At 36.0% G+C, this 535,411-nt stretch overlaps 1 protein-coding gene across 11 annotated transcripts; it reads right to left on the reverse strand.

Moving 5' to 3' along the window:
* Positions 1-184,050: 184,050 nt before the first annotated feature.
* Positions 184,051-487,245, reverse strand: CNTN6 (contactin 6). 11 transcript variants are annotated; one of them, XM_025375839.1, is made up of 24 exons: positions 486,706-487,245; positions 449,188-449,355; positions 429,309-429,445; positions 355,829-355,955; positions 347,982-348,157; positions 301,685-301,780; positions 285,358-285,561; positions 283,165-283,267; positions 259,695-259,879; positions 255,611-255,747; positions 253,976-254,105; positions 251,577-251,727; positions 228,746-228,873; positions 208,963-209,138; positions 208,482-208,599; positions 207,696-207,854; positions 207,385-207,534; positions 204,398-204,468; positions 198,298-198,532; positions 198,066-198,181; positions 195,800-195,986; positions 186,073-186,185; positions 185,136-185,304; positions 184,051-184,297 (listed from the first exon to the last, which is right to left on the reverse strand). In XM_025375839.1, exons 3-24 carry the CDS (start codon positions 429,361-429,363, stop codon positions 184,194-184,196), a joined length of 3,090 nt encoding a protein of 1,029 aa, XP_025231624.1. In that variant the 5' UTR covers positions 429,364-429,445; positions 449,188-449,355; positions 486,706-487,245; the 3' UTR covers positions 184,051-184,193. The 11 variants fall into 11 exon arrangements, with proteins under 11 accessions (XP_025231624.1, XP_025231623.1, XP_025231621.1 ...); XM_025375838.1 differs by lacking the exon at positions 449,188-449,355 and adding an exon at positions 470,313-470,419; XM_025375836.1 differs by lacking the exon at positions 449,188-449,355.
* Positions 487,246-535,411: the final 48,166 nt, after the last annotated feature.

Here is a 535,411-nt window from a genome sequence, read left to right on the forward strand (position 1 = left end):
CTTCTATCCATAAAGTCTTTTTATGTGTCTGAGAACTGCCTTAATTTTTCCATTAATTTTGAAAGACAATTTTGCCAGATATAGAGTTCTTTGATCATGCATTTGACCATGTCATACCACTGTCTTCTGGCTTCTATGGTACTGAAGAGAAATAAACAATCTTATTGAGAATGCCATGTGCAGAGTAAGGTCACTTCTCCCTTGCTGCTTTCAAAATTTTATTTGTCTATGACTTTGGACAGATTAATTATTGTGTGGTTGGCCATTGATCTTTTTGGGTTTATCTTCCTTGGAAATAATGAGCTCCTAGTTGTGTAGATTGAGTTTTTCATCAATTTGAAACATTTTTAGATATTATTCCTTCAAATATGTTTTCTGCTCCTTTCCCTCTCCCTCTTCTGTGAATTCCATTATGCCTATGTTCATTTGTATGCCAGATTGTTGTCCCAGAAGTCTTTCAGGTCTTATTCATGTTTCTTCATTTATTTTTTTTATAGACTAGATAATAAAATTAACTTTGTTCAAATTAGCTATTGTTTTCTTATGCCAGAAAAAAAATTCCCTGATGAGTCCCTGTTATTGAATTTTTATTTCAGTTAATATACTTTTCAACTCCAGAATTTTTATTTGATTATTTTCTTAAAAACAAAATTCCTATCTCCTTATTCACATTATCTGTTTGGTGAGAATCATTCTCATACTTTCTTTTGACTGTTTACACATCGTTTGCTTTAGTTCTTTGTGAATATTTAAAATAGCAAATTTAAAGTCTTTGTAATAAGCCCAGTAACTGGGCTTATCAGTGACACTTTCTTTGATTGCGTTTTTGTTGTTGTTGTTGTTGTTTTGTATATCAACCGTACTTTCTTGTTTCCTTGCATGTCTCATATTGTTTAACAAAACCTGGATATCATAAATAATACAATGTGGTAAGTTTCAAAATCAGAATCTGCCCCTTATTACTATTTGTTGTTGTTGTTGTTGCTTATTTTTCATACTTTTGGTCTGTTTAGTGACTTTTTAAACTAATTCTATGCTTTTTGTCATGTGGAGCCTCTGAAATCTCTGCTCAGTTAGCTTAGTGGTCAACTAGTGATTGGACAGACATTTTCTTAAAAGCATGGAACCAATAAATCTACCATTATTTTCCAGGGACTTCATCTTATTTGGGTATGCCTTCAAGGATAAAGAAGTCAGTTTGTAATTCTACTTCAGCTTTTACTTCTTCTGTGCAGAGAGCCTCAAGGGCAGCTAAAGGTATGAGATTAGGACTTCTCAGGTCTTTTCCAGGCATATGGACAGTCCTACACATATGCAGAATGGCCTACTAGATTCCTAGTTATTTTGTAGCTTTTCATAGACTTCTATGGGCATATTGTTCACCAATTTTTTTCTTTTCAGCTTTTGGTAAGCTTTATGATTGCTCCAACTGTTATCAGCACTTCAGACAACTGCAATGACATTGATTGTTTTAATAAATGCCCATCCCCAAAAAAGCTGTTTGCCGTCAGTAAGTTTTGAAATAGATCAAAAAAGACAAACACTGAGGATTATATAATTCTCAAAGTTTTTCTAATTTAAACTTTTATTTTAGGTTCCAGGGGTACATGTGAGTGTTTGTTACAGGGGTATCTCATGTAATGTTGAAGTTTGATGTATGAATGAACCCATCACCCAGATAGCAAGCATAGTACCCAATAAGTAGCTTTTCTACCCTTGCACTGCTCCCTCCCGCCCTGCTCTTGTATTAACCAGTGCCTATTGTTCCCTTTTTTATGTCCATGTGTCCCCAGTGTTTAGTTTCTACCTATAAGTGAGGACATATGGTTTTTGGCATGGCCTTCAGCTGCACACAGGTTGTTGCAGATGACATGATTTCATTCTTTTTTTTTTTTTTTTTTATGGCTACATAGTATTCCATGGTGTATATGTACCACATTTTCTTTATCCAATCCACCATCAATGGGCACCTAGGGTGATTTCATGTATTTTGCTATTCTGAGTAGTACTGTGATGAAAATAGGGGTACAGGTGTATTTTTGATAGAATTGTTCATTTTCCTTTTGATATATATATATACAGTAATGGGATTGTTGGGTTACTGTGTTCTATTTTTAGTTCTCTGAGGAATCTTTAAACTGCTTTCTGCAGTGGCTGAACTAATTTAAATTCCTACCAACAGCATATAAGCATTACCTTTTCTCTCCAAAGTCAACAGAATCTGTTGTTTTTTGAATTTTTAATCATAGTCATTCTGACGGGTATCTCATTGTGGCTTTGATTTTCATTTCTCTGATGATTAGTGATGTTCAGCATTTTTTCAGTGTTTGTTGGCTGATTGTATGTCTTCTTCTGACATGTGACTCTTTAGGTCCTTTGCTCCCTTTTAAAAAAAAATTTATATATCACTACCTATCTTCTCAGTTTGCTCACTTTTTCACTTCCTATATTCTCAATTTGTTCACTTTTTAATGGGATTATTTCCTTTTTGCTTATTGATGTGTTTAAATTCCTTATAAATTCTCAATGTTCCTTATAAATTCTCAATATTCACAGTTTGTGAATATTTTCTCTCATTCTATAGGTTGTCTGTTTATAGTTTCTGGTCATAGATAGTCTCTTTTGCTGTGCAGAAACTCTTTAGTCCCACTTGTCAATTTTTGTTTTTGTTGCAATTGCTTTTGAGGACTTAGTCATAAATTCCTTCCCAAAGCTAATGTCCAGAATGGTATTTCCTAGATTTTCTTCTAGGATTTTTTATAGTTGTAGGTATTAAATTTAAGTCTTTAATCCATCTTGAGTAAATTTTTGTATAGGATGATATGTAGGTGTCAAGTTTCATGCTTCTGCATAGGATAGCCAGTTTTTGCTGCATTATTTATTGAATAGGGAGTCTTTCCCCATTGCTTATTTGTGTTGACTTTGTCAAAGATCAGTTGGTTGTAAGAGTGTGACTCTATTTCTGGGTTCTCTATTCTATTCCATTGGTCTGTGTTATTGGGAGAACCTGTCCCCAATATTTCAACATAGGTTCTTTATATTTTCCATAAGTGTCGGCCGGCTGAGAAATAAAGAGAGACAGTATAAAGAGAAGAATTTTACAGCTGGGCCACTGGGGGTGACATCAAATATCGGTAGGACCATGATGCCTGCCTGAGCCTTAAACCAGCAAGTTTTTATTAAGGGTTTCAAAAGGGGAGGGGGTATAAGAACAGGGAGTAGGTATAAAGATCACATGCTTCAAAGGGCAAGAAGAAGAACTACTAATAAGGGTCTAACAAAGATTGCATGCTTCTGAGGGAACAGGACAAAGGGAAAAAGCAGAACCACTGATAAGGGTCTATGTTCAGCAGTGCATGTATTGTCTTCACAAACATCTTAAACAATAGAAAACAGGGTTTGAGAGCAGAGAACCAGTCTGACCACAAATTTACCAGGGTGCAGTTTTTCCCCACCCTAGTAAGCCTGATGGTTCTGCAGGAGACCAGGGCATATCTCAGTCCTTATCTCAACTGCACAAGACAGACATTCCCAGGGCAGCCATTTATAGACCTTCCCCCAGGAATGCATTCCTTTCCCAGTGTATTAATATTAATATTCTTTGCTAGGAAAAGAATTTAGTGATATCTCTCCTACTTCACGTCCATTTATAGGCTCTCTGCAAGAAGAAAAATATGGCTCTTTTTGCCTGACCCCACAGGCAACCAGAACTTATGGTTGTCTTCCCTTGTTCCATAAAAAAATCGCTGTTATTCTGTCCTTTTTCAAGGTACACTGATTTCATATTGTTCAAACACACATGTTTTACAATCAATTTGTACAGTTAACACAATTATCACAGCGGTCCTGAAGTGACGTACATCCTCAGCTTACGAAGATAACAAGATTAAGAGAGTAAAGTAAAGATAGGCATAAGAAATTATAAAAGTATTATTTGGGAACTAATAAATGTCCACATTAAGATGAAATCTTCACAATTTATGTTCCTCTGCCACAGTTCCAGCCAGTCCCTCCGTTTGCGGTCCCTGACTTCCCACAACGCTATGTGTCTGTTTTTGTACCAGTATTATGCTGTTTTGGTTATTGCAGCCCTGTAGAACAGTTTGAAGTCAGGTAATATGATGTCTACAGCTTTTTTTTTTTTTTCCCCATAGGATCACCTTGGTTATTTGAGCTCTTTTTTGTTCCATATGAATTTTAGAATACCTTTTTTCTAATCTGTGAAAGATGAGGTTGATAGTTTGATAGAAATAGTGTTTTTTTCTAGTTTTTAGAGGTGTGATGTTTGACTGTTAATTTGCAATCTTTCTAACTTCTCTCCATTTTAGTTTATTTAAAAGGATTTTTTTTTCTGCCTTAATTTTGTTGTTTACCAAAACTCATTCAGGAGGAAGTTGTTTATTTCCATGTAATTGTGTGGTTTTGAGAAATCTTTTTGGCATTGATTTCTATTTTTATTCCACTGTGGTCTGAGAGTATGCTTAGTATGATTTTGATTTTTCTAAAACTTATCAAGACTAGGTTTATGACCCAGCATGTGGTTGATCTTAATATATACTCCACGTGCAGATGAGAAAAATGTATATTCTGTGTTTTTTTGGTGAAGTATTCTATACATGTCTATCAGGTCCATTGGTGAAGTGACTAATTTAAGTTCAAAATTTATTTTATGCCTCAGTGATCTAACACTGTCAGTGGTGTGTTGAAGTCTCCTACTATTATTGTATGGCCACCTAACTCTTGTTTTATGAATCTGTGTGTTCCAATGTAAGGTAAGTACACATTTAGGATAGTTAAGTCTTCTTGTTGAATAGAACCCTTTTTTATATGTAATGACCTTTTTGTCCTTTTTTTCAATGTGGTTGATTTAAAGTCTGTTTTATTTGATATAATAATAGTGACCTATGTACATTTTTGTTTTCTGTTTGCATGTTTTCTGTTTTCATCACTTCTTTGAGCCCATGGGTGTCACTACATGTGAGATGTGAGATGGGTCTCTTGAAGACAGTAGAAGGCTGGCTTTTTTTTTTTTTTTCCTTATTTAACTTGTCACTCCGTGCCTTTTAAGTGGTGTATTTAGACTGTTTACATCTAAGGTTACTATTGATGTATGAGGTTTTCATCCTATCGCAGTGTTGGCACCTGGTTGCTTTGCAGTCTTGATTGTGTAGTTGCTTTGGAGTATCAGTGGGCTATATACTCATGTGTGTTTTTGTGGTAACAGGTATCTTTATTTTGCTTCCATGTTTAGAACTCCCTTAAAGATCTCTTGTAAGGCTCATCTAGTGGTAGCAAATTCCTCTAGTGACTGCGTCTCTGGAAAAATATTTTATCACTCCTTCACTTATGAAACTTAGTTTGATGGGATATGAAATTCTTGGTTGGAATTTCTTTTCTTCAAGAATGCTGAAAATGGGTCCACAGTCTCTTCTAGATTGTAAGGTTTCTTCTGGAAAGTTCACGGTTAGCTAGTTCATGTTCCCTTCATATATGATCTGACCCTTTTCTGTAGCTTCCTTTAAGAGTTTTGCATTTGCATTGACCTTGGTGAATGTGTCTTAGGGATTGTCTTCTTGTATAGTATCTCACAGGGATTCTCTAAATTTCTTGAATTTGCATGTCAACCTCTCTGGTGAGATTGGGAAAATTTTTGTGGATTATGTCCTCAAATATGTTTTCCAATTTGCTTACTCTCTTCCTTCTCTCTCAGGAATGTCAATGAGTCAAGTGTTAGGTCCCTTTACATAATCTTATATTTCTTGGATACTTTGTTCATTTTTTAAAAGATTCCTTTTTCTTTATTTCTGTCTCACTAAGTTGATTTAAGGACTGGTCTTCAGTTCTGAAATTCCTTCCTCAACTTGGTCTAGTCAATTGCTAGGCTTCCAATTGAGTTCCTGTACTGAATTTGTCAATTCCAGAAGTTTAGTTTGGTTATTTCTTAAAATGACTATGTCATCTTTCAAGTCTTCAGTCATTTTTCTGTGTTCTTTGGATTGGATTTCAACTTTTTTTGAATCTTGTTGAGCTTTCTTGACATCCAAATTCTGAATTCTGTGTTTGTCATTTCAGATATTTCAATCTTATTACTTATCCATTTCTAGGGAGCTACTATAATCTTTTAAAGGTAAGGAAATACTCTGACTTTCTGAATTGCCAACATTCTTGCACTAATTCCTAATCATCTGAGGGTTCTGGTGTTTCTTTTTCTTTTTGAAATTGCTATCATTTAGGTGGAACCTTTTATTTTCATATTCTTTTTTTAACTTGAGGATTTGACTGCAGTGTATATTGTGGGTAATCAATTGGCTTTGTTTCTGAGTGCTTGTAGAGGGTCAAGATTCTCTAAAGTTTCCTTAATTGTGGGTAGTTTCCCATGTTGGGTTTCACAGGCATTCAATTGTGCTGAAAGAATTTTTGTTTGGTGTCGTCATTCATGCTGTGATCCAGCAGATAGTGCTTAAGAGTACGGCCAGTAGGTGGGCTCTTAGCCACACATTTCTTTTGTGTTCCAGTGCATACCCAGCAGTGCTCAGGAGATGGGACACGGAGGATGAGAGATGAGTCCCTCACCAAATTTGTTCCCAGGCTTTGGTGGAGCCCTGCAATTGCTGGTGCCCTGCTCATGTTTCCTTAGGCCCACGGGGGGCTTTGACGGTTTGTGTTCTTATGTCCCACAGGGACATGAGCCGAAGTTTAGGTCACCAGGAGACCTGCAAGTCCCTGGAGACCTGCTGGTTTTCTGAGCTTGGCAAAGTCAGAGTGTGTTGTGGGATATGTTTGAGGGTGGTCTAGTGATGAAGTGTGTCAAGGTTGGAGGATCCCATGGCAGGGCAGCAGTACTGTTTTTTGTTTTTTTGTTTTTGTTTTTGTTTTTTTTTAGAGATGGAGTCTCACTCTGTTGCCCAGGCTGGAGTGCAGTGATGCAATCTTCACTCACTGCAAGCTCCACCTCCCAGGTTCACACCATTCTCCTACCTCAGCCTCCTGAATAGCTGGGACTACAGGCGCCTGCCAGCACGCCTGGCTAATTTTTTTATATTTTTAGTAGAGACAGGGTTTCACTGTGTTGGCCAGGATGGTCTCAATCTCCTGACCTCGTGATCAGGGCGGCCAGTACTGTAAATGTGCAGCTGGTGTGGCACCTGTGGTCCTGGGCTGTTATCCCAGCAGACAGCTGTGGGGACTGCCCTGCTTGCACCCTGTTCACCGAGTCCCCTTCGAGCAATGACTCCAGGAGCAGGCCCAAGCAGCTGGACTTGTCTCATGCCTCTATGCGCAGATTACTGGGATGTTCCAGGTGTTCCAGGCCATGGATCTCCCTGGGAAAGGGGCTGTGGCTGGCTAACAGGCTGTCTTTCCCAGACTGATGTTGTGGAGGGAGGGACACTCATCTCCTGCAGCAGCACACATGAACCCATGCTACACTCTGCTTGATGTTCTATGAGTGGGGCTCCTCCCCAACTTGAACTCAGGCTGCAGATCTCAGCTTGATACCTCTGGGTAGTGTGCTCAAATCCTGGGGAATTGGGACCAGACTTGCAGTTTTGCCCTCTGTCCTCTCAAGGTCAAGTGCAGGCTGTGCTGGGCATGCCTGACTGCTCTCAGGCTACCTGCAAAACACTCAGGCAGGCCAGGGGAGGCCATGCTGTGGGCGCCCCGCCTGTAGGAGTGGCCAGGCGGTCAGTCTGGGAGGGGCCTGCAGACAAGAGGTTGCCTGGATCAGATGTACCCTGAACCTGTGGGAGAGGCAGCCCCTCTCTCTCCTGGCCCAACAGTCAGCAGGGACTGGAGTCACTTAGAGCAAGATGGAGAGCCTTGGGAGATGGGGGTCTCTGGCTGCCTTTTGCTGCAGTCGCACTGCACACCAGGAAACTTTCTGGGCTCTGCCAAGATTCTAGCTGAATCTCTGCCTGCTCTCTGGTAAATTCCCCCTGCAAATTCAAATGTCTATGGAGGTCTAGGGATCTCTTGTAGCTAGGATCGCAGAGGGCCTAGCAGGATTGTGGTCCCTTGGAGCTCCTTCACTCACCCTTTCCTTAGGACCTGTTCAGTACTGACAGCTGATCCTGGAGCTTGGTGACTCCAGAGTTCCTAGATTCCTCCCTCTTTATCCACAGTGTCTGTATATTCTCTGTACCAACTTTCAGTTTTTCCCCTCAAAAGATCTGTTCAAAGTGTGAAGGTTTTGGGTTCTCTTGGCAGGAGAAGCGTTTCCAAGCTGTTTCTTTTTTTTTTTTTTTTGAGATGGATTCTCACTCTTTCGCCCAGGCTGGAATGCAATGGTGCTATCTTGGCTCACTGCAACCTCTGCCTCCCAGGTTCAAGTGATTCTCCTGCCTCAGCCTCTGAAGTAGCTGGGATTACAGGCATGCGCCACCACGCCTGCCTAATTTTTTGTATTTTTAGTAGAGATGGGGTTTCTCCATGTTGGTCAGGCTGGTCTCGAACTCCCAAACTTAGGTAATCCTCCAACTTTGGCCTCCCAAAGTTCTGGGATTACAGGCATAAGCCACTGTGCCCGGCCTCCAAGCTGTTTCTTTTGTCAGGTATCTTAGTTGTCCCTTGATTCTGTTTTTTATGACTACAATAATTCAAGCCTGCTCATTTGCAAGTAAACTGTGGAGCAGGAGAGTGGGGGATAGGAATACGACTAATTACAATGGCACAAAAGTCACTGTTATTACTCAGATACATCCATTTTTCTTGAATGACTGCTACCAGATTGTTGTAAACCTTTGTTTAATTTCCAGATTTGATTTTGACAATTTTTGTTAGTACTCATTGCTGTTATGGAGGAGTATGTTTCCCCAGCTTCATACTTTAAAACTTCTGCTGACATCACTTCTCAGGATAGTTCAATTTTAATCCAAATAGTTTCATTTATAGCATTTGGGCCTGGAGTATATCCACTTCCAAGATGTCTTCTTCACTTATTGGTCTGGCACTGGGGTGTATCATGACTGCTCTATTTCTTTCTTCACATGCTTTTTCATGCTCCAGAGCCTCCCCACATGTCTGGGGCTGCCTCACAGCATGGTGGTATCACAGTATTTTGTAAATGATAGCTTGATTTTTTCATGAGACCAAGTTAAAAGCTGCCAGCCTTATTACAGGAAATAGCATCATTTCTACCGTAGTCTATTGATAAATGCGGGTACAAAGTAACCCAGACTAAATAGTTTCTATCTCTTAATGAAGGAGTACCAATGAATTTGTGGTACTCCATAAATCTGCCATCATACATTAGCTATTTTATCTTCACAAAATGTTATGGAATATTTATTATGATTATTCTCACTTTCCAAATGCCAAACTGAGACAAGCAAGTTAAAATATATAAAAAGCATGAAGCAGTGATTTGCATCTATTTTATTGTATTCTCTTCTAACTCTAAATTTACGTTCTTTGGTGATTACAGGTTAGATAAGCATTTCCCAAAATCTTTTTCCCGGAACCATTGTACCTAGGAATTTTCTGAAAAAGAAAAGTGATATATTCTAAAGTATTTTAGAGACAAAATGAAGATCAGTATATTTGATGCCTTTTTTAGAGGCTCACAATGTATATTTTCATGAGTTCTCCTCCTCTCCCTACAAATAACTTTTGAGTAACTAACAGCTCTTTGATTTCCATAAACTATTCATGGAACACACACTTTGGGAAAGGCTTAGTATACGATAATACTTAACATTTACAGAATTAACTTTAAGAAGGGCAATCATCAACGAGCATCTCTGATGTTTTGGGACTTAAGTAAATGGTTATGTTTCCAGGCATGAAGTTGTACTGTGTGTCTTAAACCGGTCGGTGGGTGGGGTAAAGTGTAGACACATATTATTCATTTACCTAGTTAGTGACCTTAGCAGAGCTCAGTTATTGTGGGAAGGGTTGTTTTATACGGGTGGTAAGGAACATAGTACTTAGGAAAATGGACTGGCAACACCATAGCTGCCGCTTTTCAAATCCTGGCTTCTTACCTTCCTGAAAGTATGGGATCAGACAAATCTGTCTCTGACTCCCCAGCTGTAAAATGAAGATAAAAGTGATGCTCACTCCATAGGAGTGAATCGAGATTTGCTTCCTCTGTGTGTCTACGATGATAAACTGAAGAAGTAAAAAAAGAGAACAAAGCTGACTTTTTCAGTTTTAGAATAATCATGTAATTCTCAGGCTGTTTGCAGACTAACCATGTATTTTTTCTTTAAATCCATTATATATTGAATTCATTCATGATTAAAATACATTATTGAATAAAAAGAACCAATTGCAAATGAATATGTACATGTAGTTTTACTATGTTATTGAAAAATTAAACATATGTAGGGTAAAAATCTGTTAAAATATGCATCAAAGTATTTAACATTTTGTACCTTTTGGGGCAATTATATGGGATTTATTCCCATTGCTATAGGTTTCTGAAGTACATTTTAAACAACCATACAGATACTTTTATAAATTCAGAAAAAAATTAAAAATTTGACTGTGTCCTAATAACAAAAAGCATTTGAAAAAATTGAAACCTAATTGCATAGATTTAAATATTAATAAGCTGTACTCTTAAATGCCAAAATGACTGTCACCCTAGTTAAACATCTTTCCCAAAATGTTGAGAATAAGAATATAGTACTGATAGGTGATTATTAAAGATAAAATATAAATTTTTATTTAATGTATTATTAAATGCAATTAGAAACACAGACATCTCAAAATAACCATATTTAACAATTTTTTAGTAAATATTTGGTGAGTCATATAAGGACCTTACCTCTTGGGTGTAATTAGGTAATATAAGTTTCTTTAACTAGAAAGCCTAGTACAGTGCCATCAAATAATTCAACATGCTAATGGAAATAATGTTTATTATTTTTTAAGTTGAAAAACAACTGTGTTTATATATTTTCTACACACAAATTGTTGTAGAATAAGAGAAATAAAAGACAACTACTTAAAACAATTGGTTGAGTTCTATCAAATTTAGTTGAAAGCCATGTTTGCCCCTAAAGATTAAAAGGCTCTATGAATTCAACAGTTTAGCACTTTTGCTTCAGTGAAATGAGCTTACAGATTTGCATGTCATTTTAATTCATGTCAGAAATGCTCATGATAATGAAAGTTTAAAAAATTCAGTGGTGAAATAGTATCAAGAACATCAAACACATTTATTGCTTGCCATAAAAATGACATAATATAAAATGCAGTTAATATATTAAAAAGGCATCTTATTTATTATAACAATTAAAATATCAAAGCTTAATAACTAATAAACTCTGAGAGAACTTTGTTTTCCAGTGAAAGCTTTTTCGGATAAAAGATAATTTTGGTAAGAATGTTTTCCATGAAATACCTACGATCATGGCAGCTATTTGTTGTACTTAGTAAATGCCGAAAAACACTTTTCCTGGTGTACAAGTAGCTTAAATATGCATTCTGCAATCTTCTTGAGAAATTTTAGCCAAGTCTAATTAAATGTTTCTAATTAAAATTGTATAGATAGGAAGAAAATTAATGGCTTTGTTTGAACTATTTGTTTATTTCATCATCAAGTGTTCTGGATATAATTGCAATGGCAAGAAGAAATCATCAAAATTATTCTTTACCCTGTTGATTTCCAGTTATATCAATTCATTCACACCCTTCATTTTTCTAGCTTTAAAAGAAAACAGAAGCAGCTAAATATAAGACTTTGACCTAGGGGATTCTTTTCCCCAAAACTATTAGCTAGAAACAACATGTATTGAACAAAATAAAGGTTAAGCTTCAATTAAGCATTCTAAATATACTTAGTGATATATTGAAAAACTCATAATGTTACCACCCACACAATGCACCAAAAGCTTTGAATACAGTAAATTATAACAGAGGCCAAAAGAGTGCTCAGATGGTTTATTGCATCATGTGGCTTTCTCTGGTAAATTATGATTGCCCTTACATTATATGTAGTTGTTTATAAGAGAAAAAATATGTATTCCAAAAAGAAATAAATATAACTATTTCATAAATGCTGCCAGCATTGTAGAAAGTCTTCCAAGGAATGGTTGAATTTAAAGCCACATATATACTTACTTTTTTCTCCTCAGATTCAAATGCAATTTCTAGAGCCTAAAACTTAACTGAAACTAGTTCATGTACTTGCTACATTCAAGTCCTGTGTTGCAGCAAGCATACTAGTCGTTCATTTTCTGCCAAAATTGCGTGATTAATCTGTGGCTTCAAAATCAAAATAGAAACTCAGCAATAAAATACAGGTTGAAGAGGACTATTTTCGATGGAGGAAGTGGAGATCATCTCGTGATTCTTGAGGGAAACATTCTTTCTCTCTGCTTTTCTACTTCTGAGAAATATTTATGACACTGGCCTGAGCACAATTCTCAGATTCCTGACTGTGAGCTTTCTTGCCGTATCTTTTTAAAAACTAGACTTTTCTTGATGATCTGGAAATGGTTGGGAACTCAACTGACACTCATGGAGTTCAGTGAAAAGGCTTCAACATCGTAATAATTCCTGCCACAGAGGTTCGGCAATGACTCTCTCACCCAGTTGCTGTAGGGCTTGTCTGTGCTACTCCCCCAATTGCACAACTTAGTAATTTTGGTAAAAGTTTCCATAAATTCAGTGAGGAGAATGATCCAAAGTTATCTGGCATCATGCATGTATTAACGCACTCTCTCATCTTGAAGAAGGTACTATTATTACCATTTTAGGAGTGTGTAAACTGAGTTTGTATGTATTGATTTTCCTAAATTCACATAAATAATGAGAAAGAGAGCCAGGAATCTAACTCTGGTAAATCTGATTTTATAGCTCTCCTCTTCCCAATATATTTTATTGCCATGATTAAAGATTTGTGTGTCTCTGTGTGTGTGTATGTATGTGTGTCTGTGTGTGTGTGTGTGTGTGAGAGAGAGAGAGAGAGAGAGAGAGACAGAGAGAAAGAAATACAGAGAGAAAAGAAGGAAAATTTTTTCTTCTTCCTAATATTTGGAAAGATTTTCTTTACATTTTGTAACTTCATCTGGATGTCTTTATAAAATTTAACTTTTGAAAAAATGTGTTGATACTTGGAATTCTTGATTCATCAGCTTTCAAAGATACCTATTTATATATGGCAATTAGGACTCCAATAGGTCATGGTGGATTTATACTGTATCCGCTTAACCAACCTGGAACAATATTTTCCAGATCCCTGTGCCGTATGTAGTATCTGGTTAGCATGGGACACCACAGACATTTTACGTTGAAGCAGTAGCCATATATACATATATTTTTACATGCGGAAGATCGGTGCAGGGAATTAGACACTGTAGCTCTTCTGAGCTGTTGCATCTTTTCCATCTTACCTTTTTGCTGTGGGACAGAAGCTGAAGTTTAGCTTCTTAAGTTTGTGCCACATTCCCACCTTCAGCTCCTCTAAATCCCAGGCCAGGTGTGTGCTCAGCTCTGAGATGAAGAACATCAGTTTCTCCTACAGGCCACCCCCACCTCATCAAAGCCAGAGGACTGGAGGTGGTGAGAGGCTAGTGTCGATTCCAATCCGTTCTCAGAGATTCCCCCTTTGTCCTTGCTTTTCCTACATCATGTTTGGCTTTCTTCCCAACTGCCTTCCCTGTGGGTATTTCAGGCTCTAGCAAGAAACACAGAAGCAACAGTCTTACATACATGAGTTAGCTTCCACAATTGTAAAAGGTCCAATCCGTACAATAAATCTGGCTCAATGACTCTACTTCTGTGATTGTTCCCTGGTTGATATGGTGTCTATACAATGTCTGTTTATCTCCCCTATTCCCAACCCTGGCCTCTACCACATGCTTTGATTGGTTTCACCCTTATTCTTGTTTTCTCTAGACATGTAACTGATTATTTCCTCTTCAATTTATCCCTAAACTATTTGTATGTGACTTTCCTTTATCTTCTATATCTATTATTTTTCTCAAATGTGTTAAGCACATCTTCTTTTCAATTTCATTCCACTCAGTTTTCTGGAGCTGATCTTATTCACCCTTGCTGTGCTTTAAAGAGTCACTGATTTTCATTTTATTCCTGTAAATGTGATTTTTGCTTTCACAATGTTAGTGTTTATCTCTTCCATGTCTTCACTAAGGCCTTTCAGCTTATTTTTTAGTTCATAATTTTGTTGTTTTTCTTATCTTGTTTAAACTCCTTGAAACATTGAAATATGACTCTTTTTTTTTTGTATTTCCAGTAGCACTTATGTATAAGTCATAATTTAAATTTGCTTTGCTGTATAACTTTTATGGCTTGAATTGTTTTTCTCCTGGCTGTTTTTCATCCCTCTTAAGTCTTATGCAGATGATTCTGTAGCTTCCATAGCGTTTGTTGCTGTGGTTACTCATTTTTAAATAGGAGTACTTTTTTTCCAGACCAGATAATCTTTGAAGAATAGTGTCAGGAAGTAGTTGGGAATGTGGGGTGGATCAGCCAGCCTCTAGGATGTTAGTCCATTGCTTCAGAACACATTCTCAGAAATAACCTGCTCCACAGCATATCTGTATTCTGGCCTTGCTCAGAGTGGAAACTGATTTGTCATGAGTCCTTCTAATGATGTAAACTGAATCCCATCCAGGTTTAATTGGCACTGTCACAATGACATTCTGACTCCTGCCATATGTCTTTTCTGTGCATTTCCTCATTTGGCCCTGCCACTCACGTGTTATGATATTGTGGAAGGCAGAGATTAGGAAGGCTTTAGCAGCACATCTTACACAACTAGTATGATGATGTTCAAAGAGAGGAATTTATTTTCCTCCTCAGGATGTGAAAGATACTTTCGGACAACTCTGAATAGTTGTTCTGAAATATTTACAAACATCATTGTGTTTTCCTGTGTCTAGTTTTAATTTTCAACGCATTTTTAGGCTTTTCTTAATTGTGATTCGGCATTATTTCTATTTTCTAGTTTATGAAAAATATTCGTTTTTTCTTTTACTCTTTCTCTTTTTTATTGTCAGTTGGTTTGAAAGATGAAAACTACACAGAGACTCTCTTTACTTAGGACAAGAACTTGCATTATTTTTCACCAAAAATATAAATAATTAAATAGCATGACCAATTATTGCCTGCTGCCTATCTCTACTATATCATCAGTAAGTACTTAAGTCCTTGAATTAGCAGTTTCTGCTCCATTAAACCCAATTAGGACCAAACCTTAAACACGAAGAGCTCAAACTTCAAGAAGTTAGGCTCTTAATTTGAAGTCTATAATATGTCTAGAGATGAACTGCTTGTCAGATGTACATTGTAGACTCTCTCCATGTTTCTAATTGTTGGGTAGAATCCCGTTTACATCCAGTCCAAACACTTAGCCATCACAGAGTGGTTAATGGGAATCTGAACCAAATGAAGGTGTTGCCATTTACTTGATGAGCATCATCGGTGCCTACAATCGTTTTTGACATGCTTCTACAATCTCATCATTTCCCCTTGAAAGTCTACACCAGGAAAAATTGTACCTAAGTCTACCAACTGAAATTTGTGACTTGCTCTGTTCATCTGAATCTTTGGAAAAGCCAGTCCCATAGCCAATGTATACTTCTTAGTTCTGGCCTATTTGTTCCTCCCTTTCCTTACCAGCTTATTTTTTCTGAGGTTCATGGACTGCCCTACATTCAAACCTAAGCAGGGTACATCCACTCTATAATAATGGGAAAAAATCAGTGTCACAGTTATAATCTTACATATGATGATAGATACCAGCTAGAAAACAACTGCTCTGCTACAACAGTGTCACTCCTGATGAAAAGAAAAATGAATGTGATTAGGTAATTCTGATATCATTCTATGTAAATCGGTTTAGTTATGTAATTGCTCATGAAAAGCTAAGGTGTTTGTTAACTAAGTTCAACAATGCTATTGACAAATCCAGTCACTAGCATTTCCATTATTGCAATTGCCCCCATTTTCTTTCTGAAAATGGGAAAAAGATGATAGAAGAATTTAAGCAGAAAATCTCATTTGCTCACAAAAGCATTTAGCATTTGAATAGCATTATTGTGTAAACTCACATTATCTCATTTAAAGTGATTTAATGGAGACTGAAGCAAGCATTGTTTACATACCTACCATAAGCCCTGTAAGAAGCTCAGAGAGTATTTCCATTTGCTTATTGAATATATAAGCACTTCAGTGAGAAAGAACATTGTGACAACATATATCCTGTCCATTATTGTGAACCTACTGTGTTGTACTACAATGAGTGATAAGCTATTCAAGTCTTGATTCTGTCATATGTTGTACATAAGATTTTTTACAATTCATCTAATTTCTCGTCCCAAGTTTTTTCATGATAAAAAAAAGTAATGCCTGACTCAGGGGCTGTATCAAGGGTTAAAAGAGAATGCTTTGTTTAAAGCCATGTATCATTATGTAAGTATAAATATAAATCACATAGCTGGAGAAATCAAAAAGTCTTCAAAGAGAATATATGAACCAAGTCTTGAAAGATGAGCACAACTTACCTAGATATAGAAGTGTAGAAAGGGGGGTTTCAGGCAGATAGAACAGTATATGCAAAGGCACAAAAGAATGGTAAAGACAGGTAAAGGGAAAATTGAAGAGTTGAGTGCAAATTAACAAGCTGTAGGGTAAATTCAGAAGAAATAATGAGCAAGAGATAGAAAAGTAGGTGGGGATTAGAAACTGTCTTTATCCCATACCTACTACTTAAGCTAATTTTGCAAAATTGTGCTCAAATCTTATCCTCAAATTTTTAATTCATTAGTTTTATTTTGAGCAAGGTGCACAATTCAAATCTAGCGGGTTTTTTTGGTGTTTTATTTTTCTACAGTTAATAATTTTATTTGGGCATTTAAAGATGTAAAAGGAATACCTTGGCTATATAGCTGTAAGCAGCATACACAGTCATGTGCTGAGTAACGATGTTTCAGTCAATGACTGACCATGTATAGAATGGCAGTCTCATAAGATTATAATCCTGTATTTTTACTGTCCTTTTTCTATATTTAGATACATACGTGATCACCTTTGTGTTACAATTGCCTACCGTATTGAGTAGAATAAGATGCTGTACAAGTTTGTAGCCCAGGAGCAAAAGGCTACTATATAGACTAGAAATGTCATAGGCTATATCACCTAGGTTTGTGTAAGCAGAGCCAGTCCTCCAATATCCATAGGTTCTGCATCCATAGATTCAACCAAACACAGATAAAAAATATTTGGAAAGCTAAATCAACACAACAATAAAAACAATACCAATTTAAAATACAATATAACAACTATTTGCATAGAATTTACAGTGTATTAGGTATTATAAGTAATCTACAGATAATTTAAGTATACGAGGAATATACATGGTTTATATATGAATCATGTGACATTTAATATAAGGAATTTCAGAATCCATGGATTTTGGTATCTGTGGGGAATCCTGGAACCAATCTCCTTTTGCTGCAAAATGACTGTACACTCTATGATGTTTGCACAATGACTTAATTCCCTAGTGATGTATTTCTCAAAATGTACCTCCATTATTAAATGAGACATTACTGTACTTGAATCTTGCTTGTTTTACTTTTTAATCTACTCTGACAGTCTCTGTCTTTATAATAGAAATGCTTTGACCATTTACATTTACTATGATTATTGACATAGTTGGGTTACAATATATCATCTTACAATCTATTTTCTATTTGTGACATATTATTAATCTACTTTTCTTTATTTACTGCCTTCTTTTGGATTAATTATGCTTTTATAATTTCATTTTATCTCTTTGGTAGATCAATAATTCCTTTTTAGTAGTTGTTTTAGAGTTTATAGGATATACCTTTAATGTAATAAGTCTATCTATAGGTAATATTATACCATTTCAAGGATGTAATTTTAAAAACAGATAATAATGTTATGCTTCCTTTTCCATCCTTTGTGCTATTATTTGTATATTTTATTTCTACATGTGTTATAAACTAGCGTATACATTGTTATTATGTTTGCTTTACATAGTCATATTTTTAATATACTTTAAAAATAGGGGGAAAAAACCTCATATATTTATACATCAATTTCCTGTTTGCATGGTTTTTCATTCCTCTGTGAAGATCTAGATTTTCATATGGAATCTTTTCCCTTCTGCCTGTAGGAGTTTAACATTTCCTCAAGGGTAGGTCTGCTGGTGATAAATGCTTCTTGAATGATTATGCTTGAAGAGTCTTTATTTTGTCTTCATTAGTGAAAGATATTCCCGCTATGAATGCTGGGTTGACAGATTATTCTTTCTGTACTTTGAAGATGCTATTCCGCTGTCTTCTGGCTCACTTTGTTTCTTATGAGAACTCTTCTGCCATTCTTATCTTACTCCTCAGTATGTAACGTGTCTTTTTTCTTTTTCTGACTGCTGTTAGCACGTGTCTTTATCAGTTGCTTCCAGAAATTTTATTTCAATGTGGCTTAATGTAGTTTTTTTAATGTATCTTGTGCTTGGGATGTATATGAATTTTTCAGATCTCTTTATTTCTAGTTTCCTTCAAATTTTGAAAAATTCAGACATTATATCTTTAAAATTTGTTTTGTTTTGTTCTCACTCTCCTTGTTCTCCTTCAGAAACTACAGTTGCCCATGTATTAGGTCACTTAAAATTATCCCACAGTTCAATAATATTCTGCTTATTTTTTACTTTCTTTTTTCGGTTTCATTTTAAACAGTGTCTAATTCTATTTCCACAAGTTCATCAGCCTTTCACTTTCAACTCCATTTCTGCAGCTTAGAGTGTGTCCTTTGAGTTCCATATTAGTTCTCTGCTTCTCTACTGCTGCCTGGAAACAGTCTGCATGCAGTAAGCTGCTCTAACTGAAGAATTCACTTGACTTACTTCCACTATTTCAGGAGTTACTGCTCTGCACTGCATGATGTTCTATGTTGGAAATAACTGTTTCATATGTTTTGTCCAGTTTTCTAATTGTTTGTGGTAGACAGGATAAACATACCTTGGCTGAAAGTAGATATACTATTTTAAACACATCTCCAATATACAAAAAACTTAACGATAAAAGGATGAAAACAGACTATTCCCACATTAATCCACACCAAACAGGTGGACCTATATTGATATCAGATCAAATAGATTTCAGAACAATGAACACTACCTGAAATAAAAAGGGTTATTGGATGATGATGAAAGATCAATTCAGTAAGATGAGACAACAAACCAAACATTTATGTATCTAGTGACAGAGCTTCAATATTCATGACAAAAACTGACCAGACAGAAGAAATGGACAAATCTGCAGTCATAGTTGAAAATCTGTATGCCTTTCTATTAATAAGTTATAAAACAAATAGACAAAAAGTTAGAAAGCATATTGAACAGTGATATCAATCAATTTGAACTAATTGACCTATTTGAAATTACTAGAAAATTCTACCCAACAAATAGTAGAATATACATTATTATGAAGTACACCAGGACAGACCACATTCTCAGTAAAGGACAAGTCTCCAATATATTTGATCTGATTCAATTAATACAAAATATGTTCAAAGACAATATACAAATTAAATTAGAAACCAATCAAGCTATTTTCAAAATCTCCAAATTCATGGAGCCAAAAAATTATCATTTCTACTGTCTCATGGGTCAAAGAAATATTAATGCCAGGCCGTGGCTTACATCTATAATCTTAGCACTTTAGGAGGCCAAGCCAGGAAGATTGCTTGAGCCCAGAAGTTTGAGACCAATATGGACAACATACTGAGACCCCATGACTCCAACTACATTTTTAGAAAATTAGCACAGCTACTTTGATATATTGGAGATTGAGGTGGGAAGATCACTTGAGCCCAGGAGTTTGAGGCTGCAATGAGCCATGATGATGCTGCTGCACGGGGCAAAAGAGCAAGACCCCGTCTCAAAAAAAAAAAAAAAAAAAAAAACTAGAATTTATTCTAATTTGGATAAAAATGAAAAAGTGACATATCAAAATTAGTGGGATACACTAAACCAGTGTCTAAAGAAAATTTTATAGCTCTAAACCCCTATGTTACAAAAGAAAAGAAGTTTCAAATAAATGACCCAAAGTATCATCTTAAGAAACTAAAAAAGAACAAATTATACCTAAAATAAGAAAAAGAAACGTAAATTAACCAAACATAAAAAATAGAGAAAAATCAATAAGACTAAATATTGATTCTTTGAAATGGCCAATAAAAATGATTAACCACTAGTTAACACTATACTTAATGGTGAAATATCATTTATTAGTATCAGAAATGTAAATAGTGAAAAATTTGACAAAAATTGTGAAAGATTTGTGCAATGTAAACCTCGAAATATTGCTCAGAGAAATTAAATAAGATCTGAATAAATGTTCACGTATCACATGAATCAATATTGTCAACAATTTTACTTCTCCCCAAATTTATTATTGATTTAATTAAATCTCAAGCCATATCCTAACATGATTATTTGTAGAAATTAACAGAGTGATTCTAAACTCCATGTGAAAATTAAAAGGCCAACAATGCTGAAAACGAAACAAAGTAAAACTTACACTACTAAATTTTGACTTGTTGAAAACTATAGTAATCAAAGCAGTGTAGCATTGATGTAAAGACAAATGGATTAATAGAACAGAATAGAGAGTTCAGAAATAGAGCCGAGCATATATGGCCAATTTTTTGATACATATGCTAAAGAAAATCAATGGAAAAATTGTAATCATTTCAACAAATACTTCTAGAACAATTAAATAGCCATTTGCAATCAGTTCACCATATAAAAATTAACACTAACTCATGTACAAAATTGAAGCTATACCATATACAAAAACTTACTTCAAGTAAACCAACTGTACCATAGTTCTAAACATGCCAGCTAAAACTATATAATTTCCAGAAGAAAACAAGGAAACATCTTAGTTTCTTGGGTTTGGCAAAGATTTCTTAAACATAACAAAAATAGACATATAAAATGGAAACAATATATTTGACTTCATTAAAATTTAAAACCTTTGCATTTCAAAAGACACTGTTATAAATATAAAAAGACAAGTCACAGGCTGAGAATATTTGCACAATGTATATCTGACAACACTCATAGGTATAGTATATAAAGAGCTTTTACAAGTCAGTCAGTAACAAAAAGAGAAACAATGTCAAAAAATGGAAAATAACTTGAATAGACACATCACCAAAGAAAATATACAGATGGCAAATAAGTACATAAAATATTCTCAACATCATTAATCATTAGAGAGATACAAATTAAAGCCACAATGAGATGCCTGTACATTTCTACCTGAATGACTAATTGAAAAGGTTGACCATAATAAGGGTTGTCAAAAATGTAAAAGAACTGGAATTCTCATACCGCACTGATGGGAATGTAAACTGGTACAACTGCTTGGAAAATGATTTCTCAATTTCTCAAAAATTTAAACATATGTCTCCCATATGACTTAGACATTATACTGTGAGGTTTTTATGCAGTGTAAATAAAAGTATGTTCATGTAAAAACATGTAGATGAATGTTTATAGCAGTTTTATTTGTCATAGTTTCAACTGGAACCCAAAAGCCCATCAACAGTGAATGGATAAATGAATTGTGGTATATTCATAAATCAGGATGTTACTCAGCAGCAAACCTGAATAAACCATTGACATATGCAATAACATGGATGGATTAAAAAATAATTATATTGAAGGCAAAAAGTCAGGCCCCAAACAACTACATACTCAATAATTCCATTCATATAAAATTTCAGAAAAGAAACCCAATCTTTAGTGATAGAAAAACATAGCAATGTTTTCCTAGCTGTGTGGGGAGGGCAGGAAAGAGGGAGTGAGAGAGTGTGGCAGGGGAAATTTTTGCAAGGTGTGATTGTTATGTTCATGATCTTAATTGTAGCGATGATATCTGTATACATGTGTATACATATGTCAAAACTTGTCAATTTATACACTTTATATATGAAGCAGGTTATTATTGGCTAATTATACTTCAGTAGACCATTAATACCAAAAAATTAAACCAATACTTAAGCAAAACCAAATAAGCCAATGTTTAAGCAAAACATAAAATTTTTAAATTTTATTTATAAAAACCTCCCAAGTTTAAGCAGACATGAGAACAACTCCAGCATTTTACATCTCCTTGTATTCCCCAGCCCAACTCCCAACCAGTAATGCCAATAATTCGAATAATTGTGAGGAAATACTTCACTCATTTATTCAACAAATATTTATTGGGTTCCTGCCATGTGCTTGTTTCCACTTTGGTTGCTAGAATAAAATAGAAACAATATAAACTGTGTATCTAACCTCATGAAAATTGCATTTTGAAGGTGTAGGGGCCAAGGGAAAACCTCCCTTCACTGTCAGATTATTGGGAGAAAAGGCATGTAAATGTTAATGTACACAGAGGAGGATCACAGAGTAATTACCCCACCACAACCACAACGGGATACAGATAGCTATATACCCTTCTTAAGGGAAAGGGAGATGGGGAGATGTGGATGATTTCGGGGGGTGGGGGCAGTAAATGATTTTTCAGAAAGTTCAGTGGGCTTGAAGAACATACAATGGTTTGGCACAAAATCTGTGGGTTTGCAAAACAGACAAGGGCCTGTGACAAAGTCTGTCCAGGTGCATTGATGGACTTCGATCTGTCTTCCTGCAGTATGAGTTCAGGCAATGAAAACTCAGGGAGGGGACCAGGGTTAATTGTTTTCTTCTTTGGTGGGTCCAGGAAGATAAGGGAATGTCAGAGAACAACTTCATGCTGTGCCCTGGGAGAGATGGGGGCTGGGAGGACGTCAGAGAGAACTTGAGGCTTCTTCAGTTCCCCATGTCAAAGCACCTGTCAAAGCACCATATCTGGGGATATCAGTTTCTGAGTCCCAACCTTGGGAAAGACAAAATCAAGTAAAAATTAAAATAATTGCAATGAATGACATATAAAATATGGTGATTGAGAATAACAAAGGTATCTACATTAGAGTGACCAAAGAAAGGCTTCTCTGAGGAGATGACATTTGAGTTGAGCCTTGATGTTTGAGAAACAGTAATTTACACAAAGATATCAGAAAAGAAAACAGCAGGTATAAGGCTAGAAAGTAGTAAGGCTTGACAAATGAGAACATGCTAGGCATGTTCCAGAAATTGAGAGAAAGTCATTGTGACTGTATCTCTAGCAGCAACACACATGAGACTGATTCTACACTCATTATTTCACTTTAATTTTCCGGGCTGAGGCCTTCCTTTTACAGCTGTCCTAAGTATCTTTAGTAAACTTTCAAAATTTCTTCCAAAGCATACATTCCAAACTTAAGAAATCCCTGCAAAAAAAAAAAATGGTTAAAAAAAGACCCTAGATTTGTGAAGTATTAATGAAGCGCATATATTGTAAGAGAAATATTCTTGGTTTTTAGATCATTTCTGCCACACTTTAGCGTATAATCCTAATTTAAACTTGGAATCAAGATTTTTAATTGAACCACATTTTCTCTGAAATTAGTGCCACATTTTTTAGGTTTCTGTACAGCATCAGAGCCAATACCAGGAAGAATTAGAGGGAGAAAGATAGAAAACAAGAAAGGAAGGAAACCAAGAGAAGAAACAACAGGGATAGAATTAAGGAAAAATATTTACTTGGAAATATATTTCTCAATATCACGTATGATACTTATCTTGTCTTTGCCTTTTCAAGAAGTGGGAGAAGGTAACAGTGTAAAAACAGCAATCTCTCTATAGTCCTTATGAACATAAAGGAAGCATCAGAAACACTAAAAATACCAGTACTCATATTTTCACTAAATAATCACATATTCTTCATTTTTTGAATGTGTTAAAGACAATGATGCTAAAATTGTCTGCCAGTGTCATAAAGGACAACTCAGGGATGTCAGGTGAATATTAACTAAGATAAAGCAATCAATAAAGTCCAAAGGTTGTCTTCAAGGTATGGAAGTAATGATTATAAACATGTGTTCCAACTGCCAGGAAGCAGGATCTGCAATAATAGCAGGTTTGGCTTCAAAGGCAACACAAAGATTAATAAAACTGAGAACTTTCCTAAATAAACTATTAGAGAGGTGATTTCTAAAAATTTCCTAGATATGTTTTCAGTTGGTAAAACTTCATCTTTCAGTCTCCAAATTTAAAGCTAGTGAAATATGGTGAGAAGGCAGTTACCAAAGGAGAAATTTCTAAAACAGCCATGTTGCCTTGTTTTGAAGTATCTCTTAGGAATTACTGCCATAAGATCCTTTTGTTCCTATTAGCTCAGAGAATGGTGGTTTTGAATTGCCAATTAACTTGGGCTGACCCCATGTACAAAGGGTCAAAGGACCAATGGTCTTCAGTCAAACGTAGTTAGAGGAGGAGCTCTGGGTAGTGTTATTCAAATGACTCTGCTATAGGCAAAGGTGGAAACTTCAGCACAGGTCACATAAAAAAAATAAGAAAAATCCACCTGAAGTTTCTACAGGTACCCAAATCCTGAAGCATAGATGATAATGAGGATGACAATGAAGAAGGAAGTAGAAGCCAGATAGTTCCAGATCCACCATCAGACCTTATACAAGTCATGTAGTCTGTTTATCTGTTTCACCTCCAAAAGGAGGTCACATTTTCCTAGTTCACAAGGATATTGTGAGATTTAAATAAGATAAATGATGTTAAAGTACATTGTAAATTGCAAAGACCACACAAATGTTGGCTATTGATATGGCAGTATAGCCTGGACGTCACAATATTCTGTTTGCCATTGTATTACTGTGAGTAAAAGAGTTTTGGCTCAAAATAAATTTGGATGGCAACATAGTTTAAGTCAACCAGTACAGTGGCAGGAAAACAACAGCTGGTTGTCTATATTAGTCTCTTTCACTGTTTTCTTCAGTACTGGGTTTCTATCACAGATAATATAGTCCCTAATTATCAAACAGCATGTGGCTTGAGAGGGCTCAGTGGTTTGTGAAATAAAACCCTTTCTGAAGACTCACCATGGTCATAAGCTCAAACGGATCCAGAGGGGCTTGTCAAGTGGCGATATATGCTTTAATAACTTTTTAATTTGCTTTTTTCTTGAAAGAACTGGATTCTTATGTCTTCTTGAGCAAATAAGACTCTGAAAGTAACTGTGGCCCCACACACTCAAAAGCATATGAAGAGATAGAGCAAAGAAACCTGCTAAGATGAGCTTTAACGGGTTAACACAGTGAAAAAACAAAAACAAAAACCAAAACCTTAAAACTCGTTAGATTGAGCCCATGGGGTTAAGGCCTGAAAGAAATTATGCCATGGGCAATTATGCGTTTTTATATTACTAAAAATTCAATTAAACCTCTTGTGCTGTAACATTTGGGGGGCTACAAAAGATATTTTACCTTAACCATAATTCCTATGATTTGGGGAGAGAGAGGTGAGAATTATAACAAGGCTGGACTGCTAAAAATAAAGAACTCAGTATTTATTATTTGCCTTTGTATATTCTCTTGAGGCAACTTGGATTACTAAGTACTAATCTCAGTACAAGAAAGGTTGGGTGACTTTACTTAACAAATTTCATTCATTTGAACACATTTTGAATATCAACTATACCTAAGATACTGTGCCATGTGTGCCAGATCCTGGGGTTAGAAAAACATCAATTATTAAATGGTTTTATGCAACAATATCAGCTAATAGGGTGTTACAGTGGGCTTTAGAGAAACAGCTGATTCAAACATATGTTCTACCATTACCTTTTCTTTGCCCCATAGCAAATTAAAGTGGAGCCAGGGTATGAATCCAACACTTTAACTCATACCTACTACATACCAGATGTAACTACTAAGCTATCCTGCTTCTTATGTATCTGAGGAATACTGTACTGTCTTAATATGTGGGCTACTTACAGAATTCTCTCTACAGGGAAGCCACAGCCAGGCGTAGTTATAACATGAATTATGAAGTCATTAATGAACAAACATTGACATAAATATAGCTTTCTGGAAGGAAGGCTAATTGCAAAAGAGCAACCCATGAAAATATAGGATTGGTAAAAATCACCAACATCTGGCTAACTATTCAAGAGAAGCCATACCTTAAGGATGCTATGAGTTTAAAGTTAGCCTTGCTCTTTGCCACCTGTGTGCCTTCAAACAGTACATAGCTTCTAGCTTCAGTTTGTTCTTTTTTTTAACCATGGGGAGAACACTTTAGTAATTTATAATATATGATATAAACGTAAGTTATAAGGAAATAACTTTAATACAAGATATAGAGGGCTAAGCATAAAAGGGTACACTTGGCCGGGCGCAGTGGCTCACGCCTGTAATCCCAGCAGTTTGGGAGGCCAAGACGGGCGGATCACGAGGTCAGGAGATGAAGACCATCCTTGCTAACACGGTGAAACCCCGTCTCTACTAAAACACGAAAAAAATTAGCCGGGCATAGCGGCGGGCACCTGTAGTCCCAGCTACTCAGGAGGCTGAGGCAGGAGAATGGTGTGAACCCGGGAGGCGGAGCTTGCAGTGAGCCGAGATCGCGCCACTGCACTCCAGCCTGGGCGACGGGGCAAGACTCTGTCTCAAAAAAAAAAAAAAAAAAAAGAGGGTACACTTGGGTTTGGTGCAAGTGCCAAAATACCCAATTGGAAGTGGTTTTAGAGTGGAGATTCATTTTTCCCTTGTAACAAGAAGTCTGGACACACCTGGCACCTGGATCCTAGATCAGTCAAGTAGCCAAATAATGGTGGGACTCTGATTGGGTTTCCCAGAGATGGTTTCAACCTCCCAGTCAGAGTGGCAAGTTGACTTCAGCAAATTCACCTCTCACTGTAATTATTTTCTACAGACAAAACAGGAAGGACGGGGCGTTCTTTGCACACTTTAATTTTATCATGAAGGAAAATTCTTTCTTAGCAAATGTCCCTTCATAGCCCATTGGTCAGAATAGGGTCACATAGCTATGTACTGTAGTGAATAACTAATGTAAGGCAAGCACATGTCTGAATTATTCAGCTTCTTTAAACAAGTTCACCATCAGTGAAGACAGGTAGAGCTGCAGCTGGTGAAGAGGCTGTCACAGCTCAGAGATAGGAGGCAGGTACTCTCAGGACATTGAATGGCAGAATCAAAAGCCTAGGTGGAAAGGAACCATGGGGGTGGGTGGTGGTGGAAATATGCAGGAAGAGTAAATATTTTGGCTTGACCTGAGTGTGTGGAGTTGGAGGAAAACAGTGAAATAATTCGTTCTTTCAGTTACCAGTTACTAAAGTCTTGTAATACATATGAGGCACCTTGTAGCCCGACCATGGGGGATCTTAAGGGTGAGGTTAAGGAGTTAAAATGATTGTGCCTGCAAATGTAGCTTTTACAATTTTGAGATACTGACAATCCTAAATACTAGGGCATAAATATCAGTTGGTTGATGCCAGGAGGTCTACAGCAAGTAGTGAAAGACTCATGACCAAAGTAAAAAAAAAAAAAAAAAAAAAAAAAAACGCAAAAAGCCTAGTATATATTTACAGCCACTATTTTCTCTGAGGAGATAAAATTCCTTAAGCTTTCTCAATTTGCTGACATATTGGATAGGACTGAGCCATGGGGCACAAACTGTAAATATGCCCTACAACGCCTTATGTTGTATTTCCCTTTCCTGTTGTATCCTGGGGACCAGCTGGCTTCTCAGCGTTCCATGGGGAACAAACTGTACCTGTGGCTGCAGCCAGCCATTTTGCATATTCATAAACTTTGTCTCAGGGAAGACTTCACAAAAAGATGCATTTCTGCAAATGTACTCATGCTTATAGGAAAATTTAAAGGATCTCAACCATCTGGATGATAAGAGTATAATTTTCACAATATAAGCTTCATGAGATCAGGGACCTCATCTGTTTTGTCCACTGCTATATCTCAAGGGCCTACAATGTAAATAGTGCATACTAGACAACGATTCAGTACATGACAGTTATTTTTAGTAAGAGATAAATTTATTAGTTATTAGGCTCTAACTCTATTTTTGAGGATTGAGAACTGCATTGAACAGTTATCTCAAAACAAACTATTGCCTGGGAATTTGGAGTTACATGCCTTTTTCCTAGTCCTAATACAAATTATTTGTGAGTGTGGACCCACAACTTAGCTTTCCTGTACTCCAACGGTCTCATGTTTCAAAGAAGGGGATTTGGCCGGATGATTGCTTTGTTGGTTGTGGGAAACACAACCATAACCAGGCTTCATTTTATCAAACAGTTAGAACTTATAAGGATATGGAGAAGTTTCACAACACTCAAGGCCAGAATTGCAACATGGCGTCTGGAAGAAACCAATCAGAGCCTGGAGACCTCACCTTTTTCTCTTATTTGTTGACCTGCACTGTCTGCTTCTCACTTCAAAAGCCAGACAACTTTGCCATCCACAGATTCTGAATTTACATAATAAGATCTAAGTACCTGAAGAGATGGATTCATTCACTGAGCCCCAATTCCAAATTATTAGGAAAGAAATTATAGCCGTCTATCTTGAATCTGTTATCTATCCCCAGACCAGAAATAAGGACTGGGAAGATGGTTGATAATGCTGCATGAAATGGCAACTTGGACTCACTTGTGCATCAAGGATGGGCAGTCACCAAAGAGACAGGAGTTGTTCAGACTTGAGAGTAGAATACAATAAGGTCTTCTGATGTAAGTAGTTAAGATTGCAGGATAGAATTCAGTCTTGCAATGTATGTCAGCCTGTTCTCATGGTGCTAATAAAAACATTAGCTGTTTTTTTTATCAGACTGTATGATTTATTAGACTGTGTAATTTATAAAAGAAAGAGGTTTAATCGACTCACAGTTCCACATGGCTGGGGAGGCCTCAGGAAACTTATAATCATGATGGAAAGGAAAGCAAACACATCCTTCTTCACATGGTGGCAGCAAGGAGAAGTGTGGAGCAAAAGGGGGATTCAACCATCAGATCTCATGGAAACTCACTATCAGAAGAATACCAGCATGGGGATAAGCACCCCCAGGATTCAATTACCTCGAACCAGGTCTGTCCCACGACATGTGGGGATTATGGCAACTACAGTTCAAGATGAGATTTGGGTGGAGACACAGTCAAACCATATCATGTTGCTAACCTGTATTAGTAGGCAATGTAATGCTGTCCTGAACACTGTAGAAAACTGAAATAAAAATCACCTGACTGATGATTAAGGATTTATAACCTAAAGTTATAAACAGTGTAAGCATAGGGCTTGTTAGACTCTTGATTATCAAGGAAACAAGATGTGGTATTAAATAATCCAAAACATCTGATAATGCAAAGATGATACATGTTTGTTTTGAGGAATGCATTAATTTCTTTTAGACACAGATTTAGCCTTTTAAGTGTTTGCTCGGGCTAATATTAACATTAGTCTGCATTCCCTAAGCACATATCAACTGCTAGAACAGAGAGTGAGATCAGATGTGTGCTTGGAGGCAAAAATAAATCAGCTTGAGGTTAAACCAGCTCTGAATAATTCATACGTGGGTAATTGAGAGATGATTGACAGCTGGCAATTTGACAAATAACCTTTGAGGGTACTTACAAAACTTCTTTCATGAGCGTGAGCTGCATTTGAAATGGTAAAGTATGTGGTGACACTTTCCCTATGTATCAGTAAGGTCAGGTCTTCTAATGCCAATAGAAGCAGAGATTGAGCAATTATTTGGTGAGATCAGGAATTGAGGGGATTTGACAAACTTTAAGTCCTAAGTGACTTTAAAAGAAAATATATGCTTGAAAGATTTCAACAGGACTGTGAAGTCATTTTAGAGGATGTATTAGTTTGCTAGGACTTTTGCCATAAAAAGTTCCACAGACTGGGTGGCTTCAACAACAGAAATTGATTGTCTAGCAGATATGGAGGCTGGCATCTGAAATCAAGGTGTTGGTAGGGTTGGTTCCTTTTGAGAGCTGCTAGAAAGAATCTGCTCTATGAGACACTGGCTGGCAGATGGTCGTCTTCTTTCTCTTCCCTTGATGTAGCTACACTTCTTCTTTTTATGAAGATATTGGTCATATTGGATTAGGACCCACCCTAATGACTTTAATTTGATTAACCCCTTTAAAGACTCTGTCTTCAAATAAGGCCACATGCTGAGGTACTGAGTGTTAGAACTCATGTCTTTTTTGGAGGGAACAAAATTCAAGAGTACTTGGGGATAATAAATCAAAACAAATATCCACACAAAGTATGTAGTTTAACAAACAAAGTACTATTAAATAGTGACTATGTGTGATTCATGTATGCAACGTAGGGCGTACATTATATTATTATATTCAAACCCTGCCCTCAAAGAGTTTATGTATGTGAAAAGTAAAGCAATAAGGCTTAATTTGCTGTTTAAGACAAAGGAATTTTTAAAATATGACAAGGAATTTCATGTATCAATAATAAATTTATTAAATATATAATACTAATGTAGCTGCCAGAGTTCGGAAAAGGGATAAGTGTCCCTATAGGTTGGGTGGTGAGAGTGAGAACTTCCAATCCTTTCAAGTAAGCTTGGAGAGTGAGACCGTCCAATGCTTTCTTATAAGTTTTAGAATTTTGGCTTTCTTATAAGTTTAAGAACTTATAAGAAAATTATTTAATCACCTAGTACTGTTTGCTTCTGCTATCTGGCTTGCTAAGCTTGCTACCCAGTATCCCATAAATCTTATTATAATTTGTATGTTGCCTGGACTCCTATATATTTAAAGTGTCCCTTTCTGTCTCTTCACATCTCTCCCTCTTTTCCTCTCCATTCTCTTCATCTTCAAATTCAACCTTATTCTTTAAACTGCAACTTTTTTTTTTTTTTTTTTTTTTTTTTTTTTTTAGCCTGTCTCTCAGGCTGGAGCACAGTGGCATGATCTTGGCTCACTGCAACTCCCGCCTCCTGGGTTCATGTGAATTCTCCTGCCTCAGCCTCCTGAGTAGCTGGGACTACAGGCATGTGCCACCATGCCCAGCTAATTTTTGTACTTTTAGTAGAGACAGGTTTCGCCATGTTGGACAGACTGGTCTCAAACTCCTGACCTCAGATGATCCACCTACCTCACCCTACCAAACTGCTGGGATTACAGGTGTGAGCCACTGCACCCGGCTGAAAGTGCAACTTTTAACTGAACACTTCCTACTCACCTATCTCATGATACGATGCTCTCCATCTGTCTAATCAAGTTATTGATGATATAATGTGACACTATAGTAAATAATACATTACAAATAAATAGTAATATGTTTGTATCTCTCTCTGATTTTAATTGCCTTGAAATTAAGATTTATATTTTATTTGTGTTCCCAATGTCTAGCATCCTATTTGCAATATGAGTAAAATATTCAAAAGATAATTCCAACAATAATTTTCTGAAATTCTGTATGAAAAACTGGAGAAGCAAAAGTTTCTTCCATTCAAAGTCTGATAACAATTCTAGGCTTGATGTCGTGGAGTGTGTGTAGAATTGCCTATATATTGGCTGCAGGAACCTTGAGCACTTCAGCTATTGTGGGCATCAGACAGCTTAAGTGGGCAAAACTCAAAAGTACTGGTCATTAATTCCACATCTGTGCAGATAAACAGGAATATTTTCTCTGAGAGAAAGCGATAAACTACTTTGTGTTGTGACAGCCAACATTTGCACTTTAAAGAATAAAGAACAAAAAGAGAATATTTTAAAAGTTAAAATTTCTCTATAAGAATAGTAAATTCCTTATGTAGCTTGCAAGATATTGAGTAAAGACTCAAGAAAAGGAGAACAAATGTGGTCTCTTGTGACTTGTTACATATGTCTAACTCAGCTCACCCATTTCTGGGATAATAATAACTAACATATATATGCTAAGCCATCAATGGATGGAGAAAATGCTGAGATTTCATGAAGTTATTTTCAAGCATGTGACTATAATAAAACTTCAGCTTTAAGAAACATTATCCAGTTATAAAATTTGTAGATAGCAATATCTTTCATATACTTGTTAATCACAAGTATAAGAAATGTAATAAACCATTTAAAAAGGCTGCCTAGTATTGATACACGAGTCAGTCAACAGTCTTTTCCTGCATTTTCCAATACCCAGATAAAGTTTTCAATGGACTAGTAAACAGAGGGCTATAAAGGCTACAGACATAAAACGTTTCCTCCAATATGCAAGGAATAGCATTTTCTAACTATATTTTTTCTCAATATTAGCAAGTATGGTTTGTTAGTAAAACAGATCAATACATTATAATTTCACTGTATATTTCTGACTTTTTGTTCTATCAAAATTACATAATATTGTCCTCTCTAAATTTAGAATAATATGAAAATTAATTTTTCCAAATTGGGAGTTTGAGAATCACAGTATTTTAATGGTGAGATTTCAGAGAAACAAAAATATTTCCAATTCAACAGATTTGATAATCTCAGTGAAGAATGCCAATAAATAATAAAGAAAATCAAGTAATTTCATTTCTCTAACACAGACATTTTAAATAAAGTAACTTGAGTCATGCTAAGATATATATTGATTGAGACAAACTTAGAGACCAAGTCATTGGTAATTGATTAAGTCTATTGTTGTTCTCCCACTCCATTGCCATCATATTAGACTGCTAAATTTGATTGGGAAAACCATCTTCTCTTCAATTATTTTACATAGTAGAAACCAATCAAAGTAAATATCTACTGAAAGCTTATTTCATTGAAAAATATTTCCTTAGACACTAGAAAATACCACTCTTTGAAATTTAAACTTATTAATATTTATAGATGCTACAGGGGTAATGATATTTTTCTTTATTTCAATTTGTATAGTCAGACATTGTGGATTATTGTAAAATCATTTGCTAATGTTTTAGTCTTTCATATAGCTAGTACTGTTGTTATATTGTATCAATGCTAGTTCAATTCCTAGATGACCATACCAAGTTTAACTTCAGCTTAGAACACACACTGAACTTGAGTATCAAGTGAAACAGTCATTTGAGTGATTTATCTCTTCTAAAAACCAGTCGAGCCATCAGAATATTGATAGATCTATTACTTAGATCTCTTCAAAGTGTGGAGGAATTATTGTGTATGAAGTCAAAAGCATGTGCTCATGAGTCAGTAAGCAAGAAAACAGCAGTCAAAATAAGATGACAGAAAGTGCTAAAGGAAGCCAAGATAAAGCTAAGATCAAAGCCCACATGATTCCAGAAAAAAAAAAATGATGTCATTTATGATAAGAGAGTTCTGGCTCTAGCAATTACATTGGGGTAAGTTACCTTCCTTCTCTGATTTCCTTACCTGCAAAATGAAAAGTTTCACGTGAATAAAACCAGATGATCTCCCAGTTTGAGGAGACCCTTGAGAGCACTCATCCTAACCTCCAGCTAAAGTGGAAGGCCCAGTGTGAATGACCATTGTGACTCAAGTGAAAGAGAACCTATTACTTGGCAAGAAACCTTGTTCCATTAAGATAAAGTTCTAATAGGTGATAATTTCACATTTGAACAGCACATTACAGTTTAGAAAAGGGTCTCATTGACATTACTTTTGATAGTCATGTGATTGTATAGTAGAAGGAAAAGATTGTTTTTAATAATCCTCATTTTATGAGTCAGGAAATTAAGATTTAAAGAGGGTAACTGATCTCTCTGCTACCACACAGCCAGTACAATAGCATGTTGTTGCAGAGATACAAACCAAAGTGTTTGCTTTCCAAGTTCAGTGTACTTCCTATTATACCTCATTGACTCTCTATAAGTGTCTGCTCATATTGCACTAAAATCTCCTTCTCTCCAATCCCCACCCGTTGATCCCAGTATTATTATTTGGACCAATAAGCATTTGTTACATTATAGCATAGCAAATATTTTAAATATAGCTTAATTCACTGCAAGACTTCTTTAGGACTTTTCCTTATAGTATGTAGATGTTTAATGATATATTTGTTTTGTTATTTTTTTCCCCATTATAGAAATTTTTTTTTTTATTATTATACTTTAAGTTCTAGGGTACATGTGCACAACGTGCAGGTTTGTTACATATGTATACATGTGCCGTGTTGGTGTACTGCACCCATTAACTCATCATTTACATTAGGTATATCTCCTAATGCTATCCTTCCCTCATCCTCCTCCCTACAATAGGACCTGGTGTGTGATGATCTCCTTCCTGTGTCCAGGCGATCTCATTGTTCAATTCCCACCTATGAGTGAGAACATGTGGTGTTTGGTTTTCTGTTCTTGCGATAGTTTGCTGAGAATGATGGTTTCCAGATGCATCCATGTCCCTATAAAGGACACGAACTCATCCTTTTTTATGGCTGCATAGTATTCCATGGTGTATATGTGCCACATTTTCTTTATGCAGTCTATCATTGATGGGCATTCGGATTGGTTTCAAGTCTTTGCTATTTTGAATAGTGCCACAATAAACATATGTGTGCATGTGTCTTTATAGCAGCATGACTTATAATGCTTTGGGTATATCCTCAATAATGGGATGGCTGCGTCAAATGGTATTTCTAGTTCTAGATCCTTGAGGAATCGCCACACTGTTTTCCACAATGGTTGAACTAGTTTACAGTCCCACCAACAGTGTAAAAGTGTTCCAGGAAACAACAGGTACTGGAGAGGATGTGGAAAAATAGGAACAACTTTACACTGTTGGTGGGAGTGTAAACAAGTTCAGCCATTGTGGAAGACAGTGTGGCAATTCCTCAAGGATCTAGAACTAGAAATACCATTTGACCCAGCCATCCCATTACTGGGTATATACTCAGAAGATTATAAATCATGCTGCTATAAAGACACATGCACACGTATGTTTATTACAGCACTATTCACAATAGCAAAGACTTGGAACCAACCCGAATGTCCATCAGTGACAGACTGGATTAAGAAAATGTGCTATGTATACACCATAGAATACCATGCAGCCATAAAAAAGGATGAGTTTGCATCCTTTGTAGGGACATGGATGCATCTGGAAACCATCATTCTCAGCAAACTATCAGAAGAACAGAAAACCAAACACCGCATGTTCTCACTCATAGGTGGGAACTGAACAATGCGAACACTTGGACACAGGAAGGGGAACATCACACACCAGGGCCTGTTGTGGGGTGGGGGGACGGGGGAGGGATAGCATTAGGAGATATACCTAATGTAAATGACAAGTTAATGGGTGCAGCACACCAACATGGCACATGTATACATATGTAACAAACCTGCACGTTGTGTACATGTACCCTAGAGCATAAAGTATAATTTAAAAAATTTAAAAAATAAAATAAAATAGTTACAAAAGTAAAAAGAAAAATTTCTCCATCAGCAAAGTTTTGAAATTTAAATTTCTTTTTCTGAAGTTTTAAAGGTGAAAATAATTAAACATGTTCCATTATTGAATTTCTCTTACTCAGACCATTTTGAAATTTAAAACATAAAAACACTGGAAATGCATAAAAACACTGGAAAAAACATAAATTTACCCTTGTCTCACTTTCATTATTCCATCCAAAAAGCGTTTGTGCCGTGGACTATTCTACTCCCTCTGGATTCTTTTCCAGGTTCACTCTTCTAGTGTTATAATATTGATTACTAGAACACTTTCTAATACACTCATTTTCAGAGAAGCTCAAAAGATCCTGAAAACAACCCTTAATTGTGTGAGCATTTAGGGTTAAACTGGTCTTCATTACTCTATTTTAAATCAGGCTTCATTTTCATACTAAAATTATTAATAGCTTGATTTTATATCATAATTCATTCATCCTCTTAAAGAATGCTTCTTATTTTTAATTTTTTTAAAATATAAGATCTACCAAGAGATCACAAAAGTGCAGAAAATATTATTTAACACTTTATTGACCATCTGCCATTCTGTGTATGGTAGTCAATAATGATTTGTCAAACAATTAACAGAGTCAATAAATACTCACAGAATAACCTAATCTGCCTGCCACCGGTAGTCACTAGTTGGGAATTAATGTACTGAAACTATTCAACATCACACCTGATACCCAACCAGATGGAGAGCAAGCATGGCATAGCAGATGATGATTAATGATAAAGTTGATATAGTTCACTGATAACATTTTGGGCCCTGAAAACCTTTTCTCTTCTGGAACCTTTAATCTGCAACATGTACCATATAATAAAGACTCCTTTAAGCAGAGCTGTTTGCACACTTTGAAGTTTTTGGAAAAACACAAATATCAATATGAAAAAAGGAACTGAGGTTTAAATTCACTTGAGTCATCCCCTGATAGAAAAAATTATAATCAGCATTATTACAAAAATTAAAATATGAACATTTATCCAAGTCACTGGGGGTCTTAGTGTTCATGTTTATAAAACTAAGACTGTTCACAAAAACAAATACAAAGGAGTCAATTCTGAGAGTGGGGAAAAAAGAGTAAAATGCAAGAATTATTGAAGCTGGCTGTTTCTTCTGTATCTGATAGCATCTCTCTATATTGGCAGTATTGCTGTTATTCAGGAGAACATGGGCTTTCAGCCAGACTGTCTCATTGTCATCCAAGTTTTACCACCTCTGCTGTGACCTTGAGCAAATTATGTGTACTCTCTGTGTGCCATAATAAAAAAAAATACTTGGTTAGTGTATATATGTGTGTTTTGTGAAGATTTCCAGGCACATGGTAAGTACTCAGTGTGTGCTATTATTATCCAAACTCAGTTTGAACATTTGCAATAGAGAGAACTAAACTATACTTGTACACAAGGGAGGTTACTCATTACTGAAAATTCCAGGTTGTTTGATACCTCTATCTTACATTTAATATTTTTCCCTAGGTAATTCATACACATTGGCTCATGTTCAATCCTTTAGTATAGTGATTCTCAAAGTGTAATTCCAGACCAGCAGTGGAGAGAGAGAGATGTATCTATTATAAGAAGTTGGCAGGCTAAAACCCCATGAACATGGGATGAAGCTGTTGTCCGTAGTGGGAGTCTCTCTCCCTCTCTCCCTTCTGTTTCTCTCTCCTCTCCTCTCTTCTCTGCACTCCTACTTTCCCCTCCTCTCCCTTCTTCCTCCCTCCTCCCCTTCTTTTTCACTCCCTCTCTCAGGATGGAAATTCTAGGTACTCTTTTAAGACCTTCCAACTGATTAGGTCAGGTCCACCCAAGATTATCTTCCTTATTTATTTATTTTTATTTTTAATTCATAAAGAACAGAAATTTCACCAAAGTTCTGGAGGCTGAGATGTCCAAGATTAAGCACAGGCATGTTATATGTCTGATGAGAGCCTGTTTGCTGCATCTTCACATGGCAGAGAAGCATAAGAACTAAAAGGAGCTCACACTCTCCAAATCCTCTTTTATAAAGCATTAATCCATTCATGAGGGCAGAGCCATCATGACATAGTCACCTCATTAAAGACCCCATCTTAATACCACTGCAATGGGAATTGAGTTTCACCATACATTTTGGCGGGGACACTACATTCAAACCGTAGCAATTCATCCCTGGGCTTCTGAAATTCATGTCTTCTCACATACAACATACATTTATTCCATTCCAATAGCCTTCAAAGTCTTTATTTGTTCATCATCAACTTTAAAGTCTAAGTCCAAAGTCTCATCTAAACATTATCTAAATCAGACTTGGGTGAGGCTCAAGGTGGGATTCATCCTGAGGCAAATTGCTTTCTAAGCTGTGAGCCTGTGAAATCAAACATCTTATGTGCTTCCAAAATACAATGGTGGGACAAGCATTAAATAGATATTCCAATTCCAAAAAGCAGAAATAAACAAGAGGAAAGTAGTAATAGGTCCTGAGTAAGTTCAAAACCCAATAGGGCAAACAATATGAAATCTTGAGGCTTGAGAAAAATCTTCTTTGACTCTATGCATGACTTTCTGGACACACTGGGGTGGAGGTTGGTCCCCTAAAGCCTGGGGCAGCCCACCATTATCGCTTTGCTGGGTGCAAGCCACACAGCAGCTCTCAAGGGTTGGAGTTAGTTAGGTTCCTGTAGCTCTTCCAGGCTAGTGTTGTTGAACACTGGTGGCTCTGCAGGTCTGGCATCTTTGGGGAAGCTTCACTCTCCAAGGCTCCACTAAGCATTGTCCTAGTGGGTGCTTTCTACGATGGTGCCAAATGATCTCCTTAAAGTCAACTAACTAGGGTGTTAATTACATCTGCCAGATCCTTTCACAGCAGTACTGATGTCAGCGCTTAATTGAATCACTGGGAAAAGGTGTTTGTGTATGGTTCAAAGTGGCTGCTGCTTTCCTTCCTTCTTCCAACTCTTAGGAGGCTATCTCTGGTAGCCCAATCGATGTAGAAACCTACAAGAAGGAATTATGTGGAACTTAGTATAGCCTAGCCAAGTTCACACACCAAAAAGCCATCACACCAACCAAATCAGAAACTCTAGGTGTGGGTTCCAGCAATCTGTCTTAAGAGGCCCTCCAAGGATACTGATGTATATTTAAATTTAAAAATGACTGCTTTAGGACAGCCTAGAGTGTTCAATCTTTCTTTTTTTATGATAACCATGAAATTACTTGAATATGGTTAGTATATGTTCTTAAAACATATGCTCTAACATTATGTAGATAAAACCTTTGTGAGCAGGTAAAGAAATGTGCTGTTTTAATCATATTGTTTCAAAATCATACTTCATCTTTTTAAATGTTATTCCTTTAAATATTCCTCTAGTTGATTAACTCTGTACTCCCTACAAATTAGCTATTCTACTTGAAATTGGCTAGAATAAGTGTTCTCAAGAGTACATGTAATATGACTTCATTATTATTACATAATAATCCCATGAACTTAGTTAATTAAATTTCATCTATTCTCCTATAATGCGTGCTCCTCTAATCATGTGCCACTGAATGTCAATCTCAAAAGCAAAGACAGGTCAGTATACTTATTTTCACTTTCAGGAAACTATGAGTGTTCCTATACTGTGCCAGTATACAGAAGTAGACTTACATATTTTAAATAAGAATCTTATAGAATCTATTAAAAAGGAGTAGCCAAGACAAGTTGAGTATCCCTAATGTGAAAATCTGATATCTGAAATGCTCTGAAATCTGACTTTTGGAGGGCTGACAAGACACTCAAAGGAAATACTCATTGAAGCATTTTGGATTTTGAATGGTGTATTAGTCCGTTCTCACATGGCTATAAAGAACTACCTGAGACTGGGTAATTTATAAAGAAAAGAGGTTTAGTTGACTCACAGTTCCACAGGCTATACAGGAAGTGTGGCTGGGAGGCCTTGGGAAACTTACAATCATGGCAGAAGGTGAATGGGAAGTGAGCACGTCTTACCATAGCAGAGCAGGAGACAGAGAGTGAAGGGGGAAGTGCTACACACTTTATAACAACCAGATCTCTTGAGAACTCACTATCATGAGAACAACCAGGGGGAAATCTGCCCCCATGATCTAATCATCTCCATCCATGATCCAATCATCTTCCAGGTCCCTCCGCCTACATTGGGGATTACAATTCAACATGACATTTGGGTGGAGACACAGAGCCAAACCATGTCAGATGGTATTGGAATGTAAATATCACAATTTTTTTTAATCTGACATCTGAAATACTTCTCATCCCAAGTGTATGGGATAAGGAATACTCAATCTATCATATGATGGTCCATTATCAGGACTGTCCCTATTTTAGTGATAGATACACCAGACTGACCTAGCCTGACGCTTTTAAGCATTAAGTTTATATAACTGAAACTTCTTGTTTTACTTCTGCGCTCACCAAACATTTTACTGGTTATAATGGTTCATTCTTTATAGCACTGCCGATGGAAAAATGTATTATAATTGCTGATGTAAGGCCACTGTCCACATGATAGTTACACTTCTCCCTGAGAGTTAATAATTGTCGTAAAGTTTTAAGCCAAGAGTGTCTGACTTGGGTAAAATTCTTAGAAGTGGAAAATGTCTTTGAATTTGTGGAGAATATATGTGTTTGTAAAATCAGTGAAGGCATTCATGTCCAAATCCTTGTCTGTGTGCACTCAAAGGCAACTATAAAGAGTGGATATTTCAGAATTATTTGTGATATTAAAAAATGGAACAATATTTTTGTATCTAGCAATAGATGAATGGCTTATGCAATAATAATTCATGCAATGGATTATCATCTTTCAGCTAAAAAGAGTAAGATAGCTTCACAGAAAGATTTCCAAGACATGTTTTTAAATGTAAATAAAGATATTTTGCGAAAACGTTTATTCTATATCAAGGATCGGCAAACTGTTTATTGACGGGCCAGATGGTAAATATCTAAGGCTTTGCAGGGCAAGAGACAACATTGAAGTTGTTATGTAGGTTCTTATATAATTATTTAAAATGTAACCATTAAAAAAATTTAAAAATCATCCTTGGTTCACAGGTAGTAAAGCATGCAGTTGACAAGATTTGGTCCACAGGCTGTAGTTTTCTGAGCGCTGTTCTATATGATCTCATTTCTATGTCTACATGTATGACCACATAAATATCTATGTAGAAATCTGGAGAAATACATACCAGACTGATCATATGCATATCTGGAAACAGAAATGATATTGGGATGTAAATTTGCAAGTCAGATCATTGTTTTATCTATATTTTTGTAATTTTTACATGGATTTGCACATGCACATATAGACACAGAGACACACACGTGTGAAAGGGGTCAACATTCCTGACTCTTGGAGGGTGTTACAAAGAGAGCACTCTAAGTAGCAAGACGCCTCGACCTCTGCACCAGTCTCAGTCCAGTTTACAGAGAGAATCAAAGTCAAGATTTTCAACTTTTCCTTATATCTGGTTTACTGTATAGCATCAAAGAACAGAGAGGAGACTATATGAAGATCTAATTTATTTCTTTATTACCTATTCTGACTTGACAATGTTGGGGGAAGAGTAACAGGGATCCCCCAAATCCCTCTTGAGTACCTAAAGTTCATCCTTGTGTATCTAACTCAAAATCCTCTCCTTCAAGACATCATTGTTTCTCCTGGGCATAACTCTCTTTAAAATTCCTCCCTAGACTTTCACTTAGATGGAGCTAATTAGACTATATTCAGAAGTGCTTTTAATTATTATTTAATTTTCATGACCTTTTCCCTCAATATATTTCCATTCTTATGAGGTAGAGTCTGCACAGTGCAACCTTAACTTATACTTAACTTTATTTGGTCAGATTTCCACCATATTCTTTGCCTTTCTCACTCTTTTGACTAAAAACATGCAAACGATTTCACAGTTTTTCCTGTTTTCTTATTGTATTTTTCACTTCTCCATAACTTTCTTGTGGCCCATATGCTTACTCTGGAATTTACCCCCTTGATTCCTGTTATTTCTAGAAACTAACCACGATGCCTCTTTCTTCTCTTACACAGTTGATTTTGCATGGTCTTCCCATTCCAATCAGTGTTTCATGTTTAACATTGCAAAAGTTGTTTCTTCTATGAAATGAGCTATAAAGTTAATAGGTGATATTTCATGGGTCTTCCAAGATGTAAACATACATCATGATGCAAGCTCTTCACAGCACTCCCTCAAGGGCTGTTGTTCTTGTTCCAATCTGTGGTTTATCTTGATGAAATTGCAAGAATTTGGCTGGAGCCAAGCTTAAGAAGCATGGCTAATCTTTCTTCCACTCAACTTACGTTCTACCTAGTTCTTTTCAACATTGTAGCAGAATCTTTATTATACACTCTTACCTCAGACTCGAACATTTAAAAAGAATAAAACATATATAAGTCAAAGTTTTCTTGTCTAGTACTCTCTCTTATTATTACCAACCTCAATGATTTTAGAGTGATTGTGAGATTTGTCTTTAAAAAATAGTTTAAATCCTCTAGTTCAGTGCTTCTCATATTACCTGTGGTGAAGACCCAGTATGTTAATAGATAATTACCCATGGAACTCTCATGTTTCTGCATGTCTTATGGGTGACAGAGTCACTTAAAGCCCTTTATTTCAAAGTATATTTTCAAAATTGTTTTGAAGGATAAAAATAGAGTCTCCTCTGGAAACACAAATTCTCTCACAATCTGAACATAAAGATAGTATCTCCCTTCGGAGGAAAGGGCAGGGATGCTTATTGTTCATTAAAAAGAGTGGAAGTCTAAATTCAGGGTCCCTCTTTTGTAGTGCAGTTCACTGCGTGTGTAACTGCAATCCGGTACCCTTCATATTATCTACTGAGATTCAGATCAGTGAATCAATGGAAAAATACTCTGCCTACTCTTACTGCTACAAGTCATAAACTGTCTTCAGTCTATGTGCCGAGAGTCCCTTTTCTTCCTACCAGATCTATGAGATTGTGGCAGACTCTCTAATTTATTAACTCGGACACAAACATAGAGTAAAATCTGAATCCCTTTAAAATTCTTGACACAGACCTGGAGTGGTGGCTCACAACTGTAATCCTAGCACTTTGGTTTGGGTGGGCAGATCATTTGAGCGGAGGAGTATGAGACCGGCCTGGGCAACATGGTGAAACCATGTCTTTACAAAAAAATACAAAAAACAACTGGGCAAGGTGGCATGCACCTGTAGTCCCAGCTAATCGAGAGGCTGAGGTGGGAGGATTAACTGAGCCCAGGAGGTCAAGCCTACAGTGAGCCATGATGGTGTCACTGCACTCCAGTCTGGGTGACAGAGTGAGACCCTGTCTCAAAAAACAAATAAATAAAATTCCTTGACACAATGTTGTTTTCCGTTTTTCATTTCCAATTGGTCACACACTGATATTTTTCTATAATACAAGTTTGTGTTAGATAGCTTCTGAGATAACTACCAATAATTCCCGATTCATGCCCTAGTGTAATCGCCCCTTGAGTGTGAATCAGGTGTTGTGTATTTCTTCTAATGAGCAGAATATGACAAAACGGATGAGATGTCTCTTCCAAGATTGAGTCATGAATGGACTCTGGCTTCCATCTTATTTCCCTCCTCATTCTCCCTTGCTTGCTTACTATGATGAAAGTTAGAAACACTCTTGTAATTTTTTCCCTATGGAGAGGTCCACATGATAAGGAACTGACGGAGACCTTCATTCCATTGCTAGTGATAAAGGTGAGATCCTCAGTCTAACAACCAACAGTAATCTGAATCCTGCCAAAACCATGTGAGTGAAATTAAAGGAAGGTAGATACTCTCCTAGGTGATCCTTCAAATGAGACTGCAGCCCTGGCCAACATTTTGATTTCAGCCTTGTAAAATTTTGAGATAGAAGACCCTGCTAAACTATAACCAGGTTCCTGACCTAGCAAAGCTGGGAAATAATAAATATTTGTTGTTTACACCTTCTAAATTTTGGCATAACTTGTTAAGCAGTAATAAACAACTAACAGTTTAAGCACTAGAATCGGTTTGTGGAGTACTCTTCCCCTACTCTGGATGGCAAGTGCTCCCAGGAAAGGAATTCAATCTACCTTGATCAATAATGTATCCCCTACATTGTGTAGATAACAGGTTATTACTAAATTATTTTTGAAAAGATTAATAAGCCACTAGCAAAATCCAATTATGACCAGAGTGCTTGATAATGAGCTATAAATTGAGATTTAAGAAACATGAGGGTTGGTAAATGGTATGTAGAACAGCTAATGTATTATTAAGAGAATGATAGATGACACGTAAATAGATGAAGAGTTTGAAAGTAATCGCTTAAATAATAATAATGTATGGGATTTATTATTGATGAACACATAGACAGAAATGAACCCAAACATGTATACAGTGAATCTGGGTTAACATCGCAAATAGGTTCTTGGCAACTGCAAGTCTAAGTGAAGTGACCTATGATGAAACCAATGTTATAATAGGCTAATTGATATAAATGAGAGTTAAGTTTCTATGATGTATGTCTGGTCACAAAATCATCATCAAACTTCTAAATAAAGACTAAAACTCTTCTAATATTAAACATTGAAATAAATGTGAGCTATAATACATTTAAGAAAGGTTAATAAAAACTACAATAATTATTTACCCAATTATTACAGTTCAGGACTCAGTTCAGTTCAGTGAGGTTCAGTCCAATATCAAGGGTAAGAAACCAATTAATATGGTTTCAATATTTATTGCCTCCAAATCTCATGGTGAAATTTGATTCCTGGCTGGAAAATCCTGACAGCTCAGGGTGAAAGGTGGAAACCAACCTCGGACAGGATTCCACCCCATTGCAGGGTACACTTACCCATGCCCACACTCACTCACGCTGGGAAAATGTAGACACACCAATTCATCTAACCTGCACAACTTTGGGATGTGGGAGAAAACTGGAGAACCCAGAGAAAACCCACGCAGACATGGGCAGAACGTGCAAACTCCACACAGAGAGTAGCTCTGGCCGGGAACCAATTTTATTTTCTCATCAACATCATAAAGAAATGATGTTGAACAAAATGTTATTTGAGGACCTGCTGTATAAGAGATCTAGCTCAATTAGATATATCCAAACCCCTTGACTCTCTTCTACTTTTCCATTGTTTTTATCTTTCATTTTTATATATACTTTTTCAGTTTAAAAAAGAGGCTACCCTTTTAGCTAACATTTTGGTAACAAATCAGTGTTTAAAAACAACTAGAGCACCAGACTATTTCTATTGATTGTGTGACTGTAATCATTTAATCTATGTGGCCCATAGTGACTGCAACTGTAAAAAGACCATTCAGTTAATGGTCTCTAAAGTCTCCTGTAAAAAGTAAAAATTCGGCGAATCCTTACTCCTCCTGTAAAGGTCAAAATAAGTCAGCATGTACTGATCTGAAAGAAACATTTTATGAAACTCTTTAAAAAGCAGGTCTAATTCCAATTTAATGCAACCTCACCAATTTAAGAAGCCAATTGATATGGTTTTGCTTTTTATCTCCTCCAAATCTCAGTTGAAATTTGATTCCCAGTTGGAGGTGGGTCCTGGTAGGAGGTGTTTGGTTTGTGAGGGTAGATCTCTCATGAACAGGCTTGATGCTTATTGCTTTATTAGTTCAAGAGACAGCTGGTTGTTTAAAAGAGCTTGACACCTTCCTCCGCTCCTCACTCTCTCGCTTTGTGACACTTCCATTCCTCCTTCACCTTCTGCCATGAATAGAACCTTCCTGAGGTCCTTACCAGAAGCAGATAGTGATGCCATGCTCCTTGTTCAGCCTGCAGAACCAAGAGCCAAAAAAACTTCTTTTCTTTATGAATTACCTAGCCTCAAGTATTCCTTTACAGCAACCCAAACTGGACTGAAATAGCAACACTTTAAAAAAATCTCTAAATATTAAAATTTTTCCTTAAGACTAAAGCAATCACTTTCCTAAGGGAAAGTCACTGTTTTGAGTCACTACAATGTTATAGAGTTACAAAGAACAGCTCACTAAATATAATAGTTTTGTTAAAAAATCCTAAATGAATAATTTTTAAAATTTAATTTATAATTTGAATTGTTTTAGTTTTATGATTTTTGAGATGTGTTTTATTTACTTTGGATTGCTTTTCATCTGACAGATATTCATCATTTTAACTTGCAGTTTCTCTATTGCCTAATATCTTTTCAAGTGAATTTATGACTTGTAAATACTAAATCAGCCAAGAAATCCCATTATGTATTGGTATATTTATAGAGCAATCTTTATTTTTGTAGCACTAAAATTATACCTTATTTCCAATTATTTCTAATGGATTTTCTTATTTTTATTCAAGTTTCCCTCCAATGCATTTGCTTAATGTAAAGTACAACAATAGTTTTCCACATCCACTCAAGCTGAAAGCATTAATTCTTTTTTTCTAAAGTAAGATGTATAGCTTACCTCCATGTAAAGGAAGCAAACCTATTTAAATAACAGGCTTAGTAGCTAGCCGAAATTGACTTGTACGTTTGAATTCAATAAGAAGATGCAGATATAATATTTTTGCTTTAAGAAGTAAATTGTCAAATTAAGAAATGTTTTAATTATCAGTGCACAAAAATTTATAAAGACAATTGAAATTTTCAACAAAAATGCAATTCACAAGAGAAAAGAAAAATAACAAAGTTAAAAGTCTACAGAAAAATTTGTCTCATTAGTAAAAGGTTATACATTTCCAGGAGCTGATAAATCATAGAATGAAGAGTGCTGATTTAGAAGTGGTCAAAGAACAAAAGACACGAATTTAAGAAATCATATGACTTTTACATTTTAAAAACACAGTTTATTTGCTAATAAAAAGTAAATAAGCACTGAAAGTACCCCCATTGTTTTGAAAAGACAGGTTATCTGCACAAAATAGCAGATATTAATTGACTATGTCCATAAAATTCCTCAAAATGTTGGCTAGAATATATGCAGTATGCCTTCGCTGGCTTTCTTTTACATTTATGGCAATGCTCTTATTTCCGGGTTTGATAAAAATGCATTCTCCTACCAGGATGTAATAGGACAAACTGAATTTGTAACTGCAAACTCAATCAGAAATGTCACATTTTAATATAAATCTCAACTAATCTGGTCTGATTCAAGCTCACCGTTAAGGAATAGGGTTAACATTTCACATGTGGAAACAATTCTTAGAAAGCCTCTCAGGCATTAAATATGACTTCCTGGCATACTAGGGCATTGACAAATTTGGGAGATCTTGCAGGAAGGGGGAAAACTCTTGTAAATACTGAGGATAAAAACTAGTAGACATAGGTGGGGTTTTTTTGTTGTTATTCTCAGAGAAGATGACTTAGAAAATATTATAAGAAGAAAGAAAAGATAAATAATTTCTTACAGACTCATCATATGGATATAACAGTTTCGCACCTATGTAAATAAAATTGGCCACAGTCGGATAAAATATACACCATGTAACTACACAAACCTATAAAATAGCAGTTAGTCATGGGATTATTTCTGTCAATTATTTCCAAATGTGGGGAAGTGGTTCAAAGGCATATCAATATATTTATGAAAATACATATTGTATTTTCAAAATCAGATATGAAAATTTAATATAATAACTGCTTTAAAAATTTCTTAGAGTTAATTATAGAAGAGAACAAAGAAAGCATGGAAGAAATAAATCCATTTTTTAAAAGCCTATCACTAGCATTGAGTTCTTTCAAAAGCTTGAATTTTAAGGTTTCCAGATGGTTGAAGAGCAAATTCTGTAATGGTTAAAGAGTAAAAAAGTCATAATATGAAAAAAAATTAAATGTCATTCTGTGGATAGTCTGGATTGTGTGAAAGTATTTCAAATGAGAAGACATTAAGATAGTTAAAGTAAATTTTCTTAATTATATTACAGTTTAAGACACTACATGTTGTAAAAACAACTTTGCTTGTTAGTTACCGTGGTACCTTATTTTATTTATTAAACTATCACATAGTCATACTATTATTAAACCAGTTTTGAAATATATTAAAAAGAATAGCACAGTTTATTGCTTTAAAACCTAGCAGTAAAACTTTGATTTCCATGCTCAATGTACATAAACAGAAAGTTATATTGAACCCGATTTCTCTCTTCATGACCCTCTTCTACTCTATTTCAGTCTTTGGGATAGAAATATACACTTACAAAACCTTTTTAAAAATTTGTCTATAATATCTAGGTTATTGCTTCCAAATATTTTTAAAAATATTTACCTCTCAAAGTTAAGCATATTATTAAACAGAATATAAGAAGTGTTTCCTTAGCTCCAGTTATGCAAACGACCCTGAAATGGGTTTTTTGGTTGAGCAAAAGAAATATGACAAACTGTGCCTTTGAAGAACTCAAAAATCCTTCTAAGAAGCCTACATGTACACATGTAAAACAAGCAAAATAATGTAACACATAATCGAGTATTATAAATGTAACACTGAAAATAACATGATTATATTTTATGGTACACTTTGTAAATCACTTAATATAAAACGAGAAATATAATTGTGAATTTCAGAATTAGAATAATTGCCATTCACCTCCACAAAACACTATTTTATGAAGCTTTTAAAACTGTCTTAGTATATAAAGCAGATATTATGGCTCTAATGTGCTTTGAAATATTTGAATGAAATGCATTAAGTGTCATCACTAATGATTATTGTTACTATTTGTCTTTATTAGAAGTCTAGTAGTAAACATGTGAGGGACTAACATCAAAATAGAATTGTAATAAACTATAATGGCCACAAAAAAATGTCAAATCTATTTCCTCTGGTCTCTCCTCCCTTCAGACCAGGAATGGTTATGAAGGTGAGTGAGCTGGTATATACATGAAAGATGATAATCAATTGTTTAAAAAATCTTAATGTCTTAAAACAGTAGTTGCCAAACCAGTATCTCATAGGCTAACAAAATAATATTTTTAAATGAGTTTGTTGTCATAGTTTTGCTCATTTAAAAAAATTGCCAAGACCTAATTGGAAAATTAAAAAACATGTCTTTAAATTCAACAAATTTAGCTCTGTGGGAAAACTTTCACTAAAGGGTCTTTATTTTTATTTTTGCCACAAACCTCCAACTTCACTTGGGCAGTGTGTAGGGATTCTACTGCTAAAGAGTTATTTCTCCCATACTCCACATTTTATTTGACTTAATGAGGGTCAGGCTTTTTGTTCTCTGATATATGACACACAATTAACTAGGGGTTTATGATTACTAGACAATGTGAGAATGTACCTAGGTTTTAGAACCAGCACCACTAAATGGCACAATTCCAGAAGGCTCTTTCATATTGTATTCTATTTGAATATAGACCCTCTAAAGCGCAGAGAATATGTCAGTGATAGTTTTGAATTTGGGCAACATTGCAACCCCTCTTGAAATACTCTGGAATCTGGACAATATCACCTAACTGGCAGTGTAGACCACTGATTATTAAAAAATGATAAATTTCCCTAAAAGAACCAGAAATGACCTTCTTTATTGCCCTTTTTTCCCTTCTTCTTCTTTTTTTTTTTTTTTTTTTTTTTTTTGGACATAATGTTATGGTGAAGAGAAGACAATATAGCTGGGAAGATGGGAAGAGAGTATAGACAATATTTTGCAATTGCATATTTAAATGTTTTTATTTTTGTATTTTTTGTATCACTCTCTGAGGGAGATGTATTCTGTCCTTATGATGTACTCTGAAATGTCATGAAATCAGGATTATTCTAGAACATTCTATGAACCAGAAGAGGTTACCACTTCAGTGTTGCACCAGTTGATTAAAGACTCAGATGAGGGCTTACGGGTTATCTGATGTCACTATGACCACTATTTACCTGCCTAGCCAGGTGAACACCCCAATTGTTATATTTCTAAGGGAGATGGGCCTTGATGGCATCAATAATATAATCTGAAGTAAAAGTGTCAAAATTCTTATGTTTAAACCAAATGGTTTACATAACCTGAAAGACAAATATTAGAGTTTATTTGTGTGAATCTATTTCTATATGTGTCCACGTTGCTTGGTAGAATCTCCTGCAATATTCTCAGAAGTTCTAATGGAAGTTACTATTGAAAAACACTGAGTTATAACAATGATTTAAATACATAACTGAATTTTAAGTAGAATACCAGGAGAGGAAAAGATTTAAGCAATTGTTTTTTTTTTTTTTCTTTATCAGAAATACATAAACTCTTTGAAATAGTACCAGATAGTCTCTTTGAAATGTAAATTCCTGAATGCAGTGATGAGCTAGAGTTGTGACTGGTTGTGGTATAAATTAGCAAAGAACTATGTACATTAGCTATTAAATGAATATAATTTGTCCATCATGTAATTATAAAGCTTTCAGCCACTTTACCTGTAGACTTTTCAATGTTAAACTTTAACTGGAATTGAAAAGGATGTCTTGTAGCATATCTTCTGAGCAGGCAAGTTTCAATGCTTGTGCTGAGGGCAAATCTAGACCTTGTACTTGCAGATGCTTTATATTGAAGGCAACAGTCACCACTGAGGTGTAAATACTTTGTCAGAACCTCATGAAATATTTAATCTTGTTTTCTTCTTGGGGGAGTAAGAGGCATATTCTGCAAAGTATTGCCTGCAATCACATATAGATAATTTAATCTAGGAAAAAATATTTTAAAGAAAATGTGCTTTAAGTAATCTACCCCAAGGATGTCCTTGGTCACTTCCTTTTATTTCTATTTTTCAACATTAGAGTATATTTTTAGTAGAATTTGTACGATGTGATGAAAATACATAGCCAATTCAGTTGAAGCTGAGAAATCTCTAGAGTGTTCATGAATAAATGTCTAATATCTTGGTCAGAAATAGTGTCCTACAGAAAAGGATAGCATGTGGCATTAACTCCATAATTTCTCAGTGAGAAAAAAGAAATCAAGATAAATAATCTCTGAACGGACCCAAAGTGGATGGAAGCAAATAATGTCAGATGACTTCTGAATGCATGGGAGATAAAAGAAATTGAATCCTATTATACAATCATTGCTAATGTACCCAAGTGAGAGGAAGAGAATAGTACAGGACAAAGATGCCTCGATGAAGAATGATGGTTTGAGGCAAACACTGTTGAATTGAATTGGAAAGAACTAAACCAAACAATGTCATACATCTGCTGCTTAATAAATGAGAAGTGAATGAAGAAGAGCCATGTCAGAAGACAACTGCTGAGAAAATGTGAACCAAACCAAGACAAATAATGTTCAAGGATTGTTACTGAGACCCAGCAGGGTGAAGGAAGATAAATGATATGAAACACCCATCTTTAAATATACTAGTGACAAACCAAGATCAATGTTTCCAGATTTAAAAGTAAAAAAGGGAGTATCTTGCAGTGGAATTTTGATAGGTGCAATAAATAAATATATCTAGTGGTTACCATTGGCTTCCTACCCATAGGTATGCGGTATCTCCTATCCTCCTTCCTAACACAGCCCTAATATGATTCTGTTAGCTTACTAGCCAGCCCTTCCTAGACATGTTGAGTCATAAAAGAATGAATGTTTGAAGGCATCCATAGTATGAAATTAATTGATATATTCTACTAATATAAAATGAGACTAGCTATACCATCCTTGGGAAAATAGAGGGAGTGTTCACTCATTTTTTTTTTAGGGCTTATCTGTATCCCACTGGATATTTTTAAAAAAATAACCATGTTGCTCCTGTGGACAGCCAACTTAAAATTAAACAGACAGCAGTCTTAGGATGAAGCTGAGAGTAATTATGACAGAAAGCATCATTAGCCATTGAATTATCCAAACCTGAATCATTGCCAACCTTTCAGTTTTTTATTAGGTATGATAACCTTCCTTATTCTTGAAAGCAGTCTGAGTTTGTAGAAATTTTTTTGTTATTTATTGTAGAAATAATTCTAAATGATAAAATAGTCTCCCTCCTGAAGTTAAAATATCACGTATTTCCAAATAATACATTATATATATATATATTTATCTACTCCAGCTACAATCACTTCCAATCCAAGAAACCTATATTTTTTTTCAATGCCTTTCTTTTAATTACATAACATTCGTGAATTACCTTGATTTCATTTGGGCTGATTCTTTAAAGCCTACAAGTATACATTATGAAATCCCCTGATGAGCTGTTTTGAGATAGACTTATTTAGAAACAATAAAGTTCTAGGGAATCCTAGATACTATAACAGACTGTGGTGTTGTATCTACTGGAAATTAACCATTACCATTCCCTTTTCCATGCTTTTGTTTATTCAAATAGAATGTTTGTCTATCCCACTAAATAGTCAAAGTTATGGAAAGAACATGATTTCTGAAAAAGAATGAACCTTATTTTATCTACATGCTGTGTAATGAATTATCTGTTTATATATAAAAGTGAATTTCAGTTTAGGCATGTTGCAGGAATCTTGGAGTGTACCAATACCTTCACAACTTTTAGATTTAAAATTCAGGTTTTTCTAAGAAGTTTTAGCAATATATCAGTTATGCCAGTTGTCATTCTCTTTACTCAAACATCTGACACTTTTCAGGATTTTACTTAAACTTTCTTCTTTATTGGCAGCAGAATAATATCAGGGGAACCCACCCCCAGTATTTCAATGTAGGTTCTTTCTATTTTCCATAAGTGTTGGCCAGTCTGAGAAATAAAGAGAAAGAGTACAAAGAGAGAAATTTTACAGCTGGGTCATGGTGGGTGACATCACATATTGGTAGGACCGTGATGCCCACCTGAACCTTGAAGCCAGCAAGTTTTATTAAGGATTTCAAAAGAGGAGGGGGTGCAAGAACAGGGAGTAGGTCACAAAGATCACATGCTTCAAAGGGCAAAAGCAGAATTACTGATAAGGGTCTATGTTTGGCAGTGCACGTATTGTCTTGATAAACATCTTAAACAACAGAAAACAGGGTTCGAGAGCAGAGAACTGGTCTGACCTCAAATTTTCCAGGGTGGAATTTTTCCCCACCCTAGTAAGCCTGAGGGTACTGCAGGAGACCAGGGCGTATTTCAGTCCTTATCTCAACCGCATAAGACAGACACTCTCAGAGTGGCCATTTATAGACCTCCCCCCAGGAATGCATTCCTTCCTAAGGGTATTAATTATTAATATTCCTTGCTAGGAAAAAAAAAATTAGTGATATCTTCCCTACTTGCAGGTCCATTTATAGGCTCTCTGCAAGAAGAAAAATATGACTTTATTTTGCCCGACTCTGCAGGCAGGCAGACTTTATGGTTGTCTTCCCTTGTTTCCTGAAAATTGCTGTTATTCTGTTCTTTTTCAAGGTGCACTGATTTCATATTGTTCAAACACACATGTTTTACAATTAATGTGTACAGTTAACACAATAGTGATCCTGAGGTGATGTACATCATCAGCTTATGAAGATAACAGGATTAAGAGATTAAAGTAAGACAGGTGTAAAATACTACAAGAGTATTATTTGGGAACTGATAAATGTCCATGAAATCTTCACAATTTATGTTCCTCTGCCATGGCTCCAGCCTGTCCCTCCATTCAGGGTCCCTGACTTCCTGCAACAGGATGAAATGAAAAGAACTCCTGCTTAGAGACAGAAGTTCTTATTTGTGGCCCTGGTTCTGCCACAAAAGTGGTATAGCTTTCAGGAAGATTAACTGGATAATTCTTAATCACTCCTCTTCTGAGTTCCAGATTCACACTTCCAACAAGCAGAATAAATTCATGGAAGAAATTAAATCTCTAAGCCTCTATTTCCTGAAGTGACTCAACAACTTTGAAAAAGCGACATGAGGTATCAAAAATAACTCATGTAAATGTTATCTGAGAATGGCAATGTTCTATTTATACCAAAATGATTATTATGACATACATCCTTGAAGCTCATATGCTCCTTCTCCTAGCTCTTATCACAGTTGGGGCTCTGAGTAAGCACATGCTGAGATGGGCTTTGGGATGCAAAGTTTTTGTTTGTTTGTTTGTTTTGTTTTTCAATGAATCAACACCTATGACAGGAAGAAGGAGGAAGCAGGATTGGGCAGAACTCCAACTGCAATGAATGTCTGACATAGCATTGGCCAACCAGGTGTGAGTGCAAGGGACTCTGGAAAGAGTATTGGCCATCAGAATTAGCTTGTATCTGGCTGGGATGTCAGATGCTTATACTTCTGCCCTGCTCAGTCACTGTGTTCAGGTTGCTCTTGGAATAGTGTGAGCTTGGTTGGACCAGCTTTCTGCAGCAGAGACAAACCTTTAAGGAGCTGACAGCTGAAAGATGTCTACTGACTGCACTTCCTTGAAGGGAGATCTCATGAGTACATCTCCAAGTGTATCATACTCTTAATACACCTCTTATATAACTTTGCTGTGTCTTGTGCTTTCTCTGACATCCTTGATATAGGACTTTTCAACTGTTCAGTTTAAGCCTCCTGCTGTCTCATTCTCTATATTCTTTTTTGAAGGTCCTTTTTATTTCTTTCATTTGAGCTCTTTATGATGATGACTCATAATCTATGCCTGACCTGTTTCCTGGGCGCAACTTCCATATTTTAATAGTGTTGTAGACACCTTTGATTTGATGTCTTTCTGAAAATAAAGTCATTTTTAAAACTGATTCTTTTTCAGCTGTTTTTTTTCTCTGTTTCTACCCTTATCACCTAAATTGACACAAAATGTCTCAGTAAACAGCCCCAATATCTTCTCATCTCATATTCTTCCTTCTTCATCTATATTTCCTCATAACTTTCTTCACTGGATCCCTAAGTGAATTAAGCTTTCGCATTCACTAGCTTGACGTAAACCCATCTTCTAGATTTTCCTTCCTAACAGAGATGTAATTTGATTCTCAACTTTTCATGTTCATAATTTTCCTACAAAATGCTCCCTTTTAATCAATCTGGTCTAGCCACTATCACCTTGAGCACCAATAATATAGAAACTTTCCATATTGGCTCTTGCCTTTCTTGTTATCTGAATTCCGTATATATTCTTCTTGTCTTTCAAAAAGCTTTTTTCTCATTCATTACGTACCTTAAAAATTGCATTCTTGGTAATGCCAATCTTTACCCATTCAATTTGATATTATTTCTTTATCATCTGAATTTTTATGATGTTCACTATTTTTTATTACTCGTTTGAAGCAATTGAGACATATTTTGGTTTAAAATCAAATCATATTTTAATACGGTTCTTCTAAAAACACCTGTAGAATGTTTATTATGAATGATCTAGACATACTAAGTTTTAGTAATCTACAGTGAAAAAAATACGTCAGTGCATATGCATAGAGTTCAGTTTGGTAGGTAGAGAGACAACTAAACAAATAAACAAATCAATGCAATGTTGCCCTTATGTTATTAGAATAACATGTTCTTTTTACCTGGAATCTATGTAAGAAAATATAATGATATCAAAAAGCCTAGAGGAAAGTTTTCTCTAGAAATTAACTACAGAGCTGAAATCTATTTGATAAACAGGAGAGAGTTCAGTGAAAAAGGGGGGAAAGAACAATATGTGCAGAGAAAACCATGTATGAAAAGACCTTGTGATGGGAGATGGAGCAGGACTTAGGAGAAATCAATGAGAGGTCCATATGGGAGAAGTCAAAGTAAAATATGAGATGAGTCAGCATATGTAGGAGGAGGTTCCAGAACATTGTTAGGACCAGAGCATCAAGGGATTTATAGGTTACATTGAAGATTTTTGTACTTGTCTTCAACTAAGGACATGCATGTGAAAGTCATTGAGAAATTTTAAGTAGGGGCATAACAGCAGATTTTTAGAATGTAAAACAAAACAAAACAAAACTCCTTTCACAACATCATCTCTGGCTGCGATGTGGAGATTAGACAAGTCACAAAGGTGGACCTGAGTAAACGATTTGGGAAACTAGTACCTTAGGTCAGATAAGAAAGGATAGTGCCATGGTTTACAGTGGATCCATGGGAAGACAGGGAGGTAGCTAGAGTTGTGCTGTGTTTAGAAGGCAAAGGCTTCAGGGCTTGGTTTTCAACTGGCTTTGGGAGATGAGGGAGCAGAGATTGATAAAGGCAATGCTCCTGTGTCTGGTTTGCCTAACTAAATGCTCGATTGGTGTAGGAAACCACTGAAAAAGGACCAGATTTACAAAGTAGATTAAGAGATAAGGTGTATACTTGTTAAGTATACAATGGCTCTGAGACCTGCATGAAGAGGATTCTTAAGTAAGGCAGAAGGATTTATTGCTATGGACCTCAGAAGAGAAATATAATCTGGAGATATAAATTTGGGATTCAACTACCCACAGAAATAAACTTTCAAAATTTAACTACATTATTGCTATGTAACTGTGAACAAATGTGGCAAACAAATGCACTCTCCAAATCAATTTTTTTAAGTTCCTGGGCATGTGATTATATAGCACACTTTACAGACTCTCATATATCTAGTTGTCACCATGTGAGTAAATCCTCACCAATGAAATGTGACAAAATGAATGTGGCCAGCCTATAGGTTGTTTTCTTTAAAAACATGTACCTTAAACTTATTAAAAGTAATGGCAAAGACCACAGTTACTTTTGCACCATCGTGATATTTATCTCTTTCATTGTATATGGCTGAAATTAAGTGCAGCCAGAACAAAAGTGGACCCACTCACTGAGATCACTAGATGACTTCCTGGATCAGAGTCTGCCTACCTTCCCTAGATGATGATGTTAGAGAAAAATTTTTATCTTGTTGGAGCCACTGTACTTTAGGATGTTTTCATCATAGCAGTTTAGCTTTTTACTGAAAATGTTTGAGAGCTCAGTTATATTACAATATAGTGGCAATTTGGAAAAATTCACAGGTTATGTGAAAAATGCACAGTGTGTTTTCTGGCTCATGGCTTCATGCAAATAATTATTTATAATCATTTTAATCCTGTAAGTTTCATTAGTGCTCTTATACAGATAGGAAAGGAAAATTCAAAGTGTTTTTTTAGTAAATTGCCCACATCATTGAACTGACAGGTGATCCCAGATTCAAATACAAATCCAATTTCAAGGACTATTATTTCTAACACTTCATGTTATGAGTTTATATCTCTAATTGGTCCAATGCCTTCAGCATCAGTACTATATCTTTTATTTTTTATTTCCACAGTGCCTAGCATGAGGCCTCACACGTGATTGGAACTCATTCAATATGCATTTATTTCCTTGGAATTCAGGCCTTAACAGTCTAACTAGAGAATCCACTTCCTCCCATAAAATTCAACAGTAAGAATGGGCCCAAAGAGACTTAATTTCATTTCAGAGAATCTATATCCAACATCATATCACTACGTATTCTAATCATGGTCTATTTGCAAGAGGGAGGCTCTGTTCTAATAGTCCTGAAGGCTCTATTTTTTTCCATTTTGCTCAGGCATGTAAATCAGCATGCAGGCAAACAAAAAAACTTCAACAACCCACATACTTGTGCTGTTTGATTATTTGATTTGTTTTTATTTTAACCCACCTGCCTCATTCCCAAGGAACACATAAGCACTGAAATCAGCATTTCTCCAAACCACCCACTCAGCACAAATAATTAAATAAGGGCTTCTCACCTTTGAAGAACAGCTATTTTTAAGAGTAAATCATTTACATATTTATTATTAATATCTAACCACTGTGTTTATTGTATTATTATAATTCCATGTGGAACTACTGAAAACCTCACAGTATTAGATTCTGCATGTTTACTCATCTTGAGACCCCTTTGCTTTCATTAATATTCATACAGCCTTCCAAATGGAGAAATAAGGTAATGAAAACTTAACCTGAATCAGATCCCTATTCACATGGACCAGCATGAACTAGGAAGTTCATTTTGGCTGAACCCACAAGCTCTCTGATTTACTTCTTTATTAATGTTTTCCTTGTAATCATTAATATACTTTTATTGCATCCTGGGAACAATGTGGGAGTTAAGTACGGTCATTAAATAAATTGAGGCATGTGGTTCAGCTTCCCTGCTACTGTACAGATGGCAGGAGAAAACACAGAAATAGATGTATAAATCACATATGTGCAGTCATACCTACTTCTTTATGCCAATATCGTGACTTATCAACAGTTCGCAGTTGGATATGCAGGGGACTTCTTCAGTAATGTACAGTGAATTAGACTATCCTTTACTCCCAATTATTAAAAACACTAACAGAAAGGGGTCCAGTAAACAACACACACAGGAAACAAATGATTACTCATTTTCTTTGAGCATCAAAGGAAGCTCTCTCTCTAAACAAATTAATTAATTTAAAGAATTAATGTAATTCCTTTACTTTTCCATTCCTAAAAATATTACTTTTCCAAGTTACAAAACAATAAAGTTTTGCTCAATTAGTGACATGAGTGATAATGACACTAATGGAATGTAAATTAAATTAAGCATTTTACCATTTCAAAGAATAATTATAATCAATTATAGCTTTAAATTCGAGTTGCAGGATGATACTGTGTTGGTGCTATACAAACAGGTACCATTGTTATCCTCTTAGACCAAAGACAAGCTAAGAATCATATAGTATAATTACTCCAGTAAGAGCAGTCACCAGCTGACTTGGACCTATCTCATTTTATGACCTCATTTTAATGAGGTCAAGGCCATTCTCTCATAAGATCCCAGGGGCAACAGATAATATGTTTAACACTAGCAAGCTGCTGTCAGATTTTATGAATTTAGTAAAATGTAGGATAATAGTGGAGGCTGCAAAACTCATAGGAAAATCATCAGTATATCAAGAAAAAAGTCCAATAAAATAATAATTGTATCAGCATTATTATAATTAAATAGTTAATATTTATGGAACACTTTTATGTCAAATTAAGTCATTTATTCCATAAATTGACCCAAGGTGGGTATATTTCACAGTTGATTAAATTAAGGCACAGAGAACTGCACTGGTTTTCCTACAGCTAGTAAGTGACGGAAATATGAAACCCAAATAGTCTGACACTAGCATTTGTGTACTCCTTTGCTGTTACATTTCCTTTCTACACAGTATGCATTCTACTAATGAATCCAATGATGGTTGTCATCCTCAAATATGACAAAGAACATATGCCAGTAGTTACTCATAGTATGCTGTAAAATTCAATCATTGTGAAGATAATCATTTAGAGCATAAGTAACTGCTCAAAAGAGAGAGATTCTACAAGAGCAAGGATCAGATTCAAGAATGCATTTTTCAGTATACACTGGATTTAATGACTACAGATAAAAAACTATTTGGTTAAAACAGTGAAGGAGAAGTATACTCGATTAGGAAGAGAGAACTTTTAGATACAATTCATTTTGAATGCACGAAATTTTGACAGCAGGAAAAGGAGGTCTTTGCTTCCTCATGGTGACAGCAATACCACAATATAACCCGAAAAGTGCATGAAAAATAATGCAAGGCACAAAGCAAATATTTTATTCTCTCTTTGGCTCATAGTGGCCCTTTAAAAAACAAGAACAAGGGAGGGAGGGAGGGAAAGAGAGAGATAAAGAAAAAAAAGCAATCTGATGAGATTATAGTATAATCATCAAATTGTTTAGTAAAGAAAATATTTATACCTCCTTGCACTGGCCTGATCTAAATACAGATGTATTTGTAAAATGAAATTTAAAAACTTAAAGTATCTCATATAAAAATATTAAAGAAATACATATTTCCATGATTTGTATTTTATATACTTATCAATATATTCCATCCACATGCTTAATAAGAGTAATCACTTTTCAGGCTAGAGATGACTTAGCAAAACAAAAGAGTAATTACATGTAACTTACAAATAGAATGATATTTTTCTATCCTATTGTTTTCTGGTATATTTCCATGTTCTGCTTTGAATGAAATATTTGAAAGAGAAGAATTTGAATATCAAAATTCTTGAAAAAGTCTGTGCTGATAGCTGCATTCATATGTATATGTACATAATCTTGTTACAACAAAAGAAACTTGCTCTCATTTAATTTGACTTTGTTTAATGTCTCATCTGAAACCAGAAAGATGGGAAAAATGTTTAAATCAGGAATAGCTGAACAGAACTGGCTAGATAAGAATATATGTGGCATTTATAAATTTTGTTTTGAGGCACACTTTTCCTTTCTGAAGTCAGAAAATATTTTGTTGACTTTCCTTATCTACTTCATGACCGCTGCTTATCATAATTCTGATCTACATGAGTATTTCTATGAAGCAAACAATGTCTATCTGGCTATTTTTCATTTACTTTGGCCACTGTAGGTCCAAAAGGGAAAGTGGTATATTATGAAAAGAACACTGCATTTAGAATCAGACCATCTGGTAATAAAACTCCAGCTTGAACAATTACTAGCTGTGTAATGTTTGCAAGTTATTTAAAATTTCTGAGCTTTGATTTCTTTTATGTAAAAGGGAAATACTATGTAGTTTCCAGTATTATTGTTAGAATGATCTGAGGTAAAGTTTGTAGAACAAAAAAATTCAGACAGAAGATGTCTAATATTCACTGACTAAAATCCAAACTAAACAATTATTTGTAAAAGATGTTGAGCTTCAATTGTCTAGTTGACTCTTTCCATTTATCGCAGTAGTGGAATGATTTCATATCACAACTTCAGTTTCTGTTGTGAAGATTCCATGTACTAGATTCTCTGAACCAATTTTTAGTGTCTGTCCCTAGCAGATTTAATGTAGTGTGAGATACACCGCTCCCTTTACGCCTGTTCACTGTCATAATTCTGTATTCACCATAACAGGAATTTCATTGGGTTGCTCTTTTCTTTGCCACTTTCCTTTGTTAGCAAATTACTTTAAACGTTCACTTTTTATTAAAAATCTTAAATCAGATGCATGATTCCCTCTTGCTCTATACCAGGCCTCCAGTAGGGCTGCTATCCAGAGTCTAAATGAAGATTGAACAGTTAAACAAACATTATTGAGAGCTTCTCATTTAGAACCACTTTTAGGAATACAGCAGCAGAAATGCTTTGGCAACATGATATAAAACAAAGCAAAACAAAAATGTTGGAATAAATATAGATAAACAAAACTTTAAGATCAAAAGTTCACCAATATGATAAACTAGGTAGAAGCAAAACTGAAAGAGAACATTGACTAATTTTTTTTAATGAAAACAGAAATAAAAGAAAATTTGAAACTGCTTAATAGGAAACGGCTTTTTCGAAATGGTACTCTCTTAGGATATGTTTATGTGCATTCTCTGCCCAACTTCAAAAGCACAGCACACTTTTTCCTGCTTTTGAAGTTAGATCAGTGTTCAGGAATGGTTATAGTGTGGCCAGAAGCAAAACTGCCACTTTGTTGTGTTTATAAACAACAACAAAAAAGTGCACGAGGCCAGAAAGGTACATCCCATTAAAGTAGTTGGGAAAATGTTTGTAACTGAAGAATTTTACAGAGGTCCTCCAGGCCCCATTCTACTGAAGCAAAAGGCATATGCAATTAAATATGACACATTCTCATGTAGCCAGAGAGGCCAAGAATACAATTTTAAATTATTAAAACATAACATGTTTGGATCAAAATTACACTTGGCTGACAGTCTTGATGAACCTCCTTGTATGACCTACTAAACGCCTTTGATGAATCTGGAAAAGATGAACAACAAAACGTCATGGAAATAGAGGTATGACAGTCTCCCTAGAAAGAATTACCAAAAAGAACCCAGGATCTATGGAATTTAATTGGAAACACGAAGAGTAGAACATTGAAATACAGATCAAGGAGCAGAGGGACTTTGACCACTTGAAAGATGTGGGGAAGATTTTTGGATTGGGCTCATTGACACAGCACATCTTGAGGACCTCCTGTGGGCCAGACACTGTCTTAGGCACTGGAACAGAATGGAGGATGTCCCTGTTCTGATAGAGTTTGCACTGTGGGGAAGAGTGGTGAAAAATAAATAAATAGATGTTGTGTCCATGCCTCGAGGAAACATAAGACAAGATGAGCAGATGCAGCTGTTCCGGTGAGAGCCATTTAATGCAACTCCCTAAATACTGCTCCAGAACTCACTTTGCTCAATAGTCACTGATTTTTATCTTGGGAACTTTTAGTGTTTTGCCAGGTAGACAATGGCACCCATTTTCACTGTGGTACATTCCTACCCTGCTGTGGAGGGATACCCTCTGCTCTGTTTTATCTACTAACAGAATACTATTCTTCTTGTTTCCTATATGTTAATAAAAACATTATTGTCCTCTAACACCACTGCCCAGTCTGCATATGCACTTTTATTTGATTAAAGAGACGGAGGAGATAAGGGACTGGAAAAGAAGGGAGATAAGTCTGGCTATCCCATTTACCTCTGATATAGAAATAGAACTGATTTTTTTTATTTTCTTGCCTTTTAATTTTCAAATTGAAAGTAAAAAAAACTAAACAAGCATTTCTTTTATAATCAGAAAAAATGGAAACATTTGAATAACTTAATAGTAATTATTTAAATTTTCATGTGTATATTACAGACGTTTGCTTGTATTTTCAAAAGAACAGTGGGCTGTAAGTTTTCCTGAGAAACAACATGTGTAGGATGCTTAAAATATAAAATCAAACTATGAAAAATAACCTAAGACCTAGGACCCGAGAGATAACATTTGTGGAATACTTAAAATTAAAAAAAATTATGAAAAAAGTCTAAAACCTGCAATCAGCATATTAACAGATCTAACTATCAAAGAAACACATGGCACAATATTAATATTTGCTAATAATAAAAATGCAAAATAACACTATACAATTCCATTTCATAATTTAAGGGATCAAAATACATCCTCTAATTCTTAATTACTCCTATTTGTGAAGTTGGTAAAACCACATACTGTTAGTTTGAAGTACAATTTAATATAACCCTTTGGGAAAGCAAAATCATTGAAATGTTCACCCTTTGATACCATAATTCCATTTTTGAATTTTTTCTTAAATAAAGATTTGAAAGGGACTCTAGCTAAATGAGTAGAGTTTAGCTGCCCTTGCCACACACACACACACAAAAATAGATAACTATGTAAGATTATGGATATGTTAATTTGCTACTATAATAACCATTTTATTATCTATATATATTCCATAACATCATATTGTCTACCTTAAATATACATAATATAATTTATTAAATTTAAAAACTTCAATGGGTTTTGGAGTACAAGTGGTTTTTGGTTACATGGATGAATTATATAGTGGTGAAGTCTGAGATTTTAGTGCACCTGTCACCCTAGTAGTGTACATTGTACCCAATAGGTAGTCATAATAAATTTTTTTTTTTTTTAAAAAGCAATTAATGGCTGGGCACAGTGGCTCACGCCTGTAATCCCTGCACTTTGGGAGGCTGAGGCAGGTGGATCATGAGGTCAAGAGATCAAGACCATCTGGCCAACATGGTGAAACCCCATCTCTACTAAAACTACAAAAATTAGCTGGTCATGGTGGTGCACACCTGTAGTCCCAGCTACTCAGAAGGCTGAGGCAGGAGAATCACTTGAACCTGGGAGGCAGAGGTTGCAGTGAGCCAAGATCGTGCCACTGCACTCCAGCCTGGTAAGAGAGCGAGACTCTGTCAAAAAAAAAAAAAAAAAGCAATCAACTACAAAAACATTTATTGCTATAATTTTTAAGAAAAATAAAGATGCACCACTTAAATATTTAACAACAGCAGAATTGCTAGGTGAAAGATTTCATGGTGTTTGTTGAAAAAGTAGACATGCATTAAAATAATAGACAGTAGGCTATATAATAACACAGAAAACATTTATACAAAATTAACGTCCATGCTGGGAGCGTGCCTCACACCTGTAATTTCAGCACTTTGGGAGGCCGAGGCGGGCAGATCACCTGAGGCCAGGAGTTCAAAACTAACCTGGCTAACATGGCAAAACCTTGTCTCTACAAAAACAAACAAACAAACAAAAAAAAAAAAGGCGGTGTATTGGTGCATACCTGTGATCCCAGCTACTAGGGAGGCTGACACAGGAAAACCACTTCAGCCTGGAAGGCAGAGGTTGCAGTGTGCAGAGATAATGCCACTGTACTCCAGCCTGGGTGAAAGAGCAAGACTCTGTTTCAAAAAAATAAAAATAATAAAAATATTAACATCCAAAATTATATGTATGTATGTATAAATAATTTTTTTCATAAGAGCAATTTTAGGTGAACGTGGATGCAGAGAAAAAATAAAAGTCTAAAAAACTGAACATGAAAATAGTTTGTTTTCCAGCAATAGCAGAATTATGGGTGACTTTTTATTCTATTGTTACATTATTACTCTTATAAAATCCTTATAATGTTTGTACAATTATACTTCATTAAAATGATTTTTTAAATGTCAATTTATCATAGCTTTGGGGCCTGCACTCACTATTCCCTTCCTTCTCTTGGAATCTTCATTCCCCATGTATCCACATGGCTTACTTGCTCACTCATTTCAAGTCTTTATTCAAACGTCATCTTCTTAGTGGGATGTACACTATCCACTCGCTTAAAATTGCAAATCTTGCTACCTTCTAACTGTTCTTGCTTCCAATTCTCCTTTTAACATTTTTCCTTGTCCACTATATAACATACCTTTCTTACTGATTTATCTAGTTTATTTTCTGTCTTCCACACAATAATATAAGGTAAAGTCTGACTTCTTAACCCCAAAAATCAGGCTTTTCATGATTTGACCTCAATCTACTCCAGCTGCACCCATCTCTAATTACTCTTCTCATGTCTGAAATTCCAGTCACATAGTTTTGGAAAGCTCCAAAAATTAAGATAGATTAGTGATTGAGAGGAGGAATAGATAGGTAAACAGATGTGTGGTAGAACAAGTATAATAATATATGGTTTAACCTAGTTGATAAATATGGGTTTGGTGTAATTTGTAGGGTTTTTTTTTTGTCTTTGTAGGTTTAAAATTTTCATGTAAAATGATAAGAAAAGCCTATCAATCAATTAAATGTCATATGAAGAGTTTATTTTGGCCTGATTTAGATAGCCTCGCAAAAATGACTAAGCCAAAATGTTTTAGGCAATCAGGGAAATATGATCATTGATATGTTATTAGCTGATATTAAGTAAATAATGCTATTAGTTTTCTCAAGCATGATATTTTAATAGGCACTGTGCTTTTTAAAAAGGGACCTGTATTGTAGACAAACATATTTTTAGTGGATGAAATACTATGGTATCTAGTATTTTATTTCGGGAGTAAGGGGGAAATTAAGGTTTGAGAAAAAATATACATGAGAATCTGCCATCCATTGATAACTGTTGAAGTTAGATCATAGGTACATCTAAGAGTTCAATATGCTCTTCTCTCCATTTTTATGTTCATTTGAATGTTTCCATAATAAAAATATGAGCATCACTTGCATTTTCCCTTCATTTATCACAAAACTTGGAGTCATATTTGATCTTACAACTTTAGCTGGATTGCAAGTTCACCAATTGTTATGTATCTTAGTTTTGTGTTATTGTGACAAAATATCTGAGATTGGGTGATTTAAAAAGAAGAGAAATTTATTTCTCACAGTTCTGGGGCCTGGGAAGTCCAATATCAAGACACAGGTCTCTGAGGAGGGCCTTCTTCCTGCATCATAACATGGCAGCAGGACCCTCATGACAACAGAGAACAAGAAGAGGCCAATCTAGTTTTTATAACAAGTTTATTTTCTTTAGCATCACATCAATACCACCAAGGCTTAACACTTCCACCTTCTGGAACTGTGTCATAAGCCTCACCTGGGTCGGCTTGAGCTGTGGCTGGTGAGAAACACTGCACCCAAATGCTGGAAGCCAAGTCCTTAGGTAGCCTTGGGCAGCAGATACTAACGTCCTGTGAGTGCTTCTCTGGAAATCTTGCACTCAAGATGCTGGCTTGGCTTGGAGATGTCTGAAATGCCTTCAGGGTCATTGTCGCATTTTCTTAATGAATAGAACCTAGCTCCATTCTGTCCATAGCCAAGGCTTGCTAGCCCATGCCGTTAGACTTCTCTCTCAAACATGTTTTTTTTTTTTTTTCTTAAATACTTTACATAGCCAGGCTGAAAGTTTTCCAAATCTGCTTCTCTTAATTATGAATTCCATCTTTGAATCTTTTCTTCTTTTCTCTAATTTTAGTGTAAGTAGGCAAAAGAAGCTATGAAGCATCTTGACTGCTTTGCTGCTTAGATAGTTCTTCTTCTGTTGTATATCCTAGTTCATTGCCCTTGAATTCTGCCATCCTTAAAGCCCTAGATCAGGGAAGTAATTCAGCCAAATTCTTTGCCACTTTCTGACAAGGATGGCCTCTATTCCAATTTCCAATACCTTGTTCCTTGCTACTGTCTGAGACCTCATGAAAGCTTTACCAACCATATTTCTACCAGCATTCTGATCATGACCACTTAAGTAATTTCGAAGAAGTTCCAAACTTTCTGTGCATTTTTTGTCTTCTGAGCCCTGACCAAAACTGCCCTTAACATTTAATTCATGGCAAACTAGGCATTTCATAGTCCACTCCTTCAAATTCTTCCAGCCTCTACCATTGTTTACCCAGTTCCATAGCTACTTCCAGATTTTCAGGAATTTATTGTAGTAACAACCCTACTTTTCAGTATCAATTTTCCATCTTAGTCTGTTTTGTGCTACTATAACAGAATACCTAAGAACAGTTTATAAAGAAAATAAACTTATTTCTCACAGTTCTGGAGGTTTGAAAGTTCAACCTCCAAGGTGTCAGCATCTGGTGAGGGCCTTCTTGTGGCATCATAACATGTCAGAAGGCTCCTCAAGGCAAGAGAGAGAGAGCAAGAGGGGCCCAAACTTCCTTTTATAACAAAAGTCACTCTCATAATAACTAAGCCCCTCTGCAATAAGAACATAAATCCATTCATGAGACAGAATACTCATGTCCTAGTCACCTCTTACTAGGACTCATTTCTCAAAACTGTTGCATTGAGGATTAGCTTTCCAACACATGAACTTTAGTGGACATATTCAGCTAATAGCATTGTTTCTCCAGTTCCCAGCATAGTGTCTAGAACAGAGTAGGTATTCAATGATTAATATCACAATTATCTAATTTAAATTATCAACAGTAACATAGTAATATAAATGTTAATTGAATTTGCAGTAAAGCTCCCTGAGAATTTTTCATTATTCTTTTGTTAAGTAACACAGATGAAAATCAACTTTACTAAGTAAGAGTATCTATTTATCATTCTTAGAATTGTTTCTGAATATAAATAATATGTTAAGAATAATTGTACAAAGTTTTTCACTTCTAGTTTACTAATGTTTCCAATAATTCTCCATCTCTGTCATTTCATACACACCATGTTGGCCTTCACAATGTATCCCGAACAGGAATCAACTATGGGGGCTCTCTCTACCTCTCTCGATATAACTAAAAGGTTTTGCACATTTTCCTTTTTGTTTGACTTCCAAGCTAAGTCAAATTGTTGAGCTGCATTGGGAAACTTAGAACTCCAAGAACTGCAGACCTCTTCTCTAAAAAGCTACAAAAGAACAACAATCTCTCAAGCAGGTGCCAGAGTTAATAGGAGAAAGAATTGTGTTAATTCTCAGACACTGGCTTCTTGATAGAGATGTTACTACACACATGTAAGTGCTGAGTCTTTATAACACATTTGACTCTCTATTCTCTGAGTCTTGTACACTTTATGCTAAATACATAACTGAAGCTTTGAAGGAAAAAAACCATGTCTGAGTAGCTGTAGGAAGGAAGACATAAAGCAAACTGCACAGGTATGTCAACTCTAATGCTACTGCATGAGAAAAATTAGACTACTGATATGTAAGCTACCTACTGTGTACAGTTGGTTGACAGAATATACTAGGGTTTTGCTCAGGACCAAGGACAGTGTAAAACCTCTCTTTAAGCATGTGTGGTTAGAATGCAAAGTTCTAAAATTAACGTTTTTGGGGAAAGGAAGTTCTTTAAATCCTTTGTGTATGAAACAAGTTTACAACATGTAGTGTTTCCTACAAAGTATGTTATTTCTCATTTAATTACACATTTCATTATTTGCCTCAGATGTGCAATTTTCTAAGACACAACTTTAGCCCTTCAAAGTGAATCAGAGATTAACTTCATAGTATTGCAAACTTGATGTTATAGAACCAGATGATTAATGGAAAACCAGAAGTGAGAGTCAACACAAAGCCTTTATGACCTTCTTTACATTCATAGGAATGATTCTGGAAACAGTTATCCTCTGAAGACTTTATAATTCTTTAGTGAACAAACAAATAAAAATTGAGATTTTTATTTCATTGTTGGCACAATTTACGAAATAACGTGCTATATTCTTAACTCAGCATTTATAAAAGTGTTCCTTTTGCCACCTCCCCTCTAAACAAAAAAGACAACAAATAGTTGACTTATATAGTTTTAATATATTACTACTGGGGAAAAATATATACCCTGGAAAATATGACCCTTTCATCTATATCTTTAAATAGCAATATTTAACACCCAGATAATAAAAATTATTATATGTGCTTACATTTTCTTTATTCCACCAATTGCACTAGTCATGTATATACCCACAAAAATTTAAAAATATATTCATTCCATCATCTGGATCTTGTCAAATGGACAGATGTTTCTGATTAAGTAAACAAATATCAATGTAATTGGTTAAATTTTTTATTAATAACCAGTGTTTTATATTTTATAAGTGCAAATATATGTGGACCCACTCATATTATGTATACTATATACATATTTGAAAAGGCATATCTTTATACGTAGGTTTAAGTATAACTTGAGAAAAAAAATATTTTTTTCTTACAAGATTAGGTCTTTTGATATTTATTGATGTTAATATAACACCAAGAACATAAAAGCAATCAGAGTGAAAGAAATTGTCATCAAATATATTAGGTAGGAGAAAAATGTGAATATCATACATAGAATTTCATATGTGAAGAGAAGACAAGCTCCTGATGACTGGCCTAGCAGTATAGCCATGTGATTTTGAAATTGCTTGTAGTCGATTTGGTGAAGAGGGATTTTTTTTTTTTTTTTTAATTTTTTTAGTAGGGGAGGACATCAAATATTTCTTAGATTATTTGTTCTCCAGTTTTCTAAGACTTTGAAACTACTGGTAGAGGGACACTAATTTATTCTTTAGTTTACCAGCAAGGAAAGCAATCACAAAAACAAGGCTGTAGGTATCTCAGCTTTTACATCTACAATAAATACATGTACAGGACTGTAATCACTAGAATAGAATTCTCATCTGGAACTTTCTATGACACTGGACTGAGCAAACTTCAGCCTCATTTAACGAGAGTTTGAGAGCACAAGTCCAGTTTTGTCACTTTCCTCTCATAATTTCAGGCAGAGTTAAGGATTTCAATTTTCCTTTAAAGTAAGATAAGGCAGCAAGTGTAAATGTTGTCCGTAGGGTAGCAAAATCAGAAAAGAAGGCAAAGCATGTGGCATTGCAGAACACAAAAGATGGATAGCAATTAATATCTAAGTGAAATAAATAATTTTTAAAAAACATCTATTTAACATAGGTACATGTATAAACATAAGCTATAATATATATAGCGACTTACCTAAGAGCAATTTGTAAGTGTAGGTCTTTCTACATATGAAATTATTTAATTTCTGTATTTAATTTTATTGACAAAGACATTACTGAAGCAAAGTGAGTTAAAAAAAATCTTTTCCAAAAAGCTTGCAGTTGCAACAAAACTAATCCTTTGATCATTTAAACTAGTAGTTGTTTTGCTCCTCTTCTGAGTAGATGTATTTTTTAAAATGAAGAGAATGTTAACAAATCCAATTATATTAAGAGGAAGGAAGAGAGTGAGGCAGGGAGAAACAAGAGAAAGAGAACGCAAAGGAGAAGTATAGGATGTTGTAAGGTAATGGTGCTTCATTATTTGTGGTTTGGTATCATACTTTACAATTCCTTTCTATCTCCAAGGGACCATGACTTTCTGAGTTCTTGATGGCACCATTAAACAGCTGTGCATCACTCATTCTGAAACAAAAATGCTCAAGCAGGAACACTGGAATTAACTGTGAAGAATACAAATTAGCTAACAGATTTATTCCTTACCCTGACATAATAAACAAATATTGATGGCTTCCTGGTGTGTAATACATCCTTATTCATTGCTTCACAACTCACTCCGAGCTTCTTCATCTTCTCTTCAATGTTTCTAAATGGGTGATTCATCCTATACTTCTTGAAATATTAGTGTGTTTACAGTCTTCAGATAGCTCACAGATTGTGTATCATTAATGTAGCTCCATGACGGCTTTGACTGTAGACTGTTGTTCTCTTTCAATTAATATGATTTTTTAACTTTTCAAGGTTTTTAAAAAAGAAGAAAATAAATTTTTATTTCACAACAATGTTTTGGTTATACATAGTGGTATTATCCTTTTAAGAACTTTTAGATTTCCCACTAAATCTTGCATGGCTAAAAATACTAACTGTTCAAAGTAGAAATTAATAATCAAAATAAGTGTCTTTCCTCCTTTTTTGCATAATATCTGAATCCTTCCCTAGTTGGATAGTCAGTTGGAATGAAAATCACCGCAAGAGCTCTGTCCATCTTTCTATTTTGAGCAATGTTGCAATTGAGAAAATGGCATTTTCTTTTACGCTTTTTAAAAAGCAGGAATCAAGTTGTTACATTTCTACATTATAAAAAAGATTCAGCACTAGAAATATTTGTTATATTGTTTATCCCTGACTATACATTTCATTTAAGTCAGAATTGCATTTTTGAAAATAGTAAGTACTATGAAGGGATAAAATGACACTAAAGAAAGGTAAAGTGACATATTCCAAATCATAGCACAAACCAGATTGAGCAATAAGACAGAATTTGGAGTGTACACACATGCATTCTGATAGGCACATACTATCTGTATTTTAGAATCCTAAAGACAGGTATCTTGGAATAGAAAACGCAACTCTCACCCCCTTCTTTCTCAGTTGTTTCGTGGTTGAACATGATGACTTGGTTTGCTATTAAATTTATATCCTTTATGGATTCCACACTGGAGTCACAAGAAAATCTGTCCATTAATGATAATGGATATTGGATATAAATGGTTGCATTCATAATGGAATTCAGCCCTATGTGCTGTCTGCATTAATGCAGAGTACAAACAAAACCTTATTCTTCAATGATGCTGCCTCCAAATTCTCCTTAAATGTGTTTTGCCTTGGAAAAGAAGACAACTGGGTCTGATACAGTAAAAGGTGTGTCAGTCATAATTTGGTTAGAACTCACAGTTTCTATAAATATATAAGCAAGAACTTTATAAAACCTTATATTTGCTAGCAATATAGCATGAATGCTTCTCATAGCAATACTCCAATTTGAAGTTTGATGACGCAGGAATATCCCATTGAACTCAGTGAACTTGTACATTATGTTGGAGTGGCATATATTATTAACATTGATAACAAGATGCAGGAAAGAGTCAATTACAATGTCTTCTGAAGGAAGTTATCGACAGTCTGAATCCAAATGCCTATAGATCCAATTTCACTTATGCCAAAAAATGACAACAAACAATAAGATGCTTGATAAGATATTTACGCTTATCTTTGTAATGGTTTTCAAACAAACTAAACATGTCATCTGAAGTGATTTCATACCATATATCCAAGGCCCACATTAGGGGAACAGTTATGTTCTGAGGATTTATAAGAATGCTGTAATGGAAAGAACTAGATTTTGACTCAGAAAATCTGGGCTTAAGACCCAGCTCTACTGTATACTACGTTGTTTGGCCTTAGGCAAGCCACATAACTTTTCTGAGCTCTGCAGTTTCATCATTTGTAAAATGTAAAATAGAGCAATTCGCAGTGTCACTGTGTAAGGAAATATATATAAAACCCATCACAAACTATAAAACATATACATGTGTAAGTCATTCATTTACATTATTAGACAGAATCTTAACATAGATGCATGCAATCTTTGGTACCTTTGTCACATTCCCCATCAGTATGCATTTCCTTCTTCCTAAAAACTCCATCTCACTTCCCATGTCATTAGGAAACATAGGCATGAATCAAAGACACATAGATATGAATCAGAATAAAGAGGAACAAAAAAGATGAACCTTTAGTATCAACAGGAGCATTATGTAACACCCAGGAACACTGTTTATCAATAACATTTTACTAGGCTGATTATGTAACTTCTCTAGGTATCAGTTTCTTTCTATATAAAATAACAAATGAAACTTTGTAATTTTTGAATAGACTAAAAGTTCTCTGCAATGATAACACACTAGCTCCCTGAATAATTGGTAGTTATACATGTGCCTAATTCTTGCTGCTAAGTAATCACTGCTAAAACACATTAATGATCTAAGGTTTGACGTACCTCCCAACATATTTGAGTCATAAAAGCATGGTATAGCAGGTGTTATGATTGCATTTGTGTATGACCTCATTCTTTTAAGGATACTTCTGATTATAGCAACTGAAGTTGTGACCAGACATAAGCTGTGCATGCAATTATTCAAACTTCATCTCCTAGAGTAAAGGTATCCTATTGGATAATTATTAGACTACGCAATTGCTATATATCTAACACTGATATGTTGTGTATATATGCTAAAACTTGGGGTGATTTTGTTGCTATATTGCTTACTTTAATAATTACACTCCCTAAACACACACACACACACACACACAGAGAGAGAGAGAGAGAGAGAGAGAGAAACATGTACTTTGCAAGACATAAATAAAGATTACATCCCTTTCAATTGCATTTACATCAATAATCTGATTGTCTTTAAAACAGCCTAATACACTACTGGAGGATATTAGCTAGATGAGTATAGTCTTAAGTTTTGATCTGAGACAAAGTTCCAGCCATCATCACTTATCTAACCCATCCTCACTCTGGTTACAATTTGGGGACAAGCATTTCAACAACTGCCGTGCAGACTTTGACAGATTACTTTCTAAGTTTCCCAACTATTTTTGGGGTGGCTCTATTGTTCCATCAGTTAGGCACAGCGATCGACAATTCTGCTCCAGTTTTCATACCTCTGTTGAACCAATTAGGCTTGTTGCTTTAGAGTTATGCTTATACTGCCATGGCTTGACTCAAATATAATCAGAATTTACCTAATCAAGACAATTCATGATGAACACCCTCTTTCATTTCAATCTTCATGCTCATCTTTAGAGAGATTCAGAGCACACCCACTCTAAGGCAATTTCTGTTACAGAGGAAACATCATTCCTTGTGTATGTCCTCAAAATCAAAGATTGCCTTTAAAGTCAAATAAATTATAGATAATATAGCTTGTGTGTTCCCCTGGGAATTGGATCAGTCATTGCTGCTTGTCTTTGAACTTAGTGTAGGTTCCAAACGCCAAGCTACAGACAATATTCCTATATCCATGGCATCTGACTCTGGCAACCATTTCTGACAATTGTCTTGGCAGGCTGCACACTCCCTCCAGGTCTGCTGGTTGTGTTGGTGTCTGCATAGAGCTGCTCTATTGGATAATTTTTTTTTTTACTGTTTTATCAGCTCTCTAAAATGAGGGTTATACTTTTTCTGGGCCATGCATGAAAGAAACAAGCCTGTCTACTCGTGCACACCACACCAGAGGTTCTGTCTCCAGACTGCCATTTCTACTCATCAAGCTCTGGCCAAAAATCCGCTCTGTGGGCCAAGAGGCACACATCACATTCTGTGCATGTCACATAAATCTGTCTCCTGGCTCTTGGGTCACTTTCCTGTTTGAGACCAGGCAGAGGGCAGCTTGCTTCTCTATTAAATTTAAGTGGTTCTCATCAAAGTACAGAACCTCTGCTGTGAGTGAAATTAACAGCACATTTGATGCATTGTTGGCACTCTTATAATATGAATTTTTGACCACACAGCAGGGTGAATATGACTGAAGTGTACATAAAGAAACCCCTTTATGCAAGTTCCCTTCTTGTTGTTGGACAGGATCCGTATCTGTCCTGTGAACTAAGCAAAGCACATGAGGTTGTGACTGTAATTGTTTTGATTTTGGATTATAATTTTCCCCCTCACTTTACAGTGGTCAGTATTGTGTTTATTTAGTGCTAACTTAGTACCTAAAACTGTATCAGACTATTGTTTACTATAAAATTAGTCATCAAAGAGTTCTAAGTTTCTTGTGAGATACATGATGAACACAAATGAAGCAGGTAGAAATTAAGACAAAATGGATTGTAATTAAGGGGGAAAATCTGTATTAGCTAATAAAGATTGTTATAGTAGAGAGATATCATTGTAAGCTACAATAATTAGAAAGGCTTAATTAAAGGTATAGGATTTGAACTGATCCTTGATACTCATCCTTGAGTTGGTAAAGGGTACCGTACTGGATACTATAACAAAGGGTTTATATTCTTTTTTGTTTGTTTGTTTTGTTTTGTTTTTTGAGACAGAGTTTCACTCTTGTTGCCCAGGCTGGAGTGCAATGGCTTGATCTTGGCTCACTGCAACCTCTGCCTCCCAGGTTCTAGCAATCCTCTCACCTCAGCCTCCTGAGTAGCTGGGATTACAGGCATGTGCCACCACACCTGGCTAATTTTTGTATTTTTTTCAGTAAAGGCAGGGTTTCTCCATGTTGACCAGGCTGGTCTCGAACTCCCGACCTCAAGTGATCCACCCACCTTGGCCTCCCAAAGTGCTGGGAGGGGTTTATATTCTTATGAGGTTAAATTCATAACCCCAATGCTGGCCACAACCAGCTATATTCTCAATCACATTTTCACTTATCTATACCTCTGTCACATGAGATTGCCTACTTCTTTTCAAATAGTACCTGCTGTTTCTAGCCTTTTGCATATGCTTACAACCCAATGGACATTCATGAAAGGTTTACTCCTAAGTGATATCCTTACTCCAACTGAACCTTTCTACATGTCTAGATTATTTGAATCAGAATGAATTTCTTCTCTTTTTGTAACCAAGCCTGTATTATAAAAATGTTAAGGTGTTTTGTTTTGTTTACCTTCCTTTCTCTTTGTCCTTTTCTTCCCCCACACGCGCTTATTGCTCATAGTCATTTCTGTAGAGGGGAGTCACTAGTAATTGATTAACTTCATATCCTAACCCCGGAGGGCTGCCTGCAAGATTAATGAACTTGTTTTTCTTTAAAGAACAATGATCCTAAGGTCCTGCAAACCTCCTTGATGGCATCCAGGAGTTTGATCAGGCTGAGGGAAGAAAACAGCTTTATCATCTGGGGATCTCACCTCCCACATACCTACCTTACTCATAAAAGCTCCCAGTTATGTTCAAAGGCAGGTTGAATTTGTGATATTTGTCTCTCCTACTTTCTTGCTTTGGAAAAATCAAATAAGTCTCTGCCCCTAAGTGCTGATGTGTCAGTGTTTGGCTTACTACGTACTGGGTATGCAAAACTAGATTTTGGGATTGTACAACATTTTTATGTTTATAATATTCAATAACAATCTTTTAACCCTCCTTGCATTCTCCTTAGTAGGAGATTTCTTTTGGTATTATTTTCCTCTGTCCAAATAATAAGAAGTGTGTGTGTGTGTGTGTGTGTGTCTATTTATTATTTTTATGTTTAGAAAAGTTTGAACTTTCTCTATGAAGGTTCAGGTCTAAGTCTATTGAGATGAATTGACAATAGACAGATGAAAAGAAAAAAATGCATACAATACAAATTTTGTTATGTGCATAAGCACAGGAGCCATGTGCAATGTATGAGACTCAAAGGTGGAGCCAGATGGTTGAAGTTTTTATGTCATCCTGAGGCTACAGAAGGAATAGGAGATTGGGGTTTCCCAGTGGGAGGGGGCATCACAGGTTCTGGAAGAGTGAGGGGAGGAAGGCATGCCAAGCGAAAGCTGTCTTGTTATGCAGATGAAAACCTCTCAGGTAATCTTCCAGCTGCCAGGAGAAAGAATAAGCAGTAGCCTGTGGTTAAAGTTTCTCTCTTAGACCTTTAAAAGTGTCAGACTTTTAGTCTCCTTTTCCCGTGAGTTAATCTTTCCTAGATCTGGACAAGGCAGATAAGGGGAGTCTCTGAGAAAGCCTGTTTGCATCTGTTCTTTATTTCACTAATGTAGATTTCCTCCACAGATGAAAATCTCTCCCACAAAAAGATAGCTTTTCAGAGCTCTTCTAGGGTCTGCAGCCCCTTTGAATAACCATCTTGAAATATGCCAAAGAAGTAGATTTCGGGGTGAAATATTCCAGTTTCCTTCACATGAAGGATCGAACATTTCATACATATCTGTAAAAAAACAACTGTCTAAGTGCTAAAAAATTAAGGACCTCTATTTAAATGATTAATAGCAAATAGATGTATTTTTTATCTTCTAACCTTTTGCACAGAGAATCAAACTTACTACTTATCTTATACCTACTTCCTTAAACCTGTCTTGAAATGGCCACAGAACAGTGAAAACAGTGAGGCTTGCAAATTGTATTAGGATAAGGCCTTTACTCTCGTTTTTTCCTAGTTCAGTTCCATCCTATAGACAGCAAGCAGAAACATTTTTGATAAAGATGGAATTTTAAAGTGTCTGTTTCTAATATCACCAAAACTTTTGTAGTGACTAGTCTTCATGAAGACCCGTTTCCAATAGCAAGCTTCATTTCATCCCACACGAAGTGCCTCCTTTCTATGGAATTCTCTCTCAAAGAGGCAATTCCTCATTTTGCTTGTGAGACTCACTCATTGGCTATTGGGAGCTAACCTGAAATCCTTGATGGATAGAGCCTGTCCTCCAAGATCTGGGGCATATCTGAGTTTGCTCTGGAAAATTTTCACTGTTTTGGTGCACTCAAAGTATAACAGATAAAAGAATTAAGAGTTCAGCATGTAACCTCTTCCACTGGCTCTCTGGTTCTTTTCAGGCTTGTAGTAGAAATCTGTAACCCTCATTAAGATAGTAATACCTGCAGCTAACAAGACAAAGATTTTGCAGCTTCAGTTGTAGTTGAGATTCTTGGGCGCTATGACAAAGATCCTGTTATCAATATTTTTTAAAAACCCTAAAATAAAACTGCCTTTTGTTGTTGTTAATTTTTAAAGAAGGTCAGACCAATATAATAAAAGATACAAAATGCACAAGCATAAAAACACAAGCACGCACACCCACGGCTTCATCTTAACATTCCTCATTTACCCCTTACTGAGATGACAAAATAAAGAGGACAGTCCCAGGGTGGTTACTGCCACATCCATTCTAGTTTGTACCTGGGAAAAGCTGCCTGGCAATTGATATATTTTTTCTTGGTGTTCACTCCCTGTAGACTTTAAGGAAAACTCCCAAGGCTCTGTAAGCCTTTCATTTACATTTGTAGAATGCTTATGTGAGGAAATCTATAGACTCATACATGTTAGGGTAGGAAAGGCTCTATGTGTCATTAGGCCAACTCTCATTTTGCAGAGATGAAAACTGGAGCTCAGTGACAAGAGGGATTTGTTCAAGGTCACACAGCAAGGTCATGACTACCTCTGTCTGGTCTTCCAACTCTAAGCCTGCTGTTATTCTACCATTTCAATGTCTACATTTCCAGAGAATTAAGGAACCATGATTGCCTTAAATATTAGTACTGTGGTCTTTATAAAGCCTAGGGGTCTTTTACTTTATACTGTTTCCTGGTTGTACAAATCACAGGATAAGAAGTCTGAGCAGGTTCCTAAATCTATGTGACATTTATTTCTCTGTTGTTCCTCAAAAAATATTTAATTTGGGTTCCATTCCCTCAGGACTTTATTAGGTAACCATTTACTTATCCAGTCTGCAATACCACTCACATCTCAATGACAATGTGTCATATTATCTCTCTAACAAAGCCCTACAGTGACCGTTTCTTAATTCCAAGTTTTAACATCTATTAATGTGGGAGTTTTGAGCTGGCAACGTTTCTTTCTTCTAGTTTAATCACACTTGGTCTATTATCATCATATAATTATTAAGTCCCTCCTATATATTAATCCTAGGGATAATGTGGTGGACAAGAGAGCTATAATTCTTACCTGCTGGGAGTTTGTATTCTAGTTAAGGGAATGGGAAATGAGATGGGGGTGTGTTACATTAGCCAAAAATATTAGGGAAGGCCCCTGGTTATGGTGATGCATTTCATTAGCAATCTGAAAAAGGATCACAAAAGAGGCAGCCTCATAACAGTCTGAAAGAAGAACGTTCTGGAAAGGAAAAACAGTGTCAACATCTTGATCTGGGAGTATGTTGGGTTCCTAAAAGACAGAAGGAAGGCTAGTCGTACAGGGACATAGAGCAGTAAGGGATGAGGATGCCCTGGGAGGCAGAGGCTGGATGGTGGAAGAATTTTAAGCCTAGTTAGAAATTTAGGTTAAATTCTTATTGCAATGAGCCGACACCCATTTCAAAGAGAAGAGTTGACTGGGTAGATATGCTTTTAAAAGATCACTGTGGTTACTGTGGTGAAATTAGTAACTAAGGAAAAAAGTGAAAGCAGATAATTTATTTAGAAGATGAACAATCCATTGAGGCATGTCAGTGCCTCAGTCTGGGTTTGTATCCACAGAAGTGGAGAGAAATGTACTGGGTCTTCATATAGTCTAGAGAGAACCAATTGCTGAACTTCTATGCTTATTGTAATTTACTGACATAGGAAAGATTTGCACTATAATAATTCAGATAATTATTTTTTCACCCTGTCCACAGAAATTTGTATAACAAATTCTTATTGCATAAGCCACTGCAGATAGTAAAATCATTGTTTATCCAGAGTTCACTGGTTGTTCATGAAAATTATTTTTAAAAAAGATGCCAATTATTAAGCTTTCACTATATGTAATCATTGTGCTAAGCATCTGGTGTAGGGTGCACTTTCTAGTTACTGTCTTTTCTCTGCTAAGAATCCATTTCTCCCCTCTTTCTAGTAACTTCCAGATTATAATCAGGAGTGGACACAGGGCCCTCAGTGAGACAACTGAAGTCCTTTCTTGGCATTTGTAATGCTAGAGTTTACAGGGATAATGAATTCTTTCTTGTTTTGAAAGCCCCTCCTTTCACATATACAAAGGCTGAGAAAATAAAGCTGACATTTATTAAAATGTGGAAATTAGGAGCTCAGGAAAATGACGCTGCTGCAGTTGAGTTCAGAAATACCTGAAGTCTCAGCTGGGAGTGGTGGCTCACACCTGTAATCCCAGCATGTTAGAAGGTTGAAGTGGGAAGATCACTTGAAGCCAGAGGTTCAAGACCACACTGGACAACATAGCAAGACCCTATCTCTAAATTAAAAATAAAAAAAATGTAAGCAGGCATGGTGGTGTGCACCTGTATTCTCACCTACTTGGGAGGCTGAGGTAGGAGGATTGCTTAAGCCCAAGAGTTTGAGGCTGCAGTGAGCTACCATGTACTTCAGCTTGGGCTGCAGAGCTAGACCCAATCTCTCTGGGGTAAAAAAATATACCTAAAAACTCAGGAGTTTCCTGTTATCCTTGAATCCTTTATTTGATCTGAGAGCTTTTCCAGTTTCATTTCCCTAGCCAAAGTCACCTTCTCCATCTGCTTTTTTTTTTTTTTTCTTGTTTAAGACGATTCAAGTTGTCTTTCTATGCCAGCTGAAAGAGGCGGGACAAATATATCTCAATTCACCCTGCAGCAACTTGTTCAACAGGAATTATCCAAATTCACAAAACAAGAAACAAAATTTAAAAGGCTAAGTAAGTTATCTAAGATTTGTATAGTGAATCTAACCTAACATTTATGTGGTGAGCCACGTTCAAAATTTTGTGAGTCCATGCTTCCAATACCTGAACAATATTATACCCCATATGCTAGGTGAAAGATGCATGTGTGTGTAGTGGTCAAACAAAACTCTGATAGACATAGTTCTTGTCTTCAAGGATATTAAAATGTTATAACAAAGCGTGTACATAATAATAAAGGGAACATGAAATAATCGTTACAATAGAGAACAATGAGAGTGAAGAGGAAGGATGATTAATTTTGATCAGGAGATAAAGGGAAGGTCTTTGAACTAGATCTTGAAAGAGAAATAGGCCATTTGTTATAACTTCTGTGTGTATGCAAATCACTATTATATAGTTGCTTTGATTCATCTCATAAATTCGTCCATTCTTTATGGTTCAAATAAAGATTTTCTGCCAAATATGTTTGTTTTATATAATATGGCCTACACACTCTAATCTAAATGTTATGTCTCCATATCCCTATTGAAACTCCAGCAAGCAGCTACTCAGTTCAGTTGATCCATGGAAACAAGTGAAAGAAAAGCCTACTTTAATTCAAGAACAAATTAAACTGATAACCATCAAAGCTGTGCTTTATTCTGTACTGGGAGTTGAAATCTCAGTTCCCTATAGACCTTCACAGATATTTTTCCCACAGCAAATTCTTTGTTTTAGCTTCCACTACTAACATTTTCTCTTTGTTTTATTTTGGATTCTCATTTTCTCTCCCACCCCTTTCCCATATCATGCTAATAATTTTGACTTACTTGAAAATTGCTTGTAGATAGCACTACTTCTGGTCATGTATACTATTATTTTCTGCTAAAGAGGGAGTGAAGCATTCATGAATGAGACTTATCTGGATTTTTTTTATTCCACACTTGACAGTTTACAGTGTTTTCCAACATTACCCTTACAGGTGATTTTTTTGTCTTTACATTTCATAGTAGTTGGTGATAAATCCTCTTGGAAGAGCCTACACATTTTATATTGCCTGTGGCTTCCTAGTAACACTGTTTTTGTACACAAGTTTCCGATTCTCCTGAGAGGAAGTAATGTCAGGATATGAATTGCTTCTGAACTTTCCAAAAGATCACTACCTGGATAAGAAGAGTTCATACATTCCATATCCTGATTTATCTTCTCTCCACATTCCATCTGGCTTTTTACTACCCTTCCTCTTCTCAGCTTTTGCCAGGTTTGAACTCCCTCCATCCTTTTATTCTCATTTTGTATAATATCACATTATCATATAAAATAAGTATTCTCCTCTTTTTCACATTAAGCCCAACTGAAAGACACTTTGAAGACAGGCTCCTAATGAGAATTTAAAAAAGGACATCGAATGGCATCCAGAATTTCCCCTAATGTGTTGCCTATCAAACTTTCATTTTGTTATCAATTTAACACGAAAAGCATGCACAACTAGGCTGTTCTAAAGGTTCATTAATAATATTTGGTGGTTGTGAGTTGGCCTATAAAACTTAATATGCCTTCCAGGGTTTCTTAGCTTTCTTACTTTCTTTGCTGATTGCACAAAAAAATCCAGTCATTTTTATAGCTCTATATCATTGCAAGGAAATAGAAAAGAATGGAAACTGGGTTACTCTGGATTCTTTTTAATGCATAATTACAACCTAACCCTTCTAGTAATTATTTACAAATCCTTCAGAAACGATTCTGAATCTTATTATCAAATTATTCAGAAATCCTACTGCAACTGACCAATATTCATAAGTTTAGCCCTCATTTGCCATGAAGACCTTGACATGAATGTCTCTTCATTGTCAGTGGGTAGAAAACAAATACTCTCTAAAAATAATTCACTTATAAATCCCATATAAAAGATTTATTTGGTAATCAAACACAGAGGGAATGTAAAGAAAGACACTCACATACTGGAGTTAGCTTTGAATTTCTCCTCCTCCTGGCTCATTCCACTCAGTATTTAACACTGTCTAGTATCCATATTATGCCACCAAGAGCTTCCTGGTCACCCCACCTAGATGGGTTAAATTTCCTTCTTTTGAGTATCTGTTAGAACCTGTAAATACCTCAAAAATAGAACCTGGCAGGATGACATTCTCTGTTTAAACACCTTTCTCTTCCAAAGATAATGTAAGTACTAGGGGGGAGGAATTGGGTTTTATCTATTCATTTTGAGGTAAGTTGCTGACTTGAACTGGCTTATTAATTTCTCACATGATATTTGTGTTATTAATTCCATTTTAAAGAGAAGGAAATTAAACTTTGAGACTCAACTCAGTCAGAATCTACGCAGGTGGTAATAGCAGGAATAAAATATGAACCCAGGACTGTCTGGGTTCAAAGTCTGAACTTCAAAGTCTACACATCGTCTACACAGCGTTCCAACTATCAGAAATCAGAAGGATAATGCTACTCTGGGCTGTGTCTGACCTGAAGAAATGAGGTGTTAAAATTAAGCCTAGATATCTGATAAAATATTTGAATCTAGAATTTATGGAACTCTAACCATTCTATAACTGAAAAATACAAAGTATCAAATTTTAAAGTTGGCAAAGATTTTGAGTAGATATTTCACCAAAAATAACATGTGAGTGGTAATAAACATATGAAACATCATTTGTTGTTTAAAAAATGCAGGTGAAAACAAGATATCCTTTATATCCACTAGAATAGTAAAATCAGAAAGAGGAAATAACAAGTGTTGATGGGGAAGCAGAAAAACCGGAACCATCATACTTTGCTGTTCCTGGGAATGTAACATGATACAGTCACTTTGGAAGACAGTTTGGCAATTTCTGAAAAAATATGCATAAATTTAGCAGATCGTATATTTTAAAGAATCTATATAAAACAAATGAAAAAAGATATTGTTTACATAAAGACTTGTTACTGAATATTCACAGCAGTGGCATTGTTCATAAAAGCTCAAAACTGGAAACAATACAAATGTCCATGACTGGTGAATAAATAAAATATGGTATAGCCATATAACAAAATACTATTTTAATATTGAAGGAAACAAAATACTGATAATGTTTCAACATGAATGGACCTAAAAAACAATATTCTAAATGAAAGAAGGCAGATACAAAAGTTGATATGTTGTGTGACTGCACGTATATGAAATGTGTATAAAAGTCAAATTTATAGAAACCAAAAGGAGATGAGTAGTTGTTTGAGACTGGATTGTGTGAAAACAGGTACAAAGGAGTTTTTCAGGGTAATGAAAATACTCTAAAACAGGATGGAACAGTGTATTATTAAATCACGTGCATACCATGGTGAATGTTATGGTGTATAAATTATGCTTCAATAAAGCTTTAATATAAATAAGTAGAATTTTGGATCATCTACTTTTTATGAACCTTTTGAACATAACTCTGCCCATTTTTAGTACTAAATCTACAGAAGTCCCTCCCAGCAAAACCATTGAATTTACTCAGCTTGCAAGCCTATATCTAATTACTGTTATGACCAGGGTTAGGCAAATTCTTTCTGTAAAGGGACAAGTAATTAATATTTTAGGCTTTGTGGGTCAATGTGTCTGTTGAGACTACTGAATTCTGTTATTGTAGGGTAAAAGCAGTCACACATAGTACATAAATGAACAGGTGTCCATTGTGTACCAATAAATCTTTATCTACAAGAACAATCAATGAGCAGGATTTGTTCCATGAGCCATCTACAGTTAATACCTGCTATGGACTAGTAATCTCTGGTCTTCTAGTAAGACCTGAAGTTGCAGATTTCAGACACATACCCAGGTAGTCTAATTCCAGAGTCCACACTTTTCTTAATCACTATGCTCTACTGTCTCCAATCATAAATTGATACCAAAATGTATTTGAAGAACAAACTGGTTTCTGGTTTGTTCCTCTTGGGTTAAGATGAGTTCCTTCATTCAAGAAGCCGAAAAGACACAGGCAGCCTACTGCGATATCTGCAAATTCAAATCATGTGCTATTTTCACTTGAAACTTATAGCACTTAACACATTTAACATTTTAGTTAACCAAGCTTTGTTCCTAATTAAAGCAGTTTTAAATTCGCTGTTAAAAGGAACATTAAGTTGAATGTTTTAAATTGTGATTTCAATCGTTAGTTAGAATTGAACTGTCTTCAACATCTTTGGATCAATCTTTCCGTTTCTGACCGTTTCTGTCATATTATACCTTAATGCCAAACACTCTTCATCTGTGGGTATATGTTATATATAATATATTCCAAAACAGTTATTTATTTTGCTAGTTCCAGGTTGAATTAAATTCAAGAATACCATTGAAATACCAATTTATTCATTTTGTTTACCAAATGTAATCGGGGCAGACACTTTGCAAGTCACAGAGGAAGTGAAGCATTTCTAATTCAACAAGTTAATCCTGTGATTTGAGGGATTTGAGGAGAAAGGCAGGAACTGTTTAATGCATTGCATTAGTAAGACAAGCATCCATGAAAATAAAAGGCTTTAAAAATAGTTTAAACACAATATTAAAATAAAAAGCAGAGAGAATTATTTCCGAGAATGTTAGACAGAACCAACCTGGGAGCCCATAGGGTATAATTCCAATCCATACTTTTCATTAGTACTGAAGCCTACTGCCCCATTATGGTTAGATAGGAGACTAGAGTAACTGTGCTCCCCAGAGAAGCTCATTTGTGAATAATAAATTACGCTAATACTGTAATAATGGAAATTTATTGAATATCCCCTATATGCCAGCTCAATTTTGCTAGAGAAGTGAAAGAGAAGTTGATAAAACAGGGACTAATATCTTCAGTCATCTGTAAGCTTCCATTATTTGCTTCAAAAAAGTTGTTTTGAATCTAAATCAAAACAGGAAGTGTGGTGTAATGGAAAATACACTGTAATTACAGCCAGGAGATTTGAGTTGTAATCTTCTAAATCTTCAATATGCCAATTATCATTCCTAGGGATAATTACCAATAAAAGTATTTTATTTTTTAATGTAAGACTTAGAATGAGTGATATCGAAAATTCTTCATCGATTTGTCATCCCAGGATTAGAATGTATATGTCATTTTTAACCAAACTTCAAACATATGCTTTGACAGACTGTGTTGTTTTCTCCAGAAACACTTGGGAAGCTCTATATAAGATGAAAAAGTTTTTTCAACTCTTCTTATCATATTGTTTTTCTGTGTATCCATAGGAAAACCTAACTCTTTATTGGCCATATTTAGAGTATCTTTTAAAATGTGTAATCCCAGCCTTGCCTTTTCCCTCTCCTCACTAGAACTGATTGATAAATATGAGGGAATAAAATTTCATGTTTAAATATTAACCTTGGGAAAAGAATTCATCCTGCTAAATAATATCACAATGACTTTGGAAAAGAATTTTGATTGATCTATGGAAATATTAATACTTGTGAGTATTTATAATCATAGGAATTATTAATACTTATGAGTATTTATGACCATACGTTGTAGGGAAATTATCATGCTTAGGAAAGATAAGTTGTTTCAAAATAGATTAATACAGAACAGGAAAAGCCTTAGTACATTGTCTTAGTGTTCCCTACAACAAAAATTTTCTCTTATGCATCTAGAATCTTAATTATAAAGAGTACAAAAATAACATTCCTTATTAAGGACTACCTTGAATTATGTAATAAAGACCTTGTCTGTATCCCAAGTGCCCCTGTGTGAATTGCATTGAGCAATTAATTTCATAAAAGTTCAACCACCACAAAATGCTCTGCTGGCTCAGGGGATGTCAAAGGCACCATGACAGATTCCCCCTCAACCACCCTATGTAGTGCCATTATGATTAGACATCAGCAAAAAGAGAACGTGTAAACTAGAGCATATACAGGGTGATCTGGGGATGTGACATTTACAACAGTTTTTCTTATAAATTCTCAAATCCCAATTTCCTGTTGTTCATTTTAGTCAAAAAATGTACCACATTGGCATTCTACTTACACATTTTTACGAAGAAAGCAGTGCTCTTTATTAAGGAAATGTCAACTGTATTCATGCTAGTGTCAAGAGAAAAACTTCAGGTTCAATGACATTAGAGTCTTGTTATTGGCTTGAGTGTCTTTGGAATCTATAAATCTTTTCACTTTTGTTTTAGAGGATTGGGCTCAGAATACAGAAAATGCTTGGGACAGGAGCACAGAAAGTGTAGGAGAAACAGAAACGAATACAACAGATTTCATGAGTGGCTTGCAAGTTGCTTTTCTTCTCATTTTCTTCTCTTTCTGCTAACTTTTTATTTGACAACATCAATAAAGTTCTGCAAATAGCCTTTCTTTGAACACTTTAAAAATTCTATTTCACAGCCCCTTCAATGAAGTACAGTTTCTATCTTTGTTTGCTCTATTATTATTATTATACACTAGCACAAGTCAAGATTTTTCCAGAACCTTGCCACATAATCAAATTTCAGTATCTAAAGCCCCAGCATTCACACTCTTCCAGTTGTCCTCTTCTCAACAGACACTTTGAGAAAGCCATCAGCAGTAGGGCATTTATTTTATTTTTTCCTACACCTGTTCACTGTTAATAAAGTTGCTATCTTTGGGGCCAAAATGCTTTCTTTTACTATCTAAAGTAATATTTTCCTTCTACTCTTTTGTAAGAAACAAACTAGAGGCCGGGCGCGGTGGCTCAAGCCTGTAATCCCAGCACTTTGGGAGGCCGAGACGGGCGGATCACAAGGTCAGGAGATGGAGACCATCCTGGCTAACACGGTGAAACCCCTCTCTACTGAAAAAAAAAAAAAAAAGCAAAAAACTAGCTGGGCGAGGTGGCGGGTGCCTGTACTCCCAGCTACTCGGGAGGCTGAGGCAGGAGAATGGTGTAAACCCGGGACGCAGAGCTTGCAGTGAGCTGAGATCCGGCCACTGCACTCTAGCCTGGGTGACAGAGCGAGACTCCGTCTCAAAAAAAAAAAAAAAAAAAGAAACAAACTAGAGATTTCTTTGTGGGATCAGACTTATTAAATAGTTCTTGGTTACGGAAGAAAGAAACAAATTCCATTTTTAAAGTGAATTTTAGACTAAAGCCATTTAATAAACTTACATCTGAAGTTTTGAATGTATTCAGAATTAGGAGCTTGAGAAAATTAGAGACCTTTGTAAGTATCTGTTGAGCATTGCCCAATTTGAAAGTGTCTTCTGAAAATAAATGAGTATAGGAATGAATGAATGAATGAATGAATGAATGAATGAATAAATAAATAAAACTAAAATTCAGAAAAGTAAATATCTCCCAAACCCCAGTTCTTTGAAAGTAAGCCAGCAGCACTTGATGAAGAGGTCACAAGAAATAGAAAGTGGTTTTGATCAAAAGGCCTTAATGTTCCCCTAAGCTTGGCTAAATTTGAGACAAATTTCTTCCTGACTTGAGGCTTCTGACCTCTGTTTCTTAGAGCATTTAGTTTAGAAAATTTTAAATTGTAAATTATTTATCTGGTCCTTTGAGATGCAAATCCTCTCCCAGCCTCCTGCCAGGTTTATAATCCAGGAATGCTTTTACCTGGGCCCTCTCTTTGTGTGTGTGTGTGTGTGTGTGTGTGTGTGTGTGTCCCCATAGATTTTAGATTTTTGTTATTTCCATAGGCTTTTGGGGAACAGGTGGTATTTGGTTACACGAGCAATTCTTTAGTGGTGATTTGTGAGATTTTAGTGCACCTATCACCCAAGCAGTGCACACTGAACCCGATTTATTGTCTTTTATCCCCCATCCTCTTCGCAACCCTTCCCTCTGAGTCCCCAAAGTCCACTGTGTAATCTTATGCCTTTGCATCCTCATAGCTTAGCTCCCATTTATGAGTGAAAACATACTGTTTGATTTTCCATTCCTGAGTTACTTCACTTAGAATAATAGTCTCCCATCTCATTCCAGTTGCTGTGAATGCCATTAATTCATTTCTTTTTATGGCTGAGTAGTATTCCATTATATTTTTAATATATATATATAATATATATATGCACACACACATATATATATACTTGCACACACATGTTTATAGCAGCACAATTCACAATTGTGAAGTATCAAAAAGATACTTGCACATGCATGTTTATAGCAGCACAAATTCACAATTGCAAAATTTTGGAACCAACACAAATGCCCGTCAATCAATGAGTGCATAAAGAAACTGTGGTATATAATATATATATAAAATAATTATATCTTTTCCTCTGGGTAGACACCCAGTAGTGGGATTGCTGGATCAAATGGTAGTTCTACTTTTTAGTTCTTTAAGGAATCTCCACACCATAGTAGTTGTACTAGTTCACAATCCAATCAGCAGTGTAGAAGTGTCCCCTATTCACCACATCCACGTCAATATCTATTATTTTTTGATTTTCTGATTATGACCACTCTTGCAGGAGCAAGATCGATTTGCAATCCCCAGACCATTAGTGATGTTGAGCAGTTTTTCATATGTTTGTTAGTAATTTGTATATCTTCTTTTGAGACTTGTCTATTTATGTCCTTAGCCCACTTTTTGATGGGATTGTTTCTTTTTTTCTTGCTAATTTGTTTGAATTTGCTGTAGATTCTGGATGCTAGTCGTTTGTCAGATGTATAGATTGTGAAGATTTTCTCCCACTCTGTGGGTTGTGTGTTTACTCTGCTGACTGTTCCTTTTGCCATGTAAAACTCTTTAGTTTAATTAAGACCCAGCTATTTATCTTTGTTATTATTTCATTTGCTTTTGGGTTATTCGTCATGAAATCCTTGCCTGAACCAATGTCTAGAAGGGTTTTTCTGATGTTATCTTCTAACATTTTTATAGTTTCAGGTCCTACACTTAAGTGCTTGATCCATCTTGAGTCGATTTTTGTATGAGTTCAGAGATGAGGATCCGGTTTCATTCTCCTACATATGGCTTGCAAATTATTCCAGCACCATTTGTTGAATAGGGTGTCCTTTCCCTCACTTTATGTTTCTGTTTCCTTTGTCAAAGATCACTTGGTTGTTAAGTATTTGGGTTTATTTCTGGGTTATCTATTCTGTTCAACCCTTTCTCCCAGTATGTGGGAAAGGAGGAGTCTAACTTTAATAAGCACCAATTAGCAAACATACAACTCTCCCAGTGCTTAAACACTTTCCCACTTTCTGGTTCAACTGAGTTGCATTCCATCTCTCTCTCCCATTGTAATAGTCCTGAATAAAGTCTTCTTCTGTCTGTTTTAACTTATCCAGTGCAATTTTTTATTGACAGTTTCTGTGGTTTTGTTGCATTTCATTCTGCTTTGGGTTCTGTTATTCCTTCCCACCAACCTCACCCCATATGAATTCCATTTTTCACCTAACAGAAGAGAGCCTGGGGAAAGAGTCAACATTAGGCTAGCTGAGCAAAATGAAAAATATTGGTGGTATCTTTTAAAAAATAAAATAAATCTTCAATAATCCTGTTTCTGAAATACTCTGAATGTATTAGAAAGCAAGGCTGCCTTTCCCTCTACCTATGTCTGATGAGCCATCTACTGACCAAATATTTTTTCTCTACCTTTACATTTCACCTAAACCTTGTTATAAATTCTCAAATACCACTTTACTGTCATTTATTTCTTGAAGTGAAGGCATTGAATTCTTTTGTTAAACATGTAACTGCTATTTTGATGAGATAACCAGTCACCCTTCTTGCCAGTCTTCAATGTGCAAGTTTAAATTAATTTTATACTATCAGTTCCTAGGAAATGATTTATGAGACAAAAATATTTTGATCTATCTTTCATCCAATTTTGTGAAATAATGGACATTAAAAGGGTTGATGTGGTTAGGATGTGTAAGAAGGAAAGATGATGGTAAGCAAGATCTTAATTCTTCCAAAATATTCTAGAAGAGATTTTTGAAGGGATGATCATGCTAAGTATGTGAAAATATCTTCCTTAACCACAAGCAGTGCAGAATTTTGTCACTTAATGTTTTGACAGGCAAGATATATCAAATCTATGAGGAATGAGTTATTCTTGTGTAATTTAAATTGATCAATGGCATAGAAAAGAGAGTAAACTCTTGCTTTCATCTAATAAGATTAGCATAGCCACATCACAAATTTGATAAGGTAGCAGAAAAAGGAAAGTCACTGATATACCTCACTTATAAGAGATAGAAAGTAAACAAAATTAAAATAGGCAACATGTTTTAAAAAAGTACCAGGAATTAATTAGTTCAGGATATGCAAAGATGATTTGACTTTAGCAAAATTGTATTAATATCAATTTGTTATGCTCATAGATTAAAATTTTAAAAAATTATCCTGATTTATAGTGAAGGAACATTTTATTATGACTTTGATCGGTGATTATGGAAATATCTAAGGTTTGAATTGTGTACCTCATAGTTCATGTGTTGAAAACTTAATCCCCAGTGCAACAGTTTTGGGAAGTAGGGGCCTAATAAGTGGTGGTTAGATCATAAGGCCTTCATGAAGGGATTAATGTCATCATTGTTGGAGAGAGTTAGTTATGGAGAGAGTGGGCGTGTTATAAATACAAGTTTGACTCCCTCTTGCTGTTTTGTTCAATTGCCCTTCCTTCTTCTGCCATGGGATGACTTGGCAAGAAGGCCCTCGCCAGATGCCAGCACCTGGAAATTAAACTTCAAAACATTCATAGCTGTGAGAAATAAATTTATTTTCTTTATATATTACCCAGTCTGCAGTATTCTGTTACAGCAACACAAAACAGATGAAACAAGATATTTCTGTTTAAAGACATCTTTTATCTAATTCAGAATAGAAGGACGCTTCCCTAACATAATAGTGTGAGCAAACATAAACCAACAGTGGACATTCTTAACAGCACCACATTAGAGGCCTCTCTCTCTCTCTCTCTCTCTCTTTTTTTTCCCCCTTTTTTGACCCATTTCTCCCTGAGACACGATCTGGAATTTCTTCACCTTAGAAGGTAGCCATTTAAAGGTTTTTGTTTGTTTGGTTTCTTCTCAAAAATTTTTCTTTTTCTCCAGAAGCATGATTCTCATGTAGACCCATTTGTAGAACTCCCTAAAATGTTGAATTTGATGTCAGATTCTTACTTTTCCCGTCTTTCATTATTTGTTTTTTCAGAGCACAGATGGATTTAATATGTCAGGTATTTTTGATGACGTGTGAACTTTCACATCCAACCCTTGGTCTTACAAGCCACAGATTTCCCTTTCTTGAACCCATCTCTAACTTATGTATTACTTAACAAAAAGTCATTATAAAACCTATAATAATACATTCTACCTTCTTACATATCAACTTTTCTAGTCCATAATTGTTCATCTTTTTCCTATAAAAATATTTTCTTTAACATCCACATAAAAATACACTTTGTGTTTTAATGTACCATGTATGAATCAATCTTTATAATATTTCTGATATTCTCCTTACTACCAATTTTTGATGCAGTACTTTATACATCTAATATTTAGGAATAATATATAGATTATTGTAATACTCATGATGAACCTAAAGCTCAATCCCTTATCTCAAGATATTTCCCATCCTGATGTTCGTAAAATGCATTGGACAAAGAAAATTACTTCTGTCATTTCAAAATTTTCAAAATCACTGTGGAAAAACAAAACAAAATATTGCACAGAGAGAGAGAGAGAAAGAGAGAGAGAGAAGGAAGGAAGGAGCAAAGGAAGGGAGAAGGAGGAAGAATGGAATGAAAGAGGGGAAAGATAAAATAAATTTGAAGTGCAAAAAGACATTCAACTGTCATTATTTTAAAATGCTATAACTATTTAGTAAAATAGCAGAAGATGAGTTAAAATTATTAAAATAAGATAAATATACAAATACCAATAGTTTATTTCAGCCCCAAATTACTTGTACAACACAATAGACATAAAAGGGTCCTTTCTCAATTCTTTTTCTTTCCTTTCCTTTTACTTATTTATTTCATAGATTTTCCTTTTGTAGGGTAGTCTTGGTTTACAGAAAAATCCATCATAAATTACAAGATTTTTTCATATAATTCTCCCACATATTTGTCATAGTTTCTCCTATTATTAACATCCAGCATTAGTATGGTGTATGTTCCAATTAAAGGGCCAATATTCATACGCATTTATTAACTAAAACCCATAGTTTACATCAGGGTTCACTCTTGGTATTCTATATTCTGTGGTTTTATACAAATGTACAGTGACATGTATTTACCATTATAACATCATACAGAATAGTTTCACTATTCTGAACACATCCTGAGCTCTATAATTATTCATCCCTCCCTGCCCCCAACTCCTGAGAAGTAGTCATCTTCTTACTGCCTCTATAGTTGTGTGTTTCCCAGAATAGTAGGAGTCACACGGTATGTGGCCTTTTAGGTTGTTTTCTTTTTCTTAGCAAAAGAAAAAAACTCTTATTTTTCTTTTTTCTTCATATTGCTTATTTCTTCATATTGCTAAATAATATTTCATTTTGTGGATGTACCACAGTTTTTAAAAATGCATTCACCTGTTGGATAACATCTCAGTTGCTTCTATGTTTTGGCAATTATGAATAAAGCTACTATAAACATATGGGTGCAGAATTTTGTGTAGATGTATTTTCAACTCATTTGGATAAATACCAAGGATCCTGTTATTTATTTCTAAATTATAAAATGTAAGTTATAGCTCTTATAGTGAATCAGTACAAACAGTAAAATACACAAAAAAATAAAAACTGAGGGTATCCACAGAGATATGTGGCACATTACAAAGCATTAATTTGATCTAGTACTGTGTGAAAGGTCAGATCTTTACTTGGATTAGATAAGAGAGTCTAGGAGAACTAAGACTTAGTGACAATATCAACCTGCTGAGATAGATTTCATTTAGTAAAAATTGCAATCATTATGCATCAGTGTATATTTCTTTAAAGAAACTATTTTGCTCTTAGCAACTTATCAGGCACAGGGGAGATTTAAATATTTTATGATCTAAGCACACCATAAAACTTGTCAGGAAATGCAGATCAAGGATGATGCCTCTAATTCAACTGCAATCCTGATTTAACACTTTAGGAGTTGGGCATTTGGGAGTTTCTTCTCAAATCTTCTTAGGAGCTATTTCTCCCAAACTGTGACCAAATTAATGAGGGAAGAGTTCAGCCAAATTGACTTTGGCTTTTCTGATGTGATTTAAATTTTAATTTGTTGTTTATCACCAAAGGATACATTTTTATATTACTCTGGAAACCCAGCAGCTGTTGAATTTCTAGGGAAAGAAATGTTGCCGGGGATAATTATGGTTTACTCTTGTGTGGTCTCTATAGAATTAGACAATGTATATCAGATATGCTTTATTGTTTGGTATTATACGGGACTTTTTAATGTTTCTGTGAATAAATTACTCAAACATCCCTATATACCTCCACTTCGTTAATAATTAATTTGTTTAAAACATGACATGATCACTTTAGAAAGAGTATCAAGCATTCACAATTTACAAAAATAAAATACAAATCAGCTGTCATCACATCAACTAAAGATAGCAATTTGCTATATATTGTTTGTTCAGAAAAGTGTTGAATTTAAATGTGTACTCATATTTCCATACACAGTTTTATTTTTACAAATTTAAATCAGAATGTGTTTTCCACTTTCATTTAATATTATGTAATGAACATATCCCCAAGTAATGAACTATTTTTAAAATACATAGTGTGATGATTGCATAAGTATTCCATCATATGAATATATCATAATTTATCCTACCAATTTTCTAGTGCCAGAATCTTAGGTAGTTGCAACAATGAATTGGAATAAATAATAATCCAGGAACAGCCTTGTACTTGTTTTTCCTGCACCTCTAATTTCCTTAGTATAGTATTTAGAACTAGAATATAGGGCTGTTGCTGTACAGTGTCTGCAATGAAACAATTTCTAATTCTCCACAAATCATAGGCTTTATGCTCCAAATTAAGAGGCTGATTAGACAGTGAGTAACATATTTGAACAAATAGACACAAATCTACTCCACAACTTCTTAGTTAAGGGGTGAGTTTTCAGGATTACATCCAAATTACCTGCTTATACTGATATAATATATCATAATATTGCCACATAGCCACTCCATTTCTGCTGCATAGGCCAATGAGAATAAACTGGAGCTTCATTTGGACCGGAGGTGAACAGATACGAGCATGCCTTGATGTGTGGATGCCGATTGCATCAGTGGTTATGACAACTAGAAAAGGGCCAAACTTAGCAGAATGATGCTCATCCAGATTTCACGTCAACTACATATTTCTGTTCTTTGAGAACAACTGTCTATTTGCATCATTTTCAGAATTATTGATTTAGAATCCCTATTTCTGCCTCTTTTCTCCCTAGTTATAAGGAAGATCACATAAATCGTTCTAATCCTTTCTAGTCTTATTCCATAGACTTCAGATCAGGCAATTAATTCTTATGATTTGATATGTAGATATTTTGCCTCTGTTTTCTATTAAAACATATTTCGATTTTAAATTTATTATCGGCAATACAACAACAAATCTAAATATAAAAATATCAACTGTAGTTACTATGGTAATATTGCAAATCAGATCCTATCCAGACATATTTTGCAATTTATGTTCAGTATAAGTAAGAAAACTTTTCAGGTTCCTTTGACCTAATCAGTTACATGCTTTACGAATACTAGTTGGAGATATACAGTTAGAAGTCAACAAACAGTTCATGTGATAAAAGGAGTTAAAATACTTAGATATCTGTTGTTGTTTAAAGGATTCTAACTTTTAGTTGTTTGTTTCCTTGAGCTCTCATAACCTTCAAAAACTTTTCCAGAAATTTAAGGACCATATACTCTTTGAAAAGGTTTTGATCTGTTTACATTTGCATATCGGAATGAAATACAATGATATTTTGCTATTTGTGAACTTTGTTCACAACAGGAAAATTTTTAAAGAAAAACACTCCTTTAATCACTTGTGTAAAATGTTCAATGCTACAGGAAAGAGTGAATATTCCCTTCTATAACTCACTCTCTATCTTCTTATCTGCAAGTACAAATTAGATAATTAGTTCTGTAGAAGTAGAATGGTTAACATTTCTATCAAAGGACTTGTTATACAAGATAAAAAGTATCTCTTTTTCTTTTTTCTTTTTTTTAATATTTGTTATCCTCTCCTGCTCTGTAAGCCACCCTGGAAATGGAGAGTGTGCTGTATTTACACTTTTAGAGTTCAATACATTTAACTGCACATCTTGCTTTTAAAACATTTTTGAATAAATTCCATCTTAGAACCTAGTATGGGAATTAGTACATAACAACTACAAAATACTCAACACTTACTAAAAGAATGAAACTAGAACCCACGTAAACAATTGTTGATTATTAATCTGTGCCCCTCAATGAATAAAAAAATATGGAATTAATTTATTCTAGATTTTACAAGATGTGTTGACTTTCTGATAGCCATCTAACATAGGAACAAAATTATGTCCCTTTTTTCACGAAGAACACAGGTAGGAGGCTGGGCACAGTGGCCTGTAATCCCAGCACTTTGGGAGGTCGAGGTGGGTGGATCATGAGGTCAGGAGTTCAAGACCAGCCTGGCCAGGATGGTGAAACCCCATCTCTACTAAAAATACAAAAATTAGCCAGACATGGTGGTGGGTGCCTGGAATCCCAGCTACTCAGAAGGCTGAGGCATAGAATTGCTTGAACCCAGGAGGTGGAGGTTGCAGTGAGCCGAGATCATGCCACTGCAATCCAGCCTGGTTAACAGAGCAAGACTCCATCTCAAAAAAAAAAAGAACACAGGTAGGAGAAGATGTAATATAAGTGACTCAAGGCATAGAAGAATATCCTGATAGGAAATTTTAAAAATTGCAATAAGTTATTGAGGTAAGAAGCTTTTTCTTTAACAAGGATATTCATTCAATCATTAAACATAATTCCATGTCAGGCTAGAAACCTGAAAGTTGTCTCTCCCTGTTCTCTTTATCCTTTGATTCTATTGTTACCATCCAATACTTAAAGCTCTCACTTGAGCCTGTTAGCAATGAGAAGCACTGACGTTTTCCATGACTTGCAGCTCGAGTTGTCTCTTTGGAAGGTAATCATTTGCAATTATGCAAAAACATTGAAAGGCAAAATCTACGCTCAAATGTACTGTACAAATTCCATTTAACATGTAATTGCTTATATTGGCAATCTCTGTATTGACTTTCCCAAGCAGGATTCAATTAAATGAATCTTTCTTTCTTATAAAATGATCACTCAACTCATTTACAACAATTTTATATTCAACATGCGTTTGTATGATTTTCATGACAAATATCTTATTACAGCACAATTGTGGGTTTTCATCTGATAATAATTATTCCACTATCTGGCATTGCCTTACAAAAAATCAACATATTGTAAAAAAACTGCATCCATCATGTAAGTGGAACCAGGGAATAAATTAGTCAAAATTCTAAGCTAACTGAGTTTCAGTTCAGGGTACCTCCAGTGGTATTACTGATAATTTTTCCTAAATCTCTCATCTAAGATCTCTAATAAGATAAAGGGCCCATAATTGCTTATCATTTCCTGTGAAGGGCTTTTTAATCAGAAAAACAAGTCTCCTGTTTAAAAAATGGAACCAAAAAACCGTAAATATACTGGGAAATGTTTTCACAATCTCATTTAAATAAAAAGTAGTTGTTTGTTGTTGCATATTTGTGGCTTAGTTGGACTTCTACTTTAAAAAGCAATAAAAATGATTTAATCTTACTTAATTGCAAAATGAATAGTACCTGATCTCAGTAAAATCCTAAATACAGTTTCCAACTTGTTATATAACCATTTCTTCACATTAATCTATGAAATATTGAGATTTTCTTTTGGAAGAAAATATTAAGCTAATAAAACAGTAAATATTTAATACATCATATACTTTCCTCTAAAATGAGAAATTCCAAATCAACTTCCATTCAATTTTGGCTTCCCTTTAACCATATTGACCCTAGTTTGTTTTTGTACCTTAAAATAGTGTTGTTTCTGTTTCTGTGGAGTACCTTTCTTGAATGTATCATCATTAGAATTGCATAATGATTTTCTTGATTGTAGTCACAGTAAAAATTCTTCTTCAATTAGCTTTAACAAAGGGGAAAGTACACCCTATTTAATAAATGATACTGGGAAACTTGGCTAGCCGACTGAAGAATGAAACTGGATCCCTCTGTCTCATCTCATAAGAAAATAAACTCCAGATGGATAAAACACTTAAATCTAAGACCTAACGCCATAAAAATTATTGAAAATAATCTGGAAAAACTCTTCTGGACATTGTCCTGGGCAAAGAATTAATGACTTAAACCCTGAAAGCAAATGCAACAGAAACGGAAATAAATAAGTGGGACCCAATTAAACTAAAAAGCTTCTGTACAGCGAAAGAAATAATCATCAGAGTAAACAGACAACCCACTGAATGGGAGAAAATATTTGCAAACTATGCATCTGATGAAGGACTAATATCCAGAATCTAAAATGAATTCAGATATATTATCAAGAAAAAAAATATTCCCATCAAACAGTAGGCAAATGACACAAACAGATATTTCTCAAAATAAGATATACAAATGACCAACAACCTATGAGACAATGCTCAACATCACAAGCCATCAGACTTATGAGCACAATGAGATACCACCTTGCTCTTGCAAGAATGGACATTATTAAAAAGTCAAAACTAATAGATTTTGGCTTGTATGCGGTGAAAAGCGAATGCTTATACACTGCTGGTGAGAATGTAAATTAGTACAACTCCAGTGAAAAACAGGATGGAGACTTCTTAAAGAACTAAAAGTAGATCTATCATTCACTCCAGTAATCCCACTACTGGGTATCTACCAAAAGGAAAATAAATCATTATATCAAAAAGACCCCTGCATGCATATGCTTATTGCAACACAAGTCACAATTGCAAAGATATGGAACCAACCTATGTGCCCGTTGACTAATGAGTAGATAAAGAAAAGGTTGTATATACACACCCTGAAATACTCAGCCATTAAAAAAATGAAATAATGTCTTTTGGAGCAACTTGGATGGACCTGGAGGCCATTATTCTAAATGAAGTAACTCAGGAATGAAAAGCCAAATACCGTATGTTCTCACTTATAAGCGGGAGCTAAGCTATTGGCTTAAAGAGTGATGTAATGAACTATGGAGACTCAGAAAGCAGAGGGTGGGAGGGAGGAAAAGGATACAAACTACATATTGAGTACAACATACACTACTCAGGTGAAGGGTGCACTAAATTCTCAGACTTCACTACTATATAATTCATCTGTGGAGGAAAAAAAAAAGAAAAACACTTGTAACCCAAAAGCTATTAAAATTAAAACAAAAATTTTAAAGAGGCAAAATTGAAGACATTATGTAGGTACTTATATAATCAAAGAGCACAAATGTCAAAAAATCAGACTGTATTAGACCTGGTAAATTACGTCAATAGTTCAGTATTTGTTGTCATTTAACTTTAATACTGTATTATCATTTACTAAAGTGTTACCTTTTTTTATTATGACAGTGTGATATTTGAGTTCATGCTAATGAGCTGACTCTTGGTGGGGCTCCTAGATTGCTTCAGGATGAGGAATGTATGCCAGAGGAGCCAACCAAGTGATGAGAAGCTTGGAATTTTCAGCTCCAATCCTTAACCTTTGGGAATGAGAGACAGGCTGGAGATTCAATCACCAATGGCTGATGATTTAGTCAATTATGCCTATGTAATGAAACCTCCATAAAACTCCTAAATAAAAAGGTTCAGAGAGTTTTCTAATTCACAAACACATTCACATGCCTGGAGGGTGGCACATCTCAAATCATAATGGACAGAAGCTCTTGAGTTCAGGACCCTTCCAGACCTTGCCCTGTGGAGCTCTTCATCTAGCTGTTACTTTCTATACTTTATAATAAACCAGTGACCGTGTTTCTGGGAGCTACTATAGCAAATTATTGAACCTGAGGAGGAGGTAATGGGAAACTTTGATTTGTAGGCAAGGTAGACAGAAGTGTGGGTAACCTGGGGACCCACTATTTGTGACTGGCATCTGAAGTGGGGGGCAGTCTTGTGGGACTGCCCTCTTCGCCTTTGGTGTCTGCACTGACTCTGGGTAGTGTCAGATTTTAATTAAATTGTAGGATACCCACTTAGTGACAGCAGGGAATTGGAGAATTACTTGGTGTAGAAAACCTATACATTTAATATCAGAAATGTTGTGAATAATTATAGGAGTCATATATAATATATTCTTTCTTTGTCTTACATGACATCCAGTCTCTCATACTCCCCACATACTCAAAACCCTGTTGACAGTCTGCATTAGTTTTCTAACTCTGCGTAACAAATTACCCAATACTTTACACCTTAAAACATCACATTGTCTTAATCTTATTTTGTTGTGGGCCAGTCTTGAGAGCAGCTGGCTCAAGATTTGTCATGAGGTTGCAGTCCAGATGTCATCTGCATCTTCAGTTATTTAAAGGCTCAACTGGGCTGAGGGTTCCACCTCCTCACTGGCTCACCGACATAGTTGTAGACAGGAAGCCTTAGTTCCTCCGGCTCTTGACAAGTCTTGAGCTCCTATCATATTGGCTTCTGCATGGGATCCCACAAGACAGCCCACTTTCCCTTTAGTGAATAATCTGAAAGGCTGCAGAGCTTTTTTTGATCTACTGTTGGAAGATTAATTCCATTAATTTCTTCCATACTCTACTCACTAGAAGCAAGTGGCTAAATAAAACTCCACTTAAGTGGAATGTGAATTAGACTCCACCTTTGAGTGGGGAAGAGGTAGAAAAATTTGTGGACATATTTAAAAAGAACCATATTCCCCTGCTTCATTTTTCTGCTTTCAAAACCCAACCAAAGGTCACCATGTCTAGGAAGATTTTATGACCACTTCTGCCTATGACAATTTGTCTAATTTTCTAGTCCCCTTCCCTATATTTACCACACAGAAGTTACCAAATAAATGTGGTATAAATGAACTGCTCAGTCCACAGACCTAGGTGGTCCAATTCTGTCTGCTTTAATGAGACTCCAGAATTTGTATTTATTTTTTAGAGTTTTGTTTGATTTCTGTGTACAGCTATGTTTATGAACCCCTGGTAATAAATTATACACAAGAAATGGCAAATTAGCATTAAACATGTCTAAAAGATATATTTTTAAAAGATACTGTTAGAATTTGGACCATGTTTTTCCCAGAAAAATCATAAAAACAAGAGTTAGGTGTGGCTGGAATAAAATTCTCACGTGAAAATTTGTCTGCATATGTAACATAGCAAATAGCAAATCATGTTCTAGTATGATGACTAGTTTTATTCTCATGATATATCTGTATTTACTTTAAACACATTTCAAAGGAATACACCAATTAATTTGTTCTAATATGCAATGTTGAATGTATGTATACAAATGAGGTAATTTTTGAAATACTGTGGACTCTTGAGAATAGTGATAAAGCCATTTTTTAAAGTAAAGATTTATCAGTATAAAAAATGCACAAATACAAAGCAACATTCCTACAGGGTTATTCATTGCAGCACAATTTTTGATAATGAAATGCTGGAAAAATCTAGATGTCCTTCAAGGTGAGTAAACTATGGTATACCCACACAGTACAGTAATGTGCAGACATTAAAAAATAAACAGTACATATGATCTTTATGAACTGATAAAGAGTGATTTCCACTATGTGACATCCAATAAGAAAGCAAGATTACAGTGTAAAAAGATATATAGAGTAAATTTTCCATAGAAAAAAGAGAGGAGCCTCAGATTTCATATGAACAATCAGATTTATTTTATGTGTGTTGTGCATGTACCTATGCACACTTTAAAAAAATTTATAAAGAAACAGAAGTAACAACACAAAAACTAATTTAAATAGTTACTTGTAGATGGGTCAACGGGAGGAATGTGGAAGGCAAATGAGGCTCTTAGTTTACCTTTTTATATTGTATTGCCTTGGGAACCATGTAGATGTTTCACATATTCAAAAACAAAATAAATTTAAGGCAAATGCACAAAAGAAACTCCTAAAATTGAATACGATGAAAAACAAATTAATATATATGTATAATACAAACACCAGAATAAAAGAAGATTTCAGGTTATACTTGATCAGAATTCAGCCTCAAAGTTATGTGGAAAAAAATTTTAAACTTTATACAGCAGGTTTTTTGTTGGTAGAGAGAATGAGTATATTAATTCTGAAAGTATTTTGTATGAATTAAGTGATAGAATAAATGAATAAATATACTGTTGTATTTTGGAGCCAATGTTCTCAATGTGAGAAAAGAGATGACAATATAGAATTAAGGAAGGGGAGGAAAAACTCTGTGTTATTGCAATAGAATTAGCAGTAATAATATAAATCCATGATTTCTAAACTATAAACATTTTCTACTTCTTTACACTGAAAGGATTAAATGAAATTGTAACAAGAGCATCTAGTTTCCAGAACATGGGTTCTAATGGTGTTATCTTTGGGGGTGGGAAGGAGCAAGGAGCCAGACCTTGTAGAGAAAGGGCTGGTTTGGAGCCTGGGACACAAAAATTATACACTGAGTCTGAATCAAGGACCAGCGGGAGCATGTTGTAAGAGCACAAGATCTTCTCATCGAAAGACACATGACAACAATGGATAGGCCAGCCACAAACTGGGGAAAAATATTTCTAATACATACAACTGACAAAGCACTCCACTCTGGTTCATCTGACAAAGAAGTACGAATACATCTGACTAAGGAACTCCTTCAAATCAGCAATAGGGAAAGGAACAGCCCATTAAAAATGAGAAAATAATGTAAACAAATGGTTCAAAAGAGAAGACATATGAATGGTCAGCAAGCTCACAAAACAAGGGAGCTCAGTATCATTAGTCAATAGGGTAGTGGAAAATAAAACCACAGGAGTTACTACCTTATACTTATTAGGATATGTTTGTCTGGTAGTGTATAGTCTAACAGTTCATATCTGTCTCTTTGCTCTAGAGAAGATTGATTTTAGACACACTGATGCTTCTACCAAGGTGTTGTCAATTAGTTTCATTGCACCACTACAGAGGCACCAAAGGTTAGTTTGTTCTACTGTTGGTGTTGCTGTGTTTGATCATTTGAATAAGCTGGTGTCTGGCAGATCTGTGAATTGTAAAAATATCTTTTTTTCTTTGTAAATGTAGTAAAATAGGAAGTATGGATTTTGGTATTACCTTTATTTTTAGTATATTGTACTTAATCATAAATTAATATAACTTAATTTTTAAAAATTATTATGTTTAATAACTGGCTCATAAAATTCCTGAAAATAAACAATTGGCTCTTGTGAGCTATTAATAGTATAAACTTGATCCAGCACATCACTGTGATCATTCAACACAGTCTCAAATATATAAAACACCAAGTTATATAAATACATTGTGAATAACATGCAGTAATAATTACAGTTCTATATTTTTGTACACCCCACTTGGAACCTGACTAGACAGAAATATGTAAAGGCAGAAAATATGAATAACATGACAAATTATATTATCTAATATGGAGCTATCACTATTGGTTGGTAGGTAGATCAGATGGATAGATACAACAGAGAAAACACACGGGTTTTTTTTGTTTGTTTGTTTTGTTTTGAAATGGAGGAGTATCACTCTGCTGCCCAGGCTGCAGTGCAGTGGTGCGATCTCGATTCATGCAACCTCCTCCTCCCGGGTTCAAGCGATTCTCCTGCCTCAGCCTCCTGAGTAGCTGGGATTACAGGTGCCCACCACCCTGCCTGGCTAATTTCTGTATTTTTAATAGAGACGGGGTTTCACCGTGTTTGTTGGCCAGGCTGGTGTCCAGCTCCTGACCTCAAGTGATCCTCCAGCCTTGACCTCCCAAAGTGCTATGGTTACAGGCATGAACCACCGCGCCCAGCCAATGCATTATGTTTTAATATTCATGGCCCATTCACAAAAAGTCAGGCGTTTATTGGGCCACAAGGAAAGCCAAAGTAAAATTTAAAGACTCAAACATGGTTGCCGGGCGCGGTGGCTCAAGCCTGTAATCCCAGCACTTTGGGAGGCCGAGGCGGGCGGATCACAAGGTCAGGAGATCGAGACCATCCTGGCTAACACGGTGAAACCCCGTCTCTACTAAAAATACAAAAAACTAGCCGGGCAAGGTGGCGGGCGCCTGTAGTCCCAGCTACGTGGGAGGCTGAGGCAGGAGAATGGCGTAAACCCGGGAGGCGGAGCTTGCAGTGAGCCGAGATCGCGCCACTGCACTCCAGCCTGGGGGACAGAGCGAGACTCCGTCTCAAAAAAAAAAAAAAAAAAAAAAAGACTCAAACATGGCACAAAACAACTACAAATAAACCACCACTATTGATTATATTCTTTTACCAAATTGCAGTGACGTTAAACAACAAAAGGATCGCTAAAATTAGATATGAAAATTGAAAAAAAATGATATTATAAAATGATCCTTGAAGTAAGAGAGAAATCACAAGTTATTTAAGGCTGAATGAAGACACAGACTAGATAAATAAGGAATATGGCTAAATTAGTAGCACCTGTGAGTGGTAATAGTAGTTCTGAGTACATTTTACAGTAAAGAAGAAAGTCTGAGACTTTTAATTTTCACTTGTAAAATGTATTAAATTGTCAGTTTCTAATATCAAAAGAAAAACAATAGGGAAACAATCAAAAAACAAGAATATAAAAAAAGCAAAAAATAACGTTAAATAAAACATTTTAAAACAACAAAATCAAAACCTAATGTCATAGCTTATAACACAAAAAGAATAAATGGTTATACATACTATATAATAGACAAATCTCTGACATGACCAAACAAGGAAAAAGAAAAGGACAGAAAGAACAGAAAGAAAATAAAACATATATAGATTTAAAATTTAAAATATTATGAATAATTGTATAGCCATAAATTTTAACATCTAAGATAAATATACAACTTTCTAAAAAAGAATTAAATTCTACATTTAACTCCAAAGTAAATAAAATCTTGAACAGATCCCAAACTGTTGAAGACACTGAAGTGATATTCTGAAATTCCTTTATTGAAAAATCATCAAGCTCAGATGGCTTCACAAATGATCACTGCCAAAATTCCAGGACCCTGTCTTAATGAGTTGTTTCTGAATATAGAAGAAGATAGAATGTTTATCAGTTTATTTGATGAGGTCACTATAGCTGTAGTACCAAATTGAGATAAGAACAGTCTAAGGTAATTGAATTAAAGGTCAATTTCATTATAAACATCAATTAAAAAATTAACTATAATATTGGCTGCCATATGTCTCTATATCATTGACTTAGTTTGCAGCATTAATAACTCTGTTCAAACCTGACTCCAATGGTGTTTTAAATCCGTTTACATGTTTTTGGTTTTCTTGCAAGTATTTCTTCTTACAAGGACCTTCCTTTTCATCTTGTGAAGTTGTATTTTCATATCATAATCTATTATCTCCTTCTGGCTACTGCTTCTATTTTAGAAATTATGTCTTTTGAATCTTATTAAAGGTATCAAGCCATATTTAAATTTTTTGCATTCCCTAATAATTAACCCTTAATAGTTCACTCACAAAAATTGCATTAATAACATAAAAGACTGGCCCATAGTGTAACAAAGTAGATGGATTTGTTCCAAGAATTTCTTCATGCTAAACACCATATAAGAATATCCTTATAGTCCTGGTTTAGTGACCCAGGCCTGTAATCCCAGCACTTCGTGAGGCCGGGGTGGGCAGATTGCTTGAGCTCAGGAGTTCAGACAAGCTTGGGCAACATGGCAAAACTCTGTCTCCACAAAAAAATACAAAATTAGCTGGGCATGGTGGTGCACTCCTGTAGTCCCAGCTACTTGGGAGGCTGATGTGGGAGGATTCCTCGAGCCTGGGAGGCAGAGGTTACAGGAAGCTGAGATCGCACCACTGCCCTCCAGTCTGGGCGACAGAGCTAGACACAGTCAAAAAAAAAAAAAAAAAAAAAAAAAGAATATGCTTACAGAATATAACTTTATATTTGAAAAGCATATAATTAAATAATTTTAATAATAATGTGCTAATGATTATTATTACTAAAATGTAAAAAAATCAAACATCACTCATCACTCTTAGAGTGCTTAATATGTTTCAGAAATGGTTTTGTTTGATATTGATATTGTCTTTGTGTTGCCGTAACAGAGTACATGAGAATACATGAGTTTGTGTAATTTATAAAGAAAAGGTATTTACTTGGGTCACAATTCTGAAGGCTGGGAAGTCTAAGAAGCTTGGAGTAACGTGTTTGGCTTCTGGTGGGGACCTTGTGCTGTCACACAATGTGGTGGAGGAGCTAAAGGAGAAGGGGAGTGTGTAACAACCTGCTTCATAACAACCCACTTTCTCTGGAACTAATCCATTTCTGCAAGAACTAACCAGTCTTGTGGAAAATACATTAATCTATTTTAATGACCTGATCACTTCTGAAAGGCACCACCTCCCAAGACCAGCATATTGGCAATTAAATTTCAACATGAGTTTTGGCAGACACAACCCACATCCAAACCATAGCACATATTATGTGTGAGGAAATTGGAACTTAGTCCTAAGTAAGGAATGTGTTCCAAATCAGGCAGCTAGTTAGTGGAAGAGCCAAAAGTTAGATTCATTCAGATATTCTTGACTTCATATTCTGTCTTATCAAATACTTGGCCCCAAGGTACTGTTGGGTATTATAAGGTACCTACCCTCTATACTATATAGAGCTCAGGAGTTCCAGACCAGCTTGAGCAACATCAGTTTATAGTTTTAGCATCTGTTCAGTTTCAATTATGTGCATCTATCTATCTATCTATCTATCTATCTATCTATCTATCTATATATAAATGGTGTGTGTGCATGTGTGTGTATAATTTATTTAGTACTCTCCTTTTTCTCAAAAGCCTTTGGCAATTTTGAAAATAAAATCTAAGAATTTAACTTATTTTTTCTTTAGGTTAAAAATGTATATGCCTGTTGAAACAGATTCCCTGTGGTAGGATGTATAACATAAAAATAAAAATGGATATGAAAGATAACATTACCCTGATATTCATTTAAATATTCTATGTAATAGTGAAAACATGACAAATTTTAAATATCTTTAGAAAATGAGTTAATTAAGTTATTTTAATACTGTCAGTGGAAAACTATAAAATCATTAAAACCGGTATTGTAGAACACAGCAACATGAAAAGGTGTTAATAAACAATCAAGTTATTGTTTCTGTTTAAAATATATTTTTTACTGAGTTGTAAACTTAAAAAGGGTTACTTTTATGGTATGTGAATTACATGTCAATAAAAATTTATATTTTTAATTAAAAATATCCATTGTTCTGTAGCACAAATTAAAAGAAAGGGGTTGAGGTATTTCGTTGCCTAACTGTAAATGATCAAACACATCCTTCTCTCAATTGCTGAACCAATAATTGGGTTGAACCAACATCAACCCAAATTCTCATGTTTTATTCTTTTATTTTTGTGCACAGATCATGTTCTATGCCTAAAATAACAAAATACACCAAAATATCAACATGGTCTACCTGTTTGTAGAGGGATCATGAATAAGTCTCATATTTTATATTTACACTTAAATTTACCTTCCAGTTTTTCAATGTTAAGTGTTTCTTTCTTATGAAACAAGAAATATAAGCCAGATGCTGTGACTCACGCCTGTAATCCCAGCACTTTGGGAGGCCAAGGTGGGAGGATCGCTTGAGGTCAGGAGTTGGAGACCAGCCTGGGCAACATTGCGAGACCCTCTTCTCTACAAAAAATTTGAAAAAAAAATTAGCCAGGCTGGTGACATGCACCTGTAGTCCCAGCTATTCTGGAAGCTGAGGTATGAGGATCACTTGAGCCCAGAGGCTGAGGCTGGAGTGAGCTGTGATTCTGCCACTGCATTACAGCCTGGGGGATAGATTGAAACTATCTCAAATCTCAAAAAATATATATAGATAGATAGATAGATAAAATATAAAATATCATATATATAATTTTAAAATATATATAATTTTATATTCTTTGTAATGGCTAATTCTTCTCAACAGAGGTGCTAACACTGTTGAAAGCAGGGGTTCTCAATTAAGGAGGTTTTTATTATTTGTTAATTTTAAACATAGATATCTAATGCTTTGCATAAAATAATCTGGCAATACCTGACTATTTGTATTAGTGGACTCCTAATGTGCTGTCTGGTCCAGGCTTTGCTAAGCATGGCGACAGCATGTGGGCTGTGAAGCTGGGAGGGGCCAAATGTGGATTACCATAATCAGCAAGGATGCATTTTCATAACCACCACACCAAAGTGTGCTGCTTGACTTTCCCTTCCAGTTTTATTTGCAATGAATAATACATATGATTTGTTCTTATTTAGTCTGGTTTTCTGAATTCTGTTGGGCAAATGAAAACAAGCTGACAATCGGTGAACTATTTCTTTGTCCTACTTGAAAGTAATCAAATGTATTTTATACCCATCTGCAAAATGAGAACTAAATGACATCAAAATAGGATTGATGTGAGGACATTATCAAGTAGTGTATATATAAAAACATTATAAATTTTAGCATATCTACTGGACATTTAAAATAAAAATTCTGTAAATATGAAAAGGTATTCTTAAATTTTTTTCTATTATGAACTTTACTAGTTCCTAATGAGGTAAACATCCCTCAAATGTCAGCCAGAAATGACTTATGTGTTCATATATTGAAATTATTATATTTTGCCTTGCTTATATTAATGGTCATAAAGCCTTGTGGGTTGGGTGTGCTACTGGGTGTTAGGATTATCTTCCTGGCAGTAGACTCATTAGCTAGATAGCAACATTGGCCAATGCGTTCCATGTTGCCTAAACTACTTTAGATCCCCAGGCCTACTTCACAGTTACTGCATTAATATGTCAGGGGGATTCTTAGTTTACATCAGGAAAATTTCGGGAACATTTGTTCAGGGATTTAAAAGATTGGCTGTAGAGTCAAAGGAACAGATTAAATGAGACTTTCTGTTCCACTTCTTTGTTTTTTGTTTTTGAAATTTCTTTGAGTCAGGGTCTCACCCTGTCACCCAGGTTGCAGTGCAGTGGCGTGATCTTTGCTCATTGCAACCTCCGTGTCCCAGGCTCAATTGATCCTCCCACTTCAGCCTCCGGAGTAGCAGGGACTATAGGGGTGTGCCACCATGCCTGGCTAATTTTTGTATTTTTTGTAAAGATGGGGTTTCACCATGTTGCCCAGGCTGGTCTTGAACTCTTGGCCTCAATCCAGATCCTCCTGCCTTGGTCTCCCAAAGCACTGGGATTATAGATATGAGCCATCATGCCTGGCCTCCACTTTGTTTCAGACATTTAAATTCCCTGAGCGTCAGTTGCTTCCTTTCTAATATGAAAACTCAAAAGAGTATCCAGGTGGATAATTATGAGGATGGAATTAATATACATAGAGCACTTAGGATAGTACCTGGTACAAACTATTTTCAATCAGTTTTTGCTATTTTTATTGTTGTTATTACTTTTTCAATGGGTAAAGGAAGATTATTGCACCATTTTTCTTCTCTCAGTAAGTGTTCAGTACAAAGTGCTCCATAGTGATGATGACAACTAAAGGTGCTCCATCTGTATAAGTCTTGTCATTTAGGATACCCCATGAAAAATGTCCAAATGTTTGACTCTCTCCTCCACAAATTAACTTTTTTATGCTTATATCTCTAAAACTTTCTGCAATTAATATTTTTTAGTGGTTGGTCCTTAAATTATATCTTATGAAGGCTTTACTGTATCTCAAATTCATCTGCAGAATCATTTAAAATTCACAAAGCCTTGCATTATCACACATCAAATGTCACAGTCTGGCAGTTAATCTTATTGAAAGGTTAGTTATGTGTAGCACCTGCAAAGGTGTCTGAACTGAAGATTCCCAGGATTTGATGCTAAAATGGGGATGAAGGTAAAATTAAATTGGGGATTGGGAAGGCAGCTGTGTATTAACTGAGTTTTGGGTATCTCAGTGCCTGCAAACTTCCAGCCTGTTTTTCACTGTTTTTTGATGTCAAAGATAACAACACATATAACAAACACTATACTTCTTTTTAAAAAATGAAATAGATTGTAGATTTTTTTCTTCCTATGTAATTCTATAATAAAACAAAATTAAAGGTATTTGATAATAAAGTATTTGGCTTTTAGTTATCTACTAAATTTAGGATTTTTAGAATGCTGAATGCCATACGGTCTCAATTAATATGTCTAAATTATCTTTAGTATGCAGAAAATTAACTTTTGATATACAGAAGAATTTAAATATTAGTCTAGTCCCACTATGCATAATGTCTGTGATCAATTTCTGCAAGGCTGTGTGCTCTGGGAATGCAATCTTTAATATTTAACTCATTTTAAATATAATTAGCAAGGACAGACTGCTGGGAAAAGGGAAAAAGAACACAGCCTGTTTTGGATTACACACTTTTTGATTATTTCTTAGACACAAATGTCAAGAAGGACAAGGCAGGTAACAAAACTGAGTGCAAATATTTTCTTCCACTCTGTGGGTTATCTGTTTACCTTGATGATTATTTCTTTTGCTGTGTAGAAGCTTTTTTAGTTTAATTAGGCCCCATCTATTTATTTTTGTTTTTGTTGCATTTGTTTTCGTGTTCTTGGTCATAAACTCTTTGCCTAAGCCAATGTTTAGAAGAGTTTTTCTGACATTGTCTTCTAGATTTTTGTTTTGTTTTGTTTCAGGTCTTGGATTTAAGTCTTTGATCTATCTTGAGTAGATTTTTGTATAAGGTGAGAGATGAGAATCCAGCTTCATTCTCCTACATGTGGCTAGCCAATTATCCCAGCACCATTTGTTGATTAGGGTGTCCTTTCCCCACTGTATGTTTTTGTTTGCTTTATTGAAGATCAGTTGGCTGTAAGTATTTGGCTTTATTTCTGGATTCTCTATTCTGCTTCTATTGGTCTATGTGCCTGTTTTTATACCAGTGCCATGCAGTTTTGGTGACTATAGCCTTATAATATAGTATGAAGTCGGATAATGTGATGCCTCCAGATTTGTTCTTTTTGCTTAGTTTTGCTTTTGCTATGCGGGCTCTTTTTTTGGTTCCATATACATTTCCATGTTGTTTTTTCTAGTTCTGTGAAGAATGATGATGGTATTTGGATGGGAATTGAATTTGTAGATTGTTTTTGGCAGTATGGCCATTTTCACAATATTGATTCTACCCATCTATGAGCATGGGATATGTCTCCTTTTGTCTGTGTTGTCTGTGAGTGCAAGGGGCCAGCTGAGATTTGCATGTCTGATTCAATGGGGCTGGCAGACCTTTACGCCTACCCACTTCAATTCATGGTCAACTAGTAAGAGTGCTAGGCCAGTACTGTTACTGATCCTTATAGTGACTCATTTTCTTAAAGACTGACCATGCTGGCCAAACCAAAGCTATCTGCAGATGGTCTGTGGCCAGACGTTCTTCGTTTATTACTTCTGTCAGATATAGTGAGGGCTAATCATACAGCAGATGCTTGAATTTAGTAAAAAAATATGCTCAGAGCCTTTACGAAACCATTGTTTCATAAATAGTACTACAGCACAGTGTTCTCTTGGGGGTTATTTATTATAAAAATAGATAATTTTATTACTTCCTAATAAAGATGTTTCTCTCCTTATGTGACAGCAAGTAGTCACTAACATCATGTACGACAGATATCTGGAAATAGGTAGTTTAACTCAGCACTTTCCAGGGGAGTAGTATAGAGAGGAATCACAGGTGTTCCTGTTTAATTTCATCAAGGCTAAGTGTATATTGGGGTAGTGGACATTGTGTGATTTTCCTTCCATATCAATGCTCCTCCCACCACTCCCCCATCACTCCCACTCCCCACCAACCCCTGCCCAGCCTAAGAGTCTTAAGCAGTCTGTTTCAAATGCCCTGGGGCACTGGGTAGGAAAGTTATTTAATATTTTGCTGTTGGTATACTTTGTAAAGATGGTGCAAGGGGGCAACTTTTCTGCTAAAAGATCAACATACAAGCAGCTTTTACAGGGATTCTCTCCCCAGAAACACAGTAAAGTGTGGCTAACATAGCTTTTTGGTTGGCACAATGTGTAGAATTCAGTGACATTGTGATTGACTGACATTTTGCAGTAGGTTCAGCTCCCATTGTCATCCCAGACCCCAGTTGTGAAATCAGTCACTTACTCGAGCACTAGTTGAGTGGTCTGGACTAGACTCCTCTGAGATTTTTCCAGATTCAAGATGCTTTATAAACACCCTCTTCAGGTGCCTCCTTTTCTTAGTTTGTCCAGCAAGAAATGTCTCTTCTCTCTGCTTTTCAAGGTATTTATGGATACTTTTTGTGCCCTACTAAATCAGGGCCTTCCAATTTGGAGAAAAAAATGTGTGCAAGCATGTATGTGTGCTGGAGGTGGGTTGGGTGGATATTTGTTAAGGGAGCCATCAGGATGAGCCACTCAGATATTTCGAGACAGCTTGCTATGGAGAGCCCAGTTGACTAAGAGCTCAAGCTGCTACTCCAGAGAATGTGGAGGCCTCAGTTCCCATGGACTGTAGCCTGCCAGTGACTGAGGAGAGTGGGGGTACCAGTGCCAGCCCATTCCTGCCCAGTGAAGGATTCTGCATAGGTAGCTTATTTGGGGAACTCGTCATTGACTTGGGAGAGAACTTTTCAAACCTGAGCTGTGGTCTGAGACTCTTTCTGCCCAGTTCTTCTCTTCTTTCCCCTTCCCAGGTTTCACACCTAACTTGTGGTCTAAAGACTCTCCCTGCTTACTCCTTCTCTGTCCCCCTTTCTCCTTCACAGGTCTATTCCCTCCAGTAAATTTCTTGAATGAAGTGTCTGCTTCTTGCAAGACCTGAACTGACATATGTGTATACTGCATGGGTGTGTGTATATATACACACCATACATACATATACACACATATAAATATACATACATATATACAGATACACATACACACATACATAGAAATATATACATATATACACATACATACATATATAAATATAAATACATATACGTTAACTATATACATACACACAGAATTGCCATACAGAAGAAAAGAATATCAGTAAAATGTGGAAATTGCATTAATTGGTATTTGACTTTCTCAATATGTTAATATTTTGAAATAATCTGAGACAGGCTTTCCCAGAATTAAAAAAGAAAACTTCCAGGAAACAAATACTGTGTAAGAGGATCTGATTTCCATTTGTGCCAACTGTGGCTGTTTAGTGGCTTCGAGAACCACTAAGCTTTCCACAATTTCTCTGCAAAAACGGCACATGCAAATGAATCTGCAAAGATATTTCTCTCTGCTTAGAAAGAAATTGATTTATGCGGAGGTCTATGTTGTTTATTTTGATAAAACTGATCTCAATTGGAAGTAAATGTCTCTAAATAATTTTATCTTGGAGAAAGTGGTATGGACTTTATATTATAAAAATTTGATCAACTATCGTCTTAGGTGCCAAGGCCATTAAAGATTTAACTACATTAATATTAACTTACATTAGGATTATTTTTATTTTTATTAGTTCTTTGATTACAAAGTTACATAGGTTTTAGTGTTCCATCTTATTCTTTCCAAAAATCTTATTATTTTAGGGTGTGATTCTGTAGAACAGGAGGCTTTCCTACATTGCGGAAGAAACTCCAGTTTATATCTATAAAGATATATATTTGTTCATTCTTTTTAGAGAGCCAGGGTCTGGCAAATTAAAAGCTTTGTTTCACAAAGATTGCCCTCAAAAGGAGTTTCAAGGGCCTATTCTGGAGCTCAGAAACTGAGCACGGACTCTTTTATTTTCATTTATGTTCTAACAATCCGCCTTTCTCCATCAGGCAATGGATAATCCAGGCTAAAGTCAGGAAAGGCCAGTATTAAGAGTGCAAAGGAGAAGTAAAATACGTATGGTTTGAAGATATGCCTTAGTGTAGGTTTATTGCTGCTGCTCACTAGTCACTATCTAAGTGGGACTCACTCCACATTTACCCTGCACATAGGATTTCAATTCACACAGCAGAAAGAAGAAAGAATATATTCACAGGTCACAGGCTTTCAGAATCATTTGTTAAGTTGAAACAGTAAGTGAACACCCCTGCTCTGCTGTTTTAATTAGATAGACAGGAAAAACCTTAGACATAAATTTGACAATGTATTTTATCAAATGCTCTTCACTACGTCTTCACAGATGCAAAATATTTTCTCCAGCCACTTAAATGATAATTCTTCCCTAGGAAATTTCCATTTTGATTCCCTAAGAGAAGTACCAAAGTGTAAATATATTTTCAGTTTGCAGAAACAAATGAACATCATTTATTGATTCATAAGTCATCATGTAAGCTGCATGTCATCTCTAGGAGGGAAATATGAGATGCAACTTCATAGAATTAAAGTCCAGTGGCGAAAAATAGAATTTTCCCTAATCCTACAACACAAGAGATGTAAGAAGCAAATACTGAGGGATTTGGAGAAAATTTAAGTAAGCATTTTCTGATAGAAGAGTCCTGAAATATTACAACATTAAAAAGGATTAAAGAATCAAAGTCAAATATCACACAATGTTTAGAGTTACTAAGATGATGCAAGGAGAAAGAGGATAGTCACGGCTAACATGGCCTCGTACCTCATAAATCTTATCTGACCATATTGATTGGCTAAGGTTTCGCAAGATCTCTGCTGTCCAATTCTTTTCATGAACTGTTTGTTTCATTATTTTATATTTTCCTGTTCACATGATTAAGAAAACAGAAAAATTAAAGATGAAATTCATCTCCGTCAGTTATTCTGTAACAGTTCACAGTGCTAGGCAGTAGAATCAGTAGGAAAGAGAAAAATACGGATGTGATGGAACTTACCCCAGACTTACTGAATGAGCTTTTCTGGGTGTGGAGCCCAGGCATCTTTAATTCTCTAAGTATTTATTATTATTATTATTATTATTATTATTATTATTATTATTAGAGACAGAGTCTTAGTCTGTTGCCTAGGCTGAAGTGCAGTGGTGCAATCTCGGCTCACTGCAACCTCTGCCTCCTGGGCTCAAGTGATTCTCCTGCCTCAGCCTCCCGAGTAGCTGGGATTACAGGCACGTGCCACTGTGCCCAGCTCATTTTTGAATTTAGTAGAGACGGGGTTTCACCATGTTGCCCAGGCTGGTCCTGAACTCCTGACCTCAGGTGATCCATCCACCCCAGCCTCCCAAAGTTCACTAAGTATTTCTGATGAGCAGTCACACTTAACTGCTAGTCTATAAGGGACACCTTTAATTGTTTTTAAAGTTTAAGTTTATCCCCCAGGTATTAAGCCTTGTACAACATACCCCCCATGACACAAGTTTACCAGCACTTGTAACAAACCAGCACTTGTACTTCTGAACTTAAAAGTTTTTAAAAGTTTGCTTAAAAGCATGAGATTTTTCTAAAAGATTGCCTTGAAGTATCCATCAAGAACAAAACGGAGTCATTTTAATTTCCTTATGCAAATTTTAAAAGAAGCTATGCTAGGAAAATTCAAGGCCATCTGGAACTAAGATGCATGGCAGTCACCTAAAATCCTTGGTGGAAAAGGTAAGGCTGCAATCAAATAAAGTGAATTTAAAAGTCACCATTATCACTTTAAAATCAGAATTTAGAACAGAAATGTCAAGAACAGGTATTGTTGGAAGAAATATAAGATTTGTAAAACCCTCTGGCTCATATTCACATAGGTGAAATTAACTGCTCCAATACAAAATATCTTGTGATGAGTAAATTGAATACATCTTTTGCAACAAGAATGTATAAGGTCAATTGGAAGGTGGGGTGGAGCCACTGCTGTGAAGTCTAAGGCTATGAGTGTTGTCAATATGTAACAATCCCTAAGGAAAACTGTTAAGTCACTGTGGACAGTACAGGAAAACTTTGGGCTAACAAGTATTTAGTAAATAAGTATCTCCTTTGCAATTTGAAGATTATTTAGAAGTGAAATAATTCCCAGTACATAACCTGATGTAAACATTGCCTTATTTTCTTTTTCATTTTCAGGATAGCTATCCCTGCATTCAATAGCCACAAAGAAAGAAACAAAAAACATAAAATGTGAGATTAAAAAAATCATTAATTATGACTCTAGTTTTTGTACATGTAAGTTTTACACATGGCTGTAATGACAAGAAGAAAGCTTCTGCATTGTCTTTGGTCCTGGTTATGATAAGTAACACTGTCCGCCAGATGGTATAGTGATAGACCCTACACTGTACTGAACTTCAAAAGGTATTTGTAAGATGGACAGTTGCCAGTAAGTAGAATGCTTTCACCCTGCTTTAATATTAGTTTAACAACTGGAAAGATCTTGCTGCTTAAATATTAAACACATGTTCAATTATTAAACAGTTAGGATTCTTTTTCTGATTATTAAACCTGTATGTAAAGAACATTGGTGCTAATGTGCAGTCAGCTTGACTAGGGCCACAGTCTTGCTATATTGTGGATTTCAAATTGCTTCTATACTGTCTCAGGCATCAAAACAGGGCTTGGCAGCACCAAAATCTAACAAAAATGCAATTACAAACCACTTCTCAAAGTTTCCAGTGGGCACAGGGATCATTTCCAAGAAAGATGTTCAGATTATTGCTCAAGGCAAACTGACTTCAGATGATGATTTTGCCATTGATCTAACAGGAAAGAATTCCCTGCTAATGAACCTTGGGAGAGAGATTAATTAAAGAAATAAAAGATAGCTCCTACCCCTACCCTTTATCCAATGTGAGTGAGTCTGACAATAAGACATGAGATTTATTAAAATTTAACAGTAAGAAAAAAATGTTACAAATAACTGAATTTCTGAATAAGTAGCAGTCTTCTATAAATACTGAGTCAAACAATCAGCTAATGAAGTTCAATACTCTATCATCCTTGAACATGTTACCATGAAATTTAAAAATGCAAAGAAGTTAATTAATGATTCTTTAAATTAATTTAATAGTATGAACTACCTCATCCAAGTTGATGGTTTGAATAATTCTAGGGGGTTCCTGTTCTCATGAACCAATGACTTTGATCAATGTATTTTACCTTCTTGCTTTATTCTAATAGAAAATTAGAAAAGGAAATAGAAGGGAAATTCTGCAAAATTAGATTTAAAAACAAAATGTCTTGATTATGCTGCTCAGTACCCAGCATTTCCTATGTACAGAAGCATTTAGCTACCTTGCTAAATTATTTTCTTGAAATTTAGTGTTATATAAGGTAAGTCCAGGAAGCATCAGCTCATATGCTTTGTGATAGGCATGGTGCTCGATCTTTACGTACAAAAAAAAAAAAAAAAATCAACAAGAGAAATGGCATCATCCAACTCTTAGGTCACTGGAAGGTACATGCACTGGAATCTGATTACACTGACTCCACTTCTCTTATCATTATCAAGTCACGTGAGTCTGGGCAAGTCACTCCATCTCAAGCAAAAAATACGTTGCTGGACTAAGTGCTCTCCAGTGTTTATTCTCACTCTACAATTACATAATATATAAGTTAATACAGGGAAATGTGGCTGAGATCATTCATAAACCTGGAAAATACGAAGTCATTAACATTTAGCCTTAGGATGCAATACTTTTCTTTCAGGAAATTACTTTCATATTTATATTCTGCCTGAGCTAGTGTTAAAACTAGTTTCCATTCCTAGGTCACACCAGATGACAGGGAAGTCAGATGACTCAGATTCATGCTTGGACAAAAGGTGAAACCTCCTCAAAATATTGACAATATTTAATAATCAATAACACAGAAGTCATAGATGGTATTTTATGTGTAAACGAACATGATCTCTCATGTCTTTAGTGGAGAACAAGACATAATCTATCTATCTATCTATCTATCTATATATATATATATATATTATTTTTTTTTTGAGACTGAGTCTCGCCCTATTGCCCAGGCTGGAGTGCAGTGGTGCGATCTCGGCTCGCTTCAACCTCCGCCTCCCAGGTTCAAGGAATTCCTGTGCCTCAGCCTCCCAAGTAGCTGGGATTACAGATTACAGGCGCCTTCCACCATGCAGGGCTAATTTTTGTATTTTTAGTTAAGACAGGGTTTCACTATGTTGGCCAGGCTGGTCTCCAACTCCAGACCTCAAGTGATCTGCCTGCCTTGGCCTCCCAAAGTGTTGGGATTACAGGCGTGAGCCACAGCACCCTGTGGAAGACATAATTTATTGAGAAAACCTTTAGTAAGTGCCTATTTTGTGCCTACCTATTGTGTTTAAAATTGGGTTAATGTCTGAAAAGAAATTAAAACCTACGGTCTCTTCCTTGAGCAAACTTAAAATGGTTGAGAGTACTCCAAATGTCAAAATAGTGTATCATTCAAACAAGACTACAGTTAACTAAGCAATAGCTAAAATATAAGCTGCACAGTGAGTTGTCAAGTTTCTTAATCAAGTATTAAATAGGTGAGAGGGAGGTGCTGGGCATGATGGCTCATATCTGTAATCCCAGTACTTTGGGAGGCCTAGGCAGCGGGATTGCTTGAGCTCAGGAGTTCAAAACCAGTCTAGGTGACATGGTGAGACCCTCATCTCAATAAAAATACAAAATTTAGCTGGACATAGTGGTATGCACCTTAGTCCCAGATATGTAGGAGGCTGCAGTGGGAGGGTCACTTGAGCCAGGAAGCTGAGATTGCACCCTTGCACTCTGGCCTGGGTAGCAGAACGAGACTCTGTCTCACAAATAAATCAATAAATACATAAATAAATAAACTACCCAAAGGCGGATTGGGATCACTCTATCCCTATCCAAAAGGGAATACCTGGATACAACAAAAAATTAAGCATTAACTGAAAATCTGAAGAACTTTGAGGGATGGTTGGGCATGTCAAGATATTAGATCTCCCATAAAGTGTAGAATGAAAGTACATGATTTGATTTAAAGTTGTCTTTTAAGATACTTTATGTGAGAGTGTTACGTATTTGTTAGAAATAGGGAGAAATGGTACTGGGTAGTATACCTTATGTCAGAAATGGAAATATTACAGTGATTAGAAATATTACAGTGACTAGAACATAAAATTATATGACATAAATTTTCAATACATTAGTTTTGCTATGGCAAAATACCCTAAACCTAAACTGATAGAGATTAATTGCTTGCTACATGTCCACTTACTCTGGAGAACCCCGGTCTGGATTCTAGTCGATAACCCCATATCTGGTTATATGACTCTAGGTTCAGAGTCACTTATCTCTCAATTTTTAAAGATGTTGCTGTATTGTATTCTGACATCCAACATTACTGTTGGAAAGTCTGATGTTATTTTGATCCTTATCCTTTGCATGTGATTATTTTTCCTCTATGAAAGTGTATTAGTGTGCTGGGACTAAAACTACAAAATACTAAAGACTGAGTGACCTAAACAATAGCTCTTGATTTCTTACAGTTCTGGAGGCTGGGAAGTCCAAGACTAAGGTTCCAGTTAATTTGATTTCTGGAGAGGGCTCACGGTCTTATAGACCGTCAACTTCTTGCTGTTTCTTCACATGAAGAAGAGAAAGAGCAAGCTTTCTGGTGTCTATTCTTATAAAGACACCAATACTATCAGATTGAGGCCCCACACTTATGACTTCATTTTACTTTAATTACTTCCTTATTCCAAAGATTGTCAGATTGGAGGTTAAGGTTTCAACATATGAATTTTGGGGGACACAATTCAGTCCATGCAGAAAATATTTAGAAGTTTTTTTAATCCCTAGAATTCTGAAATTTCATAACGCAGGTTTATCTTCAGCTAATCCTGTCTGTCCTTCAATCTGGAACATTTCCACTTTTTAGAAAAATACATAATTCTCTTTTATTTCCTTTACTAAAATTTATATTATCTAAATATCAAATCTTTTGAAATTATCTTTTGATTTTCTCATACTGTTCCAGTATCTTTCATTTATTTATCTTTTTATTCTACTCTGGGATATTCCCCAACTGTTATACTATTATTCCACTTTGCTGCCTAAATTTTATTTCGATTATCCAATTTTAAGTTATAAGAGCTATCTTTTGGCCGGGTGCGGTGGCTCAAGCCTGTAATCGCAGCACTTTGGGAGGCCGAGACGGGCAGATCACGAGGTCAGGAGATCGAGACCATCCTGGCTAACACGGTGAAACCCCGTCTCTACTAAAACACACACACACACACACACACACACACACACACACACACACACACTAGCTGGGTAAAGTGGTGGGTGCTTGTAGTCCCAGCCACTCAGGAGCCTGAGGCAGGAGAATGGTGTAAACCCGGGAGGCGGAGCTTGCAGTGAGCTGAGATCGGGCCACTGCACTCCAGCCTGGGCGGCAGAGCGAGACTCCGTCTCAAAAAAAAAAAAAAAAAAAAAAAACCCCAAAAAATAAGAGCTATCTTTTTTCTTTGATTTATTCTTTCTTTCTCTTTCTCTCTTACTGTCCTCTTAACCCAATACATTTTCTTACTTGTTTGAGGACATAAATTTGAGCTTTTAAAAAGTTTTAGCCTTACATTATTTTGTGTCTTTTTTGCCCTCCATTTTCTGGTATTGTTTTTCCCCCACATTGAAGACTTTCATCAGCTGTCTACGTGTCTGTACATACGTAAGAATGAAAGAATAAAAACCTGATTAAAAAACTGAAGGTTGATGGGCAAAGCGGGTATTTATGGTTCTGTGGACTTCACTGCTGAGTCATTGCACGATCAGCTGGACTGTCAGTGAGAGTACGCACAGGTTGTTTCCCTGTAATTATTCAGTGCTTCCAGAGATAATTGTTCTAGTTTTCTGTCGCCTTAATGGTTATGGTGAGAGGAGGGCGGCCGGGCACGGTGGTTTCACGCCTGTAATCCCAGCACTTCGGGAGACCGAGGCAGGTGGATCTTTTGTGGTCAGGAGTTTGAGACCAGCCTGACCAACATGGTAGAACCCCGTCTCTACTAAAAATGCAAAAATTAGCTGGGCGTGGTGGTGCGCACCTGTAATGCCAGCTACTCAGGAGGCTGAGGCAGGAGAATCGCTTGAGCCTAGGAGGCAGAGGTTGCCGTGACCCAAAATTGTGCCACTGCACTTCAGTCTATGCAACAGAGTGAGACTCTGTCTCAAAAAAAAAAAAAAAAGTAGGGCTTGGGGGCATGGTTTTGTCAACCTTTTCTGGAGTCCTATGAGCAGGGTTCTACAATTTGGCATTGAGACTCTTCTGTGTCTCCTCCCTTTTTAAAACTCATACTTTACCCCACATGTTCACTGTACATGGGGGCCTGAGATCAAAAGTCTTTTTTTTTTATCTCTAGAAACTATCCCTCCTCTCCCCTGCCAGATGGAGATAAGATTGACCATCATTTCCTTGTTGCACAGAGTGGGTGACGATTATGTGGTTCATCCTCCATGTAACACTCAAAATTAATTCTGTTTTCCTTCGCCTTTAGCTCCAACTCCTACGTCAATATCCTCTAGGCTTTTAGTTGTTACTTATTCCACCTTGCTAATTCAGTTGCCACCCTTTATTTTCTTTCTTTCATAAATTTGTTTACATTCCTTATCCATTGTGTTCTTATTTCTTCATCCTTTTTGTAGGTTCGTCTGTCATCGCAAAGTACCTATATAGGCTGGTGTCCTTTGAAAGAATTTTCTTTAGTGACAATTAAAGAAGACATTTTAATTGTATGTGTTATCTGAAATGTACTGTTAGAAATAATGACTTCTCAGATTCAAAGAGAACCTATCGTAAAGCAATCGTCTACTTTGTGCAGTAATGTAACATCTCAGTAACACTCTTGCTCCTTTCTTTTCCATTATCAACTGACAATCTTAAAAAAACCTATTTTCATATAATGCTTGACTGATAGTATACTTGACATTTCTTAGTTATGGTAATGGTTTTATAGAGATTAGAATTTATAACTAAATAAAGTCAGAAAAGGAAAAGCAAATGTGCATTAGCTAATATTTGTGTCTTATTTTAAAATAATTTTCAAATGATAAGATTGACATAATGTACATTGTTGATATATTCTTGAACACTATAACATGGAAATAGATTTTTTTTATAATTCAAAAATTAAATTTGAATACATCAGAACGGGGAATAGGAATAATCTGTTTAGGAGCTTGGATTTTGGAATTTGACAGTCCTGGGCTTGAATGAGAAAGCGTTGACATTTACTAGCTGTGTGACCATGGACTGTGATACTTAAATAGCCTCTTTTGTCTGAATTTCCTTATCTCTAAAATGTGGACAAATAGCAGTAAAATACTATCTATATGGAATTGTTTTGAAGATTGCCTGAGATAATTTGGGTACCCCTCTAAGCATAGTGACTGACATAAACTAAATGTACAATAAACTCTTGCTAACATTAGCGTTACTATAATTAATATTCATGACTTATTAATTAGTGTGGGTTTCTTGGATTATGGAAAGAAGACCTAGAGAAAACTTGAAACAGTCAAGGGACTCTGCAGAATGAAACATGAAATAGAATTTGACAATGGTAGAATGAGTGTCTAATGGGCTGGAGGACTAGCAGTATAATGGGAATGTCAGAATACCCACGTAAATGCAGAAGAAAGCAAGCTCTAAGGAAGTTTAAAGATGAAGTAACTTAAGTCATCTGTATTTTGCAATGTATTGGAAATTTCTGAGGTTTCATTCCATTCATCATTTCACAGCTAAAATTAGAAACTGGGGAGGACTAATTTAAAGGATCAACTTTTCCAACTGAGCAGGTCTTTAAGGTGAGCTAGTGTTCAAGTAAAATTCAACTTTATATTTAAAAAAATGACCCACAATTCCATTGGAGCACCAGGCTTATGCAGAGTTTTGACTCAAGTGTATACTATAAAGCACTTTGCATTGACTATGCAAAGAGGCAAGCTCTTTCTTTGTTTAGTTGACACTTGCATTTATATGGAAAATTTAGTGCTAAGTTTCCATCTACTCATGTTCTGTCACCTTTTGATCCATTTCTTGTAAAAGTCAATATGTCACTATTCTCTGTATGTCAGTGGAGACTGATTGGAATGCTGACTTTAAAGACAGGTCAGAAAGTCATTGCAAAAAAAAGCCAACAACCTTTACTGGAATGAACAGAATGATGCTAAATGTCAAAGAACAAAAGATTTAGACGCGATTTAAAGACTGACATGCAAAATGTTTAACTGTATTGCTGGGATATTAGGTTCTAAATTATGCAAAACCTACCAAAGCTCATGGGACAGTCATGCAGAGTCCCTTTGGAATGCCACTTCTCTCCCAGTTTCTCCTGGAGAGGAAGAAGAAGGAGAAATAGCCATATATACTTTTTGTGGGGGAACCTCCATCTACACTAAGGTATGTGGGAAATCTAAACATAAAAAGAAGAGAACAATTTCAAGTTAAAATTCTGGGCTTCACATCCCTAAAAATGCTTTAAATGAACCATGTTATATCTCTAGAAAAGTGGGCCCTCTTATTTTCATGGACATTGTATCCATCAGTGCTTCATATAAAGAAGAAATATGATCTCTCATGTGGGTAAAAATAATCAGAAGAATGTATGACAATGAGGCAGCCTACAACAATGTAAACTTTCCTTCTATATTGTTATTCTCGGAAAAGGTGTTCAACCTAGATCGTCTTACTTCAACTCATTCCTTAGGTTTGCCCTGTGTTAGGTAAGTAAAGAGAATCAGCTCTAGGGTGAATATGGTCTGAGGCTGACATATGATGTTGGAGTTGAATTGAGGTTAGGTCAGGACTAGAGACAAGTACAAAATCAAGGATAGCTACTACTTACATTAATTGCAAAAATTAAAGTAGGTATTTTGTTTAATGAAGTTAAAATGCTTAATTTGCCTCTTTACATGATTTATTACATTTCAAAAAGCATATATCAGAGCACTTGCTACATGCCACAGATTTTGCCTGATGATGATGAAACAACACAGAACAAAACGTTTTTGTTTGTTCCATTGTTGTCAATTAGGAATTCAGGCACAAACCAGATAATATTTCTGTGATATGGTAAGGTACACAAAGGCACAGAACATCTTGAAAATGCTTGGCTGAAGCCCATGTTTCAGAGTTGGCTTCTAGAGAAGGTGACACTTTAGCTGACTCTCAAAGAATGTTCAGTGGCTATTATCTAGGAATACATGAAGAGCAATCCAAACAGTACTAGAAGGAGCAAAGCTACAGAGACATGAATATGTATGATTCACTCAAAAGCTACAAGTTGTTCAGCACTATTTTAAGAAAATAGTTGGGTAGTGGACAGATATGAGCCATGAAACATTAGTGTTTTATGCACTATTAGGACTTTCTATGATGATGGAAATGATCTGTGTTTGCACATGATAGCCTCTGGCCACATGTGGCTATTAGGCATTTGAAATGTGACTAGTGAAGCTGAAGACATGAATTTTAAATTTTATTTAATTAATTTCAATTGAAGTTAAAACTACATTGCTACATATAGCTAATGACAACCATTTGACACAGCAAAATTATAGAAGTGTATGCTATTCATACACAGCATGTAAAATCGCTTGGATACTATTCTGACAACAATTGCAAGCCCTTGATAATTTTAAAGCAGGGAAGTGGCATGGCAGAATTTGTGTTTCAGACTGATTATAGTGGCAAAATCATGGAGAATGGATTTGAGGGGACAAGATATGAGTCAGAAAGACTAATTATAATACCACTGTTATTATCCAAGGGAGAGAAACAGTAATAGGGCTAAGTTGGATTGATTTGAAAAAAACTATTTAAGAAATAAAGGACTTAGTGAGAAAGAGGGATGACATTAGAATTCTGGGTTGTATGACCAGGTATATACTGGTGCCAATGATATGACAGAACAATAAGGTGAGAGCAGAAGGATGAGAAAAAGGCATTTGCAACTGCAGTTTTTTCCAGGAAGAGTAAGACTCCAACAATAATAGCCGCCTCATCCAAAATAAGCCTGTTATCATTCAAGAAATCATGGCACACTGACATCTGCTATTTCCTACTGCCAGGCATCTCTGCCTTCTTTTGGTCAAAATATTATTTTACGTGGGAGTGATACCATTCTCTGATATCATGGAGAATGTTCTGAAAATAAAAGTAACACAGAGGGAAGTAGAGCTGAGGGAGATTTCTGATGATAACTGATTTGTATTGGTACCTGGATCTAGCATTGCCTACAACCAGATGCTTCTGGAATTTTCAGCTACATGATTCAATAAATTTCCTTTTTTTTTTGATAGATAGTTTGGGTTGTATTTGTGACGGTCATAACTTAAAGAATCCTGTCTAAACGCTGAATCAGAATCAGCTGACAGTGACTATTTGGCTGGCCCCACTGCCACCAAGGCAGAAAGTGATACTTGGGACAGCAAAGAGTGTTTACTGATATTGTTCCTGTTCCTATTTGGAGTAAGGCATTCTGGGAGCAATGAGAGAAATTATTACTATTGATCAGAACTGGATACCCATGTCAAATTTTGAGCATGTTTATCTCATCAACAAGTCCATAGTCTTCTCCCAAGTGCTCAGTAATGGAGACATTTGCAACTGGCAACAGGGCAATTCTCCATTGTAACAATGTTCAGGTTTCTCTGTCACACTAAAAAAGAGAGTGACTAAAATTAAATCTCTCCTCCCTTACTTTACTTCTAAAAAGATTCCTAGGGTCATGGTGAGGGGGTGGTGATCTTTCTAATGTAAAGGCTGGACATGAACAAATATATTTTTAAACAACCTTATTAATATTACTTTAATACCAAACAGATTCTACTCATGCTTTTGAAATTGGTAACAATTTTTAAAGATTATTAAATTGCTGAATAAACATTTAACATATTGTGATATTTAAGAAGTAGAACATAACGGCTGAGAAGGTAGGTCCACCTCTTACTGACTTTGGTCAGGTTACTAAACCACACTGTGACCTATGTATTAAATTCATTAATATAAAAAAAAAAAACTGTTCTGAAAAGTGCCTGAAAAATAGAAAGTGCTCAAAAATGCTGCTTCTTATACCAGGTATATTACAGTGTCATGCCACCTAAATATGAGTTTTTATGGCAGTGCAAGTTAGGACCATATGGATGCTTTTTATTTGAGTAGCTGGGAGAAAATAGGGATAGAGCAAATCATTCAGTTTAAATGATCCAACATGGTTTCTTTGAGCTATCAAAATACCAGTGTAAACTATAGTCAATTTCACACTAAATTTCCTAAGATAACTACTCTCCCAGGTCAAAAGCCTATAAATTTCACTGACACCTTGCTTGGCTTACTTCCTTCTTTGTTTCCTCCATTTACCATGAGAAGTATTCATTTTTTTCCCCATTGGTGATTATCTAAATTCTTTGAAGAAACCATATTATTTTAAGGTGAACAAAACTAAAGGGATAAACCCCACCATTTATGCAGTAAGTTAAAAATATTACTCTATGACTTGTGGTCATAATGTGACTAGTGAAATAGAAAGGGAGAGAATATTCTAGTACACAGGTAGACAGAACAAGGCCTGGTACCTGGTCACCAACTCACAGTTGGTTTAGTTTTCTTTGACTTTTTTAGTCAAGAAACATTTCTATCTGATGATCTATGCGATGATGACTTGCTGGTGAGCTCAGTAAAATGTGTTTGCTGGCTTACTTCCGGTTTTAATTGATTGATGTTTCTGTTATAGAAATCATTGCTGTGCTGTGCTGTTCTAAGTGGTGTACTGCTGGCAGTGTTTCTACAAAGGCCAAGGAATGAATGGGCAGCAGAGATAGCCTTTTACATCACACTTAGCTTAATTCTTCCTGAGCAGGGAGAAGACTCACATGAAAAGAAAGAAATAAGACATCTGGCTGCCACAGCTGCCTTTGATGTTTATTTTGTAACTGGCAAATTTCAAATACAATCAGGAATTGAAATGTTGCTAGTGTATCCTCTCTGTCCTTACTTGGCAAGTCCCAATGGCATTCCTCAATGTGTCTTATTCACATGTTATATAGAGAAAATGTCCACTCATTGCATCTCTTGAAAGGAGTTTATTATAACACTGTATCTAAGGAATTGTGCTCAAGACATGAGCTTGACACATGGCTCCTCTGTCTGAGGACAATGGGCAGGATATTTAATCGCCCAGAGTCTTGGCTAACTCACTTATAAATTGGATTATAATTATAATATCTACTTCATAGAATGGTTGTAGAATAAAATTAGATAATGCATACAGGGTAACTGAAACGTAGTAAGGACTCAGTATATGGAATGTAATAATAATTATAATCATAGGAATAAATCATAAATGTAACTTTGTACCATAATTATTAAATATTTTAATTTATATGGGTTTTATTTTTGTTTTTTGTTTTGCTCTGTTTTGAGACAGAATCTAGCTCTGTTGCCCATGCTGGCGTGCAGTGGTGTGATCTCTGCTCACTGCAACCTCCACCTCCTGGGTTCAAGCAATCCTCCTGCCTCAGCCTCCAGAGGAGCTGGGACTACAGGCACCTGCCACCACACCTGGCTAATCTTTTAGTGTTTTTAGTAAAGACGGGGTTTCACATGTCAGCCAGACTGGTCTCAAACTCCCGACCTCAGGTGATCCACCGGCTTCAGCCTTCCAAAGTGCTGGGATTATAGGCATGAGCCACCACACCTAGCCAGGCATGGATTTTATACTATCCATTTGTTAATGGCATGACTGAGAGTTTGCTGTTTTTCTTGTTGCATTTCAAATAAAGAATGACACAGAATTGGTAAAAACAAAACAAAAGAAAAAAAACCCCACACACAAAAACAAAAATACTCACTTGCTAATACTTCCGAGTTTTTATTATTAATATATAAATTTCAAAACTGAGCAAAGTTGAATTTTACAGTGAACATCTTATATATACTAACCACCCCTCTGTCTTGTTAATTTTTAAGTATATTAACATGTGGTAGAATTTGAAGATTCATTCTATTTCAAGGAAGAGCTAAGTCTTACAACCTAGAAAAGTCAATGGCAAAATTGCCTGTGCTACCAGGCTGAAGAGTGTGGTGGCAGAACTGTGTCTGGAATTGGTTCCTTCTGGTGGGTTCTTGGTCTTGAGGAATGAAGCTGCAGACCCTCGCAGTGAGTGTTACAGTTCTTAAAGATGGTGTGTCTGGAGTTTGTTCCTCCAGATGTTCAGATGTGTCAGGAGTTTCTTCCTTCCAGTGGGTTTGTGGTCTTGCTGACTTCAGGAGTGAAGCTGCAGACCTTTGCAGTGAGTGTTACAGCTCTTAAAGGTGGCGCATCAGGAGTTGTTTGTTCCTCCTGATGATTTTTGGTCTCACTGACTTCAGGAGTGAAGCTGCAGACCTTCAAGGTGAGTGTTGCAGCTCATAAAGGTAGCGCGGACCCAAAGAGTGAGCAGCAGCTAGATTTATTTTGCAGAGTGAAAGAAAAAAGCCTCCACAGCGTGGAAGTGGACCTGAGCAGGTTGCCACTGCTGGCTTTGGTGGCCAGCTTTTATTCCCTTATTTGGCCCTGCCCACATCCTACTGATTGGTCCATTTTACAGAGCATAGATTGGTCCATTTTACAGAGAGCTGAGTGGTCCACTTTGCAGTGTGCTGATTGGTTGATTTTACGAGTGCCGATGGGTGTGTTTACAATCCTTTAGCTAAACAGATTGCTGATTGGTGAGATTTTACAGAGTGCTGATTGGTGCGTTTACAATCCCTTAGCTAGATACAGAACACTGATTGGTGGATTTACAGTCCTTTAGCTAGATAGAAAAACCCTCCAAGTTCCCATCCAACCCAGAAGCTCAGCTGGCTTCACCTTTCAATCCCCCCTCTAAACAGGATACCCAACTGCTGCTGGGAACTGGGCGATGACCACTCTAGTTACTTCCTGTTGGATGGGGTGAAGAAGGGGCCCTGCAGTTATAGTGTCCTCCAGAGGGGAACTCTTTAAGCCAATGAAAGGGCCAGTGGGTCTGTCCAGGGGTCCTCAGTAAAAGCTATTAGTTGAGCCCATTTGGGGTTCCATTTTTAAGACCATCCGTAGCTTGATGGCCTCAATTCTGGAGGAAGCAAATTTGACAAGGAGGTTAAAAATATAGGGCCCAAAGGTGAGTAATAGCAAGATGGCCATCACAGGACCTAGAAAGGGGAGAAGCCATGTCACCCAACTCCAGAGGTTGGTATAAGAGTTTGCAAGGCATTGCCTGATTTCAGAAGCCTTTTCCTGTAAATGCCAGGCAGCATCTCATACTATCCCTGACTGGTTAGTGTAAAAACAACACTCTTCCCCTAAGAAGGTGCAGAGTCCTCCTCTCTTAGCAGCAAGGAGGTCTAGGCCTTGGCGGTTTTGGAGAGTCACTGCTGCCAAAGAGTCTATCTGGGATTGTAGAGTAAGGATAGATTTTTCTTATTTCTTGCAAACTGTTTGAGAAATCATTTGAAAGTGTGTGGTAGTAGGATAATGAAGTAGATAAACCTGCTATTCCAGTTCTTGTAGCAGTGGTCATTCCTAACCCTATAAGTAGGGGTATTAGTTGTATGGCCCTGCGCTGACAGACTTGAGGTTTGAGGGGAACAGATAGGGTCTGATTTCCATAAGATTAGATGTTAGGGTAATATATGTTACACTGTTAACTTTTTAGCAAACTTTACTTTTGTTGAAAACCTTGTAAGTTTGGGATTTCAATTATTCTTTGCTATTAATAAGACCTTGTTCAGTCCATATTAACTTAGAATTGGTGTAGATGGCTCCTTCCTGATTCTGTAAGTACTTTAAGGTTTGGGTGAGTGAAAACAGCTCACACATTTGAGCAGACCAATTATTAGGCAATTTTCCTAACTCTGCTTCTACAAGAGTTTCCTTATCACTTACTGAATACTCATTGTGTCTTTTTTCCTTAATCATCCAGGAGGAACCATCTATCGTTCTGTCCTGAAGGGAGTTCCTCCTAGGTCTGGTCGGAAGTTTGTATCATAATCTGTTAAGATTTAGATGCCCTGTTAGGAAACCTGCTAGGTTAAGGATTTTTGATAGGAAGGTTATGGGTTGTCAGTGGCCTCAGTGCTTTCAGACTACGCCCCTGTTTACACTGACAACAAGGTAGTATTGGTGTGTTATAGGGTTACAGAGAGGACCTTCAATTATCAATTATAGGTTTTAAATTTACCCTGGCTTTTAAAGGAATTGGGTACACTGTTTTTTTCTTTACTACTTCCACCTCTCTTTCTTTCTCTTTGACTTCTTCTTTGTCTCTCTCTCTTTCTGACTTCCTCTTTGTCTGTCTCTTTCTCCCTCTCTTTTCTTCTTTGACTTTCTGTCTCTCTGTCTCTTCCTCTCTCTGTCTCTCTCTTTGACTCCTTCTTTGTCTCTGTCTCTTCCTCTCTCTGTCTCCTTCTCTTTGACTTCCTGTCTTTCTCTTTCTCTGACTTTGTCTTTTTCTCTCTTTCCTTTCTGCTGGTCTTTTCCTGCCTCTGCCAGCCGCTTATGCTGCTGTTCTTGCCTCTCCTTCCCCTTTTTGATGACTTTGGCAGTGTAAGCCTGCCACCTCCTCGGGTTTTATGGGCATGTAGGATTAGATGAGCATACCTACTATCTGTAGTACAGTCTCCCAGTTACAACTGAGGACGTGGGAGAAATACCTGGTTGCAGGTTTTTCTGTATACCTGTTCTGAGTACCTGTTCCAGGATTCCTTGAATGGTAATGGACCTTGAGGACAGTCATCTGGGGCAGGAGATTAACACTGAGAAGGCCGTGCTAGTGTCCAGGAGGAAGTCAATTTCCTGGCCCTCAATGGTTAAATGTACCTGGGGTTCAGTGAGGGTGATGACATAAGCTGGCACTTGCCCTTGGCACCCTCAGTTGTTGGATCATCTGGTTGGGGACTTCTGGCCCAGAGAACCTTTGCCCTCTGAGGCAGTGTGCCTTCCAGTGATTGCCTTGGCATAGTAGACATGGACGACGGGGTGGCTTTCTTCTCACTGGACAATCTTTTTTAAAGTGTCCTTGTAAACCACACTAATAACAAGCCCTACCGGGTGATTGGCCTGCTCCATTTTCTGTCCTCTCTGAACCACCAAGGGTTGTTTGTCTGAGGGCCATGACTAAGGCTGCAGCCTTTCTCTGATCTTGCTTTTCCTTTTGGGCCTGTTTTTCTTGGTCCCTATTATAGTACACCAAAGTTGCCAGGTTTAATAATGCCTCCAGATTTTGTTCAGGTCCCAGGGCTCACTTTTGGAGCTTTCTCCTGATATCTGTGACTGATTGAGTAATAAACTTATCTTTTAGAATCAATTGACCCTCGAGTGAGTTGGGTGACAGGGGAGTATATTTTCTTAAGGCCTCCCATAGCCGCTCGAAGAAGGCAGGATTTTCTTCCTTTCCCTGAGTTACGGTGGACATCATTTAATAATTCATGGGCTTTTTCCTAATTCTCCTTAGTCCTTCTAGAACACAGGTCAACAGATGTTTGTGACCAGTCCCCATGATCTGAATCAAGGTCCCAGTGGGGATCCATAATGGGGAAGGCTTACTGACCAGTGGGGAATTTGTCCCTTTTTTCGGCTGTCATTCTGTCATTTACTTGACTAAGATACCAGGTATCTCCAAACTCTCAGGTTGCAGCTAAAGCTGCATTCTTTTCATTAAAGGCCAGGGTTTGATCTAACAATAGCATGACATCTCTTTAAGTGAGATCAAAGGTTTGTGCTGGACCCTGTAGGACATCTATGTGCCTATCAGGATCATCTGAAAACTTCCCCTGGTCTGCCTTGATCTGCTTTAAATCAGAGAGGGAGAAGGGGACATGTACCTGGGTTGGGCCAAATTCCCCTCCCCCCACAGCTTGAAGGAAACATAATTGATAGCCTGGGGGTTTTTTGGTTCTTTGGAGATTTCTTTGCTTGTTTCCTTCTGGGTGGAAGAGATTAGAGGAGGCTTATTATTAATAGGAAGGGGAGCTATAGGGAGGTTAGGATATGGGGGTAAGCTGAGAGGTCCTCCTATGGGATGTAAATTGCAAGTTTTGCATAGTTGTGGATTCACCTTCAATGAAAAGAAAACTTGGACATAAGGCACTTCACTCCATTTGCCTTCCTTCTTACAGAAAAGGTCAAGCTGCAGGATAGTATTGTAATTTACACTTCCCTCAGGTGGCCATTTTTCCCCATTGGAGAGAGAATATTGGGGCCAAGCCATAGTGCAGAAAAATATGAGCCTCCTCTTTTTCAGGGTTTGTGGGTCAAATTGGTCCCAATGGCTTAGGGTGCATTTCAAGGGTGAGCCTGTTGATGCCCAAATGTTTCCCATCTGAAAGAAAAAACTGCCCGTGGTTTTGATTTGTTTGTTTCTCCCCCTGCCCGAGAACCCACAACGGTCCCTAGACCCTGCTGATCAGAATAGTTGCACTCACTGATGCAGCAGCAGAAACACCTCTTGCCCAAGAATCCACAAGAGTCACTGAACCCTGCTGATCAGAATAGTTGCACTCACCGATGCGGCAGCAGAAACACTGGTTTTCCTCCCAGACCACAAGGAGGACCGAGGAATGTTGGATTTAGTGGCTCTTACTGATGCATTCTCGAAAACCTTCACCCTTGCCTGTCCTCCTAGACCACAAAGAGGACCAAGAAAAATCGGATTTAGTGGCCCTTACCGACACATTCTCAAAAACCTGTTAGAGTCCTAAGCATTCTCCTGTTAGTATTGGGTCTTTATTCATGTCCTATAAAGATGTTATGCCCTAACTGGGCCTGGTGGCTCATGCCGGTAATCCCTGCACTTTGGGAGGTTGAGGCGGGCGGATCACAAGGTCAAGAGTTCGAGACCAGCCTGGCCAACATGGTGAAGCCCCGTCTCTAGTAAAAATACAAAAATTAGCCAGGTGTTGTGGCACATGCCTGTAATCTCAGCTACTCGGGAGACCCAGACAGGAGAATTGCTTGAACCCAGGAGGCGGAGGTTGCAGTGAACCAAGATTATGCCACTGCCCTCCAGCCTGGGCGACAGAGCAATACTCCATCTCAAAAAAAAAAAAAGAAGATGTTATGCCCCAAAAATGAAGTGGAGGGCCATACCCCGAGGGAGGGAAGGGATCTCCAGAGTTGGAAGAGTGATGCCTTTTGTCCTCACTCACATGAACAGGAAGTATACAATTTCTGAGGCTCCCCATGTCCTAGCTTCAGGGATAGCTTTTGTTAGGCCTGCTTGTCTGAGGAGGGATCCTAAAATTCCAGATAGTCGCCTCTATGACAGGGCTTTGGGCAAAAATTATGTATTTCTGATTGGTGAGCCCAGGTGCCTAAAGAATAGAATAGAGTCCTGGAGTTTATACTAGAAATCATTCTTACAGGAGAAACTAAAAAAGGACCAGAGACAGGGAGTGGTTTTTATGAGTGGGACTAGCCTCGGAGAAGAGAGGTGAGAGGATGTTTGTTTGACAGGCATTAGGACCAAGGAGGCAAGGGTAGATAGGATAGATGGGCGAGTCTCACTTCGGTGACATGACTTTGAGAGTTCCGTTCATGGCTACAGGGTCAACCAACTTGTTGTCAGGACCCCAGAGCTGAATGGCTTTCCACTCTGTCAATCCTCGGTGCAGCCCACAAGTACAGGAAAAGAGGAAGCTGGTTCCAGGCAAACCAACGCTCCCAACTCCAAAGAGTTGGGGGTTGTTAGAGAGCCCTTTCCCAGAAAGCCTGACACCCGTGTCTTTAGTCTGGTGGCCACGCTTGTCGCTTTTAACTGGCTGACAGGTGCCCAGTATTTAGCCCCCGAATTCTAAGGAAAAATAGGATAGAATAGCATGTGAAAGGGGTCCAATGGTACTCATCACTTGGCAACAGGCGATAGTCCCTTCGTGGTCCCCAAAATGTGTCTGGAATTGGTTCCTTCTGGTGGGTTCTTGGTCTCACTGACTTCAAAAATGAAGCTGCAGACCCTCGCGGTGAGTGTTACAGTTCTTAAAGATGGTGTGTCCGAAGTTTGTTCCTTCAGATGTTCAGATGTGTCCAGAGTTTCTTCATTCTGGTTGGTTCATGGTCTTGCGGACTTCAAGAGTGAAGTCGCAGACCTTTACAGGCAGTGAGTGTTACAGCTCTTAAAGGTGGCACATCTGGAGTTGTTTGTTCCTCCCGGTGGATTCGTGGTCTTGCTGACTTCAGGAGTGAAGCCGCAGACCCTGATACATCAGAGTTGTTTGTTCCTCCTGGTGGGTTCTTGGTCTCATTGACTTCAGGAGTGAAGCTGCAGACCCTTGTGGTGAATGTTACAGGTCATAAAGGTAGTGCGGACCCAAAGAGTGAGCAGCAGCAAGATTTATTTTGCAGAGCGAAAGAACAAAGCTTCCACAGTGTGGAAGGGGACCCAAGCAGGTTGCCACTGCTGGCTCAGGTGGGCAGCGTTTATTCCCTTTTTGGCCCCACCAACATCTGCTGATTGGTCCATTTTACAGAGTGCTGATTGGTGTGTTTACAATCCTTTAGCTAGACACAGAGTGCTGGTTGGTGCAATTTTACAGAGTGCTGATTGGTGCGTTTACAATCCTTTAGCTAGACACAGAGTGCTGATTGGTGAATTTACAGTCCTTTAGCTAGACAGAAAAGTTCTCCCAGTCCCCATCTGACACAGAAGCTCAGCTGGTTTCACCTCTAAAAACAATGCACATCCATCTTGTAAAATGTGAAGGGCTTTCTATGTTGAACCAGAGCCAGATCTCTGTCTAGGACATGGAGAGAGAGGCCCTAGATATGTCTCTGGGATTCCCCGTCCCTGGAAGGGGGAACTTTCAGGTGTGTGGGAATGGAAACAAGTGAGGGTTACTAGTACACATGCTAGAATAATGCAGTAGTTATTTTTCTCTGGGGAAAATAACAAATGAATGTCAATAGAGGGCAAATGGCAAATGGCAATCACTTTGAAGAGTGAGAGACAGCAGAGCAGTCAGTCCTTGTTTTTTTATGGGGCTGTCTTTTCCTTGCAGTTCTCAACCTGGGTACTGCTACTACTTAACTCCAAGGGGGCACACTACTTAGCCTTCTAAATTCTGGTCCAATTATAAGCAACTTCTTCCCCTTCCTATTTTCTGAGATAGGCTGATATTTTCATGTATCTGTATCTATATCATTATATCTGTATATTTGTATCTATGTGTTGATGTCTCTATGTCTCTATCTTATCTATCTAGACACACACACAATGTTAGTTTTTTTAATTTTGTTTTAAAGTTAAATACTAAGGAGGAAAATAAAGGAGGCAAAGAGTTCATATGTCATAAAGTAGTTGCATGAACGAGTGTGAATATTTCACCTACAATAGCTATCCAAATGCCAGGGTAAACTATAGTCAATTCTACACTGAGTTTCCTCAGATAACTACTCTCCCAGGTCAAATGTCCAGTAAATTTCACTAATGACTTGCTTGACTTACTTCCTTTTCTGTTTCCTTTGTTTACCATGAGAATTATCCACTGTTGTCCCATTGGTGATGGTCTAAATTGTTTAAGGGACATACTTTTTTTGGAAATAATAAAGCAAAGCTTCCCAACCCCAGGGCCATGGACTGGCAGCAGTCTGTGGCCTGTTAGGAACCAGGCCACACACCAGGAAGTGAGCAGTGGGCAAGCAAATGAAGCTTCATCTGTTAAATACAGATGCTTCTTCCCATTGCTTGCATTATGACCTGAGATCTGCCTCCTGTCAGATCAGCAGCGACATTAGATTCTCATAGGAGTGTGTTTCCTATTGTGAACTGCACATGGTGAGGGATCTAGGTCACATGCTCCTTATGAGAATCTAATGATGGGTCACTGTCTCCCATCATCCCAGATGGGACCCTCTAGTTGCAGGAAGACAAGCTCAGGGCTCCCACTGATTGTACATTATGATGAGTTGTATAATTATTTAAGTATATATTATAATATAATAATAATAATAGAAATAAAGTGCACAATAAATGTAAAGTGCTTGAATCATCCCCAAACCATCCTCCCCATCCCCTAATCCATGGAAAAATTGTCTTCCATGAAACTGGTCCCTGGTGCCAAAAAGGTTGGGGACCACTAGTTTAGAGGATTATCTTTGAAGGAGATGTCACTCACTGATTTTCTTCTGTTTTTCCATTCAAATAAAAGTTTAGCAAATGTTTAACACCAACAAAGAACAAGTATAAGAATTAGTTATTTCATCATTTATGTAATCAATTTCCTATCCTTTTGGCAGAATTCTATGACATTCTTCTGGGCCTGTACATTTTCCTCTTGGAAGCTGCTGGTAAGTGGCTCATCAGACCCTATATATTCACAACAACCTATTTGTTCCTTTACTGACAACTTCAAAAGCCCACATTCTACCTCAGCCACACCTTAGCTGAATGTGAGTTTCTTGGCATAATTAGGATTTACATAATAATTGATGTAGCATTTGAAGTTCTCCACCTTAATCATTCCACATAATAATAGTAACTTGTTCCTCTATGTATTCCAAAGCTGTATCTCCACCAGCAACACAAGGAAAGAACAGCCTCAATACATGCTTATTGGGTAGATAAACATGTGCTATAACATAGCTTCAGAATGACCATTTTAAAATTTCAGCTCTTAGCTTATGAGAGACTTATTCTATTGCAGATTGAAATAGGGCCATGTATTCAAGTCAGAAATATACTATTTTAGGCTACCCAGATTTCTTCATCTTCTTCACTTTTACCACCTTCCTCCTTTCCTTTTTCAACTTTTTCTGCTGTGTAATAAATGTCTCTAGAGTTTAGTGCCTCCTGGATGGTTCTATAGAACTCTGCAACCTTCTTGGATTTCAGTTGTAGTCCAAACTTTGTCTAAATTTGCTGTAACTGTGCATGATCTTTTAAGCAGCTCTTCATCCAAGGTTATTCTTTACCCTCTGAGATCCCGTAAGCAATATCTGTGATCAATCTTTGTGCCTATGAGTTTCTTGCAGTGTCCCATTGTGTTAACAGCATTATCTCTACTGCAATTCTGAAAACACGAACACAATAGTTTGCTGCCTTCCTGAGACAGATGATGGACTCAGAATGAGCACCAGCCATTTTGCATCCAAAACATGATAAACCTGTAACAGTCCAATTGGTCCTTTCCTCCGACCTTAATTCTCATTGATTTTTCTCTTGCTTTACAAATACCTGAAAGAAATTCGTGTTGTCTTGAAGATAAGGAGCATGATCTGGACATGAAGGTTTCTCTTTTTCCTTTTTTATCTTTGATCTTTGTTCTGAGCCTTAGCTGAATATCCTGATTTACAGTTAAGTGAATTGGAGGAGATGGTTTATTTTCTGCATTGCAAAGTCAAACTAATGATGAGCACAGACCCTTGCTATATGAGGTTAATAGAGAGAGGGACATGAGAGTTTTTGTATCCTTGTGTTTATTCTGTAGCCTCATGTCAGATAAGTTTTAGTATATTACATCTCTTATGCTGAGATAAAAAACACAAATTGAAAAATAAAAACTTAGTCAAATTAAGCCAGAGAGTTGTTGTGGTATACTATATCGCCTCCTCCTGGCATATTTTAATGGAGTTGAAAGGCTGATTTGTTACCTAACAGTTATTGAGTGAATGTCTTGTGTTTGTGTTCACAGATTTCAAGGTACAGAAGACCTAACATAAACATAAAGGTAAATGTGTGGGGTTTATATTACTGGATGGTTCAGAGAGAGGTCTAGTTTTAGGCTATCGCGGACAGAGAGGTCCTAGATATGTCTCTGGGATTCAACCTTTCTTTCTCTATCTCTTAATCTTATTTGAAACAGTTTTTTTTTTTTTTCTCTTGGTTGCAGAATAATTACCAGAACCTTGCTATCTACACATTTAATGGTTCAAACCCTACAGAAAACTCCTAAAATTTATTCTATGACCAACATAGGTCATGTTCCTGGAAACAGTCACCATGGACCAGAGAATGGTGTGCACAGGTGGGCTTAGGCCAGGTCCACATGCTCCATCCTCAGAGTTGGGTGTGGTTTGAGACTAGGTGAGATAAAATTTTGACAAAATATTTGATAAAATGTTAGAAGGTAGAGGTAAACAAGATACTCAGAGATAAGTTTGGGAAGGTCACTTAAGACTAGATTATGCAAGTCTAGGGAGTTGTGGATAAAGGGTGCTGACCTTTAATCTGTAGGCACAGAGGAATCACTGAAGCTCTAGAAGAGCAGAATTAAATGAGAGCTGTTAGTAACACTCATCTAGAAATGGGATATAATAAGACAGAAGGGGAGACAATCCAGGTAAGAAATAAGTAACCAGGAAAGAAATAATGAGGGCCTGAGAGGATTATATCTAGTATTTTGTTATTGTTCTTTCATAGAAGAAGGCAAACTAGAAGTGTCTGTAGTATTATTTACTAGGCTTTGGGATGTGTGGGATATAAGGATAAATCCAAAATAAAATCTGCCTTTAAATATAAGCTACAAAGTAATGAATTCCATTAGGGAAATAAAAGAAAATATTCTATGGAAGTTCAAAAATATTAAATTAAAGAAAATTTTGGTGAGGAGTCGAGAAGAGAAAGGGCTGGATGAAACATTCAAGAAAATGACCTGACTTTTCTTTTCTTTCTTTCTTTTCTTCCTTTCTTTCTTTCCTTCCTTCCTTCCTTCCTTCCTTCCTTCATTCCATCCCTCCCTCCCTCCTTTCTTTCTTTCTTTCTTTCTTTCTTTCTTTCTTTCTTTCTTTCTTTCTTTCTTTCTTTCTTTCTTTCTTTCTTTCTTTCTTTCTCTCTCTCTCTCTCTTTCTTTTCTTTTCTTTTCTTTTCTTTTTCTTTCTTCTTTCCTCTTTCTTTTCTTTTCTTTTTTCTTTTCAGGGTCTCACTTTGTCACCCAGGCTGGAGTACAGTGGTATGATCTTGGCTCACTGAAACATCTGCCTCCTGGGCTCCAGCAAGTCTCCAGCCCCAGCTTCTGAGTAGCTGGGACCACAGGAGTGAGCCACAAATGCCTGGCTAATTTTTGCTTTTTTTTTTTTTGGTAGAGACAGGGTTTTGTCATTTTGGACAGGCTGGTCTTGAAACATTGAGTTCAAAGCAGGGAATGGCACTTCAATGGCCTGGATAAGATTTGTGCATTCAAGGATAAACAGTCATAGTCAAGATGGGAAAGCAGAAAAGAGTTTGGGCTTAATGATGGAATAAGAAGTATACTCACAAGTAGGGTTACAGGGCAAAACATTAGAGACAAAGGAATAACATAGCAAAAGCACAAAGGGTGGCAGCACAGTGCACCTTCAGAAAGCCCTATGGAGTTACAACGCTTTTTAAGGCCTGTAAAATGAAGGTGGATTAGTCATGGAAAAGTTTGGAAAGGTCACTTTAGAAAGATGCTAGAGGTCTTGGTAGCTCCAGATAAAGTGTATTTACATTTACTCTGCAGGGGCTGAGGAATCACTGAAACTCTTGGAAAGCAGAACAGCAAGATAAGAACTGTCAGTAAGACTAATCCAGAAGTGGAATATAATAGCATAGAGGAGGAGATAATCCAGTTAAGAAATAAAAAACCAGGAAAAAAATAAGAGGGCATGGGAGGATTATTCCTAATATTTTCCCATAGCTACCCATCTATACTGGAGACCGAGTTTGATAAAATGTTAGAAAGTGAAGGGTAAAGAAACAGGGCCTAGAGCCACTGCCACCTGTGTTTGTGTTAGGACAGATCTGAGTTTAATTAATTTGGAAGCAACCTGGTAGTTAGTCTGTTTTGGAAAAATAATCCTCTTTGCACTATTTCGGTCAAGGTCAGCAGTTCTTCACATTAGCACTTTAGAACTAACTCAGCAAGCCTTTGAAAAAATAATTTGTCCGAGATGGGGCCCCAGGTAAAAGTGTCTTTTTGAAGCGGGTTACCCAGGTAAACCTAATATGCAGCTAGGGTTGAGAATCACTGATCTAGTGGAAGGAATATCTAATTGATAGCTTAGTGACTTCAGTTGTAGTCCAAGCTCTGTCTAAATTTGCTAGAGCTGTGCATTAGACATTTAACTTCAGTTTCCTCATTGACCAAAAGTAATATGCACATATTACATAAAACAACTTTTGACATTATAGTGGGGACAAAATACTGATTTTAGAATTAGATGTGCTCAGGTTGAATCCAAGCCCCGCTACTTACTAGCTGTGTGACCTTGGAAAAATTACTCAACCATTCTTAGTTGTACAAAAATATTAAGGAACTTGCTCAAGGTTATGGAACAACTGCAGGGTGGAACTGGAACTTGAACTCAGGTTTTCTAAGTAATGCCTTTGCATTCAACTTTCTTTAAATAAGGAGAAAGTAAAGGTGGACTCTAATGGATAGAACACATAGGTCAATTATTTAGCATTTGAGCCTCAGTTTGCTCATTTGCACAAAGGTGAGGTTTTGTTATATGGTCTCTTCAAGAGATGAAATAGAAGCAGCAAGCATTTATTGACTGCTCAGTGTGTACCAGGCACATGAGAAGCATGTATAAATTGCATAATTCTCACAGCGATTTATGAGCTTGGTGTTATTATTGTCCCCCTCTTTTAAACATAGGAAACAGTGATTAAGTAGCTTGCCCAAGATCGCACAGCAAGTACAGGTTCTGAATCCAGATGACCTGTCTCCAGAATCTTCACTTTTAACCACTGCACTATATTTTTAAAGAGTATGTTACCATTTGTATGCTGGATCAGGTCAAGTCCATTTGAACTGGGAAATGGTATTTAACGGAACAGGCTTTTGAAGTGAAATGCTACTGTAGGCAACAAATGCTTCATGAAGTATCCCAACACATGCAGGCTCCTGACATGACAAAAAAGAAGATCATTTTACAAGGTAACCTGTTTCTTCTTTCTGGAATGGTACCTCTCACTTTGCTCATTTTAAAGGATCATGGATTCAGAATCTATGCTGATATTACTAGGAAGAACAATTAATCTGCCTTCTATGTGTACCTATCACACAAAAAAACTAGTATACAATGGCAATCCCATAAAAACATTATATGGAGATAAACAGCACTGTGAAGTCAAGTGGGATTAACAGATGGGCAGTAAATCTGATAGAACTTGAATAAAAAGAATTTGAATTTAATGTTACTTGGAATTTTCCTACATAGAACCAGAGTCCCTCTGATAAATTATAGTGTTCGTAAATAAAGTTGATCCTCCTCCTCTTTATAAAATGGACAACAGGAACTCTTTATAGGGAAATTTTTGTGGCTTTTTTTGTTAGGATACATAGAAAGCATCCAGGATGAGACAAGAACAGAAATAATTACTTGCTCCATCCTTGGGTTGAATGACCCTAAATTATCTATGGCTAGCACCATCCTCTTGGTTTCACTGTTTTTCTTTTAGGAGTAAAAATGAAGCATCTTAAAGATCTTCTATAAATTCCTTTCTCTATTCACTCAATTCAAGAAACCTGGGTTATTAGGTAGAATGAGAGATATGAGATAGGTGCTCCATGAAGCATCACAAAGTTAAAGCAAGGAATTCAACATTATATTCTTCTAAAAGAAAAGTATTGTTTATCAGAAAAATCCCCAGCTTATTAATAGTTTAATAAGAATAGATTTGGAAATAGGTTATTAAGTATGTTACATTTTTATTTATTTTTTATTCAATTCTGTATAGATTGAAAAGTTATTTGATTAAAAATATTTTACAGCATATTTTCTCATTTTAATCACAATTATTTTATTTTTTACTTATTTATTATTTAACTTATATTTTAAGTTCAGAGGTACATGTGCAGGTTTGTTATATAGGTAAACTTGTGTCATGGGGGCTTGTTGTACAGATTATTTCATCACCCAAGAATTAAACCTAGTTAGTACTCATTAGTTATTTTTCCTGATCCTCTCCTTCCTCCCTCCCTCCACCACCTGATAGGCCCCAATTCCCCTCTATGTGTCTGTGTGTTCTCATCATTTAGCTCCCACTTACAACTGAAAACATGCATGTTATATTTTTTAAGTTGAAAAACACATGAAGATGTCCTGATAAACAAAACGTATTTTCTCAGACTCTCATTATTTAGTGACACGAACAACTCTGCAGTGGCATTAAGTTTAGAATGATTTTCCCCATTCTCATCAATTGATGAAAGCAGAAGAGAGAAATAGTGTCAAATACAAATATATGACTAACATGAATACTATCACCCCCTACCTTGGAAAGTGGGTGTAAACACATTACATTTAAAACTTAAGAATTTTTTTCCAGGTAAAAAAGGATATATTGATACGTAATTATTTGCAACTATAATTATAATCACCTAAATCCAAGGTCCAAATTGTAGGCATCTCTAGGGTCTTTTGCATCTGGTGGCTTTTGCATAACAACCTCTGAGTAAATGTGTTGGGGTTTTGTTAAGTGGAGGCAATTCATAAGGAATTAAATCTACAACTCAGTGTTTGTTTGAATACCCATAATAAGGAACTAAGCAGGAGAAAACTCCCAGATTTCATATGTTAATCTCAACAAGGATAAAACATTGTAGGTGATATTAACATACATTTAAGTTTTGGGGACCATGGAAAATGTAAGTCAATAAGAGAAAATTTTATATACTTCCTCTGACTCCGTCCTGCTAGCCAAGTACATCTCTACTGAACAGACTTTATAGCATTTCTACTCTAATTAGACTCTATCAATTTCCTCCCACAGTGAAATGACCTTGAAACACAGAAAGTTCTTTCATTGCTGGCTTAAAAAATGCTTTCTTGTGAGATTTCAAGCTCCTCTTTATTTCTCAGACCTAACATCTTTCCAGTAAGGGCATTCTTAAGAATACTCTGGAATGAATATACCGTAGATAAACAACCCACCTTCACCCTTAAATAATTAGAATTTCTGAGCAAAATGTTATTATTATTTTTTTTTATTTGAACACTGGACATTTTTGAGAGGGAGCCAGAAGGTAGTCATATTTTTTGTCTTGTGATTGACCTAATCTAAATTTTTTCAAAACAGATAAGCACAAATAGAAATTAGACATAATTATGAAACATTGCTTCAAAATGAAATCTGAATTTAAAAACACAATTGACATAGTTTGACCTTAAACAGTAAGTCTAAAGACTAAGATTGATTTATTACAACTTTTTGTAAGCAATTTTAATTCAAGGAAGAATATATTTATTCAGAAATATAGCACTGTGCTTTGTTGCTAGAGAGACATAACTTTAAAATTCTATGAAGCTGTAAGTACCAAATGTCCACCTGTCTTCAAAAGAAATCCAAAATAGATTATTTTCAAGGAAGAAAATTGGAAAAAAAGCCTAAATTCTACATTTTCTTTCTGAAATACATACATTTTTTATTGCTTTTTAAGGCAAGAGAATAAAATAAGACTGAAAACCTGTTGGATTTATTCATACAAAGCATAAAATTATTATTTATTGACTTCTTAGAACATGGTTGGTTGAAAAGCACACTTTGCATTGGTTTTATAAGATAACATATGGATCTAAGTAATCATTCTTTCAAGAAGGAACACCTTATTCTCTATCTTTCACAAAGGGACAATGACATCTTATTTCTTAATGGGAGATATACACTAGGACAAGAAACAATAGATTCATTCTCACTTTCTTGGAGCAAATGGTTGAGAAAACAGTTCTCAGTGCAGCTTGTGTTTGAACCCTGAATTTGGGGGTAACAGATGGGAATAGAGTTGGTGTCTACTTTCATCTAGGGATTTCTGAAAGCAGGAAGAGCATTGGAATAATTAATTCCAGCAGGATATGAAAAGACCCTGTGTGCCTGGGAATAGGAAGGGAATAACACCCACCATATCCTAAATTTGGGTGGATGCTGGAAGATATGGAAGGGATATTTCAGTTATTTAAGCAATTTTAATTCAAGGATAAATTTAAGTCTGGTGATTCCTTAAAAGTTAGATGAAGATCCAGGCACTACTCTGGTAGAACTCTGGCCAAATTCCACTCAATACAGAAGGGCAGGGAGACAGTAGTAATGTTGAGGCTGGAGGGAGACATGGCTGTCCATTTCAGGACATCCTCTGGAGTGGATGGAGCCAAGAGAAGCTGAACACTGATTGCCAATGCACACACACACACACACACACACACACACACACACACATACACACACACGCCCCCATATCTTCAGAGGTCATCATTTTAGATGGAAACAGACTACACATGAAAAAGCCGCTTTACCACTAGAGTGCTATAGTCTACTGGTAATTGACAATATCACCGATAGAGGATGCTCAAAGTTTTTAAATAATATTTCTTTTCTGAGAAGGTAAGCATATTCTTTACCATCTTTTTAGGATATCAGAATGTGAGAATTATCAGGACCTTTGAAATATAATTGGACTTAGCTTTTTCCTATCTTATGTGAAAAAGTTTTGGGCCATGAAATATTAGTAACTGTTTCAAAAACAGAATATGTTTCTGTGGTAAAATAATTTCATTAGATCATAGGATAAACCAGGTGAAAAAGACTTTTAAAAATTATACATTCAACTTAAAAAAACCTTTTTTTTTTTTGTGCTGCCATACTAATATGAATTGGGATCATCCAAGGTAGTGTCTATTAACCTATAATGTGCATAGGAATCACTTGAGGATTTTGTTAAAATGAATATTTTAATTCTGTAATATGGGAGTGAGACCTGATTGTGCATTTATAACAAGTAGCTATGCAACGCCAGTGCAGTCAATCTGGGACTACATTCAGAGCTGCAAGGCTTGGAAGGGCATGATGGAAATGGTTATCATCATTCTAATGAAAATGGTTAATTATCATTTCTCAATTTACTCTGACCACGAAACTCCTTGTTAATATCTTGATGAACACTAATGTTCCCTAGTACACAATCTGGGAAGTATTCATAAATCTAATCTCCTAGTTAAAGCAGGCATCTAATATATTTCTTTTACACCATTTCCAGTGCAATTGTATGTTTTGGCCTAATTCTTGTGAACATATTGTATTTCCCAGTTAGCATAATCTGAATGAATGAGATGTTCTGTATAATTAACTAAGGACAAGTCAATGAGGTACAACACAAGGTTACAATGTGAAGGTGGATATTTCTATCAAGTAGGAAAGAGTTAAGTGCTGTGGAGAGCTCATTCTTTTTTCTGATAGAAAATAAATAACTAGTATTCCTCAGGGCAGAAACTAAACTCTAACAAGGAGAAAGAAAGGACATATTCCTACTTTCTCATCTATGTAGGCATTCTGATTGATCCCTGGGGACTTTGCTTCATCTGGGCAACTCTAATTGGCCTCACTTGGAAATTCTTTTCTCCTCACCTGGAAAGAAAGTCAGCTCTTAAAAGAAAAAAAAAAGTTTTTAAAGCGAATGAAAATAGAAAAAGAAGAATGAGAGAATGAATGAGAAATCATTGTCATTTTCTTTAGGGAATGTGCACTGCTTCCTTATTTCCCATGATATCAAAGGATACAAAGTTTAGCTCAACTTGTTTCAGAAATACTCATGTGTGATTAAAAAAAAAAAAAGAAGAGGGCATCATGTATTTGGCCTCCTTAAAAGATGAGTACTCTGTTGTGTATTTTATTGTTTTAGCAACTACACTAAAGACAGTTTTCAAAGAAGTCCTCTGCTATTTATTATTAAGTAGAGCATGAGAAGGATCCTTAGGTTCTAAGCTAAAATTATTGTCTCATTGACTTTTTTTTAATGGTGTTTTTAACCCCAGAAGGCCGACAAAGAGAAAATGAGCCTCAGGGAGAAATGGTGAAGTCGTCATGTTTAGAATATGCCAGGGTGTTCAGTGAATTTCTTGAGTAATGGAAATGAATGTGGTTATTAATGAAGTATTTACTGTCTAAAGCAGCAAGGTTCCCAACCTTGGCTGCAGAGCAGAACTACCTGGGGAACTTTCAAAATTCCTGATGCTCAGGCCACACCCCAGAATGTTCAATTGGAAGCTCCAAGTGTGACCTCAGGCATCAGTGCTTTTTACACCTCCCCAGAAGATTTCAATTTGTAGTCAAGGAAAACTACTGGTAAAGGGAGATAAATTGGTATCACCTATTAAGTCACATACATAAAGGTAGTGTTAGGCACTGCTAAGCACTGTTTGAATTATTTTATTTAATCACTTAAAATAAGACTATGAGAAAACATGTACTATTATCCCCATTTGAGAGATTACGAAACAGAGGCTGAAAAACGTTAAAGAATTTATCTAATTTTACACATTTAGTTAGCTGGGGAAAAAACCTGGGTCTTGTCTCTCAACACTGCACACCCTGTCTTTATAGTTCATGGAGACCATTACTTTCAAACAACAACCTGAGGGATGTTGTGAGATGATCATCTTGATCTTCTTTGGTATTTCTCGAATTAAGCCTCATTCCTTCATCTTCACATTTCAACTACTATGACTATTCATTTAGAACATAATTTCATAAAATCTCAATTTTTCCCTGAAATTCAATGTGTCTTACAAAAAGCGTTCAAATATCACTATAAAAGTTATCAACACTCAGGGATTCTGAATGAAAAGTTAAGTCTGCTCAAGTGTTATTTCAATACTCTAGTAGTTTCAAGTTTGTGTGATCTTAAAGTTAGTTCACATCACTGATGATTTTTCATTTTTCTTCTCCCCAACCTTACACATTAAATACATCCCTTAGTCTTTGCTTAAAAATAGGGAATAAAACATAAACTCTTATTGTGCAATATCAAGGGAATTTCTTTAGCCTAATGAAGCATTGAGAGGAATTCTGGAGATTGAAGTGAAATACCAAATTGCATATTCAATGCTAATTGTTCATCCTGAAAATGATGAGCACCAGAGTAGATTCTCATTCCTTATCCTGAAATGTTAACATAAATACCTCGAAACATCTAGTTTCTCTGCAATTTCTGTGATTTAAAAAAGTCATACTATTTTGGCAGGATGTTACAATGTAAATGGCCTCTTCTAAAAAACTTGAGCAATTGTAGCTTCTGGTTATGCACCCTAGCTTATGTTCTGTGTTAGTTTTAAAATATGTCTTTCCAATTAATTTGGTCTTTAAGATTGTTAACTGGCTTCTGTTATAGAACTCACAGCAAATCTCTGCCATCCAGCTATTTAAACACGTTAATAAAAAGGATATTCTAGAGGTGAACACGCTTAGCTAATGACAGTTGCTTTGGTTGTTTAGTGTTAGCATTACTGCAGCTCTAGGGCAGCAGCGGTGGGCAGCATGGCAGCTAATTGCTTGATTTTAATTTATGCACCTGTTTGTTCACCAACTCCGTTGCCATGTAGGGGGGATGAATTGTATGGTGAACAGAAGTGTGCCAGCAGTAATTTTTTCTTTTGGCTTACTCTACTGTTTTTCCTTCCTGCTGTTGCTACTTTCATCCTCAACCTGGATTCCAAGCCATCCTACTTAGCACGCATTCACTTAACATTTGGCTCTTTGCATGATTTAGATTTGGCCAGAGGGCTCTATTGTGGGAAATAATGGCTGAGACATGAAGCAAGTTATTTTTAAGCTACTTACAACAAAACCCTAAGTATGCCACTGGTTGAAATATACTGACTTTGAGAGGAGGGCTTCTCTGCCACCACATTATATACTTTCTGCAGTAAAAGTCTGTTGAATGTCCCCAAACTTTTTTACAGGCAATGACTAGTGGTTGTTGAGAGGAGAGAAGGCAGTAAGAAAAATCACACATTCAAGTTATGGATGAATAACTGAAATCCAGGCAAGTTTCCTAAAGTTTAAAAAAAAACTAAATTTTTGAGAGTATAAAGGGGATCTGAAAGTTCCTCCCGGGTGCCACTTCCCGTACCTGGAACCAGGTCAGCCAGCTTCCTGCTAAGAACTTCAACATCAACAGGGCCAGTGATACAAACGTGTGACCTTTGCCACTGTACACGACCTAGACTCAGCAGAGTGCTCTACAATTGCCTTCTTGAAATTATTAATAATTCTGAACAAGGAACATCACATTTTCATTTTACACTGGGTTCCACAAATCACGTAAATATAAAGGATACTAAACAATCATCAGAATAAATTACAAATACAATACCAGTTAATGCAGGTTTCCACACTCAATTCTTATATAGCTGGTGAAACAGAATGTGTCTAGAGGTGGAAAGAAAATTTAAAAGGAAGCAAACACTCTCCTTGTAATGGTTGACCTATTAGATGCTCATGTTTAGAGTGCACTTTTGCTTAATTAGTTGGCGATATTGTTGGGGGCAACATTACAAATGTGTCAATCTTGAAGTCCTAGCCAAAATTTTGAAAATGAATAATATCAATGTATTATTTGCTGAGAAAAGTCAGGTTTTGGGAACTAATCTTTTACTTGAAGATAGATGTTTTCAAAAAGAAAGAAAGAGCAAGAGAAAGAAGACTCTACCCTCTGCCACAAAGTGAAACAAATAAATACTTAAAGAAAATCACATTGAAGAGGCATCCACTTTTTAGTCTGTGTAGGCACCTCCGCCCCAAGTCTAAGTCTGCCTATATTTTTTTTTTCTGTATATTTTTTAGTGGAAAATTTGTCTTTGAAATATTTTCTTTCCTGGCAAACTGTTCTACAAATAAAAACAATATTGCAGTTACTACATAAGTACCTTTAAGTCACAAAAATAAGGTTCAGAAAGCAAAATTTAGTTCATGGACATCCAGCTAACCAGGGCCATAACTGGGAATGGCTGTAGGACTGCCTGGTCCCAAAGCAAGTGTCCATCACCATCAAGGGGAGAGGGAAGAATCACACTCCAAACCATGAAGAAGATAGAGGAGAGAGAGAGAAAGTTTAAAGAAAGAAACAAAATATGAAATATAAGTAAAGAAATAATAAACAAATAGAAGCCCCCAAGAAGGGAATTATTATAAAAAAGAAAATAATATATAAAAAGAAGACCAGATAGAAATTATGATGAAGATAGAAGCTAAAGGAAACTTAGCAAATAATTATAAAGAAGGAGGAAACTGTGAAGAAATAAAAAATAAAAGAAAATAAAAATTTTATTAAAAACTGAAAAGTTAACACTAAAAAACTAAAAAGAACATAAAATAATTGTGCAGAAAGAAAAATATAAAGAAAAATGCAAGGAAATAAAAAATATCTATGAAGAAGGAATGAAAGGTGAGAAGAAATTAATTAAAAAATGAAAACTATTATTTTAGGGAAAAAAAGTCCAAGAGGAAAACAAAAACAAAAACAAAAAACTTGAATAAGTTAAAAATAACCATTGGATAAACAATATTTATACTCTGAGGATATAGAAAAAAACAACTCCTCTTTCTCCTACTATACTTTCAAACATAACACAATACTTCTGACATTACATGGGTGGGGAAAATTCGAAGCAAGCAATCTATTCTGCAATGGACACCAACTGGGTGTCCTCTAATTCAGTTCAATTCTACAATGTCTACCTGGAGGTAGGGTTAGATTCCACAGGTTGGTCGGGAGCTCAGTCCCACAAGAGTGCCTCCTACTTGAGACAGGCATTGCAAGCTGTGCGGGTCTTCTAATGGACAGATTATCCACTGGTTATAGATCAAAGTTTCTACTACCCTTTCTCCAGGTTCTATGAATTTGCTAGAGTAGATCGCAAAACTGAAGGAAACATTTTATTTATGTTTACCTGTTTATTATAAATGATATTTTAAGGGATACAAATGAATGTCCCAATGGAAGAGATGCACGGGCAAGGTATGGGGAAGGGGTGCAGGGCTTTCAAGCCTTCTCTGGGCACACTGTCCTCCAGGAATCTCCACATGGTCAACTATCAGGAAGTTCCTGCAAACTATGACTGTTTTGTTTTTTTATGGAGGCTTCATTATGTATACACGATTGATTAAATTATTATTCATTTGGGATGAACTTAACCTTCAGCCCCTCTCTCCTCCCAGGAGGTTTGAGGGTGGGGCCGACCGTTCCAACCCTCTAATCATGCCTTTTTATTTCTGGAGACCAGTTCCCTTCCTGAAGCTATACTGGGGCCTCCAGACACAAGTCATCTCATTAGCAATCAGAAGACACTCTTCATTCCAGAGATTTCAAAGGTTTTAGGAGCTGTATTCAGAAAACAGGATGAGGACCAAATATATACTTCATAATATCACATATACAGGAGGAAAAAAAGCTAAGAAGGAAATTAAATTATGAAGAAAAGAGAAAACTTTGGTCCAAAAAAAATTCCACAGAGAAAAAAGATTGACACATAAATAGCTGAAATAAAACTCCTGATATTGCTTTCACATTGATTTCTGTGACTGTGGGGATGCATTGCTATACAACCTACTTTCGGACACAGCCTAGTCAGGCTTGAGATATGGTCTCTTGTTAACTGGGTGCTATTGACTGAGGGGCAGATCATCCCTCCAGGCTCCTCCAAGCACGTCCACATTGGCTCCACCAATGTCCACTCCTAGATCCCCTAGTTCATTCCATGCTCCCAAACCCCATCAGCTTTCCCCCAGCGTCCCCCAGATCCTCCAGACTCCCCAGAACCCTCCGCCAGTGATCCCAATGCTCCTGTAGTATTTTCAATAATCTCAGACCTCATCAGCTTCTCTCCAGGGTCCTCAAGGCTCATCCAGGAACCCCAGACCCCTTTATCCTTCTTCATAGACCCTCCACTCCCCACAGCCTACCTTCAAGTCCCTCAAAGGGTCACGATTCTTTTAGTCTTCTCTGGACTCTGAGGCTCCCTCTGGTGGCCCTGTCCCCTCTTCATCTCTCGCACCAAGGTACCCCAGTCTACCTTCCTGGACACAGGCTGACTACCTAGGTCTTCCTGCTCTCTCCAGAAAATGTTGCAAGAGGAGGAAGGCAGGAAGAAAGGCTCATTCTTCCTCAGTGCCTATTTGGGCCTGGGATATGGAAAGAAAGATGTTAAGTGGTTGCTGAGGCCTTATTTCTCCCAGAGGCTCTATGCTCATTTCTGCCTGGACAGGTTGTGCTTTCCTGAGTCCCCTAGAAACCACTCCCGTGGAACAAAGCATTAAGGAGTTGGAGACCAGAGGGACCTGGGTCACAACATCTTCAAGTATCTATAGTGAGACTTTTCATATTTTTTTCCTAATATCTTATACATTCTGTGTATGCTAATGTTAAATACAATCACTTAAAGCATAACTTAGTTATTGCAACTCAATTTTGGGGTTATTTCTTCATTTTTAAACTTCTATTGAGAACTTCAAGGAAATTTTTGCCCATTCTCCTCATCTGAGTGACTCCACCCGCAAATTGCAGCATAAAATTATCACCAATTCACCCTGAAAATGGCCAGTGCTTCTCCACTCGCTCATTTATTCTTTCTTGCAAAGGTTGTGTGCTGAGAGCATGCTGTCAGCAGCAGTAACGAAGACAAGAAAGGTTGCTGGCTGGCGTCTCTAAACACACGGCCTGGTGCTTGAGACATGCGATCGTCGTGCACGGCGTGAAGAATGATAAGGGGCACTCAGGGCTCTGTGGGAGCACTTAGAAGGGAAAGCCAGCCCAGACTTCCCAAAGCCTCATGTCTTCGCAGAGCCAGAGGTGTTGAGTCTGATATCTGAAAGCTGAGTAGGCATTCCGCATGGAAGGGGGTGGGGCTGTCACAGGTGAGTGAAAAGATGCCCAAGACTCAGACCTAAGAGAGACTATGACCCCTGAATTACTCATCACATGTGGGCTTTGGATGTTGATTGTGACGTTAGAAAAAAATCAGGGTCGCGATCTTGTGTGCCAGTCTAAAGGGCCTTGGCCTTATTTGAGGGCAATGGGGACAATAACAAACACATTTCATTTTAAGTTAGGAATTGACGATATTCTCAACTCTGCAGATCCCATCTCTGGGCTTAGAGTCATAATTATAAAGAGTAATGGCTATAACGTAATATAGTGGACTATTGTATTCAATCATCCACAAAGTTGCATTGAATGCCTTCTCTGGGATAGAGGCTATACTGAATATTGTGATTGCAATGGTGTTCAAAAAGAGTACTTCCTCATACCCTCGTGCTGTTGCAACGCAGGTAGCTAGTGGACCTAGTTAAAATGGAAGAAAAATAAAGCCCTCTGAATGTCTTGGTGCTGATTGCCCCAGCTGGCTGTCAGTAGCCAATTTTGCTATTCTGTATTGCACAGATCAATGGGAACCAGGGGACCCAGAGCCTTAGTTACCATAGCTGAGATTAAAGTGAAAGACAAATGTTATTCCCTGCTGCTTTTTTCAGTATGAAGAAAATTTCCAGTGCCGAAGAACAGCTAAATGCTTCCTTTTGTGTTTGCCTGATTGTGGACAGCAGTGACCAAAGCTGTGAAATCAAGTCAGAGGGAAACAGGCAGACCCACCAGTGAACTAACAAAACATTTACAAGGGGTGCAGAGGACACGGCACATTTCCAGCACCATATGGAATCTTTACATTTTACCTAACAGGGAATATTATCTGCTCCCTGAAGTGATCTGTTCTTTATTTCCTTTTGATCTGACTTTGGTAACTCAACTTAGGTAGAAGTCCTGCTACATTCCGTATTTTCTCAGATCTTTCTCCTGGAGCCACTGGGTAAAAAGGCCCAATGCATATACAGGAAACCAATTATACTATACTTGTATGAATTTCTACTCTGCTCATAATATTCATAAACATATATTAACTTTAAGAGAGCTCTACTTATTTAATGCAAAAATATTTAGGCATACATGCTATAATGATACATAAGGTAATATTAGACCCTTAGATTGCAAAGAAACTTTCTCAGACTTTTAAAAAGAGAAAAGTCATCACATGACTGTGTAAACAGACTAGTAACTAAAACATAAGTCCAGAAGGATTTTGGGGTTTCAAGTTTCAAAATGATATTTTCATGATGCTTTTGGTGCTAGCACAAAGCAATCTGTATATGTGTATTTGCATGTGCGTATGTCTGTGTATATTCTGAGTACAACTATTTCTCAAATTGTAAAATACTAGCTCTTTTCATTCTAAGCAGTGAGGATAGTGGGTAAATTATATGACAAGTTGAAGGGAAAATTTATTTCATTTTAACAAAAAACAGAAATTGCCATCTTTACACTCAGTGAATAAATCTGGATTTCAAAAACAAATTATCTACAATTTGCTTTGCTTGAGTTACGAGGATACTGAGAGAGTGAAAAAAAATTAAACTGGATCTTACTGCTATTTATTAATATTCCAGATATTAAGAGAAAGATATTTTTGTCAGAATCATACTGCTACATCTTGATTATCTAGTGAGTAGACTTGATGTTGCATTGACAAAATATTTAAGTCCTCCATTTACTAAAATACATTATTTTTCTGTGTGACATATGCAAATTATTCTTTTCAAAGAATTATTATTTTAATAATAAAAAATCATAATTATAATGACAACTGGTAATGACCTCTATAAATTAATCATTTCAAGTCTACTATATTAGTTACTCGGAGGACTAAATCTTAATTTCTACCAAAATGGAAAATATTATTTCTTTGAAAGCCTACTCTTGAGAACATTTGCCAGCTTGTCACATCCAGAAAAGTCAGCCCTTTCAAAACAGTACCTAGAAATACCAGTTGTTTAGTAAATCCTCCTAACTTCAACTTGCTACCCTTTGTTTTGCTACACTTCTTTAATAAAGATATTTATTAACAGTGTCTTTCTATGGTTTACTGTATTGATGAAAATTAAATCTAGAGATAAAGATACTTTTATGTCTCTCTGTCTTTTTTTTTGCTTAATGTGGTTAGTTGATCTATAGTAAAACACAAACATATTAAGTATACACTTCAATTATATACGTGTGTGTATTTATATATGCATCTGTTACCATCATTAAAATTAAGATATAGAAATTCTCATCATCCCACAATGTTTTCTCATGTTCCTTATTGGCCAATCTTACCACCTACAGAGGTAACCTATAATTTTAATTCTTTTACTGTAGATTAATTTTCCTGTTTTTGAAGTTTTATATATATATATATATGATATATATATATAATCTTAGTGTATGTAATGATTTGTGTCTGACTACTTTTGTTTAAAATAATATTTTAAAAAGTGATTCATGTTGTGTGGTTGAGGAATCTGTTCTTTTTATTCCTGAGTATTCCATTTAATGAATATACAATTTATCTATTATAATGGTGGAAATTTGGCATATTTCAAGTGTTGCGCTATTATGAATAAGACTGTCATTGACAATATTTTGTAATTTTTTTTTAGGTGGTGTCTCACTCTGTCACTCACACTGGAGTCCACTGGTGCGATCTCAGCTCACTGCAGTCTCTGCCTCCTAGATTCAAGTGGTTCTCCTGCCTCAGCTTCCCAAGCATCTGGGACTATAGGTGTGTACCACTATACCTGGCTCATTTTTGCATTTTTTAGTAGAGACAGGGTTTCACCATGTTGCCCGGGCTGGTCTTGAACTCCTAGCCTCAAGTGATCCACCCACCTTGGCCCCCCAAAGTGTTGGGATTACAAATGTGAGCCACCATGCTCGGCCTACAATGTTATATAAATCTTTTATGAATGTATGCTTCCAATTTTCTTGGGTACCTAACTATTAATAGAAGTAGAATTGTTGAATCATAAGGTGTTGGGTATTTAACTATGTTAGAAACTGTCAAACAGTTTTGTAACATGATTGTATCATTTTACATTTCACTTTTCTTACCAAGACATCCAGTCTCTCATATCTTCCTCACTACTTGCAATTGTTTGACTTTTTACTATTAACTATTCTAGTGGATGTAAAGTGATGTTACATTTTAGTTTTAAATTGTATTAGCATTGAAACGAATAATATGAAGTGCTTATTGGGTTTTCATCATCTCCTGTGAAGTACGTATTCACAAGTGTTTTTAACTTTTTAACTTGAGTTATTGTCTTCTTGTAATTCATTTGTATCCTGGATAATAGTCTTTTGTAAGATACATATTGCAACATTTTATCCTAGTTTGAGATTTACCCTTTCATATCCCTAACTGTGACTTTTGATAAGCAAAGTTTTCTTTTTTTTTTTGAAGTCTAGTTTATCAAATTCTCTTGGCTGGTTATTGTTTAAAGAAATATTTAAATAATATATGCCTATACTATAATTATAAAGGCATTCTTCCATGTATGTTTCTAAAAGCTTTATAGACTTAGCTTTCATGTTTGAGACTATGAATAACCTAAACTTAACTTTTTACATATGGTGTGAAGTAAAATTCAAGTTGTTTCCCCTCGAGAGAAGTTGCTGTGGCATCAACTGTTGAAAGAACTTTTCATTTAGACATAGAACTACATTGAGTCTTACATCAAAATTCAAGTTATCTTACATAGGTGTCTGTTTCAGTACTGTTGATTATGCGCCTTCATTTATTTGTGTATCCTTTCATGAACAGCATACTGCCTAATTTGTATAGATCCAAAGTGAGTTGTAACATCAGTTATAGTAAGTCCTTTGAGTTTGCAGTACTTCTTCAAGATTGCCTTAGATATTCTAGGTCTTCTTGTTCTTCATATACTTGTTATAATAAACTTGTTCATTTCTATTTTTAAAAAGTCTTTTGGGATTTTTATTGGGTCTTATTGATTCTGTAAATCAACTTGAGGAGAATTGGTATCTTAATATTGCATCTTCTAACTCATGGCCAGGTCAATGCTTTATTTGTTTTGTTCTTCTATCAGTATTATTTTGTAGCCTTCAGTATAAATGTCTTTCACTAAAAATGTCTTCTGCACATTTCATTAGATTTATTCCTACAATTTTTGTTTCTTTTTAGATTTCATTGTAAATGGTATTTAAACATTTTTATTTCCCAACCATTTGTTGATTGTTCATGTGCGTATGTATGTATTACATTGACCTTGTGTTCTGCACCCATGTCAAATTCATTTATTAGGTCTGTTATTGTCTTCGTAAATTCCTTTGCATTTATTAAGGTACACAGTCCTCTGATCTCTCCATTATTTATGCCTTTAATTTATTTTCTTTTCTACTGTATTCAGCAAGATCTCCAGCACAGTGTTGAATAGAAATTGTTTGAGAAAGCGTCTTTGTGTTGTTCCTGATCCTTTTAGGAAAGCATTTGAATTCTCGGAATCAAGTATGATGCTGGCTTTAGGATATTGGTAGATGCACTGTATCTTAAAGATGTTCTATCTTTTGTTTCCTGAACATTTTCACTTGGTATTGTTCTACAGTGAGCAAGCATAAGCAAACCTTCCCCCAAAAGGCCAAGGAAGCTGTAGGGACAAAGAAAAAGCCCGACATTCCCAGTTTCTCAGAAACCTTGAATATGATTTACAAGCAGAAGCCACAGTCTAGGGCAACTGAGAGACCAGTTCATGGATCCATGTGCTATTACCACCAAGATCCAGGGCTTATATATCATAGAGAGGAAACGTGCAGGACAACTGAAGTTGACTGCCCAGGAAAAGGCAAGAATGTTATGCGAATCTGCCTGAGGGAAGGACTTGTGGTCTTATGGTCAAGGTTGTTTTGACAGAAGCATAGGATTTACGGTGATAGTAGATAAAGTAGAAAGCTGAGAAGCATTCCCAGAACAGAGGTTAATCGGAAATCAACATGGTGGATTAGCATCCAAAAACATTCCTTAGCCTCACAAGTATAAATAGGCATTGAATTTTTTCAAATGCTTTTTTAGCATCTATTCAAATAATATGTTTTTTCTTTAATGGGGTGATTACATTGACTGAATTTAAAATATTAATCCAACCTTGCATTTTTTGTTTGGTTATAGTGCATTATTCCATATATTCCATATATATATATATGAAATATATATGGAATATATATATCTGGGATACATATATTTATGGAATATATATATATGGGGATACTATGTGCTTATAATTAAAAAAAAAATTTTGTATCTATGTTCATGAGTGATATTGGTATGTAGTTTTTTTCTCTGTTATATCTATATTATATTATAGTACATATAATATTTATATATGTTTATAAACACTATATATAAAAAAACATTTATTGTTATATATAGCATAAAGTATATGTATTTCTCTCCCCTTTATTATCTGATATAATGACCTTATCAAATGAGGTGGGAAATGCTCACATATACTCTGTTGTCCAAACACAGTTACAATTGGTATTTTGTCTTCTTCAAATGTTTGATTGAATTCACCAATGTAGTCATCTGTGCTCACAGGAAAAACAGAGAGAGGGAGGGGTCCAGCCACAGGAAATACAGGGACCAAAGCAGCTCAGAAGGTCAGAGTGCAGATCTTCCCTGCAGAAAGTCTTTGGCAGTCTCAAAACTCAAAATAACTCTCCACCCAGATTTTTAATTGTGTGTCACTTTGCTCAAGACCCAACTTTCAGGGAAAACATGTGTCATCATTTATGTTTAGGTCAATAGCCCACACTGGCCAGAAGTTAGGATGAAGAGGCAAGTGACTGCAATTGACATTTCCAAGGGGATACATTGAAACACAGAGGGGCAGTTCCCCAGAGAAAATAAAGTGCTTTTACAGAGAGAAGAGAAATGCATGAGAAAAAGAGAAAGAGTAGATGGGTAAAACGGTAGGTATTCATTATAATTATCGATTTGTCTTCAATTATTTTATGCTATTTAGCTTTTATCATTAGAGAATCTGAAAAGAGCATTGAAATCTAGTTGTTAGGAGAAGAGATTCATTTCTTTAAATCTATACTAAGATGTTAATAAAATTCCAGTCTTTTCCAGAAGCAGTTTTTGATGAGAGACAGTTTTGGTTTCCTGAAGAAGGTACATTAGCAATAGCTAGCTTTCTTGAGTAAATAGGTTTCCCTTAACAACATGTATTTTTTAAACCTCAAAGGAATCTACAAGCATTATAATTGCTCAAGTAACTGGACTTAAACCTCCAATCACTTTCTAGTTATTGTTGTAAATAATAATCTTCATTAATGCAATGACACCAAACACTAATCTTTTAATTTATAGTATCAGGTACAAGGAAAGCATAAAGACAGTTACTCAATAGAAAAAAAAAAAGAAAAAAATGTCTTGACAATATAAAACCTTACCTCTAAGGAGAATCTCACACATTATTTGAGATACTTAGTATTTTCACAACATGCATGTATACTAGATTTTTTAAAAATCTCATACAGTAAATGGAATTTTAACTTTCTTGCTTAGTTCTTTCTCTCAAGGACTATAAATCAACTTTTCCACCAAGTAATAGAAAAGAGACATTTATTTTCTTATGCAATTTGCTTTGTACAGCTTTATAAGAAATGTGAATTTATGGTCCTTACACAGTGATTAAAAAAAACTTACCAGTAATAAGAAAGAGAGTTGGTGATGTTAACAAAGACTGTCCTGGTGTTTGAATGTAATTGTTCAAAGTTCACGTGTTATATCAGTCATGAACTTAACTGGTTCTGAGTCCATGGTTCAGAGAAAATTCCCTGTGGGTGAAAAAATGCATATTGTGGGCAAATATAGATGAATAAAGCATTTGTTTGGTGTCCCAGAACCATAGAATTTATGAGTGAAAATGGATCCCAGAGCTGATTTTAGCTAAATCTTTCATTTCATCAATGATAAAATAAATCCTGAAATATTAAATGATTTTCCTATTTTACTCTGCTACTGGATTAAGAACTAAGAACTTTAGATTCTTTCTATAATATTCTTTCCACCCCAACTCTGTATGGATCATTAAATAATAAAAATGACATTTATTTTTACATGATTTTTTAACATGACAAGTAAGGTGCTAAATGGTTTATATAAAATAATTTTCCGAATTAATTCTCATCATAACCCTATGAGGTAGGAATCTCAAGTTTATAGATAAAAATATTCCTCACTCTCCCTTTCCTCCTCCCAAATGCAGTTCCTCTTCCAGAATCTAATGTCATTCATTGTTTCCCACAGTCTTATCTTTCTTATTCCAGCTGAAATTTCTCTCTTCTTAGTTTGATCTTCTGTGAAAGACTCTTAGCAAACTGTGTTATCTTTTCACATGAGGTTGTAATATGGGAACAGCATACTATTCCATCTTGTTATGGGACAGTTCACTTTGCTATCAGCTAGAGTGTCAACTTTCTGAGGGGGCAATGACTGTTTTTGTACACTGTCTTGCTCTGCCCCATGCCCTCCCTACACATACATGGTAGACGATTGGCAAGTCCCTCTTGTGCAATTGACTTAACAGGTAGCATTGGCTAGAAAGTCAATGAAATTGAGACTGTTCTTTTAAACATAGTTAGGGGATGTTATCATCTTTCATGTATTTGATATTTAGCTTGGCATGAGAGGGGTTGAGTTTCAAAGTTGGCTCCAAGAACAAGGAAAAAAAATTTGGGGTGGAGTAGGTTGGAAGAAAGGTTTACTAGTCAATGCTGGTGATCATTAAAAAACAAAACAAAACCACAGTTTATGCGCATAGTTTTAGAAACTATTACAGAGATCTGTGTAATAATGTACAAATTACTTAACCTCCATCACCTATTTCCACCTACGTGAATTGGGAACTCACCAATCCTAAGTCTGGTTTCAGTCACACAACCAATTTTTGTCACCTTGAAGAATTTACTTATCTCACTAGATATTAGTTTCCTTGGCTGTTCCATGAGGAATGTGGACAAGTGAGCCCAACCTAGCATGGCTCTTTCCAGCTTGCCTTCACACAAACCAGGCACTTCACTGAACAGGAACCTTAGGATCAGAGCTTTGGTTTTCAGCCTTTTTCCTCAACTTCACACCTGGCCCTACACTGCTTCCAACCTTTTTCGTTGTCATTACTGCTGCTTGTTTTCTCATTTTGGAATACAATGTTGACGCATGGCCAGTCATAATTGGTACCGAATTAAAACATAACAGAGTGAATGACTGTGTTCCAGGATGTTTTCAGAACTTTAGACATGGAAGCCAATATATAAGTACGATCGTTTTAGCAGCCACTTACTCTCATTTCTTCAAGAAAAAAAAAAAAACCCTCTGAATTGAAGCTACTTTCGTATATCAACTTGCAGATTGTCTTGCAACAATCAGGACTTGATAGAAGTAAATGGCTCACCATGTGAACTAATATATCATGGAGCCAGTAGGGAGATAAAATTTGCCAAGTGAGTAGGAGTTCTGTTTTAAGTATAATTAATCCTTCTTTCATTATTATAACATATTTATGCCCTCAGAACCCAATGAAAATCGAAATCATTTCTCATGCAGTCATTTGGACCATGGCAGAACAGTGTCTCTGCTCCCCATTCCCATCTTATGTCCATTAAACATTCTAATGATTTTATTGTCTTTTTCCCCCCTCTCTGTGATATTTAGAGAAAGTGTTCTGCTTGGACTTCAGTTTTCAAACCTTAAACTCTGAAGACAGATGAGCTGTTGAACAATAAGACATCTGGTACACAAAGATGCTGCTAGCCAGGGAGTCACCATGGAAACCACCTAAAACATGGATTTCGAAGATGAATAACTCTGAGTTAATTTCTTCTCAGGGTTGTGGCATTTTGGTTCATCGATTCACATGTTGAGATGTCTTTTAGAGGACAGGCTGTCAGAGACACAGAAGTTTCTCCCTAACACGTTTTATCGTAGCGTAAAATTCAGAACAAGTCAGATCCAAGTCATACCCCTTTCAAGGGAAATTAGTTATGCAAGTAAGAAAAAAAAACAAATGAAAATATTCCAAACACAAAAAAATCCCTGCTAAAATATCATCATGTCTGACTTGGACATTGAACCACAAAGTAAACCTCAAGAAAATTATTATCATGGGATAGCAATGGTTTCTGTCATTTCAGGTTTTATATCATGGAATTTCTACATGTAATGAATCATCAGATAGAGTCACCTTTCCCACTCTCCCTACACATTCACCAGCAAGCTGTAGGTTAAATCCAGCTACAGATCATTATATCTATTTTGTGTGTAACCTACATAAAGTGTAATCAATGGCAATGATTTTAAAGTTTAGCAATGAATTGTAATTTAAGAAATATAGTAAGTCCCTTTTAAAAACTGAAAGGTTGTCAGTTGAAATATAATTGGTGAATAAGAAATGACTGAGCTGGAAGGGACCTTGACAAGTCATCTAGTCCAGGAGGAAGGCTTTAACTTGCCCTCCAGCAGTTAAATGTCTAAGCCATGTAGGACAGATAGATGCCTGTTCTCATCTTGAAGTTCTCCTGGGAAGGAGTCTCAAGAACTTAATTCAATAATCCTTGTTGGGGTTTTTATCACCTTGACGGTCTTAGAAATTCTTCCTTAAATTGGAGAAATCTCTTCTGTCCCTCCCCCCTCCCTTTTTTTTCCTAGGTAGCAAACACAACAGAAAATAATAAAGTGTTCTGAGTCTTTGTAAGAAACATTGCTCACTATGCAGGTTGTTGCATCTTGATAGTGTCTGAGTAAAATTGCAACCATTTTCTCGTGTTTTGACTGAATAGGACTTATTTCTAGGTCTTTTGGGATTACTTTTCCCCGATCGTAAATTTTTGAAATACGAAATAGCTTCCACCTATCTTAAGTTGCAAGGAAAATCATAACAACAGTTACATGTGTATGGTCCTTTGCAATATTCAAGTCATTTCACATGCATTATTTCATTACATCTGTAACATCAACCCTGGTAATTAGGCAGAGAATGAAATTCTCATGTATATTTTCAGGATTATGTAAACTAAGTATTCATGTGGACTAAAGTACTGGTAAATAAATCCAACTGAAAACATTGGGCCTCTGAAACATACCAGACACACAACTGTATGTTCTGCTTTATTATTTTAGGTATTTTTACCCACCTAAGCTACTTATCAGAGACTATTATCTGCATTTTCCAGTTCAGAAAATTGATTTTATTGTATTTATGATAAGCAGGTCCTCAAGTAACTTTGTTTCTTTCAATGTCATTTCCTTATAACATTGATGATGAAAAAACTGATTCCCACCAGGACCACCGTGTTTATGGAATTTGCACGTTCTCCTCATGTCTGTGTGGGTTTTATCAGGACCCTCATGTCTCTCCCAACAACCTCAAAATGCATGCATTCAGTTCACTGGTGTGTCCAAATGGTTCCAAATGGTCCCAGTCTGAGTGAGTGCAGGTGTGTGTGAGTGTGCCCTCCAACAGGATGGCATGCTGACCAGGGTCCTGTTCACGGTTGGTTCCCATCTGGTTCCCTGAACTGCTGTAAAAGACTGACCACTCGAAACCATGAACTGGAATAAGTGGGTAAATAATGATCTTAATAATTAATTAATTAATTATTAACTAAGACAGAGTCTTGCTCTGTGGCCCAGGCTGGAGTGCAGTGGAATGATCATAACTCCCTGCTGTCTTGACCTGAGCTCAAGCAATTCTTCTGCCTCAGCCTCCTGAGTAGCTGGGACTACAGGTGCACTTCACCATGCCTGGGTAATTTGTTTTTTATTTTTATTTTTGTAGAGAAGTGGACTATTAGGTTGTTCAGGCTGATTTCGAACTCTTGGCCTCAAGTGATCCTCCTGCCTTGGCCTCCCAAAGAGCTGGGATTACAGGGATAGGTCGTCATGCCTAGCCTTTAATCTTTCTTAAATATATGTGGAGCTCACATTTATTTCAATGTTTAATGTTAGAAGTGTTTTGGGTATTCATTTTGATGTTTGGTGATATGTTTGTGATCAGAAATATGCCATAAGAACTTAACTTTTTTATATCAATTAACCTGTGATAAAACTGGTTTCATTATAGGTTATTTCACTTAAAGTCTCAGTTTCCAAGAATATGTCAACAACGTTAAGTGAGGATTTACTGCATATGTTTTTCCAGAGGTCATATAGCTGGTAAGTAGCAGACCTGGGGTTGGAACACATGTCTCCTCAATTTCAAGCATTTTCCTACTTTTAAACAGTTGCTTCTTTCTTGGTATTCACAGAGTATCACAAAGTATCAAAGTACCATGATGATCATATTAGGCAACGTTTGAATTAATGTTTAACATAATACATACTACAAAGTAAATGCTCAATTAATATTAGCTGTTATTAGTGTTAGGGTTAGCTATAAAATAGAGAAAACAGACTGGGTGCAATTGCTCACGCCTGTAATCCCAGTGCTTTGGGAAGCTGAGGCAGGAGGATTGCTTGAGCCCAGGAGTTCAAGACCAGCCTGGGCAGCATAGTGAAACCCTGTCTTTACAAAACATTTTTTTGAAAATTAACCTAGTATGGTGGTGTGCTTCTGTAGTCCCAGGTACTCGGGAGGCTGAGGAGGGAGGATTGCTTGAAGCCAGGAGGTTTAGGCTACCATGAACCGAGATAGCACCACTGCTCTCCAGCCTGGGTGACAGAGTGAGACTGTCTCTAAAGGAAAAAAAGAGAGAGAGAGAGAGAGACAGAGAGAGAGGGAGAAGTAAAGCAGTTTGCTTGGGATAACCAAAAACAATATAAAGTAGTTATATCTAATGCAAGACCCATAACTCTTTACTAAAACTTTTTACTAAGAAAATACTTACAATGCAAGTCATGTTGCTTAGAAAAAACCTTCAGATTGACTTAGAAATCTAGAAACCAAGGGCTGGGCGCTTTGGCTTATGTCTATAATCCCAGCACTTTGGGAGGACAAGGCGGGCGGATCACGAGATCAGGAGATCAGACCATCCTGGCTAACACGGTGAAACCCCATCCCTACTAAAAATGCAAAAAATTAGCCCGGCGTGGTGGCGGGTGCCTGTAGTCCCAGCTACTCGGGAGGCTGAGGCAGGAGAAAGGCGTGAACCCGGGAGATGGAGCTTGCAGTGAGCAGAGATTGAGCCACTGCACTCCAGCCTGGGCAACAGAATGAGACTCCATCTCAAAAACAAAACAAAACAAAACAAAACAAAACAAAACAAAAAAACCCCAAAATCTGGAAACCTGGAAACCAACAATACAACACAAGAAGCAGACAGGACCTGAAGAAATTTTGCTATTTGCTGATAATCAGGAATCTATATTTCTGAGTGTAGTGTTGAAAGTAAGTTAGATAGATTATCATAGTGGACACTAGATACAAATGTGTACTGCTGTGAAATGTCTAATATTTCAAAATCAGTCCTTTGATTTTCTCTCAGAGAGAATAATGAATAATTTATTTATCTCTTGAGTATGAACATTCGTTATATGATGTTTCTGAAATAAAGACTTCTCACTTTTCACCTCTTTGCTTCTAAAAGTCCTCAATCTCATGCCATAGGAGATTCTTTTTCTTAGCATTAAAGCTCTGCAAGTGCATTATTTCTTTCTTACTATTTCCAAAAGCATGGCGCTGCCCTTGCTCCTAGTATTAAACATGTAAACAGCCTGTTTATACTGCATCTAGTTGGAGTAGTAAATCAAGATTTAAAGGTTCTGGATCCTAGTTCAGCTTTGGCTGAACTTATTTGAACTTATTTGTTTGATGATCAACTCATTTAAATAATTTCTCAATTCCCTTACAAAACGTTATTTCCTTCTATATACGGGGTTGTGTGAATCGGATGAGTTAATATAAATGAAAGCACTTTGAAAATTAAAGTGTTATTCCCTCCAAAATATAGAGTTTTACCAATATAAGGCATTTCTTTCTGTGCCTTTAATTTATAAGGATCTTTGTAGCTTCTAAATATGTTTTGTTGATTGACCAGAAAGTACTACATCCTTTTTCTTTTTTCCCTTTCTCTTATTTAATCCCTTCTTTGTAAAACTCTTATGTGTTTCAAGTCCTGAGTCAAATATTTCTTCTTCTGAGAATCCTTGTTCAAATTTCCAAGGCTGAGATGGTCACCTTCTCAATCTGTGTTCTCACCTCCGGTTTAACAATTGTCCTGCTCCAGGTCAAGTCAGGTATTTAAATACTCATTTCATCTACTGGATTGATCACGTCACACAGATGATGTCACATTCCCCTCTAGTACATCATCAAACAAGAAGTCCTAAAGTTACAGGAGCTTATAAGAAATCATTAGAAACTCTTAATACTGTACCCATCTTCGGGAACCAATATTTAAATTATTTACCTCACCCTCACTGCTCCAGTAGACATTTTGGTAGAGGACAATCGATGCTTCTCTCAAATGATTCCATACACAGGTTATCACAGTCAAATGTAGGCATCCAGTCATTCTGCCACTGCCTTCTTGGCCAGGTTGCCAAGATCCTCACCCACTCAATGAGCTCCCAGCGCTTCCTCCAACACTTCCCAATGGGCCGCCCAGGTGATGCCACACCTTTTGCAGTCAGATAGATTTAGGTGTGACTCTTGACTCTTTCATCTGCTTTTATAAAACATTGAACACATTGACAACTTTGAGTCCCTGCTTCTACATCTGTAAAATGGGAATCAGAACACCAGTATTTTGGGGTTATATATATATATGTGCGTGTGTGTGTGTGTTATGCATACATTGTCTCAGTGGTAAGAGTTAGCTACTGTCTCAATTTTTAAGCTAGAGGAATGGAGGCTCAGAGTTTTTAAAGTGCTTTGCCTAAAAGCCTAGAGACAAGATTTTAAATGAAAACTATTATAAAGTTATTTTAAACAATAAGTATTATGTATCCTCATAGGCATAGAATCCAGTGGTTAGCTGTGAGTTCTGGCATATGGGTGCTATGGTGTGAGTCCTGACTCTTTCATACTAACTGCAAGACATGGAGGACGTTCATCTAACTCTATAAATATCTATAAGATATGGATATGATAGTAGCCACAATCTCAGAGTCTTGGAATGATCGAGTGCTATAATAAAGGTAAACCTTTTAGTATAGTGCATTTTACATTCTGAATAATGCCTTTTATTATTATTTCTATATGTTGCTGTGCTAGTTCGCCTTCCCTATATCTTGTTCATTTTTCTTCTCATAGACAAATGGCTTTTAATTTGTTAGACTAACACCTTTAGAGAAAGAGAAAATCATGGTATCATACCTTTCAAGGAGGAGACAGGATATTTTTACATATTGTTCTTTCCAGCCTACACCAAAGGCCCATCCCTCTCCCTAAAATTCCTCCAACTCTGTGCAGATTTGGCTGTTCACAAAAGCTACCTTCCTCTAAGAGGCCTTGCTTCTCTTGAAATTGAAAAGAGGATGTCTATGAGAATGATAATAAAAATGGAAAAGATTATGGACCATGTCTCAAAGAAAAATATCTCTTTTATTAAAAACAGATTAAAGGAAAGAAAATCAATCTTGCAAGATCATGAAAATCTGGGAAAAGCTAAGATTGATTTATTTATTTAAGATTTATACCCAGCCTACTTCCATATAGGATTCAAGGTGGCGGCAGACTGGGCTAAAATCATTTGCTTGAACTATGTTTCAGACTGGAATTAGAAGTTGGTTTTCCAGCAGATGAAGTTAAGCTGATTATAGCAAATGAGCTATTGAAAATCAATACCGTAAAACCATTCCATTAGTACCTGTACAATCATCCCAGGATTATAAGTAATATTTATATTCTCAAACATTGACGTTTTCAGGAAATGAGATGCAAAACACTTGCACAGGGCACAGCCACCTGTGGTTGCTTGGCTCTGATGATTAAAGCATGTTGCTAATGAGTCCAAGGCCATGGGCTCGCTCCCTACATAGCCCAATTATCTTCCCTCTGTTCTGAAGCTATGAATGGAACCAGCTTCCTGCAGTGGCTATCTTATTCTAATGTGCGGGGGGGTCACTGCACATAGGAGAGGATGGATTTTGACAAATGCAAAGGCCCCCTTTCCACCTGCCACCCACCACCAAGTGCATGGTATGACAGCTGTGCTTTTTCTCTGAAAGAGATTAAGCGCACAAACACACACACACACTTTCTCTTAAACACACACACGTATACACACATACACACATGCATGCACAACCCAGGGAGAGGCAGATTGATGCAGGGAAACAATATATGGAGGAAAAAGATTTTTGTTTCATCAGAGGACAAGCCAAGTTCTAATTCTGACCTATACTGGCAGCAAGGCCTTGGGTAGGTAACTTGCCTCAGTTACAGAAATGGACAATATATTCAACATAGAGGAATGGGGAGGTACCAAATGGGGCAATAAATGTAAAGCCCCTGTTGTGTTACGCACACCAATGATAAAGAACAATTTAACTTATTTTATGTACTAGGTATTCAAGTAAGCTTTTACACTCATTGGCTCATTTAATCTTCACAATAGCATATGAGGCCAATGTCATTGTTATTCTTTCTTTTCATAGTGAAAGAAAGCGAGATTTATAGGTTACAAGTTACTTGCCTCATGCCACACAATGAGAAGACATCATAACTAGTGTCCAAAGCTAAGAGGTACTGTGCCATATCTGTGCTATCTCTCCAAAGGAAGAAAAAAAGGTTCTATTATCATCATAGCCTCTATAACCAGCCCTTAACAATGTAGTCCATGCTCTGTCACAAGAATATATTTTCATCTCCTCTGTGCTGCCTGCTACTTCAGCACAAATCCTTAAGTTGGTATTGCTCCTGTCATACCTCAGGAATCTGCTAGAGTCACTTTGGATGATGTATTCCCTCAGGTACCTATGTGAACATAAATTCTCTATCTCTGGAGCCTCTTACAAGAAGCCTAAATGTTAAATACAGAAAGTATAGTGAATAAGAAGCACAGGCTACTTTTCCCTCTGTTTATGAGCATCTACTTTTACTCCTGGGGATCTACAAGATGGATTTCCAGAGTAGATTTACTGTGAAACTGCACAAACATTAGGCAATGACCTATTATGAAGCTACACTAATGACTTGATATATTTACATTTGAAGGCCAAATAAGTTACATTCATTTGATAGTGTCAAAATATGGTTTTACTATTTTGACCTTTATTCCCTGAAAGAAAAAATTACAAAACACCTTTTATGGAATGGAAATCCAGAGATTCCTAAGTTGACAGAGTTTGTGCTCAAGGTCTATGGTTGGTTAGCTATTAGAACTAAAATTTCAGTTTCTGAGGCAGTTTGATGAAGTGGAAAGAACATAAGTGTTGGAGTAAACTGAAGATCTAGGTTTGAACTCAGAGCCTGGTACTTACTAGCACTGCTCCTAATTAAGTATTTTATCTCCAAATTTCTGCTTTTTTGTTAGTAAAATAGGATTAATAATAATACCTAATTCCAGTTTCGCAGTGATAGATATTAGAAATAATGTAAGCAACACACCAGACACCAAGTAACTATTATATATAACTATTAATAAAGATTTCCTAGAGAAACACTTCTATGGATTCAGGAGCATGGGGAGATGGATCCTATGGTAATCCTTTTTCAAAGAATTCTTCGATTATTTATCAGAGTCTCATGCTGGAGGCATCAGCCAGGGTCCAGACGGTAGACATAACATCAGATAATTTGAGGAGGATTTATGAAGAAAATGAACTTATGGAAGCATAAGACAGTTCAGCCAATGTATCAATCATCTATTGCTGCTGCATAACAACCCCATCTCCCAAACTTAGTGTTTTAAAATATTTATTTGCTCACAATTCTGTGATTTAGTTATTTAGGCTAGGATCATCTGGGCAGTCCTCAGGCTAGCCTGGCCTGAGATTGTACATATAAGTGCAGTGATCTGGCAAATTGAATGGGTGGAAAGGTCCCAGGTAGCCTCATTCACATTCCTGAAGTTTTATTCTTGCTGTTAGCTGGGGCAGTCCCATCTTGTGGTCATTCATACTCAAGAGTGTAACTGGAATTCCTTATATGATGATCTCAAAGTTCCAAAAAGGAAAAGGCAGAAACTGTAAGGCCTCCTGGGGCCACGGTTCTGGAACTTACGTAAGGAAAATGTCACTTTTCTCACATTCTCTTGGTTAAAGCAAGAGATAAGAACACCACTAATTAATGGGATAGGGAAATAGACTCCACCCGTATATTGGACAAGAAACAAAGTCTCATCACAAAAGAATATTTATACAAGAATGAGAAGAATAACTGCATCTGTCTCTGTGAGCAATCTAACACACAACCCTTGGTTTAAAGGGAAAAGAGAAGAAAGTGGTTACCAGAGCTATGAGCGAGAAAATTACATAGAACTAGCTGCATTGAGAAAAGCAATGATGGTAGAATAGAGTCAGTTAAAGGAACTCCCTCCAACCCTGACAGTGACCTCTACTGGTCACATTTAACAAGAAGCCAGAGGAAATGGAACTTATACAAACAATCCATGCAGATCATCCTCCTAGGACAAAAAGAGGGGCAGAGAAGGGTGGAGAATCGATCTGGAGGAACACGAGGAAGATATGAAGAACAGGAAGAGTCCATACCTTAGTGGTTCCAGAATATGGGTTTTGTAGTTGACTAGACCTGATTTGAATTCCTGGTCTGCTGTCTTCCCGTATGTAATAACTTGGACAAACCATATCTTCACTCTCAGCTTCAGCTTCTCATTTGTAAAACCAGTATAAGAAATGCCTTCCTTGGAGCATTACTGTGAGGCATAAATGAGATTATGTATGTATGTATGTGTGTGTATATATACTTTTTTATATATATATATATGTTATAGCAGAGTGCATAAGCAATACATTATTAGCAATTAAAGATTTATGTGTTAACAGTTATTAGGAAAAGCCAATGTATATTGCTTTTGCTAAAATCAACTTCTTGTGACTTGGTTGGGTCTTAATTTTCTGGTTAAATGTTTTATTTCTCTTTTGCACTTTGCGTGGGTAGGCAAATCCTGACTGGAAGACCCCCAGAGCCCATGTCAAGCCTGTCTAACAGCCTATAAAGCCCCCTTCTGCTGCTTACAGCCAGGACTCCCTTCCATTGGAGGAAGGAGAAGGTGATCATTCTATAGTGGTGACATAAGCCAGTAAGCCAGGGCTTTATCTAACTATGTTTACCCCAAATGTCACAGGTGTCTCATGGACCAGCAATTTCTCTTCTCAGCCTCTTGTGCCACATGAAATGAGTGTGTAATCTCCATGGAGTGGGCAAACACAGACACCACAGCTGGCAAGAAGAACTGGTATGGGCTGAGACAGAGACAGAGACAGAGACAGAGGAGGCACTTTCTTCTAAAAATTAGTCCCCAAGAGGCAGCCTTTTTCCTCCAGTCTATTCAGCTCACACTGTTGTTTCACACACTAATCGTGCAGACTGTACTTCCAGCCACAAATTGACTCCATGGGGGCTGATCAACACTATTATAAAAGAATGTCTCAAGGCTATAGAAGTAGAGGCACCAAGTCATTCCTGCATCCTCCTGAGAATCATATACACTCCAGGAATGGTAGAGTAGTTGGGGACCTGGGATACTATCTCCAGTGAATTTTTTGTAAGTTTCTTGCAAATAATGTTTAACATGATTAAATAATTGTGGACATATTGCATTAGACCAAGGTAATAGTTTTCATTACTTCAGGACTTCCAGGAGTTTTTAGATTGATGAGGTGCCTTGTGAAGCTCCTAGCAGGGGGATAGAGCCATGCATCCTAAATGTCATTGACCATGGAATAATTTTTTTCGGGGGAAGAGTTCTCTAGGTTTAAATATTCCACAGACCACATTTTTGGGAATTTTTTTAATAATAAAAATCTGCTAATTTATAATCCTCCCCCCATCTCTCTAAACATTTCCAATACTGAGTCTCAGAGAAAACAAGAACCCTATATGTAGCTTCTCAACAAGATGGAGGGTGTTATGAGACAGGTATTCTTCTGAATAATTTTGTGCATTATTCTGGTCTACATAACAATGCATGAAAATTCAATGAAAATGTTAAAAGAGCCTGTGTACCTCATGTACCAAACTCTACCAGCTCTCTAGAGTTAGGGCATTTATTTTAAAATAAATTATTTTCTCACACAGATCATTGTATTGCGTTCATTTCATCCACAGTCTCACACCTCTGGGCCTAATAATATGCACTTTTCTTTACTTTGACCTACCAAGGTCTTTGGGAGCAATCAGCTATATTCTTTTTACACGATGGAACAAATAGTAGGTCAAATGATATAAGAATATAGTAATAATCTCATGCTTGCATGGAGCTTTTAATTCTAAATTGTACTTTTGCATACTGCATGCAGTTTCATCCTTCAAACTCTTCATTGAAGAGACAATGGAGATAGAACAAAGTTCTCAAAACATTACATATTTGTTTTAAACTCAACTCAAGCACAAAACAGTGAAGACAGAGCTATAGACTCCTATATTCTGATGTTTGCTTCTAAGATTTTACTTTAAGTTTGAGTTTGAGCTTCTTGTGATAAGTTTTGTTGAACTAGTCTCACGTCATTTCTCTCATGTAATTTCCTGTGGAAAAAATTGTTGAAAAATAAAATTGAGAAATGATTTCTATTATAGAAAGTTATGTTCCTCAAAGAATCATAATGCATAGTTCAATATGAAAGGCCCAAAGAGGTGGTATAATAAAAGAAAATAAATTCATTTAACCTACTTTATTTAAAAAGTGGACCAACAACTCTATTATATCCTTTGATGGCAGCAAATTTCAGGATGCATTACCTTAAAGCATGGTAGTAAAGAATCAATGGAGACAGCAGGGAGGAAGAAAGGAAATAATATTTGCTGAACATCTACCCCATCCTAGATGATTTACATGCATTGACTCACTTAATCATCACAACAGCCTCTTGCAGTAGATATTAATGTGCTTTTTAAAGAGATAAGAATCAAGCTCAGAGAGGTTAAGTGTATATTTCAGTATCATCCACCTGGAAAATAATGTAGTTACAAATTGATCTGTCTTCTTTCTGGCTCTAGGAAGTGGCTATTCTCTAACTGTTCTAAACACTTCCTCCAAGTTGCATCAAAGCCTGGCTTTTAGCACAGCTTCTCCACTCTCCAGTCACACCTGCTCCCCAAGCTCATTCTTGTAATGAAGCACCCTTCTCTTGTTTCCTTATACCTTTCTAAGTATCTGTTTATCACTTCTTGTCTATTGCTATTAGTTTTGATATCAAGATTCCTGATATACAAATCATGAAGAACCTATCAGCAATCATTAGTAAAAATTATGGTTGTAAACTTTCCCTATGCTGTAAAAGAAGATTGATGCACTCACACAAAGTAAATGAAATCCATGAACCACAATCAATTGGCAGCCCAAGGATAACACTGGTAGACTATAATTTCTTTTACGTATTACTGTTTACAATACATCTTCAGCATCTCATGAAACAGGCTATATAAACAGTATTTAGTATCACCTTGATACCGATTATATCTCTGCTCTTGTATTATCATAAAAATGTATTATTTTCAAATTACCAAAATTAATGATGCAGTACAACATTGGAAATGACATGTGCATATATATGTGTATATATGGATATATGCACATATTACATTTATGTATGCATATACATATATGTATATTTATGCTATGTTTATATATACATCTGTGTGTGTGAGCATGCACATATTTGTTTTTACATTGACAGTTAAATAAAATGACAGCTAAGTAAAACACACTGCCCGGTTTTATTTCTAACTATCCATTCACTGTGTGAACTTGGCAAGTTTCTTAAACTCACTGTATTTGCTTCCTATTACTGCTGTGTCACAAACTTAACAGCTTACAAAAACATAAAATGGATCTCACTGGGCCAAAATATAGGTTTTGGCAGGATTGCATCTCTTGTGGAGGCTTTAGAAGAAAATGTATTTTTTAGCCTTTTCCAGCTGTTAGAGGCTGTACACATTCCTTGGGCTGTGGCCCCTTCATCCATCTTCAAGTCCAGCAGTGGCCCCTATAGACTTTCTCACATCATCTTACTCTGACTCATCTTCTGTCTCTCATCTTTAAGACCCTTGTGACTACACTGGGTCCACCTGGATAATCCAAGATTATCTTTTTACAACAAAACTATGGAACAACTTAAAGCTGTTCTTAATGTATGGTTGGAACTGGAGCAATGCCAATAATTAGAAAGTAAGTTCTCATCACAATTCCCCAGCAAACTTCATGTTGCTGTAAACAGAAAGGAGACTTTTTACTTTACCTCTTTAAGGAATTGTGACTCAGTTTCATATCATGATGCCAATAAAATTAATTAGTAGTAATTGCCTGCATGATTGTGTTAAGAAGGATTCTGAGGATCACCAGGAGGCAGAGTTATGTATGCCAGATATTGCCACCTTTATTCCACTGGTGATATGGTTTCTCTGTGTCCCCGACCAAATCTTATCTTAAATTGTAGTTCCCATAATCCCCACTTGTCATGGGAGGGACCTAGTGGGAGGTGATTGAATCATGAAGGTGGTTACCCTCATGCTGTTCTCTAGTGATTGTGAGTTCTCACAAGATCTGATGGTTTTATAAGGGGCTTTCCCCTTCTTTGCTCATTCCTGCCACCATGTGAAGAAGGACGTGTTTGCTACCCTTTCCACCATGATTGTATATTTCCCAAGACCTCCCCAATCATACTGAACTGTGAGTCAATTAAATCTCTTCCCTGTATAAATTACCTAGTCTCAGGTATGTCTTTATTAACAGTGTGAGAATGGACTAATACAACTGGGTTAATGAAAAAAGTTTAGATTGGAGGTAAGATGAAGGAGGCATTCAAAGTATAATTTAATAGAAACTTTTCTGATTTCCTATTATTTTCAGTGCTGTAAGAATGATGAGACAACCTGAGAAAAACTGTCTACTGGTTTTGAGGAATAAGTAGCATAGTTAAGCTTTAAATTGAGTCCAATGGACAGGAGTCTTCAAGAGAAGATAAAGTAATGGTCACTAAGTTATTAACTTTTTATTTTATAATGTAAAATTTTATGTTTATTTAATTAGATATTTATTATAATTGTGACTCACTTGTTTCTAAATAAATCGTATTTATTGAGAGATTCCTAGGTGCCAGTCACTGTGTTAGGTACTGGGGATACAATCAATGATCAACCCAATACAATAGGATTCCTATCCTCATGGATCTTATAGATTTTTTGGAAATTATACGAAATAATTGGAGAATAACACAAATAAATAAACAAACTATAGCTGTGATAGTGTTAGGGAAGAATAATGTTGGTGCAATGGAGAAATATAGAGATCAGAATGAATAGCAATTAATCAGGTAAAAGGGGCAAGAATACATTGTTGAGGGCAAAAAGAAATTGCAGGAAAAGACACTAGCATGTGCAAAGGCCCTGTGGTGAGATGGAGGCCCAGCTTATGGGTAGGAGAAAATAAAATTTTCTTGGGCTAGAGCACAAAAAGCTAATAGTAAAGTGATACTAGATAAGTTTTAAAAGGTTATTAAAAGAGAAAGTAACAGAAAGAGATAAGACTGGAAAGTCCCTGAGAAGAGTGGGAAAATGGCATGTGGATGAAAGCTAATCACCTGATAAAGTGAGTTTCATGGATGGAAGGTTCTTTCCTTACAGTTCTTTAATTCCTGCAAACAGGATCTTATGTTTCTGCTTCTCCCCTCTTGTCTTACTGGGGATCCTGTCCCACACCATGAGAGACGCCGTATCTGCGGTGGAGGTCATGGAGTCTTTGTTGCTACTGTCAAGTTGCTAGTATGTTGGAAGAAGATGTTTTTCCCATAGCAAAGCCAGAACTCTAAAAACGCTTTGTTGGTGAATCGTGGTTTCATTTTAAGATTGAGTTCTTGAGTACCATGAAATGCTACACTGTCAATCCATTATAAGACAAATAGGCTTTTACAGGCTGCAGAAAAGAACTGTTTTTAGCAGTATTTCTATTAAAGTGAACATGTCTCCTAACAACTAAATGACAGATTTCTTAAGACAATACAATTTATTCAAAAACTGGTGAATGTCTGTACCTTGAAGGAGACATATTTCATCCTGTCTGGAGACTGCAGCTTGGGAAGAGCTAGAATTACCCGCCACCAAGATCTCTCCCAACTCTGTGATTCTAAGGGTGCTAAATGCAAAGACTCTCTAGGTAGGTCAAAAGGGTAAAGAGGAATCTATTTAGGTGAAGAAATTAAACATTGATCTTGGTGATGAAAATGCCTAAATCATTTGCCTTTGGGTATTAACCTGTCTTCTGGATAAAGCAGGTAGTAGTGCTGGAATTTTGTTTGTCTGGAAATATCAGTTTACAGAAAAAAATTTGCTTCTTTAACTGTCACAAAGCCAACAGAGTTGTCTTATGTACTACAAATCCAAGAAAATAATTCATATGGAGCCACTTATCATAATACCTTAAAATGTTTGTTCATCAGTTTGCCTGAGACGTTCTAATAAAAGATATGTGTTGATAATATGTTTTTTTCTTCCCATTTCAAGATATTTCAAGGTATGCTTTTTATAAATATTAGAAAAAAAATTTCAGGCAAACTAGAGTATTTAGTATTACAATTCCATATTTTTGTATTTTGATTCATTTTATTCTAAAATATGTGACTGCAAAATACAGTCAGACTTGCTGGAAAACAAACAAAAATTAAATTTCTTTTTTTTTCTGTCTGCCTGTTTGTCTTCCTTATACATGTCTCAAGAACCTACTATGTTCCCAGCATAATAATCAGTGCTGAAGAATTTATAATCCCCAATTAATTCACCATCAAGTGAGGGAAGCAGGAAAGTATCGGGAGAACCCGATCCCGATCTCATTCTAAAATGAGAAATTAACAAGTTTTGTTTTTTATCCTTGACTTCACTCTAAAAACAGAGTTCTCAAACTGTAAACTCATAAGCTTAAGGTAAACTAATGATTTGCTGGTCCTTGGCATTTTTCTTTTGCACCTTTAGAATTTTGCTTATGCTCTTTTTTCTGCGTGGAATGTTCTCTTTCCTTTTTCTGCCTAGAATATTCTCTTTCGTTTTTCTCCGTGAAATGTTCTCTTTCCTTTGCCTGGAGAACAGCATCTTCAGTTACCAGCTCCAGTGCCAGCCACTGCACTGCTGAGACTTTTGCTGCACCCCACTCTCCTCAGACAACTCTTGCATTTCACTCAGTCCATGGAGCTTCCTGTGTACATCTCAGTCATAGCATTTGGCATTTGGTTTCTCAACCGTTGTTTTCCTTTCCTGTTGCGGGAAGTGAGGGACCCCAAATGGAGGGACCGGCTGAAGCCTTGGCAGAAGAACATAAATTGTAAAGATTTCATGGACATTTATTAGTTCCACAAATTAATACTTTTGTAATTTCTTATGCCTGTCTTTACTGTAATCTCTGAACATAAATTGTGAAGATTTCATGGACACTTATCACTTCCCCAGTCAACACCCTTGTGATTTCCTATGCCTGTTTTTACTTTAATTTCTTAATCCCATCATCTTCTTTGTAAGCTGAGGAGGATGAATGTTGCCTGAGGACCCTGTGATTGTGTCAACTACACAAATTTATTGTAGAGCATGTGTGTTTGAACAATATGAAATCTGGGCATCTTAAAAAAAGAACAAGATAACAGCGATGTTCAGGGAACAAGAGAGGTAACTTTGAACTGGCTGCCGGTGGGCCGGACAGAACAGAGCTATATTTCTCCTCTTTCATAAGCAAATAGGAGAAATATTGCTGAATTCTTTTTCTCAGCAAGGAGCATCCCTGAGAAAGAGAATGCGCCCTGAGGGTAGGCCTATAAACAGCCCCTTTAGAAGCGTGCTGTCTTTTATGGTCCAAGCCCAAGGGATGAAATAAGCCCTGGTCTCCTGTAGCACTCCCAGGCTTATTAGGAGGAGGAAAATTCCTGCCTAATAAATTTTGGTCAGACAGGTTGTCTGCTCTCAAACCCTGTTTCCTGATAAGATGTTATCAACGACAATGTGTGCCCGAAACTTCATTAGCAATTTCATTTTCACCCCATCCGGTGGTCCTGTGATCTCACCCTGCCTCCATTTGCTTTGTGATATTTTATTACCTTGTGAAGTATGTGATCTCTGTGACCCACACCCTATTCATGCACTCCCTCCCCTTTTGAAAATCGCTAATAAAAACTTGCTGGTTTTAGGGCTCAGAGAACATCACAGATCCTGCCGACATGTGGTCTCTCCCCCAGACACCCAGCTTTAAATTTCTCTCTCTTGTGCTCTTTCCCTTTATTTCTCAGACCAGCCAAGACACTTAGGAAACAGAAAAGAACCCACATTAAACATCAGGAGCGGGTTCTTCTGATCCTCCACCCAGATCTCTCATAGAGATCTCTAACTTACCATGTCCCAAACTGAATCTTGACTACCACCTTATCTTCTGTATTCCTAAGAGTGATCATTCCCTAGTATTCCTCATGTGATAAAATAATTGTAGCTTTAAAATACTCAGAGGCATCCCTCACCCTTCTTATATCGAATCAATGGCCAATTCTTGACAAGTCTACAGGTCTATTACCTGCCACCAAACTAGTCTAGCCACCCTGATCTATTACAAGGACTACTATTAGAATCTTTGTTTCTATTCTTAACACATGACAATCCACTTACCACACAGTAACCAGACTGATCTTCTTAAAACATAAGTAATATTTAAAACCTAAATCCAAGTTCCTTCTCAAGACATGCAACTTTCAGGATCACCAGGTTCCAGTTGTCTCTGTGAACTCATGCCTCGGTCTCCTTTCAGCTCCATCTTCCATCCACACCAGCCTTCCTTGAGTAAGTAGAACATACCAAGCTCTTCCTCTCCTCAAGGCGTTTGCAGATTTTTTTTTTCTTTTTCTGTCTGGAATACCTTTTTCTCCATTTTTTACATGCCCACCTTTTTCATCATTCAGGTCTCTGTGTAAATGATATTTCTCTAAGAAGAGCCTTCTGCCAATCCAGTTTGGGGTACCCATCCGGCTCCATGTTTCATTTTCTATCAGAGCATCGCCCTTGTTTTCCCTCAGCGCTTATCATAACTGGTGATTGTTGTTTTGAAGTGAGAAGAATTGGCTTAATTATTACCTGCTCCCCACCTTGGTGGCATGTTCCTCCTCTTCACTGCTTTTTTTTTTTTTTTTTAAGAGTCCAGTGCAATGCATAGAACATGGTAAACAAGTAATGTTTTCTTGACAGATTTGATCAGTTATAAATGTGGATCTATCTATTTCGTGAGTAGTTGTCATGTTTCTGACCCTAATGTAAAAAGAAATACATATTTTTACAAGATGAGTTCCTTATCATTGTAACTTTATTTTTCATGTTATATAAATGTTCAGCTTTCTTACATTAAATGCTTATAGTTCATGACAGCTGAAATGAGGTGTTCATATAAATGAGTATAAGGTAATATGGTGTAGAAAACAATGACACCATAAAATATTGTCTTCTAGGTACATTGCATCATATATAACAAGGGTCAAAACTCAAATGCCTAAAAGGGCCAGATAGGTTCATAAATGGATTATGAAAGCTGGGAAAGGAGCATGGTAAAGAGAAGAGTGCTTCATCTCAAAGAGAAGACGTACTCACTAGTTCACTAGCTTAGTGCCATGAAGGAAGGCAGACTCAGAGTGGTTCAAGGACAGTGAGATTTACATGAAATCTGACATCTAAACAATGACAACTATTTTAATCTTTAAGTAAACAGACACTGATGACATCTAACCTGTTTGACCTTGTACTGAAAGTTTGCCACTTCTTTAATGCCAAAGAACTATTTTTTTCTCTGAGATTTTCAGCAAATCCATCAGTTATTTTGAGCTTTTGGAAATAAAACTGAGTGAATCTTATAGTATGACCTAAAGGAGTAGCACCTAAAAAGGGGAAGTCATAAGTTTGTGTTATATCTGCCAACTAAAAATATCTTCCTGGCTGAATATATGGATTTAATATTGTAGCATGACAAGATTATTACATTTTGTTATGTGTATGATCAGGGGTATAGACTTAGTTAATTTGGCTCCAGGGAAAATAATTGCAACTTAGACCTTGGAATGATCCTCATGGCTTCTTGACACCATGGATGTTGCTCTCTGACTTGGTTATGCAATTCTAATAGCTATGTTTGTACAAACTTTTGAGAACTATCTTTTAAAAATCTTTGAGGGGAAGGAAAAGACACTCTCAAAAAATTACATAGTATTTTCTATTTGAAAAGTAATGCCCTTAGAATTTATTTTAATCTTAGAAAGCTTTAAAAAATTAAAATATTTTATATGCAGACAGTGCTGCATCAATTGTGCTACATCATTAAGTTATAATGTTTTAGTATGAAAGTTTTACAAAAGACAATATTCTTTAGGTTAACTTTGCCACTTTTGTAGGAGTGGCAATGAGATTTTATTAAGTGGTGCACACTCAACCCTTTCTTTTGTTTGTATATTCATTCAAAATATATGTGTTGAGCAACTACTGGATGTCAGGTACTCTTCTGGGTGTGATGGATGCAAGGGGAAATACAAAGATAAGGTCCATCTCCTCTGGAACTCATTACTCATTTTCTAAAACAAAATGAGACAGATGATAATTAAATAATAAAATATAGTGTAAGGCATCATAATGTAACATGATATAATACAAGGCATGAAGTTTTCTGATGAAGAATATCAATTTCAGATAGAAAAATCTGGTATCTTAGTTGTTATCAACAGGTATTAAGTGAATATTAATTTCCCTTCTGTCAACTTTTTCTTTGAGACATAGTCTTGCTCTGTTGCCCAAGCTGGTGTGCAGTGGCATGATCATAGCTCACTATAGCCTCAAACTCCTGGGCTCCAGTCATCTTCCTGCCTCAGCCTCTTGAGAAGTGTCTACCTATTGACCCCAACAAGTTGTGGGTTTTCAGAATTTCCTTAACTAGTTACAGTCTTTTTTCTACTGTCATCTAGTTTGAAATATTATGTGAGTCCCAACATTATTCAAAATAACTTGAACCATGTCCTTGGACTTAGGAGTCTCTTTTAGAAAATTCTAGACTTGGCCAGCGGCAGTGACTCACACCTGTAATCCCAGCACTTTGGGAGGCTGAGGTGGGTGGATTACTTGAGGTCAGAAGTTTGAGACCAGCCTAGCCAACATAGTGAAACCCCACCTCTACTAAAAAATACAAAAATTAGCTGGGCGTGGTGGTGCGTGGCTGTAATCTCAGCTACTGGGGAGGCTGAGACAGGAGAATTCCTTCATCTTGGGAGGTGGAGGTTGCAGTGAGCCAAGACCGTGCCACTGTACTCTAGCCTGGGCGGCAGAGGAAGACTGTCTAAAAAAAAAAAAAAAATTCTAGACTGTATTCTTTTAAGAATTTAGAATTTGAAAATGTCTCAGTATGTTTGCAAGTCTAAATACAACAGTAATTTAGATGACTAAATTATAACACTTTCACTTTTACACAGATAAGGAAAACGATCTGATTTATAAAAGGCCAGTAATATATCTAATTATGCTTTTGTGTCAACAAAAATAGGCTAAAATGAATCTATTCAAAGTTAGTTTTGGGGGATTTTATAACTACTGCAGTTATAGGTAATAAAAGTCCCTAAACTCATCATTGTTACTATGAAAGCCCCTGAAATTACTTGAGGCTTGTTAGGAGTATATATCATTTCAGGAACACATTCTGTTGCTATGACATTTATTTCACAAGCTGCAAACTGTCATGAATAGATGTAGATTACTTCATGTTTGAATTAAAATTATTTAGTCCATGCAGACTATTATAAATTCACCTAAATGTTCAGTATCTCAGAATTATTACCTTTCAAACTTTCCAATTACTATTTTCCTCCAGGCATGATACCTGGCCTCAGTCACGAATGCATGCTTTTTCAAACTGCTATTGCAAAAAGTCAATATACTTCTTGGAAAAAAATCACCATAATAGAAATGATTAGAGTTTATACAATGCTTTTCATCTTCGAAGAGATTTATAAACATTAATTAATCATTGCTTAAGAATAGGATTCTATCCAATAGAGCATTCAGTTCCAGGAATAACATGATAAACCCACAAACATTTTAGCCTAGCTTACTCCTTCTTTTTCATGGGTGTGGGGAACAAAAGACTTTACATCAAGATTTCTCTCATTGAGAGAAATCTCATTACATCAAGCTCACTCTCATTGAGCTGCAACTGGCTATCTTTATTTAAAGAGTCATCGCATGAGCTTCCCTGCAGAGCTTTACTATGAACAAAATAAGGATCTTCTAAGGCACATCTAACCAGATTTTAAAGCATGTTAAAGGGTGTGTTTTAAAATAGCAACATACCATCATTTCTGATGTTTTTTTCAAATGACAATATTCCAAAGATTTTATTTTTATTTATTTTATTTATTTCAGAAATATATTATTTACCCACCAAAATCCAGAGTTCAGGTGCAATCTCGGCTCACTGCAACTTCCTCCTCTGGGTTCAAGCGATTCTCCTGCCTCGGCCTCCCAAGTAGCTGGGATTACAGACATGTGCGCCACGCCTGGCTAATTTTGTATTTTTAGTAGAGATGGAGTTTCACCATGTTGGTCAAGCTGGTCTCAAACTCCTGATCTCAAGTGATCCACCAGCCTTGGCCTCCCAAAATACTGGTAGTTTACAGGCATAAGCCACCATGACTGGCCCTTATTTTATTAAGGAAACCAAGGGAAAACAGATTGCCAACAGTTGGCTATATAAATCAGTCCAGAAAGCAAATACATGTTTTAAGCATCATTCTCTGCCCAGGACCACACCAAGCACTGTTGAGAACAATAATATTTGTAAAAAACTGAAGAAATAAATTTATCTTTCAATAAAAATGATTTTGCTCAAATAAAATTATTTTGCTAAAATTATTTGTAAATACATTAAAGAAAGCCTAACAGTTAACTGTATTTAATTTCATGAAAGAATTTTTAACATAGAAAAGTAGAAAGGAAATAATGTCCATATTTTAAGATATAAAATAAATCAGGATTTTGACGTTCTATTTTTCTTGCAATCTAATTATATTCATGGTTTGTTATAAGTGGTAGGCCATATTTCTTAGAATTGTGACTGGATTTATATACATAATAATTCTATAGAACTCAGAACCTTGGTGTTTTGGCATATAAACTATAGTTCAACACACAAAGTCAAATTGCTAATTTAATGGTTATGAGATTAAAGAAATAAGTGTTAAAAAGATGACTTAAAATCAAAAGTTTTTAACTTTTTAAATAATATTTAATAATGTTTTAACATTTTTAATAATAAAAATAATCGAACTTGATAAAAAGTGATCTACTCTTTTCCCGAGTAAAATATTTTAAAACAGTGCAGGTAAAACAAACTGTGATCTATTCTCAACTTTGTTTCCCCAAAGAATGAACATTTCACAATGCAGGAAAGCCATATTTCACAAATTATTCATTATGAACATCTCACCAAACTCTACATATTTTTCTTATGTTTTTTCACTGAACAGTGAAAACTTCATTATAGTCCTGCCCTTGGGAACCACTGCAATACACCAGTGATTCTCAATGGAGTGTAGGGATGGGTTAGAAACTCTGAGGGTCCTTTGTAGTGTGAAAAAGCAGGCTCAATTTTAGTAATGTAAACCCCAGTTTAAAATACACAGAACAACTGGTAAAAACACAGGGGAAAAAAAAGGGAAAGGACTGTAGAGTATGTGTAGGTTGTGAAGGGTCCTGAAACACTGTCTTAAACCCAAAGAAGTCACACATTATGCACAAAAATTATTATAAAATTAGAGTTTTAAAAGAACTCTGAGATCTTGTAATTCCAACATATCATTTTACAAATGAATAAATTGAGAGGAGCATTTAAATAATTTCATTCCAAAAGCTGATGAAAGCAGAATTGAATTATTTAATATCACCCCAAAGAATACCGTGATGGTTAATTTTATGTGTCAACTCAACTGGGCCATTTGGTGCCCAGATATTTGGTTACACATTCTGGCTGTGTCTGTGATGGATTTTGTGGATGAAATTAATACATGAATTGGTAGATGGAGTAGGACAGATTGTACTCCTCATTGCAGGTGGACATCATCCAATCTGGTGAAGGCCTGAATCGACAAGAAGGCTGAGTAAGAGACAATTATTCTTCTCTGCCTGATTGTCTTTGAGCTGGGTTATAAGTTTCATCCTAACTTTGGATTTGGACTCAGACTGGAATTTACGCTATTGGCTCTCCTGGTTCTTAGCCTTGAGTTCAGTCTGGAACTACCTTATAGGCTCTCCTGCATCTGGACTTCTCAGTCTCCATAATCCCATGAGTCAGTTCCTTATAATTTATCTCTCTCTCTCTACACCCCCCCACCCACCCACACACATACCCTATTGGCTCTGTTTCTCTGGAGAACCCTGACTAATGTAAGTAGTGACCTCAACAGAGATGTGATTGTCTAGAACAGAATCTCTTCTGAATTCAATATGCAGTTCTGTAGCACATGAAGTAATAATTGTACACAGGGAGTTGAGATGGTTTGGCTGTGTTCCCACTCAAATCTCATTTTGAATGGTAGCTCTCATAATCCTAATCCCCACGTGTCATGGGAGGGACCTGGTGGGAGGTAACTGAATCATGGGGGTGGTTTTTTCCTGTTCTCGTGATAGTGAATAAGTCTCATGAAATCTGATGGTATTATAAAGGGTAGTTCCCCTATACACACTCTCTCACCTGCTGCCATACATGATGTGCCTTTGCTACTCCTTCATCTTCCACTATGATTATGAGGCCTTCCCAGCCATGTGGAACTGTGAGTCCATTAAACCTCTTTTTCTTTATAAATTACCCAGTCTCAGGTATTTCTTCATAGCAGTATGAAAATGGACTAATACAAGAGTGTATACTCCATGTTGCATGTCAAGACTGACAATACTTAGAAGCATAAAAATACTAGGTTTACCTATGAGAAGTAGTAATTATGTTATTACATTTAGAATCCATATAGGTTCCATTTCATCCCTCACCATCTGTATTTGTTTTTAAAGATAGCAGCCATGCCCTCCTCACCCTCTGCTGTATAGATAGAAAAGAGATACTGAGCAGGGAGGATTATAGTGTAAACAAAAGAGAAAAAATGAAGCTGTGTTTGAACTCTACATGATCTAGGCAGTCCATAGCTTTATAGTGACATATTTCCACTGTGTTGAGTCTCCTAAACCTTATTTCTGGTTCTTTCTGCAGCCATTTCCAGGTACAATCACATTATCTCCCTTTTTTGTAGGAAGTATGGAAATGACATATCATGTTTATAACAGCAGTCTAATCAGTCAATACAGGGATGCACTGGAAATCCTTCTTGAATGTCAGAAGAGTATATACATCATGTAGAATATTTCCCTGAAATGGGTTATTAGAATCACCATTGTTTTCATTCTTGAGTGCCATGTAGTATCGAGAGTAGGTGATCAATTCATTTTTCTTGAAGCTGGTTTGGATTTCGGTGTAAACAAAGGTTGAAACTATTTTCATAATACATTGGCTATGTAAATGTAATAGCATGTCATTTGGGATTTAATTCATAGCAGCAGATAACAACAGCTGCATTTATTGACAACTTACAATGTTCCTTGCACCATGCCAAATATCTTATGTACATAACACTCTGTAGTTCTGATATTAGTGAAATGGAGATGTTAAAAGAAATGTGTCCAAGTTTTCACTAAGAAGGCAGATTCAAATTGCACCAAAGCCCATGCTGCTTAATATTAATGCCAAAGTATATTCTGAAAAATTAAGTGAATTGATGAAAAGATAAATAATATGTTAGATATGTTAGACTGCAAACACAGACTTTTGACATTCCAGAAATCATGAATTAAATAGCAATCTGCAAACATATAAGAATTATTGATAAAAACGGACTTAGCTTTTGAACTCACACACAAATGACTGTATATCTGATTCACTTAATTAGTAGAAACAAAAATCTCACAGTATATTTAACCCTCAATCTCTTCTTTGGGGAGGAGGGCACAAATGTCGTCTCTTACCAAATTAAGGAAACCATTAAGACCATATGCCAGCACTGGTATCTCTGGTCAATTCAGAGGTATCTTGGCCAGGCAGCTGTTAACACGGGTGTGCCAAACAGTATTTGTTGTTGCTTATTTGTTTTGCTTCACAAAAGCACAGTCAGATCATATGGCAATGGGGAGAATAAGGCTCATTAATTTGCATTGTGTGCTTGACACACTGTTCAGGCAAAGAGCAAGTTCTGAACTATGAAAGCCATTGTCCATCTGCTGCTGACTACGTGGGGTAGACATGCAAAAGACACAATCCCGTATTGAGGATTGTATGATTTGAGGATTGTGAGAATAGCTCAGATATTCTCAACATAATTAAGAGGTTGCACCATGTTAAGAAGATAAAACTCACATGAGTGTTTCTTACATTCAGCTCTATAGGACAACAAACCTGATTGGCTGGGAGCCAGAGAAGGCTGACAGCAGGAACTGACCTCTCAAGGCTGTTTGCAGAGGAAAGGGATGGTTATATAGCATTCTACGGGCCAGGTCACTAACCTTACCTTCTCCCAGACTACTTTCTCCAGACTATACAATCCTAAGAAGTGAGGCCACTGACTGAAACAGGCTCACCCTAGAGAAAAGTCAACCCGCAAAATCTTTCTAAACCCTAGTTCATGTAGAATTATTTTCATAGCTGCCGAGAAAATTGGCAAAAAATAATATTTTGACCAAAGTGTAGAAAACTTGATCAAATAATTCTGTTCCCACATTGTTTTATTCTAAAAATAAGGCCACATACATTGCAATCAACTTGTAATAATTACCTGAGATTTGTTCATGCAACAGTTCAAATGTTAAACTTTGCCATGAGCAACTGCTTAATATACACCAAGTTGTTAGAAGATTATTTTAGGTGGGTGCTCACTTTCCATCATTTATTTTTCTTTGCCATAAAATACCTTTTCTGCCTTTATTATGACTGAACCGTCTGAAAAGTGAGCTGAGAAGAACAGCATGTATATTGAAATATTATTGAGTAAAAAGATTTCTTATTCCAACTTGATTCAGAGATAAAAGCACACCGTGCTTTGGAATAGTTTATATTTTTAAAGAATCCCAACTATAAACAAATAATTGTATTTTATTTTGAAGTAGGGTGAAAATTTCAAATACTGAAGTGATTGTCTGGAGTACATGAAAATGTGCATGTGAGCTATGGTAACTATGAGGCAAATTTGTATTCATTATCACCATCATTGCGGGGAGTTATTTATACTCTCCATATAAGTCACTTAAAAGACACAGCAGTCACAACCCCCCAGATTAATGTTGCACCTAGGAATGCATGTAATCATGTGCGAACTTTAAAATTCAAAAGTGTTTAAAATTGTTTTATTAATGTACCATAGATATTTACAAGATTTTAATAATATACATTTTTTTTTCTTTGCAAACAAGTCTGTATTAAGAACGCGTCTTGTGTCAGAGGCTGGAGAGCATATTTACAGAATGATTTGCTTTCAAAAAACTCTCAAAGATTTATGGTTTTATTCATCGGATAAGTGGCTGAATAGCAAAACAGTAAAAAATCACAATGACAATGGACAGAAAATGGATGCTAGGTTTTAAGACTTGAATTCCTCTGGAACTCAAACCTGCAAAATATAAAAATAAGACAAAAATATTTTGAGATAAAGTATTGCCTGCTAGATTAATTTTTCAGAACCCAAAATTCATACTATCATTTATCTTTTAGTAACGTATTTTATTATACTTGTCTCATTCACATTATATTTAATTTTAGAAAGTGCCTTACCATGTCTTTGTCCAAGGATGTCTGATTTAAGTATAAAAATGCAAAAGAAAAATCCCTAAATTGGCAAAGTCTGCCTAAAGGATTGGCCAACATCGGATGCTAATGACTTTCACTCAATCACAGCTTCAGGCAGATGAGTAAGTGATTCTTCTAATGCAAAAATGATACATTCTTATTGCATGCTAAGTCAGACTGACTGGTGTTGGTTGGCTTAGAAAATTGTTTTGAGGAGGACTTGAAAGTTGTGACTCAGCTCCTTAAGAACGCCACACTTGATTAGTGATGTCTGCCATGAACATGGGAAATGGTGTATATTTACATGCGCTTCATATATGCCATCCCTGCTGAAAAAGATCTAGAAGAATCTATGAAAAATCTTTTTGATTTTTGTGACAATAGAATGAGTGATAGAATTATGCTCTAATGACACAAGTTTTTTTTTCCTGTTCTCTATTTTGGTTTTCAAATGAGGAAATATAAAACCATTTATAATGTATAAGCATGTTACAATTTTGGAGAATAACTTAAAAAAACTGGCTCATCACCTTTTGCTCACAATTAAAAATTTATCTTATCACCCAACATTTAAACCATAACTGGAAGATTTCATGGAGCTGAATTTCATGCTGCAACTGTCTAGGTTCAGAATCTACTATAGCAATGGTGACTCAACTTACTTGACATTTTTGGAATCCTAATTTCCTCACTGCTGCTTCCATCTCCACCATCACTGACTGTTCTTATCTCAATTAAGTAGTCTTCTTCAAATGGAACCAGAAGCTCAGCTGATGTATTGTTTGTTTCCAAAATATGAGTTTTACTCTGTCTGTTTTGCCGGTACAGAATCTGAATAAAATGAAGTATCAAGTTAACATGGACATGTTGCTTTTCTAAGGTTCACACAACTGTTCTGGAACACTGTAAGACAAAAGATACATCATCGTAAATGTTGTACTCCTCAGATGGAAATATCCAGGTGATGTCTTTCCCTTATATTCCATTGCTCCTGTTAAGAAAAAGAGGATTTTTTTGGCCAATGCCTCTAGAAGGAGAGTAGATTTATCTCTATTAGTTAAATAGCTTGAGGCTATTATCATTGGAGCTTGCTGTGGAAAGTCACTGTTCAGTTTGGACCCATTTCAAATGTTGAATATATATCTGCCAAGAGATGATGTCCATTGTCACTGATGGTAATGATTTGTTCTGGGTACTTGATTGTACTCTTGTTACATGCCTTTTATATTGTTAAAAGATCACATCATACTGCAGCCTAAGTTCTAAAAACTCTATTTAGATACATTTTTTGATCTCATTCTAATCACATCTACTACCTCCATAAGCCATCATCTTATTATGGCAAGGGGTGTCACTTGAAGAAAAAAATGTTATATCCTATGGAATTTGATTTTTTGATGTTCCCTAATACATTACTGGACCTCAGAATATAAAACCTTTTCAACAGAAAATTAGAAAGCAGCAATGGTATTTTCAAAATAATTTTGAAAAAGATTCCAATGTTTCCATATGCAGCCAATTTGTTTTCTATTTGGGCATCACACGTTTCATTCCTTAGTAACTTAATTGATATGATTAAAGGAAAAACTAAATACTTACCTTGTACCCCAAAACTTCAGACTCATTTTCCATGGTTTTTACATGCTCCCAGTTCAAGCATAATTTAGAGTTTGTCAGCTTCCAGGCAATGTTTGCTGGTGGTTGGCTTGGAGCTTTAAAGAGATAATCAAAGATTCAGATGAATGTTAATTAGTTCATGGTCACTGTATGATGTATCAACATGAAAAGAAAAAATAAGTCTTCGATGATTTGCACAGAAGAGGCTAAAATGTTTTCAGTGTCATTTGAAATATATTAATTCTAATCACAGTAAGCAAATTTATTCAAATCTGGTCATTTGGGAATGCCTTTGTGACAGACTTATGAATTAATAATGGCTTGCTGCATGTCCAGTATTAATTTATTAATCATTGCTGTTGAGTTTGTTTACTTTATCATATATAAACAGACAGACGGTCTCTTTATCTACGATTCCATTTGGCCATCAATCAATGAACATGTTAAGCAAATTCAAGTTGCAAGCATTTTATGTATGTCAACACAGAGATGTTCATTTCTAAAATTCTTTACTTTTTAACATTGTATTAGTTAGGTTTCTAATTGTAACACAACTAACTCAAGATATTTTAGGCAAAATATTTGCAGTAAATTTTCAAGGATATTTCTTATAACTCATGGCAGATTGCAGCAGAGTCTGAGGAGAGAAAACATTGTCACAAAGCCACGGTCTTCACTCTGCTTAAGGAAGCAGGGTCTGCTGCATGCTCATCTTGCCAGAGAGCACCTCTTTGTCATTCTCACTGTACATGGCGGAAATCATGACTGTTCACCACACCTGAAATTTAAAACCTCCTCTGTTCAGAGATAGTCCAAGTTAGAATTCCCCTGAGAAAGCTGATGATTAACTTCATTTGGTCATATGTCTATCTTAGCTTAATCAACTGTGTCCGGACAATGTGAAAGATGCATGCCATTTAAAGTAAATGGAGCTTTTGGGAACCCAGAAAAGGGAAAAGTCATCACAAACTGATTGATCATCCCAAAGGGTATCAGCTTTAAATCCAAACTGAGGCTTTTAGTTTACTGAAATTAATGTTGTCTGGGTGAGAGATGGTGGGAGATAAGAGATGAAAGGTTTAGAATCCGGCTTCTAAACTAATGGATGTAGTCCAATAGAGAATTTTACATACAAGAAAACTAGAATCCAGGTTGGGAAGTCACTTATCCAAAAGCATGCAGCTAATGAATCTTGGCCTATTGCTTTCCAGTCTAGTGTTTCTCCAGAACAACTTGCTGCTTATCTGAGTCCACGTGACTAGATTTAAGAAATGAGAGATTTAAAATAATTCATCTGGAAAGCGGAAACAAAGATAAAACTGCCCAACAAGATGTTTTTGACATCTTTTTTGAATTTGTGAGACTGAATGAGCATAATATTTAATTCATTATAACACTGATAGAAATGGAAACTATTGCTTTCGGAGTTTTGACTCAACTGCTGTTTAATCTCCTATGTGTCACTGGAAGATTCACATATTGCTGAATCCAGGTGTCTCAAATATATTACCATACATTCTCTTTCCACCCCAATTCCACTGGGATATCACTATTGTTCACTCAGCCACTTACAGTACAGTTGGGATATGATAGAGAAATGTTTCCCTGTATGCTTATGCCCCAGCTCAGTTCATATTTTATTATAGGTTTATCACATTGGATTATATTTATTCTTGGTTATATATTTCTTTAAATTTCTTGAGGGCAAGTGCCTTGTTCAACTCTGTATTACTAACCCCTAGCACAGTGCCTGGCACATAGAAGACATCCAATTCATATGTGATGAATAAATGACTGTACAATAAGATGGCTAAGGAAAACTGCTCAGGGTCCTGTGGTGATCTTCTCAGGCTGTATTGATTATGCACTGGGCTCTGGGCAGATCCGTAGGTGACACGATACAGCCAATCCATTCATTATGTTGTCCTATGATCAAGGCCAATTGCCATGGTCAGACTCATAGCAATCCATACCTATTTATAAGATGGACAGGCCAATTGGATTGACCATGTCCTGGTACATTTCTTGACAATATAAACCCATAATTAAAGGCCTGAAAGCTTTTAGCTTAGTAAGCATTCAGTACATTGCTTGTCAATGTGCAATGTATTTGTCAATTATAATGTTTATCAACATATTTATTTCTAAAGGTCTGAAAGACAGCAATAATTATTTTGTAACTATCTTTCCTCAACTTATCCTCCAGTGCCTTTTAAAATCTTTTTCTCAGCTATAAAAGATACAATATCAAAATTCTCACAGGATATTGCAATTTTAATCTCTAGTATACTCTCGATACTTTTCTTTTTATCTCTGTTCTTTAAAAGTCAGCACTAACATTACCATTATACAATCAATAAAGAGAAAATACAAATTCACCACTTCAGTGTCATTGGCAATGTGGATTCTGAATGTTTTATGTATTTCTGTATGTTTTGTTTGTTTTAGGAAAAGTATTGTTTTCAACACTATAAATCCATTGGAAAAATCAACAGGCTAGGAGACAGAACTGATTTCTTCCAGCTATGTAAAGGAGCGGTTTGTGATGTTGGCAATGACTTTGTCATTGACATGTTTGCATTTGTGTCCTCATCTACCAAAGCAGAAGCACAACTTTTTGTGGCCATAAAATGAGAAGAGTTGCATTCTGAGTGAGTACCTTGGTATGAATAGCCAATTATATGGATTATTTAGAATGTTTTACTTCTCTTGCTCTCTGGGAGATGAAAAGAGTTGCGCTTTGATGTCAGAGGGACTTGAATTTGTATCCAATCTCTTCCAAGAGCTGGATTTTCCCATTATAAAATGAAACGAGTAAGTCCTAGTTGATGAGATATGAAATAAAATGTGAAACATTCCTCATTTGGTTAGTGGTATATATTAAAAAACTCTGAAAGTGTTAATTCTCTTTTCTGAGAGTAGCAGTTCTCCACTGTGGTGTTATGACATAATCAATTTTTCAATTGTGTTCGAAGTGGTTTGCTGCTAATAATACAATTCTGAAGTTTGCAAATGATTCACTTCTTAGATACAAATTAGTGTATATTCAAGTTTTCCCCTTAATAATATTGCTCTTACTTGGATTCTTTATATGTTTTTAGAAAGGGAGATAAAATAGGAGAGTCTCAGATAATTATCTTAGAATATCTCTTAGTCTACATCCTTTCTTATTTTTATCAATGGATGTTTCTCCAATGTCAATCCTTTATGTCTGATTTTGAAAAATAAAACTTCTGAAAGCTGCTTTAGAAGGCCATTACCTTAATATAAGCACTGTTTACAGTTCTGGTTTGATGTAGCTGATTAAACTGGGTTGCAAATATCTATGATAAAATTAAAATTTCTATCACCTTGACAAACCAAAACACTGTCACATGGATAGCACAAAACACATGTCATGATGTTTGTACCAAGTCTGTCAATGGTAAACTCAGCAAATAAACACTTTTCTAATTTTTAAAATCTTTCCAGGCAATTTCCAAAGACTAAATGATTTTCTATTAATCAAATGACAGAGCAACATTAAACTAGCCCGTCACACCTCTAATGGTTTCCTTGTAATCAGTTTTTCTTGAGATGGCATTTATATTCAACTGTAGTTCACACTGTGAACTCAATTCAAAAACAACTTCTTATGTTACACTTCTAAGTAACAGTATGGGGTTGACATTTGGGCAAAAGAGAAACAACATAAGTGCAAGATAAAATAAAAGCTTAATGCTTCCTTTATGTGTAAATATGGATTGATTGCATATTTGCAGCAAGAAAGAATCTAGTACAAAGTGCTAGTCAGTCAACGTCAAGGAACAAATTGAGCCAAAATTTGCAAACACTTTTAGTTACTGCGTCTGACTACTTCTTTCTATATAAGTAGTGTTTTGTTTGTTGCACTTTTCTTTTCTTCTTGGAATTGATGTAAATATTTTTCTTTCTTTCCTTGTAAATCTAAATTCCATTTAGGTAATGTCTGTGTGGATCACAGTATATTTGCAGTACCTCTCAGTTTCTTTTGGAAATCCATTATTTCCACTAGGCTTTGGTACTTACAGATGAATCACTGATATTTGTTTAAAAGAACAATGACACTAGCATCATCATCATCAACAGTAACAATAATACTTAAGAAGTTTGGCATATGGTATTCCTTCTGTTTGGAAGTTCTTTTGTTCTCTTTATCTTTAATTTTGTATCAAAATACATAGCCTATCCCATATAGATGCTCCTTCTTATGTACATCTTAGTTTCTCTTTTATTTTCTTCACTGTACTTTTCATAATTTATGATTATTTTATTCATTTGTCTTTTTTTCTTGTTTTAGGTTGCCTCTCTTCTAAAAGAGAAATTGCCGGTTGGCAAAGATCTTGCTTGGTTTGATGACTCTTAGGCCCTCAGCACCTAACTCTGGGCACGGCTCATGGGAGGCACTATCTCTTGAGTAGATGACTGAATGATCATGCAAAAAAAAAACAAACAAAGAAAACATGTCTGTCTTCTCTTTAGTTTAGCCAATTAGAACAGGCAGAGATTTTGGTAAATGTGAGGTCTGCTATTTCAGACTTTCCAGTGGAAGATCAGATCAGATTACAAATCTAGACAGGGACAGTTTGAATGTGTGATGAATGCAGAATGTTTTCAGTTACCACTATTGAGAGGTAATCTTGATGTCATCTCAAGGACATGGAAAATCAAAGTTACATACAGGAGTAGCACCTGGAATCATGGTTATCATCAATGTTTCATTAAAGCTGTTTCTCATACATGCTTTGGATGTCCTTTTGTGACCCTTAAAAAAAGAAAATTTCTGCAACAAATTTATAAAGAGAAAGAAAGTAGCTGTGTTTTCTTACTTTAAAAAATGCAAAGAAAGTGAAATTGCATCTAACGGAGGAGTATAATAACACATGTTACCATGCACTGAGCCTTCATGTATGACAGCCTCTGGGTCACCTTGGTGTACATTATATCCTTTAGTTCTCAGAGAAATCGCTAGAGGTAAGTATCTTCATCTCTGTTTTTCAGATGAGAAAATGCATTCAGAGTTATCAAATAATTAGATCTGGCACACAGATAGTACATAGCTGAGCAGGGATCTGTATCCACAATTCTCTCTGAAGTCCCATTCTAACTTTTTCCAACACTGCTTCACAATGGCCAGAGTTATTGGAACTCTTAGCAAAACACAAATACATTAAAGGGGAAACTTTGGGAGAAGTTATAGAGTGGAAAAAAGACTATTTGACCATATATAGGCCTGGCAGGAGCACTACAAGCTGAGAGATTTCATGAAGCCAGGTAAGTGAATGTTAAACTCTAGAAGATCAGTAAGTTTGGGATGTCAGGGCTAGAAGAGGAATGATATAGAAAGGAGTTTTGAGACACATTGTGAAAGATCTTGCTTGCCTTTTTCTTAGTCTTCATTCTCTGGAATAGAGGAGACAATGACATTTGATGAAGAGAAGAGAAGTATGATGGCATTTTAGGAGGAAAAATTTCAAAGCAGTTTGAGGTTTAGACGGAAGATTTGAGAGTCAGAGAGAGAAACTTTTCAGATGGTTAGGGAGGAAGATGATAAAGGGGCACAGTGGTAGCGGGATGAAGAGATTTCATGCTCATCAGTCTAACAGTGGCCATGACAAAACCTTTCTAAGCATTTGTGTCCTCCTATCTAGAAATTAAAATACCAAACTCCTTGACTTATTGTAATTACTAAGTGAGATATAGTATGATAAATTTAATACAGGGCTGGGGACATAGATGTGCTCAATATTTTTAAACTGTGGTAAGCAAAATAAGGAACCCCCAAAACATGATCACATCCTAATCTCCAGTACCCGTGGACACATTACTTTATATGGAAAAGGAGTTTGCAAATGTGATTAAGGTAAGAGTCTGGAGGTGAAGAAATAATCTTGGATGATTCAGGTGGCTCCAATGTCATCATGAGGGTCCTTACAAGGGAAAGAGGGAAGCAAGAGAGTGAGAGTTGGAGGAGTTGTGATGACAGAAGCAGAGGGTCAGTGGCAGAGATGTGAAGGTACCCTCCTGTTGCTGGCATTGAACATGGAAGAAGGGGTCACAAGCCCAAGGAGGGTCACAAGCCCAGGGATGTGGGTGGTCTCCAAAATCCAGAAAACAGGAAACAAATTATCATTTGGAGTTTCCAAAGCTAGTGTAGCCCTTGAGCACATCTGGATTTCTACCCAGTCAAACCTCTTTCTAACTCCTCATCTCCAAAAATGTATGATAACCAACTTGTATTGTTTTAAAACATTGAGTTTGAGGTCATTAATAGAATAATAGAAAAGTTATTCTGCTTTCACAATGTCTGTTCTGCTTTCACAATGTCTGTGATATAGAACCTCAAAGTAATAAAATGAGAGGTTGGATAGGTATTCAAATATAAAGGGATGGAGACTTGTATATTCTTCTTATTCTCAGGTGCTTGTTGGCTATTTTGATAGGGTCACTGAAGCATATAGGCTGGTAAGAGTCAAATTTAAGAGATATTAAAACTGAATATCCATAGAAGAAATCAGGAATTACAGAGGTTTTTCTTGTTTGATTTAGTTAAGCAAGCTGAATACTTGAAGAAACACTAATCTTCATTTAAAATTTCTGATTATTATTTCACTTTTTCCTTAGCAGAGGTATTCTAACGTTGTATCTTGGGTGAAATTACTCACTGTTAATTAAACTGTTTTCGAAAATTTATATCTCCTACTCTTTGACAAATTGATCATGTGTTAACTATCAGACAAACCAATAATCGTTTTAGCATTTGATGTGAATTTCAGTCCAACCCATTTGTAGGATCAATTGGGCCAATTGAACAAATTTAGTGTGAAAAACAAGGATTTTTTCTGCTTAAAAACATAGAATAATTTAGCACAAACTAACACTTTTAATTTAGGTTGCATGGACAATGAAACCAGCAAATTTTCAGAAGACAGAAAAAATTATTATTGAGATTTTCTGATATGTATGTAGAATATATACAGAGCCACTTCAAAGACGCCTGGGCCAGGTGCCCCTTCGCAGGTGCCCACGACCCACCCTGTAGGCGGTAGGAGAGGCGCGCGCCAGAAGCCCCTTCCTCGGCGCTGTCAACCCGTCACCCAGCTCGGCCTGGGGCTGCTCCTGGCGCTGGGCCGGTCCCCTGGGCGCAAATACCGACCCCTTCTGCAAATGAGAGTAGCATTGTTTTGCCTACACCCACCAGCTCCGGCTCCAGCGGAGCCCTGTCTCAGGGGGGCCGTCACTGCTATCATCGTGTTCTTCTGATTCCTGGCCGTCTTGTTCCTGGCTGTGGGGCTGGCACTATTGGTGCGGAAGCTTCGGGAGATACGGCAGACGGAGGGCACCTACTGGCCCAGCAGCGAGGAACAGTTCTCCTGTGTAGCTGGGCCTGGACCCCTCAGGACTCCAATGAGACCCTGTGGGGCTGCCTGCACATCTAGGGCCCTTCTCCTCCATCTGTCCCCCTTCATTGCTGTGTGACCTTGGGGAAAGGCGGTGCCCTCTCTGGGCAATCATATCCACCCAGTGCTTCAGAATAGCAGGGAAGAAGGTGCTTCAAAGACTGCCCTTGAGGTCAAGGGAGTGTGGGGCTACTCACTTTTATGTATTTATATAAAATTAGTAGTGAGATGTGACTATATGTATATATACATTACAGAAAATCTCAAGAAGAATTTTAAAACACATATATATGTATTATATATGTCATATGGATGTATCTCTCTCTTCCTGAGGTAAATGATTAGTTCAATGTTCAAGTTTCAATCCACCTTAAGTTGATTGATGGGATTATGTATAATAAAAGTTGACCTGAGTCTTGGCTCAATAACTGCACTAAAATGTCTGTCAGTCTACCGTGATACAATCGGTTTTGTTTTTTTTTTTAAATGTTTCATACACATTTCTAATCACTCTTGGTTTGCTTGAGATAGAAACTGAATTACACACAAGAGTTTCTGTGAGTTTGGCATCTCTCAGTTAACTAGAACTAAATGTCTCGGAAATCTTAAAACTGCTGATTGATCAGAGATTTTCATCCAGATTTGCAGATTAGCTGAAAGAAGCTAAACCACTCCAGAAAGACCAAAGAAGCAAATCACACATCCAAGTTATCTGGCAATGACTTCATCGGTTTAGTCAACACTGAGTAAAACAGGAAAAGGAATAGAACTTCACTGTTAACTAATCCATTCTTGAAAATAACTCACAGCCCAGCCTGTCTAAAACTGGGTGGATTGGAGGAAAGTTGGCTAAAAATTTTTGCTCCACAGGCTTTTGCAGTTCCACAGCACTTCGTATTTTGTAAGATACTTCCAGAATCAGTACCTTGTTTGTGCCTCATGGATAATTTGGGAAGGCAGTGAGGACAGAGATAATTTCTATTTAATAGGTAAGAACATGAAAGCAGAAAAATGGAATGCCTTGTCCTATTTCAAGTCATGAGTCAATGATGTACCCAGAATTGGAACATGAATCTCTGACCGTTGATCTGGTTATGTGGAAATAACTGGATAATCTATTTGATCAAGGGCCTAGTCTCTGAGATGATTCCTAACTTCTTTTGTACATGACAAATATACACATAAAGGGAATAACTTTAATATAGCTTTATTTTCAAACTCTTCTCAACCACCTCTTCTTTCCAAATATGGTGGTGTAATTAGAATACGGCATGTATAGGTAAACTAGATTTTTGTAAGTGGCAGTGAATATGTCTTAGTCTTTCTCAAAATTCAGCAACTATATTTGTTATCTTTCATTCATCAGGATTCAGAGAGCAAAAAAATGTGTTTTAAAAAACCTGATTCTGTGAATAATTTGTGTCCATTAATAATATATAAGAGATATGTAAATATTATTCAACCTCAAAAAATCATCTTGCAGGAACAACTAAGTCATATCTGATCAGACCTTCCCCAATGTATTGCTATGCCTCATATTATGGAATATTTGTGCATTACCAGACTCAGTCAGAAAACAAAGGCAGCAACAATCACCAAAAGATGAAAAACATTCATCTTTTATTTAGTAGATTCTGATTATGTGAAATCACCTGGCTGATTATCAAGGGATATAATACAAAGCAGAGAAGTTCATTCTTAGATTTCAGGGACTTCCAAGTAAGCTGTAGTCATAAGGCATCCTAAAAGGAAAGATCTAGGTATCTGACAGTTGCAGGATCACATCTGAATATACTCGGACTCAAATGACAAACAAAACAAAACAAAAAACCATTTACTAAGCATTTACTAAGGTGCGTACTGGGCATTTATTATTAATAATCTCTTTCAATCTTGAACAAAACCTATGAGAACATAAATATGACTTTTTCCTCATTTTATAGGTAGGCAACTGAGACTGAAAGATAAATACTACCTGACCTTCTAAGGATGGGAGGTCAGTTTTTGAATGCATTTAGGAGGGCATCAGGGCCAGTCTTAGACATTACACTCTTGTGTCTTTCATTGATATACTTGGAGTATTCCTCTTTTGGAATTCCGGAAAGATCAAAACATTTACCTTGATTGTTACCAAAAGGTTTCAACCGCTATCCATATTTAAGGGACAAACCAACTAACCAAAGTAACCAAGTAGTAAAGAAATGAAGTGTGGGAATACAATGAACATCAAGCAAAGGATTAGGTTTCTCTTCACAGATGAACCTTGTTTTATGGAGTGTATGCATACTTACGGGACTTTTTGGTGGTAACATTGACTGGGGGGCTTGACGGCCCTGTTCCAGCAGTGTTGTAAGCTCTCACAGAAGCAAAATAGATGGTATTAGCTTTCAGCCCCGTGATGTTTTTGGTTGTGACATTTCCACTGACTCTAATTTTACCAATCATGGATTCTTTGGAGTCATCTGTCCAGTATAAGACCTGATAATTAAAAACCAAACACAAGCACTTTATTGTTCCCCAATAACTACCAATCATTGTTTACCCACAACTATCAACCATAACCACAAGGGATATGGGAAGAAGACAGAAGTATAGATGATGAAAACGTTTTCTAATTAAAATGGTTATACAACAAAATTGTTATTCTCTAATATTTATGAGGAAATAAGTCATGAATGCAAATTCACAATGGAAATTAGAGAACCTGATTTTTTAGATTACCAAAAGAAAGTATTTTATGAGCTATCTAAAGGTTACCAGCTTTAGCAAATGACGTATAACAAGTCAGACAAAAACACATTTGTATATAATCAGTCAAAGACTTTGATTATAATGTCTTGCTATTGGCATTTCTTTTCAGAGTTATTTGAATCACAGATTAATTAATAATTCAATTTATACTGAGCCCTACCTTTGCATTAGCAATATTTTAGGTACATCGAAAAAAAAAAAAGAGAGAATAAATTAAGTGCCTATTTTCAATCCCTTATCATGTAGCTAAGAGGTTACAATCCACAGTATATGTGAAAATAAGTCATAGAATGCATTACAAAGAAGTGATATAGAAAAAAATATGCTACAAGAATTTGACAAAATACATCAGGAATTGACGAGAGTAGAGCTCAGAAGGAAGAGGAGACTAGGGATGAAATTTGAGAAGTGACTAGGGCTCAGATAAGAGGTACGGCATTCTTGGCATGGAGTGGAAAAGACACCTGAGAGCAGAACTTTCTGCTGGAATCAGAGGATTATAGGTATATATATGTATATATATATACACACACACACATACATACATACAAAGACAAAATTAAGAATGTTTAGGATTATACATTTATTATAACTCCAAAACTAAATAAATTATATTACCCATTTTGTGAATCACTGAATTTGCAAGTTGAAAAAGATTGAGTGATGAACAAGCTTCCTTTAAAATGTTCTTATCTCTTGACTTTGTGAGATGACGGCCTACAAATGTAATTTGCCTTACTCTTCATAGACTAAAAGTAGCAGACTCAAGACAATCTAGGTATTTTTTTTCTTCTGAGATGATTACATCTTTTCAAGTTATACTGCAATTTGCAGAGCAGGTTTCTCAATGAAATTCTTCCATGGTGTAAGATGATTGAGGAACAGACTTTACCTCTTACCAATGAAAAAAAAAATGACTGCAATTTGAATAATTAATCATATAATCACCTGATCACTTTTGAAAAATGTTGTTGTGGTAAGAACAGTTAATATGAGATCTGTCCTCTTGAAAAATTTTAAGTGTACAATGCATTATTGTTGACTCTGTGCACAGCTGTACGGCAGATCTCTAGAGCTTAGTTATCTTACTTGTACTGAATTGGTATGCCTTTAAAAATGGCTACTATTTGTTAATTTGTTTGCTTTGAATTACCTAAAAAGATCTCCCTTACTTTGAGGGAGGAGGCAGGACTTTACTGTGGACAAGATTGAAGACTGGCTGAAACAGGGAAGAGGCTAAAGCACCCCTTCATAAGACACAGGCACCAGTTCCATGTCAGTTTACCACTGCCATGGCAACACCTGGAAGTTACCACCCCTTTCCATGGCAACGGTCTGGAAGTTATCACCCTTTTTCTAGAAATTTGAGTAACTCACCCATTCATTTCTAGAGTAACTCACTCTAGAAATCTGAGTAACTCACCCATTAATTTGCAATTAATTTAAAAGTGGGTATAAATATGACTGTAGAACTGCTTCCAAGCTGCTACTCTCTTAGAATACTGCCTGTGGGGTAGCCCTGCTCTGCAGAAGCAATTTTGAAGCTATAACACTGCTGCCTCAATAAAGCTGGTTTTTTTGTTTTGTTTTGTTTTGTTTTGTTTTGTTTTAACCACTGGCTCACTCTTGAATTCTGTCTTGAGCAAGGACAAGAAACATCCCAGGCTAGGCCCCAATTTGGGGGCTCACCTACCCTGTCTCAACTTCATTCCCTGCTTCAGCTTTAGACACACATTATCATATGCTAACAACAGGCTAGTAGGATAGGACTGTTGAATAGGAGCTATTGTGAAATCCATTGATTACCTCATAGCCCAGCACTCTTCCAGTGTTTCTATTCCAGGCAATAGCATTCCATGAAACCTCCATTTCAGAAGCAGAAAAACTCTGGACAGAAGTTCCCCTTGGGGCCAGTTGAGGTTCTACCATCCAGAGAAAGACATAGCCATCTTTAGCAGAGTGGTTCATTGAAAATGGAACAAGGGAATACAAACTATGCATAGAGTCTCAAAGAAAACCAGAGCTGAGGACAACTTACCATCTTCCCCAGAGTAGACAATGGTCACAGTACTCAGGGATCCTTCTCCTTCATTATTATACACACCCACTTTGACTTCAAATGGAGAGAGTGGGATGATACTTTCATTTCTGTAGACAAACCTTGATGATTCCACAGATGCTACTTTCTCCTTGGTCCAGGTTGTCGAGCCCACTGGCCGGAACATGACGATATATCCAAATCCCTCCCCATTCTGTAGTTCTTCTGGAATTGACTTGGGCAGAATGTGATCAATCATTGAGTATTTGCAAAAATATTTTATTAAGCTACTATAATATTTATTGATTACTTCACATTTCTTCCATAGAGACAAATATGGATATTTATTCTGTTTAATGATGTATTAAAAACACTTTTATTTGGAATGCCAATTAGAAAAATGACCCCAGTTAAAGATATTCAGATAAATAGTTCAAGTTTTCAGATAGAAATATAAAACAAGCTTTACATATTTATGTATTTTCTTTGATCATTCATAAATTATAATAAAACAGTTTAGAAGATTTTATGATACACACTAAAATGTAGTTTTGATATGAATTTTTAAACTCAGCACAAATTAACTTATTAACTATTTATTTCAAGACTAGATATGTTTTCCTTTCACAACATTTTAAACAAGTTTTTGTAAGACATGTGTAATGGAATTATTGTGAAATAGCATATGCTTTAAGGCATAGAGTATTTCTTTAAAAAAGTATACAAGACCTCCCATCATTTTTTTAGGCATACATCTTCATTGGTAGTGACATGTGGGCATTTTTCCTCACATGAAAAAATGAACTGTTAACTCTCACAAAGATCAGATTCTATAAAATACATTTCAAATCTAAAATTGCTAAAATAGCAAAATAGAAATACGTAATATTCCCCCGTACTCTGCAGATACTAAAAATGATAAACAATCACATACACTTAGCAAATTAAAATGAATCTGTACTTGAATTTAGATCAACAGATCTCCTGATTGCAAGAGACTTGTATTGAAAAATCAATGGAATTTATTTGTTTTTTCTCAAGAAAAATGCTTTGCTTTTTTTTTTTTTTTTTTTTAGTAAATATTCTGACAGACTAATAAAGGCAACACCTGACAGGACATAGCGCTTGTAGTCCCTCATGTCCACAACTCCATTTCAGAGCTTCTCTTTATTCATGGGAGTCCATTTATTTTATCAATCACATTATCCTGCCACTTGGAACCCATGTAAGCCCCCATTCATGAGCACCAGAACCACAGACACTGTCTTGGTGAGTATCTATGAGGGCAGAATCTCTGTACTCTATAGTGACTGATAGACCTGGTCAATTCCTCTCATAGAGTTTGCATATGAAACATGGCGGGTGGCAGAACAATAATAGATATACACAGAGCAGGCAAAAGTAGAGAACATGCAGTAGCAGGAACAGTGAGACAATAGAAGCTAAGAGAAAATAGATGCTGTAAATTAGAGAGAGGAGATCCAAATTAGCTGGCAGCCAGGTAGGAAACTGGAAGTAAAGGAAATGGGAGGAACTGAGGCATAAGCATGAGAGACTATTCAAGCCAGGACTGGATCAGCAGAGTGGTTGTTGATGGTTGGCTAGAGCTCCTGTGCTCGAGTGCCCAGAGCAGTGATGAACGATGTTCCGGTTCTTCATTTGACCTTCCTACCTGCTCCTCATTTCTTTCCATGTAGCTTTTAAATGAATCCCCATTAACCGAGATGACCTCAGCTGGTCTCTATTTCTTGCCATGTGGAACAGTCTAACAAATACAGAAAGTGAAAAGAGGAAGAAAAATGCTGCTCCTGACAACTGGGGAAACAAAGTATTTCCTCATATTAATGCTTCTCTTCTTTTTCATAGGGAGACTAGAAATAAAACAGTTAATTTTGAATGGCATGGAAGAAATTTATAAGAATGGAAGCTACTTGCTAGAGCATTTGATTCATTTCTGAAGTTTCTTTGATCTCAGATTTAATCAAGATGCTTAGTCAGTTCATCTACCTAAATAGGGGAGTTCTGTTTTTGTTAGTCAAGTACAAGTAGTATTTCTCATGGTGCTCTCTCAAGAAAGATCTGAGTCCCACATATGCATATTAGAGGGGAAAAAAGAGACTTATTTAGATACTTCCTTTTATTCTTACATGAACAGAGAGTCAAATGATTAAGAAATATATATAGTTATTTAACAAGACCAGAAAAAGAGTTTTCTTTAAGTGGAGAAAGTGCTCAGTAAAATAAAGACATTGTGAAATTCTCCTGGGAGTAAAATCTATGAAAATTGATAAACTAATAACGTAAATTCTCAACCACAGTGTCTATAAGAACCAAATCTTCAGTACAGACTACGAAGCAACAAAACTATGTACTTCTAGCCAAATCTGGCATGCAGCTGGTTTTGAAAATAAAGGTTTTTGAGACACGCCTACACCTATATGTTTGTAAGTGGTATGTGGCTCTTTTGAGCTACAAAAGCAGAGTGAGAGATTAGAAAAGAGATCATGTGGCCCACAAGACTGAATAATTTTACTGTCTGGCCCTTTAAATAAAAGGTATGCCAACCCTCAGTGTAGGTATGTATCTCTTACTCTATAGTGCTTTATCCCGTGTACCTAGTTTTGTAGTCGTATTTATGAGACATTCACCACAAGCACCTCAAACCTGGAAGTATTTGGGAATATACAACATTATGATAAAATAATGAATAAACATGTCCTTAAAAAGGAATTAGCCATTGCTATATTATAAAAATTTGATATTATGTCTAGGTTATTGGAAACAAACCAAACCAAAACAAATAAAGACAAAATCTACATTTACTGTGTGGCTCTGGGGAAAACACGGGGAAGATATTTAGTTCAGTTCAGGCAGATTATACCACAGGGTGCCTAAATGAAGGATAATCATTAAAGCTGTCACTTATAAAACATAATGGTAGATTGTGACTGAATTTAGAACAGTTTTGTGTCCCACAGTGCTTTTCAAAGTCCAACAGGTACTATTTCAACTACAACAGGAGTGACATTGGCCTGGGGTGGCCTCTCCACTTCAAAGTTCCTTTTCAAAACATAGTTCAGATATACTCAGTTCTGATGGTGTCTTTCCTGATTTCCTTCCAGGCTGGGTTAAGACCATTCTGTCCTGTATGCTTCTGAGCATTCAGACATTTTCTCATCCATTTTTGTATTCCACTGATAGGAACAGAGAGGCTGCTTAATAGAGTTCATTACATTGAAGGAATTACTACCTGCATTCTGGTGGCTCAGATTCACACTAATGTATGATTCATACTAATGTCTGAATCTTCTCCTAAATATATATAACTTATTCCCCAAAGAAGCTGGGCATCAGAAGAAGTTGGCTCAGTATCTGCCTGTACATAATGTCACATATGAGTGATAAATGGGATGTTGAATTCACTAATTTACTTTAAGCAAGTATCTGCACATCAGATATCCAACCCCCTCCAAAAAATAAAAGAAAACCACACACACAGAGGAAGTGGATTTAATTTAGTTTAATTTTTTAAAATAGGGGTTAGTATGCTTTTTCTGTAGAGGGCCAGAGAGTAAGCTTAAAAAAAAAATCAACTTTTATTTTAGATTCGGGGGTACATGTGCAAGATTGTTACATGGATATATTCTGTGATGCTGAGGTTTGGGGTACAATGGATCCCATCACCCAGGTAGTGAGCACAGTTTCCATCAATACAGCAAGGTTTTCAACCCTTGCCCTTCCCTTCATCACTCTTGTAGACCCTAGGATCCATTTTTGCTACCAGATAGTAAATATTTTAAGCATTGTGGGATATACAGTCTCATGCAACAGAAAGAAAGCAGCAATACACAACATGAAAAAGAATGGACGTAGCTATGGGTGGATTTATTTATAAAAACAGGAAACTGGACAAATTTGTCTCATAGGTCATGGTTTGTGTAACTTTGCCTTAAAGAGAAAGGACATTATAAATCGTGGAAAGACAGAATTTTTTTGGTAATTCATGCTCGTCTCTATTTAAGAATGATATGCATAGCATTTGGGTCGTCATTATAGACTGTGTACAAGCAATTGCAACACCGACCTTTCGGAATTTCTGACCAAGGAGGAGAACAAAATAAGTTATTAAGTCAGACAAAACTTCCTGTACACTATGATGATAATGCTTATTCGGCCTTTGATGAATATGGAAACCTAAATAAACTACTCACAAACAATTCTCTTGTAGACTCACTTGAAAGTCGGTGTTTTATGGAAAATACGTTTGGAGTAGCAGGTATAATATGGCTAACGTACTACCTAAGGTAGATACTCAAGGACTCAGGCCCACCCTGAGCCATCACATTGCATGGAGACAACTGGGATCGTAATACAGGATACAGTAAAAGAACATAAAGGGAAAGCCCTGTGTTCAAATGCTTCTCTGCCCAATGATGTCACATTTCTAAGTCTCAGTTTTCTTACCTGAAAGTGGTGTAACCACCTGATAGCATTATTGTAAGGACTGAATGATATGAAACTCTCTGTGTGGCATCTGAAATCCTGTAAATGCTTGAAAAAATAGGGTTTTCCCCTCTCTTTGGCCTCTGAGAGTCCCAGCTCTCTGAAAACACTGCCTTCCATTCAACAAGTGTTCATGGAGGGTGGACCACATTCCAAGCACTGTTCTAGGCCTGTAATGTCAACATGCAACAAGATATCCAGGGGAAAGGGTGACTTTCAGGGCAGTTGCATCTAGTTTCTGACACTGTCATTTATAACCATAAAGAACAACATATCTGGTTCCCAGTTCTCTCTCATAGCCTAGCCATGTGAAGTAGGCAACAGCAAGAAATACCAGGTTTGCATTTTCTGGAACATAAGGGATGCAGGTTCATTTAACTGACAAATGTCTGAGAAACTTAAAGTGGGGAAGAGATCCAGACAGCCTATGGTGGCAGAGTGAAGAGGGATGCTAATCGGTTATGCGTTGCACTTCCACTAAACATGGAGCAGGGTATGTGTCTGCTGAGGACAAATGTGAAACCCATGCAAGTGGGTCATCCATGGGCAGCCTTAAAGGGGACTCTGTCCACAAAGACCACCTACAGGAGAGAGAATATTCACTGGAAGAGTCTGGAAATGGACCACCAAAATCCAGGAACTGATACCCTTCAGCAGCCAGTTGGGTCTGCACCAAGGAATTGCAATTGGGAGTCCTTGGTGGGGGATCATCCAGTGGCCAGCTCCCAAATAAAAAATAAATAAATAAAACATAAATCCTACCCTATGAAATGGCAGCGTCTGGTAATTTGCCATACCTAAGGCACACCAAAGTCAAATTAGAAATGTACCAGCAATCCAGATCTTTTCCTTTCTCTTCCCCTCCCAACACCAACCTTCTATAGCTCTGGAGAATCCAGAAGTCACACTGTGAATGGGGAAAGATAAACTAAAGAGCAGAATGGAGAGAAGTTGGACTAACCATGTATTCTCTTTTGCGCTACTGGATTCTCAGGCTGAGGCACTGAGCTACTGAAAATGAGAAACTTTAAATTGGTTGAAAGTCTAAATTCTAACGTTTATACTTCAGTTTGAAGTGTATACACCAGACTGAAATTTGTAATAAGTGAAAAAATGAGTCTATATGTTAACAGTTAATAAAAATGACCACAAAATCTATTCCATGTGCCTAAGCTTTCATCTAGATACAGGGAAGAATGAGTGGATCAGATGTAAAGAGCAGTGTTAGGACAAGAATAGTTTTTTGCCTACAGTCTACTGAGCTCAGCTTATTCACAATACAACAGTGCCACAGGTAATAAATCAAACAATGCCTAGTTCATCAAGCAATCATGAAAATGCTACTGACCCACGGTCAATAGATATTGAAGTTGTTTTTCATGTATTTGGGAGAAAATTGTGCTGAGTTCGTCATACTGTCTCACAATGAGAAAAGTTCCTAATACCTCCTCTAAATAATTCATCATCAGAGTATTTTTATACCATATATTTTTATATGCTCTCAATAGTGATCAAATAAATCTTTTTGTTTTTCAGCATTCTTCCTGGCCAGCTAAATCTCTTTTCTTCATAATAACTCAGTTGGACAGAAAATTACCTCCCACGTAATGACGAGTTCAGACCGACTTCCTCCACCTCCATTGATGTTTACTGGTGCCACAGCAGGGACTAAAAGCAACCAAGAGAGATGTGGGATGGCAATTATTAAAGTACATCTTCATCAGAAAGAATTTTGTTTTTGAATTTCACCTTTCAAAATCTCGCACAGGCATATTGTGAGAGTCTTGCATTTTTAATGAACGTAAATTATGTTTACACATATCCAAATTTCTAAGAGAGAGGACACAGTTGTGTTTGATACATGAGCACCCTGGCTCCAAAATTAATTAAAAATTGAGTAACATCGGGCATTTGACATTATTATGCATCATCTACTAATTGGCAAAATGATGTTCCATTCAGATGGTAACAGTGACACTGCTGATTTAGTGCCTAATTATACAGTTGTGCTGTAAACAAGTTAGTGAGGCAGTATATTAATTAATTATTTTTTTCAATAAACAAACTAAAATAATTTTTCTTTTTATTAGTCATCAGGATATTTTAACATTTAAAATTAAATATTGAAAAATATGAAAATAAATACATTCTTGTTTTAAAACTCCTGGTTAGAATCTCAAATCTCTCGGGAGAGAATAAGAGGGATTTTCTTCCAACTTTTCACTAGCGAAGTCAGATTTTTCTCCTGTCAAGAATGTGATTGGAAGAGGTTCTTTCTATTTATTTCCTGGGATCTAAGGGTCTGTGGTAGAAGATTCAGAAACCAGTAATTTTGATGAGTTTTTAAAAAGTATGCCCTTCAACTCTATATCCTTGTGAGGACTAATATAATCAATAATAGTTCATAGAAACTGTAAAACTGAGGAAATGCTGAGTGTATATACAGTATTGTAGTGTCTAATGTGAATGAGGTTTTACTTTACACATGTGTAAGTGTTTAAAAGCATTATTTTTCTTGACATAATGACAAAAAGTATCCTAAATCTGTGATAATGGCTAAATCAGCAGGGTATGCTTTTTAAATGTGGAATTACATGAAATTGTGTATACTGGACCATTTTTGAGCAATGTGAAAGGTGGTTGGTTGAGGAAGCACCTGGATATGTCTGGGGATTGGTAGTCAGGGATTAAAATATGTAAATTTTAATTCCTCATTTCAAATTTTTCCCCACCATGTAGACCATCTAAATAAATTTAGATTACTTATTTTATTTATTTCCATTTCATACTGATGTTTAACTCTATAAACATGACCAGAAAATAGTCATATGATAATCTGATTGTTCTTCTTCAAAATTGCACCTTTCAGATATACCTTTTCATATTTAAATTTATCCTTAACTTTTCCAGCTTTAAGCTTCATAAGTTTTTAGAAAAAAATTATGTGAACCTAAACCTTATTTTCTAAGTCTTCCAATGCCTTTGATCAAAAGTGATGTAAATCAGAGTGGATTTTACAGAGTTGCTGAATTTATAGTGCTTGACAGCTTGCAGTGACTAACTGCACACTGGACCTTTGCATAGTTTAGCTGTGTAAGGAAAAGTATTTTAAATTATATTTTGATTTACTTTCTACAAAGTTTCCAGTGTTCTGAGAAATAGAAAATTCCTTTCTCCATTCAATTTCAAATTAATTGTACTTAAACCTAAAACCATATTGAGAACAAGTTAGTCTTTGTTGATATCAGAGAGAGAGAGAGAGAGAGAGAGAGAGACGAGAAACTCAGTAGGTTTTCAATCAGTAGAGTTTCACTCAATAGGTATGAATATCACCAGTCTCATTCTGCTACTGAAACAAGAGAGTATTAATGGTTAGAAGGTGGCACACAAACTTAGCTATGCAAATGTAAGAGTTTCTGTCAACGCTGTCCAAAGCTACCAAAATATAAATCAATGGTAAACAACCTGAAACTAAAGCTCATATCCAGAGTCATGGGCAACACCTGAAGATTCTGATCCAGGGGGTATATAGGAGGGCCTGGGAATTTCTATATTTACACACTTTCTTTGGCTAATCTATTGCTCATCTACATTAAGATCCTGTTTTGTGGAGAATGCTGGGTGTAAAAATCAGGAAGTTTGGATTCAAATCCTAGCTCTGTCACAAACAACCAGCTAATATCCAGGTCTTCATTTTCCTCTTCTGTAAAACGAAGGGATTTCCTTTCAGCTGTAAGTTTCTAGCGTGATTTAATTGGATGATATCACTGTCAAGTAAGTCCTTTTTTCTAGCCCCAATTCTATGATAAACAGTTAACATTATCTTTAGTTTAAGGATTGATTTATTGACTTCTGAAAATTGTGCACACTTTAATAAGGTAATTTGTGTTTGTTAATTAAGCCAGCGACAACAAAGTGATCCTTTGTTTATGTGACTGAATAAGAATGTGAACTTTGTAGGCTACATACAGCTAGCAGATTAAATGTCACCCTGGATGTGAAAGTTTGAGTGGAACAAAGAGGATCCATTGAAAAGAGCTTAAGAAGGCATGGTATCTGAGCCAGGTTCTTGTGTTCCGCTGTTCAGTGAACCAATTAATGCTCAATTAGTGCTCCTGTTAAATGAGTTTAGGATTTACCTCATTTGCATGGAAAAAAATTTATACTATTGCTCAATGAAGCTACAACTAGGTTAGAGTTGAGAAATAGATGAAAATATATGGCTGACTGCACCAACAGAGTCTCAATTAATTCTTGGCTACAACATTTTAATGAAACAAGCAGTAACTCATTTGCATATACAAATCTACAGATTCTCTATTGAAGTTTGACTGGAAAATAGGTGTGATGCAAACACAGTTTCTTAAGAACTCTGCTTAAAGGCAATCATCTCTTATTGAACCTACTACTTGGGGAAAATACACCTTGTCTTGTGTACGTAAAAATTAAAAAATGAGAGCCACTCATTTACTGCCAAACAATTTTGAGACAAAAGTGTTAGAAGACCCATAAAAATACTTGTTTTCTTTTAAGAACTGTATCATATGAAGTCTTCCACATTTTTAGAACACATTGATTCTTTACCTGATGCTTTAGTTCTTAACAATTCTGATGGTTTACTTGGTTCTCCAATCCCAATGCTGTTGCCGGCAACAACGCGAAATTCATATTCCACCCAAGGACTCAAACCAACCACTGTTGCATTGTATGTCTTACCATTGAGAATTTCTGGAACTAAAAATAATGGGACACTAAGGCACTGAAGTTGGGACTACTCAAAAACAAATAATTATACAAAATTATATAATTATCAATTTAAAATATAATTGTATTTATTTAAATTATTGGACTAAAATATTATTTATAAAGTATCCCAAAACACTTTTGTCACTCACCTGTAGCAACAGCCTGCCAACCCACAGAAAATGGTGTCCGAGTCTGAATAGTAAATATTTGAATGGGACTGTTATTATCTGGGCCTGCTCTCCAGCTTAGTTGAGAAGTAGTACTGGAAATCTCTTCCACTTTCACATCCTCAGGAGGACCTGGTGGACCTTGAAAAAAATGTTTTATCATGACTACATTGGAGATACTTACATTCATTAATTTGGGACAAGGATGGTTTATTTTTACCTGTTGTGCTTAGAAAGTAAAATATTGACCATAATGTATTTGTAGCACATTATTAGAGATAAAGTTCTATTAATTCCATTTATGTGGTAAATGACATTAATGTACTAGTGCTTCCTCTGGAGATTAGAAAATATCAGGCATATGATGACTGCATATCAACCTATACTCAAAAATTGAGAACCATCATCTTTAATTCCTCTTAAAATCTAACTCAAGTAAATGCAGCTAATCTGAAGAACTACAGGAGCATGTGGATTTGATTCTGGATTGGCAAGAATGATTTATTATAAACAGAAGACACGTCTAAGTTTTAGGTACTGACACTGCTTGCCAAGCATGACTGTTCACTATAGTCAAATCCTACACAATTCCGTGTCTGTATCCACACTACCCATACCCTGGAGTCCTGGGGTTTAAAAAATAAAAAATCTATCTGATTTCATCTCACTTCCATATCATGATGTGGTTTCTCAGAGGTCTACAATTTAGACATGAACATTGTGACTGTGAATAAACAGTGTGATCAATTTTTCACCATTTATGCTTACCTCTAACAATGATATCGGCTACTGCAGATAAACTTTCTAGGGTTGTTTGTACTGTGCAGAGATATTTTCCTGAATGATTTAACTGAATATTCCTTATCATCAAATCCCCAACAGATTCCTGCAGACAGAAAGGGAGAAATGGATAAAAATATAAGCCCATATAACAAGTCCTACTTTATTGTTACAGCTGGATAAATATTAAACATAAAACAACTCTGAAATTAAAAGATATACTAGTATCATTGTTGTTTCTTGTATCTAAACCCTTTTATTACCCCCCTTATTATAATTACATCTAGACAACACGTATTCCTACAGAAGACACAAAACAAAATAAACCAAAACAAAAACAAATGCGGCTTCAAAAATAGTCAGTGATTATCCATGCAAACAAAGATGGAGAGAGTAATTATGAAAAATGGTGATTCATATAAAAGACTTGATTCATTTTATTAAGCACTTAACAATTTCAGTAACTTACTCCTCCGATCCTTTCAAAATGAGCTATTCCTTTTTTTAAGTCTATGATATCTCCATTGAAAAACCACACAAATACCACTTCAATGGAGGGGTCATGGGACACCTGGCATGGCAGCACTATGCTCTCGCCAACTGTAACATCCATTTTGGAAGGTGGGACAGTAATGACAGTTCTCTCTGTTGAGAAAAAAATTTTTTTTTTAAGTTTATGAAATGCTAGCCTATGGTTATAAAATACATATTTCTGAATACTTTTTCATTCATTTGAAATTATATAAATGCAACCTGGACTTCTACAATGTCCAGTGTGATATATTCTATTGCCTGTTTTTCAATGTCCTGTATTTATTATTGTAGCTTATTACTTATACTAAAATTAAAAATATAGTTATATTCACACCTTATACGAAAATAGCTTACAGAAAACTGTAGACTTTAAAAAATGGCATTCTATATATACAGAATACACTGCATTGTTTTTGTTATATTTTATTCTAACATTTTAGTCATAACATGACAATGGACACACTGGAAACAGCTCTAAATACTCTCTTTTAACTTCACATACTATGAGACAAACCACGTTTCTGAGATAACGAACACCATAGTTTCTATAGAGATTTAGTCATATGTTTATATTTAAGAGGGTGAATGCAACATATTTATTCTATCTTTGACATAGCTGTGATATAATTTTCTTTTTGTTAAACATGCAACATGAATAGGGAAGATGGAAGTTTTCTCTTTTATAATTCAGATTTTCCATTGTTAAAATTATGCATCCATCTTAAAAACCTTCCCTCTAGAAATGTTGGCCTCTTTGTCAATCTTTGATCTACAAGACCTAGCATTTCACTGACCAAAATTTCAAATGACAATCCCAGGGTGTGCCAGTTGTACTTGAGAGTCCTATATTTCTTCAGATTAAAAGAGATTCACAATGGAGATCGTTTTGAGTACTTTGTTTATAATAAAGTTCTGATTCCAGAGTGTTGAGAATTGAGCAAAGGGAAACTCAATACCTATGAAGGGGCCCTGGACAAATATTTGGATTTAGATACATACCATCTCACCAAGAATAAAATGTTTTGAAAGATTTACATTTAAGAATAAAGGTTTTAGGCAAGTTATTGGAAAAAACAAAAACAAAAAACAAAAAACAAAACTGTACATGAAGAAGTTTAAAAATAGTGAAATGACCCTGGAGAATCTCTTTCCCTATGGGTCATTTATAAGATAAAGTTTAGCTCTCTAAGAAATGGACTAAAAGCTTCACTTTCTTCTAGCTTCTTCATTCTGCTCAAGAAACCAAATTAACATTGAGTTTGTATTTATACGTTCACATTGATTAATGTGCAACTGCATTTTACCAATATAATGTTTAATTATTATTTGACCATTTAAACATTTTTAATTGTTTTCTTCATTCATAAATATTTAGAAGTAGAAAGTAGGAAGTAATAATTTGGGGTTTTAAGGTACATATTGACAAAAGAGCCATGGAAAAATAAAAACACACGCTATACTTCTGAATATGAATATAATGGAGAAAATCAAACTCTTAATCTGTATTAGATATGACTTCATTTTTTATTATTTAAAATACTTTTCATATTTATATTAGATGCATGTACTTTTTATTTTTTATTTTTATTATTTCTTTTTGAGATGGAGTCTTGCTCTGTCACCCAGCCTAGAGTACAGTGATGCCATCTCAGCTCATTGCAACCTCAGCCTACCAGATTCAAGCGATTCTCTTGCCTCAGCCTCCTGAGTAGCTGGGATTACAGGCATGCACCACCACGCCAGGCTAATTTTTGTATTTTGAGCAGAGACAGAGTTTCACCATGTTGGCCAGGTGGTCTTGAACTCCTGACATCAAGTGATCCACCCGACTTGGCCTCCCAAGTGCTGGGATTACAGGGGTTAACCACCGCACATAACCACATGCATGCACTTTATATTCTAATTATATCTAAGGAGAAATTTAAAGAATGGTTTTGTGGACTATGCCCATTCTTAATTCCAAGCCTTCGTCACAGATCTGCAACCAAAATAAGGGTAAAAGATATCCAGGGATCCAAGAAAATTTTTTAGAACTAGAGAAAATATTTTCCTTTTGTAGTTGCTCTGAAAATAAATAAATAAATAAATAAATAAATAAATAAATAAATAAATCCCAAATGTCTTATTTACATTTGTAGGAGGATAAGTTGGCTAATTGGATGTGTTGACAGATAATGCAATTAAAGTAATTTTCAGACATTAAAAATGACAGCAAGTCCTTCCATTTATGACACCTCATAGTGGCAAAGTTAGATAAATTATTCCCTATCTACATAGTTCGTTGTTGTACAGTAATAATGACTAAAGCTTTATGAATAAGAAATGTTTATTTCATCATTTATAATGGTTACATTTTTCACTAGTTAACTCATTTGTAACTAATATTTATTGAGCATGTAATGTATGTCCAGTCCTCTGCTAAGTACTGGAGTCATGATGGTGAAGAAAATGAGGGAAAAAAATCCTGCAGCAAATCAGAAAGATAAGGAGTGTTCCTTCACAGAGATGAAAGTCTACAGAAGGAAGCTAGCATGAATCAAATCATATTAATTACTATACAGTAATGTGTGATAAGCCCTATATACTAGGAGTGACTTTTTTGAAACATTTGGCAGATCCTGAGGGGATCAGTTTATTGAGAAATAACTGTTTTAGCTGAGAAGTAAAAGGCAAGTAGTAATGGGCTGGGCAAAGGTAGCAGGTAGAGAGGAAACTAGATTTCCTATGCAGGCAAGAGCATTCACAGAGGAACTATGTGAAAAAGAACTGTGATTGACAGATTCAGTGCAACCATGTTGCTGAAAAGGATAGGACTGAACAAAGAGTAACAGAAGAGTGAAAGTGAAGAAGATGAAGCTGGATGATAGCCATGCTCAAGATACAAGCCACAAATGTCATTAAGCTCAGCTACATAATTTGTGGGTCCAAGGGCAAAATGAAAGCGTGGGGTGACTTTTTTGAAAAAGAGGAAAAAGTGTCATTAAAGGTACTAAATACGGCTGGGCGCGGTGGCTCAAGCCTGTAATCCCAGCACTTTGGGAGGCCGAGACGGGCGGATCACGAGGTCAGGAGATCGAGACCATCCTGGCTAACACGGTGAAACCCCGTCTCTATTAAGAAATACAAAAAACTAGCCGGGCGACGTGGCGGGCGCCTGTAGTCCCAGCTACTCGGGAGGCTGAGGCCGGAGAATGGCGTGAACCCGGGAGGCGGAGCTTGCAGTGAGCTGAGATCGGGCCACTGCACTCCAGCCTGGGCAACAGAGCGAGACTCCATCTCAAAAAAAAAAAAAAAAAAAAGGTACTAAATACAAAGCTTTTCGCTTTAAAATAATTTATTACTTATACAATAAAATCAGGGTAAGACTCATAGACAAGTAATGACAGGCACTTACAAATTACAAAATACATGATTTTGGTGTTATAATTTTATATGATATAATAAATAATACTTTATTAAGGTTATAGCTTGATTGATTATATAATTTTCTCATTTACTTTTCTGGTCAATCATTTACTAGATTGACAGAAGTTATTTTTAGAAACTTCATTTTCAATTGATATAATTTCAGTGACATCAGTCACTCCTGGCAAATGCAAGATCACAAATACTTTTTGATAAGTTTTTATTTTGTAAAGTATCTTTCTTCTGATGCAACTTTTATGAAATCATTAAGACTGTTTTATAGACTGTAGCAACATTCATAAGTTTCTGATGAATTACACTGAAATATAAATGTTAAAACATCTAGAGCTGATGATTCTCTTCATCAATATTTTTCTAAAAAGATTTAACTCTTTATACAAATCTGTTTTGTGAGAGCCTGAATTTAAGTATAAATATATGCAATATAATCTTAATGTTTCCCCTGACATACACTGTAACTTCTGGAGGTTGTACAAGAAATTGAAAGGGACTTCATGATTTTCATATAATTCAAAATGCCTGTTTTTCCATTCCATTTTTTTGTATCTTCAGTTACAAAGAAAAACTCATCAATTATTGGTTTCCCCAAAACTTCATTTAAAACTAATGTTCTTATCATTGACTGGAATAATCTTTAAGTTTAATTTCTATTTCTAAGCCTGTGGATTTTATTGCAGTGTCCATGTGTATGCCTTCCTCTTGCAATAATTTATTGACAAAGTTTATTGCCTGAGCACTAACAATTTCTGTTCTGGTGCTCAGGCTGGAGAGTTAATATTTCTGCAAATCCCACAGAGACAGCCTCCGGGGATATATGGACAAGCTGGCCTCCCACCTTGGATCCTCCTGTTGACTACTTTTGAAGTCTCCTCCTGCAGCCTTTGCTGCCATCCACTGTTGTTTCTATGGCTGCTACCACCATCATCTTTATCCCTCTACGAGGCCCAGGTTCTGATGTGCCCATGCCCCCAGGATTCCAGGACTATGACTACCCAGGCATGCATGTGCACACCTGCACTTCACACCAACTGCTATGCATGCATGCTGACTGCTGGGTCCTCAGGCGTGTGTGCATGAGCCGCCGCTGCTGCTGCTTCACATATGATGCCGCACATGCATGTGGGTATGGTGAAGCAGCAGCAGCAGCAGCTCATGCACACACAGGTTATAAATAAATTCTTAATCATTTTACCTCCCAATTTGTGTTTTGTACGAAAGACAAATGTACAGTCACAGCAGAACATTTCAAGCTTGGGGACTTCCTCAGCACAGGGCTCTGTGTGACTGGATTGTATGTCCATGAAACCAACTCTGGATGTCATGCTAAGAAATATATTCTTACATAGAAGTAGAGAGTAGCATGGTGGTTGTCAGAGGCTGGTGGGAGGGAGGGATGGGGAATGGGGAGATGTTTTTCACAGGGTACCAAGTTTCAGATGGGAAGAATAAGTTTTAGAGAACTATGGCACAGCATGGTGACTATAGTTAATGTAATACATATTTCAAAATTACTCAATTAGGATTTTAATTGTTCTCATCACACAAAAAAATGATAGGATGTGAAGTGATGGTTGTGTTAACTAGCTTGATTTAATCATTACATGATGTAAACGTATATCAAAATATCACATTATATCCCACAAATACATATAATTATTATTCATCAATTAAAAATTTTAGAAATGCATTTTTTTGCTGAAAAAATTGGAAACATTGGAAGTATGAAGCAGAGGAATGATATGATGACATACCATTATCTGCAGTGTGAAAAATGGACTGTATTTAAAAAGAAGTAGCTCTACATAAGCAGGCTTATTATCCAGAAAAAGGGGATGCATAGTTCCTCCTGGGAGTAGCCTCCTGTGTGGATGAAGAGGTGCTTGGAGAAGAACACTTTTTAACTGCTGTATCCTCTCCACACACCACAGGCAGACCTGTCCTCATCCTGTGCAGGTGGCTGTCTAATAGCCATGAGGCCACTGATTGCTCTCTCAAAGAGTTCACTCTACAACCATGTGCAGCCTCAGCTCCAGCATTAACACGAATACCCCACAGAGACAAAAATCACACTTGCAAGGACTGGGAGAGTGGTGCTTGTGCGGTCGAAATATACAAAACTGTTCATGCCACTTTGTGCAAACAACAGGGGCTTTAGTCCATTAATTCCTTCATCAAATACACCTTAAATTCTTAAGAGAAATTCAAGCATCTGAGAGATTTCTTCAAACCACTCAGATCCTATATTCCACTCCTTTCCTATGAGTGCATATGTACCAGTAGAGTAGCTGCAGTTACTTGAGGCTCATCGACACTGAAACACTTCTTGGTATTTATGGATCAGTGAGATCGTTAGGGCCTGAATTATAACAAATCAAAAAGGAGGAAAGTTGACTATGCTAGACTCTATTGTTTGTAAAAATTTAGGATTCTTTGTCTTTTCAAACAAAACAAAGGGTTACTTATTCACTTTCATTTCATATCATTCTATTCTCCTTGCATATTCCTTAGTCATTTGTAAGAAGTTTGATCTAGTGGTTTTAAAATTTTAGCATGTGTAAGAATTTCCAGAGCATTTGTTCAAAATGTGAATTCCTCAGCTTGCACCAGAAATACTGATTCAGTACGTCTAGACCTTGAATATGTCCTTTTATCAGGCTTCTCCAATTGATTTTGATATAGTTAGTCCGTGCTTTGACAAATGTTCCCTTAGTTTTTAAAACTTGAACCTGAAATTTCTATTTAAGAAACATTCAAATATAAAATATATTGTCAGAAATTCTCTAATACTGTGGATTTAGGAAAAAATTATGTCCAGTAAATGTTACTGTTTAGTAATACTTCAAGAAAGAAAGATGGAGTCCCAAGGTTAACTGTAATGAATTCTGTATATTATCTCCTCTTTTATCATTTCTTAAACACTTAACATATTAAAAACTCTGAGAATTCCTAGATGAAAGGAACTCTTATTTATTGAGTTGGTGCAAAAGCAACTGCGGTTTTTGTCTTGAAAAGTAAGGTTTTTTATTTTTAAAATTTTATTTAATTCAAGGTTTCCTACATTTGGTAGAGTATCAAATATTTTTAATCCGTATAACATTTCTTGATACATACAGTGTTCATGCATAGAAATGGAAGTATATCTTGGTATATAAGGACTTCTGAGAAATGTCTGGAAATGTGGATTTTATGATTGAAGAGGATTTAAACACAACATAAATATGTGTGTATATATATATTCACATATAAAAATATGCGTTTCTATTTAACATGCATACACACATATGCTTACATATTTATGAGACTATTATGGACATTTGAATTCTAAATAATTTATAAATAATAATTTGTTAAGATAAGAAAACTAGTTTTATGTTATATTAAAAAGAAGATTCCCTAATTTTTTAAAGATACATTCTGATGTATTTATGGATGAAATTATTGAGGTTTGGGATTTGCCTCCAGATAACTGGAGTTGGGGAAGGTTAGTGTATAGATTAAACAAGGTTGATAAGACTTGCCGTTTATTGACTCTGGGTGATGTATACAGGAGAGTTTCTTATACTATCACCTCTGCTTATGTGTGTGCTTGCAATTTTCAATAATAAAAGACAGGAAGAACATGTTAGGGGAGAGTGAATGTTTACATACAGAACAGGGAGGAACATTTCTCATTCACTTTCTGAAATCATAAGAACTGGCCACTTTTTGAAGGTTGTCCTAAATATAAACGACAATCATTCATGAAGAGTTTGTAAAATTACAGAATTTTAATATTTACCATTTGCAATCTATGGCAGTGAGGTAAAAGTTATTATATAAGAACAGCTTCATCTAGCAGTCCTATTCTTAAGAAGAATAATAGAATATATGATGTGACTCTTTTGATGAATAGCCTTACTCAAATTCACATTTCATAACAGTCAATGATGTTTCCAGAATCCATTTTAGTTACAAGGACCCCAGCAGACATGAAGACTAATTACATCAAAACTTATGTCAGGATCATTTAGTGTGATTTCCTTAAACACTTAAAAATGGGACTGCTTCTCTATATCAATGACCAAATAAATACACTCTTACATTTCATGATCTCTAATTACATTTTTAGAAGCAAGGGGATGTCAGTTAAATGTATAATTGGTCTTTCCTGACCATACAGAAAACATTGTTTTGTTTGTTTGTTTTGATTTTTGTTCCTTCAACTCAGTTGAAATCCTTATCAATGTCACTTTTCACAATAATAACTGCTAAGATGTTTCTGAAGTTATAAACTCCTCTCAAAGGATGGACAAATGTATAAGAAAAGTTATCAAACTTTTCCTTTTGTACAAACATGGGGCTCTTCCTTTATCTATGACATAGAAAATGTTGCTAAGAAATCAATATAAGCTAGTATATAAATAGCACTTCAAACAGGTGACAAAGCTCTCTTATATTTTCTCTCACTAGTTAACTTGTGATGTCTAGAAATAAATACTTTTAAAAATTGGTCTTTTTTTTCTAATGAATTCCTCAGAATCTCAAATTGTGCTACATATTAAGATATTAGTCCTTTCCATTGCTCTTTATTTCTTCCTCTCTATACATGGTCTTCCTTCTAACTGTAGACACTTTTTTAAATAGACATTCTTCCAAAGAAGACATACAAATGGCCAACAGGTAAGTGAAAATGTGCTCAACATCATTAGTCATCAGGGAAATGCAAATCTAAACCATGATGAGATGTCACATCACACCTGTTAGGATGGCTATTGTCAAAAAGACAAGAGAAAACTGTTATCTAGGGTGTGGAAAAAGAGAACTCTTACCTACTGTTGGTGGGAATATTAATTGATACGGCTATTATGGAAAACACTATGGAGGTTTCCCTAAAATTAAAAACAGAGATGCCATACAACCCAGCAATCCCTCTTGTGGATATATATCCAAAGAAAATAAAATCAATAGTCAAAGGAATGTCTGCACTCACATGTTCATTGCAGCAGTATTCATGATAGTTAAGATATGGGGATCACCTAATGTCCATCGATAGATGAATGAATAAAGAAATTGTGACATGTATACACAATGGAATATTGTTCAGCTCTACAAAAGAAGGAAATACTACCATTTACAACAACATAGATGAATCTGGAAGAACTACGCTAGGTGAAGTAAGCCAGCACAGAAAGAAAAATCCTGTATGATCTAACTTATAGGTGGCACCAAAAAAGTCAAATACATAGAAACAGGTAGTAGAATGGTGTTCACTCAGAGCAGAAAAGTAAGGAAAATGGGAAGATGCTGTGCAAAATGTACAAAGTTACTGTTATGTAGAATAAATAAGTCTAGAAACAGAATGTACAGCACAATGGTTCAGTTATCTGTATATATATCTGTATACTGTATCATAAATACTGTACTGTATACTGAGAACTTTCAGAGTGTAGACTTCAGGTGTTCTCATCACAAAGACACACACAAAAGAGGCAGCTATGTGAGGAAATGCGCAAGTTAACTTGCTTAGTATGTAACCATTCTATTAAGCATAAGTAGATCAAACATTTAAGGTGTTGTACACCTTAAATATACGCAATTTTTATTTTTTAAGTGATGGGATTCTCTCAGGTTTTGTTTGTTTGAAAGCATATTTATTTTGCATTTATGTGGGGGGATTTTTAAACAGGGATAGAATTCTTATTGGTATTGTTTTCAGCCCATTAAAAATGTTATTTCATTTTCTTCTGGGCTCCTTTTTTCTTCGTTATATCAACTGCCAGTCTTGTTTTTTTGGCATAACGTATCTTTTTTATCTGATTTATTTTTCCTTTAGTTTTGCTACTATGTGCTTAGCTAGGTTTTTCTTTGCATTTGTCTGAACTGGGGCTCACATAATTTCTTAAATTGGATGCTTATTATCATTTTCAGGTTTTAAAAATATCTGGCAAATATTTCTTCAAATATTGCTCATGTATAATTTTCTTTCTCTCCTCTCTGCTCCTTTTGGAATAACAATTTTATATATGTTAAAAGTTATTCACTATATTCCATGTTTTCCTTATGATACATTCTGTCTTTCCCATTTTATTCTCTATGTTGCAGTTAAGATATTTTCTATTCACACATCTTCCCCTTTGCTAATTCTCTTTTTGCTATATCTATTCTGGTGTTAAATCAATGTATTGCGTTCTTAATGTTATCACTTGCAATTGTCAGTTCTAGACTTCCCATTGGAGTTTTAACAGATGCCGTTTTGTTTCTGAAATTCTCCATCTTGTCATCTATTTTTTAAAATATATTAATCAAAATTATTTTAAAGCCCTTGAGAACTTCAAAACTTTAAAGCCCTCTGAGAACTTTAATATTTCCATCACTGTGACCTGTTACTGTTGTCTGTTTTTTATTTCTGGGTTTTGGTCATTTGGCCTTAGCTCCAGTTATTCCTAGTAACATTTTATTGAATGCTAGACATTGTGGCTCAAAAATGTAAATGATTTTATAGTGTTATATTTTTACTGGGGAGATTTACTTTCTTAAGCATGCAATTAGAAAAATAGCCAGAAGGTGGTCCGAAACTGATATGAATTGAGTCTGGATCTTAGTCATTTTAAGTCCCGGTCAATTTTATTCTGTTTTGTTTTGTTTCTTACTAGGACATAGTCCTTCGGATGTCCTGACTCAAGTTTGAGTTGCTTAGCAGACCTTATTCTATTTGGTTTATTCGGAACCTCTATTTGTGTCTCCTTTCACTGTAGGTCTACCAAAATTTCTGCTTTCTGTTTGATTTCTTCATTCCCGATTTACACTGCTTAGGAATTGGCAAATTTCTGAGAAGAAAAACAGCAGGGACTGTGGGGCTCACCTCTCTGCGCTTTTGTTTTCTCCAGGCTACTGCACCTCATGTTGCAAACACATTGGCTGTTGTTGCAATTCCTTAAAACAACTGTTTTTGTTTATTTTTTAATATTTTAACAATATTTGTGGTGAACATCAGCGGGAGGTTGGTGTGATAAGCTTACTTCAACTAGTTAAGACAGATTATTCTCCATTATTATTAATGTTTCATAATAGATTAAGTGTGTTGGTAGAAATATTTAGGCCATTTATCAGTAGGTTTTTAGATAATAGCTTGAAGAGTATGATAATTGATGTCAGTTAGAGAAAGAAATAAACTTAATTTTGGACAGAAGTAGAGATTCCTAACATAGAAATATACTAATTGCTTATTCAATCATCTGTTGAAAACTATTTAATTAGTATTGCACCCTTACCTTATTCCAAGTTATACATTAGTACGAATGCTGAACAAAAGGAACAAAACCAAACTGAAGAACCATTAGAAGATTTCAACCCTAAGAGTGACAAAATCTTGCTTATATTTTAATAGGAACATTGTAGCTTCTAGAAGGAAAACAAAGAATTAGGACAAATACTTTTGAAGCTATTACTGGGTTTCCAAGCTTAATATTTATGAACAGTTTGTCCAAATCATTCTTTCTTGTGTGTGTCAAGGGGTGGGTTTAGCGTGTGTGTGGTGGGAGGTAGTGGGTGGGGTCCGGTGAGTATTCTTTGACTTGTAGGATTTTTAGCAGTGTTCTTGGCCTCTATCTAGGATAGATGTGAGTAGACCCTTCAGTTGTGAAAATCAAAAATATTTGCATATTTGCCAATGTCCCCTGGGAGACAAAATCATCCTGGTTGAGCCATTCTGTGCTATAGCAATACTATGGGAAAGAGATGACATGGCTTAAAGTTTGGGCATTAAAGTGGTGAGAAGTGGTTAGCTTCTGTATGTACCTTGAAACTGAAACCATTTTGGGGCAATTGAATATGGGGTTTGAATGAAAGAAAAAATTAAAAATAATCTCAAAGATTTGGTCTAAAGAACTGTCAGTGTAGACTGTCATTAATATAGAGGAGAAAGAATACAGTAGAAACAAGTTTGGGGAGTAAGAATCAGGAGTTCAAGGTTAGGATATAGTAAATTTGTAAGTGAAGATGATAAAATTGGCTGTTGAATTTGGAGATTAAAGAGAAATATTTGAGCTGGAATTAGTTTGATTTGAGTTTGGGAATTAACTTATAGATAATATTTAAAAACAGAAAACTGGATGAGATACTAAGGGTAGGTACAGCTATAAAATGAAGACCAAGAGAGAAAAAAAAGAAGAAAAAAAAAGACCAAGAGAGAAAAAAAAAATTCTGTATATTCAGAATGTATATAGAATATACATGTATGTTTATATACATACATATAGATGAATATAACTATCAACTAGACTACCAGTTTAGAAAATATAACATTTTAATAATAGGGCTTTTAGGAAAAGGAATGGAATAAAACATTAAATCATTCAGGAAGATATTTTAGGACCAAGAAGTATGAGTTTCTAGAGTGACAAAGCCTGCCAAATGCCCAGTGTAATGGTTGATAACAGATTTAAAACATGACACATTATCTTGAAATTGTCAAACACTGGAGAAAACAGAATTCTAGAGAACAAGAGGGAAAAGATGTCACAAACAACAGATTAGAAATCAAAAAGGTTTAGTCTTTCAGAGCAGAGTAACGGCTCAAAATTTCTGAAAAACAATGGTTTCCAGTCTAGAATTCTATTTCAAACTAAACCACCAATAAAATGTAAACATAGAATAAAGACATTTTCAATCATGAAAGATTTTTTAAAAATTGTATTTCTCTTGGATTATTTCTCAAAAATCCACTGGAAGATTTAATCAACCAAAATGAGGGAGTATGTTAAGAAACAGAAAGGCATGGAGTTAGGCAATGGAGCATCAACACACGGGGCAGGCTGATATTGAAGGGAGAATATTGAGATAGATTTGGGAAATGAATTATTGGCAAGTCCATAGAAAACTAAGCAAACGAACAAAAGAAGGGAAAGCAAACACAGGAAAATCAAAGCTAATACTCTGAAATAAACCTTGGATAGAGAAAAGCAGGCAAACAAGGCAATCGGCATGATGGGATCTTTATTTCTCCAGGCCTAGCAAGCCAGAAATAAAGGAGTTTTTAGTCTTTATTTAATATGCTTTTCCTTTTTGTATATACAATCCATAAGTCTAAAATATTTTACATCCTCTTAGACAAGTGCATGATTATCTGCTCACATATGTGTATCTACAGATTAAAATCTACATGCAGCACTTATCATATTTCACCACAGAGTAAAATTGAATTTCAATGCATAAATTAATCATGGTCAATATATTCCAATTTACCTTCAGGTACCATTACTCATTTATTTACTACTTCAACATTTAAATGGTTAGGAATAAATATTAAAAGAATACTGAGAACCCCAGAATAAAAGAAACAAATGAAGAACCAGTCTAGAGAAAGCATTGTCTAAAAGTTGAGATGTCTAAATGAGAAAACATGCAACGTTACCCTATTTCCCTAGCAAATAATAACGTAAAATGTAAACACAGATCTTTTATATTAACAAATAGTCAAAGCAGGGCCTGACATCTATTTAAACAGAATAGGCGCTGTAGATTCTGTGTAATAAATTAGATATGACAACTACTCTGTTTCAAAGCTATTAGTACATAATAGGTAGTGATACATATTTACGGCATCATATTTATATTTCTTATAAATTGTTAGTGTTCTTTCAGACTATTATCCAATAGTAACTTCATGCTGGGCTGTAGTGAATTATACAATAGAAGACTTCTGTAGCTTTTTTTTGTTTGGGGGGACTTTTTTGAGACAGGATCTTTCTGTGTTGCCCAGGCTGGAGTACAGTGGCATGATCATAGTTCACTACAACCTTAAATTTCTGAGCTCAAGTGATCCTTCCATCTCAGCTTTCCAAGTAGCCAGGACTACAGACGTATGCCACCATGCCTTACTAATTATTTTTTATTTTTAGTAGAGATAAGGTCTTGCTATGGTCTTGAACTCCTGATCTCAAGCAATCCTCCCACCTGGTGTAATCCAGCACCTTTCAAAGTGCTGGGATTACAGGCATGAACCACCACACCTAACCTGTAGTTTTGTAGAAGATGAAAGTAGAAATTTTTATTTTGCCTGGCAATAGGTCCTAATACAAATGATATTTTCTTCTGAATGTTTCATGTTGGGATGAGGGGAGTCAAAATGAGAAAATAAAACCCAGAAAAAGAGGATAAAGCTAAGTTTGGTTCATGTGATTATTTTTCCCCTTTTCCACACCCTTCAACCCCATTCCTCTTTTGGACTTGAAAGCATTTGGTAACTACTTGTGTGAGCATTCAGGATCCAGAGACTGAAAACATAGCTTGCTTCTGGGGACGTTTTTTCCATCTTAATGACACACTTTACTTCTAAAAAAAATGGCCCTAGAGCATAAGTGACCACTGAGTTAATTTAGAGATAAATGCCTAAGAAGGAGAATAGCCTAATTGCTTCCTTTAGGGTCAGAATAGAGTCAAGGTAAATTTACCAAATTTCCAATTCCTAATTAATTCTTAATTAAAAACTCAAGAAACAAGTAAGCACAAGTGTTTGCAAGTTTGGGAGGGAAACTGAAGATAAAAAAGACTTAATAGTTTGAGATATATATATACACACACATATATGCATATTTGTATATACATATGTAGGCATATATGTATATACATATGTATGTATATAGTTACCTACAGAATAAATGTATTGGTTAAAGTGTTTTTTTATTTTAATAAAAATAGGAGATAGATAGCTAGTGATTTATACTGCATGAATGAGACCAAACACACAGGAATACACAATATAAGACAGCATTTGAATGAAATCTGTGGTGAGAAAATTATTACAGTAGCTGCTTCTAGGAGTGTAGTAGGAACAAGGATTAAATGACATAAAAAAAGTTCTAAATGTTGGGTGACAATAATGTTCTATATCTTGTGTGTTTTGGGTTACAAATGCCATTTTCAAAATTTAGAGGATATATATTAAAATTTATATATTTTATTATATGTAAATGCACATAAATATTGCACTCTAATGAATTTTTACATGTAAAAATGTACTTACAAATATTGCACTCTAATGAATGAAGTCTGCAGTATTTAGGAGGAAGTACTAATATCTGCATGTTACTATATTTTTATTCCTGCTGGACTTTGTTTCAACATTGTCATGTAAAATTGTCTCATGCAGTTTTTAATACGTACATTTGTTGGAAGATGGAAAAGAAGGAAAGCAAAAGTTCTGCCACTTACTAACACAGGGACCTTGGGCGGTGGTTTTAGCAACCTATTTCTCAATCTCCCTCGTAAAAAATGGAGATAATAATACCTGTTTCAAAGCATTGCTCTGAAAGTTAAATGAGATGATATACACAAAGAACCTATCATGGTGCCTAGGACAGAGAATGTATTTAACAAATAGTAATGAATAATAATAATAAAGAATAGAAGATGAATAATGATAAAAACTAAGTCATCAAGATCCACGTTAGTTAGTAATCGTAGGTTAGCAAAATTCCAAAGGCTGTGCATTAACCACTTTAGGAAGTAGTCTATACTCTTCTGTGTCTGGTCTCCTTCAACTGGCATAAACCAATAGCTATACACCCCCTATTTTTATCAAAATTAAACAAAACAAAACTTTGATCAATAATAGGTTTAAACTATGCAGTAAAAATATCTTGAAAAAAGTGGTAAAACCTATACCATATTAACATCTATCCTTTACATTATATTTTGTAAAGTATACATTAAGAAAAAACACAGCTGTATGACATACGTGGTAACTTAATCTGATTGACATATGCTACATTTTAAAAAAGACTGTGAACTAAATTGTCATGAAGACCAAGATAATATTGATCTTAGGGGGTTTGCTTAAATTGATGCATGTTTTTGCTTGTTTTTACATTTTTACTTGAAGAGATTGTAGTATTCAAGTTTCAATAATTCGCGCAGCATCACTTTCAGTATTGGAACGGGAAAATTTTTCATCTGACCAGTATAATAACTCATTATATATTTTCTCACCTTGAAGTAATTTTTACCATCAATAATTTTTAAATCAAAATCTTCACTGTTGAAATGCTTTCAGTCATTCTGTGTAGGAAAGCGGTGCATGGAATTGAACATTTTTCGGGAGATTTTAGTGCTACTGGAGACTTCTCTGGTGTTTTCAAGTACTACAATATGACAGATGTATTCCAATACATCTTGTCATTTCTCTGAAATTGTACTTTTGGTTTTCTCAATCAAGCTGGGCTTGTCGATAAAGCTGAGCTTGATATCTCAAATCCTTCAAACTGCCTTTTAGAGCCACAAAGCCTCCAATTATCTACGTATCTTGGGCATTTCTCTTAGTAAACTTAGACCTGTATCATTCTGCTGGAGAAAATGGATAGGCCACTCTGTAATGGTGGTATAATAAAGACTTCTATCACAAAGACTAAACAACTAAATGAGCAGCAATAAACTTAATTTGCACATTAGATATGCTTTTCCAAGTTCCGACATTTCAGTTGAAAATAACACTGAAGCAATGAGGCCTATAATTGAACATCCAAAACTTCTCCAGTGGGGAAACAGAAACAAATGTTGCCTGCAAACAAGATCATTTTTATAGCCTGCTGTTACTCAGTTTTTTAATAATTTTCCAAATGCCAGATCAAATAATTTCTCCTTTTATGTGATTTTCATATACCTCTTAGTATATGTACACATTGTAATTTTAATCTCAGTCCTCCAAAATGAAAACACTTAAACTCTCTTTCCTCTTGATTCCTTGTTTGTGCCTATGAAACATGTCCTCAAATTATACTGGGCATCTTCTGAGGCACTGGAAAGGCTGCTGCTAATTGCACTCACAATGTTTGAATGGAAAATTGCTTTGTCCTGCTGCATTAGTGAAATAGAAATTTCCAACATACAGTGCAGAAAGCTTCAGAATCCTCTTAACATAGATAAGCCATATCAGCTAAAAACTAAGCTGGAAAATATCTCACTCTTGTAACTATTATCTTTTCCATGTTATCTAACAACAACATTTCTTGCATGACTGAGGCTGATAAGTAAATTCAAAGGGAGATGATTGTTTTATCAGCTTTATGGAAATTTCTCATTTGCTCCTTAACACTCTATTACCCTTAAGGTCACTATACACTGATTTTGGCTTGAGAAACAAAATTATATTTGATTCTGTAACAACAATCAGATGAATATTACTGATGAGAAAATACACACACACATACACACAACCATTAAGCCATCTTAACAAACAACCAGATGACTATACACCCAATAGTCAAGAAAATGGTTCAATTGATGTACACTATTATAATTTTTTCCTATGCTAGGCTTCAAATTTGTAGGTTGTAAAATAATAATTCCTTGGCAGTGATGTCTTCAACATTTTTACATGAAAGGGAATTGGACATAACAGTCTAGTTAAGGGGACATGGTAATAATAGACTTAGAACTGTGCTTGTATGACAGTCACACAATTTAATAAAGATTAAACATTACAGATAAATAATAAAGCAACGTTTTTAAGGCTGTTTTTCTTCATACTGTACACACATTTTGTGTTTATTTTATTTATATGTATTTGTGTAGTTAAGTATGTACATGTTTATATTGCATAGGATAGGTCTTGTTAATGACAAAGAAGCAAAAGACCCCAAAATCCACTTAAAATGCGCTGTGGATATGTCATGAAGGTTAAAATATAACAAAATTTCCTTCCCATTATTAGGTGTAAATGCATGAAAGTAACTTGATAATCATGTATAGTGACATCAGTTACATTAGCATGTACTCTTTTTGCATATGTAAGTTAGTCTCCTGTACTGTGCTAGAAACACCAAAACAATGAATTCTCTTCATAAACTTTTGGATTTTGATGTAGGTTCAGGCTTGTACCCCCTTAGAAGAGTGAAGTGATCGATGTCTGTCAGAAATATAAGATTACAAACATTACCACTGGAAAGTGAATGCATGTAAAAAGTTTGGTAAAATGTTCTTTTTTTGCAAAGTGTACTAAGAAGCTCAGACCCTGAAAAACTGAAAACTGTCAGATTTTAGAGCAAGGAAGCCAGTATGAAAAGTACCCCTATGAACTAAGCTGTATAAGATAATAGCATTTTATTAAATCAATAAAGATTTACTGGGCACATACAGTTCCCGGCAAGGTTCTAGGACTTATGTTTCATCATTGATTAAAACAAAAATCCCTGCCCTCTTTATGCTTCTGTTCTAGAAGGGAAAAAAAGACAAAAATCCATAAACATAATAACTAAGTCAGTTACACTTATCTCAGAAGATAAAAAGGGGTATGGAAGAAGAAAGAGTGGATCTGACTAAGGTAACAAGGAATGCCGAGTGGGATAATTTTGTTTCAACAACCTCAGCAAAGGACACTAGAAATGAACAAACAAAAATGTAAGTCAGTTTTTTTTTTTTTATCTGCACTATCTTGATTAATTATTTTTTTACTTGTGGAAAGAGCAGAGTACCTGGGGATTATGGTGTGATTTATGGAACTTATTTCTATCATAAGAACTAGAAAACTAACTTGCAGAAAACATGGCTATATTACACATCTGAAATATGCAAATGTTACATCCAGAATGCAGTACAGTGGCTTTCGAGTTTCTCAGTTAATATTTTTGTTAGTCGTCAACTTTTATTTTTCTTTCATCAATTATCAGTGGACAGTGAGTATTATGATGTCAAAAGTTTAAGAAACACTGGAGGAAGAGTGCCTATTCATTCTGTTCAATCTATCCATTAACTTTTGTTTTTCTTGTCCTCCAGAGTGAAGAAATCCCCATCATTGTATTTTGGCAGCAAAACCATTGGCCCTGCTCCCAGATCGCCAGTATTCTAAAGAAACTCTCTTTTAAAAATGACATTGCTACTGCTGGTATTTTCTATCCTTTCTATTTCATGTTTTAATGCCCTCTGCATTTTTCCATACCTAGAAGATTTAACTGCAATGACTTTTAATCCTTCACCACATTTTAATCTTCTGCTGTAATAAAATTAGTGCATACTACCTACACCTTCTTAATTTGAAATGATGTAATAAATCTCTTTTTTCCCCTTAATGAACTTGTTATTTTTTCAAATATAAAGCATCTACATTTTTCAGTGTCTGAGTATTGCCAAAAATTTGCTGGAGAAATAGTCTGTTCTTAAATATAGCCATAGCATCTATCTTGAAACACTTAAGTCCATCTCTGTCTTAAAAATTGATGACAATACAATCTTAAGGAAGAGAAGTTTTTCAAAATGTGTCACACTGGTTGGATTTTGACACATCAAGTTTTATCAGTCACATTTCCCCAGAGTACTTTAGACAATTGTCATCCTAATGTAATACACTTGAGACAAGTTGGCAGAAATATCCTCCAGGCTCAAAGGTGGGCGTTTATTTTCCTTGAGATATTTTAAATGATGGTTGAAGTGTAGCAGCTAACTACTTTTTGTTGAATATATTTATTTTTAATGGAAAAGATGAGAAAGCACCAAATGCTGATTTTAATCATTTGGGCTTAATTAGCCGCTTAAACTGCTTTATCAAGAGAGCCATTTTTATTATCCAGGAGGCAATGAAATGATAGAAGTGATACAGCTTCCAGTAAACATACTAGTTTTATGAGCTGAGATTCAACAAAATAAAGCAGCAAAGATAAGGAACAGATACTTCTAATATTAATTATGTCCCTTGGTGACAAATGTAGGAACATTTGGATTGGTACTGATTTAGAAATGTTAAAAATAAACTATAGAATTTATCTCTATAAACTGTATGAGTTTATCTGCTAACTGTGATGAAAATATAATAATGATTCACATAGATTTCAGTTTTTTCTCTTTGAAAAGAACTGCTTATTAAAGGATGTGACTCTGCATTTCATTAGTTTTGTACCTGGAGTTACATAAACAAATTAGCCAGTTAGGTATTTGGTAGCCTTATATACATGTAAATATTTCATATAAAAATAAAGATTCTGAAAGACATTTGACCAACAAAAATGTTACCCAATGACTTTATCAAAATGTCCATGGCCCCTAACATTAAGGCTTATGTAAAAAGCCAATAATTTAGGTGTAGTTTTTAACTCTAATTATATTCTGACAGCATTTTCGATTGCCAAAGTATTCACATCTATCATGGTATCCCACTGGCAAAGTGTGCATGCTATTAATGAGTACGGTAATGGATCTCTTAAACAAACTGTGAAATCAACTATTTCACATATACAACATGGTACAGGTTTGACACCGTGATACAAGTCATGATACTCCTGCAGATTTACAATGTTCATCAAGCACAAATGAAGATAATGTGATACCTTTTACAATGAGGCTGCCAGCGTTCTTTGCAGTTCCAAACTGATTTGTGGCTATGCATGTATATGATCCAGCATCTGACCTGGTAACATTATATATCTTGAGGCTGCCATCCTCCAAGAGAAACATTCTAAAAAGAAAATACATAATTAATGGAAGTAAGGCTCTTCAACATTGGTAAATCATAAGTGCTTATTTTTATTTTAAAATTTTACTAAAATCATGGGTATATGTGATAATATGAATCGATTCCTTTCCTATTATTCTGTTCTTCATTGTGAGCTATCTCTATGTCTACATATTACAGTAAATGGCGTTTGCTTTTATTCTGACACAATATTGATAATTATCATTCTATAATTTGAATTATCATTGTTGATTTCAAAGCATATTAAAAATAAAATCAGTGCTTGATAGTATAATGTCAAGTTGCTTGATGAATAAGAAATGCAACTATATACTGTGTATTTTCCAAAGTCAACTCACTGGTGAAAATTGAACATGGCCTAGGAGAAACGCAAGCTGATTTTCACAATTAGTCTGTGTCTTTTTAAACGTGGTCTGTCTTAGCATTTTTTGTGGCCACACAACAGGATGTTGAACCGTGACAGTATTTGCCAGTGCTGACGAGTTGAAGAAACTGTCCATATGGTTCCATGGCCAGAGGGCCATGCTTATTATGTGGCCTATCCCATCAAAAAGAAGAAGGAAGTAGTAGAAAGACTAAGGCTTCATGGGTTAATTATGAATTAATATTAATATTACTAAAAGATAGAGTACGCAAAGGAGGTTTATCTGCCAAAGAAGTTCCCATCTTTCATAATATAATCCATATTACATTTTCTCTGAAACTCTAGCATAAAGCACAATGCCACTGAAATCAGAAAAAAAAAATAAAATAAACCGAGGTTTGTTCCCTGAAAAATTCACCATCAAATGTAACAAGAAGAGACCGAAAAAATGTAAAAACAAAAGGATTTGTTCAATTTTAGGCTACCATATTTTATATCTTACAAATGTAGTTACCAACCTTTTAAAAACGTTAGTAGGTAGGATTGTATCAAAATAAGTGACAACATACTAATTTTTAACAACAGTTTTAAAGGCAAGAAAGGCTAGACAATTTGCATGCATGCCGTATCCATTAACAATAACAAAATAGTATTTGCTGCATTGCAAACATATCATTGTTTCTAATATATGTATAACACGAAATGTAGCTAATATAATTAATTACTCAATTTGAAACACAGAGAATACAAGCCAACTACAATTTGTATGAAGCCAGCTTCTGACATTGGATTTATTATTAATAAAAGATTCCAAATTCTGTTATCAATGAGTGGAAGGAGCCACATCTGAATTTAGAATGTTCCATGGCATGTAATCAGATTTTTTTAAGTCATTATCTTACAGTATTCCCCAATAGCAGACATTTAATGTCTTATTTAATTTCTGAGATGTCTAGTGTACTAGATCCCAATTTACATAAATAATTGAATTATGCCATTATTGACAGAGTAACAAAACTATTCTATTATGCAGCAAACCCGGGCCAAATATAATTCTTTATCTGATTTCAATTAGAAGAGGTAAATGTGAAGAGGTAAATTAGAAGAGGTAAATGAGAAGCTTTTGGGTGCATCTACCCCTAACATTTAGAAATAACTAGGAATTTTGAGCAACACAGAAACCTGGATTATTGGCCAATAAAAAAACACACGACAGAAATTATATGTCTACTGATATCTAAAGGCCACCAAGCAGATTTTCCAGCCACTAAGTCAATGCCAATGTTTATATTTCATATGATTTTTCACACAACTTCCAGAAAGGGTTAATTCTTGTGTGCAGTGGTACCCTGAGTATACTACCCCTTTCAGGCTCAGTAGGTCTTCAATGTTTGCTAAATTGAGTTGAAATTGCCATCATTGAGGCTGATTATTTCTTGTGAAATTTTAATCAATATCTCAATATTTCTCAAGTGCTTACTACTGTTTAAGGTACTGAGAGAGTAAAGTAAAAAAGTTAAAATCTGCCCTAGACTAACTAGCTAAGTAGCAGAGAATGCAATTATATCTAATTATCCTAGTACTCATGCTTTTTCCAGAGCCTTTACTTTGCCTTACGTTTAGTAAAACAATTCTGCATGTTAATTATATGGTCCAAGAAGTTTCAGCAGAGTCATCACTACATGCCCTAAAGATACTCCATGTGTTTACCCCTCAAAATGTGGTCTTATCCCAGACCTAATGAATCAAACTGCATTTTCACAAGACACCCTATGCACTGTAGTACATACAGTGACTCGTATGTACAATAAAGTTGGAGAAGTATTGATCTATTTACTATTAAACTTTCATCTTGCTTATGATCTTATGAAAATAATTTATAAAAGAATAATAACATACATTTTAAATGTTTTATAAAATTAACCAAACTAGTAAACAAATTATGATTTATTAAAATAAACTTTAAAAATTCTCTCTGTTGATGTATGATATAGAAATTCAAAGATGTAATCATAACTAAAGATTTTATGGCATAACAAGCAGTACAGATATTTGAATGTATCACTTAGATTTCTCCCTTAATTATTAAGAGATATTAAAATATAGTAAAAAATTAATTAATATAAACAGAATCAAACAACTTGATCATTGTCTCAATTTTATTAAGAAAAAAATTAAATAAAAACTATAAAATTAAGAATTTCCAGTTTTTTAACGTATCTAAACATGTCTTAACAGAAATGATTTAAAAAAAACAAAAAGAGGGAACACTCAGTAAAGATCAAACTGTACCGAGCAATTGGCATTTTCAGATAAGGCGAAATGCATGTGTAAGAATTAACTGGAACATTTTAATTGATGCTTTTGGTAACATTCATAGAGAAAGACTGATTTTTTCCATTCTTCTGTTAGAATATACAAAAAAGATACTTTATCTCGAGGATTGGTAATAACATCTCAATGAAAGATATTAAAATATTCTACCTTCATTTGCTTCTCTGGCATTTAAAATAAAAAAACACACAGTCAGAAATAAAGATAAGCCTGGCTATCTGTAAAAAAACAGGAAAATCTGAAAACAAAAATAGAGATTTGCATGAATAATTTGTAAAAAGCATATAGTTATAGGGAAAAAAGCAGAAGGTAATACCATGATTACATATATGCATATTATTATATGAGGATTTAAGGTTGAAGTTATACTACTAATCTACAATGAATAATAAAAATATGTATGGAAATTTGTGAGCACCATGAAATGATGGAAAGGCTTCCAAAAATTCAATAGCAGTTTAAATACATGATTGAAAGTGGAGCAATGTTAAGATATTTTTTCCTTCTTAATCAGCAAATACTTACTAAATGTCTACTGTGTTTGAAACAGTATGTTAGGTGTTACAATGGGGATGTGAACATAAAAAGTGTTAGATGTAAAAGGTACTCTTTTCCACATTAAAACTCATTGTTATGCATTTATGGAGGTTATGACTTATTATAGGGAGCTGACTCTGCACAGGCCCTCTAGTAAGTGTGTAATAAATGTTAACTCATTGAATGCTTAAGACAAACTTCTGGGCTAGTTATTGTTTGCACCCATATTTTATAAATCAGGAAACAGGCATAAAGAGAAGCAATAAGTGACTCAAGATACCCACTAGATGGCGGAGGGCTCAGATTCTAACCATACCTTTCTTTAGACCGGAAAACACTTATTTTAGCAAGTTCTCTTTCAGTTCATTTCCAAAACATGGTTTACTGATAGCAGAGTTACTAAAATCAGCATAAATGTAATCTATATGTGTATGTACATATGTGTGTGTGTGTGTGTATATATATACATATAATTTTATTTTTATAGAATGACCTTTAATATTGGAGATTTAAAATCTGACCTTCAGAGTCCAATAACTCTCTAAAATGTGAAGGAACATTTGTGTGTGTACATGTATATGCATTTTCTCAAGATTCTTAGCTTATGCGGCATCTTAAAGGCAGGCTTAATATCCATTCCCCTGCTATGGAAGAGAGTTTTCACCATAAGTATCTTAACACGTGAGGCACTAATGATGGTCATGCTAATACTAAGGATTTTTTCCTTCTTTTCTTGTGCCATCCTGTGCAATTATGGTGTAATTAGCAGAGTGGATAACAACGTGGGCTTTGAGGTCAAACTCCTTATGACTGAATCTGAATCCCAACATTTGATTTTTGTATTACTGGGCCAAGTTAATTAATGGCCCAAGTCCTTGTTTTTTTTTTCTGTTTTTTTTTTTGTTGTTGTTGTTGTTTGTTTTTTGTTTTTGTTTTTTGTCTATAGCATAGAAATACTAACATTACCTGTGTGAGAGTCATGAGGATTAATTGATATAAATAGTTCAAAATGCTTAGCACGGTACCTGACTCCATTAGCAGTCAAGAGGTAGGCTTTTAATGAACTGATTTCTCATCCTGCTTAAGAATGTAGGCACATCTACAACTCCATGAGGAATAAACAACAAGGAAAGAAGAAATTGTTTTATCACACTGCATTTTGAACAAAGATGCCTAACTACTATATACTGGGCTTTTTGAAAGGAGTCTAATGCCAGCAAAACTGTGCTCAGCATTAAGTTTCACTGCTTCAAATCCTTCCTTGAATTCATGCAACCTCTTGTCTGTGTTCTTACCTACTTAATCTTTTTGATCTACAATGCTCTAATTTTTATTTTAGGAATGATGATGTGATTGTTGTGAAAGTTAAGTTAATTAAATGCTAGATATTAATCTAATTCTTACTCTTAGTTGATACTAACATTTGGTATTTTCTCTCCTCCAAGACTTCAGTTACTATTTCTGATTCTCACTCTGTTTGTTGCTCATGCCTAATGTCTTCTTAAAATTCTTGCCTATGGCTGGACTCAGAAGTATGTTTTGTGGCTTCAACTAGCTCCGGTTGTCAGTCCCTACACTCTCCTTGGTTTTGGCATCACCAAATTCTGACATTTGACTTATGGTGTTGGTATGTTTCCTCCTTATTTCCTCAATAAGTTTAGTAATAACACCATTTCTCTCATGTCTTTATTCTCTAATATCCACCTAATTAGAATATTTTAACTGTTCACACAATTTAATAGAAAAATTTTCCCCAAATTACCAAACCTCAGTATTCTGTTCAGATAATTAAATCACAGGTTATAGCATTTGCATTTAAAATGTTCTGTAAAATTATAATTTAAAGGCATTTACATGTGTAGATATAGTATGACCATTCAACCAATAGAAAAATTAATAGTGTTTGTATTGTACCATGCTATTCCTCTAATTCATTATGGGTCAAAATTCAGAAGAACAAGCTGTGTCTGACAGTTAAGTGACACTGGGTAGATTTTATAGTGGCTTTAGGATATAGAACATGCACAAAACGAAGCCAATAACATAAAAACATTTCAAGGTTAACTGATAAGTTGAAGGCAGACTTCTTAGAGCAGTTGAACATGCAACATTTTAATCTTCCCACTGTCAGGAAAGGTAGGTAGTATACACAGAAAACAAAAGTGACAGATGTTCTACCCTTTTGCCTGATTTTATACCTATTACCTTCTACTTGATGGGTCATGATGAATAGAACACCAGAAAGGAGAAGGATCACATCAAATCCACTTGGAGGGCTTCTTTATGTGCAGCATGTGCATCAAATTTTGTGTTATTTTAAGGAATTACATCAAGACTAGTGCGGAATGTTTTTACCCTGTTTTCCCGGTGTATTAGTCCATTTAGTGTTGCTATATCAGACTACCTGAGATTGAATAATTTATAAAGAAAAATGGTTTATTTGGCTCATGATTCTGGTGGCTGGAAGGTTCACAGTTGGGCAGTTGCAGCTAGTGAGGTTCTCAGGCTGCTTTGACTCATGGCAAAAAGCAGAAAGAAACTGGTATGTGCAAAGAGGTCACATGGCAAGAGGGGAAACAAGAGAGAGAGACTGAGGAAGCCAGACTCTTTTTAAAATGCTCTCTAGCAGGAACAAATCTATTCTCAAGAGAGCAAGAACTCACTCACCCCAGAGGGAGGGCATTAATCTATTAAAGAGAGATCTGTCCCCAAGGCCCAAACAGGCTCCACCTCCCAAAATTGCCACATGGAGGATAAAATTTCAACATGAGTTTTAGTGGGGACAATCCATATCCAAACCATAGCACCTGCATTTCATGAACTAATACCTGTTCATAATTATTTCCATACAGTAGAGATTAACATTCACATCCGTTTTTGTCACTACAGCAAATCTAATATCTACAGAATACTTAATTTATTTACATGTAGAAAACAGATCTGTACATGTAGATTCCAAGGTGTGAATAGAAAATAAGGAATGCTCCAGATTTTTTGTTTGATATCAGCCATAACTTAGTGCAAAGTTTGAAGACAAAGAGGATTAGAAATAGCTAAATTTCTTAAACTTAAAAAAAAAAAAAATTGGGTCATTGGGCAATTATAATTTCTTATTGCTGAAACTAGAGCAATACTGCTATTTTTATAGTTAGATTATTAACTGGAGTATTGCTTCCAGTTCTGTCTAAAGATGAGGCTGTAGACCATGAAATTTTAATTGACTCTCTAATTTTACTGATATTTGGAAATTGTAAAATTGATTTGATTAAAATAAGTTAGATAAGAAGTAGAAATGTGGGTATAAATTCTTCCTGTTCACAATTTAAGTTTTAGGTAAAATCTCCCACCGGAATCTATTTTAGATCAAATACTGATATTGTGGTAAAATGTCCCACCGGAATCTGTTTTAGATCAAACATTAATATTGCATTTTAATGATTTTTCACCTGATTATTATACTTAGGGTGTAATATCTATGTTAATCTCACTGTCATTTAATAAGCTATCTTTTAAAAATTTCTTATTTTAACAAATCACATAAGAAGTCAATCTACAAACAAGTAAATTACAAAGTTTGCTCATTTAAATCAAAATAAAGGTTGTCCTTTCCATCATTTTATGTCAATAACTTTAATTACAAGTAATTGTATGGCTGGGCATGGTGGTTCATGCCTGTAATCCCAGCACACTGGGAGGCCAAGGTGGGGGAATCACTTGAGGTCAGGAGTTCGAGACCAGACTGGCCAATATGGTGAAACCCCGTCTGTACTGAAAATACAAAAATTAGCCGGGTATGGTAGTTCGTGCCTGTAATTCCAGCTACTCAGGAGGCTGAGGTGGGAGAATCACTTGAGCCCAGGAGGTGGAGGTTGCAGTAGGCCAAGATGGTGCCACTGCACTAGACAGCCTGGTGGACTGAGATCCTGTCTCAAAAAAAAAAAAAAAAAGTAATTGTACATAAGTAGTTATACACAAAAATATATCTGATACCCTTGTCCAGACAAAATTCAAAGATTTAATCAATGGATTAAGGAAAACCTAATTTATCATTCCTTATAAGATCATCAATGTAGTAAAAATGAAAAAAAGCAAAAGAGATAGACATGAAGTGAACACGAAGTACTATCTCAAGAGAGACAGGATCGAGGGAAGAGAGGAAAAAATCTAAATCTGGCCACTGTACCAAATAATGTAGATCGCATTTGCCGCAAAGCACATGCACAGACAATTGTTCATCAGTTCTGAACAAGAGGAAACACATATCGAAAATTTCAGGAAATTTTATAGAAAGGACTGTTAAATACTGTATTCATCTATTTTATTTTGTCTGACTTTGGGGAAAGAACACAAATATTTATTTTCAGGGAAGAGTTGTGTGAGTCCCAAAGAGGAAAGAAATGTTTATAATTTGCAAATCTTTCTTTGAGTACCCTCCTTCACAGAACCAGCCAGACGAAAGCCTAAACTCTCTTCTCCTCATATCTAGCAGAGGTTTTGCTCTCCAATCTGCTTGTCTGAATCCCATTCACCCTCGAAAACCTATTTTGATTACCAGTGCTTCAGACACACTTTATGAATCTTTTCGGTGCTCTCAGTTCCACTGACTGTCAAAGGTTCAGGTAATGCAGCTCTACCAGCAAAGGGGTAGTTAGGTAAATAAATCCCTTTGTCTTTCCTTCCACAGACTGTTCCCAAGTGGTTTCTCTCTACAGCCTGTCCGGAAGCAACCTATGTGGCTGACAACCTAAGATGCCAAGCTACCAGTGATGTGCCTGTGGCTTGAAGTGAGGCAGCAGCTGTGCAGTAAGATACAATCATCCATTGCGTCCCTGCAAGTGGACCTCCCTAAGAAGCAGAACTGAGCACTGTTTCCTGGGGAACCCCACCAGGGTATACAGCTTTCTCTAACATACCCTTCTCCAATCACTACAGTTCACGATACGCTCTTTCTCCCCACATCGAAAAACTGAGAGCCAGGGAGATTCAATAACTAACTTAACCACAGCCCTGATAAAGGTCTTCTGATATGGAGTCAGTGTTTTTGCTACTGAGTCACTGTCTAAATCATTTTACTGTCTTGTACTTTTAACTTTCTTTTTAGATAAGTTTTTGTTCTCCAAATATGCTGTAAAAGCTAAGGTTTGTTTGAGGCAGGTGATATAGGGATTATAAGACCATGGACTCTAAAGTCAGATCACTGAATATGTGCCTGAGTTTCCCTTTTTGGCCATGTTAATTTAGGAGCAGTTGCTTGATTTCTATGCCAACTTTATATAGAATGGAGATATGAGTAGTAATAACATCATCATCTTGTTTTGAGAATTAAATGCATTATGCTATATATATATATATATATAGAGAGAGAGAGAGAGAGAGCCTAGAGCATAATGGGTGTCCCAAGATAGTAGCTAACATTCTTTATTTGTTTATATTCTCCAGGAAGTCCAACAATTAGCAGGAACTTAATAAATATGCATTTTTCTGATTGCATTTACTGTTAAATATTCAGTCTTTTCTTTCTAGACCCAGATGTATATTTGTCAATATTATCAATAAATTCAGTCCCCTAACAGAAAGTGATTTAGTCAAATAACCACCTTGTTTATAAGTATAAATAAGGAGCATAAACTTTATACTTATAAACAATGTGGTTATTTAATAATTGAAGTGACTTTCTGTTAGTCTGCTGATGCCCCTTAAAGCAGTACAAAAGTTGATGCAAAGAAATGGAGTTGGCCTTTGAACAATGCAGTGGTTGGGGTGCCAACTTTCTCACACAGTTGAAATTCCACCTGTAACTTTTGACTCCCCAAAATTAACTACTAATAGTCTCCAATTGACCAGAAGCCTTACTGATAACATCAATAGTCCATGAACATGTTTTGTATGTTATATGCATGATACAACGTATTTTTACAATAAAGTCAGCTAGAGAAGATAACATGTTACTAACAAAAGCATAAGGAAGAGAAAATATATTTACAGTTTATTACATGGAAGTGAATCATAATAAAGTTCTTCATCATCTTGACATTGAGTAGGCTGAGGAGAAGGAGGAAGAGGAGGGGTCTGGTCTCACTGTCTTAGGAGTGGCAAAGGTGAAAGAATTGGAGGAGGTGAAAGGAGAGGCTGGAGAGGCAGGCACACTCAGTATAACTTTTAATGAAAACAACTCAAGTATAAATAGACCTGCACGGTTCAATCCCCATTGTCCAAGGGTCAACTCTACATTCAAATCACTAGGATAAGAGTCGGTGTATAAAACAAATCTTAATCATTCTTTTGTTCAGTTCTGATCATGAAACTAAAGGGTATAATACAAGCCAGAGTAAAATTTTTTTAATTATTATGACAACATAGACCCTGTTTATTGGTTCCTAAACATTCACTGACTCACAGAATTGTTGCAGTAAGACCTCTAGTATTTTGTTTAGTCGCTGTCCTAGCTCCAGGCAAAAACTAGTGTTGCTTTGGGCACCTGTATCGAGTTATATTAGGCATAGTGTAATTAAATCTATATGGGCAGCAGGAAGAGGGAAAGAAAAGGAAACAAAAATGAAAACCTATATGAAGTGACATCATAAACAGGTAACAAATAAATCCAATTTGCTATGTTTTGCTGGAAAGTAGATGCTTACAAAAGAAATAGACAGGCCAGGCAGGGTGGCTCACACCTTTAATCCCAACACTTGGGAGGTCAAAGCGGACAGATTACTAGGTCAGGAGTTCGAGACCAGCCTGGACAACATAGTGAAACCCCTTCTCTGCTCAAAATACAAAAATTAGCCAGATGTGGTGGCGCTCGCCTGTAATCCCAGCTATTCCAGAGGCTGATGCATGAAAATCGCTTGAACCCAGAAGGTGGAGGTTGCAGTGAGCCAAACTCAAGCCTGGGTGAAAGAGTGAGACTCCACCAAAAACAAACAAACAAACAAAAGAAATAGACCTGAGTAATTTTATGTTACTTGTTTTTGCAACTCTCAACAAAATCTAGAAATACATATTTTTAACATTAAATAGCTAAGGATATACTTCTCATTAACTGATTTTTCAAGGATGATTCAGGGTCTTAGGTAGTTAACTGAAAGGGTTTTATCAGCAAATAGTTGTTCAGAAGGGTTATCTAGATATTAGAAATAGACTCAAATACATTTTAATTTAAATGAGAATGTTACTGTTGCCAGTTTCTTCTTTTTCAGAGTTCCTAGTGTCTGTAATTGTATTTACAACTAGTGTGTAATTACTGGAGTGAACAAATGATTCAATCTTAAGTCTTTGGATCAACTATCTTAAACTCCAAAGAAGAAAGCAAGCGTCAAATATTCAGACTTCTAAATTTATCAAAATGTGTCTCCTTGTTTAACATGCACAAATAATTGAAGTGTCATCTTTGTAGTGGCTGACACAATACAGACAGATTCAGGGTGACTGAATTATGGCACAAATTAGGAGATGGTACGTAAGAGCAGTTGCTAAATAACGTAATTATTTGGTTCCATGATGTGTCTTTATTCTGATGGCATGCCAGAGTGTGTTGCTATGCTGACTCCCATAAAATGTTAAGGAAATACAATTTAACATTAATAAAACAGCATCAGATGGAAAGCCTAACTAAATTAATCCAGTGAAATAGGCCAAAGAGAAATATTTATCTCTTCAGTAGAAAAAGGGAAAGATAAAGTGTCTCCATTCGTTGCAGCATTTTGGGATGCCTGAGAAAACACAAAAGATAATTAATACAGATTCATATGCTAACATGCCTTACAGCCCAAGTAAATCAAAAGAAAAGATGAGAAAGTACGAAGTTGGCAAAGGATACAAAAATTTGTGAATGCAGGACTTTAAAGAAACAAATTAAACAAAACAAAACAAAACAAAACAAAACAAACAAAAACAAAAAACTATGCTCCCAAAGTAACTAGAGGAGAACCAATTGAAAATACAGTGGAGCACAGAGTTATGCAGAACATAATGGAGAATTCTGAACACTGTGAGGACATTCTGGCTATGCTATTATTACATTTATGACTATGAACCTATTGTGTGATTTCCTCAGGGCTTTGAAGTTTTATAAATGTAAAGTTGTTTCTGCTGAAAACTTTGGGATAGACAGATGAGATTCAAGTCAGATGACCTTAAACTAGCAATTTGAACCTTAAGGTTCTCAGCTTCCTTCACATATAAAAAGGCAAGAGAGCGGGACTGGAACACTAATGATGATTAATCTTTTCACTCCAGCTCCCTGTAATCTGGTGATTTCAGGACACGAGTATCTGAAAACTTGAGTAGCAAGATTGAACACGGTTTTGAAAGTGAAGGATGCTAGCGGAATTTCTAATCCTGGATTCCCTTTGGCTACTGAATTACAGCATTCCTCAGAGTCTACAAAATTAGGTTTACAAAAGTGGCTGAGGATAGGGGACCAAACTGGGTATGACACTTTGTCTGTTAACTTTAATTCTTTCTTCTTAGTTATAATATACAGTTTTATACCTATTTTAATTCCTTTGTGGAGCTTAGCGACTTTATACCTGTTTATTGAATTTGCATATCTATCTCTCCATGTCATCAAAAATTACATTGTACGTTACATTAAAAATCCAATCAGTCGGCCGGGAGCAGTGGCTCATGCCTGTAATCCCAGCACTTTGGGAGGCCGAAGAGGGCGGATCACGACTTCAGGAGGTCGAGACCATCCTAGCTAACACGGTGAAACCCCGTCTCTACTAAAAAATAGAAAAAATTAGCTGGGCCTGGTGGCGGACACCTGTAAGTCCCAATAACTCGGGAGGCTGAGGCAGGAGAATGGCGTGAACCCGGGAGGCACAGCTTAGAGTGAGCCGAGATGGTGCCACTGCACTCCAGCCTGGGCAGCAGATCGAGACTCAAAAAAATAAAAAATAAATAAATAAAATAAAAAATAAAAAATAAAAAATCCCATCAGTCTTTCGAACATTGTGTATTCAGTATGCTGTGCCACTGAAAGGACTGATTTTTTTTGTATTGATGTGTATCAGTAAGACTCCCATCTTTCAGTATTTGGACAACATGTTGATTTATTCTATACCTTTTAGCGACATAAAGATAGAGCTTTACCTTGCATAGCATTATTTGCAGAAGTTTTTTTAGTATAACTGCGAAGAAACAAAAAAATGTGTATATTGTGAAGGACTGCCTTTAGTTCCACAGGTGGACACTATAATTCACCAGAAATCTAATTAAAATCCTGCAGTGTGATGTTTAAGATTATACAAGGCTTTGGAGTCAGATCTTCTCAGAACCGAATGTTTTTCTGTCACTTACTGGTTGCAGTATGATACTTAACTTCTCTAAGCCTTAGTTTTACTCATTTAAAAATATGAATAAATGCCTCACGTAGGTATGTTGTAAAAATTCAATGAAATGATGTATCAAATATCTTAACACATTATCTGCCCTTGATGGATACCATATAAATGGATATATCGTCATCATTATTATTCTTATATAGTGAAACTCAGGGTTAAATATGGGGACGAGAGATTTCTGGCTGTATTTGGTTAATTTAATTGGAGACAGAATTAAAATATATGTTATTAGGTACATCCAAGCATTCCTTGAGTAGTTGAAGAGTCAATTCTTGGATGCTTCACAAAATGACTTGAGTCTCCTTTACTGCATTTAGAGGACTCATGGGAGAAGTGTGTCTTGTATTGAGGAAGGGAAATCTGTACCCAAAATTCTGAAATGACACCAAGTCTGGATACCAAATACAGAGTAAGACAGTCGCATAATAAGCCTGTACCTCCTACTTTTCTCTTCCAGGAAAAATTTTCACTCACTCTTCAATTGCCAGCTCGGTTACCTCCAACCTGTTGAAGCCTTTCTAGACTCCTGTAAGCCAAGTTAGTGAATTGCCCTCACTGTCTTCACGTTCACCACGTGTTAGTGGTGACACATACCCCAGTGTCTCGGAGCTGTGGACTTGTCTGTCTTCCCCAGGAGACTCTGAGCTCATTCAAATGTAGAAACCCAGAATCTTTCACAAGGCCTGTCAAATTGGTTTGCCACTGTACTTATAAATATATGAATAGTTTGACAAGCCACACTTGAGACTCACATTTGTCACTTCAAATTAGTAGTCCTCAAACTATGCTCCCTGGAGAGCTAGGGGATTTCTAGGGCACACCATGGAGCTTTAGGGTGAGAGGAAATGAAGAGGGCATTGAGTGGGGTTCTGGTTCTCCCTGCAGGACATTAGCCAGATTAGTGCAATTTTATCTGTGGTATGAAAGGTTTTCTTACATAAATTTAATTTGAAAAAAATTTTTAAAAGTTCTACTATGGAAAAAAAGAAAAAGAAAATTGAAAAATTCTAGTCAGTGGCTAAGAAAAGAAAAAGTGCTCTGACAACTTCACTGCTTGTTTAGAAGATATTAACAAGACTGACTTCTACATTGTTACTCCAGCTTTTATTTCTTCACCTGGATTGTCATAGACAGCAATTCTCTTTCTAATGATTTATTTATTTATTTTTTAAATACACTCACTGGCATTAGAAGGTGTGGGTGTAACAAATATCTGTCATCAACCATTTTCTTTGTAAGTAAATATAAAAGGACATTATACTTTAAAATATATCAAGTAACCACTTCATTTCTCAAAAATCAAACCAAGAACAAAGGTCATTTGTATAAATTACATGAATAATTGACCTTTTCTGTCTATAAAATTATTGCTGTTGAATATTTATGTACAATTTTGAAGATACAAATGTCACTCAGAAATTAGAAGCAAGAGGTAAAAGTAAGTAGACAACATTCTAGAGTCAATTATATTCATATTTTCAAAAAGTGAGAGAACTAAGGATTTACATCTCTTCAACAGTGAAATAGAATGAACGGCTGAACTGTTAGGATAGGAAGCAAAGTTCTGGGGTGGAACAGAGATAAAATGAAGCACATTTCTATTTCAGCCGATATGTACGTACCAAACCAGTGCTCCTCTAGGTGGTATTCAACAACTTCAGCCTCTCTTGAAGGCAGAGGGAGTGAACTTATACAAATTCACATTCCTTAACCTATTCCACACCTACTAAATCAAAATCATGGCCACGGCTCTGGGATCTGCATTTTCCACAAGATTCTTATGGTGTATGATCAAATTTGAAACTGATATAGCAGCCCATGAATTCACAGCCACTCTACAAGGAAGCCTACCCATTTTCTGTTGTAAGATACTGTTTAAGAATTTATAAGATGTTATTTAGTTTGTGAAACTTCTTTGCTTTCTCCTATTTACCCTTGGTTGAAAGCCACAGGATGTCATTACCCATCACGAAAACATAGGAGAGGGACTACAGCAGTAATAGCCAACACAAGGCAGCGGGGTAAAACAGCACACATCGGCTTAGGCAGGCTGGATTTAAAGGCAGGGTTTGTATCTTTAATGAACCGGAGCTTTTTCAGACCATCGCAGCTGGGTGGTTCTGCAGGCACTGTGTGAAAGGTGAGTGCCCCAGACCAGTGGAGGTCAGTGGGGATAAAGAAAGGAGAATTGGATGGCAAGAGGGGAAAATGAAAACAAGACTGACAGGGGCACACACAGGATTTTAGCTTGTTACATCTTCATGTGACACAGGCAAGACTATCAGATGGCTCTTGACATCTTCAACATGTATTCCCTTGGAAAGACTCACCTTAACAAGGCTCTCAGGAGTTGAGTACGAATGATTTAAAATTTTATTACAGAGAGGCAGCACAGAAGGGAGATTGTAATAAGCCTAGCATTATGCAGACTGTCAGTCTTCCTTAAATATGAGAACATATGGTTCATTTGCCTATTTGATACTCATGCTACCTGATGTACTAAGCACTATTACATTAAGTAGTTGGTGATACAAAATAAAATTAAGTTTTTTTGCTTGTTCCATTAGGAAGCTCTGCAAGGAGAAGGAAGGGATAGAGAAGCCTACTTTGCAGTTACTGCATAATGGTTAATGTTGCCTTGAAAAGGCATGTGCAACGGAGATATTTTATTAAGACTGAGCACTTGCGGGTAAAGGCAAAAGCAAAAGGAACAGCAATAATTTAGAAGGTAGATATTGTAAAATATATAGAGAAGTGTCAGACAGGGAGGAAAGATCATATAACTGGCTGTCTGGCATTCAGGCAACCAGAATCCCGTTAGTTGGTGCCTCCACAAGATAAGATGATCAGAAGAACCTCCAATAAGGAAATGTGATGGTAGTTAAGTATTGGGCAATGGCTGTGTAACTAGAAGAACTGCTTTGTCTATACGACATAGCTATGAGAAGAATAAAGACAAAGTAATTTTTTTTCTGTTCCTTTTCTGTGTCAGGCATTATGCGAATGGTTTTCAAACAAGTCTTCCCAAGGGGACCTTTGTACGCATGAAGAAATGAAAGATCCAGTGACTTGCTCAATAACTAGAACTTCTTTCTTGTCACAGGGAATTCCTGCTCCTTTCTCTCATTGTTCTTTCTCCGTCATTTCCTTCTCTCTTACTTTGGCTTCCTTCTCCCGCTTTCCACGTTCCCTACCATCTTTACACCTTCCTTGTGTAGTTCTCACATGATGGAATAGGGTGCCCAAGAGGAAGGTGTCTGGGCATTGTGGAGCCAGGCAGGTGGAAGTGCAGTGGATCTGCTCTAAATTTGAGGTTTGAAGGCAAAAATATTGAAGAAGCACCGCTTGTTCAATAATTGAATAAGACTCCAATTCACCTAATGGGTTCACTCTTTCCCACCAGGTACATGCATTTGCCAAGTGCCCAGGGCCACACAGGTTTTAACAGTAGCATTATTATAGGATAAATCACACAGAATGCATGATTTGATAACACCTGTCTGTAAATATATATACTTGGGGTAAGTAGGTAAAGGTAATGGAATTGGTTCCCAGAGAGTCCAGCTGTCTGCTTATTTCAGTTCTGGGGAATATGATCACATTCTGAAACCAATTGCCAAGGGGTAGAATCGCTATAATTGAGTTAGTTTGATTCTCTGTAAATTTTAAAATGCTTTTGTATTTAACTTTTTGAGATTACTAGGTTAAAAATGATATGAATTTAATCATATAATCGGTGACAACTGTGATCCTCAGAAATATATCTGAATAGGAAAAAAAAATGTGCTTTAATGTTCTGAGATATGTAAAGTGCCTGGTACACCATCTAGCATATAGAAGGTGCTTAAAGTGGTTATCATCATTATTAACGAGAATTTTTCTGACTTTTAGCTGAATTGTATTTTATTTAATTTATTTAATTTTAAGAAATCAGGACAAAGTACAGTAGACGTTTTTTAGGAAAATGGGAGAAAATACTGTCAATTACTTATAGATTCAGTTTTTTTGTTTGTTTGTTTTTTGAAACAAGGTCTCCCTCTGTTACCCAGGCTGGAGTGCAGTGGCACAATCATGGCTCACTGTAGCCTCAACACTCCTGGGCTCAAGTTATTCTCCCACTTCAACACCCCCACATCTCAACCATTAGCTGGCACCACAGGGTTGTGCCACCATGTCTCAGCTCATTTCATTTTTTTCTTTTTTTGCAGAGACATGGTCTTAGTATGTTGCCCAGGCTGGTCTCGAACTCCTGAGCTCAAGCAGTCCTTCTACCTTGGCCTCCCAAAGTGCTGGGATTATAGGCATGAGCCACTGCACTCGACCAGATTCAATTGTATAATACTATTCTTCCAGTAATAGGACCAAATTTCTTTTCTCCATCTCTTTGTTTTTATTGTTGCTAGCTTGTATGTTCACTATGAGCAAATGCCAGGTAATTCAGGCATTGTATTTAGCGCTGCTTGTCAGAGAACAGCATTGAACTGTCTCTTCTGTGGGGTAACATTTCCTATTAAATTCAGGAGGTGATTCCTGAATGGGTAGCCAGCAGTCACTGGGCATAAGGAGACAAATCTAGGACTTTGCTTTCTGTCAGTTCATTTGCTAAGTAGATCCACAAGGAAAAAAAAGAAGTGATTAATCAAACTTAGCAGATGTGGAATTGATTCCCTCAGTTGCCTGAGAATGCCTTGCAGAGATAAACTTAATCTGTATTCATCCTGATTTTCCATGGTTGTTCCTTGATTGCCAGAGGTAAGCATGCACAACTGGGATATGCATACAAGTTACGATGACAGCAATAAATACATCCAATGTAGCAGTGTGTGTACAACTCACCTGTCTTTCCACACACACTATTTGAGTCTCATATAACCTCACCAGAGAGACAAGTACTATTTTCTCTGAAATGAACCAATTGAGAACCTGTGAAGTTAAAGGACTTGCTAGAAGTTATCAACTAAGAAGTAGAATTGGGACTTTAACCCGTATCTTTGACTTCAAATAGCTTTAAAGAAAAACAATATCATAAGAAAGGGCAAGAAGCATGTTATTTGTCATGTGGCTATCTGGCTTAACATTTTATCCCCAGCACCCAATTAGGTTATAATAGGTGTTCAGCAAATATTTGCAAAATGAATGAAGGAATTAATAAATGAATAATCATACCATCGGTCTATTAATTATTAAAATTTTTGGCTTAGCTGAAAAATCTCTAAAGTTAGTTAAACAAATTAAATTTTAACTTTTATTAATTTAGCAACACAGAAAATATTTATTGAATGGGTGCTATATTCCAGGTTTGTGGTGGATGCTAGACCTATAACGGTGAATTAAAGAATGGTGCTCGGTGCCTTCATGGAGCTTACAGCCTAGCTGATAGGGCTCTCTGTAAACTCTGAATCCATCCAACCGAATCATTTTAGCTGTTTTGACAGTTCACAGCAATTGCCATGTTTGGCTCAGTCACTTGGTCACCCAAGCAAATCATTAAAACATATATAAAGTTATAACTAAGATAGAACTTTCAATTTCAACCTCCTGGGCTACAGTTTGCTATTGATTTCTAAAATGTAATCTCTGTGCAAGCAGACACTACATGAATATAGTGTTTTGTATTTCTTAAAGTTGTTTTCATATTATTTCATCTTAAGATAAATCCAGGAAACAGTGGCCTAAAAAAAAAAAAAGGGGGGGGAGTCTAGCAATTTTACTCAAGGTCATGCCACTTATCAGTGATGGATCTGAGACCACAACCCGTGTTTTCTAATTCCCAGTGCTTCCTGGTTCTCCTGCAGGAATATGCCTTTTGCTTCTCTTCAATATAAGTGCTATTTCTAAACCACTGGTGGGTCTACAAAGAATGAGACAGATGCTGCATGACCATTCATTCCTAGCGGGAAACCAGGCAGTCTTCGGACTCTGTAATGCCATCTACCTATTTTTGGCTCAAGAAATACTTTTCTCCTCTGACGGGCTGCTATAAATATAGATACTTGCTTTAGGAACAGAACTCTTAAAACAGCCAAGACTTCAATTATGGCACATAGGCTAATAAGAAATATGTTCACTGTATTGAGAAATGTTACTTAATCTGAATTATCAACCCATCAAATTACATTGAATCATGTGACAACAGCCTTTCAAAAACGGAAGAGCTGAGCGTGTTCTCCATTATCCATAGAGAGGAAAAGACGTGAATACAGAGATGGAAGACCTGGCACCAAGTCTAAGCTTCTTCACTTACTAGCTGTGTGATGGAAGCTGTTTCAATTCATGTAAGACTAGAAGAAATTGTCAAAATATATATACTGCCACCCTTTTTTATAAGTCAGCAATTCAGTCTGATTACTTTGAATAGGTTTCTTTAGAGCCCTCTCAACCATCTCTAGGTAGTTATACTTTATTGGCTGCAAGAGTTAGTGACAATGAAATTTCAAAGTAGACAGTACCATATAGAAGTTTTATAACAGAAACTAAAAATGTGCATTTCCTCACATAGGTATTTCCAAGGTCAAGAACTAGAAACTATTTCTACTTGGAATCATTGTAAAATTTTGAACTTTTTTTCTATATCTGACTCTTTCATTCTTTGTATATATACAACTGTGTCATGTTTTAACAGAGGTATGAGATGGTAGAAGTGATATATATATATAGCTATTTGAGTGAAATAATCTGTCTGGTGTGGCATTAAAAAATGTGTACTGGGCTCAGTGTTCTGTGTTTGAGTTTAGGATTTTGCACTGTAAATTCAAAAAATGGGCTACAGTATCTCTAGTGCTCCTTTCAAATATAGCATTGAACAGTGTGTGTACACATGCAATAACCCTTGCATTGGTAATCAGATCTAAAGATAAATTGCCCAGTCAGCCTTTATGCACAATACTTTGTCCCTGACTCCTAATATATTTAATTTTGTTTGCTTTGGAAATCTGATGCCAATTCCTAAATACCCATCTACCCACACATACATTCATACGTACATACTCAATCAGATAAACTTCTTTATGTATTCAAATATAAGAAAACATATTTTGTGAAATTAATTGCTATTTTAATACTGTCTTCGCCAAAGGCTTTCTTTAATATTGTCTTCTTAAAGGCATGGCAATTTGAAATCTAAATGTAACTACTTTGCTAGGAGTTAGGATCTGTTCTGTCAACGTTCTTGAAAAAGAAGAGGGGATTCTGATCAGGGAAAAAAGAATTTGGCTACCATCTAATGGTTCAGACCAAAGATGTAGAAGAAATAATCAACCTTGGGCCTGAACAGGCTTGAGGAAACCATTTGAATTTCTCTCCTCTTTTAGGAAAATGAAGTACTTCTAATTCATTTTATATATGAAGGTCTATAGAAGACAAATGACTTGCCCAAAGTAATGCTCTCAATAGGGTGCAGGCTGAAATCTTTTTAGTATATCAACCACATCTATAGTAAACAGCAGTGCCCCTTCTTGCCCTTCCTGCTTCTTCTCTTTTTTTCTTTCCCCCTCTTTCCCTTCCTTCCTTCCCTCCCTCCTTCATTCCTTGCTCCTTCCTTCTTTCCCTCCTTCCTTCCTTCCTTCCTTCCTCTCTTTCTTTCTTTTTTATCACTACTCTAATTTTTTACCTCAATGTGTTTGGAAGTCCCATAATAAGACTATAAAAAAAGCAATAGGCCAACACAAACAGAAGCATAGATGCTGTGTTTCTCAACAAACAGCTTGAAGCCATGCACTTAATAAAGCCAGTCAGATCAGATGGCAACAAAAGAAGGGACAGGCTAGAAAGTGTGCAGGACATAGACTCATGGAGTTGACTGTGCGACCTTTTGAAAATTACTGCTCAGTGTAATCTCTACCAGATGAAGATGTAGTGACTGTAATTACTACATTCTGCTACAGCTCAATTATTTTCAACTTTTAAGAATGCACAGTCAGGAGATTGTTTGTTTGTATGTGTTTTCTTTTGATAAGACCTGCAGTGAAACCCTAAAGCAATGAAAGGATAGAATGAAAGAATAATGTATAAATAGAACTCACAGGGTTCATTCCCTTAATCACAGAGAGACAATGCTGAACTGATATGACTATTAGTAACTGTGGTGAGGTTAAAATGACCCCAAATTTATTCTATATGGGGCAAAACAAAATAAAACAAAAACCTGAAAAGTTTTTTAAAAAGCAATTTCCCTCGTGCTTTTTTTCTTATTATCTTAGCTTTTTTTTTTTTTTTTTTTCCTCATTATCTTAGCTTTACTCAAATTCTCCTCTTCCTTTTCTTTCTCATTCCCACATACTTTGCGTTTGGACCTTTAAAGGCTGTGGAAGGTAAATGTCATCATTCTGCTCTTTGGGTGAGTTACTTTATTAAATGAGTCACAGTTAATCAATTTGTCCAGACCCTCAGTACAAGGTGCTGTGTTTGATACTGCAGGATCTCTTATGTTTTTCTGTTCCACAGCAGTGTATTCAAACCTTGATTCGATTTTAGGAATGAATGCAGAAACATTTAAAAAGAATTCACAACTAATCTGTTGGGAGCAAATCTCCCAGGCAATGCACACAGAAGAGACCCAACCTGAGTCAGGACAACAGGTTTCCTTTCACCTTTTCTTTCACCTTAGTTCTGAAGCACCTGTTCTTATGTCTTGAGGCATTTCCCCAAGAACAGCCTTTCTGTAAAGCTGGCAACACCTTACATATTCACCATTTTTGATTCATTCATTTATTCCACAGATATTTATTAAGTTTTGGTTCTGTGCCAAGGCACAGGACATACAAAAATAAATTTGACATAATTCATGTCCTGGGAAAAGCTTTAGTCCAGGGATGTAAAGAAATGTAGAGAATAAAGAAAGAAAGAATGCCCTAGAATGGGGCTCTCTGGTGTACACCTCATTCTGTAAATGGAAAGGTTCTTCAAGGTAGCAGTTATAACCATGAAGGGACTCTACACAAATCACAGAGACCCTGATTTTGTTTGTTTTAACCTATTATCTTTCTTCGTTGGTCACAAATGAAATCTTGGGATTAGAAGTGATAAAATGATGTCCCTGCATTTTTTTTCTGGCATGGGAGATTCAACACCAGAATGCAGATTTCTAGCTTTCTCTGAAACACTGGAAGTTCTACAAACCTAGTTCTACTTTCCCACAAGACAACCAGAATTTGGAGTTGTGACTTTCCCTTTTAGTTATGGAACTCACTTTCTAGTCCTTCACAGTCATTTCTTCCGAGACTCACGATTGTCATTTTTTAACACACTTTAGTTGTCCTTTCTTTCACCTGGCTTTTTAACCTGTCTGTACTGGTATACATATAAGTCATGGAACATATGATGCTGAAGAAGAGCTCCTCGAACTAAAGGAACTATTTTCATATCTTTAACACAATGGCTCGTTCACATTAGGATTTAATAGCATATCTGATTATATAGTAACACATGTGAGTCATTAACAGAGAGCAGCATCTGTGGTCTAGTCACCTCATGTATACAAGGCTCTACAGTACAATAGAATAAAAGATATTACAAGTGGAGAAAAACACCTGCTTTTTTTTTTTTTTTTTTTTTTTTGGTCAAACTCTCTTGGAAAACATGCCAGTGCTGACCTAGGGTTTCTAAACTGCATCCATTATGGAAGGAAATCTCTCTTCTTTCTCTACAGGAACCTCTCTACATTTCTTCATGTGGTGAATTCATTTTGTCATGGGGTGAACACCTGTGTGACTATTTAAAAACCACAACACCAGGTGTGTGCCAATGAGTGTCTCTCTCCTTCGTGAAATGTTCTTCGCACTGATTTCTCAGCAGGCTGGGTCGGGAAAAAGCCTTCAAACTGAATGTAGAAAAAGGTCTTAAAAGATTTTTTTGAATCTATCTATTACAAGTGCATGCGCTGAAAATATTGCAGCTCACTTATACAAACAGGTCTTCATTTTATCAGATCCTTTTGTTTTTTACTATTTTACTATGATGAGAAGAATGTTGGCATCTCTGGGTATACCACTGAAAGTTTATCATAAAAGAGGAAATTTTGAAAGGCCTATACGAAAACCTAAAAATTTGGAAGATGTTATATTATAAACACTTAAGAATATTTTTAAAAATAAAGATTAGTTTACCTTTTGCTTTGTCTAAGGGTCTCCGTTCCTCTTTTCCAAGAGATAGCTGCCCTGGGAAAAGCATTTGGTTTGCATTCGATAACAATATCCCCACCAACTTGAACAAATGAATTTTTTTTAACTGGACTTTTGGAGAAATCTGGAGCTGAGGCTAAAAACAAAATTAAAAACAAAATTGTTTAATTACTTAGTTAATATGTAGTGACTCCAGGAGTGACTCGCTATGTTAGACAGAATCTAATATTTATAGCTGTAACCTCTTTTCAAGTTGCTTGGCTCAAGGTGTTCTCAGACCAAATATTGACTTAATATTTTAGAGTTTATGTTTTATTTGTAAAATGAACATGAAAATAGATATTGCCTTAGGAAGTTAGTGTGGAGATTAAATGATGTAACAGTTGCAGGGGACTATAGTATAGTGCCTGGCACAAAGTATAGGCTCAATAAATGCAACTTATTTTTGTTTTGTTGGTGGTCATTGCAATAGTAAAAGCAAGTTGGTAGGGAGGAGGCAAGTTTGACAAAGTCACTTTTCTGATAGCATTTGCAATAAAGAGGATTAAGATGGTTTCATAAGAGGCCAAAGAAGGAATTTTAATCCTGACCAGGAAAGTCTATTCCAGCCAAAACAATGATCATATATGTCATATACATATATATGATTAATCAGAAACACACATACATACACACATATATACCTGTATACACACACACGTATACCCATATATACCTGTATACACATACATGTATACCTATATATACATGTATGCACATACATGTGTATGTGTGTGTGTTTCTGATTTATTATGTATGTATATAAGTCATAGAACATATGATGTTGAAGAAACACACCCATACATGTATACACATATATATATATACACACATATATATGTGATTTATATTATATATATATCAATGTGATTTATTTCATTGATATTTTATTGCAGTTAACACTGATATAAATCAGAAATATTTTATTGCTATTAGCAAAAAAATACTATTGAAATAAATCGGAAATACCGTATCACTATGTCGGCTTTTTACCCACTAAATAAATGTTGAACAAATGCCAGTTCATAAGGACAAGAAATTATTAGGCTATCAGGGTGCATCTAAATCTTTCCAACTTCATGAATGTTGGAATCCATGTGTCCAGTCTCCATTTCTAACCTAAAGCTCAAGCGAACTGAAGTTCTTTCAGATACGCCATACTTTCTTGCTTCTGGGCTTTTCAGATGTTGCTTCTCTGCCCTTCACCTTACTGATGCACATTTTTACTTGTGACCTTAGATTAAAGGGAAGGTCCTCAATTTAAGTTATGTTCAACTTGTCATCTGCCATAATAGCAACTCCTCAATTCTTAGCCATAAGAATTGCCACACTTTAAATCTGACACTTTTTTTCTCCTTGAAATTATAGGTTGAGTGAAGATAAATATCACTTCATCTTGGTATGGCTCAGTACATAATAATGTTCATTCAAACAGTAGTGATAGAAAAAATGAACAAATGAATGAGTACTCATCACCCATAAGCTCATAAAACTTTGTGTCTTGTTGTTTGATCCTTCCTCTCTTTTATCTCCTTTGTTCTTCCTACCACTAAGAAAGCCTTGGGTTGGAAATTATCAATGAGTCATTTATTGCGGCAGATACCACTGGTTGGATTTCCCAAAATATCATTCTCAAATTGCTTTAATCTCAGCACTTTCCACTATAGGGACTTATTTTTCTACCTCCTCTTGTTGTTTGGATGGTCATGTGACAGAACTCTAGTTAATGACATAAAAACGTTTGCTGTGGAAGCTAAGGAAAATTCTGCTTTTCTAATAAAAGAGATAAATGCGATTAGTTCTGTAACCTCTCTCTTCTTCTGTCTTGAGCATAGACATGATTTCTGTAACTAGAGCAGCCATCTTGAAAGCATGAGGCTTTGATTCTGAAGGAAAGGTGTAAAGAATAACATTGTCAAGTTGAGGTGCCATACCCGGCAGCCAATGACCCTCTTGTTAAGAGATAAAATAAATCACTGTCTCTTTTAGTCACTGTGAATTGTAATTTTTTTTATTACTTTTTAATTTGTAGCTGAAAATATTCCCAATAGATATTCTTTGAGTTATACTCAAAAATTCATGCTAGAATCAGCTTTGGAAGAGCTTCCTCTGGTTTGGATGCACCCAATGGTGGGTTTTCTTCTCAAGCCCCAGTGCATTGCCCAAGCAGGATAACAATTACCACCTTGAACTTTTTAAAAAGCTAATTTAGACATTTCCCATTATTTGATGGGACAGCAATTTCTAATTTACAAAAAAAAAAAAAAAAAAGGGTTGGGATTATGTATAATTACAGCTTGTTGAAATGTCATTTTGAATTTGTTGGTTGTAAATGAATGACTTACCTAAAACTCTCAATTCAGCATTTGCATAAATTATCTGATATTTGTTTTCTGCAGCACATTGGTAGACACCAGAATCTGACACATTCAGCATCGTTATGATGAGCGTCCCATTATCTATTTGAATTCTCTCCTAATAAAGGAAAAGACATATAAAGATGCTAGTATGTTAATATAGCATCCTCTTAACCAGGATATGTTATTAAACAACATTTGTGTATATCTATGAGATCTGATATTTTGATGTATTAACACACTACTAGATCCTGAGTAGCATTTTTAAGTTTAAAAAATGAAAATATGTTTAGGATAATGTTAGTGGTTACTAGTGTGTTTTATGTTATCTCATTTCTTTGACAATGGACATACTTTGCATAAAATGTATGTTAACTTTCTGTTATTTGGTATACATAATAATTTGGAATACTCTGCCATCCTAATTATTCCAGAAAACATGCTTAACAATAATGTTAGATATGTATATCATGACTAGAACATCGTCTGGGCTTTCCATTTTCCAAAAGTTTCAAAAACATTTGAAATGTGATGATGTGATAATTTTCTAGTTGAGTCCTGAGTCGGAGTAGCTAAATCCTTCCTTTCTACAGCCTACCATAAAGTGTGCCTGAACAGCCAAAATCTGTTACAGAACCCCATTTGGGGTATAGAAATACAATTTCGAGTGCACATAATGACATAGTTAATAGTGCAAATATAACTTAAGACTAAATATTTCAAGGTATATATTACCATACTCCAAGGAAAAGGAAAATAGGCTGGAGGAAACAGAATGCTCTATGCAAAAGGCATGCAGGAAAAAATTTTCACTGATGCTGAAACAAAGAACAGCGTTATATTCAGCTTCCAAACAACAGATGTTCTTTGTGTCTCTGGCTATGCCTACATGTGCAAAGTAAAATAGAGAATTAACACAATTATCTGGATAATGTATTAGGTAAAAAACAACTCTTTCATTTTCTAGGTGTTGTAGAAGAAAGTATGCTTTAAATTGAGAAATGTGGGTAACTGCCTTTGTTATTTACTTTCCTAGGAGTTTAAAGACAGTCGTCAGTGTTCATAAAAGCAAGATACTGGGTAGTGACTAAGAGATTGGGTCCTGATATCAGACCAAAATAAAAGTTTAAAATGCTAATTCTAACATTTACTAGCTGCTGTGTGACCTTAAACAAGTGGCCTAACCTCTCTGAACTAATTTTCTTCATCTATATAAAAGAAGAATAACTGTATCTCTCTCATAATGTTTTCATCAGGGTGATGATGCAATAAAGTAATGCATGGAAAAATATTTAACACAGGGCTTGGCTCATATGAGAGTTCAATAAAAATTATCTGTGTCGATGATGACGATGATGATCATATTTAAATGTGAATCTATTACTGACTAACTGTGTGATTTTGTGAAAGTTATTTGTCTTGTCTACACGTATTTTTATCTTTTGAAAGATGGGTTACTTTGCAAGTTTATTTAAGGATTAAATAAATCAGTGTATGCATCCTTTCCTGGAACACACTAAAGATTCCATTAATATTAGCTGTTTCTGTTAGTTACTAGTACTGTTAGTAACAAAATTTACCTAGCAGAGTAGGTAAACTTTTAATATCAACATAGTTGCTTACCTCCGGGTTGAGTCGTTCACCATTTTTTAACCACGTGTACCAAGGGTTTGGCTTTCCACTAGCTTTACATTTCCAGAGCAAGTTGTCATAGATAGAGAGGTATGTATTTTGGATTTTCTGTTCCCATTCTGGAGGAGCTGTTTCAAAAAGGCAAGTGCAACTGTTTGGTAAGGCAATTATCCAAGACATTATGCTACATTCCAAGGGTTATAGAGATCAGAAGGACCAGGCTAACTGGGTCCAGTTGGATTGCACACACATGATTTGAGGGACGGGAAATGCAGGAGCTTCAATGTGGGGTGACAGAAATCCTGTTGCAAATATCATTGGGCATTTGGCTCAAGTTAAATGTTTGTCATCTGTCATTTTGCTGCACCTGTATAACAACTTGGGAGCTGTGGGAAAAGGGCAAAATGTAGAACAGGGCCAAGGAATAAATCCGTGCTAAATATTAGAACATAGGTCAAGTTAGAAAATGTATATCAAATCTGAACCTGTGTAATAAATCTGAAAGTTCAGTGATTATATTTGTTCTAAACTAAAAGTAATAAATCTGTATCTATTTCAGACACAATTACAACTCAATACCTTGAAGCATAAATCAAACATGAGCCTCCTTGCATTTTGGTAGAAAGATAATCCAGTATTCTTTCTTCCTAGATAAAACTCTTGACAAGGAATGTGAACATTTGGGGTTTTATACAGGTTCAGTATCTTACTTTAATTCTGGGTGTGAGTTTTCCAAATTTTCTTTAATTTGAGAAAGTTCTTCATAGTACTAAGGCAACAAGCAACTGGCATAATTGATGTGAAAGTAAGATTGCATTATTTTTACCATCATTTATGGAAACAGGCAGGTTGGAAATTAAATGTTCTCACATGAATATCTCTTTCATAAACTGGAAACTTCCTGGAGGTGCCAATTAATCCCTCTCCTTTATTTAGTTCTGTCCTTGGATATATAGAAGTATATAATGCTTCCTTTGGACTCTCAGGCTGTGGCAAGCCAGATGCTTTATATTTGTAACTGCACTTAATTCCCTCTATAACCTTTCAGTGGATTCTTGCAGAGATGTTAGGTAACCTGTTCAAGATGACATGGTAGAAAACAGGGAAGCCAAAATTTGAACCCTAAAAGCAGAGCCTAAGTAAAGGGCTTGAGTTCCACATGTTTATTTGACAATGCCAAGGGAAAAGTATAAGGAAAAAAAGATAATCACAGGGAAGGAAAAAAAAGTCAATGCAAGGATGAGTTATTGAGTTGACCACCAACATGATCCATTTTTCTCCATCTTTTGCCAACTTCAAAGCAGTCTTTACGAGCTGTCTACTCAGGAAAATAAAGGGGGATCATTTAGTTCCCATCCATGGTCATCTAATGGTAGTACAGGTGTAAACTACTGGCACATCCAAACTGTGCATGCTTAAATGCTGAGTAGACTCGCGAAGGAGCCAAAGAAAACCCAGAACAGAAAACAAGATGTACTTAGTAGTTTGGCACCTGAGACAACACTCTTTCAGGTTACACCTACAAAACACAGTGCTGAACTGGTCACTGTAGCAATGGCTGAGGTAAGAAGTAGGACCAAGAGGATTTAAAATCGTATACAACATGAAACCCAAGTCTGTCTGATTTCTAGTTTTTCTACTGCAAAACCTGCCTTCACCAAGACAGAAGACCCTTCAATGAGCCTACGAATGAGTAAAAGAAATTATGTCTCTGGGTGGTGGGAACTAAGCCTAGGATTACCTCTTGTGGAAATCAGGACAACTTTCAGTTATAGAATATGCTTCCTGCAGCCTTGAGGGACAAATCAAGGTAAAACTTAGAAGAACTAGGTGTATTGATGAAATTGAATCATGTTTCTGGGTATTATTAACAAAATTATATGATTCATAGGTATTTGTTTAGAAATTGTTCTAATATATGTTTGACCTGGGAAAAGAAATGCATGCTCATACATAATTTCACATAACTTAAAAAGGTTTCAGATATATTTGATTTTATGCTTAATGCAATAATTGTAGCTTTAGAACACATTTATTTATTTAATGTGCACATTCTTTGGATGATTAAAATTCTGGAGAGCAAAGTTTTAAATTTTCAACTAGGTAGGAAATTCATGGGAGAAGATGCTTAGGATTTTGGGTCTACCACAGAGGTTTGAATTTTAGATATTTTTCTGCCATGTTGACTGGTTATAAAAAGCCACTTACCTCCTCTGAACATGTTCTGTTTTCTATGATGAATAATACTTTAGAGATTTTGTTTGGAGATTATAAAAATACAACATAGATGGATATATAATATTACTTGGCTCTGAATTATAACGTAAACACAGCAATATAACTAAGACTGAGAGATTCTTTTCTTGAATTTCTCAGTTATTCAATTCTGAGGTAACTGAGTCAGTAATCCTCTTTTCTTTTGAGAGAACTTCAGAAAGTAAATTAATACATGACTTAGAAGCATAATGATTATGTTATTGACCAAGTATCCATTATTACCCCACAAGGACCATTTCAGGCTCATTAAATGGCTAATTTGGTTGTGGTGAGGTATAGTACAATGAACTTAGACTACCATGTTGAAATGCTATGGCAGAGTCCAGTTTCAGAAGACCTTTCAAGGTTCTGATCTTGAATCTGACAATCACTATCTGTCAGATCCTGCACAATTAACTCGAGGTTTTTTGCCTGTAGTATCACTGAACATTGTTTCTACCTCTTAAGATTAATCTTAAGATTTCTACTTCTTAAGATTAAGAATTCTATAAATTAATATTTGTAAAATTGCTATGTAAGCTAACATTTGCTATATCAGTATAGAGAAAAGTACTTTATCATTGATTTCCAGTTTATGGCTACCTTTGTGTTCTGGTTCATCTCTTGATTATATCTTTGTCTATTATATATAAAATGGAAAATATTTCTTTAAAACTAGCCAAAGCATTCCATATCTTCATTCTACTAAAACTCCCATTTGTATCCTATTTTATTTACAAAGGATACTAAATTCCAAAGACTTTCCTTTAAAGTGTAGGTACTATTGAAAAAAATATATTGTTTTTCTTGGCTAGCTTTGCTAAAACTGTAAGAGAATAATGAGTAGGAAATTATATTCTATATATAAAATAGTAGTTTTCATTGCAGGGTAAAGTTGGAACTCCTAAAGAAAATGGAAAATAATATTACAGACACACAATATGTTCTCCCCACGGGCACTCAATCAACATTCCAATGGGATAATTACAGTATCCTAGATTTTTCTAGTTATTACACACACATATTTTCTCCAATTACTTTATCATTGATTATAAACATGTCACATAGGAAAGTATTTTTGGCCATATATCAATACTTTTAAAAAATTATCTAATACAGATATATTAAATTTATCAAAGAAGTTAAAGATATTTTAATAGTATACAGCATTTTGAGAATTCTGAGGTATATTTTATTGTTTACTTAATGTAAGTAAGAGAAAATTTCAATCCTGGATGAAAGAAGACACGAAGACAGCTTTTAGATAATATATGCATTCATCATCTCTCTTAAGTTTATGAGAGCTTTTTGTAACTGAGACAAACATAATTTTAAATAATGTAATCACCTTATTTTTATATTACCTACTTAAGAGTAGACAAAATATGAAAAATAGAAACAAATATTATAAACCACCATGCAGTATTATATTTTTCCTATCAATTTTGTCCTTCATTTATTAATTCTACTTAGAATTAGAATCAAGATTGCTATAATCTGCTGCAGAATGTTTTATGGGAAATATATGGAGTTTATGCTACCTTTTATTATAAACTTTTATGGCTTTAACATGACACTGCTGATATTTTCAAGGCAATTATAATAAACAATAGCATTCATAGACCATGCTAAAATTAAAACCGTATTTTAAAGGTGGTCATTCCCAGCTGCTAATCATTGTATTAAGCATCTAAACCTGGAAATATGCCTTCCTTATTTCTCCCATGACACTTTTTCACAACATGCTAATGACTTCCACAATTTCTTAGGAGGGGCATTACCAAATATTTTATATACATTTGAAATTCAATTAGCTCACCATAAAAAATGAGTTGACCCTTTGCAAGGTTTCTTCCTCGAAGGTTACTTGCAATACACTCATAAAAGCCTTCATCTTCTTGTTGAAAGTTCGGGATTTCAAGGATAGCTTGGGATTTGCTGTACTTGACTTTCCCTGGCAACGGGCTCCCGTCCAACCTTCTCCAACTAATATCAGGGACTGGACTAAACAGTTATACCTCATTAGAATAGAAGATGGTTTAGTCTTTATGACAGCAGAATAAAAGAAGAGCATCCTTACAAATAACTCTCAAGAAAAATATTCTATCCATCTGTTGTATTATGACTAGTTTCCAGATCATGCAATCATTCACCATTCACTCAATCAGTCATTTATTTAACACTTTATTAAGTGCCTGCCATATGCAAGTCACTGTGCTATGTTCAGGGAAAATACTGGTGAATAAAATAGACATGTCCTCTGCCCTTATGTTGCTTACAGACTAGTGGGAAAACATACCATAAACAAATAATAAAAACAAGTACACTTGCAAACTGCAATAACCAAAACAAAAGAAACAGGGTGCAGAGATAGTAACAAGATTATGTCAATTTATTATAGTGCTCGAGGGAATTATTTGTGAGAACATGATATTTAAGACTAGGCAGGCTTTATACATATATTTATAGTTTCTAAGGCAAAAATGTAAAGTATTCCAGAACTAAAGTGGTACTAATAGATAACTGAAGACATGTGATGAGTGAGGTAAATTATCCGGGGAAAACAGCACTATGAAACAGACCCATATGAATGGGTAAATAGGTTCTATGATCCTCAAAAAAAGTACTTATTGATACACTATTTAAAAAAAATAAAATAAAGATGGATTTACGTCACATCCTGTCACCTGTTGTAAAGAATTTGTAAATAAAGTTACCTAATGAATATGAATTTAGTCTACTTTCTCATATCTATTATTTTAGTCTAATATGGGTATCTTTTGAGGGAGCAAAAACACATGTTATAATAAATGAAACTAAGTGTTTAACAGTAAGGGATGAATTTAGAAATTAATGGTTTAGAAGGGATAATGTAAGAATGGGCAGGCTGCAAGCAAAGTTCCAGAAGGAAAATATTCACTACTAAACTAATGATTTGTAATACGAATCCCCAGTCTGTTCACATTAATATCTCTCCTTTCCTCCTGTCAAATCATTTTTCATTCCCTTATAGATTTTTAGATGATTTAAATAATTCTATTCTAATTATATTTCAAATTAATAATAATAATGGTAGTAAGTCACTTTGCAAAGTCAATTGGTAAACCTTGAAGAAGAGGCAGAATTTCTTCAAGTCAGCAGAAGGAATGTGGGAGACACATTCAATTACATGCAGTGTTTGGCAAATAAAGATTTGGAGAGTTTGAGCAGTAAACAACTTCAGAAAGCTGGGAATGTCTCAGTAGAAGCTCCAAGCAAGAAAACTTATGAAGCCTTACACATTTTTATTGGAAAAAATTATGATCCTCTTGTGTACATCAAGGATAAAGTACAAGGATAGAAATCACATGCGCTCAAACATATTTGTCAGAAAATGTGCTACAAATCAATGTTTGATTCATCTATGATATTCAGAATTAACATACAATTACAGTGAAAACTTGAATTTTGAATTGTGTTAAGTACAAAATAAATTAATTATTATCATATACTAAGTTTTTGTCCTTTAAAAAAGCCTTGCCACTTACCACAAATTTAAGTTGACATTTCAGTAAATTGGTATATTCTTGGCAACAATTAACCTCAGATAACTGATGTTCTTTTTCATTCATTTTATGGCATACTAACCAATAAGAATGAAATTCTAGAAGGAACTTTATTCACATAGATATTCATAATGTCTAGTGAATTTTATAGGATATGAGGTTTTATTCAACTAAAAATACATATGTTGTATGTATTGCATGTGAAGTTTTTATCTATAGGTAGTTGTGATATAAATGTCTTTTATTTTATTTTATTTTCTGCTCTCTGCTAATTTCTAGTTTTCATTTTTCCTACAATGAGCATGCATTACCAGTGTAATAAAAATTTTCTAAGAAAGTTTTTTTACAAAGAAAAAATAGAGCTCTAATATTTGTCTGAATTCATGATCCTTCATCTTTTTACGACAGCAAATCTCTGAGATTTATGACAAATACATGCAAAGTATCCAACTGAAAAAGCTTTTAATCTAAAACATTCAGACAAAATATAAGTAAAAATAGTGTATTTTTCCCACTGCTCTTAGTTCTTTATGTTGATTGTGAAGACAGAAGTCATTTTTGTACGTAACTAAATACCACAGTAATTGAACATTTTGACAATTATGATAACTGTAATAATATTACAACAAATAGCTACCTTATATGCATATATTGTGCAGACTCACAGTACCTGTACAATACATAGTACCAAGTTCTCTGTATCTGTATAATATGTACATATAATTTCACTCACTTTTCCTAAAGCTAAAGAGGTAGAGCTGGGATTCATTTTCAGGTTTTCTCGAAGTAGAAGTTACAAGTATAATTCAAAGGAATATTGATTTCACAGCTATTGTGTTAGGTTCGTGCAAAAGTAATTGCAGTTTTTGCCATTAAAAGTCATGGCAAAAGTAAGATTACTTTTACACAAACCTAATTAGATCATTCCCCTTGCATCCTAGGTATCTGTTACTTTACAAAAGTGGATCTCCATTTTAAGTGGCCCAATTGTTTGGGTGTAAAGAGAATTCCACCTTTTCCAAAGAAAAATAACTCAGTGACAACATTAAAGTCTTACTGGACAAGCATTTTTTCCCCTTCATAGGACAAATGGAGTATCTTATTTAGATATACTTTTCTTAGAGGAGTAATGTAGCAGAAAATGTCAATGCCGGACTCATATCCCTTGTAATTCCTCTTCTGCCCCAGATTCCTATGTACTTTGCACCTTTAAGAGCCAGTACATGTTATCTCTTTTTTGGACACTGTGCTCAAGTTGCTATAGCTAACTTATCTTCGCAAAGAGAGAACCGAAAGTACCTAGGAATTTACATGCCCCCAGGAGCACTTAACCAATAACTGACTGGCTTCTAGGATATAACTTCTCCAGCTCCCATGCCCGTAGTTGTGAGACAACTCTAGGTGTGACCTGTATTCTCTCCAGAGCTATAGGATTGAGTCAAATTTACCTTCTGTGGAACTTTGCTTGACACTGTATTGAGCTTGGCTACTGTCTCCTCCCTGCCCCACTTCCCTCTTTTCCTGTGGGTTCTTTCTGAAAACTCGTCTAATAAATCACTTTCAAAAAATTATACTTTCAGGGTCTGCCTCTTAAAAATTCAATTAATTAGAATTCCCGATAGGCTCTAATCATGTGCTAGTTTAGTTACAATACCAACTGTAGGAAACCTTAAATATTTCTTACTATAGTATTTTTATATAGGCATTAGACACACATCAAAATGGAAGTCTAGAGAATTGAACATGAATGGCATATAGGACAAAAAAAAATTAGTAGTAGAACCATTGTGAAAAACCATGAATTGTGGTACATATGTTGAGAACTTATTTCTCTGCAGAGCTACAATCACACCAGAATGATAGCAAAAGGTAAGAAATGCAAGGGACATGAGGCTTAAAAGAGACATGAAAATCTCACTTAAAAAAGAAACTCCTCTAGAATTTTCTCTTTCCTTTCTCTCTCTCTCTTTCTCTTTCTTTCTTTCTCTTTCTTTCTTTCTCTCTCTCTTTCCTTCCTTCCTTCCTTCCTTCCTTCCTTCCTTCCTTCCTTCCTTCCTTCCTTCCTTCCTTCCTTTCTTTCTTCCTCAATTGTGTTTGGAGTTGTAAGTCTGATAAACCATTCAATTAAGAAGGTTATAAGATTCAGGGTATGTTACTGGGCTTTAAAAGTTATATTGTTCAACTTTGAAGAAATTTACAAGAATTAATGTCCTGAATTCTAAATCTGTAGAGGGCATGTGTTTGCCTTTTTTTTACCCGCATTTTTATTTTCCTTAGAGAACCCAATCCTCCCCATCTCATTTGAGTTGGGCTGACCACACCTCTGGCATTAAGTGAGAGCATATAATTCAGGTCTTGCCATGAGAGGCTCGTAGGGCATAGCCACCTCGACTAGACAAACATCGGGATGAAGACAAACCAATCAGAGACAATTAGACTCAGTTCAGGGGCTGCTTGCAGAATGGCTCTTGAAGAGGATCTCTCTCTCCACTGAGGTTTTTTGAGACAGTGAGGTATAAACTCCAAGATTCTAGTCAACAATTTTCCACCAAATACAGAAAGCATCTCTGAAACCCGAAGCTAACACAGAGGAAAGAATACCTAACTCAAGTCATGCTTGATGCCCACCCCCAAAAAACAAACTAGCAAAAACCTTTTTGAACATTTCAATTAGCCAATATATTCTTTTTTTCTTAAATCCATTTTGAGTCATTTTCCTGCTATATTCATCCAGAAAGGACCTGATAAATAGATTCTGAATGACTCAGTTCAAATGCTAGCCAGGTTAGTTTCTATCTGTGTGATTGACTTATGTGATATGGTGGATTCCTCCTGAATATTATAGCGTATACTCTAGATATTTTAGAATCCTCACAGCAAAAAAAAAAAACAAACAAATTATCAAAAAATAATGATAAAAACCTTTTAAATAAGAAAAGTCTAATCAAGTGAATTTTGTGGCAATAGTTTGTGTTAACAAAATTTTTAATGGGAGAAAAGTCAAGCAGGTTTATACAATTTCACAGTTCCTAATTAAATGTTGAGTTTTTTTCAGCTCAGTTATATAACTGCTAAATCTGAATGCCATGTTCTTCTTGCTTATCATTGGTAATGTAAGGTACAGAGGCAGAAAGAATAAATGCAAAACATGGGTTATTTAAAAATACGTATGCATTTTAATGAACAATTCCCATTTCATCCCAGAATTTCTTATGAAGATACTAAGTAAACTGCTTCAGATTTGACACCATTTCTCTTTTCTGAAGCCATCCTAAATGGACAGTGGGTGGGAAAAACTGGAATCAATGAAAAACAAAATTACTTTAGTAAGGAGCTTTAATGTTTTAATGTAAGTGTATTTTTCCATGAGATACCATTCTGTGTAAATAATAATAACAATTACAATAAGGTTTACTAGTATAATACTATGTATGTAGTAAAGAGAGAAATGTGGCTATCATCCTTAGCTACATTTTGTTGCACATTTATGAGCAAGAATCTTCTTTACATGGTTTGGATCTATGTCCCTGCCCAAATCTCATGTTAAAATGTAATCCCCAGTGTTGAAGGTGGAGTCTGATGGGAGGTGGTTGGATTATGGGGGTGGATCATTCATGAATGGTTTAGCACCATTCCCTTGGTGCTGTTCTCATAATAGTGAGTTATTGTGAGATATGATTCTTTAAAAGTGTGTAGCACCTTCCCTCTCTCTCTCTTCCTTCTGCTCCAGCCATGTAGGACATGCCTGCTTCCCCTTTACTTTCTACCATGATTGTAAGTTTCCTGAGGCCTCCCAGAAGCAGAGGCTGTTATGCTTCCTGTACAGCCTGCAGAACTGTGAACCAATTCAAACTCTTTTCTTTATAAATTACCCAGTCCCTGGTATTTCTTTATAGCAGTGCAAGAATATATTAATACACCTCTCATTTACAGCATGGTAATTAGTAATAGTACATAATTCATAGGCTTATTGTGAGGATTAATGTAATTCATGTCACATGCTTATCACACTGCCTGGCACATATTAAACAATATGTTTGAGTGTTCAATTAATAAAAATATTTTAAGATTATTATAATGTGATTACAATCATTTCAAAACCAATAATTTTATTCGCATGTATTTGCCTTTCACCCTCTGTTAAGGACTCCATATGACCATGCATTTGATATAAACTAATTTATGAATCATTTATACACTGAAATCAGATCTCCACACTATTAACGAAATGGCTACATTTCATTAATTACACACTGAGTGTGTGTAAATTTCCTGCGTCTCACCATTTAATGTCCTAGCTGCTATGGAGATACAACCTTGATCATAGTAGTCATGTTCATTTCATTATGACAAGGGCAGGAATCTTTCAGGTGAGACATGGATGCGTGGCTGCGGAGGACCTTTTTCTTTAGCATGGTTAATCATCTACTACCATTTCATTAGGGAAGAAAGCAATTAGAAAGTGCTCTCCAAACAGAAGAAAATTGGTGTAGGAAAATTAGATATTTTAAAATAATATTAATAACCATTAACTGAGTACTTACTATATACCAGGCATTGTGACAGATGACTTCCATATGTCATTTGAGCTAAATATCCAGCTTGCAGCTGCTAAAAGTGCTAATTAACTTTCTGGAATGATACTCACATTTAGACAGGTAATTTCAACTAAATTATCACCTGCCAGTTCTCCTCCACTTAGAGTTCCAGAGCAGGCTAATTTATTGTTATCTACCTTCTAATTCCTTTGAGTTGCCACCCACTAAATTATAAGCACTAGTGGACTCTTTCTCCTGCTATGGCTTCAGTATTCTTTTTAGACTCTATATAGTTTGTCCATGTTGATACTAGTAATGCAGTATTCACTAAGTTCATTTTGCTTCAAGATAAATGATCTCTTTAAAATGAAAAGTTAATATATTAATCAGATAAAGAACACCATGGAGCAAGGTGGATCTTCGAAGGGGTCTTCAGAATGGAGATTATTGTTAAATCTCTTGAAACTGATGTTACAGATTCAAAACAAATGGTGCTATTATCATTTTAACTACAGAGATCAGTCGATTCTGGTAACATTTCCCTTTAAACTCCAATTCTACACTCCTCTCCTCTCTCTTTTTACAGAAATTGAGCTTGGATGCAAATCTCAATAAAGAAAACTAATATGAAGGAATTCTCTTATCCAAAGATTTCTCAGACCATAGATGAGGGATTCATGAACCTTGTAGTTCAAAAGGAGCATTGCAAAAGCCTTTTCTTATTTTGTTTCTATTTTCTAAATGAAGATTGCCTGAAATGTGATTCTTCACAATTGTGAAATACTACTAGATGATAAAAGCAAAGTTTTTCTTTCTTTTTTTCCTCCACTGTGGTTTTGTGCTTCTTAAATACACTTTGTCATAAATATGGACTTTTACTTCATCCTGTCATGTCAGTATGCTTTTACAAAGGGAGCATCCCATTAATTTTATCTGAAGACAGAGAATACATTTCTTAACCATCTGGCCTAGTTCATCCTGATTTCGAAGTCAAATTAAAGCTCTCCACACACTAGTAGGAACTGTGCTTCAATTCTATACCTTTAGCCCATAAATAGAATTTTTATTACTAGTGATATTTGAGAAAGCTTGTATTTCTCCCCTGGATTTCTTAAACCTCATTATCTACAGCTTAAATCCAGGCCATACTAAGTTTTTAACTAAAGACTGGTACAGAGAACGAGTTTCTTAAAATGCTTGTATTTGGGATTATCAACTTGAACCTCATTTCAGGAAATCCCGTCAGTGGGCCAGTTTTAATCGAAGAGAGTGAAGCAGAATAACAAAACCAGCAAAGAATGCCTTTGTTACATTTTCAGACTGTTCAGCGAGCTGCTTTCATTTCCCCAATTTGAAATATTCATACAAAGAGCTTGGAATATAAGATTGTCCTATGGGAATACAATATGGATAAATTCATGAGTTCTGTAGAAAAGCAATCTCACTGTTATGGAAAAAGAGAAAGCATTTTTATTTTACTCCGAGTGGTGTAAATGGAGTCATGATTCTGTCCTTGCGATCAGTTCCTACTATGAAATGAATGTTTATGTCCTCCCAAAATTCATAGGTTGGAAACCTAACCCCTAAGGTGATAGTATTAGGAGGTGGGACTATGACATAAAGCTAGAGCCTTCATAATGGGATTAGTATTCTTATAAAATAGATTAGAGGGAGCTTGTTTTTCCCTTCCACCATGTGAGGACACAGCTAGATGAGCCAGAGATCAGCCCTCACCAGACATCTCACCAAACACCAAGTCTGCTGTTGCCTTGGTCATGGACTTCCCAGGCTCTAGAACCTGTGAGCAACAAATTTCAGTTGTTTACAAGCCAATTCCTGTTGTTTACAAGTCTATAGTATTTTGTGATGGCAACCCAATAGGAATAAGATGATGCCTATATCAGTTTTCCCTTGGGGAGGTCATCTTTGAAAAGCCACAAATGGTTTGTTTATAATAGCACTGGTAACAGAATGGCACCTGCAGTTGGAAAAAAAAATAAAGGAACACAGGCAAATTTTATAGAACTGAACGCAAGTTACCTAACCTCTCTGAGCCTCAGTGTTCTCTTTACATTTACTAGAAATAAGAATGAGTACACAGGAAGAGCAAATGAGGAAATATCCATGAGAGTATGTTCTAAAATACAATGTTTGAAGCATAAATAAGGCTTAGTAAATTGCCTTAATGCCAAGATTATGAACAGAGACATGCAGGGACCATTGTCCAAAGATTCTCTAATAATTTCATTACCAATTTCTACTCCTTTTAATGTAAGTAATATGAATACTAATCTGCACATGAAACATGAATTGAAGCCCACTATTTCAAGATGTGGTACAGCTGAAGATGATACTGCACTTAGCAGTTTGTTAACAGCTTGTCCATAATTTTTTATTGATAAATAATACTAAGCCTAGATAAGTGCCTCTGCTGCTCCTGGGAGAGAAAATGATAATTTGGTAAAGGTAGGTGGGCCTTGTGTTACCTCAAATTTATTCAGTTTGATCTTGTCTCAGTTTGGGATCCTAAATTTTCATAAAAGAAGTAAAAGAGACACTGAAAATGGCACATTAATCGTTTATCATTTTATCATTATTTAACATGTATTGAGCACATATTTTATGTTAGCTCCATGCTAACATATGTATGTTATGTTATGTATGTAACATATATTACATACATATATTATGCTAACATAGTATTTTCTTTATTTCATGCAATAGTACTATCAAACATATGATTACAATTGTTAACATTTTGTGGATGAACAAATTGGGACTAGGATAGTTTGGGTAATATGCCCAACATCATACAGTAAATTTTAAAAAAAAGGATTTGAACCAAAGTCTGTCTTTCTGCAGATACTGAGCTCTAAATCACCATGCTTTGCTGCCCCTGTATGAATTAATCAGGCACAAAATGAAAGCAAACCTTATTAGGATGTATAACATGTGCTTAGCAATGTATTCTTCACCTAATGAACTAATGTATTTGCAACCAGTCAATAGACTTTTTTTTTTTTTTTTTGTATAAGAGGCAAAAGGTGAAATCACAGAGATTATCTTTTTTAAACATATTGAGATGCCTCCAAATTTCAGTAAAAGCTTAGAGATGGGCTCCAAGGTCAGCTGGAAAATAGGAAACAAACAACTTATTATTTTCCCTGAGCTCAGTTCCAACTTAGATTTGAAATCCTGTAACTATAACTGTAAACTGCCAGTTACTAAAAAGTAAGAACTGCGGGTCTACTGAGAGAGGTGGTGATAGACTGCGATGGAAAGGATGAAGAGTTGCTTCCAGAAATATATATATATATATATTCTTCTTGGATGATTTTTAAGAGTCTTTAAATTAGTTTAATTTTGGAAACAGCACTGTAACAATCCACTCTATGTTCCTTGAAAAAAACTTTAGAAAAATTCCATGGAAAGGGATGTTTGACATTAGATTCGGAGTGTGTCTTTAAGATTAAAAGAGGCCAACTTTTAGGGCAGGTCCCTGCTCTTTGACAGTGGCCCCTCTATAATCTTTCTTGAGAAATTGGCAAGATATTTAGAAATCTTAGTATTTTACATAGTGTTACCTTTACCAATAATCCTAATTTTCTAAAAATATACTTAGGAAGTTTACATGAGCATGAGCAAAATATAGCCACAAGAATATTCATTACATTATTATTCATGATAACAAAAAATTGGAAACAAAACAGAAGGAAACTAAATGTCCACCAAGAGGAGATTGGCTGCAAACATATATTGAAATATCTTACTGTCATTACAAATGAGGGTGCAGAAGACTGTTTAATGAACTGCATATATGCTCATGGTATATTTTTAAGAATTTAAAAAAATTACAAACAAATATGCAGTGTATTATACTAAATATGTTAAAAGTAAAGATGGGAAGGATGTATGTATACCAAAATAAGAGTAGTTATCCTTTGGAGGAGAAATTAAGTATAAAAAAGATTTTATTTTCCTCTTTTTTTCTTGCCTATATTTTCAGAATTTTCTCAAATGAGTATATATGACTTTTGCAAACTTTATATATACATACGTCTATATGTAAAGATATTATATATATATATTATATATACACACACACCTATGTTTATATAAAAACCTAACTAAGTAATTGTTTTGTTTTAAGCAAAGGATGTAACTCTTCCTGGTCTTCTTGCTTGTTTCTTTGCCTGCCCTCAGGGCTCTCATTTCAAATTCACTTCTAGAACTCTGGTTCCCCTGCTTGTTTTTGTCCTGTGGGAAGTGCAATGGCACGATCTTGGCTCACAGAAACCTCTGCCTCCCAGGTTCAAGCGATTCTCCTGCTTCAGTCTCCCAGTAGCTGGGATTATAGGCATGCACCACCACATCTGGATAATTTTGTATTTTTAGTAGAGATGGGGTTTCTCCACATTGGTCAGGCTAATCTCAAACTCCCAACCTCAGGCAATCCGCCCGCCTCAACTTCCCAAAGTCTTGGGATTACAGCCATGAGCCACTGTGCCTGGCCTCTATTTTTTCTTTATGTACATAAATTTATTCTCCATGTACATAATCTCTTCTAGAAAATGGAAGCAGAGAGAGTATTTTTTAATTCACTCTATGAGGCCAAATTACCATAATGCCAAAATAAGATAAAGACATTTCAAGAAAGGAAGACTACAGACCAATATCTTTCATTAATACAAATGTAAAAATCCTCAGCAAATATTAACAAATTGAGTCCAGCAACAATTAAAAAGACTTACGCACCACAACAAAGTAGGACTTGTTTTGGGTATGCAAGACTGATGGTTCAATATTAGAAAATTAATTCATGAAATCCACTAATGAATAGAAGAAAAATCACATGATCATATCAATTGGTGGCAAAAAAAGCATTTGGAAAAATGCAACACTTACCCAAAATAAAAATTCTCAATAAACAAGGAATAAAGAGGAACTTCCTCAATTTGATGAAAATGTCTGCCACAAAATGTAGCACTAGTATCCTACTTAACGGTGAGAAAGTGGATGCTTTCATTTTGGATAGGGGGGAAAAAGGCAAACACGTTTACTCTTACCACTCATTGTCATCATTGTATTGGAAATCGTAGCTGGTGCAATAATACAAGAAAAGGCAACAACAACAACAACAAAAAAGTATATAGATTGAAAAGAAGGAAATAATACTTGTTCCCAGGCAGCATTGAAAAATCCCAAAGAATTAACAAAAAAATAATTCCAGCACTAAAATGTGATTATAGCAAGGCAACAAGATACAATGCTAATATATCAAAGTCAGTTAACTTTTGTTTATACCAGCAGTTAACAAATGGAATTTGAATTACACAATTAAAATACAATGCCATTTATATTAGCACTAAAACAGGAAATTCTAGGGTTTACATAAAATAGTATTTCAAAATTTATGTGCCAAAAACTACATAATCTCATAAAATCAATTAAAAGAGATCTAAATAAGTGGAGAAATAATCTGTGTTCATGGATTAAAAGTCTCAACACTGTCAGTATGTCACATCTTCCCAACCTGATCAATAGATTTAAGTCAATCCCAATAAAAACCCCAACTGCTATTTTATGGATATAGACAAAATGATTCTAAAGTTTATATGGAAAGACAAGGAAAGCAAAACAAAACAAAACAAAATAGCCAACACAATGCTGAAGAAGAAGAATAAAGTTGGAGTACTGACATTACCTGACTTCAGGATTTCCTGTAAAGCTACAGTAATTGAGGCGATGTGATAATGGCAAAATAATAGACAGCAATGGAACAAAAGAGAGCACAGTAATTCACTTGTACAAATATAGTCAGCATATCTTTGACAAACTAGCAAACACAATACAGTAGAGAAAAATTTGTCTTTTTAACAGATACTGGAACAATTGGAAGTCCATATGTTATAAAATGAATAGACCCAGAGGTCACATCTTTCACAAAAATTAATGCAAAATGGACCATCAATGAAAATGCAAAACATAAAACTATAATAGCTCTAGAAGATGACAGAGGAGAATATCTAGGTAACCTTGGATATAGTGATGAGTTTTTGTATTTAACACCAAAAATACTTTTCATTGGAAAAAAATTGATAACCTGCACCTCATTAAAATAAAAACCTTGTGCTTTGTTATTGACATTGTTAAGGAAACGCAAAGACAAGTCACAGACTGGGAGAAAATATTTGCAAAACACATATCTGATAAAAGGCTTATGTTCAAAATATGCAAAGAATTCTTAAAGCTCAACAATAAGAAAATAAACATACCAATTAAAAATGTAGCAAAGATGTAAGCAGACATCTTACCAAAGAAGATAAATAGATAGCAAATAATCACATTAAAAGATGTTCACATCTTTTGCCATTAGAGAATTACCAATTAAAACAACAAGCAAATACCACTATACACCTGTTAGAATGGCTAAAAAGACAAAACAAAACAAAACCCCACACAATATCAGACGCTGGTGTAGATTAACAGAAATAAAAATTCTAATCTATTGCTATTATAGATATAATCTATATCTTTTCTAATCTAATGGGACAGCACTGTATGGAGTAGAAATTTACTGATCAGTAAGTGGAGGAGAGCAGAGTGGTCCATGTAGTAATGGATTAGAGTTGGAGACAACAGCAAGATCTTATGTTTAACTTAACATAATACCAATAGCTGTATATAGAAATACTTATAGATATATCTATATAATAAGTAGTATATACACACATATTTCTTTCCTCTGTCATCTGAGAGCGCCTAAATAAATGACACTCTAGTAGCAACAAGCACACCTAGTACCCAGATATTTGTTTCTAATGTCATTCTTCAATAAAAAGAACCAGGAATCCTATCCTTGGAGACATGACTGCTGCTATGACTAGGGCATGAAATATACAAGATGAACCTGGAACATCTTTAATGTCAGTAAATAAGAAAGTGCCAACAGGCACACACACACACACACACACACACACACACACACAACACCCCATACATTGATGAGTGCATAACAAAGGGCACAAGATCCAACTTAAAAGGCTCCCAATGGCAAAAGCTAAAACAAGCTGAGCAGCAAAATAAACAAAGTAGCATAGAATTACAATTCAAAGTCTAAAATAATTATATGTGAGTCAGTACTGATGTAAGTAAATTACTAAATATTAATAAATGAAGAAGTGACACATTTCACAGGTAAAAGAATTCTGTAGGTTCATTATTCTGCAAAAGGTGAAGCACAAGACTCTCTTCATCAAGTGTGGACTACACATAGTCACCCATTTCCAAAGAATCAGTATGGAGTGGGAGAAAAGAGTAATTTTATAGTGGAGAACCCTGATAAAAAGTATTTCAGCCAGGTAATCAAGGCCAGCATCATCTGTCATAAATCATTTTGATAAAGTTAACCTTGATATGTAATGAAAATTGTTCCTTACCTTTATATTATTCCTCTCCAAAACTTGTAACCCCAGTCTAATTATGACAAATATAGGCATATTCTAACAGAAGTGCAGTCCACAATAAACCGACCACCACTCCTCAAAACTGTCAAGGACATCAAACACCAGACATGTCTGAGATACTGCTACAGAGAAGAGGAGACTAATGAGACAAGAAAACTTGATGTAATGTGGTACTCTGGATGGAATCTTGGAATAGAAGGGCATAAATACCAAAGACATTTGAATAAAATATGGACTTTATAATAATCAGACATCAGTATTGGCTGGTTAATTGTAACAAATGCATCATAATAATGTAAGATGTGAGTAATAAGGGAAATTGTGTGAGGGGTTATATTGGACCTCTCTATACTATCTGTTCAATATTTCTGTTGTAAAACTATTATTTAAAATCCATTCGTTAAAAAATGTATTTATGAACAAAAGGGAAAAAAAGAAGAAATAATTTTCCATTTCGTAGAAATACGAGAAGCCTTTAAGTAATAGCTTAAAATTAGCTCTGCTAAAGAAATGACAGTGACTCTCTCCAGTCTCTATTTGATAAAGGGCAGCGTGGGAAAAAGATAATCAGTAAAGTTCCCAAAGTGAGGATCCTTGACTCTTCCTTCACTGAAAGGCTGGAAGGAAAGAGCTGATCCCAAGAGAAATGTGTAATCGCACATTGTTACATCAATCTTATTTTCATTAGCCTGCAACCTCCCCGGACCTTTATATAATCTTTTTTATCTCCCAGGGCCAGGTGTCTGTCCCCTGACTGACTACCTAAATGAAGAAATGAAGGAAATAATGATTGAATGAGGTATTCAATACATATTTGCTAAGTGAATGAATAATTGGTGCTCAATTTGTCAAATGAGTGAGAGGAAATGTCAGTAATCCTTAGAAAGACTGAACAGAATTTAAAATAATAAATCTATTCTTCTAGGGAAGTCCCTTAACACAAAAATATAACACAGAAACCATTTCACTCCTTCATATGTGTTCCTTTTTACCTCCTCAGTCAAAGCAACTTTGACGATTCCCAGGATTCATAAAGTAGTTACTATTTAATGCCTGTTATGGGTCAGGAATCTTAGTAAGTGAGCTTAATAGTATTTCCAGTCCTTAAAAAATTCGGCTATATCTATTTATTCTCTCTCTCTCTCTCTCTCATTTTTGCCTTCCTTATACACATAAGAAAACTGACCAAAGTCATCCAGCTATTGATAAGTGAAATTAAGACTTTAATCCTGCTCTATTTGAACGTAAAGTCCACACTTTTCAGCATACCATTTGCCTTCAAATGCTAATAAATTCACTAATAAATTATTTATTGCTAGGGTGTGCGCGTGTGTTTGTGAGAGCATGGTGGGGTTAATGTTATCTTTCAATTTCTGAATAATTGGCTTGAAGATTTTTTAGTTCTCAGATTTGTGAGCATGGTCAACAGAGGTGAGTGTTCTATAGAGTTTACTTTATTATTTTATGCCAGGCAATACCATGCCATGTTAAAAAAAGTTATTAATAATATCATGTTTTAGAAAAAGTCATTAGCAAGAGTCTAAAGATTAGGTTTCAGTATACATTTCTGGAGTGAATGGGGTAAACTATGCCTAGGAAGAGATTCTGTTCTCTATCTACTCAACTCAATGAGGGGAAACAAAAGGTAAACGACTTTTTAGATATCCAGTTTCAAAATCATTAAGATACCTGAGTGATTAAAATGATAAACTAAAAAATTGCTAAGGAACTGAAAAGTTTCAGTGTGCCTAGCTTGATTTAAAAATATTATTTTCATCTTGAGTAACTTGAGAAATCTTTCTGCAGTATAATCTGTAATGATGTCCACATTTGTAAGATGAAAAGCAAACATTATAAGAAATAGCTCCTCTGCCACCTGAAAATTCTGAAACACCTAACAACATCATGGAAAGACTTAAATTTGCTGCTTGACATTAATAGCCAAGTTGGGTATCTTTTGCTTCATAAATTAGGAAAAAAAATAAGATATACATGTACACATAAATATAGTACTCTGTGTGAAGGCTTCAGAACACACAGGAACATTCAGTGCTGCTACTAATGTTATTTACATTCCAGAATACTGACAGAAAAGTTACTAAATTAAGATTTTTTTTAGAAAAAGGAAAATATGTTTGGTTGTTTATAAAAGCAGTAGAATAGAGTTATGGGGGATATCAGTTTAATTTCTTCACCCAGCAAGAGCCCATATTTTTTTCAAAGGAGACATACATATTTATCAGTCAATCATACTACATTTGCATAGTACCTATACAAGGAGCTTCTCAGGGTATTTCACTATACAATTAATTTGCAGCTTTCATAATTAAGAGTCTGCCATGTTAAACAAATGAGACGAAACTGAGAGTTGAAAGCTGTGATCATGTCAGCTCTGAAACTCCAATATAGAAAGTCAGTTACATATCCCCAAAGTCATAGCAATTAAAGTTAAGACAATTACTTGAAGCTTTTTCTTAATTATTCTGTACTCACACTAGCTTTTGGTAGTTTAAGATCGTTCGATTATATGAGTAAACACTTCATCAATTCTTCTCTAGACTTCACTTTTTATACATCCTGTCTGCATGATGGTTTCTGTGACTGAAACTATGTTTTCTGAGTACTACCTAATCAGGTATACCAGACTTTTAGAAATGGTGTACATTGCCATCATCACCTATATAACAATAAGGCGTATAACTCTGATTTTTGCTGTGTTTTTGGAAACACTTTTTTCTTCTCCTTAAAACACAGCTTGAATTTTTTACAAGCTTATCTTTTGAATTTTAGTTATTTTTAATATGTAAAATTAAAACTTACTTGTTTTTGGAATATTAGTTATTATGGATAATATAAATGGGAAATATAGCTATAATTCCTTTCCCCAGATAAAGCATTTTTTAACATTTTGCTGAATTTTTTCAAGCCTTTTTCCAGCAAAATATTTAGATAATTGAGGGTCATATTACATCTGCCCATGGAGGATTAAGTAAGTCAGACACTTAGAAGTGAATTCAATACAAATATGAAAGGGTTATAAGCATGAGTTTTGGAGTCAGAATCTATGAGATGTAGATTAGAATCCCAGATATGCAACTTATATTGGTTAAGTCACTTAATTTATCTAAGCCTCACTGTATTTACCTTCATAATTAGTATTTCAAAAACAGTGAAGAACTAGACAAATATATGAAATGAACAAACAAACAAACAAACAAAAAACCTCTTGCTGGAACTTGAACAATTGGCAACACAAAAGTATGATCCTGAAAGAGGGGAATAAATGAAATAAGGTTTTGGTAGCCCTTGTTTTCTGTGTAGAGACACTTTCCATCCAGATCAGGGAGTAGGTAGGGGAGACATAAGTAGTAAAGTACTGTGTCACTGAGCTGAGAAGACAAAGATTGGATTTGGAGAGGCTGAAGTGGCTGGAATTGCAGAGCATAGTATTAGAAAGAATGGCATTACTTAAATAATGTACTCTGAAGATCTGCATAGGAGTGTTGCATGAGGCTGGGCAAAGAATAGTTTTCAGAGCTCAAATAGGCCTGGAAGACATTAGAGCTCCACTATGCCAGAGAAGAAAAACTTGGTGAACATTTGAAGCATTCAGTTGGGGATTTCATCTTAGTAGTAAACTAGCCTTAATAACCACAGAAAACCCGAGGATTCACAGTAGTGTAACAACTGCCTATCAAAATAAAGTTCAAAAAGATTTTTAATAAGTACACCACAATTTAGCATTCAACAACATGACATTTATGATGTCTACTATTCAATCTTAAATTACTACATATTCAAACAAGCAGAGAAATGAGAACTGTAACTAGGAGAAAAAGCAGCCAATAGAAACAGACCCACAAATAACTGAGATGATAGAATTAGCAAGCAAGGACTTATTTAGGGCTCCTATATAATTACAGTGCAGAGAATTACAGCTGAAATAACTGCAAACTTTAGATGCTATTTAAGAAAGAGTCTCTAGGGAAACCCAAGGGCAAGAGTGGACATAAAAGCAAAGGTACTACCTAAAATTTAACCTCTGATGCCACAGCTAGAGCCAACAGAAGTTACAGCCTAACTCTAACTAGAAAAACATAAAACCTCACACTAAAAGTTTAGGTATTGAAGTTCCTTTAATCTGATATAATAATGTTCAGGATTCAAATAAAAAAGTACAAAGCATGCTAAAAAACAGTCTGAAGAGACAAAACACCATGATAACTAGACTCAAATATAATGAAACTTTTGGAACTATCAGGCTGAGGATTTAAAATTGAACTAGTTATTATCAGACAGTAATTTTAAATTACTATAATTAATATATCAAGGTCTATAATTAAAAAGTGAACAGCATATAAGAACAAATGGATAATGTAAGCACAGAGAAGAAAACTCTAAGAAAGGATCAAAAGGAAATGCTGGAAATAAAATATGTAATAATACAAATGAGGGATGCCTTTGATGGGCTCACCAGTGGACTGAACATAGCTAAGGGGGAAGTAAATGAATGACAAGCAATACCAATAGAACTTCCCAAATTGAAATGCAAAGATAAAAATAATTAAAAATGTTTAAAAGATTAAGAACTTGGACAGAAGGGAGATTACAAATGGCATAAAAGATAATGTAAAAGAAATACTAAAAGGAGAAAAAAGCAAACAAATAAATGTTTAAAATAATCATGCCTGAATAGTTTTCAGAAATAATGACAAACAGCAGGCCGGGCGAGGTGGCTCACCCCTGTAATCCCAGCACTTTGGGAGGCTGAGGCGGGCAGATCATGAGGTCAGGATATCGAAACCATCCTGGTGAACGCGGTGAAATCCCTGTCTCTACTAAAAATACAAAAAAAAATTAGCCGGGCGTGGTGGCTGGCGCCTGTAGTCCCAGCTTCTAGGGAGGCTGAGGCAGGAGAATGGCGTGAACCCGGGAGGCGGCGGAGCTTGCAGTGAGCGGGGATCGCGCCACTGCACTCCAGCCTGGGCGACAGAGCGAGACTCTGTCTCAAATAATAATAATAATAATAAAAAAATAAAAAATAATGACAAACACCAAACCATAGATTCAGAAAGTTCAGAGAAAACAAAACAAGATAAATAAACAACAAAAATAATCTACAACCTCAAGAGAAAAAATATTCCCAGTGATAGAGGGTGATATTTCCTAGTTATGTGAGCACATGTATGGGGTACATTAAACAAACATTTAATGAAAGCAAATTTTTTTATTTCAGGAGCTCTCTTATGTCCTAAAAATAAAAAATTTAATACGATCTGGCACTGGAGCTGGTCTTTCTATGTTTTTATTTCCTTTTCCTTCTACCCACCTATTGATTTTCTTCCTCCCTCTTCTCTCTCTCTTTCCCCCATCTATTAAAATATATACATTTTAGTTTAATAAATGTGTAGTCTATAGCTTAAATAGCAGTCAATAATTAGCAATATAATCAGAAAAAAATATTTGATTTTATTCCTCAAGTCAACTAGCTTTTCTCAGTTTTGAGGTTATGGAACATCTTACAAAAGAGTAAAGTATCTCACAAAGTAGACAGGAAGATTTAGATGGATTAGTAAAAAGAAGTCCCCATATTTGGGGAAAAAAATGACTAAAACCAAATGCTGCACAGCAATATTTTTATGAAGAGATGTTAGAGAGTATGATTTATAATAAACACTCAATAGACTTGGCAACAAACTTACAAATATAGATTTTTAATTTTGAAGATAAGACGTTTGACTGTTTCTATTTTCAGATTGTTAATTATACCTGTAACATAGTTAATCTAGTGTGTTGCTTTTTATGTTTGTTAATTTTATATATTTAGAAGACAATATGGCATTTGGTAAATACTGTAATTTATAATGGACTAAAAGGCATTTTCAGCATGTTTGCAATGTGTTAAAGATAATCTAATTTGTTTTCTGAAAACTGTTGGCAAGCATATATAAAACTCTTTTTGGTAGTAGCTCACATTTGTCAGTTTTCCAAAGTAGTCAAAGTATTTTCACATACATTTTGTTGCTTTGAAGAAATGAGAAATGTATCTGCACTCCAATTACACCAAATGTAAGATTGTTATACAGGGCATTTTAACACTGCCACTTCGACCCAATAGATGCTTCAGACTTTCCATTTTTACTCCAAGGTATTTCAATTCTATGTTAATGACTTCCTTTAATAAACATAATCTCAACATTGATTAATTTTGTTGGATAACAATTTAGGGAGTGGACTCCATTAAATCAAATATTTCCTTGACAATTTTCTATGAGGTATGGTTTGGTAATTTCTATTATTTTCCTATTCCCATTTAACATTATTTCATGTTCAACAGTTATTTTCTGCATAAACTTAACATACATGATTTATTTATCAGGGAGTTTCTTTTGTACACACACACGAGATTTTAAATTTTGAGAGTTTTTTAAACTTAATTTTCCAACTCAAATTTTTCTGGGTCAAATATTGCTAGTTTAAATTTTGTCAAAAGTTTAGGAGCCGGGCACAGTGGCTTACGCGTGTAATCCCAGCACTTTGGAAGGCCGAGGCAGGTGGATCAGGAGGTCAGGAGTTAGAGACAAGTCTGGCCAACACAGTGAAACTCCATCTCTACTATAAATAAAAAAACTAGCTGGGTGTGGTGGCAGGCGCCTGTAATCCCAGCTACTCGCTTGGCTGAGGCAGGAGAATCACTTGAACCCCGGAGGCAGAGGTTGCCGTGAGCCGAGATCGTGCCACTGCACTCTAGTCTGGGCAACAGACTTAGACTCTGTCTCAAAAAACAAAAAGAAAAAAAAAAAAAGAAAAAGAAAAAGATGTAGGGACTCTTGTATCTTTTTAAAATTATAAATTTTACCTTGTGCAATTTAATAATGTGTTGATTATTTCTATCACCATGGGGTTAATGGAAAATAAGACACTGCTTTATTTATTTTTAAATTATTCCATATACCACATATATTCCAAGCTTCATTTTTCCTGATTAGATCTTATCACATATCTGATACATTTGTGTGTGGAGAAAGAAAGAGAGAGAGAGGCAGAGAGAGAGAGAAAGGGAATGTAGCACAGGTTTATACTTGGTCAATTCAGGTGGAGTATATGATGTCTGTGTATTACTCTTTCAACTTTTCTGTAGGTTTGAATAATATAATAATAAATAAATTTTAAAAACTGGTATGTGAGCAGTTCAAAGACTATATTGATTATGTTCTCTCTCCTTCTCTCTCTCTTCTCTCTCTTTCTTTCCTTCTTCTTCTTCTTTTTTTATTTTTCCAGAACTGACCCTAATTGCTCCTTTCTTACACTGTCATCAATCCTGAGACACAGAGAACAGGACTGGGCTGGGAAAGATGAGAATTTATACCCTCTCTGAGATACCTACTCTGCTTTGAACATCCTCACTAACTCAAACATCGTTTATATAAAAGTAGAATGCCTCCGGTGCAGTGGCTCACACCTGTAATCCCAGCACTTTGGGAGGCTGTGGCGGGCGGATCACGAGGTCAGGAGATTGAGATCATCCTGGCTAACATGGTGAAACCCCGTCTCTACCAAAAATACAAAAATAAAAATAAAAATAAAAATATTAGCTGGGCGTGGTGGCACGTGCCTGTAGTCCCAGCTACTTGGGAGGCTGAGGCAGGAGAATGGTGTGAACCCAGGAGGCGGAGCTTGCAGTGAGCCCAGATCACACCACTGCACTCCAGCTTGGGCAACAGAGCAAGACTCCATCTCAAAAAAAAAAAAAAAGTAGAATGAAATTTGGATTTTGGTTTTAGAATAATTCAGTGAGCATTTATTACATAAATGGCAAGCCCAAGATTTAATGTTTTAACATGTATTATCCATTCTAATCCTCACAACAAACATACATCATAACTCCTTTTGGATGAAAATATGGTAATTCATAGAGATTATAAGCATGTTTGCTACCAATCAAATAACTCTTGAGAAAATTGGAAATTGAATCTGTCTCCCAGGATTTCAAAAGCAGTTATCTTACCATTTACTTAGAAGTTCCTAAATTCAGAATTTAAAATCAGGTGGGCCTAGGTTTGAATTGCTCGCCTCCTCTGAATAGAAACATAAAATTGAACAGGTTCCTTCTCCAATCTGAGCTTCAGTTTCTCATATGTAATGAAAACATAATTTGCCCTGCAAGATTATGACAATTATGTATATTGTATCATAAATGTTTAGTTATAGGTGCTTAGCAAATGAAATTATTTTCATTAGATTCTTGAGAAATAGCCTCAACATTTTCAATTATTTTATTGTGTAAAACCGTTTTTTAATTTCAGCAATCAATATTTCCTGATGCCAAATATGATTAAATAAGCTATTAATATTCTTTTCAGATACTCTCTTTTATTGGTTTTCTTTTTAAATTAATTATCTAATTATCAAAGAATTTGATGACATTTAATATTTTTATAAACCTTAACTTCTGAAAAAGCCTGAAAATGGTGAAAGTTCATCATGTCTTAAAAGGCAGGCAAATAATAAAAACTGATGTAAAGCCCCTGTTTGTCACTTTCTTAGGAATCATTTAATCAATCAATAATTATTTGTTTGATAAATGCTATGAGACCCATACTGTATGAAAATAAAATATGGTCTCTTAAATCCATGAGAAATGACTATTCTGAGAAATTTAATTTAAAGATATGCAAAATTCCATCTATAGAAAACAAACTAAGATTTAGTGACCACCATTATTTGGATTGCTGAGTATGTTTAACTTAATAAAATGACTGAGACATTTAAGGATGTTTTCCAGAATTTTGACACTAAGTCACTATTTCTAAATGTGATGGCCACATTAGGAATAGACCTTGGATTTAGAGGTAAGCCCTCCGAACTTACCTCTGAGTCAGTCAAGTCTTTTACTATTCAAAGTATGTTCTGTTTATAAGAAGTGTGACTAATATATGGGAGCTTATTAGAAATGGAGGAATCAAACATCACCCCAGACCTCTAGAGTCAGAATATGAATTTAACCGTGTCCCCAGGTAACTCACATGCATACTAACATTTGAAAATGACAGTCTAGTCTGTCTCTCTTTTTTTTTTTTCTGGTGTTTATAGGCACAAAAATGAAATTTGTATACCACCAAAAAGCAAAGAGGTGTTCTAGACATCCCATGCAAAAATGTAGGTATTTTCCTGGCTTAAAAGTATTCCAAACCTGTTCCTAATAAATACTTATCTGTGAAACAAAATGCCTCCACTATCAGGGAAGCTTGGGCTCAATTCTAATTATCCAGTATGAACAATGGACTTTAATTAGTCTTATTTTGGAAACGAGCAGTGGTTTTTTATTTATCAGAATTGTTGGTTAATTAAGCAAGGAAATACTCCAGGCAATGTATTTCTGGATGTAGGACAAGACAGAGTGAAGGATATGTGAAAGGTTTAGTGACTTGCCCATCATCTTATACAAGTGCACTTCTTTCCTTGCAATGTGCTGCCTAAATGGGTCTCATTATGCTTAAACTAAAGGAAATATCAGCACCTGTAGGGGAGAATTGCAGCCCTGATTATTTTCAATTGCAGCCCTGGTCATTGTCGCAGTATTAGACATGTTTGTTTAAATTCAAATCAGAAAGTTCCACTGAAAGTTCCAGCATTTGTAATCTACTTGGTAATTTACCTTAGAGCAATATTTGAATAACAAAAAGCTTTTTAATAAAAAAAATTTAAAGCAACCAGGAAAACAAAAACAAAAACCTTACTTTCCAAGGGCAAAACATTCCAGTTTTACAGATGAATCCTTTGCAGCTTGTATAGTTTCAGGAAAACGCACTTCAATCTTTGGTTCATATTCCCCCATCACACCTGTTAAATATCAAAAGAGCTAGCAGCATTTCTGGAGAATAGAAGTTTTCTATGAAGTAAATGCTTCATTAACCAAAACCTGATTATTTCTTCTTAATAAGAATTAGGGCTTTCAGTTAAGAATTGGATACATATAGATTCTAAAATGCTTCTGTGTTTTCAAAAAAGATACTTTTCTAGTGATATCTATGTTTATCTACCTTTCAGGAAACTCAAGAGAGCCAGATCTGATTAATAATAACAAAGAAAAAAACAGGAATTTTTCAGCTAACACTGTAAGAAGTCCACTGCAGTAGGTCTTAATCCAAAATAACAGTAGTTCTGCAGCAAAACGTATAAAGTCATCACATTAATTGAGATAAAAAAAGTAAATATTCACATATTAGTACAATAAGGTTTTGTTGCTAAATAAGTTTGCTGTACACCTATAAAAATTTGTTTTAAGTTTTAAAATTTTCAATGCAAGAAATTGGGGATATGTGCTAAGATAAGAATAAGATAATGGTATAGCCTATTGTAAATATACTACCTACCAGAGGAGTTGTAACAGAAATACATCTATATGATATTCTCATTAACTTAATTAATTTAATCAATGACACCTCAAGATTATTTAAATACTTTGATCATTTTTAATATATATACCAAACAACAAAGTAATACATTCCTAAAATAAATACATTGTTGGTTGCTAATATAATTGTAGAAAAAGTAAAAATTACAAAATATATATGAAACAAAAATACTTCATTTTTAAGACCTTGACCATTATAAACATTCAAAGAGCTTATGGTGAGAAGGTAGTGAGTACTACTTCAATCAACTAAGTTGGTAGGTTTTATTCTTTTTCGTTTTCTTGATGTCTGATATTTCTTATATGCTTACATGTAAAAGAGGTTTGATTTTTGTGTTATATACAATGCTTTTGCTCTACTTTTCCTGTAAATGTGTTCAAGGGAATAGAGTGGATAGAAAAAGGAAGAAATGAAGAAGGGAAGAAGCAGAAACTCAGAGTAGACAGCAAACAAAAAAAGGAAAAACATAGTAGAATCCCCAAGCATATTGTTGGCTCATGAATTCTTCTGGTCATAAACAGGAGTATTCATTGAAGGAGAGAAATTGAACTTAGGAATAAGTCTAACGGTTGCTGAAATCTTAATGAAGACCTTCAAATATATTTGGGTGGTTAGTGATTATAAAAGCTCTATTATAAGAACTCCTTCTATGGGACTTGTTCCACAATTCTGTTATCCTTTATTAGCAGTATATTCTTGCTTTTCTTCAACTCTTCAGAGGGGAGAAAATCTCCACGAGGTATTGCATTTCAAGTCCTGAATACAGTCATAAAATGCACCAACAAATTTTCTATCTTTATGAATCCCACTGTGAACATTTAATTAAAAAACAACTAGAGAATTTTTCCACTTCAATGACTTCCTTAAACTTTCTGGCTCTCTAAATCTTGTACCAGCTATGACTTGACTAAGCTACAAAACTCGTGAGAGACTAATCTGAATTATGTTCGTTGGAGGAATATAATTATTATAAATCTTGTGTTTCATTCTTCTCTGGAATGCTCATAATTAATGTTGGTTAGCTTTGCTTTCCTTGGATATGAACTTTTCCCCCCATTTTGCCAGCCATGTAAACAAAGGGTGAACAAAAAAAGGGCAAATATGAAAATAAGGGGGCATTAAAAAGTAGCTGCAACATATGTTCATTAAAAATATATTAAGTCAATTATATAAGTTTGGCAGCACCCACACGTGCACACATACACACACGCCAACTCCCCCAAACATCATTTTTGTTTTTATAAAGTAGTCTTTAAGCAAAAAAAAAAAAAAAGACAAGCTGTTTCAGTGCCAGAAAGGAGATGGCTTGGTATACCCAGAACCATGTCTACTGCACCATGTGGGTGAATTAGATAATTTTCTCTTATATTTTTGGTTTACGTATTTGTGAATTGAACCCAAACTCATAGATAACTTGGCTCCACCAAACAAGAAGGAAACAGAAAGCTTTACGAATCTTCCCAGCCTTTAAGGGACACAGATAAAGTATATTCCCAAGAGAACTCATTCTCTTACCATCAGTGCGCTGCACTAATGGAGTGGGTGGACCTTGAACACTTCTCTGGGCCTCTTTGTTTGTTATAAAGCAAGTATAGTTGCCCACATCTGATGGTTCCACTTTGGCAATGTACAAGTTTCCCGTCTCTTGAGATACAAATCGCCTATTGTCCTCTTGGACGTATAAGGGGTTATCATTGAAGGTCCATGCATAAGATAAATCTGAAAAACAAGAAAACAAAACAAAACCAAACCATACTGTCCTTACTGCATTCTGAAAATTCTTTGTCCTACTTCCCCATAAATAGAAGAAAATTGTGCCTCTATTTGCTCAGTTGATAACTGTCATCTGGTGTAATTGTAATATTCCCTTATATTGAAATATAGCTCAGGTTAGATGATAAGTTATGTGGGCACTCTGCCCATCATTAACTTTTTGGGATTAAGGATGTAACAATAAGATGTTATGGAAATAAGTGGATGAGTTTATTAAGAAATGCCATAAGATGTATAAAGTAATAATGGTTCCAAATGTACACTGAATTCCTTCAGAAAAACTTATGCTGCTTCAAAGCAGTGTTTCTCAATGCATTATCAGAAGAATTAAACATACTTACAGGTATTTGTTAAAAATTTAACTTAAAAATTTAAGTTCAAAAAGTCTATCACAGACCTTGAAGTTCACTCATTTGATCATTACATAATTTCTTTTTTATTTTTATAGAGACGGAGTCTCACTATGTTACCCAGGCTGGTCTCGAACTCCTGAGCTCAAGTGATTCTCCTGCCTCAGCCTCCCAAGTGCTAGGATTACAGGCATGAGCCACTGCACTGGCCTGATTATTACATAATTTTAAGCAGCTATTCTGTGACTGTTTTAGGTCTTAGAGTAAAACCAAACAAAACCTGTGCCCTATAAAGCTCACACCGGTTACTGCTAATTGCCAATAATGTGGATAATCTCAATGTAGGATGACATATGCCTTGACAAAGGCATTATAGGGAGCCCAGAGAAGAAGCCTAGAATGATGTGTCATCAGAAAAGACTTCTAAGAAGTAATTCCATTTTGAAACTGGCAGGATAAACTAGAGCTATCCAAGTGATGGAGGAGTAAACAAGTATTTCTCCAAGTAACTATCAAGAGCATGAAGATGAAACAGGGCACACATTGCTTTTAGTGAACATCAATCAGTCCATCTCTGGAAATCTTGTGGGTAACTGTATAAATGACATAATGAGCATATGTTAAAATGCACAGAACTTGTGTTCTGTTTAATCACTTGTGACCATTATATACCCCCTGTAACCATCATTACCCAAGTAAAATAAGGAAGATTTCCATGTCATCAGAAATTTTGTCATTTTTTTTCTACTGTTGCAACCACTACTGGATTTCTATCATCATAGATTATTTCTGCTGTCATTTGTATGTCATAATAAAACAAAAAGAATGTACAATTTTATGTCTGATTTCTTTCATTTAACATGATTTTAAGGTTCACCTATTGTTTTCATGACTATAAGTCCTTTCTTCCATTATATTGTGGGTAGTATTCCATTTTATGAATATACCACAATTTGATTAGACACCTTCCAGTTGATGAGTATTTGGATTATTTGCAGACTGAGGTCATTATGTATTAGGCTGAAATAAGTATCCTTGTCTAAGACTGTCAGTGTACATTTTTATTATTCTTGGCTAGATTCCTAGGAGTAAGCCATAATGTAGATTTATTTTTAACTTTATAAGAAATGACAAGAGAATTTTCTAAAGTGGTTGTACCAGTTTATACTTCCACCAGCAACATTTGAGAGTTCCAATTGTCCCATAGCCTCACAAAAATCACATGCTGTCAATTTCTTTTTTTAGCCAGAAATCTTTTAGCAAAGGCAAATATTCATATGTATTAAAGCTTGGTGAATATATTTCTTCCTGAAGCTAAGACATTAGGTGCACTGTGGAAACTAGGTAGAATATCTAGGGAAATAGAAGAATATAGCTGGTCCAAAGGGACTCCCAAAATAGGCGGAGTATGTCAGTACTCAGGGTGGAGAAGGGGAATATACTACAGCTAAGTCAAAAAAAGTCTTCACTTGGATGGACCCTCATACACTTTGGAATTATAACTCACAGGGGAGTAGTTTATGCTTCTTGGAGCCTCTTGTCCAAACAGAGAGCTGAGCTGCCATTTGCCAACTGTACTTACATTAAAAACTGGCACAGAAGCAAGACATAGCAGAGACAAAAGAAGCTAATTATTTCTGATATGTTCCAGTAGGTTTCCTCAGCTGGGAACAGACCACCTGAAACATTCTTCACTAACCTTATTAAATTTAAATTCCCAAAAGTAAAAGGGGACAAAACAAACTGACAGCTATTTTGGACTTAAATCTGATCTATAGAGACAAACTCTTGAAAATGGGAATGAGGGAATATTGTCATTTGGTCATCCCTTCCATCAAGAAAAAAATTGTGTGAAGCATGAACCACACACTTAAGGAATGAGATTTTAGGAAGGAAGAAATAAAGGAAAAAAGGAGAAAGAAAAAAGAGAGAAAGGAAAGGTGGAAGGAAGGAAAGAGAAAGGAGGAAAAAGTTAAACTGTTAATAGTGGGGAGGAACAAAATAATTAATTTCTCAAAACAATTTATAAATGATGGCAGTAAAAAGAAATTTATCTCTGCAGACACAACCCTGATATCATTCCCAGGAATGAAGAAGACATGAAGTAAAGATTTGACCAGGAACAACAGGAACACAGAAATGCTACTTGTGCATGAAGAGAGAAAATGCAAAAAATGTCATTAAACCATAAAAGTAGTGTCAGGTGGGAAAAAAAACCTAAGCAGCATTGTTATGTAAAAAGCATGTTATGAGTGTGGGAACTGTGTGTGTGTGTGTGTGTGTGTGTGTGTGATGGTTATGCAAATTCTTACATTTAAAAACCTGGAGATGTATACAGTGGTTTTCTCAGAGTGAGTGGAGGGAAATACAAAAGGCTTTTACTCTCTTTGTAATGTGTTTCTGTCATATTATAATTTTAAATTACTATGCATTTTTTTGTGTAACTGGAAGAAAGAATCAACAGGATAAGAATAGTGTCAGAAAGGCTAAACACTAGAATGAGCTGCAACTTTTAAAAACAGGGTGGATAACATTTCTTATTCTTACTCTGAACTGTTCAAATTGATGTTTTATGTTTTATGCAGGCATTGATTCCCAAACCTGATGCACATTAGAATCACTAAAGAAGCTTGCTAAAATACAAATAGCTAACTCAATTCTTAGCAATTTAGTTTTATTTATTCTGTCTGAGCCAGGTATCATGGAATCTGTGTTTTCAACACCCTCCAAATGACGCATGCAATTGACAGAAATATTTTGTTCAGAGCACCCATTATTGGAAGAGGAATTAAAAATCTCAAGTTTATCAAGAGAGAAAAAACAAAATGTAGCAAAGGCCAGTCACAAAAGAAAGTGATAAAACTTTGATTTTGGCTCTGGAAAAAAAAGATTTTGGAAGCCTATTACAACTGTCTTTTTACATTGAAGGGCTGCCACGTGCATAAAAAGTTAAATAAAACCCTCTCTATCAATGTCCAGAAGGCAAAAGTAGGACTCGGTACTGTTGGAGGTGACAGAATGCTGTTAGACTTAATATAATAAAGAACAGTCTACATTTTAGAAGTATAGCAGTAGATGATTTACTAGGTTGTGAGCTCTTTATCATTAGACATGATCAAGCCGAGTGTGGATGAATACTACTTGGGAAGTTGCAAAAAAAGATTATTTTGACAATGGATGGGGATTAAACCTAAGCTTCTATGAATGGTTTACTCCACCCTCAACATTCCTTTGATCTCCCTACGAGTCTATGCTTTTGGATCAAGTATGCATAAATGCAATTTGCTTTTAATTTTTGAAAAATGCTTTGAGATTCTTGTTCTGTTCTCATGTATTGAGTCTTTATTTTCTTTTGCAAGTCCCTATTGGAGTCTTTCATCATTCCATGTGGTCTCTTGCTTCAAAGTTTCTTTACTGACGTTCTTTGCTGCCTCACTTCTAAGCCTGTTGCTGTCTCCACCAAAGAGATGCTCAAAGGGTTTTTGTTTGAAACCAGAATCATCTAGATAGTAAATTTTTCTTCAATATAAAGAGGAGGGAAAAAATGTAGTTCAGATTCCCCTGTTGTCATTGACTCCTCATCTTTTGAACCTTTTTGTGAAATAAAGACAATCTTGAGCAAATTCCCAGGGCCATGTCTCAGCTTATGGATCCTTATTCAATGCCTATTTGTGGAGAGAAATACGCTTTAGCTCTCTGAAATCCAATGTCACCCCTTTCACTTAACAAAAATTACAGGTTGCCGCTAGTGCCCAAGAAATCTTTGTATTCTTCAACCTGTAATCTTGGGACCTGAGACTGTAATTTTCCTCTCTCCCTTGGTGAATTCATTTTTACCTTAGCTGCTAAAACTTTCCAACCTATTCCTACATGTGGTGTGTCCTTCTTTAATAGTGGGATATTTAGAAGCTGCTGGAAGAATCTAGTCCAGAAATAGGGAAGATTACATAAAGATTAATAATAAATTCAGAAAAAAACCTTGCATTTCATCACACCAGCAATTGCTTTATGAGGCAAAAAAAATATTGCTAATAAGCCCGTTATACAGGGTGCAAGAACTAAGTACAAAGGTAATTTCCCAAAATTGTATTCATAACGTGTGGGAGGAGTAGGGCTTGAACCTAGATTCTTCACATGCCAAATCTTTGCTCTTTCCCTAATAATAGTGTCAGAGGCATTTGAACCAGAGCAACTCCATCTTGAATAGGGACTGTGTAAATGAATCTGAAACCTACTGGGCTGCATTTGCAGGAAGTGAAGGCATTTTAAGTCACAGGATGGGATAGGAGGTCAGTACAAGATACAGATCATAAAGACCTTATTGATAAAACAGTTTCAGTAAAGAAGGCAGCTGAAACCCACCAACACCAAGATAGCAATGAGAGTGACCTCTGGTTGTCCTCACTGCTACACTCCCATTAGTGCCACAACAATTTATAAATGCCATGGTAGCATCAGAAAGTTACCGTATATGGTCTAAAAAGGGGAGGTATATAATGATTATTTAGCATATAATCAAGAAATAACCATACAAATGGAAAACCAGCAGCCCTCAGGGCTGCTATGTCTATGGAGTAGCCATTCTTTTATTCCTTTACTTTCCTAATAAACTTACTTTCATTTTGCTCTATGAAACGCCCTACATTCTTTCTTGTGCAAGATCCAAGAACCCTCTCTTGGAGTCTGGATCTGAACCCCTTTCCCATAACAATAGCTTTCTACTTTTCAATATCTTTATAATTGATCCTCTTTTTCTATGTTCATTTCCTTTCCTTGACTCTTCCTCCTCACCTTTAACCTTCCTTTAAAACTCCCAAGCTCCACAAGTAACCAACCTTACTCACATTCTAAGACAAATGTTCCTCACTGTGCATTCCCTCCCCCATTAACATTGCCTGTCCTGCGTCCAATTTCTTAAGAACTTCATAGATTAATTAGTTAAACTGTCATTTGCAATTACTGTAAAGTACTTATTGGTGATATTATCAGGGAGTAGAACTGATATAAAAACTTGTAGAAGTAAATTTTCCCTCTTAAATGGGCCTCTCTGAAGCAGAGATTCTAAAACTTCATGCATCAGAACCCCTTGAAAGACTTGCTAAACCACAAGCCGCTGGGCTCCACCCTCAGACTTTGTGATTCAGTAAGTCTGAGGAGGAGTCAGAAAATCTGTATTGCTAACAAGCTCCCAGGTGACAATGACACTGGGGGATCTGGAGCTACACTTTGGAAATCATTGATAAAAATGATAAAACTCTGTCTCCTCTGCATAATCACACCGGGAAGGGAAACACCTGGATTTTTAATGGTGGACCACCTTGTACATTTGCGTTTCAGTGGTGTGTTGGAGTCTGGAGAAAAGGCTATTTCTTAGTTTATAAATTCATAAAATGTCTGGGATGGCAGGGATTTGTGAGACCTGCCAGCCCTACTCTTCATTTTTACAAGTGAAGAAGCAGAAGGGAATAGATTTAGCAGCAGCTCTGGGAGTACAGTCAAGGCGCCCTTTTGTGCCCTCTGAATTGGTGAAGATGTAAAGCTGCAAGTCTTTGCTGTCATAGTATTTCTCACCCTGCCCTGCTCCCTTCTCTCCATGGGCTGGCTCTTCCCATTCATCTGAACAGTCAGCGTGCACTGGGGGCTTTTATCTGTTTTGTTCCAGCATCAGCCACTGCTGTGCTTAATTTGTATATCTTTTAATGGGGAAAGAAAAAAAAACCTTCCAAATTGGAAGTTTAAAAACCTTCCCATTTGGCTTTTCTTAATTAAATGTGTAATTCATGAGCCACTTAGGTTGAAACCATTGAATTTTTAAATACTTTCTCCACCATGTATGACATTTATCGGTTATTAATGGTTGTGATGCGTTTTTCCTGTGATGATTCAGCAGTAGCATTAGTGTTGAATGATAATTGGTCCTTCCTGAAGCATTTTTTGTAGTTTCACAATGACACCATCCTCTACAATTTTATTATTATTAGAAACGGCAGATCTGCAGTAAGCGATTGAAGACTCTATCTGCTGCTCTCTCAAGCATACAACAAATCCTATTTTCCCCAGAGCATGATTATGTTTTGACATCTTTTACAGCCCTATATATTGTACTGTAATATTTAAAATACAAACAAGAAAGATATATGCAATTATACCCATTATATAGCATGTAATTTTTATTAGATGAAAAATATGTCATGTGAAATAGAACCATCATGATAAACATTGACACTGAGAACTTCTATTGGCACTGTAGAACAGATCTCAAAACTGGTAGCATGTTTCCTGAGGCAGAAAATAAATGAGCAGAATAAAGAACTTGAAGTATAGTGTTCAGATTTACTGGGTAAATCCCCCCTTTGGAATATTCCAGAATGTGTGTACTTTACTGCAAACCTTGTGTAGTGCTCCAGGGTTAAATGTGACTGACTCTTGGGTGGTAAATCATGGTTATGCTAGCTCAGTGGCAAAAACCTAATCCAGGAAGAATAATTCCTTTTCTGGACTGAAGTCATTGATATTAGGGCCAAGGAAGTTTATGATGTAACACAGAAAAGTGCCTAACACCTTTAAAATCCACTCCTATTTGAATTCCCAGTCATTCCACAATTACTGCTTGATCACCTGGATTTTATTGGATCCCTTCTGATTTACACACCTACTGTTTGGAATCAAGGAGATGGTGGTCTTTATGGCCTACGAATGACAGTTAAATAAAGGTCTCACGGGTTCCTAATATTGCTAATTCCAAATAACTATAGAACTGGTTGTACATTGGCCAAAACTACTTGGAGAAGGAATGAAAACACAGCTGTCTCAAGGCAAACCCCAACACTGGGGTTCAGCCTGGGAGGCCACATGAGTTCTTGGCTTCTCACATGAAGGGATTCAAGAGCAAGTCAACAGTGTAAAGTGAAAGCAAGTTTATTAAGAAAGTAAAGGAATGAGAGTGGCTACTCCATAGGCATGGCAGCCCAAAGGGCTGCTTGCTGGCTATTTCTGTGGTTATTCCTTGCTCATATGCTAAACATGGGGCAGAATATTCATTAGATTCCCAGGAAAGGGGAGGAGAATTCCCAGGACTGAAGGCTCCCACTTTTAGACCATATTGGGTAGCTTCTGGAAGTTGCCATGGCATTTGTAAACTGTCATGGCACTGGTAGGAGTGTCTCTTAGCATGTTAATGCATTATAATTAGCTTATAATGAGCAGTGTGGATGATTAGAGATAGCTTTTATCACTATCTTGGTTTTGGTGGGTTTTGACTGGCTTCTTTACCACATCTCATTTTATCGGTGGGGTCTTTTTGACCTGTACTTTGCAAAACCAGTCCTACCGGACTCTTATCTCATAGCCAGTTTCTCAGTGAATTGCTGGGAAACCTCCAATTCTAAGGGAGACTGAGTAAGTCATAGGATACAAATATATGGTGAATACAGCACACGGATGAGTCTTGACTCTTTATCCAATTTGCCAGTCTGTGTCTTTTAATTGGGACGTTTAGCCTGTTTACCTTTAAGGTTAATATCGTAATAGCAAAGACTTGGAACCAACCCAAATGCCCATCAGTGATAGACTGGATATTATGCCTATCTATCAATGATAGATTGCCACATTTTCTTTAAAATGTGGCACATATACACTATGGAATACTATACCATAAAAAAGGGATGAGTTCATGTCCTTTGCAGGGACATGGATGAAGCTCGAAGCCATCATTTTCAGCAAACTAACACAAGAACAGAAAACCAAACACCACATGTTCTCACTCATAAGTGGGAGTTGAACAATGAGAACACATGGACACAGGGAGGGGCGCATCACATACCGGGGCCTGTTGGGGGTTGAGGGCCTAGGGATGGTATAGCATTATACCATCCTATAGGTATAGGAGAAAAACTTAATGTAGATGACCGGTTGATGGGTGCAGCAAACCACCATGGCACATGTATACCTATGTAACAAACCTGCACCTTCTCCACATGTGCCCCAGAACTTAAAGTATGATAACAAAAAAAGAAAGAAAGAATTACTCCCTATCTCCCCGACATCTGGCCCTACTGCCACAAAGTGTACCAGTGTTGGAAAACCCTGGCTTCTACAAATGGTAACAGGCTGCAACAGGAGAATTCTGTTTGATGTGCTGGAAAGCAAGGAAAACAGTCTTTCTAAGAGTGAATGGAGTCTGAAAGTGAAGGGAAGGAATGTACAAACATGGAACTTAAAGAAATAAACTTCCTAGAGGGCTGACTTTGGCCAGCTATGAAGAGTGGGAAAAGCCATGAGCTTCCTGGTTCTAACAGTGTACACTAATTTTAGGTAAATCAGTCGACCTCTCCGTGGGTTGTTTACACAGTCTCCAGTAAAGAACTCTTGCTATCTCCTTGTACTATTTAACAACTTTTAAGTGTCTCTTCTAGACCAGATTATGCCAGAGAAAATTAGGCAGTGGAATAAATGCACTGGTGTTTAGACAAGATCTTTAGAATTCCAGAGACAAGATCTTGGTCAAGTTATGTTATTAGTTTAGTTCAGTTAACTATAGTTGTTAGTTAACACTAACAATTTTAACACAATACTCAATTTGTAAAATTGACATATCTTTCCTGAAAATGTTAAATGAGTTGAGGTATTGCAAATGCTGAGTTGAATGCCTAGTACACAGTAAGTATTCATTATCTTATCCAATTATGTAGTATTAAATATTACTTATATAAGGTGAGTTCCAAATTTAGCTCTTCAAACCAGATCTTTTGCGCTAAACAGGTAATCCAGCTCCCTGCTGGAAATTTTCACCCTTGTATCTGATTGGTATCTGAACATTAACATCTCCTAAAACAAATTCCTGATTTACTCTATCCCTAAACCTGCTCCCCCTTCATCAACTCCACCCCAATAAATGATACTCCATGTTCCAGTTGGTCTGTCCCAAATTCTTGGAGTTCTCTTTTACCCTTCTCTTTCTCTTATAACCCACATTCAGTCTTTCAGGAAATTATTTTGGTTATACCTTATAAATACATATGGAAGATTGGTAATTGTCTACTTGTCTACAGCAATCCACCTGGTCCAAGTCACCATTATATCTCATGAATTAACACAATCACTTTTCAACTGCTTATGTTCTTGCCCCTCTGTGGTCTACTATCCAGAGTAAATTTTTAAAACTGAAAGTCAGAGAAAGCATGTCACTGTTCTGAATATAACCCAGTGAATTTTCATCTCACTCACAGGAAAAGGCAAAGTACCTAAAATGTCTGAAAGTAAGGCTGTGTGTCCTCATATACTCTCCTGTTTGCTCATTTTACTTCACCTATGCTGACCTCAGTGCCATTCTCCCAACACGCTGGACATGGTTTCCCTGCAGATTCTTTGCACATGCTCTTTCCTCCACCTGAACTACCTTTACTTAATATGTCTCACTCCCTCACTTCTTTAGTTCTCTGCTCAAATGGCAGTGCAATCTTCTTTTACCTTAGAATATACAATAGCAACATCTACTATTTCCTATCCCCTTTTATTTTTCTTCTGGCTTTTATTACCACCTGTCATGCTTTACATTTCTTTATTATAAGATTCATGGAACTAAAAACTTGGTCTCTCCTCTCCACTTTATCACTAAAATGCAGAAAATCAAGTGGCACTTAGTAACTACACAATAAATATTTGTTGAGTGAATACTCAGTGTACAAGTTCAATAATATGGTTATTATCGTTACTATTATTATTATACCAACAGGGACTATTGGGCCTGTATGCCTTTTACACATTCAAAGGGCCTCAGAGTAACATGTCCACTGCCAATTTGACCTACCCACTAAGACAAAAGCACTTTCATTTACTCCAGAAACAGCAAATGCACCAACTGGAGGAAGAGCATATTAAATTTTAGCGCTTTTTTCTCTACATAATTTTCCTCTTTATTCTATAACACAATTGTGAGCCTTTGCTAGGAATGACTTTTAATTTAAGTGGAATTGTCAACGTCTTTATTGATGCAAATACAAACAGTGGGCTCAGACAGTAGTGCTATCTTCCTGCTACAGACATAGATGATCCAAACTTCTGGCATTAATTCAATTGTTCTACCAACCTGAAAGTTGGATCTGAGGAGGGAATGGAACATTTCCTCTAAATCAAATTTTAAACTTATAATTTTTATGAGCTCAGGATTTAGAGTTTCTTTTTTGTTTGTTCGTTTGTTTTTTGAGACGAAGTCTCACTCTTGTCCCCCAGGCTGGAGTGCAATGGCGTGATCTTGGCTCACTGCAACCTCCACCTCCTGAGGTCAAGTGATTCTCCTGCCTCAGCCCCCCGAGTGCTTGGGATTACAGGCACACGCCACCACACCTGGCTAATTTTTGTATTTTTAGGAGAGATGGAGTTTCACCATGTCGGCCAGGCTGGTCTCGAACTCCTGACCTCAGGTGATCTTCCCGCCTCAGCCTCCCAAAGTGCTGGGATTACAGGTGTGAGCCACTGCGCCCAGCTGAGAGTTTCATATCCATCTAATAAAGGGAAAGAGTGTTCTTTACTTTGGATAAAGTGAAACTATTACTACATAGTGAAGGAGGTTTTAATTATTGTAGACAATATGTATCGTTGCTTCATTCTGTCATTCTTAAATAAAATTTCCTATGAGGCCGGACTAACTCACTGGGCCCATGAAAGTTTATTGACTACTTGTTTTCATATTCCTCCTTCAGTTTTGGTTTCAAGGGTGTTATGTCTATTCCAAAATTTAAAGGAAATTCTGCCTTCAGCTCTGTTGCAAATAGTTTGTGCAGACTTTTTGTGACGAGTGACTGAAACTTAACAAAAGCTCACTTTTGAGGTGAGTGAGAATCCATGGTGGAAAGACCTTTCTGCATACAGCTCAAAGTTCAGCCAAAGGCACAGTGGCATCCTATGCCCCATAAATAAATAAAATAAATATAAAATAAGTTTTGTGGGCTGGGCACAGTGGCTCACACCCGTAATCCCAGCACTTTGGGAGGCCGAGGCAGGCGGATCACATGAGGCCAGGAGTTGGAGACCCACTCCGTCTCACTAAAAAAACATAAAAAATTAGCCAGGTGTGATGGCATGCACCTGTAGTCCCAACTACACAGGAGGCTGAGGCAGGAGAATCACTTGAACCTGGGAGGCGGAGGTTGCAGTGAGCCAAGATGGTATCACTGCACTCCAGCCGGGGCAACAGGGCGAGACTCCCTCTCAAAAAAAAGAAAAAATAAAATAAAAGAGTTGTGTGTTGCCTCTTTCTGTTGCATGAACCAAGGGATGACCTTGGAACCCTGCAGGGACATAGTGGAAGAAATAAAATATTTTTGTTTGGCCAACTACTAAATTTCGTTCTGCCAAGCACTGAGAAGCTAAAGGAGTATTGAATTTTTCTGAGATAGGTGTCCAAATGGAGAAGAATTATAACAGATAATCAAGGGAATTGTTGGAGATTGTTGGGAAGATGTAGGAAGTCATAGCCTACCAGTGAGAGCGTTTAGGAGGAACGAAGGAGATGTCTAACAGGAATCTCAGTGAAGTTTTGTGATCAGATGTGCCTTGTAGTCCTCTCTGTGCTGTCCTTACAAAACTTCGTGAAACCTACATTTCTCAGAAATATTTTACAGATGAGATTTTTTGGAAAGATGGGAACAAGGGCTGAGTCTGGTCCAAAGGACAGAGATTCAGTTACAATCACAAAACCCATCTCTGATTAGGGAACAGGATTAAAAGAGAAATATACTCTTCCACTCAGATTACAGAGAATGGTGCCTATTCTGCTTCCACATTTTGAAATGATAAAATAGAGTGTCTTGAACTGTGTCCTGGCATTATTGCCTAGGTTCTTTTTCTTTTTCACTATGATGCCTTCTCTGCTAAAATAACCTTTCCATGTAAAACTCTTTCTTTCTAGAGGAGCAGCACATTTGCGTTTATGCTTCAAAACTGGGTAGAAAGCATTCACAGAAGACCTATGCAGGAGTCAGGTCTCTGTTTGTTTATGCAGAAGAAAGGACAGCTCTATAAAAGTACCTGTTTATGTGGTTTATGTTGATTACTCTGTTTCATGGGGTTGTGGCCAATCATTTACATGGAAAAACCAACTAGACACTTTTCTGTTTTGTGGAGCCATTCTTTGCTGGGTAAATTTATAAAATTTAGCCACGTTGATACGTTTTCTTACTGTTCTATACAGTTATATGCGTGTGTGTGTGTGGCACACACACATATATCACACTAAAATATATTTGATAAGCCTGCCTTGTTAAAAAATTGTTTTTCTATAATTTATGTGAATACACTAAAAAGAAAGCATAAAGAATTCAGGATATTCTGGTAATATCAAGTTTAACGTGATTTCTCCCTTGTTGCAGAACTCCCTGTGAGACTCATTCTTGCTGATTGTTTATGTTGAAAAAGACAACAGAATTAAATTATCAAAAATTTGATGTAAAAATTTCAGTCTTGGCTGGGCTCGGTGGCTTACGCCTGTAATCCCAGCACTTTGGGAGGCCGAGGCAGGCAGATCATGAGCTCAGAAGTGAAACCCCATCTCTACTAAAAATACAAAAAAAAATAGTTGTTCGTGGTGGCACACGCCTGTAGTTCCAGCTACTTCGGAAGCTGAGGCAGGAGAATTGCTTGAACCTGGGAAGCGGAGGTAGTGGTGAGCAGAGATCGGGCCACTGCACTCCAGCTTAGGCAACAGAAGGAGATTCCGTCTCAAAAAAATAATTAAATAAAAATTAAAAAAAATCAGCCGTTATGACCTTCTATCTCTGGGGATTCTGTGGCACTTTTCTTTATGAGAAGCTTTTTAAATATTTACACATGAGATTTAAAAAATAATTTGGCCATGCCAACATTTACTTTACAGTGCTCTGTTAACTCCGTCTGCCCCCATTAATATATTTCTAGGACATTGCTCTGTGAGAGCCATGTGTGGTAGGAAATATAGAGCCTTTAGGGAGATTGGAAATAGAAGAAATAATATTTGAGAAGCATATTGTAGGGCAAAATTCCAAGATGACCTTCAACGACCCATGCCTTTGTATAATTCTCTTCATTTGAGTGTGAGTGTGACTTGTAACAGGATGAGAGATCACGCCCATGATTAGATACGATTAGATAGCACAGGTTGATTTAAAGAAACTGACTTCAGCTTTTGTAGGCATGGTCTATATCAGGTGAGCCCTTACAAGAGATGGGGCTCTTCCTGACTAAAGAGATTTGAAGTGTTCGAGGGACTTAATGTGAGAGAGATTCTCTGTTCCTGGCTTTGACAATGGACAAATGCTCATGGCCAAAAATTCATCTGCCTCTACAAGTTGAGAGTGTACTTTAACAGCCAGTCATCAAGGAAACAGGGACCTTAACTGCAAGAAACAGGATTCAGCCAACAAATATGCTTGGAATTATGATGAGATGCTACTTGTAACATAAATTAAATCTGGGACCAGGCGCGACGGCTCATGCCTATAATCCCAGCACTTTGGGAGGCCGAGGTGGGCAGATCACCTGAGGTTAGGAGTTTGAGACCAGCCTGGCCAACATGGCAAAACCCCATCTCTACTGAAAATACAAAAATTAGCTGGCTATGGCAGTGCAAAACTGTAATCCCAGCTACTCGGGAGGCTGAGGTAGGAGAATTGCCTGAACCCGGGAGGCAGAGTTTGCAGTGAGCCAAGATCGAGTCACTGCACTCCAGCCTGGGAGGTAGAGCAAGACGCCATCTCAAAAAAAAAAAAAAAAAAAAAAAAAAAAAATTGGTATTAGACAATTTGCCATTACTCCCATGCAGCAAGATTATTCAGTTACAAAGGTCTTAATTTAAGGCAGTTTTTGTATATCTATGACTTAATTTTATGGCATTGATCCCACGGGCACTACTATAATGAGAGCCTCACATGCTTTAAAAGATCAACATATCCTTTAATGTTGATAGGTGACAAGGTAACAAGGACAAGCATCTCCTGTCTGGCTGCCTTTTAATTTTAAAAAATTTTTTACATATGGAACTGATTCATTTACAAATATTTTACATTTCTTTTGTTCCCGATTAAACAAAGTTGAAAACAATCTTCAATAGTATAAAGAATATTTGAATAATATCATAAGAGCATAAAATGACATAGACTGACAAGACAAACTGATATGATTTTGCGTATTTTGTCATCTTGTGTTATGGTGCTGGAAAACAATTTTCTATACGGCTAAAAAATAAGTACCAAAAGAGCCTGAGCAATTTTTGTGTATTCTGAAACAATATTATTTTATCTCAATATAGCATTAAAAGCATTGCAACTCTTCCCTATCATTTCAGGTGAATATAATGCTGTAATACTCTGTAATAATACTGAATAAGATATTGTTAACTTTGAATTAGTTTTCTTTTCTTTTGGTCATGGCAATTCATGAGGGTGTGTAAAAATAATAATAGAAAAATGCTTTCAAGTTTCTCAAGGCTCATAAATAATATTTGGCTTAACATTAAAAGTAAATTGCTTAAATTTTATTTTTAAACACCTGTCCTATGCATTTTAAAGGTTCTCCCATTCCAGAGTGGAAATCAACTATAACAAGGGCAGTGATAGTTAAGAGCTAAGGGTCTGGGAGCCAGACTTCCTGGATTCTAATATTGGCTTCATTGCCTGTCAGCTGTGTGACCTTAAACCAGTTAATTAACATCTTTCTACTTCTCTATAGTGTACTGAGCCTGTAAAACAATAATTATACTCATATATCTCTTAAAAGTTTTTGTGAAAATTTAAGAATCTAAGACATGTTAAAGTCCTTGGGTCTGTGCTGTGTAAGTCCTTGCTGTTATTAAGCTTTCTACAATATAATCAGTGTGATATTGGTTTGTAACAAATGACCCCATGGATGTTTTCACACTACCTCCTTCATGTTCACTGTGGGTTGAGAATCATGACTAAATTTACCAAATCATGGAAATTTGAGAAAATTCATTCCCAAGGGGATGAGAATCAGTAAGTAGTTTCTATCCCTGACAACGGGCCAATCCACTGACCAATCCAGAGTCTTCCAAAGTAGAGGCTGGCATTTATTGCTTGACTTTTCCATTGCCAAGAGACATTCTGATTTGGTCCTATACAGAATTTGCTTCCAGTTAATGGGGTCTATCCTTCCAATAATTAATGTGACATTGCCAAGAGGAGTGTTGGTTGGAATTTGCTTCTCCATAGAGCCCCAAAATAAAAATGTAGTAACAATCTTAACTTCCTTTGCTTACTAAAGTACTAGTTATTACACTACTCAATTTACACTTATTAGCTCCTTTAATATTTACAGCAAAACTAAACAAACAAACAAACAAACAAAAAACAGTTAATGTCTCTATTTTATAGATGGGAAAACCAAGCCTCAAAGTGGGTTAAAGAAATTGCCCCATTGTCATGAAGTTTGCCTGTCACAGCACCAAATTACAGCCGTGGTCAGTTTCTCTACAAAGCCCTGGCACTCACACTACGTACAATGCCATGCTGTATCTCTTTAAAGACATATTTGCTGCGTGGCTGCTTGAACAAATATTTTAAAAAGAAAATATTTGGATATAGAACTATTTGTTTGCAGTAAATGCACTTGACGAGATTCACAGTTTCTCTGATTTGATAAAAGGTGATCATTGACTCTAAGACCTGATGTGCTCACATCACTCTCCAAGTGACGGCATTAATGATGTGACCCAAAACACCCCATCATACCTCCAAAATGTGGCGGTGGGCCACAGAGAAGCACCACACCTTGACCTTCTCGGACAGATACTGTGCTTCTTGTTTTAGTTTCAAAGTCTTCAATATCTTGGAAAACAAAGAAAAGCGGATTTATAATTAGTTACTTTGCAGAAGAAATATTTTAAAGAAGAATCTCAAGAATATTTTTATTATGAAGGGGAATTAATCTCATACTTTGCTGACCAGAAGAGTTAGTTGACAATCAATTTAACTGCACTTATTATTATCTTGCAAAATCTTGTGTTTCTTTCTTTCTTTTTAATTAAACACAGTATGTGATAAAGACAATACTCTATCTGTTTGCTTTTATTCTTCCAGACAGTGTAGCCTAGCAGGAAATCTGTTAAGCCCAACACATATTTACTTTGTCTGTCCAAGGAAGGTGTGATTTTAAAAAGGTATATCACAAGTTTGCTGCAGTCTTCCAGCATCTTAGATTAATGGTTGCCATTTTAAAGTGTGGTTGGCATCTATGTGAATTTAGGATGTAATGGTGTGAGGGAAAGCGTTCTATGTGACAGAACCAATGAGTCAGAAAGTATATTTTCAATTTTCTCTTGATTTACTCCTTTACGAAGCAGTCTCATGATCTTATTTGGAATGTAATGATTTCCTACATAACAGAATCACAGAAATTCAGAGTCGAAAGAGTGCTTACTAGCTACCTTGTTAAGCCATCTGAGGCATAAATCTTTCCACCTTTCTGAAGAATGGTCACACATTCTCCTAAATTGTTTAAGTTCTTTGAGCCTCAGTTTCTTTACCTGTAAAATCCTTTCATTCATTCAATTAGTTATTTAATGAATTAACCTCCTAGTCCGGGTGTGGTGGCTCACTCCTGTAATCCCAGCACTTTGGGAGGCTGAGGCAAGCAAATTACTTGTGGCCAGGAGTTTGAGACCAGCTTGGCCAATATGACAAAACCCCATCTCTACTAAAATTACAAAAATTAGCCAGGCATGGTAGCACATGCCTGTAATCCCAGCTGTGTCAGGAGGCTGAGGCATGAGAATTGCTTGAACCCAGGAGGCGGAGGTTGCAATGAGCCGAGATTGTGCCACTGTACTCCAGCCTGAACGACAGAGCTAGAACTGGTCTCAAAAAGAGGAAAAAAAAAAAAAAAAAAAAGGGACATACTGAAAGACAGAAGTTGTATTAAAGGGAGAAGGTTTATTTGTGAATAAAACAATAAAACAGGCAGGTATTTTACCCTTATAGTGTTTACTACCTAATAGGAAGACCAGAATATTGTTTTAAAAAGAAATACATACATCATTTACAAATTGTGGTTAGTGTCCTTGAGTGTAGACTGAAATTGTCTACCAAGATCTATTCTCCCGTCTCCCATAATAGTAGATTTGTTGATCAAACATGCTTGTCTAACCAGAGATCACATTTCCCAGGCTTCTTTGCGGCTAAATATGGCAAGAAAAAATGATGAATAAAACTTTCACTTACTATGTTTGAGAGGAAATCTCCACAAATTTTGATGTTCCTGATCCACCTACCACCACACCCACCTAAATTGCCAAATTGCCAATGATATGGGAGGTCTTGAAAGCCACTTGTTGAACACAAAAGAGCCACCATTCACCTGGGTATTTGAGCGGACCTGAAGCAGAAACATAGCTAATCTGGAACATCAACTTCAGATCATTCTGTTACATATAAGTAAACTTCTATCTTGTTTTGAGGCATTTGTTTTGGGGTCTCTGTCCCATCAGTTTAACTTTTTACCCTAAGATACCCTGTAAAAGAAAAGAAGAGAGCACTGATCTGACAGATGAGAGACAGCCATGCAATGATGGTAAGGTACAGGGAAAGCATTGCTTCCAGAATGAAAAAAACAGTACTAAATTTCTGGATTTAAAAAATGTAGGGAAGTTTTGTGGTATTGAATAGAAGTCAGTGTTATTAGTGCATAATGGGTAAGGTTTCATAATGAAAGCGCAGTAGTAAGCAGGATATCGTGGGTTATGTATGTATAATACATTTGGCTTAAATTTAAAATACAAATAAAATGCATTGGAAATAATTTAATAATATAGCAGTGCACATCATTGAATCATACCTGGAACATGCATAGAATGTCATGTCATTGAAAATTAGAAAGAATACATCAAATCTAAATGGTTTGACTTGGAACATTCTTAATGTCATGTTCTTTAAAAAGTCACTAAATATTGATACATCATTATCCTATTATGGAAGAAAAACAGTAAAAAACTAATGTAAGTTTTTTACTAAATTGGCATAAAGTTACAGAATGGACTTTTAAAAAAATGCACGTTGGTTATCTTAGAGAAATGGCTGGGAGATGTGAAAGTAGAGATTACTCATCTTTACTTACATCTCTCTTTGTCTTTTAAAGTCTTCTAAAGATTACATATTGTAGTTTTTTAGTTTTGTTTATTTTTTTTTAACAACCTTACTGTGGTCTAATTGGAACAAATTATTGGTATTGTTTAGAGGAATTCAAGAATTTCATTTTGGATCTATTAAATTTGTTTTATCCATAAACTATCTAAGTGACAATATTACAAATACTATAAAACAGGGATCTCCAACCCCTAAACCATACAGCAGGAGGTGAGTGGCAGGCAAGCAAACAAAGCTTCATTTTATTTACATCCACTCCCCTTCACTCACATTACCTCCTGAACTCTGCCTCCTGTTAGATCAGCAGTGGCATTAGATTCTCACAGGAACACAAACCCTATTGTGAACTGCGCATGTGAGGGATCTAGGTTGCACACTCCTTGTGATAATCTAATGCCTGATGATCTGTCGCTGTCTCCCATCACCCCCAGATGGTACCGTCTAGTTGCAGGAAAACAAGCTTAGGGCTAAGAATTGGATTTATCAGCATATACACCATATTTGAAGTCATAGGTATGAATGTAAACCTGCTGGGGTGACTCTTAAACTTTTGGCATGAGCAAATTGGTGGACAATTGTCTAGGAGCTAAGCTTGAAAACCTCCATATTTAGAGGTAGAGGACCCACAGAGATGAGAGAGAGAGAGTGTTTGTGTAAAAAGCTAGAGGTGGAATAATACATGAACATTAAAGATAAAACAATGTTGGTCATATGTGATCTTGCCAAGAAAAGCTTCAGTAGAGTCTGGGGAAGAAGCCAATATTAATTGAGAAGTAGATAGTAGATAGCAGATAAGGACATGGAGATCACAGTCATGAGAACTCTTTAGAGTTGGCTATGAATAAGAGGTGAGATTTAGGAAAAATACCAAAAGGTTTGGAGGGTGAGGCCACTATGCTGAAATAAATGATCAAGTAAAGAAAGAGACTGATTATTCAGGAAACAGATAAAATAAGGTCCTTCTAAAGCCTGAAGGGTGATAATCAGAACCCACATGGAAGGATTGGCCTTTGTAAGGAAAGAGAAATTAAAACAAAACTTATATGTGCTTATATAAGATGAACTGCAGAGTTTTTGCTGGGTTAGATGAGAAAGTTTTCGATGGTGGTTTGAAATTTTTCAATCAAACTGATGGGAGAGCATTGGGTGGTCATTTGGGAAGATAAAAGATGCAATAAACACACCTATTTTTAGCAGGGTTGTTATGGGGATTAAATAAAATAATGAATTTAAAGTATCTAGACTAAAGTCTGGAGTATTGGTAATTACCACTACTTGGTAATTATAACTACTTGGTAGTGGTAATTACCATGATTGTGGTATTCCAAGTGGTTAGGGCCAACTATGCATTTTCCTCCGACTGATACAAAGTTCAGATAGACTAATCTAAAAATACAAGCTAAATATCACATTCTAGTTCCAAAAAAATTTTTGGAGGTAGATGATCTTATTTGAAACATTCACGGTTTATCTCTGCTAACTACATTACTTCCCATATCAGTGTTCTTTTTGTAAGCATTGCTTTTCAATCCATGTAAAGTATGAGTTCAATAAGATAGATTCAGCAGATCTGATACGTAAATTGAGAAAGTCTTATATTTTCTATACTTTTAATAACAAAAGTATTTGACTAAGATAAACTCTACTGATCCTCAACTACACCTGCTTCCCTTTCTCCACCTGCTCTCAATCAGTCGTCATTAGCTTTATACTAATTTAGAAGCTGGCATGCCTACCATGTTTCTCATAGAGGAATTTACATCAAATATGCTTCCTTTCTTCTTTGGCCATGGAAAAACTAAATCAGCCTACATATGTTGGCACTGTTGATGTGAACTATTGCCTTGACTTGGGAGTCCTTTATGACTTTGGTTTGTATCAGTTTAAATGTGACTCCTGAATAAAAATCAGCCTAATAAACTTTATTTTAAAATGAAAAATTAATATATTGAAATCATTCTTTCTGTTTCTAGTAATAATCATCATAGGTGACAATTTTAAGGGTTTTTTTCTTACTATTATTTTTGAAAGGTCCCATTAAATTGTGACTACATTGTAATGGTCACAAAAACAAACACTGTCACAAAGGAGTAATGAGAAATTGAATGCGTCTATGAAATTAACAAGCTTTTGATTGAATTCTCTCAATGTCACATTGTCAGTGCTCCACAGTCCTAGGAACATCAATCATCTTTTCAGTGTTAATCAGGAGTCATTATAACACACTGTTGATAAGAACACTGATACTTTAATATATTCTGTGTTCACTTCCACTTAAACAGCATCCGCTTGTGACATAATTTCTCTGTGCCTTTTATGATTACAATGGGATTTCTATTAGCTGACATGAAAGGAAATCAACGCCTCTCAAAAGTCATACAAGTCCTGTTAGCTATCAAAACAGTCATTCCAAAATGTTACTAGTTCACAGGTTTTAATTAATAATTCACATTTTAAAACTGTTTAATAGCACATAGATCATAGACAAGATATAATTCTGCCTTATTTAAACTATGTGTCATCTTATGTGAATATGCTTTGAACAAGGTCTATTGTACAGATCCAATCTGTATTTCAAATACCCTTCTGCTGGCTGGAAACAAGATTTAATTCAGATCATTTTCTGAGGCAAGGGTGACTGAATTAGGTAGTCATACAAGCATCCAATGAATATTTTCTTTGCTCTGTAAGACCTTTAAGAACTCTAGATTTATTCTTCTACAAGGAGAGGCCAGAGAGAACCATCAGTTTCTATTTTTGTCTTATCCATTTTTGCTTAAAAGAAAATTGCTTAGAATGAGATCGTTCTCTGAGATGGTCTCAAATTCTATAATATTTGGAGATATTCTCATAGACCACAAAGGTGACCTGCCCAGCCTGCCCTTGCACACGGGATACAAATCCTGCAGTGATGGCTGCTATTAACGACCTCGATTGTTGAGGTTGCTCTCATTAAACCATTCTGATGGCCATGGCTTATCAGGTCCTGTGGTTTTATTGCTGGTTTTGGAGGAAGCATTTGGCAGGAGCATAAGCAAAAATGCAGTCACAAACAAGGCTCTGTTCCAGAGGCCAGCAGGAAGTGCCTGAGAATGGCCCATAAAATGAGCTTTAAAGAATTACTGGGCCATATGCTGTCTCTTGAAGCAACCAAGGGGCAAAGGAGGGACAAGGGCCACCAAAATGTACTTAAAATTAAGGTTTAGGCAATACAAGTATTGTAACATCTAATTGTAAAGAGAATATATCTTTGCAGCTGTCACATGTAAGAATGAATCTCAGCCTAATTAAAGCAAGAAAATTGTACATCTGCTGCCAAGGCCTGAGGATCACAATCAGAGGATGCGCTTGGCAGTGCCAACCCCTGACACAGAAGGAGGCCAGTGGTTTGCCAAGTCTCATAAGCTTTGAGGAAGGCTATGGGTACCCAGGGCCCATTGATCAAGACCAAGAAGACAGCACCTGAAAAGCTGGGATAGGGAAAATATTCACCAGAAAAATGTGCATGCTTAGAGAAGGACATAGTACACTCAGCTGAGTTGTTAAAAATCTGAATAATGATATCATTTTTTTCCCATTTACTCTGTATGAATTATTTCATTATAATGTTTTAAATTTTTTCTTTGTTCTTTCATTTTTTTTTCATATATGGAGAATATCTATTATATGTCAGATGCTCTGATAAGTACACTCATTGAATCCTCAGAATCACCTGTAATCCTCACAATCACCTGTACCATTGTCAAGTTCATTTAGTAAAGGAGGAAATTGAGGTCTGAGGTTCACAGATGATTGGCCATTGACCAAAGTTGACCCAGTTTCTATGAGTCCAGATAAGGTTGAAAAAGAGAGTCTGTGTATTAGTCCATTTTCATACTGCTATGAAGAAATACTCGAGACTAGATAATTCATAAAGAAAAAGAGTTTTAATGAACTCACAGTTCCACATGGCTCAGGAGGCCTTATAATCATGGTGGAAGGTGAAGGAGGAGCAAAGGCACGTCTTACACAGGGGCAGGCAAGACACTCTGCAGGGGAACTGCCCTTTATAAAACCATCAGATCTTGTGAGACTTATTCACTATCAGGAGAATAGCATGGGTAAAATCTGCCCCCATGATTCAATTACCTCCCACAGTGTCCCTCCCATGACACATGGGATTATGGCAACTACAATTTAAGGTGGGATTTGGGTGGGAATACATCCAAACCATATCACTCTGGTTCCAGTGCTCACACTCAAACACTGTGCTGTCCTGCTCTCCAAATGTTACCTGGGGCCTCTTTGCCACTTATAATTTATAAAATTAACATAAACTAATACTTCATGTTCAAACAAACAATCAAAAACCTAGCACTTTTCCAAAGAGTTGTACAAATTTCTAGGGGAGAGGTAAAGGTGCTTTCTTTCCCCCCAAGAATTTGTAGTTTCTAGAAGTGGCTCTGTTTCTGATGTTCTGAATCCTCTGAATCCTTATTTGTACATCTCTTTATATTTCTTGATTTATCTCCACCCTTACATCTCTCCCTGTATCTGCATGTGAACATAGAATGTAGTCCCTTATTTTGACCGACACAGAAGTATGCACCCCCGCAGCACATACACAGAGGTGTGATGCACCACCACTACCAAATTTTGAGCCTGTGTCAGCCTTACTGATATATTCATATGCAGCTTGAACACCTTAGAATCAAATATTAGATATATGGTTCCTAAAGGTCCTTTAGTTACTCCTCTTACTTGCTTGTGTCTGCTGTCTCTCTTCTATAACTTCCCTACTGCAAGTTGCTCTTTCAGGAGCAGGGGGAAAAATGTCCCTCCGCTTTCATCTGCCAAGAAGTTCAGCTCTCTCTGCTCCTGCTGTCACACACAGAAATTGATTGATCTGTGTGAGTTCACACAGGTAATAAGTAAAGGAAATAAAATTTAATTCCAAATGCTGTGGCTCTAGACAAGGCGCCATGGCTCCAGCCTGTAATCCCAGCAATTTGGCACACCAAGGTGGGCAGATGACACGAGACCAGGAGTTAGACACCAGCCCAGGCAACATGGTGAAACCCTGTCTCTACTAAAAACATAAAAATTAGACTAAAGTGGTGGCATGTACCTGTGGTCCCAGCTACTCAGGAGGCAGAGGTTGCAGTGAGCCAAGATCACACCACCGCACTCCACACTCTAGCCTGGGTGCCAGAGCCAGACTTTGTCTCAAAAAGCAAAAAGAAACAAACAAACAAACAAAGACAAAGTAAAGAAACAAATATTGTGGCTCTAGAGGGCATCCGCTTAACCACCAGACCATATTGCCTCTCTATCTACAACGTCACCCAGACAGACCTTTTTTCTCTTTCCACACCTCAGAAGCAATTTCAATTATTGGTCACTTCAAAGACATTAGATCTCATTTTAAACTCCATGATTTATTTTACCCTGTTTTCTGCTTTCCGCCAACCAAATACTATTTCCCCCCTTCGAGAATCCTTCTGAAGAAGTTTCAGCACTGAAAGCTTGTTCTGGAGTAAACAAGATTTTGGGGCACTTGGTCACCTTTGTGATGTGGTTCCCATGTTGAAGATATGTATTTTGTTTTGGCCTACGGCCAAACATTTTGCTGGGCGAGGAAATGTCGATACTCTGCCCAACGAAAGAGAAATGGTAAAAGACACCAAGAAAACAAATCCCTAATTCTGCATAAGTCTCACAGAACTCCCAGATATAATATACGCAACTTTCAGTATTAAAATATTCTTAAGAATCTCAAGACATTATAGTGAGGTTATTCTAGATTTGTATCTCTCCATACTTCTCTTCTTTGAAGAGGACCAGTTATGAATAATACCAAAATTGTTCATGTTGCTATTTCCTATTTCTTGAGTGGAATTGTTTTGGTTCTATACTAATTAATTTTCCCATGCCTTTATTAATTGACACAGAGAAATGTCTCTACTGAAACCAGTTTCATTTTCCACCATCATTTTCTGGATGCTACATACTCAGTCATGGTGTTCATGATATTATTATGTTTCCTAGCAGAACTCAGTAACACAACATGACATAACCTAATCAAGCGCAATGCTATTGTCAAACACTGTAAAAGAGGCAATAGCTAAATCTTAGAATTGGTCATACATTTGGAATGCTAATATCCAAGTAGGAAGTAAGAAGTTATTTCAAGAGTTCCTGGTGTCAAATCCATTTACAGTCCAAGTTAAAATTCCTCACTTTTGGGGGTGTAAAAGAATTCTTATAAAAATTTATATATAAGTAGAGAGAAAGTGAGTTGTTTCTTGTTTTTCTGGGAATATAATGAATTCACTGAGAAGCATTTTTTTATGAAAAAATAGGATAATAGTAAAGAGCACATAATGCATGCTTTTTCCTAACAGCCCAGCACTTAAGTTTTCAGAGAGGTAAGCATTTCATAAATTAAACAAGTACACAAATATGAAATATCAATTAGGTAATTGGTCTATGATAACATACATGTCAGGTTGGATTTGATTTTCTATAATGGACTCATTTGCCTGACAAATGGTGGTAAGAACAGTGACACTTAGGACAAAAATAAAAATACAAGTGCTAGATGTGGGCTAGACTCAAACTTGCTTCTTACTAAACTGGCATATTCCCTACATTTAAAAGTAGATGAGAGAAACAGAAGAGAGTTATGGAATTGCATAGGATACATTGAGTTGCCAGATTACTTAACTAGTAAAAGGCAAGTGGCCTTTGGTGTTCCTGAAAGGAAGGTGATGTAAGTAGCATCAAAATAGATTAAATAAACCACTAATGAATTCCTTAAAAGGCTTAATGATGGAACAAAATGATCAAAAATGCAAGTTTAGGGTCAGAGTATCTGTATTCAAATGCTAACTTGGCCATGCCTGCACTAGCTATTGATTTAGGGCAGATTATTTAGTATCTTTCTACCTCCGTTTTCTTCACTTTCAAAATAAGCTAGCTAACAATAGTACCTGCCTCAGAGAAAAAAATGACATAATATATTTAAAGTGTGTAGAAGATGTTAAGTACAAAATACATGGTGTGAGGGACTTTAATTATATTATTGATGATATGAGGGCACATCAACAAAATTAGGATGTTTTGAATTTTTATTTTTACGTTATTATTTTATAATTTTTGAGACAGGGTCTCACTCCCTTGCCTAGGCTGGAGTGCAGTGGCTTGATCATAGCTCACTGTAACCTTAAACCCCTGGGCTCATGCAATTCTCCTGCTTTAGCCTTCTGAGTAGCTAGGATTAGAGGTGTGTGCCACCAATCCCAGCTTGAACTTTTAAACTGGCTTTTTTTTTCAGCTTTCATCTCAGTGTTGGATGATGTAACCAGACATATTTTCTTGAAGACCAACTCAGGACTTACTTCTGTGCCCATTCAGTAGCAGCTTAAATGCTTGTGAATCAATGGAAAAAACAAAAAGGAGACCTAAAGTAAAAAATATGTGAATTTTATTCCAAGCACTGCCACATCACACTGTATTTTATGCCAGAGAATGTTTCACCAACTTGACACAAGTTGTGAGACTGACGGTGAGTGAGCCTCACTGCCTAGTAAGCTACACAGACCAGCTGGAGGCAGAAGTGACCTCTTGGGTGGTCATACAATAGCCAGAACAATTCTAGGCTGCCCTGCTTCTCATAGTCTTGAGCTTCGCCTTTTGGCAAATGTTAATTTTCTCATCTTTTGTTCTGCAGGGAGGACAGTGTCAAAACCTTTGTAGTCAATAATCTCTAAAGACATTTCTTACGGCCAATTTGTGCTTCTTGGGATTAATAAGTGATATAAATATTGTTCAAGGGCAAAAAGGGGACTATCCAGAAAAGGCCAAATCTTCAGGTAAATCATCCTCAGGGTGCACTGCAGCATGTAGGAAAGTGTGGAATCAGCAGTGTCATCAGGGATGTGTTTTTTTTTTTTTTTTTTTTTTTTTTTGCAGAAAGAAATGTGAGGTTTCTGCTGAGGAAGCCCTGAATGGCAACAGAAATGTGTATATTCCGTTGCCATTGCAGACACTAAAGTGATTCACCCAAAGATCAACTTGTTGAGTCCATTATTCCTAGGAGAACTAAAAAACAACACACTTGCTCTCCACTTATTTGTTAATTTCTATAAATATTATTTTACCTTTCCCAAGAAGGAGAAATTTTAACTTGGACTGTAAATGGATTCGACACTATAAACTCTTAAAAAACCTTCTTACTTCCTACTTGGATATCAGCATTCCAATTTTTGTCCAATATCAAGTGTTTATTAGATTTTGGTTAAATATTTGATGGCAGCAACCAAGAGCTATGGAGGTGTACCATGAGAGGGGCTTCCTAGTACAGGAGCCGCGGAACTCTTAATTACTGAGACTTTCCCAATTCCTGAACTTCATAAACAAAATGAGATGTGGGTACCCCATGTGTCTCCCATTTCATAAATGTACACACCAATGCTCAGAAAGGTTAAGCCATTTGCTCAAGACCACATAGCTAAAAAAATAAAAGTAGGCCTTTTATTGGATAGGGACTCCTACCCAGCTCTGATTCATTTTCAGCTCAGGATACCACTGTGCCTACTCAATGGTGGGAGAGGGGAAAAAAAGGTAGAGGAAGGAGAGGAAAATGAGGGCTGCAAACAGTTTCTTTTTACCCAAGAGCAAGCGAACACAGTCTGCCCTGTCACTTGGGGAAGTACATCCTGACCTTGTACTTAAGTCTTAGCATGTGGTAGGTAACAAAAAAGTTCAGGCTATCCAAAAAATTAGCGGGGTGTGGCAGCTTGCGCCTGCAGTCCCAGGTACCCAGGAGGCTGAGGCAGGAGAATTGCTTGAACCCAGGGTGGAGGTAGTGGAGACAGACTTGTCTCCAAAAAAAAAAAAAAAAAAAAAAAGGTCAGGCTGACCACTGGCTTCCCAGAGGTCTGAGGGAGTATGGCCGGAAGCTCACTTGTAATTAGCTCCTGTGCCAGGTCATCAGCAAAGAGGGTTGAAGGTATTGGTTTTGGAGGCAAATTAGGTGGACCTGTGCCCTTTCAAGAATAACTGCATTTATAGTTCCCTCTTGATTCACATGTGTGACTCTCATTAGAGTAAAGGAGAGTAATTTCAATGGAGTGAGGCCCAAGGCCACTTGGAAAGAGTGGTTTATGCGAACCATTATACCTGCTATGGTCTTCATAGAGCCCTTAATAAGCCCTTTTATTCATTGTGATGGTTTAATCAGAAAGTTAGATTGCAAAATTTGCAGCCTACATAAAATACAAAAGGTCGAGTTTTGGAGGTAATGGGACAGAGCTCCTGGGTAAAGGTCTTAATGCTTCTGTTTATACAAGAAGTGTGAAGCAAGAACATTTTTTAAAAGACCTCCCGTGGACATAAACTCTGAGTTTACCAGAGATTTTTATCCTACTGGTTTCAATTTGCAAGAACTTCCCCAATTGGAATTAGGGAGAGTGACTTCAGGGTTGATGCTAAATACTGACATTTTTCCATTGAATTGTTTTACTCCAAGCAAGGTCTTTGGAGTCACAGCTGCAATCTGCATTTTCTTTGCAGCTTTCTCCAGCTCAGAACTAAGGAGAATTTGGTTCAGTGATAAGGACCCTTGCATGCATTATCATTTAGATAAAGGGAGGGACGGAAAGAGAGACGATTAAATAAAATCTCATTTTTTTCCCAAAGCACTTTCATTTCTGTCATCATTTTTAATGTTGATAGTAACCCTGAGAGATAAGCAGAAGAGACATTATCAATGTGTGGGAGAGAGATCACTGGTTGTATGTGTGATGAACTTAGGTGTTATGCAAACAAATACCTTTAACTTTTCATAACTATGTATTGCCTTTTAAAGTTTTGTTCTATTTGTGATGAATGACACTGGCTTTCTAGAAACAGTGGTAATAAAGATGTTTGTTTTCAAACAAATTTACTCATTAAAAAATCAAACCAATTTGGGAAAAATAAAAAATATTATAGGTAGTACATTGATATTTCAAAAAACACAAAGGATTTTTGTGTTTCAGGCTGAAGCTTAAAAACCTTGTTGAGGAAGATGGGCCATCTGAGCTCCAGAGGACATGACATATCAGAAGAAAAGACATCTTCGAGACAACCAAAGTGGTCTGACTGCACTTGCCATGAAGAAGAACTTGGAGGGGAGAAAACAGAAACAAAAAGAAAATAAAGATCTAGAATGCTGAAGGACTCTTAGAAATAGTCTTTTCTGCTTGTAGTAATTTGTGTTTTCTTACGCCAATACTCCTCCACTAAATGTCTACAAACATTTTGTTACAAACAAAAATCTATAGGCATGTGTTTATTTTATCAAGTGTGTTGTTTGAGGGACAGAATTAAGAAAAGATTTATATTCTTGAGTAAGAACCAGGATGGAGAAGGAGAGAAAACTGTAAGACCCAGAGCAGAGAATAGGACTTCAGCAAAAGTTGGAGCCACAAGTGGTCACGGAAATTTCTGTTCACTGGGTTACACTGGAATTATCTGACACTGATTTTTCAAGAGAACAGTGACTAGGTTTCATCTAGAGGTGAAGATACAGAGAGTGCTAGCTGAGACGACTAATGATAGAATTACCATATGATCTAGCAATCCCACTTCTGGTATATATCCAAAGGAATTGAAATCAGTATGCCAAAGAGATATCTGCATTCTGGTGTTCATTGCAGCATTATTCACAACAGCAAGTTAAGTGTCCATTATCAGGTGAATAGATAACAAAAATGTGGCATATAGTCACAATAAAATACTATCCCTATCCAGCCTTAAAAAAAAAAAAAAAAAAAAAAGGAAATTCTGTCATTTGTGGCAACATGGATGAACCTGGAGGACATTATACTAAGTAAAATAAGCCAGCAACAGAATGACAAATACCAAATGATCTCACTCATACAAGGAATCAAAAAAGTTAAATTCATGCAAGTAGAGAGTAGAATGGTAGCTACCAGAGGCTGGGGGAGAGGAGTGCATGGGAAATGGGGAAATGTTGAGCAAAGTGTGTCAAGTTTCAGTGAAACAGGAAGAATAAGCTTTAGTGATCTATTGCACAGAGTGGTAACAACGATAAATAATAATGTATTGTATATTCCAAAATTGCTAGAAGAGTAGATTTTAAATGTTTTTACCACAAAAAATGACAAGTATGTGAAGTGACAAACTTAATTAGCTTGATTTAACTATTCTATAATCTAAAGATATATCAGAACACCACATTTTACCCCATAAATCTATACAATTAATTGTTGATTAAAAATCAAATTTAAAAATAATTTAAAAAATATAAATGAAGCTGGTTTAAGTTATAGGTTACAGTCAAGGCTGAAACTGGAACTTTTAGTCCCAAATGACATCAACCACTCAACCTCTCTCTATATGGCTGCTCCTCAAAGACAGGTGGCTCAGGACATGTTGGTTGATTCAATAAATTTAAAAAGAGGTGAACTGCTTGCATTGCATTATAATTTACTATAACAATAATTTAAATGTAGAGTTTGTTTACTAACTCATGTATTTATAAAATCTTTTAAAAAAATAACCCTACTTGACTGTCACTGTTTGTTTGTATCACCACCTTTCCACAAAATGTGTACAGGTTTCCCTTTGCAGTACCAGTAACTGCTGGCCCATAGTAGGTACTCAAAAAAATTTGATTAATGATCAATCAACTCAGAGAAATAAAGATGAATTTAAATAGTTTACTAAGTTACTTAAAGCCCCATATGATATGGCCCTGTTTACCCCATCCTTTCACCTGGGTTCAGAACACTCCAAATACAGTTGCCATTTTATTTTCCTGTTTTTCAGAACATAATGAGTTTCTTCCCCCCAGTGACCCTTGGTCTTCTTGTTTCTTCTGCTCGAAAACTTACCCCCAGATCTTTGCATGGCGAGATTCTTTTTGACATTTAGACCTCAGCCTACTTGCTACTACCACTTAGTGAAGCCTCCCTTGGCTAACCAATCAAACCTAGCAGTTCCCTATCACTCTGTATTTTTCCCCAAAGGCTCAGTTACTATAAGCAATGATTATTGCTTTACTTTATTTCAATGTGCTCTAAATAGACTACAAGCTTCATGAAAACAGGGACCTTGTTCTCCCTCAATAACTAGTTCAGTGCTCACAAAAAGCAGGTATTCAACAAGTACATGTTTAATAAATTAATAAATAATTACACCTCTAAAGCAAGTGAGTGCATAGAAAATAGTACAAACAGAGTCTACAATATTTCCTTTAGGAATTGAAGAGAGGAAAAGACAATATTTGTTTGATTAAAGATTTCTTAGAGAAGAGGCTAGGATCGATCTGGAAAAATGATGTGGTAGCTAGGCTGCAAAATGGCCCTGAATGAACCTCTTCCAATATACACCAGTTTGTGTATAGCCACATTGTGTCAGCATTAGTCTGCACAACCAACTGACTCTGGTCAATTTATGGCTTGTCACTTCCAAAATTAGGTTATAAGAGACTGGGGCCCAGGGGAGAGAGAAAAACCCTCAAACAGACGGAAAGCTTGCTTATTTTACATAAAAAGAACGAGTGTTCACATAGTTGAAGGAAAATGTTTGGGCTTTGTAGTCAGATAAATCTGTGCTTGAATCAAGTACTTGGATTTATAAGCTGTGAGACATTTAAAATGGTACTTTTCATTTTTTTTCAATGTTCCTGAATATGCTCAGTGTCTAATATACAAAGGGCACTCAAGAAACATTTGCTGAAAAGAGGAATGGGTGGATGGATCTATAAAATGTTCTAAAAATATGTATATTATTTGCTTGTCGTGAGACTTAAATGAAATAAGTAACTTGTTTAAAAACCACGTGTCAAATGGTCCTAAATAAGTTATAACTGTTACAAAGATTTGGAGTTGATTTAACTGATATGTAGATTTATTACATTTATTTTTATTTTAGTTATTTTTCTTTTTATTATACCGATTATCTTCTTGGATTTATTTATATTTACATTTAATCTTCATAAAATTTATACTATATATGTGGGTACTATATAAGCATGTTGTATAGTAAATATTTATTATTATTACATATATTTTATACATGAAATGCTAAATCCCAGAAATATTCAAAAAACGTGCCAAAAGGTCACTGAACTGATTATTAATTAATAGAATGAAGATTCAAATCCCAAAAAGTTTAACCTACAGTCTTTAGCACAATGCCATAAGGCCTAAACGACCAACTGGTTGATTTTCTAGTTCATTTCAGTTTCTGCTACGATGATTATTATGTGTTCATTGTTTGTGCCAGGTCTCTTTACATGCCAGGAAACAAAATTCACTTAAAGTAGTATAAACTAAAGCGGGGGTGGAGTTAAAAAGGATCAAGAGACATCTCAGACCAACAAAGTACAGGAAGCATACCTGGGAACAGGAAGGACACCTGCCAATTATCCTTTTCCTCCCTCTCTAGGTTCCTTTATCTACAGGTGTCCCAGTCTCTGTTAACTCTGCTTAGCACGAATATCTGCTCCACTATCTTCCCAGTAGATCAGTCTCCTTGTTTTTACTTACAGTTCATGCCCCCATAACATCTCAGCCTGCATATTGCTTTGGCTTATCCTAGCCACAACACTGCATAAGCTTCTCTGCCTCTGAGCCTACCATGAAGTCCTCTTGTGACTCTTACTTCAGATGTTTGATATGTTCAATGCCACACATCTGTAACTGCAGGAAAGAGGTTCCTATTTGGCAACTGAGGACTGCTCATTTATAAGACAGGCAGAAACTGTAATTATCATCTTCAGTATAATAATTAATCCAGGACATCACTGTCCAATTGTCTCAATTGGGTTTTTCATTTATTTGAAGGATAGTGTAAGTGCAGTCCAATCACATATCCAGTAATTTACCAGGAACAACTAAAAAATAACCTATTTACTCATAGAATTACTCAGGCCAAGTATATGGGAAAAAATGTGAAATTCCTGAACTGCTATCTCTGAACTTTTACATCTCTTCTTGTCTTATTAGATAAGCTGTGATCTCTTAAATTAAAATTATGTGATAAAATGTAAATATCAAGCTAATTTCTTGAATTTTCTCATATTATGACTGTTGCATGGGAAACCAAAAGTGTTATAGTTCTTTTAAGGTATAATTGTAGCAGCCACTGTAGGTGCCCCATATCCCATATCTATTCAACACATTTAGGTAGTTACCTGTCACATTGGGGGCAAGTTACTTTAGCGGGTTTACTGCCCCCAGCACTTGGATCGCTCTGCCTGATATCGCTCTGAGAAACTATTTTTTATTCCACAGATACATACTTGTCTACATAGAAAGTGGGCCAGATTACTAGCAACGGAAGTCCTGAGGACTGATCCTTAACCAGTGAGGTGCAGAAGGTAATGAGTAAATGTCCCAGTTTACTTGGCCTATGTTGGGCTAATAATGAGATGTGCTTGATAGTTGTAGGCGGCACTCAGCTGTACGGAGCCACAATTGCCCACAGTGAAAACCAATTAATTACCCTATTCTTCCTGAATTTTGGGTTTTCTCCTTTCCCTATCTATTTACCTACTCCTTCACCATACTTCTGAAAATACCACCTAAATACACTACTAGTTCATGTCTTTGCCATGAGATCTGCTTTCACAGAAAGCCAAACAAAGAGAGTGTGCTGTAGACATTTAAGGCAGGTCTAATCTGCCAAATTTATTAAGCAACTACAAGGTGCCAAGTACTGCTCTAGCAGCTGAAAATGCAACAATGAACTAAATAGACAAGACTGGTTAGTTTCCACTGGTGGCAAACCAATGTTTCTCTAATTTTATTTCCCCATGGCACATAGAGTTCTCTGATACTTCACATTAAGTTTGAACAGCCAGTTTCTTAATTTTTTCTTCAAAAAGTAGAGAATATAAAGACATACCTGACACTGGGTAATTTATAAAGGAAAGAGGTTTAATTGGCCCACAATTCAGCATGTCTGGGGAGCCCTCAGGAAACTTACAGTCATGGCAGAAGGGGAAGCATACACGTCCTTCTTTAGATGGCGGCATCAGGAAGAGGTGCCAATCAAAAGGAGAAGAGCCCCTTATTAAATTGTCAGATCTCGTGAGAACTCACTCACTATCAAGAGAACAACATGAGGGTAACCGCCCCCATGATTCAATTACCTTCTACAGGGTCCCTCCCACAACAGGTGGAGATTGTGGGAACTGCAATTCAAGATGAGATTTAGGTGGGGCCACAGCCAAACCATATCATAACGTATTTTAAATCACCTCAATTTTTGTTTTCTTTCAGGGAATTATTATCTAAAGCACCAATGATAAGAAGGGTGATGTGGTTAATGCTACGAAAATGTCAAAGACAGGCAGAGAAACTCGCTATGATATTCAGCAACCCAAACATCAAACATCTGCCCTGAATCTATCTTTGGGACTACACGGTTAATGGTATAAAATATTAAGACTCACCTCTAGACACTAAGAGGTGTTATGTTGCATATTAAGTACCGATGGAGACTCTGGATGTTTTGAATCGGAACCCCCATCTGGAAGCCACAGGCACACAGGCAATTGACTCACGAAAACAAACAAAAAAATTGTTTTTGATATTCTGTGTTTGTGAAAAGTTCTCTTGCTTGTCATCACAAAATCACTTGCAATCAGGGAGTCAATTTGTATTCAAGAGGTTCTCTTTCTATCAGCAAATGGTTTATAGGCACTTTCACTAAATTGCTTCTCTAAAAGAAATAGACAGGATCTCATCTGCATTGGCTTAAGGATATCTCTTCCTGAAGACAGAGGCATGGCCTACATGACCCTCAAGAACTCTTTATGCCTCAGAACCTGTGAAAATCTACTCTAAAATTTTGATCCAAATTCAAAGCAGTTATAACTTATATCATTTAAACAAAGAATTTCTTTACTCCTCTAAAAAAATGACTAATATATACTATTGTGTGTTTGTGTATATGTGTGTGTATATATATAATGATATATAGTATACTGCAAATATTATTATATATGGATACATCTATACAAGCATATCTACATTTAGTAATTCAATAGATTCTCAAAATAATTTTAACGAAGATGTAGAGCTTGTGTTTTTCTAGTGTCATGAATGAAAAAATTAGGGCTCAGAATGTAACTTGCAAAGTCATACGTTGTAAAGGACAGAGCCAGAATTTAAAGACTCAATTCATGTAAGTCCAGATCCCTGTCTGTTTTCATCTCTTCATGGTGACTTTATGCATCTTGTATCTAGTCCTTTTTGTTTTTCCACTGCCAATAAATTCATGGTTAATCTTCCCAAAATAGAAATTAAACAGTTACATTTAAATAATAATGGTAATCTAGTGTCCTGTGAATAGTAAGCTGAAACATATGTGACACTTCATTTATTAAAAATAAAAAAAACTTACTTAGACAAAAATATCTTAACAAAATGGATTTGCATAGCATTTGCATTTCTATTAATTAATTAGAAAAGCATTATGGCAGAGTGGTTAGAAGCTTAGGCCCTAGAGTGAGCCTGCATTCAAATGCCCTTCTACCATGTACAAGTAAATTACCTGATCTCTGTCTTCTTCAGTTATTTATCTATAAATATGGTTATAAATAGTACCCACACTTTAGTTTTAGTAAATAATATGAGAAATGAGATTATCTAAGGAGAATTTTTAGCAAATGCTTAATAAATGTTAACAGTCATCAGTGGCAGGAGACATCTATAAAGTGTTCTGAGTGAACTCCAGTGCTCTGCAGACTGCAACCCATGAGCTAAATCCTACTCACTGTCTGTTTCATGAATGAAGTTTTATTGGAACATGGCCATCTTCATGTGTTTATGGGTGGCTGCTTTTACCCAATAACAGCAGAGACATTGGCCTGGAAATCAAACATATTTACTACCTGGCTCTTTACAGAAAAGGTTTGCTGACCACTGGGTTTATCTCATAACCAACACTCCTTCAGATTAATATCTCAATCAGGCATGCTTGGCTAATCTATGACACAGCTACAAAGTGCATCTGATAAAAGAAAATGAAAGCACTCTAAGAAAAATGTAGCTGCCCCCATGGAGCAGATAAAACCTGAAACTAAGCATGCCAAGATGAACTGGAGATATAGGTCTTCAGGGAATCCAATGATATTAAAAAGGTGACATGAGGAGAAAAAGTTGAGAAAGTTGACTTTTAAACAGCCATGATCCCCAGACACTCAAACTTCTTTTATTTGAAAGACTAAGCTGCTTCATCCCACACTTTTTTATTAAAGGTATTTATGACTACTCTTCCAGTCCCTCACACATAAACCATGCAATGCCAGAGTCAGGCCACTGCACACTCAAGCTTTGTGACTCGTATGAAGCAAGATTTACCTGCATTACAACAGTGAAAGGGAAATAAATTGAGTGATTTCATTAGTTTCTGTTCAATGAAATCTTATTTTATTGCTAAGCTTTGACACTTTTTGCAGAACCCCAACTCTCTTTTCTCTTGCTCACTAAGAAGTAGCAACAGCACCAAAAAATCATCCGGACATCTGGATATTGCATTCAATAATTTATTGGTATTTCAGTCACACCGCTACAATGAGAGTAGAGGAGATAAAAGGAACTTCATCCACACTACAAATAAAATAGCTGGAATAATAGTTTTTTTTTTTCTTCCTCCCTTCAAAATATTAAGTTTTATCAATCAGAATCTAACAGCTCTGAGACCAGAATTGGCTTTGTTGTTAACAATATCTCAATCATATATATTGCTTTTCCAATACAACTTGGAGGGGACTGATTTGTGATGGATTTGATATAAGAAATGCAGAGGGGGCAAAGATATAGCCAAATAAATTAGGTTAAAATGAAATTGATAGAATGGACTTCAAGGCAGCTCCTCACTCACTTTCTGTAGTTTAGATGCTGCATTTGGTCTTAATGCTGATTTTTAAACCTTTGTATCTGACCTATTTACAGGAAGAATAAGGCACCAGAAACCACTAAGATCTAGGCAGTTCTGCCATTTTAAAAGTTTGTCTTTAGTTGTTAAATGGGCTTTCTCTAGAGGAGAAATATGACCCTTTGGTGTAGCTTTGAGCTTTGTAGAACAGCTCGCTCTCACCAGCTAGTGTTCTACCCTGCCGGGAGGGATGTGAAGGGGGAAAATTATTTAGAGTGATTGGAAACTTCACTCTTAACTACTATATTGTACTGCCTCCACAGCAGAAAATCTCTTGGATTTGAAGTGGAAAATGGCCTCTGCCAACACTGAACTACTTATTAAATGGAATTGGGGAAATTTCACAGGGTAGCGGTGGGGAAGCAAGATTGGGTGTTTATCTCAGGCTCATTACAAAATATTCTAGGTGAATCAAAGGCCTTGAAGTAATTAATGAAATTATAAGAGTACTGACCAAAAATACTTTTTATTATCATAGGGCTTAAATAATGTTTCTGCATGTGCCACAAAAAAAATATTATAAAGAAAATGAGAGAGAAATTGAATTACAAAACAATTTTTTTGCCAAAATTTCTGTATCATAAAAATACAACTAGTAAAGTTAAAATAAAAATGGGAGTATTTCACATAATTCATAAAAGAAAAATATTAACATATTTAAAATAATTCCTGGAAATCAATTTGAATCCTTCAACAGAAAACTAAGCAAAGACCCCATTTAGGAAATTTACAAAATAATTTTAAGTTGCCAATAAGCAGATGAGAAAAGTTTGATTTTACTAGTAACCCTAGACATCCAAATGAAAACAACAATAATTTGTCACTCATCAGATTGCTAATAGTACATATTAAACAATATATAATATCAAGAGGGATTGATGTAATAGCATATTCAGGTGGTGCTGTTGAAAGTATCATTTGGCATAACCATTTTTCAAGGGTTGTTAATCAAGATGCATTCACATGTAAAATGTATAACCTATTTTTCCCAGCAATTCAACTTCCCAGTGTCTACTGTGCACATATAATTGGCAAATGAGTAAAGAAATATATAATAGATAGTTATTTTATTACTGTCTAATGAAGCCTAACAAAGTCCAATAAGAGACATTTGTTTAGAAAAATTATGGTAAAGACATATAATCAGATGACATGTAGCCATTTAAAAGCATGAACATTTCTATTTATATTTCCTGATGTCTAATCATTGGAATTATTTTGGATTTATTTCTTTGCCTTCTTTTCTTCTTGATTGAAAAATTTACTCCTGGTGACTTCAATTACTCCCAAGGCTTCAAGTAACATTTATATGTAGATAATTCTCAGATTCATATGGTTAGCTCAGATTTTCTGTTGGCAATGCAGACCCTTATATCCAACCTCAGGACATCTCTGAAATTGAACTCTTAATTCTTTATTCAGAGTAGTTCTTCAAGTCTTCCTCATCAAAGTAAATACTAAACATTAATTATCCATTTGGCCATATTTGATACCGTCCTCTTTCTCACAACCCACATCCCACCTTATAGCAAAAGTTATTGGTTTAACATCCAAAATTTCTCAACAATGTCTCACTTTTTTTAGTCTCCATTGCTACCTCTCACCCACACTTTCACGTCTAACATCTTAATGACTCAATAACCTCCCAGATTATTTCACAGCTTACAAAATTATAATCCTTAAGATATTTTAATACAGATAAACCAAAGAACTTTGATTAAAAATTAGATTCTATAATAGGCTTGGTGGCTCATGTCTGTAATCCCAGCACTTTAGGAGGCCAAGACAGAAGGATCGTTTGAACCCCAGAATTCAAAACTAGCATGGGCAATATAGGGACACCTTGTCTCTACAAAAACATCTTAAAAATTAGCTGGATATGGTGGCACTTGACTGTATTCCCAGCTACTTGGGAGACTGATCGGGGTGGATTTCTTGAACTTAGGTGGATCCCGATTGTAGTTAGTCTTGATCTCTCCACTGTACTCAAGCCTGGATGACAGAGCGAGATCCTGTCTCAAAAACTAATAAAAATAAAAATAAAATAAAATAAAATAAAATAAAATAAAATAAAATAAAATAAAATAAAACATNAAAATAAAATAAAATAAAATAAAATAAAATAAAATAAAATAAAATAAAACATTAGCTAGGCATGGTGGTGCAAGCCTGCAGACTCAGCTGCTACTCAGGAGGCTGAAGCAGAATGATTGCTTCAGCCCAGGTGTTTGAAGTTGTAGTAAGCTGTGATTGTGCCACTGCTCTCCACCTGGGCAATAGAGTGAGCCTTTGACTCCAAAAAATAATAAAAATAATTTGAAAATTAGATTATATATAATCTATTAAATCACATAATAAATTAGATAATGTCATCACTTAAATAATACATTTCTTAAAATTGTATGGAGTTCTACTGTTCCTAGGATACAATTCAAAATCCTGAATGTTAGCAACAAGGCCAGCATAATATGGACCCTGCCAATCTCTCCAGCTTTTTCTGACACCATTCCCTTTTTTCTTCAATATGCTCCATAATTCATTCATTCCTCCCTCCCTCCCTCCCTTCCTTCCTTCCTTTCTTTTTCTTTCTTTCCTTTTTTCTTTCTTTCTTTCTTTCTTTCTTTCTTTCTTTCTTTCTTTCTTTCTTTCTTTCTTTCTTTCTTTCTTTCTTTCTTTCTCTCTTTCTTTTCTTTTCTTTTCTTTCTTTCTTTTTTCATTTTCGAATGTCTTAGCCCCTTCCAATTTCAAAGGCTTTAAATATGGTGTTTCTGTCTATGGAATATTCTTACCCCATTCCTCATATCACTATGGGAGATTGATTACAACTCAGTCTTAATTTTTCACCTTCCTGTATCCTATTGCAATATGACTTTGCAGCATCTTCCATCAGAGGTATAGTCTCTTTCACCATTCTTCAATCTGGTCTGGCTTTGCCAAAAAAATGCAATAGAAGTGACAATATATTGGTTCTGAACATATGCCTCAAGTAGCTGTGTAGCCTTCTATCCCCTTGCTCTTGGATCCCCACGCAGCTACCATGGTAAAAGCCTGGAATAGCAGGCTGGAGCATGAGAGACCATGTGCAGAAGAAATAAATCACTTCAGTTGCCTCAGCCTGGGCCAACAATACATAATGAATTAGCCCAGCAAAATCAACGTAACTGCATATGTGACCACCAATGTATAACTGAACCCCAACAAGACCAGAGGAACCATCGAGTAAACCAAAATTTGTGATCAAAAATAAATGTTTACTGCTGGACATCATGGGTTTTTTTTTTCATGCTTTATTTCAGTACATTATTGTGGCATTAGATACAAAAAACCCCAATAGATAACTAAGTTTTGATGAACTTTAATTTTCATTCATTGGAAATTTCATCCATCTTGATCCTGCTTTCTTGAGCCTCCAATAAATAACTCTTTCATTTTAGTCTCTCAGAGTTTCCTCAGAATATTTATTAAATTTTTTTAAGCTGTACATATTTATGTGATCCCTCTCCTACTGCTTACATAGACTTATGGCAGGCAAGGATATGTTTGTTTTATCAGCACTGTAACTTCCACACATGATAGAGTGTGACACATGATAATAGCTTAATAAAAACAAGTAAAATTAATGTATATAAATAAAAATACCTTTATAGTATATTGTTCCTGAAAAAAAGGATTAAATTTTATTTTCATTCCTTTGATGAAATGAAATAAACTTCTTTCGTTAATTCAATGAAATACTACACAACAGTTAAAAGGAGTAAACATGTAGAAATACAGCTGAATTTAAAAAACCGAATGGAGAGTGAAAAACGTGCCAAAGAAATTGTACTCTGATGACATTTATATAAATATTATAAACAAAGATAATAAAAATTCCAAGCCACACTTCAAAAATTTATCACCAACTTCAGGAAAGTTGTTACTTCTGGGAAGGCAGGGAAAGAAAGCATGAGATGAAAATTGGCAGTATTGGTACATTTATGTCTTTAAAAAAGATATGAAGCAAAAATGCAAAAACATTAACACATATTTAAATAAAAATCTGTTTATAATATTTTTCTAGACATTTCTGTATGTTTGAAATTTTTTATAACTTAAAAGTTTTAAAGAAAAATGTTGATTACTAGAACAATTGCATTTATATAAATTCATGTGTATGTGCAGGGACATGTAAGCACGTGCAAAATGCATACATACATAAATCATTTTTATATAATACAGTTATGGTTGCTTTGGATAGAGAGAGACAAAGATTGAGATTACTCCTTAGATCAGGAGTCCTCAACCCCTGGGCTGCAGTGCTGGTCCGCGGCCTGTTAGAAATCTGGCTGCACAACAGGAGGTGAGTGGCAGGTGACAGAGCATTCCCGCCTGAGTTCTGCCTCCTGTCAGATCAGCAGTGGCATTAGATTCTTACAGGAGTGTGAACCCTGTTGTGAACTGCACATGCGAGGGATCTAGGTTGCGCACTCCTTAGGAGAATCTAATACCTGCTGAAACCATTGCCCTCCAACTCCACATCCTGTGGAAAAATTGTCCTGCCTTAGATGACCAGGGAGAAGTTTAATAATTTTGATAAGTCAAATCAGTTGAAAATGATGTTATTAATAGGCATGACTGCTTAACCAATTTATATGTAATTAGCAGACAAAATTACCTGCAAGGACTTTTTCTCCCAGTATGCAGCCATTACATAACCATTTATCAACATAGAATAATTGTAGAGTATATGAACACCAACCAATAACTATTTATTTCATGGAAAAGGGTGAAAGTCTGTTTCAATATCTATTGAGACCTCAAATTTTTGCAGAAAAAGATTAGTGAGATAAAAGAATGAATAACAAAAATGCATGTATTTCTTCTTTTGCTTTCAAAAACATAAGAGTAAAGGACATGGTATCACAATGCTGGGCTTGGTAAGGAGAGGTGATAGAAGGACTGAAGTTAATGAAATATACAAGTCCACTGATGAAAACTAAGACAGGAGTCTGGAATAATAATTAGGTATTCTGAAGGGGCTTTGCCTGCTGGCAAAATAGAAGAGGATGATTGAAGTACATTAATTAGATTAGAGCATGCACATTGGACCCTACCTGTCTCTAAATACAATCTTAGCAGTTCAGAGGAAGAAAATGCAGAAATTGAGCATTCTGACTTCCCAACATTGTCCATGCAATATCTTCTTTCAATACGGAATCTTCATTAAGGAAATGCCGTAAGAACATTACTTATGTCCTGGGTTGAGTCAAATCCAGTGGGATTTACAGTGAGCCAGCCTGAAGGTTCTCGGAGATGCATCTTCTCACTATTTGTCTCTTTCCCTAGGTCATGTTGGCAAGAAGGACTCTCTTATTTGCTTCCAGAGTCAGCCTGTTTTTCCCCTTTAGGGTGGTATCCACAAAAACTTATTTCTCTGCATTAAAATAAGCATCTTAGTCAGGAGACCTGAATTTTAAAAAACAGATCATGAATATGCAAACTCTGCAAATTCTGAAATCTTAATTGTTCTCCATATTTCATTTTTTTGTTAAAATATTCTCTAAAATGACTAGTAGGGAAAAAGCTTTAAAGTGCTTGTTGTATTATTTTTGTAAAGTGAAATAGTTATCCACAATTAACAAATATTCATCCATCTCTGTGTGTGTTTATGATTTGTATAAGAAAAATTTTTTAGAAGAATCTACTAATGTTAACAGTGGCTGTCTCTGGCTCAGGTGATATTATTAATAGCTTTTCCTTATTTTCTAAATGTCATATATTGTCAGGAATCACAATTGTGGTAAAAACTGGTAGCCACTAAGGAGAAAAAAGTCACACAAAAATAAGAAAAAAAGTGCTTCTATGCTTGTCCTCAGAGGACAGCACAATGAAAAGGCTGTTCTTCCCACAGTTAGATGTAGGAAGAGATAATTTCAACACAGAAAGTGATTGTTGGTGGATTTTAAAAGGGAAAGGCAAACTAGGCAATGTTTAAGAAGTGGGTCTAGGTTGTAAGATAAAAATAAAAGGCCAAAACTTTCAGGACTTTGTAGCAAAACAGAAATCTAATGGTATGTGATAGATGGGATTGGAAAAAGAAACAGGCTGCCTTTATTGTGTGTTTTAACGTTTCATTGGAATTATTTTGGGGGAAATGACTCTAGAGGTAAGCAACTGAAACACATCTAGTTAGTCAGAGTGCCAAATTACCCTGACATCACAAGTACAGGCAAAGTCCATCCTGGCTCAGGGACTAAGCAATGAATCAGACCTGAATCAGAACTAAGTATCAAGCAGTTTATAATGTAAATCATATTAAAGCATCAGGAAAATGTTGTTTGAGATACGTGAGGATGAGTTAGTTGACGTTTATAGGAGAAAAATACTAGCTCATACTTTTTTCCACATACGGAGGACCTTTCTAGACTAAAGATGCCGACAATACAGTAACATCTTTGAACTTCATGGTGACTTAATGTCAGGAAACATTAATGGCCCACTTAATGGACCACTGATGTCAGTGGTCATTAATTGGAAAGTGAAAGCAGGTGTCATGGTTGGATTTTTCTCTAGATTGAAATTTTGGTTTGGATTTCACGATGGCTTAGATTTCACCAGATGAATGAAATAAGGGGGAAAGTGATGTGCAAGTGATGAGCAAGTGACTTAAAAGTCAATGGGAAGAAATGTTTTTTGCCTTTGTCTCAGTATAGAGGGAATGACAAGATGAAGCAGGAGAAGGACAGGAGTAGTTGTTAGGATTCGTGAATTATAGTATCTAGCAGAGTCAAACTATTGTTGGAATCCATGGACTGTAGAGAGTGAGTTAGGCAGTCAAAAGTTGGGAAGGTTGAAAATCAGATTACGGGTGGAACTGGCAACTTTAGACATTCACAAAGTCTTAAAAGAGTCATCTCGGCAGCATGGCTATTGGCTAAGATGGGTCGATAAACAAGGGCAATGGAAGGAAAGAAGTCAAGAAACTGGCAAATCAGGATATTGAGTACTGAATACCAAATTCGCCAAAGGCTGAAATGGCCAAGATATATGACAGGAGTATTATGCAGAGAATTACAGTGACCTAAGGGTAAAATCTTCAAGAAATGTTGGAGTTTAGGGGATGAGAACATGATTGCAATAAAGAAGTTATGAGTAATGTGGGCTCATGGCACGATTTTAATGGCAGAGGAATTAGATATGAGGGAGGAGGGATCGTCTGGAAATGGCATGGAGGAGATGGGAACACTCTATCCCTACTGACAGACCTAGTGGTAAGAAGGGTATTGGAGAAAAGAATCAGCAGTTCAGCCAGAGAAGAGAAGCATCTTCAGATGGAAGCCAAACGTCAGTTGAAATAACACAGTCAGGGGGATTTTCAGAGGAAACTTCAAGTGTGCAAAGATTTTCCTGATGATTGACTTTGGTTTTACGAGGCACAAGGAAGAATTTCACAAGCTGTGGAGGATTGGGAAGTGGTTTCAGATACAGGAACATGCAGAGCTATGTGTAGATGAAGGTTTGGGCAATGAGGGGTGACCTAAGAATTGTAGGCTTGATGCCTTATGTACACAGGAGTCAAGACCTCGTGAAAGCAGAGATGATGATGTCAAGGCAAATATGGGAGTGAGGATGTGTGTTTTGAGTGTGTGTTTGTGGGGGTCTTGCCAAGACACCTTCTTCACTCCAGCTGTGAAAATGTGGAGCTCAGCGGAGGACAATTTTATCCAGTGCATCACAGACTCTGACATTTCCCCCTGTTAACTACAGAAGACAGGTGGAGGATGGAGTAAGATAACTGGAACCACAGGTAAGAGTGAGATGCTTCTTTAGGACATCTGCCACATGGGAGATGCGTTGAAATGCCAGGGTTGTGTTTGAAGCCTGACTTCTGTTGTTCATCAGACCCAGGTTTAAAGTTTTGGCTCTGCCATCCACTTGCTGTGAAAATTTAAGCAAGCTCAGGAAATGTTTTGCCCATAATTTGGCTCACTGGACACATATAAGCTTTTATTAATTTTAATATTTATAGCAATAATAATATTCGGGGCCCATAGTCAGCTAGACTTGCCAAAAAGGAATCATAAACTTTAAAGTTTGAATCAGCTACATTTCATACCTTTTTAAATGAAAACAATAGGATTACTTTCTAAATGAGTACTGAGAAAAGGACAAAAAACAAAAACAAACAGAAAAAAAAACAGAGCCTTCCAGAAGGCTGACAGGCAGCTGGCAGAGGGTGCAGCCTCCAGCACAGTTGTTGATATTTGATTACTTTTGCTTAAAAATGGATGAAATAATTAAAATAAAATCCTTTGTGCTCAAGGGACATACCCTAGTAAGAAGAACTCTAGTAGCTTGTTTGGATGGGATTTCTGGAAGAATTACAGGAGGGTTATATAATCTCCATTCATAAAAATAGAATTGATTTATGCAAAACAACTCATTAATATGTATGTGAAAGTAGATCTCTCAACCGCACAATTCTCAAAAAGAAGGAAAAACACCTGCAATTGACTTGTTAAATCACGTCTATAGATGTAGACTCTTCCTTATTTGCATTTTCTGTCATGAGTAGAAACATTGCCTAGGAGGATAGTATTTCTGGCAAGGAAATACAGTTTGAAAACCTATTGCTTTGGTTAATGCTCAAGCACATTTTTTTCCTGGTGTTTTATTCCAATGACATGCATATAATTCCTTTTTTAAAAAGCAAGTCTGCATTTATACTTGGGCAGATGCACAAATACAGAAAATAGATCTTATTTTGCTTACTGCTTGCACCTGTGTTTGACACATATGGTAGGTGCTTAACAAACATGCATTGTTTGGATGCATAAATGGATAGTTGAATGACCATCTTAGTGGTGGGAAATACCAATCACCAATTGTTTTTCCGCCTAAGATTTGTTTACATCATAATAGAGCTATTCTTTCTATCACCTTGTGTTGACCCTATGGTAATGCTGCTATTTGATTGTCTTTAGACATTGACCTAAGGTTCACTTTGAGACTGTTTGCTACCCACCATCTGATATCTGTCCAGGGCAGCACCATCAGTGTTACCTGTGATCTTGTTAAAAATGTAGAATTTTGGGCCCCAGTTTAGACTTACTGAATTAGAATTTGCATTTAATAAGATCTCCAAGTAATTCCTGTACACATTAAAATTTGATAAGCATTAGTTGAATGATTAAGGAAGTGGTTAAAATGTCAGAATATCTGGCATCAAATCCCAGCTTCACTATTTATTTATTCTTTTTTTTGAGATGGAGTTTCGCTCTTGTTGTCCAGGCTGGAGTGCAATGGAGTTTCGCTCATGTCGCCCAGGCTGGAGTGCAATGGTGCGATCTTGGCTCACTGCAACTTCCGCCTCTTGGGTTCAAGTGATTCTCCTGCATCAGCCTCCCAAGTGCTGGATTACAGGCGCCCACCACCACGCCTGGCTAATTTTGGTATTTTTAGTGGAGACAGAATTTCACCATGTTGGCCAGCCTAGTCTCGAACTCCTGACCCCAGGTGATCCACCCACCTTGGCCTCCTAAAGTGCTAAGATTACAGGCCCAACTTCACTATTTCTTGATGTCCTTGGGCACATTACTTCACTTCTCTGAACTTAATTTTCCTTATATATAAAATTGAAATTATAATAGTAGCTTCTATTTTACTTGATAGTTTTGAGGATTAAACTAGATTATGCTGTTTAATTAGAAATAACTGTAGGAAGGTTGGTACTTACTTTGAGGAAGATACAACTAAAGCATACATCATAGAGAATGTGTTCAACATCACAGAACTTGAAATACTCATGTGCTTTATTTGTATAAATTCCCATTATTCCCTCACTGCTACAAAAATAGAGAAGAAAGTAACATGAGTGTACTGACATCAATTTGAGAACTAGAACATGTTACCTTTCCAAAGTATCCATCTTGGAAATAGGGAAGGAGACTTTGTCTCATAAAAGCACATGAAGGAATGCTCAAAGGAAATACTCTAAACCTAGTGTTCTGAAATTGGTAAGCAGAAGCTCTGGAGTCAGTTACAGGTTGTGAGTCTTCCACCAAGAAGAGCAACCTAACATACCGAAAAAATAAGCATTACATTCACTTAAAGTTTGACAAATTTAGCAACTCCTTTCTATTGTCTGCATTTTAGAGAACCTATTGATGCTGTTGTAACAGCTACAGTCAGAGAATAGTGAGATGTCTAGTGACATTGGCTATAGTGGTAGTAAACCGGGCACATAGTTTCGGAAGTTTTCTAACAAATATTATGTAAAAGGCTCACTAAATACCTAATACATGGTAGCTATGATTTTTGAGATATGCTATAGGAAGCCACCATAAGAAAGCCAGCATTGCATGTCTGTGAGGGGACTGTAATCCACTGAATCACCCACTAATCTTGATGCAGGTTCACAGGAGAAGCTTCCCTCAGGCTTTTTACACTCAAGAGTGCATGATTATACTCATAGAAACAGTTGTTTTATTTTTAACCCATGAAAGATATGTACCCCTCTTTGCCTTGGTCACTAATTCTAAAGCTTTTTAAAGCTCAATTTTCATAATGGATTGGATCTTATGGCATGAATTTTTATGCTCCTCTGGTTCTCTTTGGATTTTATTCTCCTTGGGTTTCACTTACAATTCAAGCCTCTTTTTTTTTTTTAAAAGTCTATTTTAATAGCTACCAGATATTAAGACTTTTTGTAAGACTGCAGTAATTACTAGAATATGGCATTTACACAAGCAAGACAAATACAACAAAGGAAGAGAGAAAAAAGAGGTCAAAAGCAGGCTCAAGCAGGCATGCAGACTTAATTCCCTTTAGAGATGACACTGTAGAACAGCAAAGAAAGGATTGTATCATTCATATACGGTCTGGCTCAATTGGACCCCTATAGAAAAAAATGTATATTGAACCAATTTTATACAATGCAAATAAATGAATAAATATACAAAATTCAGGTGCATCATAATTTTAAATACGCAGGACAAAATACACTATAGAAGATAATATAGGAAAATGTACTTATGACCTCAAGACAGGAAAATAGTTCTTAAACTTTTAACAAAAATCATCTTAAAAAGAAAAAGACAAATAGATTGAACTGTGTTAAATTTAAATTTTTTTGTTTATCAAAAGACATGATTAAGGCCGGGCGCGGTGGCTCAAGCCTGTAATCCCAGCACTTTGGGAGGCCGAGACAGGTGGATCACGAGGTCAGGAGATCGAGACCATCCTGGCTAACACGGGGAAACCCCGTCTCTACTAAAAAATACAAAAAACTAGCCGGGCGAGGTGGCGGGCGCCTGTAGTCCCAGCTACTCGGGAGGCTGAGGCAGGAGAATGGCGTAAACCAGGAGGCGGAGCTTGCAGTGAGCAGAGATCCGGCCACTGCACTCCAGCCTGGGCGACAGAGCGAGACTCCGCCTCAAAAAAAAAAAAAAAAAAAGACATGATTAAGAGAGTGAAAAGGCAAGCAACACAGTAGAATTGGTTTCCTGCGCATGAAAGCAATAATGTACTCTTCTCTAGAATCAATCACTAATGAAAACAAAGACAACTCAATTAAAATATGGAAAAATGAATTAAGTCATTGCTAGAAACCAAAGGGAGGGAGGGAGATTTCCAAATAGCCAATATATATATTTTAAAAAAAAGGTGCTCAATTTCATTAGTAATCAAGAAACAGAAGCTAAACCAAAATGAGATACTTTTTACTATGGCCCCCCAAAAGGCTAAAATTTTTTAAAAGACTAATCATATCAAGTATTGTCAAGAATATAGAAAAAAACATTACTGGAAAGAGTACAAATTAATAAAACCACTATAGACAACAATTTGGTGTTATCTTTTAAAATTGTCCTATACATGCCCAATTGCCCTATAATTCTGCTTTCTGGTATACAACAGAGAAACATTTACACAGATCTACCAAAAGATATGTGCAAGAATAATCATAGAAGAATGCACTTAGAAATGATGCAAATTTCTAATAATAGTAAGAGTTCCACATAAACTGTATTATATTCATACAACAAAATATTATATGTGATGAGAAAAATGAACTACAGCCACCTACAACAATATAAATGGATCTCAGAAACATAGTTGGCTAATAATTGAGACTTGAAGAAATATATTATATGCTGCATGGTTTCATTCATATAAAGTTTAAAAAGCAATAATAATTACACATTCACAAATTGAGATATGGCTTATCTTTGAGGCAGAAGGAGGAAGTCGTAACTAGAAAGGGACATAATGGGTGGACCTTCTGGGGGTGTTGGTAATATGTGTTTCTGGATCTGGCTTAGTAATACTTCATTGATCTATCTGCTCATCCTTTTTTGTACTTTTTTGTATATATTATACTTCTAGGGAAAAGAAGGGCATAAATTAATACCTTAAAACAATCTTGTCCAACCTACAGCCCCTTAGGCTGCATGCAACCTGGGATGACTTTGAATGTGTCCCAACAAAAATTCGTAAACTTTCTTAAAATGTTATGAGATTTGTTTGCAATTTTCTTTTTAGTTTATCAGCTATTATTAGAATTAGTTTATTTTATATGTGGCCCAAGACAATTCTTCTTCCACTGTAGCCCAGGCAAACCAAAAGATTGGATACTCCTGCTTTAAAACATAATTAACATTTCAGTGGATTTCCATCAAAACTCTTTATTATTTGTATTTGCTGTTTATTTGTTTTTGGTTTTCTTGTTGTTCCAATAATGTTATTTATTTATTTATTTTCCTTTTTTTATTTCAATAGGTTTTTGGGGAACAGGTGGTGTTTGGTTACATGAATAAGCTTTTTAGTGGTGATTTCTGAGATTTTGGTGCACCCATCAACTGAGTCATGTACACTGTACCCAATATGTAGTCTTTTATCCCTCACCACCCCCCACCCTTTCTCCCAATCCCCAAAAGCCAATGTATCATTCTTATGCTTTGTGTACACATAGCTTAGCTCCCACATATGAATAAGAACATATGATGTTTGATTTTCCATTCCTGAGTTACTTCACTTACAATAATAGTCTCCAATTCCATCTAGGTTGCTGTGAATGCCATTATTTCATTCCTTTTAATGGCTGAGTAGTATTCCATGCTATATATACTACATTTTCTTTATCCACTTGTTATTGATGGGCATTTGGACTGGTTTGATATTTTTTCTATTGTAAATTGTGCTGCTATAAACAAGTGTGTGAAAGTTTTTTTGTTGTTGTTTTTTTTGTTTTTTCTTTTTGGTATAATAACTTGTTTTCCTCTGGGTAGATAACAAGTAGTGGGATTGCTGGATCAAATGGTAGATCTACTTTTAGTCCTTTAAGGAATCTCCACACTGTTTTCCATAGTGATTGTACTAGTTTACATTCCCACCATGGATCCTTTTTCAATACATCCATGCCAATGTCTATTATTTTTTGATTTTTTGATTATGGCAATTCTTGCAGGAGGGAGGTTGTATTGCATTGTGGTTTTGATTTACATTTTCCTTATAATTGGCAATGTTAAGTATTTTCCCATTTGTGCTTGTTTGCCATTTGTATACCTTCTTTTGAGAATTGTCTATTCATTTCCTTAGTCCACTTTTTAATGGAATGGTTTGTTTTTTTCTTGGTGATTTTAGTTCCTTGTAGATTCTGGATATCAGTTATTCGTTGGATAAATAGATTGTGAAGATTTTCTCCCACTCTGTGGGTTGTTTGTAAACTCTGATGATTATTTCTTTTGCTGTGCAGAAGCTTTTTAGTTTAATTAAGTCCCATCTATTTATCTTTGTTTTTGTTGTGTTTGGTTTGTGTTCTTGGTCATGAAATCTTTGCCTAAGTCAATGTCTAGAAGCGTTGTTCCAATGTTATTTTCTATTATCTTTATGGTTTCAGGTCTTATGTTTAAGTCTTTGATCCATCTTGAGTTGATTTTTGTGTAAGGTGAGAGATGAGGATCCAGTTTCATTCTTCTACATGGGACTTTCCAATTATCCCGGCACCATTTGTTGAATAGGGTGTCCTTTCCACACTGCATGTTTTTGTTTGCTTTGTTGAAGATCAGTTGACCGTAAGATTTTGGCTTTATTTCTGGGTTCTTCATTCTGTTCCATTGGTCCATGTGCTTATTTTTATACCAGTACCATGTTGTTTTGGTGACTATGGCCTCAGAGAAAAGGGTGAAGTCAAGTAACATGATGCCTCCAGATTTGTTCTTTTTGCTTAGTCTTGCTTTGGCTATGTGGGCTCTTTTTTGGTTCCATATGAATTTTAGGATTGTTTTTGCTAGTTCTGAAAAGAATGATGGTGCTATCATGATGGGAATTGCACTGACTTTGTAGATTGCTTTGGGCAGTGTGGTCATTTTCACAATATCGATTCTCCCCATCCATGAGCATGGGATGTGTTTCCATTTGTTTGTTTTGTCTATGGTTTCTTTCAGCAGTGTTTTGTAGTTTTCCTTGTAGAGGTCTTTCACATCCTTCGTTAGGTATATTCCTGATTGTTTGTTTGTTTGTTTGTTTTTGCAGCTATTGTGAAAGAGGTGGAGTTCTTGATTTGATTTTCAGCTTGGTCACTGTTGGTAGATAGCAGAGCTACTGATTTGTGTACTTTAATTTTGTCTCTGGAAACTTTGGTGAATTCATTTACCAGTTCCAGGAGCTTTTTGGATGAATTTTAGGGTTTTTTAGGTATACAATCATAACATCAGCAAACAGAGACAGTTTGACTTCCTCTTTACCAATTTGGATGCCCTTTATTTCTTTCTCTTGTCTGAATGCTCTGACTAGGACTTCCAGTATTATGTGGAATAAAAGGAGTGAAAGTGGGCATCCCTATCTTTTTCCAGTTGTACATCTTACTGGATTAATCTAGGAAAGCTGTATATTTCCAGGAATTTATCCATCTCCTCTAGGTTTTCTAGTTTATGCGTGTGAAGGTGTTCATAGCAGCCTTCAATAATCTTTTGTATTTCTGTGGTATCAGTTGAAATATCTCCCGTTTGATTTCTAATAGAGCTTATTTGGATCTTCTCTCTTCTTTTTTTTGGTTAATCTCACTAACAGTCTATCAATTTTATTTATCTTTTCAAAGAGCCAGCTTTTTGTTTGATCATTCAGGAGCAGATTGTTTAATTTCCATGTATTTGTCTGGTTTTGAGGGATCCTTTTGGAGTTGATTTCCAATTTTATTTCACTGTGGTCTGAGAGACTACTTGATATAATTTTGATTTTCTTCAATTTACTGAGACTTGTTTTGTGGTCTATCATATGGTCTATCTTGGAGAATGTTCCATGTGCCCATGAATGGAATGTATATTCTGCAGTTGTTGGATAGAATTTTCTGTAAATATCTGTTAAGTTCATTTGTTCTAGAATATAGTTTATGTCCATTGTTTCTTTGTTGACTTTCTGTCTTGATGACTTGTCTAGTGCTGTCAGTGGAATATTAAAGTCCTCCACTATTATTGTGTTGCCATCTATCTCATTTCTTAGGTCTAGTAGTAATCGCTTTATAAATTTGGGAGCACAAGTGTAGGTGCATATGTATTTATAATTGTGATATTTTCCTGTTGGACTAATCCTTTTATCATTATATAATGTCCCTCTTTGTTTCTTTAAACTGCTGTTGCTTTAAAGTATGTTTTCTCTGATGTAAGAATAGTTACTACTGCTTGCTTTTGGTGTCCGCTTGCATGGAATATCTTTTTCCACCCCTTTACTGTAAGTATATTTGAGTTCTTCCATGTTAGTTGAGTCTCCTGAAGACAGCAGAAACTTGATTGGTGAATTCTCATTTATTCTGCCATTCTGTATCTTTTAAGTGGAGCATTTAGGCCATTTACTTTCAATGTTAGTATTGAGATGTTAGGTACTATTCTATTCACCATGCTATTTGCTGCCTGAATACCTTGTGGTTTTTCTGATTGTTTGTTTGTTTGTTTGTTTTCATTGTATTATTGTTATATAGGTTCTGTGAGATTTATGCTTCAAGGAGGTTCTATTTTGCTGTATTTTGAAGACTTGTTTCAAGATTTAGAGCTCCTTTTAGCAATTCTTGTTGTGCTGCCTTGGTAGTGGCAAATTCTCCCAGCATTTATTTGTCTGGAAAAGACTGTCTTTCCTTCATTTATGAAACTTACTTTAACTGGATACAAAATTCTTGGCTAATAGTTGTTTTGTTTAAGGAGGCTAAAAATAGAACCCCAATCCCTTTTAGCTTGTAGGATTCCTGGTGAGAAATCTTCCGTTAATCTGATATGTTTTCCTTTATAGGTTACCTGATGCTTTTGTCTCATAGCTATTAAGAGTCTTTCCTTTGTCTCAACTTTAGATAACCTCATGACTATGCACCTAGGTGATTAACTTTTTGTGAAGAATTTCCCATATGTTCTTTGAGCTTCTCGTATTTGGATGTCTAGATCTCTAGCAAATCTGGGTAAGTTTTCCTGGATTATTTTCTCAAATATATTTTCCAAATTGTTAGATTTCTCTTCTTCCTCAGGAACACCAATTATTCTTAGGTTTGGATATTTAACGTAGTCCCAATCTTCTCGGAGGCTTTGTTTATTTATTTTTTAATTATTATTATTATTGTTTTGACTTTGATGGACTGGGTTAATTTGAAAGGCTTGTCTTAGAGCTCCGAAGTTCTTTCTTCTGCTTGTTTCATTCTATTGCTTAGACTTTCCAGTGCATTTTACATTTATCTGTGTCCTTGATTTCCAGAACTTGAGATTGTTTTTTATTTACACTATTTCACTGAAGAATTTTCCTTTCATTTCCTGTATCATGTTTTTAATTTCTTTAAGTTGGACTTCACCTTTCTCTGGTGACTTCTTTTTCCTTTCTTTTTTTTTTTTTTTTTTTTTTTAGACAGAGTCTTGCACTGTCACTCAGGTTGGAGTGCAGTAGTGGCGTGATCTCAGCTCACTGCAAGCTCTGCCTCCCGGATTCATGCCATTCTCCTGTCTCAGACTCCTGAGTAGCTGGGGCTACGTGCGCCTGCCACCACGCCCGGCTAATTTTTTGTATTTTTTAGTAGAGACAGGGTTTCATCATGTTAGCCAGGCTGGTCTTGATCTCCTGACCTCATGATCCACCTGCCTCAGCCTCCCAGAGTGCTGGGATTACAGGTATGAGCCACTGTGCCTGGCCTCTGGTGACTTCTTGATTAACTTAATAATTAACCTTCTGAATTATTTTCCTGGTAATTCAGAAGTTTCATCTTGGTTTGGATCCATTGCAGGTAAGCTGGCATAATCTCTTGGGGGTGTTGAAGAACCTTATTTTGTCATATTACGAGAATTGTCTTTCTGATTTCTTCTCATTTGGGTACATTATGTCAGAGGCAAGATCTGGGATTCAAGGGCTGCTGTTCAGATTCTTTTGTCCCATGGGGTGCTCCCTTTATTTGGGGTTCTCCCCCTTTCCCTAGGAATGGGGCCTCCTGAGAGCTGAACTGTAGTGATTGCTTTGCTCTTCTGGATCTAGCACCCAGTGGAGTTACCAGGCTCTGGTTGGTACTGGGGAGTGTCTGCAGAGTCCTGTAATGTGCTCCATCTTTAGGTCTTGCACCTGTGGATACCACCACCTGCTCTGGTGGAGGTAGTAAGGGAGTGAAGTGAACTCTGTGAGGGTCCTTGGTTGTGTTTTTGTTTAGTGCTGTTTTTGTGTTGGTTGGCCTCCAGCCAGAGATGGCACTTTCAAGAGTGCATCAGCTGTGGTCCTATAGGGAGGATGCAAACATGCCCTAGGGACATTTTGTTAAGTATTCAGTTTTCTCAGGTGGTGGGCAGGGCGATAGAGCTTTCAAGAGATTGTGATTGTTGTCTTTGGCTACCAGGACACATAGAAAAAGACCACCAGATGAGGATAGGGATAAGGTGTGTCTGAGCTCAGCCTCTCCTTGGGTGAGGCTTGCTGCAGCTGCTGTGAGGGATGGGGGTACATTTCCCAGTGTGATGGAGTTAGGGCTGCCTCTGCTGAGTCATACAATTCACCAGGGAAGTGAGGAAAACTGGCAGTCACAGGCCTCACCCCACCCACACACAGCCTGAGTCCTAAAGGCCAGTCTCACTCCCACCATGCCCCACCCGCCCCCAACAGCACTGAGTCTATTTCCAGGCAGCTAGTGACCAGGGTTGAGAACCTGCCCCAGACCACCAGCCTCCCTGTTGAGGAAGCAAGCAGATTCAAAGTTTCTCTGCATCTCAGGGAGCCTGCAGCAGTGATCAAGTTCTTTCAAAGGGTTTGTGGATTCTGTCAGCTTTCCTGGTATGTTCCTGGGGTAGTTTCGGGGGCAAACGTTCATGATGTGAGTCTCCACATGCTGCTCTGTTCCTCCCGGCAGGAGCTGCAAGCTAGTCTTGCCTCTTACCTGCCTTCTTCTGTCCTGTATTTACTGTTTAAACAGCTGAATCTGATGTACTTGGTAGACAATGTTGGATATATATTCAGATAATTATATATAAATTATTACTTATAAATGCTCTTTGTATTATATATTTATTTATATATAAATAAACAACAGAAATATTTGCCTTATCCTTTAATGCAAAAAATGTCACTGTAATTTGAACCAATCTTATAAATCTTAGAAGCAAAATCTTTACATGCTATGTTCATAAATTCCTTGAAACCATTTGTCAAATAACATAAGAGTAATACACAAGCATTTCAGCTTGTGCATCTGTCTCAGTTTTGTAAATCAGAAACTCCCAGTTTTGATAGAATGGATCCCTTACTTTCTGATATTTTCCTCTCCCATCCCAACTCTTAGCCTGTGCAATTTTATTCAAATGAACTAAAAAGACTAGCTCCTGCTGAATATAAGTAGAAGTAGGCAGTGGGAGAAGGCCTGAATTTTGAAAAAGTACCATTTCTGATAAGATACATAAATAGATTTCCAGCAGCGATAGTGTGGAAAAAATGAGGCTAAAGCATTGAATAATCTGCTTCCCTGTTGATTTTAAATATAAATATAACAGTGGCTTGCTATGATTTAACCATGCAACTGCTTACAGTCTATTTGTTTAAGATCTGAATTATTTTTAAAAGCAAAGACAAAGTTTTCTCCTTGATATGATACCAATTCATGTTTATGCTGTGATTTCATTAAGACAAATTGAGAATATTAAATCCGTTGTAACATTGTTTATGCTATTTGAAAATGATACTGAAAAAATCAATACTAATTTACCAACTTTTTTAATTTAAGAAATTAAAGAAAAAATATTTCTTCATGATTTTTGTTCAGCTAGTTCTTTTCTGATGTAGAAAAAAGGTTAAAACCATTTAGCATTTTCATTTATAATTAGGTATGCATTACCCACTTAATACACACTTCACAAATATCAGAGACTTTACAATTTCCAAATGCATTTTTAAGTGTTATTTTTAAAGCTTCCTGTCCTGGGTCTTAATTTCTTTTTCTGATATAAATGCACTTTATCACCGTATCATCGGGATCATGTATAACTGCTTTTACATTTCTTATATATGAAAGAATTTTAAAGACATTTGGAAACTCTTAACATTTATTTCTAAATGTGAGGCATTTTGTTTCTGCTTACAAGACCCTAGCCAAAAGATAGAAATAAAAATATATACCACCTTTAAATACACAAACATCTTAGAATCCTTCTGTAAGGAGTCAAAGACCTTTATGTTACGACTTTACCTTTCTTTGTTTTTCTTTGAATATGGCATTAAATTCATGAGAATTCTGATTTACTTCCCCTGTCTACAAAATAAATATATATTTAAAAAGTTGTTTCAAGATGTTAGAAATTCTGGGTCTGCTGTAGGTTAGTTGACCTTGGGCAAGTAACATAGTTGTCCTGCCTTTTAATGTCTTCACCTGTAAAACATGGTTAAGAATAGCTTACAGGTATAGAATAAAGATGAATGGCATGGCAGGTGTAAAAACCTTTGCATTCCTCTGGAAAAAAATTATGATGATTGTAAATGCCTACATGTTTATAGCCCTTTAAAATGCATTCTTACTGCAATTTAACCTTGAACCATTTAAAATCAATCCTGTGATGTGGTGCAAGAATTCTTTAACTCCATCATATAAGTTATTATAAATCTGAGGTTTGGGATGTCCCCTAAGTATGTGTACTATGGTTTTAATAATATTAATAGTATCAAAACAAGGCAGACTAACATATTTAAGGAAATAGTATGTGGTATTTAAAACTACTTTTTTTTTTTTTGAGATGGAGCCTCATTCTGTTGCCTAGGCTAGAGTGCAGTAGAACGATCTCAGCTCACTGCAACCTCTGCCTCCTGGGTTCACACGATTCTCCTCCCTCGCCTCCTGAGTAGCTGGGATTACAGGAGTATACCACTACACCCAGCTAAGTTTTTGTATTTTTAGTAGAGATGGGGTTTCACTATGTTGGCCAGACTGGTCTTGAACTCCTGACCTTGTGATCCGCCCGCCTCGGCCTCCCAAAGCACTGGGATTACTGGTGTGAGCCACTGAGCCAGGCTTCAAACTTCATTTTATAAACAACTTCAACATCCTTAACATTGTTCAGGATGGTTCCATCGCTCTTAGGATAAGCAGTAAAACACAAAACGTGGCCTATTAATAGTTGTATGGCCAGACCCCTGCCTCTCTCGCCATCTTCAACTCATACCAGTCTATCAGTTGCCCTTGCCCTCTGCTTTCCACATAATACATTTGGTCCTCATAGTAACACTATCTGAAATGGGCAATACTGGCACACCCATTTAACCATAAATTAACACATGTACACAATGTCATACTGAGTGTTGAATATTGTACTATGATGGATTTTCGCATGTTTCTTTGGCATCTCATAATATCTCTAAATTATCCTATCGCTTGAAGATTAGGCTTGGATATGAAGGACTACCTATAAGTGGTTCCAAATTAGTTTTCAGTCTCAACCTAGAAAACCAGTCATTTCTGATCCCTAGCTTTCTGCATTTCAGTTCTCAGCTCTTTTGCCCACCTCCCCAAACGTTCTTCGATACTTGAAGATTGTTCACACAGCTGCATTTCCTCTTAGTGTTCTTCCAACCTGTACTTTCTTCACCCACTTTCTCTGTCTAGAACACAAACTAACATGTCAAGGTTCAATGCAAGCCCATTCCCTTTGAAAGGCTTCCCTTGCCTTTTCTCCAATTCAGACAAACTTCACTACTTCTCACTTTGAGCTCCACTCTGTTATAGGTTAATTTCACCTTTCTCACTTCACTTGATGTTTTGAGACAGTGCAGTAGGTGGTAGGAGCATGGACTCTCCACTCTGTCTGGATTTGAAAACGGACTCTGCCACATACTGTGTGTGATTTTAGGCAAGCTAGTTCATTCTTCTATGCCTCAATCTCTGCTTATCTGAAAGTGAAGATTGTGATACTCTCAGAGGGTTATCGTGAGGATCAATGGAGCTAATTTACATAAAGAGTTTGGAACAATGCCTGCCACATAATACTTTGTAAGCGTTAGCAATTTCCTTTATTTTCCTTTTCTTCTTATTTTTAATTGTATTAAAGGTTTCACCTGTCTGCTCTGTGAAGACAGGAAGTAGCTGTTTCTTATCTACCATTTAATCTTTAGGACCTAGTGTAGTGCTTGATGCATATAAATTAGGTGTTCTCCGGTTGCTTGGAGGATGAATAAATGAAGGGTCAATTAGGAGGCTCCAGCCCAGCTGCCTTTCCTTCTGCAATAATGGAGCAAACTTATTTAAAATGCTAGCTGTGATTAAACATTAAACAGTGCAGGATCAAAAAGTCCCATTCATGACTACCTTTTATCATAAATGTTTATCTTTTCATTGGTAGAGTTATATATTATAAGGGCCTTTAAAAATTACATCTGAGTGATATCATGGGTTTCTTTCAAAACACCTATCTCATTTTCTCAAGGATGACATTTTAAACAGCAATGACAGATGTAATATTCTCACACACAAGTACAGAGTAATTCATTAACATACATACCAAAGGAAGAGGTCTACATTCAACCTTTACCAGCAAAGTCTTTGAGAAATAAACGAAATTCAAAGTAGCTACAAATGATTTTAGAAGTCAAACTAGTTTTATCATTCAAGAATGCCAGGATGATAACAGAGCCCTTTGGTGACTAGACACCTGCTGAATTTGTTTTAGGGTAGAGTTTGGGTTGGGGAAGAAAGAGGTACTTAAATTAGGATCTACCTGAGTATTTGGAAGGACAGATTATATGACAACAGTGGAAAGAGACTTTTGTAATCAAATAATTCAAAATATACTTTAGCTAAGTCCAGAGAAGTGAATGACTTGTGTAAGTTACATAGTTGGTTAAAGACAGATTTGATTTAGGAGTATATTTCACCACAGGTAGTTTTTATACACAGGCCACATTTCAGGATGATTTCATGATGAGACGATTCATGATGAAGCAGAGTGTTACAGTCTTTGTCTAAAATAAATTCAAAGTGTGCGTTTGGATTACTGAATACCAGGATAAAAGTGACAAACAAAAGCCATCAATTATCTAGAGGTATGTCCCTGCAGCATTTCTACCACGGACAGAGTATATTCTGAAAGGTTGTCCATAGGGCCATTTGTTCTGAAGGTCAAAGTGACATTTTGCAATGGACTGCCAACTGACGGGAAGCAAGGGAGTTGATATATTTTTATTTTGATGCATAGCTTATTCTTATCTATGAGAGTTCATAGGAGTGGGGCTTCTGGACCCATTTTTTTCTATCAGTAAGTAGATCGGCGATCTCATATTAAATGTTTAATCTCTGTCTCACTTTGGATTCCTTAGAAGCAGAGCCTGAGGCAAGGATTCAAGTGCGTATGATTTATTGAGGGAATCTTCTTAGGAGAAAGGCAGGGAGGGATGAAGGAAAAAGCAAATGAAGAAGCTAATTAAAGTGTCGCAGCTGTTGTGTAGTTTCAGCCTGATCCCATGGAGAGGTTTGGGGCATGAAATGCAAAAAGGGATATCTGCGGGTGTTACTAGCTGGGGGTTGGCACATCACTTGCAAAAGTGGATGTGGACAAGGAAGCACCAGCATCTACTACCAGGCTTATTTGAACCATTCTGTCCTGAAGATACGGTTTATTATTTAGACAATTACTGTGCCAGCAAATGAACAAAGAAAGAAGGCCCACATGAAGTGTGTGGTCAGTGTTTGAGAAGGACTCAATACCGTAAGATGAAGTGCATGAGTTTTAGAGTCTGAAGTCTTCTTTTTCTATACACAAGTTCCAACTTTTCTCTAACAACATACTTTAAGAAAGTCCCAATCTCAGTGAGCCTCAGGCTTCTAATCTGTAAAATGGGGACAATGATAGCAACTGCCTCCTACAGCTGTTGTCCAATTCAAGTGAAATCATATATGTCAAACCACATGTATCATATTTGACATGAAAACAGAAGAACAAGAAACTAGCCTTATAGAAAGTTTTAAAATGTAAACTAGAAGAGTTTTCCATAAGAAACTCAAGTGGTTTGAAATATACAGATGTTTGTCCAAGTTGAGAGAGGTAATAATAGTGAAAGGAAGAATTAGAGTTGTCATTTCCCTAGGGTCCATAATGGATCAGGGACTTGACATTCATTTTCTCAGTGACTCCATGTCACTGTCCTATGTGGTGGCTACTGCTGTATTCTCATTGTATAGATTTCTTAACAGAGGCTTAATGTTGTTAAGAAATGACCTAATTTCATACTACTAGATATTTGACGAAAAGAATTTGAACTCAGACCTCTCTATTCACAAAATCTCAGCATTTAACTACTGTGGTTATCCTAGCAAAGGCCTTGTCTATCAAAATTGATATTGTTAAAAATTTATGAAGGAGGTTGTGAGGAATTATAATGAAGATGATGATGCAGTTCATGCACTTTAGGAACTTTTCATTTGGTTGGGGACTTGCATTTATACCCTTTACTCTTTGTGTTTCCACACTCTAGCACATGTCTCCCTGGATACAATAAGAAATATTTCAGACAGGACACCACCACCATGTTGTGATTCTTGTTTTTGCAAGCTCTTAAAGCCTAAGATCCTCTAACTTTGCAGAAGAAAGATTAGTTAATGGATATAGGCCATTTTACTTTCTGCATTAATGGTAATAGAAATGCTCTTCAAGAACAACAGTCATACACCTTCTGCCCCAAAACGGAAAATTTTATGATAAGATGGGAAAGTTAATAAGGACAGAAAAATTGATTTGTCCCATTTAGCCAGATGAAAGCATACAATTTCTTCTTAATTGAGACTTTCTCTGATATGGCATAGACAAAATAAGTTTTAACTAGGGAAATTTCTAGTTGCAAGAAATTTTTAAAGCAGAAAGAAGGTATGATTTAATAATGTAAGACATTTTAAAACATATTTTTGTTAAAAAGTACAGAACAAAGGAGAAGAAATAATATGGTTATATAAAAGAATGCATTAATTTGAGATGTAGACATTCAACTGTTTTCAAGAGTAGATAGAATCATAACTCTAGAGAAACTCAAGGGTATAGCCAATAAACATGCTATATGGAGTATCCTTTACCAAAGAGTCAAATTTATGATTATGGGATCTGATTCATATCATGTGTATGTTGTAGGGTCATCTCCTACCTAAGCAGGAGAAATAAACAATTACTGTGGCAGAATCATTCAAAGTCTGGAACAATTCTTCATTTCTATAACATAAGTTTCTATGTTATTTTGTTCCCTATTATTTTTCCAGGTGATGGTCTTAGCTGAAATGAAGAAATCAAGTGTTATAAATATTTTTATCCTATGTCCCAAAGTAGCCACTGGCCCTTTTCCACCTTGTATTTAGGTAAATAGACTTCCACATTCACTTCTTACTTCTATAGATACAAATACATTTGGATACACTTAGCAATGTATTTATGTGTGTATATCTGTATATATGTTTATGTGTGTGCATGTGTGTATGTGTATGTGGTGTGTGTAAAATCAGAAGTAAGGTCATCCTCACAATGGTCAACATAAAGAGAACTCTGTGTAGACCAAGTGATCTCTGGTGTAGAATAACCTTTGGAACATAAGACTTGCAATGAGAAACAGACCCAGTTATTAATTCATGTGTTTACTGATGACTAAAATAGTTTCACAAGGTGAGTTTTGGGCACGTATTTATTAATAAAATTTCAGAACAATTAATTTTTCAAAGTAAGAGATAGCGTAGACATTTCTATGAGCCCTACAGGTATAGCAGCTCACTTTTTGGCTCCTTGGATAGATCCTCTGGGACATAATGGCTGGTGCAAAGGGAGAAATGCAAGCCTTCTACTTTATCCACATCAACAGATATAATTACTCTCAAACAAGGCCTTTGCTGAATCCAATATGAAACATTTCAGTCCCTGGAAACACTATATATAAAGGATATTAGACGCAGTATGTCTATTGTTCATCTGCTAATGTCCCCAAATGTCACCAAGGTAATTACTTGGATGACATTTATGTGATGCAGCTGGACATTGTTAAAGTTAATATAAAACCTGCCTTTGGCAACCACTTTATTTCCACCTACATCAAACTGTGGGTGCATGATCGCTTTTCTTGGGAGAACGCCCACCTCCCCCAGATGACATCTCTGCCCTCAGCTTTTTCTTCCTTTGCTCTCCACATTAATATCCAATGCAAAAGAAAAAGGAAAATAATGCTATATCATATATCTTTATATTAATATTTATGTTTGGAACTTTTAGAAATGTTTCTAAAAATAATTCACAAAATATAATAATGTTGATCTTTTCTCTGTTTTTTTTTTTTTCTTTGTCAGAAGCAGGTTTCTAATATACCCAGGAATCTAGATTCACAAAATGAAGATTGTCAAAAGTCCATAAATTTATATTCATTCTCAATATATTATTGGCAAAGCGAGATTTTTAAAATGTGTGTATCAGAAGAATATTATATTTTCAGAGACACAGATTACAAAATTTATCCCCAAACTCACATGCAAATTGGAGCTTTGCCTTCCGACTCAGAATTGTCCCCAGAAGATTGGTGGCCAGGCACTGGTACATGCCAATATCTTGATCTGTGTGGGGGCTACTGATTGCAAGACTGCCTCCATCCAACCTGTAGTGATAACTCATAGTAAAATCAATGTCTGTGCCATTTTGCTTCCACCTTCAAGGAAAAAAAATAAAATTATGCTTATAATATACAGAGTCAATCACTCTTTGACTTAAACAACATGTAGTTCTAATTCCTGAAACTATAAAAAACACCAAAAAACAAAACATGATTACATGTGGAGGGAATCCTACCAGTTTTATCAAAGGTGACTGTCTTGGTGGGTTCGGTGATGTCAGTAACTAGATTATTTGAAAGATATACTCTGTATACGTTACATTCACCCAAATGTATACAAAGAGGAAACAGAACTCTTGACATGAGAAGTAAAAATTAGACAGTCAGTCAATAATACTGGCCAACCTATTCCTTTAGCGACTTTTCAAATAACATATACCTTACCTGAACATCCACAACTGGTAGCACAAAATTGAATGTCAAAATGATTTAAAGATAGAAATTCAAGAAGCGTATATTAAAAATGGAAAGAATAATTTTACAATGCCAATTCAAGGCTGAAAACAAAACAATAATAATCTGACTACTTTAGAACATGATTGCCTCTGTTAGTATGTCACTTGCAAAATTAATCATGTTGAAAATATTTCAATGGTACTTAGAAATGCCAAACTAAAATTATACTTTAGCAAAGCAAATGCTGTTTGAGAGGTTTTTATTTTGAGAAGCAAACATTCTCTTGGCTTAGCTATTAGTCAACAATTCTTTAGTACGTGAATTAACTAGCTGAAGGGTCTTAGAGGTATATTTACTTTCAAAGATTCCTAACTAGTTTTAGAAATTTTATTTGGTCATTTTTAAGACAAATGAATACCTGATAATTATCTCTAACCAGACTCACTTTTCCTACCTTGAAACTTTCAACTCCATCAAAATCTCCAAATATTGTGAAGCATGACTCTTACATATCTAATAAGATACATTCCTAGGGCACAGGCTGTATGTAGTTGCATAGACCATTTTTTAAAATAGACACTTAAAAATATTGAATAATGACAACCAATTGTACGTGTAGAAAAATATCTTTTCTCACTCATTGCTAGGTTCATGGCTGAGGTCTCTAAAAGGAACGGAAGATTAATAAGACAAAAACATGTAATTTTATTTAATATAAATATTCCATGACATGAAAGCCTTCAGAAAAAAATAATCCTAAAAAACAGGAAAACCTGTGTTTTTTTGTTTTTTTTTGTTTTTTGGTTTTTTTTTGATACGGAGTCTCGCTCTGTCGCCCAGGCTGGAGTGCAGTGGCCGGATCTCAGCTCACTGCAAGCTCCGCCTCCTGGGTTCATGCCATTCTCCGGCCTCAGCCTCCCGAGTATCTGGGACTACAGGCACCCACCACCTCGCCCGGCTAGTTTTTTTGCATTTTTTTTTAGTAGAGAGGGAGATCGAGGATGGTCTCGATCTCCTGACCTCGTGATCCACCCGTCTCGGCCTCCCAAAGTGCTGGGATTACAGGCTTGAGCCACCGCGCCCGGCCAACCTGTGTGTTTTTAATGCTAGTTTTGATGAAGAGTAGACAGTCTTGCAGAAGTATGATTGTAAAAAGAGGGGTATGATCTAATGGTAAGAAACTGACAGGAACTTAGCAAGGCTTTTTTTTCCCAGTTCTTCTTGGTTTCTCTGTGTCTTTGAGGAGGAAAAGGGTGTTTCTTTCTTCTGGGTATAGAAAGGATACCTCTGGAATAAAGGTTTTATGACTTGCTTCAGAGAAGAAGAGTGAGGGGAAGGTGAGAATGATCTTCCTGCTTCTGCTATTTTCTCAAATGCCAAGATGCCATATTTTGAGGTGGTGTGTCCTAAACCCCATCACAGTCATCTAGGAAAACAAGTGAATGATCTTTTCCTATGGAATATAAACAATTTCCAAACTGTGTTTTTTAGAGTTTATGCCAGCTTTGCTATGATTCTCCCCTTTATACCAAAATCATATTAAAAATATTTTGGTGGCAGTGGTTAATTTTTTAAAAAATGGCATTTTACAGAATTAATTCAAAGAGGTTGGGCAGATGCCTGTAATCCCAGCATTTTGGGTGGCCGTGGTGGGCAGATAACTTGAGGACAGGAGTTTGGGACCAGCCTGGGCAACATGGCAAAACCCCGTCTCTACTAAAAATACAGAATTAATTCAAATGTCATTGACTTCTTCAGGTGCATCTTCAAACATCCCATGGGGGAGAATCTGACAAATGCCTACCAAAGTAGAAAAGAAATATAAACTTAGGTAATCCACTACCCTGTTAAAGACGTGATGTGATGGATCAGATATCAAATCAATCAAAGGTTTTGAACCAACTCTGTTAACGTTCAAATTATTTAGCCATTTCCTGCACACTTGAAAGTTGAAAGACAACAGTCAAAGAGTACATTTCATTTGCCTATATTTTCTGTGATCATTTTTTTCCTAGAGGAATTTGTAGAGGCTGCTCCTTGTTTTCAATATTAGGGTAAGAAAAAAGTAAAGAAAAACAAACAAAAAACAAAAATAAAACCCTTCAAAACTTTTCTTTCTTTAGGCCTCTCTCAAGACACCAATATTCTCCTTGCCAGCACTCTAATATAGTTTTTGATAATTTGCTTACAGGGCAGGATCTTTAGACTTCCATGTTCCCTATCGTTTTCAAAGCATAGGATATACCATACTTAGTTTGCCAGCTCTTTTTAATTTTGGAATCAATCACTGAAATAACTGCTGTCATCATTACATGCTCCTAATTAAGCTCAGTAATTGTTTTTCAACACAAATTCAAAGTTGTTGGCTTAGCTGCAGCAAATGAATTTTTCACAGTATCCCCATAATCATTCTGATCACTACGGTACAATGACTATTAAACTGCGCATATAGATCAGGGGTTCAACTCCTGGTGTGGGCTTTGTCCTAATTAATATGTCTAAATCAATGGAGAAACAGTATTAATGAATTCAAATGATTGTCATGCACACGTTTCTGATAGAATTGCATATTGACAAGTGTCATCCTATGATGCAACCTAGGAAGTGTGTTTTAAATGATTACTTTTAGCATCTGAATTAATATCATATTAGTTCCAGAAAACATAATGGATGTGAACTAAAACCTTGACCCTTTGTTGGGAAACATCCTTCACTTTTAAGTAGTTCAGTCCTGTGTCAAGAATAATGGCTGGGCCAGGCACGGTGGTTCACGCCTGTAATCCCAGCACTTTGACAGGCCAAAGCAGGTTGATTACCTGAGGTCAGGAGTTCAATACCAGCCTGGCCAAAATGGTGAAACCCCGTCTCTACTAAAAAAAAACCACAAAAATTAGCAGGGCATGGTGGCATACGCTTGTAATCCCAACTACTCGAGAGGCTGAGGCAGGAGAATTGCTTGAGCCCAGGAGACAGAGGTTGCAATAAGTTAAGATCGCACCACTGCACTCCAGCCTGGCTGACAGAGCAAGACTCTGTCTCAAAAACAAAAACAAAAACAAAAAAGAATAATGGTTGTGGGCTGTGTTTGTTGGCTGTCTTTCTGTAATGTGTGTGTGTTTTTGTGTGTGTGTGTGTGCGCGCGCACGCATGTGCGGGCTTGTGCGTGTTGGTGTTTTTCAAAATTAGGCTTTGCTTTAGAATTACATGGTATGTTTGTTGAAAGCATGTGTTTCTTTTCTGAGTTTCATTTATTTTTAATTGACAAATAATGGTGGCACATATTTATAGGGAATAATGTGATGTTTTCATATATGTACACATTTTGTAATGATCAAATCAGAGTAATAAGCATATTCATTACCTCAAAAATCTATCATTTGTCTGTGGTGACAGCATTCAAAATCTTCTCTTCCAGCTATTTTGAAATATACAATACATTATCACTAACTATAGTCCCTCTACTGTGCAAACAAATCCCAGAACTTATTCCTCCTGTCTAAAGATCACTTTGCACCCTTTGATCCAGGTGTCTCCTTTCCCTTCCTGCCCCTCCCTGACTCAGCCTCTGGTAACCTCCATTCTACACTCTACTTCTATGAGTTGATTCTATGAAATCGACATTTTTTAGATTCCACATATGAGTGAGATCAGATGATATTTGTCTCTCTCTGCCTGGCTTATTCCTGAGCCCATCCCCAGACCTCTGACAGAGAACACCAAAATCTAAATTTTAAGTTTCTCTGGGTGATTGTGATGTACACTGAATTTGAGTCTGTCACCCCTGTGGAAAGAATCCTCGTCCTAGCTTTAACATTCCCTTGCTGCATATACTTGAACAAGCCCTCTGATTTCTCCAGAAGTTATTTCACAAATTATACAATGTGTGCAATAATGTATATTCTGCTTATCTCACAGGATTGTTAAAAGGACCAAGTTGGGGGAAATGAATAAAAAGAATAGAAGGGCAGAGTGACCACATTTACAGTTTTCTTTCTTAGAGGCCTAGAGCTTCTCCAGACTTAAGGTTATGTTCATGACTACGGTAGAGTAGACTAAATTACAGAAAGGAGTCTCCTCTGGTGACGAGGTAGAGAGGATTGTCAGAAGTCCTTTTTTCTGATAGAGAGTATATCCGGTTTAGAAATAATTTATGTGCATGTTATTTCACTTTTCCAAATGAAATACATATTCTGAGATAGAACTAAGTTCATTGCTACATGATTTTGCTAGATTTTCCGGGTATAAGCAATCCTTCCAAAGCACCATCTTTGGGTAACCCATTTCTCTTCCCTTTGCACGGCTTCAGGGCTGGACTTCATATTCTCATGTGTTATGTGATCTTTGAAAGAGTAAAGGAGGCGGGGGCGGTGGCTCAAGCCTGTAATCCCAGCACTTTGGGAGCCTGAGACAGGTGGATCATGAGGTCAGGAGATCGAGACCATCCTGGCTAACACGGTGAAACCCTGTCTCTACTAAAAAATACAAAAAACTAGCCAGGCGAGGTGGCGGGCACCTGTAGTCCCAGATACTCGGGAGGCTGAGGCAGGAGAATGGCGTGAATCCGGGAGGCGGAGCTTGCAGTGAGCTGAGATCCGGCCACTGCACTCCAGCCTGGGCTACAGAGCCAGACTCCGTCTCAAAAAAAAAAAAAAAGAAAGAGTAAAGGATAATCCTTTTTCATGGAAAAGCTTAAGCTATTTCAAAAAGTTTGCTTTTCATATTGCTTATTTTCCCTGATATTTCATTTGCTGTATGGAATTTACTAAAAGAAAGAAAACACATCTTAAAAATCAAACCCAGCCTCATTTTACGAATAAGGAAGATGATGCCATGGGAGAAAAATGATTATTCCAAAGTCACCAAGAGATTGACAGAGCTGTGACTAGAAATGATAACTCGAAGTCAAGGATTCTTTTATGTTGCTTTACACTATACCCAAGTAACCTCAAATAATGTTAGAATCTGTGAATTTTAAAGGCTTTCCTTCTAAGACCCACACATGCACACACACACACACAATCTAAGGTGAATATAGTTGTGAGGCTTTTTAGAAAATAAAATTTAAGTTAGAAAGGGTCATGTTAAAACTAAAATTTTACATTTTGTTGCTAATGCATATTATCTGATATACCTCTGTCCTTTGCTTTATTGGGTCTGAGTCTGACATTTAAGCATTAAAATCTTAATTCTTTCCTCACTCTCTTTCCACAGTTTCTTGCCTATGAGTAAGGGGAACAACAGACCCTGGGGTCTGCTGGAGGATGGAGGATGGGAGGAGAGAGAGGATCAGGAAAAATAACTAATAAGCACCAGGGTTAGTGCCTGGATGATGAAATAATTTGTACAACAAACCCCCATGTCAAAGATTTATCTATAAAACAAACCTGCATATGTACCCCTGAACTTAAAAGTTAAAAAATAAAGAAATGAGCCAAACCAGGTTATGGGGGCTGGAAATAAGTACCTAAGTTACTTGTCTTTAGCCTTTTAGCTTAGAAGTGTCTTAGAAATAAAAGCCATTTAACAACATTGAAAAATGTCGTCTTCATTCTGTGTATTTTTTCACAGATAAAACTAATTAGCAAATTATCTTGAGAACCTATTTTATATCCTTCTACCTGTTAAAAGCCAATAGATATTTTATATAAATATGTAATTTATTTATTTATGTGTCCATCTTATATTCAGCAAACTTTCACAAAAAGGTGTAGGAATTCTTATATTCATTCTCTCCTAACCCCTAGGATCAACCTAATTAGCTCTCAAACATAAAATTACTACTGTAAGTATTAGGTGATCTCAATAAATGTATTAATCAAATTTTCATATATTTAACCGTATATTAAACTAATAAGACAGCTCATCATTTAAGAAAAACTAACAAATCAACGAACTCTGAATTGAGTGTCCCGAACTTGTAACGTGAAGGATCTTCTCCCAACAGATGAGTTTCGTTGGTTTGGGTATGATAAAGACAAGGAAGCTTTGGTATGTGGAATGAGAAGACATGGTTCTTCAGTTCCTTTGTTGTAAAAAGAAGATGCTGAAGTTAGCTCAAAAAAATACAAGATAAGGTAGAACTGCCTTTAGCTTTGAAGTCATTTAGCTAATTAAGTGCATTTAAGTCATTTAATTAATTAATCGAGACAATTTTAGGATCTAAATAATTATGCACATCAACAGTGTATTTTTACTGCAAAATAAAATTAGGCTAAACCAGCTTATTTTGCCAAAATGAACTGAAATTGTCACTTTTTGTGTGTGTCATTTCAACTTCACATCTAAAAAACAAGACTTAAAAAAATGCTTTTAAAACTCAAAGCTACAAAAGTTTAATAAGTATTTTCTTTTCCTGTATTAACACTACATATGAAGTTTTTACCAACTATCTTTATTATTTACCTACGTATATTTATGTATGCATATATTTTTAAATTTGTAAATTCCACCCACAATATGAATCAAATTCTGCCTTTGCTGCAACTTTGTAAATAAGAACAAAAACTTACTGACCCTTTCTCCCTATAATTCCACAAATAATATGTGAGAAACAAATATAGGTTTTTTTCCTTATTTGCCAAGAGTAAAACTTCCCTTTCTGCCTTAGAGGGTACATAGCTGTCTTCAACATATTTTTCTAAAATCAGTATTTTTGGGCCACCAGTGAAGTCACATAATTTTGTCTGATGAAATAAATCTAGATATCCATCTTGATTCATTCCTTATAGAACATTTTCATAATCATTGTATATGTAGCAACTGAGGCTGCAGTTCCACATCGAGGTAGGGGTGGGAAATGCAAAATAAGCTTACATTTTAGTCTTTCAAGTTGAGGAAACAAATATTTCTTTCCTTTCTCTTCATTTTTTTCTTTCTTTTTATCTTTCTTTTCTCCCTGGCTTCCTGTGTTACTTGCTTCCTGTCTTTCTCCCCTCTCTCTCCTCTTTCTCTCTTTCTCTCTCTCTCTCTGTCTCTCAATTCTGACTACAATATGGCAATGCATGGCATCAATCTCAAGAATAAATGTTCTAAGCAGACCTAATTAGTAAGACAGAGACATAATTACGGTTACCTGGAGCTGATGGGTAGGTGCTTAATTATTGCCTAGAAAGTGGCGTGAGGGAACACCCTGGGGTACTGGAAATGCCTATATCTTTATCTGAGTGATTGTCACATGGCTGCATAACCATAGAGAAATTTCTTGAGCTGTACACTACAAATTAGGACATTTTATAAAACATTTTATTTTGTGTATGTTTTGGTTCAGTGACAAAGAATAAAATAGTGTCATGCCCAGAGGTAGGATTTTACCTATAATGAGGTGAAGGGTAACCATTAGCAGCGCATTTCAGGATGACCTCAGATTTTGATAAATCCAAAGGAAAAATGACATCATGTGGCTCCTGAGTAAAAATAGGACGGCTTAAAAGCCCATCACCTGGGAAAAGAAAAGAAAAAATCACATGAAAATAAAAAAACAAAAAACAAAAAACATGGCCCTGTTTTGAATGCAAGTCTATATTAAATATAAATTCAATATACATATTTAAAATGATTTTATTTTAAAACAATCTCAAATTCACAGAAAATACTATAAAAATGGACACAGAATTTTTTTCTCTTGTAAACCAGTCCCCTATTACCCTAATAATTTAGTTTATATTTCCAACAAACAAGGGGCATAACACCCCCCAAAACAGCAATAACAAGAAATTAAGATTGATTCAGCACTAAACATCTAATCTTCAGGTCCCATTCTCCATTTTTTCTAATAAAATACTTTTTTTGTTGTTTTGTTTTTATTGTAGAGACAGTGTCTCACTCTGTCACCCAAGCTAAAGTGCAGTAGTGTGATCGTAGCTCACTGCAGTCTCTAACTCTTGGACTCAAGTGATCCTCCCATCTCAGCCTCCCAAGTAGTTAGAACCACAGGTGCCTGCCACCATGCCTGGCTATACGGAGTCACCTCGTGTTGTCCAAGCTGGTCTCAAACTCCTGACCTCAAGCCATTCTCCTACCTTAGCCTCCCAAAGTGCTGGGATTACAGGCTTAAGCCACTGTGTCTGGCTCCCAATAAAATCTTTTAAACCAAAAGAATCCAGTTGATAATTTTTTTTAAATTTTTAATTAATTTATTTATTTTTAGACAGGTTGTTATTCTGTTATACAGACTAAAGTTCAGTAGCACAATCACAGCAGCCTCAACCTCCTGGGCTCAGGTGAACCTTCCACCTAGGCTTCCTGGGTTAATTTTTGCCACCATGCCAGTTTAATTTTTGTTTTTTTGTAGAGATGGTGTTTTACCATGTTGCCAGTCTGGTCTTAAAATTCTGGGCTCAAGCATTCTATTCACCTCGGCCTCCCAGTGTGCTGGGATTACAGGTATGACTCACCATGCCTGGACTCTCTTAATTATGTCTCTTTAGTCCATTTCTATCTGAAACAATTCCCCAGTCTTTCCTTGATTTCCCTGACTTTAACACCTTAGATCACAAGGTGGTTATTTGGTAAAGTTTCACCTAATTTGGGCTTGTCTGAATAGTCAGGTATCAACGGCAAGTCACAGACTCTTCCCTGTAGGGGTAGGAGCTATATGCCAAGGGCACATATAATAAAAGGGTCTGTAAAGATGTTTAAAAATAATCATAAAAGTAGTAAAAATTGGCATTAAAATATCACTATAAAAAAGACTTCTCCCAGCCAGCAAGTACACTGATCCCATTGTCTTGCCCTCTCTTCCTCTAGCCCCTCCTCCTTTACTGGATACACCAGTGGAGGTAATAAAACACTTCCGTTATAATTCGATTCAGGATGCTGTGCTCTTTATGTTGCATTCTGTCAGGTAGAAGGTTAAGACTTCTATTTGTCCCATTGCTCTTGAAGTTAAATAATCTTTTGACTAAGGTGGTGCCTGTCAAACTTCTCCAGTATAAAAGTATTTTTTTTTTCTTTGTAATTAGTGTTTTGTGGCTAGGGACTTTAGACAATGCAAATATGCCTCATTGGACATTTAAACTTTTTATTCGTATATTTCTATGAGGATGACCTGCTTTATCGGTGTGAATTCAAGCTTTCTTATTTTGGTCAATGAGTTATAATACATTTGCTATTTATTCAGTGCTTTCAAATGGCCTGTCCTTTGGCGTATACTTATCATTCTTTGAATTTTTCCTATCTGATACAAGAAAGAGTTCCAGGATTATCTTGTATTTCACGTGCTCTGCCAGCACAGTAGCCTTTGTTGTTGTTGTTGTTGTTAAAAACAAAAACAAAACAAAAAAACCTTGGTTTCCTTTATTTGAGATTGGTATTTAGAAACCATTATGAGAATGCTCAATGTACTCATTTTTATTGAGCTGCTCTTGCCCTGAGCCTTTCAGCAGATTTGTGTGTGTGCATAGATTTTATATGTGTGTGTTGTGTTCATTTATGGTGATTTATAGTTTTCCTCTATTTATATTTGCAACTCCCATTTAGACTGTGAGAAATCCGGTGCCCATTGTCTTTGACATATTTATGCATTTGCTCAATTCTCCTGTATGTGACTAGTCTCCTATTACTGTCAGCATCCTCTTCTGCCTGCTCAGGTCCTGATGTCCACTCCCAGTTTTACTCCCACACCTGCCCTGACACCACTTGCTGGGTGGTTCATCCCTCCTCACCTCATTCAGATTCTGATCCTGTTTAGGGTCTGCCTCCAGTGTGGATGCCCTCCTTCACCCCACTCACGCTCTAACACTTGGTACACACATATTCCTGAATGGATAGCTTTCTCACATCATTCAGATTGCACGGGAGCTCTCTTCCCCCCAGAAACCACCCTCTTTCTCCTCAGCTCCAACACCAGACTCCAGGCTTCTGCCTTCAGCACCCTTCCCTAACAATGGAACCCTCCTCCCCCTCCTCAGGCTCGGATACCCTCTGCCAGGCCACCCCACCACAGGCATAGACCTTACTTGGTCTCACCTTACTTGGGCTCTGCCACTCACACCAAATCACCACTGCCCTAACCCCTGTCCTGCATGGATGCCTCTCTCACCCCACTCAGGTTCCAGCATCTCAGACTGGGCTGCTGTGGCTCTGCTCTCCCACAAGCACATGGATGCCTACCTCACTCAGCTCCAATTCATGGCATTTGGACTAAATTGCTATGAAAGAAAGGGAAGGGGAAGAGGAGGAAGAAGAGCTTAGTACTCACATGTAAAGTGAAATTCTGTGGTTTTTATTTTTTAATATCCTGAAAGAAACCAAAATATTTCTTCCCCAAATTTTGAGGATTGTTGAGTTAAAGGTACTGAAAAGGCAGGAGAACACCCGGCCTCAGCCTCTGTTTGCTTGATGGCAGGACATCCATGTTTCCTTCCTGGAGACAGCACTTGCTATCAGCCCAGAGAAGGCACCAGCAGGCACCAGAGGATTCTGAGAACAGATTTTACTGTCCTCTGACATTTTCCCACCTTTTAAAGGACTAAAACTGTTCTTTCCTTTGCCTTGTTACTATGTAGAATTTATGGCTTTTTGATAAAATATTATTGAAACATCACCCCAAGCCACTGCCTTGAGAGAAATACTTTTGAATTGAGGTCTCTTGGTATGACGGGTCCAGCATGTGTTAATACATTTCTGCTTTTCTTTTGTTAATTTGATTTTTGTTTGTAGGAGAGTGTCTCAACTAAAAACGCAAAAAGGGAAATAAAAGAAATTATGTTTTCTCCCCTACAGTGCAATGCGCATCGAGCGTAAACCTGATCATGTTAGGACTTAATCTGAAGTCCAGTCTGTAACTCTCATAATTGTACTTGAGTGATATGTGAGGTTGCTTCTCCTATATTAACCCATAGTCATTTCCTTCTATATCAACCACAGCACCAAAGAACCTCAAAGTTGGTAGATCTTTTACAGACCCTTCAGGTGAGACTTCTTGGTTGGAAACACAATAGAGCTACTGGTTAAGAATGTGTGCTCTGGAATCAAATGGGCCTCAGGGGATTTAAGCAATCTTCTGTGTCCTTGTTATTAAAATAGATGCAACGTCTCTATCAGATGGTTGTTTTGAGATTTAATAATATATTGTTTATAAAATATGTCACATTGTGCCTCATAATGAGTAGATATATAGTCACTAAATTATGACAATCATCAGCATCACCATCATCATCCATCATCATTAGTACAGAGAAGGAAATTGAAACCCAGGAAGTTGAATCATCTTTTCCAAATTTACCATCTGTCTTAAGAGAGAGCAAGAGATTAAACTTTAGTTTCCTGATTCCCTCTCTGTTGTTTTCACCATACACTCAGATCTGCTACCATATCATTAGTCTTCTAAAATACTTGCAATTGGGTAAAATAAGCTCTTTTATTAACTTCATCTTAAAATTTTAATTTCGGTATCTCCCATCACTGACATAGAAGTGTAGATAGATAGAGGTTCTAATTCTAGCCTTGTCAGTTACTGGCTTCCCAGTGCTAGACAAGTTACTTTACCACTCTTGTTCTCTGATATCTCAGCTGTTAAAGGAGGATAATATGTCATATATCTTAGTGTTCCTGTAAATGATGATTGAGCAAGTGGATTGAAGATGCTTTACCAACTTTTCTTACATCAATGCCTAATGAAATGTGCGAGACACTGTGAGTACAAATAACAAACAAACAGAAATTAACAATGCCTGAAAAGAAAAGGAACGTATCCTGACAAAATTACTTAAAGAATAAAACCAAAAACAACTGTGGAATAAAAACAGTCTGGTCAGGCTCAGAGAAGGGAAGGAGTCCTTGATTTCCTAATGTTGTCCTCAAACCCTATAGAAATTACTGGTGAAATAACAGCATTCTGAGAATTCTCATTATAACTTCTGAATCCGGAGATAAGCAGATTCGTAGGTACATAGATGGAAAGGTCTTATCTTTTTCTTTTACCTCTTCCTGGCTGAAGAGCAATGAAAAGGACTTCTGGGCAACAACAACAACAACAACAAAAGGTAAAGTGGGGGAAATATGGATAGTAAACTTGACTCTATGTAACCAATTAATAATGTCATGCCCATGCACTCAGGGGTGAAGCCTCTGAAGCCCATTAGAAAAGTACTGCATCTTCCTGTGAAGTATACTGATGTCTCTTCCAACAATAATCTTGCTACAATTCATTAAAAAATAAATCTTAGGATAGAGAGAAGCACCCAGGTATCCCAAAGAGGCTGAACTTTTCTTGGCTCCATCATTCTCTCAGGCTACAAAACATGGGTACTCACAATATATCCCGTCTCCAAACTGGAGCTAAGAAGGAGAAAAAAAAAATGTTCCCAGATATAATAAAAAGAAAGTTCAAAAATATATATTTCCCCATTAAGTAAAAAGTGAATTTTCTGTACACTGTTTCTCAAGCATGAACAATATGAAAAGAAATGGAATAGTAACTATGCAAATATATTGCAGCAATAAAAGAGTAAAACATGGCATGACTGAGACAGGCAAAATACTCAGTCTAGAAGAAAACATAACTCAAGAAAACCTAGGGAATTTCTCAAAAAGGTTTTATGCTATAGAATAAGAACATGAGTTTTTAAAAATAGTATAACAGTGTCAATATGAAAAAAATACACAGACAATAGAACCAGATAAATTTGGAGACCGTGAACCTAAGGATGCAAATTGTAACCCAGGCAGCATCAATCAATAACAAATAAATCAATTGGAATAGGCAAACAACAAAACAAACACCCACTGAAAGTCACATTACTGCTATAATGTTTTGAGATGATTGTAATTATCTCACATAATTTGAAAAAAGCACAGATAATAAAACAATGAGGAAAAGGTAGTGGATAAGAAACATAGATAAAGATGATTCAACATAAAGATCCTTGATGTCACTGAGTTACAGAATCAAACACATGTCTCAGTAAATACCATTAAGAAAAGTTACTATAAATGGAAAGAACATGTTCCAGAAATATTTGAAAGAGTGAGTACTCAACACAAAAGCATTTGCTGATTAAGTGACTAATATTTGAAGAACATCAGGAGGAAGCTTCTTTAGGAAGACTGGACAGAAATAGCAAGCTAAGTAAAAGAGTTAAAGGATGGGCACGGTGGCTCATGCTTGTAATCCCTGCACTTTGGGAGATCAAGACAGAAGGATTACTTGAGGCCAGGAGTTTGAGAATGAGCCTGGATACCATAGGGAGACTCTGTCTCTACCAAAAACAAAAAGAAAAGAAAAACTAGCAGTGGTGGGTGCCTGTAGTCCCAGCTACTTGGGAGACGAGGTGGGAGAATCTCTTGAGCTCAGGGATTTGAGGCTGCAGTGAACTATGATCACACTGCTGTACTATGGCCTGGGTGACAGAGCAAGATCCCATCACACACACATACGCACACAGAATGAAAGAGAAAACTCACAATAAGCTGGGATTTGAAACAGTACCATTTTATATCAGAAAACAAGGAATAAAAGTCTACAAATATTCTGAATGAAAGGGTGACATGAGTATTATCACCAATATATCTTTCAAATGTAATGGCATCTGAGCCGGGCGCGGTGGCTCACGCATGTAATCCCAGCACTTTGGGAGGCGGAGGCGGGTGGATCGCCTGAGGTTAGGAGATTAAGACCAGCCCGGCCAACATAGTGAAACCCCATCTCTACTAAAAATACAAAAAAAATCTGGGCGTGGTGGTGGGCGCCTGTAATCCCAGCTACTAGGGAGGCTGAGGCAGGAGAATCGCTTGAACCTAGGAGCAGAGGTTGCCGTGAGCTGAGATCGCGCTATTGCACTCCAGCCTGGGCAACAAGAGCGAAACTCCATCTCAAACAAACAAACAAACAAACAAACAAACAAAAAATGGCATCCAACAAATACATTTGAACATTTAAAAAAAACTCATGTAAAAAAGCTACTATGAAAAATAACAGATGATTATTCTTTTTTTTTTTTTTTTTAAGACGGAGTCTGGCTCTGTCACCCAGGCTGGAGTGCAGTGGCCGGATCTCAGCTCACTGCAAGCTCCGCCTCCCGGGTTCATGCCATTCTCCTGCCTCAGCCTCCCGAGTAGCTGGGACTACAGGCGCCCGCCGCCACACCAGGCTAATTTTTTGCATTTTTAGTAGAGACAGGGTTTCACCGTGTTAGCCAGGATGATCTCGATCTCCTGACCTCGTGATCCGCCCGCCTCAGCCTCCCAAAGTGCTGGGATTACAGGCGTGAGACATCGCGCCCGGCCCAGATGATTATTCTTAAAGAGCTCACGTAACAATGAAATCCATTCAATTAAATATGAATCAATATACAGATCTTGAGAATGAAGGAGGAATAATGGGACACACACAGAATACATTCAAGCACAAACTTATACTTAAGAACTCTGTTAGTTTTAGTTATAGAACAGAATATAAATGCTACAAGCTCGATAACAAAATAGGAAAATGAGAAGTGAATGAAGGAATATAATTAGAAATGTATGAGTGCTAGTATCATCTTTCATAGCAAAAATTCTATAGATACATACATGTACACATATATACATATAATATTATTGTATTTATACAAACAAAGGCACTCTGACCTCTTTGTATCATCCGTTGTATCTTTTAACCTTAGAGAAATCATTTAAAAAATTTATTTTTGTCTCACATCATTTATTAGAAGTTCAAATTATTCATCATTTTTACTTTGTTTTATTCTATTTTCTTTTACTAAAATAAAATTTAATCTTGATTTTAAAGTAGTGTCTATGGTATGATCTCATTTTTATAAAGTATTTATATTCTTCTTTGCTATTATCTATACATGAATACAGTGTATCGTCTCTGTATTTATATATAGAGAAAGAAGGCTATAATTTTACCAAATATTAATAATTTTTATTTTTAGAGAAAGTTTTATTGGACATAGGTTTTTTATTTTCTTTGCATAATTTTTCATAGTTTGAATGATTAAAATAAAAATGCATTATATTAAAGAAACATCACATTTTTTAAAAATGAAGAAAAGAGACGGGAAATAAATATGCTGAGATGGTAACTTAATTTTTGATGGTGGGAGTTCGAATGACTTTTTTGCAGATCTCCATAAAATCTCTTTAAAATCTCCAACACCCTACCTCCTGCACAAAAAAGAAAACCTGGTTGAAATAATGCATATTAAGCAACATACATTATGCCAGGCACAAAACAAGCACGCAATAAATGCTAATTCATTTGCTTTCCTTTACTTTCACTCAGAGAAAAGTCTGGTTTAAACTTCACGTAGTCCAAATTGGGGGTATAACTTTGCTTAATAATATCTTATATTTGTGAGAATGATTAGTGGCTTTCAAAAAATATATACATGCAGCAGTTTCCAAAATAAATCCCTGTGATGCCTTTTGTAAGATGCACATTTCTGTTCCCATTTGATAGATGAGAAACTTAACCCTAAAGACATTTTTCTAACAAACTTTAGGTCATTTTGAAAGACACAGAAGTTTGGTCTTGTTGAATTATCATCAGTCAGTTGATATCATTCTTTATTTTCATTTATATTTGTTATGAACTTTTTAGGAGCTTGAATTTATACCACTTGATAAGTAAAAAGTCTAGTTTCAACTAATTGTTTAATATATTTTGGTAAATTGTTAGATTTTCCTCATACCTTAATGAAAGATGATTAAATAACAGCACATCTTTATTGTTTTGCCTATACTATCAGAAAGCAAGAACAACGTTGGCTTTCTGTACAGGAACAGCTGAAAACATTTGACAATATAATATCAAAAACAAGAAATCAAAATGCATTTTCAAATACTTTTGCTTTAAGAATATATTTGGGAATAAGTATGGTGTTGGTATTTTTGAGCCACTGTAACAATTAGTGAGTAATTGTATTGAAGACACATACTACTATACAATCACCCATGATTATAATGGTACTCTCTACAAAATGTTTTATTAGAGAGGCTGGGCATGGTGGCTCACACCTGTAGTCTCTACACTTTGGGAGGCCAAGACAGGCAGATTGCTTGAGTCCAGGAATTCAAGACCTTATCTCAAAAAAAAAAAAAAAAGTTTTATTTGGCAGTAAGACAAGAACGTTGGAATAGGTAGACACTGAAAAATAAATGTTTCTAAGTGATAATTAAATAAAAATTGTACAATATTGTCAAAAATGCATATAGGGTTCTGCCCTACCTTTCTTCTATGGAATTAAAAAGTTAATTGCATTATCTGACTACAATATTAGATCTAACCTACCAGTATCTGACGTTCATTATTATTCCCTAAATATTGAGAACTTTTTATTCTAATGCAGTCACTTTCTGGCATTTCTGAATGGCCCATGAACCATTTCATGGAGAAATAGCTCTTAAACTATGGAGATCCTTAAAGGCATGTTCAATCTGCTTTAGGCCATTCCTTGGGCCATGGCTGACTGGACGAGAAGTGAATATGTTCTTCTTGGGCTCTTGTGTTTTTCTCTCCCAAGAATTTAGATATAATATTAAGAGATGCTAGTCTCTGCTGGTTGCTTGAGCAGAGATGAGGATGTTCATAACTCTTATAATATCCATCATCCATAAAACACACGAAGAGTTAGAGAATACCAGTCTACAGAAAGGCAGATAAGTAGATAGTAGAGAGAGAAGGTGGGGGAACAGAATGATGGAGAGAATGAGTAATTTAGAGGAGAGAGACTTTATTCCCTGAATTTTTAGATCTTTGGTTTCATCTAGTGAGATCTGCCTCTAGGTTACATGAACCACTAACTGTATGGTTTCTGTTTCTTACAACTAAAACAGCTTTGAGAAAGACAGCTTTAAATAAACCATAGAAAGGGACCGTGTTTTGCTGCTTTTCCTCTCCAGAACTACAAAAGTACAGACAACCAGGGCTTTTAGAGGAAATCATAAGGGGAAACTCACATACATTAGAAAGCCTGTATCTAAAAGAACACAGAACTAAAAGTCATATTATTTTTGGTTCTACCTGAATCACATTGTATGAGCCTGGGCAAATTTCAGGTTTCACTCAGGGATAAGACTAGAGAGCTCCAAGATCATAGCCAGATATAAAGTACCTAAGATCTTTCTGTGTTACAATTTTGTCCCTCCCAATATATTTCCCCAACCCGGCTCCAGGAGCCTCCAGAATATCTTCTACTGCAGAAGTCTAATTTGCACAAATGTTGCAATGCCTTTGAGGATTTTCCATTTGTGTGAGTTGGGGCTATGAGCTGGGACATTGCATATTGGTTAGGCAGCTGATGAAAGGGAGAACCTGGAAGTCGGTGAGTCAGCAGTGGGTCATATTTACACTGAATGGTGGGGAAAGTCCCCCAGGGCGTGTGAGGGTCACTGAAAAAGTATTCCTATGCCCAAAAGGAAAGTGCCATTAAAAAGCAAATAAAAAACATCATTCCAGATCAAGGAAGATACCAGGGAGGTAAGAAAATGTTTTACATTTTAATAACTTTAATGGCAATTGTGTTCTGCCTTTTGAACAAGGGACCTCCCATGTTCATTTGTATTGGGGGCTGCAAATAATGTAGTTGAACCGGACTAAAACTTAAAGACATTAAATAATTAGCTCAAAATCACATCCTTATTAATAGTCCAGAGCTGGCATTCAAATCCAGGTTTGACTCCAAGTCCAGAGTGACACAAATTATACATCCACTTGAGTTCCGCATACTTTCAGTACTATAAAAGCTCTACCCTCCCTGATTTATTTTTCTTCTATTATCAAGCTTCTACTTTAGTTTTTCAAGCTCATACTCTAACCTGTAGAGCTTAACCTAGACTAAACTCACTTAGTATCTTTCTTGGAATGCAGGTTCTATAAAGAATTAAGCCTTTTTCCCTTCCCTTCCCTTCCCTTCCCTTCCCTTCCCTTCCCTTCCCTTCCCTGCCCTGCCCTGCCCTGCCCTCCCCTCCCCTCCCCTCCCCTCCTTCCTCCTCCCCTTACCACATGTATCTATCTTTTATCAATTTTCTTTACACTTCCAGTCAAGTCACAAAATTTTAAAATAGGAAGAATACTTAGAGAAATGTTTGCCTAATTTACAGAAACAACAACAACAACAACAAAGAGAAAAAGTAATTCTAGAGGGGTCAAGTGTCGTATTTAAGAACTAGAGGCAGACCGCAGTTTTAAATCAGAAGACCAAGCTCTGAACTGAGATCCCACTACCTGTTGATGTTTAGCCCTTGAAGGGTTTTATGTAGTGAAGATATGTCAGACTTATTTTACAGGAGAAAGAAAAAAGGAAAAAAAGGAAACTTTGTCAGCTATGTTCAAAAATAAAGATGATAAAGCTAGAGTTTTAAAAATAGTTATGAAATTATTATATTAGTGTAAGTAGAGATATACATCTTACTAAGGTGGTGGGAGCAAGAATTGAAAGCAAAGGTAAAAGGTGATTTGCCAATTAACTGAATGTGGGAGCATGATTAAAGGAAAAGGAAACAGTAAGGATTGCTCAGAGATTTGTTGTTTTTCAACGTAGAGGAATAAAGAAAAAAGGAATGTTTGTCCTAGAAAAAAATACTAATACAGATATAACGATATTTACGGGCGCTGGAGCTTACAGGTTTAGCTGTCCAACCAACAACTGGAGACATTGATATTGCTCAGTATTAAGGGCTGGCATGGGAGACTGATTTTTGAATTGTTGCTTTTTAAATTGTAATAAAAAGAAATTTTTATTGTAATAATCATTTGATAATAATGCTTTCAACAAATGTATTTGGAATTATTTCAAAACTATATGTCCAAAACAGCTTGAACATCAAGCATCAGTTAGATTCAAGCCATACTTGAAATCAGCACTCATTTCACAAGATGCAAAGCTGGACTGTGTCTATGGACTGGACACTCAGTGGCCTCTTACTCTATAACACTGAAGATGTGAAGAAGAGGAGCTGCACAGTCAGTCACCTGACAGTGGCCATGCTTGTTATTTCTTACATGCAGTAGATATTTGAGAAGACGATTCTTAGTGTGAAGGCAGCTTTTAACATAATGGAGTCATTCTGGTTATTTTTATGTTACTCTAGCAGAATGTACTAATGGTATATGCATGGTGTAAAGTTGAAGATCTGCAGTATTTCAGTCCAGTCAGACATCTATGGTGACCTTATGATTTGAGGTTAAGCATTAAACCTGCCTGAAATGTATATGCCATATTGGAAGTGGCATGCAGATCATAAAGTAAATTATAATAAGAAGAGTTCATTAGCATATATTTCACATTCTGTTGATCTCTTTAGGTTAAAGCCAGACCAAAATGAAATTCTACATCATTGCTTATCTAGATATTGCCAGCACACAGTGATAAATCCAACATAAGTAAACTCAACCAACTTTTATTAGCTCTAACCCTGTGTTGAACCTTCTTTATGCACTGACAATGCAAAAATAAATAAGTGGATTACATTCAAGAAGTTGACACTCAAATAAGAGTAATTTGGGAGCATAGTAAATACCAGGAATAAAGTTAAACTTGTACATGAATTATCTTATTTGGTCCTTTCAAGAACTCTATGAGGCAGATTTTAGTACTTCCATTTCAAAGATGAAGAAAATGAGGTTTAGAGAATGGAAATAACTTGCTCTACATCAAATGGCTAAAGAGCGGTTGGGCTCAATTTTGAATGTAGGCAAACTGACTCCAGAACTCATACTGTAAATCACTATGATATATACTCCAGAAAGGGAAGCCTATAAGAAAACAATTAACAAACTACAATATTACAGGATAAGTGTTACACCAAAAGTATAAAAATAATTTTAAAGGAGCCCAGAGGAGGAAGCAATCAATTCTACCTAGAGGTTTTGGGAAAATGCCAAAAAAGGCAACATTTGAGCTATGTGTAAAAGAATGAAAATAAGAATGCCATTGAAACAGAAGTTATAGTAAGGAAGTTCTAAGAAGAAGAATAGCTTGAATAAAGATACAAAAATACCTGTCATTCGAAAGAATATAACTACTCTGGAAGGTGGGAGAGTCATGAAATAGAAAGATGGAATGGTAGATTTAGAACAGTTTTGAAAGACCTTAAATGACGCAACAGAGGTTTCAATTTGATCTGTAAACAGTTAGAAAACATGGAAGTGTTTTCAGTTTTAAGCAAGATTCTGATATGTTTAGATCTATGACTCACAGGAGGAAGGGTGGGGAAAGAGAAACCACAGATCAAGGAGATTATTTATCAAACGTTTGAAAACACTGAGATAATTGGGCATTGTCGGTAGGAATAAAGAGAACAAGAATGATGTGAGAACTATTTTGAAGGATGTAGGCACAATACCAACAAAATATTATAAATGATTTGATGTGAGGAAAGAGGTAAAGACAGCATTAAAGACTACTCTGAGTTAGCTATTAGGGTTGAATGCAAGAATGCATGTATGTTGAAGTCCTTAGCTGTTAAAGGAAGAAAGAGAAGAGAAAGATGAGGAGCAGTGAGAATGAAAAAAGATGAGAAAGGAGATATAAAGTTAATTTACTTTTTATTCATTTACTGAACAATCATTTATTTGTGGGATTACTATGTGCAAGAACCATCTTAGAGCCTGAAAATACAGCAACGAACAAAACAGATAACTTTGAGTCTGTGACAGAGCTTGCATTCTAATTGAGGGAGGCATAAGATAAATGAACAAATAAATAGATGGCATAAGAGATAGTTGTGAGTGCTATGGAGAAAGATAAAGGGTAAGGGAGCCAGAAATGCTGAAGTGAGGTGTTAGTTTATAAAAGGCAGTGAAGGAAGGCATCACTGGTCTGGTGACATCTGAACAGAGATCTAAGGAAAAGTGGACAATAAAACATGCACAGAGAAAAATTTCTAGGCAGAGGAACAGCAAGTGTCAAACCCCTGAGGCTGAAAGCATGGATATCATTTAAGCGAAAATAATGGTGACTGGGACCAAAGTATTTGTGGTAGAGATGTATAATAATTGGATTCTAGATTTCTTTTTGTATATTCAAGCAATGAGATTTGTAATATGTTGGAGAAAAATTTGGAAATCATGAGCGAGTATAAGGTATTCAACCTAAGGAGATGGAGGGATAGGTTTTCCATTTTCTGGGGAGATAAAACACTCATGTAGAACAGTTTGCTTGTGCTGGGGGTTGGGAGGAGGATCAAGAGTTTGGTTTCATAAATGTTGAGTTTGAGGTTTCTGTTAGACATTCTACTAAAATATCTAAGGTGGCATCCAATAGATGAATCTGGAGTTCTGGAGATAATTATCAACTGAAGGTATATGCATTTGAAGGTCATTGGATTGAGTGTATACAAAGCAAAACAAACAAACAAAAGACCCCAAACTCATCCTAAAGACACAGAACAACTAAAGATCACACTGATGAGGAGGAACCAGTAAAGGGACTGAGGAACAATAGCCAGTGTTGTAGGAGTGTCCTATGAGAGTGATGGACTAGAATCTAAAATTAAAGAAGCTGAATGGTCAGCTTTGACAAATAGGGAATATAGGTAAATAAGATGAGGGAAAAACATACCACTGCATTTAGCAATGTGAAAGAAGTTACTAAGGACCTAGCAAGAGTTGCTGAGTGGAGTGTACATCCTGAATGGAGTTAGGATATGGAGTGTGTGAAGAGAGGAATTGAAGACAATGAATTTGATAAAAAAAATTTCTATGAAGTTTCTCATAAAAGGGTCTAGAGAAATAGGCTTATACTACAGAAATACATGGGATCAACGGTGCATTTGGTTGAGATAGGATACTGCATTATATTGACATGATTCTGGGCATGACTCAGTTGCATGAGAACATGATGATACAGGAGAGAGAGAGGACAATACCTTGAGTGACACCTTGGAGGTGATGGGGAGGCATTGAGTTCACAGTGTAGAGGTTGGCCTTAGAAAGAAAGCTTCCATCCACAGTAACAGGAAGGAAGGCAGAGTAAGTGGAGACAGATGGAAAATACACTGATGCGTGTACGGTGGAAAGCAAGTTAAAATTATCTTCTGATTTTTTTTCTTATTTCCTTGGGAAGTAGGAAGATCATCAGCTGAGACAGATGATAGGAGAGCAAGTATGGGAGGTTTAAGAGGGATGTATGTGTGAAATGATCTTCAGGAGAATGAGAAAGTATTTGGACTAGAGATATGTGATAGGACATATCAGGAAAACTTGTGAACATTTCAATATGGACATGGAAAGATTGCAGAGTACCCTGCCTAGTTCACTTTCTATAAGATTAACCCTGCCTTTCAATGACTCTTAACAACTTTACAACAATGTAAAGATGAGAAAACTATTAAGAATGCAAATAGTTTTGGGTCATTGAAATGCAAATAAACTGTGTCCAATGAAATGCAGTGATTATTTTTTCCATTTTTCTCTAATGGATAAGCCAAACTATTTGCTTGTTTGCTTTTGTAACAGTTTTCTTAAAATATAATTCACATGCCATCCACTTTACCCATGGTAAGCCTGTTCTGAATCTATATATACATTTATTTTAGCATTCCTTATCACCTACACATGTGTGGTACTTTGGATTCTTCTTTGAACAAGTTGCAACATTTTACTGGTCCCTTCATTAATCAGTGAGTTAAACAAAATCTTTCGTGTGTTCATTTACATTTGTTTGAGACTGATGACTTTGCCATTTTAAAAACAATCATACAACATGTTAAATTTGGATTTTGTGGGGGACTTGTAGATGTAGATAGGTAGCTACAAGCAGGAGTCTGGTTGGGGAAACAGACCGAATTTGATGGCATTGCTTTGTAAAAGGCAGTAACAGCATGGAATTGAATAAAAAGAAAGCTAAGGATGAAAACCAAAGACCGTCAACATTTAGGGAATTGACAAAAGAAAGAAAACAGCCAAATGTTCTGAGGAAGATTTGCATGAAAAGTTGAGACTGTTTTGCCAGAACACCATTGTACAATTTTTCTATTGTTGCCTTAACAAATTACCTCAAACTCAATGGTGTAAAACAACACAATTTTACTATCTTATAGTTTTGTAGGTTTGAATTCCAAAATAGTTCTCACTGAACTCCAATCAAGGTGTCATCAGGGCTGAATTTCCTAGAGGCTCTGGAGTGAAATCCGTTTCCTTGCCTTATATGGCTTCTAGAGGTTGCCCACATTCATCGGCTTGTGGACACCTTTCTCTATGTTTAAAATCAGGAACAACATGTTGAGTCCTTCTCACATTAAATTACTCAACTATTCCTCCATAGTCATATTTTCCTCTGGTCCTTTTTCTCCCTCCCTCTTCTACTTCAAAGGCCTCCCCAGCTAATCCAAAATAATCTCTTTATATTAGCAACCTTAATTCCATCTTCAACCTTAATTTCCCTTTGTCTTGTAATCTCACAGGTTCACATTTTCCAGGGATTAGAATATTGACATCTTGGGGGCCAGTATTCTGCCTACCCTATCCATCATATGGGAGGCCAAAACAGGAGAGTTTTTAACAAGGAGGATATAGTTAAGAGTTATATTGGTTACATATGTTAAGAGTTATATATGTTAGAGAGTGATAGTGAAAAACAAGAGCAACAGCAATAAGGCACTAATGTTGATCATCAGAAAGTCTCTTGTTTCTTCTTTGGGAGAAATTTCACTCTCAAATCAAGATGAACTGAGACATAAAGGCCAAGCTTGAGATAAACTGAGGACTGAAATAAAACTACGGAATGGTATACAAGTTACTCTATAAAGAAGACAGACAGCAAAGAGAAGTGAGCGATGAGCAGAAACAACAGTAGGACCTAGAGAAATTGTTTGTATTTATGTATTTCAGTTTTGATTATTTATCTTTTTAAGATGAAAGAGAGAAGCCTATTTGTACATTGATGCTGAGGGACCAACTAAGCAGGAAACTCTGATTCTTTCTTTTGAACTTCTGAGTATTTGACCCTATTACTTTCCCAATTTTAGAACACTTCAACATTAACCTTTGAAAAATAACAGCATACTGTCAAGTACACAAAACAACTAAAAGCGCTTTTAAAAAATGTCCCAGAGTAAAGATGCTAGAAACTCTGTAAAACCTATTATTATCATTGAGATATTACAGTGTGGCCCATTGGTTCTTCTTTGAGATAAGATTGTGTCTCTCTGAATTGTCACTGGCTCTGTATATATATACTAATAACAGAAACATTTGGAAAAAGTAAATACAGTCATGAGTGGCTTAACAATGGAAATGCATTCTGAGAAATGTGTCATTAGGCAATTTTGTCATTGTGGGAACATCACAGAGTGCACTTACACAAACCTAGACAGTATAGCCTGCTACACACCTAGGCTGTATGGTACACAGCCTATTGCTTCTAGGCTACAAACCTGCACAGCCAGCATGTTACTGTACTGAGTACTGTAGACAGCTGCAACACAGTGGGAAGTATTTGTGTATCTAAACATATCTATACATAGAAAAGGTATTATAATCCTAAGGAACCACCATCTTATGGGGGGAGTCAGTCATTGACCAAAATGTCATTATGCAGTGCATGACTGCAAATAACTGACGAGAATACTCTAAAAAAAATCTGGAATGGCAAACATACATATGCACCCCTAGCGTGCATTATTTGATGATAACAGACATAATTTTGCCACGATGGTTTCACTGCTAAGCATGCCAATCCATCAACCCTGCTTCATGTTTATTGTCAACATAAATATCTTAATGAAATCAATGCATTTGGGTTAAATGTCTCCCAAGTGGCCTCCCTTGGAAAGCTAAGACCTTACCTCATTCTCAAGTATATCATCAATGGCTTTCTGCCTTCTTAAGTTGAATTCTATCCTTCATTCCTGTCACGTACTTCTCCTGCCCCATGTGCCATGCAAAAATGCCACCAAATTTGTCAGAAAAGATTTGCCCTTTGTGAAACTAGCCTGATTAAGTTTTATCAGCTCATATCTCTCTGGATGTTTGGTAACCTCATTTCTTATTACTGTCTCAGGGATCTTGCCTACAGCCAAGGGCAAATCTGCTCATTTATAATTTCCTGGTTCTTTACGAGCTCTTTTCTCGCAGATGGGGGCAGGTATTTTTGTTTTTGTTTAGCCTCTGTCTGTAACTGTGGGACAGTTTTGCTACTGTTGCTCTCATTTTTCTTTAAAACTAACATATTTAGAAATACATTGATATTTTTTGAGTGGAACACAATGAAAGCATCTCATAAATTAAAATTATGGGCTGATAAAACCTCTTACATATTTCCTGTACTTGGTAAAGTTATCTTTCTTATCAAGAAATGCTCCTTATCATGCTGAGAGTGCATGGTCAGTTATTCTCCCTATTACTCTCTTGCTACATCAGTTTAAACTTCATAAACACCATAATTATACTAGACTGAATTCAAATATGAAATAAGAAAATGAAATAGCATCCCGTTCTTCATTATGCTATATTATCTTCCTCTCGATATAAAGATAAAATGACAGGGAGAGTTTATGGAGATGACGAACATGAGGAAGTTCATTTTTTTTTTCCAGACTCACACTCAACATTTTTGTTTTCTTTTATGAACAGGAAAACTGGTTCATTCCCTGTGTGAGAAAAGCCCCTGACATTTACTGTTTATTCCTTCAAGGTTCAGCTGGTTCTGAATTTGGGTTCCTGTCTTTCTTACTTCAGTGTTTGAACACAAATAGTTTCCCTGAGTTGTTACATTGACTTTGTAAAAAAAATTTTTTTTTTAATTTTTCGTGAGACAGAGTCTCGCTCTATCGCCCAGGCTGGAGTGCAGTGACGAGATCTCAGCTCACTGCAAGCTCCGCCTCCCGGGTTCACGCCATTCTCCTGCCTCAGTCTCCTGAGCAGCTGGGACTACAGGCGCCCGCCACCACGCCAGGCTGATTTCTTGTACTTTTTAGTAAAGACGGGGTTTCACCGTGTTAGCCAGGATGGTCTCGATTTCCTGACCTCGTGATCTGACCGCCTCAGCCTCCCAAAGTGCTGGGATTACAAGCATGAACCACTGTGCCCGGCCCAAACATTTTACAGCTCAGCGTGCATCACACTTTGCCTTCTCCTCATGCCTAGTCATGCACTCTTTCTTTGTGTTCTTTATCAACATGTTTCTATGTTTTTCACCATAGGGGAACAGTTAGACAAGAGAAATATGTGACACTTCCCAGTGCCATGAACTGGCAAGAAAATGCAGGAAAAAGTTTTATTTACTCAACTAGCATTTTTTAAAGATTAAGATTATTGTTTTATGCCATTATCAATGTAATGGATGCTTATTATGGAATATTTGCAAGACTTGGAAAAATGAAGAAAAAACACCCAATTTTTACATTGCAAAATAATTACTGTTAGGATATTTGCACCCATAATTCCAGGATTTTTTTGTCTATACTATCCCATCAATTTTAAATCTCTGCTGTTATTCGTTTAACAGTATAACACAGAGATTTCTCTGCTATTAATTGGTCCTTGTGAATTTTTATTTTTAATGGAATAATACATTTCAGAAGGTTCCTAACAATCCATCACATGACTGATAAGTCTAAATGAAATGAAAATGTTTGTATGGCTCCATATTTCTGTTTTCCATTATTAATAATGCAATAATAAATGTTTTTCCTAAATTTAGAATTACTTTCTTAGCAAAATTTTCCAGAAGTAGAATTACTGGATTTAAGGGAATTGATGATGGGGGTTTTCTAATTTTATCTAATTGAATCTTGTAAGGTTCAGGGAGTGTTTTTCAGTGCAAATGATAATTAAGCTGGGATATGAAAAATGAGGATGATGATGATATTTTTGACAACTCTCTATGTACTAACTTGGCGTTTATTATCCGATTCAAATCTCAACAAAACTCCATGAGAATAAAAGCTAATATTCCCGTTTCATGGAGGGGAGAATTTAAAACCATTCAGTCAAACATTAGAAGCCGTGATGCTAACCCAAACATAGGGAAATAAAGAGTGAATTGATTCTTTTAGAAAGAGAATAGGGGGCTGAGCATGGTGGCTCACTCCTATAATCCCAGCACTTTGGGAGGCCAAAGTGAGTGGATCACTTGAACTCAGGAGTTTGAGACCAGCCTGGGCAGCATGGTAAAACCCTGTCTCTACAAAAAATACACACACACACAAAAATATTAGCTGGGCGTGGTGAAAGGGGAAAACAGAAAGAAAGAAAGAAAGAGAGAAAGAGAGAAAGAGAGAGAGAGAAAGAAAGGGAAAGAGCAAGAAAGGGAAAGAAAGAAAAAGAAAGGGAAAGAAAGAAAGAAAGAGTATAGGGTAAGTAAATGCATATGCCTTCAGAGAAAAAAGGGGTATTTAGAGAAGTCAAGTTAATCTTCTTAAGGAAAAAGTCGACAAGAAGTGGGGCTAGAGAGACATCCAAAGTGACATAAAGTTATTTTGAGCCTCCTTAAAGAATGAGGACGTAATCTCATTTACGATTTGGAAAACATGTCCAAACTCTGTATACACATATGCATAGGAAGTAGAAGCTGCCATGCTTGCATTTATGGAGCTTAAAAAAGAGTCCAGTTATGAGCTATGAGTTAGTGTCCAGAAGAGAAGAAACTAGACTCAGGTCAAATCTAGCCTTTTCTTTATTTGCCTGCCAGACCCCAAAGGGTCCAAATGCCTCTGGCTTCCTTTGATGCCATGGCATTGGCTGTTCTTACTGTAGCTTTAGAGGTATCACAGGTGGCCTCTGTCCACCAAGATTCAGCTACACAGTGAGACCAAGCCCATGCAGTGCTCAGTAGATGCAGCTCTCCAAAGAGCTGAATTAAAAATATGTGCTGAGCCGGGCACAGTGGCTTATGCCTGTAGTCCTGGCAGTTTGGGAAGCTGAGGCGGGCAGATATCTTCAGGCCAATAGTTTGAGACCAGTCTGACCAACACGGTGAAACCCCATCTCTACTAACAGTACAAAAATTAGCCATGTGTGGTGGCACACACTTGTAATCCCACCTACTCGTGAGACTGAAGTAGGAGAGTCACTTGAACCCAGGAAGTGAACATTGCAGTGAGCAGATATTGAACCACTGCACTCCAGCCTCAGCAACAGAGCGAGACTCCATCTTAAAAAATGTATATATATATATGTCTAAAAAAAGACATATATAATATATATATGTCTCAAAACAAAATTTTCTAGCTCTTTATATAGGAAAATATAGGCCTTTATCTTAATTTTCCATACAGATTTCAAAGCTAAGCAGAGTGAAAAACTTAATTTTAGTAAACATTGCTATTGTATTTGCCTATTATTTATTTTATTTGTTTCTTTTGGTGGTAGCATGGAAGAAGTTGACTGTTTAAGAAACTTTTCACAAACACCAAAATGATTCACAAGTGGCAAGTACTTATATTGACAGGAACACAAGTGATAATATAAAATATAACGGAGAGTTTTCTTTTGAGCCATAAGTGAGCTCTTAATCACTCACTCAGCAGCGAGTGCTTCTTATCTCCTCCCCGCTGTGTTCCAATTCCTCCATCTACCTCAAATTGCCAAAAAATGGAACCAAAACAAATGGGCAGAAGAGAGAACAAAGTTTTTAATTGCAATATAGTTTATGGCATTTTTTTTTTTTACATTTAAAATAGCCATTTAAAAAATACTAAATATGAATTAGTTTCCTAGTGCTGCTGCAACAAATTTCAGCAAACTAGGTGGCTTAAAACAACAAATTTGGCTGGGTGTGGTGGCTCACACCTGTAATCCCAGCACTTTGGGAGGCCAAGGTGGAAGAATTGCTGAGCCCAAGTGTTTGAGACCAGCCTGGGCAACATGGTGAGACCCTGTCTCTACAAAAATTAGCTGGGCATTTTGGCATATACCTGTAGTCCCAGCTACTAGGGAGGCTGAGGTGAGAAGGTCACCTGAGCCTGAGGTGGTTGAGCCAGCAGAGAGACATGATGGTGTCACTGTACTCTATACTGAGTGACAGAGGGAGACTTTGTCTCAGGAAAAAAATAAAAAAGCACATATTGTCTCTCATGATTCAAGAGTCTAGAAGTCTACACCCTGAAACCAAGATGTCAGCAGGGTTGGTTCCTTCTGGAGACTCTGAAGGAAAAACCATCCCATGACTTTCTGGTTTCTTTTGGTGGTTGCCAGCAATCACTGCCATTGTTTGACTTGTAGATGCCTCACTTCAATCTCTGTCTCCATCTTCACATCACCATCTTCTCTGAATCTGTGTGTCCTATTATTTTCTCATGGAGACATCAGCCACTGGATTTAAGGCCCAGTCAAAATCTAGGTTTTAACAAATTACAAGATCTTTAACAAATTACATATGCGAAGACTCTGTTTCCAAATAAGATCACATTCTTAATTTCTGGGTGGGTGTGAATGCTTTGGAGGACACTATTCAACCTACTATGTTGTAGCTCAGCATTTTTTCTTTCTTTCTTTTTTTTTTTTTGAGACGGAGTTTCACTCTTGTTGCCCAGGCTGGAGTGCAATGGTGCAACGTTGGCTCACTACAATCTCCATCTCCCGGGCTCAAACAATTCTCCTGCCTCAGCCTCCTGAATAGCTGGGATTACAAGCATGCACCCCCAGGCCTGGCTAATTTTGTATTTTTAGTAGAGATGGGAATTCACCATGTTGGTCAGGCTGGTCTTGAACCCTCGACCTCAGGTGATCCACTCACCTTGGCCTCCCAAAGCCCTGAGATTATAGGCGTGAGCCACTGTGCCTGGCCAGCATTTTTTCAAAATACAATTTGTGTGGTAACACATGTTGTGTGGGGTATTTTGGAAAAATTAGGTTAAAGGATTCAAAGCAATTCTTTTTATTCCTTTTATTAGAGCTTTTCCTGATTTCTCAGGCCTTTTAACACCAAAATAATGATTATGATTCTTCACAGGGAAATGTAATATTCAGTGGTTTCCAAACTTACTTGAATGAAGAATTTTTTTTTTTTTTTGGTAGCATATCAAGGAATAAGTTTTTTGTTTGTTTGTTTGTTTGTTTTGTTTTTTATTAATAGTTCTTTGAAAGATGATGGGGAAATGCTGGGAAAGACAAATCTCAAGTACTTCATAGAATAAAGTTCATTTCATTTTCTGCCCTCCAGCATCTCTTCTAATGCTCGCCTGAACTCTAGTACAACTAGACACATCTCACAAAGTCCAGTGGAAAGAGCTAAGCTTGACTGTCTTTGCTTTTTACCTGATTTCCTGTAGATATTGTAAAAGTAATTTTTTTTAATGTGAAGTATTAGAAATGTTCATTGTTTCTTTGCATGAGTTAGGGGGAATAGGATACTTTTCTAGAATAATAGTAACTACCAGATAATTAGCACACATAATAGAACAGACTTTGAGATAGCTTATAAAATATTGTTTAATGAAACAACATAAAATATTAATGTAATTTAATCCTTTCAATGTCCCCGTAGGCTTTAATATTACTTCAGTTTAACAGATAAGAAGGTTCAGAGAGCAGTTACTTGCCCAAGCTCACACAGCTGGTAAAGTCAGGAGCCCTCACCCCTTATCACTATGTGGGCTTCCTCTTCACATAAGTGCACATTTCTCTATTTTATCACCCTGTATGTGGTGTGTACGTGTGTGACTTACATCACTAAGTGTTGCAGATGCTGCTTTCCTATTTACTTATTTACTTTTAATTTATGAGCTCCTTTGGTTTCACTAAATGAGTGTAATTGACTTGGAGATAAAAATGCCCACTTACTACCTCTCACAACAATTTGGCTTTAACAATTTAAACAATGGCACCCCTGGCAAATCACAAAGGCTGATTAGCAAGTTTTCAGGGCTGTGCTTACAATTGCTGCCACCTCTATCACTATTATTACATCCAGAGAACGGATGAGGTTAGAGACAAAATGGTCTAATTAACCAGGAGCTGCTTCAATATCCTCAATGACCAGTCAAAGATTAATCAGAAACCAGGACGTTGCTTTGCAGATGGCTGAGAGATGATGCTGAGAGGTATGTCAATGAACAATGGCATTGCAATGACTAATAGCCAATTATGTCTGTAACCTGAAACAACTGGTTGAGAAATTCTCTCAGACAAACGTGGGCAATCAAGAGGAGAGCCTGGGAATTATCTCTTGTCTCAGAGATAATGCTTTTGTATCTCAAGAGTTTTAGAGAAGCTGACAGATCTACAAATGGCAAAAGATTAATAAAAAAGTTAATGATCTGAATGCTTTATTTGTTTCACTGTTCTCCAGGTTTCTTCTCCCGCAGCTATTGATCACTGATAGACATATGGGAATTCTAACCTGCGCTAGGCTGGGCTGAAAGTTTTATAGGTGGGCATCTTTTACTTTTGGTTATTTTTGTTTACCTCTGAATTTCCAGGACCTACAATAATGCACGGTATATAGTGATTGCTTGATACATATTTGGTGAATAAATAATCAGATAGCATAAATGGTAGTTTTTAATATTAAAATTACTAAATTTTCTATGAACCCATCACCAAACCCTTTATTGAGTATGAAGCATTTATTTTGTTTTTGCTGTCATTGGTTTTAGAAGGAATATCTTTCGAGGGCCTATGATATGTCAGCTCTTCGTCCAAGAGCTATGCATTATAATGTCAGTTAACCCTCATCATAACGCTTCATTCATTCAACAACAAATATTTATTGTCTTCTCTCTGACAATCACTTTTAGAGATCAAGCATACAGCAGGAGACGAAACAGAAAAAAAAGGAAAAGAAAAGAAAAAAAACCTCTTCTTATGGATCTGAAAAGAAGGAAGTGTTATCATTATCATCCACTTTTTGTCAGAGCAGTTAAGCCATTTGCTGAGGTCAGAAGTATTTTGGCTCCAGAGAAAATGCAGGCCCCAACTGAAGAACCTTACTCAAAGCACACTGCCTCTATACCAGCCACTAGGCTCAAGGTTTTCTGCACCATATTTCATGTGATATATCTGCAGAGACTACTACACTAAAGAAAGAAAGAAGGCTCATACTCTCACGAATCTTCAGCCTGAGCAAATGCCAAATGCTGTTAAGCAATGCCCATCTCTAAAACAAATTCTTTCTGATGAAGTCGCCAAGGTTAAATGAGACATTTCCATAACTACAAGCAAATTAGTCTAGTTTTGCATCAACAATAATGAGATGGGGCAATAAGAACCTACTCTCTCATTGTCTCTTTTTGCTTTATGACAAAGAGAGCACTTTTTCAGACTGGACAAGAAAGGAATTACTTGCTGCTGAGTTTTGTGCAAGCCTTGTGTTCACTCATGAAAAAACAAACAAACAAACAAGCACACAAACTTCTCTTTTGCTGCAGAAATATCTGGTGTAGGTCTTTATGGAATACAGAAAGTTACAGTGATGTGTTCCCAAAAATGTAGAAATAAGATTATACTAAAGGTGAGAATATTAAGATTCAATACATAATGAATGAGGTCAACCGTCTGTCAAAATAGCCCCAGGAGTTGACTATAAATATATGCCTGAAAATGTTTGGGGACACTCAGTTTCATTCAAAAGGTAAACTAAGAAGGCAGAACAAGGTGGAGCCTAAACAAAGTCTATGAGTTTAATCAGTTACACTTCACTAAAAAGTCAGTTAACTATAAAGATGTCTGCATAGACCCAGAAAAGAAAAATAAAAAGAACAAGAGTTTGGTAGTGTTTTCATAGCACCGTTTGTAAGGAACAGGGGGAATTTACAAGGCTTCATCAAAATTCTAACAAATATCTCTCAAGATTATTCATATTCCATACTGGCCAACCAACTCCCTGATACATACGTATTTTTAAATGTAGGTTTTATTACTATTCAGGTATTATGAAACCAAGAAATCAGGAGAAGATCACCATTGAAAAGGTGGTTTATTACTCACAGGTCCCAAGAGGAGGGGGCATGACCCACCATGCAAGGTTTCAGGAGGAATCACCAGGCTCAGTTTAGAGGCAGAGAAAGTAGAGAAAAACATAGGCAAGAGCCTGTATAAAGGTTTCCATGGAAAAGAATACAAGGTAAGAAGGCTTAGGAGTGACTAGTTGGATAATCTCTTCAGATTCTGGGGTGCAGAGGCTGTCTTCAATTGTCTGGAACCTGGCCCTGGAATAATTAGGACAAGCTGAATCTGGCATGGAGTGTAAAGGATCAGTAAAGGAGATGGTTGGGATGTGGGTTGCAGATTGTTTGGTTTGCCTATTAAAGGCATATGAAAAAGACGCGGGAAGGTGAGTCTTTTTTTTTATCTCTAGGAATTGACTAACTCTGAAAAAGGTGGTCTGTCCAGAGTCAGCAAGACCCTAGACATCAAAGCATCAAAAATACAGAAAATAAAAAGGCAGGAATAATATAATACCTCATGCTGCCAGGTAGCAGGAAAAAAGGAATAAGACACATGTTCTCAATGGAGTCAATATTGCCCCCAAGGAGGTGAAAATTGGCTCTGGGGTATTGGGAGAAATGAAAGAAAATGTTACTTTCCATGTATAAAGCACAGAAATATACAAACAGATATATACAGATATACAGCACAAATGCAGTATCAAAATTTCATTGGCAGTGGTCTCAAAAGTCTCCTTTGTGAGGAGAGGAGGGTGATAATGAACTAAAGGTTGAGAATAGGGAATCCTGGATAAGAGATGTAAGTATATGATAAATGAAAAAAGAAAACAACAAATTGCAATAATACATTATTAGCATATTAATATATTATATTAATTAATGTAAGTAAATATATCATTTTTCTGATTTATATGTAAATGTTTTCTAAATTTTTTTTGCAAGTTTTCTCCATAAAGATCTGATCCACTCTGAGAGTGCTAAGATAACCCTGTCTCCAAGTCCACAGAGCTGAGAATCAGATTCTGAAGTGAGGAGTCTGAGAACATGATGCCCTGTACAGGCACTTCCATTTCTCTGAGAGATATCCTGTCGTCTCCCTTTAAAAATATCAATAATGTTATAGTTGCATTTTATTTTAAAAGATTTCTCCCTTTAAACATTCTGGGGGCAATGCTCACCTAGAATATGTTGATCTTCAATTCACTAAATAGCATTTCTGGATTAATTGTTGCTTTTTCTTCTTTATAATTTCTACTGGATTTGTGAGAAAAAGAGAGGTGATCAGAATTGCAATGTGTCATGTCTACTTTGGTTGTGTGAACTAAAATGGACATGATTCAGAGATTAGCATAGGGCCTGCATAAGGATAACACACGCTTTGGATGAAAAACATAGATACAAGGCATGAGGAATTTCCTACATATAAGAAAATGTTTCGTATCTTGTTTTGGGTGTCAGTTTCATGGTATATACAATTATTAAAATGTATTGATCTGAACACTTAAGATCATTGTATTTTATTTACTGTAAACTATGCTTTGACTTTATAAAAGTGAGTTCAGTGGGAAGGCAATGATGATTGAAATCTGGTGTTCACAGAGTGGACTGCATCATATATAAATAAGGTTGAACAAATGGAGCACTACCTGTAGTGGATTGTATTTTATAAAACAAATGAAACTGCATTGGAACATATTTATCAATTAAACCATAGAGTTCATGAGAAAATGGAGGCCCAGAGAGACAGTTGAATTTACATATTTGGCCATCAGAAGAAAGGTATAATAATGCTAGAGAAATAATATACAGGAACATCCATTGATTGTGAACCATATGGTAGGTGTCATGTAAGCATTTCAAATTTCTTATTTCATTAATGGTTACATCAACCCTATGAAGAAGGCACTAATATTATTCAATTTTTTACCTTTTTAAAAAAATGTGAGTCTAGACAGGTTAAGTGACCTGTTAGAGATCGCATAACTAACAAATGGTGGAACTGAGCTTTGAAACTCTTATTTATGATGTCAGTCTATATTCTTCAGTGCCAAGACATAATACTTCCACTTAATGTTGGTTATCTTAGGTTACTCTATGCATGCTGGGTCATTAGATGGCAAGCTGTGTCACACTGTGCACTCTAAATTTAAATATGTAAAAGTTATTTGCAACAATAGCACAGCAAAACCTGATTGTGTTAATCTGTGCTTAATTTGGTTAATTGCAAGACTTTAATAGCTCAATATGGCCAGCAGGTGGCAATGGTGTTCCATTAAGCCAATACAGCAACTTCAGGCAAATTAATGTACATACACAAAACTGCAAAAAAGTGAGACGGAGTGGGCTACGTTTCCTGAGTAATTCTTGTTATCTAGGCCCTAGGATTTTTATGCACTTAGCCTCTTGCACATACGGAATTTTTGAGTTGTTCAAATACTTGGAGTTTAATTGCTGTGTGGGTGAGCTAAGTTGAGGAAGCAATAATGGATGCATCGAAAGTAGAATAATTCTAAGCTGGATAAGGGAGGACAAACATAAAAGATAAATAACTTATTTTCATATTCAAGGGAAGGTTTAAGGCTTTCTGTACAATGAGCATATGTATACACATATGTGCACAACAGGGGTGTGTTTGTGTGTGTGTGTGTGGGGGGTTGTCATTGCTCTCTTTGTTGTTGGGGTGCAAATTTGAGGCCTAGCAGCGGGCGTGCACCTGTGACAATGTATAAATAATTTTGGACTTAGGTTCAAGTTATTTACCTCCAGAAGAACAAAACTTCTGAAAGCAGTTCTGGATTCTGTAGACTGAAAATGGAGCTCAATGAGCACACTGTCCATTATACATTTGCAGCAAATGAGGCATCTTTGCCTACAAATGCTGCAAATAACGTATAGTATGATCCATGTGGACTCCAGTTTCCTACAACCAGAATACTAGATAGGAAATAGCTTCCTGGCCAGAAGATATTAATTTTTTAAGTTTTGAAAGATTAGCAGTAGCTTACCAGAAATACATGGTAAGGGAAGAAATTACAGGAAGAGGCACTAGCAAGTAAAAAAGATGTAGAGAAATTAAAATCATAGTGCCTTGGTAAAGATAAGTACTTCAGAAAAGTGGGAATTGGTGGTACTCTACAGAAAAGAATCAATGAAGGCTTTCTGGCTATGTAAGAATTTTGAGGCCAGGCGCGGTGGCTCACGCCTGCAATCTCAGCACTTTGGGAGGCCAAGGCGGGTGGATCAAGAGGTCAGGAGATCGAGACCATCCTGGCTAACATGGTGAAACCCCATCTTTACTAAAAATACCAAAAATGATCCGGGCATGGTGGCGGGTGCCTGTAGTCCCAGCTACTCGGGAGGCTGAGGCAGGAGAATGGTGTGAACCTGGGAGGCGGAGCTTGCAGTAAGCCGAAATCGCACCACTGCACTCCAGCCTGGGCGACAGAGCTAGACTCCATCTCAAAAAAATAAAAAAAAAAAGAATTTTGAGTATTATCCCATTGTTATCTACTAGATGAGTTTATCCATTAGAAGATTAGGAGACTTCTAACAAGAGATAATGAAGAACTGACCTAAAAGAATCAAAAGGAGGCGGCAGATTGAAGAGTTACTTGAGATGCAAACTAAATACTAGAGCACAACACCCCAATAAAGTAGGTAGGTATCAAAATGAGGCTCTGCTTTCCTATTATTGTGATCAGAATGTGTACTGTAAGTAACAGTGATTTTTCAAAAAATTATAATTTAGAGTGAAAGAAAGCTGTTATTCTACTTACAACACTTTTGACATTAAATGTATGGGGTTTTCTTTTACAGCAAGTAATTCTCCAATTCTTTGCAAACGCCAATTGGGTGTGTCCTACAATTTAATTCAATTCTGACAGTAAACTACCTAGAGTAAGTGTAGCCCCTACAGGTTAGGAGCTCAGTCCCACAAGAATATCCTCCATTTCAGGTGCCAGTTGCAAGAATTGGGTACCCAGGGTGTCCACACTTCTGTTCAACTTGGCTATGAATTAGGAGTTTCAACAATTCCCTCTAGGATGAGATAATTTGCTATAACCTTAGTCATATTTATAGGTTTTTACAAAGATACAAATAAACAGCTGGATAAAAAGGTAAATAGGGAGAGATCCAGAAGTGTCCTATGTGCAGGAGATTCTGTCCCTGTGGAGTTGGGGTGCACCACCCACCTGGCACAGGGATGCATTTGCAACCCAGAAACTTTCCAAACCTCATAGTTTAGGGATTTGTGTGGAGGCTTCATCAAACAGACATCATTAATTATTAACCTAATCTCCCCTTTTTGGAGGATGGGAGATGGGACTGAAACTTCTAAGCTTCTAATCATGACTTGGGCTTTCCAGTGGCCAGCTCCCACTCTGGAGCTATCCAGTAGCCCACCACGAGTCACATCATTAGAACAAATGACACTCCTATGATCCAGGAAATTCCAAGCTCTAGAATCAGGAGCTCCAGAGTTCTCTGTCAGGAACCAGGGTCAAAAAACAAATATTAGGACAAAAGATGCTCATAGCACTCTTATCACTCAGGAAATTGTAAGAGTTTTAGGAGCTCAGTATTAGAACCAGTGACCGAGACTAAATACATATTTATTCTTATGTTATCTGCAGTAACTTCCTTTCCTCATGCTGAAAGTACATGTCAATAACCATGCTCTGAGATCGTTGAAAATAATGAAGTAGAAGTAACATATATTTTAAAAGAATAATAAAAGGAAGACAAGAAAAGTGGTGAGTAATGACTTCTGGACTTATGTAACATGTACCCACCACCTGGGTAATAAATTGCATTGGGAAAACTAATCTCACAGGCTGCCAAGTGAGCCAAGAGAAGGGGATCCCGAGATAGTGAGTCACGCATCAAAAATAACAGGCTGAAGGTGATATATACTTGGTCAAGAACATATTTTATAGGTAGTTCATATTATCCCTCACTCACCACTGTTCTCTGAGGAGTATTTCCTGTACCATTCTGTTTTCCTTTATAGCTTTTTTTTTTTTTCTACAGAGCTGTGATTAAGGATTTTCTCAATTTTTAAACTTTGCTTAAACTCTCCTCTGCAAGGCACCCATTTTATAAACAGCCACTGCATTTGATCGCATTGTGTTCATCACCTGTCAAACTACTCAACCATGTGTATTTCCTAGAGGCTGTTTATAATTCTCCAAGCCTGAAATGATGATACAAAATGCAAGGCAGTTTCAGTGAAAAGAGAACTAGAGTCAGTCTAATAGGAGAAGAGATATTGGGACATACAAAGTGCATGTGACTAATGTTATAGACTGAATGGTTATGTGCCCTTACAATGTATTTGTTGAATTCCTAACCCCCGATGTGATGGTATTTGGAGGTGGGGCCTTTAGGAGTAATGAGGTTTAGATGAGGTCATGAAGGTGAAGTCCTCAAGAGTGGGATTAGTGAGCTTATAAAAAGAGACATCAGAGACTTTTCTGCCACTCCCCTCTCTTTGTCTCTCTTTCTCCTGTGCAAACACACAGGAAAGGCCATGTGAGGATGCAGCAAGAAGGCTGCCGTCTGCAAATCAGTGAGAGCCCTTACCAGATTCACTGTGTTGGCACCCTGGTCTCAAACTTCCAGCCTCCAGGACTGTGAAAAATAAATGTCTGTTGTTTAAGACAGCCGGTCTGTGGTATTTTGTTATGGCAGCCTGAGCTGACTAATACAACCAGAGTCTGAGAACCTGAATTGATATCATCATTTTGCTACTACGTTTGTGATATGCAATAGAATGCTTTGCCACTCTGATCCCCAATTTGTTTGCCTGTAAAAAGAGAGGTTGGAACACATTCTGGTGGAGGAGAGTCACTTTATAGTAGAGATGGTGGCATTTTTTCACTTCCTTGGGTTTGGCAGACATTACTATTCAATCACAGGATTCTTTCCCATTGGGTTCAGATGTGGCCTCGAAGGCTTCTCATTGCAGTTAGTACTAAATGCAAGCATCCACAGTACTAAATGAAATTGAGTAAACGTGAAGGAGGCAATGTAATACCAGTCAAGGTATATATAATCTCAAGTTCTGGCTCTAACAGTCCAAAACCATTATATGAATTATTTCATATATCCATTTACTAGACAAATACTAAGTCTATTCCGGATGTACAAGTCAATGTGGTAAGCACCTTAAAGGATTCAGGAAGGAATTGGACAAGCTCTTACCTCAAGGGACCTAGAGGCTAGTAGATGTGATGATGCCTAAACATGCATTTATACAAAACAAGGTGGACAGTGATAATGGTCATGAATGATGTTCAGAAATGAAATGGAATGTGTAGGAGTAGGGTAAGAGCGGTTCACTAAGATATTTGGTCTCTTATGGCACCAACAATTATAAACTTGGGTCACATGACTGTTCTGAAATTGTAAGACGGATATAATTTCTGGCCTACTGCATATATTCTAGCTACACCTGTAGATAGATGGCAGTCAAATCATGCTGAGCCTTGTTTTTTTTTTTTTTTTTTTTTCCTTCAGCAAATGCCTTTTTCAATCTCTTTTTACATCACCTGTGGACATCTGCATGCCAAAGGTGAAGCTTCTGCCAGGTCTGTGTTACCAATCAAATAAAATAACTCAAGGCTAGGCTAGACGGATAAGCAATCACAAGTGTACAGAAAAAAGCAGCCTAGCCCTAAACACCAGGGAATTGGGTCAATAAAGAAAACTGAATTGGAAGATTTGTAATAGAAAAGCAGTGGTAACAATTTCACATCATATTACTCAGCATAGGCTTGGGAGGAAACCTACTGTTCTCTGGAAGTCAAGTTCCCTTTTCCTATATTTAAATTGAGATTTTTCACTGTATTTTTGGCCATCATTTATCTTTGTCCTTGGCAATATTCACTTTTGATGTTATGGTGTTAATTATTTCTCATTATTTATTGTTAGGTTTGTTGAAAGAGCAGGCATTTTTCAAAACCTCAATTGATAAATTTGCCTTTTTAACCAAATTTCAGTCCATGGAGACCACAAAAAAAGCAAGTGTACACAGGCGTGGCTAATTCCGTATATGCAGTATCACTAATTTTTTTTTTCTAATACAATTAAAATGTAAACTTTTAACAAATATAATTGCATTATCCACTTCTGCAAATTCCAAAGAGTTAAAGTCCTTGCTAATCCTAAAAGCCTTAATACATGAATGTACAATGTTTTTGAATATAAAAATCTCCTTTTGGGGGAAAGGGTTATAAGAGGGGGTGCCTTGTAAGAAGTCTTTCAGTTCATTCTAGAAAGGAGGAGGGGAGAAGTCTTAAATGAAGAAATGCAAACATTCCCTTCCAGTTCTGAGGGTGCAGACCAGCCATTGAATTCATAAAGACTTCAGTCATCTCTACCCTTGAGGTGGGTATATGGTTTTTCAGTTGCTATTTATCATTGCTTGACTATTTGCTTGCATAATTGGGTCATTATTAAGGATTTTGCATGTATGTATTTGTAGGGGGTGTGAATAAATGGTATTTAAATAGAAAAAAAGAGTAAGTTTTGGCGGGGGTGGGGGGTGTGCAAAATTTAATAAAGATAGTGTTGTCCTCCAAGGAAGGCGGTACAGTGTGGGGCTTTTGAGGTGTGGCCCACCATAGGAGGCACAGGAACTGCACAGGAAAGAATAGACTGCCCAACCAACCATACAGACTTCTGGTTTCACAGAAGAGCAGGAAAAAGGGTCCCTGCCATCCATGTGCCCAGGAGAGACTGGCGCAGTAGGGGCAGAGCCAGCTTCTTGGGCATCTGACCTGTGTGACTTCACAGCACACTGTGTATAAAAAGACCCACGTAATAATTTATGAAGAAGAAGTCCTGCATTTGCATTTTTCCCTTGGCCTCACCAATTACCTAGCAAATTTTGGGTAGAGGCAATGCTGGATCCCTGCTGTGACACTTCAGACCACCACAGCCTCCCTGTGAAAACTATGACAACCAAAAATGAAACCCAGACACCTGCTGGGCTAGAGGAGGGAAACTACTGAACTTATGCTTGGAGAATAACACCAGGACTCTGGAGAGCAGGAAATGAAGCCTTTGTGGCCTGACACCATGGGCCTATAACTGTGTACATAAAGACGCTATGTTTTGTACAAAAGATCAAATAAAAACAGAGCCTATGGAGAATGATTTTTGTACAGCAGGCACAAACTTTAATTATTTCATCCTCATTGGCTTCCATAGCTCAAAGGAACGTAAGGCAGGGGGTGAAGGTGTCAAAAGAAAAAAAAGTATGTATGGATAGAACTGGTGTGGGCTACAAAAAACATACTTCATTACACATCAGGCAGTTTCTTTGAGTTGCTTGGCTCCGAAAGGAAGGTTTTTCACTTTAAGGGGAAAATCGACCATTGGAATTTATCAGTGGGAAGCCTATGAATGGTAAAAACAACAACAACAAAGGCTTCTTGCAAGTCATTCTATGCGATAAAATAGGTAAAAATCCTCACATTGGGCCATTTGCTAGGACACACGGAGGTACTACCTGTTTTGCTGTCATTGCTCCTAATTGGCTTCATTTCTCAACTTCTCTTTTCCTCTTAGGTCACATGAAATAGACCTTTATAGATGGGAAGACTTCTTTTCTATCTGCATTTGGGCAGAGGGAAGGTAAAGGAATCATACTGTCAAGGGCAGTTTATCTTATCTCTTTTTTTTCTTTTTTCTTTTAACCCTTTTATTTAAAAAAAAAAAAAATGGGACCAGGCGACTTCAGAAAGGCTACTGAGTTTGGCAGCCGCTTAACCATTGAGAAAGGGGCTCCATCCACACTGTCAAAGGTCTCCAGCCAGCTCGACCAAGCTGCACTCCTCCCACAGCTACTTTCAGGCTGTCTTTCCCATTCAGAAAGCTAAATGAGAAGTTAAGAGGCGTCAGTTTTGCTTTTCACGCTGCAAATAAAAGATGAAAGAGCTCTATCTCCCAGGAAATATTCACGAAAGAAAAACACCTAAGTGGGATGCAGAGTAGTGAAATAACTTGCATTTGGATTTGACTTTGCCAGTCAATCTCTAAGCCCCAATATTTAAGTTATTCTAAATTAAAGATTTTTTTTTTTTTCCTTTTCCTGAAAGTTTCTCAAAATGGCCAAAGTGAAACAGGTCATTTTCTCTGCTAAGTAATTTTGAGAGAGTAGTTGGAGTATGTGAAGCCAGCTGTGAAAATCGGGTTTGAGTTGACACTAATGTCTGAAGATATGAAACACTTCCATATTTAGACATGTACCTACGAGTCTCTTTTCCAATGATAAGTAAACCTTGGTAACATCAGCCATGTCAGTGGCTCAATTCTAACAACCTTCTGAACACTTCTTAAAGTGATTTTCATAAATACATAGAATTTACTTTTTTTCTCTTCTCTGAGAATTTAATCTCTTGTGCTGTCTTTCGTTTTCTTCCATATGCAACTAACATATATGTAAATATATTATATCCTGGCCGGGCGCGGTGGCTCAAGCCTGTAATCCCAGCACTTTGGGAGGCCGAGACAGGCGGATCACGAGGTCAGGAGATCGAGACAATCCTGGCTAACACGGTGAAAGCCCGTCTCTACTAAAAAATACAAAAAACTAGCCGGGCGAGGTGGCGGGCGCCTGTAGTCCCAGCTACTCGGGAGGCTGAGGCAGGAGAATGGCGTGAACCCGGGAGGTGGAGCTTGCAGTGAGCTGAGATCCGGCCACTGCACTCCAGCCTGGGCAACAGAGCGAGACTCCATCTCAAAAAAAAAAAATAATAATAAATATATTATATCCTATATTAAGCAATAAACACTCCCATCACAAAAATCACATTTATTTTCCCTTTTGTATTCTTCATACTGTTTGGTGCAGTGTTTTGCATGTAGTAGGTGAATTAATCGATATTTGTTAAATGACTGAAAGTAACAAACGCCTAAAATGTATTAAGATTATATCTGTCTCTAGGAACTAAATAATAACAATGACCTTTTAAATTACATAGTGTTTAATGTGATCAACGCACTGTGTTTTTCATTTATATAACATTCACAAGTTGTTATTACTAATAACTCAATGTTACAAAGGGGAAGAGTGAGGTACAGGAATTAAATACTTTATTCATGCTTACAGAGGGGCAGACGAAGGATTTGAACCAACACAGTCTTCAGTCTGTATTCTCAATTACTATGCTACATGTAGCTTTTCTAATACATAATATTTATTGTGTCATTAATTGTTGTAAGTACATTACATGCACTATCTCATTTATATCATGAAATCTATTAACAGATGCTGACTACATGCCAGGATGGCATAGATTAGCACATTCATTGGACTTTATACCAAACATAGACAAAGTGTTTCATACTTCCAGGGATTTGTGCTAATGCAGTGGTTATCAAACTGTGGAAATGGAACCCCTGGAGGTTCTTAATACCTTTTTAGAGTATTTGTATAATCAAAGTTCTTGTTGGTATCAAAGTAAATATTTTGCACTATTTTTTCTCTTCACATATTTTAGAAACACCCTTTTTAAATAAATAATTTCACTGTGGAAGAAATAAAAATCTCTAAGTGTAAAAACTACTGACAGTAAATAGAAAATTTTTCAAAAATTATGAAACTCCTTAATCCAACACTTTTAAGGAGAAGAAATTTTAAGGTACCTGAATCAAATAGGATGTATTCTATTAACTTCTGAACCATCTGAAATTTCTTATTAGCTAAACATTTTATAAGCAATAATTATTCCACAAATTTTAGAAATAATTCTTTACTGTCTAACTGCTCTTAACAGAATGAGGAGACTTATGCATATATATCTTATTTTTTACCATTTCTTGTAGTTAGAACTGTTTACTCCTCTAATACATGGCAAATGTACATTAATGTAATGCTAAAATGAGTACAACTTGTTCCTAATGCTATAAACACAGCCAAAATATTTTTATATATTTGAATTAATTTTATATCCTCTTAGGATTCCCTAATTTGGACTTCTAGTAGAAAATACCAGTAGTGAAAATGTTCTAGTAAATAATGCATTATTTCATAAGCTTTGCCCATTCAAATATATACTTAATGCCTAAGCTATATAAGTTTTATTCAGACCATATTTAGCTATCTAAAACATTTCCTAGGATAATCAAATAGTTATTATTTATTTTCAGATGTCCATATTGAGAGTCATTACTGTATTTCAGTGTAGTCAATATGTTATGGTGGTATACCAGAACTAGTAGCAAATTTGGGCTTCAGTTTGTTTAGTACTTTTATATAAATTTTTTGTGTCCTTCAAATATGGCCTATTATGAAAACAAATACCTGACCTTCATAGACAAATATCCACAATTAAGTTAAAGAGAGGCATTTTTATGATACATACCAATCTCAAAGAACATTCTTCTCAATAAAACATCATTACAATTCTTGGTAACAGGTAGGACAAATAATAATGAAACTGCCCATCCTGTCATATGAGCATTACCTTCACTGTAATTTCTGGGTTAGAACTACATTCAATGACATATACAACTCCTTCTATTATACTTTTACAGTGTTCATTTGGAAAAATTACCAAACTACCAATTGTAAAACATTAAAAGTGTGCAGGGAAGATTCTAGGATGACCCCCAATGATCCAGCCTCCTGGTATTAATATCCCTGTTAAATCCCTTGTTCTTGAGTGAAGGTGGAACCTGTGCCTTATTTCTAACCAACAAAACAACAACAACAAAAATCACTTCCATGACCAGGTACATAAGATTATACCTTCCACCTTGTGAGAGAGTATCTCTACTACCTACTCAACTTGCACACTGTAATGAAGCAAGCAACTGTGTAGGAAAGGCCTTAATTGCAAGGAACTGAAAATGGCCTTCAGCCACTAGCCAGCTAGGAACGGAGGCCCTCAATCCAACAGTCAGTAACAGAGTTCTACCAACAACCACATGAGTTTGAAAGCAGGCCCTTCCCCAGTTGAGTCATCACATGACAACCCAGTCATGGGTGACTCCTGGATTGTAGCTTTCAGATGAGAACTTGAAGCAGAAACTCAGATGAGCTGTGTCCAGACTACTGACCCACAGAAAAGGTGACATAATAAATGTGTTTTTATAAGCCACTATGATTGTGGTAATATTACTATATAGCAACAGAAAATCAATGCAGTGATTCAGACTAGAGTTCTCTTGGAAGGTTGCCAGAAATGGAATAAGGGATTTGAATACAAAAAGTACTCTTTTTATAAGATGTAAAAACCATTTAAATAAGCATGTAGGAATATGTCCAGAATGTGCAGAAAATAAGTAATGCCGAGGATTACAAAAATATGAAATCTAGTTGTGTATTGTACAATCAATAGAATATTGGTCTTTGTGAAATACTTTGGTACTTAACTAACACTGAAAAAAAAATATGGTAATGGCCAAGAGCCTGATTACCTGGTCTCTAATCAATCCATTTCTTTTTAAATTTAAAATTTTAGTTATATGTTTTTCATACAATGAAAATTACTAATTGATTAATAATAGGTATTAAGCCATAGTATGTCTTCGAATGCCATTGTCTTTTCACAGAAGAGTTTGAACCATGGTAGCTTCAGATTCACAGGTGCCTTTTATTTTACCATATTTATATTTTTTCTGACAATAATTTTGGTGTTAGAATGAATTCTGTTTTTTTGAAAACTGTAAATTTCAATAGGAATTCAATAGCATTATACATTGCCTTTAAAATCTTTTATCTTTGTATACAGGACAGTTCATCTTGGCCTTTTAAAAAGATCACAACATTAGCACACACGTGAAGATAAGAAGAAGAGAGGCCATGCCTGTGGAATTATACCAACGCTTTTCAGTAAGTTAACAATACAGTTAAAATTTTTTAAACAATAATCACCTGAGACAATACATTTTATGCATTCAATCTGGACTTTTATAGAGCTGGTCTTTTGTTGAATCTGTTGAAAAGATACAGAATAGACCTCTCTAGGATTACTTTTTTCAAAGAAGAAATTAAATTTTTCATGCAACACCATTATGCATGCAAGAAAAAATATTCATAGATGCATGATAAACATTTTGATTGTATTACACTTTTATAGCTGGAACTGAAATATAATTTTATATTACAAGCATTCAGGCATGTTTCATCAATTTTCTGTTCTTTTACTCATATGAAATGTGTGATATATGGTACAACTATAGGCATACTTTGTATATGAGTTACATTTCTGCAGCTAAAAATTAAAAAAAAACTAAGGAAAAGGAGAATAGAATGTGAGCAAATGATTGCCTTTTTCTTAATACAGAATGCTGATTAATGCTGTCATTTAAACCAAGAGAATACTCACTATAACTACATGTTTGTCATCTTTTCTTAGGATGATATTACTATTTTGAATTACAGTAGACTTAACAAGACTTGCTCAATATAAACTACCAAGTAACTATAGTTCTATATTAATTCAGAGAACAGTATCCTCACCTCCATGATTCACTTTCTAGGGCTCTGTGGAAAGTCAGCTACCTGGAGTACCTCGTTGAAATCTGGAGAACAAAGATGCTCATCATCAGATTCCAATTCTAGTGGGGAAATAAAATTACTAAAAGTTCATACACAGGGATGTTGAGCTAGTTTTATTTGTCTCCCATGGATATTGGTACAAAACAGTGAGTAGATTCTTCTACAATTTCTGAATGAGATGTTTAGAAGAGTAGCTGAAAATAGTTAAGAAAATATTAGTAGAATTAATGAATTTAAAAATACCTTGAAATTACTCATTATATATTGAATGCCTAGAAAGAATAAAGCTTTGAAAAGCAGAACGATTAAGAAAAAAAGCACAGTTGTTGAACAAAATGAGATGTTCTGTGATGAGTGTACGAGGATAGGGGTTTGGCAGTGATGTTGTCACGGTGATGATAGGCAGAGGAGGTATTTTATGATGGAGTGTATGGAAAGAAAAAATGTGTGGCATAGATACACATTGCACATTCTATTCAGTAGTTTTTGGTAAATGTTATCGCTGTTTTGATTCCTTATGAAGAATAAGCCTGACAGAGCAGAATAAAATGCTCTGAAATATCAATTTTCCACACCCATGAATAACCTAGCTGTGTAAGCCATGAGTCATTAACACACAAACCAGTCCCAAGGGATATACCCTATGTGCAGGGCACATACCTCCGTAGACACAGGTCACCTTTCCAACTGGAAACTGCATAAATGTAATACCTGGAGACACACATACACACAAATACAAATAGGTATCCATAATATTGTGTCTCAACAAGATACACCCTCAAAATTAAGATGTTTGTGTTATTCGGCTCATTAAAAATACACAAAGACAAATGCTATATTTGTTTTGCCACCTTTGCTACTCAGTTTTATGTAAAACAGGATGAAATAACAACAACAACAAAAAAAACCCTAAGTTTTGGAATAATAAGCAGCTTGCATAATTTGATGATACATGCATAATCACAATATCTGAGAAGTTATTTCCTTTTTCTATGACCTTTATATAGAGAGATCATCCTCAGGATTTTTCCCCCTTCATGGGATGTGAGTTAGTGAGTGTGTAGGGGAGAATGTGTTTTATTCATTGTGCATCTCTAGAGAAAATCAGGTCACCTTCAATGATCTTATCAGTCAAAGAAAATAGTACTGCTTCACAGAGCTATTAAAATGGAAGAGAATTAGAATGTATAAAAAGCTTTCAGATGCCAGGATCAAAGGGAAAAAAGGTCATAGACTAGGCAGGGACTGTTGCCTTTGCTGAAATTCACGATTTTGATTAACATGAAGTTGTAAATGACTATAACATTGTAAGCAGTCGTAATAAAATAAAGTAAGAAACCAAGGCCAAGGACATTACAAAAACGCAAAGAAAAAATTTAAAAAAAGATTAGAACAAGTGAGTAAGAAACTAGAAGAGAATTATAATAATATGCTCTTGGTTCATTTGTTTATAATTCACAAAGCACTTTATCATATAACAGGGAATTTAACTCTAGCAAATGAGGGAGGCATTGTTATCCATACTTCACAGAGGTGAAGGCCAAGGCTTAAACAATAAAAATCTGTGCATGTGCAAGGGACTGAGAGGCAACAGAGCTACTGTTCACTCCCAAACCTCTTATACAATCAATAGAATGCTGTAAGATCTCCATAAATATTGGTGAAATGAATAAGCTTGCATTTAAGCCTGTTTTCCAAAATTCCATGTCTAATGCTCTTTCCAATTAGCTGATGAGTGATGAATTTATGTAAAAGCATTTCTATTCTATTTGAAACATTGTTGACAGATAAGTAGATAAAATATTTAGTAAACCTGGATTTTAAAATAGAGTTAGCAGGATTAGTATCTTAGGGTAACAATGTCAAACTAGAAAGGGAAAAAAAATTGATTCATCTATTTTGGTGGGAACTAATAACAAGAATAATACTGTCATTCAGCAAATTATGTCCTAATTACGTTCAAGGTAATTAATTGAGCACTGTCTGTGTGTCAACACAGAAATGGAAAGGAAAGTATTATGAATACCCATACCCACTGCATCTTGATTCATTAATTCTTGATGCATTGCCGCATTTGTGCTCTTTCTTTATATATCTTTCTCTCACTGTCTCTCTCCTTATCCTTCTCTTTCATTTACTCTTTCTCTTTCTTTTCATTTTTTTCCTGAACTATTTGAAATTAAGTTTCAGAGACTTCCAATTTCTGCTTGGGATGAACAAAGCTGGAATAAAAAAGTATTATGCCCACTCTCAGCATTAAAAAAGAATTGGACAAATTGCAAATTCATAACTTTTCTTGAACTAGTCAGAGAGCTGTGATTGCAGGAGTACCAACTAACTTAAAACCTAAAAAAAGATATGTGCCTATGGGGAGACAGGGTAAGCTAGCATTTGCTCACCTGGTAACAAATTAGTAAAGAAGGAATGTGGTTCAGTTGGCTGCAGGCATAAAACAAATTTTAACTGGCTTGTAGATTCTCACTGTAGAAAATCTTGGGGCAAGAGATAAAAGGGAAATTTGCACTTAGAATAGGCTCTTTCCTTGGGCCTCACCAGAAGCTCATGCACACAAAAAAATGACTGTGGTAAAATCCTCATTGTACAAAACATGGGGAGGAGAACAGCAGCCACTGCAGGAAAAGCAAGAGGTCCTGCTTGTATCCCACCCTCCCCTAATTCTCCTTGGGAGAAAAACTTTAAACTGCAGGAGAAAGTGTCTTAGGGAACTAGGGAACAGCCATTGCAGCTAGAGATTGGAAGCATTAAAAATAAAACTCTACTCCCTTCCCAGAATTACAGCTGTGGGAAACACTGGAATCCTGAGGCAGCCACCTTCCTGAAACCTAAGGACTTAATTTGCCTAAAACCAAGGCTTAATTAGAACAACAATGTCCCTCGTACTACCACACTCCCAGGCTGAAAAGCCTTGTGTGACATCTAACAGTGATTAAGAGCTTCGAGAGTTACAAAAGTGTGTAGGTAGAGACTCCAAGATTGATATAGTTTGGATATTTTCTCACATCCCAATCTCACGTTGAAATATGACCGTTAGTGTTGGAGATGGGCCTCATGGGAAGAGTCTGGGTCATGTGGGCAGATCCCTCATGAATGGCTTGTTGCTGTCCTTGTGGTAATGAGTAAGTTCTCACTCAATGAGTTTATGCAAGATTTGGTTGTTTAAAAAAAGCCTGATACCTCCCTCATCTCGTTCTTGCTCCCTCTTCCGCCATGTGATGCTCCTGCTCCCATTTTGCCTTCTCCTATGAGTGGAAGTGTCCTGAGACTCTCACCAGAAGATGTTGGCACCATGCTTCTTGTACAGCCTGCAGAACCATGAGCCAAAATAGGCTTCTTTTCTTTATAAATTGCACAGGCTCAGGATTTTCTTTTACACAGGAATGCAATGCAAATGGACTAACAGACAGTTGCAGTGTGAAGAGATGACCCTAAAGATGGGAGTGAAGCGGACTACTCTCTGGCAGACCAATTCTCACTCTAAACACAAGTATAACCAAAGGAAGTGGAAGTCTGTAGTAGAGTGCAAACATAACAAGCCCAAACCAAGCACAACTCCTGACTATATTGCTCACACTTCCACACTAAAGACCTACCAGAAGTAAAAACATGCCTATTCCTAGGTTTAGAAACTATTTAGTCTCTACTCTTTCAGACAAAATGTTGAGCTTCAGCAAAAAGTTATTAAGTGTATGAGAAAACAGTAGGGGGAAAGAAACTACCAAGAGACAAAGCAATCAACAGAAACAGATTGGATATGACACAGGTATTGGAACTATCACATAGAGAATTTGAAATAACTCTAATTCATATATTGAAGCTCTACTGGAAAACACAGACAATATGCATCATCAGCAGGCTAATTTCAATAGATAGATGGAAAAATCAAGTAGAAATCTAGAAATAGAAAACATAGTAGCAGTGATGAAGAAACCTTCATCTTATCAGTAGACTTGACATATCAAAGGAAAGATTTGGTAGACTTGAAGATGTCATGAAGGAATTCCTGAACTAAAGCACAAAGAGAGAAAGAGTGAACAAAGCAGAACAAAGCATCTCAGAGTTGAGTGTGATTGGAATACCAGAACAATAAAGTAAGAAAAGGGCAGGGGAGGCCAGGCACGGTGGCTCATGCCTGTATTCCCAGCACTTTGGGAGACTGAGGTGGGTGGATCATTTGAGGTTAGGAGTTCAAAATCAGCCTGGCCAACATGGTGAAACCTCGCCTGTACTAAAAATACAAAAAATAACAGGGTATGGTGGTTGGTGCTTGTAATTCCAGCTATTAGGGAGGCTGAGGCAGGAGAATTGCTTGAATCCAAGAGGCGGAGGTTGCAGTGAGCTGAAATTGCACCAGCCTGAGTGACAGAGGGAGACTTTGTCTCAAAAAAAAAAAAAAAAAAAAAAAAAAAAAAGGAAAGGAAAGGGGCAGGGGGAGTTTAAGAAACTCAGTGAACACCAATCAAGACGGAAGTCATCTTCAAATAGAAGTATCAAGACATACAGAAAATCTTACCGATAAAGAAAAAAATTATATACATATATACAGAAAAATAAAGCAAATTAAAGAATATTTCCCTTCAGAAATTGTGCATGTAAGAAGAAAACATAGTGATATATTTACAGTGCTAAAAAGAAAATAAAATTGTCTACCCACAATTCTATATCCAGTGAAAATATCTTTCAAAACTTATGGAGAAATAAAGGTTTTCTTAGGTAAACAAAAATTCAGAGATCACATTGTCAGCAGAGCTGAATTTAAAATATATTTTAAAAATTTCTTCAGGGAGAAAAAAGGTGATGCTAGATAGAATCTTGATGCTAGACAAGGAAATTAAGAGTTCTATAAATGGAATAAATGAAAACAAAAATACAATTTAAATTTCTTACTTTTAATTGCTTTGAAAGTAAGTTGCAGAGTATCACATTTCATCCCTAAATTCCGCAGCATTATTTTCTGAGAAAAAGACTATTCTCTTTCAATAATCATAACAGCATCACACTTGAGAAAATTAATGTAGACACAATACTTCATTATAGACCATGTTCAAGTTTATTCAACAACCCCCCCAAAAATCTTTTATATCTGATTTTGCTTTTTAATATCAAACCAACATTATGTTTATTGTGCAATCTCTAGCTTATTTTAATTAGAACATTTTTTCCCACATTTTTTACTTTTATCACATTGACATTCTTGAAGATCCCAGGCCATGGAGAAGGGTTCCCAGTTGGAACTTTGTGATTGTTTCCTCAGGATTAGATTCAGATTAAACATTATGGCAAGAATAAGACATGAGTAATATTCTACGCTTTCTGTTGTCATCCAGAAGTGTATTATTTCAGTTGGTCTCATTATTAGTGATGCAAAATTTGATCACTTGGTTGTAGTAGAAACTGCACCTCTTACCATTGAGGAGGCCTTTTACTCTGTTTGTAGTGAAGAAATAATCTGTGGGGCAATATTTAGAGATCATGTGTAGTTCATTTTACTCATTAATACGTTATTAGTATAAACATTTTAAAACCCTTCACAGCTAAACATCTATGAATTGTTGTCTATATCCATTGCTTCTATTTCCATACTTTCCACTTAGTAAATTCAATTTTACTCATCTCTTAAATAAACAGACATAGTTCAACTAAAGTTGTAGGTGACGTGCTTGTCATGATACCTATAGATATTTTTAAATTCTCTGTATACTTGAATAATCAATAGTTATAAATTGTTCCCTCACCTGAAAACTTGCTTTTTCTTTGCTTTTTATGGTTCCATACTCTCTAGTTTGCCTCCTATCTTTGTGGCTATTACTTCTCCATCACCTTTGTGTGCTAATCATTCTCTACCAGTCACTCTCTTCAGCTAACCAGCCTGAATCAAAATAGCCTCAAGTTTGATCTGGGGCTTTTTCTTTCTTTCTTTTTTTTTTTTTTTTTTTGAGACGGAGTTTCACTCTTGTTGCCCAGGTGCGGTGCGTGATCTCGGCTCACCACAACTTCCGCATCCCAGGTTCAAGTGATTCTCCGGCCTCAGCCTCTTAAGTAGCTGGGATTACAGGCATGCGCCACCACATCTGGCTAATTTTGTATTTTTAGCAGAGACAGGGTTTCTCCATGTTGGTCAGGCTGGTCTCCAACTCCCAACCTTAGTTGATCTGCCCACCCCGGCCTCCCAATATTTCTACTATATTTTGTTTATATCCATGGTGTGATGATACCCAAATTCATCACAGCTCTGACTCCTTTTCCTTCTTTTTGTTCCACAAATATCCAGTTTTTGTACTCAATATTTCCACGGGGACAATAAACTCAAAGCTTTTCAAATCAATATGTAGAAGGAAGCACTCATAATCTCACCCCAGATTTAGTTCTCTCCTTTTTTATTTCAGAAAATGCCACAACCAGTGAACCAACTGCTGAGGTTAGGCACCTAAGAGTCCTCCTTGACAACTTCCTTCCTCTCCATTGTATCTATATAAAATGCAATACCAAGTCTCACTTTTAACCCTTCAATTACTTCTTAAATCTATTCAAGTAGTTCTATTGCTACAGCAAGATTCCCGCATCACACTATTGCTATTTTGGCTTTGATTTCTATGACTGCCTTTGAATTCTCATTATTTCCATTCTCAAGATATGTTCACCAAAGAGTAGCCAATTGGGTCCTTTGCATATACAAATCAGCTGTTTTTGTTGTTTGCCTCTCCTGCTCTACTCCCCTCTTGCAGCTAGAGAGTCTTTAATGACTTCATATTGTTTTACAATATAGTAAAATATCCTTAGTAATTTGTAAAAGGACCTACAAAGTCTTATATGGTTTGGTCCCTGCCTCTCCCTGCTGCCTCATTTGCAGTACTCCCAATTGCTATCTGCATTGCCCCGCTGTTAGCTTTGAGTAGACTGTTTTCTCCCAACTCATTTTGTTCTTTTGTTTGTTTTTGCCTATATCCTAAAAGCCTATTCTCCATTGTATCTAATCATTGGTAAAATTTTATTCACATTTTAATTAGAAAGTCAATTTTTTATGATAGTATTATTTGAACTCCTTAGATCAAGTGAGATTTTCCTGTTACATGCTCTTAAAGATATGTCTTTTTTTTTTTTTTTTTGAGACAAAGTATCACTCTGTTGCCCAGGCTGGAGTGCAGTGGTACTCACTGTAGCCTGGAACTCCCAGCCTCAAGCAATCCTCCTTCCTCAGCTCCCTGAGTACCAGTGACTACAGGCACACCACCATGCCTGGTTAATTTTTGTAGTTTTTGTAGATGGGGTCTCACCATGTTGGTGTCAAACTGGTGTCAAACTCCTAGGTTCAAAAGATCACCCACCTTGGCCTCCAAAAATGCTGGAATTACAGGAATGGGCCACCACACTCTGCCAAGATTTTTTTTTAATACACTGGTTATAGATGTGCTTGGGAGTGTGTCTGTGTGCATGCACACGCATATGTGTGTGCATGAGCATAAGAATAAACAATTATTTCTGGACTATAAACTCTTCAAGGATTGGGGCAATGTCAGCTTTGTTCAGTACTTTACCTGTAGCACAGTGCTTGGCATACTAATTTAGTATTATTCATTGGGTTTTTCCTATGTGTCAGCCACCGATTTAAGGGATACAGAAGTGAGTATGTGGGTGAAGCCATGAGTATTGTTGAATGGATGACTGAAATTTTAGGAGATTAGTGTGGACTCCAAAGTTCACACTGATAGTTACTAATCATACTTTGTACCACAATTATAATCTTGAATTTTCAATGCAGAAAAGAGAAAGAGAGATGGATTCAGTGGTTGTCATTTCCATTGTTCAGTCTACAGGGTCATATTTATGACAGAAGATCTGACAGGAGAACATTTGTGATGAGAAAACTGAGAAGTTCCATGAGACGCTGCTAAAAAAATTCTGTTTGAGTAGAGTCCATTCTACAGCATGCGAAAGGATTCCATCTGAAAATACCTCCTCTATACCTTTGTATTTAACAAAATAACTCTTAATGTGACCTCTCAGAGGACATTCTATAAGCTTCTATGCCAATTAAAAGACATTTAGTAAATTGGGTGCCTCTGAAGAAATGTACAAATTTGTTAGCTTTACCTCTGGCTGTAGCTAAATGAACAAGAAATTCTTAGGGGAAAAAATAAAGCCTCTGTAAAAGCAAATGTATTGTGTGGGTACCAGAGAAATGCCTCAAGCTGAGATTTGCAGAGAAGACCCATTTTATAAAGGGCTATATTAAATTAAGTAAGTGCTAGGAGTCTCTGGAGAGAGGCACTATGGAGATATTTGAATGAGCACAAAGTTAAGTAGCAATGAATGTAGAATTTTCTATTACTGGTATTTTCTCCAGTGTATTTTGTAGGCCCTTTGTGAGGCAGTAATACCCACTGCATCAGAAAATCATAGTGTATTGGAGATAGAAAGGAATTTAAAATTCATAATTCCAATCCCACCAGTTTACAAATAAAGAAACAGAGGTACATGATTGTTCTGGTGTGAGGGAGCATGTAACGGCATATCTGAGATCAGAATTCTCATCTAGCTCATTATTTTAGTTTTTTTTTCCCCCCAAGAGGAAAATACAGGAAACAGGCAGTTCCAGAGATGGTTTTGTTTGTAATCCAATTTCCACGTCATTGAAGATTCTAGAAGTGCATTTATTTTGTCAACTGCCAAGCAACATGAAGATGAAAATAATATTGTAGATCAGGCAATAAAAAAATAATCTCAACAGAAGCTCACAGGAAGGCAGTGTGAGAAAGTGGAACATCCTTGGGCACTGGGATTGGATGGGTCTGGGTTCACATCCCAACTCTGTCATATACTAGTTGTATGAAATTTGACAGCTGTTAACGTCTCTTCATTAGTCACCTTTATCTAAAATGGAGATTATAATACCTCCTGTCCTTTAGAGGATTTTCTGAGGATTAAATGAAATAATTCATGTAAAGCACTTAGCACAATATTGAGCACATGTTGTAAAGCTTAATAAAGGCAGTTATTTTTACTAGAGCATTCACACTAACCTCTTTGCAAACTGCCAGGTGATATAAGGGCATTTAGCATAAGAGCTAGATTTCCAAATGAAGAAGGCAGAGATGAAGTCCAGTTATAAGCAGAACTGGACAGATATAAAGTTTTCTAGGATGAAACAAATAGAGTGATCCTTCAAAATGTCCTCTCCTTACGGTGTGCCTGGAGAGAGAGATGTCACAGATGGCAGAAAAGCCAGAAGGGAGAGAACATCTCCAAACAGGAAGACAAGTAAGTTAAATGGGCAGTGGCGCTGAGTCAGTTCTGATGTGATATAAATAGTGCTGAGTTCTGTCTCTATTTTGTGAGCAGAGACCTTGGCCTGAACTCATCCACTCCTGTAGAAAGATCTTCCAGTAGGAAGACATGTGCATTATGTGAAAATGGGCAGAGATTCCTGCCTCTGATGATGAATAGCCAAGCGAGACACCAACAGACTAGCAGACCAGAGGCCAGTTGCCTCTAAATCATTTTTAAAAAGAGACAGCTTGCCTCATGACAGGGCTATAGATAGAACCTTGCCTTTGCTCTCATGTATATGAGTTGCTTATCAGAAATCTGACTGCCCTTTCAAGAATATGTGATCCACAGGGACATAGTTCATTCCGGATTTTAGTGAGATGATTGACATTCCAAAACTGTGGATTAAGTTGTGATACACACACACACACACACACACACACAGAGTTATTGCAGACTGTCTTCACTTTTCACAAGGATTCTTGGGTGCTCTTGGGAAATAGTACACTAAAGTGGGTGGAACAATCTGAAATGACCATTTATTTACAAGATCATGTCAGAAATGCACTTTCTCTTGATCTCAAGAAAATTTCACTCGAAAGTTTCACTATACAGATTAAATGAAATAATATTATAGGTACTTAGTGCAGAGGCTGGCACGTGGTAGGTGTTTAATCATTGTTAATTCCCTTCTTTCTTGTTTTCCTCCTTCCTAATATACTGCTGTTACATTAAAAGTCACTTTCAATTTTTATTCTTTATCACCAGTAGCATCTGCAGAGGGCAATATAATCCTGCTGTTTTTGAAGACCTGAATCTGATAAAAGAGAGAATGGGGGTTCAGAGAAGTGACATTTTTTAAGCACCTCTGAGAAAGTAGGTACAAAGTTGAGAGGGAGAGAAGTATAAAGTTCATATAGTTACTCTTCTGAGAGGGCTTTAAGGGAATGGGTTTAATGGGAGACTTTCCTGAATTGTCTGTCATCTCCATGAGGAGATGGTCTGACGGGAGAGGGATAGGAGTTACCATGTCAGAGGACTCAATAGCTTCAGTGGGTTTGGACAGTATGAAATTGAAGGCTGAGGCTTTATGAGAAGGCAAGATGCAACATGGTTCTTTAGAATTATGAGCATTCTAAAGTGAAGAGTATACAGCAGGCCGAGTGTGGTAGCTTGTGCCTGTAATGCGAGCACTTTGGGAGGCTGAGGCAAGAGGATGGCTTGAACCCAGGAGTTCAAGACCAGCCCAGGCAACATGGGGACTCTGTCTCTACAAAAAATTTAAAAAATTAGCCAGGCATGGTGGCATGTGCCTGTAGTCCCAGGTACTTGGGAGGCTGAGGTGGGAAGATCACTTGAGCACAAGAGGTCGAGGCTGCAATGAGTTTGTTCACTCCAGCCTGGGCAACAGAGTGAGATTCTGCCTCAAAATATATATATATATACGGCAGTGGTTATTTTGCTCCAGTGGATTTGAGAGTCAAGCCATTTGTTGGTTGTCACAACCTGGGGTTGGTGGCACAACTGGCATCTAAAAGTACAGGCAGGGATGCTGCTAAACATCTACAGGCCCACAGAGCAAATAATTATTTGGTTCAAAATATGATTAGTTACCCACTCAGTAGTGCTGAGATTATAAAATTCTGATCGCTTCTCGGCCTTTTGGCTAAGATCAAGTGTGAGATTATAAAATTCTGGTTTATGAATAGGATGTAGCCAAAATTTAAATTGTGGGTTATTTTAGCTGTATTGTCACATTTTCCCCATCTCTTTCTGGAACCTACACATATTATTTCCTTGCTTAAATTTTTGGAGTTTGATCTATGGTCAAAATAATCAGTTATTCACTTATGATAAATGAGATGGAGCATGACCCCCTGTCCATTTTAACATTGAATATTTAGCGCATAGCATTAAGAAGTAGACATTTAAGCCCAGAGATCAAAGAATGACAGCAAATTTCCCAGTGTTTGAGTCTTAAGATCTGGTCCATAGAGTTATGAACACAATTTTTGTGGCATTGGCCATTGCTGCTAGTTCAACTGTTTTTAATGCAACTACTGGCACTACCCCTACCCCAGTCACCACTAGTCATTGTTTATTGAGCACTTTCTAAGCACTTTGCGTTCTTGCAAGTCTGTACAAATAGTACATGTCTGTACAAATAGTAATATATAAAACCCACTCTATGGAGTGGGTAAAGGGATAGAATCTAAGCAAGGTTTATAACTTGCCAGAGGTAACCCAACTTCTTAAAGAGCAGAGATGGGATTGGTACCCAGCTATGTCCTTCCTCAAAGGCCATGTTGTCAAAAGTTAAGTACACGGCAGTATTTATAAGGAAGAAACAAGGGAAGGAGGGAAAAATTCAGAGGACATGGCTTATGTATCTTTTCTTTCGGTTTTTGACACACTTAATTTGGTTCTCAGTGTCCCCTGTGCTAAGATTTCGGTAATACAAACAATACAAAAAACGAAATTGCCGAGGTTTGTACAAATGTTTAAGCTTCACTTTGGTTATTCTTATTTATGTTAAGATCTCTATCTTCCTGGGATATCAGTTCTTTTGAAATCAAAGGGCTGTAGAGATTGGGTGTTTTAGCCCCAAGGAGGTTTGTTATTTAAATAGACACTCTGGATTTTCAACAGGTTCTGCTACTAACTGTGGGTCTTTAGCTCACTTTATCCATATTTTGGCCTGTATATTGGGAAGAATAACATTTGCTGTCCTTTCTACCTCATAGTTTTTAAATGATTACAATTAAAGATCTTTGAATAGTATAAGTGAATAAGCATATTAAAAGTATTCCTTTTTTTTTTTTTTTTTTTTTTTTTTTTGAGATGGAGCCTTGCTGTGTCGTCCAGGCTGGAGTACAGTGGCGTGATCTTGGCTCACTGCAAGCTCTGCCTCATGGGTTCAGGCAGTTCTCCTGTCTCAGCCTCCCTGGCAGCTGGGGCTACAGACTTGCACCACCACATCCAGCTAATTTTTTTTTGTATTTTTGGTAGAGAGAGGGTTTCACAGTGTTGGCCAGGCTGGTCTTGAACTCCTGACCTCAAATGATCTGCCTGCCTCAGCCTCACAAAGTGCTGGGATTACAGGCATGAGCCACCACACCCAGCAAAAATATTCTTTTTCTAATAAAACTTATGGTGAATATAATATGGGCCACCCATATCACTTGAAAATTGTAACAAAATACACAATAGAGCTAAATATTTGATTATTTATCAAAGTCAGAATTTTTGGTGATATTTGGACATTCAGAATGACCAGAGTTTATCAAATAAGATAGAAAGTCTGAGCCAGTTATCTGATTAGCATAGTGACAAGTGTCTCAGCTTTGTGGGCTATCTGTATAATTGGCACAAATGTTTAAATGTTTGGCCATTTTTATTTTAAAAATAGTATAAATCCACTTGGAAAATTTAGAAAAGTAAAAGGAGGAAATAAAATATGCTGAAATTCTACTACTTGGAATTACTTTCCTAACTCAGCTCTGAAACTTGACCGTAAAGCCTCTTTATATTATTTTTCTAGCCTCTTGTTAAATATGGTTTATGCTGAAGAAAGATGAATAATTCTCATCATTATCTGCAGTATCCCTGAAAAGCTAAATATGCAGTCAAACTCTGGATCATCTCACAAGCATTGAGGATTAAAGTGGAATGTGGACAGAATCAGAAAAGAGAAGACAGAGCTGAGGAAGGCGGTTGAATACAACGAGGAGGCTAAACGTTCCCCCCTTCCCCACACCTGACCGCAGCCTCTAGCTGGTTTGCTGTCTCCCTTTTCGACTATGTCTCCTTTTTTAAGTATTTGGAAAGAACATTTAATCTGGAGGCCTCTTAGGCTAAATAGAAGAACAAATCCTCTGCCAATTGCATGCTCTTTGATACGTTCTCATTGCTTTTAGAATTAAATCCTAAAGCATGACTAGGGCCTCTGAGACTAGTATGTCTGCCTTTTCCCTTCCTTCTCCCTCATTTCATACCATCCTTCCTCTGTCACTCACTGCATCCCCGTCAGTCATTCTGGCCTGCTTTGTCTCCACAGATGAGTGACTTTGGCTTTCCCTTGCCAGGAATACGCTTTTTTAAACACCCTTCCCACTCACATCCACCTGAGTTATTCTGTATGTCAGCAATATGGTTTGATTCCATTAAAACACTTTTCAAAACCTGTGTTTTCTTAAAAAAAATTAACCTATATATTAGCATTGCTGCCATTAGACCAGAAGCTTCTAGAATGTGCCTTTTTTTGCTCATCATTAACTCCGCTAAGCCTAGAAATTGCTCTGTGCTTAGAGAGAACATGCAAAATGCAGGAAGAATATATGTGTACTTGAGTTCAGATCTCAGCACCCCCAGGTACTCTTATGTTACCTGAGTGACACTGGGCAGGTGGCTTAACTGATATGTATCTCAGACTTGGGATCTGTTAAATGAGGTTAAAATATTTCCCACCCAGAGCCCCTCAGTGTTCAACACTTCCAGGATAACTCCTTATTGCACATATTTGTGACTATATGTCTCAGAACTTGTCTCTTGTTTAGTAGGTGCTTAGAACAGTTGATGTCAGTGATAAAAGGACATTGAGCAGCAAGTGTCCCAGCTTCCTGGTCCCTTAGTAACACTCTGATAAGACGCTGAGGTGTGTTCTACACTACCTCCTGTATACAGAGTCTCAGCCATCACCAGATTACTCTGCTCAATAACAAACCTCATCCTTTCTCACCCTGTCTTACCATTTACTGGGGCTATTTGGGATTATCTTTTAAATAAATTACTTTCACTCAAATTTTTTTTCTGAAAGTCAGCTTCTGGAGGAGCCCAACCTAAAACATGGGGTTAATAACATTTCCAGGCCGGACGTGATGTCTCACACCTGTAATTCCAGCACTTGGGAGGCCGAGGTGGGCAGATCACCTGAGGTCAGGAGTTCGAGACCAGCATGGCCAACATGGGGAAACCCCCTCTCTACTAAAAATACAAAAATTACCCAGGCGTGGTGGCATGCACCTATAGTCTCAACTACTTGGGAGGCTGAGGGCAGGAGAAATGCTCGAACCCAGGAGGGAGAGGTTGCAGTGAGATTGTGCCACTGCACTACAGCCTGAGTGACAGAGTGAGACTTCATCTCAAAATAAATAAATAAAATGGAAAAAAACGGCATTTCCTATGTCGTCAAATTATTTTGAGATCCTAACTCATCGAATTATTTGAAAGCACATATGAGTGCTCAATACATGTTGCGTGTTGGCATCCCTTCATTCTGTTGAGCAGCTGTTGAATCTAGCAGCTAAGAGGATAGATTCAAGAGTGAGACAGACTGCATTTGAATCCCAGTTCCACCACTGGCTCACTCTGTACCTTGGGGCATGCTTCTTACCCTTACCTCATTTTCCCCTGTCTGTAAAATGGGGCCAGTACAATTTGCCCACCTGAGGGACTTGTGGTAGGTTTAAGCTATATATCTATATAGTCACCCAGGAGATTAAAAGAGTGTAAAAGTGCAAAGGAAATGTTGTATGGCTGTTTGTGATGATTATTGTGACTTCATTATCTTAATATGTACTTGCTAGCTAAACAAAAGATATTTACCAAAGCCATGTTAGGTACTTTGGAGACAGAGTAAAAAGATAAATCAGATATGGATCCCCATCTGGGCAACATTTAAGGTATGTCATCTAGATGAAAAGGAAGGTAAGACCTTCCCTTAAAGATCTCTAGCATAAGAAATTGGCAACTGATATGGAAAAATTACTGTCACTAATGAAAACTAGTGTGACTTGAATGTGTATCATGTGTCATGCAGTATATAAGACAGAGAGGGGTTCAGTAACTTGCCCTACCACACAAGTAGTAAGGTGCCAGGTATGAACCAAAGTGTTTTGTTTGTTTGTTTGTTTTTGTTTTATTCCCCCCACTCCTCCACCATTTATAATTTGTCTTTCATCCCTATCATTCTACTGCACCTGCTCTCTCACAACCACTGTTTCTTTTATTTTTTAATTTATTTTTTTATTTTAAGTTTTGGGATACATGTGCAGAACATGCAGGTTTTTTACACAGGTATACATGTAACATTGTGGTTTGCTGCACCTATTAATCCATCTTCTAGGTTTTAAGTCCCACAAGCATTAGTTCTCCTAGTGCTCTCCCTCCCCTTGCTCCCAGCTCCCCAACAGGCCCTGGTGTGTGATGTTCCCTTTCCTGTGTCCATGTGTTCTCATTGCTCAACTCCCACTTATGAGTGAGAACATGCAGTGTTTGTTTTTTCTGTTCCTGTATTAGTTTGCTAAGAATGATGGCTTCCAGCTTCATCCATGTCCCTGCAAAGGACATTAACTCATTCTCTTTTGTGGCTGCATAGTATTCCATGGTGTATATATACCACAGGTGTTTTTAACTGCAGAGCCTGTGTCCTTAATCAGCGTAAGAGTTCCCTAGCCCTACCGATAGATAAGTGCTGTGCTTCCTTCCCCAGTAGCATCTGTCATCTGGATAAGTTGTGTAGTTTGATTCATTTAAAACAATTTTAAAAACTTGTATTTTCTTAAAAAAATGTTAATCTGTATCTTAGCATCTCTGCCATTTGACCAGAAGCTTCTAGGATGTGCCTTTTTTTGCTAATCGTTAACTCCACTAAGCCTAGAAATTGCCTTATGTTTGGCAAAACGCAGGAAGAATATATGTGTACTTGGGTTCAGATCTCAGCACTCCCAGGTACTCTTGTGCTATCTGAGGGACATTGGGCAGGTGGCTTAACTAGTTTGTATCCTAGATTTGGGATCTACAATGAAGTAAAACTATTTCCCACCCAGAACCCCTCCACATCCACCACTCCCAAGATAACTCCGTACTGCCCGTATTTGTGAGTATACGCCTGAGAGCTCATCTCTTGTTTAGCCAGTGCTTAGAACAGTTGATGCCAATGAACTGCCCCTGCATACCAGGATCCAAGCAATGCACTGAGAAATAAGCACTGCATGTTACCACCTCATAAGTTATACCTCCCTTTCCTCATGCATCTTCTCAGACATGTAGGAATTCAAAAGAGGGATGCTTTCTGTGGGTAAGTGGTAAGGTGGAGATGATGGAAGACTTATTGATTTTGGAGTGGCCCTTGAGGGGAAGGAAGAAATCAAAATGCGCGTTTGCAGGGATCAGGCACTCTAAGAAATGGGGAGTGCTTGAAGAAAGGTAGTGGCACAGAGAGTTTGAGAGTGTCATTTTTAAATTCAGTCTGTGCTAAAATATAACTTCTGTTACTGACCTGCCATGTTATCTTGAGTAAGCCACTTAACCTCTTCAGCTTTGATTTCTTCATTACAAATGGAAACAATAGTAATATACATCTCATATGGTTATTTCCTGGGTAACACAGGTAAAGAACTAGTGAGATACTCAGCACCTAGTAAATGGTCAATACAGGTAGCTGTTGTGATGATGATGATGATGATGATGATGATTATTATTATTATTATTAAGTCCTTGCAGAAGTGAGTGTGTGTGTGTAGTGAGGGTGATGCACTCAGTTTGGCCAACACAAAGTGTCTTTATAGAAGAAAGGTAGGAAAAAAGTTTGAAAAAACTCATTGGAGTCCTGACAGAGCTTCAATAGAAGGTTGAGAAGAATCTACCTGGTTCTGCAGCAAAGGGACAGCACTTGAAGTGTTTGATCCAAGCAGATGGACCACTGGAACTAATTTGCAAAATAAGAAACATAAAACTATTATGATTTCCTATTGGTGTAATGGGAGGAAGAGTGGAGTTGGTAATAGGAGAAAAGATGATTGCAGAGTCTTCCACAACAGCCTAGATGAGCGGTAATGAGAATGGGAATGGGAAGAGCCAATGGCTTCATTAAAAAGCCAGCTCTTTCAGTGAAATGCACACTAGGATATGAACACTTGGTTGGTTTCTAGTATCTCCAAGCCACACAAATAACCATGGAGAAGCATGTAACATCTCTGTCCTTCTAATGACGTCATGAGAAATCATGAACTGTAAATGAGGGGAGGCATGAAAATACCCTATATTCTGTAAAGCACTATAAATGATACTAATGAAACAATCCTTATTATGTTATTACAGCCCAATACTCTCCAACATATGCTTGCATTTTTCTTTATTTCGATTACAGCACTAAAAATCAAGGTTAAACCACAAAAAAATCCACTCAGAGGTACAGTGATTTAATGTACCCTGAGTCCTTACTTTTTATGCATGAATTAACATGCTCCCTAGGTAAAGCACAATATTGGGGGACTTAAGGTCAAGACTGGCTTTTGGGGATTCTGTAAGGTTCAAAAGGGGTTTGGACGGTAAGCAGGAACTGCTGCTGGACACCTAAATGGCACAGGGAAGCTTCACGATACAGAGGAAGAGACAAAAAAATACCTATGCCATGTTGCATAGGCTTCTGAGTCTTAATATATGTCAAGAATTTATTCAGTATCCTAATCACACTCTACACAAAAACTATAGCCCCTCCAAAGCCTCCATATTCACCAGCTATCATAGGAAAAACCGAAGTATAGTGATTTGGATATCGTTCCCCTGTCATGTATGACAAATCTGAACTGCATAGATATGAGTTAAGTTCAATCAGGGAAGCAACACTTTTGTGAAACATATAAAATAGAGGATTCACTTTAGGAAGAAGACCTTATACAATTGTAAGAGAAGACGATGATACAAAAGTGAGGGGGGAAAAATCACGGCGATACTGCCAACAAGCCCTCTTGGGCACTGGAGCAGGTGGTCAGGTCAGATCTTGCAAGGAAGCCAGCAAGTTCAACTGCCAGAATGGGCTTGTGAAGGGGAAGCGTTTGTGAACTGTCGCCTCTAAAAATGAAGTGGACCTAGGGTTAATGTTGGTCAGTAGTGCCAGCAGTTGGGACAAAAAGCTGGATATGAAGAAGGAAACAGAGGATGAGATCTCTGTTAACCTGTGTCTCTTTCTCACTAGACAAACTTACATGCGGCTTTCACAGAGTAGCATCATTTCTACCTTCCAAATCTCACACAAATTTTCTTTTTGATCATCTCTAATCCAGATCTGGATAGGGAAGGGAAATTTGGAAAACATAGTTCTAGCTCAGCCAAGGTTGTGAGTCCAGTGAAACTTCTTGTTTCCTGATGCAGATTTCCATGTTTACCACTTTTCAATGTTTACCACTAAAAGAAGCAGTAGTGTAAATCGAGATGAATCCATTGATTACAGACTGGCTAAGTGTTTGTGTTCTTACGACGTCAGCTGCTAACGATGTGTTTCAGGTTGTCTCCCCACATTAATAGTTTGTTTGGAGTGTCTGAGTATCTCACTGAATTAACTGATTGACCGCATTGACAGACAGGCAGACTAATCAATGAGCTTTGCTGGGCACAGTAGCTCATGCCTGTAATCCCAGCAACTGGGGAAGCTGAGGTGGGAAGACACTTGAAGCTAGTAGTCCCAGATCATCATGGGCAGCACAGCAAAACCTCATCTGTAAAGTAATAATAATTTAAATAATTAGCCAGATGTGGTGGCATGTGCCTGAAGTCCCAGCTACTTGGGAGGCTGAGACAGGAGGATCTCTTGAGCCCAGGGTTTCGAGGCTGTAGTGAGCTATGATCGCATCACTGCACTCCAGCCTGACTGGCAGAACAAAACAAATCAATGAGCTTTGAAGGCTGGCACATGAGAGTATAGCACAACCTTAGCTATAGAATAGTGGCATTCAAATATAACACTACAGTTTAATAAGCATTATCCATTTGTGACTATAATCCTTCAGTGATGCTCTTGATAATAATTGCAAAATAACAGTCAGAATATGTTTGATGAAAAACAGCACAGAGCAATTCACTCATAATTACCCAAGGGAATAGCATAAGACAGATACATAAAATTCATAGAAGAGTCCCAAATTGCCTTTTAGCTAAAACAAGCTGCGTTGTCCTCATATATCCTTTCATCAGAACTATTAAGAAATTGTAAAATTGTGTAACGCTTCTCATCTTAGAATCATTAAGTATCAGACCTGGAAAGGATTATTGTGATCTCCTGGTACAAGGATTATGATTCCCTTGTCTTCAAGGGACAAGCAGAAAACAAGAGGCTGCCAGGCCAGTCACTAGGCACAGATGATTTTCCGTGGTCTGAATACTCTTCGCTTTGCTTTTCTGTTCCCATGTTTCTCATTTGGAGTGATTTCAGTGTTGTAAAGATATAAGCATTGGGAAGATACAAAGGGTCAGAATGTCTAGCTAGGTGGTAAACAGGAAAACTGGCAGTCGAGTAGAAGATGTCACTTCTGAAACCAGTTCTTCAAGCCCATCTGTGCCATCAATCCTCACGTGATTTGGATTCTGGAAATGCGTTCTCAAACATAAAGCAAGATCCAGCTTCCACAGATATGTCATTATGCAACAACAAATCATTTGGCAAATCATCAATTCTATTTGAGAGACTAAGTGTTTGAGTTAAGTAAAATAAATATATGGCCATGAACTTAGATATATCAAGTTAAAACCCTGGCCTCAGATTCAGTTTAGCAATGTTACAGAAAGAGGACAAAGTGGGAAGGACAATTGGCAATTATGAAGGGATGTTGTAGCCACACAGATTTGATCTTAGGACAAACTTTTCCCTCTGTGATTGGCGATTCTCAATAAAACTTCTATGAAGAAGAAGGGGGTTTTGTACTCCTCCTTTCTGAGCTGTACAATCTCAAATGCAACACTTTTGTGTTTGACTATAAGTGCTTTCTGAAATTCCCATGTGCACAAATACAGGTAAAACAAAACAAAACAAACAAAATTATTTGCCCATTTTGACATAAAAAAATCATTATTGTTTCCAGGCTCAATATTAAGAACTGATTATAAAGCTGGTCAGAACATTTGGGAGGGTTTTGTTCCTTACTCAAATGTTGTTTTTAGTTCTGTGTGTACCCAATCTGTTCTATTGTGAGCTTCTGGCAAAGTGAGCAGACAGCACCTGTTGTTAGCTGCAAGGTTCAGGAAACCAAGTTTGATTTTTTATGAGGGAGGAAAGAAACTCTTCATCTGTTTTCTGGTAACCTATTAGGTATCTTCAGATTCAGATTTTTTTTAACTGAAACCAAATATGTTATCTTTGTTCTTCAATTTAGTACTAATTCTGTATGATGAGCAAAATATCAAAATCTAAATTAATGCTAAAAGAGACAAAACAATTACAATATCATTTAGTGTAATATCATATATATAGAAAATATATATCTACACAGATATACATTACAGAACATATATATATGTGTGTGTGTGTGGGTGTGTGTGTGTGTGGGTGTGTATATATACATATTCCTAAGGGCACCATGGGGTCTTGGTACTTATTTCTCTATCTTGTTTTTTGTACCAAATAAATCTGCAAAACATGGCATACTTCCACTAATAAAAAATAGCTAAAAACTAAAACATGGCTCAACAGAGCAACATGCTAGCAGTTATTTAACAACCATGTCTCTGAAAAGAATGTGGATACATATATTTGTGTGCATATAGATGTATATATATGTACATAGACATGTTTATTATCAAATTTACTAATGCAATGGATGTGATGTGTAGCACACAATTTAAAAATAATAAAATATATATCATAAGTTATTATAAAATCCATAAGTCAATTGATTTTCATAGAAGGCTTTTGCTAAGTTTTATTGAACATTTATATCTAGCTAAGCTCCAGTTGCAATTCGACCATGACCTGACAATTGGAATTTTATCCCAATCTGCTAACTCTATTCCTAGTAAACATTTGTTATCATTACAGCTGATATGCAATATAATCTTGGACTATTTCTCACTGTCATACAAATTATACCCATTACTGAAACCCTTTCAGCATCAGCACTAAGTGAGGACCTGCTTTGTAGCATTTGCCAATTACTGTGGTGTAAATACTCCCCATGAGTGATTTCAAGATAATAACATGACATAATTTGGGAAGAAATGTTCAGTAGTTTCCACGATATGATATTTCCACCATACAAAGACAATAGATATGAACAACCGCAAGACCATAAGTAATAGGAAAATATTATAAAATAATTTGGAAGTAATGAATTTTAAATAGTTATAAAATTTTGAATATAATTATTTTAATTGGATATCTATTTAATTTTTAATAATGGCTGTGTTTAAACAGCTTGCTTACAAAATTCCTGAAACTAACATTCAGCTTTCATGAGCTGCTACGTGTCAGCTCCAGTACACCCTGGCTAAATAGGTTGGTAATTTTCAACTAGAGATAAGTAAATATGAGAATTATGCAAGTTTAAAAACACTACCACAAATTCCATGGAAGCCTAATGGGATCTCAATTCAATTTTTTTTTTTTTTTTTTTTTTACGTACACTTATGACTACATTGGTGATACTCAACCTCAGAAACAGCACACTAGAATAATTTGCTTAGCTTTTAAAAAAACTTAAGTCCTTTTAAAAACACCAAGGTCCATCAAGAGTAGAATGGAAAGTCAGGATGTAAAAGATTCATACAATGGAACAATGTACTACCCAGCAATGAGAGTAAGCAAACTTGCCATTATACACAACAACTTGGATGAATCTCACAAACCCAACACTGAACAAAAGAAGCCAGAAATGAAAGAATGCACACTAAATGGCCATATAGGTAGTATTTACATATATACAATAAAAGTAAATTGTGTGATGAGAAGTCAGATAGTGGCTACCCTTCTGTGTCTCAGCTGTGACTGGAAAGGGCTTCTGGGATCCAGCCATGGTCTGCATCTTGATTTGGTTGCTGCTTACATGGGTAGGTTGAATTTATGAAAATTCATTGAACTGACGCAATTTATGCACATTATACTTACTGAGATATTTTGGATTTTAATAAAAGTTAAAAACTGAATGATTGGCTGGGTGTAGTGGCTCACATCTGTAATCCCAGCACTTTGGGAGGCTGAGGCAGATGGATCACAAGGTCAGGAGTTCAAGATCAGCCTGGCCAACATGGTGAAACTGTCTCTACTAAAAATACAAAAATTAGCCAGGTGTGGTGGCACGTGCCTGTAATCCCATCTACTCAGGAGGCTGAAGCAGGAGAATTGCTTGAACCTAGGAGGCAGAAGTTGCAATGAGCCGAGATCGCGCCATTGCACTCTAGCCTGGGTGACAGAGCAAGACTTTGTCTCCAGGGAAAACAAAACAAAAACAAAAACAAAAATGAATGATTACACTGAACACAGACAAATTAACTCTAAATTTCTGAGTGGGATTGTAGTAACAGTATTTTTAAATGTCCTCAAGTGATTCCAATGTGAATTTAAGTTTGATAACTGATTATTTTTATATAGATTAATTGTTCTGTCAATTTATACTAGTTAAATATATTAAGGTATTTATTTTTAAAAGATAAAAAAATAAAATTAATGACAGTATATTTGCCAAAATAAAAAAATCTAAGTATAATAGTCCCGCCTAATCTACAGTTTTACTTTCTGTGGTTTCAGTTTCCCCAGTTTCAGCTACCATGCTCAACCAAGGTTCAAAAATATTCAATGCAAAATTTTGGAAATAAATAAGTCATAAGTTTTAAATTGCATTCTGGGTAGTGTGATGAAATCCCACACCATCCTGCTCCATCCCAGTCTGTCCCACCCAGAAAGTGAATCATCCCTTTGTCTTGTGCACCCCTGCTGTGTATGCTACCCACCTTTAATCACTTAGTAGCTGGCTCTATTATCAGATTGAAGAAACATAATATGTATAGGGCTTGGGACTATTCGTGGTTGTAGGCATCCACTGGGAGGATTGGCACATATCCTCCATGAATAAGCCCCCACTATGGTAATTTGGAGGTAATTTGAACATAGTCCAGTTCCTTAGTATGACTTACAAGGCCCTGGGTGATTTCCCCCTTACAACTGGTCTCAGATTTTAAAGGTTAACTGTTACATAAATTTGAGTCTGTTACTTGGGAGGCTTAAGCAAGAGGATCACTTGAGGCCAGGAGTTTAAGAATTAGCAAGACCTTGTCTCTCTCTCTCTCTATATATATAATATGTATATTATTATATATATTATATCATATATTATTATATTATACATAATTATATATTATATATTTTATATATTATATATATCTATATATATATAATTAGCCAGGCATGGTGGTATGAGCCTGTAGTTTCAGCTAGTCAGGAGGTGTAGGTGGGAAGATAGCTCAAGCTCACAAATTTGAGGTTGCAGTGAGCTATGATCTTGCCACTGCACTCCAGCCTGAGTGAAAGAGAAAATCTTTCCCTCCCCCCCAAAAAAATTGAGTCTGTGTCAAGAAACAGTCTTTAAATGGGATCATATCAAGTTTAAAAGCTTCTGCATAGAAAAGGAAACAATCAATGAAGTGAAGAGACAACCAAAACAATGGAAGGAAGTATTTGTAAACTACCCATCTGACAAGGGACTGATAATCAGAATATATAAGGAGTTCAAACAGCTCCCTAAGGAAAAATCTAATAATGCAATTAAAAAATGGGCAAATGATTTGAATAGCTATTTCTCAAAAGAAGACATAAAAATAGCAAACAGGTATTTGAAAAAGTGCTCAACGTCCACTGATCATCAGAGAAATGTGAATCAAAACTACAATGAGATATCACCCCATGATATGTCACTCCAGTTAAAATGGCTTATATCCAAAAGACTGGCAATAAGAAATGCTGGTGAGGATGTGAAAAAAAAGGGAACCATCACATGCTGTTGGTAAGAATATAAATTAGTACAACCACTACGGACAACAGTTTGGGGGTTCCTCTAAAACTAAAACTAGAGCTACCATATGATCCAGCAACTAAAACTAAAACTAGGGTCCCCATATGATCCAGCAATCCCACTGCTGGGCATATACCCAAAATAAAGGAAATCAATATATCGAAGATATATCTGCATGCCCATGTTTGTTTCAGCACTATTCACAATAGCCAAAATTTGGAAACCATCTAAGTATCCATCAACAGATATATTGATAAAGAAAATGTGGTGCTTATGCAAACTGGAGTACTATTTAGTCATAAAAAAGAACCAGATTCTGACATTTGAAACAACATGGATGGAACTGGAGGTCATTAAGCTAAGTCAGGCACAAAAAGACAAACTTCACATGTTCTCACTTATTTGTGGGATATAAAAATGAAAACAATTGAACTCATGGAGATAGAGAGCAGAAGGATGGTTACTAGAGGCTAGGAAGGAAACTGGGATGGTGGGAGGGGGACACGAAGGGATGGTTAATGAGTACAAAATAAAAGTTAGAAAAAATAAAACCTAGTATTTGATAGCACAACAGGGTGTCTATAGTCAATAATGACTTAATTGTACACTTGAAAACAACGGGGCCAGGCATGGTGGCTTGTGCCTGTAATCCCAGCACTTTGGGAGACTGAGGCAGGCAGATCACCTGAGGTGTGGAGTTTGAGATCAGGCTGGCTAACATGGTGAAGCCCCGTCTTTACTAAATGTACAAAATTAGCTGAGTGTGGTAGTGCACGCCTATAATCCCAGCTACTTGGGAGGCTGAGGCAGGAGAAATGCTTGAACCTGGGAGGCAGAGGTTGCAGTGAGCTAGAATCGTGCCACTGCACTCCAACCTGGGCGACAGAGACAATAAATAAATAAACAACTAAATAAATACGTATAATTAGATTGTTTGTGACACAAAGAATAAATGTTTAAGGGAATGGATACCACATTTTCCATATTGTGATTATCATGCACTGCATGCCTATATCAAAATATCTCACCTACCCCATAAATATATACACCTACTACGTACACAGAAAAATTAAAATCAAAAATTAAAAAAAAATGAAGCAAGGTGCCGTGACTCATGGCTGTAATCCCAGCACTTTGGAGGCCGAGGTAGGAGGATTGCTTGGGCCAAGGAGTCAAGACCAGCCTGAACAACACAGTGAGAGGCAGTCTCTACAAAAAATAGAAAAATTATCCAGATGTAGTGGTGCATGCTTATAGTCCCAGCTACTCAGGAGGCTGAGGCAAGAGGATTGTTTGAGCCTAGGAGGTCAAGCCAGCAGTGAGGAGTGAGCTGTGATAGTGCCATTGCACTTCAGCCTGGGCAACAGAGCGAGACCCAGAATGAACGAATGAAAGAAAGAGAAAAAGAAAGGAGGAAGGAAAAAAAGAAAGGAAGGAAAGAAGGAAGGAAGGAAGGGAGAAAGAAAGAAATAAAGAGAGAGAAAGAGAAAGAAGGAAGGAAGGAAGGAGAAAGAGAAAGAAAGAGAAAGAAGGAAAGAAGAAAGAGAAAGAAAGAGGGAAAGAGAAAGAGAAAGAAAGAAAAAGAAGGAAAGAAAGAAAGTAAGAAAGAAAGAAAGAAAAGAAAAGAAAGGAAGGAAGGAAGGAAGGGAAGGAGGGAAGGAAGGAAGGAAAGAAGGAAGGAAAGAAGGAAGGGAAGGAAAAAGAAAGAGAGAGAGAAAGAGAGAGAGAGAAAGAGAAGGAAGGAAGGAAGGAAGAGAAGGAAGGAGAAAGAGGAAGAAAGAAAGAGAAAGGGAAAGAGAAAGAGAAAGAAAGAAAGAAAAAGGGAAAGAGAAAGAGAAAGAAAGAAAAAGAAGGAAAGAAGAAAGAAAGAAAAGAAAAGAAAGAAAGAAAGAAAAAGAAAGAAAGAAAGAAAAAAAGAAAGAAAAGAAAGAAGGGAAAGAAAGAAAGTCTGAAACTCAAATATAGTTTCTTCCTTTGCCCACTATCAAGGTCAGATGAAACACTATTCATAAAGTGCTTTATAAACTATAATGCACTAGTTATGAGGTATGACTAATCAAATATTCGACTTGAGTTTTTATTTTCCCTTTAAGACTAAGAATTCTACAATTACAAATTCAGCAAGTGTAAATACTATGTATTTCTCAGAATGAATATATATTTGAGAGAAATGACCTGATTCTAAGTAAGGAGTGTGGAAATGACAAAATTCTTCTTCAGGGAATCAAAGTTTAAGGAGAAAAAGGAAGAATATATTACTGGGAGGATTAATCAGAGTGAACATAGCATTTGAATAAGTGTGTTAAAGATTGGATTTGCCTTTAATAAACAGAAATGGATCTGAAGAAGAACAATGCAGAAGATCACAATGATATGAGGAGAGACCTGGGGATTTTTAAAAAGTGCAGAGATCTTACGAGTAGCACAGTCTGACTTGAATGAAGGATACATGAAGGAGAGTAAGGGAAGGCATGGCTCATGACACAGGTAGAATTGAATTAATTAGATAACTTCCAATATTTGTTGAAGGAAATTGAATTTGAATGCTTGATTAGACAGTTTGAACTTTATAGGAGATGGGATCTGTAAAGGTCTTGACATAGAGTAATGACAAAATCAGCCGTGCTTTATGAAGTTTTCTCTGCATAGGCGTCTGTGTCAATAATCTAAGGACACAGAGGATGCCTCAAAATAGAGAGAAACTGCAGGTGGCTGCTACAAATGTCTTGGGGGAGAGGTAACGGTGGATTAACTTGACTGGTAACAACAGAACTGAAAAGGAAAAACAAATACATCTTGAGATAAAATACAGCCCACAAGTTTAAATATTTAAGTTATTTTTGACACAAAGTCAATGTGTATTTGCTACCCAGTAATACTGAAACAGCATTGGCTGTATGTTAAATGTGCTACTCCCTGAACAAACCACACTGAAGTTATACCTGCCTAGGTCAAGTGTGTCTAAGCAAACTGTATTAGTTTCAAAAATTAGGAATAGTTTTCTGCTTTCAGTATACAGTATAGTTTTTAAAAATTAAAAAAAAATCCTAAGCCCAAAATATGTATTGTGATTCAAACATTTATGCCTAAAAGTAGATTCTAATAATAACCAGTTCAATTGCTAAAGGTGTTTGGAAATATTGATTTATCCCCAAGTAGCCTTGGGGTCTTATTTTGAGAGGTCAATAACGTGCTCATTTATTTTAAATATTTATTGAGTGTGTACTATGTGTCAGGCACTGTACTAGGCATCAGCGATGCAGCCACTTATATGACGCACACTATTTTTACCTACATAAAACTTATATTCCTCTAGGTATAGGCAGAAAGTGCAATAGTAAAAAACGTATAAATAAGTTAATCTCAGATAGCGATGAGCTCATTGAAAACAGTAAAAATGGTTGACGATAGTGCCTAGGACCAATGGTGCGATAAGCGCCTACTTACCCAGACAAGGTCCTAAGGGAACGTCAGACTATGGAGGTGACTGAGTGGAGATGGGTATAATGGAAAGAGCCAGTCATAGAAAGATGTGAAGAGTGTTTCACACAACTGAACAGCACACGCAAAGACCCTAAGCAGAGAACAATCTTGATATTTCAACGAGCGTGAGAAAAAAATGTGGCTCTAATGCAGTGAGCAAAGGGAAGTTAAGTAAAAGTAGAGACGAAAGAGGTAGGCAGAAGAAGACAGACTGTTTCGTGACTTGATGGAATGGCAAGGAGTTTGATTTTAAGCATCTGGAATTCTTTAAATTGGAGGAAGAAAAATGTTATCAATCCTGGGCCGGGCGCGGTGGCTCACGCCTGTAATTCCAACACTTTGGGAGGCCGAGGCGGGCAGAACACTTGAGGTCAGGAGTTCGAGACCAGCCTGACCAACATGGAGAAACCCTATCTCTACTAAAAATACAAAATTAGACAGGCATGGTGGCGCATGCCTGTAATCCCAGCTACTCGGGAGGCTGAGGCAGGAGAATTGCTTGAACTTGAGAGGCAGAGGTTGCAGTGAGCCGAGATTGTGCCACTGCACTCCAGCCTGGGCAACAAGAGCAAAACTCTGTCTCAAAAAAAAAAAAAAAAAAAAAAGAAAAAGAAAAATATTATGAATCCTTCCATGCTATTTTCAAGTCGTGGCATAGCTATTTTTGAGTACCCTTAAAGTGAAAACATGACCTGGTGTTACCACTTCCATAGAATACTTGACCCTCTTCTTCAAAGACTTCATGGTGAAAACACAATTACTCACATTCCATTCAACTAAGAGCCTACATTTCCTGCAGCGTGCCAGTCTGCATACCAATCATTTCCTCCCAATGCTGACAAAACGTAATTTTTTTCCTACATTGTTATCAGTCCTAACAAACAATTTCATTTAAGGTTTAAGAATCAATTACTTTGCAAGAAGGTTTGATAATCATATAACCACCTTTATCAGTAGGCACTGCATGAAAACGGTGTTTTCAGCATTTCTAAATTGGACCATTTCTATTAGAAATTGCAAAGATGTCACTTGGCTTAAAAATATAGCCCGGTGTTCCATTCCTAAAGGTGCTATTATGCTAACAATAAATCCGAACAAGACCGTAGGCAGAGTGTGGGTTTTGATGTACTCAATATTCATTCACACTCTGACCCAAAGGAATATCCATTATGTGCTTCTGGGATCCTGGAGCAAAGCAGGTTTATTACACCTGCCAATTTTCATGGATTTGCTGTGTGATACATCGTTGTCTTTGAAGAAATCTTGGTCATAGTGAATATTTTCATTCTTCTGGTTTTCTCTCTCAGGTAGTTCATTTGCTCTGGCTCTCAATTCAATAAAAGGCTATGTTTGAAATAGAGTGAAATTCAGGCAATCATAAATACTTTCCAATGTCCCTTTTTCCTAGGTGCCTGACTGAGTATTTAGAAAGAGGTAGACTTCCTCCCAGATTCACTTGCAGGCTGTGTTATTTATAAAGCAGTAAGCTATGTAAAAATCCTGCCAGGATTTTTTCTTTCTTTATTGGTATCAGCCCTAAAAACAACTTTATCTTAGTGTTAAATGTCGACTACTTTGGGAGAAGTTTTGAAAATAATATAACCACATTTGTCAGCAAACATTACATAAAAATGATGGCAGCAAAGACTTATTATAATTTTGAGTCTCAGTTTATTCTTCAAGAGTAATTAATACAGTAGGAGAAACTAGCTCATTAGGCCCTGTTGGCATAATACAGTAATTAGAATGCCTCAAGGAGGGCTTTGATTCTACTCTGCCAATAAATGTGACTAGCTCTATGTTGACTTCCTTGAATTATTGCACTTCTTCATGACAAAACCAAGTCTCCTACTGAATAGCTGGTACTTCTTCAGAACTAACCAAATAGGTATTCAGTCCATAATTTCATAAAATACATATAAAAGTCCTTAACCCATGGCAAAACAAACACAAATGACAAAAAAGTGGTTATATTTATGAACCAAGTGAACGTTTTATAAACTACCATTTAAATGGTAGTACTTAGTTAAAATAACAATGTCAAAAGAGAATACATTAGGCAGAAATTCTTAAGACTATATGAATACTGAATGTCAGGAAAATCACATTCCTTGTAACTAGTATTCTGCTATTATTTATTATGTTTGATCTATAATAGCAGCCATTGACACTCACTGACACTCTTCTTAAGGACTGCAGAGCTTCTAATAGTCCACACATTTAAAATTGTGCTGTCTCTAACCCTGGTTAACTCATAACAACAGATATGGCACACGATTCAACCTATTATCATCAAGTATTTATTAAACATTTTTAATAATTATCAAATTTTTAAAGATAGGAATTTAAATTTTGAAATCTGTCTAATATTTCTCAAATTTTACATAAAAACCATGGTAAGGTGAAAGATTTAATAAAATAGAATCATCTGGTGCATTCTGAGAATTTTTCACTGTGGGAAAATGTGACAGTTAATCACATCAGTTAATCTTGGGTTTCTTATACAGGTGACATTCTAGGGTCAACAAAATTTGACCCTATGTGGTTTTTCAGCTTCTACCCGTTACTGACAATATTTAGTATTTATTAAAAAATAAAATATTTCTGGGTTGGGTGTGGTGGCTCATGCCTGTAATCCTAGCACTTTGGGAGGCCAAGGCAGGTGGATTGACTGAGCTCAGGAATTTGAGACCAGCCTGGGCAACACGGTGAAACCCTGTCTCTACTAAAACACAAAAAGTTAGCCCAGCGTGGTGGTGCATGCCTGTAATCTCAGCTACTCAGGAGGCTGAGGCAGGAGAATTATATGAATCCAGGAGGTGGAGGTTGCAGTGAGCTGATACGGCGCCACCGCACTCCAGCCTGGGCAATAGAGCAAGACTCCATCTCAAAAAATAAATAAATAAGTAAGTAAATAAATAAATCAAATATTTCTTCATGAAAACAATCTGTGCATTGTCTACAAGGACAAAAAATAAACTTACAGTTATAAATTTTTCTCCATATATTAATTTGGTTATCCAAATTATCTCATTGATATATTTTTTCTACTCTAAGATATGTATATTTGAGGCCGAAAATAAATGTTCTTAGTCTATATGAAACCTCTTGATTTTTTTTTCCTTCCAGGAATTATTGTGCTTCTTATAATTCCTTTATTTGCTCTTTTCCTCATTTTCTGTAGTGAATAAGCATTTATCCCAGCAGAGTTCTGTTACAAACTCAACCTCAAAACCAAATTTTCTAATTTGTATTAGTGAAGAACTTTTTGTCACAAGGGGCAGAATCTCAACTGAAGTGGACTTACTTGCTGGTTTCCCTGTTTAGACTGGCAGGTTGAAGAGGGCAGGAACCCATGGACCTATTATTGAAGGTCAACACCAAGCTCCTTGCCTGGCACATCATAGTTTATAATATATTTTTATATTTGTTGAAGTGAATGAACCTTTCTTTTATTCATTTAGCAAATATTTAGAATCCATGTATTAGGGGATGGAGAAGCAGTAAAACATAAAGCAGATGTAATTTCCCACCCTCACAGAGTTTCAAATAGGGCATGATTTAAAACTTTTAAAATGTCATTAAAATTCTACTTCTAGAAACTTACGACCATAACTTTAATACACACTGGCAACCATAAAGGAATGAACCAGACTAACAGTTCCCCAGAGGATATTATATGACTAAATTTATTCTACTATGATAACATAAATAGGACCAACAACATTAACTTTTGGTAATTAATTAATTCATTCATTTAACAAATATTTATGGAATCCCTACCAAGTACCAGCAAGATATAGTCCCTGCCATCTGGAAGCTTAAAGCATAGTGAGGAAGAAACATAGGAATTTAGTTTCTTATGACTTCTATAAAAGTTACCACAAATGTTATGGCTTAAAACAGTACATATGAGAGTCCTGGAGGTCAGAAGTCCAAAATGGGATTCACAGGGCTGAAAACAAGGTGCAGGCAGAGCCATGCCCCCTCCATAGATCGAGGGGAGAATCTCTTTCCCTGCCTTTCCCAGCATCTAGAGCTTCCTTCATCACACCCGGTGGCTCATGATCCCTTTCTCAGTCTTGAAGTCTAGCAGTGCAGCATCTTCACATCTCCCTCTGCTCTGCTGCCACATTGCCTCCCCTCTGTCAGGTCTAACTCTGCCTCCCTCTTACAATCTGGATAATCCAGGGCCATTAATCTCCCCATCTGAAGATCCTTAACTTAATCACATCTGCAAAATCCACTTTACTGTATTAGGCAGCACTCACAGGTTCCAGGTATTAGGACCTAGATATATTTGGGGTCATTATTTATCCTGTCATGCATATCAATGAAACAGTTAAAAAGTATACAATTAGTAACCGTATTTCCTAATTAAATGTGCCTTGGTTTTCTTCTAATATTTTAAAAATACTAAAATAGATCAATCAAATTTTTAAGTACTCAAAACTTTAAAAGTGTCCCAGAATCAATCATGTATGACTGTAGGGATTAAGTTTCATTGTGAAGGCCTGTGAGGCCAATGTCTATAAAGGCACTAGAAGTTGCAGTTAAGTTTTAGAAAATGAGAGGAGAGATTGTCAAAAAATTTTAAGTTTTAATTTAGAGTCTAGGGAGATTTAAAGTATCAACCTTTTAGAAAAATTATAATAATTAAAATAGCAAGGAAAAAGCAAGTAATTGTGAAAGATTTGCTGCTATTTCAGAATGAATAAAAAGTATATTTTGGAAAAACAAGATGTTATCACTATGCATAGTCATAGAACTCTATCATCAGACAATCTAATTTTCTAAACTAAAATAGTATCGCCAATAGGGAGACACACCACGAAATCTCTAACAAAACAAACACATTTAAAGCAATGCTCTCTTGTGTATATCATTATCAACATCCTTACCCCTTGGGCAATGTTTAGCTTAGATTATCTTATTTAAGTAGCTATGGCTTTAAAAAAATAGATCCAACCTGTTCTTTCACAAGGAAATTGTGCACCAAGGGTATATGATTATTTCACCCATTAGAATAAAGCAACAGGACATGTTGAATCACATCCAATTTGGATAAATAAAAGTTAATATAAGAGCTGGAGTATTTCTCAGATTTGATATGTGTTCTGAGAATAATAATTTATTTCAATTTAACACGAAAGGTCTTTTAGAGATCCTATGCTAATTCAATATACATATTTAAAGGGCAAAATGTTAATGTTGAATTTTGACAGGAAGATGAAACTTAAGAGTAGGAATATAATTCTTATTCATACATGTATGATTTGGGGGCATCTTGATGACTTTTTCTGTCTTTTCTTAATCTATTATCAAAAAAAGAATACATTATTATTTAACCCCAAATCTTTGTTTTAGAGACTTAGAAGTGTCACCAATGAAAATACTGTAATCACTTTGAGTAAATATAACTATAGCACTTCTAGCTGTTAGCTTTGCTAGTGGTAAAATTGCTTTTATTTATGTGGTTTTCTGAATCTCCTGGTTGATTTCTGCATATTTTAGCATTCTCATTCCTTTTAAGATCAGCATATCTATTTCTCAGGATTGCTATAAAATATATGTCCTTTGCAATTACTGTGTTTCTGCCTTGTAAATTATTATGTTTATTTCTGCATCTCTCTCAATATATTACTGCTTTGTCATAAGTATGTGAAACTTCACTAGTACCTATCATCACATAGTCGGGGGGAAGAAGCATAGCATGGTAGAAGAGAGGCTTCTTTGATAATCCCATGATCTAATAAATGTCCATGCTCTGTAACAACTCATATAGTTAGGCTCAACAATTAATCTTGACAATTAAGCTCAGTAATTATAAACTCTATGATTGTAACAGACTAGGGTCGATTGTTTACAAAAACAGCCACAATTATTGCCTTTATTATTTTTATGGCCTTTTTATGGTAAAATTTTGCAGTTTTTCTATCAAGAGATGTAGTATCATTCCACATCCATTGAAGCTGGACTGGTCTTGTGACTTATAATTGTCAAAATAATGTCACAGAAATGGCAATGTAGCAGTTCCAAGCCTTGGCATCAGGAAATGCTGCATCTTTCTGTCTTTTGTTTTCTTGAAACACTGAGCAGTTACCATATAAAAGAATCCAGACTCATAGAGGGTAACATTTGGACCAGAGCCATGGCAGCACAGTTGTCTCAGTTAGGAATGTTCTAGAGTAGTCACGTCTCAGATGACTCAACTCATCAAAGATGCAGTGCACCCAGGCAAAACCAAAAGAAGACCCATTTGAGCCCATCCTAAATTGCCAACACACAGATTTATCAACGAAATATATGACTATTTGTTATTTTATTATGCTCACATTTGGCATGGCTTGTTACAAAGCAAAAGTTAACTGATACACAGATATTAACATGTTTAAGTTGAACATAAAAACATGTTCTTGTCTATTCTTTTGCAATAATTAAAAAGAAAATATATATAAGGTTATTTCTAGTTCTTAGGTAACATTTCATATCACCTTTTCTTCTAAATGAATATAGCTTTGTTTTTTTGTCATATCAAATTCTAAACATGCAAGAAAATGTGTGTTTTAATTATATATTTTTTAAAGACTTCACTATAATGAAAATAAGAAAAATTATTCACTGTTTATTGGTGGTAAAAAGTATTTAATTGTATTCTTTTATAAAAATGTCATACTACATTATTACATAATTAAATATTACATAATTACATTGTATAAAAATGTCATATTTGACAACGTATAGATGTAATAATGTTAGTTTCCATTTAAAACTGGCATTTGATACATTTTTAAGGATTAAACTTTCCCTGTCTGAGTCATAGAGGTTACCTTCAAAACATTATCACTTAGTCATTCAAATAACATACAAATTGTGCATTTTGAAAATTGCTTCACCCGTAGAAAGAAATACAATGCCAATATATTTATCAATCAAAACTCATAATAATAGAACACTTTACCTGCACAAGAGTTTATGAGTGGCAGCAGAATTACCAGTTTCCATAGCAACCTCATTTCCACTTTCTAAGGTCAAAAATTTCTCCCATACAATCAGGTGGAAAAAAAAAGTCTATCTTCCAGTCAGTATCTCAAGAGTCTGAAAGAGACAAAATTGTCATGAAATGAAAAATGTACAAACATGAATATTTTAATAAGCATATATTTGCTGCATATTAATTCAATTTAGTATTAATACTATTATCCAAAATAAACCAACCTAAATGGATGCTTTCCACACATACATTTGTTCTGCAAACTCCAGTAATTTCAGCTCATATTTTCTTAATTTCAATTCACACCTCAAATATTAGAAAACATTATTTGTCCTAATATCACAAGAAATAAAATTAATATTGTGCTACAAAATTTCTGCAAGAAATCAATTTCTAGCAGTGTTATCTTTCAGGTATGACACATGCTTTTCCTAAGGGGTTACATCATAATTTTCTCTAATTTATTTTGACATTTAAGCTACGTAGTGATAAATGAAATCAAGATAAAGTGTTAGTTTGGCCGTTAGCCCAAAAGAGAAATCTAATAAGAAGTTCATAAAAACTCCTAAACTCATAAAAACTTAGAATAAGCTCAGAATAAACTCATCTATGTCCATGCTCTGTAGCAACTCATGTAGGTTGACTCAGCAACTAATCTTGACAATTAAGCTCAGTTATTATGAACTCTATGACTGTAAAAGAGTATGGTTGATTGTTTACAAAAACAGCCACTATTATTGCCTTTATTATTTCTATGACTTTTTATGGTATAATTTTGCAGCTTTTCTATCAAGAGATGTAGTAGGTTACATTTGATAAAACTATTATGTATCAAGTGATAAGAGCCTTTGGAAACTTTAACATAGTGGAAACATATTTTATTGAAATCTTAAATATTTTTTGGAAGTGTGTGGAGTTTAAGTGTGATGATAGTAAATAATAAAATTTTTATCAGTTCTCTGATGTATTTTTAAATTTTAAAAATCTTTCATTTCTTTCTGTCATGAGTTCCTTCATCTTAAACCAAAAACATTGATTATATTTAACATTTAAATAAAATTTAAATTAAATGCTTTCCAAATTTAATCAAAGGATAAAAATCACAGGAAGAAAAACAATATTCAGGGGTCAACATATATATTGAGTCAATGTTCTTTCTGAAATGTTCTCATATCTGACATCATCTTTCCAATCCTTTTGACACCACAACCTTTAACACCTTACATAAATTAGATCATATATTATATCCATTGATTCATTTATTATATTTTCATAAACATTTATTTATTTGTTTCCTTATATAATTACATTCTTTGCAAGACAATGGGCACTAAGGTGTTAATGGTGAACCTAAATTCCTTCATTTCTACCTTTGAGGTACTGCTGTCTTGTGAGAGACATTTAACGAAAACAGAAAACAAAAACAAAAAAACCTTACACACACAGGTAAATATTTGTGTAGTAAATATGATAATGTTAAAGAAAAATGTAAGATGTATGAGATTTATAGGGTGGAGTTCAATTAGTATTTTTTAGCTGAGGCTTGAAATAAGAGTAGCTCTTTGCCAGGCAAAGAGTATGTGTACATGGGGTGAAAAGTGAAGAGTTGTAGGGATTACAATAGGTATGGAGGAAGGATGGGACTAGCTTCCTAAACAAAAGAGAGACAGTGTGCCCAGGTCCTATAGCAAGGCTTGAGTTGCATGTTCAAAGATGTGAGAAAGTCCGGTTTGATATTCAGAAGGACTGTGGCATGAGACAAGGTTGGAGAAAGGGAAAGAGGCTGAAATATACAAGACATTTAGGACATGTTAATGCATATGAATGTTGTACTTTCAGATTATAATTGAGAATTTAAAGCAGAACAGAATCAAAATTTATGTTATATCTCTGGCCACCGTGGAGAATGAAAGAGATGGAGTAAAAAGTGGAATTATACAGAGTAATTAAAGGCTACATTTATAGTACAAGAAAGGAATAATGAAGGTTTTAAACAGAGTAGTGGCTTTGAAGATTAAAAAAAAAAACAAATGGATGTCTGAATAGTCTTCCTGCCGGAAATCTCCTGTCCCTTCTACTCATTTAAATGTTACATCAAAATTTTCTTCCTAAAACAAATATTGGTCCAATTATGCCTGTTTATTCAATGGAGAGTTTAATAACTTTCAATTTCACAAACATCCAAAGTCTTTGGAATGATATTCAAGACTATACACAATAGGTTTCTCATCTTCCTTTTCTCACGAGACTACTACTAAATACTTCCAATCTGGTGACAAAGATCTATTTCCTGTGCACATGCATTATGTATTATCTCTATATAGATGCATTTAATTAATATAGAATTCCTCCTTAGGGTCTGTATCTCTCTAAAAAACTGTATAATGGTAGCATGAACATACATATTTGTTTTCACTGGACAGTTTCCATGTATCCAATTGTCATGGCAGAATTATCAATATTATCAATAGGCTCTTTTTCTCAAAAGAGCCTCAGTTTATAACATAAATTACATGGTACACTTATTTAATGGATATTCATTATTTTTTTTACCAATAATTCTGTCTTCTTCTTGTGATAAAAGGTCTGTGACTTTCTTTTGAGGAACCATCTCCCTATATACCACCAGACAATACAGTCAGGGAGTTATTGCCTCCACCTTCCAGCTGCAGGAACGAGCATATGACCAGGTCACTGTCAATCAGTAATCTATTTCTTTGGCTACAATATTTTGTAAAGAATTCAGCATATTGCTTAATTGAAACCAATGGCAGTCGAAGCCAGGACCTTTGTCAATATTGTTAGAAAAAGTGTATACTCTCTCTATTAAGTTATCAAGATATAATAAACCTGTTGATCTGGTATATCTCACAACCATTATCTTGACGAAAGTTTGCAGCCACAGCTAAAAACTTCCAATTCCCCTTCATGGACAGTTTGCTAAGGCTCTATGCCAAATATATCCCTTATTAGGCTTTAATAATCCTGGATTATAGTACACATAGATCCAAATACCATAGATCCCCAAATCTCTAACACCCAGAAACAGTCCCTACTTCCTTGGGCTAGAAAATTATTTAAAATACCCATTCTTCCGGAGACCTGCAAAGCCTAGTCATCTCTATCCCATTTTCCATTTGCAAGCTACCTCCAACAGTCTCAGCTTGCTGTAGTTCTGTTCCTGGGTACTATTTCCTTTGTGGCCTTTGACTAATTTAGAGCTGTAAGAAGCAGAGTTCTGTTTTTTCTATATCTGAGTGTTATTGTGATTTATTCCATCATTCAAGGAACCTATAATCATACCCGGTATTGTAGAATCATGAAACATCTTACCTAAACCCCTGGAATTCTAAGATATGTGAGCCAAGAAGACAAATTTTTGCCTAGTCCTGTTTGTATTTTGTTTTTGTCTCCTTCTGCCTAAGTAATCTGACAAGCACCCCCCACCTTTTTTTTTTTATGAGATGGAGTTTCGCTCTTGTTGTCCAGGCTGGAGTACAATGGCACGATCTTGGCTCACTGCAACCTCTGCCTTCTGAGAGCAAGTGATTCTCCTGCCTCAGTCTCCCGAGTAGCTGGGATTACATGTGCATGCCACTATGCCTGGCTACTTTTGTATTTTTAGTAGAAACAGGTTTTCACCATGTTGGCCAGGCTGATCTTGAACTCCTGACATCCAGTGATCCATTCATCTTGGCCTCCCAAAGTACTGGGGTTATAGGCATGAGCCACAGCACCTGGCTCCCTTTATTGCTTATTCCAAATTTATATGAAGTTTCTCTTAAAGATTCTAGAGCAGACTGACACAATATATTTCTCCTAAGGCTTGCACTTATCAAAGGCTCCATTATATTGCCAAGGTTTTTGTACTTTACCTTGATGATAAACACCATGTATAACACTTGCTCATAATACTCGGCGTGGTGTCTAATGCAGAGCTCATAGCTACTCAGTAAGCATGAGCTAGGTTTGTATTTGACAGCTGAACAACCTAGTATTACGGAGAAAAAGGCTACACTGGGAATCTAGAGATTTTGCTTCTACTATTGTCTCTTTCTCTTAACCAGCTGAGTAACATTGAGTGATTCATGTACAATCACAGTGATTGTCAGTTTCCTCCTTTGAAAATGGAAGGGTTTGACCTAGAAGTCACCTTCAAGTTTCTTCTAGCTCTAATATTCTAAGATGATTTGATTCCATCCAGTGTATAATTCGTAGCAAATGTTGCCCTTTATCATCTGATTGCTTATCAGCATACTATAATGAGGGCAAAGCCCGAAAGATGTTATATTTGGCATTCCTCTATAATGCTAGCCTGAATAGCTAATACTTATGCATCAGTTGCCATTTGTAAAAGTTTCATTCGTAAAAGTTTAAATGCCTAAGGAAGGAGAATACGCTGGCTCAATGACAACAATGCAGATAAGAAAAGTGTAGTTATTTACTCACAGCAGAATAGAGTAGAAATATTCAGTGAGTGAAATTTATGCTAGTCACTGACATGCAAAATAGCCACAGGAATTAATTCTAGGTTCCTGGAATCCTACAGGTCACTTGAGGCAAAATGGACTAATAAAGGAAAATCAGTATATAAGTCTAACGTAAAGAAACTTCTAGAACTTAAAAAGAGTCTCAAAAATGTATCACCAGCATTTTGTTTTAGATGAGGTCTTTTAAGTGATAATTTGGCCCAGAGTGGTGAGTATCTTGGTTCATAAGCTAACTTCTGAGAATATTGTTCTGTTACTAATGGATAAAATTTGTCCCCCAAGACCACGTGTATTTACTTTTTCTTGCATGAAATTTTTCAGTACAAAATTAACAATTTCAAACACTTCAAGAAAACAGTATGTACGGGTCCATAATCCCTTTTCTTGCGATTAAAAAAAAATCTTTGAAAGTTGAAAATTACATGTAAACTTGGTGGCAAAATTTATTTGGTGGCAGAGAATTGTCCCCAAGCAATACACACCAAGCAATGTGTGGTTGCTTAGATCTTTTCACTCAAATTATTATAAATATTGATGCATTTTTCTGCTGAAACAAAGATGTTGGTTGATAAGTGTATTGCTCATTGGGCATATACATACATATATATACACACACACACACGCAAAAATTTATATGTATCTTTAATGTACATATCTATCTATAATATGTATATACATGCACATAAAAATACATATAAATTTGTACACACATATCTGTTAGTATATAGAAATGCATATAAATTTGTACACATAAATTTATAAATAAAGAAATATATAAATTTGTACCACATTGCCTTTCTAAAGGCTAAAACAAGGGTCAGCAAACCATAGCCTGTTGACCAAATGTGGCCCTTTGCCTTTTTTTGGTAAATAAAATTTCACTGCAACCCAACATGCCCATTTATTGATGTATTGTCTATGGCTGTTTTTGTGCTACAAAGGCAGGGCTGAATAGTTGCTCCAGAGACCACATGTCTTGCAAAGCTGAAAACATTTATTATCTGACCCTTTCTGGCTTTCGTGCTTCTGGAATTTCTTTTGCTGATCTCTCATTTAATGAATTCTAAACTCTAAGACACATTTGGCTGTGAAGATTTCTGTTAAAGGATTATCCAACTGTATTTCTTTAACTCAATGTATACATACTCAACAAGAATACCATGTATTTGGTAGAAAAAGATGCAATCCTGTATTTTGAAGTAGCTTCAGACTGTGAGCCCTGTCTTTATATGACCTCTTCTCACCATGTTTCACTGACTTGCTTCTGATTCCTGAAGGCAGATGAAAGAACTCAGAAATTATTGCTGTGACAGTGAGGTTATACGCAGTGCTAATTATACTTAAACCAGACAACATTAAGACTTTCTTTGTTTGGTTCGGAATAATCATGGGTTTTTTTTTTTTTTTTTTAAGGAATGGAAAAGTGTCACTCACTCTATTTCCTGGCTCTAAAACCATTCATTAGTCTATAAATGTGCACAATTGCCAGGAAACCAGGAATAAATGCAGAAGTCAAATAATGGCTGGACGTCAGGCATCAGGAGAATTCTGGAAGGTGGCTGCCATGTTAAACTTTGGTTTGTCCAGCAGACTTGAGAGACAATGAAAGTCAACCTTAACAGAGATGGCATCTATGTTATTCTCTCATTTATCTTTTACAGAGGAGTTTTCCAGCTTTTTTTTTTTTTCAGTGAGAACTAGGTTCAATTTCTTGAATAAAAAGATGGGGTAGATGTGCACTCATAGCTCTGTAATAAGCTTCTGAAAGATGCTCATGAAGGATTGGTACTTCCCAATCTAACTTAGAAGCTACAGAGAATGTCTAAAATAATTTAAGACATCTCTATGGTGGGGGAAAATAGGAAATTATTCTTGTCCAATTCTCTCAACATTGTGCTTTTTAATTTCTATAAATACATCTAGGCGACACCAACTTGGATGCTGGAGAATTATGTGCATTAATACCTACTGTTTATGGAAATCCTCAGGTCAATTACAAATTATACCTTTTTCTTATCTCTTTTGCAGTACATGAAATGATTTTCTCACATTGGCAGCAGGAAAAGTAGAAACTACTACTGAAAGGCTTTGGTTATTGTTGTAAGTGCAGGGCAGTAGAATGGTCAATGGAGGATTATTAAAATATTGGGCAGCTTCTCTCTCTAATTGTCTTACTGGTGTTGCTTTAGTTTATCAGGAAATCATTGTTGCAAGTGCGTGACTCCTAATGGGCTTCCTTCTCCCCTTATTTATAGCAACATTGTTTTAACACTAAAGGATTTCATAGTAAAGATCAAGATCAATTTTCAGTTGTCATGTTCATCATCAAAACAAATGTGTGCAGTACTAATTGCCCTTTTGTTTTTAATTGACCAGTTAATTAACTAAACCAGAAAAATTAAAAATCTCAAATTCACTTTCTTCAGGTAGCTCCACAGTTTTATTTCAGTGTGATAAAAATCCATGGCCAGACGGAAGAGAAGATTTTTAATAATTTTTATAACAGATTTCCAACTTTAGCATTCATGAAGTTATTTACTATCAAGCTAAATCAATAATAAATTAAAAAGTGAACTATTTGTGATCTGAGAAAAATATAGTATAGACTAGGAAATCCCACCACCATTAAGTCAGGCAAAGTAGCAAGACAAATTGTGCCATCAAATTCTTTGTTTTCAGAATATAATGCTATCGCTTATGATAATTGTTATGCCAAGCTCTCAAAATAGGCAGTCATAATAGATGATAGATTAGTAGAAAGATACAACACAGCGTGTTAATGTGATCATAGAAGAAGCAGTACTGCTTTTCTTAGAGGAGCCATGATTACATGTTAAGTTGTTAACAGCATGAAATAAATGCAAATATGTTTGTTATGGAAATAGTCAGAATAATTTCTACAATTTTTTTTTTTTTAATCAGAGAAACCAAGCTGTAGATCTTAACTCAGTCATCAAGAGAGTCTCTTTCATATGCCTTTTGCTTGAGGCCATGGAGTCTTACTGAAAGATACTAGTGTGAAGAAATTAGTTTTAAGACTGCTGAAAAATTATATTTTCTTTTATTTATTTATTTATTTATTTATTTTAGTAGAGACGGGGTTTCACCGTGTTCGCCAGGATGGTCTCGATCTCCTCACCTCGTGATCCGCCTGTCTCGGCCTCCCAAAGTGCTGGGATTACAGGCTTGAGCTACCACGCCCGGCCCAAAAATTATATTTTCAATGAATTTCAGAATTGAAAGAAATTATATGGATAATAGAGGTCAGCTTTCTACTTTCATAGCTGAGGAAACCAAGGCCTAGAGGAGATAAGTAGTTGTCATTATTTAGATAAATAGGTGATAGTTAACTAAATATAGTTTAGTTCGTGACCTAGAATGAGACCTGGGACTTGAAGGCAGATCCCTGATTGAGGGTCCCCTCTACTATGTGACCTCTTGATCTGGGACACCGTACACATCACCAAAGCATAGCTCCAGCCTCTGTGTGCACCTGTTTTTCAATCTGCAATGTGCACGTAATTATATCTTATAGAAATGCTCTTTGTATTTATATTAATCAGAATATGAGAATGTAGATGAGTGATGCTGCTATAGCTTTGAGGATCTGTAGTGTTGACTTTCCATTCCTAAAAAGGAGACAAGAAATACTTATTCATTGGGCAAATCTGAGTTTGCTAGACTTTCCACAGTCAGGGAGAATACAACTTGGTATAGTTGTAATACTTTCTCAGAAGGAGAAGTAAGTGGATGCTATTGTTAATACAAACTAGAAATGGCCTGTGAAGAAATTCATACTTCTATATTTGAGTCCTTGTGGACCAACAGTAACCTAACTTAATAGGTAGATGTGATTGAAAACCTATCTTAGGAATATGTGCCTATAGCAATAGCTGAACCTTGGCCAATCCCAGCAGCCATGCTTCAACCAGTCATACACTGCTGAGTGTTCAAACTGTGCTCAAATCAGGCAAATGCTAGTCTGTAACCAATCCAGCTGTTTCTGTACCTCACTTCCGATTTTTGTATGTCACTTCCCTTCCATTTTCTACAAATTTGTTTTGATGACGAAGTATCCCTGGCATCTCTCCAAATCTGCTGTGATTCTGGGGGTTGCCTCAGAATCAGGGGTTGCCCAATTTTTGAATTGTTCATTGCTCAATTAAAGTCCTTTAAATGTAATTCAGCTGAAGTTTTTTTTTTTTTTTTAAACAATAATTTTAGGGCTTCATGATCTGGGTTAAGTGATTTTAAGGTTGTTCTTGCAAGATGAGGAGCTGGTTAGAAGTGGGTAGAGATTAGGGCATAATAGCTTTAATTTGGTGAGTACAAGAAGGTCAGGCTCTTGATACAGATGGTGATGTTGGTCTTGAAAAGTAAGTTTTATCCTCTAGAAGCCAGAATTTCCTGAAGCAAGTAGCTAAATTATTTTTGCTTTCAGTGTTGTTTAGTACAGAGAGAGGAAATCATGCTAGTTTCAGCTCTCAGCAATGAATTCAATAATAGAATGCAGGGACTACTTACTAACTACCAAAGCAGAGACTGGGAAATCTTTTCTGTAAAAGACTATAAAGGACTAGACAGCAAATACATCCAGCCTTGTCACTGTTGCACTGTTGCCACTGCTAAACTGTACTATTAGAATGCAAAACTAGTCTTACTCGAGACATAAACAAATGGAAGTGGCAGTTTTTGAAAGAAACACTTTATGTACAAAAAACAGGTGAAGAATAATTAATTCATGGCCATAGTTTTCCAACCCCTGGGCTAAAAGTTGGCCTAGCGAGAAGTTTCTAGTGGTAAGTTCTCAGCCCAATCCTATTGAATAGTTGATTAACCTAAGAATCACAGAAAGCTAGAAGAGATAGTGAGTGTATCAGATAGCAGAAATAAGAAATATCTGGAATGAAAATAATGAAGTAGATGCATACATACAAATAGATATACAATTATATAGATAGAATATAGAATACATATACGTAAGTAAAATGGCAAGCAGCAGATTTTCTTTTCAGTGTTTTTGCTTCCTCATATTTTCCAATTTTTTTAAAAAAAAACTAAATAAAACAATAATATAGCAAGATCCTATTAAAACAGGAATGTGTGCAAAGTACTTTCTAAAATTTTGTTTTGGGGGAAATATAAATAGACTTATCTGCAAGCAATATTAGAGCAGTAGAGGAAAGATCCCTTTTTGAATGTATTTAGGAAAAAGTGGTCACACTACAGAAAATGTTTCTTTCTCTTCTGTTTTGCTGCAGTTGTCAAATTAAAGAAAAACAAATGAAACAGATCAGTATCAGTCAAAACAGTAAATAAAGATGTTATTTTAATAAGAATATGTACTAAGTAATATATTTAAATTTTAAAAATGACCTGCTTAAATATATTGAGTAGGAGTAGAGTGAGTTAAAGTGGCTTTGCTTCAATTCACGTTTGAAAAAAAAAAGCAGATAAGAAAATTCTATAGTGTGAAGTTGGACCAATATTCGATGTTTGCTTATCTTGTTACACAGTTGCTAAAAATCTGGCATTACTCAGGTTGCATTAATAAAAGCATGGTGGCCAAAACTAGGGAGGTGCTAGTTCCATCCTGACCTGCACTTGTGTAACTACACAGAGGGATTGTGTTCCCTTCTGAGCATCATGGTTTAAGAGGAACTTTGACAAATTGAAATACTCTCCTGGGGAGCAGTGCAAGGATGATGAAGTGGCTGAGAGCCATGACTTATGAGGGTCAGTGAAAAGAAATGAGTATGTTTAGCCTGGGGAAGAGAGGATTTAGCAGCAGAGGAGAGCCATCTTCAAATATTTGAAGGGCTGTCTTGTGGAAGAAAGATTAAACTTATTATTTGTGTCTCAGGAGAGCAAAACTGGGACCAGATAGTGGACATTTCAGGGCAGCAAATTTCAGCTTAATATCAGCCCTGAGCATTTTAACAAGTAGAATTGTTTAGCCAGTGGTTAAGTGCACTGGCTTTGAAACCTAAACAGTCTGGAATTCCATTCTTAAAATCTACCAGACACTTAATAGCTTTGTGACTTTAGAAGAGGTAAACTGGTTTTCTAAGCCTGGATTACATGATAATTACAATGGAAAAAGTAGCATCTACCTCATGGGGTTCCTAAGAGAATTCAATGAGTTTGTACATACAAGGTGCAATTTTTTTTTCCATGAGATGCATAGTGCTCTATGACTAGGAGTAGATAAATGACACCCTTTTTAGTATATTATAAATAATATTTCTGATCAAGTAGAAGTTCAACTAGATGACCTCTGAAACACTTCTAAACTTGCAGCTCTTTATTACTATATAGGAACAGGATGCTAAAACCCCTCTGATCCAGGGGTCATCAACTGGTACTCTAACAGGTTCTTAAAAAGAGTGTTTAAAAATTGGAAAATTATATATAAACATAAACATTGACTTCTCATTAAATATCTGAAAATTTGGCATCACTAGTCCATATTTCCATGCAGTAAAAATACAACAAAAAGGCATTAACAAGCACAAATACCAGTAGTGACTGGCCCTTTAACACAAGTGCTTGCCGTAGTTCAGTGGACACCCCCTATTGTCTCACACCTAGTCCCTTCACTCTTTCATATTACCTGCCCAGTCTTAGAAGGCATTGTGTATAGCATCTCTGCACTATACCAGGTAAGCAAGATAGCTGGAAGCAGAGTCTTTTAAGACTCTGTGACAGGATAGAAAAATCGGAGGAGGAAGAGACAGAATGGGATGCCAGGAGGTAGGCTGAAATGGAAAATAATGAGAATAATAGTAATAATAGAATTTATCAAATACTGAACAGAAGTGAGATTCTATGCCAGGAGTTGCATGCACTGCCTCATTTCATCTTCATGGCAGTCAAATAAGGGATATACAGTTATTGCTTTCATGTTACAGGTGAAGAGACTGAAACTGGGAGGAACTAAGTAACTGGACAGAGTGCACACAGCTAATAAGTGGCAGAAAAATCCCTCATTTGACCAGTATCATCATAATTCTAAATCCATGGTTTTCATCACAATGGCCAGTCTTACAGACCTTACAATTTGGCCCAAAGCTTACTCTGGGAGATTTTGCTCAAATCTGAACATTGAAAAGGAAACATTTCTACTTATTAGAGGTGCAAATCGAGGACTCCCACCCTGAGTTGTTATAAAGCTAGATGGCACTGGGGAAGGGTTCCTACAGTGTGTTTATGGGCTTAAAAAAAGTACCATGCAGCTAAATAATATGCAAAATTCAAGGTTAAATAAGGCGAAACAGTTTCTTTCCTGCAGGATTTCTGTATCTCTCCAGTGCCAATGTACATTACGGAACTTGAAGACAGGGGTATAGCCTGCACTGTTTCCCAAACGTCCATGATCATGGGGTTCAGTTTTCTGTAGTGATTTTCCAACAGTGAACGCTTCCCAGAACATGCTTTGGGAAAGTCTAATCAAGGGGAAAGAGGCATGGACAATAATTACAGAGGTCTCAGAATCCTAACTGTGTCAATAGCTAACAATGTAGTTTGTGTTTAAGTCTTAGAACTTCTGTTCTTGGGTTGCCCACTGTAAATATTGTGACAATACTACCTACCACACAGACTGCTCCTAATTTTTTTAGGGTCAATTAATAAAGGATGTAAGAGAGCTCTCTAAATTTCAAAGAGCCCAAGATATCTGTAAGAGATTAACTTACTAAATTTTCTCTGTTTTGTAAAAGTGGTCAGGAAAATTGGGTGAATTTTAACTGCTTTCATGCCAATCAGTGACTCTCTGACCACCCAAGATGGCATAACTTCTTCTATTTTGAGACAGAGTCTCGCTCTGTCGCCCAGGCTGGAGTGCAGTGGTGCAATGGCGGCTCACTGCAACCTCTGCCTCCCAGGTTCAAGCGATTTTCCTGCCTCGGCCTCCCAAGTAGCTGGGATTACCGGCGTTCACCACCATGCCCAGCTAATTTTTGTATTTTTAGTAGAGATGGGATTTCACCGTGTTGGTCAGACTGATCTTGAACTCCTGACCTCAGGTGATCCACCCACCTCGGCCTCCCACAGTGCTGAGATTATAGGCGTGAGCCACTGCACCCGGCCTCATAACTTCTTTTTAATAATGCATAGAAATGTGAATTTTCTGACCTACCTAGAAAAGAATTATTGAAACTAATATATATAATATTTATGTAGTGTATATACAGTGTATTCATGTGTGTGTGTGTTTGTGTATGTATATATATAGCACAATAAATACACTAAAACTGTGCAGTTCTGAGCTCTCTCCTGAGAAAGAATGCACCTTCTTCCAAGCGTATCCATTAGGAGAAGGAAAGGGGAAAATAATCACAGAGCACTGACAGCAGGATGTACACTGATTCCATTCTGTTCCTGTTGGCTAAGGTTCATGGTCCCCAGCCCCTGGACAATTGGACCTTTTGCCTTCTCTTCCATCAACCCATCCCCTGATATGTGCTCCCATTGGCAATTCTGACCTCACAGAAATAGGAGTCGCCTTGGGAGGAAAATGTGGTTGCCTGTCAACAGTGATGCTGCAAAACTCTGGGAAATTTCTCTGCAATAGAGAGGCAAGAATTTTGAAATAATAAAAATAAAAAAGAGTGAGAAATAGCGTTACTCATTTGGGAACAGGGAATGCTATTTCATCTCAGTATCTTAGATGCCTTGGCTTTTAGAAATTGCAGAAACTTAAATCAGGCATTACTTTGTTGAGGGTGGGTTATTTTTGCAAAATATATGACTGCTGAGCAGAAATACTTTGTGGTATGGGGCCTGGGGGTCCAACCTCAGTCCTCAGCCCTTTGCAAATTGTATCCAAAGGAGACACAATTTGTAGGCAAAGAAACTCACCCACTGACCTCATGATACATTTCTCCAAGGGCAGGGGATTAAAATATTATTTAAGATTTTTCAACACTGCTTGTGTGCTTCCTGCATTCTTACTAACAGCAGGTATTGCCACCTTCTAATATCTGGAATTCATGTTTATATAAATAGTACACTGCTTTTGTAAACTGATTTATAATGTGAAAGATGCTTTCTTAAATAAATTGTCTCATTTGATTTTTTAAACTACCCAGAAAAAAAAAAAACAAAAAAAACTGAGGTTCAGGGAGATTAACTTACTTTCCTGTAACCACAGAGGATAAATTCTTCATATTTTTTTGAAAGCATTGTTTTTACATTTTGTACCCTCTAAACGTAGGTAACTTGGGACAAAACTATGATCTTAATTTGTATCCAGGTCTAGGCAAGAGTATCATGGGCTATAGCAGTGTGGAGGGGATTATGTCAGGATGCTAAAATCACACTTACAGGGAAGAAAAAGTACCTTCTGCAGAGCTTCCCCAAGGGCTTAGGTTAACTAGCTCAGTGGAAAGAACACTGGGCCAGGAATTCAAAGGACTCTGTGACAGTCCTACTACTTATCATCAGCAACATTAGTTGAGTAAACGGAGCAACAACTCTGGTCTCAGATTTCCAAATTGAGATGGGAGAGCAGGCAACTCAATAAAGACAAGTGTAAAAGTCGAGTCGCTGTGGTCAAAAGGAGGAGGCCGACTTCCAAGTAATATAACACTACTTCAAGTAATGGACCAAAAGCACATCGATGTTATACGGTCAATCTGGGCCTTGTACCCAGATCTTTTGACTTCACAATAAGTGGTCTTTCCATATTATTTACAGGAAGCACAGTATTATTGTTAGCTACCTGGATATATGTATTTGGAATTAGTCTGAAAAAAAAATTAATTGGCCTACAGCACAGGAGGCAGATTGATTGTGAAGGTACTTTTGAGAAAACATCCAGGAAGGGAAGGGCTGTAGTGAGATCCACAGCAGGGTGTTGCTTTAGATACTGCCTTTGCTTCAGTCTTGATGGCGACCAGTCAGATTTAGAGGATTCAAGGAAGGAAAGAAAAACATGAGAATACATGTTTCCCTAACAGTCATCCTTTTTCCCTGCATGATGTAATCAGAAGTCCCAATTCTAGAGCATAGCTACCAACATAATCTAGGAGTTTATTTTGCTTGGCCCTGAGCTCACATATCCAAGACAGCATTGACTTTGTCAGTCTCCCCGTGTCTGTAGGAAAATGGAAAAGAAAACAAAGTCACTGACTGGCTCCATGAGCTCCTCAAGAGAGAGCAGTCACAGCTGAGTCCACGCTATATAGCCAGGCTGCCAGTGTTTAAATCTGGCCTGTGCCTCTCACTAGGTGAAAGATTTGTGTGGGTTACTTAACCCTTCTGTGCCTTAGTTTCCTCATCAGTAAAATGGGGCCAATAATGGTAGCTACTTTCCACATTTAAGGCGAGGATAAGTTTATTCATATAAACTGCTTAGAACAATATTTTATAGGCAGTCTGCACTCAATACCTACTAGCTGCTATTATTATTATTACTACAAAAGTAAGTTCAAAACAACCAAATTGAAAAGATCAGGTTATTTGAAGAATGTCTTATCTTTGTTTATGTTGGTCCATCTCCTTGGAATTCTCTAATTTTATCATTGTCAAGATTCAATGACCTTATTCTATGAAAATTTTCATTAAACCTTCATTTAAAAGTACTTCCACTTTCTTTTTCAACTTCTAATCGATTTATCTTTAATAAATGAATAAATAAAATACTTGTGGCATGTCTTCTTTTACGACATATTGCTTGGTGTATTTTTCAGGATCTTGTATATGTGTCCTTATATACGCGATGCATTAAATAATATTCATTCAGTGAATGAGTGGGTGATTGGTTGCTACTTACAAGTGCCTTAAATGTATTTCAGGGATATTATAGAAAAAGCCTCTCAGAAGCAATAATAATTTTGATTCATTGTTCTTCTTGTTATCTTGATAGAATTCAGTACAATCTCCTTGAAAACAGATACATATGACTTTTTTAAATAAGGGGAATGAAGAAAACCAAGCAGGTTTAAGCTGAACTAACTGTCATCAAGTGACTGTTATTCAAACACTCTAGAAGAGGGAAAGAAGTGAAATTCTTTCTGCAGTAAAGTGACCCCCAGCAAGGATGATATCATCCACCTACATCTTCACTTTTTTTTTTTTTTTTTTTTTTTTTTAGACAGAGTTTCCCTGTGTTATCCAGGCTGAAGTGCAGTAGTGGGATCACATCTCACTCTAATCTTGAAATCCTGGGTTCAAATGATCCTCCTGCCCCAAACAGGGTCTTGCTATGTTGCCCAGGCTGTTCTCAAATTCCTTATCTCAAATGATTCTCCTGCCTCAGCTTCTCAAAGAGCTGGGATCGCAGGATTGAACCACCATACCCAGCCCACATTTCAAAAAACATATAGCTCTGGTGTGTCATCAATGAGACAACTGATTTTTATGACACCAGAGTAGGCGCATCTCTAGAAAGAAAAAATATTTTGTAATCTGTATGTAAACTGTAATGGCATAAACTTGACCTCCCAAATATAAAGTGATATTTGAGCACATTCCATTTTTGACTTATTGGTTGCAAACAGATTTTTTAAAAATATGAGTTTGAAAAAGTATTGATCATATTGTAAGATGTTATTCAGAGGTTTTAGAGTAAAAGAAACATAAGCACAGTTACATATTTTAGAAGCGTCAGGCTCAATCTGCTTGTCAATTCCCAGAACATACTAGTTTTTCAGATGATGTATGCATATAAATAAACTAAATGCATATAGAAAAGCACATATATCTTTTCTTTCCAAATTGCTTTCCTTCACTCTACCCGACATAAACTCCCTGACGTCCTGGCCAGAGTGGTATTTTTGGCACAATATTGTTCCTGATTTCTCAGTTGCCTCCTGGGGACCTGCCTTTCAAACATCTAATGTGAATTTTCTCATGAATGCCAATGATAGATGGCTACATTTTTCCTTCGAACTTTCCATCCCCCAGGCACTCCAAGTACTCTGTGACTACTTTCAAGATATTCATAACAAGGTGAATAGCAATTACTTGTAATAGAAGATAGAAAAGGCAAAGGGCATTTTTATTGGTTCTAGGAAGATTTATCTACATTGATACAGCATTTACTGAAAAATTCTTATCACCCCAGAGTATGATGAATGACCACCTCTGTCTCAGTTCTATCTCTGGAGGTTCCCAGGTGCTAACTGCCTTGAGGTCATCCTTGCCACACAGAGAAGTTAGTCTCCATTCATTCTTGCGTGTTAACTTCACTTGAGTTTAGTGAGCAGTGAACACTTTATTCACTCCCAATTCAAATCAAAATAAGGGTTTAATTTGCTTCCCTGTCTTCTGGGGCTAATCTCCATTCATTGAACACTCATACTCCCATTAACTCAAGGAGAACAACCCCCTAAGCAGCCTTTGAATGAGGCACTGAAGGACTAATTGTTCCTTTGGAAGCTTCCATATAGCTCCTGCTGGAATCAATGAGTACCTCCCTTTGTGTATCCTGCATTCCAGGACAGAACTGAGTATAAGACATGATTTTATGTGACTAGTCATGAATAATTAACACCCCACTTACTTCTCTGAGCTCAGCACTACATTTCCAGAATGAATATCATAACGCTTGGTGTACCCTGCAGACCTACCATTTGCAGGTGGAATATCAGGACGTCAACTCCTGCTAAGTGTCAGGAACTTTTATCACATAGCAGGTATCGGAGCAGACCTTAGCAGAAGCCTGCTTTATGAAACATCTCAGGGTCTGCCTGTTATTTCAATGGGCCAACCTGATAGCTGTGAGAAAGAGTTCTCAGTTACTTTGCTATTCTTAATATTCCATGATTTCATCTATGTTATTTACACTCAAAGAATCTCTGGAGACAAAGTACAGTAATAAGTAAATTCCATCTTAATTTATAAATGATTCACTTCTTACAACACTTAGTTGAATTCCATTTCTAACAGTTGTTATAAACCAGGTTAAAGAAAGACAAATGATTCCTATTTTGATACAGACAGGCAGAAGCTTTCTTGTCTGCACGTGTGCACATTTTTTTGTACATGTGAATTGATTTACTGATCAAACATTATTGTCTTGATTTGAGTGCCCCCCAAAGTAAATTCTGAATCAAGGATTTGAATGCAATTTTTGTTGGGATCCCAAGAAACACTGGTAGGATAGTAGGTTACTCAGAAAGATAATGAAGCCAATGAAGATTTGTTATCAAGCCATTTGCCAGTGACATCAACTGGATCTCAGTTCCTCTGGGGATCACTGGAAGGCAGTGCAGAACAATGCTCAGGAACTCAACAATGGGGCTAGAAAGATGGGTATTTATCAGTTCCCCATCTATAATTGCTTGAGAGTTGCTCTGGGGAGCATTAGCTCTCAGGCACTTCTGTCTTTTCTTGCTTGGAGGAAAGCGTGCTTCCTAGGCCAGAAAATAGCCTTCAGTCAGGGATCGTTAGTTAGGTTTTCACCACGTTATCTTTCAGGGTTACAGTGGCAAATCCTAGGGGTGAAGGGAGTGAGGGTAGGAGATTCACTAAGGGCATAGACAGCGTCTGCTACAATGATTAAACACCTGCCCTGTTTTAGATATAGGATTAGAAACTGGCCTTGAAATATAGTCAGTGTATTGTGTAAAGATTGGACTTTGGCAAGGATTTTTATTACTAGAATACCAAGCTTATTACCCCTAATCAATCTTCTTGTTTTGCAATCGGGTTTTTCATTAAGTAGAGAGAATATAGAGAAGACAGGGCTTTTAATAGATAAGTCACACTAAAAATTAAAGATTTGCTTTTTAAACTCAACATTAAAAATATACCTAGATTTACCTATGTATGTATGTATGTATCTATTCAAAAGGATATTACTTTATACAAGTCTTGATAAACTGTTTTTAAAAAACAAACTATTTTATACAAATGAATAGAGTCTTGATGTAGTTTTCAAAAACATGACTTGAGACTTGAAATCAATAACTATTGATAAATACATAGAAATTCATATTTAAATTCATGTACAATTCACATACATTTAACTTTCACTTATAGACATGTGCCTCCAGCAGATGTCATGTAGGAAGTGTTGGATATACCAACATTGATGCTGGAAACTTGCTGGAGTTCTGGAAAACATCTTATATTTATATAGCACTTTGCATATTAGAATGCATTGCACATTCATATTTATCATTAATCTCCAAAATAAGTGTTAGAAAGGCATTATTATTCACATTTTACAAAAAAATGCAAAGTGACTGTGCAGAAACTCGGGTAATTCACTGTAGGTAACAAAACAAGAAAGGGCAAAACCAAATATCAGCCCAAACCTTTCTCCAGCCTGTGCCTATATGCATGAAGACCGTACAATTTCTGCTATTTCACTCGGAACTTTTGGTCACACCAACAGGACCAAATTTCTCAACTCGTCTAGGAATGGAGGATTACCCAGATGCAATACTTTGAGTGCTATAATCAGGACGACCAGAGGCAAAAAGGGAAGGTGGAGCCCTCTAACTTGCACTTAAAATATGCACACAATCTTGGCAGCATATGCTGCAGTTTTTGGTGATCATACTGTTATATAGATGTTCTGTAAAGTTATAGTTCCATAATAGCATGCTGCTGATCTCTTAAGATTGATTAAATTCTATAACTTTCTTTTTAAACCAATCTATTTCTTCCTAAATAGTTCCCAAGCATAGCATTAGCTACATTAGTATTCTAATACCCTTTCTTGAATATATTTTACTCATTTTTCCCTTCTATGTATTTACATAAACACTAAAAAGAAAAATTATGCAAACAAAAGAAGGCGTATGTCTAGTTGTTCCAATATTGAAGTGAAGATTAGAGAAGATAAGAAATAAAAAATTTACCTATCCAAAATAGTTTTATGGAACTTAATAATACTTAGAAAGCTTGAATTATTAAAAGTCCAATATCTTTCAATTTATAATCTAAATACATTTGGGTTGCTAAAGAGAAAATTGGAAGTTCTAATGTCATCTGTTTAAAAACTTTAGAAACAAACAGCTAACACAAGCACGTTGCTCTGTAAATAAATATGTGCAGCATCTGCAGGAGGCTTTTGGCATTCAAACGCAAAAGGAAAATAGAATAGGTGAATAGTTAGTAACTTTATCTCTCTAAAACCAGCACAACTATGTTCTTAGTTTCTAAACTCTATGATCCCATCACTCTAGGCTTCTCTAGATAATCGTTGATTTATATGCTTAAATGTTGGTTCAAGTACTATGCCCAATTTTCTGTGTGATTTCTGGAATGTACTTTGCTTGACTGAATGTTAGCTCTTTGACAAATTGTGGAGTGGGGAGGCAGTTGGACTAGGTGATCTTCAAATTGTGCACAGGATAAATTAGTGATCTTGACCAGAAACCAAAGAACACTATAGCTGTTACCTGGTTAATAGAGAAGCACAAGGTGGGATGAGACTTCACTCCCTCTAGGTCTCACATGTCATTCTCAGGGTATCATTAGATATGAGAATTAAGGTCTCAAAGTGGACATTATGTAACAAGATGTCAAAATTACATTTATGATGCAGAAGTAATATTGAAGGTCATGGTCTGCAAAATTATATTTGGAGATGGAAGAAAGATGACAATTTTAAAAGGATGAGGTAAAAGAGCCAAATTTAGTTAGATCTATGTCTCTGTAATTCCACAATAAGTGAATGAAACCCACTAAGGTGGGAGCTTCAAGTAGCAAAAGGGAAGCCAATTGTGTAATTCTAGTTGGTATGCACTTAATTCAGAAAAATTTTTGTAGACAGCCATTCCCTAATACAAAACTTTGACACTGTAGGTCCTAAAGAGTGTGCTCACTCAATTTAAAAGGCATATCCTTTTGTTTCTCTCTCTCATAGGCTTCTTTTCCCCTTGAACAATCTGTGTTTCATGTATATATACACCCACACACAATTGAAAAGCTGTATCAGATATTAGAAAATATTACGTCAACTGTTGCTTTGGCCTAACAGAAGGCCTGGAAATTTTGGAAAAAAATAGAAAAGACCCTCCAGCTATATTTACATTGTATTTTCTCAGTGTGCAAAACTTCAATCAACAAAATATATTTAATGTCTAGAATACATATCAATGTAACAGATTCAGAAAGTAAAAATTCAACCCACCTATTATTTTAGTATATAAGGCATGGAACTGGTTTATTGACTTCACAGACTTCTTCTGGTTGTGTTGGTTGAATCAAATTATTGGCTAGTGTTACCATTCATGGCTTTTGCTGAATCTCATTATCATAGAGGAATACAATATAATCACTTTGAGAGGTCTATGTGTTTACATATAATTCTGACAGCAGCTATCAGTGCAGATAAATTTGACTAGGTAACTTCAAACTTAAAGACTTTATGTAATTAAAAATGGATTTTACTTACAGTACCTGAAGCATCAAACTTATTAAATATTTATCCTTGTGTCCATTATGTAATACTATTGTTGGTATACACTAGTAACATATATACAAAGTTGCATTTCCAAATAAATTAATTTTTTCCTGTCTGTGGTGATTGGGTGATTATTATTAAACTATGCTAGAATGTGCCTTTGAAGCAACCCTATTTCCACATCCCTTAGTAGGGAAAAACAGGCATTTTCAACATTTTTATTTTGTTTGTAAATGAATTAGCAAACACTTTTACAGAAGCATGTGTAAATTATATGTAGCACATATAAAATATATAAAAGCTAAATTTACTTTTGCATAATTTGTATTATATAATATTTGTATATAATGTACATATGTATGCAGATATCTATATATAACTTAGGATGTTGAGGTTCCATTGACCTGGTGATGACATCTTCAGAATATCAGGAGATAATATGAAGCACCAGTGGGAAATGTGTTAACTCTGCAGATGACTTTCTTTCTATCTTTTCTTCAGTCACGTAGGAAGTTCCTTGGTGATGTTGGAAGAATCATGTTGAAGAGACACAGAAAGTAACTCTGACTGTAAAGATTATGACTTTCTCTTCTCTTCAGGCTTGGCTCAAGGCATTGTTTCCAGTCAATAAAATGGAGTGTCTACAGCCAAAAAAGCTCATTTGACAAATATTGATTGATGAGTGTGTTAAGAGCTCTTCATGTCAGTGACACAAAATTGAACAAGGGAAACATGCTCACTGCCATGATGGAGCTCTTATTCTAAAGATGGTGGTGACAGACAATACGAAAATAGGCAGAGTTACAATTAACAAAGACTGCGATAAGTATGAAGAGGGAAATAAATGCGGTAATAAGACAGTGACCTGAGGTATAACGAGATTGGGAATCATTGCCGCTGCTTTAGATAAATTGACTGGAAAAGGTCAAATCTCTGAAAATTCTCCGAGCCAAATAGACTCTCGCCATTCTACATGGCAAGATAAAGGGAGGAAATTAGAGAATCTGGTTTATCTTAACCAGTAGAATAATATTTATTTTAATATGCATCTATAATTAGGACACATTCAAATACATGTATACACATGTTTTTGTAAAATCATGTACTGATTCAACTTTCTGTATAACTCTCCATTTTCCAGTGAGGAATGGAGGCTTAGAAAGCCTTCAAGGAAAATAAGCTAGGAAAACCAGCAACTTCCTCAAAATCCGTTATTGATTTAAATATTTAGACAATCATATGAGAAAGACAAAAACACCCTGGGGTACATAATATTGCTTGTGAAGATTCTTAGGCCTAAGAGAATTCCTACGATTCTAGGGTGTTTTGGAGTGTAGTTAATGGTGGAAAGAGAGAACACAATTTGAAAAATCCTGTGAAATATAAATCCAAACTAAAGCCAAACTGAAATTAAAAGCAAACTGAAAACTACAATGCCCGAAAGGCAGAACATTACCTAGTTCACCACCATAACATGAAGTTGGCTTTTGTCTCAAATCTTTTCTCCTAAGATGATACTATCTCAGTGTGTCTGGGGTTGTCAAATCACCATTAGAATATATCACCGGTACTTTGATTAGATTAAGTGGAAAACTAAGCTTTAATTTACAGAAATTCACATCACAACCAACTCTTACTTGAAACACGTCTAGCCCATAAAGCAGCACTAAAACTTGGTGCATCTAGTAGCTGACACTATGACTTATTTTTTAATATTTGTTAAGGGCAATAAGTAGGAACTAGTTCTTATATCATTTTACAAGCTGAATGGCTGGTTAATAGTCATTTTTATTCTGACCTGGTTTGAACCTACTCACATTGCCTAAGGCATTTGTCTGTGTGCAGATTACATTTTGTTTCTTTCTTCAGAAATTGGGCACTGCCAGGGAACACCAGCAATTCCTTGGAAATCATGTTCCAAGTCCATTGATGTAAAAGGCTAAAATGAACTGCTTTCTTTCGTCCCAAATTTCCCTTCCAAATTTTGCTTATGTATCTGATAATTTATTCAAGATATAGTTTTTAAAATTCACACTGTAAAGTTTTGGGTCTGTGTCTCAGTCTGCACAGATACTGAATCAAACATTTGAGAATTTAAAAAAAATCAGATATAGTTTTAGTCAATTATGGCTGAGGCAGATAAGATTTAGATAACTAAAATAAAAATATTTCAATTGGTTATTTCTGTTTCTCAGGCATATCTGAGGTGTACACACATAAAACATTAACATATTTCTTAACTACCACATTTCCTGCACGTTCCAGATACAGAAAAAGTTAGGCTGATTTATTCATTTATTCTTGTATTCATTCTATAACTTAAAAACAACAATAACAAAACAACTACTTCACAACTGGCACTGATCTGGGTCTTGAAGATACAATAGTGAGCAAATAGGAGCAATAATATGACCCTCCCAGACCTTGTAGAATTTAACACGTGATTTTAATAAACTGATAAGTGCTATGGCATGGGCAATGCTGGTGTTTGGGAAAAATGCAGCAAAAGTACCTCATTTAGTCTAAAGAAAGTCAGAAAATCTTCATGGAGTAAGTGGCTGAAAATTGAATAATAATAAGTAAAACCAGGTGATGATGTTGGGGAGTGAAGAAGGGGAAGGAATGTTCTTTCTTTTTTTAAAAAAAAAAATGTTTCAATAATGTTTAGGGCACAGGTGGTTTTTGGTTACATATATAGGTTCTTTAGCAGTGATGTCTGAGATTTTAGAACACCCATCACTAGACAAGTGTACACTACACCCAATACGTGTTCTTTTATCTCTCAGGCCCCTCCCAACCTCCCCCAACCCTGAGTCCCCAAAGTCCATTATATCATTCTTATGGGACGGGATGTTCAGATTAGAAAAAGTGTGGAAGATAATAGGCCAAAGATAACTTGACTAACAGAAGAAATTAAGTGAGGTTCAGTGTGGTTGGAGTACTGAAACAAAAAGTTGTGTGTTTGGAGGAGATGAGGGGGAAAAGACAGAATGACAGGCTAGAGAGATAATGGTGGGGTATACTAAGAATAGTAGCAGGGTTGGTGTAATTCAGTATTTCTCAATCTGGATGGTGTTGACGCTTTGGCCTGGCTAATCCTTTGTTGTGAGAGAATGGAAGGCTTTCCTCTCTGTTGTAGAATATCTAGGAGCATCCTTGCCTTCATGCACCAGATGCCAGTAGCACCCTCCTCCAGTTCTGACAATCAAAAATATCTTGACATTGCCAATGTAAACTAGGGGCAAAAATCACCTCTAGTCCAACAGAATATTAAAAGAATTATACACTATGTCCAATCAGGATTTATCCCAGGAATGTAGGGGTGGTTCAACATAAGGAAACAATCAGAGGAATACCCCATCTTAATAGAATGAAAGGGAGAGAAAAACTGAAATGATCATATCAATTAACGCACAAAAAAGCATTTAACAAAATCCAACACACTTTCATGATGAAAACATTCAGAAAACTAGGACTACAAAGAAACTTTCTCAAAATAAAGGACATTTGAGGAAAATCTGCAACTAACATCATACTCAATGGCAAGAGACTGACATCTGTCTCCCTCTGATAGGGAACAAGACTTGAATAGTCTCCTTCATCATTGCTGTTCAACACTGTACTGGAAGTTCTAACTGGAGCAAGTAGGCAAGAAAACTGAATAAAAGGTATCTAAATTGGGAAGAAAATAAATAACAACACCATGTCCATTTGCAGATCGCATAATGTTACATATAAAAATCTCAGTCTTCCAAAAAGCTACTAAAGGACATATTCAGCAAAGTTGTAGGTAGAAGATCAAAATATAAAAATTAGTTTTATAAACAAAATTAAAAAATAAATACAAAATAAGGACAAAAATTAGTTATGTTCCCATACACCAGCAATTAATTATCTGAAAAGCAAATTAAGAAAAAAACATCAATTTATAATAGCATTCTGAAGGATAAAATACCCATGAATAAATGTAACAGAGAAAGTGAAAGACTTGTACATGGAGAACTAAAAAATATTGCTGAAATTAAAGAAGATCTGAATAAATAGAAATATATCTTATGTTCATGGATTAGAAGACTTGATATTGTTAAGATGCCAATGTTAACTACTCATGTGATTGCAGATTCAAGGCAATCCCTGTTAAAATTCCAATGGCTTTTTTAGAAAACAGTTATGGAAAAGCTGATTCTCAAATTTCTATGTAATTGCAAGGGACCGAATAGCCAAAATAACTTTGAAAAAGAACAAATTTGAAGGACTTATATTTCCCAATTTTAAAGCTAAATATGAATATATGATAATCAAAACAGTATGGTACTGGAAAAGTTTGGTGGTTTCTCAAAAAACTGCTCATAGAAGCACCTTGTAACCCTGTCATTCCAGTCCCAGGTGTATACCCTAAATAACTGAAAACTGGTACTCAAACAAGTACCTGTACACACATGCTTATAGCAGACCATTCAAAATAGCCAAATGGTGGAAACAGCCCAAATGCTCAATTAACAAATTGTGATACATACATAAAATGGAATATTATTCAGCCATAAAATGTAATGAGATTCTGACACATGCTAAAACATAGATAAACCTTGAAAATATTATACTAAGTGAAAGAAGCCAGACATAAAGGTCATATATTGCATGATTCCATTTATATAAAATATCCAGAATTGATATATCTATAGAGGCTGGGGACAGATTGGTAGGTGTTGTGACCTGGAAAGTGAAAGGGAGAAAATGGGGGGAAATTCACTAATTGGTAAGAGTTTTTATTTGGAGTGATGGAAATGTTTTCGAAGAGGATAGTGGTGGTTGCAAAACATTGTGACTGTATTAAATGCAACTGAATTGTTCACTTTAAAAAGCTTATTGTTATGTCATGGGAATTGTACATCAATAAATTATGTTTTTTAAACCACCCCTGTTTGAGAACCTCCTTCCTTCCTTCCTTCCTTCCTTCCTTCCTTCCTTCCTTCCTTCCTTCCTTCCTTCCTTCTTTCCTTCCTTCCTTCCCTCCTTCCTTCTTTCCTCCTTCCCTCCCTCCCTTCTTTCTTTTTTTTTCCTTTATTTATTCCTCTCTTCCTCTTTTCCCCTCTTTCTCTCTTTCTTTCTTCTTGTAAATGTACATTTCTTGTAAGGTTGGGTTCATATTGTGGTATATCTGGATACTCACATACATTCAGTGACAATGCAAATTAAATTAATATACTAGTTCCATTAACCAGGACTTTAAGAAGATATTTATATAGTTTTTACATTCATTTCACTGATGCAATCGATTTGCAAAAAAGTAATTCATTTAATCTTCATGAAAAATATATGAGGCAGGCACTGTTATTACCCCCTTTTACAAATAAGAAAACTGAGGTCTAGAGAGATCAGAACACTTGCGCAAAGTCAAATAGCTGGAAAATGGCAAAAGTGGGATTTCAACACAAAAGTCTAGCTTCTCTATTCTTAAGCACTTAATTATGCTGATATTCTAAATATAAATTATACAAAGAAGGAAAAGGCAATACACATGTGTTTTCTCTTGTTTGGAGTCAGCTCTAAGCAAAAATGTGTGGCCTACCTAAATGTGCCAATAGTAATAAAATAGGTAAATGATAGTATTACTATCCATCACTTACTAGATTACTTCGTAGCCATTAAAATGGATAAATATGAAGGCTGTGTAGCAACACGAAAAATGTTTGTAATCTCATATGTTACAAAAAAATCAGAAATGCAAACTATTTCTGTAGTATGGTTACCATTATATAAACATTCTGAGTATATACGAAGATTAGCAAAAGAACATAGGCAAGTAAAATCAGTAAGGTAGGAGAAACAGATTGGTGGTGAATATTTTTAACTCTTACTTAAAGTTCTATTATTGTAGCTCTTGTTTTAATGTGATGAAATCATATTTACAAATAAATACATATCAAAATTAATATGGCAAACTACCCAATATCTATCTTTCAACATGAGCTGCATAATACAAAGACCTTATACAGAAGCTAGGGAATACTGATTTTTTCTGTGCTTTTTTATAAATAAGAGATTCAATTTCAAAAAACTTGTAATGATTAGTTCTAACAATGTTTTCCCTGACACTCCTATCAATAATGATCCTGTCAATCTGTTTAACTCTATGTTCCAATGGGGTAGCTCAGTACTACATACCACTCAAGAAGTATTTACATACATATGAAGACACAGAAAAAGAAAAGGGAGTCACACCGAAAATAAAGAGGCCAGTAACTGCACACACTTTCTTCCCAAGTCAGTGCCTTGGCTATATTAATGTACCTTCTATATTATTAAAAAATGATCATTATGTAGTATGTGTCCTATCTACCACGTTTATATTTTAAATAAAATCAAAAATTTAAAAAATATTCAAAGGAATAATGCTAATCTCCAAAGAACTTTAGAAGACTTTCTGTATTCTACCATTATACAAAAGGTAAAAGATTTTAAAAAGGCTTTTCCAAGTTTGTAATAAAGAAAGTAATTTAGCCAGGAATATAATCTTCTCAAAAAATGACACCAGAAAAACAGGATATCTGTATGAAACCCTACACTATCCACAAAAATCAATTTTAAATAGATCACAGAGTAAACATAAAAACTAAAATTATACAATTCTAGAAGGAAACATAGGAGAAAATATTTTTGACCTTGGGATAAGCAAAGATTTCTTAGGACTCAAAAATGACTAACCATGAAAGTATAGATAAATTTGACTTTATAAAAATTAAGACTACTTACTCTTCAACAGAGACTGAGAGGAAACATTCAAAATACATATATCTGATGGAAGGTTGTGTCTAAAATACATAAAACAGTAATATTAAAAAGAAACAATCAAATACAAATAGGCAAAATATTTTAATAAACACTTTACAAGGTAAAATATGTAGAGTCAACAGGTACATAAAAAGATACTCAAGTCATCAGGGAAATGCAAATTAAAAGTACAATGAGATATAGCACTTCACACCCAGAATAATGACTAAAACTAAAAAGACTGATCAAGCCAAACATTGATGAGATGGTAGAACAGCTAAACCTTTCATATATTGCTAACGGGAATGTAAAATGGCACAATCACTTTCAAAAACATTTATTAAGTTAAACATCACATATAACCCATCAATTCCTCTCTAAGGTAGAACACAAGACAAATGAAAACATATATCTACCCAAATAATTGCTCTTAAACGTTAATAGGAACTTTATTTATAATAAGCCCAAACTGGAAAAAAGCCAAATTTCTACCAACAGGTGGATGGATAAACAAATTGTGGCGTATGGAATACTACTCAACAATAAAAAGGAAAAAGGTAGTGATTCATGTAAATACACGGATGAAACTGACAATGTGCTGAACTAAATGTCCAGCATAAAGCACCATACTACATGCTTCCATTTATATACTGTTCTGGAGTCAGAAAAACACTAATTTATGGTGATCAAAATCAGATCAGTGATTGTAGGCAAGAAATGTGGTAGCACTGATTCCAAAAAAGTGTGAAAGTAATATGAAATACAGTATTCTGTATTTTGATAGGGAGGAACAGGGATTTATAAGGGCATACACCTTTTTCAAATTCATTGAACTGGACCCTTAAAATGTGTGCATTTTGTTATACGTGAATTATATCTCAATAAAGTCAATGACAATTTTATATTTTCGAGGGAACTAAGGGGTGTGATGTAAAGTGTATAAAGGAAAGGGTAGAAAAATAAGGAGGAAAAAGTCATACTTATCTAGTAACCGAAGTTCTGTTTACACATAAGTGGAATTCTCTTTTAGTCTTGTGGCTCTCATTCTTTTGCTACTAGCCTAACAATGTTCAATGCACTGTCTTCTATGATGCTCTCTTGCAGATTTCCTCAGACCCTGGCAATAAGACAACTCAGTTTAACCAGTTCTCAGGACTTTGAACCTATATGTATCTGACTATGTATAAAAATATAGTAATCATAGAGTTTTTAAGATGTCAAAGCTTGAAGAGTTTATATGGGCCAAAGAGACATTCTCCACACACACAGAGACATAGAAACATACATACACACACACACACACACGATTTTTCTGTTATTCTTTCTCAAATGTGCCTAGACATTAGTGTTTTAAGGGCTTAAAAATCAGACCATCAACCAATAAATAAAATTATAGTCCTATTATGACCTACATCTACCAACTTAGGAAAAAAAAAAAAAACCTGAAATCCCTACGTTACTAATAGTTTCACTTAAAAATGCAGACTCAAATTGGATCTGGAAGAAGGAATGTAAAAAAGTCTGTGGCACAGTTTCCAACAGCCCCTCCTTCAAATCTGCCACTTTGACTTCTTTTCAAATTCCTTCCCTAAGTAGTTAGAAACATGGGAGATGGATCAATGAATTTGACCCTTTCTGTATGGTCCTATAAGAAGCTAGCCACTCACCATTCTCACCTTATGAATTCATGGATCAGAGATTACATTTGTAAATAAAATAAAAAGGAGAGAGGAATAATTTTTTTTTTTTTTTTTTTTTTTAAGAGGTGTTGGAAAGCAGCCATCTTATTAACACCAAGGTCTTCAGTCTGGCAGAAAACATTAACAATACAAAAGCTATGCTTCTCTCTCAGATGTCTGCTGGAGTTGCCAAAATCATTTCCATTAAATTATGAATCAGAGAGACATGACTGTATGAAAGACCAAGTGACCAGTACTTGAATAGAAGAAAACAACATGAATTGGATCAATTTAAGAAATAAATCTTTATTAATTCTTTCAGCAATTATGTTATCTATATTGACCACCTGTGCACCAATCATGACCTCAAGAGACAAGAATAATTAAGACAAATGATGGTTGAAAAAACTTACAGAAAAAGAACAGTATTGGGGGTCTTAGGACCTTTGGATCAGTGAATCGTGAACCTTGGCCAAATTATTTACCTAGACAGCCTTATTATGAAACCAGGACTTTAGGCTTTGTTTAGAAATAAAACTGTAATTGTTCTATTATGCTTCCTGTTTCTGAACATTACTATTCCATACAGGTCATATACAGGTGAGAAAGCTGTGAGTCATTCAGAGAACTATCTTTCCCTAGCCCTGCTCAGCACCACACGTGTTCGGTGAGTCACTGAGTCCTATGGATTGAATTAATTTTGTGAAAGACTTCTCTTCACTTTTAGGATAATGTCTTAACTGATAATACAAGCATAAATGAACTTTTCTCATATCCTGGCATTTAACAACAGCAGCAGTATTACATATTTAGCCTTGCTAAGTATGGAGTACATAATTTAATCCTCTTGAAAACATGGCATAGGCATTTGTTTGGATTGCCTTTCCTCAACAGTGGGCCTTGAGACAAGGGCTTGTTTATTTGGGAAGTGATTACCAGAAGTACAAGTGAGAGTGCGGAGAAAGTGAGACAGGGAAGGGAGAAAATTTAGTAAAATGTGCAGAATGGTGTGAATCACACTGCAAGGAACTGAAGCTCTGTTTCTCTGTAGACCCACTAAGGTTCTATATAATATACACTTCAGAATTGCCCTAAAAAGGGATGGAGAACCTGGCACATTTATCAACTTAACTCTTTTACTTCATCAGTTCAGGAATATCTCTGGGAACATTAAATCCCCTGTTGCTACTTCCAGTCAGCATTTCCGGTTTGCCCTATGCATTGGTTAGCAAGTTCTGGGGAACCTCAAAGATGCAGGGAGCAACACAGGAACTTGAAGGAGAGAAGCTTGGAACTCTCCAGTAGTATCTGTGGGTGAACTTCAATGCATCCTAACAGAATGTAGATTCATTTCCTGCAGTACAAATTAAAGTTCCCAGTTTTCGGATATGGACATTGACACAAAAGCTTAGAGATGTTAAAGAACTTAGCAAGGTCACACAGTAAGTCACATATCTATAAAACAAAACTAGAAAGATAGAGTCCAGAGCCTGAACCCATAACCACTATAACACATTGCTTGTCTGCCTCCGAATTATTCAGCTGTATCAAACCACCTGCAGTGCCCTGAACAGGACTTGCTGTTTCTGATTTTTGTTTTTAATCTTTCTTACCTCTCTGGCTACCATGTTCTTCTGTCCTTGGTCCACCTGGTAAACACCAAATAGTATTCCAAATCTTTGTCAGAGATTCCTTTTATAAATTTTAACCAATTATTTATATTTATACGAAAGTAATGCACCCATGTGTTTAAGAAGCCAAATAAATCCAAGAACAACAAAGGCAATATAAATCTCTTCCCTAGGCCATTCCCTGTAAGCATCCACTCTATTTTCCAGTTATTCTCACTGGCATTTACCTCCATATCTCTAAATAATATCTATGACATGGCAATATTTTGATTCATGACTTGGCATTCTCTGGCTGGGTGCAGTGGCTCATGCCTGTGAAGCCACAGAGAGAACTTTGCGAAACCAAGGTGGGTGGATCACTTGAGGTCAGGAGTTCAAGGCCAGCTTGGCCAACATGGCGAAACCCTGTCTCTACTAAAAATACAAAAATTAGCCGTGCATGGTGGCAGGCGCCTGTAATCCCAGCTACTCAGGAGGCTGGGTTACAAGAATCGCTTCAACCTGGGAAGCAGAGGTTGCAGTGAGCTGAGATTATGCCACTGCACTCCAGCGTGGGCGACAGAGCAAGACTCTGTCTAAAAACAACAACAACAAAAAACAAAACAAAACAAAAAAAAGACTTCATGACTTGGCATTCTCCATTGGCATCCAATTTTAATAGGTAACAATACGACTCTCTTATATCCCAATTCTCTACTCAGTTTTCCAATATAATTCTATATCAGGTTTTCTTTCCATCCATATTCCATATTCAGAACTTTCATGCTTAAGCCTATACAAATGTTGTCCACTGAAGATTCAAATAGTATGATCACATTTTCATTGTAAATAACTTTTCCTTTTTTATTTAAGAGTTAATAATTTATTTGTATGTTTCATTGCCTTTATTGTTTTGGCATCTACAGATGAGGGGTTTTTTTTGTTTGTTTGTTTGTTTTTAGCTATTCAAGTACTCTATAAAACCCTCTCGATACAATTTTCCTCATGATAGTTCCTGTCAGATAATCCACTCATTCCTTTGATTTTGCTAGAGTCATTCCTTTGAAGCCCTTTCATACACTGCAACACACATTAGTTTTTCTCCAGGCCTGCTAAGCTGCTATTATTGATGGACTTCCCTTAATCCTTCTCCTTGTTGACTCTTCTGTTTTAGACTCCTTGTCTTTAGCTTCCTTTGTGTATTCCTGATTTTTGGAGCATGTCCTCAGATGTCTGATTACAGGGAATAAATTTTAAGTAATTTTGGAATACAAAAAAGATTTCTATTTTGCTCTCATATTTGCTTCGGTTGCCCTCTTTATCACTACTGTTCCAAGATTTGGATCATTTTATTTATGATTAAAAATTCTTCAGCATTTTGACGTTACTGCTACTATCATCAACTTATTTTTATTTCCAGTCTCCTTTCTGGATAATTTATTCAGTTTTATCTTACAGTTCTTGTACTAAATGTTGTTTTGTTGCCTTTTTTGTTTGTTGTGAGTCTGGCTATCATAACCTAAATATCCTCAAATTCTTTTTTATTCTCTGTTGGTTGGTGTCCTTTTGTTTGTTTGTTTGTTTGTTTATTTACTTATTTATTTTGAGACAGAGTCTCACCCTGTTGCCCATGTGGGAGTGTGGTGGCATGATGTTGGCTCACTATAACCTCCGCCTCCCGGGTTCAAGAAATTCTCCTGCCTCAGCCTCCTGAGTAGTTGGGATTACAGGCATGCGACACCACGCCCGGCTAATTTTTTTTTTTTTTGTATTTTTAGTAGACACAGGATTTCACCATATTGGCCAGGCTGCTCTCAAATTCCTGACCTTGTGATCTGCTCGCCTCAGCCTCCCAAAGTGCTGGGATTACAGGTGTGAGCCACCACACACGACCCTTTTCTTTATTTTTTAAGTGTCCCTTTTATGATTGAAGAAGGTTTTAAAATCTCTATGAAGAAACTGGTGATGTTTTGGAACTGTTCTTAATCTTTCTTCATAATGCCAGTAATTACTTAGTTGGGGTCTTACCTTTTTTCACAGAGGACTCCCTCAAATGTGATAAACCTAGCACTAGCAATACATTCATTTATTTGTGCTCATCATTGTGGCTTATTGACTTGTGGACTTTCTTCTTAGGTTATCAAGGCTAACTCTGGTTTTGACTGGGGAATTTCTAAACATGGATATTTAAGAGCCTATGTACATATGTTACATTTATTTATATTTATGTGTCTTTCAACTTCTCAACAGAAAGATCATATAAACTCTCAGCTTTCTGCTTTTTTTTCTGTCTTAAAACTGAAATTGTGCAGCTCCTATAGCTCAATTTCTCTACATATATTTTCCAACCTCCCGTAGGTTGAGAGAAAAAGAAGGTCTAAGTGACAGACTTTCAGACGAGCCCTCTAGTTTAGGTTAAGCATTCCTACCACTGCCTCCTAAGATGCAGGCTGGTCCCAGCTTCTGAGCCTTCTAGGGGCGTCTGCACAGTAATTCACTTGCTTCTTGCAGTTATCTTCCTTTGAAAGCATTTTAGTGTGACTTTTTTCTTTTGTGTTTCATTAAAAATGAAATTTAGTTTTTTGTTTCCTATTCGATTCATTATTGAGAGTCATTTTATGGGATGACCGTAGCAAAAAAATGTCTTTGCTCAATGTCTGGAGACTAAAAATACCACTTTTGTGAAGTATTCTTCCTTGACCATCATCAATAATTATCTTTTGCCTCTTCTGGTCTACCATTTTACTGGGTCCATATTTATGTTCTTTTATTTATTACATTTATCATGACCTGTGACAGCTCCCCTGTGTTCCTGTTGACCTGTGATCCCCTTGAGAAAGAAAATGTGTCTTTTCTTGAATTTGTATCCACATAGGACTTAACACAAAAAAGCTGCTAAATATCTGCTGGCAGAATAGAATTAATAGTGGAAGAAGCAAGAGGATGTTATTCTATGCCATTACTTCTATTCATCTCTTTACTTTTCTGCCACACACAGAAAGTCAGTTCTCCACATCTCCAAGGCTGGATTCATAGGATGAATAAAGCAAGTTAATGACAACGTGCATTCAAGTTATGTGATGGCTAAATAGGAAAGAGACCCACACTGGTGAATACAAATAAAGAATTCTTCAATTAATGTTACTAGTCATCCTGCCTTTGCCACCACTCTTTTCCTTTCTTTTATCTTATTTCAACCCTCCCGTTTTGCCAAAGTCTGCGATTGTAATGGTGTATACTCATCAAGCCACACATAACTGAAGAGTGTATTCTTTAGTTGAATGCCACCTACTTCTTAAAGACTTCTCTGATTGCCCAGCTGGAAATCATCTCTTTCTCTTTTGAATTCTGTAATACTTCTGCTATCACAGTAGCTGCTTGTGTGCACGAAAATCTCTACTCAATGAATAAATAAATGAATGGTGACCAGGTGGGAGACAGGATTTTCCTCGCTCTGTGCCCATACTGTAGTCATGGAGAGATATCTTAGGAAGATGATTCTCCTATACCATTTGAGTGAGTGACAGTATTTAACTAATGTGTTTTAGTAGCATGATACCATTATATATGACTATTCATGAATTGTGTCAGCAACTTGATACAGCCTATGATTAAATAGAGGTCGTCAGTTAAAACTAGAATTCTATCCAGATTTAACTATAGGACCTAGGACAGTAATAATCACATCCTAACCACCTGAGTCCATCCTCTTAAACATATATCGCAGCATAGATTCAATAGTCTCATTGTGCCAGAATCATTAAGTTTAAATACTACAGCAGTAAATGTTTAAAATTATCTTTTAATTTAATCCTTAAGACTTTTGATGACTTCATCTTTCTTCAGAAATCAGGCTCTTTTCCTGGAATTTACAATGAAGTTGTTCGCATATTGAGCAATCTATTTTATTGCATTAATTACTCCCAGTCTCACATTTTTCATATGATAATTTGTTATTTACTTATCTTCTCAACCAATAATTAGACCATAAACTGAATAAGTCATGATTCTGGAAAAACATACATATGCCTCTCATTTATTAGGCAGAAGGATACACAAATACAGCGTCTTTTTTAGTAAGATGAAGCTAATTTGAATAATATCAATATTTGTGAATGCATTTGGCTACTAGTTAATAGTTAATCCAAAGTAATTAGACCTTGTGTTAATTATTCTAAAAGTCCCTGGCCTCTTTAGAAGTTACAGACAATATATTACTTCTAACCCAGCCATACTTTCCAATCTCGTCTCATACCATTTGCCTGAATATACTTATTTCTTCTCAGAATCCTCAAGAGACGTCAGAGCCTGAGGAAAGTCACTCTGACTTTCATCTTCACAACCCAGTGCCTAATGCATTGCCTGGAACGTAACAAGTATTTAATAAGTGCTAGCGTAATTAGTGGGTACTCTATTATTACCATACTCATTATTCTATAAATAGCATGCATTTTTCTCTCTCTCATTCATCTCTTCTGGAAAATTTCTTATGTTTGCTTTTCTACCCAATACAACTTCCTCTCATTTCTTAATGCTATGGCCTTTTGAATATTTATGTGACCTGCCTGGGAGTCTGGCCCCTTGGAAATTTGGTTCACGCACTGTATTTTAGTATAGACTTTTTGTCTGTGATGGTTAATTTTAGAGATCCATCTGATTGGATTAGATGATACCTGGAGAACTAGTAAAGCATTATTTTTAGGTGTGTCTGCGAGGACATTTCCAGAAGAAATTAGCATGTGAGTCTGAGTGAACTAAGGGGAAGATCTGTCCTCAAAGTGGGTGGGTGGGCACAATCCTATTGGCTGGGGGCCTGGATGGAACAAAAACTGAAAATGTGAAATGGTCTCTGCCTCCAGAGCTGGGCTATCCTAGTCTCCTGCCTCTGACATTGAAACTCTAGCTTTTGGACTTACACCAGAGGCACTCCAGGTTCTCAGGTTTTTGGCTTGAGACTGAGAGTTGAACCATGGGCTTCCCTGGTTTTGGGACATTTGAACTACCCAGTTCAAATACTACTGAGTCAGGCTGCCATCATCCCAAGGGCTCTGTCCTGGGACTTTTCAGTCTCCATAATCATAAACTTCTGTCGTAATATAAATACACATACCTTATATACCTTACTGATTCTGTCTCTCTGGAGGACCCTGATTAATACAGTGGCTATCTTTCTTATTATACTGTGAGCTCTTTTAGAAAGGAATCTCTAAGTACTAGAGAAGTAACAGGTGGTTAATGAGGTTTGATGAACTGATCCTTACATTCTACGTATTTCCCTGAGAAGCCGAATAATGTAGTTCAGAAGTTCCCCAACTTATTTGTATCACGATCTCCTTAGTAGATCAATCATTTTTATGGCACCCCCAGGGCAAAAATAACTATAAATAGTTCAATCTTTAAGTATTTTAGTTCAAAGAAATTATATTCAAACAACTTACAGGATGCTTTAAAAATATAATATGTGGCCGGGCGCGGTGGCTCACGCCTGTAATCCCAGCACTTTGGGAGGCCGAGGTGGGCGGATCACGAGGTCAGGAGATCGAGACCACCCTGGCTAACACGGTGAAACCCCGTCTCTACTAAAAATGCAAAAAATTAGCCGGGCGAGGCGGCGGGCGCCTGTAGTCCCAGCTACTCGGGAGGCTGAGGCAGGATAATGGCGTGAACCCGGGAGGCGGAGCTTGCAGTGAGCCAAGATCGCGCCATTGCACTCCAGCCTGGGCGACTAAGAGAGACTGTCTCAAAAAAAAAAAAAAATATATATATATATATAGATATATATATGTGTATATATATATCTATATATATATATATATAATATGTATATATTGAAGAAAAAATAGCATTCTTATTTTATTCTTAAGTACCCACTTCTCCTTTTAACAAGCATACTTCCGTTGGGCACAGCACAACTTTTCAAAACTTAGAATAAGATTGCCCAGCCTCATTTCCTGTTCTACACTGATTTCACACAGTATTTGCTTTTTATCATGACATCCACTGGAAACCCAGCTTTAACAAATATATGATATTGAAAGAAATTTAATAAGATATGTGTTGAAATGAAACTACCTCACATTCTGTAGTTGGCAGATGTTGAGCATCACTGTTTCACCAGAATATTTAATTACATCCTATGATCCTTCTCTGAATTCACTGCTGCATCCTAGGGTGCTTGGTGCTCTTTTTGGGAATTAAGAATGTGGTGATAAAAAGCATTAATTTTGGCAAAAGCCAGGCTGGTTTTGAATTCTGACTTTAAAGTCTAACAGCTGTTTTTTCTACTTGAGCATTTTACTTTATATCTCTGAATCTCATTCTACTTTTCTGTAAAATGGGGAATAATACCACATATCCTTTGAGTTTTTATGAGAATTAAATATGTTAGCCTAAAGTACTAAGGAAAGTGCCTGAAACTACATCAAGTGGTGGTTGTTCTTGCTGTGATTGTTACTAATTTGAACTGTATGTGATGCATATACAATAGAAACGAGCTAAATAGCATTGGGAGTCACTATATGTCCCCAGGTGGTACCACTTTCCGTATAACATCTACAATAGTCCCTCATTCATAATAATTTTAATAATGTTACACTAGCTGAAATTCACTACTAATTTCTGTATGTCAGACATTGTGCTAAGACCTTTAGATTCAATAATCTCACTTAATCCTCCATACAGTCATATGAGGTAGGACAACTATTATTTCTCAATTTTACACATAGGAAAAACGAGACCAGTGAAATCAAAGTGTATGTCTCTGGCCCATCGTGTAGTAAGTGGTTCATCTGATCAGTATTCAAATCCAGGTGTGCCTGACTCCAAAATTCAAGTTTTTTACTACTGACCCTTCTAATTAACTGAAGGGTAAGGTTGATTCTATCATTGGACTGAGTCCCTGCTCTTCTCATGACAGAGGAATGCAGCAGAGGTCATGAAATCAGACGTAGATTTGAATCAGGGCCTGGGAAGACTTAAATTGCACATCGTTCTAGCTTCATCTCAATCACAATCCTGACAACATTGTCAAACCTGCTCCTCATATTTTTTTTTTTTTCAAAGTACTGACTTAGAGTAGAAGATAAGAAAATGTCTCAGGGCTGCTGAATATTAAGTGAAAATCTCAGCAAACCCATTACAACATACATCACCTTCCTTCAAGCTTCAACTATATAAGGAATTTCTTTTTCCCCAAATTTGCCAGATTTGAAAGATACTATTTTAGAAATATTCAAAGGTTAGAATATGTGCCTAGCCCACCGTCAAGGAACAATGCACGGTATTGATGTCTTCCAGCCACGCACACCTCCATAAAAGTTTATGGAATCCTAAATCAAGAGGCAATTTTTGTCTTTTGACAATAATATAGAAAGTACCTACTTTCCCCATGATGGTATACCTGTTTTATGTGGTTTCTTCAATCAAAAAAAGAATAGATTCTTCCGTTGTTTAGCAGAGTTGGATATGTTTTAAAGTCAATCTTTTAATACGATTGACTATTTACATATCCTAAATCAAAAAGCAATTCTCTTTTTCTGACATTAATACTTAATGTAATTCTTCTATCTGTTTTTATAGGACTTGGTTCACTGCCTTTTGAATGCACCTGATGTAAATATCCGATGTGAAAAACATAAAGCACTGTTCCTAAAGAAGGACATTGGTCAGATATATATTTGGCCATGTAGAATATTCAAGCATAATGGGAAAGCTGATAAATAAATGCTCCACTAACTGGACAACAATTTTAAGACAAGATCGATAGGTAATTCAAAACTGACTCAGCAGTGGGGACTCAGCTACAAAGACCTATATATAGAAGAGATATTTAAAAATAATTAAAGACTTAAAAATTATAATAAAAGGATAGAGTATGGGGAGAGGCATTTAAAAATTAAATCTCTTTTTAGTTTCTTTGTCAAGAAGCTAATCAGGTTGTATACACACACAAACTATGAGTGTGTATATAAATAAAAGTATGTATCTCTTCCTTGTCTGCTCAGATGGATCTCAGAAGATCATCAACAATTTGGGTAAAAATAGAAGAATAAAAAATATATCATTTTTGCAGATATAACTAAACCTTTGCAAATATGTTAAGAGGAAATAAATAATATAAAGTAAATTTTTATGTATTCTAAATTAGAATATGTGTGAATGCAAACTCAAAATAACTGTGTCTTTTAAAAACTCCAAAGTAATAGAAGAGCTACTGGCTCTGTTTAAAGTTAAAAATTATTACCACACAGATAAACTTGTTTATTAAACTGGGAATAGAAAAACAATGGTAGATAATATCTTATTTATATTATTTTGACATTTTAAAAGTGTTTCTTTTTTGCCTTGGTAAATTGTAAACAAGAAAATTAACAATAAAAGATTAGAAACTATATTCCGAATATTACCTTATTTTCCTCAACAATTTTGCATGCATCTCCAAAAAGATACTTTGATTTTTTGAGAATGAATGTGGAAACCACAGCCACTGGATTCGTATATGAAAATCTGTATGTGAATTGCTTCTCTGTAGTCTCAGGCAAGTCCCTTGAATCCCCTTAGAACCTCAATGCTCATTGGGGATCATAATATCAAATTTATTAAAATTTCAAATGCAAATGCATGTAAAATTAAAATTTAAACTTTTCAGCTTAATTTGTATGTCTGTTATTCTTTTTATAATCTTATTAAAACAAGAAAAACCTTCTTCTCTTTTGCCACAGTTAAAATTCAATTATTTCATGTTGAACAGACTAAACACACATAAACAGTCAGGACTTTTGACTTACTTTATTACAATTTCTTTAAATATTTTAAATGGTAATTCTAAAAATGAATTATTATGTTCTCTTAAAGTATCTAAACAATCTGACAAATTAACAGTAGGTCGTGTCCTTAACAAGAAAAACCTAAGCATTTAATTCTTGTATTTACCCTTATAAAATAGTAAATCTTAACTTCTTTTAAATATTTCAAAACTTTTTCTAAAAAGTTAGTTAATTTTTATATACAGTACTTTTCAACTTAAACGGGTAAGTCCAAAATCAGCTATTTAATTACAAAATTAAAAGTGCAAACACAAATCAAATCTGGCAAAGACTCCTCAGAGTCTTAAATATAACAAGCACTTTTTACACCAAAGATATAGAAATGATTCTAATTAATACAAACTTAATTCTAAATAGTTTAACGATATTACAGTTTGAACACTCACAAGCTCAATATCCAAAATCTGAAACACGTCAAGATCTATAATTTTTTGAGCACCAACAGGTCTCCAAACTGAAAAATTCCACACCTGACCTCATGTGACGTATCACAGTCAAAATGTAGTCAAAACTTTGTTTCCTGCTCAAAATGATTAAAAATACTGTATAAAATTGCATTCAGGTTATATGTGTAAGACTTATATAAAATACAAATGGATTTTGTTTTTAGACTTGGGTCCCATTCCGTAGGATATCTCATTATGTATATGCAAATATTCCAAAATCCAGAAAATTTCAAACTCTAAAACATTTTTGGTCTCAAGCATTTTGGATAAGGGATACACAAACTGTAATACCATGGGTTTGATATATGTCATATGTATCTCTATATTTTATTCTATTACTACCCAAGTTTAAAAAACATTTATTCTCTAAGGAATTTTTTCACCTCAAATGGGTTAAATTCTTTTTATTAGAAATAAATTTGAAAACAGGATGTAGATGCTGGGAGCTATCTATATCTAGGGTAATTTTCTGCATAACACTGACATTAACACCCTGAGCCTTAATTATAATTATATTTATCATAACAACTAGAGATTCCAAATCTAAACCTTTCAGATGGAGGTGACTTTTGGGGGGTCTGAGTTATACTCTTAAATAATTTCAGGTGATTTATTTTGAAACCCCAATCTAGACCTAACTTCTTTCAGTAGCCTCTTCAGCAGCTCAATTCATTGCATATAAATTTGGTATTATTCTAACCTGGCTGGGCCACAGCCTTTATAGATATTGGTCTGTCATTCAGGTCACAACTCTGAAATCATGCTAATTACACACATTAGCACCTACCATGAGAGCTGAAAGGTAATCGAACAGAGAGGAACATCATCTTCAGAAATTAGCCACCACACCTGGAGCGTGGTCAAACATTAATAAACTGTTCAGCTTTTGTCACCCTGGAAAATTTAAAACTCGGAGCCATTTTACTTTGATCTTTTGGAGTTTAAAATATGATTAATGACACATTGAATGAGCAATCCAATTTTAAGGAGGAAAGGTTATTTGTTTTACCCTCTCACAATATGTACAATAAAAAGTGGCATCTTTGACATCTACATGAATGGCAATTGCAAATGAATGCTCCTGGGTTTTCCATGAATAAATATTCAGTCATGTCATAATTACCTATAAAGTAGAACCAATTTAAAATTTAGTCTTCAAATGAACAATAACATTTTGAAATGGGTACTCAACAATTATAATTTAAACCATATGACACATTTTATGGCTTTTGTGTGAAAAATACCTATTTATCAGCAAGGTCAACTGAATTTCTCTTACTAGTATCATTATGATAATTACATTTACGTGTCAACTTCACTAGTCTATGAGGTGCTCACATTAAATATTATTTTGGACGTGTCTGTGAAGGTGTTTCCAGATAAAATTAGCGTTTGAATCAGGAGACTCAGTAAAGTAGATTGCCATTTCCAATGTAGGTATCATGCAATCCACTGAGATCCTTAATAAAACAAAAAATGGAGAAAGGGCAAATTCATATCTATCTATCTATCTATCTATCTATCTATCTATCTATCTATCTATTTACCTATCTATCTATCTATCTATCTATGTATGTATCTATATATAGAGAGAGAGAGCGAGAGAGATAGACAGATACATAGATAGATAGATAGATATGTGGCGCTATTGGTTCTACTTCTCTGAAGAGCCCCAACTAATATTTGAGTAACTCAATGCTGTTTTATTGTTATTATTATTATTGACCAAAATGTTATATGTCAGCAAAACAAAATAATCCCACCATGCAATAAAAAGGCATGTGATAATTTTGATGACGTTTTTGGCTTCTAAATTGTTCTGGCTAACCATGAGCCCAGAGAATATGTGAAGTAAAAGGGAAAGTTCATTGGATAGACTCCTAGCCAACATTATTTATAACCCGATATAAAAGTAACACTCAAGTCCACAGTGTACCATAAATCGCTTAAGAAATTTATAAAGGTTTTTAAGAATAAAAGGAAGTCAGCTACATTCTTGACTCTAAGCATATGGATATCTGTGAATCCGCCTTGCTCTTCATATTTTTATCCGTGAAGGCCAAAATCAGCACGTATTTCTTATATATTGGTCTTTGTTCAAAATTCCAGTAATTCCAACTAATTCTGCACATATCATACACATCAAAGTGAAAACGAATTTAACAGGAATTTCCCATCTATATTTTTTTCATTTGCCTGGTCTGATTGCAGAGTTTATAATTTTAAAGACTTTTAAATTCAAAATTAACCAACACACAACTTTCAGAGACATGTCTGGGTATATTTTTAATAGGATGAATAAATTAAGGGTCTGCAAGGAGCGAAGCAGAAAACTCAAAGACACTTCATAGCATTTTATTTTCCTTATAAAAACTGAAAAAGTGGCTATTTTATTTATTGAAGACTACATAACAAACCACTTCACAACCTAGTGGTTAAAACAACAACGATTCATTATTTCTCAAAGTTCTGTGGGTTCGCTGGACTGTTCTTTGTATCCAGGTAGTGTCACCATTTCACAACTGGACCAAAGGATCCAAGGAAGCCTCTCTTGCATGCCTAGGTGAAGACCCTTGGCTGGAGAGTCCTTGTGGTCTCTCTCTTCATGTGGTGTTTCATCTTACGGGTATTCTGTAAGCCTCTCTTTTCAGTACATACCCCGACTTCCTTCCTGCATAGGGTTTAGGCTCCAAGAACATGAAAGCAGAAGCTGCTTGGTCTTTGAAGGGCTAAGAATTGGCACAGCTTTACTTCCACCAATTCTATTGTTCAAAAAAAATCATAAGGGCAGGTCTCAGTTAGAGAGAAGGAAATAGATACTACTATTTAAAGGGAGGAATGGCCTGTATATACAAGGAGGGGAGGAATTGTTGGTGGCCATGTTTGGAGATTATCTACCACAGTAAGAATATTACATTATATTTTATAATATGTTATTATATATTTATATATATACATTTTTATATTTTCATATTATATTTTTATAAAGTCTTTCTCACAATGAAATATGCATACATTTCCTTCTGTATATTTTTATATATTATATATTTCATTCTGAGTATACAAGACTATATATTTTATAAACACTTCCTCAGAATGAAAACATTAGAACTTTTGTTTTCCTTAAAACATAAAATTCAGGAAAATACTCAGGAGTAATTTTTGGGAGCATGTATTATATATGATTTCATTTTTCTGTTATTATTTTATATATTTTCCAATTTTTTTACTTTGCATTTGTACTTTAAAAATTAACAAAACATTGTTTTACTTGTTTCCAATTGTTTCAATTGAATATTATGAAAAACAGCTTATGTGAAAAAAAGCACAAAAATTCAGAGTTTGTGAAATTCGGAGCAAGTTTTGTCTTGTCGTCAAAACAGAAGATAGTCCAGATTGACGCATATTTTCTCCTTGCCTATTCATTTCCTTCCTGGGTTCCCTGTCTGCCCGATGCCACATACCTGAATGAGAAAAAATGATGTTCGCCACATACTAGACAGGATGATTATTTCAATGCCTAGGTCTGACTGTATTACTTCATTTTCAAAAATCACCAGTAGCTCTTCTATTTTGTTAAGAACAAAATTCAAAGGCTTAGCATGGGCTGCAGAAACCTCTTGGTGAGCTTCTCATACTTCTTTAACCTCTTCTGTCACCTGGATCTCTGATCCCCCAGGACTTCAACCTTGACTTTTTCAGTCCCTTGCTCCTGCCATATCCCCTCCCCTCATCTACTCTTCTTTCCATGAGAACACTTTCTCCTCACATGGAACTAGCCTGTGCCTACTCATCACTTCCCTATGGAAGCTTTCACTGACTTTCCTCACTTGGTCATTGCATGCTCTTAAGTACCTGTTCTTTGCGGGCACTTAGATGATATTTTATGTAGCAATTTAATTCAAGTACATTTCCTCAAAGTGCCCTAAGGTCTATGAGGACAGTGTGTATCTCTAAGCCATGACACTCCAGAGTTTTAAATGTGGTGGATAGATCCAGATAAATAGTTACTGAATTCATCATCATTCAGTGAGGAAAAATGTAATGGATGAGGTGGCCATTGAGTAACTTTTTAGCAGGAAAAAAGTTGATTTACTGCTCAATATGTACAAAGAGTTGAAAATGTATCTCTCAGTAAAACAGATCAAAACAAAACTAAACTAAAATGCTACCTGTGGTATTGAGTGAGAATGCTTCACACAACTGAAGTTGATTTGTTAATGAGGATAAGGGCCAGGTAAACAACTTCTTGTTAGCAAACTCAGTCATAGATGCTGTTGTCATTCACCAGTATGTCTCATTCACCTGTTTCTAGGCACATAAGGAATTTCACGTCTTCACTCACTCTCTTGAGTGTTTTGCTTCAACCAATGAAATGTGAATTCAAGTGAGATGTATCACTTTCTGGGTGAAAGTGTTTAGTTGCCACTGAAAGTCTCTAGAACTACCTCTTTATTGAAACTGTGGAAACATGTATTCATACGGTATTATAACACCGCCATTCTCATAAAGGACAGTTGCCTCACAGTTGTACACAAAGAAATCTTTGTTTCAGACTCCTAAGATTTGGGGTGTGGTTTGTCATTGCAGCATAATGTGTATTAACTTGTTTAATAAGTGTTGTCATTCTAAGCTATAAGTAAAACATGTTTGTTTCACGGCTTTAATATTTATTACCAAATACGCCAAAGTTTGAGAGAGAGAGAGAGAGAGAGAGAGAGATTGTATTCGTGTGTGTGTGTTTGTGTTTTACAGGTGTGAGTTTCACTTTGTCGCCCAGGCTGGTCTTGAACACCTGGCCTCAGATTTAAATCAAACACAAATTTATTTCTAAAACTCTCTTTGGCAAAGTTAAACACCTTATTTAATTATGTTCTGCCAGAGTCAAATAACATCAAATACTAAAATCATGTGTTATGGTAACTTAAATGCAAGTTAAAACAAAAGTTCTTTCTTGTTCTGAGCATCTGGAAAAGCAAGTTATATATCTCACATTTTAGGAAGGTTTTTGAAGAAGAAAATATCACACACTTTGTGTATACTTTACCTCTCTGTAATGTATAAATTATTTCTTAATTCAGGGATGATTACAATTTCTTTTTATCCTAAAACCTATTCCTTGTTCCCCATATGCAGTCCTGAATTTCCCTAACATACCAAATTCCTGAAAAGCCAACAATATAGATTACCTGCAAAACACAGGTCTCAAATACAATTTGTAGTGATGAAATAAATAACTACTTAAATTTCCTGACTGCTTCATCATGGAGTGGATTACCATGGTTGCCAAGGGCAGAGACATAAATTGAAGTTTAACATTAATTATCATTTTAATATGTGCTATTTTGTTCACCATTAGATTTAGATGACACTGTAATAGCATACTTGGAATGAGCACAGAAGTATTTGAATTTATGTTTCTCTAGTATACTTAGAGTCTACATTCATTAAGCAGGCACTTAATGAGCACACACCACAGGCCAGATGCTGTTAGTGCCGGAGCTAAAAAGTTGATAACATTGGACCTATATTTAGAAAACTTTAAGTTGTAGACTTTCTCATGACTCGACTTGCAATTTAGGACAAATACTGATTTATCTTTAATAAGACTAGAACAATAACTGTATACCACTTATAGCTATAAAAATACATTTAGAAACATTAACTATTTCAGTTTTCGTCTGACCCCTCTGAGTTTGTGAAAGCCAGGTCAGGTATTACCAGTTGCACTGTGTACATTTGAACACCGAGGTTCAAATAATTTATAAAATATTTTCCAAGGTTTCACACTTAAAATATAATAAGTTAAATGTCTTATAAACTTGAAGAAAAGTGAAAATTACAAGTTATCTCATTGATATATGATGAACTTCCTGAGCATAAGAAAAAATATAAAATAGCAAAAGAATAAACAAAGGACAGGGGCTGACTTCAGCAAAATGAGCAGATACAAATGGTTCAAGCACTCATTAAATATTTATTCAGGCATGTATTTTCAAAAATGTAATAGACCGCAATACTGAAATACTGTTATCTGCGTATTTGCTTTGTAATCCAATCAGAGTATTCACAATTAATAATATTTAATATTTACAGGGATGATCACAAAGAGTATTCACCTGCCTGAAAGTACAGAGGGAGCTGTCTTCCTAAAGGACGATTTAGTAATATACACACTCACATTTTTAAAATCCCACAATTTGACATGGAAATTGTACTACTAGGAATTTGTTTTTAAGAAATAATCAGACACATATTAAAAGATTCAGGTACAAGGATATGTATCATAGCATTGTTCAATAAATTGTGTAAAAGATAAATATCTAACGATAGGTTATTGGCTTGAGTAAACAGGGAACACCTATCTGGTGAAAAATCCTTCAGCATTAGGAGAATATTTAATGATACTTGAGAATGTTTATAAGATGTTAATTAATAAAAACAAGCTATAAAGCAGAACGTATACATTCATCTCAATTTTGTATTTTAAATGCACACATACATACAAACACATGATTACTGAAATGATGCCATATGCAGAGTAATAGAATAACAATCTATGTCTTCTCCAAATTTTGTGTAATAAACATATATGATTTTATAATTGGAAGAATGTATTAAACAATATTCTGCTGGTTATTAATTTCCTTCACTTGTTATATACATAGTAATTTACCATGGTTATTAAATAATTTAGTGTAGTTTGCAAATTTTGAACAAATTTTACCATCTTAGTAAATCTACAAGTACTATTCACTTGATGAAAATGAGTAACTTTAAGGTAAAGAGTTGAGCGTATGATTAGGAAATTCCATAAACATGTATATAATATGAGATCCTATTTTTGTTAATCCTCTGAAAAACCCAGAATCTATCACTATCTATAAAAATAGAGGAGTAATTATTATTCTTAGTGAATATGTTTCTTTTTATTTAGTCTTTTTGGTGTATCTCACTATGCAAGTTTACTAAAATAATCATCTTGGAATTAAATAATTTAATGACTTCTAATGCTCATTTCTCAGGTAAGAACTGAAATTAACAATGTTAGCCCTCCCTTCCACTTGGTAGAGATGTATATTTAATTGAATTCTAGAATACATATCAGAATGTGAATTTTACAGGAACAGAACTCTTCTCTGTCTTGCTCATAGTTGCATCACCAGTGCCTGAAATAGTATCTATTACATAGTAAGTATTCAGCCAATATTTGTGGAATCATTACTAGTATATGTTGTTGAATAAAATATTATTAATGTTAATAATTTGGTATGTTAAATTATTAATCAGAATTAACTAGAGTTTTTGTATGAATTGAAGACAGTTTCATGTAGAAAAAAATCATAAAAGAAAATAATATCCAGGGGCTAATACTCAAAGAATAACATTATTTTTGGATTTCTGAAGATATATGTGAATCTTGAAACTTTAAGATTTTGTTCCATGTTTCTTTGGAAAAATGACTTTTGCCTCATAAGTAAAAGGAGCCCCTAATGGTAAAAGCAATTGGCTCAGGCATTGCATCTTGTGTGTGTAATTTCTTAAAAACTGCTATTTGGCTTCCTATGTTGAACTACACATAATGAATAGGTTATTTTTCTTTAAACTCCAGTCTCTCTTTTTCTATGAGAAAGTTGTTTCTGTTTATTGCATAATCACTCTGTACATCTGCATGACAAAAGACAGAATAAGAGTGATGTCAGTAAAAATAATGCTTTTGCCACCTAAATGCCCTAAAGAAAGCGGGTAGAAAGCTTCCTTCTCTTGTCTACAAACCGCATAGGCACAGTCTGCACAAAGTAACAACAAAAAAGTAAAGTCGGCACCTCTGAAAAAGATATATTTTATAACCACCAGCTAATTCTAATAGAACTATTTTCAACATATACTTTTGTGGTAAATTTATATATAGGACTGTCAAAATTCTACGTGTCAGCAACACATTCACAACTGAGCATATTTAGGAATTGACTAACGACATTAAATGCCTAGAAAACACCTTCATGTTCCACTTTTAAAAAGTGCGTTCTATCAAGTCTAGAATAACAGAAACTTTTTCATGGTCAACACAACTTTACGGACATTTTGTTTTGTTTTGTTTTGTTTTTGGAGTCTCGCTCTGTCACCCAGGCTGGAGTGCAGTGGCGCCATCTGGGCTCACTGTAAGCTCCACCTCCAGGGTTCATGCCATTCTCCTGCCTCAGCCTTCCGAGTAGCTGGGACTACAGGCGCCCGCCACCTCGCCCAGCTAGTTTGTTTGTTTGTTTTTTAGTAGAGACGGGGTTTCACCGTGTTAGCCAGGATGGTCTCGGTCTCCTGATCTCGTGATCCGCCCTCCTTGGCCTCCCAAAGTGCTGGGATTACAGGCGTGAGGCACCACGCCCGGCAGGACTATTCTTTAATTTATTCTTAACTCTGCTGATAGAAAATTAGCAGCACACCTGATTTCCGACCTTCTCTTTCATTTATTGTGCTTTAGTGATTGGGAGACCCTGTTAGATGCCAGAAAGGAAAATCATGTTGTTTCACTAAAAGCTCTATTGCAGCAAGTATATCGCACTCCTCCTGTTTAGAAAGACAGCTCAGCAGTCTCCATACAGAGTTCCTTACACAACCACATTAGACATACAATGTGCGAAACCAAATAAATTAAACTTTGAAACAATATACAAACAAGTCATTGAAAATAAAATGTCTACATTCTTTTGAGAGTTCATTCATGTTGGCCTCTTACACACATGAGTGATAAATTACTAGAAACTTCACCAAATATCTTACTTGAGTCTCTCCTTCCTGCCTTAAAAGAAGCCTTTTAAAAAGGATTTTTAAAAGGATCCATCTAATATTCTCACTTTTATTCAGCAGAAATCATCTTAAAAAAATGGTCCGTTTAACATTCAGCTTGTACTGTGTCACTAGGAATTGCTGCGCTAACAAAGTTTTTGAATAATTGCCTCTACATTTTAAGAATTTGCGCACCATTAAACTTAAGGAATTAATAGAGCTGCCACTCCCAAAGAATATATAAACTAATAACATCCACTGGCTTGCTTTTCTAACTAAATTCTAGAACTCCCTAACATAATCTCTCATTGGACTAAACCAAGCACTTTAATTTGTTGCAGTAACCTTTGTGGAGCCAATGGAAAGACATATACAATTGGCATTAACCATTTCTTATTAGATTATATACTTGAGACTTGACAATGTTTCCAGAGAAAAAATTAGCAAATGTTCCATTGCCTATAACAAAATAACTCCATGAAACCATGAGAGTACCAGATAAAAATAAAATACCAGCAAGGGAGAAAGTTTGATGACTTTCTAAATGATGGAAAGCAGATGGGAACAAGTCCAGTCAACATGGAAGTATAGGGAAGTACATGGCACCATGCAACGTGATGCAGAAGGATTTCTTTTCCACTACAGACACATACAAATGCTATATAAGTATAAAAACCCTTTAAGAAGTACACATAACCGAGGTTAAATGTTAAAGAGGTAAGCCCTCAGAGGCACCAAATGGAGAGAAACTCAGACTGGCAAGGAGATTATAAAGTTGGAATAACCTCCCAAAACGGGGGACTTTGCATGACATAGCTGACCTTATAGAAACTTGGTGATCGGGTAGAAAAAAGAATCCCCAAAAGACAGTCAGAATCCAGAATGTGTACTAAGCTTGGTTGTAGGGCCCAAATTCATTCTGTCTGTTTGGTAAGATAATTTGAAGCCAAAAAATTCACATATAAAATAGTCCAGAACCAGAGATACTTGTAGAGCCACTGTAGAAGTAATAGCAATGCAATGCTATCCAAAAGCATACTCAACTCAAATAATGTTGGTCTCCCATAGAAAACAACATCTGTTGAAAGTAAATTTGTCATAAAAAAGTTATGAGCACCAGGAAGAATGAACCACCATGAGGGAAATCCAGCAGACATAAGTAATAAAGAAATTTGTCTCTAAAAATTAAAATAGTAAAACAATCACAATCCAACTTTAAAATAAACTTACTGAAATTTTTTCAACAGCTTAAGAATGGGAGAGAAACTATTAAGAATAAGCAGAATAGCAGGATAATTTTTAAAAGAACAATATAAATTATAGAAATTAAAACTATTTTTTAAAAATAAAAGTATAGAATACAGATCGGTAGAAATTACACTGACTGCAACACCAGAAAATGAATGACATGAAAAGAAATCAAAGACAGAAGCCTAGAAATAATGAATTAGCATTCTTGAAGGAGAAAATAAAGGGATTTAAAAGATGCAAGATTGAAATATATAATAGCTGAGAATTTTTCAGAATCAAAGAAAGATTCAGGAGCTTGCAAAGGCCTCACTGAGATACATTTGAAACAACTCCACAACTACTCACATTTTAGTGAACTTGAAGAAATCAATGACAAAGAGAAATTCTTAAAATCTGAGTGAAAAGATGAATATATCTTCAAAAGTGTGATAATTAGATCATAAACAGTTCCCTCATGAGCACAATTATATTCCAGAAGATCATGGAACAGAATATGCAAAAATTGTTGAGAGAAAAGTATCATCCACATAGAGTGCTCTGACAAACTACAGTATTATTTTAGAATGTGACTAACGTAAGCTATTTTCAACAAATAATTTTTAAGGGAGTTTAAAACAATTTTTGAATGACCTTAAAATGGTCTTCAGAGTACAAGAAAAGAATCTAGGAGATGCACATAAATAGCAAGAATATGGTAAATAAAGAACTCAGGAAATCACGTCATAAGTCTAAAAAAACCTTGACAAAAATATTGGGGGCAGTTTAAAAATAAATAGTGCAAATATGAGCACTGAGAGAAATATCTCAGAGTAAATTTCAACAAGCCATTGTCCTGTTTGTGAAGATATACTCTCTTTAGTCTTTATTTGAAAATATAAAAGTATATTTTATGTTAAAATAGTTATTTACTAAAATATGATAATGGGAGTATACCATTTTTAACTAGTAAAAGATGAAAAAATGAATAAAGAATATTTGCTCAAACCAATAAAACACTGATTATTGAAAAACACTTTACTTGAATATAAAATAAGAAATAAGTCCAACTTGATCAATGTCATAATAGGTGCAGATCAATTAAGTACATTTGTTGAAAGATAGGAATTCTGAGACCAGAAATAACAAACATGAAATTGTTGACAGGCAGCACAGACTTTATATTCTTGATGAAAATCTCATTTAATGTGTATACGTTTTCTATGCATGTGATAATAGAACATTGCGATAGTGAATATTTTCAATAAATTAAATATCCCTCAATAAGAGAATAAATAATAAGAGCACAAAATACATAAGGTGAAATATATCCTAGAACTGTATTTATTTATAAGAATGAGTCTAAATAGTCTAATATGGAATGAGTTACACTAGTTAAATAAGTTTGTTTTCAGTATGATACCATTTCCATAATATTTTAAAATGATATTTTATATATGCTTACATATATAAAAATTATATATAAATATACAACTCTGGTAATGTAGAGTGAGGAATGGACTAGGTAGAGTTACAATGTAGGCCGTTATTATATATTACATTAGTATTTTCATTTTGTGAATAATGAAAATGTTAAATCTCCAATAAAATTTAGCATTTGGTAATTCTGAGGGATGGGAATTGGTAATTATTAAATTTAATCCTTCCTTCAATACTTAAAATTTCCCACTTTACCAAAAAATATACATATATATGTGCATTACTGCCAAAAGAATTCAAAGACTTATGTAACACCTAAAATTGTCTTGTGAAAGTGTGAAAATAGAAAAAACTGCCCATCTTTTAAAAAATGGAGTCAGCAGACATGATGTTGAGTTTATAAATTCTGCAATAGAAGTCAAATATATTATTCAAATGCATAATGATGGCCAGAAGGAAAAAATAACAATAAAATCAACTTTAGAAAACATTTCTGTGAAATGAGACAGGAAACAGTGGAAAGGTCTTTTATTTTTTATTTTACTGTCTTCTCTGTAATTTCAAATTTTATTGTTGTTGTTTCCAGGTGCATACATTACTTTATTAGGGCATTATCATAAAAAAAGAGCAACAGCAACAACAACATAAAACAACAGGAAAGAAATGTACAAGTATTTGTGATGTTTTTCTTTGAAGAAAGAAATTCTGGCTTATTTGTTTTCATGCTTTTCTGTTGATTGCTTTTATAATCAGAAAATTAAATATACCCTTTTTCTTGATCAGGTCCAATTGCTTGGTGTATACAGAAATACCATTTCTATTTTTAATCTAGTTGGATCCAGGGACCAGCATCTCTAGATCTTCTCACCATTTTCCCTGAGCTCTATTTTAATATCCACTTATGATTTACACTCCAAATTTAATTCTCTACTAAATACCCAATACAATTGATTAGATGATAATTGTAATTTTATTCTTTTCATTGTTTTATATTATTTTTACCCCATTGATCCCAAGGCTCATATATAAATGTTATAATAGTAATAATAATATAACAATAACTAAACAACTAACACATAGAGTGCTTATTAATTGTCAGGCTTTCTTCCAAGATTGTTTACATATTTACCTGCTGAATTCTCTTGATAATACTGCAAAGTCAATACTAATATTATCTCCACTATGAATGGGAAAACTGAGGTATAAAGAGGCTAAGAAACTTGCCTAAGACCACAGAGCTATTCTGTGCTAGATATAGGGAAGGAAAGCTACAGTGCATGGTGCTTCAGCACAAGAGCCTGCCTCCTGAATTTTGCTCTCACTATCATTTTATTGACTTTGAGAAAATGCGATTTGTTTTTTAGTAAGATCATTAGTTTTTTAGAACACTTCATAGGACACATCATGTTCTTTTATTGCCTCTTTTAAGGATTTGAGATCTAAGGAACATCATTTATTTATTCATTCATTTATTCATTTAATTGTAAATCTAATACATGTAAGTTTTATACTCAGTGTACTTTCAAAAAGAATTTGAGTCTACAGATTTTGATTCATGTTACTATGATGTAACGTTTCTGTAAATTACCTTAGGACTCATTGCAAAATAGTTAAGTAGGCCACAGACTTCATCAATATAGACTAATAGGGGACATTATCAGAAGGCATGCCCAATGACTCTGTTTTTTCCTCTACTATGTCCTGTGTTATGTCTTTACCATAATAAATGTTTAATACTACAACACACCATGTAGATTAACTCAGTTTTAAGCTCTTTTCAATATGAATACTGACAATAACAACATTCTAATAAAATTTTCATTCAAAGAATTCTTCCTAACTGAAAGACTGCTACTTAAAACTCCTTAAATAAAGAGATTTTTTTTTTAATTTCCTCTATTGTCCCAGAGAAAAAATAAGGAGAAATATAAAAGGTAGCAGTGGTAGCAGTGGGGATAAAAAAACAAAGCAAAAAACCCTCTGTCTTCAATGAAACTGTTAGTGGACACAACCCCAAAACACAACTTGAAGCCCATTTTCCATTGTTGCCATATGCTAAAAAACATGGACTTTTGGGGGACATCAGAGAAAACTGGTAAGTACTTTCTTTTTCTCTTACTTTCAGAGGATATAGATTGCCCAAAAACCTTCCAACTGAGGAAATTGCTAGAGTGTTGAGAGAAGGAAACATGTATTTGCAAGATCACAATACAGAAGGTTGTGCCTTAATAGGTTTACTATAAGCTATACTATTCATTCAAGTGGCAAACAAGAGAATAAATGGCTCTCAAGTAAAGAAGATAACCAATCTGTCAATTGAAATTGAAAAGAAATTTGGATATGAAAGATGTGGAAAGCAGACAAATGAGATACAACATGTACACAATTGGTGATCCTGAAGAAAAGAAAGAAGCAAGATAATCACAATTTGGCCACGCCCAGTTAAGGGACGAAAAAGAAATAGTCCAACAACAAATTATGAAATAAAAGAATCTTAAATCAATGGGGCAAACCTCAAAAAATGTTAATGAAAATGGAACTAATCCAGGAATATTCTGTAAAAACAAACACACACACACACACACACACACAACGAAAGAATCACGTAGGCATTTATCAGAAAAAAAGCAAGTCACGTTCAATGACGGAAATTGCAGACATACCTAAAAATGTTGTAAAACAACTTTCAATACGGAAAGGGTCTCCAAAAATGCTTAAACATTTACACATTTCCAAAATAAAAAATTAAGCTTGATCCAAGAAAAATAATGTATCTTGCATGTCTAAGGCAAAAGAAATTCATGTTCAAGTATGCAAACTCACAGAAAATATAGCACCTGTGACTATTTCTTTGGTGGAGAAGTACTACTTAGTGAAATCTAACAACCCAAAAAATAATTAAAAGTAAAGAAAGCAGGAATGGTGAATTGGGTAGTAAAAGCCTGTTGGTAAAGAATAATTCCTTTCAATTTTGAAATAAGTTTAGTCTAAGATCGTGGGAATTCAGCCAGAATGTACATACTCTATAATGTAAAACTGATGTAGTTTAAATTCAGGTGGTATGGGTAGAGTTGATGACAACAAAGCACCTTTCAAATGCATTTAACTATCATAACAAGGGTTATAAAAGTTTGTTTACTACATAGACGTGCATCCAAAAAAAAACCTTCAAACTATTTCTATGTTCAAAATTTTTGGCTATATGGGTATTATTCTGGACATAATATCTCCCTTGGAAAGAAATCTATACCTGAAATTCAACAATTTCTTCAATGTTGTTTCAACTTCTCTTTTTTCAGTTTAATTAAAATCTAAAACCAAACTCAATATTTCTGTTTTTTTTTTTTTTTGAGACGGAGTTTCACTCTGTCACCCAGGTTGGAGTGCAGTGGCGCCATCTCTGCTCACTGCAAGCTCTGCCTCCCGGGTTCAAGCAATTCTCATGCCTCAGCCTCCTGAGTAGCTGTGGCTGCAGGCATGTGCCACAACGCCTAGCTAATTTTTGTATTTTTAGTAGAAACGGGGTTTCACCATGTTGGCCAGGATGGTCTCAGTCTCTTGACCTCGTGATCCACCTGCCTGGGCCTCCCAACGTGCTGGGATTACAGGTGTGAGCCACAGAGCCCGGCCAATATTTCTGGGTTTTTTTTAAGCGTAGGATAACCTCTCATTGTTACAGAAGACTATCTATTATTGACTATATTATCCAAATATTTCTCATTAATTTTAAAACGGTGTATAATAAGAAACCGTTCTTACAAAAGTATTTATCTCTCACCCTATCTGAATTTAGTTAGGCATCAGGATGTCTCCAATGATAGTTGTCAAATTTTGTGATTGTTATTTACAGGTGATGGGGTTTCCTTTTTGAACTTTTATGTATAGTTTGAGTCATTTTTAATGGGTTGAACTTATACTTCTGCATTTCAATTAATATGCTATTAAAATAAACAGGTAAGTGAATAAATAAGCAAATATTTTGCATTCCTTCTCCTCACATAAAAGAATTTAAAAGGTACAAATTTAATATTATACTACTGAGCATTTTTACTTACTAAAAAAGAAAACACAACTCAGAAGTATGCAATCAATTTAATACACCACACATTCTTTTCACAACATAATTGATTTTTTTTGGGGGGGGTCTAAACTCAGAGAAAATATGTAATCCTTTTCTAAATAAACAAGTGAATTTGTTTTCATTAAGGAAAGTTACATAAAAATTCTAAAAAAAAATTCTGGTCCTTCACTACAAATATTCAAAGGAAGTAACACAATGAAGTCGTTTATAAATGATTGACTTTTTTGCTAAGATGTGATAAGTTATGCATTTGTATAACCTCATATAAACCTTTATATAAAAGTTTCCACATTTATATATTTGAAATATTTGGACTGCACAGCCATGATTATTGCTACAAAAAAGAAAAAAAAAAAGAAAAAGAAACTCCACTGAAACATCAAAGATGAAATGCTTCTGTATTTCTGATTTTTTTACACAAATTGTGTTAGTATTTTTGTATGTTTATGTTTGTTTTGTGAACACGCGTATGTTTACACATGTGTGTGAAGGAGGAGGGAAAAGAGTCTGCTTAAACATCTTCTTTCCTTATAAAATACAATGCACATAAATTGGTGAAACCTTCAACAACAGCAATAAAAAGATGATAAACCCATCTGATAAATGAAAATTGCTCAAAACAAGCAATTCAATATTCAGCATATGCTCCTTCTTTTACAGACATCTTCAGAAAACATTACCACTGTAGATAAAATTATGAATATCTCATTTTCCAAATTGATTCTGTGTGATTCTACTGTTTTGTCTATTTTTTCTCAGTATAACTTCTATTTAGTCATTCTGTGAATGTTTCTCAGAGGACATAGTCAGGATGCTGATTATTTAAACATAAGTAGTTTTCATTTGGAGAAGCAAAAACTATGAATTCCAATTTTCCCCCCAAACCCCAATGTTATAGTATCCCATTAACATAATGGGTTATACGTGTCTAATCTCAGAGCTCTTAAAAGTTTTGTTCCCAAGTCATCAACTTCTGAAAGTTTTCATAAAGTATTATAAGAACCTTAATACTGACAAGCTTAACTGGTGTAAATGGCAAAAGAAACTCCAGAGGCTATTATCTTGAAGCTGGGTATAAAGCAAAATGCCAGACAAAATTTGGTAAGCTCATATGACCTCCAGTCTTGCTTTGCTCCCCTTACCAAATCCTCCCCTAGGAAACTTTATAACCATTCTTTTAAATAATCCGGTGAAAACTGCAAACCCCACCCCTCATCCCTTTGATTAAAAAAAAAAAAAAAAGGACAAAAAACGTTTAGTGATCACATTTTCCCATCTGCCGTTACAGAAAGGGCGTGTAGCCATCTGAAAGTCCCAGAATTAGCACTGTCATCCTGTCTTGCCCATTAGTTTTACTGCAGCAAAGACTAGTGAAACACCGAAAAATATACCTGTAGTCTTTCTTTCCCTGGTTTGATCCTAACCTCCCGGAATACAGATTCAATACATTTTTCCCACACAAGGAATAAATGCATTTTAAACATCAGCATCATAGAAACACAGCATCAATAAAGCAGTGACTTCTCCCCCAACCCCAGCTTTTACCTGTTATGCTAATACAAAGACATTGAAAGGAAGAAAAGCTGCAGCTTGCCCAGCAATATTCTCATTGCAGCAGACAGCACAATTTTGTACTTACAGATCTTACCAGGGAAATGTCTCGGGATCTTTACAATTTTTCTGCAGAACTCTGTTTCAAGCTCTCAGCCAGGCATGCTGTGCATCCAGGCAGAACCAAGCCGTATGGAATGTCTATGCAGCTGGGAGATAATGGGACTCTTTTTCCCAGCTGGGACTGCAAGCCTTTTATCCACTGAGTATTGCGTGGCTCTTCTCTGGTCTTAAGCATGAAATACGCTCCTCTCCTGCTGCATTCCTGTCGGAGCCTAGACAATCAGTTCTTGAGGCACATGTGCAAAGCTCTCGTTTGGAATATTCAAAAGGAAAATTCTTTCTACATTGAAAGCCAGCTCTATCTTCATCAACCTTCACAGAATCAGACAGAGCTGAGAGCAGCTGCCATTCCAGGGGCATGAAAGATTAAATTCACCCTCCTCTTTCTTTGACTGGAGATAGTCACTCCTGCCGGGTCATCAGAAAATCTCTCTTATTGAAAACTGGGTCAGACTAACTACTTATTAGGTTTCCAACAGGAAAGGAAGTAATTTTTTTCTTCCTCTGGTTTCACTGCATTGTCATTTGCAAGCAAAGATTAAGCTGGTCAAGGGTCTGCACTGATTTAGACAGTATTCAAATGTAAGCTTTTTGAAGCATGCCAGTAATTCCTTCTATTAGTGAAGGTGAAGAGAAAAGGGAAATAAAATCAAATGATTGTATGCACTATCACTAAAACCTTTCTAAGTTGTATTTTTCAAATGTGTGTATGAGGCTTCTCAAAGACAGGTAAAGAAAGCAAAGTTAAACAAGTCCAAAAGAGTATTGCTGCTTTCCAAGTAACATATTTGTAATTCCAGAGGCAGAGAACAAGTGTCTGTGTGTTTGCATAGGAGCTCTGTAAGAGGAAAAATAGGTTTTGTGTCTCACCCTGGGCTCTCCAACTAAACTTTTTAATGTGTTTTGGTCTTGTCATTGGGTTTGAAGGGATGAACTGCTTGAAGGATGAAAACTAAGGAATAGGAATTATGCATGTATGCACACAGAGACTGTAATTCATACAAACATAGCTATAGCATGAGAAAAGAATGATAGTTTGGACTTATTTTCATGTTGGCATACAAATAAATTATAATCTTAGCATCTTAAAGTAAGTGGATACTGAGAAAATGAAATCCCCAAATCAAATGGAAATAAGTCAGAAGATATTTCGTGGCCTCAATTTGCATTCACCTGACGAACAAGAAGGTTTCAATGACTATATTTTATGACTATGTCCTGTGGATTTCTTCACAGGGTCTAACCAACATTATAAGAGGCTTTAGAAAGGAGATGATGCTTCCTAACACAAGGTAAACTCAAAATGGGCTACCCTATTGTTTCTCCCAATTCATAGGAAGGCAAACTAGACTAATAATTTTATAGAGAGAATATCTGATTTTATTGAACCTCTTCTAAAAAAAATTAGAAGTATTTCTTGCTCTTTAGGAATAAAAATATATTTTACTTGTAAAAATTCCAAGGTGACTTTTTCTGCAGAGTTTTAAGAAAAATAATCATTACGTAGTAGGCTTTTTTTTTTTGTGGAAAGAAATTCATTCAAATGTAAAGAATATCCCTTCACTCAAATCTCCAACACTCTGCCTCATACTCAAGGACAGCTGATTGCTTTGCTTTCTATTTTACCCAAAAAGGAATAAGAACCAGAAGAAAACTTCAGTAAGCTCCTAGCACTGCATGTAGTCACATATCTGCCCCTGTGACCACAGACTCTTCCTTCATCTTGTTACTTGGGGTGAACCGTGCTCCCTCCTTAGACCAAGTCATCCACTGTGCTTTAGATAGTCTTCTACACAAGGGACCATTCTACTCACTTGTTTCTCTCTGTGGAATCATCAATTCTCCCTACCTTCTGTAGCATTATAGCATAGAGATTTGCTGCTAGTTGGCCCATTTTAAAAATCAGCACCCCTTTAACATCATATCTTCCTCTGTCTACTACTGTATTCCTTGCTTCTCTTTATAGTAAAACACTTTGAAGGAATTCTCTGTACTTATTGTCTCCATTCATCTTTTCTCTTTTTATCTTGAATCCAGTTTGATTAGTCTTTTGTCCCAACTGTTCCACATAAGTTTTTCTTGTCATAGTCAATATTAAATTATGTATAAAATAATGCAATAGTCAACTTAGTCCTAATTTTACTTGATATGTCACTCACATGTAATGCAGTTTACCAAGTACTCCTCCTTCAAGCACTGCTTTTGCTTAATTTCTTAAATTTTCTTCTAGTTTACTATCTGCTCCTTCTCAGATCCCTGTGCTGATATCTTCTCATTTTGTTAATCTTTAAACACTAGGGGATGAGGTGTGGGTACCAAGGATATATAACAAAGTCTATACACTAAAGGCTACACAGAATTACTAAGGAAAATTAATTAAGACCTAAATAAGTAAAGAAGTATGCCACGTTCATGGATCAAAAACACTCAATATTTTTAAGAAGGCAATTATCTCCCAATAGGATTTTAGCTTTAAAATAATCTCAGTCAAAATATCGGTAGGTTTTCTTGTAGCATCATCGAATGAGGTTAAAACTTACGTGGCAATAAAATTAACGAAGAAAGTAAAATCAAATGATAAAGAACAAAGTTGGCAGACATATCCTGTGATTTTTACAATTTACTATTAATAATAGTGATAAAGACAGTGTGATGTTGGCAGGATAGGTCAACAAAACATAATTAAGTCTTCAAAATCAAATTGGCACATATACAATAGATTTCAGACAAAGGTATCAGGTAATTCAATGGATATTGTGCTAATGGATATGTGCTGATTTTAGGTCAATGGATTTTAGACAAAGGTATCAGGTAATTCAATGATAAAGGCATAATAATTCAAGAAATGGTGCTTGAACAAATGAATATTCATTTGTAAAAAAGTTAACCTTAATCCTTACCTCATACCACACACAAAAAGCTAACATGAAATAGATCACACACTTAAAGGTGCAGCATTAAAATTTCTGGAAGAAACCCAAACACCACATATTTTCACTTATAAGTGGGAGTTGAATGATGAGAACACATGGACACATGGAGGGGGAACAGCACCATCTTGGTAACCATGTTGGTGGGTGGGAGGAGGGAGAGTATCAGGAAGAATAGCTAATGAATGTTGGGCTTAATACCCAGGTGATGTGATGATCTGTGCAGTAAACGACCACGGCACTCGTTTACCTGTGTAACAACCTGCATATCCTGCACATATATCCCTGAACTTAAAATAAAAGTTGAAAAAAAAAATTCTGAAATAAAATATGAGTCCTAGGATTAAGGAAAGATTTATTAAAACTCATGTGCATACACACACATGAAAACACAGAACATAAAGAATAAATAGAATTATTGGACTTTATTCAATTTAAAAAGATTGATTTTTGAAATATATCATTAAGAAATTTTTACACCTCAATAACAAAAAAAAAGCAACCCATTAGAAAATGAAAAAAAGATATGAACAGTCATTTTTACCAAAGATATCTGAATGACATTTAAGCCCATAAAAATGATACTCAACATCATTATTTTAAAAATGCAAATCAAAACCACAAGATACAGCTATACACTAATTAAACAGGCTCAAATGAAAACCACTGAAAATTCAGTCTGGGACTGGTGGCTCACACCTGTAATCCGAGCATTTTGGGAGGATGAGGTAGGCAGATTGCTGAAGCCCAGGAGCTTGAGACCAACCTGGGCAACATGGCGAAACCCCATCTCTACAACAAATACAAAAATTAGCTAGGCATGGTGACGGGTGCCTGTAGTCCTAGCTACTCAGGAAGCTGAGGTGGGAGGATCACCTGAGCCCAGGAGATGGAGGCTGTGGTGAGCCTTGTTTGTGCCACTGTGCTCCATCCTGGGCAACAGAGTGAGACACTGTCTCAAAATAATAATGACAATAATAAAATAAAATAAAATAAAATAAAAATATTGAAAATTCCAAAAGATTTTGTGTATGTGAGACAACTGGAATTCATACCTTGCCAATAGAAGTATAAAGTGCTACAATTATTTTATAAAACAATCTGGCACTCTTAAAGTAATATTACTGAGAAACCCCACTCTTATGTATTCACCCAAAAGAAATGAAAGTGTATGTCCACACACATTTTTGCAAGGAAATTTTATAGCAAATTTTTTTTATAACAGCCAAAAGTTGGAAACAACACTAATGTCCATCAACAGGTTAATGGATAAACAAATTGTGGTGAACGCATAATTGTAATACAAGTTAGCAATAAAAAGTCAGAAATTACTGATACTCACAACTTGGATTAATTCCACAGCTGTTATGCTAAGAGAAAGATATCAAAAAAAAGCAATTCTATACTGACAGAAAACAGAATGTCTGTTTAGGGATAAGGAGAAAGAGATAAATTGCAAATGGACAACAGGGAATGTTTCGGGTAACAAAAACATTCTGTTTTTGACTGTGGCAGTGATTACATGGGTATATGTATTGGACGAATCTTATCAACCTAGACAAATGGGTATATGTCATTTCATGTAAAGTATAACTCAATAAAGTTGATTTTTAATGAATTAAATGATGACAGACTATAGATTCTCTTAAAGGCTTTGAAAAAATAAAATAAATAAGCCTATCACTCTCCCAAAATATGTTTGTTGTTGACATTGTTATTATTGTTGATTTTAGTGCAACAATGAAAATCACCTCTCTAATCTCAATTAGTGTTTAGACATTTTAGTTTTTTATAGATCTGAGCTAGTTTTATTCATTTATATTTTTTCTGGACAATGATGACGATGATGATGATGATCATATTGATAGGCAACTTCTATAACTCAAATTAGGTGTCAGGTAGTGTCTTAAGCATTACATTTGCGTTAGTAATTTATTCAATCCTTATAACAACCTGATGGGTTTGATATTATTTGCAAAATCTAACAAACAAGAAAATTGAAGCATACAAAGTTTAACTAAATTGTCCAAAAACATCCAACTGGCTGACAGTGGAGGAAGAATAAAACCTAAGTAGCCTGACTCAAGAATCTGGACTAATATTGATTTACATTTCATATTGCTATACTCTTTCTCACACTTTGCCTGCTTGACATGTCAAGTTCTGTGAGAGGTATCTTAAATATTTCCCAGAAATATTTTTTAAGTGGAGCAATTATCTTTCAAGAAGCTTTGTACTATATATTCTGCTGCTAAATTGTTTAATCGATAAAGGCTACACACACATACACACTATGTTTAAAAATATCTCTAGTGGATTTTGTTTTCATGATTATATAATATCTTAGGAATCCTTTTAAATATGTTTACATCTCCTGGACGTGAATTTATTTTAGCATTTCTCCTTTCTTTCTGGTCTTTATTTTCCTATACATGCTAGAATATGAACACTTTTTGTCACTGTTTTAGATACCTTTCTTATAAACATCATTCAGCTTGACTGAAAAAAAAAATGACATTGTCTTTTTATAGGGTAGCTTGTCCCATTTGTATTTAGTGTAGTAGCTAACATTTGTACTGAATATATTTTTTCCTTCTGAGGCTTGCAAAGGCATCGGTTCCAGAGTCTCCTTAGGTGCAAGTAGCCCACACAGGCCCCTGAGGCCTGGGAGGTATTGATCCCAACAGTTCAGTTCCACATGTTCCAGTGGAATTGCATCATTTAGTGGATGCTGACATTAGGCAAAAACTGACAAGTAGAATTTCTCTGAAGGAATGCTATGGCAAAGTTTCTTTGCCAGTAAAACCAACTTCAGTGAACCATGAAGCACTGCTTTTTAAAATTTTTTTAATTTTTAAATTTTATTTATTTATTTATTTTTTATCCCTCAAGGTCCCAAGGTGAGCCTCTTCCTATTGCTGCTATTTCCTCTGCTCTCCTTACCAAAGAGAGGGGAAAAAAAATCCAATGTCTATACTTTTCCTGATACTTTCCAGTGAAATACTTGGATTGCTCTTAACTGCCAGCTCTTGAAGTGAGCATTCGAAATGCTATAAACTTCAGGCACCACAAAACGCTGATCTACTTCTGCCTCCTGCAGGAAAATATTATTGAATATTGATCTTAAATAATTGCCCTGTTGTGAAGGAACCTGTAATGACAGTTTTTTCTCCAAATAAATTAAAAGCAAAGATTGACACATAATAATTTATTGAACGTGCACAATTATTTTAAAGACACATGGTATACAAACATGAGTAATATTGTCTCAGTGTTATTTATTGTTTTTCTTTGTTTGTTATACCATGTTTAAAAAAATATTTTCTATAACATTGTTTTCTTCTATTCACCACAGACACTTCTAATATTACCAAAATATGAACAATTTTCTATCATCTTCTGAGTGTTTCCTACCAGCTGGACGCTAAGTCTAAAATTTCACTTAGTCCTGGCAACAACCCTACAAGGCAGATATTCCTATCACCTTTGCTAGACTAGCAATTGAGCTTTTGCCAAGATCACACAACAGTAAAAAGATAAACGGGGATACGAATCCAAGTCCACTTGACCCCAGCATTTGTATTCTAAACCTCTTGTCAAGCGTCCCCTGCTACGTTCATTGGTATATCAAATGGAAGGCGAAAATAAGTGCTATAATTTTATGGTTATTTCTAGTGTTGAAGGCATAATAAAAAGTTTCTCTTAAATACATCATGTTTTAGGCTATAACTGCTAAGATTTAACTATTCATTAGATAGTTAAGCCCGATATTCTTCAAAGAACTGCTTGTTTTCATGAAAATGGTCTGAATCTAATTATTTGTCTCAAACCTCCGCTGTGCTTTGGTAAAAAATAGAAAATATTAAATGGTCCCAGGAAATGGAAATCATTTATTTTCTCTTGCCTTTTCTTTTCCTTTTTGGTGAGGGAGTGGTAGGGATTAGAGTGTCACGAAGAGAAATCCACTACACACATCTCATTTAGTTTCCCTCAGGAAAAAGTACATTGAAGGGAGGGTGATAACAATTTCCTTAGTCTTTCGCCCCAAAACAATTTTTTTCCACTTATACCACATATGTGTAATTTTACAGGTATTTAAATTTCACTTCCCTCTGGAAAAACAAGTGACAACATTTTGTCATGAAATGTATTCCTTTTCAAAGGGAAAATAGTAAATAAATGCATGTATTCACCTTCTACCACATGGTAGGAAAATGTATATTTTAGAAAGCTATTGTAATACATTCAGTTCAAGTTCCTTAAATCTATTCATATAAAAATAGAAGAACTGTTGCTCATGGTAACTTAAAACGAGGATTGAGTAAGACCTGGTATCTTGTGACATGAATTGTTTTGCTTCAACCCTGGAAGGACACTGCAAAATTGTTCCATGAAACTGCCTGCCACCTGCTGCTTCCAACACTGAATTTTAATGAGCGTCAATTGCTCTGCAAGTCTCACTATTTTAGAGGTATTGTTTACCATAAAGCCCATTGTGATCTTTCTAAATTGTAGAATACATTGCTTGGGCCCCAGTGAAAATTAATGTGTTTCATGAATGCTATTCTTCTTCTACTCTATTTTTTTTCAACTCCGAAGATTGAGAGATGTTCTACATGTAATAATTATTACTGTATCTTATTTCCCAGACATAGTGAAGAGGTCAGAAGCCATACACTCTAAAGTCTTACTATGCATCAAGAGTGTAGTCTCTTAAACAACTGTTCTGTCTCCTCCATTTTTGTTTGTAATTTATGAAGTGTAAAAACTGTTGTGTTGTGTTTCTTTGATGTTTAGACATAGAAAACGTAAGTTTCATTAGTTCCCATTAAATAGAATTTACCTATTGGCCTACTAGCATCATTACCAGAAATACTTCATAGGCTTTTCTTTCACAGGAAATATACTAACATTTCTTTCATAACCATATGGTAGATTGATTTATTAGCCTCAATTCCTCACCTTTCCCTGCACATACACTCTTGCCATTGCCTGATCATAGATGGAGTATACTTCTCTGCCCCTTGATTTGGGGCTTCAACATGTGACTTGCTTTGACCAATGACATGTGAATAGAAGTCACAACGTGCTGGCTATAAGCCTAGGCTTTGTCTTTTGTGTTTCTTCTCACTTTCTTGTTACCTCTGCTATTACCATAGAAAAACTCACTTTGGCTAAACTGCAATCCATGAAGGATGAAAAATACTTGGAATAGAGCTATTCCTGTTGATGCAAAGATCTCAGTAGCCAGTAGAGCTGCCAGCTAAGCACAGCCTAGGTGACCTGACCCTCTTCCATCTTGTATACATGGGAGATAAATCAATTCTTCTTGCCCTAAGTCACTGAATTTTGAAACGATTTGCTATGGAACCATAACTAGTCCATACAATATTATCACTTATTGAAACCAAGCTAACAAAGTCTGGGTTCTCCCACGAGTGGAGCCTAATTCAAAGAGTTTTTGCCTTTTGTCACATTAGCCATTCACTTCAAAATGTGATCTCAGAAAACAGTAATCACAGTGTGAGTTAAAAACGGAGCAAAGAAAAGCCAATAAAAGGATTTATTGAGTTTTCAACACCATATAGGAACGACTGTTCAATAGTATGGAGACATCTAGAAAGTGTATCAAATGCCTCTCAGGGCTGTCCACCTCAATTAAGCATGGAAGAAGCATCTATCTATCGGCTCCGATACCTTAGTAATAAGGTGACCATATACCCCATTATATGAAACAGGGCAATTATGAGAGTGAAAGGAAAATGTATTAATAATAGTAATACTGAAACAACTGGTATAGCTTAAATCAATTCTGAGCCAATGAGGCTGTGTGGTCACCCCCCATATTGGTCAAAGTTTGTCCTATGGGGTATTAACTCTTCCACACACCTAGAGTACATACATACATGAGTATGAGTCAGCTTTGTGGGAGTACTCAGTATCAGAGAAACTGCTGGATGGGAAATGAGAATTGTGAGAAATGGAGCACTGTCAGGTAATATTTATGTTAGGATGAATGAAGCATTAGCTTGAATGTTTGGTCAGGATGAGAATATTTGAAATGATGCAGAAAAACAAGGCAAAAAATATAATTCCTCCTTTGAACCATTCAGATTTACTCATGACCTTCTTTAAGTTCAATCAGTAACAGAGTCAGATTCTGAATTGTGTCAGCCAAATTCCCTGCAATGACTTAAGGGTAATAGATTTAGAGAAAAAAATTCACAAGCCTACTGAATTTGGTTTAAGCCATAATTCATATCCATCATCTCATTTCTTTACTTTCAAATCTAGACTTTCCTCATCCTTCACTACTAATTTTACTTTTCCAGGTTGCTTATCTATTTGCGTAATCCAGATATTCTTCCTTGAAGAGACGGTACCCTTACATACTTTGCCCTAGTGAAACTATATTGCTGTATTTGCCCTTTTACAATTATTACTGTACAATATATCTTAGGAGATACTCCACTGAATTGCCAGCATTGTGGACATACTCCTTCCAGATGCCACTGTGTAGCAGCAAATTAGGCTTCTTATGGCATTATAGGTTAATTATATCCACTCATATATTAACATTTTTCTTTTTCTTGGGTCCATTGGAATAAGATAGTTAAAGAGAACAGGTAGAACTCATGGGGATGGGAGGCCAAAATTCTGCAAATGGAAAGATTAATGTTACTATTGCCTGTCGTTTCCTGGATCCATCTCTTCCACCCACTATGCACAGAACCATATATATTAAATGCAGGCTTAGTGCATATTTCATATTCTAGAGGACTGAGCATTAACCCTGCAGGGGATGTTCCTGGAACTCTCAACTTAGTTGAATCTTGAACAGTTTATTCCATCATTATTTTTGACTGACTGCCTCTGAGTGATGGAGTACATGACAAAACTGTTGAAAATTCTATTGTCGTTCATTCTTTGCTACAAAATGGGTCCCTTAATCTTAATCATATATATATATACACACACACACACACACACACACGCACGTATCTCACCATAATGATAGATTAGGCAGTCTGTCCTCAGATGATGTTGCTGGCAGAGAAAAAATGTAATCTATATCTTGAGTAGTTTTCAGTACTGATAAGAATAAATCATTGTTTCCTTCAGGGTAGATAATGTCTATTATAATCGTCTTGCCATCAAGAGTGTGGCTGGACACCTTGAGGAATGATGTCATATTAAGTAGTCATGATTGGTCTCTGTTGCCAGTGGACTAGGCAATCGGCAGAGGCAGTGGCTCATCTCCTCAAGTTGGAGGGAGCCCATGCTGTTGAATCCATGCATCACTACTATTCCTGAGGCCATGGACACTCAATTCATGGACTCATTGCACTAGCACTCCTGTGGCCAAGGAAAGAAAACTGACATTCACCAAGCAGGCTGTTCTCCATTGGTCAACGGCTTGGTGGTTGACCGCCTCCTTGAAGTGGGTGTCCTCTGGTGAACACTAACATGAGACATGAAGAAATGAACAAATACTTACTCCCAAAAGTCCATCATCATCAAGATTTGCTCCTTGTTTTTAACTTCCATTCTTGTCCTTACCAGACTCTTTACTAACCAGACAAACCATTCACTGCTGGTCAAGAGTTAATGTGTATTCATAACTCTGGTCACTTTTCCATGCCTACAAAGAGAACATTGAATGCACTGCTCACAGCTCTACCTTCCAGAAAGATTTCTATTTACCACTTTGTTTAGAGCCACTTCTGAGATGAAAAACAATGAGACATCAGCCCACTTTTGGCTCACAGAAACATCTCACACCAAGTGAATTGTTATATAGGCTTGAGGTATTTTTTTCCCTCTTCAGTTAGTCAGTATTTATAGGAACAATAGATATTGGCTCAAAAATCCAAAAGCCCACCAAGTGATAGGTCTCATCCTTAATAATAAGAATTATAAGATGAAATAAAGTGTTTTTTTACTTAGAAGGGATGTCTTAGGATGCCATAGATATTTGGAAATCCAAAGATATTTTTAATGTAACATTTCCAGAGCTTTTGTGGATTTATGTCCCACCATATGGCATGTTTGCCTTGATAGGACATCTGAATTACTTGTCTTTCTTGCTGACCAGGTCAATTAGGATAATCTTCAGTATTGTGCAACAGAGTAATATTCTGCATAATTCAAAGATAATCAAGGTGCCCTGCACTATAATATGAAAACAAGGTAGGAGAATGTAAATAGCCCTGTAACAAGATGCTGAAAATGTACTACTGTCATTCACATGAAAAGAAAATCTGCTTTTGTTCTCTTTTTCTGATGTGAGTTGTGAAAAACACAATCATCAGACCAATAATTACATTCTAAGTTCCAAAGGCTGTGTTGACATCTTCTAGCAAAGAGAACACAGCTAGCATAGCAGTTACATTTGGGGCCACAACTTTAAATGTACATGTAGTTCACCAACTGCCCAATCCACTTGGTGTTGTTACTGTTTCTATTGTTGCAGCTCAATTAAACAGAGATATAATGGAGTACTAACATTACAATTTTTAAATATTTGATGGTGGTGCTAATTGGCACATTTTCTCATGGGATGTGTTATTTCTTAAGATTTCATGTTTTTGCCTGGGTGTAGGGAAAGGAAAAGATATTTAGGAATCTTTCAGTTGGCTTTTCTATCATAGCAACTCTTATTTTATATGGCAGGAAGCCAGTTTGAAGGTTTTGCTGGCTGACAATTAGGCATATCTATCCAATTTTATATGAAGGAATTGGGGAAATAACCAAATAATTGGTCCATATATACTTCTGCACACACAGACTTGGGTCAGTCTTTTTTTTTCAATCTGGATTCCAAAGTCCACATTAACTAGAGGACTATGGTAGCTTGACAGGTACTCAGGTGTCAGTTCAGACTTATATCCAACAATTCTCAAAAATTCCCCCAATTCTGGATATTCCTCCTGCCAGAGTACAAGTATGGTGGCAAATGGCCACAGTTCTCCTTAAGGAAGAATCAGAGGCATTTTTACTATGTACAATTGTTGTGTCATTACAGGTTCTTCCTGGTCCACTTTGAATCAAGGATCCCTGGGTTAGAACAGACATATGGAAATTCACAACTTGAAAACACAGTGGATTTTTCATTGTGATCTTTGACATCAGCCTTCTGCTCCTTAGCTGTCTTTTAAACTATTGTTTTTAATATCACAAGTCCAGTAACCTCTTAGTAAACTGGCAATGTTTTACATCCAAAGGAACATCATAATCTATTAGTCGTCACTGACTCCTACAGTAAAGGCATTTTGTTGTCACTCAGGCCTTACTGCCAATTATGTTTATAGTCTTTACCTTGCCCTTAAAAATAAACTTTGAAAGATACCACTGCCGTTCTGGAATTTCACCTCTCCTATTAATACGAGGGAGCCCTGTTCTATTACATCCAGTGATGCTGAATCTCGTCTACAGAGGACAGCCACCACCAAAGAGACCATTGCTCCCCTCGCCAGGGCAAGCTTTGCTGTCTTCTTGAAGGGATTCTCCTTTAAGCCTTCCAAGGAATCATGGTAAGGGGGGTAGGTTTTCCTGAAAATTGATTTTAACCTCCTCATTTTAAGTCTTCTGAAACTTTCTTCAACACAATGGTGAAGCCGTTTTGCTGCCTAACTTCATTTACTAGGGATTGTCGTGTCCAAGTTTCCGGGAACTCTCACCAAGAATACTGATTCCTGTCCTTCTCAGAATATCAAATAGGGAGTCACAGTTGAGTTCTCCCACGACAACTTATCCTTCCCTTACAGTCTACATATCCTGGGTCTTAGCCTTGGTTTCCTTCAAAGCAGAACCAGAGATAGTGGCTTCCATCTGGGTGGTTAAATCCAGAATATGAACCCAAGAAGCACAGATGAGGGATGGGGGAGACAAGAAAGAAGAGTCAACACAAGGACACGTCGTTGGGTTGTCTATTCTATTGCTGTGATGACTTGTCACTCTGTCCCATTGGACCACTTGAAACTGAAATAAGTCTGAGAATCACCTTTCCCCCAGCTTCTGACTCCTTTTTTGTTAGATTTGTCCCAGAAGGCCATTAATTCCTTCACACTTCTGTTCTGTGTATATGTGTATGTTGAACAGATAGTCATGGGTATTTCACAGCCGTGACGACACAGAATCCCTGAAGCAGAAAACAAAGGGCACAATGCAGGATTGGAGGCAAATGTTGTCAGATGGCACTTGTGTGAATCTGGTCAAAGACTGCACAGAATCAGCTGACACAAAAGAGGAGGCTGAAAGGGTTGGAAGAGATACTAAAGAACTATTAATAAGTGTTCTGAGAAACAAAGAAATGGAAATAAAATGGTTGCAGTTTTTATTATTTAGTTATATTTTTAAAATAGGTGATTTTGGCACTTTTGAATGTGGAAGATAAGCAAAGATTTGCTTTGTGTTTTACCAGTGATTGCATTCTGCCCCTCCTCATGCTGAGCTATACTTCCCAGATGCAAGTACTTCTAACTTTATAGGATTTGAGTTATTTCAAATTTTGTATTAAAAATGCTATGTTTAGATTACAAATACTTATTTGTAGTCCTATTTGCTTAAATAACTTTAGACAGCATCTTCTGGCTTCTACTAGCACAAGGATTTATCAGCTAACTTTTCTCCCTACATCTTGAGCTTTATTATTTTTATTCTGTTTTTACCTTTAACTCTGCAAATACTACACTTAAATATCTTACTATTTCATCACATTTAGAAACTATTTCTACACACTCCACTATGTAAAAAAAAAAATTAGTATTCCTACCCTTCCTTTCAACTTTCTCCACCAGCCTCTAGTTTCCTTTACATTTGTCAGTTGTGATAACATTGTTTTTGGTCCAGTAAACATAATTAAGACTTCTGTGGGTTTTCTACCAATTGATTTGAAATACTGAAAACCATTAGCAACATTTAAACTATTTTGGATTCACTTTTCTTTCCTGTGGTTTCAGTGTCCACTACTTCTAAGACATTTAATAAAAACGATTTCTTGAGTCATGTCCAGATACATTGTTTATTTTTTGAACTCATCAGTTGCTTAGGGTCATAGTACATTTTATTTTACTTTTTATTTGAAACTTGGATGCCCTATGAGTATTTTTATGATTTTCTCATTGGTTTTATATTTTTCTTGTCCAGAGAAGGAAAATATTTTTTCAAATATTAATTATCATTTTCCTGTTTATTATTCATCATTACTTTTAATGGACTCCATTTCATTTTCTGAAGACATTCAACTTAGATCCTCTTCGAATTTCCTTTTCTAAACTGGTCCCTTTTTGGGCATCATCCTGAGGCTTATTTTCATTGCACTTCTAAGTTATTGCGATTGTTTCTTGTACCTCAAATCTTCCTTTCTCTTGGTTTTCACTCTAATTGTTTTTCTGGCACATACCTGCAAATATCCCATGAGTCCTCTTGTCTGAAAAATATTTATTTTGGCATTGGTTATTTGACTGAAATAGGATTTATAGTCAAAATAATTTCCTGACAAACTTTGAAAGCATTATTTTCTAGAGACTAGTTTTACTGATGTGATATATGATGCCAGCCTGATTCTCAATATTTTGTAGATTTTTTTTTTCTGGAAGTTTTAGCACATTCTATTGGTGTTTTGAGATCTTATGATGGTAGGTTTAGGTGTGTTATTTTTAAAAATTCCTCTCATCAGTTTAGATTCTCTGTGTTCCTAGACACATTTGTGTCTTTCAAGTGCTGGTAATTTTTTTTTTTATGACACCTTCCCCCACTCTTAGTCAGTTTTTTGTTTCTAAAAATTGTCATACATTTGTGTTTAATTCATTGGATTGATCTGATGAAATTTATTATATCTTTTCTTACTCTCTATTTCTCCTTGACTATTTTTTACCTTAATTAAGGGATATTTTTTCAAATTTATCTCCAAGTTATTCCACTCAGTGTTTTTGTGTTTATCTGTACACATTTAATTGTATTTAAATTTTTTTCAATTTCAGATATTTTTCTTTTATAGTGTAGTTCAAAATTTGACTCAGTTGATAAAAAATCTTTTCCTTCTGATATCAAATATGCTGTGTCTTCTCCAGCTCTCTGACGCTACCTTAGTATCCAATAATTCAATTCCGTTCTGACACTGTGTTTAGATAGCACAGACCCACAGGTTAAGGTCTCAGTCTCACAAGATTGCTCCCACTTAAGATGCCAGTAACCAATTCCCATTGGGTCCTGACCCACAGGCTATAAATTTGGGGGTTCCCATGATATCTTCTCAGATTCCAAAATTTTCTAGAAGGATTCACAGAACTCAGGATAGCACCTTGCTTATAGTTACCTGTTTATTGTAAAAAGTAAACTACTGGAACAAACAAATGGAACAATGTTCATTAAAGTGATAGTTAAATCTGCAAATGGAAGAACTGTAGCTTTAACTATAAATGTCTATGTGATTATATGGTAAGAACACAACTTTAAAATACTCTACAGAATTAATCCTCATTTATTTGGTAGAAACATTATTACCAGAAAATGTATTTGAAATCTGAATGCTCCTAAAAGCCACGGCTATTCTTATTATCTTAGGTTGAGTGGAGTCATTTAAAGAAATTAAACATATGTTAAAAGAATTTACTCTGAAGGAAAAATACAGATTACTTCAGGGTGGTTATTTAACTTAGTAGTTCTCACTGTTGCAATTTATTAGATAATTATTCAATTGCAACTTTCTCTATTAGAATACTATTTATTTAATGATAAAATCTGACATTTTCAAATCCACCTATTATCACACCAAAAATTCCTAAAATCAAGTGAAAATCATCGATTACAGGTGAACAAACTGATTATGAAAACTAGAGTTCAAAAAACATATTTTATTCCCCCTATATAGTGCCAAATAAATACAAAGTAATTATTCTGAATTGATCATTCATTCATTCGCTCATTCATTTATTCATTCAATGAGCATTTTTCTAGCTATTTATCATGACATATATTTCAAAGGGTAAAGAGACAAAGAGCTTTTATTTATATATTTGTTTGCTTTACCCCAAGAGCTCACATTTAATATTTAATAATTTGCATGCCTACAAAATAGGCATTGTGAATTCTGTTTAAGACAATATTTCCTTCTCTGTTGGCTGCCACGATGTCAACGTGCCTCTCTGAGGCTACTCCATGGAGGCTTCCCTGACAAGCCCCTTCCAGGTACCTTTACTGAATACCTAAACACTGAGTGTGTTCCAGAGCTATGTTCCGTGCTCACACTTTTGTACTTGATTCTCCTTTGGACCCACATAGGCCTACACTACAAAAACAATGTCTTGTGAAGTAGAAATGCAGTAAACTATTTTTTTGCATGTATCTGAGATCTCTTGACCATTTTCTTTCTGTCATGCAGCAACAGATTTGAACATTTTTAGTCCTACAATGATGTCACAGACCAAGGAAATAAAAGGCACACATCAATATTTGGAGCTTATCTGTAATGGGATTGCAAGCTCTTTAACAAGACGACTCACTGTCAGGTCTGATAGGAGATAATTGGACACTTTTGGGGGAAAAACAGGAGAAAGGTTAAACTCTGAAGCTATGTAAGTAGGCTATATTTTTCAGGATAGTTTCTAATTAATAGCCATGCATAAATTATAAATCATCATGCAAGTGTACAATATTTTTATAGAAGCTGTGCAGCTAGTCAATCCTCAGTTTATTTACAGCATGTATTTTTGACAGCTTTTAAACAATTTTAACACTTTATTTACTAGAACACACTTGGTTTTTAAGCTCCAGATTGTTTTATTTTTATTTTTATTTTATTTGTTCTTAGTTGTGTTGGTTGTTGCTTCTGCAACTTGGCAGAATCTAGTATCAGATAAGTGGATCACTTCTAAAATTGACTTCCTTAAGTAGAGAGGAACCAGGAAAAAGAAAGTAAAGAACAAAAATGTCAGTGGATTTTCAATGTTGTACTTCACAAATCTGTAAGTGGTCACTAAAATGATTTGCTTTTTGGATGTTGAAGTGTAGAGAGGTCTATCAAGACATATATATTTCAATAAACTGAGAGTCCTGAGTATCACCAAATGGCTAATACCATGAATCAAACGTCATTCAGCGTTCATTCAATTATCACTAACTGAATTTGACATATGTCAGGCACTGGGTTAGGTACTGGGGATGTAGGGATATTAACTTAGTTCAAGCTCCCTAGAAGAGAGTATGAGATGAGAATTCTTTTTTCCAGTAATGTACTGGGCAAGTGCTCTCTGGACAAGGGGAGTAACAAAAAAAGCAGGATAAGGCAGGGGGAAAAAGCTAAGTAGCTATAACCTAACTTCAGCCTGTCCAGTGGGAAGCTCTGGAGTATGGATTGTGCCACAAAGTTGATGCCATTTTATGGCAAGGAAAACAGTCAGTCTTGGCTCTGGGCTTTGGAATAGGGTAGGTAGAGAACAGCATACCTTCCCAGCCATAGGGGCTCTGGCTTGGCCGAGAAAAGACAATCACTGAGATAATACTCACAGCAGTTGATGGACAAGTGCAGATCTAGAAAAGATCTGTGCCAATCAACAACAACAGCCACTACACAGGCTAAAAATCAGTTTTCCATACAACAGCAGAAGACTTTTGCTCTAAGTACATAGAGTGATAATTCAGTAATATGAGATTATTGGTATGTGGGAGCTTACTAAGTATCACTAATAAAAGTAAGTACATAAATATATGTATCTTTTTTAAAGTATTAAGGTATCATTAATATTTCTCAGAGATTCTTTAAAAAAAACTTTTTTGGATTCTCATTAAGGGATTAAGCCTTTGACACTTACAATGGGCTTGATTGTTTCACCATCTAAATTGTGTATTCCTTATCTAGCCATAGCACAGCTTTGAAAATTTAAGCCTTCTCTACACGAAAAGAAAAGCCAAACACAAAAGTATATGCACAAATATAAATTTACTCTATCTTAAAATAAGCTAGTAAAGATCTACATTTTACATACTTCTTCTCTACTTATTTGAATTATCTGTATTCGCTTGATAATTTGGTAAACACAATGGAACTCTAAAACTGCAATATATTTTAATGAACAAATTATAAAGAGTTTTTCCTCTCACATCACTTTCCATACTTCTTCATGCTTGGTTAGCACACTGTTGATTCTACTATGAAATTGCATCACATTTTACTTTGATGTATCAGTACCATTGAGACTGTCAGCTCCTAAAAGCAAAAGTGTCTGATTCTTCATATTTTCTCCATGGAGTAGTGCCTTCAATCTAGGAGGTACTCAGTAAATGTGTGTTGAATTAGTTAATAGATTGTGGAGTCACATTTTTTGAGGCAGTCATTTTCTAAAGTCAGTAAGGAAAACAATGATTCCATAAAATTAAAATAATCCTTGAAAAGCTTATAAAACTCCCATTAAGTAATATATAAAGCTTTGTGTATTTGTGTGTGTGTGTGTGTGTGTGTGTGTATCAGCTCCTCTAATTCTATATTAGTAGTATTTCTTTATTGTCCTCAATTTTCTTCAATTTCTTCCTTGAGAATAGTGATAATTTTATCACTATCTACTTGAGGCTCACTTAAACAGTGAATTTTAATTCTTTCTAATGATCAGGAAACCCTGAAATAAACTTTATACATACTTCCATAGATTTTGATATCTTGCATTGATTGTTTTCTGTGTGATTGCATCAAATGTCTGCTTAACATGAGTAACAAAAGGGGAGTGTACCCTAAATAGGGGCACACCCTATGCATAAATCTAAATTTGTTTAAGTATATCAATTTTGCATTTTTACTGTATGTATTGCTTACTAAGTGAATATAATAACCCATAGACTTAAACAAAATTTTAAAAAGAAAAAACTGTCTTGTTGGTTTTATTTAACCATCTAAATTCCCTCATATCTTCATTTCTTTCATATGTGCCCAGCAAATAGATAAGTATTGAGTAAGAGATTTCTTTTTGGACTGGACCCATACATTGCAATCACCAGCAATATCCACAGCATAGTAGTCCAACCGGCGCATACCTATTCTCTTCTTAACAATGACTTGCTTTTCTCCATTTGGGCTGTCACACGGCTGTGTTTACAGGATTGCCTCCAGCAGCTAATTATTGTAAACAACATAATGCTATATGGTACTGATGAGAGTAAATATGATAATGACCATGCATACTCATCATAGCTTCATCTTTGGAAAACTATTTCTGAAAGTAAGCAATTGATGATAGTTGGAATACAAAGAGAGGGAGGGGGGAAGAATTTGATTGCTAGGTTTAGAGGTTTCAATTTGCTGAAAAAGTAAATCTCTAACATAATGACATGCAAGAATGTGGAAGAAAAGGCTCCATCACCGCTTGGACAGCTGTTTACATTTTCTTCCATCTGGAGTGCAAGTGAAAAGAATAAAATTTTGTTTGATTGTAACGACCCAGGTCAGGAAATTAGAAATGCAACAAAATTTTCCCAAACCAGTATTATCCACAAACTGATTTCCCCTAAGCCAATACGAATTTATTTCCTCCCCAAAGCAATCAGCATTCTGGACACTGGATAAGAGAGATTTTCTAGCAGTTGTTTCTCCCTTCTCTCCACTTTTATTTTCATTCATTGTTTTCATCCAATGTACCATTTCAACAAGTCTCTTTTTCATGTGGTAGGGCCAACCATGGGGGGAAAGCAATATAAGTTTAGGAGAATGTTCATAGATCTTCTTTGTCTAATCACACATAATGATATAGATGTTGACTTTTGATCAGAAAATTAAAATTATAGTAGTAGAGAAATGTAAATACACAAAGAGGAGCTGCTCTATGGTGAAATCAACTTTACTAAAATTCAGGAAACAAGTTGAGGCTTCTCTAAAGCTCCTTCAGGCTAATCACGAAGACACTAACACTAAAAACTACCTATCATTAATTACAAATGAACAAACATACAGAATAAGGAGTTTAACCTCTGGGTGAGCTGAAATGTTGACCAGGAGGATTTCGTTAATAAACAAAAATGGCAATGCATCTCACTGAGGAATGAGGTATCTCTATGATACTTCCATATTATTCTACAAATGTCTCAGGGTATTTCAATACACCTTACCCTCATCTCATTTCATACTGCTATAAAATGAATTTAATATTGTTTGAAAACTATATAATTCTAAATATATAAGAAGTTTTTGCAGCCGGGTGCGGTGGCTCAAGCCTGTAATCCCAGCACTTTGGGAGGCCGAGGCGGGCAGATCATGAGGTCAGGAGATCGAGACCATCCTGGCTAACACCATGAAACCCCGTCTCTACCAAAAATACAAAAAATTAGCCGGGCGTGATGGCGGGCACCTGTAGTCCCAGCTACTTGGGAGGCTGAGGCAGGAGAATGGCGTGAACCCGGGAGACGGAGCTTGCAGTGAGCTGAGATCTCACCACTGTACTCCAGCCTGGGTGACAGACTCAGTCTCAAAACACACACACACACACACACACACACAAAACAAACAAGCAAACAAAAAAGTTTTTGCTTAGTTTTGCAACAGAAAATATAAATCTATAATGCATTTTGGTTTTTGACAGTCTCTGTTCAATTCATTTATTGTATCAGCCATTGTCAGCCGTCTTCCTTCATGTGATTTTCTGAACACCTGGGCATTTTTAGACTTGTATTAGTTTTTTTTAATTGCTGCTGTAACAAATTACCACAAGCTTAATGGGAAAACTAATACAAATTTATTACCCTACCGATCTGGTGATCAGAAGTACAAAATCTAGGTGCTGGCCAAGCTACATTCCACTGGAGGCTTAGAGGGAGAGTTCACGTTCTTGCCTTTTCCAGCTTCCTCCATTCCCTGGCTCTCGGGCCCTTTCTTGCATCACACCAACCTCTTGCTTCTAAAGTTACACCTCCTATTACTAAGTCTCATCTTCCCACCACCTTCTTATAAAAATCCTAATGCTTGGTTACATTGGGTTCACCCAGATAGTTTAGGATAATCTCATCTCAAGATCTTTTACTTAATTACATCTGCAAAGTCCCTTTTATTGCACAAATTGACATATTGACAGGTTCTGAAAATCAGGTCAGGGATATTTTTGGGGCTCATTATTCAGTTTACTATAAAATCTAATAGCTTAAATATGAATTGATTCTCTTTCATATCATACAGTTTTGTGTACATATTACTTTAGTCTTTGCTCATTACTCATCTTCCATTTTTGCTATGTTTAACAATTTTATATAATTTTTTTATATTGCAATAATAAAAATCTCTTTCAGGTTTGCCAGTCCATCTTATCAAACTTTCTTTTTAAATTATTTTTCTCATACAAAATTAATAAATCATTTTATATTGCTTTTCACAGATAATAAATGTGTTATATATATGTAGATTTATCATTTATCTTTAAAAAATAATTTTTGTCTGGGAACTATTTTTTTATATTTGATGACCAATTTAGTTAGGAGAAAAATTAAACTGCCATTTGATGTGTACCTGCTCTGAGCTAGAAATTATGGAGCTACCTTGACAAATTTGTCCTAGAATTTAGGACAACATTCTAAAGGTAGATATTATGCCTATTTTAAGAATGACAAAACTGAGACTCAGAGTAGACTCATGAATTCTCCAGAGGTGTGCAGCTCATCGATTATGGATTTACTCTTTGAATCTATACCCTGGTCAAAGATAGACTCCTGTCAGAAAAAAAAATATGGGTGAATTTACTCTGGAGATTGTATCACTGATATACTTTTAAATACTGATTTTTTAAAAATTTATTTATTATTATTATACTTTAAGTTGTAGGGTACATGTGCATAACGTGGAGGGGGGAGGGATTGCATTGGGAGTTATACCTGATGTAAATGACGAGTTGATGGGTGCAGCACACCAACATGGCACAAGTATACTTAAATACTGATTATTAAAAAATTATTGTATATATTCTAATCTAGCTTTTGGATTCTATTACAAATAAATGCTCCCCCCACCATATCTAAGTTTATTAAATAGCAATGCAATGAATGGTTTGAAGTGAAGTTCAATTTCCATGGGCACTTAAGGAGGTTATCTTCTCTTTTTCTTGGATCTCCTAAAAGATTTTCTTCCTATATTATTTCTCTAAGAGGTTGTCCCTGACTCTCTGGACAAAGCTAGTTTTGCTGCTTCTGTGCAGTTTCATGGCCCTCCCCTTCATCAGCTGTCCAATGAGCAGACTGAGTTTGACTCATCATCTTCACCTCTATACTGTAAACTTAGGGAAGGACCTTGCCTATGTGTTTTAAAAACTGAATAGCCATAACCGAAGATACAGGTGCTAGAGTGCCTCTCCTAGGTACTAAAATCTCACAGCTACTAGATACATAATTGTTGCTGGAAGGGATCAATGAATAAGTGAATAAAGTGTGCGTTTTGCAGAAATTTTGAAAATAATTGTTAGGGATTTGTGTTGGATTATATTTAATATTGTTATTCTATTTTTTTCTTGTGATTTTCAATATGTATTTGACATATCCATGAGGCAATACTGCATTAGATGTAAGCCTGTTCAGTTGTGTTAACACCCCTGAAAACGTAGACTGATAAGAAAAACAAAAAGTCTTAATTTTGGCAGCTTTTCACATAAGAATGATTACCTCAATATAAGATTAAGGTACCGTTTTTCTCAGAAGAATGATAGCAGTGTAGAGAGAAAAAAGCACAATATTGGAACCTGTTTAATAGACACAATACTTAGTAAAGCCTGTACTTCAACTATTGTATTTACTCAGCCAAATGAAGTCATTTATGTTAGAAAATTAGCAGATTTTTTTTAAGATGGCTAATTGATTAACTAATTTTATATTTTTAATTTTTCAATTAATATTTATGTGTTTCCCAAAGCAGAAAATGGGTCAAACTATCTGTAAATGTACCATGATTTAAAAATTTATGGGAAACTTCCCACATTGTCTTTTATAAACCAATAAATTCTTTTTCTAAAGCAAACATTTGGCCCAGATTAATATCTTTATAAATTTATGTTTTCATATATATATATAGAACTTGCTTAAGGCAAGGTACACCTACACAGGTAAAAATCATTTTAATCTTGCATTTTCTTAAGAAAAAAGAAAAATAGCTAAAAGGCATTTCTCAAGGGTTGTAAGATTATCGATTATTCATAATTGAGCTATTGCAATGCAAACATAAGTTACTTTTTTTCTCCTAGAGAAGATAAGTTTGAGTCTTCTTTCACTTGGCAAAATCCATTTATCAGATGAGAATTAGAATTAAACATGGTAAGAAACTGTGCCCACATGTTTTTATATGACAAAATCTCAGGATGCTCAAAATGAAATTTCAGTATATTCATTGTTACATTTCCTTTATCAGGTTTTTATTTAAGGAGCTGAGTTACGTTTTTATCTGAATTTGTGCTCAACCCAAAAACTAACCCAAGGTTTCTCAACTTTGGCACTATTGACATTTGGGTGGTGGAGGAGGGTCCCTGGCCTCCACCCACTAGGTTACAGGTGTGATAATTAAACGTGTGATCAGACATTGCCAGATGTCCCCTGGGGAGGCTGGGGCAAATTCACCCCAAGTGGACAACCACTAACCTAGGCAAATGTAAGAACCAAATAGAGTCAGTGCTGTGTTTGTTAAACACAGAGACCTACTCTCTGATATTTCTGGACAGTACAGCAAGAAGCACTTCATTCAGTAATGGTAAGAGTCACTGTGTACATTCTAAACTGAGGATTTTGTACCCGACTTTGAAAACCCAAGAGATACATTACACTTTAGAAACTGGGCAGAGGATATGTACTGACACGCCCTACAAAAAGAACTCATTTATTTGATTATTTCTACTGTTGAGATTCATGACATTCGAGTCAAAACTTCCCCTGTACACCAGAATCCATAGTTATGACAGCTTGCCTAGTTACCCAAGTGAAAGCATGGAGTGAAGTCAGCCATTCTGACCCTACAGTACAGTTTCTGGCTTTTCTCAACAAATTCCAAAGGTTGCTCAACTGAACCTGGTGGAAATATGATTCAGAAACTTGTACAGCATGTACACAACAACACTAGATGCACACTAAAATTTTGAATAAAAGGCATGTAATAAACACCCGTCTCCATTAGGGCATTACATACCTACACACAACACATTTTAAATGTTTTTCTCCCTCTGATTGTATTAAATCAAGTTATTTTGTTTTGTTCTAGTGTCCTCTCTGAATTGAAGAAATTTTTTTTTTCTTGAGAATCTGGTTCTTCCATTTATACTTTCCCTGAAATGCTCACAAACATATCGGCCTTTTCTAATTTATTTGTCTCCTAGGTGAAGAGCTGTCTATTTTTCACTAATTATTTTCACCGAAAGGGAAGTTTCCGAAAGAACCAACACTCTCAATCTTCTGGATTTTATTTTGTTATGCCTTGTTTACAAGTAAATAGGGAGATGGGGGATAATGTTCATCTAAGGTATTTCAAGTAGGAAGTCAGGAACCATTATTCCCTGATTCTTGTTCCCTCAAGATAAGGCAGTGAGCATGTGCACAGAGCATCACCTGAAGTTACCAGAAGTAAAGATCCTACACTTTTTAAACCAATTGGATAAAATATAGAGATAGTCACCTGGATTATGGGTTTTCAGGCTGATTCTTCAAGTTTAGCTAGTTCCCTTAATTACATAAAGCAAAACGTTTCTGTAACTTCTTTATGGTAGCCCGATAGGTGCATTTGTTGGGAAAAGGAAGAATTAGGCCAAAATTCTGCCAAAATACTTCAAAGGGCAAATCAATTTCAAACAAAAGAATTGGCAGTATTCCAGTCACCTTAAATCTCTAGTATTTTGACTATGAAGGTATACAGTATCTTTTTTCTTTTTTCTTGAAGACTGACAACATTCTTAATACTCAATCGGGATTTTTTGAGGCATCTGTTTTCTAGTAGGTATTGCTTAACAAATTGGTTCAAACTCTGACATGTCTTCATCCTTAAGTCATGTGAGTGGTCTATATTGATCCTTTGAACATTATGCATGGCAGTTATCTTACATGGTGAGGTTATCTTATAAAGCACAGTGTATATCCAATATTATAAAAGAGATTCAGTCTACCCAATGATGCAAATTCAAATATTATGTCAATGAAAATAATCAATGGCTTGAATGCATCAATTCATTTATTTCTCATAGCAACTAAATGAGTCTTACTAACCCCATTACATAGATGAGGAAACAGAGTCCTATAGATACGTCCATAAGTTGCACATTACATGGAAGCTAGTCTTGGTTCACACAGCTTCAATATGCAGGTCCAAAACTCTGAAATATGATTTTTCTGAATTTAGAATCCATACACTTTAGTTTTTGTTTTTTCATTTTAATTTTTATTTTAACTTCAGGGGAACATGTTCAGGTTTGTTACATAGGTAAACTTGTGTCATGGGGGTTTGTTGTACAGATTATTTCATCATGCAGGTATTAAGCCTAGTACCCATTAGTTATTTTTCCTGATGCTCTCCCTTCTCCCACCCTCCAGTGTCCAATAGGTGTCAGTATGTATTGTTCCACACCATGTATCAATGTGTTCTCATCATTTAGCTCCTACTTATAAGTGAGAACATGCAGTATTTGGTTCTCTTTCTGTGTTAATTTGCTAAGGGTAATGCTTCCAGCTCCATCCATGTTCCTGCAAAGGACATGATGCCCTTCTTTTTATGGCTACATAGTATTCCATGGTGTATACATACCACATTTTCTTTATCCAGTCTACCTTGATGGGCACTTAAGTTGATTCCATGTCTTTGCTATTGTGAATAGTGCTGCAATGAACATACATGTGCATGTGTCTTTATAATAGAATAAGTTAGATTTTTTTGGGGTATATATCCAGTAAGGAGACTGCAAGGTTGGATGGTATTTCTGTTTTTAGGTTTTTGAGGAATCATCACACTGTCTTCCACAATGGTTGAACTAATTTACAATCCCACCAACAGTGTATAAGTGTTCCTTTTTCTCTGCAACCTTACCAGCATCTGTTACTTTTTTGACTTTTTATTAATAGCCATTCCTACTGGTGTGAAATTGTATTTCACTGTGGTTTTGATTTGCATTTCTCTATCTTTAATCCACCTTGAGTTAATTTTTGTATATGGTATAAGGAAATGGTCAGTTTCAATCTTGCACATATGGCTAGCCAGTTATCCTAGCACCATTTATTGAAATGGGAATCCTTCCTCCATTGCTTGTTTTTGATAGTTTTGTCGAAGATCAGATATTGTAGGTGTGTGGACTTATTTCTGTGTTCTCTCTTCTGTTCCATTGGTCTATGTGTTTGTTTTTGTACCAGTACCATGCTGTTTGGTTACTATAGTTTGAAGTCGGGTACTGTGACGCCTCCAGCTTTGTTCTTTTGTTTAGGGTTGCCTTGGTTATTTGGACATTTTGTTGTTATTTTTCCACATGAATTTTAAAATAGTTTTTTCTAGTTCTTTGAAAAATCTCAATGGTAATTTAATAGGAATAGCATTGAATCTATAAATTGCTTTGGGCAGTATGGCCATTTTAACAATATTGATTCTTCCTCTCTGTGAGCATGGCTATTATTTACTTGAATAAAAAAATGTTTAGAATTCATAGACAAGAGCCTAATTTCCATTATATACAAAGAGATACTAAAATTCAAAAATAAAATATGTAAGTGATATATGTACAGTATTACTTACTGCAGCTTTGCTTGGAATAGCCAAAAAAGTTGGAAATACATGCTCATCAGAAAGGACTGGTTACATACATTATATGCATAGCTATAATATATTAGGTATCCATTTTAAAATGAGATTGTTTATTTTAAATTGATACAAATATATGCTATAATATATATTGTAAAGGCATAAAAAATAGAGCCCAGCCAGGCACTGTGGAAGGTGCTTATAGTCCCTGATACTTGGGAGTCTGGGGCAGGAGGATAGTTTGAGCCCTGGAGCTCTGGGCTGTAGTTTACTATACTAATTGGGTTATCCACAGTAAGTTTGGTATCAATATAGTGACCTCTTGAAGTGGGGGACCACCAGGTGGCCTAGGGGTGTGAATTAGCCCAGGTCAGAAGTGGAGCAGGTCCAAACACCCAGGCTGATCAGTAGTGGGATCAAGCCTGTGAATAGCCACTGCATTTCATCTGGGCAACACAGTGAGTCTGTGTCTCTTGAATATATATATATATATTTTATGTATACTTCCGTATCTTTAGAAAGATAACCTATAAGAAATTTATAGTAGTGTTTGCCTACACTAGCATACAGGGAGCTAACAGATAAAGATGAGAGAACAATTTTTATTGTTAAAAGTGAATTAATTATATACTCAAAATTTAAATTAATTTCTTTTGAAAACAGAATATGTTGTAGAAGCCATTATGGGGAAGCTTCCAACAAAGCATCATGAGGAGTTTAATAGAAAGTTAGAAAATAACTGATTTGGCAGGAAAGAGAATCAGTTCAGTTTGAGACATACTGAATGAGTTTAGTGTTGGAATAATTGAATTTGTCATACTAGGGTATATGCAGATAGAGTTGGCAATGTGGGTTTGGAATTTTTGAGACTGTTTAGCTCCACATGGTTTCAAACCTACAGCACTAAGCTACCTCCATCCCATATGCATGCCAAGACTTGTTTTCAGTACCTACTGTAGTTTAAGCCCAAAACACTGACTTCTATTTTCTAAACTGGAGATCACTGGAGTTGAGGACACTAAATCATTGTGTGAGGTTCATGTTGAAGCTAAGAGATATTAATGAAGACCACAAGCCAAGTGTGATGTTACACTATATAATTTTCCCTTATATTTTTTCACTACTATGTTTCATACCAGTTGTGGACATTGACTGTATTTGCTTATTTTAATAGTTTTTAACAGTTCAGCTGGAAATAACACAATGATATTTCATGTGGTGAGCCATCTCTCTCTATTTTCATTCTCTTTCTGGAGGGACCGACCTATATCCCTGGAACTTATATACCAGACACAGGACTGATTTATGTCCCTGGAACCTATATCCCAGACACAAACAGAGACCTATGATGAGAGCCAGTCCAGTTCATCTCTGGGCCCATAGAGAGAGCAGCTGAGTTTAAAGAATGATTCTCAAATCTGGGACATTTTTATGTCTATTCAAATAGGGATGATTGCTCTTCTACCAGGGCCACTTGCTAAGATACAAGAGTGTAAGCCTAGAAATTTTGGAGTCAACTACATAGAGTGAGTGAGCTATTGGAGAATGAAGTCAACAACCAAGAAAGCAGAAGTGTGTGTAAGTCTGTGTGGGTGTGCCAATGCACATATGTGTCTGAAAGAGAATAAATCCAGATTACCTTATTTGAATTCCTAAATCAAATCCAAACCACTTATGAAACATCATCTCCTGAACTAAAAAACTCTATCTGTCCGTCCATCTATCGATCTATTGTCTATCTCTTCAACCAGTTTCAGTTGAGGTTTTATTACTTAAAAGAGATCTGATTTATACAACATTACACTTGCCAATATAGTAGGCATAATTAGAAACTCCTCCATGATTCAAATTCTTTCTCTATTTAAGTTAAGACCCAATTCCATAAAATTTGTGAACATTGAATATATAGTTCTTTGCCAAGCAATTCAAATAGGCTCAACTGTTCTTATAGCTCTTTATCTCAATATACTTCAACAAATGTGTTGGATAACTACTATAGTCAAGTCTCTGCCTCACTAAAACAAGCAATCACATAGAAGCAAAGCGTAGAGTTAGTTAACTGACTCAGTAAGGCCGAACACAAAACTCTAGTGCTTGAATTTTGACATGGGACAAGAACTATGTTAATAAGAAGGCAGATTTTTTTTGTGGCTTATCTTATTTTATTATTAACCTAGAGCTTCACTTTTCTATAATGTGTATCTTTGAATTTCTGTTTAGCTTTAAAAGAGAAGAAAAATGTGCAGCCTTCTTTAAAAAAGCGCAAATATCACTGAAATTGAAGTCAAAATAACAATATATTTTAGAACACATGGCTCAGACCTATGTAACTTAAGAGTTCACTTTTCAGGGCGGCTGGCAAGGTGGACGAATAGGAACAGCTCTGGTCTGCAGCTTCCAGTGAGATCAACGCAGAAGGTGGGTGATTTCTGCATTTCTAACTGAGGTACTCATCTCATTGGGACAGGTAGACAGGGGGTGCAGTCCACGGAGGGTGAGCCAAAGTAGAGGAGGCATCACCTCACCTGGGAAACACAAGGGGTTGGGGAACTCCCTCCCCTAGCCAAGGGAAGCCATGAGAGACTGTGCCATGAGTAACAGTGCATTCTGGCCCAGATACTGTGCTTTCCCCACAGTCTTCACAACCCACAGACCAGGAAATTCCCTTGGTGCCTACATCACCAGGGCCCTGGATTTCAATCACAAAACTGGGCTGCCATTTGGGCAGACATGGAGCTAGCTGCAGGAGTTTTTTCTTTATACCCAGGTGGTGCCTGGAAGGCCAGCAAGACATAACCATTCACTCCCCTGGAAAGGGGGCTGAACCAGGGAGCCAAGTGGTCTAGTTCAGCAGATCCCACCCCCATGGAGCCCAGCAAGTTAAGATCCACTGGCTTGAAATTCTCACTGCCAGCACAGAAGTCTGAAGAAGAGGATCACCAGCAGATCTGCAGCAGAGGGGCCTGACTGTTAGAAAGAATACTAACAAACAGAAAGGAATGGCATCAACATCAACAAAAAGGACATCCACACAAAAATCCAATCCAAAGGTCACCAACATCAAAAACCAAAGGTAGATAAACCCATGAAGATGAGGAAAAAAAAAAAACAAAAAACAAAAAACAAAAAAACAGTGCAAAAAGGCTGAAAATTCCAAAAACCAGAACACCTCTTCTCCTCCAAAGGATCACAACTTCTCGCCAGCTGTGGAACAAAACTGCATGGAGAATGAGTTTGATGAATTGACAGAAGTAGGCTTCAGAAGGTGGGTAATAACAAACTCCTCCAAGATAAAGGAGCATGTTCTAATGCAATGCAAGGAAGCTAAGAACCTTGAAAAAGGGTTACATGAATTGCTAACTAGAATCACCACTTTAGAGAAGAAGATAAATGACCTGATGGAGCTGAAAAACACAGCACGAGAACTTCGTGAATCATACACAAATATCAATAGCTGAATCGATCAAGCAGAAGAGTGGATATCAGAGATTGAAGATCAACTTAATGAAATACAGTATGAAGACAATATTAGAGAAAAAAGGATGAAGAAGAATGAACAAAGCCTCCACGAGATATGGGACTATGTAAAAAGATCAAACCTACATTTGATTGGTGTACCTGAAAGTGATTGGGAGAATGGAACCAAGTTGGAAAACACTCTTTAAAATATTGTCCAGGAGAACTTCCCCAACCTAGCAAGACAGGCAAACATTCAAATTCAGGAAATACAGAGAACACCACAAAGATACTCCTCGAGAAGAGCAACCCCAAGACACATAATCGTCAGAATCACCAAGGCTGAAATGAAGGAAAAAATGTTAAGGGCAGCCAGAGAGAAAGGTCAGGTTACCCACAAAGGGAAGGCCATTAGACTAACAGCAGATCTCTCTGAAGAAACTCTACAAGCCAGAAGAGAGTGGGGGCCAATACTCAACATTCTTAAAGAAAAGAATTTTCAACCAAGAATTTCACATCCAGCCAAACTAAGCTTCATAAGCAAAGAAAAAATAAAATCCTTTATGGACAAGCAAATGCTGAGAGATTTTGTCACCACCAGGCCTGCCTTACAAGAGCTCCTGAAGGAAGTGCTAAATATGGAAAGGAAAATCTGGTACCGGCCACTGCAAAAACATACCAAATTGTAAAGACCATTGACAACATGAAGAAACTGCATCAACTAAAGGGCAAAATAACCAGCTAGCATCACAATGACAGGGTCAAATTCACACATAACAATACTAACCTAAAATGTAAACGGGCTAAATGCTCCAATTATAAGACACAGACTGGTAAATTTGATAAAGAGTCAAGACACATCTCTATGCTATATTCAGGAGACCCATCTCATGTACAAAGACACATATATGCTCAAAATAAAGGGATGGAGGAATATTTACCAAGCAAATGGAAAACAAAAAAATAGCTGGGGTTGCAATCTTAGTCTCTGATAAAACAGACTTTAAACCAACAAAGATCAAAAGAGACAAAGGCATTACATAATGATAAAGGGATCAATGCAGCAAGAAGAGCTAACTATCCTAAATATATATGCACCCAATACAGGAGAGCCCAGATTCATAAAGCAAGTTCTCAGAGACCTAAAAATAGACTTAGATTCCCAAACAATAATAGTGGGAGACTTTAACACCCCACTTTCAATATTAGACAGATCACTGAGACAGAAAATTAACAAGAATATTCAGGACTTGAACTCAGCTCTGGGCCAAGGAGACCTAACAAGAAACTTGAACACATTTACAAGAAAAAAACAAACAATCCCATCAAAAAGCAGACAAAGGATATAAACAGACACTTCTCAAAAGAAGACATTTATCCGGCCAAAAAACACGAAAAAAGGCTCATCATCACTGGTCATTGGAGAAATGCAAATCAAAATCACAATGAAATACCAGTTAGAATGGCAACCATTCAAAAGTCAGGAAACAACAGGTGCTGGAAAGGATGTGGAGAAATAGAAACGCTTTTACACTGTTGGTGGGAGTGTAAATTAGCTCAACCATTGTGAAAGACAGTGTGGCAGGTCTTCAAGGATCTAGAACTAGAAATACCATTTGATCCAGCAATCTCATTACTGGGTATATACCCAAAGGATTATAAATCATTCTGCTAGAAAGACACATGCACACATATGTTTATTACAGCACTATTAACAATAGCAAAGACTTGGAACCAACCCGAATGCCCATCAATGAGACTGGATAAAGAAAATGTGACACATATACACCATTGAGTACTATGCAGACATAAAAAAGGATGAGTTCATGTCCTTTACAGGGACATAGATGAAGCTGGAAACCATCATTCTCAGCAAACTAATACAGGAACAGAAAACCAAACACCACATGTTGTCACTCATAAGTGGAGTTGAACAATGAGAACATATGGACATGGGGAAGGGAACATCACACACCGGGGCCTGTCAGGGGGAGGGATAGCATCAGGAGAAATAACCTAAAGTAGATGATGGATTGATGGATGCAGCAAATCACCATGGCACGTGTATACCTATGTAACAAACCTACATGTTCTGCACACGTATCCCAGAACTTAAAGTATAATTAAGAAAAACAAACATGTTATTCGTTCTAAACTTAAAAAAATTTCACTTTTAAAAATGTATATCAAATATATTATAAATTACATATTGTTATGTTTTACTCTGCCCTGAAATAATACATAACATCTATGTCTAATGGTATTTACATATTAGTAGTAGCTGAAATTGCATAGATGTGGATTTGCTGCCAAAAAAAAAAAAAAAAGCAGTTATTTTGGGATCTCTACAGTTAGAAACCTCAACATAGATTTTTACAGTGCTGAGTAAGCTTGGATAAAATTAAAGCATAAAATTTCCCCACATGGCTACTTTGGTTATCCTTGGGAATAGTATTCATTTGAGAATTTTTATTTCAAATAGCTAACACATGGAAGTATTTTTTTTCTTTTTGCTTGATGTGGACCAAATTAATGAAAGTAATAAAACAAGCAGACAGAAATAGTCTGTCAAAGACACTTGTAAGACATTTTGCATAGAAATGTCCTTGTATTTTGACATTCTGATTTCTTGTTTTCTGACAGTGCTGTAATTTGCTTTAAGAATTGTTTTAATCAGTTGCCAAATGTTTCTTGTGCCACACTGGATAGAAATAATTGAATTTTGTAAAGATACAGCACAGTAGCTTGGATATGATTAAATTTTTTTTTCATTGACCCTTCTTGCTTTCAAAGCCAAGGTCTAATTAAAAACAATGCATTCTTAAAAAAGATTATCACCAAAGATAGTTTTAATAAAGCTTTGCAGGTTAGTTTTGATAACACTGTCATTTTCTTTAACTAGAGGGCTAACGTTGTTGCTGCAATGACCAAAGTGAGTAATTAAGCATCTTTCAGCCAGCCTATGTTTAAACTGCAGTTTCTCAGAGCTTGTAAATCCATGAAAATAAATCTCTCTGGGACCATCTCAACTCAAGAAGGATATTTTTAAATGAGCTATAGAACTGAACTTTGCTCTTTCCCTAAAGTGTCACAGATTGCAGAATGCTTATTTATAGAACTACTTTAAAGACAATCACAGCCTCTTCTTCTAAAAGGAAAACTGTTTTTACTATTTTTTTATTTCACTTTGAGATGAAAGCCAGCTTCCTAAACTTATGAAATTCTATTCATAAAAGGCAAGATTGCATTCTAAAGAAAGAAAAATATGATTTAAAAAAGTAGGAAACACCAAACCATGATCTTTTGTCAACTTCTAGAACTTTTACAACTAGAAAAGGCCTCAAAAACTATCTGAGGAAAAAAAGATTTTTTTTTTTTTTGTACAAACATGCTATTTTGCCTATTCAATATGTCCTATCTTTTCTGTTAGTGATAATTCCATTCTCCTTTGCAAAATTGCTCCCCCACTGCACCCCATGGTCCATTGTGTATATATTCCATATTCTATTAATTCCTACTACCTAATTTTCTATTTTATTGATGTCTGTTCTTTTCAAGGCCTGGATTTCCATCTTTCTTTCCAACTGTAAGCTACTCTGGGTGCTTCTAATTAAGTCCATTTTGGCTGGTGAGAACTCACAGTGGTGTCTGTTGCCTGTTCTCAAAGGGTCCTTGCTGACTTTAGCCCATTAAATGCAAGCCAAATTAGGACAAGAACAGTGTCCTTTGATGCTTCATGCCCTAATGTCCTTGAGCACAGTAAGTGCTCAAAAATATTTATATAATTAATTAATAAAACTTAGAGGAATGTTGTAAGTGAAACCTCACAGTTGGATTATTGGAGAGCCTGAGTTAACTTTTCTTTGACTTTTTTTTCCATGATTTTTACCCAATGCACAGCCTTTTGCTAAAACTCTCTATGCCCTTCTCTGAGAAACAACTGCTTACTATTGCTGTTTCTTGACACATGTGTCAGTTCTTTCTTATGGTCAATTTACATTGTGCTTCTGGTGTTTTGCCTAGGCATAAAAGTATTCCAGGAAGGCCGTTGTATGTCTAATTTATTAAGGGCATGATCCTTAGAATAATAAATTAAAAATTATGGTATAAAATTGAATACTAATTGTGACTAATTATTTCTTCACTCATATTCATTCAACACACAGTGTACCAGACACTGTTTGGATAAAAGGAAGTATAAGGTCTCAGGGTTCAGGTAACAATATAGCTAGAACATAAAGAGCTTCTTGACTTCAAAGATAGTTTTCCAAAGGGTAAAGACAAACTCTTAAATGTATCCCATAAGTGTACCCAGCGTCTGGCCTCACTTTTCCTTTTTCACCTCAGGTTTCATCTGCTCTGAACCATCAGAGCTTCCTAGTCCCACACCCATTTTACTACAGATCCCTCATGTAATCTGGAATCTCAAAGGAATGTCTTGGGCCTCTACTCATGTCCTTGCATGTACTGTTGGCTCTACTTCTAGTGCCATTCCCCAGGCCTTTGGTTATTAACCTTTAAGGTCCAGGAAAAAACATAGTAACTCATTCCTGTGTAGTTTTCAGTTCTTCCTCCTTTATCTCTTAGAGCTTTTTCTACAAACGTCCATGCTGCTATTAAATACATTTTAACATAATTATTTTTAAATGTTTACTTCTCACAGTATTCTACAAGCTCCTCAATGGTAAGAATTAGATCTTGTTGGTTTAGTTATTTTCCCCATCTTTCCCTCTGCTGACTACCACATTGTAGGGTCAATGTATGTTTGACAAACAGAAGTATAAATGAATTGAAATGATAAAAACCACAAACTCTTACCTCCTAAGCCAGGGTTGTTTCCATTACACCAAGCTGACTTGATCTATAATAGACAGGACAACAGGTACTATGTTGTGGTCTAACTATAAATCAAAGTTATTTCCTTTAGTTGAAGTTATACTTATGATAAAGAGTGGAAAGAGGAATATATATATTTTTTCTGATAGTTTAGGCTATGCTTCCAAATGTATTCTTTCAGTTAAAAACACCTAGTTAATGATTCCACTTCTTTGTTTTTCTTTTTGTGTGGATATATATGAGCCTTAAGCTCATCTAATATTGTGGTTTATATTCATTTAATTCCAATTATAAATGTAATTCCAATTAAATAAATAAATAAACAAATGTCAACCCTCAAGCTTTGCTTTGGTTGAATAACATGAAATAAACACAGCTTGTAGCCCTAATTAACCAGGTAATTGGTTCTGTGTAGACTTGGTCTGTGTTTGCTTGATAGTGTATCTTCATTCTCAAGCCATGGTTTCTATTAGACTTAATTATGCCCCCCTGCTACTTTAAATCGAGGGTGTCCTCAAAATGAGTGTTGCGTCTATTAAATTTAATTACTTCCTTCTGTGGATCAAGTGCCTAAGATGCTGCTATTAAAAGGAAGTTTTTATTAAAAGAGGATGCTCCTAAACTGGAACATACATTTATAAAACAACTTCCAATATCATAACATGGCTCTGACGGGCTGTTTGCAATTATTGCATGAACTCATTATTTTTATTAAACATGCTTTATGGAGTAAAATGTCTCAAATAAACATAGCTAAATATTCAATTTTTTTTTTCTTGGCATGTCCTCTGCACATTGATCGTTTGTTCTCCTTGATCGATATTTCAACAGGGAAATGACATATGTATTCGAGGTATATTGTGGCTAATGGCTACTGGTACATAAACCTTGAGGCTATATATGCTTTCTAATAATTAATTTATTTGTAAAATCCCTAAGAGTGTTATAATAGAAACTGAAAGGTGATAGAAAGAGGAAAAACTCAACGGAGAAATGTGCCAGCTGTGTACCAAGATCTGTTATTACAAACACTTTTAACTCAAATACTTGAACTCTGGGGGATTTTATCACTGGAATTTTCATTTCAGAATTGTCGCAACTTAATTCCTTTGACCTTCAGATGCATTTATAAGCAACTTTAGCACTGATGATTTGTCTAAAGAATCTAAAGCGGCCGGGCGCGGTGGCTCACGTCTGTAATCCCAGCACTTTGGGAGGCCGAGGCGGGCGGATCACAAGGTCAGGAGATCGAGACCACGGTGAAACCTCGTCTCTACTAAAAATACAAAAAAATTAGCCGGGCGCGGTTGTGGGCGCCTGTAGTCCCAGCTACTCGGGAGGCTGAGGCAGGAGAATGGCGGGAACCCGGGAGGCGGAGCTTGCAGTGAGCTGAGATCCAGCCACTGCACTCCAGCCTGGGCGACAGAGTGAGACTCCGTCTCACAAAAAAAAAAAAAAAGAATCTAAAGCAACATTAGAAAAACAGAACAAATACCTTACCCTATTTTCTATTAATAAAAACACTTTCTTGTGGTTATAATACATATGTGTGCAAGTCTGTGTTGGACATAGACTAACTGTGTAAATTTGGGAAATTTTTTTTTTTAGTAAAATGAAGGTAATCATTATAATTCTCACCTTACCAGTCTAACGTGGTGGTCAAGATGATAAAATAAGAATGCTCTGAAAATTTCACATTAATATTAATTTAAAATACCACTGTTTGAAAAAGTATATAAGTTTAAGACAGAAAATTAAAAATCATAAAAAAATGATGCTAAGCTATTTTGCACATTCGGTCAAAAATGCCCAGCTCCTTAAAAAAAAACAAAAAACAAAAAACCATCTACAGAATTCTGAAGTACTTTGAATAAATTTTTGCCCTAGCTAATGGTATGTTTTGACTGTCCCTAAACCATCATTTAAAGTAACAATTATTTTCTCACCTATTATTACTTTCTTCCAGATAATAGCACATGCCAAAATATTAATGATCAAAAGCATTTTTTAGCCAGGTGCAGTGCCTTGCGCCTGTATTTCCAATACTTTGGGAGGCAGATGCGGGTGGATCACTTGAGGTCAGGTGTTTGAGACCAGCCTGGCCTCAAATGGTGAAATCTCATCATACGACAGCAACAAGAAAATAAGCTAGGCATGGTGGAAGGTGTCTGTAATTCCAGCTACTCGAGAGGCTGAGGCAGGAGAATCGTTTGAACCCAGGAGGTGGAGGTTGCAGTGAGCCGAGATTGTGACACTGCACTCCAGCCTGGGTGGAGGGAAACTTCGTCTCAAGCAAAACAAACAAACAAACAACAACAAAACAAAACAAAACAAAACAAAAACACACAAAAAAATAAGCAGTTTTCAACATGCAAAAAAATAAGGTCATTTATTGCAAATTACTTGGGCCAGTTTCCAAGTAAATAATTTTACATGATCTAGACATTTAAATGAACTGTCTATGCTCAATTACCTGCTCCTACACCATCCTACATCACGGTCCTAGGTGCTTTTTGCTGCTACTCTAAAATTTTGCTCTGTTTCCATATCTCTGGATTGTAAATGATTCAAAACACATTAAAATGGTAAAGCCGTTTAGTTAATGTGGAACTAGTCTTTGATCCTGGGTAATTAGAAAGGAAAGATATTGTCTGTATTATGTGAGGAAGTATCCAAAGGGCCTACTCTCTAAAGAATTGTGAACTATGGTGAAGTGGTAGGGAAAGAAAAAAAAAAGGTCTGTCCCCATTAAAGACAGACTCTTTAATTCTGCATGGCTCTTGACAAGTCTAACTCCAGTTGTTGTAAGTTAAAAATAAAAATGAAAACTTTAAACAATCCCATCAAAAAATGGGTGAAGGATATGAACAGACACTTCTCAAAAGAAGACATTTATGCAGCCAACAGACACATGAAAAAATGCTCATCATCACTTGAAAATCAAAACCACAATGAGATACGATCTCAAACCAGTTAGAATAGTGATCATTAAAAAGTCAGGAAACAACAGGTGGCTAGAGAGGATGTGGAGAAATAGGAACGCTTTTACACTGTTGGTGGGACTTTAAACTAGTTCAACCATTGTGGAAGACAGTGTGGTGATTCCTCAAGGGTCTAGAACTAGAAATACCATTTGACCCATCCATCCCATTACTGGGCATATACCCAGAGGATTATAAATCATGCTGCTATGAAGACATATGCACACATATGTTTATTGAGGCACTATTCACAATAGCAAAGACTTGGAACCAACCCAAATGTCCATCAATGATAGACTGGATTAAGAAAATGTGGCACATATACACCATGGAATATTGTGCAGCCATAAAAAAGGATGAGTTCATGTCCTTTGTAGGCACATGGATGAAGCTAGAAACCATCATTATGAGCAAACCATTGCAAGGACAGAAAACCAAACACTGCATGTTCTCACTCATAGGTGGGAATTGAACAATGAGAACACTTGGACACAGAGTGGGGAACATCACACACTGGGGCCTGTCATGGGGTGGGGGTAGGGGGATAGGGGGTAGGGATAGCATTAGGAGATATACCTTGTGTAAATGATGAGTTAATGGGTGCAGCACTCCAACATGGCACATGTATACATATGTAACAAACCGGCATGTTGTACACATGTACCCTAGAACTTAAAGTATAATAATAATTTAAAAAGATGTTTAATGTGTGTCGTACAGAAAATAATAATAATAATAATGAAAACAATAATACTAATAAGAGCAATGACTAACATTTATCTAGTGTTTATATGTGTTAGACATTTTGCCAAACACTTTATATACATTTCCTAATTAAATTCTTTCAGCAATCTTACCAGGTAGGTACAAATCTTATTCTTACTTTGCGAATGAAGAAACTCAGACATAAAGAGTTTGAGTGAATTGCTGAGTACCACATACTAGGATTCAAACTAAGGGTTATCTGATATGAGTTCACTCTTAATTTCTGTATTATAATGAAAGAAAGGCAAAATTTAGCTCAATGGAGCTTGATCTAAGTTCTACAACAACAGAATGAGATTGTCGGTCAGTAATTCCTATTCATAGAAATTGAAAATGATAGAGTAACAAATTTATGGATGAAGAAATAAAGCTCAGAGCTGCAAAATGTCTTTTTCATCACTACAAAACTGACTAGAAGCAGAGATGAGATAGATGCCAGGTCTACTAATCTTTTCATCATATCCTATGTTTTACCCAGTTGTTGCTGAGGAGTACCTGTAAGGATTTTGTACAGGTGTTTGCACAAGAAGTGGTGCAGTGCATGCGTTAGCCAGTGTTATTTTTTTTTTTTCCTGTTGTTTTAAAGGATGTCTTTCATATTCTTCCACCTGTAATTTGCACTAGCCCTCTGATCATAGCGATGAGCAATAGTAGTTAGCAAATGTTATAACCTATTTCCCAGACAATAGTGGTTGGCTCAAAGGATGGACAAATCCAACTCTCTGCTTAATATTAATCCATGAGTATTTACAAATTTCATGTGCTTTCCCACTGAAGTTGCTAAAATGTGGTTGTTTTAAAGCTTATGATCACTAAAAGGAAATTGAGCCAACACACAGCAAGAAACAGAAGTGAGAGAAGGTCAAAGAAAATCCCAGTACCGTTAAACTGTGGGTTCTAAATCTTGAATTCATCTGTTGTTTGTTTTTTAAAAATTCTATTCTGTAAATATGCCTAAATCCCTCCTTTACTATATGGGTCAATTAATTTCTCTTTTCTTTGAGTTAGTTTGAGTTGAATTTAAGTTTCTTGCAACTGAAAGACCAAAGGCCTAACTACAAAAGATGGAAGGGCTGAACTCTGTTTCCCCTGAGGTGTCTTCCAAGTCACTGTGAGTCACTAATCGTTATGTCTGCTATGTTTAGTCATTCACCACTATTGCCTATTCCACCAATTCATCAAAGTACCCAAGAAGTCAGCTGGAGCCATTCACTCACTGTGAGGTTAAATGAGAACCCCTCCAACAAGTAGCCCTGCTTCCAAATGTAAGAAAGTCTAAAATTGAATCCTAATATTCATAAAACCTTTTGTTTTCTTCAGGGGAATTTAAAACACTGTAGCTAGAAACATTTTTTAACACCACAAGCCAGCAGCATTTGAATTAATTCCTATAAGAGAAAAATATTGTTTTCTTCAAAGAAACTCCCTTGCAACTTTATGCACCCACTGTATACTCCCAAACAGTTGTCACTTTATCATGTACATATGGAAGTTGACATGAGTATTTATTGCACCTGAAATTTCGTTTTAATTATCTTGATGCTTCTTGGAAACAAGTCTGAAGCCTACGGGCAACATAGCCAAAATATATGAACTCTTCAAGTAATTGCAAAATTTCTTGTTCAGAATATTCCATTATTTTGAATAACAATTTGTGGATAGGTTGATCATCAGCAACTAATGTACACATAGCAATGCCAACCAAAGCTAGGAATTATAGACAATTACAATGTACCTAAAACATAATTGTGGCACTCCCAGTGAGTATAAAATTATTACAATTGTAATGATGCCTACAAACTCAAAAACTCCAAGTACATGTTGCTAGTTCTACATTACTTTTCATACTCAACTAAAAAGAAATATGTATAATGTGAAAACTGACATTGGGGAACAAAAACTGGCTAAGATATGAGTCATAACAGACACTACAGTATTAATCTTTCTGTTGAACTGTAGTCACACTATCACAGGTTTAAAATGAATTCCAAGCCTTTATATCTATAATTATTCTTAGAGAGAAGCAAAAAAACACAGAGATTTCCAGGAGCTGTCGGATAATCAAGAAGTGACCCTCTTCAGACCACTGACACCAGTTGGTGAATTGAAAGTTTTTCAAAGTCAAAGTATTGAAGAAGTGCCCAAAAAGATGTGTCCATGACTCGATGGGCTTATCCAGCTGTCTGTAACTTTAAGTCACTGACTTTGAGTCAAGACTTGTCAATGGAGTGACCTTATGAAGGTCAAGGCACAGTAGGAATTATTGAATAGATTGATTAAACATCAGTCTTAGTGCAGGATTATGTCTAATTTTCTTAAGTGCCACTTAGGCAATAAATAGGGCGGGAAGAAGTTCACAACATACTAAACACCTGATATTTCTCTCCTTAGCCATCCATATAGAGGTAGTCATTCCAAGCACACTAACTTATTTGAAGCCAAGGCTGTGGAATAAAATTCTATTTTCAGTTGTCTTAGTATACTAATGTGACTCTATCTCCTCTGGAAATAATTTAAACTAATTTTTTAAATTGTAAACTGGAAAAGAAATTAAAAGCCACTGTATGCTTCTCACATCTCCTTAACTAATTGGTAATTAAAAACAAGATTCAGCATCAAAATGTCCTAGGCTCTTTTGCTGGGAATTAATAGCCTTCGAATCATGGCATCCTTTTGAGCAAACATTATTCAAAATGTAAAGGACAGAATCTCACTAGGCAAAAAACAATTAGCTTTAAATCTTTACACCCTTATTTAATGTTTTATTTAAAAAATCATAGTAATAGATAATTTAGCTGCCTTCTTCTAGCCCACTCCTCATCAAACAATCCACCCATTGGGGGCTTCTTTCTTTTCCCCACCTTCCCACTTATGCATATCTTACATGCATGGAGACTTCTTCAAGTTTAAATAGAGATGCATATTAAAAACATTGAATAGTCAAAGTGAATGAAAAATATCGACTTGGATTAAAAACACCAACAAAAAATGGTGTCAAAATTAAGAAAAATGATGAAAAAATACACATCCAAACATCTTTGGTATTAATTATTATTAGGATGATCCAAATTTGTAAGTCTTTACGAAAATACTTCTCACTTTATCAGCCATTTTGATGACAATAAAGATGATACTATCAGATACAATTTTATAAAAGATAGAGAATAAAGTAGGTTACTGTATAGTTTGGGAATTTTTGAGGATGCTTGGGAAATAATAAATGTTTTGTTGGGTTTATGATTGTAGCATCACCATTTTCCGAATTGTCTTCATCATCATCAATCATTCATTCATTAAATAGTTGCTATTCCTGTGCCCAGCATTTTACATCATTATCTCTTTACCTTGACAAAGAAGTGAGAAGAAGCAACAAATCCACAAGGTAAGTAGTAAAGTCATCTGATATTTGCATATGAAGTGAAGAGAGTAAATAAATGTTCAAGCACATACAGAGATGTGGTTTAGAACTCAAGATTTGAACCTAAACTCTTTGGGAGTCTTGCTTTCTTAGTACTTCTCACAATGGCCAACAACATGTACTGGTGCCAAACAACCTTTAATTAATTAATATTTTATCAAAGTAAAACAAGGAAAATTTTTAGAGCATTCAATAGTGCTAAGTGCATAGAATAAACACCAGGGTTCCTGCTACCGTCACTCCAATTGTGGAAGGAGAAACTTTTGGATCTTGCTTTTATAGCTCCAAATAACATATTTATGTTGCTGTACCTTGGTGGATAGATGTTCATTGACATTATTCATTAAACTTTCTGTTGTGACAGGTGAGGATTTTAGCTTTCTTACTGTCTACTTTCTTGACCTATATATTTCAACTGTAATTATATCATAATCTTTGCTTAATGCCATAATCAGGTTTTAATTATTAAGACATCATAATAAATATTGTTCATTATTGAGTCATAATTTACTACAATTATACTTTCACATTTTTCACTTCTCCTTTTGGTTTCCCTTTAGTTAAACATCATTCATTTTTATGGCTTAATAGTTTTTGGATCTTTTGCCAAAATATTTTATACTATCCAAAAAATCTGAAAAGTCCTCTCAATAAAATATAGCCAGACCTGTCAGAAAATCTGTCAATTTTATTTTTTCCCCTGTAGATATCCTTTCTGGGGTTACTTTCATACTGCTCCAAATTATACCAGTTGCTTTTATTTAAACCTGTTGTCAGGCTCTTTTCACAAGATTTCCTTTGACCTCATCTCGGGAATTCTCTTCATCTCTTTCTTGCAATAGATCCTCTGTTCTTTGAATCCTATCCTTCCCTTTTCTTTCTTTTCTCATTATTTTTGGGGTGTATCCTACATTCAATTTTTATTTAAAGGGTACATGGAAGTAAAATGTTTGAGGCAGTGAATGTCTGAAAACATTGTTACTCTACCTTCATAGTGAAATCCAGATTCAGTTATATTATTTGAATAAATACATTTTAAAGAAGAAAATGATTTCTCTCTGAATTCTGAAGGCGTTTTATCCAGTATCTTCTAATTTTCATTTGGTGTGGCAGATAAAGAGCCTCATGTCGTGCTGTTTTCCTATTCTTTGTATGAAACATTTTTATTATCAATATCTGGAGGATTTCAGGATATGTGTTTTATAAGCAGTATTTTGAAGAAAATGTATGATTGCATGCTACAGAGTGAATCCTTTTACATTCATTTTCTTGAACACTTAGTGAGACCTTCCAATTTGGAGACTTATTTCTTGTAGTTCTGGGATTGTTTTCTCTTGTATTATTTCCTTCTTAATTTCTTCCCCAGTATTTCCTCTGTTGTCTCTTTCTGAAACATCTCCTAGAGGGATATTGTTCTGCCTAACTCACTCAATTTTCTTATATGTTCTCTACTATTTTCTTGATTTTTATCCCCCTAATTTTCAAAAGAAACCTGACTTATATCCTGCAAAATTTTACAGATGTTTCTAATTTTATCTACTCATTTGTTGAGTTTCTAAAATTCTTATGTTGATCTCTAATTGCAATTTTTATAGCTTTTGTATAGCTTCCTCTGCTCTTATTTTGGGTTTTCCCAAAGGGTACAGATTATACAGTTTTGAAGCGTTCTACTTTTTGCAGAGCATTGTTCATCCTAAGTTTTTTGTAAACCTTTTCTTTTATAAAAGTGTGTTTATTTGGTCATTTCCCACCTTGGAGTTTTTCCTCAAGTTGTGGCCACCTTTGGCAATTTGTTTGAACTTTATTTGGTGCTCCCAAATGTCAATATCTATATGTCTCTTACCTGGAGTTGTCCAGTTTAGCCAGAGAAGGATACGCCTATATTATTCCTTGAAGATAGTAAGTCTCTGTAATTTTTCTAAAAGTTAGGAAGAAAATGAAAATTCAAGCCTCATAATTCAGAAAGCAGCATCTGCCTTCTTTGGATCCTGAAGTAGGGAGTAGCTAATTGAATTATTTCAAAGATTAAATCTTCTATCTCTTGAAATGTGGAAGATTTATCCATCTGCCCATGAATAGCGGAACTTACAATCTTGGGTTCTTCTTGTTTTATAATCAGACTTTTAAACAGTATCTGTTTTCTTCATATCCAACACCAACTTTAATTACAGTATTTTTATCAACCTGTGCCTCAAAAAGTTAAGCCTTCCAGGAGTAAGTCAGTGTATACTTTATTAACATTTTCTTCATCAAGGAAGAAAATTTCACGATTTTTGATTTTCTCCTTAGTCTATCTTCAGCTCTCCATCTTTTTATATTGTCATTTGAAGATATTAATTTATCTTAGATTCATTAAACCCAGAATTTGCATTTCTGTTTCTTGTTTCTCTTCCAGTATAAGGAGGAGAAAGCATATAGAATTTTTTTTCTCTACTAACTTGAAACTTAAAGCTAACTAATACTGAAATTAACCAGTTGGTGTGGTAAAGTTTAGTGGGAAATTTTAAAGAGAGGAAATCGAGTTAATTAAATAAGCACCACAGCAATCTCAACCAACTGTATCAATTCAACTATTCACAATGCAAGAGGTGACACTAATTACTTCACTATCTTTGGTGGACAGATCATTCTATCTGTGGATACAAACATGCTGCTTTACAATCTGTATTATACTCTCAAAGAAGTTTACTTGATATTCGTGGCAACTCAGACAGTGACACTTGCTAAGTGGCCACAATTACTTATTTGCTAGTTTTCCATAATATAATCTAGAAACAAGGTTTTCAAAGATTGGGAAAAATGATACACACGGCCTTTTGTGTGGAACAGAATTATTATGAAAAAAACATAACTTTTGTAAATTATTTTAAAATCAATACCATCACCATATGTAAACTGTAATATTACATTAGAACTTATGAAGTCCTCAGGATTAGATGATCATAATACTCCAACTTCAGCAGATGTTAAAACTTATAGGCACGAATAGAACTCAAACACACTTTTTAATGTTTCAAAGTTTCAATAACTTCTGCTGTAACTATTAGACATTGTAATATACACTGTTGCCCACTTAATATAGAATTCTTCAAAATATCACCAATCTGTTCATAAATCAAAATTAACATTTTTAAAAAGCATGCAATAAAGGAGACACCAGCCTGACAGAGTTTGGCCAGTTTTTCAGAAGGAGAAGCAGTAAGCTGGATATTTACAGAACTTGGGGTCTGAATTTATATGTGTTAAGAAAGGTCTTTCAGGGAAAATAAATTATTGGGGTAGGACAACATTTAAGATAACAAGCTTGATGGACATAGTGAGGCAAAGGTCTTTAAGTAATCTTTGATAAGTAATTTCTTGTTTGATAAGCAAGCAGGTTGTTAAGGTAAGCAAACAGTTATCTAAGATATCCTTATATTCAAGAATTCCCTAAAGAAAAAAAAAAGCATTTGTATGTAGTTTTGTCTTTCTTAGGGAAGGATTTTTGGAAAACACAATTGAGACATCTTAAACTAGGTGGTCTAATTTTTTTTTTCTAGACAAAGTTTCCTGAACATAAAACTAAGTAATGGTGACATAGGGAGTTCCAGCTACATTTCTCTTTAAAACATTGTCCTTTTGGAGTGGATGGCCTTATTCCAAGCTTTCAGACATACATTCTGATTTCTCTGAACCAAGACAATGCACTCATAGCCAAAGCAGTGGCATCAGCAAAATGACGGCTTCAAGCTACTGTACCCCTGCTAAAACATTGCAAACCAAGCAGAAAGTGTCAGAAACAAGTTTGTCAAAACTCTGGGAGAGAGTCAAAGGTTTACAGCAGTTAAGCAAACACTGAATCAAGAAAGGTAACTTCAAAATGATAGGAAAGCTTTATGACATTTTTACTTGTATTTTTGCCCCCACTCTTTGGCACAGCACAAATTAAAGAGGAAATCCTGTGTTCCCAGTTTGGAACCCTGATCTCTTGTTCTGGAGGGAGCAAACACCTTTTTCACAGATTATTGTGTATTTCTATTCTAACCTGCCTGAATGATATCAGGGAGGTTGATTCAGGACACTAATATTTGTTTTACCTACCTCTAAACATAGGCTGGAAAAGTGATGGGCATTGCTCAAAAACACTGCAAGGCAAACTAACCAACCAAGATTTCTGGGCCAAATGATTACAGTCAAAACATATAATAGACTGTGTAAGACCCAGGATCAAAAGCTGGGAGAGTATCTTCAAAAAATTAGGACATCCAAAAAGACTTGTGTGTGCAGGGAATTAAAAAAAAATCTATATTAGAAACCTTGTTTAGGATAAGATGTATGCTCAGAGAAAAATCTGAGAAGGTCATAAACTTTCATCTTAAGCTAAAACTTCAGTTCAAGCCTGGCTAAATATTGAGAAAGTGTCCTACATAGACCCAAGACGCAAAGACTGGAAGAGATTTTATTTTCTTTTTCTTTTATTCTTCTGTGTATTTGTCCTTAGCTTCTGGAATTTAAATGAATCTCTATTAAAACATTAAGTAAATACAAACAAGAAACCACAGACTGCAGGGATCACACTCAATAAGAAATAGTCTTGTTTCAAGAAGTCACTAAACAGATGGAGGATAACAGCCTTAATAATACTGAAACATGCAAACCCTTGATAAGGGGTGAGATTTATTTACAGAACCACCACATCATAATATTCAAATGTCCACGTTTTAACTGAAAAATCACAAGGCCAAGGAAAGGAAAATGTAGAAAGTATTAGAAAATATAGATAAAGTATTAAAGGACATCAGAAAAATTACATATAACAAAATGAGAATATCAATGAAGAGAAATTATAAAGAGAAACAAAGCAGAAATTTTGGAGCTGAAAAGTGCAATAAGTAAAATGAGAAATTTACTAGAGGCATTAAACCATGGATTCAGGCAGACTAAGGAAAGACACAAAGAATGGAGGGGACCGTGAAAACCATCAAGTAAATCAACATATTTATTATAGAATTTCCTAGGTGTGGGTCGGGGTGGAAGGTGGAATATAGAAAGAAAGGGTCAGAAAGTTTATTTGAAGAAATAGCTAACAATTTCCTAAATTTAATGAAAGATGTGATTCTATAAATCCAAAAACCTCGATAATCTCCATGTAGGATAAACTCAGAGACTCATATGAAGACATATTATGAAATTTTGAAATTCAAAGAAAAAGAGAAAATAGTAAAAGTTAGAAAAAGACATTCATTGCATACAAGGATTCTTCAATAAGATTAATAGCCAATTATTTATCAGAATCCATATAAGCAAGAAAACAATGGGATGTTATATTAAAAGTGCTAGGAAACAATTGTCCACCAAAAATTCTATACCCACAAAATCATCCTTCAAAGATAAGAGATTGTGACATCTCACCTTAATAACGTGAAGAAGTAATTACCACAAAATTTACCCTATAACCAATGCTAAAAGGGAATCTTCAGGTTGAAATGAAAAGATATTAGACTAACTAAAAGCCATATAAATAATTAAAGATATCTGGTTGTAGTAAATACATAGGCAATTTAAAAAGTCAGTATTATTGTATTATGAGTTTGTAACTCCTCATTTTAATTTTTACAAGCTTTAAGATAAAATAAACTTTTAAAATTACACAGCTGTATTTTGGGGTACACAATGTATAAAGAAGTAATTTGTGACAACAAGACAACAACAACATAAAGAAGAGAGAATGAAACTATAAAAGCATAGTTTTTATGCCATTAAAGTTATATTAGTATCAACTTAAACTAGATTGCTATAAATTTAGAATGTTAAATATACTGTCAATAATAAACACAAAAATATGTTAATAATTGTGATGGTTAATACTGTCAACTTGATTGGATTGAAGGGTGCAAAGTATTGTTCCTGGGTGTGTCTGTGAGGGTGTTGCCAAAGGAGATTAATATTTGAGTCAGTGGGTTGAGAAAGTCAGACCTACCCTTAATCTGGGTGGGCACCATCTCATCAGCTGCCAGCATGGCTAGAATATAAAGCAGGCAAAAAAAATGTGAAAAGACTAGAATGGCCTAGCCTCCCAACCTACATCTTTTCACTGTGCTGGATGCTTCCTGCCCCTGAACGTCAAGACTCCAAGTTCTTCAGTTTTGGGACTTGGGCTGGCTCTCCTTGCTCCTCAGTTTGCAGACAGCCTATTGTGGGACATTTCACCTTAATACCTTGAAGAAGTACATTACCACAAAATTTACCCAATGACTGATGCTAAAAGAGAATCTTCATGTTGAAATGAAAGGACATGGCCGGGCGCGGTGGCTCAAGCCTGTAATCCCAGCACTTTGGGAGGCCGAGGCGGGTGGATCACGAGGTCAGGAGATCGAGACCATCCTGGCTAACATGGTGAAACCCCGTCTCTACTAAAAAAAATACAAAAAACTAGCCGGGCGTGGTGGCGGGCGCCTGTAGTCCCAGCTACTCGGAGGCTGAGGCAGGAGAATGGCGTGAACCTGAGAGGCGGAGCTTGCAGTGAGCCGAGATCGCGCCACTGCACTCCAGCCTGGGTGACACAGCGCGAGACTCTGTCTCAAAAAAAAAAAAAAAAAAAA

Source organism: Theropithecus gelada, chromosome 2 (assembly GCF_003255815.1).
Source record: "Theropithecus gelada isolate Dixy chromosome 2, Tgel_1.0, whole genome shotgun sequence".
Taxonomy (NCBI): Eukaryota; Metazoa; Chordata; class Mammalia; order Primates; family Cercopithecidae; genus Theropithecus; species Theropithecus gelada.

Excerpts from the sequence above, each read along its gene's own strand:
- CNTN6 (XM_025375836.1), bottom strand. The coding sequence starts at position 429,363 with ATGAGGTTGCTATGGAAACTGGTAATTCTGCTGCCACTCATAAACTCT. Across the intron at positions 208,600-208,962 it reads ATTTTGAAAGGATCGGAGGA|GAATCTGTTGGGGATTTGAT; the intron begins GTAAGTTACTGA and ends TTCTGTCTGCAG. Across the intron at positions 207,535-207,695 it reads TTGGCAGGCTGTTGCTACAG|TTCCAGAAATTCTCAATGGT; the intron begins GTGAGTGACAAA and ends CATTATTTTTAG.